This window comes from Malaclemys terrapin, chromosome 1 (assembly GCF_027887155.1).
Source record: "Malaclemys terrapin pileata isolate rMalTer1 chromosome 1, rMalTer1.hap1, whole genome shotgun sequence".
NCBI lineage: Eukaryota > Metazoa > Chordata > Testudines > Emydidae > Malaclemys > Malaclemys terrapin.
In genome coordinates, this window is record NC_071505.1 from 88,174,570 (window position 1) to 88,741,049 (window position 566,480).

General features: G+C 45.9%; 1 protein-coding gene across 1 annotated transcript; it reads right to left on the reverse strand.

The window, feature by feature from the left end:
* Nucleotides 1–86,180: 86,180 nt before the first annotated feature.
* Nucleotides 86,181–356,246, reverse strand: GRIN2B (glutamate ionotropic receptor NMDA type subunit 2B). Its single transcript, XM_054029921.1, has 14 exons — nt 356,008–356,246; nt 354,797–355,198; nt 303,382–303,810; nt 235,067–235,665; nt 179,230–179,344; nt 125,570–125,778; nt 125,079–125,250; nt 123,132–123,285; nt 121,033–121,158; nt 117,010–117,239; nt 98,259–98,419; nt 95,896–96,083; nt 93,046–93,284; nt 86,181–90,156 (listed from the first exon to the last, which is right to left on the reverse strand). The coding sequence occupies exons 3-14, from the start codon at nt 303,790–303,792 to the stop codon at nt 88,258–88,260; spliced, it is 4,503 nt and encodes a 1,500-aa protein (XP_053885896.1). The 5' UTR covers nt 303,793–303,810; nt 354,797–355,198; nt 356,008–356,246; the 3' UTR covers nt 86,181–88,257.
* Nucleotides 356,247–566,480: the final 210,234 nt, after the last annotated feature.

The window sequence follows — 566,480 nt, forward strand, 5'->3', positions numbered from 1 at the left end:
GAGGAAGCGCCTGGCTGGGGGCGCAGGATCTGGAGGTCTGGGGGCTGAGGTGTCCGGGGGGAGCAGCAGCAGCCACCGCCGCAGCGGGGAATCCACTTGCAGCTCGCAGCCTGCCGGAGCCGCTCAGGTAATGGGGCAGGGATGCCAGCATTTTCCCGGACATGTTCGGCTTTTTGGCAATTCCCCCCGGACGGGGATTTGAGCACCAAAAAGCCGGACATGTCCAGGAAAATCCGGACGTATGGTAACTCTAACAGAGCCCCTGTGGCTGCCCCTATGGGAGCCAGAAGGACATGCCGGCCGCTTTCCAGGAGCCACGTAGAGCTAGGCACAGAGCCTGCCAGCCCCGCGCCAACCGGACTTTTAACAATCTGGTTAGCAGTGCTGACCAGAGTTGCCTGGCTCCCTTTTCGACCGGTTGTTCCAGTCGAAAACTGGATACCTGGCAACCCTATGCACATCTGACCTCCCACCACCTCACAACTCCCATCCCCCATCTAGGGCCCTTTAGGATGCCAGCACCAGAGGCAGCAGCAAAGGTTTATTTCCCTAGCTTCCCTGGTTGGCACATCGTGTCCACTCCCTGTCTTCCCTGTCGGTTGTGTCTTTGTCCTCTACTCAGCTTTAAGAAGATTAGGAAACTACATCGACACAGCTGGGTTCCAAACACAACCCTGTTCACTAACTGCATGCAAACCAACAAGGCCTGGCTACTTACATACATTGCTGCTCTGTTAGGGATAAGGTGGCTTCTGTACTAGAACACAGTCCCACTAGGGGGGGTTGCAAACTATTTAAAGGGATATTGCCCAATTCCTCTACACTACACTGTTCCCGAAAGGGACACCTGGAAGCTGAGCAGTCCCACAAAGAGGTGAGGGGAGTGCCCCCAGCCTGAGAGGGGGTGGCAAGCAGGCAGACCACTGCCAACTGAATTCACATAGGTCCCTGCAAGCAAAGCTAGCGCTGGGCCAGTGTCGGTGTGTGGGATGCAGTTAATGGGCATGTGTTTGAGAAAGAGAGACAGGGCCAGTGCTACCATTAAGGCAAACTAGGCGGTTGCCTAGGGCACCAAGATTTGGGGGCACCAAAAAGCGGTGCCCCCAATTTTTTTTTATAGCGTTCCTGGGCTGGGCTGGGCTGTGGCGCGGTCACCGCTCCACTTCTCCTGCCTCCCAGGCTTGCAGCGCCAATCAGCTGTTTTGGCGCCGCAAGCCTGGGAGGGGAGGGAATTAGAGTGGGGGCGGCGTGCTCAGGGAGGAGGCGGAGCAGAGGTGAGCTGGGGTGGGGAGCTGCTACACGGCTCCGGGAAGGGGGGAGCTGCCGCGGGGGGGGGGGGCGCCTCAGGGCAGAGGGGGCGGGGAGCTGCTGCAGGGCTGGGGGGGGGCGCAAGGTGGAAGTTCGCCTAGGGCGCAAAACTTCCTTGCACCGGCCCTGAAGAGAGAGACAATGAGTGACCGTCTGTGCGCTTATTTCCCTCGTCTAGTAACTGAGCCTCCTCCAACTCACTGCAGGTAAGCGTATCACCCAGCTGGCAGCCCCACATCGCCCTGCCCGCTAACAGGCAATTGGAGCCTTTTCCGATATTGCAGCCGTGCTTTTCACCAGTCCCTGCCCTGGGATGCCTCATCAGCCCCCAGAAGCCTGGAGCTAAAATTACACAACCGGATAATTATTTCGTGGCTTGGGAATGATCTCTTCCCCCCCCCCTTTTTTTTTGTTATATGTGTGCTTAATATCAAATTATTTATAACCCAGCCTCTCGGTCAGGCTTTTAATGAAAGAGCTGCCAGAGCCTTTTAAAAGCGTTGTATTCACTTGACTGGCCATATTATGCTGAGTAAGGGCCGCAGGGGCTTTAGCGAAAAGACTATTGCTACCGAACCCCCTCCCCCAGTCCATGTGCGCACCCTCCCGCCTCTTGTTCTCTTCATGTCATTCACTCTCTCTCTTTCTCCAGCTCTCTCTGCCTCTCCCAAATCTATTTGCTGTATTGACATGGCTGTAATACAGTTAGTGTCATGGCTGAAGTATATAAATTAAATCATGATTAAACAGGGATTCTTCCACATTACATGGATTTTTCCTTCCACAGGAATATTTATATCCTGCAAGAGGTCAAATAAATTAAGGAATATTTCTCTCCTCCCGCCCTCCCCCAGCTCTCTTCTCCCCTCCGCTTTATTTCCCCAGGTTTATCTGCTTCCATGCATGCCGATAACCTTTCTTTCTATAACTATGTAGACATATACATATCTCCCCCTCCCCTTTGGGGCTAAAATATTGATGAATTCTGCTCCAAAAGGAGGAGGAGGATGCAGCTGCGGTTCATCTCCAGAGCAGGCAGAATGTAAATTTGCTGAAATCCTGGGAGGAAGAATGGGATAGTGAAACACAGGGGCTTGTGGTCGCTGCTGTCAGATCATATACGATTGTAAGGAGACATGGGCGTTTGCAGGGCCTGAGAGACGGCCAAGCAGAGAGGACCCCCCTTCCCTCCAAGAAAGAGCCATAAAATGGCCCCCAGGGCCAGGAAGGGTGGCTGTTTGCACAAAAGAAATAGAGCAGGCATTACTTCAGTTATACAAGGCAGACTTTTCCTTTACATTGATGTAAATCTGGACTGACTCCATTAAAGTCAGAGTTACTCTGGATTTACCCCAGCACCACAGAGGACAGAATCTGACCACATAGAATGTATTTATTCTAAAACCATTCTAGACAGGTCTCGACCACTTCCAATTTCTAGTCTTCTGTGATTGTCTGGTTATCATCATGGCTCTTTCTACCACCAGGGGGCTAAATCCCATCCTCAGTACACACGTAGACCCCTGATTGGCTGCAGCAGGAGGAGCATAGGTATAGCCGAGGGTATATACCAACCCCATGGTATCTGAGCACCTTTGGAGTAAAAAAACACACACACACAAACTATGATTTAGGTCCCCCAGGGGGAGTAAGTTGATGTCTTTTTTCCCCATTGTGCAACTAGGTTATGAGTTGTTTAGGGGAAATTACAAGGTCAAAGGAGTGAGTTTTGTATTTGGATCTCAAAGAGGTGAGCTGTGTGGTCATTGGATCAAACAGGAGTGAATTCAAGAGTCCCTGGTGAGCTAAAGCATGTCTCCTGCACACACACACGTGGGCGTACACACACATCCCTTCCCTTAGGATCCTGAGGAGTGGAGCTGTACTAGTCAAGGTCACACAGGAAAAGGTGGCCTGTTATTTGTCCAGGCCCGTTAAGCTTCACGCAATGCTCAGCAGGGAGCCAGTGGAGCCAGCTGAGTTACAGGGGTTGTGTGCTACCGATAGCCCATGTGACTGAGGATCCGAGCCAGGCCCTGACATGTAACCCTTCTGCCAGGTGGAGCCAACAGCAACACGGGCCGGGTTCAGTATCTAGGAGTTCCTTTTCAACAATACAACACAAAACCAGCTCGAGCCCCCACCCAGTGACCTGGGACAATTTCACAACACTCCCTGGGTGCCTCTAAGAGGCAATACTTCCCCTCTCGCAAGCACAGAGTCTGAGTGTAGCAAAACCTTTTAATAAAAGGAGAGAAGTAACTCAGCATTAATTTGGGAAAACACTGCAACTAAGGTTCTTAAATATAAACCATGAGCAAAAGACCCACCCCCAAGTAAGTTGGGCAGTGTCCTTTTCCCCTCAGGTTCTTAAGTCCAGCAACCCAAAAGTCCCTTCTCTGTACCCCACTCACAGTTGCTGTCCTTGGCCAGTGCAGCCCCAGAGTTCAGAGGTTCATCCGCAGAGTTCACCTCCCACCCTGCGTGGAAAGGGGGAGTAAAGGAGGCATTTTACATGCTCCACTGCTCGGGCAACCGCTCGTCGCCCCAATGGCCAATTGTCATGCCTCTCTGCGGAGCTCTGCTCTGGCCCTCTCTGCCAGCCACCCAGCTGGCCACTCACCAAGATGTCTTCAGGGCCCCCCACTTAACACAGCTCTCAGTGATTTCAGCTCTCAGTGATTTCAAGTGGGGGAGCCTCACTGCTGGTGCACACTGGGCAGTCTCTTGCAATAGAGACACTGTCCCAAAGTAGGTCTAATAATCAGACCTAGGTATCAGTGATTTCAGCTCTGCAGTGTGTAACAAGACTTTTGACTGGGCTGAAGCAGAATCAATAGCCTCAAGGTGCGTGCTAAGAATAATAGATATACCTAGCACTTCTAGTGTCAGACTCTGAGCTCTATTACACTGGTGTAAAACTGAAGAAGCTCCCTTGAAGTCAGTGGAGTAGAGCAGCTGGGATCAGAATCTGTCCCATATAGCTGTTGTCATCTCTACTGACCTCAGAGTGACTTAGTAAAGAAGTAGGTACCATTAATCCCATTTCACAGATGAAGAAACTGAAGCACAGTGAGGTGAAGTGACTTCATATCCTCCATCCTCAGCCCTTGTGAGAAAGCCAGCCCCTGTACACAGGACTAGCCTGGAACCTATGATGCAGGCTCTGTATCCAATTCCTATCCTCAATTGCCCTGAACTGTCTAGGCCTTCTGTTACATAGCTGACAAACCTATGATAGAGGAGCTGTCCATTCTCTCCTCCCCTCCAGAGCTCCCTGATATACACTTTGAGCAGAAACCATTATCTTTCCCTGGTACAGAAGCCAGTCCTGTGCTTCTCACTGTGTGGCTTATCTTCTGCAATTAGCACTTCCCACCATATCTGATAGAAGAGAAGAGCTCAGCCACTCCTGATTAATTGCAGAGTATTTGCTTTCTTTTTCACTTCTGTGGCCCAGAATTAATTAGTTTGTCCCTCTTATTCCTTTCATGGGCCAGATAGTTCTTTCTGGTATGATTATATATAATAGCAATGCTTGAAATCCCCTGGGGAATGGTTGAGAGATGCCCTCAATGGGGCAGAAAGAAAACTGAAAGCTGGGAGATTACTAAGAGGTCAAACTCCCTACTGCTTCCCTGGAGTCTTAAAATACATGCTATCATCTGACTGCAGCAGAAATCCATTCTCCTTTCCACCTGTGGTACTCACTTGTCCCAGACTTATTAGTGAGTAAATGGCCAAACAAAAGAAGATGCTTTCCAACCTAAACCCAGAGACTTAGTATAGGCCCAAAGCAACGCCCCTAATCCAAACACCACCACACCTTCTGGAAAATTCAGAGCATAAAACCAAGGGGGAAGAAATGATCTCATAGTTAAGGTATTGGACCAAGACTCGGGACACCTGGTTTCTTTTTCCAGCTCTGCCTGTCACTTAGTCTCTCTGTATCTAAGTTCTCCAGCTCAGAAGTGCTGTGCAGAGAAATCCATAAATCCTTGGAGGCCACTGAGTTACTATGGGGACTGGGGCCATTTGTATGTACCTACATAGGGTGCTACAGCTCACACTCATCTGCTGACATCTTCCCTCCCTCTGGCTGAGGAGGACTACAAAGCCAGCCAGCACCATTCTGCTGATTGTGGAGGACTAGGGGTGGGGGATTAGACAGCAAAGCAAAGTGTTTCCACCCAAATCCGAAAACCCAGATAATAACAATATTCAGTCAGAGTCATAGAATTTGAGGCCAGAAGGCACCACCAGATTATCTAGTCTGACCTCCGGCATATCACAGGCCACCAGCACTACCCAGCATGCACACGCTGAACCCAACCACTGAAGTTAGACCAAGGTATTACAGCCCACAGGTATTACAGCCCAAGTTGCACCAATCCCCAAGGCCCCTGCAATGGCAGGGAAATGTTTTAGGGACATTGATCCAGATGATACTGGGAAGTGACCCGCAACCCACACTGCAGAGCAAGATGAAACCCCCACAAGGTCCCTGCCAATCTGAACTGGCAGCAAATTCCTTCCCCAACCCCATATATGGTGATCAGTTAGACCCTGAGCATGTGAGCAAGAACCAGCCAGCCACGCACCTCCTCCCAGCCGGGTGGTGCATTGGAACCAATGACTTAGGGCCGGATTCTGATCTCGATGACAGTGATGTAGCTAAGGAGTAACTAATGTAAAACCACTCTCAGCGAGCTCAAAAATCAGACACCTGATGTGAAAAGATCCTTCTCCCACTCTTTATCTAGTCAGTCCCCTCAGGCAAGTGCAGGATTAGAACCACTAACCTAGGGAGTAAAGAGGCAGTAACCCAGGCCCAGTAACTGTTCCTGCCTACCACAGGAAAGAGCGGCAGCCCTGGGCGTTGGTGGGGGTGAGGATTCTTTTCATATCCATAGCGAAGTTTACACAGGGTTTGTATATAGTTTTATGTGTTTAGATTTATAAACACAAAAGAGGCATCTTACACTTTATGTCTCACTCACACACACACACTTTGCTCTTTACAGTCTAAAATCTTTTCACCACTTGACTCATCCCACTCTTCACAATTGGGAATGTGCAGGGGGCAGTGGGAGAGAGCTGAATGCTACACAGCCAGATGCCTTGCTATCCGAAGGGACCCCTCGCTCCCATTTCACATCTGTACAATTCCCCCAGCTATGCCAGCTTTATTCAGCCACCTTGAATTTTAACAGTGTACGGGTGCCCTGAGACTTCAGTCATCATTTTGTATAAAAATAATAAATAAATAAAATGAACAGTGCAGAAGGCAAAAGCTCCATTTGGCTGGGGTGCAAATAAGCAGCCGCTGAGGACTGAATCCACACACAGGAGTGGCAGCCCCTCCCCCCACCTCCTTGCTCTGCCCTCCTCCTCCTTCTCCTCCTCTCATGGCTTCCAGCTCTGCTTGTTCCGCATCATGGATTTCTCTGAACTTATTATGCAGCCAGTGTGTGACCGGAGTGCAGCCATGCACCAGAAGTGTGTGTATGGATCGTGTGCATGCTGCAGGGGAAGGGGTCAGGGTCTGGCCATATTTAGAATAGACTGTGAAAAGTGAGTATACCAGATACCTCCGCCTCAACTCTCTTCCCCCCACCACACACACTTTATCCTCCTTAAGAAAACCCACTTAGATCCCTCTTGCCCCGCATGGCAATATTTTCATATGGATCCAGGATGTTTTACCTGAATCGTGGGCACTGAAGGAGGAAGGAAGGACAGGAGCCAGGTGAGAGAAACATTCACAGAATATCCAGAACATGTGCCAAGATATGCTGCCCAGCAAGAGGAAAGCATTTCTCTGACTCTCAAACTCAGCACCTGAGGCATTCCTGACTCAGCACAAGAGGGAGCCATTTCTCCAACCCTTCACCAAGATTACAGGGCAGAATCATTGATTCAGAGGATGAGCATTTCCCTCACTCATTTTCCTGGGAGATAGTGAGGGATTTTCCTGCCCAAACAGCATCATTTCCTTAATCTAGCACCAGGGAGGTGTTTCCCTGGCCCAGCATTGAGGAAAGTGTGTCTGGAGGAGAGATGAAAGAGGGTGCAGAGCATTGGCCTGCTAAACCCAGGGTTGTGAGTTCAATCGTTGAGGGGACCACTTAGGGATCTAGGGCAAAAATCAGTACTTGGTCCTGCTAGTGAAGGCAGGGGGCTGGACTCGATGACCTTTTAAGGTCCCTTCCAGTTCTAGGAGATGGGATATCTCCATTTATTTATTTATAATTTATTACTGATCTGGTACCAGGGGGAGACCTCCCAGCAGAAGGGAGTCGTTTCTCTAAGTTCAACGGTTGGTACTGTTCTACCACCAGGGACTGGAGGAACGAAAAGAAGCTATAATCTGTCACCAGTAAAGCCAACTGGAGGGTGACAGTTCTGCTTTGCGGCAACTTTCGAGGTTTCAAAATTTGTTTTCATGTCACATAGAACAACAGAACCTTTCCACGGCAACAGAATTGTGTCAGAATGTCCATTTTTGGACAGGTTCAAGTCTCTCATTTGGCACAGTGTTTTTCAGCTGTGACATGTTTCAACCTCAACAAAGTGCTCTGAATACCTCTAGTAACCAGTGACAGTTGAGGGAGGGTCCCATGGACGTAGTTTGGGGGGGAATCAAGGGTCATTGCTCCCCAAACTGTAATTTGCCCCCTCCCACATGTGGGACCCCAAACGTAGAAGTAAAACATATGGAGGGTTCCCTTTACCTCACCGGACAGTTTCCTTGGCTTCTTATGGCTGACGTGCATGACTTCTGTACCCTGATGCGACATATTACACTACTCAACAGCCAAAATGCTTCTGAAATAAATGTAGTCAAACTTTACTAATTCTGGGTCACTGAGAACGAAAATGATGCTTAAAATTGTTGATTGGCTCTAGTTTTCAAGATATGCTATTGGGTCAGTATATACGACCCTTGACTTGGGAATGGCGGAGGATAAGTGAGTTATAAAGGGAAGAGATCTCAATTCAAACCAGAAATGACTAAAATCCATCTTTGATTGGATCTATGAATAAATCTATGATTGGGTTTGGACAGTACTTGCTTTTTAGGGAAAACAATGAATGATGCAATCTGAAGCTGGTATTGCCTCATACATGATATGAATTGCATCATGTTATTCCTAGAAATCATGGATGATGCAATCATAACGAAGCTTACATCACTCTGCTGAACAAATTGCCCTATATCAGCTCTAGAAATCAGACAGTGTCGTGCTCTCTTATTTGTCAGTGTTTGATTTTGCAAAGGAACACATTTCTGTTTAGCCAAAGTGAGCAGAGATGCCTCATACTTGTGTGAACAATGCAGATAACTTCTGCTATGTTTGTGGTGAAGTGACTTTTGCATCACAAAAGCGCAGTATAACCACTATGGTTAAGAAAGCCTATCACCTTTATTTTGGCTGCAAAATTGGAGATCAGGACAAGAGGTGGGCCCCACACATATGCTGCAACACTTGTGCAACAAATCTTCGCCAGTGGTTGAACAGGAAAAGGAAATCTATGCCTTTTGCAGTGCCAATGATTTGGAGAGAGCCAACAGATCATACCAGCAATTGTTACTTCTGCATGGTGCCTCCAGTTGGGAAAGGTGTGTCAAAGAAGAAAAAGTGGACTGTGCATTATCCAAACATTCCATCAGCTAGACGCCCAGTACCCCACGGAAAAGGACTGCCGGTTCCTGATGCACCAGAATCATTCTCACTTGAGTCAGACGAGGAAGAGGATGAAACTTCTGGTCCTGAACCATCAATGTCACAGGACCCACATTTTCTCCCATCCTCCTCCTCTGAACCACACCTCATAACACAAGGTGAACTGAATGACCTTGTCAGGGATTTGGAACTACCCAAGAGTAAGGCAGAGCTGTTGGGCTCCAGACCACAGCAGTGGAATCTCCTGGCAGGTGATGTTAGGGTTTCCATGTTCCGTGACCGTCAAAAGGATCTTGTCCCATTCTTCTTCATGGAAGGTGATCTTGTAGCCTGCAACAACATCGATGGTGTGATGGCAGCCCTCAACATTGTTCACGATCCAGATGAGTGGAGACTGTTCATTGATTCATCGAAGACGAGTCTTAAAGCTGTTTTACTGCATAATGGCAATGTTTTGTCATCAATTCCAGTTGGTCATGCAGTCCATATGAAGGAAACCTATGACAACATGAAACAACTTTTGAGGTGCATAAACTATGACCAACATCAGTGGCAGCTTTGTGGCAATTTGAAGGTTGTTGCTCTCTTGCTTGGTCTGCAGACTGGATACACAAAGTACTGCTGTTTTCTCTGCGAATGGGATAGTCGTGCAAGAGATTCCCACTACATCAAGAAAGATTGGCCACTCTGACAGTCACTGGAGCCTGGGAGGAAAAGTGTTCAGCATCCACCACTTGTTGAATCAAGGAAGATTTTGTTACCACCCTTACACATCAAGCTGGGTCTGATGAAGAACTTTGTCAAGGCCATTGACAAAACACAAGCAGCTTTCAAGTACCTCCATGGAAAATTTCCAAGGTTAAGTGAAGCTAAGATAAAGGAAGGTGTCTTTGTTGGTCCTCAGATTCGTGAACTTCTTCGAGATGATGCATTTGACCATGCACTGCGTGGCAAGGAAAAGACGGCATGGAAAGCCTTCCAGTTAGTGGCAATAAATTTTCTCGGAAACAACAAGGCAGACAACTACAGGTTGTTGGTGGAAAACCTCCTCAAGGCATACAAAAGCCTTGGTTGCAACATGTCACTAAAGATACATTTTTTGCACTCTCATCTAGATTTTTTTCCACCGAACTGCGGAGCAGTGAGCAACGAGCACGGCGAGCGATTTCACCAGGACATTGCAACAATGGAGAAACGCTATCAGGGCAAATGGAGCCCATCAATGCTTGCAAACTATTGCTGGACAGTGACAAGAGATGCTCCATTTAATGAATACAAGAGACAAGCCAAGAAGCGCCGAGTAGACACTGAATAGGACTAAACTATGTACATAATAGTTTTTTGCCTTTTGTTTCATAATAAATTTTATTGATATAACCCTTTTGCTGATTTTTAAAGTGTTACATAAACAGGACAGGTGAAATATTATCATGTAAAGCAACCATAAACACATGACAAGACCTAGGTTTACAATTTATGATTAAAACTCTACTATCTACACAATATACATAGACATAAAATGTAAAAACTTAAATATCTTAGAAACAGTAGCCAATCAGTTGTTTTAATTGTCATATTTGAATTCAGCACATCAAAATACATAATAAATAGCACATTTTATCTCTGAAGCAGACGATGTCTCAAAAATTGTAGACCAGTGTTATCTGCTCCCTGTAGCACCTGCGTACCCCAACAGTTGTAGATCACTGCATTGGGCCAGATCCTCAGCTGTGGTAAATCAGCAAAGCACCAATGATTTTGGTGGAGTCATGTTCACTTACACCCACTGAGGAGATGGCCCATTTTTTCTTGTATAATTAGGGGGCGAGTTCATATGAGCAGCCCAGACGTTAAGACGTTAACAATTTAAGATTGTTAAATTGAGAGGTCCTCTATCCGAGTGCCTAAAATAGGAACAACACACACACACACACACACACACAAGGTCATCCAGGGGTTAACTTTGCAATAAGCCACAGATATACTAAATGGTTTGAAGGTGGCTTTCCAAGCGGTGACTTGAAATCTGAGTAATAGCAGAAGGGAAGATATATAACTTACTGGATTTGGATGAGATGTAAAATCAAGGGTCTGCCCACGCCTGATCATTCAAAGACAGATTTTCAGAATTTAAGACCTGAGGTGCACCAGCTTTTGTATACAATTGCAGAACTCCTTATGGAAATCAGGCATTTTGCACTTGCAAATAGGTTTTTTTTTTTTAGTTGCATCTGTATGCACAACTGCAATCATTACTTGAAGAAAGCAGGTGTGCAATTTCACATGCACAAGAGCCACATGGACCTCAATCTTCAAATTCCTGAAAAATCAAACTCTAGATAGTCAATGGCAGGCGTTTTTCACAAGATTAGAGGTGTTAGCTCAATGTCTGGTCAAATTCCAATTTGTAATTACATTCCACCTACCTAAAATTCTCCCCAACAATTTCAGTTAGAAGTGTTATTCTTCACTTCCTGTTTTATACAGCTGTACCATGTTTTCATGCATTTTTAGCCAGTGGTCACGATCTACCCCAGAGGTGGCTGCATTTTCAGCTGTGGTTGAATGATTGCTGTATATGCTGTCTGTGAAGCAGTTACAGATCCTTCAGGAAGACAGGTGCTAGAACTGTCAGTCATTTTCATTAACATAAATAAGACCTGTTTCATTTTAGTCACTTTAAAATCATTGAGTCATTTATTGATTTCTCAGTAATTTATGTGCTTTATGTCTTGGCTGGAAACCCATCAGCATGACTGTTTTGCAATAAGAAATGGGCATGGTACAGAGATAGATGGGTGCTACTATTATTGCATCAATGTTTCTAGCTCTGGTCACAGTGTAAAACAACAGTTCAGGGGCACAGGGGCATTAAAGCTAAAAAAAATTCTAAAATCTTCCGTGCACAAACTGCATAGAATGTATTATCTTGTATTGCTAGTTATATGTATATTATATGCTGTGTAATCTTAGGGCCAAACTGTGATGCCATTACTTGCATTGACTAGTACCTTACTCCACAAGCAGTTCTATCACCACCACATCTACACCTGCTTGTGGTGTAAGCATAAATAAGGGTATCAAAATATGGGCCGTAAAGCATGCACGTAACTGAGGAGGGCGACGGCTAGGTGCAAAGGAGGGCCAGGCAGGATCATAGAACGGACTGCACAAACAGAACATGAAACTCACTGAGGGATAAGCTAGCAGCACCCTTCAAAGCGAAGGCCCCTTAGTAGTCAGTGGAAGAGACGGGGGCTTAGCATGGTGTTTGCGATGCAAGGGGTGCAGTATGAGTTTTAGAAAGTGGGGAGCAGGCAGCTGTGGGGAGGGAAAGGTTTTCTAATCCAACAGCACCTGGAGCTAAACTGACTCCTGGTTTTTGTTGCACCGCTTGTCTGTGGCGCGCTCACACACACGCGCTGATCCAAGTGTGGTCATGAATTTTTCATCAGCGAGGAGAAAGAGAGCAAGGAGCGCACAGCACCAATGGAGCGTGCCCCCAAACCCTCCGAGACCCCCACTGGCATTTTTCTTTCTTATAACCCTCACCTCCCTGGCAGCTCACCATTGGCAGTGAAGGACCCTTAAAGAGAGGATTTATAAAGAGCAGGAGAAAAAAAATCTAAAGCCGAAATGAGTCTTTCTTTGCCTCCCCCTTGTCCTCTTCACCACCCCCTATTCTTTCCCTCTCCTTTCTGTTTCTTTCTCACATACTCTCCATCATTTCTCCCCTCTTCCTCTCTTTCCCCCCTCCCCCAATCTCTGGAATTCAGTATCATCCATACTCTCTGTCACCTCTTTCTTTCCCTTCCCCTCCCCCACATTTTCTAGCTTCTCCCTCCCACCCCCCTCTGCTCATATGCGGATACTAGTCGCTCGCTCATTGGACTAGGCAAGGATCTGGCTTCCTTAAGTTCTTCTTCTAAACAGGCTGAGGTCTGTGAGTGTCAGATTTGGGGGATTTCAGCTCCATTGCTTTGCCATCCACTTTACATGGCACCAGAACCTCTCCGGGTGCTAAGGAGGAGCCGGGGAACAGCTCTCCACAACAGCACCAACATTGGGTCTGATTCTACTTTCACACCAGTTTCAGGCTAACGTAACTCCACTGAGTTCAACAGAATTACAGCTGGTTTACACCAGTCTTTGTGAGACCAGAATCAGGCCCTACATCTCCTAACATAGGAGAGATGGAGGGGGGAAAAATCTGATTAGGCAATGAGATGACGACCACATGGACCAGAACTGAATAGCCATATTACCCTGCCGAGGTCACCTATGTCACCAAAGGGAGTTAAAATAACAGCAGGGAAAATAAAATCTTGCACATTCTCTGTTATTTAAAAATATAAAATCAAGCTCTGCCAGCTCTAGGCCACCGTCCCTCACAGCCTCCAGCACAGGGAGCATGCCGGGATTGTGGCTGGATCACCACTGCTCTGCAGCTAGTCTCAGTTGCTGCAACAATGTCTGGTGACTGAGAGCAATCCAAATGCACGTTAGAGCTGCCCTGAGGCTAATCTAACTTACACCAGGGACTGACTAGGCCCCTGGATATCCACAGAATACAGAAAGGCACAAAAGAGGCATAAAACCTCTTTTCACACCTACTCTTGAGTTCAGTGTAACGTGGTTGAAATAGAGAATCAAGCCTTTAGGCTGGAATTGTTGGCTGTCTGTTGCTGAAGTGGCAACCAGGGACATTAATGATCTCTGCTCAAGCCCTGCAGCATTCAAAGGTAAAATACCTTCATCTGGAACATTGTAACTTTGATTTATTTTTAATACTTCTAGTCAATAAAGTCCAAATTATTTTGACTGGCTCTTGGTGTTTTTAAAAAGGATTTTACAGGTACATACACAGGTAGATTCGCAAATGTGTGCACAGACCAATTTGTATGTACGCAGAGAGGTAGGTATCCTGGTAAATGTTAAACAGGCAGGTTTTGGATGACAGAAACCATCTGACATACTGACAATTGGTGCAGTGTTCCTATTCAATTCAGGTAGGAAAAATGTTTTGGTACAATGTGATTGATAGATTCCAAGGTCACAAGGGATCATTGTGATAGGCCACAGAACTTTCCCAAAATAATTTCTAGAGAAGATCTTTCAGGCAAACATCCAATCTGGATTTAAATGTGGCTATGTACATGAATATAACATCTTCAGTTTACAGAGTTCCCATATAAGGTGCTGCACTTCCTGTGGACATTTGCTTTATATTAACACAGGATATTTGTGTGCTGTGTGAATAGCCTGTAACCAATTTCTTCTAGGTGTAAACTGGTGGCAGGGGTCAGTATTGCAGTAAGGAAGCCATTTTACTAGGTACATCCAATTGTACTTGTGGTGCAAACAGTTTCTCTGACCAGCTTACAAATCACGGATCTGCAGATACCAGGGCTGGATTAAAGTTATGAGGGGCCTAAGGCTAATGGAAGGGAAGGGCCTAAGTATAAATTATAATATTGCAAAAAAAATTATGAAGTCATCAAACATTTATGTACATACATACATACAAAGTCATGAATGATGTCATCGTAATTCAAAGTCTTGATGATTTCGTTCTCAGTGCTCAAGAGGGACAAAGCACTGAGATGCTCTTAAGTCATGGTGGATCGGAGGACATTTTTGATCCTTGTTAGAAGAGAGAAGGAACATTCTCCACTACAGCTAGTGATCATTAGTGACAAATACAGCTGTAATGCAGTTTCAACATTTGGGAAACATTCTATCACATTGGATTCAGTGATAACTCGGTACATCCAAATAGATTTGCTTTCGTCATCTTTTCTCTATATATCTGAGAGCGATGTGAAGTCAACAAATTGAAAAAATTCTTTAGTAAAATCTACTTGGAGATTGTCTGGGTATTTCTGACACAGACGTTTGATACCTTCACTGACTTCAGAACTTGAAATGTTAGGCGAAAAATATGTCAGTACTCTAAAGGCTTTGTCAATATTTTCTTAAGCCTTGATCCGATGTTCTAATGAACTCTTGAGTTTGTCGATGATTGTGATGAAGGTATTAACTCTAAAGGCCTCCTTGTCACTGAATGAGTGGGCAGTTGCATCGTCACATGTCTTCTGTCTTTTGCAGCACTTGGCTGACTTATTCTCATGGTTAGCAGTCCCTACAGCCCCCTGAATTTCATACTCATCAGAACTATCCCGCATTTGTTGAAGAACAGTTCCAAGACTCCTCATTAGGTTTACAACAATGGAAAGGTCAATTTGAGCACTTTGCAAGCTTAGACTGCACCTGCTGAATGGCTGAAGTATATCATTCCAGACCTCACACAAAATACCAGTTTTCAAAGTGCGCATTGCATGACTCGGGATCTTCGCATCTTTTCTTGTTGCTAATTTTTGAGATTCATCATTCTTGATGCTCTCTAGCGCTTCAAGGATGTTGGGGTATTCCTGAACAACTGCATTCACAGCTTCAGCGTTGGCACTCCACCATGTCCCTGAGAGTGATTTAGGCACTGGGCATCCCTTTGGTAGTGAATCTCTAAGAATCATCCAATGACTGGTTGATGCAGACTAAAAATTGTACAATTCTTGGACAAATCCCCCCCAAAAAAGAATCTGCTTCAACACAACAATCCACGGCAGACTAGCCAACAAGTTTGAGTGAGCGTGCAGCACATGGTATGTAATCAACCAAAGCATTGCACACTTTTACCTTTGCCTGCACCCCTGAATATTTGCCACTCATATTACTTGCTTTGTCGTAGCTTTGGCCACGACAAAGGCTGATGTCAATCCCATATTTGGTGAGGAAATCCAGTAGGTACAAGGCAAGTTTCTCCCTTGTGTGGCTGGTGATGTTTTTGAAGGTCATGAGACGCTCAACTGGTCTGCTGGGTAGCACGTAATGCAAGATGACAGTCAGCTGATCTACACGTGACACATTCGATGCTGAGTCAATGGACACTGAAAAATATCCCACATCTTTGATCTCATCTACAATGGCTGATAGCATCTTCTTTGTCAGCAGTGCAATGAATTCATCACAAATATTCTTTGATAGATATGATGTATGGCCTTTTCCACGATTTGCATGTTCATTGATATGCTGAGCTAAGGAAGGGTCTAACTTAGCGATTAGCTTTGGTACGCCAAGGTAGTTGCCATTGTGTTTTGATCCAACAGTCTCATCTGAGCCACGGAATGGCAAACCACGCTCAGCAAGAAAAACGTCTGAGAACATTCTTCCAATAAGTGCGAGCTTCCAAAAACTGGTTTTCCATTTGGGTATCAATTCTGCCACTAACTTTCTTTCAGGCATGGTAGCTGCTAATTGACAATATATGCTGCTCACTCATTATATGATTGTTAATATATTCAGTAATCTTTCAATCACTGAAACCTTCACAGAACATTCCCCACTTTTTGGTATCAGAAAACAGGCAGCAATAAAAACAGTACACTTTCTTCTTAGAAGGCGAATAGATGAGCCATTCTCGCTTGCCAATCTGTTTGTTAGGCATCACATATTCAAACATTGATTTGGTCAGATAATGATTCTGATTGGTGTACTCTCGCTTTGTCAATGAAAAGTCAGCATCTAGATTCTGGTATTTCTGGGGACCTTTCTCAGTCCAGTATGCAATGAGAACTTCAGAAGTCATGTCCCACTTGCCTGGAATATTTTTTTATTACTATCACTGGGAAAGTCTTCAGAGGAGTGGGGTGAGACTGCAGCTAGAGAAGTCACAAGAGGCTGCTCCTTTTCATCAGGCACAAGCACAGCAGGTTCACTTGGTTTGGTATTCACCTGGACTTTCTCACCACCAGACTTAGTAGGAGGGAAAACGTTAGGAGCGAAGGAGAACCTTTCAGCACTACATCTTGTCTTTGCCGTCTTTCTTTGGCCTCCTTCAATTTCCACCATCCTCCTTTCTTCGACATGGTTTCTATTGTCCAGTGTAGGCCTACTGTGTACAAAGTTCAATATTGCTTGGGCCCACAAACACTTGCTTAGCCCACGAAGACAAAATCACAACCACCATAAATTGAATTCACAATCTTGATGGATTAATTTGTACAAAACAATATCTAATGAGACAAAAAAAATTCCGATGGCCCCGCTACCGTCGCTCAGCTGTTACTTCAATATGGAATGGAGGGCCAACAGTGGGGCCTAAAAATAGGAGGGCCTAAAGTGGGGCCTAAGGCTATAGCCTTATTAGCCTATGGGTTAATCCAGCTCTGGCAGATACCCAGGCCAGTTAGTCACATCCATAGGGTTCTCCAGGGCTGAAGCACTCACGGGGAAAAATTGGTGGGTGCTCTGCACCCACCAGCAGCTTCCCACCCTGCCCCCATGCCCCAGCTCACCTCCGCCTCTGCCTCCTCCCCTGAGCGCGCCGCCGCGTCCTGCTTCTCCCCCCTCTCTCCCAGCGCTTGCGCCGCGAAACAGCTGTTTCACGTGGCAAGCCTGGGAGGGAGGGGGGAGGAGGGTGAACGCAGAGTGCTTGGGGGAGGAGGCAGGCCTGGGGTGGGGATTTGGGGAGGGGTCCAATAGGGCCAGGGAAGGGTGGAGTTAGGGCGGGGACTTTGGGGCAGGGGTGGAGTCAGGGTCGGGGCGCAAACTCCCACCGGCCCAGAAAAAAGTTGGTGCCTGTGGTCACATCAAGTGGCATCTGTAAGTGAATAGTTAAATTAGTGATTATAAATGATATAACAGGCAGCTGCCAGACATGTTTTCCTTAGTAATTTAGATGCACAGTTGCAAGTGGAACACATGCATGAAAATGCATTACTACATTGTTAAGGAAACGTATACAGTACATATGGTCTGTAGATTTCTATAACATAGCTTTGGTTGGTTGTTTTACACACACAGCAGTACTCTTCTTTTTAAAGCTGAACATGTGTACCTCTGGCCTGACTTTCAGAGGTACTAAACATCCAAAATGTGCACTAACAACTGGTGTTGTGGGTGCTCAGCACCTCAGACTGTTTTTCACATTTCCCTAATTCAAAAACTGCTGAATTGTTTCTGTTGAACTTTCCCAGAGATATTCATTCCCCTTTGGGCTGAGGCCAGGCAGGAGATGTTTCAGCACAATAGGAAAATGTGTGTGAAAGTTCCAGAGACTGAAGAGAGGGATTGAGAATGGAAAACCATCATCCTTAAAGCTGCAGTGCTGCTCCCAGTACTCTAACTGTAGAATCGTTTTCTCTAGAGATTTGATTCCCACAACACAGGGCTGTCAACAAGGTTCTCGATTCCGGGCTTTGGCCTCTCACATCCCTCTTTGTAATTTTAAGGTACCACTGTTTTGAGGACCACCCTTTTTTAGAGGACACTGAAGATGTTATTTTTAGCAGATGCTGTACATAATTTCCTACATTAAAATTCAAAAGCCCAAGAAGGCAGCTCAGGGCTAGATTCCAAGACACAAAAACCATAAGTGTTCAGTGACACGCAAATGTGCAATGAAATATGAGAAAAATAAATAATTAAAATCCCCACCATAAACTTGCATGCTGTGAAAAAACTGCCAGCCTCCAGGAAATTATTTAAAAAAACCAACTAACTAAACTCCCCCAGGAAAGCACAATCCAAGGCTATGGAATCTGATGCCTCTGCCTGGGACTGGCCTTTCACGTTGCTTGAACACAATGGAGCAGCCGCTAATGGTGACATAGCTGTGATGTACATCAGAGTTTCTCAAACTGTGGTCAGCGGACCACCAGTGGTCTGCGAGCTCCATTCAGATGGTCCGTGGATAGTTCCCGCTAAGGTGCGCGCCTGGGCGGCTGCACAAGAGAGAATGAAGGGCCACCCACCTAATTAGTGGAGCCACGCAGGCGTGGCTTTACTAATTAGGTGCCTGGACCCTGGAGAAGACGCACGTGTAAGGTGAGGTGGTGGCCTTGGGGGGGAATACAGAGTAGATGGGAGGGGCAGTGGGGTGAGAAGAGGGGGTAAGAGGAAATTGGGATGTGCAGGGCTACGGCGGCCAGAGAAAGAGGTGACTTTCCCCAGCTCCAGGGCTGCGGTTGCGGGGCAGAGACGGCCCTCCTTCCCAACCTCAGCTCTGAGGCTGCTGTGGTGTGGGAGAGACACCTCATCCTTCCCAGCCCCAGCTTGGGGGCTGCCACGGAGGGGGAGAGAGGACGCGTCCATCACTTTAGAAAGGTAAGACTACTGATATTAAAATATGAGGTGTGTGCTTTTATTTGTAGAACAAAAAATGTTTATTATTATTAAGTTTTTTTATATATAGCACTTTTATCCAAAGCGCTTTACAATAGTTAGCTGATGTACAAACAACATTTGGAAAGATCATTAAGTGGTCCGTCGAGACCCTCACACACACACACACACACACACACACACACACTCCCTGTCCCAGTTTTTCACACTTTCTTTCTGGTCACCCTGTTCTGGAGGCACCCTCTTTCAGATGAGAGGTAAAACCAAGGTCTGAATACATGGGGTCATTACAAATTGCATGGCATTTTTAACAAGGAAAGGGGAGGCAACCCCAGTGTCTTGGGGAGATTCCAGACTGAGTGATTACATTGGGCCAACCTGAAGTTCCCTTACATTATGGCATTCTCATTTCTGTCATTGGCTGTTGTGTTGCTGTGCGCCATTAGAACAGCTACTTTGCTTCTTCCCCAGAGATGGCTACACTTCAGCGGCTGGTGAAGGGACTCCTGTGTATGGCTTCAAGTGCTCTGGGATTCTTTGGGATGAAGTACATGCAGGGGTGCTGGGTCAATTGGTATAGTGGGGGTGTTGAGAGTCATTGAACCAAATTGTAAATCCTGTAGATGATGGAAACCACTCCAAGCTAGGAGGTGCAGCAACACCCCAGCACCCTTAGTTCCAGCACCTGTGACCACATGAGACATTGTCGCCCATTAGCAAATGGTTAGCAGAGACCCATGACATCAAAACACATGGAAGCTTTATTCCTGTGTGTTCAAGTTGTTCCATCAATCCCAGGTGTCTTGGGAAGAGGCAGCTTGATCTCCCATTGCCCATATTGAATCTCTCCCCACCCCACACTCTTGAGGGACTGGCAGGCAAGTGGGCTTATGTACTGCCCTCCCCAGCTTGGTCTGTTTCATTATCCATTCTGTTCTGGTCCATCAGCCTTGTTGATAATTCATTCTGGCCCAGAGATTGTTCTCGCCTCACACAGGAAGGTCCCTGGGGGCCACTGCAGGGCTCATTGAGCATTCCACAGGCCTCTCTGCTGCCCACAACCTTGAGCCTGTCTCTTCTTCCTCTGCTAACTACTCCTCCTTCCCCCCGCCCCCCACAAACACTCACATTCCCTCCGCAGTGCAGGCTGATTTCAAGGGACAGCCACCCCCATGCTGCAAAATAAAACCATGTGTCCTCAGGCAGTTGGGAAAGGCTCTGGTATGGGCATGGGGGTGATCACAGGAAGGCAGGGGAGATGCCTGTCAGAGGTGCAGAGAGGAAAATAATAGGGTGATCAGGCAGCAAGTGTGAAAAATCAGGATGGGGGTGGGGTGGGGATAATAGGAGCCTATATAAGAAAAAGACCCAAAAATCGGGACTGTCCCTATAAAATCGGGACATCTGGTCACCCTAGAAAGTAAAGGCCCCCAGACCAAGTCCAAAATCATTTGTCCCTGACCGATCACCCTCCTAACTGTGCTCCGCACCACTCGGGAAGAAAGTACAGAGAGTGTGTTTTCAGGTGCAAAAGAGTTCTCTCCCCCAACCCAAGATCAGAAGGTCCCATCCACGCACGGCAACCAGACAGCAAGTGTAAAAAAATCAGGATGGGGGTGGAGGGTAATAGGCACCTCTATAAGACAAAGCCCCAAATATCAGGAGTGTCCCTATAAAATCGGGACATCTGGTCACCCTACAGCCCCACTTCCTCCCCCTGTGCATGCCTGCTTGTACCATTTGCTAACAGGCGACAGGGGATTTGCTGGGTACTGCCACTTGGCCTATGCCATTTGCAACTCCCACTCTCCTTTCAGGGCAGTTCTGTGTTCCTATTGGCCACGGCCCCCGCCCTCCATTCCCACACTGCCAGTGCATTTCGCAGGGAGCCATGGTACGTGTGCTGCCCCCTCCTTCCCAGCCGAGGAAGGGCCTCTAGCCCCGTGGTGCCAATAAGGAGCTGACACTCTGACACCCATTAGTTCCCCTGAGAAAGCTAGTTGGGGTAATTAAAGGTAATTAACTAAGCAGGCCAGTGGGCTGGGGGAGCTAATGAGCCAAGAGGCACAGGAAGGAAGTTCTCGTGGGGAGAGGAACAGGGCTAGCTGAGTCCAGGAGCCTCAAGGAAGGGAGACCCCTGCTCCTGAGGAGAGGGCTGAAAGCACAGGGGATATTGCACTAGTAGTGTTGCATGGGGCTGTAAGGCTGCTGGTGGAGGGAACTCAAACAAACGGCATGGTGGATATGCTACCGGTAGAGTCGGAGCCAGTTTCTGTGGTGCGAAAAGGCAGGAGCAGAGCATACCCTATTACACCATCTCTCACAGTGACATTGTGAGACTGGTAGAGACTTGGCCATATTTTCCAAAGTGAAAACAGGACACTGCCCGGGGCTGTCAGCCCCCCAACTTCGCCAAATGTTCCTCTGTGTCCCCTGGGGGGGGATGCCCCACTTTTTTTGGCAAAACTGCGCATTTGTCCCATTTGCTCTTGGCAACTGATCAGTTGGCAAGAGCAAATGGGACAAATACCCAGTTTTGCCCAAAAGTCAGGATGTCCGGGACAGGGCTTAAAAAGGGACTGTCCCGGCCAAAACAGGACATATGGTCACCCTAGAGTCTAGTGACATTTGACATTTTTAAAGCCCCAGCTCCTGGAATCCTGGGATGATGTGAGAATCTCAGCTTTCATCTTTAAAAAAAAAATAAGTTTCTAGCCCTCATGGTTATGGAAAAAAAGCTTGAAAACATGAACCCTAAAGGCTCAGCAACTGGATGCCAAATAAAGAACCTCATCACAGGGTCCACTCATTGCAGGTGGTACTTCCTCCTGGCCACTCTGGTAATCCTGGCCAGGCATTGCACCCTCCTCTAGCGGTGTCTCTCCCTGGGCCTGCCCTCTACCCTGGATTCCAGTTTAGGGTCCTCTAATCAGCAGCCAAGGTCTGTACTCCATTCTTTGCTGCTTTTTCCTTGAGCCTTCCCGCTGTAACAACCCCCCGAGCGCCGTTGAACCAAAACAACAACAACAACAACAAAAAACCCACGCGCCACCCCGCTACCCCAAGATTGGCTGCTCCTTACAAGGTGCCGCCCCAAGCACGTGCTTGGTCGGCTGGTGCCTGGAGCTGGCCCTGGCAAAACCCCTGGACTTGTTCACCACTGTTGCACAAAGGAAGCAAGATTTTGGGAGCCCACGGTGGGGCTGTTCTGACATAGAGAGTCCATCTCCTTGCAGGGGAAGAGACACTAGGGCTGTGGGAGCTACTCCAGTCTTTAGGTGGATGTAGCTGCCCTATGGCTGTGCTGTGGCTGCTTCACAATCTGCCAAGGACAATTTCCTCTCCCCTGTCCCTTTCCTCCTGGGGTGATGCCAAGTGCCCAGACTAGCTACTCTGGCTGGGGGCTGGGCAGAGGAATCCAGCCTGTGTGTGCTATTTGGTGAGCAGTTACACTGCTTCCATGCTTTTTTTATGGCTTTGGCCCCCTGCTTCAATCCCTGTTGCCCTCTGTCTCTCTTTCTCAGAGTCTCAGCTCCTCTTTTATCCAGTGGGAACTTTACTTAAGATGGGTGAGGATGGAGGACTGGGGGAAGGAAGCAGGAAACACACAGGAGGAGCAGAGGCAGGTGGGAGTGACAGATGGCTGGGTGTGGACAGAGATAGCATGTGGGAGGGGCATAGGCAGGCACAGATGGAGAAAGAGAAAAATGTTGAGGGGGAAAGAGATGGGGCAGAATAAACTGAATAAAAAGGAAGGCCGAAGTAGAGAGAAACACAGCCACCTGGATGGGAGTTGCGTGCCTCCCATTTAAAGTGGCTTCCATTCTCTCCCTGGAGTTGTTTGGCTGATGCCTGGAAAGGGGAGAAAATGTGTGTATGTGATTTTTTTTTGTTAATAACAGCCATCTATTTATAGGCCCTAAATTATACACTGCGAATACTGCTTAGAGACAAGACATGTTATTTGGCTGCCAGCAGGGAAGTGGGGGTGGGGGGAAGAGCAGGGAATAAAATCTTTTAGCTTTCAACAACCCCTTCCTCTCATTTACACCAAAGTGCACATTGTGCATTATAAGGACAACTAATCTGAGGCAGGAGGCGAGAGAAAGGAAGGATGCAGTTAGGGTCAAACTGCAGAGCAGAATCCCGGAATCTTTTTTTCTGCTGAGCAGGGAATTCAGTGTGGGTGGTTCTGAGTGGTACACTGAATTTTCTAAAGCTTTTCTATAGGTGGCAGAACTAAGGAACATACAAACTGCCACACCAGAGCAGACAAATAGTTCATGTCGGCCAGTATCCCACCATCTGCTACATAGACACAAATAAATGGTCCATCTGGTTGGTTTTTCCTGTCTCCAGCAGCAGCCAATTCTAAATGCTTCAGAGATAAGTTTAATCACTCCCCTACACACACAGACACACACTTCCCGCACCTACTGAAGACAATAGTTTTGCCATTGACTTCACTGTATGCAGCGCTAAGCCCATAAGGTGTGATACTATACTATGGTGGAGTGGTGAAGATTTCTCTCTAACCAGCTCTTGATCAATTTATCCCTGAAGTCTGAGGATCGATGGCCTTTGTACTTTTTATCATAGAGAGACTTACTGCAGACGTATTTCTTATTCATAAAGTTGTTAATCTTTTTCTGAATCTTACTCAGCTATTTCTCCAGTCATGCCTCATAGCTGTGAGAGCCACCAGTTCAGTATTTGTTGCACAACAATCTTCCTTATTTCTCTTGTAAATTTACCTTGTGCTAGAGTGTGTGAAGAACAGATGTTTTGGTTTCCTAGCCCTACCAAAATATAAAAAATGTGAGAGTGACCCAACACCAAACTTTAAAAAAAAAAAAAAAATCAGCATAACAAAAAAAAAATCATTTCAAGTCAAATGAAACATTTCAGTTTCCTGGCTTTTTAAACTTCAAAAAAAATTTGAAGTAAATTTCTAAATGAAGTTTTCTCAAATTGAAAAATTGAAATGTCTCATTTCAAAAATGAAATGTTTCAATTCTTTTTCCAACCAGAACAGTTCAGCAAATTCAGCACCAATTTGCTAATTGTTTCTGTCAACCTGAATTTACACTTCTTGGTGAAAAAAACGTTTGACTCAAAATTTTTTGCCCAACTCTACCCTGTACTTTATTATTCTTGTGTTGTGGGAGGACAAATAGGAGATCCTGACTGACTGTCCATATACCATTTTAAATCCCTCTATCACACTGAATATTTTTCTTTATAGAAACCTTATATCCAAAACACCCATAAAACTTTGAGTGGGTGGAAGAATCCAAACCTGGATCTGAATGTCATACAACTGATTGTTGCCTGATATCTTTATAGGTTGCATGTTGCAAGAGAGAGGGTAAAGGCTATTTAATTCAGTGACCCATAGGATAGGGCAAGAGATAAAATAAATTTGGATGTGTGTTTACAGGGGCGAGGTGCAAGCAATGCTGAACTGCATGTGCAGAGAGATCACATGCAGCCCACAAAGTGGTGCCATGTTCAGCTCTCGGCAATGGAAATTATTAAAGGGCTGAAGGAACTGAGTGATGAGAAAAGACTGGAAAAAAGGAAGACATCTCACTTGATTACCCAGCCTCAAAGAGAGAATTAATGGGGGGACATGATTCCTATCTCCAGCTATCTGAAAGTGAGAACATCAAGGAATGAGGGGAATAGTTTTGGGTGGTGCAAGGGGGTATAACTTGGAGAAATGGGGTAAAATTGATCAAAGGGGAAACAGGCTGAAATTCAGGAAACATTTCCTATATTGTGGTTTCTACTAGACACACACATACACACACACCCTTGTGGATGGAAAAGCTACCATTTAGGCCTCTCCACTCTTTTATACCCAATTCCCTTCTGACAGCCACCATTCTGGAACTCTGTCACCATATTCAGGAGATGGGGGGCGGGGATAAGCAGGGGAGGAGCACAGATGGGTGAGGGAGAGTACGCATATTGCCGTTGCTCCACAAACTATCTGCCAGGAGGGTCTCATGTAATGAATATGGTCAAACCACCCACCTACACCTCCCAGCCACCACCCAAAGAGTACCTACAAACTAACCTGAACACCCCCATTACAATGCTCGGCATAACCCTCTGCCTGGTATATGCTAGGTTTCTGGAGTCACACACTGAGGGAGGAAGCTGAATGGCCAAGGGGCTTGGAGCTGCACTGTGGAATTGCAGTGTACTGATTCCAGGCCAGCCTAGGTCAACATCACTTAAAGTGATCCTTCTCTAATACCTGTTTGGTGACTTATGTGTTGTGCGATGGTGGCCTGTCCAATTCCTAGCGAACAGGAGTGTACATCACAAGAAGATAACCTAGAATGGCACTAATTGGCCATCTCCACAGAGATGCTAAGTCACTGAATTGCCCAGGTCAAAGCCAAGGAACATGTGCAGAGTGTGTTGAGTGGGGGTAGCTTACACTGATGATACTTCTACTGTGCCTATTTTATGGGTAAATGGAAACTTCAGGCTCTTCAGCGGTCAGTTTGGCCTCTTTCACCGACTTGTCACCTGAGTGACAAATCAACAGAAAAGTGGATTCACCCAGCCTGACCTTGCCTAGGCCTGAGAGAGTGGTCCTACCTAGACAGCCTGCCGTCCTAACCACCTCAGGCTGTGGGCTTTCCAGATCTCAAAAGATGAGCAAGCTCAGTCCTACTGAGTCCTTCAATGGAGAAACCACTAAAAAAAAAAGATGCTACAGAAAGTCATGGTGAGTTACTAAACGGCATCCTTCCCTCTTGGTCAGCGTTAAACTAATGCCCACAATGGTGTTAGAGGGACACAGAGGTGCTCATCTTCAGCCCCTCGAACTGGCCATTCCTATTCCCTGCTGCTTACAAAATGAGACCCCTAGACCCTGACGTCCAGCCAGCAGTTGGAGAGCCTTTCGCTGGTAGCTGGCCCCAGATCAGCCTATCCCAGTGGAACTCTACTTTCTATAACGGTCAAACAAAAACCCTGCATCCAAACAGCCCCAACCTTTGGGTGTTCAAAGTCTAGATTCAGATCAGACTACTGCAGGCCAGACCAGTCTGTAACAGCTATGGTCTGTAAAGCACCCCACTCCTATGCATAATGTACCATGAACCACTTTCAGCTTCCTGAACCACAGACTGGCAATAGCTGATATTTCCTGGGGATTTGTCTGTTGAAGACACAGATCTGGGCTGAAGTTCTGCAGAACCACATCTACTCTTTCATCCCATTTTTCGCAGCCTATCTGGGAGCTCATTCAGTTGAAATCACAACAGCTTTTCCAAGCCTACGCAAGCAGGGCAGATTCTTGTATATATTATGGGGAGGAATAGAGGGGGAGTGTGCTTAAAATGCCAAAGCTTGAGCCCGTAAGATGAAAGCTCTGCTCAGCCTTGAGGAAGGAACAGTCAGACTGATGGATATACCTCATCTTGATGGGGAAAAACTATAGGCGGGTAATCCTGCCAGATGAGAGACTGAATCTTATTGGTCAAGTGAGAAAGGATGTTGGGTGTGAGGCCAGTGTTATGCCTACCCACAGCATTTCCTGCAAATAACTAACATTGGCTCTAACCACTTTACTGCTAAGTTCTGTGCTGTTGATTTCTTGGCCAATTCCTTAAATTTTCCAGAAGCGGCAGCAGAATCTCCAAGCCACATGATCAAGAGACTTAGAAAGACACCCACCCCCTTCTGACCCCATACTTCAAATCTCAAATTAGCACCCGAGTCCTAATACTTCTGCACACTACAGTATGGCAGGGAAATGCATTGCTTGTACATTCACACAAGCCCCCCTAACCCACCCCCAACCACCTCCTGCCCTCTCTTCCATCCTCCATCTCTCCTAAAGCAGCTGGAGCCTCCTTGAAATGAGAGACCCGGGTAGCGAAGGCTCTTTGCAGAAGTCGAGCTGGTTTCTACGTGGGTGAGATTGTTGTTGTGAGAATTCAAGAGAAGGAGAAAATCTCCTGTTACTAAGCAGGGATCTGAGGGCCGTTGTTGGGGGAGAAGCAGAAGAATTCCATAAAAGGAAGAATTATTCTGCCTGCAGCCAAACCTCCTCGGCTCGGATCCTGTCAGATCCCTCAAGCCTCGGCAGGTCTGGTCAGTATTTGGATGAGAGCTACCAACGGTAAAACACAGGGCGCTGTGGGAAGTGGAGCAACTGTGCCAAAGCACAAGGCACTCTGCCCTCTGTATTGGTAATAAACATGTTTCCCCAGCATGTTTCTTAGGGCTCTATTTCTCAGCCAAAAGCAGAAAGCCCTTTGTGATCAGGAAGGCTTCCATTGGTACCCCGACGTTCTAGCCTAATTCCAATGTGGGTAATTAGATTGTGCCTACTTAAACTCCTTCTTCTGTTTCCATTTGGCTACCGAGTTCTTCACTCCCTGTCCTAAGTTGCTCTGTGCTGTTACGTGGCTGTCCACCACGGAAGTGGTGGTACGTCTATACTGGGTGAGTGGTCCCTATGTTATAAAAATCGTAAGGCACTTTGGGATCCTTTGGGAGTGAAAGGAACTGTTGCAACTGTAAGTTATTAGCAGTAACCCTCTCTGGATTCTGAGCGTGGAATAAGCACCTCAGAGGAGAGGGCGACATGAATATATTACATGACCTCCACCTGCCTCATCCAATGTTGAAGCTAAGAGTTTTCCCAGAGTAAGAAATAAGTAAAAACTTCAGGGTCAAGGAAATATCAGAATAATCTTATTCAGCCAGTCACTGGGATACGGCAGCTGTTTAACTACACCCAGCAATGCTACAGAACAGTTTAAGAGAGGAGAAGAATACTGTGTCCAGATTAAAACAGCTGGGGCAATTTTAGGAAGACAGTGAAATTGCCTAAATTGGAAATTGGCTAGGAAACCAAGAGTAACCCCTCTGCTCTTGCAGTAAATGCTCAGAAATCTTAAAAGAGCATAAGTTTGAAGGACCATCATATTTCGGAAGAACCAAGGTACCTCAATAGAGCATGGTGCTAGGATATTGGGTCATTGCTGACTCAAAGGAAGCATGCCACCTCCAGAGTCAACAGCTCTCCTGTCTACAGCACCCTGAGTTTATCCTTGGGAGTCTCCCACCCAAACACAGTCCAGGCCCAAGAGTGCTTCATTTTTGACTCTGACACCCAGAGTCAGTATAGCTGCAGACGTGACAAAATAGCAAGATTGTTTCCTTGTACTCCCTCACCTATCAGTCTGTGTCCATCTGTTGTCCCTTGTCTTATACCCAGATTGGAAACTCCTTGGGGCAGGCTCTGTCTTTTTTTCCCCCTATGTTTGTATGGTCCCTAGCACAATGGGATCCTCGTCTATGACAGGTACTCCTAGGCAGTACAGCAACACAAATAATAGTTAACAGAGAGTGAGTTTTTACAATATGTTTGAACCTCTCCCGCCCATATCCCCTTCCCCAGGATGGAACAAAGAATATATTTCACCACCAATGCACTTCACTTGGCCGAACTAGACCACTGCTGATTTTTCTCTACATGCCGATAGGTTAAACTTGCTATAGGCAACTGTGCGGAAAAGACTGGGGGTGTGGAGAGAATAGCAAACTAAGGCCCTGCTGCTCTTTAGCTGGGGAAGCGATAACACAGGAGAGTGTGGAGTTTTTCTGCACTAAGAGGCCAGGAACCGAAGAGCAAATGAAGAGTGTATTTAAAGATAGCGCAAATCCTCGATAAAGCCTCTCTGAAATTTGATGAAAATTTCCAAGTGTATCAGGAAGTGAAAGCTGGGACATATTAAAGAATAAATCCACAAGGCAGGCGAAACTTGGAGGAGGAAGAGCCACGGGCAGCTGGTGTGTGGGTGCTCCTCCAATCAGGGGTGCTGTTGAGAATGAGCTTTAACCCTTTGGAGACTGTTGAAATAATTATACAGCCGTGTAATTAACCAGTCTGCGTAGGTTCAAGGCATGTATGCTAGTCCATAAAGGTAGCACACTGATCACTAGGGGGTGCTTGAGTGTAGTAGCAACTTAATGGAGGAGCCACATAGTCAACAACTTCATTTGCTGCAGCCTCTGGTTTTCTCCAGTGCAAGGATAAACTAGACCTGACCCTGTTTAGATGGTGAGCTCTCACACTGTGGGGGTAGAACTGCAGCAATGGGACCTCCAAAGATTCCCCCACACCCTTCCCTTCCCTGGAAATGGGTCTGGAATTAAGTCTGAAATTGTACCGGAGTCTTTATCATCTCAGCAAACCCAGAATGTGCTGTTTGGAGACAGAAACTCTTTCAATCACAATTAATTAGGCGCAGCGCTTGTCCCAGTCCCTCTGCTGGTGCGGGGAAGGTGTGAGGAAGGTGGGAGCACCAGCGGGAGAGGTGGGCTCCGTCCCACAGATCGAGCCCAGCCCCATTTGTATGAAAATACCACAGTGGGGCTGTCCAGGGTATTGGTTCTTTTCCCAACTTTGTGGGTTTGTTATTTGTTTAGAAAAAACGCAGCCTCCAGAGAGAGAAAGGACCAGCTGAGAGAAGCCAGGAGGAGCCCAGAGAGCGCACATTTATTTGTGTTACAAGGAATAACAAATAGAAAAGGCTGAAGCCCCTGGGTACGTCCCCCTCCCGAAGGGGACAGGGGCCCGGATTTGTGTGTCTGGTCCTCCCTGAGCTCGGTGAGACCCTGAAGGGGTTTGGCGAGGGATATGCAATCAGTCCACGCCAGCTCCAGCCACACAGCCCGGGCACCAGCTCTTTGGCCTTAAAAGTTTTTGCTCTCAATGCTGAGCAGGCAGCAGGAGTCTGCCTGTGAGGGAGAGCGAGGCCACTGGGAGAGGGGAGCGCAAAGGGCGGGGAGAAAGTCCAGAGGCCTTATTTGGAAAAACCCTACACGGGGAGCAAAAGTGTGCTGCACTATACACACGGAAGGAAGTGTGCAAGCTGCCCCACCCGCTCCACGGCAGCACGGGACAGAGCCCAGCTAGGAACAGGAGCTGCAGTAGACAGAGTGGGAGAGGGAAGCAAAGGGCTGTCACAAAAGTCCGGGTAGTAGCAGCCAAGCAAAAACGTCGCAGGCCAGTCACAGAGAGTGCAATAAAGCAGGCAGCCAGGAGATGTGAAAATGTGGCTGTCCTGCCGTCACTCAAGAGCATGAGTTCCAGCCTCAGGGCAGGCTGTTAAGAGCACAATAAGGCACAAACCCCAGATTATAGATCTCACAAGCACTTAGGTTTCACCAACAAATTATCAAGTGTGAATTCCTCAGGCACTGTAACAGCCTGAACATGGAGTCATAGACAGTCCCCTTGGGTAGGTAAGCCTGCCTTGGTCCCGTACACCATGAATCACAGCAATATTCAGGTTAATGGCAGTCCCAATGGACCAGTCTCCTACCCCAGGCGATTACACCTTAGATCTCACACTAAACACAACGTTTGTAGCCAATCCTACAATAAACTATCTAGAGATTCATTACATAGGGAAAGGAAACAAGAGAGCTATTTACAAGATTAAAGCAGGTACACAAATGAGTTCAAATCTTAAGTTTCAAAAAGTAATAGATGATTCCATAATAAGCAAGCTCTATGTCCATAGGGCTAACCTAGGCTAAGCAGCTGGGGATCCCTTGCTTATACTTAGAAAACCTTGCCCCTCAGGGTATGTCTACACAGCAACAAGATACCCATGGCTGGACGATGCCAGCCACCTTGTGCTCGCAGGACTCAGGCTGAGAGGCTGTTTCATTGCTGTGTACATTTCTAGGCTTGGGCTGGAGCCCAGGCTCTGGGAGGTGGGAAGGGCCCAAAACTCGGGCTCCAGCCCAAGCCAAGAAGACTTCACAACAATGAAACAGCCCCACAGCCTGAGCCCGAGTCACCTGGCATGGGCCAGCCAAGGGTTTTTCTTTGCTGTGTGGACGTGCTCTCAGAGTCCAAGCAGCATAGAGATACAGTTCCTCCTTGTTAGGGGGTTTTATTCCCTTCCCCCTTTGTGCTTTGAGATGCAAACGCAGCTGATGAGAGGAATTCACTTGCATGACTCATCTTCACAGAGGAGAGTAAACAACAAAGACTTTTGTCCTCTTTAATGTTCCACACTAGTCCGTCTGGTGTTGATGGGCCTTCCTTGTGGGGCAGGACATAACACCATCTGTTGAGGATGAGGATTTCACATTACTTAATGTCTCTCTCCTGTCTGGTGATTTACAGACACAGAGGCTTACAATGCAAATGCTCAGATATTACCTTATAATATGGGAGACAGAGGTTATGGGTGAGATTAGTGCAGGCAGCAACTCACAAGGATTTAATAAAGTCTAAACACATTTTTATAACTCTAATACCTATTTTAGAAATACTGACACACAAGTGAGCCAGACGTATTCCAGGTCTGTGTTTGTCAGTGTTCAGTGAAGACATGAGGACCTTGGCATGAGCTGGCACCTGGTCTGCCAGCACCACAGTGACAGTAAAGTGATGGGGGGCAGGCCCTTCTCGGAGAGAGACAGGCAGGGAAGCAGCAGGGAATGGGATGTCTTGATTATGACTAGTGACTAGAGTCAAATTGATGCTCCTGAGAAGACCACGCTAGGTTTAGCTGCTAGGCAGATGTGCCCCTGTCTCCCCTTAGCAGCTGCAAATTGCTGACATTTTCTTATGGGAGCCGTAGGACTTGCTGCGCAGTGTCTGCTACAGCTCATGGCTCTGTCCACAGGCTGTGGCACAGCAATAACTAGCACCTGGAGCATCGCCATGCTGGGGTGGGATCCCTGGCCAGTTTGCACATGTCCCAGTAGGCCAGACATGCTGCCGGGCAAAGGACAACTCAGTGCTGATCTGGGAAAGTCATCCGGGATGCACTGGGTTTGCCTACTGCCATTTATGACCAACTACACCCAACAACTGTAACACCACATCACAGATTTTGTTCACAGGATCACAAGCCACCCAAAATCCAGCTGCCTGTAGCTCTACTAGCATTTGTCCTTGATAGGAAACCTCCCTACCCCTCATTGTGCCCCCCGCACTGAGGGGGTATGTTTTACAGCCAGCACTGGCTGGCTTCAGTTTACATTCCCCTTTCCATCGGTAGTGGGGGCATATTCCCAGAGGCCAGGCTGCCCTTTCCCAAAGGTGACCACCCACGCTTTACTCTTTGCTATACCTCTTATCTCTGTGTATTTAATTCACTTCTGTGTGGAGGGCCAGCCCGAGGTCTATGCACCACTAAAATCCAAGGGTGAAGTCCTGGCCCCACTGAAGTCAATAGCAGAATTCTTGAGTTCAGCTGGCCCAGAATTTCATTCCTAAGGCTTAACGATGCCTTAAGTAGTGCACAGGCCTGGTGCTCGGTCTCTGCACAGAGGTGAATTCTCCCACCCTGCCACCCCCATGCTCTGTAGGAGCACACCCCTTGCCACACCTCTTGGTGACCATCAGGATCAAGGGACTGCTTGCAGCTTACCCCTTCTGGAGGTGAACTTGGTCTACATGGCCCTATTTTACAAGTTTTACCTGCCAGACTACAAGGAAGCAGAGGCCAACCTGGCCCGACATGGAAAGTCTGTGATCCTGGAGAAGGCATTTCACAACTCAGCCTAAATTCATAGAGTTTAAGGCCAGAAGGAACTTTTATGATCATCTAATCTGACCTCCTGCATAAGACAGGGCACAGAGCATCGTCCGGTTATTCCTGTATGGAGTCCAACGACCGGTGTAAAAATGCGTTTTAAAATCATTATTTAAATATTTATTTTGTTTGATAAGCTATTTGCTTAACAACGGTGCTGATACCTGCATTCCTAGTGACAAGTGCAGCCCCCGAGACATTTAATGGCATAGCCACAGGAAGCTGGATTAGTGAGGGCTTGTCTACACTTAAAATGCTTCAGTGAAGATGCTACTTACACCGCCTGGAGGGGTTCTCCCATTGGCATAGGTAATCCACCTCCTTGCGAGGTGGTAGGTAGGTCGACAGGAGAATTCTCCCGTCAACCTAGCGCTGTCTACGCTGGGGCGTAGGTCGGTATAACTACATTGCTCAAGGGTGTGGATTTTTCACACCCCTGAGCGATGTAGTTATACTGAACTAATTTCCTAGTGTAGACCAGGCCTTAATCTGGAGGGTTGGGCTCTTCCAAATAGTGTCAGGTCTCAGTGGGGAGACAGGTGGTTTCCAAGTAGTCTTCTTGCCCTACGTAGTGGAGGATTCTGGGGATGAAATCCTGGCAAAACTCCAGCTGAGTGAGGAATCAAAAAGGAACAGTGAGAAGGTGAAGAAAGCCTTTGATGCTGGATTTGTTGGGAGGCATGACATGATGTATGAGAGATTTAACCAGCCTTCTCAAGAACCAGCTGAGACTGCCAAGTCCTTCAGAGCAGTTGTGCAGAGCCCGGCCGAGCACTGCAAATTCACACTGCTACAGAAAGAGTTTATATGAGTTAGGATCATTATGGGCCTAAGAGAGAAGCAGCTGTCAGGCTGCCTCCAACTCCACCCCAGACAGACACCGGCAAAAACAAAAGCATGAACAAAGCAAGACTCAGCAATAAGGAAAAAGCAGAAAGAATCATGGGGAAGTGGCTGGGCAGAGCCCGCCAGCAGCAACTCTCATCAACATCAAGAGAAGAATCCTTGGGCCGGATTCACCAGTATATGCCACTGACAGAAAGCAGCTGGAGAACTAGCTTCACCAGCTGGGTAAACTAGGTTTATGGCTGCCTTGCATTGCTGGAACAACATACAGTAGCCAGAGCATATCACTGAGTTCACACCCCTCCCGCTCCCCATTTCCATCCCCTTAGCAAGGATACAGGAGTCCAAATGAAAACGGGAGATCAAGAAAGAGATTGCCTGACCAAGGGCCCAAGTGAAGACTTGCCAAAGGACAAGCTGCAGCTGATGGGAGAAATGACTGAATCTTGCCTGGCAGCAATGCCCAAGACACGAACGTGATCATATGGTGGCATGTCAGTTGGCAAGAGCCAGGAGCAAAATCTGGGAAGGCATAGAGACATTCTGAGTGAATTCAGCACTGGAAAGCCCTTTTCAGCACACGTTCAAGATCCTGTACAAACATTAATGAATCCTCACAATCCACTTGCGAGCTAGGAGTGGTAGATAAATGTTATTAGATCCACTTTATAGATGGGGAAACAGAGACTGAGAAAGGTCAAAGGCCCAGATCCTCAATGGTATTTAGACCCCTACGTTCTGGGCCCAAGTATCTTGCTCAATGAGTCAATAGCAGAACCGGGATTAGAACTCAAGGCTGCCTCACTCCCAAACCCACACTCCGTCCTCCAGACAACACCTCTCTTGCATAGGATCTCACAGCACATCCTGGACACTACTGAATTCAATCTCCCAGCCTCCCTGTGGCATAGGTAATATTAGTAGGGCATGGCTACACTATAAACTTCGTAAGTCGAGCTATGTTAGGTCAGCTTACAGCCCCCACAGTAATTACTGCGGTGGTTCATGTCCACACTGCCCTTCTTCTTCAGTGGGGTGCATCCTCACCAGGAGTGCTTCCACCAACTTAAGAAGGGTAGTATGGGGAGCTGAGAGCCAGGGCTCTCACCTCTGTGCACAGCTCCCTGCCAGTAGTCCGGCTCCCTGCCAGGAACAGGGCAGCCGACTGGACACTGGCACGGATCTCCCCGCTAGGAGCCCAGCTGCCCTCCTGGGCTCTGGGTTCCCCCTCCCCACTGGGAGCACAGCTGGAAGCTCTGCGCCCAGAGTCTGGTTGGCTGCCGTTCTCCCAGTGGGGAGCGGGAAGCTGAGAGCCCCGAGGGGGCAGCGAGCTCCCAGCGGGGAGATCCACGCTGGTGTCCAGTCGGCTGCCCCATTCCCGGAGGAGCTGTGAAATTGACAAGAATGACAGCCAATAGATGTAAGTAAAGTAACACAGTGACTACAAGGACACTGACTCGTCCTAACTACACCGACATAAGCCCTACGCCTCCATGGAAGTGGAGTTATTTTGTCAGTGTAGTAGGGCACTTACATCGGCAAGAGCGGGAGTGTACACTGACTTTATTAGGCTGATGTAATCTGCCTTACGTGGACCCAATGCTGTAGTGTAGACCAGGCCTTAGTATCCCTGTTTTACACACAGAAAAACTGGGCCACGGAGAAGATGAGGCTCAAATTTTCAGACGTGGCCCTTGATTTTGGGTGCCACCTTGAGACACCTCCGGCTGTATTTGGAACTCAGATCTTGAAAAACTCAGGCTGTATCAGCTTAAATCAGCCTCCTCTTCCCGATGAGCCATTCCCTCCAGACAAAGCACCCCACAGAAGACAAGTGTTGCACTAAGAAAGCTGGGGACCCAGCTGGAGATGAGAGCAACAGCCATGGCAGGTCAGGAAAAAGAATGCATTGTTGGCTGGGCCGTGGAGACACAGTGGCCCAAGATGGATTTATAGGACTCCAGTAACCAACCTCTGCAGGGCCATGGCCAGTTTGCTGGGAAAGCATTAAGACATTAGGACAACTAATCAGTGTAATAACACAAGGTCTGGCCTGTTTGGGCTGCCGCCAGTGACACAGGTACTGTGATAAGATGGGAAACCTCCAAGGAGCGAAAAAAGCTTTTATTGATACCCACAAGTTTTAATGGGAACTGGGGAAACGGGCAGGCTGGCATTGCCTCTCTGCTTTGGTAGAGTTCATTTCTTCTCCACTCAGACAGTCCCTGAGCCAAGCAGGGCAGCTGCCTTCCCTCCCTGCCAAACCCCATCTCTCTCAGTTCCATATTTCTCAGGGCCTGCTGGACTTGGCTCAAAAACGCCTCAGCAGAATCTGTCTCTGGGGAAGAAGCAACCCCTAAAAAAGGGCAATTAAAGGCAGCATTTGTATTCTCTGTTTAATTGGCAGCTGCATTCAGACAAAGACAGAGCTGTGCCACCATATAGAGCCCACAAGATACTTCACAGCACAGCTGAAAAGATGTTCTTTAAAACATATCCCTTTCTGGGCAGATATCAAAAAAGATCTTGATGCAGGTGAAAGGTGCCAGTGGGACAGCCCTAAAGCCTGATTCCCTCGCCACAGCAAATGAATAATTCCTCTTGATTTCAAGGGGTGTGACCTATGTCTGGCAGTGGGAGAATATAGGGCCCCTGGAGAACGAATTCCTTTGTTTATCCACAAAACAAGGATGGCACAGGCACTGTCAGTATCTGTTTCTCCCACATTGCCCCACCAACATATCCAATCCATCTTCTGAAGGAATAAATCGGCCCATTCAGTCCAGGGCTTCTCATCAGAGACTGCCAAGAAGAATATAGCTAGTTCCAGTCATGGGGGCAGGGCTAACCACCAAGAAATGGTAACAGTTTTCAAGGCTGAAATGAAATAATTTTCTTCCCACATAAATTTCCTCTCTCTGTAATGTGCAATGCTATTAGCCTGGGCTAGGGCCATGTCATATCTCCCAAGCAAATGACCGTAAGGCCTGGGGAGTACTTGGGAGATTCCAAAAGAAAATACTAGGTTGTTCCAGTTTGGTTCACTCAGGATGTTGCATGCTGGGAGTCATCAGCTCATCAAGGTACCGGGGAATTTTGTGCTGCTGGATGTTCCATCTTTCAGAAGGAGGTGTAGAACCAAGGTGTGTCCTTGTACCCTCATGGGCACTGAAGATCCGATGGGTCCTTTTGCAAGTGTAAAGGTGCCAGCCAACCTCTGGCTTGGTTAGTTCCCTCCTGCCTGTTTCAGTTCCCCTGGCAGGCTAAGTGAATACGGTATGTTTTGTTTGCATGGGGAAGTGTGTAGGGAATCTATGCTGGGGGCTCACTGCATGCAGGGAGGAGCATGTGCAGCCTACGGGGAGAGGTGAATATGTGGGGACCCATTTATGGGGAGAGGTATGCAGGTTTGTGTGTGTGCTGCAGCTTTGCACTGTCTCTAGTCTGATTGCATTGTCCCCAATACCTTCCTGTAGCTAGACCGTGCGCGAGGGTAAGTCCAAGCTTTCCAGCCTTCCTCCTGCCTTCACCCCAACCCTGAACCAGAGGGAGCTGCCCACAGCTCAGCAGCTTCTGCTCCCCCACCCCCACCCCAACAACATGGAGCACAACAGCTGCAGTGAGGTGGACTGTAGAAATCCTCAGACCACTGCAGCCTTCCTCAAAACCGCCAGCTCCAGTTAGAGCTGAGAATGCAGAGGATAAGTCAGGGCCTTCCACTCTGCCTGTCCACCACCCGCTCCAGCTTGCCTCAGAAGGCCAACCTCAATAGTCTCCCCACCCTCCTGGAAAAGGCCTGTCCAACCTCCTGCCACACACCCAGCTCTGAAACTTACTTGGGCTCTGGATTATTTCCCCAACCCCCACATCCTTTGTCGCTGCATCACCACTGGTTGTTCATCCCCCTTTGTCCCACCTCTCTCCTGCCACAACAGCTTTTCAGGTGCCCATCCCACTCTCCTGTCTGCTGTGCTCTTCTCCCCCTCCTCCTCCATATGGCTCTTAGCTAAGGCTGTAGAGCAATCTCATTAATCTCTCTAAGTGGTCTCAGTGCCACTAGATGGGACAGAACACCACACCCAGGAGGTGTGTGGGTTACACAACCACAATAGAAGTAATAGAATCAATTGATTCTGGTGTCACAAGTCTGCTCCAGCAGCCACGGACAGGCTGCAGATGGCACTGGCTGCAATGTGGATGGTGACTGCTGTGGCTTTGTAGCCTTTTACCCTAGTTAACACAGACGCTTTCCTGCCATTGACGCCCCCCCATGAGGTCCCATAGCTTTGGGTTCAGAGAAGAGGAATTAAAGAGACTTGTGCTGAAGCAAAGGAAAAGGACTCAGGACATGACTGCCTGAAGGATACTAAGTACATTCATCGTTTCCGCAGATGAATGACATGTTATCACTAAAGCCAGAGGATAATTGACCTTTCTGCCGCGCTCGCCACATCTCATGAAAGAAAAAAAAAATCTTCAGCCATTTTATCAATCAGCTTCAGTTTCCTTCTGTTCTCCGGGGCCTGAGGAAAAGGGATAAACAGAAACCCGCACAGGATTGGGGCTTAGAATCCCGCAAAGCTGGGGTGGGGAGGGAGAGATAACGGCAGAGTGAGGTGGAATGCATGGGGTGGGGAACATGGAGGTTTGCCAATGCCCCTTGAGAAGGCAGTTTCCAGAACCTGATCGCTGGGAGATACACCCTCTGCAGCTGGGAAGGAAGGGGAATCTGAGTGTTTGCTGGGGCTTGTGGAAGGGGAGGTGGATCTCAAATGGACAATCCCCAACTCAGCGCTTCAGTACACGGTGAGGAAAACCAGAGTCCTTACTACCATGGGACTGGGATTCAGCCCTGCCAGGGCTCGAGCTTTCCCTCTTGTGCAAACAAGCTCACAGCGATGGAAGTGCATCAGCCACTCTACAGAAAGCACACGTGCGGTTTGCCAGTGTTCAGTGAAAAGCAAAGTGCCATTTAAAATGTATGATCCCTCAGGGCAGGGACCTTTTCTTTAGCTGGTTGGTATTATTAATTATTTTTTCCTCTGGGGTCTTTTTAAACACTAGAAAAATAATAAATACTGCATGTGTAGGAGACAGATGAATGAGGAGCCCGTTCATGGCAAATAAGAGTTAGGCCTGACAGGGGGCACCCCTTGCTGCCCTAGGGGACCTGCCAATCCCCTGGCAGAGCCTCAGGGTGCTGCTGCCATGCTCTGGCATTCAAAACTTCACAGACAGAAAGTGGAGCACCAACATCAGGCTGCGTTCTGCAGACACCACCTCTTCAGTGACAAAGCCACAGCTAAATCCCTACATGTTGTCAGTGATCAGGAGCACTTCCCCTGCCATAGGCAATTAGATGCCATGGGCATGTGAATTAGGGATTGGGCAACAATGGAAAATGCTGAGGGGAAAAGTCCTTCCCCGGGTGGACCATGTTGTGCAACTTAGACCAGCTACAGGCAGGCTGCAGCAGCTCTACTCCTGCATGCCTGCACCATGCACTCTGCCTGGGGAAAGAAGCCATCTCCCTTGCGACTCTCCCCAGAGCCCCTGCATGTATCAAATCCTCTCTCAGAACTCCCCATGTTCCACGTCAGGGCATGGTATACACATGGCTCTGCTGCACAGGAGGTGCTGAGTCCTGGGCTACTCATTTGCCTCAGTTGCCACTAGCTACGCCACAATGTACACACTTCCGCATCACTGTGCACTGCACAACAGTGGGGACCAGCAGGCCCCTGGCTTCTCAGTCCACCTCTGCTACTCATTCATTGTGTAGCCTTGGCCAAGTCACTTAATATTAGTATGCCTCGGTTTGTCTTTGTGTAAAGTGGAGCTGATAAAACGGGAAAACTTCACGGAGGTGCTGTGCAAGGCTTAATCCACTAATGTGTATGAAGTTCCTGAAGATCCTTACCGGGAAGGTGCTATAGAAATATTATAAACCCCAGGAAAGCACCAGAAAGAGTCCTTCTTTGCAGGGCCTGGCATAATCAAAATCTGGTGCTTCCCTCATCCCAACCTGCCTGTTCAACTTTCAAAGACTCTGCCACTTGAACAAAAAATTTTAAAAAACCACACAAACCTCTTAAAAGCTTTATGGATCTAATAGAAGTTTCTTTTGGGCAGGGGAGGACGTTGGGTTGGCTTAAAAAAATTAAAAACATGAATGTCTGAAAGGCCGAAAAGTGGGAAAACATGTTCAGCATGAATAGTACAAGTGCAGTGCAAGTGCGTCCCGGGGGCATTGTGGGGAAACCAAACCATAGCCTGAGCTATCAAGAGCTAACGCACCGGCCCTCCAATGCCGCCTCCGAATCCCTGAGCTGCTTTTCCTCAAAAAAGCCTGATTTGTGCTCAGGAGTGAGTGTGTTACTCTGAGGGGGTGCATGTGAATGAGGGGCATCTGTAGGGCTGGTGGGTGGAAGGGTGTCTATACATTCATGTGTGGATGGATGTTTGGGTGAGCAGTCTAGTGCTTGCCAGTGTCTGGACAATTATCCTGAATACGGGGGGCTGTGTCGGAGGATTTGGGTGGCAGCAGGGAGTAGTGTATGCAATGTCTGCTGTGACCATTCCAGGCCACTCTCAGTTTCCCGTTGCCTCAGACACACACAGCACTGAAGCACTCAATGGTAGTTGCTATTTAAACAAGCCAGTTGTTAATAAATGGAGCCTTTTAGCTCTAATTGGAGAAGAACCACTAGCCTGCAAACCTCCCGGAGCTCTTCAATTATAGATAGAGCCCCAGAACAGCAGAGAACGGCTGAGTGGTTTCCTGAGTAACCACAGAGCTGCTCCAGCCCATTGCGATGAACATAGCTTTACCATCACTCTGGAGTGCCAAGACCCTAGATGACTGACAAGGGCTGGCATCTTATATGCTTCCCTCTCCTTTGCTATGCAGGGACTCCCAGGGCCAGGCGAAGGCTTTGGGCCTGTCATCCTCTCTAGCTTTAGCTTAGGGAGAAGGGACCATGGTATGTTTGCTGTCATCCATTTTGTCTCCATTCAGTTGCTAACCACCTGCTGGTTTCTCCCAGCAGCATGACCACTTCAGCTTCTTCGGTGAACTATGGAGCTATTCATCTCTTGGGCTAGGTCCATCCTGGGCTCTGCTGTGTCACAGTGTAAACTGCCTTCCTTTCAGTAACCAGAAGCACCCCAAGTTGAAACTGCACTTTTGTTCCCAGCCCCAGATGGTGCTCAGTCAGTGCCGCAGGAGGACAATAAGAATACAAAGATCTTCACAGGAGAAGAACATGAACGTGTTTGGACAATGGGCTCATTTCAAAGAGCTTTTCGCTTGCTCTGTCTTCCAGCCTTCCATTTCTTTCTAACATACTAGACACACAACGTGTCTGCTGGCTCAGAAGATGTCTGACCAGACCTGGCATTCCCTCTCAGGGGAAAACTGAAATATGGCAACAATGCATGGGAGGGAGAGGGGGAGAATGTGTGGCCATGAGAAAAACAAGTCATGTGAACATCAGGAGGGGACCATTTGGAACTGGGCTCCTGCTGGTGGGTGGGTGGATGGGGGAGGGAGCAAGGCAGAGCTGACTGGCAGTGATTAACTAGGTAAACAGCTTTGCTGATGCCTGGCCTCTCATTTGTCTTAGCAGACAGCCTCCTGTCTAACAAGGAGGGACAGGGATGAAAAATGGTTTGGGTAAGATAAGAACTTACTTGAACTTTTTGTTTTTGTTTTTTTGTAGTTTGGAAAAGTTAGGCTCACTCTTTTGAAATGATATTTCATTTCCCACAACAACTCACACTCACTTACTGGCCAACTTTATAACGTTTGCATTTATTCTTTTAAAAACATTGACATAATCCATACTAGGCATCGAGCAACCTCACCCTCTTGTCTGGTGTCCCTCCTGAACACCTAAATACTTATATGGCCTCCATCACCAGAGTACCTGAGTGCTTCACAAACACTAATGAATTTAACCCCCATTGTACCCCTATGGAAGGGAATTACCACGTCCATTTTGCAGATGGGGAACTGAGGCACAGGGAAGCTAAGTGACTTCCCATAGTCACACAGGAAGTCTGTGACGTAGCCCGGAACTGGGATCTAGAGATTCCAAGTCCCAACATAGCACCTGATTCCCTGCTGCCCTGCACCTTGTGAAGCATTTACACCAATGCAAAGTACAGTACTGATACGACTAAATGTTCTAAAATCGTGAGTCAGGCCCCCAAAATCATGAAATGTGTTTAAAAAACATGAGTTTTTTTAAAAAATAATACATTGGGGCTCTTGTGTTGGTTTTTAAGCCTTCTGAATGCCCTCTAGTCACATTTTCAAGTTTTTCTCCATAACCGCAAGAGCTAGAACCATATATCTGTAAGTGAAGGCTGGTTGTCACATGATCATTTGACTGCAGGACCTGGGGCTTTAAGAATACCAAATATCGCAAGAATTGGCAACAGTGGGCAGGTGCAAACGGCTCACTTTCTGATTTGGGACCATTTTACATCTCCATTGCCCTCAGTTAGCACGTCTTAAATGACTAGAGAAAGGGCACAACAGGGAACCCGGCCCAAATCCATCCTTCTCTCTTTGCCTGATGCCATCTGGCCTTTCATCTTGCCACACCATATCTAGTCTAGACTGTGAGCTCCTCCGATCAGGAGCTGTGTCATTACTGTCGCTATAAAGCACTACGCACTGCTACAGTGGTAGATACAAATGTTAAATACCCAGCATCGTTTATCTGGTTGCCTCTCAGCACGTCCTGGTTTGGGTGGGGAACAGAGGATCACTACTTCAATACTGTCAGGGAAAAGACTGTTCTCACTTTTCCAGTCCAACTGGAAGCAGAATGGACCAGCAATCCCCACGAGGCGAAGCCCTTCCCTGCGTACGAGTAATATTTCACCAGCAGTCAGGGTGAAGATGTGTTTGCAGAGTTGTGCAGGGGGGCCAGGGATAAAATGGCTAGAGATGCTGCAGTTAGCCAGCCAGCTAGCTCTCAGGCACACAGCAGAGCCCTATGTAGGGAAGAGGAGAGGGTGAGGTAGGGTCAGGATTGAGTAGGACTGACAGAGCTGTGTGGAGTCCTAAACCTGGAATTACAGGCGTGCTGCAGCTCAGGGCTGAGGAGCAGTGGTGGAGCTGTGAGGGAGGGAAGAAGAGTTTTTATAGAGGCTGCCTGTACACAAATAGATGCAGTAATATGAAAAAGAAAAGTGCTCCTTGTTTCAGGGGATTCAGTGTATACAGAGGGGTGGTGTGGACAAAGGGCCATAAGTGTTCCCAGGTTGGGGCATAGCATTTTAAAAGGGTTGGGGGAAAATACTATAGTGATGAGGCCCATTTAAGTAGCTAGAGAGAAAATGTTATGAGTTATGTCAGTGTATAAAGTGGGTTGTGAGGAAGGTGCCAGTAGGGGGCTTGGTCTGGGGCAATGGGACAGCTTGCACAAACAGAAGACGAGCCAGACTGGGTCAGACCAGTGATCCATCTAGCCCAGTATCCTGTCTCTGACAGTGGTCAGTACCAGAGCTTCAGGGTGAGCGCACAGAATGGGGCAATTTTGGAGAGGTCCACCCCATCTTACTCTTCTGGCTCCTGGCAGTCAGAGGTTTAGGGTCACCCCAAGCAAGGGTTTACATCCCTGACCATCTTGGCTAATAGCCATTGATGGACCTATCCTCCATGAACTTCTCTAGTTCTTTTTTTAAACCAGTTATACTTTGGCCATCACAACATTCCATGACAATGAGTTCCGCAGGTTAATTGTGTGAGAAAATATTTTATCTTTTTGTATTAAAACTGCTGCCTAGTCACTTCATCAGGCGACCCCCTACTTTTTGTATTGTGCGAAAGGGTAAATAACACTTCTCAAGTCACTTTCTCCACACTGACCATGATTTTATAGACCTCTATCATATCCCCCCTCCCCCTTAGTTGTCTCTTTTCCAGGCTAAACAGCCCTAACCTTTTTAGTTTCTCCTCATATGGAAGCTGTTCCATCTCTTGATCATCTTTATTGCCCTTCTCTGAACCTTTTCCAGTTCCACTATATCTTTTTTGAGCTGGGTGCCCGGATCTGCACACAGTATTCAAGGTGTGGGAGCACCATGTATTTATCTAGTGGCATTATGATATTTTCTGGCTTATTTTCTATCCCTTTCCTAATGGTTCCTAACCTTCTATTAGCCTTTTGGACCATTGCTGTGCATTGAGCTTCACGGCCTTTCCCATCCCAGTGACTTATCAGTATGTCGCTGACCTCATTTCCCTTGCCTTTCCCCAGTCACAGGGCTGTCACCTGGGAAGAGTAAGGAAAGCAAGTCTTCAGTGGCACATGGAGACAGAAGAGTCCATGGCCCAGTGGCTTAAACATAGGACTTGGCATTAGGAGGGGCCAGTGCTGAATTTGTAATGAAAGAGGTGCTGGGGCTCAACCAATTTTTTTACTTTCATTAGTGACACAGCAAGTCCAGAGGTGCTGGGGCTTTGAACTGCCAAGCCTAGAGGTGTCAGGGCTCAGCCCTGGCACAAATTAAGCCCTGGGAAGGCCAGAGGGCCAATGCCAGCTCTCACACTGGCTCCCTCCCAACTTTGGGCAAGTCACGTCACCACTGACCTCTCTCACACGGCTGTTGACAGGATTAGACGCTGTAATGTTAGAAAAGAGTTCTGAATATGAACTGGTATTAAGGATTATTGTGTTGTTACAGTATTACCTGGGATCACCGCTCCCCAGCCAGGCAGTTATTTTACATCCAGGCCTGTTTCCCCTGCCCCCAAGAAGAAAGGGTTTCCTGCCTTCTGAGGCAGCAATGCGCTTTCCCTTTAAGCTCTCTCAGCAGTCACTCATTAAGACAGGAAGAGGAGGATGGAGCTCCGAGCTGTTGCAGTTGGGTCTGGGTGGGGGTTGTTTCTTTGCTAGCAGTCTGTTCATGGTCCTGCTGTTGGGAAAGATGAATGTCTCGCACAGACCTTGATTGACTGCACCCGAAGGGACTCTAATGAATGGGGAGCAGGGCAGGGGAGAGAGGAGAATCACTTATTTATTGATCTATGTTTTAAACACAAAAGGGTGGGGGTGGATCAGTGTTCACATCACACTCCCAGTCAGTACCCAGCTGCCTGGGGAAGCTAATGATCCAACCAGCGGACCAAATTCAATGATGAATCCCGGTCACGTGCCACCAGAGGCACATTGCGCATACACTAAGAACAGCACAAAAGGGAGCCAGGCTCTGGGTGTGAGTGAAGCTGCCTCTTTTATAGGCACCTACGCACATAAACCACTTGGCAGGCAGGGACATCTCCCACAGCATAGTGCTCTGGCGGGAGTCACCCTGGCAATGAAATGTGGGGATCGGTTCATGCCAGAGGTTCCACTGGTTGGTGTGTGGGTGAGTGATTTATCAGGGAGAGGGGCTTGGAATACTGTGCATGCCCTTTAGAGAGCAGGCGTGAGAAGCAGGGGAAAGCCTTGCACCCCCTCTGTTTGGGCTGTGGAGGGGAATTGGCCAAGTGTCAGACACTGAGGTTGGACCAGCTTGTAGAAATGTGTTTGTGTGGACACGTGAACTGGAAGGATTGATGCCCTTGATCATAACCTAACCACTTTCTGGCCCCATGGTCCCATAATCCCCCTCTGACTCACTCCACTCCTCTGCTCTCCAGAAAACCTCCCTGGCCTCTTATCCAAGATACACTCTCCAGCCCCTTGTTCATCAGCTCCCTCAGTCTAGGGTGACCAGACAGCAAATGTGAAAAATCGGGAAAGGGGGTGGGGGGTAAATAGGAGCCTATATAAGAAAAAGACCCAAAAATTGGGACTGTCCCTATAAGATCAGAACATCTGGTCACCCTACCTCAGTCTCTACTGCTAACTTTTCAGAGTAGGGCCTTGCTCTTTCATTTGTGCTGCTGTCCCATCTACAATAGCTGGTTCTCTTCCACCCGCCCTCTCACCTGCTGTAAACATCCCTTTCCAGCTCACGAGCGACTCCCCCTCTCCGAGCTGTGATGTGCAAGGTTCTATGGAGGCAGCTGCATTATAATAAAGGGGATTGTCTGAGGAATTGTGATTGATAATAATATGCTGGGGCAGATTGCCCAGCCTCTCGTGTATGCTCCACTTGCAGTAGCGATGTCGAGTTGAGCCCAAGGCCTTTGCAGTCTATTCCAGCTGGGAGGAGCACACAATGGCATGCAGCTATTAGCACAGCGTGTGAACCTGTGAAGTGAATTCCACAGAATTTACCCAAGGTGTGAGGTTTACCTGTTGCCTCTGGATGTGCCACATGGCTACGCCTCCCATTTTATTTATGGTCCTTGGAAATTCCTGGTGGAAGAGGCAAAGCTGTTTTCCTTCCCATCAGAAGACTAGGCTGCAGAACATTGTACAACAGGCTGGACTTCTCCGGTTGTGCTTGGGAAACAGTGGGTGCCCGTCAGTGCCCCTTCTGATGCAGATGAGAAGCCATAGAAAAACCCTTTGCATCAAAGACTTGGCATTTAGTTTTAAAAAGATTTTAAGCCTCTCAAGACATTTTGAACCAGCAGTGCCAGAGGCTCATGTGCTGTAGCTGTCAGCCCTTGCTCTGTGATCTCATCAAATCACAGACTAACCAGGAGCTGCTGGGTCAGAATTTGGGTGGGAGACAGAGCAAAAAGACCTACAGTGGTGCAGGAAGTAGTGAGGTTGGCTCAATGCAGGCTAGGGCTGGATTAAGGCAAGGTGGGGCCCTAAACACTTTAAAAATGTGGGCCTGCCCAATCACACAGGGGCCCCCTCAGCCCAGTGCCCTTGTGATTCTCCCTATGCTCACTGCTCCGAGGAGCACCACAGACCCTATACGGTAGGTCACTGGGGAAGGGGATAGCCCTACAGATCCGTCGGTGGGGAGGGATGACAACAGCTCCAATAGCCCAGTGCAGTGGGGAGGAGGGTGCAGCCCTGCAAAGCTTCCCATTCAGAGGTGGAGATGTGTGGGAGGCAGCAACATAGCATAGATAGTGCTCTGAGGTGTTTACCTCTACCATACAGTTGTGAAAATGCCTGAGCTCTGTCCATGCTACAGATTCTACCATTGTTATTAACAGTTGGGCTGCTCCATTGATTAATTATGGCTCTGAAGTACACAAACTAGTTCTGTATCCTTACTGTTCTTAAACATCATCTAAGGCCTTACCTCCATTAGGCCCTGCTTTCTTCTTCTCTGACCCTCTTTGCCAACCATTGGGGCTGATGATGTATGAGAGACCTAGACCCCAGCTATGAAGGGGGTGGATACTCCCTAATTGCTAAGTGAGTAATTGAGACTGGAAGTGGTTGCAAGGTGCAGGATGAAGGGTGAGGTTGAGGTCAGGAGCAGGGAAACCAGCCAGCAATCAAACGAGCAGATTCAAAACTGGGGTGGATGGATCACTTATTGGGAAATTGCAAATTGATTCTGCAGCTGAGAAAGAAGCAGTTCTAGTGCTTGCTGTGGGAACTGTCTGATATTCTATAGCTGTGAGTGGTATGTGGCTAGTGTGGGGGGTTGGCAGTGAGTTCTGCAGCTGGGAGAGAGGGGGATTTCTGTGCTTGTTTGGGGAACTGCAGATGTTTTTATGTGGAAGGGTGCTAGGTTGCAGTTCAGTAGCAATTGTGTGTGTGGGAGAAGCGATTGGGTTACAGATATATGCATCCATTTGCAGTGCACTATGGGTTAAACAGCAACGCATGGCTACTGATTGATGAACTAGAAGGAGCGCAGAGTGGAAACTGATTTCCAGTCCCTGTTGTGTGCATGTTTGACAGGATGGGAAGCAGGTCAGTGGTTCTCTCCCTGTGCTGTCCGTGTCACAAACACTGTCATTTCTCCACAGCAAGATGCACACATGGAAGAGACATTCTGGAAACCACAAACTGAAATAATCAAAACTTTTCATTTTTTAAATTTCTAAATTAAAATCTGCCTGGGAGCCCAAATTCCGAGGTTCCCAGCTCTGCAATAAGGAGCCGGGAAGCCCTAAAGTTGTTGATGCTGGGGCAGTCTATCAGGTGGGCTGCTAAGGAGCCAGGTGGGCGAGCTGAAGAAAAAACAGGCAAGTTTCTAAACCATCAGGAAGGCAGGGTTCCATCAGAAGATATGTCAAAATTGACACACTTCCATGTCTTGTAACCCTGGCCCATGTCATAAGAAGGGAACCTGTAAATACAGACCAGTGTCTGACTAGCACTCCTGTGTTGCCCCCCTTTATTACTTGGTATCAGAATGACACAGCTGGAGTTAATGAAGCCACCTCAATTCCTCAGTCTGGAAGAGAATCAAGCAGAGAAGTGGTGATCATGTAACTCACTGGAGAGTGTGTGTTACAGGTCCCCCTTTGTGCCAGACCACAGAGGATATGAGCACCTTCAGAGCATTAGCAATTCATGCTTTTAGCTCTGGAGATCCCCAGCTCAATTCCCGCTGTATTGGCTATGATGGCAGCTATCTGAATTGCACCATTTCCAAATTTTTCAGTCAGCACATAGTATTGAAGAGAAACTGGAGATGGTAAAATCTTTGTGTTCCTATGTGAGGCAGGCCCAGAAGCATTGGAGATGTACAATATAGGCCTTGTCTACTAGCAGACTGGCACCAATTTAACTAAAGGTGTGACTTTAGGGTTACCATACGTCTGGGTTTCCCCGGACATGTCCGGGTTTTGGGTCTTTAAATAGCCGTCCGGGGGGAATTTGTAAAAAGCTAAAAATGTCCGGGATTTCCCCCCGGATGGCTATTTAAAGACCCAAAAGCGGCTGACAGGGCAGCTGCGCCGGATTGAGCCGCTCACTTGGGGCCTCTCCAGCAGCAAAAGCTCCTCCCCCGCTTCCCCCCTTCCCCTGCAGCTTCAGCACGCCGGCAGCGCTGCGTGGGGCATAGGCACCCCCCGCTCCCGGCTCCACCCCTTCCCCATCCCCATTCCAATCCCTTCCCCAAATCCCAGGCCCCGCCTCCTCCCCCGGGCGCGCCGCTTTTCCCCTCCCTCCCAGACTTTTGCACAGCAAAAGGGAGGGAGGAGAAGCAGAACGCTCAGGGGAGGTGGCAAAGCGGAGGTGAGCTGGGGGAGGGGGGCGCGGGGAGGGTCTGCCCGCAGCAGGTAACCCTGGGGGTGGGGGACACGGGAACTGCTCCCCACCCCACTTCCGCTCTGCCTCTGCCTGCTGCCTTGAGTGCACAGCCGCACCACTCTGCTTCTCGCCCCCTCCCTCCCAGGCTTGCCGCGCGGACATCTGATTCGAGGCAAGCTGGGGGGGGGGGGGGCGGAGAAGTGGGGCGGCTGCGCGCTCAGGGGAGCAGGCAGAGCCCAAGCAGAAGTGAGCTGGGATGGGGTGCGGTGGGGTGGGGCGGGGCAGGGAGCGCGGCGAGTCAAGAGACAGGGAGCAGGGGGGTTGGATGGGGCGGGGGTTCTGGGGTGGCCTGTGTGTGGAGAGGGGTTGGAGCAGTCAAGGGACAGGGAGCAGGGGGAGGATTGGATGGGTTGGGGGTTCTGGGGGGGGCACCTGTCAGGGGGCAGGGGTGTGGAGAGGGATTGTGGCAGTCAAGGGACAGGGAGGGTTAGATGAGTTGCGGGTTCGGGGGGCAGTCAGGGGACAGGCAGCGGCTGGATAGGCGTGGGAGTCCCGGGGATGGCGGGAGAGGGGATGTGGATAGGAGTCAGAACGGTCAGAGGACAGGTAGGGAGTGGGATCCTAGGGGGACAGTTAGGGTGGGGGGGTCTCAGGAGGGGGCAGTCGGGGACAAGGATAAGGGAGGCTTAGATAGGGGGTGGGGTCCCAGGGGGTGGTTAGGGGCAGGGGTCCCTGGAGGGGGCGATCAGGGGACAAGGAGCAGGGGGGGTTGGATGGGTTGGGGGTTCTGTGGGAGGCAGTCATGGGGCGGGAAGTGGGAGGGAGTGGCTAGGGGGCGGGGCTAACCCCCCCCCCCCACGGAGTGTCCTCTTTTTTGAAAGTTCAAATATGGTAACCCTATGTGACTTTAGAATGACTTAGAGAAAGCAGTACAAGTTTGTGTGTAGACCAGGTAGGGTGACCAGATGTCCTGATTTTCTAGGGACAGTCCCGATTTTTGGGTCTTTTTGTTGTATAGAGTCCTATTACCCCCTCACCCCCGTCCCAATTTTTCACATTTGCTGTCTGGTCACCCTAAGAGCAGGCCACATTCCAATGGATTTTACAAACTGCAAAGGGTCTTACAAATGGAAAACCCCCAAATACACAGGCCTTATATGGGGAAGTGCTGCCAGAGAAGCTGCAAGGGATATGTTGATGCCTTGCCGGCTGCCTTGCTGACAGAGAGAGAAACAATTCAAGGTTGATGTTGGCATTCATGGAGCAGTTGCAGATGGTGGAGCGCCAGTTCTGGGCCTGAGAAACAAGCACTCACTGGTGGGATCGCATTGTTATGCAGGTATGGGATGCCGAGCTGTGGCTGTAGAACTTTTTGATGCTCAAGGTCACATTCATGGAACTGTGTGTGGAGCTCGCTCCAGCCCTCCAGTGCAGCGACACCAAAATGAGAGCTGTGCTCAGGGTGGAGAAGCGAGTGGCAGCCACTGTGGTGGCCACGCCAGATTGCTACCGATCAGTCAGGAATCAATTTGGAATTAGGAAATCCACCGTGGGGGTTGCTGTGATGCAAGTAGTCAGGGCCATTAATCACATCCTGCTATGAAGGACTGTGATTCTTGGCAATGTGCAGGACATTCTGAATGGTTTTGCAGCAATGGCGTTCCAAACTGGGGTGGGGAGATAGAAGGCACGGCTATCCCTATTTTGGCACCAAATCACCTTGCCAAGGAGTATAACAACAGAAAGGGCTATTTTTCTATGGTGTTCCAAGCGCTGGTGGATCACTGGGCACATTTTACTGACGTCCACATGGGATGGTCAGGGAAGGTACATGACGCGCACATCTTTTTAAAAAAAAAACTGGCCTGTTCAGAAAGCTGCAAGTAGAGACTTTCTATCCAGACTGGAGGATTACCATTGGGGATATGAAAATGCCAATAGTGATCCTTGGAGACCCAGCCTACCCCTTACTCCCATGATAAAGCCATACACCGGCCACCTCGTCTGCGCAACGTGTGCTTCGACGACAGGCTCAGCATGTGCAGAATGACAGTTGAATGTGACTTTGGCCATTTGAAAGGCCACTGGTGCTGTTTACTCACAGGATTAGACTTTAGTGAAAAACTGATCCCCATAGTTATAGCTGCCTGTGCTGTGCTTCATAATATCTGTGAAGCAAAGGGGGAAAAGTTCCCGCTTGGGTGGAGCATGGAGGTGAAATGCCTGGCTGCTGATTTTAAGCAGTCAAATACCAGGGCTATAAGAAGAGCTCAATGGGGAGCTATACAGCTCAGGTAGGCTTTGAAAGACTGTTACAATAGTGAGCCACAGTAAAGTGTGTTGCTGCAGTGTGTTCTGCCTGGCCTTGTTTTTTAGCAGCCCGTTATGCACCTTGTAATGAGTGCTGGGCGGGAGGGGGAATATAACATTGCAAATGAACCTATTGCTCTTATCTGTGAATGGTGTCAGCCCCATCCACCGCTATGTTGTGAACTAATAAAGATGAATTAAGTTTCCATAAATAGACTTTTATTCCAAACCCATACACACAGACATATTTATAACTGAATGAAACTGCATAAATACAGGGAAAAGAACCTTTGAAAGGGAAAGAACAGTCATTCTCATTTCACAAACACCTACACCAACTGTGTGTCTCACAGGTCAGTGTATGTGCAGCTGTGATTGCCTGTACTCTCCCCCTGGGTGGAGTGGTAGGGGTACTGCAGTAGTCCCGGACCACATGTGGAATGTGGGGGCGGGGTGTAGGGAGGTCCTGGAATGCAGTTATCGATAGGCTGCAGCAGGAGGCAAGCACAGGCGACTTGGACCTGGAGGACTATAAGAGTCTCCAGCATGTGCATCTGGCACTTGAGAAGGGCTATCATGTCCTGCTGCATGTCTCAGTCCTTTTGCTGCACATTTCTCCTCTCCTTACTCTCCCTTTCCATTCTGTCCCCAAGGGTGCTCCTCCCAGCCCTGTGCTCAGTATGTGCAGCACCAGAGGCTTGCAGGGACTCTTGGAACATGTCGTCTGGTCTCCTCTTTCTGCTTCTCCTTACCTGGCTGAGCTGCTCCACTAGGGTGGATGGAGGGCCACATTTCCAGCTGCAAAAGACAATGCACAGAGGTACTATTATGAGTGTTTTTGCTACCCTTGATCCTCACAAGTTACAAGCATTACATTCTCACTTCCCCTTGGGATTCATAGAGCCTAATGGCAGTCCCATCCACGGTGAGTACGTCCCGGGGGCCAGGGGAGGATTTGGAACAATAAGCAGGGAGGAGCACATGTTCATCAGTATATGTGATTGGCTAACTGAACTGAATACTGGCACTATTTTCCACAAGGAGTGGTGCTTTTAGCTGATATCTCATTCCTGAGGGTAACGGAGGCTGAAAGGGAACAGCTCCTGCATGGATCTAGGTGCAGCCTAGGTCCACATGCTGCGAGTCTGTGTGCTGCAATGGTGCCTGCTGAAGTAATTGCTGACTGTCATGAGAGAGTGTCCTACAGCCCTCCCCAGAAACCTTTGCGGAGGATTGCAGCGTAGCCCCAGGAAAGTTTCCTGGAGATCTCTATGGAGGATTCATGGGACATCCCACTGCATATAAACAAACTGTTCCACAGGGCCCCCTCTGCCTAGCAGGGGAATGAGAGGCAGAGTTGCTCTCTGCCTCTGTTGGTTATTTCACTACCTCTCCTAACCTGATTAAAAAAAGAGTAAATGAACAGATGTGTCCCTGCAATATCAAAGCAAACTGCATACGTACCAGAGGTTCCTTCCCCTGCATCAGGCTCGCCAGTGCTGAACGGTAGGGACTGGCTCGACTGCCCCGGCATCAGAAAGAGGTCCTGGCTTGCTGCGCCACTGGATCCCCTAGTTGCTTGTTCCCCATATTCCTCCTCTAACTCGTCCAACACCACCTCCTCAATGTGCACTTCAGGGACCTATGACTCCAGCTCCCCCGAAGCATCCTGGGGCTCTTGGCAGTGGTGGTGGGGTCTCCTGCAAGGATGGCATGCAGCTCCTTGTAGAAGCGGCATGTCTGCAGCTCCACACCAGAGCAACTGTTTGCCTCCCTTGCCTTCTGGTACACCTGCTCCAGCTCCTTGATTTTCACGCGGCACTGCTGCATGTCCCTGATGTGGCCCTTCTCCCCTGTGCCCCAAGCGATCTGCTTGTATATGTCAATGTTTCTATGGTGGGGTTGGTGCTGTACCTGCACAGACTTTTCTCCTCACAGACCCAGGAGATCCACCACGTCCTGTGTACTCCAGGCAGGAGCACATCTGCTGCACGGCCAGCTGAACAGTTGCTATGTGAGCTCTCCATGCCAACCAAACAGGAAATGGAATTTAAAATTCATGGGACTTTAAAAGAGGCGGGACGTGTACCTGGGTGTAGGGCAGTGGAGTTTAAAACAGTGACCAGAGCAGTCACAATGGGACATTGTGGGACACCTCCTGGAGGCCATTAAAGTCGATGTAAGTAATGCAGTGTCTGCACTGACACTGCGTCAACCTAACTACATCAAGCTAAGTGCTATACCTCTCATGGAGGTGGAGTTATTAAGTCGACCTACAAGTGAGTTACATCAGCAGTATCATCATTTTAGTGTAGACGCTTACAGAGTTATGTCGACGTAAGCTGCCTTTGTCAACCTAACTCTGTAGCGTAGACCAGGCCTCAGAGTGTCACAGCTACATACAAGGTGGAACAGATTGTTTAGCATAAGTAGTTAACACATATTTCAAAGGACCATTCAAGGTAAAGTGGCCTATTAACACCCCTCCAGTCATAGGGGAAATGGAAGGGGGGGGGGGGAGCAGCTGGGGGAGTGGTTGTTAGTGAGTTATAGATTGTTGTAATAATCCATATATCCGGTGTCTCTATTCAGTCCATGATTTTTAGTGTCCAGCAAAGTTATGAATTTAAGATCCCAGACTTGTCTTTTGAAGGTGTTTTGCAGGTTTTCTTTCCGAATGAGGCCTGAGAGGTCAGATATAGAGTGATTGTTTTGTGAAAAGTGTTCACCCACAGGTGATATGATGTTTTTGTCTTTTATCATTTTTCTGAGTGAGTTCATTCAAGAGCCTAGTGATTGTCTGCTCTCACCCACATAGTTATTATTGGGGCATTTCGTGCACTGGATGAGGTACACTGCATGTTGTGATAGGTATGTGTAGGACCCATGGATCTTGAAAGCTGTGTTGTAAAGGGCATTGATCATCATAGTGGAGAGATGTCTACAGGTTTTGCATCTTTTGTTCTGGCAGGCATGGGCGGCGCATGAGCCTCCCCCCCACCCCACTTCATTGAGGTTAGCCCTGGAGCCCTGCCCCTTCCACCCAAGGCCCCGCCCCTACCACCCCCCCATCCACCGGATCCCTGAGTGCCCCACCCACCCCCAGCGCCTGGAGGAGCCCTGGCTGAACCATCCCAGGCTGCCAGCACCAGCACTGGGTGGCCTGCCAGCCTCAGCGCCGGGTCGCTCGCCAGCTCCAGCTGCCTGCTGGCCTCTGGTCTGAGGTGAGCTCCCACCAGCTTGGGGGAGAGGGCAGAGGGCAGAATGTGGGCAAGGCCAGGGCCTGGGTTAGGGGAAGCTTGGCCTCTCCTGATCTATTATACCCACCACCCATGCTGGCAGGTTTTGGTTCCATTTTGAATTGGTGTCCTGGCCTGTGGGAAGCTTGCTTTTGATGATAACCTTGGAAAGGTGTGTGTGCTGGGGGAGGGGAGTTACTGAAGGCCAGAAGAGGGAGTTCAGGAAAGATTTATTTCAGGATATGGTTCCCATTGAGTATGGATTGAAGTTGTTTGACGATACCTTGTATGGTTTCTGGTGTGAGGAGTTAGAGGAAAACTAGGGGTGTGCAGTCAGAGGAAGTTTTATTTCCATATTGAAGCACGTTCTCTTGGGGGTATTTGGATGGCCTGTTCTATGATGCAATCTACTTCTCTGGTGGAATGTCCTTGTTTAGTAAAGGCAGTTTTAAATGTGTTAAGGTGTATATCCCAGACTTTCTCCTCAGAACATATTCTGTGGTATCTGATGAGTGTCTGGCTGTAGATAACAGATTTCTTGGCGAGTTTGGGGTAGTTACTAGATCTGTGACGGTAGGCACATCTGTGGGGTTCCATTGTTGAAACTGATCCTGGTATCCAGGACGTTGATGCGAGTGTGCTTGTATTCTAGAGAGTTTTTAATGGATGAGTGGTGGTTGCTGAAGTTCTGATGGAAATCTGATGGAGTTTAGATAATATTTTCATCCTCTGGATAGACTAACATATCTCAGGTATATCATTGGTTTTGTGGTGCATTTGTCCAGAATTTTTTCACCGAGGTGGCCCATGAAGAGATTGGTATACTGGGGATCCATAGTAGTACCCATGGCTGTTCCCATGGTTTGGACAAATTGTTTGTTGTTACATGTAAAATTGTTATGGGTGAGGATGAAATGGATGAGTTTGGTGATGTATGAGTGGATATCTGAGGGTTGTCCATTGTCTTGTAAATATTTTAGGCAGGCAGCTATGCCGTCATTGTGAGGGATGTTGGTGATTAGGGAAGTGACACCTATGGAGGCAAGGATGGTGTTCTGAGGAAAGTTCCTCCACAAACTCTTCAACATTAATAAATCAGCTGTGTCCTGGAAGAAGTTGGCCATTTGGATAGTGAGTGGTTTGAGAATGGTTTCTATGAGTCCTGATATTCCTTCATCAAGATTGCCATGGCCAGACATGATGGATCTGCCTGGGTTCCCCTGTTTGTGTATATTGAGAAGCAGGTAGAAGATCCCTGAGCCGTGTTTGGGGGGGATGAGGTTGTAGAATTTCTCTTGTCATTGTTTGGGGAAAGATTTGATGATATCCTTAGATTCCTGGGTAAACTGTGGTGTGGGGTCTTCTTTGAGTTCTTTATAGCAGGTGGAGTTGGAAAGTTGTCAGTTGGCCTCGTTGACATAGTCATCATGGTTGAGGACAACAATGGTATCCCCTTTGTCTGCTGCTTTCAGGGCCGGCTCCAGGCACCAGCTAAAGAAGCAGGTGCTTGGGACGGCCAATACCAAGGGGCGGCAATTTGGCGACGAGTCCCTCAGTCCCTCTCAGAGCGAAGGACCAGCCGCCAAATTGCTGCCGAAGAGTGGAGCGGCGTGATTGCGCTGCCGCACCTTTTTGTTTGTTTGTTTGTTTGTTTTTTGTTGCCTCTTAGGGCAGCAGAAAACCCGGAGCCGGCCCCTGCTGGTTTGATCACTATCTGGTGACTGGATTTCAGGGACTGTATAGCTGTCCTCTCAGCAGTGGAGAGATTGTGGTGCATGTGATGTTTGTTAAGGATTTCACAGTCATTTTTTTTCCTGAAACAATTAATGTTCTGATCAAGAGTGTGGTTTCATCCACTGGAGAATATCCAATCAGATGATTCTTTTTTCTTATGCCTGTCAGTGGGGACATGGTATTGTGGCTGGTGGTGTCATTGTTGTGAATGAATTCTTTGAGGTGGAGTCAGCAGAAGAACTCTTTTAGTTATCCGCATGTGAGTATGGGATCAGGTTCTGTGGTGGTGTAGTCCACCAGAGAAGTAGATCACATCATGGAACAAGCCATCCAAATACCTCAAGACAACTCGTTTCAATACAGAAATAAATCCCCCTCCTACCACACAGCCCTAGTAGTCCTCTACCACGCCACACTGGAACCATTAAACAATTTCAACCCATAAGTGATGGGGACCATACCATGAAAGAAATCTTTCTTGAACCCCCTCTTCTGGCTTTCAAACAACCCCCCAGCCTCTTCAAGCTCATCATCAGAAGCAAGCTTCCCACAGACCAGGACACACCAGCTCAAAGCAGCACCATATCCTGCCAGAACAACAGATGCAAAACCTGTAGACAGATCTACACTAATACAATGACAGCTTTCTAATACGACAACAACGCTTTCAAGATCCATGGGTCCTACACATGCCTATCACAACATGTGGTGTACCTTATCCAGTGCACTGAATGCCCCAATCACAATTATGTGGGTGAAACAGACAATCACTACACTCTCAAATGAACTCACACAGAAAAATGATAAAAGACAAAAACACCTGTGGGTGAACACTTTTCACAAAGGGATCAGTCTATAGCTGGCCTCTTAGTCCTCATTCTCACAAGGAAACCTGCACCACACCTTCAAAAGATGAGCTTGGGAGCTTAAATTCATAACTTTGCTAGTCACTAAAAATCATGGACTGAATAGAGACACCGGATTTATGACTTATTACAATAATCAATAACCCACTAACAACCATTTCCCCAGCTGCCTTTTTTTTCACTCCCTTCCTTTCCCCCTATGACTGGACGGGTGTTAACAGGCCACTTTACCTTGAATGGTCCCTTGAAATATGTATTATCTACTTATGCTGAACAATCTGTTCCACCTTGTATTTAGCTGTGACGCTCAGAGTACATTTCCCAGATCTGACAAAGAGATCTGGATAAGTTTGAAAGCTTGTCTCTCTCACTAATATAAGCTGGTCCAATAAAAGATATTACCTCACCCACCCTGTCTCTCTAATACCTTGGGCCCAACGCAGCTATGACAACACTGCATATTTAATCCGGTTCTACATCCAGGGGCAAAGACTTCCACATGTTGATCATTCTCTAAGAAGAAAATTCTGCTGCGTGCACTTAACTTAAATTTTGGTTTAATGTCCAGGAGTGTCCACATATTTTCCTATTGCTACTTATTTCTTATATTGGTTAGCCTACATTTGTGTGCTCTGCTGGTCTATTGTTGGAAGAGACAAACATTACTGGAGACTGAATCGCTGCCTCGCTGCTTACAATCTTGGTTGTAGAAGCAAAAAACACATTCCCTGTTTTGGGGAGATTTTTCTTGTTATAAATTGGGTTAAACTTCCTTGAAGCTAGTGAACATCCCTGCTGCCCTTCATGTAAGATAGTAGAAGCTCCTTTATGAAATAGTAGTCTCCAAATCAAAGCACAGGCCCAGGTCACTGCCCAAAGCAAAGGGACACCCCAGGCAAGACAGGAATACGAACTGTGTGGACAGAGGGCTTTGCTAGCTATTGTTTGAATGGGGTGGGGGGATGGAGGGGAAGAGAAGAAAAAAAACACCAGGGTAGCTGAGACAAAAGGTAGCTAGAAAGGATCAGACACAGTCTGAACAAGCACCGACCGTGTGGTCCAGGAAAAGCCCAGCGAGAGCTTTTGGGGGTGTGGGCTAAAAGAAGTCTGGGGCTGTGAGCCAGGAAACTCTCCTGTTGTTTGGTTCCTCCTGTATTCAGGGAAACAGGACTTTGTACCTTCCTTGTAAATAAATAAGAGTAAAAGTAGCTGACTCCATCAATGTCTACTCCTCACTGGAACAACCTGCAAGGCCCTAAATTTTTGGCTAAACACTCAGGGGTAATGTTATTTATTTATTTAAAGTGTGGTAGCATATAGGGGCCTCAGTCATAGCTCCAAGCCCAATTGTGCTAGGTGCTGTACAAACACATAACCAAAAAGACAATCCCTGCCCCAAGATGCTTTCAATCTAAGTATAACCCCTGAGATAACAGGTGGATACAACAGGCAGGGGGAGCACAAGGAAACTGAGTGACAATACTGGGCAGTGGTTACATCACACCAGCCTTGTAACCATTGTCAAGGTTTTTTTTTGGTAGGCAACACAGCAGAGGATAGTTCTGATGCCAACAGAAAATTTGACAATGAGATGGAGGGAGGCTAGAAGCTCTAGCAGATACACTCATCCTACTCATGACCCCCTCTCTTCTTAGACATTGTCAAGACTAAAATGGATAACAGACATGAACGTCTCTTTCTGGGTAACACTCCTCCTTAGGGCCCTGGCATTTCGACTTGCTCACATCAGTTGTGATGAATCTCAGTACTGAGATGAGGCGGCTTCATTCTGGGTCTCAGCCTAGTTCTTACTTGAATGAGAAATAGATGTTGAGTTCCAGGTTCCACAGCATCCAGTCAGCCATGGCCAGTTCCTATTTGTTCCAGCACAACTTGCCTCATCACTAACACATTAAGAATGGCCACTTCAAAGCAATGACCCATCTGTTCAAGCAACCTGCTCTTGACTGTAGCCAGCAGGCATCAGTGGAAGACATTACCTCATCTCTTCAACACCAAAATCCCACTATATGCAATACTATAAAAATGGGGAGGAAGGCGGATTTCTTCCTGTCCCTGTTTGGTGATCAGCATATGCTCTGAATCATGAGGATTGAAGGCCCTTGTAAATTTTAACCTAGACCAAACTACCTGTAGTGTCACTGCCCTCATATATAAATGACTAATCCTTGAAATGTCCTAAGCCATTTGCCCTAACAGTATCCTGTGACAGTGGTTGTATTTTGGGTAGGTGGGAAATTGGTGAATTTGTTCCTCTTTTAAGGGAGTTTTGAGGTGAGCGTTCCAACTAGCTAGATGTGCAGTATAGAAGCTGCCAGTCTTCATAATGACACTGCCTTGGTCTCTTGCTGTGAGTAAATACCCTACTTGGGTTTACACAGAGCGTGTTGAACTGGATATTTTGTTAATACAACAGCAGCAAATTCAACGGCATAATTAGATATGTGAAAAATTTAATTATTTTTAATCCATAAAAAGCAAAATGAGGCCTTTTTGCATTCCCTCCTCCCCCCCTTTAATTAAGGGAAAGGGTGAATAGGAATGTCTCTCTGCCCTTCTCTTATTTCAAAGGTCTGTTTATTATCACCTCCCACACTTCTAATTTCCAATGTCTTCTAATCTCTCCTTGCATCAAATTCCTAGTCCTTCCCCTTTACCTCTAATCATTTTAATTGCCCTTCACTTGACTTCTGTGATTTTTGCTATCCTTGTAAATTATGCTAGTCCTGTTTTCCCATGTTTACCCTTCTGTTTGTACCCGCACACCTCTGCTTATTTTACAACCACCTAGAAACACACAGTGACAGGGTGTTGAAACGGCTTAGCTGGTGAGAGCTAGATAGCCGTCAAAATGCCATGTTAGTTACACAGGTGCTGCTGACTGAGGAATTGGCTCAGACACCCAGTCACCTAGAACTACACACATTCCTTTACTGTATTGCCTCTGCTAACCGGCCCGAGAGAAGGGAAGCCACCTGATTGGCTGAAGGAGACTACTCCCATTCTGTATGGATCTGAGTGAAGAGGTGGAAATGTAGCTACATCATGGCCTCTTTTTTAGAGTGAAATACCCAGAGGGGGAAAATAGTATTGGAAAATATATTTGGAAAAGATGCTTAAAGGCATCTGTTCTCTGGGTCATCAGCTATATCATCTTGCGGGTATGAGCTCATCATCTCTCACAAGGTAAAGGCACCTAGGCGGAGGCCGCTTCCCTCCAACTCACAAAAATAATCCAATATGATAAGAGAAGTGGGGTTGCTGACTGGGTCCCTCTTCCCCTGAGTTGATACTGAACAAATGCCCCTCGCATGGCATTACGGGGCTACTGTGCTTGTAAAATTAAGTGCATCCCTACGTGTGGTTACTAAAGATCTGTGAGTCACTCCTCTGGTAACCATCCCACCCCTCTGCTTCCCACCCTTTTATCCTTGGAGCTGTTGTAAACCAGCCAATCAGCATTGGGCCAGCAGTGCTTGTGGTAACCCTTTGGTTGCTGGGCCAACATGGGGTACATAGATTCAAGATCTGAAGGCAATTCTGCAGAATCCTAAGCTAACAGTCTGTATATGCAGATACCTCTTCACCTGACAGTGAAATGCAGGGACCTCGGGGATGGAGGGCGGCAGCTCTTTAATACCACTCAGTGATGGTGCACCACAGTTAAAGAGAGGAATTCAGAGCAGGGTATAAAAGCATAGATGTAGTTCTATTAGATGGAAAGTGAAGGAGAATATTGTGTCTTAACACTTCTTACAGTGTCACCCTCAGAATGGGCCACACGGCTGTTTTCTGGATATTATGACATATTCTATTCAGTCTAAGCTTCCATTAAATAGAATATGCTGATCATTTTTGCTTAAGAAGATAACACTCTAAATTTAAACTGCTGCAGTAAATAGGTATCTGGAATATATGGTATGTTACTGCACAAACTTGCGGGGAGCAGGCATTCCACAGCTGTACAGTTAAATGTATATTATAATTATGAAATTGGCTGAAACAGACAATTCCCATGTAAATGTTTAACTATGAAATTCTTGAGAAAACCACAGTAGCTAACCTTCTGTCAATCCTTAACAAAAAATAAAATCATGCAATCATTTTGCACGAAAGTGTTACACGTATTTTGACTTTTGCACACTTTGAGCAGATTTTTGTAATAAATGTTAACTGAATATATACCAAATGAATGGCTACTTTTTCATCACGTATTGTTTTATGGTTTGTAATTCCTGGATATCTAAAAAGTCATATCCAAATGCATATGCAGTACTGCCTATATTGCTGCCTATAGCATAGGTACTACATTTTAAAATCTTTCTACTGCTATATTTGACAATATGCAACATTAAACACTTGGCACATGATGGGTTGTACAGTTAATGGTATTTTCAAGATGTATACATTACATTTTTATATGGTTCTGAATGTGAAACTATTGAATTTATACTTTTACTCTATATATCACAATACCCTACTATGAATGAACAAATCAGCTTTTGTTGCTGGAACAGTCCAAAGGGGAGAAAGAGAGCTCCATAAAGGGTTGTGGGATAAGGAGAGACACGAAAAAAAAAAGTGTGTGGGTTGGAGTCACCATTGGGGAAAATGTGAAGAAACACAGCTCTTATCCACTTGAACTACAGGTAGATAAACAGAAATTAATTATATGAGCTGGAATTTGCCCGGAACACTGGCCTTCTCCATACTACATAATGATTTCCTGTTGTGATCTACTGAGTTAGGTGGCATGATGCTGACCACAGTTTAACTGGTAGTGTCAATCAGGAGAGCTTGTGTTCAGCACAGAGTCAGGTGAGTATGATTAAACCCACGGGTAAGGGACACAGGGCTAAGCACAATGTGTCTCACTCCTCACTGCCGGCTAAGTCATGGTCAGGACCGTGTCGTCATCAAACGTGATGGGCCAGATCCTCACTATCAAAGCTCCATGGACTTAAGGCCCCTCCATCAGTTTACACCGGCTGAGCGCAGGGCCCAGCTCCATGCTGTAATGTGAACAAACCCACAATGGCTAATTAACCCCACATACGGACGCAATGGGACCTATAATGATCACAGGTGTGTAGTGCCTTTTTTGCATTTCATATGGCAGACTCGTATGGCCTTTCATATTGCACATCTGCTAGCAGCCCAGTACCTCGTAACCTCATTCTGCAAAGCCCTATTTCAGCATTGACTCCGAGCAAAGAGTGCCTCCTCCACCACCACCACCCTACAGTATATCTACAAAGCATTTTGGAGTGAGCCTCACAGCCTGGAGCTTGGGCTCTGAAGCCTAGGGAACAGGGTGAGGTTCAGAGCCTGAGCCATAACTTCAAAGCACCATCTACACAGCTATTTTTAGAGCACTAGGGCAAGCCCTGCTGGCTCAAGTCTATTGACCCAGGCAGGGAGGTTCGCTCCAAAATGCTGTGTACACATACCCAAGTCTCCTGTCCCAGCAGTGACTTTATCCCATGCAAGGCCCCATTCCAATCACTTTAGCTTCAGATTCACCTAAAAACCACTCCTTAATTTGTGGCAAATGGAAGCGGAAGGGTTCACGTCCTGCAGGCCAGTAGAGAAGGAGCACAGCATAGGATAGTGGGGGAAGGTGAGGACACAAATACATTTTAATTGCTCTGTTAGCTCTCGCTCATTCTCCTGGGACAGAACAGAGTCCCGGCTCTCAATTGATTTCGGTTGAGGGCACACCACGTAGTCATTTCATCCTGTGGCAGTCAAAGGAACTAATACCAAGTACGACCTTTCATAGAGCAAACTGCTTTCCATGTGCTTTTCACTTTTCATTGCCAAAATTTGGAGTGACTCTAGTGCACATAAGAAGCAAAGAGCCCTGAGTGTAGCCATCGCAATCATAGGTCATCCTGGGTAAACCTCCCACTTCCAGCATGTGATGACTGAGGTCCATTTGGCAGAGCTTTCTGGGGGAAACCCACAAAAGGAAGAGCAGGAGATGGTGCAGAATACATAGGCAGAGGGGTGATGGTTCCCAGTGCTGGAATAGTAGGACGGGCTGCAGGTCAGAACTCACTAGCATTGGCAGAACTGTATGTTGTTTCCAGAACTAGAACAGTCATGGGGGCTGTGAATGAGGTTCCTTTGTAAAGGTGTGTTGGGAGCCCCCTATTGTATTTAAGAATGCAGAGATGGAAGCTGCATCTATAATTGCTTTTGGTCTCTGGCTACATTTTTTCGCAGAATCTTTTCTGACTTGGTTTGACTGCATATTGATGTGCCATTGGGTACATACTGCCAAGAGACGCCCGAAACAATAGAGCTCATTACATTCCCCTCTGCCTCCTAATTACGTCACTCTTCCCTACACCTCTGATTGAGTCTAGTCATGAAGATGCCAGCTCCTACCCAGCAGAGAGAGCTTGTTTCTGAAGGAAACTCCAGTGCCATTCCTGCCATTAGCTCTGCAGATGGCGGACAGCCTGGATGGTGTTCTTTTAAGGGCCAAGGCTGGGCTGGACAGACCACAGCAGCATCGTGTCATGGTTTAAAAACACTCTGAAATACTGTCCTTGGAGGTTAGAAATTAGGCTAACCAGCTCTCCCCTCTGGTGAATTCCAACTGCCAACTCTTACCTCTGTGTTCTATTCTCACCTGTTCATTTGTTGCTGGTTCCTCCCTTGTTGACTCTCCGTGTGATGCCCAAACCTGCTTGTCCAAGAAATCTTCAGCTCTTCTGAAGCTATGCAAGGTGGATAGTTGTCCTTCGCGGTTTAGTAATGGAGTTCCCTCCCCTGACTAAAGTATCAGTTTACAGCAAAAAGAATTTAATGAGACTTAGTGCATGTTGGGACAGCTGACACTTTGGGAAGCTTTATCACTCCAGCCCGAGTGAATGGGTTCAATAGCACTCCAATTTCTTTCGATTCATTTGGTAGCATTGTCACCAACTTCTTGTGGTTTCCCTGAGCACGTCTACCAACCAGTGTCCAAACACTATAAAGTGAGACTTAACCCATGGCCAGAGTGCCTGTCCATTGGTCTGACTTACCATGTGTTTTCTCTTCCTGAATGTGACCATGGCTGACAAGTGAACTGTTCCCCCCCTCCCCCCTCCGAGACTGGCAGGAAGTAGTTGTCTCAGATGAGCCAAAAGATTCAAACCCCCCCCCCCCCATTCCCCTCAGGCTGGCTCTAGGTTTTTTGCTGCCCCAAGCAAAAACAAACAAACAAACAAAACCTCCTCGAATGCCCCCCCCTTGTGCCGCCCCAAGAACATGCTTAGTTTGCTGGTGCCTAGAGCCGGTCCTGCCACCCACCCCGACATGTCCTGAAAACAGAACAGGAACTTACATGCCAAGGCTGCAGAAAGGAAAATTCAGGCTAGGCATCAGGTGAAGGGTTCAGTACAGACGGTGGATGCTGCTGCCATTGGAGATGGTACATTCAGTGGACTCATGATCTCAGAAGAGACTGAGCACTGAGAGTAGACACTGAGCACTGAGGCTAGGCCCACCTAGTAGCGATGCTGTGTGGAATAATAAAACCTGTCATGCAGCTAGAGAGGTCCCTTCCCCAGTAATGTATCAAGAATATTGTATATCATGGAAAGGGGCCACACAAGGCTCTGAGAACACACCTTTTCAGCCTTCTGAGGCCAGATAGTTACACAGGGCCATGGAGGAAAAGTGAGAGCAATTTTACAGCTGGAAATTGGGATGAATGCTTTTCCTTCTCAAATGTTCACTGGGATATGAGTCATGGTAGCAAAAGCAAGATAACAATTCCACATAAGGGAAGGTTTAGCTGGTTACCTCACATACCATCATATATTCTGGTTTCCCTCTTCATCTGCTGGAGAATAGGTGGATAGACGTGAAGACCCCTTACTCATCCCTCCATTCTAAGGGGTTTATGTATCAAAAAGTGAAATATGGGGAAGTAAAAGGAGCTCAAAATGCTCAGGACCAGAATTAAACAATGGGGCCCAGTGACTAGTGAGCTAGAGATGAAAGAATTCTTATCCCATTTTGGTTCTGGAGTGAAAGCTCTCCATGCCATCCCGCTGAGCCCTCCAGTCCAGCCATCCAGAATGGAGTCAATGATCTAAAGGAAACAGTTTCCAAATTCCATTCCTTATCCACTGTTACCAAGTAATCCAGAAGCAGAAGGCCCAATATGACACTACGGCCATGAGCCAGTCGCTGTACCTTCATTTTAACTCATCACCTCACCACAGTCTCCATGCTTTGAGGGGAACACATCACAAATACATTACAAAAGCCACTCCCCAGGTCAAGTGCAAAAAGAACAAAGACAATCAAGAAAAAGTTCAGATTCTGGATTTGTTTTTGTTTTGTTTTTTAACCCTGATATTTTGTGGTAGGATTCTTTATTTTTGAATATAAAGTGACAGAAATAATTTGCTGTTAGAAAAGAGAAAGAATCTTCGACTATTTACAGATTTTGTACATCACAAAGTTTTTCTTGTTTTGTGTTATTTTGTTGTTGTTCATTTTTCTTTTCCTTTTTTTTTTTCTTTTCTAAATTTTCTCTGCATCATTTGAACAATGCCGAACTGGAAATCTGTACATTTCACAAAAAACTCTCTGCCCAGAAAACAGCTTCCAATGAGAAACAAGACAAATCAAAGGGGAAAAATCAACTCCTTTCTTTGTTTTCCAGGAAATCCATTTGCTTATATATATATATTTATATTTATATATATTATTTTTCAAGTTCAAACACCAAAATTTAAGAGAAAAAGAAAAAAAACCCTAAAGCTGTCTTCCCCTCCCCCCCTCCAGTATCTGTCGATCCCTGCTTGTCTGAAATCAGAAATAGCTATTTACAGAAAAAAGAACCGGAGAGGGGGAGCTCAGTGGTGAGGAGGATTGGGAGAAAGAAGCGTGGTGATTGGTGGGGGGAGTGGGATTCGGGCCTCAGAGAGATGAGGCAAGCCTGAGTTCAAGTGCGCTTTCCTTCAGGAAGACGCTGTGCTGGGAAAGTAACAACAATGTCTCCTTCCCCCAGTTTAGTTGTGGGGGAATTGCCTTTATGGCTCTCTGCCTCACCCCCACACTGAATGCATTTTCATGACTGCTGCCCCCATCCTCAGCTACAGTCAATGTTGCTGGCTATGCCCTGCCAGTAACAGGGATTACGCCCCCCGGGGCAGTGGGACTGCGCTCAGAGTATATTGTTTCACCTCCCTACTCCCAACCAGAATAGGTAGCAGTCCCAATATGCTTAAACAGCACCTGTAGCCATTGTACTAGGACCAAGATGGCCACTCGGTAACAACACTGTGATTGGACACCATGGTAGTTTGCCCTTTCCTGACTCCCCCTTCCATCCCTCCAGCCCCCCACCTCACGCCCTCAAATAATTGTGCACACCAGACTAACTAGAACTGACTTAGAGCAGCCTAAGCCAAGAGCCAAAGAATGAAATTAATTCCGCCTCCACCCTCCAACCTCACCCCCTGTATAACTTGATCCAGATTCACAGTTACAAGAATTCCACAAGCATCAGATGTGAAGTAAAGAAAACACTACATGATATTCTGTCATCTCTGTCCTTCCCTTTCTCTTGCCATCCTCTTGACCTCAGTCCCAACCCCATCTACTGAAAAATGTCTCTAAATTAGACAAGTCAGAAATCTCATTGCACAACAATGAAGCCTATGAGTGCCAATGTGAGGCTACAATTTATATGTGATTTTTTGTGTTTTATAATGCATTCATCAGGAAATGCTATGTAAATGTGTGTAAATGCAAACCAAGATCTTAAAACAGTTTTACATAATACAAGTAAACAAACTAATCTCCCAATGCACTTGTAAATGTTAATGGGGGGAGGGATAGCTCACTGGTTTGAGCAATGGCCTGATAAACCCAGGATTGTGAGTTCAATCCTTGAGGGGGCCATTTAGGGATCTGGGCCAAAAATCTGTCTGGGAATTGGTCCTGCTTTGAGCAGGGGGTTGGACTAGGTGATCTTCTGAGGTCCCTTCCAACCCTGATATTCTATTTTTCTATAAACTAGACATTAACCATTAAGTTTAGGTAATATTACTGGTTGGGAAAGCAGTGTCTTCCATGGTTGTCCAAGTCATATGTGTCCTTGAAATGCAGTTGAGAAACATCCAAGACACGTATGCCCATTAGACAATCAAATTGCTACTTATTTTGAAAGCAATGTAAATGTCATCTTCTTAGGCAGTGAATTCTTTTTAAAAAACCACCTACCCACTATGGGACTAATGTGCGAGAACTTAAATGTAAGAAACCTCTGAAGATTGGCAGAGCCATAGTGGATCTGTAAATAACAGGATACATAATTTAAAGGACACCATCAGGTCGTTTAGGACTAAAAATCAGATTTAGGCTACATCTACACTAGAGACCTTACACAGGCACAGCTGTACCGCTGTAGCTACGCCGCTGTAAGGTCTCCTGTGTAGCGCGCTATGCTGACAGGAGAGAGCTCTTCCGTCTGCATAATTAAACCACCCCCAATGAGCGGCGGTAGCTATATCAGCAGGAGAGCGTCTCCTAATGACATAGCACTGTCCATATTGGTGCTGTTGTTGGTAAAACTGATGTCAGTAAGGGGTTGGTTTTTTTTCCACATTCCTGACTAACAAAAGTTTTACCAACAAAAGTGTAAGTATAGACATAGCCTTAGTTTTGTAAAAAGGGTTTGCGGCACTTAATATCTCACAGAAATATTTTCATGGTACCTTTTTATAATTCAACACAATAGAGTTTTATTTTGTTTTTGTTTTGGGGCGGGGGGAGTGCAAGGAGTTTCTTTGGGTTTTTTTGTTTGTTTGTTGAGGGAGGGGATGAAGTGGGGGTGGGGTTGTTTTGTTTAATTCAAAAGCATTCCTCTGCAGTGCTTGAAACTCAAGTAGAGAAACATCGGGCTAGTGTATGAAAACTAGGAAGTTAAACTGACTGTTGAAACTGACCAGCCTAGCTTCAACGAACCAAGCTAAGGCCTAGTCTTCACTTACCGGCTGGTCCGGAGGCACGCCATCGATCCCGGATCGATCCCGGAAGTGCTCACAATCGATGCCGGTACTCCAGCTCGCCGAGAGGAGTACGCGGCGTCGACGGGGGGAGACTTCCGGCCGCGTCTGGACCGCGGTAAGTCCGGAGTAAGGTACTTCGAATTCAGCTACGTTATTAACGTAGCTGAATTTGCGTACCTTAGTCCGAAGTCCGGACTAAGTGTAGACCAGCCCTAAGTGAAATGCCAGACTGGATGAACAGCATCAGTGTTAAGTAAATGAGAGATGTTCTCGATTAACTCTTTCCAAGGTAATGATCATAGGGGTTACTATATATTAGTAACACAGACAAGGGAAATTATTTTAAATATAATACCTTGACAGCCTCCTTTTAAAAGCCAGATGTTTGTGACAGTTTGACAAAAAAGCAACAGACACACACCAAAGAGCATTTGCAAATGGTAAAATAAAATCCTGTTGTGGGATTCTTCAGGGACCAGAATCACTCTGAATTTTCAGACTTAGTGTAGGCCTTCCTAACAGTCCTGATGCAACTCCCATTAAAGAAAATGGACAGAATCCCCTTGCGTTCAGTGGGACTTGGATCAGGTCTGCAGAGAGGTGCTGCTGAGGATGCAGGCACCTAGCCCCTTGCAGGGTTGTATCCCATACACATTCACCTTCCTCCTCCCTCAGAAAGGAGAGCTAATTAACCATAAGAGAAAAACATGGGCAGCCAGTGAAAAGTTTGTCAATGCAAGTTTGTGATAGGATCAAAGGCTTTTTCCATTCCCTCAGATCTTTGTCTGGGGGAAGGAGGAATGAAAAGAAGCTGGAAAACCATCGGGCTACATGAATGGGGAGATTTCTCTGTGACCTCTCATGAAGCAGAGACTTGTAATTTTGAGCATGGCTTTGTGAATAATACCGTTCCCCCTCAGTCACCCAGAGCACAAATGCACACACACACACACACACACACACCACCGGCCAGTGAAGTAGTCTTTAAGAGACTTCCTCTTTAAGCTTTGCAGGCAAACAATACAAGCCAGTGACCAGGGAGAATTAAGACAGCACGTTGGGAGATTCCATTCAGAGGATGCACCCAAAAAGTTTGGCTGTTGATCCAGAGTTTATCTAAACCTCATGATGCTGGGCCTGCAAATCTTCCTGGGTGAGATTTACAGAGCTTACACGATCTGGCTGAGTCAGAAATACCCATGAGCCCAGGCTTTTCTCACAGTGATGTTGGTATTTCCACTTTTGTTCAGAGCCTGAAAGTGTGTGGGCAGCATGAGACTGAAGAAATTACTAAAACTCCTAGTGTACAGCAATCATTTTCTTTTGGGGCAGGTGTGGTTTAGATGAATGAGTGCAGGACCAGGAGTGAGGAGCACCTGAGTTCTGTCCCTGCCTCTGCCACTAGCTTCTGTACGAATCACACAATCTCTCTGCCTCAATTTTCCCATCTGTATAATGGGGACATTACTGCTTATGTAACTGCATCCCACTGTATTGGGAGTCTTAGGGTGTGTCTACACTGCATTGAAAAACCCGCAGCTGGCTTAAGCTGCGAGGCTGTTTTGTTGAAATGTAGACTTTGTGGTTTGGGCTGGAGCCCGGGCTCTAAGACCCTGTGAGGGAGGAGGGTCCCTGAATTCGAGCTCCAGCCCAGGCCTGGAAGTCTACACTGCAATTAAACAGCCCAGAAGCCTGAGCCCCGCAAACCCATCAGCTGGCCCAAGCCAGCTGTTGATGTCTAGTTGCAATGTAAATATACCCTTGGTCACACAAAGTTTCGACAATGCTTTGCAGCTGTAAAGGGTCATATAAGTACTAAACATTGTCATTAATAGTATTATTATTTTCAAACCTCCAAATGAGTTCAGGCTGACAGTTTATGTTTCAGATGACCGTTAAAGCTGATTCCTAATTTATCTAAACCAGGTCTTCCCACTGCGTTACAAAACTAAACATCTGATTCAGAATCAATGCTGGGAGAGGTGATTTCTCACTACATCTGGTACTGCCCCAGATGCAATTCCTCCATCCGACACTGACTCCTGTCCTGCCGTTGCCAAAGTGTGGAGGTCGTCATTTGGGTTTTTTATTGGAAACCGTTGGATTTCCTGCCCCCTTCTGATTTACCGACAGCTGACACCACAAGACACAAAGTTCACCTAGTTTATACTCTGTAAGAGAGCTGTGATTGCTTTCCTTGTAATTTGTACATCTCATTTATCAGTAAGTACATGGTATGTAAATGTGTACAAAGCAAGATTTTAAAACATTTGCATAATGTATGTAAACTTATGGCATCTGTCAATTTACTTGTTAACATAAATGCTAATATACGCATATTTAGGCTTAACATCAAGATCGAGAGCTCTTTGAAGTAGGGACTTTGGATAATATTTTCAAATGTGCCTAAGTCACTTTTGAAAATGGGAGTTAGAGTGCTTTTGAAATTTTTAGCCCTGTTTTACACACCTGCTTAGAAAGCACCTAGCACACACTTGGCACATTCCTGATTAATAAAAAATGGTATCGATAATGACTTTATACCCATAAATAATTATAACAGCATGATTAGGAGGGACGGCATCATTTTAAATGAAATTATATTTGATCTGAATCTTCAGCCATTGCTTGTCCAAAACATGAGCCTCAAATCTCTGCTGAAGTCTGATGATATTTGATTCCCCTGCTCCTCACTTCTTCCCATGCCTGAAGTTGCCTCTACGTTTCCTTGTTTCGGCCAGTAATGGCAGGCCAACAATACTCTTGAGGGATAGGCTGCTCTGCCAGCCTGATCAGAACAAGGGTATCCTGGAAATCTTCCAAGAAGGCTTGTTCTGTTGTGAGTTCCACGCCAACATTGTAGAGGGTTCAAATAGTTCAGATGATCTTGTTTGTCAAATGCCCAACCACTGTGGTATCTAGGCACTTAATTAGCATTATAATACAAGTTATGGGAGACATTTTCAAAAGGCTCTTAAGAGCCCATTGAAAGCCAATAGGTTTTGTGCTCCTAAATCCCACTGGTGTTTTTGAAAATCTTCTTCCCCCGACCTGTTCAAAACCCAGTGCAAACATTAAGTAATTGATCTTCACGACACTCCCCAGAAGCATGCTTTGGTTTCCTACCTGTAAAAGGGGGTTAACAAGGCAAAGGAGTGAAAGGACAGGGGCCAGATTAGACCCCAGACATGCCTGACTGAGTCCTAGGCACATTCTTCCAGCTCCTACTACCCTCGAGGTTGCAGCTACACTGAGCTTTCTTCTGAATATCTCCCACTGTCACTGAGCTACCAATGCAGCTCCCTTCATGCTAGCAACAGTGGACTGGGGTAGACTGCTGGCAGCATTCTTACATGCCATTAACCCTGCGCAGAGATGGTCTAGGTGGTCAGAACACCACTGGCTAACCTGTACTAGCCCTTCCATTGTTCTTAGCCTTGGGGGAGCTGCATTGCTATTGCAGCAATGAGGGGGAGATTTTATAGAAAAAGCTCAGGCCTATTATGAGCATCCAAACTTCTGGGTGCTGCTTAGCCAAACCTCTGAGGAGCCTCTGGAAGTCGGCCCGTCATTAACACCCACCGCTGTACTGAGAGAGTAGCGACGTCCACAACACTGGTCCTTAAACTGGGGGTTGGAACCACAGACACCTCCAAGCTGAGTGTGCTAGCCAAAAAGCTGCCCTGTGTTACCACTGACAAGCAACTTCATTGTTCACACACTGTGAGGAAAGTTTGCCTGAGTTTCAAGTGAGTGACAGAAAACCTGGTCAAGAAATTTCTCTCTGAAAAAGCCCTGAAACAATTCAAAATTCCTCTGCACACGCCGTGAGAGAGAGGCATTCGCCCAGAGAATGTTACTTAACATTCCAGAGAGTGTCCCCCTCTGCTAATTGAAAGACCGTGAGTTGCTGCTGAAGGGCAATCACTTACTCAGTGCTTAACCTTGAGATGGCAGCTTTGGTAGCAGGGCCTGTCTCTCGCCTCTTCAGCAAGAACAACTAATCAGAGAGTAGCAGAGACCGTTTCCAAAAGCCTCTTGGTTTTTAATCTAACAGCTTAGATAAGAAAGCAGCCCATGAAGCCCTTCCTTGTGGAATAGAAAGAAGGAGGAGGGTGCGTACTTGACAGCCAAGATAGTGCATGGAAAGCCACAAGATGGCTGGAGTGAGAGTGTGGGTAATGAAGCTGAAAGGGTATTCCCCAAGCAGATGCTCTGATACAGTGGCTAGAAAGCTGAGAGAAGTGGTCAGTCCACTGTGGCAAGTACTCTTTGGTCCAGAATGGGATGCTGCTGTCTTTGTCTAGATATGACAAGGGTGAGCTCAGGTAGCTGAAGAAGCCTTGAGTTTCTTTTATGAAACATCTTATATTCTGATCCACCTTCCGAAGGGACGTCAGCCTACGTGAAAGAGCTCCAATAGTTAAAAAAAAAAAAAAAGACCTCAGCCTTGGTAGTCCAAGAAGGAGTCCTGGAGCCATTCATGGGGGGGAGGCAAGACTAAATTACAGATCCCCAGCAGTCTAAGGAAGAATATCATCTCACAGGCAGCTCTTCAGTAGCCAACTCTATATGTTTCTAATGGAAAGCCAAATTGAAAAGCCAGTCTCTGCTGGCTGAATCTCTGCTTTGTGATGGACTGCCCAGGTCATGCATTAGGAAAAATGAACTCATCAGTAGTCTACATTAACAAATAATCAATAGACAGTCCACAAAGGATATCTGGGGGGCAGGACTGTTCAAAACCCCATGATTTCTGGCCCCTCCATATGTGTATCCTGAAAAGGAATATGGCATCCCGCTGGCCTGGATCACCTTCCTCCATAAAAATTCTGGAGTCTGGGCACTGGTGTGGGGAGACAAGGTGCATGAAAGGATATTTTCAGAAGTACACTCCTCCCAGTGTAAGGTGAGGGCAAAAGAATACTGTTAATTGCTGCCGGCACAGCTGGTGCTTCTGTTAGCCAGCCCAACCAGTCTAGGGGAAGATTGGCTCTGTGGGTTTGAGGCGGTCCCCACCCGGCATGCGTCCTCTCCCATCCCCGTGTTCCTATCCTTTCCAATAACGCGAAAGCAAGAGGTGACAGGGGCTGAACTCTGGGCATGGCAAGTGTCTCTGTGTTAAACTTGCAGGCAGGCCTAGAGAACGGCCAAAGACCCTGCCTCTGGGATCTGAAATGTCACCCGTGGAAGTCAAGATTTCAGCACCTTGCCCAAAGGGCTTCTCTAGGCCGATTCCCCTCTTTTACCCCAGGGGCTGGATTCAAAATTCATTCCATGTAGACACAGGATTCCACTCAAGGTTTTATTCCTCCTGGCACCTAGTCACATTGGAGGTAGCTGTCCCTCCTTTGCACACACACTGGGCTACACACCTGCCTGTGGAGAGGACTATGGACACTACTGAGACATCAGTGAGAAACTTTACTGCCTCCTCCTGGCAGCAGCCCTTTTGCTGGGAGGCAGGCAGCCGCAGGTATGAACCACAGAATGCCTTTTTGATACTGACGAGATCTCCGTGCACTTTCTTTATGCTCCTCTTCCTGCCTGTTCCCGCCATAGCCCTCTCCCCTGGCCTCTCGCGACCCACGGGGCAGTCAACTGGCACATGTTGCCAAGGGGAAGAGGTGGTCGCCTCTCAGACTATGTGGGATGAAAAGGTAGCAGGTGTCATAGAGCGCCAAGTCCTCATCTGCCATCATGGGTGATCTCCTCCCACCCTACACCATTCTCTCTAATTGGTGACCACACGCAACATGCTTGCCCAGAATCCACCTAAAGTGACATTAACATTTCGTCCTGTTTCCCCTCTTGTTCCACAATCCTGCCAAGGGGGGCCCATCGATGGATTAAGCTGGGAACCTTGCTAGAGTGCCAATCACAGGGAACCTTTGGTGGGACTTTTCCAAGCCAAGGATAACATTATGCATGTTTCCCCTCACCACCCCCAACTCCCAAGGTGTGGATGCAGCCCCTAAACGCACCCCAAGAACCAATAAGCAATTGTAACAAACATAGGATGTGGATGCCCTGGTAAGAAGGGGGGGCTACCACACCAGGGTTTGGGGGGAGGGACAACATTCTGAAGCTGCAGGAAGGGCTAGTGATGGCTGATCAGTATGAATTATTTTTATAAGCATGTGAATGGTACCAGGTTCCCAGCATGAGAAGGCAGGAATAATCCCCTTCCCCTCGCTCTCCTAGCAACAGCGAGACCACAGAAGTACAACACTCCTCAGAGGGAGGCAGACCTGCCGGTAAAACTGACAGGGAGCAATTGGAGGGGAGGTACCAGGGGTAACTAGCCAGACACTTAAGAACGTAAAACATAAGAATGGCCATACTGCATCAGACCAATGGTCCAGCTAGCCCAGTAACCTATCTTCCCACAGTGGGCAATGCCAGGTGCTTCAGCGGGAATTAACAGAACAGACAATCATCAAGTGATCTGTCCCATCGCACAGTCTCAGCTTCTAGCAGTCAGAGGTTTAGGGACACCCAGAGCATGGGGTTGCGTCCCTGACCGTCTTGGCTAATAGCCATTGAAGGACTTGTCCTCCATGAATTTATTTAATTCTTTTTTTAACCCAGTTATACTTTTGGCCTTCACAACATCCTATAGCAACAAGTTCCACAGGTTGACTGTGCACTGTGTGGAGAAGACACATATTGGAGGAGCAGCCTCAAAGAAAAACAAATACTGGTAACTCACTAAATGCCAGCAACTGGAACTTCATCAGGAGGGAGGAGTTTGACCCATGCTATGTCTCTCTACAAGCAGCTGGGCCCAAATCCCAAGGATCCACTGTTATTCCAGCCAGGGGATCAGCTGTCCTTCTGGAGGTTTGTTGGGCAGGGAGGAGTTAGGCAGAGAATGGGACAGGCTGGTGGCAATGGAGGCTGGTTGATAGTTGGTGAGTCACTATTCCAGTGGGTGGAGTCTGGGAGCATGTATAGGAGGATGGAAAGATGAAGTTAATAGGGCAGAAGGATACATTTATTCAGGCTCATAAAGTGAAAAATTGGGGTATATTTTCAATGCAGCAAGTGCTGTGCTTGCCCCCTAAGCCCAGTATCACCATTCCCCTGGGAGAAAGGGAGATGGTTACATCTCTGCTGATGCACAATTAGCCTGGAAGGTAAGCTCAGGAGCAGCGTCTGGAGTCTCTGATTTACACTCAGATTGCTGCAGGGGAACGAACATCATGTTCTTTGAGGAGATTATGGAGGGACTCAGCACCTCCTTTCCTCTGGAAATTCAAGGGGTCACTCTTCCCTTTTCTCATGAGCATTCAGGGAGCCAACACCTCTTTCCCTTTAAGGTGGCAGTGCTATATTTGCTTTTGGGGTGCACATTTCTTCTGGGGAGGAGGGTCAGGATTCTAACACCACAATTTCTTCATGATGTTTGGGGAGTTATTGCCATATTTCCTAAAGGAGCTGAGGGCCCAACATCTAGTTTTCTCCAGGCTTTGGAGAGGAAGCGTATTTCCTTTGGAAGGGAGGAAGAATTGGAAACAAATGTAAAGTTTCTTCAAAGGGAACCAGGGAGGGAGTGCCTATGTGTCCTCGGATGGATCAGTGCCCCATTTCTCAGTGGGTAGGGACAGAAAAGAGTAGGTCAAGTTAATTACAAGGAGGCTTATCCATCATATGACAAAATGAATGATGTATGTGTGAATACAATCTTCATACCCCTGGCCTCCCTGGTCCATACATCCCTCACCAGTACTGCCAACTTCAGCTGCTCAAAAATCATAAATGTTGGGTATTTTATATTTCTTTTTTTTATTTCTGAGACTTTCTGGTCCATTCTTTTCTCTTCAACAATGAAGGCTAAAAACTTACTATTTAAAAAAATGAAAGCGGAGATTCTCGCATAATCATAGGACTCCAGGAACTGGGGCTTTATGAAAAACACTACTATTGAAAACCTTGAGATAAAATCACAAGATTTGACAACACTGCCTCCCTCTCTCTTTCTCTCTCACTCTCTCTCTCTCTCACACATGCACACCCCACTCCTCTCCTACCCCTTCATTTCCCTCCAAAACAACAACCACAAAAAACCTCTGCGCAACTTTTATTCTTGATCATTTTATTTTGGTGGTTTTCATGCTACATAAAAATTAGTTTTTATATCAAAAAAATTATTCACAATATTTCCAAAATAGGTCAAGATTTTTTTTCCTTTTTTCTTTTTTTCAATATTTTTAATGTTTTTTTTTGTTTTGTTTTTTTGTTTTTTTTACTGCAGCTAGAGTTACAAAACATCCCGTTTCCTCTCTGCCACCATCATCTTGCTGTCGGTTCCCTTTGCACAATTGCATATTTTAAAAAAACTTTTTTTTTTTCGATTTTCCTTTGAGAAATAAATAGTCATTTGGCACTCCTGCCTCTGTGGCTCTGGTTCTCACAAGTGGAGGGGCTGGGGGTTGAGCATGTGTATGTGAAAAAAGGGAGGAGGAGGCGATATTTAGGTCCAGAAGTTCACGCAAGGAGGAGGGAAATGTTTGCTCTGAAGGAAGGCCTGGTAGGTGTCAGAGCCCACCCAGAGAAACCATGATCTCAGGAGAAGTGAAGGAGGGACAGTGGGGTAGCAGGGGAATTACACTGCAGGACAGTGGTTTTCACCCTTTTTTTCATTTGCGGACCCCTAAAAAATTTCAAATGGAGATGCGGGCCCCTTTGGAAATCTTAGACATGGTCTGTGGCCCCCAGGTTGAAAACCACCACTGTAGTTGAATATTTATTTCTCTTTTGATCTATAGACTGAGCTCATCAAACATTCTCTGGGCAAATTTACATTATTTAAAAGCAAAATACATAAGATGCTGACCAGTGTCAGCCCTAAATAGTCTCCCTCCCCTAACCCCAGAAGAAACTAGAATTTTCCCCGGCACTACTCTGCTTCAGCCAAAAGCCTGGAAAGCATAAAGGAGCCTGACACCATCTCCTGAAAGTCAACACACTTGGGTTCCCACACACCAATGAGGGCAGGAAATCTCTAGCCAAGAACACCTTGCTGCTCCTACGCCCTGGATGCTCACATCCACATGCTGCGATTTCTCTCACATGTCACAATGGTGCATAGGGAGAGTGTTGGTCAGGTCCCATATTTCTCCCCAGTTGCTTTACTGTGGGCACTGCTAGATTCTGGTTGGCCCAGGAGTGCACTGTCTGAGTCAAAGGCCAGCCCTAGCCTCCCATGAACAGCACGGGGTTGCAGGAGAAAGACAGAAGTGGGCATGGGAGTTATTAGTTCCCCTCTCTGGATCGTATCCCTCAGGATCCAGGTCCAGCCCCTTTTGTTTCTATAAGCGGGGGGAGGTGACAATGGGGATTGTGCAAGGAGGGAGAGAAAGAATTACTGAAAAGATAGTTTAGGCTGTTCCAACCAGGCTCTCTGGCTCACTCCACCTTGCTCAATCTCCCCTCATGTTTTCTAATCTGCCTTCCATGGCTTTTTTAGCATTGTTCCCACCCAAGAGCATGATCTAAAGGAATTATCGCTGCCAGCCCAAGAGAGAAACCTCCACCTCTCTTTTCCCTGCTGCCCTTCCCCTCATCACCAAGGAGAAGTCACCCTTGGATCATCTGTACGGTGAGATCAGTGGCGATGGAGGGTCGGTCTGTGAGTAGAACCTCTGTTGTATTGTTCCACTGTATTTCAACAGAGATTGTGACACACTTGTATCTGAGCTACAGAATCTCATGTGCACGCCGGCCTCCCCTCCCCTCCTGATCACCACCAACTCAGCTCTAACACGCCATTTATTGCATATCGGCCAGGAAAAGATCACAAAGACTCCTCCTGAAAGAGCCCCGGGAATGTCCATCACTCCATGTCAGAGAGAACAGCAGCAGTGGTACCCTATGTAATCAGGACAGCTGGAGCCTGGTCAGGTCTAGATACTTACTATTCAGGGATTCCATGGTGAAGTCTGGTCTAAAAGGGTACACTAGTTGGGTGAGCAGTATCTAAATCATAGTCCGCACTCCCACTGCCAAGAATGAGTTATGCCCTGCGGGTGGGGACTGAGATAGCAAGGAAACTAGTGAAAATATACAGTGGAGAGAGAGGGCTCTTATTACACAAAACTGCAATCCATCCCAGGGTCATGACAGCATTTGGGGCTACTGCTATAGAATTCTGTAGTAATACCTTTTAGAAGGAAAAAAGAAAAAGAGAGCATGAAAAAAAAAAATCTGTGCAATGATTAAACATTTCCCCCTCTGAGAATCCAGGTAGAAGTTAGTTAGAAGTTACTGTCAGAGAAGCTGAAGCCTCTTCTCTGTAGCAGCCCCAATCTCCAAATTATAGATGGTGTTGCGGTCACTGGCAAAGAGATGTCTCAAGATTGCCCTGGCATCAAAAGCATTTGCGAAGGAAAAAGCCCAAACACAGCTGACTGCATACACAGAACTGAGGTCTCAGAACGTCGTATTGCTGAAAAAAGGCTCCCCTTCTCCCGCCAAAATGACTTTACAAAATTTCTCCCTCTTAAAAATGTTGAAGATGGAGAGATAAAAAGAACAGCTTGCTGTGTTCTGAGCAGGCGTGAAAAGAGAGCTCCCGCTCCAAGGATAAGAAAAGCCACCAGTGGCAGCAGAACTCCAAAGCTAGCCACTTTCCCTTTGAATCCCTCTTACTGCCACATGTGTTCAGTGGCAAGGTGCGATCCTACAGCATCTCATGAGGATTCTGACTGGTTCTAGGTACCCAGCCTTTTAAGAATTAAAAAAAAAAAAAACCAACCCACAAATCTTTTCGACTCCTTGAAAGCAAAACCAGGCAGTGCACAGGATATTGCTGGAGAGGAACCAGTGAATGCATGCAGAAGAAAGCAGAGGATGTTGATGGGTATGCTTTGAAATAAGGAGCCACCCAAGGGCTATACATATACTCTCCATTGCCTCATAAATATATAAAAATATATCAAAGTGGCCAAGAGACTGGAACACAATGAGTCAGTTTAATGGAAACAGGTGGCATAAATGACAAGAGGCAACAGCCAGAGGATGTTGTTCCTTCCTCGGCTGTTTGATGGCTGTGGCTGCTTATCAGGTCCTGGTGTTCTTTCCCAACTATTGGCAGAAGAGATCTTTGTGTTGTTCAACATGGCCAGTTAAAGTGCAGAACTGGCTGGCACCAGAGGGGATTCCCAACTGATCCCCCTCTGCAAGGATACCACCAGTTTGTTGATATCTCCTTGGGATGGGAAGGAGAAGATGCAGAAAGGTCACCTGCTGCCTCCCCATAGAGCTCGCTGTCTCCTCTTCTCCCCCACAATGCTACAGAGCTGGGGGAAGATGAACTCAATTCCCAACTCAGGTCACCAGGTGCGCTGCCTTTCCAGGCCCTTCAGTGAACACTTACACTTGCAAAACGAAGACAGGGAGACAGGAGACCTGAGATCAAATCTATCGCAGCTTAGCTCTCCCCTCCATACTTATCCAAGAATGAAAATCGGGTTAGTGCTTCCATGCTGAAAGTGCACCAAGGCAGCAAGAAAGCCAGGGTGCATCCCACTTCAGTCATGGGACAAGTGCATCCCCCTTCTGCTTTACCAGGCATCTCCCGAACACTCTACTGTGCTGTGAGGGGATGTCTTCCTTCTCCATCTGCCAGGTAAGGCCTAAGGATGCAATGCATATGGCACGCTGGTGTGGAAACATGGCACAGTGGCTTCAGCACAAAACTGAATTAGCATGTAGAATGGGTTTCTGTTGCTATATTCCAACCAACCCAAAGAGGAATCTGCTTTCTAACCTGATCTGTGATGCAGAGCACGTCCTCCAGGGTCCTCACCAAGCAAGCCAAACCTGGGGCATAGCAGGACAGCAAGAGCAGCACCATGGCTGCCAGACATGGGTGAATTTACCAGGACACACATCAGAGCTAAAAGAAAAAGAGGAAAGGCTGCCAGCCTGCAGATACTTATCAACTGGCTTTGCCCTAGTGCAGCTTCCAACAGGACTCCCTCTGCTCAAGCACACACACACACACACACACACACACACACCATCTACATACATAGACTGTACACACATACACACACACAATATATATATATACACACACACACGTAACAACAGGCATGCAACATACACATAGTGCTCTGAGGCAGTAGGAGCCCCTAGAAACTGTCAGTGCTCAGAGGAAATGACAGCTCATGGGAGCTGAATCCCAGCAAAAGGCTCAGAAAGGGGAGAAGTCCACAAAAGCCAAGAGCCTGCCCAGCATTCAGAGGAAGAAAGTTCCATTACCTACCTCACTAATCTCATTTATTCTGGAGCACGTCTGAGTCTCGGAAAGGTGACATGGGGCTCATCTGCTAGCCCCTATGGGCCCACACAGAAGTCTCATTTGGCAGGTGCCTTCTCACTAAAACGCCAGCTGGGTAAGTCACAATTGGGGCACACTGAGTAAGCAGAAGGAGCAACGGGGTGGATTGACTGGCACTGTGCCTAAAGCTATATCCAGAGTGACTAGAATGTGAAATCTCACCAACATACTTCCACACATACTGCCCAACGTTCACACGCACTTACTCCACGCTCACCTGCGGCCCATGCTCGGACACCACGCTGACACAGCTTCACCACACATTGCACTGACGCACCAGCTCACACAAACACACACTTGGACATATGTCCACACACACACTGACACACATTCCCATTTATAGATTGACACACACGCTCAAAGACTGCAACCACGCTCAGTCACTCTATTCACTTACAGAAACCCCAGCAAAGTCATCCCTCCAGCCACTCCTCCTCATACTGACTTGCCAGGCCAAGGGGGACCCAGTCCTCAGTGCCATTCTTTCCCATCTGCACAGCATGGCAGATAATCCTGCGATCAGCAAACAAATCAATGGCTTCCGCAGACTATGCAGGGTAGTAAATGCTGTTCAAACACAGCACCACCTCTCAACAGTCCCTCCTGGGTTCACATCAAATAAAGAGGCGTGGTAGAGAGACTCATGTTTGAAGTGGGTCAACCTGAAATGGATTATTGGTACACCTCCACCGTCCTGTGCACTTAACAATCATCTGTCAAGGAAGGGAATTTTATAGACTACCTCTCACGACTCTCCAAGGAAAAAATGGTTTCATCAGGTTTCTTGCACTGGCAAATTTACCGGACTGCTCATGTTTTCCTTCATGGGTGTTCAAGGGAAGAACACAGGATTGGTGAAAGTGAAAGGCTGATATAGCTGCTAAATATCATCTTCTAAAAAAGAAGTGACTTGGCGAGGGCTAGAGAGTTTCAGGGAGAGAGGGCAGCAATACAAGAGATAGAGTGGCCTGCTCAAGCGCCACCACTCTCCAACTGTAGGATCACATGAAGATGACAGAGCAGTAAGATGGTAACCAGGGGACCACAAGGAGCAAACAGTGAGGGTGTGTGGTTGTGAGGGAAGAAACACGGAGGTAGGATTGGAGGAGTGGGATGAGTATTGGGAAATAGGTGGACATGAGGGCAGAGAGATGAGGCAGTGAAGCACTAGAAAGGTTTGAACACGTGGATAAGAGATGGATTCGGAGGTGGCTAGAGAGATTCTAAAGGGAATAATGTAAAGTAGCTAGGAACTGCAGGAAGATAGCAGAGGACACAGAATGATGCAGTCCCTCATCCCATAGGGATTTGGAAGGACAATACAAAAGGAGGACTGTGGAGAAAGGGGGTAAGGAGGAAATGAAGGCCCAGAGAAAGATTACAGCAGAGGCAAGGTCATAGCAACAATGGATTCTACTAACACTCCAGAGGGACGACAACAACAGGGACCAGAGAAAAGAAAGCAACCAGATAAAAGCAGCAAGTCACCTAGAGAAGGAAACAGCCCGGTGCCTCAGACAAACAGTCCCTAACAATCAACACATCTTCTAATACAGGAAATTATTAAAACCCTCTCCTACCCCTCCCCCAACCCCAAATCTCCCCTACCTTGGGTCCCTTTCTTAACACACACATATAACATCCAGATAAACTTTCCGAACCAGCAAAAGCAGCCACTGAAACAACTTCAAACACCACATACCAAGAAAAACCACAATTTAGAAGTCAGCTTCCTCACCCCACCCCCAGCCCATCATGCCATTGTTTAACAAGGAAATACTGTACATATATAAAAATCGCCCTCTTCCCCAACCTGAATGTAGTTGCTTGAATTACCTTCTGTATATATATACATATATATATATTTATACACGGTACTGCAGTCAAGGAAGCAGATGATATAAAAGTCACAAAATGAATACATTAAGTAAATAACTACCAGCAGAACATTAGGAAAGGTCAGATTGTTCCTACTTTGAGAAGATGCATCTTGGGACAGAAAGAGTCACAAAGCATACTGCAGTGTACTGGCTTTTGTGTGTGCACACGCGCCACTGCCTCCTGCTAATGTCAGATCTGCTCACATGCATATTATTTCATGTGTGTGTGTGTGTGTCCATCCCTATGGGATGGAATGTCAGACTTGCTCAAGTGTTAATCAGCATTACCTGTTTCAACTTTGAATGGTGGGAAACCTGCAAATACAGATTAAAAGCCCCATAACTACTAATAGCTAACGCCGATTCTTCTTTACCTCAGTGGGTAGAGAACTGTGCTTTTGGAGTTTATCATGAGTTCTGTTTCCCATGATACACAGTGATGGTTTCACTTTTCTATTTATTGGGCATTGCTAATAAACCCAAATTATTTCCGTGTCCGCATTGCTGTCTGTAACCACCAAAAAGTGTGAGAATTCACCCAAACGTTGTGGTTAAGAGAGGAAGCTGGGGATGCTTGAGAGATGGAGAGGGGACCCAAAGCCCATTAAAAAGTGATCTTGTTTTTCTGAGAGATGCCCCTGTTCGTCTGTGACTAGCCCTGATGAGTTCCAGACAGCCTGTGATGAAGATGAAACAATAATTTTGGGATTGCTGCTGAGCCAGTCATAATCCCAATCTTTCCTTGGTGTGAGTGAATGGATGAGGTGGGGCTATATGGCTTGGAAGTTTATTTGGTTGCAAAGTGGAAATAAGCCCTTGTGGGGACACAGCTTGGGTCCCTCTAGTTACTTTCTTGATGTGCCCTGCAGCATCCACCAGCATGGTAGGTGTGGTCCACTTGGACATACCAGATGTGATCAGCAGCAGGGAAGCACTTATGGAAGATGGTGGGGGGAAGGACATGGCTTTGAGTCCTTATCCATTTGCTGTCAGTGAGCCAGGAGCCTGACCATGCCATAAGTTTGATGCACAAAACTCCCAGGGACTTCAATATGAGTCATTCATGTGCCACGAATCATCTAATTGGGTCCTAGGTTTTTCCATGCCTCTAGCTTGGGTAGAGCAGGAATGTTCATGTGTACATCCTTAGACCAAGAGTGTGGATGGTCAGCACAAAGTTCCCTCATCAGCACTGTCTCCACGCTTTCCCCTCTTCTGGCAACCAAATCTATGTGGGGAAATGTAAACCCCTCCCCATGGTTGCTTGACTGGAGCAAAGGGTGTGTGACAGGCCTCAGTCTGATCTTTGGCCATGTTCTCAGGCTTGCTTACATCTATTAATAAACAATGTAGGTTGGAGGGCATGCCACATTTTATAGAAAGCTCTAAAGCAAAGACTTGCCTGCAAGATCCTTGAGGTACCATGTCAACCTGTCACCAGTATCACATCCTTACTCTCTCTTGCTGGTACCATCGCTATGAGGAACAACCCTAGGGTAAAGGGGCCTCTATCCAGGATGGGTGTGGGCATCTCCTTGCTATTAGGAGGTCAACTTTTGTGTGCATGCTGGAGAGCTCTGAAGCAAAATGACCCATCCTGGCAACTATAACTTTACCATCACACTCTATAGTCTTTTAGGACATCCTGGAAGAATCTTCCTCACCACATATAGGGAGAATTAAAATAACTCCCTAATGGAGTTTATACTAGAGAATTGCTGAGCAATCTGAAGCCACTTGGGGAGTCCAGTGCCAAAAATATGGGGGATATGTTTGCGTCAGAGATGGTGATACATTTGTTTGAGGGGGGTAGGGTGTACCCACATTATCTTGATGGATAGTGAGTGCTGATTGAAGCTTGTCTTTACATTTTTGAAGTGATGTATTATGTTCTGATATCAGGATCATGGTGTGTTGTGCTATGCCGGGATGTAGTATGTGATGGAGTACTGTTATATCAGCATATATTATGTTACATTATTTTAGAAAACCAGCGTGAAAACTCCAACGGGGCATCATGCAAAGCTCCACAGCTTGAAAAGTTTGGCTGCCAGATACCCTGAAATTTGTATGGGATAGTCCTGATATTTTAGGGACATTTTCTCCCCTCCCATTCTCCTTCAGGGCCATACATACATGCTCCAGAAGAAGAGGGATGATGAGAACATTAGAACATCTCTCAGGGAACCATGCGTGGGGTTCAAATGAAGAGGAATGTGGCAAATACATGGCCAGAGGTCCAGATCCTTCCAGGTAGACTGAAAACATACAGTACAGCTCATTGTAACATCCATGCTACAATGACTTCTGCCCTTCAACCTGAACTTCACTATTTCAGTAGCCAGAGCCTTTGAGGTGTGAAACGATCCCATAAAGATCCCAGAAAATATTGTCTTTTACTAAGGGGAAGAAAAGGAGAGAGGGAGATGGCAGAAAGGGGAATGTAAAACATTTGTTGGGCTTTGGTATGAAAGCCCCTGCTTTTTTGGAAGGTAATGAGCATTACATGGGCTCTGTTCTAGCAGAAAGAGCACCTGATGCTGATATTACCTGTGTGCGTCACTTGATTCATTACAATGAAATAACACTGAATCTAAAATCCTAAACTCACAACAGAGTTAATCACATCACTTTCTTTGCTGGATTATGATCTCCCCCAAACAACCCCCTTCCCACCTCCTGCCCCAAACGCTCTCACCCATGGAACTCAAATAAAAAAAAGCAACCAGAAAAGGCCATTTGCAGGAGAAATAGTTAACTAGATGGACTAATGGTCTGACCTGAAATGGCAGAAGGCAAGATACCAGACTTCTGTAGGTTGACCAATAATCCAGCCTGGTGCTGCCAGTCCTACATTTCCAGTTGTCCTCAGAGGAGGCATTCATGTGGCTCATGGCACGGTTAATGTTTGCAAAGCACTTTGAACATGAGCAGTGCTATACAGTGTAAATGCTAAATCTAATTATCATGGCAAACCATTATCTGCCAATCACTGGAACTAGGGATGGAGCAAACCAGTTCTGAGAAAATGAGAACCGTACCAAAACACAAAATCTGAACTCTTTAGAGAGGTTTGAAATAGTCCTGATGACTTCTTTTTGGTTTGTTTTCCTTTTAATTCCCTCCCAGCATCATCTTTGAGCTTCCTGGTTCCAGCTGCAAACAGGGTGAGGGGAAAGTACTGAAATAACCATCAGAGACATGCTGCTCTTGCCAGCTGCCAAAAAACCCTTGGGAAGTACCAGAAATCTTGCAAGCTTTCCCAGCGCCAAGATTTGTAAACCAAAGCAGTATTGGAGAAGTCTCTATACCACTGGGTGATGACCCAAACTGAACACCCAAATCGATGGCTAACCCCATCACTGGCAAGACAGCACAATGTCTTGAAGCCCAAATTCTACAGACAGTTGCTGGAACAGAGTTTATAATCAAATAGGGAAGATGGAGTACTTCCACCATGGCATGAATACCCTGCTGGCAAGGATCGAGGTGACATGCCAGCATTTTCAATTCATGAAGATAAAGGTGACAGGGACGGTACTGGGGCGGGGGAGGGAACACAGTGCACGTGATTTTCTCTTGCTCTCCCATTTGCACGGCCTCGACCTGCGTAAACCGCTTCCAAATACACAGCCTGAAAGTCATAGAAAACAAACAAAACAAAAACAACCTCACCCCACCCTCCCTCCCACCCTGGTTGCCCCACGACCTGAATTTTCACGAGAAGAGAAACATCAATTTATACAAAATGCAATAGAAAAAATATTTACAAATGAAATGAATGCCTTCTTGGTGGCCACTGTCAGTGGGCTCTGACCAGTTGCCTCGTGTTCTGGATTGCAGATTGCTAGGTTAGTTCATTTGGCTTTTCTTGTAAAGGGAGGAGAGGGAAGGAATAAGCAGGTCCCTTCCCCTGATACCATGGGTGGCAATTCAAAGACCCTTCAACTCCTTCCCCTATAATTTCCTCAGTGAAATCTAAACAAACCTTCCACCCTGCCCACCCTCCCCTCACACCATGAGACTTTTCAGCCCCCCAGCCCCAGCTTTAAAAAAACGGAGGTCTTCTGTTGGCTTAAAAAAGGAAAGATAGCAAGATAAAATCACCTGTGGTGCAGTGAGGAGTGTGAGGGAGTGAGGGTTCTCAGCTCGAGGAAATGTTGCTTGAAAAAAAATGGCTGCCTTCCTCTGTGTAGGGTCAATTCTATGTGCCACCCCAGTCAAATGTGGGGCTTTTTTAACCATCCCCCGTGTGAATGAAGGCTGGCAGGACAATGGGACAGATCCATGAAAAAAATTCAGGGTCTGTACCACAAGTTTCAGGATGGGAGGTGCTGACCTGGGGTCTCACCTCAGTTCCTCCTGTTAAAGAAGACAAATGAAAGGGGAAGTGGACATCTCACTCTCACCATCACTCCATTTAGTTTAGTTTAGTTTGCATCTAAAATGATACAATGGAAAGAAAACCACTTTTACCGATACTATGCTTGCTGGAAAAGCTGACTACAGCGTTAGGCTATTCCAGCTTAGCACCTGTGCTAGTATTTCTCAATCTCTCTCTCTCTCTCTCTCACACACACACACACTCTCTCTCTCTCTCTCTTTCCCCCCACCCTACCACCTCTAGTCTTCAGACCTCATCATAGCTGCTGTGAGTGTTGTCATTTATTTATGTCATTCCCGCCTGCCCTCTGGAAGACAACCCATGTGTCTCCACAGCACATTCAATAGCAAACGTAAGCCCGTATTCAGCAAGTGCGCATGTAGGCATTTAAGCAGTCCCCTGCTGCTGCCACGCTCACTCGTTTTCCTCACACCTCCTTTTCCCTCAAAGTCAGACTCAGAACACTGTACTACCATCAACAGGGAGCGCCCTGTGCCATTTTGTGACATATTTCTCTCTGCCTGGCAGGGGGAGGGGAAGGAGGAGGGATCAGGCCCCTTCCTGACCTGCCCCTCTACTTTTACATTGGCCAAAACAAGGTTGACATCTCCTGAAGTGGCAGGGTGACAGATCTCCACTTCTGTCTCTCCCATACGCTCACGCTCTTTGCCTTTTCCCCAGCTTCTCAACCTTTGTCCTGCTGGGTTTGTTAGCTGAACACACACTCCGTTTGTGGTATTATTTCGTTTTCCTCACAGACATTTCAAGTATAGTATGATCGTGTATACCCACCAACAAGCCAACTTGCCTTATAAACTGCTCCCATGATTTAATGATGCCCAAAATTAACAATGAGTTAATTACTAAGGAACAAGCCAAGCCTTACCTCCCACCCCCAAGCGTCTCTCGTTTTAGTGAAGGCAAAGTCATCTCCCAGGCTTCCTGACCTCAGCGTTGCTGTCCCACCCCAGACCCAATATCCTCTGCCACTTCTCTTGCTAGTCTGGCACAGATGTGCTGGCTGCGTTACCATCATGGAACCACCAGCCAGTCCTGCGTACAAATCACCCTTCCCGCCTCCAGAAAATAATTCCAAATTTCAGTGTAAATCTCTCAGTGTATATGCAAATACATATTTCAGCCCTAAACCCCCATAGTCTTCATGAAAAAAAAAATGAAAGAGAACCTCAATATAACCAGTATGTAAGTGCATCAAGTCAATCCCACGTTATGTCTCCTTCATTTTATCCATGTATTCAATTTTTTTTTCTAAACAGTTTTAGGAAGAATTGCCTGATAGAGCATTTTCCTTTGTGTCCATTCCACCTCTTCTGCTCTCTCCTCCTGTCACGCACGCACTTGCATATCCCTTCGCTGTTTGGAGTTTAAAAAAAAAACGAAACAATACGGTCACTGTTCCTGCCCACACAGCTTCCCCTGCCTCAGCCCAGAAACGCACCTTCTTCTCCACCTGGGACACCCTAAGCGAGGATACCCAATTCCTACATCAACGGAAGTGTGATGACCAGGAATGGAGGAGGAAGGAGGGAGTGGGAAAATGGAAAGAGATAATGGGGGTGGGGAAAGAAAGAGGTGGCACTTGTCACCAGTGCTGCCCTAGAGAGAACTCAGAACTCCAGTGTTCCACAAAGAACCAGGAGAGCAGCAAATGGGCACCAGGTCTGACCCCATCCTGCCCTCCCACACTCCACATTCTCCCCCGCTCCCCACACACTTCCCCTCACTCAGACATCAGACTCAATACTGGAGAGTTTCTCATAAACATGCCCGTTGCTGGAGCCGTTGAAAGCCCTGGGGTTTTTGTTGTTAGGCACACAGGGGTTGGACTGGTTCCCTATACAGATGTCCTTCTGAAAACGGGCTGGCACAGCCCCGTGAAGGGCTGAGACCACTGGCTTGTTGGTGGTGACAATGGCTCGGAAGTCCGGCCTGGCTTTGGGCCCACCTGCCACCACAGGCTGCCTGAAGAAATAGGATTTGCTGCCATGGAGCAAGCATTGGTCATCCCCAAAAGTGGGGATGAAAGGGTTTTGTGTGACCCGGTCAGGGTAAAGTGACTTGCTGAGCATGTAGCCGCTGCTGCCAGGGTTGTTGTGGTGGTGGTGGCTGGTGGTGGGCACTGAGGACTTGTTGTTGGCAAAAGCGGTCTCGCTGGATGACATGTCAAACATGTGGGCGTAGGGGCTCCCCTCCAAAAAGCGGCCCTTGTCCTTCAAGCTCACGCTGCGGGGAGCCAGGGCTGACTCATCCTTCTGCAGGTCCACGAAGGTGTCATAGGAGTGCTGCCGGCGGAGCTTGTTGCGGTTCTTCTTCTGCACCTTGGAGGCAGAGTTAGATGGGCTCTGAGGATACTTGGAGGAGGTGGCACTGGTCGTCACTGGCACCGGGGCAGATGGCTGGTCCAGCTCTTGGAGAGAGTTGTCCTCACTGATGTCATAGAGGTTGCCTGCCTTCTTGCAGGCCTCACACCGGATGCAGGGCTGGCGGGTAGAGTTTTGCCCCACCACTGCCGGGGTATAGTTGTGCAATTTAGAGGGGCAACTACGGCAGAAATTAGCCCCTGGCCGGTCTTCCCAGTCTAGATTGGTCAGGTTCTTCTCCCATGGTGCTGGCACTCCACTCACAACACCATGCTTGTGGTCATTGGCTCCTCCAAAGTCCGCTGACCCATGCTTGTGGTGGGCCCTGTTGGTGCAGGACCCTCCGCCCCCTACAGCATCGCGCTTGAACTCATCTCCCCGCTCTTTGTAGATATCCGTCAGGTCCACATGCTCCCAATGTGGTGAGTTCTCCTTGGTCCGGAACTGGTCCAGGTAAAAGTCCCGTAGCCCTTCCTTGTCCCTAAAATAGCGCTTGTGGTCTGGGGAGCGGGGCGGGCGCCTGCGGTAGGCCAGCTCAATCTCATCAAACTCCCGCCGTGATTTGGCTGAAGCTGGACGTTTCTTCAGGCTGTCCTTATACTGCTGTTTCCGCCGCTTGGCGGCGTTGCCTTCGATGTTGCCGTAGGTCACCGTATGGGTGGAAATGTCAGAGACATCTGAGCGGATCAAGTCGTCATGGCCCCCTCCGCCACTGTAGCGATCATTCTTGAAGGAGAACTTGCCATAGAGGTCACCTAGCTGACTATGCTTGGAAGGTGGCAAACCAATGTCCAGTGGCTTCTTACCAATGGATCTGGGCTGAGCGGAGAAGGGTGGGTTGTCACAGTCATACAGTCCATCGATGGAGCTGGTACTGCCAATGCTGTGGGGCCGATGGTGATGGTGGTAGTGGTCCTGATACACGTTGCTGTCCTTCAGTTGCAGGTTGCCAAAGGTCCGTTCTACTTCGCTAATGTAGTCACTGAAGAGGTTCTCCTCACAGGGCGGGTTGTTATAAGACTTGCAGTCAGAGTGGGTGAAGCTGCGGCGGTGCTCAGAGATATCGTAGACTGAGGATTCGCGGCGGATGAAGTCCAGGGCACTCTGCGGTGAGCCATTGACACCTGACAGGTTGGCCATGTTCTTCGCTGTGCGGAGCAGGCGCAAGATGTTGGAATGGGTGTTGTTCATGGTGGCTGTGGGGGAGTTCATCGCTGACTGGTGCTCCTCAATGGCTACCCCATGGATGCAGCTGTAGATACCCTGAAATGAAATGGAGGAGACAGAGATCAGTGCTTCTGCAGGTGGGCAGAAAGGAGAAGACAAGGAGCTGGGAGAACTGAGCTAAGGGGAGTCTGAGCCAGGGAAGCAGAGAAAACGGTTTGTTCTAGCATGGGACCCTAGAGTTTGCCAATCTTGCATCACTATGAAATGAGGTCAAACCTGCATCTATCAACACTGAGTATTCTTTCCCTCTGTATCCTGCTCCCCCCGCTTTTCTGTTTTTTTCCTTCCTCTCCCTCTCTCTTCCTCTACTTTGCTCCCTCTCATTTCCTCTCTCTCTCTTCTTTTCTCCCATTCACCTTTCATCAACAGAACAGTTTAGAGAGGAAGGACAGCCTTGTGTTAAGGTACTGAACAGGGACTCAAAAATGTGGGGTTTGTTCCCAGCTCTATCACAGACTGCCTGTGGGACCATGGGCAAGTCACTTAGCCTCTCTATGTCTCCAGCTATCAAAGGGGAATAACACTTCCTTTGTCCATCTTTTCTATTTAGATTACAGTATAAGCTCTTTGGGGCAGGGACTGTCTCTGACTAAGTGTATGGTCAGTGCCTAGCACAATAGGGCCCTTATTTTAATTGGGACCTCTAGGGATTATCTTAGTATAAATAAATTGATTAAATATTAAAAGATAATAATGATAGTTTCCATTTGGGAAGACATTCATTTATTTGGGGTAGAAGGAATCAATACCTCACAAGATAAGGGTCCTCTTCAAAAGCCATTAATTCCAAGGGCAAAACTATCTCCCCTGCAGTATACAAGCAAAGCTCTCTGATGTCAGTGGGAGTTACTCGAACCCAGCAGCTGGCACTTTGGATTCCAAGATGGGCATCAGCACCACAGATAATGTCTGTGAGAACAGCCGCCTCAGAATTGGGCAAACACTGAATTTCTGCGTGGATGCAAGGAGTTCAGATAGTCTTGTTTTGCCCTGAAATTCACTCTCAGACATCATTGACTCAAGCTGGCCGGGGACTGGTTAAAAAGGAGAAAGCTTTTCTTGTCATCATCACAGATTAGAAAAGGAAATGAGGAGAAAGAGTAGGACCGATGAATGGGTATTTAGCTCTTTAGTGTTTAGCTGATGATGGCACAACAAATTTTTTTAATTACTTTCAAGTTAAATCTAACATTGATGACATAAAACATAAGAACTGCCACACAAAGGTCCATCTAGCCCAGTACCCTGTCTTCTGACAGTGGCCAATGCCAGGTGCCTCAGAGAGAATGAACAGAACAGGTAATCATCAAGTGATTCATGCCCTGTCACCCATTCCCAATTTCTGTCAAACAGAGGCTAGGGACACCATCCCTGCCCATTCTGGCAAATAGCCATTGATGGACCTATCCTCCATGAATTTATCTAGTTCTTTTTTGAACCCTGTTATAGTCTTGGCCTTCACAACATCCTCTGGCAAAGAGTTCCACAGGTTGACTGTGCATTGTGTGAATAAATACTTCCTTTGTTTGTTTTATACCTGCTGCCTATTAATTTCATTTGGTGACCCCTAGTTCAGGAATCAGATTGACGTTCTTGGAAATTGAAATCCTGAATTCAACTGCAAAACACACAGCAGCAGTGCAAGATTTCTCCATTTTTCCCCAACCAGTGCATCTCAGCCATGACACAGAAGGACCACTTCTATGGGTGAGAGAGGTGTTCAGATTCCATGACTCATTCGTCATTTGCCTCCTTAGTTAGGCTACCAATCTGGGGTCCAACTAATGTCAAATATGAGGTGAACACCAGTGTATTATAAAGTGGACTGACCACCAAGTCATTTCACATCGTGACGTAGGTCATCCAACAACTAGCAGAAGGTTAGTAACTTTTAGTCACCACAACCAGGCCCAGATTTGTACGAATAACCAAGAGATAAAAGGATCTGCATTCTGCTAATACTCTCCTGACACATCCAGTTCCCCCACCTGCTCTCCCACCTGGCATAAGATTGGGACTGGTGATATAAGAAGGACTTTGTACCCCTATTGCCCATTCAACTGAGCCATCTAATTCCCCCAAACAGTGTAGCACTCTTCATATAGCCACTTTATTGTCACAGGGATGGTGATATCAAAAACACAGAACTATAACCTCACTGCAGAATGAAGCAGAAGGAGATGCCAGAAGCAGGAAGAAGAGAAAGAAAGCTCTAAATGGGGCACAAATGTTATGTACAAGAGGAGAAGAAGGATCACACAGAAATGACTAGCTGGAGAAGCTCATTTAGAGATAAAGGGGACTCTTGAAAGGGGAATGTTTAAGGTAGGTTTTGCACTGAGTGAGTGTTGAGGGCAAGTGGCTATCCTTTTTTCCAGGGGCTTGTGTGTTGGTCACAGTATGAATTTAGATTAGGGACCTCCTACTGCTCAAAACAATCACAAGACAGTGCTGATTTCTCACAGAATTATCTGAATCGCTCCAACACACAGGACAATTTAAATTTGGTCTTCTAACTAAGACCAGAGGAGAATTGGTTGATGGAGAAGAACTGCCACAACCTTTCCTCCAAGAATTCAGCGCTCTTTCAAACAATTTTGAAGGGATAGAAAAGTTACATTAACTTTTCTATATATTGTTTCCCATTTTCACGACTGCCTCACCATTACCCAATTCCAAGAGAGAGCAGAAATGATGAAACACTGAGGAAAAGGCAGTTCTCCCAAGGAAAGTGTTGGCAACGCTTGTAACATTGAAAGCCAGAGTGGTCAAAATGCTGGACAATACAGTGGAGGCAACAGCCCTATGCTGGCTGTGTGTAAGAGGGATGGCCAAGAGAATCCAGTAGAACCACCCCATTTCTAATTTCTATAACTATATGACTTAACCTCCGCACTGTTCCTTCCATTTTCTGAAGACACTCACCCTGCTGATGGAGAAGACCATGCCAGGCTTGCCAGAGCAGACGCCTATGAAGCAGTGGCGGAATTGCCAGTAGAAGAGATGCTCACAGATGAAGGTGATAAGGCTGAGGGCCATGGCTGCCCCCAGCATATAGAAGACGCCTGCCATGTTATCTATGTCCAGCTGGCTGCTCATTACCTCATTCTTTTCATTGTGACAAATTCCAGTAAGCCAGAGAGCTTCCAGCTCTTCCATCTCCCCTGGAAAGAGACAGACAGACAAAGTTGAGTCAATCCTGCATTGGCTGAGAGACTGGAGTAGAAGTGGACTGGGGTAGGAGAAGGTGACTGGATAGGTCTTTTCCAATGGCTGAGCCCTGTTTGCACACCAACTGTCTGGTCATGGGGGCTAGAGGAACCAGATGATTGATGGGGGAAGTTTTGACTGGTTGGATGAGCTAAGCCAGTTTCCATTGACTGGGTGAACTAGGCCAGTTGCCAGCTCTGCAATATTTCCTGTCACCAGGCCAGTAGGGCATATAGCAGATTAAATAAACTACATTCCTTTCAAAGGTTTACTTAGTGTATAACTTTTGACAGATCATTTATTTAATCTTAGGAAGTTTCAGTTTTTATTTTCTGTGAATTTTGAGAGATAACGTAAAGTGTTTAGTTCCAAACGCTTTACTGAAACTTTTATCAATGTAAAATTTTTGCACTAGCAGGAAATAAAACCTGAGATATCAAATGCAAATACTTAAACATTTACTTACTGGAGAAGTAAAGATTCTTAAAAGATTCAGAAATGAAATGATAATATATAAGAATTATAACATTTCATAAAACTAAGTTTTTGTTAACTGGCTGTAAAGCAGGATTGAAAGTAAAAGATGACACCAATTATCTCCAAGTGCAGTAATACATGGTTTTTAACTTTCTCTTTCGGTAAATTTCAATGAAATGTGAAAAAATGTGATGTTTTGGGGTAGGAGAGAGAAAACAGTTACTACGAGCACAGGCCAACAAATGAGCCAAAACATTTATGAAAATCTTTTAGGCTGAAATTCAAAATTTTGATGAAATTTTTCATTGAAATTTCATATTTTAATTTTTTTCAATCAACTCTATAGCTGGTCAAAAACAAACTGACACTTTCACAAAAATGTTTTCAGTGTTTTTGATTTATTTTTTCCAATTTTGTCAAAATTTCAAATTTCTAACCAGCATAAATTATTGCCAATTTATGCCAAGTAACAATAAATATTTCCTTGCTTAGATTTATTGCACACTCATCCCTAGTACAGGATTTTCAGGATCTATAAAGAGATTCAAAAACAGAGAAATACTCTGTCTTGGGAATGCTTTTCATGCTTCTGGGGAAGATGGGAGTTACTCACACTTTTCAGGATCAGACACAGACAGGGAGAAATTCCCCATATTTATATGATGTCATATTGCAGTTAGAGGCATTATGGGATTTTTATGCCTTCCTCTGAAGTATTCAGTATTAGCCATTATTGGAGAAAGAATACTCTACCACAATGGTGTGCAAACTTTTCCAGTCACACCACCCCCACCCCCACCATTAATGGAATCTGTCTGCACCCCATCTCCATTACTTCTCAACCAAGATTTCCTCAGCAGCAGACTGCTTCTGCCTTGTAGGCAGGATGCACCACTAAGGCAGGGCCAACACCTGCCCCTCTCCCCTCGGGTTTTCAGGGTAGGGGAAGGCATGTGTGACGGTCTCTGGGGGTGGAGCCAGCGCTGGGCATGGAAGCTGCCAGGAGCGGAAACCAGTGCAGCACACTGACCCACAGGCTAGGTGGTCCACTGAGATGAGTCAGAGGATGGAGGTGGCGCTCCCTCCCCACCCCCTGTGTGGGCTGGTCCAGGCCCCACCATGCAGGGCTGGCACGAGCCACCTGGTGTTGCCGCTCAGCCCCCTGAATGTTCCTCCACACACCCCCTCAGGGGGCGTGCCCCACAGTTTGCGAACCACTGCTCTACCAGACTGATGGCCCACTGTCCTGTTAACCTAAGTCAATTCTTGTGTTCTTCCTGTATTTATTATACCAGACTTTTTTCTGATTTTAGACTTCCTATTCATTTACAAAATAAGATCAACATTTTTAATTTTCTAAAAAGAATATCCAGAAGGGAGTGGGGTGAAAGGGAGAGAAAAAGCAGAAGAAAATTCTAACAGAAAGGAAGCTCCAATCCCACCAACAATCCACCATATCTTTAAAGTGACAGTATTTTATCCACTAAGGATTGGGGCACACCAGCTTATATACAGTAAAAGCTGATCAGATCTTTCACTACAAAATTTATCCCTGAATCCCCAACTTGTTTACTTATTAATTTATTTTTAGGTTTAAGAAAGTTTAGTTTTCTCTTTCCTCCAGGCATGTTTAATTATTGATCACATGGGTGTTGCACAGCTTGGTGGTGCCTGGACAACACAGGCATGCCAGAAATAACTACTGAAAGCTCCATTCTCATTTGGATTTCTGATTATGGCTAAAACCAAGAAGTACCAAAAATCTGACAAGGAAAAGCCTGTTCTCACAAGATTTCCAGAGTGAAGACGTTCAGATAAACTTCAAATACTCGTCTGAACTTTTGGGGGCTTAATTCTCATTAAACCTTTGAAACTTGTGATATTAGCCCTGAAGCCGTTATTAACCTGCATAAAGCATATCCAACTGTGTGTGTCTAGCCCCATCCCTCTGCCAACATGCTTTTTCACTACTCTTGCACTGTTTACCAAATCTAAGATGTTAGGGTCAGGGAGGGAACCCCATTTCCATACAGCCAGGATCTGGAAATTTGAGAGGAAGCCCCATACCTCTTTGCACAGACCACTTACCATCACCAAAAAGTTGTAGAATGGCAAGATCTACCTGACGCTTCCAGCCCGAGTCCTTTTGGATGGCAATGCCATAGCCAGTGGAGGCAAAAACCTTCCCACTACCAATCGTTACCAGCTTGCAGCCTTCGTCTCTGCCAGCCATGTAGTTTAGCACTGCTGCATCATAAATGAATGCATCCAATTTCCTGCCCGGGTGCAAGGAAAAGGGAGAATACAGTAAAGAAAAGATTCTGTGTGAGTTCAAATCATTGCACATAACTGAAAGGAACTGCTGATACCAAGAACAGTGGCCTTAACTAGTAAGGATGGGAGGAACCCGTCCAGATGGAATACTGTATGTTGCCTCCTGAACCTTCAACAGGAACTGAAATCTGAGATGAGAATCTTTTTTGAATTTGAGTTAGATTAGATAAGGACTCATCTCTCTCTCCCTGACATCCAGCATGGTCTCCAAAGAGGCAGTGTGAAGGAACATTACAACAGAAGTCTATTACAGGGTCAAGGCTCAATGAATAGGAAGCTGAAGGGAGGTCTATGTTCATAATAATAATATCTGGAATTTCTATAGTGCCTTTCACCCCAAAGGATCCTAAAGTACTTTACTGAATACATAAATACTGCACAACAAATTAGGACTTGAAGTAAGGAAGAAGGCCATTTCCAACCGATACTGCTGATGTGACTTTGCTAAGCAGAATGTAATTATTCAGATTAGATTTGGTCAGGACCCTGAATTTAACTCCTATGTTACTGTGAAAAATCCCATGGGATCTTTAACTGTGACAAGTGGTTAGGACAGCAGTCTTACGTCTCACCATGAAGACAGTCGCTTTAGCGTTACAGCGCCTTGCTAGCAGAACACGGAGAAAAGAGTTCAGTACAGACTCAGGGGAATCACCAACACTGACGCTATATAATTACATGATAGGGCGGATACACTCGAGAGATGGCAGGTAGTAGAGCAGTCTGTTGGGAGCCCCTCTCTGGATCCCAGTAAAATAATTTTTTTTTTTTTTTTGGCAGGTACAAGGGGGAGCAACTAGGGGAAATACCTAAATAGGAATTTGGATCTTCCAAATAATCAGATAGCTGAGGAGTAAATGCTACCACTAAATATGAACCGAACCACTTTTTATATAGGACAAAAGACCTTCCATTTCCCACATACACTCACAGCTACATCATCGTTCTAATCCACTGTAAGCAGATTTCCAGGATGGCCAGTATCCCAGTACATGTGCCTATCTAGAGTGAAGTCTGTCTCAGGGCATTTGTGTGTCAGGGATGACATCTCTCCTGAATAGAATATATGTCTAGGATGACATCTATCTCAGGGCATATATATTTCCTGGATGATGCCTATCTTGACATGTAGATTTCCAGGATGGCATCCAGAAACAGTATAGTCATTTGTGATGGGCTACGCTCCTCTGAGCCTGGCAAATAGGTTAGAAATGTTCAGTCAATCTAATAATTAAATTGGCTGAACAGCCCTTAGTGCTTCAGAATAAAGCTTATCAGAGGGTGTAGGGCCTTGCAAGCCAGAGTGAGGCTCCAGGTACAAGGATCTTTTTTACACCGGGTGGGGCCCTGAAAACTAGAGGGAAGTTTAGCAAGGGGCGGGGGCTTTATTCTTACAGAGACCTGCAAACTAGATATGGCTTCTACCTAGCTCTCAGAGGGGAGCATAGTGACTGGTAGACCTACACAAGTTCAGAGCAAATACTTTTTTCCAGTGACTGTTTCTCTCTCTGTTTTCCAAATGATCTATGAAGAGACTCTGATTTTCACAGATCTGTTCAGGATTCAAAAAATTTTGACAGGCACTTTATGCAAAGATTTTCTACCCTATGGGTCATTTGCAAACTATTTGCTTTGGCTATATGCCTTCCACTATACAATATTCATTACTGCCATACTGGTGTGTGACTTGTCAATCAAGTCACATGGTATTGCTTCTGCTCCCTAGTTGACTTAATCTTTTACAAAACAGAGGAGGGAAATCAAAGAAATTTCAAGCTGATTGTACAAACACTTCTGGAGCAAACTTTGGCCCCACCCTGCAAGCTGCTCTGCTTGTAGGGAGCAGCTTGCAGGAGTGAGGCTCTGGGTACTGACAAGTATTCACAAGATTTTCTCCTTCCGCAAGTATTCTTACAAACAAAAATCACTTGTACAAATGTTAGAGGAAAACTGACAAAAACAGTTGCAAATAGCATCAAGGCCAAATCACTCTGGCAGCTGTCATGGTGGATGTCACCTTTGCAATAAATCATGGAGAATGATCCTCAAAGCCCCAGACACACAGGAAAAGAAGCCAAGCTCATGGTATGGACAAGTTTGGAAGGAGAAGGCCTCACCCAGTCTTCAGCGAGAATAGGGCATCGTCCACCCCCCTCTGGTTGAACTTCACCATGTAGCTATGCATTTCAGGGTAGTTGTTGCGAATGTTCCTCTCTGTGCTGCCATTGGGAACCGTCCCAAATCGGAAAGGGGGTGAGAAGTCGTTAGGTTTCTGGAACTAGAAAGGCAGAGAAAGAAAATTCCTCAGAATCTTTCAGCAATAAGCAGTAGTTTGCATGAAAGAACCCACTTTAATGAGAGAGAAAACATCTGTAGTGACGCTGAAATTAGCTCCAATCTTCTTTTAAGGTTGAGTGGATATTTTTGAAATTAAATACTCCCCTACTTCCAAACACAACAGCATCTGGCTGGTGCCTATCTTATCCATCTAGTTTCACTTTCCAACTTGAAAGAAGTGCAAAAAATAACCAACCATCATGAAGGAAAAAGAAAAGTTAGATTTTTTTAAATCCTTCATTTTTAAAAATATACACAGGTAAGAAAGGATTTTCAGTAAATACAATATATAATTTTTATCCCGACTATCAATTTCCAAAAAATATATATATAAATTTTTCACCTCTGTGCTTCCTGGTGCAGGGAGAACTGAAATAAGAATGAGGAAAGGCTCTTCTCACAACACTTCCACCTCCAGTTTGGCAAACTATGAGTTTGCTTTCTGCTTTTGGGCATGTCTCCTGACTCAACATCCCACTGCTGCTGAAGGTATGCCCCTCACTAATAACAACTGATGCCTGAGACAAGGATGGTGGAAGTAAACCTCCAGACCTCTTACTGCTTCCAAGAAATACACTCATTGTAAAACTCCCCCATGACTGCAAGGCAATAAGACTTTATATGCCACTTGCTTAACTCAAGTCACAATCAATGCTCTCTGGAGTTTTATGAGCAGTAAAATTTACCACTGCCAATTATCAAGACTCCTTAAAATCCATACAACAGGGAGACAGGAAAAAGCACAGAAAATTGCAAGCGAGGAACCTAATAAAAGTAGTAAAGAAAAAAGAAATCATGCATTGATCAGTCAGGTCAATGGAAAATTCCTTCCTTGGTGCTGCAGAAAGGTATTTTGCATGGCACTTCCTGTTTAGTACCATCTTTTGATTGTCCATTGTGGGGGTCATGAGATGCAAGTTCAGATCTTGATATAATGACCAAACCTGACCAGATATTATTGAGATAACGGACTGGCTGGTGTGTGAGTATACATAGGTGCATACCACTGCCCTCTACTGCATGGAATATGTCAGATACTGGATGTGTGTGCAACACTGCACTCTACTACACATAATACATTCTATGCACTGGCTGTGCTAGCAGAACTTTTCTTTTAGATTGCAACCAGCCAGCATTTGTGTTTGTGTGCACCTGCATGTGCTGTTCCCCTTAGTGGCAGGAATACATCACACCTATTTATACATATGTAGCGGTCCCCTCTGCTGTCTAAGCTAGGGAATCTTTTCCCTTTAGTTATGATGAGATGGATTGGCTGGTGTCTGTGCGAGAGAAAGATAATTAATGCATCCACCATTGCTCCTCAGTGGATGGGAAATGTCAGATCTGGTTCCTAAAACACAGGCTGACACTTAAGAAAAAATGCATCTCAAAACCTGGAGTCCCTCCCAATGGGAGCAGACAAACTTGGAATGATCAAGAGCAAACCTTGATAGGAATAAGAGCAAACCTTGATAGGAAAAAAATCACTGCAGCATGTTCAAGTTATTATTATTAAACCTCATCATAGTTACTGTGGTGACTCAGGGCCAGCCAAGCATGGGGCTCCATTGTGCCATGTGCTGTACAAACACTGAGTAGCAGACACCATGAGGCGAATTGATGCGGCCGCCTCAGGTCCCAGACTGTGGGAGAGCGCCACTAGGACCCAGAGTGTAGAAAATTGTGTCTGCTGCTGGTGCATATGTTTTCTCTCTCCTCTAGATGCACAGAGATGGTGGAGTGCTGTGCTGGAGGAAGGAGGGCACAAGAGACATAACAGGCAGGCAGGAGAAAAGGTGAGAGGGAATAACAGAAAGCAGCAGGAGCTGTAGGGAGAGAGAGGAGGAAGAGTCTCTTACGTAACTCTCTAGCACCCCCAGGAGCCTGGACTGATTAACACCAGCTTCTCAGGAAGCTTCCTGTTTCCTGCTGATTCCCTGAACCCACTTGAGGAGAACAGGCAGTCAACTGAAGTAGTAGGAGCCAGTTAGGCCCTTAAGACGCTGATATCTTCCCTCATTCAGGCCTGATCTACACTGAGGGAGGGGGATCGATCTAAGATACGCAACTTCAGCTACGAGAATAACGTAGCTGAAGTCGACGTATCTTAGATCAAATTAAAATTACTTCGCGTCCTCGCGGCGCTGAATCGATGGCCGCGGCACCTCCGTCGACTTTGCTTCCACCTCTTGCACTGCTGGAGTTCAGCAGTTGACGGGAGAGCGATCGGGGATCGATTTATCGCATCTACACTACACACGATAAATCGATCCGATAGATCGATCGCTACCCACCGATCCGGCAGGTAGTGTAGACATACCCTCAGGCCCTGCTACCAGCCTGCTTATTTGTCCCTTTCAATTGAGTGTTGAGAGCCATTATAGCTGGCACAGAACAGCAGTCATGAGTGAAAGAAGAAAACGCCCCTCTGGGGCAGCATTCAGAAAAAGAAAGAAAGCAAAGGAAGCTTTTCTATCTAAGCAGGAAGGAGCTCTCCTGAGATACATAGACACAAATGTTCACGGTGAGCCTTCCGGCCCCAGTGAGGATGTTAGTGGTGAGGAGATGCCTGATCTTGCAATCAGTCAGAGTGCAGGTGACCTGGCAGCTACGGCAGCCTCCATAACTCCATTTTAAACGGAGGTAACCATGCACATTCCTGAAGAAAATTGTAGATCGGAGAAGAGTATGGTGGAGGCGCAAGAAACAGCTGCTGCTGAATTTTTAGTTCCTTAAGTCTAGATGATCCAGGACTGTGAACCCACTTGAGTAGTAGCCTGAGGGACTTCCTTGTACTGCATGGGCCACAGCAAGTGAAAAACTTCATGTTCCCCAAAGACAATGAAAATAGAAATTTCCATCCAACAGAATACTAGCGTGAAATCCCCAACGGTGACAAAGTGGAGAGGCCATAGCTTATGTACTCAAAAACCCAGAATTCTGCATACTGTTTTTGTTGCAAACTCTTCCAGTCTAATGTTCCAGCCACATTGGGTTCTACAGGAACAAAGGACTGGAAAAATCTGGCTAGAAATCTGGCATGCCATGAGAAGGCAGCAAATCACCAGAGAGCATTCCATAGGTGGAAAGAGCTTGAGATGAGACTAAGGTTAAAGGCCACCATAGATGATCAGCATGAAGAAAAGATTGCATCAGAGTCTCTTGACTGGCAAAATGTTCTGAAAAGGCTCATTGCCATTGTGAGAATGCCATTGTGCAGCATCAACTTCTAGTGAGGCTGCTGACTTTTTTAATGTAATTCAAAGCATCTATGTATTTTTCTCTGCATCAAGTCATCAATGGTAAATTTTGAAGCAACATCTGGGAACATCCTCTCTGACACTGAAAGCCACACGATGGGAAAGTCGAGTGGAAGCGATAAAGCCTATCAAACACCAAATTGGAAAGATAGATGATGCCATAGTTGCCATAATGGAGAATAATGCTATGACAGGAACTGTTCATGGGAGAACAGTGGCAGAGGGAAATGGAATCACCAGAAACGGACATAACTTCAAATTTCTGTGTGGCTTAGTGTTGTGGCATGACATACTGTTTGAAATAAATGTTGTAAGCAAGAGACTCCAAGGTGTTGACCTTGATATATCTGGAGCAATGGAACAACTGGACAAAGCAAAGTCATACCTACAGTCTTACCGGTCAGATGAGGGATTTCAAAATGTTCTGAAGAATGCACAGAAGTTGGCAGAGAAATTTCACACTGAAGCTATTTTCCCACCCATTCAAGAATACAAGAAGACACTTTGATTACAAGGCACGGGATAATCCCATAAGAGACCCCAAACAACAATTCAAAGTTGAATTCTTTAACCAGGTGCTAGATTGTGCAATACAGTCAGTTGAAGAACATTTTATGCAACTCAAGAAACACAGCAGTATATTTGGGATGTTTTCTGATATTCCAAAACTCCTCACTATACCTGAAGAAGACCTACACCAGCAATGCAGGGCACTAGAAACAGTGTTGACACATGAGGACATGCGCGATATAGATGCGAGTGATTTAGGTGATGAATTGGAAGCCCTTTCAAGATACATTTCAGCAGGATCAACTCCAAAGGCTGTTCTGGAATATATGTGCACAAATAAGATCTCCACCCTCTTTCCAAATGCTTTTGTTGCTCTGAGCCTACTTATAACACTTCCTGTAACAGTTGCCAGTGGAGAACGCAGCTTCTCCAAGCTGAAGTTAATAAAAACACATCTACGCTCCACAGTAACACAGGAGAGGCTGGTCCATCTCAACAGAGCATGAGCAGGCCCAGACTGTGGACCTTCGGGAAGCAGTTCAAATCTTTGCAACCAAGAAGGCATGGAAAGCATCACTTTGATTATTCAAACAGATAAAAATGCCAGTGTTTACTATACAGACAAGAAAAGTTACATTTGCTGTTCAGGCGTTTGAAAGTTAAGTGTTACTTAAAATTTTTAAACAAGGCATTTTAAGTTGTTAGTTCTCCTTTATTGGGGTAGGTAGCAGAGCAGTACCATGAGACGAGTAGAACAGGAAGAAGGCAGAATTGAGACCTTTCAAAGTTTTGGCCCAAGCGAGGGGTATGGGGGCGTCATTTGAGCTCCCCACCTCAAGTTCCAAAATGTTGTGGGCCGGCCCTGCAGACAGTCCCTGTTCCAAAGAACTTACCATTTAAATAGACAAAACAGACACCGTGTAGGGGAGAAGGGGTCTAGCACACAAGCAGAGAGAACAGTGCTATGGCAAGAGACAGGCTAGTGCCATCATTTGTTTTTGAGGGGTGGAGTTAGTTAAGAGAGGATCAGCTAAATGAAAAGTGGAGAGGGGGGAGGGGACATTGAAGGAAAGGGGAGGAGGGTGGACAGGGCAAGGGAGAACCAGGGCAGGTGTGGAGTGAAGAGGCTGGGAGGGAGGGAGAAAGGGTTGGAGCAAACAGCCAGTCAACACAGGGCAGAGAAAGTCCAGTCAAAACTGTAGCGAGTTCTCCAAATTTCTGAAGGTCCCTGCTTGGCTGCTTCCGCACCATTCCTCCTATCGGCTGGAGTCTGGCTGGTTCCTCTCTGCAGTTTTCCCACAAGGCCACATGGCAGGAGGGAAGGGAGTCACCACTTGGATCTTAGTGACCCCGTAGAATGTGTGTGTGGGGGGTCTCTCTTGCACAGTTGTGTGTGCAGGGGGAGGAGTGCTGGGGGAAGGGCAGGGCCCCATTTTTCCACTCCCCAAAGTGCAGCAATCTGTGCCTGGGCTGTTTCTGCAGCTGCTCCTACCAGCTGGAGTTAAAAGGAATACAGTCACTTTCCATTACCATATAACGTGGTATAGAATAAAACCATGATCCCTGAGCCACCAAGTGCTCCCCACCACTGATCAGGGACCATATTAAAACCAGCCACCATATCTCATTCTCAGTCTCCTAAGCCAAAAATGCTCCTAGTGAAGGAAACTATCATTCCCTACAAATGGAAAAGATTGGCCCTAGAAACTGTAGCTGGTAAGAATTGGTGTTATGAAATCTACGCCCAGGTATTTTCTCTACCATCCCTTTAAAAAACAACAAATCCATTCTCATTGTTCAATGGAAGGCAAATATGCAGATGCACCTTAGAACCACCACCACTATGCATACTGCAGCCCTGCGAAGAGTGAGATTAGAAATTATATGCAAGGATCCATACAGTACCCAGACCCAGAGAATCTTGGCTCTAAAGCTTGACAGGAACACACATAAATATTCATCCCCAGACTCCTGGCTTTATGTTCGTAACTTTGACAAGAACCGATGCCCAGCTTCCACTCAACAATCCATGGGCCCCAAGAGAGAAGGAAGAGACTGGGGAAAGGAGAAAATTCCTCACCCTCAGAGAAATGATCATAGAATTTCATTTTTCAAGGGAAGATAGCTGTCATAACTATAAAGGGAAGGGTAACAGCCCTCCTGTGTACAATACTATAAAATCCCTCCTGGCCAGAGACTCCAAAATCCTTTTACCTGTAAAGGGTTAAGAAGCTCAGGTAACCTGGCTGACATCTGACCCAAAGGACCAATAAGGGGACAAGATACTTTCAAATCAGGGGGAGGGGGGAAAGGCTTTTGTTTGTGCTCTTTGTTTTGGTGGTTGTCCTCTCTTGGGTCTGAGAGGGACCAGACATCAATCCATGCTCTCCAAATCTTTCTGAACAAGTCTCTCATATTTACTTGTAAGTAAACAGCCAGGCAAGGCGTGTTAGTTTTTATCTTTGTTTTCTCAATTTGTAAATGTACCTTTTACTAGGGTGTTTACCTCTGTTTGCTGTAACTTTGAACCTAAGGCTAGAGGGGATTCCTCTGGGCTCTTTAAGTTTGATTACCCTGTAAAGTTATTTTCCATCCTGATTTTACAGAGATGATTTTTACCTTTTTCTTTAATTAAAAGCCTTCTTTTTAAGAACCTGATTGATTTTCCTTGTTTTTAGATCCAAGGGGGTTGGATCTTGATCCACCAGAAGTTAGTAGGAGAAAGGAGGGGGGATGGTTAATTTCTCCTTGTTTTAAGATCCAAGGGTTTTGGATCTGAATTCACCAGGGAATTGGTGAAGAGTCTCTCAAGGCTACCCAGGGAAGGGAATTAGCACATTGGGAGTGGTGGCAGTGGACCAGATCTAAGCTGGTAGTTAAGCTTAGAAGTTTTCATGCAGGCCCCCACATCTGTACCCTAAAGTTCAGAGTGGGGAAGTAGCCTTGACAATAGCCCTGAAAGAACCGCATTTCTGTCCTTTTCACTAGGATTGGAGAACACCCTGGCTCACTGTGGGAGTACAATGTCCATTGGGCTTTAAGTTTTAAAGAGCCTGGAACAGCAGGATCAAGCAGAGCATTTCTGCTTGCTTGTTGCTCCCAAAATGCAACAATTAGTAGAAGAGCAGGATGACCACATACTCCCCCAGAAAATGCCAGCACTGTGTATTGGGGGAATGTATGTGCCTCCTGCTGGTCCATCAAAGATGCAGAACGGGGTATCTAGTCAGTCAGTCGTCGCTGGGAGAGCCAAAAGAGGGAAGGCAGGATGCCAGCTGCTGCTACAGTTTCAGGCCAGGGGAGCAGGCCTACTAGCTGCCACTGAAAGAACCAAAGCAGGGGAGTGGGCCTCCCTCCCCAGTGGCTCAGAAGATGCCAATCCAGGGAAGGCAAAGCAGGCTGCTGGGCCTCCCCGGGAAAAGACAAGGAAGGATGGGTACTGGCTGAGGCCTGCTGGAGGAGCATTATGTGGAGAGGGTCACTGTTGTGGTGAGGGGAGCTCATTAGATATCGATTCAGAAATTAAATGTGGATGCTTGTGTAAAGGATCAGGATCTAAATCCCACATCCCTAAGCTGCTCCCTCACACACATTTTAAATATCCCTTCTACAAACACCCAGTGGCACAGCTACTCTGCCAGGGTTCCCCAGGCACCCACAAACAACATCCACCTGTAGGCTACAGAGTGACAGTAACTCCTCTCCCCTCCTTACAGGGAAGGGGATGAGGGACAGGTGGAGCAACAACACAAGTGGAGGAACAATTTCCACATGTAGTGAGTTACAGGGGAGTGGACAAAGGGAATTCACATATGCAGTGTATGTGTTGCAGGGGGAGGCACTGTATTGGTCTATCTGGATAGAGTAACGTATGAGTGCTTTTGTCCAAAAGTGTTTCAGTGGGGTTCTGGCTGAATCTGCGTGTGCATTTCTGTGTCAATGTACATTAGAAGCCCAATAGCTGCTCCTCATACATATTCCTCTTCCTCCCATTGAAAGTGAGAAGTAGTAAATCAAAACCTTGCAGTGACTTCGGGAAGGCATGATCCCTGCAGGGACTGAGATCTTACCAGTGCTCAGAGGGTTTAAACAAACACTATGCCCAGGGCTGCCAGCCAACCACAGCTGAGAGTCTCACTTCCTGCTCCCCCCTCACTCCTCCATGAAAGCTTTCCATAGCAGTGGGTTAAGCAACCTGTCTGGCAGTGGAATCTTATTAGCAATTTGGAGCCATGCCGCACAGAAGGCTAGGCTACGCTGTTTTCAGCTGTTTGGATATCAGTTTGCATAATGAAACAGGTGATCGTTTCCCCCCCATTCAGACAGCTGGGACTGGCAGGGATAATGGGAAAGAGGGTAGCTAATTGGCCACAATTAATTTGAGATTTAAAAAAAAAAAGAAATATATTGTCCATCACCAAATGGTTCCCAGAGAAAAGTGCATCTGCACGTGGTTGTCTATATGTTACAGGCATTGTCTACACCAGAAATAGCTACACTGGCAAACACCCCTAATGGAGATGCAGTGCAAACCAGAAAAAGAGTTCTGTTGCTGGTACAGCTTAATTTTATTCCCTGAATTGAATAAACTATACCAGCAAAAAGACCCTTTTTTTTTTTCCCCCGCTGTAAGTGCATCTACTCTAGAGCTTTTGCCAGCATAGCTATGTCAGTCAGAGGTGGTAAAAAATCACACCCATGACCAACCTCACTATGCCGACGAAACATTGACGTGTACACCAGGCCATAGTGTGTCCGATGCCATGTGATGTATGTGGGGATATGTTATGGCATCTGTCAGAGAGACTGAGGCAAGGCATGTGTGTATGCATGACACAGAACAAAAGACTGTGTGAGATGCTGTGTGTGCGCTGTCTGTGATGTGTATGTGCATGAACCTGTGCTTGCGTATGTGTGTGCAAGAATGAGAAAGAGAGAGATTTAGTTGTCCACATGTTGCCTGAGATAAATTGTCTTCATTAAGATGTGGTGGAGTGTCCGAAAGTATCCAGCCACATGCGCAGTGAAGCTGCTGTGTGGCTTTCCCCCAGGATTGAGCTTCTCCTAGAAATTAGAGATGGAAAAGACCTACTTGGTCATCTAGTCCAGCCGCTGGCCTGGGCAGGGTTGTTCCTGACAGTACCTTTTTGAGTGCTTTGTCCAGTCTAGATTTACATGTCTCACAGGATGGGACTTCCACCACTTATCTTGGGAAACGGCTTCACAGCTTAACCGGGCTCAGTCTTAGGAAATGGTTCCTAATAATCAGCCTATATTTTCCCTTTCTGAATTTCATCTCATTACTCCTGCCTATATCACCATTTCTCATGTGAGATGAGCCCTCGCTTGGTTTATGTTTGGTTGAGTCACATGGTGCACTAGGTCTCCCCATTATCCCCACCTGGGGCCAATCTGACTGTGACCCCTTTACAAAGGCATCACATTAAAAAACAAACAAATAAAAAACCAAAAGATGCACCATTGTTTCTGTTGAGATATATGCTTTAATCACTCTGGTCACTTTGCTTCTGGACAGTATCCCTTTGCCCTCTCCTTCATTTTTGTCTTTTTTAGATTCAGAGCAGAGACCGTGCCTTGATCCACAGGTGCCAACTTTCCAATGGGGGGGGGTGCTGGACCCCTGGCTCTGCCCCAGTCCTCAACCCCACTCCACCTCTTCCCCCAAGGCCCACCCCCACCCTGCCTCTTCTGGCCCTGTTCCAGCCCCTCCCTCAAGTGCACCACATCCTCACTCCTCCCCCCTGCCTCCTGCACACTGCGAAAAAGCTGATTGCAGCGGGTGGGAGGCGTGAGGAGGGAAGGAGAGGTGCTGATTGGCGGGGCCCGCCGGCAGGTACTGGGGGAGGGGAGCTGAAAAGGGGGCTGCCACTGGGTGCTCAGCACCCACCATTTTTTACCCATGGGTGTTCCAGCCCCGGAGCACCCACGGAGTCGCGCCTATGCCTTGATCTGTAATTGGAAAGTGCTTAATACATTTTTACTGCTACTGGAATATATATCATCAATATCATCAGAGGCTGCGGCTGTATTCCTTTCCTTCTAAGGGCTTGTCTACATGCAAAACTTGTACCGCCCCAGGGGGACACAGTTACATTTGTGTAAAGATGCCTTACACCTGCACAGCTCATTTCCATAAGCTGTATTGGTATAAGGCACCTAAAGAGTTACATAGGCACAAAATCTAAGTGTAGAGCAGGCTTAAGAGACAGCGCTGCTCATTCCTTAGTTAATAAGAGTTCCCTCATACAGACATTTCTCCAGCTTCAGTCCCAACTTGTCCCCCTCCCCTCCACTCAGACACCAGACTTTTCCATTTCAGACACTTTTTCTTCCCAAGGCTGAACCCAGAGTCCCTTCCAGGTGGCTGCAAACACCCAGTTCCTCCCTTTCTCCCATCCCCACGTTTCCTCCCCACCCCCGGCCCACTGTCTTCCCCCATCAGCCCCTTCCATATACCCCATGACAGGATTCAAACCCAGGACTCCAGTGGTGAAACATCGGTCCCTTGACTTTTCCCATCATTTACAATGAAAAAATACACTGCCTTGATTCTAAAGTGTGAGGGGACAATGTCATATCTAACATACAGTGTTGGGAGGTCCTGAAAATGCATTCAATTCCCTCAGGCCTTGCTCTTGTGGTTTATCATATTCACAAATATCCTTTTGTGTTCCAAATTCCCTAACCTTCTTGGGCATAGTGCCTTGCTCTGTGCACTGCTTAGATGAGTCTCAAGGGGGGTATCAGTGTTAATGCTGCTGACTGTGCTGCTGACTGTAACAACACTGGCAAAGAATTAGATTAAACTCCCCCACAAAGGTGTTGGGAGGGGAGCAGGTTCCACTTAGCAAATGTGCAAGATGCAAGAATGTCAGCAGGTGAAATAGTGACACCACTGGGTCAGGCAAAGGAATGGAGCAAACTGAGAACAATTCAGAGGTGAAAAAAAAAAAGAAAGGAAGTTCAAAAATAGCAAGTTTAAAAATAGTTGTCCTTGTAAAATGGCTGAGATGAAAGCAGTGATCCAACTGGTGGAAGCAGCTTCCGTCACATGTAATTATTGCCAAAGAAATGCTCACAGTGGGACTATACAGTCTCTTCAATGACTGGATCGCTATGCACATGTCAGGTCTGAGCAGTCACTGTACTAAATGGATCACTACCAACCTCAAGGCTGTATAGTCTCTTCTCTGACCAGACTGCATCTCAGGGCTATTTATCACCCACATCATCATGCACTCGCTGGGGCTAAGTAGCCCCTTCACTGACTCAGTCGCTACACACACATCACGGCTCTGCAGCCTGTTCATGACCAGGCTTTGCACACACACTCACCACCAGAATACCATATATACATCAGGACTAGATCACTATGTATACAGTCCATGCAGCCTCTTTGTCACAGGGCTATCATGCTTCATCAGTGCACACCCATCCTACTATAAAGCCTCACCTCAGTCAGATCTCTAGATGCACCTCAAGCCTCTTCACCAAAAGAAATCCATGCTCCCACTGGGATCACTTAGCCTCTCAATCAAGCAGAATGCGAAGGCCACTTCACACACTAACTCATGATACGATAAGCACAGACTTAGGGCTTGTCCACATTTAAACTGCTAGAGCGGCACACCTGCGCCCCTGTAGAGCTTCAGTGTAGACACTATCTATGCCGATGGGAGGGATGCTCTTGTCAGAACAGGCAGTAGCGAGGTCAACAGAAGAATTCTTCCATCAACCTAGCGCTGTCTACACAGGAATTTAGGTCACCTTAACAATGCTGCTCAGGGATGTGGATGTTTCACACCCCTGAGCGACATAGTTATGCTGTCCTAATTTTCCTGTGTAGAACAGGCCATAAGTGTGACAATTCAGTGGGTTACCAGAAATGAGTTAAAATATCCGTAGCTTTTATTTGTGCACATGTATGTGTAGAGGGTGTGAGTCATTCATTCTATGGGCCAACCCTCCCAACATGAAATCCTACCATACATTCTCTATTATGCAGTCAACCTCCCATTAAAATAGAATGGGGGAAAAGCCATGTAATAAACTCCCAGGCAAACAGTGAGAAGGAAAAGTGCACACACATATATTAGGGGAAATAGAATCAGAAGCATAGATATTCAACGGGAGGGAGAAGTCTGGGATTCAATAATCATGAAAAAGATCGAGGGGTGACAGTGGACAGTACGTTAGACAGGAGTTTGAAAAGCAATCTGACTGCAAAGAATAGAGCTGGTCAAAAATATTAAGTTTTCTGACACATCAAGGAGACACATTTTTTGCACAAATTTTTGTAAAAAAAAATCCATTTCTGACCAGCTCTACTAAAGAAGGCCAATGAAGTTCTGGGATTTATATTCAAAGGTATGTGATGATGGAACAGAGCGCTAGTAGTGGCTAACCTGCCCCTGCTGCAAGCTGATCTGCATGTGGGCGTGGAGTACTGGACACTGAGGTGAAAGCCTGGCCCCATTGAAGTCAATGGAAAAACTCCCATTGACTTCAGGGGAACCTGGATTTTACCCTGAGTAATTGTAACCAGTAGAATTCTCTTCAGAGTAACTTTAAAAACGACCATTACTTATACTGCAATACCATGCAAAGGTCATGGTAAGAATCAGGGCCACCTTTCACTAGGCTTTGTATAAATATTTAGTAAAACAGAGTCCCTGCAATCTACATTATTGAAAAAATAAATGTAGCAACAAGTTGTAGCCATTGCTAACCCAAGCTACCCAATGGTCTTTTTTCATGTAACCCACCTCCTCTCTTTCTCGTGTCATGAAGCTTCAGAGTTAAAAGCCCATTGAGATGCATGAAGCGGTTCACAGCTCGTAGACTGTAAACTCTCCTAAGGCAGCAGAGCCACTGTCTTTTATTTGGCTGCAAAGTACCATGCACATTTATGGTACTACATAACTAATCAATAAAAATCATCTTCGCTTCTTCCTCTGCTGGCTTATTCAGAAGCAGGAAACAGAACAAATCTTTGTTCCTTTTTATGACAACTCTCAGAAGGCTGGCATTTCCCAGAATGCCAGCCAAATGAACATGTATGTAGGTGGCCAAATATAGCTGCCATCCCCAAAGGGTTAATACCGAGTGAAGATTACAAGAAAAAAAGGATCAGAAAATTGTTAGTGATGCCAATGATGTGCCAGTGCAGTAAGGGTAGATTATAGATTCACATATTCCAAGGCCAGATGGGACCACTGTGATCATCTAGTCTGCCATCCTACCTAAGACAGAGGAAGTTAGGGATAGGGTGAATCCACTCATTCTGCCATGAGTGCAGCAAAGCCCAAGAAGTTGCATCTCCCTTCGCTTGAGGGGACGAATCAAACCAAGAGCCTTACTCAGCACATTTGTTCCTCCTGTGTCTTAGCTGCTTAAATTCCTGACAGAACCACATTTTACTGCCGTTAATTCTGAAGAGCCGCATTACAAGTTTTTACTGCATTAACCCCTGCAGAGCCACGGAAGAGAGAGGATCCTGTGAGTCAAAGCTAAAGCGCATCATAGCCTCACCATGTTCCAAACCACTCTTGTCTGAGAAGAGGTTTAAAAAAAGAGAGAAATGAAAGAAGAAAGGGGAGAGGGAGGAAGAGAATGTTTCAAACCCTGTTGATTTTAAACATCCATAGCTTCAAAACTACGGAACCAATTTTCTTCAAGCACAGTGGCTTGTTTTGAGGATCTCACTGAAACTTGAAAATCAAGCCCAGCCTGAAGACTGTACAATTTGTGCTGTAACACACTGCCTGTATAAGGGTGAATAAGAAATTCCAGTTTGATTGTTATTATACATCTTAGTAACTAACAATTTATAATGATGTGCAGCGAGATCATCAAATGGCATAAAAGTCAGGAAATTCAGAGTTAAAAGTGAACCTTGACTCTAAATCTTGTGTTGTACAGTTCATAGACATATATTATATTATGCAGTGATAGAAAGCTCTGCAGATGTGCATCTAATGTTAACTAGAAAGGTTACTTTTACACTGAAGGCAGCACGCAATTCATGTATAGTAAACAGTCTCGCTGGAGAAGCAGTGGAGAAAGAAGTGCAATCTTATTCCATTACAGAATTCTGTTTTCCAAATAGGATGTGACATAAGCCAGGATTCTATGAGCATGTGAGATAAACCCTGCTTTACATGCAACAATACAGAGTTAAAGTTGCTGTGTGATTTTTAACTATGAATTGCCTGACTTTTGTCCAGCTAACTCAGAACCTCAGCTAAGGTCGCTTGAACAACACAATTGTGCTGCCACAGAAACAGCGGCACAATTTCCACCTTTTCAAGTTGCCACATACAAGCCTCTTTTTGTCACATAAATCCACACAAATATCACAAAAAATATTGTGTTAATGTTAAGTGCCCTCCTACATGCTCCACTACTACCTCCAAGCCACGTGGCCAGAAGTTTCCCCTCCTACAGGTCTTTTAAGGTGCAAAGAAGATGATCTCTACCCCTGCACTCCTTAGGAGATCTGTAAATATAGAAGGTTCCCACCTGGCATTCTTCCTAACCTCCTCCTGAGCAGGGATCTGCTATAATGACCACACAGCCCAGCAAAACACTTGGGCATGTGCTTAACTTTAATCATGTGAGTAGCAGTCCATTGACTTTAATGTGGCTAGTCACATGCTCAAAGTTAAGCACGTGCTTAAGTGCTTTGCATATCTGGGGGCCTGGTTGTATAACTTTGGTTTAATGTGCTGCACAGCCCATGGGGCCTTTGCCTTAACATTTCATTAACTTCTTACAAAATTGTAAATACATGTAAAACCTAGACAATCTACATTAATTTACCAGGAGCTAGATGGCCATTGCTTTGTACTTTATGTCAATTATGAGATGATCATTTTCGTGCTTTGCTTTACTAGGTTCTTAGGCATTTTCAACCAATGTATAGACCCTATTTATTTTCTTAAATTTATTTTTAATTAATTTTTCTCATCTCCACAGGCATTATTTATATGCACTGCTGGCCTTTCACATTTGCTTTTATTCTATTACTACTGTATATGAATGGAAATGTGTGTGTAGCTAGCAGATTATTTCCAACATTAGTTCATTTATGTTCTGATTTCTGTATGTATTGCCTTCAGAAAACTGAAATACAGCAGCCACTTGTTTCTCCAAGCCCATCTGAAACACTTATGATCAGAAATCGGGTTATGTCCCCTGATTAAAGCCAGGAAAAACCCAGGCCCGGGAGCTGGATGCAGAACTCTGAAGCAGGGACATTTGGCAAGAAGGCAAACAGCTACAAGAGGGGTAGACCCTATCGGTGATTTACCTCCCTGGAAGAGGAGAGACCCCAGAACTGTTAGATTTCTATTGACCTCACTAAAGTAGAAGTTTGGACTTTGAGCACTTACTGCTAGTTCAAGCAGGCCACAATTGCTGAGTTGTCTGTCCAGACTAGGACTTCCTGGCCTGCATGAAAGAAAGACTCCGTGAGGGCAAACAGGGCCTTCCCAATGGCTCCTAAATTGAGAGCAATGATTGGCAGCCTTGAGTATGAATCAGAGGGCAAGATTTGCTGCCGCTGTTCTGACCCCTTTGTGCTGCTCAGATCATGTCACAAAGGAGCCAGAATCTGACCACAGCTGCTAAGCTGAACATCCCCAGATGGAGGGGAATTTTCAGCCGGCATAAAGCCCTCAGAGTTGGCTCCGACACCAACTGCCCCAACAGTCAGAGGATGGAGGGGCACGGCAGGTGGGCATGCCGGATTGTGAGGACAAATGGAGAGAGGTGTAAGATGTGCTCCACAATGCCAATTCACAGCTGGCACTTGGTCTCATAGGGACCAGATGCCAGGGCCAGCTCTGGCTTTTTTGCTGCCCTAGGCAGAAAAGCCACGCGCCGCCTCCCCCCCAACCCCAACGGAGCAGGGGAGGGTGGAGAGCCCGGCTGGGGCTCTCTGCTCTCCCCAGCGGCCAGAGCGCCGGGGGGAGGGCGGCGAGCCCCCGGCGGCCAGAGCGCAAGATGTCCCTTCTCCAGCTCCTAGGCGGAGGCATGGCAAGGCAGCTCTGAGAACTGCCCCATCCGCAAGCATCGTCCATTCAGCTCCCATTGGAGCGCTGGAGGGGGGCCATTGGAGCGGGGCCATTGGAGCATATAGGAGGAAGAGGAGGGCCATGCCGCAGTTTCCGGGAGCCATGGGGAGCGGCCCCCGACCTTGCTCCTCAGCTGGAGCGGGGCAAGCCCCAGACCCTGCTCCTCAGTGGGAGCTCGAGGGCCGGCTTAAAATGGCTGGCGATCCAGCCCGCGGGTCATAGCTTGCCCACCCCTGGTCCAGCACCTTTTCTAGAGCAGATCCTCTTATCCAAGGAGGCACTATCAGTGGAAATGTCCTCAATAGTAATTGCCTTGAACTTGACTGATGATAGAAAGCCACAGCTGGTGATAGTCTTTTTTTCCTTCTTACTATATCTGACATGTTGGACTCCTGCACCATTAAGGTGGTGGGATCCTCAACCTACCATCTTCATGCTATTAAAGGCTTTTGCTAGCAGATCCAAGAAGTCTCAGAGAGGAATGGGAGGAAGGCCAATATCCCTTACAGTGACCAGGCCCTCAGCATTAGCTTGGGCTATTTTGTCCACTGACCCATGTCTTGCTAGAGGCACCTGTCCCTCTCCAGAAAATGTGACAGACTGGGAGGTTTTTGCTGCCCCAATGACTGCCAAGGACAAGATTTCAGTGATTTGGCATGTTGGGGAAAGAGACTCCCAGAAAGCCTAGGTGCCCTGGACTCCTTGCAAGGATGTACATTTGTTCTCTTCTTGGCCTTCTGTGATTTGTCAGCTATTGTCTCCTCACAGTATCCCTTCTGCCTAACCAACTGGGACAATGCAGCATTCAAGTCCTATTTAAACCCTGTATTGAGAGTGTAAGTGGGGCATACGTGATATATGAACTTTGTGGGGGGGCCCTCTGCACAGGGGTGAATTTCAACCAGAGAGACTAGGGTATTTAATAACTGCTCAAGGACATATGAATTGCTGCTTGAAAATTCTGTCATTGGTTGCTTGTGCCTCTTCAGGTGTGAAGTGAATGAAAATCTATTAAAATGTAGTGCTAGCTTATTTACACAGAGGGCTTTTGGCTGAAGTAGAGTTTTCCTGGCCTCCCTCTCTCTGGGCATTGGCAGGGTACATTGCATCTTCTCCGCTCTGATAAATTGGGTTGTTGTGTAGAAAATATCCAAAACAATTATAAATGTATAAACAAAGTGGGGGGAAGAGAACCCAGACCCACTTCATTCCAGCAACCCTACAATAACATCCTTAACAATGTGGGCAAGGTCTAGTGCCCTCCATGAATCTGAAGCTGTGTAATTTGCCTCAGAATCAACTTCATATTTTATACACACCGCCTCATGGGTGTGAAGAATATCTTAAAAATATGCACAGAGTGTGAACAGATGAGTAGTTGTCTTCCTGAGTCTGCATGCATCCTGAAATAAGACTTGAAGGTACACTCAGTTCAATGGGTTGTTAATGGTGAAACCTACTAACGATAAATTAATGGCAACACTTAACTGTTTTAGTGATGATCCATTAAGTAGAAACTTCCAGCTAACAATGCCCAGGCTTTCTCTGGTGTCAAAAGCCCCAATTATCCCTTACCCAGCTGTCAAAACTTCCAGCTTTCTGCCTGACTGCTTCTACCCTGCAGTAACATGTTGTCAATACAAAAAAACTGTGGCATACTGAAATGTGAGAATGTGGAGGCAGCATGAAACAAAGTGAAGATATTATCAAAACGAACACCATGAGGGCTACTGTACAGATTGGGGTTATTCATTGATGTATTTCATTCTATTAAAAATGCGGTTTTAAAAAAATGTACATGAATCTGTCACAGAACTTCCAGGCTGCTGCACAGAAGTATTGTCTACACTAGGGGACCTGGCCCCAGAACTGGGTCTATCTTGTCATGGAATAGATGGGGCCTTGACTATAATAAGCCAGGTTTGCAATAACAAGCCAGTGTGTACAGTCAAGTTCCCACTAGCCACCATATGATAACAAAAGGGTTTGCAGCCTCATGCTTAGAGACCACCCTACAGCAATAAAGCAGTTTGAGCAGTCCTTGGTTGAATAACGAACTCCAGGCTAAGGAACGAGAATCTACAGCCGCGTACTCATGAGTACCCATATAATAAAAATAAACCAGCGTGCACAGCCTAGTGCTCATAAACAACCCTACCCTAACAAACCAGGGAGCGCAGTCCTGCACACATGAGCAATCCTATCCGAGCAAACCAACGTGTACCGCCCAGCGTAAGTGATTACTCTGAGATAACAAAAACCAGTGTGTGTAAACAAGGGATAGAAAACTGTTCAGAAAAGAAAAGCATTTCTGTGTTGAGTTTCTAAGCATCTATTCATAACAGTGATCATTAAAATACAGAACCAGACCCTCCACTGGTGTAAATCAGTGCATGGACTAACGTCAATAGATCGATACTAATTTATACTAGCAGAAGATCTGGCCCACAGATTTGATAACATGATATCCAATACTGTTACCCCATTCGTTCTTTGCACAGTGCTTTGAACACGTAAAGTGCAACTATTTTTCAGTGATCAGTCTTAGCAGTATTTAACCCAGACACTGCATCAATGCATTGGTTGCCAATTAGAATGGTTTAGAGAGAGTGCAGCCCCTGCCATGGTGAAAGATGCTTTCAAATTTGGAGTGGATCAGTTACCTTTTTGTCGCTCAGTCCAGACACTTGGTCCACGTACTCCTCTTGGATCATGAAGGCGGCCAGGTTGGCAGTATAACTGGCCAGGAAGATGACAGCAAAGAAGGCCCACACAGACACCATGATCTTGCTAGTGGTACCTTTGGGATTCTGCACTGGCACGGAGTTGTTAAACACCAGACCCCACAGCAACCAGATAGCTTTGCCAATGGTGAAAGAGGGTCCACCTGGCTCTGGAGTGACCAAGGAACAAAACAGAGGCAGTGAAAACCTCAGGATAAGCAATCTGCAGTTCTACTTACTCATGCAACATGATCACTGGATTAATATTTCCATCTGTTCCCACAGCTGTAATGCACTCGCATCTGTCCTTGCAGCAGCACTAAAGCGCAGCCTCACTCTGAAAAGTGACTTTGTAATAAATGGCAGCGTGGACTTCCATGTTTATCATGTCTCCAGGATTTTGTTGACAAATTAGTACAGTTTATAAGGAAAAAAGATGCTTTTTTCTAACTCCTAACTGCCCCCAGAATCTGAAAGTCAAACTGTTCCTTTCTGCTTTGGCCATCATCACTAGTAATAAAGATTCTGCCAGATGAATTCTGCCCTCTCTTACAGCTGCTCAACACCACCGCCCTCCAATTACTCCCTCAGGGACGAATGTGCAAACTAGACCCTTAGTGGACTGGCCCAGGCATAAGTAAGTACCCAATCTGAAGACCACAAGCAGGGCCAGCTCCAGGCACCAGCACTCCAAGCATGTGCTTGGGGCGGCACCTGGAGGGGGGCGGCGCTCACCTGGGGAGAGCGGGGCCGCGGCCGGGCTCACTGCCCTACCCCAGCGCTCCAGCCGGCCGGGGAGAGCGGAGCCGCGGCCAGGCTCTCTGCCCTACTCCCGGCGCTCCGGCCAGTCGGGGAGAGCGGGGCCCCGGCCAGGGAGAGCAGAGCCGCGGTGGGCTCGCCGCCCTCTCCCCGGCACTCCGGCCGGCCGGGGAGAATGGGGCTGCGGCCGGGCTCGGTGCCCTCCCATACCGTGCTCCCCGCCGGGGGGTGGAGGGCAGCGAGAGGCTTTTTTGCCTGGGGTGGCAAAAAAGCCAGAGCCGGCCCTGACCACAGGGTTGCACAAGTAGCCCTACAAATGGATCTTCCTTTGCCATTCTGTTGAAGATGCATGAGCCAGAAAAGAGCCCAGCTCTATCTCCCTGAGCTGCATTGGCTCTGAGCAGCAGACACTTGTAAAAAAACAGTCAGATCTTACTTCTTCAGGAAGTCAGCAGCTCTGACTCTGAATCTGACACACAAGGAACAGATCTGCCATGCAAGAAGGGGCTATTTTTACATAGTCACTTTTCAGAGCAGAACCTCACTCTAACCATAACAAATACATCTGTGAATCACTCAGCTTATCATTTTGAAAACTCAGAATATGAAAACTGTAAGGTTCTTATGGCAACCTTGTCTTTTCCACACTGCATATACCAGACACAGTGCAAGAGATCTCTGAGATACAGACTGGAGTTTGCTGCCACAAGGTTGGGAGAGAGATTATAATTGGAATTATTCCAAGGGTTCTTCTCAGGAAGCAACTGTCCAAGTGGGAGCGCCACTACACATGTGACCCTCTGGTGTCAGCTTAGCTCAGCTAACTTGTATAGTAACAATATCTAGCTCCTATATAGCACTTTACAAGGAAGTCCATACGATTATCCCCATTTTACAGATAGCTAAACTGAGGCACAAAGAGGTGAACTGACTTGCCCAAGGTCACCTAGCAGAGTCCAGTGACCAAGTCAGGAATAGCACCCTGGTCTCCTGATTCCCAGTCCAGTGCACTACCCACCAAGCCCACCAGTGTGGTATTGAAAAGGTAGGGCCATACTCCCACCTGCTGCATGGGTGGAGCGTCTAGTGCCAGCAGTGGTGCTACACTTAGATATAGTCTTTGTGCTGCTTATGATGACTAGGGCTGACCTCTGCAGAGGAGCACAAGGGAAGGAAGATTTCTTGCACCTTCTCTTCCACCCATGTCAGGCGAGCTACACCCTAGCCCTTCAAGAAAACTAATGGTTTTATTTAAAATATAACTTTAAATGCAAGTGGCCCAATTCTACCCTTGGACGTGCACACACAACTCCAGCTGACTCCAATGGGGATGTATCAGCTGGCAAAATTGGATCCTCCATATGAAATGGGACAAGTTAGCTATTGTGAGAAACATACATTTTTGCACTTCCTGGCTTTCTGAGTGCTTATAACTGTAATGTTAATATGACATTAGCATGGTTTTGTGCATTGCGTTAATTTATTTTTAAGAGAAAAGAGGAGAGAGGGGCTAAGAATGGGATTTTCAAAATGCCCTCATAACTTAGGGGCGCAAGTCCCACTGATTATCAGTGCCTACGTCACTATGGGTCTGTCTACATTGTAATTAAACACCTGTGTCTGACCTGTGCCAGCTGACTCTGGCTAAGGGGCTGTTTAATTGCCGTGCAGACTTTTGGGCTTGGGCTGCAGCCCAAGCTCTGGGACCCTCCCACCTTGCAGCCCAAGTCCGAATGTCTACACTGCAATTAAACAGTCCCTTAGCCTCAGCCCCACAAGCCTGAATCAGCTGGCATGGGCGAGCTGCCTGTTTTTAATTGTAGTGTAGACATACCTGTAAGTGCTTTTGAAAATTCCACCCTAAAACACTAATCTCTCAACTGATTTCACAACTGCATTGTCAACCACAGAACCACACAGTGATGGGAGTATCAAAGTAAACTTAACTAGAGCATTAGCCTTAGCGACCAAGCAAACACTATAACATATGCACCTGCCATCCACATCTCCACTATTACATACACCTGTACTAACAAAAACATCTGTCTGAACATGTAATATTTACAACTATTCAGACATACTATTAATTGCATCTGTCCATACAGCTAGTTTAATATCTGCATCTGGCTGCACAGCTGTATTAATATCAGCAGCTGATTGCACATCTGTATTAGTCTCTCCCTTTAACCTCATAGCTATTTTCATCTGCCCTACATCTGTTTAGATATGTGCATCTGCCCATACATGCTGTCCAGAGTTCAGTGTTATTAGAGAAGTCCCCACTGGCATAGTTATATTTAAGTCTCTGTCTGTATTTCCATTACAATTTTTTTTTTTCAGTGCTGTCTAACTTGGTGGTATAAATCAGCTGGAGGCAATGGCTTGGCAGGCAAGTGAACATATTTTCAAACAAACATCTGAGTTCAGCTGTTAAGGCCTTAGGTTGGGGACCAATTCATAATGGAGTGAGATTAAGGAGAGAGTAGCAACCTTAACTGCTGAGCATTCCATCTTTGCTAATGCAAAAATCCCTCTCTGTCCTCTTCTCTGACTCATCTCTTCTTCTCCCAGGGAAGAAGGCTTTTGAGCATCACAGAGAGAGATCAGACTTGCCCCCTCCATTCTCCCATGCCCTGCAAAATAACTCCTCATTCAGCCCCAGGAAAACCAATGTCTCACTTTCCCAGTCCTCTCACAACCTTTGGTCAACAAAAGAGCTTTAAATGGGGTGGGGACACACCCAGGTAATGGATATCAAGTCTGGGGAATAGAAGAATATAATGGGGAGAGTTTCTTTCTCTGGGCTTTTAAGTTTTACTTTTTTAAAGTGAAACGTAGCACTGATGAAAGGTGGACTGGCAGTTCAGGACCCTCTAATTATTCCAAAAAGGCTTACAGCAGGGCCAGTGCTAGATACCCATATCCATTTCCTCTTCCCGCCAGCTAGAAGTAGTTTGGAATTAGCACTCTATAGATGAAAGGCTCTACATAACTGTCTCCTGAGCCAAGCCGATTATCCATTATCCATACCCATTATTATCCTAAAAGTCATCTTCCCACCTCCCTCCCTTCCCTTCTTAGACAGAACACAGAGATCCGAGCGGCTGGATCCATGAGCGTGTGTAGGGGGAAAAGGAACTCCCATTGACTAAGGAGCCAGGATGAGAAGGGAGAGAAACTTGCAATGAAAAAGGCTCCTCTTACCTCTGCCATCAGCAAGGCACCGATTGTAACCTACAGGGCTGAAGTACTCAAAGACGAAGACAGCCACTGCAGAGATTATGAGCAGCATGACAAACATCATCACCCATACGTCAGCACTGAATGGTTCTGGGGAGGAGAGGAGAAAAACAGGGCACAGGGTGAAATGCCAGACACACCACAGCCAGCATTACTGTCCCACTCACAGGGTTCCATGTCGAGGGTGGGGATGGGGGGACTGATTTGCATAGAATAGGAACTAGCTCCCAAACCTTCACGCCCCCACCTCAAATCAAGCCTCAAAGCTTCTGAGACTGGAAAAAGTTAGTTCATTTTTTATTCCATTTTCATCGCAGGGTCTGTAATTCCCAGTTCCACCTGGAACCAGGCCCAGACCTTATCAGATGCAATGATGAAATGCTCGTCCCATTAAGTCCTTCAGCCCATTTCTGGGGAACAAACAGGTTTGGATACGACTCAGCTAAGCAGCTTAATTTTGGGGTGCGTGCCTGAACCAAATTCTATCCCTGAAGTTTTTGCAGTTCAGCCAGAATTATGGCAGTGCTACCAATGTTCCAGCCTGCCGCTTGGCAATTGAGACCACCAGACTGCACTAGAAATGCTACAGTTCATGCCCTGTGAGTGTTTGACTGAAGCTGGCTTCTGCCCTTCTCCAAGCTTAAGGGGCAGTGATGGGGCTGAGCGAGTTCAGATCAAATATGATCCTGCTCCAACTTTCACTCAAAGTTTGAACCCAAACCTATTTGAAATTCAAAAATGTTGTATTAATTTTGTTGCTGCTGCTGTTTTAAATTTCCTGGTGATATTTCAGGACCTGGCCAAAGCCAGAAAATACTGGAAAGCTTATAAGAAAAGCATTATCTCCTGAGATTCCCAGCCCAAAGAGGTTTAGATAATCTTCCTTAGGTACACGAGTAACTTCAAATAGATAAGTGTTTGCAGAATCAGGGTCAGAGAGCAGACTGATCCTATAACTCACCTTTTATGCTTTGCTATATCTCAACATATTTTATAAAGCAAAGCGGTAAATATTAAGAATGTAGTAACTGCTTGAGGAAACACAGAAGCAACTCAGGACTCAGTGATCATTCTCAACTACCTTGGGACCCTAGAACTGGGGGATGGAATCTTGGCCTAGCACAGGGATTGTGCCCCACTCTTTTTCAGAAGTGCTGGTAGATATTTATCTTCCACTGTGCCAAAGGGAGCTTAGGTTAATGTGTCCTTGTAGGGTGACATGTCTAAAGCCAAGTCTTACCACCCTCAGTGTATTATCACTGGGTGGGAAATAGCTCAGTGGTTTGAGCAGTGGCCTGCTAAACCCAGGGTTCTCAGTTCAATTCTTGAGGGGGCCACTTAGGGATCTGGGGCAAAAATCTGTCTGGGGATTGGCCCTGCTTTGAGCAGCAGCTTGGACTAGATGACCTCATGAGGTCCGTTCCAACCCTGATAGTCTATGACAGACACAAGTTCTGGTAGGAGGACCTGTACCACTTTTCTTCTGGCTCACACTCACTGGGAGTGATACTAGCTGAGCCACCAAGCACATCATCTACCCAGCAATCAGAACCATGACTGCAGCAATGTAGACATACCCAAGTTAGCTTTGATCTAGCTAGCTCCCATAACAATAGAAGCAAAGCCATGGCAGCATGGACTAATCATTCAAGTAGGCACCCAGGGTCCTGGGTGGGCTTAACCTCACTGCTATTGTTATTGGAGTTAGCTAACTCAAAGCTAGGTCAGGTATGTGCACATGTGCTGCTGTCAACCTCTGACAGCAGTGTAGACAGACCCCCGGTGATACTGTGTACTGTAGGGTGAGAGCTGTAAGTGAGGCACCTCCTTGCTAGCATTGTGCCTAAAGGTCACTGAGAAATATTCTGGAGCTCCTGGACCTTGAGTGTTTGAATTTGTCTGGAGTTTGCTTGTTTGGGATTTTGAAATAAAGCAACTTGAAGAAAAAAAATCCTTCCCTGAAACTCCTTCCTTGGGAATGCCCCAGAGACTCACAAGGACTCTTTGGCTGTTTTTTCATTACACTAGTCCCCCCTCACCCTCACCTCAGGAGAAGAGCTTACCTAGGAAGGCAGAAGGTGAGACAGTCCCGTTGCTACGTGATACCATGACACTAATTCCTGTCTCGATGAAGGGCACAGAGAAGTCTACCACCTCTGACCGCTCCTCATTTATGGTGAGGGATCCTACCGCCATGTAGGCCCGCTTGGTGACCACCTCAGATAAGGAGAAAGACGGAGAGTTACTGAAGCTGGTTCCACTCATGCCTCACAGTTAAGGACCCCACCCGCATCAGTATCTTCTCCCACTCCCATCTTTTCATACACTCCTTTATGCCTGGAATTCTCTCCCTGTCCTTACTTCCATCATCTCCTCTTTCTTATCTCTCTTCAAGACATACTTTTTCCAAGAGACTTATAAATATTAATCTTCTACTCAAAGAATGTTGTGTGTATTAAAAAATGGTATTTAAAGTATACCTGTGTAGCTCGCAGGATAAACACATCATTTGTCTAGAAGATGTCTTATTTCTGTTGTCCTTGTCTTCCCTTCCCTCAAAGAATGTCTGCCATTACCTCTTATATGTCTTGCCTTAATTTAAATAATAAACTCTTTGGTGCGGGGATACATGACAGTCAGTAACCTTATGTTCATCCTTTTTACAGGACCATGATAAATTTGATACAAAGTATGTCTTCTGAGGTATCATTTGAAAACACATAATTTGCTGAGCATTATTGTCCTGGTAAAATATGTGTGCCAACATTGTATGTGAAGTTATAAAATTCTACCGTATAAGATATGTTCCAAATTTAGAAAACCTAGCACAAAACTTAGAGACAAAAGGCAAACTGATGCTTCAGCCAGGTGTCAACATAATCAAACGGACTATCACCTGATTAAACTGCCGTGCTTTGGCAGGAAGAAAGAAATTTACATCTTGGCAATAGAACAACTCGAGGATCCCATGCAAACAGACTGCCTGCCATCTGAACCCCAGATGGAGATGATTCTCAAAGAGGAGGAAGAGATATAAAAAAGAGGAACAGAGTCTCCAAATCAGTCTCTCCCTTCATTTCTACTCATGGCATCAAGCACACTTGAAAGACAAAAGAAGCATCATTGAACTGGGTGAGTGGTCCTGGCTGAAGGAAGCAGCCAGATTGCTGTAAGCATGTGGTGAGAGAAAGTTTTTAACTTTAAATTCACTTAGCTTGCTAAGTTAGGTATTAGTTTGCATTTTATCTTTTATTTCTTTGTAACCAATTCTGACTTTTATGCCTTATTACTTGTAATCACTTAAAATCTGTCTTTCTGTTGTTAATAAACTTGTTTTATTGTTTTATCTAAGCCAGTGTGTTTGGATTGAAGTGTTTGGGGAACACCATTTGAGATAACAAAATGCGTGCATATCATTTTTTATTAATGAAATGACGGACTCTCTATGAGCGTGCATTGTCCAGGAGGGTACTGGGCAGTACAAGACACACATTTCTGGGGGAAAGTCTGGGGCTGGGAATTTGCTGGTGTAGCTCTGCAGTATAATTCCAGAGTGGCAGGCTGTCTGTCTGAAGCACTCTTGCACTATAGCTTGGAGTAATTTACATGCTGAAGGCTGTGTGAGAGCAAGCCAGGAGTGGCTGCTCTCGCAGCGAAGCAGTGTAAAAGTCTGGAGAACTGAGGAGACACAGCTGTCCAACAGTCCAGATTGTACCCTGGGCAGTGTCACAGGACATCTCCTTTTATTTGATTGTAAAGTGCCAAACACATGTGGCACAGTAGAAAATAGTAAATAATAAATGAGAGGGATTGTAGCTATTGTTCAGCAGTGAGCATGCCACAATGGATTCATTCACGCAACAGCCAGATGGATCCCCACACCAGGTCAATCATTTTTATGAGGTCTCATCTGCCCCTTCCCAGGAAGGGGAGCTAATCAGAACTTGGACTTGGATCTGACTCCAGAGCCCAGCCTGTGGGTAAAGTTCAGCCCCACCTTCATTGCTTACCTCCCCAATCATTCCATTCCACGTCCCATTGATCTTCTTCCCATGCTTGCCATTGGTCACCAGGTAGAGGTCATAGGTGAACTTGACAGACTTGGAGATTTTCTTGAGGATGTCAATGCAGAACCCCTTGCAGCATTTCTTGACGTAATCAGGCTCCTCATCCGTCTTGTTCCTGACCAGTCACAATAATAAGGGATTAAGTTTGAGCAGAACTCCCTCTGCTATTCCCCCTCCATTCCCAGAACACCTCCCCTCTCTCCCTGAACATGCTCCTCGTGAAGACCCTAGCTTGTGGTACCACTGCTGAGGGGCAAAAGGAGCCAAGTGTGCAGGGCTTGGCTGGCTGGCTGTACCAGTGACAAGAGGCAGCATGGGCCAGGTTGAGAGAGCCCAGATGGCTTAGCTGGAGCAGAGTATCAGGGCAAGCCAAGAAGGCTCCACCTGCTTTGTGGAGAACAGTGAGCCAGGAGAAAGATCCTCTAAGTGCCTACTCGGTCACGATGCGTTTTTGGCAGGGGACTGTATTCCTCATGCAGGTGCCACTTAGTGGGTCCACGCTCTCCACAATGACGAACGGCGCCTCCTCTAGGGTCACAATACTCAGATGGTCATCCTCACGCTCCTCAGAATCAGGGTACAGCTCAAAGCGGGGCCACACATAATACTTCATCTGGAGGCTCTTGTCCTTCCATTTCCCCACCTGCAGAGACACAAATAACAGAGAAACACGTGACTGCCCGATCCCTCTCCAAGTTACCCTGTAGCGTATTGTCTGGAGACAAGAGGCTCTCAGAGTGCCTGAGCCCACTCACATGTGCAAGGACTTTTTTGAGGAGCAGACCCTGGGGAAATGGGTTCAACAGTAGAGAAGATCACACAGGAAATGAGTTTGGAGAGTCATCACAAAATCACTGACCAATCTGGTAATCTTTGGCATAATAAATCAAACTCTGTTCTTAGATGGGCTAAGACTGAAATAAGAGGAGAGCTGCATGTCAGGATTGAGTTTCCCTGGGTGGAGGGGACCATCACTGGAATAGCTGGGGATGCTATAAGTCAGGATTGACCATACATAAGCAGAGTTTTGAAGGAAAAGCTCATTTAACAGTTTCCAACACAATCCAGCTCAGATCTTTCCAGTGTTATCACTCCTGCACTTTCACAATCACTAAATTGCATAGCTGTACAGATTAGATGCAGATAAAGAATCATTGCTCTGTCTTCCTGATGCATGAGAAGATATTTCAGGGAGATTCTATTACTTTTATTTATGCTACTTTTGCTTAAGGAAATTCTACAATCTTATCCCTTCAGCCACTACTGTCATTTCTTGGGTAAACATGGACTCCCTTGTTGCAGGGGGTTCCTTTGTTCAACTGGTGCTACGTATACCCCAAAGACAGGAGTTATTATTTTGAAGCCATTGCAATCTACCAGCAGGTAATGTATTTAGAACACACACTACCCATGGTAAAATATTTCTTACAGAAATTCCAGAAAAACCCACCTATGATGCTTTCAAACATCAAAGTCTCACCTCTGCTCACAGTTTCACCCATCCCATCACAATTGACACTAATAAGCATCTTGCTTGGCAGCTTCAGCTGAATTGGCCTTGAGAATGAACTCCCCACTCATTCTTAGAAGCAGTGCCTCCAGGTCAGAGTTGAGGTACATTGATGGTGGGGGCGGCATGTGTGTGTAGGAAGCATGACCTGCTGCTGCTCATGCTATACCTGCTCTGTGGGTAAATAGAGGGCTGGAGTCTCCAGCAGCTGTCAACCTTTCACTGAATTTCAGGGAAAAAAGCACTTATTAGAGCCTTTTTAGGTGTCAAAGGTTATTTGATAAAATCAAAGCTGTTCTGGTGTTTTGCATTTGATGGCATCTAGAACCAGCATAAAACATTTATTGCTTTTTAAAAACCTTCATCTGATTTTAAAAAGAGCAAATACCCAGAGTGGGTTTATTCAGTAAATTGTTCAAAGGAACAAAAAAGTCACTCCGGGCAGCAGTGACCCCATAACCCTCTCCCAATGCCAATACAGTCCTGTAGGGGGATGGCACCAGTGTGCTGTCAGAAGGTTGAGCAGTTGGTGGAGCTGGGTCAGCCCATGGGAACCTGAAGATCAGAAGTGGCAGCAGATGCCAGGAGTGGGCTGCATCTGACATTCTCATGATCCTGAGGGATCGCCATATTCAAAATAGGAAACAAATTCAGCAATTTTTTCACTTATTTTTTTAAAGTGCATTTTCATGCTAGATTAATACCCTGGGAGACTGATGGCTTCTGTTCCTCAGAACAGGTACAATGTTGGCAACCAAAGAGAAAATTCTCTCCCTAATCTCATACCTCAGACCTAATTGAGATGGCCCATTTCTATGGTCCATTCTGTCTCTTTAGCCTCTCTGCTGAGAATGACAACAAGGAGCCCAATGAAAGCCATTTGTGCTGGTGGTTTCTGCAGTTTGGACTTATGTTCATGAGGAACTGGGCTCAGATCAGAAGGTCATTTCACTCAGGCCACCAAACAAGCTGGCAGATAGGAACAACTTTCATTTAAATTACAGACTTGTGGCTGGATTGGCACCAGTGATCTACAAGCAAAAGGGCTATGTAGATCATCCCCAGTACACGTCCATCCCAGACACATGTTCAGGAACATTTGTTAACATTATCAGTAAGTGGTCAATGAAAGAGACATCTTTCCACATCATAGCAACACATAGACACCACAGTAATATATAAACCCCTAAAGCATAGACTAGACCAGATAGACATAGAAGTCAGTCCTGACTCGTAACTACCCAAAAGTTCCCGATGAAAGAGATGGGGAGCTCATAGAGTGGTACGCCAGGAACATTTTTTTGTGTTGTATTATATGGGGTAAATTTATGTGAGTTAAGATGGGAATGGCAGTCCAGCAACACTACAGCGTGAGCACTGAAGTACCCAAACTGCAAACACAGCAGTACACAACCTGTTCACCTGCCCATCAAAGAGTAATGAAATATCAGCACAACCTAAAAACCACTCCATTCCAATAAGCTTTTTATAAATTGCCCAAAAAGGAGGAAAAAGAGAAGGTATGTAAGTGGGCTGGCCTAAATTTTCAAGTATACGATAAGTGCTTCAATAACGTGTCCAAATCCTACATTTCAGTGCTCAAATGAACACTCAGGCATATAAAACAAGCATTTCCATGTCTATAGGTAAGTGCTGATTTGAGAGTACAAAGGCAGGAGATGTATAGCCTGCTAACCTAGGAAAACTGGGGGGACGGGGCAATGTCTTTAAGTGTTTCTGATAGACAATGTGCATTTGGGAGAGTTAATGTGTATAAGTGTGAATATGGGGGAGTTCATGGGTATGAGTGTGTATTCAAGAAAGTGTGCGCATAAGGCAGAGTGAGTGTAGGGAGAAGAGTGAGAGAAATGTGTGTGCATGTGCGCATGTCTGTGTGAAAGAGAGAAAGGGAGAGAGAGAATGCAAGCAAAGGAAGTTCTGAGTGTATTTTTATATGGTATCTATCTATGCGAGCGGGAAGGAGCAATGTGTTATGAGGACAGAGGTTAGTCTCAACAAAATTAAATGTCACAGATTTGTCTTGGCCAAGTCATTAAAGGTGATGCCTGCAGTTAAAGAATATAACCTGGCAGCCAGCACAAAGCAGAGTGAGGCACTTCTGACATCTCAGTGTGTTTTGGAGCAGCTTGTAAATTCTTATTATTCCAGTCTTTACTCAGTTCCTGCATAAGGCAGAGAAGCTCGGGGTTCTTGTGCCACATATCTCATTTATTACTCGTTATGCAGTTCTGAGAACCCACCCACTTGTAACACCAAAACCTCATCCAATCAGACATCAGCCACCAAAATTCCCCACAGGAAGTCTCAAGGAAAGGAGTATACATTCTCCTATCTCCCCTTACTTCTTTTTCTTAGTGCTACCAAGTCAGTAAGATATTTATAAAACAGAAAGGAGCCAATGGACTGATCTAATGAATATCTTTACAGTACACAGTCAAAAGCAGGATGTTAACAAATCCCAAGCTAACAAAACCCAAACAAATATTATCCCTTTGTAAATAACATGGAACCTCAGATTGATAGATACCATTGTCAATCACCTCACTCTTTTTCACTACAGGCCACTCCCTTGAATAATTATTAAGGAGGAAATTTAATTATAAGGGAGGGGAAAAAACAATTGGGATGCATAACCGGCACAGAACTTTGTCCCCAAATCTCAGTCCCTGAAGACCACTCAAACCTTCCCTGAGACCTAAAAAAGTTTGAAAAAGCTTCCAAAGTTTAGAAACATCTCTGAACAATTCTGCACCTACCATGTCTTGGGACTGGGACCAAAGAGCTCGCAAAGGTTAGCGTGGCTGGCTCTAAACATGGTTTGTGCTCATACATCATTGCTCAAACTTGATTAGTAACAAAGGCTAATGAGCAGCATTCTGCTCCTGCCAAACGCTTGGACTGGCACATAGCTGTCTTCCTGTAACCCTCCAGGACACTTTTTTTTTTCAGGGTTGACATGATACACTAATCACATTTGTGTAACCAATTTGGATGGTCTTGCTTATTCCCAGCTACCTGTGTGGTAGGACAGTCCAGAACCCCACATGCTGTTGATGCCACTTTGTACATGTCATCAGAGTACTTTGTTCTCTGTTGACGCACTATAGGATAGCTGCTCAGAGTTTCCAGAGTGCATTTAGGCAAACAAGGCTAGGCAGTGTACCAGGTATGGACACACAAACACAGCTGCTGTGTGACACAAACTGAACTTTGTAACCTGTAACCAGTTAAGATGACCATTCCTCATCTAACCATTACAAAAACCCTGGTTAAAAGTTGTCATGTGGGCATAGCCAAAAACATGCCACTCCAGTGAGATTTCCAAGACTTTCTCCTTTCAACTGGGTCAGAGAACTGCTATTCCTTGTGTTTTTCTTAGTATTTCATTTTTATCTGGCCTGGAGAACACAAAGGCCACTTGCGGAACTCTAACTGAAAGTTAAAGAACGTGACCATTCAGAGGTTTGGGTTTTACATTCTGGGCAAGGCTCCTTCCAGATACTGTTTTGGGTGAAGGGTCCAGAGGTACAGGTTCAGGTTTTGGACAAAAAAATTCAGGAGGCTCAGGTTCTTGTCTGGGTGAAGATTAAAGGGGACTGGACAATGTTGTGGTTAATATTCTGCATGAAGCATCTGGAAGATCAAGTTTTAGCACAGCTTCTCTCTGGTTCTTGTTTTATCCAGGCTTGATCACCTCCTTGCACTGTGTCTTATACCACTTCCTCCAACCCCATCCCTACAGTTCATAAGAGGTCACAAATAGGAATGAGGGTATTTCAGTTGCATTTAAAAAGTGACCAAAAAGGTCACCCAAAACTCATTTGGGAATCCAAACCCTTCCTGAGGTTCAAAAAAACTCAGATCATATTTCCCCCCCTATCATTTTTAATGTTCACAGATGCCTTTGTGCTTCCTAATTCCGTTGCTGAAATACCATAAGGAAGGAGAAGAGGGGTGGTGCAGCCTACGACTCAGGAGAACTGGATTTAATTCTCTGCTCTGCCACAAAACTTCCTAAGAGACCGTGGCTAGGGACTTCTCTGTCCCTCAGTTCCTCATCTATAAAATGGGAATAATAATACTTTCCTAGCTCAATGGGGTATTGTGAGAATAAACACAAATGCATTGAGTGTGACACTAGCAGACCAGGTGCCAGCTCATGCCACGGTCCTCATGTCTCATTTGAACAATGACAAACACATAGCTGGAATCCATCTCTGTGTTAGTATTGTTAAAATAGGTATTAGAATCACATTAATGTGTTTAGTATTTAGACTTTATGGAATGCTTGAAAGTTTGCTGCATGCACTGATCTCACTTAAAACATCTGTATCTCATACTGTAAGGAAGTGTTTGAGCTGTTGTATTGTGAGCCTCTGTCCCTGTGTAAGTCACCAGACAGGATAGAGACATTAATCAGTGTGAAGGGCTGATCTTCAACAGGTGTTACACCCTTCCCAAAAGGAAAGTCCATCGGTACCAGATGGACTATTGTGGGACTGGAATTTTCCTATGTATCCTCAATAAGAGGACAAAGGACTTTTGTTGTCCTGGTCTCTTCCCAGTGAAGATAAGTCATGCAAGTAGATTCCTCCTATCAGCTGAGTTTGCAGCTCAGAGCACAAGGCAGGAGAGGGATAAAAGCCCCAAACCAAAGGAACTTAGTATCTCTATGCTCATTAATCTCTGGGGGGCAGGGCCGGCTCCAGGCACCAGCTGAGCAAGCTGGTGCTTGGGGCGGCAGATTGTTGGAGGCGGCATTCTGCCCAATCCTAGGGCGGCACGGCTGCTTTTTTGTTGTTGTTGTTCTTGTTCCGCTCCAGCCGCCCTGTAGGGGACGGCGGCGCTGAGAACCAGAGCGCCCTGCAGGGCAGTCCTCTTCCTTCCCTCCCCGCCGACCGGAGCCCTCACGGCAGGTGGCAGGAGGCAGCACAGCGGGAGGGGCCGCATGGCAGTGCCCCTGCTGTAGCCCTGGCTGCCCCCTTCTCTCTCTCTCCCGCCCGCTCCCGCCCCCCCAGCCGGTCCCCCTGCACCCACGCTCCAGCCGCGCCACAGGTTTTTTTTTGTTTTGCCGTTCTGGCCGCCCCGTTTTTTTTTTTTTTTTTTTGCTTGGGGCGGCCAAAAAGCCAGAGTCGGCCCTGCTGGGGGGCAAAGTGTTTCTAGACATAAGTGAGAGAGTCCCCAGCTGCTTAGATTGGGCTAGCCCTAAAGGACATATAGTGCTGGCTGATTATAAAAGCTTCTATTACCTTTTGAAATTTAAAATTGGAACTCATTTGTGTATCTGTGTTTACCTGCTTTAACCTTGTAAATAATTCAGGTTTCCTTTTCCTATTTAATAAACCTTCAGATAGTTTATAATAGGATTGGTTCAAGTGTTATCTTTGGTGTGAGATCTAAAGTGCAATTGACCTGGGGTAAGTGACTGTCCTTTGGGACTGGAAGTAACTTGATTCTTGGGGTAAGGACCATCTATCACACAGGTGAGCTCACCAGTGTGGTGACTTGGATTGAAGTCCCCAACCAGGCTGTCTGTGATTCTGTGTTTAGGCTGTCATGGCACCTGAGAAATTTACACTTGATAATTGGTTGGTGAAATCTAAGTGTAGAACTCACAGCCTATCTGGGGTTTGTGCCCTGGTTCCTCAGTCTGACCTGAGGGTGGTATTCATGCTCTTGAGTCACTGCAGACAGCGTTACATTGAGGTGCTCAGGTACTATGGCAACGGGGGCCATATAAGTGCACACGATAGAAAGACAAGGAAACATTTGTGTTCCTAATTTAGAATTAAAAGTAGGAAGATGAAATCTTGTGAGGCAAGCCTGCTCTCGGGGGGTTTCAGTCTGGAGATCTCCAGGCATTAGTTGGTAAGCATCATTATCTTCATTGCACAGGTGGGGGAATGGTGCCTCAGGGTATGTCTATACAGCAAAGACAAACCCATGGCTGGCCCGTGCCAGCTGACTCAGGTCCTGGGGACTCAGCTGCAGGGCTGTTTCATTGCTGTGTAAACTTTCTGACTCAGGCTGAAGCCTAAGCTCTGGGACCCTCCCACCTCGCAAGGTCCTAGAGCCCAGGGCCCCTGCCCGAGCCCAGATAGCTACACTGCAGTGAAAGAGCCCCACAGCCCAAGCCCCACGAGCCTGTGTCAGCTGGCACAGGCCAGCTGCAGGTGTCTAGTTGCTGTGTAGACATACCCTGAGGCACAGAGCTGTCAAGTGACTTGCTCTGCATCCCGCAACTAATGGATGTTAAAGCAGAGACTATAACTCAGGTCTCCTGCCTACCAGTCTTGTGCCTCAACCACTAGACTGACAGTGATGCCCCCCATGTAGCCACTTGAACAGACCCTCAATCCTAACCTTTATTGAGGCTTGTCCGTCACTAGTTGTAAGCTTCCATGGGTGACACCACAACTATTTCCCTCTGGAACACCTCTGATGTAACAATCAGAGGCATTGGCATGCAACTGAACAAGCAGGGGGAGAAGAAATACCACCGAGATCGAAAATCTCCTGTTTACAAACACTTAGGCTCATTAATTAGCCACATCAGCCAAAGGAAAAGAAGAATATTTGTGAATGTTCCATATGCAAAATTAATTAACATGAAAATAACATCCCTTCTCGAGCGTCAAGTTCACCTTCCACAACCACCTGGTGAAGTCTGACGCCTTTACTACATCTGCACACCAGGGAATTGTTTCTAATGGGCTTTCGCTTCAGCAAGAACGATGACTGCAGGGCTAGAGGGACTGCTCCTTCTTCTGTTTGTACAGCACCTAGCACTCTGTGGGCACTACACAGCATAAAGTAATTGCTATTGCTTTCCATCTCTCAATCCTATGGCTCTCCAAATAAAATCATTTCCCAGGCATGCAGTCCTCTGCTCACTTCAAATTGGCATTTACACTGCTCTTGCCGTTCGCTGAAATGCCACCAATTGGTTGTTTCTTTAGTAGTATATTTGCTTGCTTTTTTGTAGGTGTTTAAGTCCTATCCTCTGCCCTAATTAGCCCACGAACGTTAATGAGGTGTACTCTAAAAGCTCCTGTGTTTTGTAAAGCCATGAAATATAGTGTTCTCTGGTATCATAGGGGGAGAGCTACATGAATGATGAGGTGATCACCTCTGTAAATTACTCCTTACGCCAGAACTGATGAGAGAACTGTCAAATGTTGTTGCTGTCAGAACTCGTGGCTTACTGTAGTGGAAGGCATGGCTTCTGGTAGCAGAGCTCATATTCAATGGTGGTAGAGAGTCCTTTTTTGTTTTGTTTTTGTTTTTGCTTTTGCATGGAAGGTTGTGGCTCATAGTACCAGTGGCAGAGGGCCTACATGCCTTCTGGTAGTTGAAGGCATAGTTAGTGTTAGTAAATGGTATGAATAGCTTCCAGATGTAGAGCTCATGGATAACAACAGTGGCACCCTTGGTTTATGGTAATGAAGGGTGCGATGAACATATCTTACAGGGGTGGAGGTCACAGCTTAATATGGTGGCAGAGGGTGTCATTTATGGTTGTGGAGGCCATGTTTTAGTGAGGTGGAGATGTGGTCTACTGTGGTTAACAGTGTGTGGCTTATCCTGCAGCAGATGGTTGGTGTTGGTCCTGCTTTGAGCAGGGGGTTGGACTAGATGACCTCATGAGGTCTCTTCCAGCCCTAATATTCTATGATTCTCTAGATTATACAAATGGAACAGCTCTTCATAGAATATCAGGATTGGAAGGGACCTCAGGAATCATCTAGTCCCACCCCCTGCTCAAAGCAGGACCAAACCCCAGACAGACTTTTGCCCCAGATCCCTAAATGGACCCCTCAAGGATTGAACTCACAACCCTGGGTTTAGCAGGCCAATGCTCAAACCACTGAGCTATCCCTTCCCCTCCCATATGCTCTAGGCTCCCTTTACATAAAACTTAACCATAGCTCAGAAATAATACCCCACTATAACTAAAGTGCAGCCATACTGTCCAATATAACCATCTCCAGCCAACCAAGCAACACAAACCTAGGCTCAGCCTTCCTCTGCAACAATTCTGCACTTTGGAAAGCCCCCACCCCCTCTGATATGCCTGAGGGAAGAAAGATGAGCTTTGCACCATCTCTTAAGGGTCATCAGATTCAACTTATTTTGGACTAAGGTCAGGACAAGCAAACTCTAAAGGCATGGTGCCGCTACAGAGAATACCAGACCAGTAGGGCTTCATCTTGAGCTCCTCTGCTGTTCTCCACTCTGGTAATGTGGCCCAGGGGGAAAAGGTGGCAGACTTTTTGAGGACAGGGTGGTCGGAGGTATGTTTTGTGTGATGTAGGCATCTGTCTGTTCCAATGGTTTATTGTGGTGCAGATATATTGTTTTTTAAATTGCCTTATAAAAAAAATACTCCCTCTCTTGTGTGTGTGTGTGGGTCCGCATTGTGCAGGTGGGTGCCTGCATACAGTACGTGTCCATGCATGTAATGCCCTGACTAACGATTTTTTCCCCTTGGCTTTTCTTGTTGAGCAATATTTTTTGCTGAGCTTTCTTTTCTCTCAATTAATTTTTTTAACATATTACAGAGAAAGAGGAGCTCACCAATTTATGCCACAGCCTGGGAGACAGGTTAACCCTTTTATTGAGAGGGATTAATGAATCTGAGCACTGGACTGGGGTGTACAAGACCCAATGAATGCTCAGGTAAGGCATTGGCAGTGACTGTTTTACTCTCAGTGAATTTCTGTTCTGGGCTCCCCTGCAATCCAGTGCTGATGGGAGGTTTAAAAATGCAGACCTAGAGGAGGTTGAAAGAGTCTCTTTGTATTAAGACAAGCAGGGTGTTGAAAGCAACAGTGAGGATGGGAGAGGAAGCAATGGAAAGGGAGGGGCTCGCTTGCATTTTTTGTTGTTTGTCAGAAGTAGCAAGGCAGATCGAAGAAGCCACTTTGCAAGGTGCCTCTGGGGAATGGGAGATGGGAATATCAAACATGGGAATTTCACCTGCTGTGGTGCCCCCATTGCAAAATACCATCCTGCCTTCTGCAAGACAGGCAAAAAACAACAGCCCTGCCCTCCAGCACTACTCAAAACCCTTTGGTTCCCTAAACCGATAGTTTTTACATGGAACTGGCTGACCCACACACTGGGGCACCCTTCAAAGAGGCACATACTCTCCATGAAACAGGTACGCACAGACACACTCCTGCACAGAGATGCAAAGGGCAGTGAAAACGGGAGAACCACCATTAGACGTCAGTGGAATTATTGTGGATTTACACTAGTGTAGCTGAGATCAGACTCTAGGCCACAGAGACATTCAGGCAGAGAAATTCACCCAGGCACTGACATACGGTGCACTCAGGCAGGAGTACAGCTACTGGTAACTCATGCAATGGCTGCTCAGAGGCAGGGGGCCCCAGCACATTCACAGACGGCTCAAAGAGACCTATGCAGCATGGCTCTGGCCTCTGTGGATCCGGGGGGGATACAATCCCCATAGATCCCTGGGATCAGTGGGGTTGGTGGACCTTGGCCCCTGACTCCACAGGCAGCTCTAACCCCTTAAGGGGATGTTTTTCAGCAGACTGAGTTTTCCTGCCTCACTAGCCATCTCAGGTTCCTCCAGGGAGGGTGCGGGGATCTGGCCCATAGTCATTTAAATAACTCAGAGCGTTTTGAGCTTCAATAAGCCTATTGGCCTAGCCATCAGTTAGCTCCTCTGGAAATACGTCAGGTTGAATGTTCCACTTCTGGTCAGGAGGGTGTCACCTCTAAGTGCACTCACGCATGCAAGTGACCAAGGGCAGTCAAAGGTGACAGATTGGGCCACTGATTCAGACTGTAAATATGTATTATTTCTATGTTGGAGAAGTGATTACAAGAGCGAGAGGAACAATGTCTAGGGGCCCCTACTCGTCCCGCTTCTACTCCCTTTTACACTTGGTTTCATTTTAGAGTAAGCACGGCTGGAGCACGGTGTTACCATAACACTCCATAGCATTCTGTCAGGGCCAGCTGCGTCCGCCACTGGTGGCCACATGCCACAGACAAGATTTCACCATTGGGCAGAGTCCACCAATCAGACAGCCAGGCTCTCTACATGTGTGCACATTACTATGGCTCAGACTTTAGCCAGAACCATTACTGTGGTCAGCAAGTAGTGATTCTGCCAGAGGAGATTAAAAATATCCCCTTGGCGCAACCCACACTAAAACAGCACAAGCTGTAGTGAGCTGGTCTTGTCTGGGACTCCCCTTCCTCTTGGCAGAACCAGTAGGAACCAAGCTGAACAGGCCGTGGCTGGAAATCATCCTTGGCATCTTCTGCTGCTTTCTCACCAACTGGAGATCACTAGCAGACTGTGAGCACCTCAGGCACTGCTGTAGAGAGCAAAAAGTTTCAAAGCAAAGTTATGGAGGGGAGGAAAGGCTGTGTACTTGCCAACCCCAGCTGGAGAAAAGGAAGGGAAAAGCTGTGGACTGCTTTCCTGGGGGCCTGACCTTTCTACAGCCAAAGCAACCTGACTTTCTCTCAGTCCTGATGGATCTCTGGAGCTCACATCTTCCATAGGCTCATCAGCTATTCAGAATCTCAACTGGGGGATGATGTGTCTGAAGCATGTCAGTGCAAAGCTCACATTACGTATGGCATGCTTAGCTTTGCAAGAGGTCTCAGTTGATGCCATGCTGTGGAAGGGCAAGAATAATAGGAAGGGTCCTGCCAACAAGAGATGAAGCTGAGGCTCTTGGAAGGTTGTGAGAGGGGGCCTGAGGGTCATGTGGCAAATGGAAATATATATATGGGGAGTGACTTTACGCAGTCTAATTTAGCTAGGTGACTTCGTACATGTGTTTAAATCTGTGTGTATGTTTGTGTGTGTGAGGAGGGTGCCTGTGTGTACTGCATAGTTATTATGACTATGAGGGAGTTGGTAGTAAGCCCTATATTTAGGTTGCCTGACACTTTTCATTCTATAAGATTCTCTCTCTGGACCTTTTTTGGAGAAAATCTAACACCTCCATTCTTTGCAGCAAGCCTTTGAAATTGAGCAGGGAAAAAACCCTGATACTGGAGAAGTGTTTTTTTTTTAGTCCATGAAATTCCATTCAGGTTCAGCTGTGCTATAGACAGTTAAATAATCGCCATTTCCCTGCTGTCATTTGCATTGCTCAGGAAAATTTCTGGCAACCTGCCAAAATAATAACTGAACACACATGTTCTAAAGAGCCAGACCCATGGTGCCATCAATGCAGCAGCAGCACCAACGCCACAAACCACACAAGGAACACCTGGGAGCTGCCAGAGCAGTGGTAGCAGCAGGGTGGGGGAGAAAGCCAGATCAGACTCCTCATATGATGCCCTCCTGGACCCAGTACATGTCCCCAGCAGCCCATCCCCTCTCTCTCATGACACCATCATCGGCAGGAGCCCCACACCTCCCAGGTGGGGAAGAGAGAAAATCAAGCCAGGCTGGGCTCCCCATGACTATCCCATGGACCTAGGACATAGTTTCAATTGCCCACTACCCCTCTAGAATAATAGCCACCTTCTGGTTCCAGCAGGAGAGGCTGCTGGTAGCTACTCCTGTAAGCTAAGTGGTACAAGTCTGTGCTGCAATGCTGAAAGTTCATGATTCAAACCCTGCTGATAATGTGTGATGAGAGTTTGTTGCAGTTGTACATACAAAGATTTGTGTTTACCTTTTTCCTTTTAAAAAGCCTAGGAGGTTACACATCAAAAACTATATTAAAAGAACATTATTTAGGTTGCAAAGTCAAGCACTCAAAAGTTAAGAAATGCCAGGTTTATAGTTGCTCATACAACTTAATTCAGCCCTCTTGTGCATGTCCGTTATGATAGGTCTTCAAAGTACAGGACCACATGCTTTTTTTGCCCACAGCACCCCTCCTCGTTCCATGGATAAGATGAATGCACACAGGGGCAGAAATAAGATAGCACGGGCAATCACAAATATTTGACTTTGCAACCCAAATAACTTTCTTTTAACTTAGGTTTTTTTATGTAGTTACTTATACAGTTCCATAAATGTTCATAAGCCTTTGCAAAACAAATAAACAGAATGAGAAAGCAACATAGAAGTTGCTGAAGGAGCTTTCAGTGAAGTAGCAGGAGAACCAGGAAACAAACTCACAGAGCTCAGGGAGAAGAAGGAGTAAAGAAAGAGTGACTGATGGGACAGACAAAGGCATCAGACCAATCAAATAAGGAAAAGACAGATGTGCTGCCATCTGATCTCGACCTTGGTGAGGGATCTGCATGGTGCAAAGAGGACAGGTGCAGTGTTAGTTGTGAATCTTCAGAGCAGCCCTAAGGGGCATAGAGCAAGGAGGTAACCACCTTCTTAAACAGAAATAAAGGCAGTCTTTCATTCACTCCAACCAAGGTGTGTTGGGTCCCTCTGATCACTAGAGGGGCGTAAGAAGAGAGTTGGAGGAGAGGAAACCAATACAGTGGGATGAAGGTAGTTCTATGATGACTCTTGGAGACAAAAAGGTAACAGGAAGACAGGGCAGCAATTAGGCAAATGGGGTTGACAGAAGGTGTTTCGGCACTGAAGATGCAAGAGCATGCTTGTAACAGACAGAAGGGAGCAAGTGGTTGCAGCAGCTCGAGAGAAGAAAGATAATCTTGCAGCAAAGCCCTTGGAGTCAAGAGACCCGAGTTCTGGTTCTGTCACAGACTTGTGTGACCTGGAGCAGGTCATTTAACCTCTCTGAGGCTCCACTCCCGCTCTGTAAAATGGGAATAACAACACTTCCTCTTTTGCAGTCAGTTAGTTCATCTAAAGGGGATCCTAAAATGGGAACTAAAATATGTCTGCATCATAATTAACTGCATCATCACCTCAACTGCGCCTCAACTAGGCAGAGCAGCTGGTTTAAAACCAATTGTGTAGCACATGGGTGCTCACTGACTAATCAGAAGACTTACCTTAGAGAAAGGAGAATTTATCATATACAAAGTCTATGACATTGGAGCTATGACAATGAAAATCACATTAGTAAACAAGAATGAATAATATGACAGCATGCTATCCATCTGTATCTCTAGCTGTGGGAAAAGAAGGCATGATTTATATTATATTAACTAAGAAGTAGTTTGGGAATGGGTAATTAATTAAAGCCTTGGGGCCTGATTCTCGGCTCTCTGCCAGCTGCTCTGAACATTGGAGTGGCCCAAAGCAGTTGAAAAGCCAGCTTAACTGGCACCCTGAAGATTCCTTTCATGTAAGAGGAATCCCTGGGTGCCACAGATCTGCTAGCACCTCTAGACCACTTCCCTCCTGGCCCTCAGCATAGGGAATAATCTTGGGGAAAAGAAGGGGCATGGCTGGGGCATCCGAACACACAATGAACCTCAGCTGCCAGAATAGCCCCGGGGGCTGTGGGCAACAGCCCTGATGCCAGCCCCAGGCCTGGAGAAACAAAGACAGTTTACAGTCACCTCTGCCAGTTGTGCCAAGCATATCTAGACTGTAGCTGAAGATCTAGAGCTAGGTTGTTGTTATTAATGAAGCAGAAGAGGGCAGAGTTAAGGTTGAATATTTGTCATTTCCTGGCTTTTGACTGTTTAACTATGCAACTTTAATGTTCTCTCAATATAGGTCTTTGTGGGAATAAATACATACACTAAACACACACATGAATATATATAGATAAATATCGATCTATCTAGTGAAGAATTCAGCTGTGTGAATAAGTTACATGTTAATAATTAATTAATTCAGCTAGTTGAGTTTATCCCTGTCTATTATTAAAATTCAAGCAAATCAACAACAGAAAATCATATATTTACCTGTATACTTCCTATACAGAGATCATTAACAGTAAGGTCACTGGTCAAATTCAAACTCTTAATTACCTTCCCAATTACACATGGCATGACCTTCAATGCCTAATAGCATAAGAGTAAATTATGAACAACTGTTCATATAGTCAGAATGCCCAAACCACACCTACAGTGTGATATATGCAGCACAGCATCCTAATCATTTATTTGGCTGGCAGATCTGAAAAATGCCAGTGCCCTAAGGGTTAAAAGAAAACGAAATCCATGACTGAACACAGCTGACTTTCTAATCACTTAGCTGACACAGACATTTCCTTCCCCTCATCCTCAGTTGCCAGTGTGTTCTGGTGTGCATGCATGGTTTGTTCTTTGTATGCTAATCTTATGCTTTAAGATAAGGCTTTTTTGTTCCTTTGCTGCCCCTTAGCAAGAGATTATATTGAGCCTTCTGGGGGGAAGAACTGCTCCCTCCCTCCCTCCCAACACAACTCTTTGCCTCCAGGAGCTGCTCCCTTGAGGAATGGTCTACATAAATATTTAAGAAGCCACTAAGCCACAAAAGATGCAAAAATCAGGAGACTTGGCTGCAGAAGGCAGGGTGCAGGGGGAATGAATGGCGGCATCTCTCAGAAGAGAGAAGAGAAGAGAAAGGAAACGTGATGCATTCTGCTTCGGAAACTCAAACGTCCCCCCATCCATCCAGCACAGCAGACTGTTTTAAGTTAGCTGGGACTAACTGATGGAAGAGGGGACAAGTCTACGTGAGCAGCTGCACAAATCCAAAATCAAGAACATGTCTGACTGGTGAAAGACAAGAGGTTAATATCTGACAGAGCCTTTAACTAAGATACAGCTTTTAAATGCGTATTTTGTATGTCCAATGACAAGTTTATTTACAGGCTACTCTGTCTTTTCACTGCTGTCTTTGTAGAATCTTCCTGCCTGACCCTCATTCACCATATATTTTTTTTCATGTTACCAATCTATACATTCAGTTTACTTACCACTTACATATGTTGTTCTCTGCTTGATTATATTCATCCTCCTTAACTGGTGTATAGTGCATGTCTATCTATCTGTAAGGTATTAGGGCTCCATAAAGCCCAGTGCACACAGTACAAGGCCTGCTGCTTAGGAGAACCTGTTGTAATCAAGAGCTGGATGTGTTGGTCCTGTTGGGATCCAGGAAGTGAGTGGGTGGAAGCCCGCCTACTGCTAAAGGACCTCCCCCCAGCCAAAGGGGAGGATCCTGAGGTCCAGGATTCCAAGTGATTGCGGAGGACAACTAAAGATATAACAGGGACAGGAGTGAGGTCACAGGGCTATACGAAGGGAACCTGACGGGGACACCATGCAGAGAACCCCAGACAGCACCCACTTCTCCTCGAAGGTGTCAAGGGAGCCAGCAGATGCCGTCCAGAGGAACTTTGCCCGGATGTGTAAACAGACTGAGGAGCGGAAATAGGCCCCACAGTCTCAGGAAACCCCATTGGCCAACCTCCTCTCCCTGTTCTTGTAGATGGCCATTTTGGCCAGTGCTAGGAGGAGACTGACAAGGAGGTCCCGCGACTTTGTGGGGCCATGGATAGGGAGTGCATAGATGAGAAGGTGAAGGGAAAAGTGCAGCCAAAAACATAATAATATATCTAGGAGAAACCAGAATAGGGGCTGAAACCTGGCACATTCCACATATACATGCGCCTGGGTCTCCCTCACACCGCAAAAGGGGCAGGTGTCTGGGAGGGGAGTGAACCGCGCCAAGTACACGCCCATGCTCACGGCTCCATGAAGGAGCCGCCAGCTGATGTCCCCGGTGGGCCTCAGGACCAGGGTGGAATATAGGCTGGCCCACCGGGGCTCCGCACCCTCCAGAGGTGGCAGGAGGTCCCACCACTTCATGTCAGGGCAGGACACGAGGGTGAGGACGTGAAGAGCGTGGAGCACGAGTGTGTAAAGATGGTTTTTTGGCGCGGTCCAGAACCGAACCAGCTGCAATTTGTGCGGCCCACTCACGGTAAAAGAGGTGGGATGGCCGGGTAGGTCCACGGGGCAGGAGCCCTATGAAAAGGTCTTGAGGGCCTAGGGTGTAGGGTGGGCAGGGCATGCCCCTGGATGTGTTGGTGGCACTGCAGTTTGGGCTGAGTCAGCTCTGCTTCTGTTTGAGTTGGGGCTGAAATTGCTGTGGTTCCATTTGCTAGGTGTCATTGGTTTTGTAATTTGATCAGTTCTGCTAGGTTGGTCTAGATTTTGTAGGATGAGATCACACTGCTTTTATGTTGGTAGAAACTGCATTTAATATCATTAAATTGGCTTGAGTTTCATGGATGAGGATTGCCCCAATTTAGCATGTATTAGCTTTGTTTCACTTTGGTGTTATGCTTGTACCCAGTCAGAATGAGCTTGGTTCTTGTTTATCTGGGTTCAGTTCCATGGCCTGGGATTGCACTGTCTTAACGTGGCTTGGCTTTGTGTTGGTTGGACTGGGTGAAATTGCATTTAGTTCCTTGAGGTTGCCTTGGTTTACCTAAGCCAGGATTGTCCTGGTTAGGCTTTGGTTCATTTTGTTTGCATTGAGTTGGACTGCAGTGACTTTGATGCAGCCTGAGTAACAGTTACAAACAAGTATTTTACAGAATTGGGGGAGCAATCACAGTAGTGAACTGTCATGTGTTTCAGGATTTTAACATCATGATTTGTGCATACGTGCACGCATGTGAGGGATCACATGTCAAAATTCTTACTTGTGAAGTCACCATGCCAGGAAACTGACCCCATCTCCCATAAATGGTACCATCATCTTGAAGATCCCATACCTTGCAGTGCTAGAACCATTACATTTGAAGCTGAGTTGGGCTTCTTAACAAGCCTTGCTTCCAAAACCCTACAGACTTCACATGAATCTCTTTGGAGAGACCACAATAGATAGTTGTTAGAAAGGTAAGAATTAGCCAAGTCCATCCCATCCAAGACACACTGGTTTGAAAGTGTGTATCATAGCTCTCTAGATAAGTTCCACTATTGTTTGGGGGATATATAATATTGACCCAATATTGACTCAGTTAAAATGTCCTCCACACTAGGTACATTTCATGGAGTTGGTGGTGGAAGGATCTCTCAGAGACAGGATGAACACAAGAGAGATCATTGTCTGTTCTGCTCTACCAGTTGGTGTGTCACCACAATGGTAAATCTGGATGGCAACTCCTATTTTCCTGTTTTATGGACCATTCATGAAACTGAAATACTTGTGCACTTCCTGATTGAATCAGGCAAATAAGCCTATAAAGCCTTCAGGAAGGCCAGTTTGGCACCACTTTCTTTTGAAGAGGTTGCAATTCCAAGACATTAGGGGTTACATTTTTACAACACAACGGTCCGATGATCAGTCTTCCTATATGCATTGGCATGCAGCTCTCAAACAGTGAAGCCTTCAAAGGGATTTGAAGAACTTTCCTTCAAGATGCTGTCCCAGACTTTTGTATGTTTCCCTGAGAGCTGAAAAGGTCAGCAAGGGTCCCCTTTCAGGTTCACTCGTTTTATTTTCTATTCTAGGTACTAATATTCTGGCTGCTGTTTGTTGTCACATGAGGTGACGTCAACAGGAGCTTAAGGTCTGAATGAGGGAAGCCAGCCAAAGCCATCTTTTTCAATCTAGTTCAGCTGTTTTCTGCAGCTTTTCTTCCACCTCAGCAGGGTGTTTTTGTCACCATTTCCCCATATTTCACAACAACCCCCCTTTCGTGGGTCACTTTGGAGAAAGAGTTCCTCACCAAAAATGAGGCAATAATGTGTCCATTCTGCAGATGGGCATGGGGTTGTTTGCTTATGCAAAATACCCACCATGTATGTGGAAACAAGCATGCACTAGGGAATATACAGAGAAGGAGGCTCCCTACATGAGCTCTGTGCAGCAAGGAACATAAAGAAATGCACCTCCTTCCCCTGAGCATATAGGGAGTGGGTTAGAGGGAGAAACAGCCCTTCCCTAAGCAGCTTGAACAGTATAGAGAAAGAGCCCCCTTACTCAGCAGTGTGCACTGGGGGACATAAAAAGAGGCCCCCTCCTTGATAGGGTGACCAGAACACCTGGTCGAAAGGCGACCCTGGCGGCTCCTGTCAGCACCGCCGACCGGGCCATTAAAAGTCCCGTTGGTGGTGCTGTGGAGCTAAGACAGGCTAATCCCTACCTGTCCTGGCTGGCACCATGCTGCACCCCAGAAGCGGCCAGCAGGTCCGGCTCCTAGGCAGGGGGCCACAGGGCTCTGTGCGCTGCTCCCACCCCAAGCACCCACTCTGCACTTCCATTGGCCAGCAACCAGCCAATGCGAGCTGGTGGAGGGTAGTGCCTGTGGGCGAGAGCGGCGCATGGAGCCTTCTGCCTCCCCCTCCCCCACCTAGGACCTGGACCTGCTGGCTGCTTCCGGGGGGCGCGCAGCATGGTGCCAGGACAGGCAGGCAGCCCTGCTGCATCACTGACCAGGAGCTGCTGCAAATAAGCCTGCGGCCCAACCCCAACCTCCTGCCCCAGCCCTGAGCCCCCCCAAACCCAGAGCCCCCTCCAGCACCTCAAAACCCTCATCCCAGGCCCCATTCCAGAGCCTGCACCCCCAACCCAGAGCCCTCACCCCCTCCTGCACCCCAACCCCCTGCCTCAACCCACAGCCCCCTCCTGCACTCCAAATCCCTTGGCCCCACCCCTCAGCCTGGAGTGCCCTGCTGCACCCCAAGTCCCTACTCCCCAGCACCACCCCAGAGCCCGTACCCCCAGCCAGAGCCCTCTCCCCCTCCTATACCCCAACTCCCTGTCCCATCCCAGAGCCTCCTCCTGCACCCTGAACCCCTCATTTCTGGCCCTACCCTAGAGCCTGCACCCCCAGTTAGACCCCTCACCTCTTCCCGCACCCCAACCCCCTGCCCCAGCCCAGTGAAAGTGAGTGAGGGTGGGAAAGAGTGAGCCACCAAGGGAGGGGGAATGTAGTGAGCGGGAGGTGGGACCACGGAGAAGGGGTGGGGAAGGGGCGTGGCTTCAGGGCAGGGGTGGGGCTAGGGTGTTCAGTTTTGAGCAACTAGAAAGTTGTCAACCCTACTCCCTGAGCAAGATGTTCTATGGAATATGAAGAGCCAACCCCCGTCCCACCCCACCCCACCCCCTGCCTCCAGGAGTGGCATGTATTGGGGAACAGAAAATAAAATCAACAAGTCCAGCTTTGAGAGTGTGATGGTATTTTTAATTTCCGCGGAAGCCCCTGGGACTCCCACACCATACACCTGTCAGCAGACGATTCCCCAAAGGGGCTATTGAACCATCATGCTCCTTGCAGTGTGGTTTGTTCATGTCTGTGGCGTCGACCCCATGTCATCCCTCTCCCTGTGTGTCAGTGTAACCCACACACCTTCTGGCAGTGGTGTTCTGTCCCATCTAGTGGCATTGAGACCACTTAGAGAGAGTTAAATGAGTCTGCTCTACAACCTTAGCTAGCAGCCAGTTGGCTTTTAGCTCATGTGGTAGAGGCTCATGCACTAAGCTCCAGATGTCCCTGGTTCGGTCCCACCCGCCAATAACCTGGGTCTGTCGGTGTTACATCAGCTCTACAGCAAACATTCCCTTCTAGCTTTACAGACCTCTCCATTTTCCCGTAAGGGCAAACGTTAAAAATGAAAGAATGTGAATCTCCCCAGATTCCATCTCCTTTTGCTATTCTTGAAGTTCTCAGCATTGAAGTAAGAACCTTCTCTTAGCCCTGGGTCTACACTGGGGGCGGGGGGGAGCGATTGATCTAAGTTACGCAACTTCAGCTACGTGAATAACATAGATGAAGTTGACGTACTTAGATCGACTTACCATGGTGTCTTTACCACGGTGAGTCGACTGCTGCCGCTCCCCCGTTGACTCTGCCTGCACCTCTCACCGAGCTGGAGTACAGGAGTCAACAGGAGAGCACTCGGAGTTCGATTTATCTTATCTAGCGATAAATCGATCCGGTGGGTAGTGTAGCCGTACATACTCTTAGCCTCTGCTGGAAACCATGATGCAGTTATCCTGCTACAGCTATGATAGTATAAACCTGTTGCCTTGGGTGTCTGTGATCTCATCAGCTCTTACAAGCCAAGTAGTGGTCAGGTCTTGTCAGTATTAATGATAGGAAACCTCCAAAGGAGCTGCAGGAAGCCATGTTTGGTGATTCATGGAGTGCTCTTCCCTGAGGCTATATCTACACTGCAGCTGGAAGCAAGCCTCCACGCCTGGGTAGACAGACTTGCACTAGCTGGGCTTGGGCTAGTGCACTAAAAAATAGCAGTGTAGACTTGGGCTCTCAAGCCCATCCAACCCCTCGAGTCTGAACTCAGGTGGCTAGCCTGAATCTCCACCCAACCCACAACATCCACGGTGCTGTTTTTAGCAGGCTATCTTGCAGGAAGTTAGCGTGAGTCTGTCTTCCTGGGCTGGGACGCCTGCTCCCAGCTGCAGTGTAGGCACAGCCTAAGAGGCCACACCCCAGCGTGGGGTAAAAGGCACTGTGCTGCTGGAGCTTCTATCTTTCAGAGAAGATATAAAACCAAGTTCCTGACCCGTCCTAGTCTCTAAAGATCCATTATTGTTGTTGGTATTATTTATATATTTGTATTACAGTAGCGTCTAGAAGCCCCAACCAAGCTCAGGGCCTCATTGTGCCAGGACCTGCACAGACATAGAGACAGTCCCTACCTTGAAGAACTTACAATGGAAATAAACAAGTCAGGTCAAGAGTAGGAAGGAGAATAGATGTGAAGTGACTTGCTCAAGGTCACACAGCAGGTCAGCAGCAGAGATGGGATTAGAATCCAGGTCTAGATAATTTATGTATTAAGCCACACAAGCAGTGGCACTTTTTGCAAGAGCAGGGATGATAGCCCTATTCCAACACAAATGCCAGTCATTAAATGCCTCCTCCATGAAATGACCCTTCCACTTTCAGTTCATGTCTTAACTGGTGGCATGGCGCTGCTGTGCACTGATAAACAGCGGCCATGTTTCGTTCCAAAGAGAGGTGGCTGCATTTCAATGGAGAGCGAAGTGATGCTTGTGTACAGAGCTTGTCCAAAGAGCTTTGGGACCCTTTAGGATAAAATGAACAATAGAAATAGAAGGCTTGCAGTGTCACAGATTTGCCGTTGTCTGACATCACTGAAGGATTGGATTGGAGGAGCAGGGAGAAGTGAAAAGACAGCCCTTGGTTGAAAGAAGCAGATATACGGTTAAATGGCAAGGGTGGAAATTGGAGCAACCCAAGAAAGGAAAATGGATTTATGTTCGCCTCCACTTATACCTCAAAGGCTTCTCCAGCATGAAACATGTTCCTTAAGACGCTAGCTGCTCACTCCATACATTTGACAGTCTCTGATTAAACTCCCCGATAATAACCTTGCAAGCCAGAGCCAAACTCACAGAAGTACAGGGTGTTCTCATCATTGGCTCCCAAAAATAGCTCTTTGCCAATAACAGTCAATCGGTTTAGCCTCTGCCAACTTGCGCTTGCACTGTCCCCACATTCAACAACTGCTGACGCTGTTTGTCCACTAGGCCACAGGACTGCAAGGCCCTGAAAGAGATGACAGCTAAGACTTGGATACACTTTGCTGAAAATACCCCTGATTTGCAACACTGGAGTAACGAGGCTTTCATACAGCCCAGCCCTTCCATCACCTCATGTGACAACTGCTAATAAGAGAAGCCAGGACTGGAAGAGCGGAGAGCCAGCATTCCTGTACTGTTTCCTGCAGTGCCTTCTACTGGCAGAAGCTAGGACCGTATTAGTATTGAGCTTCTCAAGGTCAGTTCTCCTAGCTTAGTCCCTACAAGCTTGCCACTGAGAAAGGCTGGTACTGTAGTTGCCATGTGCTCAGCACAGCCAGTGCTCCTGGGAAAAGTCTGGGACCCAGGGAAATGAGACTGAAAAGGGATAGTAGGACATGGGGTAAAGCTTGGGGGAGCGGCAGGATAGCAGGGAAATGGAACTAAGGGGGCTGGGACATGGGGAAATGGTGTGGAGCTGGGATGGGAAGACATAGATATGGTGAAGCAGAGATGAAGAGGTGCCAGAATGCAAAGAAATGGAGGAGTGGGCCCAGAACATGGGAAAATGGAGCACATCAAACAATCAAGCCAGTGGATGGGCCCTTTTAAGGACAGAAACTACTCCATTATTCTCTTGAACTATTCATCTTGATAGCCAAGGTCCAAAATTTACCAATGACATAAAAGAGTGAACCTATACTGAACTCAGTAGAGATGCATCCACTTATGCCAGAGGTGAATTTGGCCCCAGAGGACTTTTGCAAGCAACAAGTTAGATGACGACTGCCCAAGCGAATGCAGCAGCCACAGTGGGATACTGGTGCCAAAACCAGGCTAGAACAGACGAGCCATCTGTCAAACTCAAGCACGGTGCTCAGCTAGCCCAGGAGGGTACAAAAGAAGGGCAGAAAATAGCAGACAGCGCTGGACTCCAGAGGAAATCCTCTCATTCGAACAGTTAAATACAATCCAGTTGTGTTTTATACAGCGTCTTTCATCCCGCCCGGCTTTACAAAGTTAAATACACAACAGCAAATGTTATATGGAATAAAGAAGATCTGGGGCACTAAGCCATTATGAGGCAATACAGTTGGCCACATAATTTTCCCTGTTTGAAGCTGCTGCATAAAAGCTCATTAATCCACAAAAATGCTGTGTTACTGTTCTGTGCCTTCTTAGGAGCGGTCTCTGCTGCTCCCTTTATAACCACCACAGTGTACAGACCTTCTCAAAGGAGCCAAGAAGCATACACATCACTCCCACACCCCAAACATCTCCTACACACCTTAGGGAAAGTGACTGCCCTATGGAGCTCGTAAGTTTCACCACACCAGGGCCTAACCACACAAATTCAGGGCCCTTAATGCATAATGTAGGTTAAATGTGCTACACGGTACGCTGGGTCTTGAATATAAATTACAGGAAAGAGTGGTGTAAAAACATTGCATAGCAAACATATTGGAGACCAATTTAGGACTACACCATGAAACAAATGGGAGCCAGTGATTTTGTGTGAGGATGGGGAAAACATATTTGCTTCTAGGCCCCCTTGAGAAGGCAGGCAGAAGACTTCTGTCTCTTTAGAGCTTGGACAAAAATCGATCTAGCCGCCACCTTGAAATGCCTCCTCAAAATTCACCTCTGCCATGACACCTACAATACACTGTCAGCCCAGCTGACAATGTCTAGTCAGATGACAAGCCATAACTAATACTCATTGTGCTAAAATATGTATATTATACTGCTTCCTTGGCCTCCACTCCACACCCCCAAGGTGTTTCATCCACCTTGTATGTTCTGATGTACCCTTCACTGTAAAGGCTCTGAGGCAGGGACTGTCTTCCTAATGTGTTTTTACGGTGCCTAGCACAATGGAACCTTACTACTACTAACCCTATAATAAATGAAGAGCTGGATTTGGAAGCCATAAGGAGTTACAGTAGCCCAGATGACAGGACATGAAGGAACAGACGGGAACATCAGCAGAAGGGGAGCTGGGGCAGTGGCACAAGTGGTCAATGATTTAATTGGTGATCTGGTGAGGGGCAGATTTAGAGACATGTGGGAGGAAGAAAAACTCAGGGTTAACAATGACACCAAGGCACACAGTGGAGGCCAAAGGGAAGTCTGGGTTAAAGAAGGAAATGGAATACATGGCATATGAGGCAGGAGACTGGCCACTGTGAAGGGGGCTTTATGTCACATAGTTCTCAACGGGGGCGGGGAGCTCAGGGCTTCTGCTCTGCGGCGGGGTGATGGGGGTAGGGGCTTCTGCCAGAGATGACTGTTGCCTGCTGAGAGTTGGGGGCACAATTTAAAGTTTCTACCCCCTCCCGCAACAGCTTGAGTCATGCCCCCCCCCCCCCCAATAGGGTTACCATACGTCTGGGTTTCCCCAGACATGTCCGGGTTTTGGGTCTTTAAATAGCCGTCCGGGGGGAATTTGTAAAAAGCTAAAAATGTCCGGGATTTCCCCCCGGATGGCTATTTAAAGACCCAAAAATGGCTGACAGGGCAGCCGCGCCGGATTGAGCCACTCACTTGGGGCCTCTCCAACAGCAAAAGCTCCTCCCCCGCTTCCCCCCCTCCCCTGCAGCTCCAGCACGCCGGCAGCGCTGCGTGGGGCATAGGCACCCCCCGCTCCCGGCTCCACCCCTTCCCCGTCCCCATTCCAATCCCTTCCCCAAATCCCAGGCCCCACCTCCTCCCCCGGGCGCGCCGCTTTTCCCCTCCACTCCACAGGGAGGAGAAGCAGAACGCTCAGGGGAGGTGGCAAAGCGGAGGTGAGCTGGGGGAGGGGGGCGCGGGGAGGGTCTGCCCGCAGCAGGTAACCCCGGGGGTGGGGGACACAGGGGAACTGCTCCCCACCCCAGCTCACTTCCGCTCTGCCTCTGCCTGCTGCCTTGAGTGCACAGCCGCACCACTCTGCTTCTCGCCCCCTCCCTCCCAGGCTTGCCGCGCGGACATCTGATTCGAGGCAAGCTGGGGGGGGGCGGAGAAGTGGGGCGGCTGCGCGCTCAGGGGAGCAGGCAGAGCCCGAGCAGAAGTGAGCTGGGATGGGGTGGGGTGGGGTGGGGCGGGGCAGGGAGCGCGGCGAGTCAAGAGACAGGGAGCAGGGGGGTTGGATGGGGCGGGAGTTCTGGGGGGGCCTGTGTGTGGAGAGGGGTTGGAGCAGTCAAGGGACAGGGAGCAGGGGGAGGATTGGATGGGTTGAGGGTTCTGGGGGGGTGCCTGTCAGGGGGTGGGGGTGTGGAGAGGGATCGGGGCAGCCAGGGGACAGGGAGCAGGGGGAGGGTTGGATGGGTCAGGAGTTCTGGGTGGGGGCCTGTCAGGGGGCAGGGGTGTAGAGAGGGATTGTGGCAGTCAAGGGACAGGGAGGGTTAGATGAGTTGGGGGTTCGGGGGGCAGTCAGGGGACAGGCAGCGGTTGGATAGGCGTGGGAGTCCCGGGGATAGCGGGAGAGGGGATGTGGATAGGAGTCAGAACAGTCAGGGGACAGGTAGGGAGCGGGGTCCTAGGAGGACAGTTAGGGTGGGGGGGGGTCTCAGGAGGGGGCAGTCGGGGACAAGGATAAGGGAGGCTTAGATAGGGGGTGGGATTCCAGGGGGTGGTTAGGGGCAGGGGTCCCAGGAGGGGGCGATCAGGGGACAACGAGCAGGGGGTTTGGATGGGTTGGGGGTTCTGTGGGGGGCAGTCAGGGGGCAGGAAGTGGGAGGGAGTGGCTAGGGGTCGGGGCTACCCCCCCCCCACGGAGTGTCCTCTTTTTTGAAAGTTCAAATATGGTAACTCTACCCCCCAAGCACTCCCCCCTCTTACTCTCAGCAGCCCCTCCCTGCAGCTCCCAGCTGTTAGCACCCAGTGGAGAGGCAGCGTCACACAGCTGGGAGCTGCAGGGAGAGGCCACTGCTTTAACTCCAGGGGAAGAGGCAGCAGCAAAAGCAGCAGCTCTCCCTGCAGCTCCCAGCTCGCCAGCTCCAGCTGCTGCCATGCTGTACCATGTGACCAAGCAGGGCCAGCAAACCCTGGCAAAAATCAGGGTGGCATGTGCCCCCCCAAGTGTTGCCTCTGGCTTCTGCCCAGTGTGGAGGTGGGTCTCGAGGCTTCAGCAGGAGCAGAGCTGACGCCCCAATCAGGCACCTCCCACAGGGTTGAAGACCTGAAACCCCCATCCCCGCAGGGCTGAAGTCCCGAGACCTTGCAGATGCCTCCTGTGGGACTGACACCTTGAATCCCAGGGCCCCATCAGCTACTGAGCACATACAGATCTTTCCCCACCCCATCCCACCCACCCACACAAGACTTTGTCAATGCATTTCAGTCTTGGCCTGAAGCATCCTTTGCTATTGCAGCCTCCTCCCCCCTCTTCCCCTCACAGCTCTGTGCAGCCTTTGAGCCCCGTCTTGCACCTCCTGCAACTGCAATACAGGGCAGCCCCCTAGCTACGTCACCGCACCTCAGTAGGATCAGCAACACCCCTGCTGTTCTTACACTGGGCACCACTCAGGCAAAATTGTGTGGTATCTTTTGCAAGGTGGGAAAGTGGCGGAGAGGGGGCAATCTGACACCCACTACACTCATTTGACTTGTGACTAAAGGTAGGTTCTCCAGCAGTGCATGAGATACTGCTTCTAGCACAAGGAGAAAGGGAAGCTGGCAGCACAGGAGCTGAATTCCTATATGCTGAGTGGGGCTAACACAGACGCACTGAGAGCAGACACCAGGCTCTAGGTGGGAAGAAGGAGCAATGCCAGCAAGAAGTCAAGCAACCAAGACCACTGAGGCAAACAAAAACTGGGTTTCATGGAGAGAACAATTAAATGGTATCCTGGGGAAACGGTGTTGTTCCTGGGATGAGCGCTGATGAGCCAAATGGCATTTTCGTGTTCTAAACACTGTGTGCGCTCGCTCACGCGGAGCTGGACCCGGGTGCTCATCAATTATTGAGATTGTTTAAAAAGGCATTTAGGAAAGTGCGCAGGAGGCGGGTTTGCATCTCCACCTCAGTCCCAGCTGAACTGCTCTTAGAAAGGGAAGCAGAGCTCACAGCCAGTGAGAAGGTAAGAGAGAAAGAGAAGGGGGGAGATGGGGATGGGGAGAGAGAAAGGGGAAATACTGAGATTCCTCTACTCTCACAGGAAGAGGTTACGTAGAGCACAGGAAAGGACCTCACAGTGCTGATATGCCAGTATGGTAACCGCATTCCCTGCCCCTCCTGCTTTCCAGACAGAGGGCAAGTTCATCCTGACTTTCCCAGATCTGAACCACATCCCTTGAGGCTAGCTCAATAGGCGATTAAACACTCTCTGCTCTGAATCAGGGTGAAACGCTGGATGAGGATACATGGAAGTTGCACACAACACTTCTGCAGTGCAAACAGTTGTGTCATAGTGATTCTGCTGTCCAGGGAAATTCTCTCAGCAAGCAGCAAGTCATTTTTAGGCAGTGCCTGTGCAGATTTTACTGACCCCTTTCTAAGCACTGTTGTATTTAGCTGGTTCAACAGGACTGTGAAGCATCTTAAGGGAGAAACTATCACAGCATGAGAACAGAGGGTTGATCTGCCCCTTTGTGTCTCCCCTCAGTTAAGGGAAAGGAGACATATCCTCCCGCTCCCTGCCTCTAACTAGCTCCCTGATTCTTTCCAGTTCCCATATGCAGACACTTGTCTTCATATCAGCTCTCCCAGATAAAGCAATCACACCCCTCTCCTGCACTTCTAGTCTCCCCTAAACTCAGTCTCCCTGGAACTTGGTCATAGCTCAGTACTTTATCTTCATTACTGTTCTGGAGATTATGCTGAATACCGATCTCCAGAAAGCCACACATCCAGGTGCTGCTCTGTCTGGAGATCTGCACTCAATACACATTCCAAAACAGTAATGAAAACAAATCTCTGGGCATGCTAGAATGTCATTTACAATTGCTTAGAACTTTTTAATTTGCTACCCAAATTTCTTCAGACATATCAGGGGGTCTTGTCCCCAATAAATAAGTCTAAAGTTTAAAAAACGATCCCATTGTGCAGTTATCTAAGCTCTAAAAAGCATCAGCCTTTTTTTTTTTTTGAAGGGATGTATTTTTTGAAGGGATGCTCATATCACTTGAAAACCATTGAATAGGTTTTGTTCAAACTGGTTGGGTTTCTTAAATCACCTCTAGGCCAAGACCGTCCAAAAAGGAGAAACTTTGATCATCATGAGGGAGCAAAGACAGGGCTCTTTCAGCTATAAGACTATGGAAGATCTGATACCACTGTGGCAGAGAAACCAAGATGTCTGCAGATCAGATTACTCAGGATTCAGGGATGCTGATGAGTGACTCACCTTTGGAAACCAGAGCCTGCCTATTTCACCTTTAAGCAGCAGCTACAGATTTATTCTTCTTGGGTGTCTTCTTCTAGGATCTCACACACAAGTTTTTGGGAGCTTGGAAATACTTGCCCACAAAATGCATAATTATCCTATGGAACTCACTGCCACGGTATATGACTGAAGGCCATAGCTTAGCATGATTCAGAAAAGGATTGTGCAATTATATAGGTAACAGGAATGTCCAGAATTATAACAGCCAGGATTAAAATCAAACAAAAAAATTCGAGTTTTGGAAAAGCCATATCGCTATAGTTTCAGGGTAGACGTCAACCTCGAACTAATGGGGTCTAGGACAAAACTTTCCTTGGAGGTAGGTCATTCCATAACAGCCTTCTGCAAGGTTTCGTGCACCTTTCTCTGAAGCATTTGGTACTGCCCAGCATCAGAGACAGGATACTGGACTAGACAGATCTGAGCCATCATGGCAATTTTTACATTCCTGGGTACTTTTAAAGGGTGCTTTCTTCAATTTGTTTTCTGTGAAGCTACCTGGAATGCCTGTGGTTGCTGTAAAATAATAATACACACTGAACCAGCCATATTCAGACACACAGGCACACGCTTTACAGGTTCTCTGACACTTCTACCCACCCCAGCATAAACACAAACACTCCTACTGCCTACTCTGACTATGCACAAAACACTATTCATCTTTGTCTCTCTCATAATACATTATGTAAAGAGTTTTGCCTGTCCTCCTCCTACCTCATCTCAGCTTGTATCTCTTGGGAACCAAATGCCACACGTCAGGGAGGCAGGCCCAGCTTCTCAGCAGGTGGCTGTCAAAGCATCTTTGTGGCTGTTCTGAGTGTTTGTTCATTTAAAATTTGTTTTACAAGAGTGCAAACGGCAGGCAAGAATCAGTGCCAGGCCACAACCAAGACTGTGGCGTGAGATACGTCATGCAGGACATGGCATTTCAACTTCATACACATGCACCTGATATTTGTCCATGAACGAACCAGGAAGGAAACTCCAACATAGCAGGTAGAGGCAAAGTAATGGAGGAGTTGTGAGGAAGGAGAGAATCATCACATATGAAGAATGGGAAGGTGAAACTTAGGCTAGTTTCCCTGACCTACCAGAATCTCTGAGGAGCTAAATTTTCCACAAAAAGCAGCCAGTGAGCCAATCATCTAGAAGCACAAAGCTCCCTTTCTCTTCTAGAGTGCCTAGATCCTCTTCCAAACAGGGGAACAATCTATCTGGAATTTCCAAGGGGAAAGTCCCACATCCTATGAGCCTAACCCACAGGACAAGTACATAACTCCAAATGTATCTTCTACAGTGCAATCTGTTGGTGATAGCATGGGCAGTGGCAGTGCAAATTTCCCCTGATATGTTCTATTATAACAACATGCCCATTATTAGAGTATTGCAGCCAAGCACTAACAAAAATCAAATAAGCGAAGACCGCACTCTCCATCCCTTCATTATAAACACAATTGGGACAAGCTTAAAACATCTTTCCTTCCCTTTCTCATGCTTCTGTATTCAGAGGTGAGAACTGGAGTCATTCTTCAAGTGTTATTGAGGTAAAGCTATTACAAAGAGATCACTCTGACGTCTGGTGGAAGGGAGTTCTAAATCTGTAGGTCTGCTGTCAAGAAAGCCCAGTCTCCTATGGCCACATCTCACTCTCCACACTGATAGCTCCATCATCCCATTTGACCACTGCTGTCATGGCCAGTCCTGGTCGCAAAGGGAGAGGCAGCACTGAAGATAGCCAGTGTTTGGCTAGGGTTACCATATCTCATAAATAAAAAAAGAGGACCCTCCACGGGCCATGGCCCCGCCCATTTCCCCACCCCTAGCCCCGCCCCAACTCCGCCCCTTCCCCCACCCTAACTCCGCCCCCTCCTCCCTCCCACTCCCAGCCAGGGGGAAAGGGCTGCCCCAGTGCTACCAGCATCACGGTTTCCCGGGCAGCCCCCAGACCCTGCGCCCCCAGCCGGCGCTTCCCCAGCGCAGCTGGTGCCCGGGAGGGGAAGCGCCCAGCCGGGGGCGCAGGGTCTGGAGGCTGCCCAGCAAACCGTGAAGCCGGTAGCGCTCGGGCTTTGGGCAGCCCCCTTGCCTCCGGACCCTGTGCCCCCAGCCGGGCACTTCCCCTCCAGGGCTCCGGCGGCTCTGCGTAACACTGTATAAGTTACTCTTATACACTGTATAAGTTACACAGAGCCGAAGAGGAGCAGAGCCTCCACAGCTGGAGGCTCTGCTCCTCTTAGGCTCTGTTTAAGAGCCGGACTGCCCCAGCGCTACCGGCTTTGGGCAGCCCCCGTGCCTCCAGACCCTGCGCCGCCGGAGCCCGGGAGGGGAAGTGCCCGGCTGGGGGCGCAGGGTCTCCAGGCACCGGGCTGCCCGAAGCCGGTAGCGCTCGGGCAGCCCGGCTCTTAAACAGAGCCTCCAGCGGCTGGGGCTCTGTGTAACTGACACTGTGTCAGTTACACACAGCCCCGGCGGCTGGAGGCTCCAGTCCCCGCGGCTCTATTTAAGAGCCGGGCTGCCCGAGAGCTACCGGCTTCGGGCAGCCCCGTGCCTCCAGACCCTGCGCCCCCAGCCGGGCACTTCCCCTCCCGGGCTCCGGCGGCGCAGGGTCTCCAGGCACGGGGCTGCCCGAAGCCGGTAGCGTTCAGGCAGCCGGGCTCTTAAACAGAGCCGCCATTTTCCCGGACATGTTCTGCTTTTTGGCAATTCCCCCCGGACGGGGGTTTGACTGCCGAAAAGCCGGACATGTCTGGGAAAAAGAGGACGTATGGTAACCCTAGTTTGGCCACTAAGGGCCTTAAAGATTTGGTTTAGTATTTTAAGCTAGGCATGGTATTTGACAGGGAGACACTGCAGCATGCGCAACATTGGGGCCATGGGCTCATCTCAACCTGTACTACTCAGAAGACAGGCCAATGCATCTTAAGCCATCTGGGGTTTCTTCAGGTTAGGTACTGCCATAGTTAGGTACAGTGCTTTGGAAACCCAGCCTGGAGGGGATGCATTAATAGCATGGACACATCCAACCTCTACAGGGAGCATGGCTTCCCAAGCAGCTGTAAATAAAAAGGTATTTCTGGCCACTAATGCACTTTGAGCAGCAAAGAGACCTGAAAGACCCCAAGACCATGTTTCACATTCAGAATTAGAGGGCAGATGTCCTAGATTGGGGACATGTTATGGTTCTGACCTGTTCTTCAAACTGTTTCCTCATTCCACCAGCATCAACTCTATCTTGCCAATGTTTAGGTTTAGCCAGCTGCTCTTCATCCCAGGCACTTCCCTCTCTCTCTCTCTCAGACAGCAGGAAAGCTGATTTCTGTGTCTCATATGAAGTAGATATAGGACTGAGTGTCATTTGTGTATGTCTGGCACTGAACTCCATGTCCTCTCGCAGTTTGCCCCAGGAGTTTTATATGTATGCTGAAGAAAATGGAGGCTAGGACTGAGTTCTCCAGGATTCCACAGGGGAGAACATGCGTGGTAGAGAAGCAGCTGTGCACCACAACCATCTGGGCACTAGTTCAATGGGATGTCACTCATTCCAGGTGTCTCAGGAGAAGCAACTTCACCTCATGATCAGCAAAGTCAAAGACTGTGCATAGATCTACTCAGACAGGCATGGAGACTTGCTCCTTGTCCTGGCTAGAAGGTGAGCCATCAGCACAACTCAAAATGGTCAACATTTTTCAATCAATTTTTCTCTGAAAATGTTTGAATTTTTTTCTGATAAAGCTTCACTGTCTTTCAACCAGCTGTAACTTAATGCTGTCTCAGGGCACAGCTACAGTAGAGAGTTTATAGCGGCACAGCTGCACCAGTGCAGATGTGCCACTGTAAGCTCTCGAATGTAGCTGCTCTAAAGCTGACAGGAGAGAGCTCCCTCATCAGCTTAACTACTCCTGCCCCCACGAGCGGCAGTAGCTGTGGTGGCAGGAGGGTCTCTTCCACCAACATAGCGCTATCCACACCGGTGCTTATGTCAGTGTAACTACTGTCACTCAGGGACGGGGTGTGTGTGATTTATTCACCCCCCTGAGTGACATAAGTTATGCCGACATAAGCTGTCGTGTAAACATAGCCTCAGTAGCATACCCAAGCATGAAGCCGGGTGGGAGACGGGGGAGGCACATGTATAATAGAGGACGGTATTTGACTCTTGATCATTGTCTGCTGCCAACAGGAGACCATCAGAACCTCTGTGCTAATCTCAGTCTTAAACCCAGGCTGAAACAGGCCAAGGAAATCGGAGGACTCCGGATACTGCCAGAACTGCTTTTCACAAACTTCTCAACAATAATCTTCTCCAAAAAGGAAGCTTGATTCTAGACAGGATGATAACTGGTGAGATCATCCATCTAAAAAACATGGGCATTGAGTTACAGGCCTAAGAGTCACTCATTTGTGAGAGGCTAGCAGCCTTACCTCCACAGAGTAGCCCACTAAATTTCTACCGATGAGGGTCTCAATTTGTCAATGTTTTATTAGCCAAAAAGGATATAGGTCCAAATTGAAATATGCAGCTCACTGCTTCCAAAGCACCTCCAGAAATGCAGTGAATGACAATGGCCAAAACTCAGGCAAAGAGGATCACGTGCATGTAGCCCGGATCTCCTAATACACATCTGCCATCATGGAAGCAACTAATCAATTTTCTGCACCACTGTCATTATATTTTATTTGTTTTAATCCTCATCCTTCCTTTGTCTAGCTTCATGTTCTAGGTTTGTTTGATTTCAGACCACATTCTGCCTGGCCTTAAACAGAGGTAAAATGGTGGGAGAGGACATAACATGAGCTGTGCAAGGTGGAGAACTCTTTATGGGCAAGGCAAGAATTGCAACCCCTGCACTCAGTGGGGCATGAGGGCTGCTCTATCACTAACCCCCTGTAGAGCCAAACGAGCAAGGCAAAAGGTGAGACCACAGCCCCATATTGGCCAACCTTGCAGGGCAGAGTAAGCTTTACCCAACAAGAAAGGATAGGAGCAGTTTTGCAGCCTCAGCATGTCTAGGAGCACCAAGCGGTGTTCTGTTTTTTGGCAGCAGAATACTTCTAAATGCTCCTCCTGGAGGGGATGGCTTGGCATCATCTGCAACATGTGCTTAAACAGTGCAAACCTTAGACTGTAACATCTTTAAAGTGTGCAGATGTGGTCGCCCCATCTCAAAAAAGCTATATTGGAATTGGAAAAGGTTCAGAAAAGGGCAACAAAAATGATTAGGGGTATGGAATGGCTTCCATATCAGGAGAAATTAATAAGACTGGGACTTTTCAGCTTGGAAAAGAGATGACTAAGGAGGGATATGATAGAGGTCTATAAAATCATGACTGCTGTGGAGAAAGTAAATATGGAAGCGTTATTTACTCCTTCTCATAACTCAAGAACTAGGGGTCACCAAATGAAATTAATAGGCAGCAGCTTTAAAACAAACAAAAGGAAGTATTGCTTCACACAATACACTGTCAACCTATGGAACTCCTTGCCAGAGGATGTTGTGAAGGCCAAGACTAAAACAGGGTTAAAAAAAAACCACTAGATAAATTCATGGAGGATAGGTCCATCAATGGCTATTAGCCAGGACGGGAAGGGATGATGTCTCTAGCCTCTGTTTGCCAGAAACTAAGAATGGGTGACAGGGGATGGATCACTTGATGATTACCTGTTCTGTTCATTCCCTATGAATCACCTGGCATTGGCCACTGTTGGAAGACAGGATACTGGGCTAGAAGGACCTTTGGTCTGACCCAGTATGGCCGTTTTTATGGACCATATATTATTTTGTGCTAATTTCTGTAAAATATTGTGCAAAGATATGATGCTATACAAATATTTATTATTATACTCTTCTACAATCATTTCTAGTACTTTTCAGCTCATTCAGTTGTCCCAGTGCTCACCATGCCCCTCACTAGACCTTAGGTTATACTCTTTGGGGAAAGAGATTACAGCCTCAGTTTCATCCAAGACCTTGTGCCTCAGCCATTACCTATGCCGATTTCTGTCTCCTCAGAGACCAAGGTTCAGTTAATCTCTGAAAGGCATCCATCAGTGCCTGCCCAGCTAGACATTTGGCATTATACAATCTTCCAACCAGACCAAGATTGTAATTTCCTTTGAGGGAAGCTAGTTTGCCTTTTAATACCAGAATTAGCTGACTCATGTTTCTTCCTTTTCTCAAACTTACAGAAATATCTATGAACATACTATTAAGTACAGCTGGTTGCAATTTTTTTTCCTGCAAAATATTTTGAATGTTTTCAAGAAATACAAAAACTTGAAAAAGTTGTTAGTGTTCAGCACTTTGCATGCAAATGTTTCAACAGAAAATGTTTGACTAGCCCTATTATTAAGGAGCCACTTTCAGACAGATGCTCTCAGACATGTACGTGTCCCCACATGTACGTGTTGTGGATCTACCCTTCAGTACATAGTAATGTGCCAGCATTAACAAGACTCCAGATAAGCTCTCTGAGGCCACCTTTGTGAACATAATAGTCAGGTGGTTCCTCCCCAGTGCATTTCCCAGGCACACTTTCATAACATGAATATTTTAATTATACCTCTTCTAGTGTTTCTTTCCAGACAAAAACCATACAAAGGGCTCATCTAGGTGGGAATATTTGCCAGAAGAACTATAGTGGTATTGTGCCACAATAGTTTTATCCCCATAATTCCCCACGTGGACACTCTTATTCCAGAATGAGTGCCTTTGTCCAGTTAACTTATGACACTTTGAAAGTGGTATAAAATAAACCAGAATAAGGCGCACTGATTGCAGAATAAGTGTGTCCACAAGGGGAGTTATACCAGTATAACTGTACCAGCATAATTCTGCTGGTAAATTTCCCCGTGTAGACTAAGCCCTCAGTTTCTAATCTTTTGCTATGCTGTATAGATCTTCTATAATACCTCTAGCTAACTTTCAACGTCTTTCGCTTCACCTTTGAATCTCAGCTCTATCATTCTTGGGTAGAGGCAACCAAAACTGGATTAAATATTACAGAACAGGAGTATCTGTTTAAAATATGAGGTTATATTAATGCAATCCAGGACCCTGAATAAGGGCCTAATTTCTACAGGAGGCCCCTGTAGCCCAACCCCTTCAAGCCCTATCTATAGTCATGTATCAGAAGAGCAGCAACCAGCCCCACAGAGCCCTCGCTGTTGTGGCTCTAACTCACTCCACTAACACACACTCCAAATCACCCCCTAACTTTACTACCCTTTATTACTGCACCCAGGAACTCCAAATGTTGAATCACCATCCGGTCTTTGAAGACTCCTCCCAACCTGCATTCTGACACCTCCAGGGCTTCTCCCTAACCCCCACCTGGCCCTCTGAGGCTCACTCAATCCCCTATTCAGGACCCCTCCCAGGTCCCCTTTCTTGGCCAAGCCCCATTTCCCCATCAGAGAACTTGCTTACTTTAAAGGGCGTTGCCTGGCAGGGGGCAGGGCCATTGCCCTCAGGGTGCTGATGCCTCACTTCAGGAGTCTCTGCTTCCTGCTCATGCAGCAGACACACAGCATAACCAGGACCTTCACTCTGCAGAGCTGGCCCAGCACCACCACCACGTACAGCAGAGAGGAGATGCTGCGACTGGCCGAGCAAGGCTCTCTGGCTCCTATCCGAGGGCTGACTCCTTGCGGGTGAGGATAGTTGCCAGGAGCATGGCCATTTCCGCTACAGATGAGTCCTCGTGCTAAATCAGGTCTTAGGCACAATAAAGTGGCCCTGATGATGGTGTCCTGTGTTATTTTTCATCCCTAGCCTAGCTCCCCAATTGCTGTTCCAAACAGGGCAGACACCATCAATAAGATCTCCTCAAAACTGCCCCTCTTTCTTTTAGACCTCTCTGGGGAGTGGCTCCAGTCCACCCCTTTGGACTTACCTTGCTCTGCTTCCCTCCTCACTCATTTCACACCGTCCTTCCCTCTCTCTTTACACAGTCTTGTCAGGTCTAGTGCAAGAGCCCTCTTCTCTGCAGCTCCTGCTCTCCGACGCAGGTTACTGTGTGGATGCTCCCCATCCACGTTCCATTTCATTTCATCTCTCAACAAAAACATGTTTTCTCTGCCTTACCTACACCTCTCATTTATTATTTGCCCTCTAACTGTATTATTTAGCTCCCTGCAGAATGAGGGTACAGTCTGTAAGAAACACACTGTACAAAATTAAATTGTAGTGTTCTCTACCCAAGATTACCCTGAAGTCATTTTTTGACAGTGAAGCAATTTCAAATCCTTCCAGATATTTTAGATACTTTGTTTTGAATCCAGCTGTTGACCGTGTCAGCTGTGCGCTAAGAATGCATCTTCATGAGTTGCTTTTCTTAAAATTTTTAATAGGGTGGAGAAAAAGTCGCTGGAAAATTCCATTAGTGTAAGCCAAGCATGGATAGCTGGATCTGAGGCCGGCTGTGCTCTTCAGAGTTCAAATAAACTTTCTTGTCACCTAGCTGTATGAGGACACATTCCAGGAGTCAAGTTTAAATAGAGAGTGAGAGAACTTTCAAACACAGGCTCTGATGAGGATCCAGAGAGGTGGACTGGTTGGGAGGGCATTACTGAAAGGAAAAGTTTTCCCGAGGGGGTGTCTACACATGGAGTTATTCAGGAACAGAAATTGCGCTTTAAATTCACACCCTACCTTAATCTGAATTAACTTTCAAGAGTAGGCAAGCCCTGAGTGCTCACATACAGAACAACAAAATAACAGAACTTATCCTCTGAAAATAAAAGTTAGATCATTCTTCCCCACACCCTCTTCCCACCTCTGCCCCACTGTGTATGTCCAGTCACATTTTAAATTATTCAAATGATGGGGCTTTCACCACTTTCCCTGGAAAATGATTTCATGGCCTACCAGAGCTCATTATTCAGAAATGTTTCCTGATATTCAGTCTAAATTTACCTCTGCTCTAATTTCATCCCATCCAACTACTCTTTATTATACTCACTTGGATCATCCTAAAGAAGGCCTTTCCTTCCTTGCTGTTTACAAATACTTGCAGACAATTATCAAATTCCCCCTTAGTCCCTATTCGACAATACTGTACAGAGAGTGAAACCTCTCTTTGTCAACCAATCTAGGGTCTAGTAAGACACTGGTTTTAGCTACCGTTCAAATAAAATTGCACTGAAAACTTTCAGGACTATTTTAAAGTGGTTATTTGAGACGGGACTTTCTAATGGAGATGGTCCTTCATGCAGTTTTCATTATTGTGCTTTTTTTAATCTTTCCTCACTATTCCCAAGCTGGAGCGAGGTGTCTGAACAATGGACAGATCCCTGTGGCAGGAAGATTCACACACGCACAGAAGTTATTCCAAAAAGCCAACACACAGAAGAAGAGAGAAGGGGTAGGTCAACAGTTTAAATATGGGTATACATCCTGCACAGGACAACAGGCCGCAGTTCAGTCATCCATGATGCCTTTGTCTGTAGTGTCAATACACCTGTAAGAAGAGGGACGGGGGTATGTGTAAGTACATAGATAAAGACCAGTCTAGCTACAAGATCAATCACAAGGAAAGTAGCAGGCCACAGATTAACCTCAGTCCTAGGCAGAGGGCCTATAGACTTTAGACACGGCTATAATCCAAGCAGTCTTTACAGAGCAAACATAATTAAATGCAGTGTTACAAAGAAGCCCAGGCTTAGTGAAAATGAACACGCATCTAAGCAGGAAAGCAAATATTTCCCACTTCAACAAAGAAGAAAATAAAACTTCAGCCTGAAGGAAGTGACCAGGCCAGGCTTAGAAAGAGATCCGACTAAGTAAAGCAACAGAGCTCAGGCTCAGGGCACACAGAATAAAGGTAAGTTGATGGTAGAATATTTCAGACAGCGGGCAACAGGAGAACTGAATCCACTGCTTGGCTTCCAGTTTGCACCATTGTGTTCTATGATCTTGTCAGCTATCACAAGCTAAGCAGCATCAGTTCTGGTCATCCCTTGGATGGGAAATCTTCAAATAAACCTCAGGTACTGCCGGAAGTAGTGCTGATGAGTCTATAGGTGGCAATCTTCCCTCTGTCAGCATCATTACTGAAGCAATGCGCCAGCATGGTGCTAAAGGGTGTGCTGATGCTGCAGCTACTATCTTTTGGATGAGAGATAAAGACAAGGTCTTGACTACTCATGGTCATTAAAAAAAAAACATGTCACTTTCCCCACAAGCACGGTTGTTAGAGACATGCGTTGGGAAAAGTGCAATATAACTAAATCCATGCGGTCTACTTAAAATTCCTCTCTCACATTCAACTAGATACTGTATTCTTCTTTTCTTCTTGTCCTAGACTGTTGTGCTGTGTTGTTTTGTATCATTAAACAGCACATTTCACCCCAAAGGTGGCTGAATGTTAGTAATGGTGAAATGAAACTTGTATGTAAATTTTGTAAAGCACTTAGGATCCTTCTGGATGAAAGGCACAATAGAAATGTAAGTCATTATCATCTACAGTTGTGAGGAAATAAACCCAAAAGAAACAAGCACCAGAAACTGTCACGCAAAATGCAGACCAAGCGGACAGCTAAACGAGAACAAGAAAAAGCCTGTCAAACAATATGCCAGACTTGGTGTGGCAAGAGATGCCGCAGAATACAATCAGCCCACCAGAAGAAAATTAAGTAGGCTGGACAAATTCCTGACTCAGCAAAAGCAAGCACAGTCCCCTAGCATGTTTGAGCGAGAAACAGGTCAATCAGCACCTGACACCTTCAAACAGAAGAGAGTCCAAAGAGCAGCTACAGACACTCCTGCAGAACTCTACAGCAATGAAAGAGTGAACATTGGGGTCTAGTGTTACCAAAGGCAGGCTGAAAAAAATTACTTACTTGGGGAAAATACAATTCAGACAGAAGGAAAGCAAACAGCACTGAACATATTGCATGCTCGGACTGAGGACGCCAAGTGCATGACAGAGTTCACAAGCAATAAGAATAACTCAAGCACACAGGAGCTATGGTGACAACCAGTTTTAACACTGTGAAACCCACCCTGAGAAATGTTGGGTAGGGTGACAAACATGATGTGAGAATTGAAGAAAAAAAAATCACACCAAGAAACACCAGACAAGATGACAAGCGTTTCCAACATGGTGACAACCAGAGAAAAACACATTTTTACCAATCTGGTAAAAATGACTGTCCAGAAACGCACCGAGGTAAAACTGTTTGTCAACGGAACGGTTGCCACCACCACAAACAGGATGAATGGTGTAAAAATCAATCAGGGAACCACCAGACAATGTGACAGATATAGCCCTAGTGCAGAGAAATAAAGTCAGCAGTGTGGTGACGAACATAGCTCATCTTTGCAAAAACAATTTAATTCAACCCATGACAGCATGAGGGAAACTTATTTTAAATGCATCTGAAAGCAATCTTGGCCAAACATATTTAAACCTCAGAGAAAGTGAACCCTGGACACCAAATCCAGGTTGTTAAAAAATAAGGAGGAGGAGGAAAACAAACCCAGGGCCTTTGAATATTAAAGTGAGAGCAACAGCATCCCCCTTCCCCGAATCCAAGGGAGGAAACAACCACCCCCAGTTAATAAAACTCAGCAAATGTAAACATAGAAAAAGCAGAGGATTCATAGGCCAAGCAAAGATGTCGACATGAGATACTGTCTCAAGCAAATGCAATAGAACAGATGAAAACACGTCCTCGGGGTGTGGGAGCACTTTCATTCTCTGTGAGTCTTCTTAAGCAAAAGCTAAGCCAGCATTTTCAGCCTCTCCGGGCTCAGTTTGTTGGTTGTCCCCCTCCCACCCCCCCAACCATCTTTCAAATGTTAAAGCAGCCAAAGTTCCTTTGTTCCCCCCCCACACACACACACACACTGCATTTTGCATATTCTGCCCAACAAATGTCATTAGAAAATTTAAAAAATAACCGCCTCCTCCAATGTGGCTGTTCTGAATTTAAAGTGAATTTGGCTTTGGGTTAATTTCTGGCCCTTCTAATGATTTCAAACGCAGGGCTGTGTTTTTGGGGACGAGGGGGGAACGTGAGTTTTGCTGTACAGTGTGCTAATCCTAGCTATGTTAGATTGTCATCTGTTTCCATTGTTCGTATGTGGAGGGGGCAGGGGAAGAGATCATGACATGCTGCGGCTGTTTGATGTTGGGTTGTGATGTCAAGAACTTCCTGTTGGTGTGCAAACACACCCTCACAGTGACGCAACTCCATCACTTGTGACTGCCATGGAGGTTCGCTGTTGTCCTGACATTTTGAAATCTAGAATAAGATTGTCCCTCTATGTTCTCTGGTTACCAGTAAAGATCAGTAAAGTTGGGGCTGTTCCATCAATTTTAAGAAGAATGGTGACCCTATAATAATAAATAATACTGGTCACTGTGACACCTTTTATCAAAGGATCTTAAAGCAAACACGCAACAGATAATAGTGTTTACAAATATTTGTTTACAAATTAGCCATATATAATAGCGATAGCCCACAGTTTAAAGTATATAAGTGGTGAGGGAGATGAGCTTCTTATCAAAATATGTATTAAGACTGTAGAGGACAAGTACAAGTTTATTTTGAGTCTAGACAGCACAATTTCAACAGTGCATCTAACACAATCCTGGGCTGATCACTGTGTCAGCCTGACCAAGGGTCAAGCAGGCAACTAAATTGTAATGGACATGTTAAGTGTGGACACTTGTTAACGAAGATCTTCAGATTTTCCAGTATCTGACTTGCAGTAAAGGCAAGGTCCCTCCAGAAAGCTGTCATTGTTTCAATGTAAGAATCCCTCTAGTAGCCAGGGAGTAAGTAGGGCCTAGCAAAGAGGAGCCATAATATTTTTCTACAGGCTCTTGAATCATAAAATATGTGCTCCACAATAGAAATGAATGAAACTAGAAGCCCCTTCTGCAACATGCAAAGGGAAGAACAAACAGCTTACACCCGCACACTGCAGTGGTTATGAGGAGAAATCCAGATCGTGTCCTCTCTGGCTAAAGAGAGGAACTGGCTCATTACAGTAGGATGGGAAAATCTAATCTAAAGATCTCAAGGGATTTTTTCCATTCATCAAACTGATGAAAAAAAGTCTTGAGTGTGTTTTTTGCTGATTGGTTACAGCTGGCCTTAAAGTAGTGCCTTATCTGGAGATGTGAGCGTCGATGTAGAGCTAAGATGATCCTGTTTTCTGACTGAATCAGAATAATCAGCAGAGGCACCATATTTTAAATAGATCAAATGTCTATGGGACCTTCACTTGTGTGTGAAGTACCCACAAAATGTGTATCCTGCGATGCAAGTCTACTGCCTGATAAGAAACAAGGGATTGAATGAATTACCATTTCTTAGGGCTTGTCTACACTACGCAGCTTTTAGCGACAAGGCTGTCTCAACACAGCCTTGTCACTAAAAGTCAGCGCGTGTGAACGCTCTCTATCGGTATTTTGTCGATAGTTTTGCCCACAAAATACTTCCAACCCCACGAGCGGCAGTAGCTTTGTCGGCAGGAGAGCGCATATTCAGTTTGTGATTCACTATAATCCCCACGTCCTTTTCATTGCACTGGGAGATGCCAGCTCAGCCCTTGCCTCAAGAGGCCCAGGCCCAGATGTGCACCAAGAAGAATGGGTCTGTAATTTGTGCCAGGATGTGGGCCTAATAGCTGTAGAGACTGAAAGCAGTGCTGATGGCACTCCTAGACAAAACCCATTTGTTTGCTGATCAGCTGTGAGTTATCTATGATCCTGGACTTCTTCCCTGACACTCTGGATACCTGAAAAGCCATGAAATGGATCTTTGTAATTTCTGACACCACAGATACCCATGAGGAGGAAGTCCCTAGAGTGTGCAGCAGAAAGAAATACCACAGGGATCCTAGGAATCAAACAGTTTTTTGGTCAGACACCACGTTGCGCTGTCAACATCTGTCTGGAGAGAGGATTTAAATTTCCAGTGACAAATCTGAACGAAGAGGCAGAGAAAAACATTTACAAAGGGGAAACTGAACAAAGTAATGATTCAAGTGACTTGTGCTTCAAAAAGCACAACACTCCTTTCGAAAAACAAACAAACAAAAAAACCCATATAAACTAGAGGCAGGAAAATCTGAGGAAAATATAAGTTTAAATTAGCTTGAAGAAGATTTAAAGACTCCTGAAGGAGCAGCAGATAATGGAGGCGCTTCTCTCCCAGCCAGCCGTAGATGAGCTGGTGAGCCCAGGGAATTAGGGACTGATGCTGCCTTCCAGTGGGGTGGTCATGAGTGGAGGAGGAGCCCAACAGTAATCACAAAGTTATAACATTGGCAGTGCTGTCCTGCTCTCACACCAGGACCACACACCAAGAATGAGTGTCTGTTAAACTTCCTGACCGTGAACTGTATTAGGCCATGAAAGAGTCTCCCGGGGGAAATAGTGAAAGCTTCATCACTTAGGACATTTCAAACTAGATTGGACAGAGCATGGAAGTGTGTAGTAAAGGAAACAAAGCTGCACTTGTCATGGGTAGAGAGGGCTGGGTAACCTGATAAAACAACCTATTTTCTAATGTCTTTGATCCTTTGATTCTGTGGCACTATGCATACTGATACAATGTCAGTAGGACGTGGAGATGTACACATCCTAAAAGGTACCTCCCTCCCCTATAAAAAGTATAAAATATTCTTCAGTAACTGCCCATGCTGCAGTTAGAATACTACAGTGCCTTTTATAAGGAGCACCAGCTGTTGCCTGCTGGAAGATACACAAAGAGTGACTTCCAGCAGATACAACTCAGCTTAGAGTCTAATGTCTCAGCCCAATACAGGAGGCTCCTTTTGGATTCACAGTAGAGACTGTGGCCCCAGTTTATCTCACAGGTGCACAGCCCTGCATAGGGACAGAGTGGTGGACTTGCTTCCCACCATTCTTGGTGCCCAACTATCCATTGTCAAGACCTTGCAACTAGCCAGGACATAGAAGCACCTGGAATACTCTTTCTCTGGAATCCCCTGCTACCTACTCCCCAACATGCCCCGGAGCACATCTTGTGCCAGACAAGGCCATTGAAGAGCTGACAAGATGACTGTGAATCAGCCCCACTCTTAGTAAATGATATAGGGTCCCGATTTGAGTCCTGGTTGTGGTGCACGTGAACTTAAACACACACACACACAGAGTGAGCCTGGCCAGTGCAGAGGGAGCTCTACTAATTGACTAATTAAAAAGTAGAGAGGGAGCACATGCCCCATTAGCATGTGAACTTTTGCCCTTAACGAAAGCTGTGTACAAGGAAGTGAGTCAAATAAATGAATGCGGAACATTTACTTATAACAGTATATACCGCCTGTGAGTACATCAGCTGAAGAGTTCAGGGATACAGATCTGTTCCAGAAAACGGTTGCTATGGTTGTTCTGTCATGACTGCCAGCCCTCTGTAGCATCAGTCTGTCTTAAAGACACAGGAGAAGATTCATCAATGTGCCAGCATTAGGGTCACAGGGGGCGGGAACGTCTGCCTCTTCTATTCAGGCACGGCAAAATCCAGTTTGGCCCCCAGAACAAGCTAGCCTATGGACTGCCCCAAGTTGCACTCCCCACTGACATAGCCCCTATAGAGCTTGCAACAGCAGGGAATTGACAGGGTGCAGGACCATTCTGGCCATGCCTCCTCCTGTCCCCACCCCTGCTCAGGACACCCCCAGAACTGGTGGGGGACAACTACTAAGGCACCACAAGGCTCTTTGTATTTTTGTTAATGGGATCTATTCTTTAAGAACAAGGTGGAGCACTGAATTATAGAATATGTCTGTATGTGACAGAGCTGTATGTGGGAAAATTCACCCTATCTATTCAGCCTGCCTCTGTAAGCTCCAAAAAGGTCAGGATTTGATATAATACATTTATCTTTTCAGGAAGCAAGACTTATTCTTGAATGCATAACATTAGGATGTATTGCGTACTGGATACCTTAGGGTTAGAGGTTTAAATCAGCAGGTCTGGATAATTTGCATCCAAGAGTTTAAAAAGACCTGGCTAAGGAGCCCACTGGACTGATAATGTTGATTTTCAATAAGTCTTGGAACAGTGGGGGAGTACCAGAAGACTGGAAGAAAGCTAATGTTGGGCCAAGGTAAACAGGATGACTCTCATGATTACAGGCCTGACATTGATCCCAGGCCATTAGAACCTGCAGGGCTGGAACCATGGAGGTTTGGGGTTGCTGATACCTCCACATTTCCATAGGAAGCTTAGGCAAGATTCCATTGGGAGGACTCTGTGAGTCTGGGATTGGCAGGAAGTACCACCCCAGCAGGACCTGAGTGGTGGACCCTTGTAGCCCACTCATTAGCCAGTGCCAATACTTAAACAGAAAGCCACTAAGGGGAGCTATCTGAGCAACACCACAGATTGCCTACCCATCTCTGCGCCACACCCTGCTTGTGATAGACCCTAGACTCCAGATTCCAACCCTTGTTTGTCCTTGACTTCACTATTCGATTGCTGTTTATAACCTGGCACCCAACCCCGTTCTTCTGATAACCTGACCCTATCTGACAGCTGTCTCTCAGTTCACCCTCTGGCCTGTCTCAGACTCTGACCTACTGATAACTTGACCCTGCCTTCCTCCTGACGCCTGCTTCTAGGTCTGCCCACCGGCCTGTCTTGGACTCTGACCTCTGGGTTCCTGATTCGGTCTGATTCCCAATTCCTGCTCCAACCACTAGGTCTGGCCACCCATGTCTCAGATTGCTCAGACCACCTTTGCCCCCCTACCCCAACCCATCCACCCCCTCCACTGATGATGGAAGAGGCAGACTGCTCTTCCATCAGCGGCTCCCTGAGGGCCCAGGATCTGCAGGACCAAGTCACCTGTCTGCAAGAGGAGAACCTCACACTACAGACCCATGCTACGCAGTGTGCACTCAAAGTACAGATCCTGCACAAGCAACTAGTTTGGTCACAGATTCAGGTGGCACAGATCACTGCCAAGGCATGCTCACAGGGAGAAGCAGAGACACTATGTGCCTGAACAGACAACCTATCGCCTGAACCGGTCCCTGTGGTGCCACTGCCCAAACATTTCAATGCCGATCATGGGAAATTCTGGGGTTACCTGAATGCAGGCTGCTCCTCCCCCAAGTGTACCCCCACAGACCAGACTAAGGTGGGGCTAGTAGTCAGCCTGCTCTCTGGTGAAGCACTTCATTGAGCATCCTCCCTGTTGGAGCAGAACAGCCCAGTGCTCTCCGACTGGGATGCTTTCCTGCAAGTCTTCGCGACCATCTTCAATAGCCTGTATCACATCCACTCTGCAGAGGCTGCCCTCCGGAAGCTTCACCGGGGCAAAGGCCAGCCACCTCTTACGCCACCTATTTCTGACAGCTTGTGGCTGATGCTGAATGGAATGAGGCAGCCCAACTTTACCAACTTTGATGGGAGCACGATGAGGTAAAGAATGAGCTAGCCCTCATCGAAAACTCCACCCACCTAGACATCTTTATTGATCTTACCCTGTGCATTGACTCCTGGCTGTGCAAATGGAAGGAGGAAGGGAGGGATGGACTGACACCCCCATGCCCTCCCTCTACACTAAGCCTGTAGAACCAAGTCCTGAACCAATGCAAGTTGACCTGGGTCGCCAACATCTGACCCTGGAGAAGACAGAATGTCGACAACAGCTGAACCTGTTTTTACTGCGAGGGAGCAGGAGGTGCCCAGCTTGGAAGAACTTGGGAAACAGACCAGCCCAGGCCCAGTAGGGGGATACAGCCTGGGCATCACCAGACCTCCTTGCTCTGGAACTACCCCACCATCATCAAGTCAATCCAGTCCTCCAGCAGTTCCAGCCCCCAGTGCTCCAGTTGGGGCTGGGGCCACGCGCCGTCTGCCCTCTGGGTGCTCCTTTGGGGCTGGGGGGCTAGCTGCGGGACTAGGCCGGTGGCCACGGTGGTGGTGGTGGGCTCTGGGCTCCAGAAGGTGGGGAAGGAGCAGAGCCTCAGACGGAAGGGGTGGGGCTAGGGCGGGGTTAGCCTCTCCCTGCCGGCGTTTCACGCACCGCCCATGCTGACCTGGGAACCATGGTGCCTCCCTGCACTTCCAGTTGCTATTACAGTTCCAGGTCTTGGGACAGGTGCAGCAGATTCCCCCAACAAATTAGCAATAATAGACCCCAGGGCTGCTGCCAACTTTATAGATGCTGAGGCAGCCAAAACCCTCCTGATCCCCCTCCAGCTGAAACATACACCAGACCTGCTGGAGACGATTGATGGGTCGCCCCATAATCTTAATGGTTGTGGCGTGCCTGACCAAAATGGCCCAATTCATTCCCTGCAACCAGCTGCCCTCTGCCGAGACTACTGCCCAACTCCTACTGAACAACATGGTCCAGCTCCACAGACTCCAAGACTACATAGTTCCCCCGAAGAGGCTCACAGTTCACCTCTCACTTCTGGTGCAAAGCGTTCAGGCTGTTGGACATCTGCATATCCACCTCCACTGCATACCAACCTCCCACATATGGACAAACAGAATGGGTGAACCAAGTACTGGAGCAGTACATGAGGTGCATTGTAAATTATCATCAAGATATCTGGTCTATGCTCCTGCCATATGTCAAGTTTTCTTACAACAATGCTGACCATCCTTCTATGGGTCAGAGCCCCTTCTTCACTAATTACTAGTTCCACCCTGGTTTCCACCCAGTGTTACCAGCAGCCTCCCCAAACCCTGCTGCCAACATCTGGGTCCAACAGATGCATCTTTTTCAGGAATAACTCAAGAACCACTTAGAAGAGGCAAAGGAGGCCTACAAGAGGCAGGCAGACCATTGGCAACTAGAAGCTCCAGGATTTACAGTTGGCCAGAAGGTATGGCTCACCGCCAGACACCTCCAGACTAGGCAACCCTCCCATAAATTGAACCATTAATTCCTGGAACCCTTCCTGAATATGCCAGCAGATTAATCCGGTTATCTTCAAACTCTGTCTTCCCTACTCTCTCAAAATACACCCAGTTTTCCATGTTTCCCTTCTGAATTCCTATACCGAGAACTCCTCTCCTGACTGAACCACACTGCCACCTCCACCAGTCAAAATCCAGGGTCACAAGGAATACAAAGTGTGTGCCAGCTTCAATTCCCAATGGCTGCCTGCACTATCTGGTGGACTGGGAAGACTACGGCCCCGAAGAATGTACTTGTGAGCCTGCGTCCCACATCTACGCCCCCGACCTGCTGGAAGAATTCCACCAGGCTCACTCAGACAAGATTGGGCCAGCATCACAACAAAGGGAGGCCTGAAAAAGGGCATGATGTTACAGTCTGCAAGGCTGGAACCTGGGACCATGGGGATTCTGGGCTACTGCTGCCTCTACATCACCACAGGAAGTTTAGGCTGGGCTCCCATGGGAAGACCTTGTGAGGCTGGGCTCAGCAGGAAGTACTTCCCAGCAGTACCTGAGTGGCAGCCTCTTACAGCCCACTGATTGGCTGGTGCCAGTACTTAAACCAGGAAGCCATGAAGGGGTGTCTAAGCAACACCACAGATTGCCTGCCTGTCTCTGCACCAGACCCTGCTTGCGATTGACCCTAAACTCCAGCTTCCAACCCTGTTTTTTTCTCAACTTTGCTATTCGATTGCCATCTGTAACTTGGCACCCGACCCTGATCTCCTGGCAATCTGATCATACCTGATGCCTGACTCTCAGTTCATCTTCTGGCCTGTCTTGGACTCTGTCCTCCCAGTAACCTAATCCTCCCTGCCTCCTGATGTCTGACTCTTGGTCTGCCCACTGGCCCATCTCAGACTCTGATTTCCTGGTACCGGACTCGGCCTGTCTCCCAACTCTTGCTCTGACCACTAGGTCCGACTGCCCATATCTCGCTTGTCACATGGGAAAGATAATGGAGCAGCTGATACTGGATTCGATTAAAAATTAAAGTAGGGTAATGTAATTAATGCAAATCAATATGGGTTTATGAAAAATAGATCCTGTCAAACTAACTCAATATCTATTTTTGATGAGATTACAAGTTTCGTTGATAAAGGTAATAGTATTGATGTAATATACTTAGAATTCTATAAGGCATTTGACTTGGTAACGCATGACATTTTGATTAAAAAACTAGGAAGATACAAAATTAACATGGCACACCTTAAATGGATTAAAAACCGGTTAACTGATAGATCTCCAAATTTAATTGTAAATTGGGAATCATCATCAAACAGGTGTGTTTCAAGAGGGGTCTTGCTGGGATTGGTTCTTAGCCCTACACTATTTAACACTTTCATTAATGACCTGCAAGAAACCATAAAATCATCACTCAAAGTTTGCAGCTGACACAAAAATTGAGGGCGTGGTAAATAATAAAGAGATGTCACAGAAACAGAGCAATCTAGATCGTTTGGTAAGCTGGGCAGAAGCAAACAATATGTATTTTAATAGGGTTAAATGTAAATGTACACATCTAGGAACAAAGAACGTAGGCCATTCTTACAGGATGGGCGACTCTATCCTGGGAAACAGTGACTGAAAAAGATTTGCGGGGCATGGTGGATAATCAGCTGAACATGAGCTCCCAATGATACACTGTGGCTAAAAGAGCTAATGCGATCCTTGGATGCATAACCAGGGGACTCTCCAGTAGGAGTAGAGAGGTTATTTTACCTCTGTATTTGGCACTGCTGCAACCCCTACTGGAATACTGTGTCTAGTTCTGGTGTCCACAATTCAAGAGAGTGTTGATAGATTGGAGAGGGCTCAGAAAAGAGCCGTGAGGATGATTAAAGAATTAGAAAACATGCCTTAGACTCAAGGAGTTCAATCACTATATCTATTTAACTTAACAAAGAAAAGGTTAAGGAGTGACTTGATTACAGTCTATAAGTACCTACATGGGGAACAAATGTTTAATAATGGGCTCTTCAATCTAGCAGAGAAAGGTAACACAATCCAGTGGCTGGAAGTTGAAGTTAGACAAATTCAGACTGGAAATAAGGCATACATTTTTAACAGGGTGAGTGAGTAACCATTGGAACAATGTATCGGTTCTCCATCACTGGCAATTTTTTAAATCAAGATTGGATTTTTTCTAAAAGACATGCTCTGTGAATTATTTTGTGGAAATTCTCTGACCTCTGTTATACAATGGTCCTTTCTGACCTTGGAATCTATGAAACTAGGGTGCTGCTAATGAGGTATACAAAGCTTTTCACGTGAGGGTCACCAGTCTGAATCCAGCTCAGCTCAGTCAGGGATAAAAGGTGTTCCCGCATAATAGATGTATAGTGGCCCCTATGTATCAGACTTTCCCACAAAGTCTCCCCATGGACTTCCTTATAGCACTGGTCAAGCTGACCACTTACAAGTGCAGGAGAAGAAAGATCACTGATAAAAATGCCCTCTGTGACTGTGGGGCTATTTTCCTGCCTTGTACCAGTTTTAGATTCATCCATTAAGGTCAGATGGGGCTGTTTTGACCATGTAGTCTGACCTCTTGTACAATACAGGGTACAGAACTTCCCAGAAATAATTCCCATTCGAACTAAAGCAGACCTTTTAGAAAAACATCAACTCCTGATTTTAAAATTGACAATGGTTAATTACCCTCACAGTTAAAATATACAGCGTTCCTCTGGGCAGCATCCACTGACTCCCCACTTCAAAGCTTCTTGCGTCAGTGGGCACTGTGTGTGGTTCTCTGCTCAGTGGGCCCATAACACCTTTTTACTGCACCTTTCACCTCACTCCTGTTCCTAGCCCTCTTGAGTTGTCCCCCGTACTCAGCTGACCCCAGTTCCTTTTTTGATCCCTTCTTTACTCTGGGGGAGGGCCCTCCCTGCCCCAGTTCAAATAGATCAAAGCCTTCTACTAGCATTAAATCCACGCCATTGTTAAGATGACATTTAGGGTTAGATGCAAATTATTTAGAAATATCATAGAAATGTAGGGCTGGAAGGGGCCTCGATAAATCATCTAGTCCAGTCCCCTGCACTGAGGTAGGACTAAGGATCTAGACCATCATTGTTTCTAACCTGTTCTTAAGAACCTCCAGTAATGGAGATTCTACAGCCTCACTTGGTAATTTATTCCAGTGCTTAATTATCCTGAAAGTTCGGAAGTTTTTCCTAATGGCTAACCTAAATCGCTCTTGCTTCAATTTAAGAACATTACTTCTTGTCCTGTCCTCAGTGGTTAAAGGAAACAGTTCATCACCCTCCTCTTTATAACCATCTTTTATGTACTTTGAAGACTTATCTTGTGCCTCCTCAGTCTTCTCTTCTCCAGATTAAACAAACGTAATTTTTTCAATCTTTTCTTGTAGGTCATGTTTTCTAGACCTTTAATCATTTTTATTGCTCTCCTCTGGATTTTCTCCAGTTTACCCACACCTTTCCCAAAGTGTGGTGCCCAGAATTGTATACAATACTCCAGCTGAGGCCTTATCAGTGCAGAGTAGAATGGAAGATTGACAACACTCCTGCAAATACATCCCAGAATGAGGTACACTTCTTTTGCAACAGTATTACATTGTTGACTCATTTCGTTTGTGATCCACTATAAACCCCAGATCTTTTTCTGCAGTACTCGTTCCTAGGCAGTCATTTCCCATTTTGTATTTTACAGTTGATTATTCCCTTCTAAGTGTAGTACTTTGCATTTGACTTTATTGAATTTCATCATATTCATTGCAGACCATTTTTCCAGTTTGTGTTAATCATTTTGAATTCTAATCCTTTCCTCCAACCCCTCTCAGCCTGGTGTTGTCCGTAAACTTTAAAAGTGTATTCTCTATGCCATTTTCCAAATCATTTATGAAGATACTGAACAGAACCAGACCTATGACAGATCCCTCCAGGACCCCACTAGATATGCTCTTCCAGCTTGATTGTGAACCATAACTACTATTGGAGTACTTTTTCCAACCAGTTATGCACCCACCTTATAGTAGGTTAATTTAAGCTATATTTCCCTGGTTTGTTTATGATACAGTCATATGAGATAGTATCAAAAGACTTATTAAAGTTGAAATACATGATATCTATTAAAACAACAAGGAGTCTGGTGGCACCTTAAATACTAACAGATTTATTTGGGCATAAGCTTTTGTGGGTTAAAAATCCACTTCTTCAGATGCATAGAGTGAAAGTTACAGATGCAGGCATTATTATACGGACACATGAAGAGAAGGGAGTTACCTTACCAGTGTTGACAGGGCCAATTCAATCAGGGTGGATGTAGTCCACTCCCAATATCTATTGCTTCCCCATTATCAAAAATGCTTGTTACCCTGTCAAGCATATTAGATTGGTTTGACATGACTTGTTCTTGACAAATCCATGGTGACTGTTACTATTATCTTCTAGGTGCTTACAAATTGATTGTTTGTTTGATTATTTGCTCCATTATCTTTCTGGGTACTGAAGTTAGGTACTGTAAGGACTAGTCAGCCTAACTATCGAAAGGGGAATATTTGCCCTTTTCCAGTGCTGTTGGATCTCGCCCATCCTCCACAAATTCTCAAAGATAATGCCTAATGGCTCAGAGATCTCTTCAGACAATTCCTTAACTATACTAGAATGTATTTCATCAGGGCCTGCTAACTTGAAGACATCTACCTTGTCTAAGTAAATCTTAACTTTTTCCTTCCCTAGTTTAGCCTTGGATCCTACCCCATTTATACGGATGTTCACTATTGTTAGTCATCTAATCACTGCTAACCCTTTTGGTGAAAAGTGAAACAAAAAAGACATTTAATACTGTGGCCATTGCTGCATTTTCTGTTAGTCTTCCTCCTCACTGAGTGATGGACCAATTCTATCTGTACATGCTTCTAATGTATTTGTAGAATGTATTATTGTTACCCTTTATGTCCCTACCTAGTTTAATCTCATTTTGTGCCTTGGCCTTTCTAATTTTGTCCCTACATGCTTATGGGGATTTTTTATATTCATCCTTCATAATTTGACCTAGTTTCCACATTTTGTATGACTCTTTTTTTATGAGTTTCAGGTTGTTGAAGATCTCCTGGTTAAGCTAGGACGGTTTTTCACCAGACTTCCTAACTTTCCTATGCTTTGGGATAATTTGCTCTTATGTCCTTAATAATGTCTCTTTAAAAAACTGCCAACTCTCCTGAACTTTTTTCCCTTAGACTTGCTACCTAGGGGACATTATCTATCTGTTCTCTGAGTTTGTTAACGTCTGCATTTTTGAAGTCCATTCTCTTCATTCTGCTTTTTTCCTTCCAACCATTCCTTAGAATTATGAACTCTATCATTTCATGATTACTTTCACCCAAGCTGCCTTCTACATTGAAATTCCATTTTCCAATGTGCAAATGAACTCATTAAATAATTTACCTAAAATGTCATTCCTGTTCATCTTCCGTAACACCCCATCCCATTGCAAATTGCATGTGTCTCTCGCTAGTGGCTGGAGTCCTAAACCTTGATACAAAGGATAGCTAATGTTGTATCTCTTTTAGTTAGTAAAGGCCTGTGATTTTGATGCTGAAGTTCCTGAGTGCTAGTCCTCATGTCATATATGTACGGCGAAGCTGGTAACTGCAGTGTCTACAACCAGGGGTCCATTTGACTGACTGTAGGGAGCTGAACTCTATTAAGTAAAACAGGAAAATGGATGCTGAAGGGAACCATGAGTGAATCTATGAACGTTTTATGCAAACTAATATGATAATGTATTGGTGGCCTACATTTGAGAAGAGATGGTGTCCTTGTATTATTGGAGATACCCGAATCCAGCTCCCACAGATCCTCAGAGGAAGTAAGGAGCTGGTCACCCTTTGGTACAAGGAAGTCCTGAAGAGAGAGGGGTTAACTTGATGAGCACCTTCACCACCCTCCCCTTCCCAGTTTAGTCCAAGAGTCTCCAAACATGTCCTACCCTCTCCCATTTCCTCTCCTTGGTCAGAAGGATGATCACCAGCTTGGGGTGCATCTGGTAGCCGTCTTCACTGAAGGACAAATTCCTCCCTTCAAAGGTGACATTAATCAGGTACCTAGAAGAGAGAAAAAAGATAGAAGATTTTAAACACATAGGAACCACACATAGAACAAGGACCTACCTCTCTGACCGCAGTTTAAATGAGGGTTGTAGTGACACTGCAATGGACTTGGAACAGCAGGGAGGGAATCAGAGAGGGAATGGGGAGAAGTAGCAGTGGCAGAGGGGTAACAGGAGAGCAGTTACTTAAGGATTTGAGAGAGACAGACTAAGGCAATCTGTCACGTTTCATTACTGGCCACTGTGATAGGATGATCACTTTCCTCTCTGGCTCTTGCTGAATTGCTGTGCAAGTAGTACCCATCACAACCATATTAGTGCAACCATGCTCACAATACTTAATTCCCCCTACCATAAAGGGCATGAATATTCCTCATGTGCTCCAGACCCTAGTCCTCACTATCTCTCAGAGAGGCATCTCCTTCACATATGATTGAATGATTGTGATGGGACAGGGGTATGGAGGTAGAGATACTACTCTCATCAGGTGGCCAGCTAGTGAGGCAGAGGGCTGCAGGGAGTGGAGTAAGTAAAGTGAGATGCACCTCTAGGGGCCCTATTCAACTGCCATTGACATCAATGTACTTTTTGGCATTGACTTCAATGGCAGCAGAACAGGGCCCAAAGCGTCTCTTTGAGGCATAGGATTAATTCACAGAATAAAGGCTCTCAGAGTCAGTGAAAAGTGTCTTTATCTAAGGATGGACTAGTTCATTGTATGTAGTGGGATCAAACAATAAAACTCACAAAGATGACCAGCCAACCAAATCACTGGAGCACCTTCTCAAGACTTCATTTGGTCTATAGCGGGTGCCTCATTGCTGAGCAGCCCAGTCCAGTCTTGGGTCATCCCATAATAAAAATAAAAATGGTCTATTAAACAGACCGAGCCTTGTACTCATCTACACTAAGGCCACTGTGCACCACTCTGTCAGTGAAAAGGGCTTTCAAGGAGACATAGCTTCCAGTTCTACTCACTTTAAAGCCCCTTGACACTGCCAAAGCATTTTAAAGAGGCCTTGCTGTACATGAGAATCAGGTCTATTGTTCTTAACCATTAGGATGTTCAAATGACGTGTTTTATTTTAAAATGACACTAGGAGTGAGGTATCAGAGGGGTAGCCGTGTTAGTCTGGATCTGTAAAAAGCAACAGAGAGTCCTGTGGCACCTTTATCTGTTAGTCTTAAAGGTGCCACAGGACTCTCACTAGGAGTGAGGGAGAGGATAGTTGAGTGGCTTCTAAAGGTTTCTTATAAGTCTCCCGTTTGTATATTTCACTTCAATTCACTATCCTGTTCCCGCAGAACTAGAATTTTTCATTACACACCTGCTATATCACAAGTAGAGTCACATAATCATAAAAGCTAGAAGTGACCATCTTATCGGCAGGGTTGGTCCCAATAACAACTTCTTCAGTGTTTTGTCCAGTCCCATTTTAAAATTACTCAAGCAGCGTTTCTACCACCTATATCAAAAGACTCTTCCACTCGAATATACCACTGACACTGGCAGACCAGATGCCAGCTCATGCCAAGCATCCCCGACCTCAATGGAACACTGACAAATACACAGCTGAAATCAGCCTGGCTCACTTGTGTCTTAGTATAGTTCAAATAAGTATTAGAATTATAAACATGTGCTTAGAATTTAGACTTTATGGAATGCTTACAATCTCACTTGTATCATCTGTAATCAATACTGTAAGATAATATTTAAACGTTTGTATTATAAGCCTCTATGACTGTGTAAATCACAGGTAAAGTGCTGAGCTCCAACTGACAGTGTTATATCCTGGCTAACAAGGAAGGCTCATCAACAAGAGATGAACTATTGTGGAACATTAAAAAGGACAAAAGACTTTGTTGATTGCTTTCCCCACCACCACCCCCATGAAGATGAGACATGCAAGTGAATTTCTCCCATCAGCTGAGTATGCAGCTGAAAGCACAAGGAAGGAAGAGAATAAGATCCCTTAACAAGAAGGAACTTTATCTCATGCCTGGGGGCAAGATTTCTAGGCATAAACAAAGGATCCTCAGCTGCTTAGCCTGGGTTAGCCCTAAAAGACATAGAGCTTGCTGATTATAGAAGCTTCTATTATCTTTTGAAACTTAACATTGGAACTCACTTGTGTATGTATGCTTGCCTGCTTTAACCTTATAAATTACTCTCTGGCTTTCTTTTCCTATTTCATAAATTTTGACATAGTTTATTATAAGATTGGCTACAAGCATCTCTGCTGTGAGATCTAAAGTGTAATTGACTTGGGGTAAATTACTGGTCCATTGGGACTGGGAGTAACCTGAATATTGCTGTGATTCGCAGTATAAGGGACCATCTATCACAAAAGTCCGGTTGCCTGGCTGGCAAGTGCTCAAAGGGACTGTCTGTGACTCCATGTTAAGGCCGTTATAGTACCTGAGGAGATTACACCTGATCATTGGTTGGCAAAATCTAAGTATAGAACTCACAACCAGCTCGGGGTTTGTGCCCTGTCTCTTAAAAGTCTGCCCTGAGGTTGATACTCGCTCTTGAGCCTCTGCAGGACAGCTTAACAAACACATTTTGTTAGGAAATGTTTCCTGATACTCAACCTAAATTTTCCCTTTAATTGCACTTGAATGATCCTAAAAAATCCTTCTCCCTTTGAGCTATTTAAACCCTCCGAACATTTGTAGATGATTACCATTACTAACCCCATCATAATTTAACCAAATGACTGTATACACAATCAGTCAAGTTTTTATAAAGTAACTAATAATTTGAGGTGCCCCCCTTTATGGGTGCCCAATTTGAGTCCAAAGGTTCTGATTTTCAGAGAGGTGGGTGCTTATCATTTTCTAAAATTCAGGCCTCTTTTATGATGAGTTCTGTTAGGCACCCAAAATCACTAGTCATTTTTTTAAATCTTGGCCATGTAATGTGTGGAACATTTCCTCATGCTATAAGTCCTCCAGTCTCAGAACCACTTTTGTTGCTTTTCTCTGAATTCCCTCCAATTATTTTGCATCATTCTGGTACTGATATGTCCAGAACAGCACACGGTATTTTAGGTGAAAGGCTCCCTCAGAGCACCAGAAAAATTGATAAGATCCCTTCAGTGTGAGGCCAGCATGAGAACTATTTCAGTGTGGGTTAGGAGGCAGCTTTGTTTCAATGTTTAGAAAACAGTGAGAGAAAAAAAAAAAAGAAGAGATTAACTATGCATCAATATTAAATATTTCTCACAACCTCCCAAGAGCAATAACATTGGGGGAATCTCCATCACCACAGCATGGAAAGTTCATGGAAATCAGCAAGAGCTATTTGGCAACAGGGTTTCTTTTCTTTTTATTTTTCATTGCAAAGATCAGAACCATACTAATTAGGGAGGAGTCAGGAGTTGCATTGAGATTTGCACCTAAAGCAGCACTAAAATCCCTCTGTTTCACACTTTAATGACTGAATTTAGTCTCCAAAATTGGTACAAGAACTCTTCAGAGAGTTCTCTTTCTAGCCCGGTAGTAACATATTTGCCAACTTTTACAGGGGGGAATACTTAAACGTGCTCCCTCCTGGAAATGTTGCCCTGCTTTCCTTACATTTCTTAAGATACTTGTATCCAAACAACTACCGTACAGCACCCATGATCTCCAGACCTTGGACACAGACTTGCACACTCTAAATAGTATCTCTGATATAGGCCACTTTTGAAATGTTAAAATTAAACCCATAGTCTTTCTCCTTGGTTGGGATAATGGACATGCGCTACACCTAGATTAGCCAAATGGATTTGCTTAGATCTGTTGGTTACTTCCATTTTCCGTCGCTGCCAGCCTGTCTTCCTGACTCACGAGCTCTGTTCGGCACAGAGATCCTGGGGACCCAGGGAAGTAGGCAGGACAGCCAAGGGTATGGGAGGTGGATGGTGATGGGGAGATGGGCCTCTGGGTGTGGATATTAGTTAACAGGGATTGGGGGGGGGGGGCATGAGAGGCTGAGCAGGGATGCATGAGGGACCTGAGGGAGAAGCCGCTTGTGAAGGGCAGATGGGGGCCTGCAGCTGTGTAGACGGCCTGGGGTGATGGAAGCCCAGTGCTTCTGTATCAATGTATTAGTGTCTGAAAGGCTCCCTGGCACAGCAAGCCAACTGCGTACAAGACAGTACCACTCACAGAGCTGACTGACTGTGCTCACCACCATCAGCACACTAAGGGCCCACACATGGCATTGCTGCCTTGGTATGTGTCCCAAACAGCCCTCGTCTCCTCCAACCAGCTGCTCCCAAGTAAGACCTACATTCTGCCAGAACCCCCCAAAACACCACCTCCCCCAAGCAAGGAGCTGAGTGGGAATGGGGGTGAGCAGGGAGACTGCTCAGCATGTCTGCACTGAGGCATTAGCTATGGAGGGAGGAGACATGTGTGCAGTGGGTGGTGGATTGGGAGCGGTGAGGTAATTCAGAGAAGATGAAATCATGGTTGTAGGTTGCAAGGGTTGGGTGAGTAGTTAACTAGTGATACCCTGGTTTTTTTTATGCTTTAACTGATGATACAGGCACTTGAGTGATCTTAATTGCCTTTTAACAAAGCTTTCTGTTTGTTGGAATAATCATAATACATGCATTTCTCTAGCACCTAATTTCAAATATTAAAGGGTCAAAAATCCTGCCTTCATTTACACCTTGTGCTGCCCCTTTGGGTTCAGTGGAGCTGCCAAGAGTGCAAAGGCAGAATCCTTAGGGAATTAAGATGCACACAATATTATCCTCATTTTACAGATGAGCAAACAGGAACAAAAAAGGTAAGTGACTTGACCCTAGTCACATAGCAAGTCAGTGGAAGACACCATAATAGCACCCAGGAGACCTAATGCCTGCTCCTGTGCTCTAACCACTAAGCTACATTCACTTTCCTAGATTTGAGATCGTCAGCACTCCTGGTTAATGATGAGTGGTTCCAAAGCCTCATGGAACAGGAAATAGAGCATTAAAATCATACAGAATGGCCAGTTTGGGATTCGACGGTTGCAGACGAGTTACTAGGACAACTTAAATGGCTTCAGCTAGTGATGGAGAAAACATGGGGAAAATAACTTTTTTTCTTTAAAAACATTAAACTGAACTTTTCTGAACCTCAGATACAGGTTTGAAGGGGATGAGTTTGAATACTGAGCTAACCAATTCTGCCTCTTGTCTCCAGTTTCTTGACTGCAGATTCTTTATTCCCAGAGCTACAGACAAGGTGAGCTGAATTGGAAAATGACCCAGCTCAGCCAGTAGAGGTCTCCAATACACCACATGCCCACACACACATGCACCCGTGTCCTGTCATTCCGTGTTACAGTCAGAAGCGACAAACAGCCAGTCTGAAAATGGCACAATCATCCCAATATCTGCTGCTTTCCCTAATTAGGCACCTCATAAAAGTAAAACCACCACTCCATTGGCAGCACCTTCTCAACAGTCCCACATCTCTTCATCCAGTCCTTCCCTCATCCCTGAGACAGTTAGTCCTCAAACCCCCTCACAGTGTCACCCAGCATTTCCGTCCATACTCAAGATGAGAGTCAAATCATGTAGTTAACAAAAGAAAACAACCCACCTCCCCCATCACTACTGAATCAAACCTGAATTCCCCAAACCTTTTTGAAGGTTCAAAGTCATTTTGGAGAACACCTTTCCCACACCACCTTTTTACACTTCTAACAACCACCTCTCTGCTTCTGGATTTTGGCGAGGGCTTGACATGCTCAAATATTGCAAAAGTGTTCTCATGAGCATTCCAGGCCCAGCTGGAGACACCTGAAATCTCTTGAGACAGGCTGTGATCATGAGCTATCAAGTCCAATTACACCGACCCACGGTCTAGATTAGCCTCCAGAGCAGAGCTAGGTAGGGAATGGTTTTCCTGTCCTCCAAAAATATTTGAGATATCAACATTTTTTGACATGTTAAATTGTGATGAAAAGCAGAAGTCTCAAAAATGTTCACAAACCAAATAATAAAATAAAATAATTACACATTGGTCTGGGTCACTCAAAATGTTTCATTTCAATTGCAGATGGGACACTGGATAGGGTGGGCCAGGGCTCTGAGGTCACATTGAGCATTCTGTCTCTTAGGTGCTGGGCTGGCTGGTTCTTGCTCACATGCTCAGGGTCTAACTGATCGCTCTATGTGGGGTCAGGAAGGAATTTCCCCTCAGTTCAGATTGACAGGGATCTTGTCGGGGGTTTTCCTGTCTGTGCAGAAGTGCGGGCCGCTTGACAGGATAATCATTTCCCTATCGTTGCAGGGGCCTCAAGCACTGCTGGACCCAGGTGCCCTCCTGCTCTTTGCCTGTGGCATGTAATAGTCTAGTCTCATGTGGGCCAGAATACTTTGGTCTCATTTTCATTGTTGGGTTTAGTGGGTGGGTTCTGGGTGGGTGTTGGTGGCCTGTGTATCCAGGAGAGCAGACTATATGATCTGGTGATCCCTTCTGGCCTTAAACTCTGTAACTCAAAACATTTTTTAAAACAAAAAACAAAAAAAATCTTTTTGTCTAAACTCACTCAAATGTTGACATGCTTTCAGTTGAACAAGTGATTTGTTCCCAGTATTTCTTTTGAGTCAAGCGATTTGTTCACTTGCCTTGGTTCACAAAAAGTTTCAGTTTTGACGAATCAGCATTTTTTGGAAAAAAAAAAAAAAAAAAAAACACCCAACAATTTATCCAAAAATTCCGGACCAGCTCTACTCCTGCACTTCTGGTGCTTAACCCAACTGATCTGCCAGACCTTTTGAAAGTTCACCCATCTTTCATTCACCCCATGCTCCACCTGCAATTCTGTGCCACATCAGCTGTTGCAGTGCTGATGGCTTATATTGCTGAGAAATGCAGACACGTCTGGCTGTTTTCATGGAGCATCTGGATGTTGTCAGGTGCAATTTATGGCAAAATAATTCCATGTAAAATAAGCACTGATTGGGCTTTCAACATGGTACAGGGCCTGGACTCTGCTCCTTCTACTGCAAGAGGAAACGAAACAGCAGAAGCCATTTAATTATCAGATTAAAATTTAAAGGAACAGTCTTTCACAGTCTGTCTCTCTCTTCCACTCCTTTCCATCTCTCTTTCAAATTTTCCACTGAATTTGATGAGATGTATTTTAAGGATAGAGGAAAACGAGGCAGCAAAGGGACTGGCTGAAGCATGGCATAGTGCAGGTATCCTGAGCAAAGGCAGCTAGAAAAGCTGTCCAAGTTACAGCCACTTTGTGACTAGTGAAACAAACCCTCACCACTGGTTTTAGTGAGCCATTCAGAGCTAGGGGCAGCCTTGTAAAATTCTCCTTGCCTATTCATGCAGTCATCTCTATTTATTTATTTTAATGGGTGAGTATAACATCATTTTTTCAATCTCATCAATCATCATGAAAAAGGATAGATGAGCAGATTTTGTGCCTGGGCTGGTAAAGCTCTTAATAAGAGGAGACATAGCCGGGGAGATGAGATTGGACATAGGAGGGACAGGGGGGACGAACACAAAGAGGCCCGCAACATACAGTGCTAGTAATGGGAGACAGGCTAAACGACATACATTAGGCTGTTTGTACACCAATGCGAGAAGCCTAGGTAATAAAATGGAGGAATTGGAGCTCTTGGTCCGAGAATTGAAACCGGATATCGTAGGAATAACTGAAACGTGGTGGAATGGCGGTCACGACTGGAACGCAGGTATGGAGGGGTATGCGCTGTTTAGGAAAGACCGGGATAAAGGTAAAGGTGGGGGGGTGGCATTGTATGTCAATAGTGAAATAAGCTGTAAAGAAATAATAGTGGATGGAATAGATAACACAGAGTCCGTCTGGGCGATACTCAAGCTGGGTAAAAGTACTACTAGAGCCTCTCCGGGGATAGTGCTTGGGGTGTGCTATAGACCACCGGGATCGACCCAGGATATGGATAAGGAATTGTTTAATGTATTAAGGGAGGTAAATACTAATAGAAACTGTGTAATTATGGGGGACTTTAACTTCCCGGATATAGATTGGGGAACAAACGCTAGTAGCAATAATAGGGCTCAGATGTTCCTAGATGTGCTTGCGGATCAATTCCTTTATCAAGTGGTAGCTGAGCCGACGAGGGGGGAGGCCATTTTAGATTTGATTCTGGTAAGTAGTGAGGACCTTGTTGAGGAAGTGGTAGTGGGGGACAACTTGGGCTCCAGTGATCATGAGCTAATTCGTTTTAAACTAAATGGAAAGAGTACCAGAATTAAGTCAAAGACTAGGGTTTATAATTTTGAAAAGGCCAATTTTAACAAATTAAGGGGACTGGTAAGGGAAGTGGATTGGGCAAACGTATTAAGGGACCTAAAGGCAGAAGAAGCCTGGGATTACTTTAAGTTAAAGATGCAAGAGCTGTCAGAGGCCTGTATCCCCAAAAAGGGAAAAAGATTACTAAGCAAGAGACTTAGACCGAGCTGGATGAGCGACCGGCTGAAAGGGGCGATTAGGAAAAAACAGAAAGCGTACAAAGAGTGGAAGAGGGGAGGGATCAGTAAGGAAACTTACCTTAGTGAAGTCAGAGAATGTAGAGATAGAGTGAGAAAGGCCAAAGGCCGGGAAGAGTTGGACTTAGCGAGGGGAATTAAAAGTAATAGTAAGAGGTTTTACAGCCATATAAATAGGAAGAAAGCAAAGAAAGAAGAAGTGGGACCGCTGAAGACTATAGCCGGAGAGGAGATTAAAGATAATCTAGGCATGGCGCAATATCTCAATGAATATTTTGCATCGGTGTTTAATGAGGCCAATGAAGGTATTAGGGATACTAGCACCGTTACAGAGGGGCATACGGGATGGGGGATTACCGCATCCGAGGTAGAAACAAAACTAGAACGCCTTAATGGGACTAAGTCGGGTGGACCGGACGATCTTCATCCGAGAATATTGAAGGAATTGGCGCGGGAAATAGCAGGCCCATTAGCGACTATATTTAATGAATCTGTAAACTCGGGGGTAGTCCCGTTAGACTGGAGAATAGCCAATGTGGTTCCTATTTTCAAGAAAGGGAAAAAAAGTGACCCGGGTAACTATAGGCCTGTTAGTTTAACATCAGTAGTGTGCAAGGTGCTGGAGAAGATTCTGAAAGAGAAACTAGTTGAGGACCTTGAAGTTAATGGCAAATGCGATAAATTACAGCATGGTTTTACGAAGGGCAGATCGTGCCAAACGAATCTGATCTCCTTCTTTGAGAAAGTAACGGACTTATTAGATAAGGGAAATGCGGTGGACCTAATATACCTGGATTTCAGTAAAGCGTTTGATACAGTACCCCATGAGGAACTATTGGTTAAAATGAAAAACATGGGGATCGATATGAAAATCCAGAGGTGGATAGGGAATTGGTTAATGGGGAGAATGCAGCGGGTCGTATTAAAGGGTGAATTGTCGGGTTGGAGGGAGGTTACTAGTGGAGTGCCTCAAGGTTCGGTTTTGGGACCCATCTTATTTAATCTATTTATAACTGACCTCGGGACCGATTGCAAGAGTGGGCTGATAAAGTTTGCGGATGATACGAAGGTGGGAGGAGTTGCAAACTCGGAGGAGGATAGGGATACTCTGCAGGGAGACTTGAATGAGCTTGTGAATTGGAGTATCAGAAATAGGATGAAATTTAATAGTAAAAAGTGTAAGGTGATGCACTTGGGGACGAATAATAACAATTTTAGTTACAAGATGGGGACGCATTGGTTAGAAGTAACGGAAGAGGAGAAGGACCTAGGGGTCCTTGTGGACCGCAGGATGACTATGAGTCGGCAATGTGACGTGGCGGTGAAAAAAGCCAATGCGGTCTTGGGATGTATTAGGCGAGGTATATCTAGTAGAGATAGGGAGGTCCTGCTTCCGTTGTATAAGGCGCTGGTGAGACCTCATTTGGAGTACTGTGTGCAGTTCTGGTCTCCAATGTTTAAAAAAGATGAACTCAAACTGGAACGGGTGCAGAGAAGGGCGACTAAGATGATCAGAGGAATGGAAAACCTGTCGTATGAAAAGAGATTAGAGGAGCTTGGGTTGTTTAGTCTGACAAAGCGAAGGCTGAGGGGGGATATGATTGCTATCTTTAAATATATCAGAGGGGTTAATACAAGGGAGGGAGAGGAATTATTCCAGTTTAGTACTAATGTGGACACGAGAACGAATGGATACAAACTGGCCGGGGGGAAGTTTAGGCTTGAAATTAGACGAAGGTTTCTGACCATCAGAGGGGTGAAATATTGGAACGGCCTTCCGAGGGAAACGGTGGGGGCGACGGACCTGTCTGGTTTTAAGATTAAGTTGGATAAGTTTATGGAGGGAATGGTTTAATGATAAAACATAGTAGCCAAGGAAAACCAAGCAATGGTACATGAACAGCGTAATGGCCAACAAGGGTCAGGCTAGAGACTCTTGCCTATATGCTCGGGGTATTACTGATCGCCATATTTGGGGTCGGGAAGGAATTTTCCTCCAGGGTAGATTGGCTGAGCCTCTGGAGGTTTTTCGCCTTCCTCCGCAGCATGGGGCAGGGATCACTAGCAGGAGGGTCTCAGCCGATTGAAGTCACTAAAACACAGGATTGGGGACTTCAACGGTAGAGTCCAGGGAAGGGTCTTGCGGCCTGCAGCATGCAGGGGGTCAGACCAGATGATCATAATGGTCCCTTCTGACCTTAATGTCTATGAGTCTATGAGTCTATGAGTCCTTCGAGCTAAATGGCAATACAGACATTTAAGACATTAGTTTAGTTTATATGTGCCATCAACTTCTATATAAAATACGTGGAGCTGGTGTAAATGGATGTAGCCCCCCACTGTTTTCAATGGAGCTACACCGGTTTAGGCCAGCTGAGGATCAGTTGATGAAGTCTGGTTTTCCTGATGCTTTATCCTGACTTGTAAAATGTTCATTTCTACCAGAAGGGACATCATCACTTACGTCTTATTGCTATTTCTCCATTATCTCCTGGAAGACATTTTTAAAAAAATGTGTGCTAATACTGCCATACTCTTGCTCCTGCTACGTGTACTTTCAGGGCAAATGGATTTAAGTATGAGCATTTTCCATCACTCCCGCAATAGAAATAAAGGCAAACATACAAGTTAACATCAGTGTATTGCATTTTTTTTCCTATTTATTTATTTTCAGTGAATTTATCACTTGGGAAAGATGCTGAGATGACAGCACCTGGAGATGGTGTTCGTATTTATCCCAGAATCCATACATCATGGACAATGGCAGGGCAAGTTTCCCACACATACACAGCGCAATCCTAACTAAAGGAGACTATCCCTGGGAATGAAAGAGAAGTTCAGTTTCCATGGCCCATGCAGTCCTCTGCCCCTCCATTGAGAGCACTAACAAAAAGGCCTATCACTGGCAATTGTAATGGCTGTTTCTGCAACATGGACCCTTGTCCATTAGGAACTGTACTGAGATGGGACTCATTTTGCAAAGGCTGCTGAATGGCCATCAATTAATAACAGCTTTCAGGCACTACCAGCCTGGGGAAGGATTGATGCGGATGACTTAAAGATGAAAGGCCATATCATCCCACAGTCTCCCTGAGCCATCCAGTCTCCTCAGTAACTTTCTTTAACCCACCAAAGAACATCCAGAGCCTGATTCTTCAGTGCCTAGCACCCTGCACAGTCATTCACACCTAGGAAAGAATAGCTGAAAGACACTGCCTGCCACGCTGGCAGACCAGGTGCCAAAGTCCCCATGTCTCAGCTGAACACTGACAAACTCAGAGCTGGAATCAGTCTGGCTCTCCTGTGCGTTAGTATTGCTAAAATAAGTATTAGAATTATAAGAATGTGTTTAGTGTTTATGGAATGCATGTAAATTGCTGCCTGAATTAATCTCACTTATAGCATGTCTCCCATACTGTAAGGTATTATTTGAGCCTTTACATGTAAGCCTCTGTAACCATGTAAAATCACCAGACAGGAGAAAGACATTAACTAGTGTGAAATGCTAGTCTACAACAGTAGGTGTTATGGCCTGCCCAACAAGGAAGGCCTATTGACATCAGATGAACTAGTCAGTGTAGAACATTAAAGAGGAATAAAGACTTTTTTGTTTACTCTCCCCCTCCCCATGAAGATGAGTCATGCAAGTGAATTCCTCCCATCAGCTGAGTTTACAGCTCAAAGCACAAGGGAAGAAGGGAATAAAAACCCCTAACATGGAGGAACTGTCTTAATATGCTGCTTGGACTCTGCAGAGCAAGGATTACTAGATGTAAGCAAAGTGCCTAGCCTGGGTTAGCCCTCACGGACATATAGAGCTTGCTGATTATATAAGCTTCTATTACCTTTTGAAATTTAACACTGGAACTCATTTGTGTGGGGGTGTACTGGCTTTAACTTTATAAATAACTTTCTGGTTTCCTTTTCCTATGTCATAAATCTTTAGATAGTTTATTATAGGATTGGCTAAAAGCAGGAGTGGCAGGTTTGTAGAAATTTTGGTGGTGCCCAGAACCCCCCCCCCCCCCCCGAAACTCTGCCTCCCACCTGCCTAAGGCTCTGGGAGGGAGTTTGGGCACCGCCGGCCCGTCCCGCCCCCGAGCCCCCGGCCCGGCCCCGCTCCGCCAGCCCGGCACCGCTCTGCCGGCCCGGCCCCCGAGCCCCCGGCCGGCACCGCTCTGCCGGCCCGGCCCCCGAGTCCCCGGCCCGGCACCGCACCGCTGGCCCAGCCCCTGAGCACCCGCACAGCCGGCCCCGCATGTCCCGATTTTCCCGGACATGTCTGGCTTTTTCGGATTTCCCCCCGGATGGGGATTTGGAGCCCAAAAAGCCGGACATGTCCGGGAAAATCCAGACGTATGGTAACCCTAAGTAACCAGAATATTGCTGTGATTCGTTGTGCAAGGGACCATCTATCACAAAGATAGGCTTCCCTGGGTGGCAAGACAGAATTCAGAGTACCCAAGGGAACTGTCTGTGACTCCATGTTCATGCTTTGTTATAGTGCCTGAGGAGTTTACACCTGATCATTGGTTGGAGAAATCACTCACAACCAATTTGGGGTTTGTGCCATGGTTCTTAACAGTTTATCCTGAGGTTGGTACTTGCTCTTGAGTCACTGCAGGACAGCTTAAAACTGCCACCCTGATCTGGTGGTATTTTATATTCCTAAATGACAAGGGCCAAGCAGTGAAGAATGAGGCCCTTAGTAAGAAAAGTAGGTACAGTTCGGGATGGGATGATCTGATTTAGAACAAACAACAGGCTCAAATGTTCACTTCCCGCCTCATCCCACCAAAAATAATCCTGAAACCCAGACCAACCTCCTGCAAAAAAGACTTTGGTCTTTGGATTTGATTAACTTATTTTTACAAATACTGTCCACACCAAAGCTGACCAAAAACTGTCTTTCAAAGTTGTTCTCAGTGGAAAAAACGGGTTTTCTACTCAAACAATTTTTTCACAAAAGTGTCTGCTTTCCATGGAAAATGTCAGCTTTACATAAAAAAAACCCAAACATCTGAAAACTGAAAAGATTTTGGCCAAAATACAGAAACTTTTCATTTGGAAATGCCACCAGAGTGACATATGGAGGCTGTGGTTTGGGTGCCTCCTACCCCCATTCTCCTCTATGGGCCAGGTCCCCAACCAGATTTCACATCCATGATGCAGGGTGGCTGGCCAGCGATCCCCATGATGCGCTGCCACAGCTCAGCAACAGGGGAAATAGGAGATTTACTTCATCCAGGGAGCCCTAGCCAATGAGCAGCATGTGGGCATGAAGTACAAATTACAACTCCAGTGAAGCACTGAGATGAGATTTCCAAATCCAAATCTTCAATTTTTAACCAAAAGTTTTCAGCTGAAAATATTTAGTTTTTGATTTTTTGCCAAAACATTGAAATGTTCTGCAGAAAAAAATATAAAATTCTGACCAGCTCTAGTGCACCTTTCTGCACTTCCTGGGTCCTCTGGGACTGGACGTGAAAATCCCATGAGAGGAAACCAGTTCTGACAATATTTCAGATCTGGCTGAAGCTGGAAAGTCCTATAAATCTCATGGGAAATAAGCCCATTCTCATAAACTTTCCTAGCTCCAGAAGTTTAGATTAACTGAACATCCAACCCTTCAAAGTTCACCCCATTGCTCGTATGAAAGAGGAGCTTTAGACAAGGGGCAGTGAAGCTGGTTAGATGAAATATGAACAAAACAAAACCATCAGCCAAAGCATGGCTCAAGCCACACACCTTTCAGGTTTTAAAAAATTCTGGCTAACTAATTTTTGGTTTTAAATGTTATTTTTCATTTCCACAGCTGCCCGTCCTTGCTCGGTCAGTAGGAATGGATGTGCTAATGACATCACTGTTCTCCTGGGCATTTCTATCCAAACTGGAAGCTGGAACACTGGAAATCTATTTCTTTTAGGCTGCACTGGGCAGCAAGAGTATGGAAAATCACATTTGTCAGAAGACCTGTCCGTAGGCAATAATTACTCCTTGGTACTCACCAAACAGGTTCCTGACATAAGGCAAATACAGAAAGGCCAAGAGATGCGCTTCAGATCTATTTATCTTTCTTAGGTCTTCTCTACAATACACAATTTTGTCGACAAATGTCAGGTTTCGTTGACAAAACAGCAGAGATGTACACCCAATAACGCAACTCTCGACAATTTAACTCTCCTGCTACACCAACATAATAAAACCACCTCGATGAGCAGCATAGAGCTTTTTGCGACAAAGTTAGAGTGACACAGTGTCAGTGTAGACACTCCTCTTGCTTATGTTGCCCTAAGTGGCCTCCAGGAGGTGTCCCATAATGCCCATCATGACCAGTCTGGTAAGCAGTTTCTACTCCGCTGCCCTGCCAGGAACACAGGCATGCACCCCTCCCCCTTTAAAGCCCAGAGAATTTTTTGAAATTCCACTTCCTGATTGCTCGGCGTGGACAGCTCACATCATATCTTCCCAGCTGACCGTGCCAGCTTTCCGCAGCAAATGGGTTTCCGCATGTACACCAGAGTTGCTGTACCTGTTGAGTCTGTGGAGAGAGGAGGCTGTGCAGTTGCAGTTCCGATCCAGCCATAGGAACTTTGACACCAATGAGCAGATTGCTTGTGGCATGGATGAGAAGGGGCATTAAAGGGACACACAGCAGTGCCAGGCTAAGATCGAGGAGCTGAGGCAGGTGTACCAAAAGGCAAGGGAAGCCAATTGTCATTCTGGTGCGGCACCAAAGACATGCCATTTCTACAAGGAGCTGCATGCCATCCTTGGCAGCGACCCCCACCTACACCACCAAGAGCCTCGTGGATACTTCAAGGAGACTGAGGCAGCGGCCAGCAGAGTCAACCCTGAGGAAGAAGAGGAGGTCACGATGGAAGAGGACATGAGACAGGCGACAGGCTCCTCTGGAGGCGTGGTGAGCTAGGACCTCTTTTTGACTCTGGAGGGGTCTAGCCAATCCCAGCAGTCTAGGTTTGCTGTGCCTGAAGCAGGAGAGGGGAGCACCGATAAGTATTCCTTTTGCTTTGATAGTGCACGGTTACATGTGAATTAAGAGATTGAAATTAACACTAGGTCCATCTGCATCTGCTTCATATTCCCCTGTGCAGCTATGCAGTTGGGGCCCTGTAGAAAAGTTTGTTGATGCACACCAAGATCTCCCTGGGAATCCTCCATAGAGATCGCTAGGAAACTTTCCTGCAGATACTCTGCAATCCTCTGCCAAAGGTTCCTTCACAGAGCTGTTTTGTTTCTTTTCCCGTTGTGGGAAACTACCCCACCAATCAACAATTACTTCTGCAAAAACCAAAGCAACACACAGGCGACCAACATACAGACCCGGTCTGAAGTCACACATGCAGGAGCTGCATCCTTGCATCTTCGGTAACCCTCAGTAGTGTGATTTCAGCTTCAATCACTGCTGCCTGTGGAAAACGATGCCAGTATTCAGAATAGTGTCCCTAGGTGCTTTGTATTGATCCCCTTTTGAAACCATCCAGACCCTTTGTCCCATCTTGCACCACCCCAGGCCAAACTCACCATGCTTAGTGTTGTGCCCAAGCTTTGTGCTTGCCAAGGGAAAATGGGAAAGAGGTATATGCAACTTTTATGATCCAATAGTGTGAGTACAGTCATAATACTGACTCAGTGTATTGTTTCTTTTGCTTCTGCAGATGTGCCCTTGAGGGTCAGCTCCTACACACTGGTGGATCGCCTCCGTCAGATAAGGAGGTGAACGAGGAAGAGTAAGGAGGATATGTTTCATGAAGTGCTGCAATCGTCAAATCAGACTGATAGCAAGCACAGAGCATGGAGAGAGACAATAAATGAAAAACTAGAAATGGCTAGCCAGGAGAGGAAACAGGGTCAGGAGCAGATAATAAAGCTCATGGAAGACCAAACAGACATGCTGAGGTCCCTGATTGTGCTGCAAGTGGAACACATGCATGCTCGACTCCCCCTGCAGCCCGTACAGAACTGCCTTCCTTGCTCTTCCCAAACTCCCCCCACATATTCCTCTCATGTTCCCGTCTGTCACAGTACTCCTTGCACACCAGCCTTAGGGACATTTTCCATAACGACAGCTGGACTTACACACCAATGTGAGATCCTCACTTCAGCGAGTGCTGCTCACTGTCATGTCCCTTGTAAAAAATGTAAATCTGTGTATTGCAGTTTAATAAATATTTAGGCTTACAAAGACTATGATTATTTGTGACCTACACATTATTGGGGCTCATTGTCAAAATGCTGATTCAAATCCTCCCTGATTCAAATAGCGCCCCTCCCCCCGTTGAGCCCCTCTAAAAGGCCAAGTGTCTGGCTGCTCAAAAACAGCTGCCAAGCGATTGACCTCAACACTCCACTCATGGGAAAAACTTTCCCCCCTAGGCTTCACAAATGTTATGCAGAGTACTGCTGGCTGCTATGACCATGGAACTATTTTCTTCATTGAGGTCTAATCTGCTGAAAAGCAGCACCAGCGACCCTTTAATGTGTCAAACGAACATTCTGCAGTCATTCTGCACCTGCTGAGCCTCTTGTTGAAGCACTCCTTGCTGTTCTCAAGGTTTCTGGTGTAAGACTTCATGAGCCACGGGAGTAAGGGGTAGTCTGGATCTTTCAGGATCACTAAGGGCATTTCCACATCTCCTATTGGAATCTTCTGGTCTGGAAAGAAAGTCCCCACTTGCAGCTTTCTATACAGGCCAGTTTTCCTGAAGATGCATGCGTCAAGCACCTTCCCTGACCATCCTGCATTGATGTCAGTGAAATGACCCCGGTGACCGACCAGCACCTGCAATACCATAGAGAAGTAGCCCTTTCTGTTGATGTGCTCCATTGCAAGATGGTCTGGGTCCAAAACTGGGATATGTTTGCCATCTATCACTTCACCACAGTTAGGGAATCCTATTGTCGCAAAGCCATCCACTGTTTCCTGCACATTGCTCAGAGTCCCAGTCCTTCGTAGCAGGAGGCGATCAATGGCCCTGTACATTTGTATCACCACAACCTCCACGGTGGACTTCCCCACTCCAGACTGATTCAGTGTGGAGTTGCCAGCTTCTCCACCAGTAGGGCAGCTCTCATTCTGATGTCCTTGCACCGCAGGGTGGGGATGAGCTCCACACAGAATACAAGGAAGGTGGCTTCACGCATACAAAAGTTCTTCAGCCACTGCTCATCATGCCATACCTGCATCACAATCTGATCCCACCACTCAGTGCTTGTTTCCCAAGCCCAATAGCAATGGTCCACCATGTGCAGCTGCTCCATGAATGCCAATATCAATCTTGAATTGTTTCTTTCCATGGCACACAGAAGGGCAGGCAGCACGGATTCCTGTTCAGATTCATAGCTCATGAAATACTGCAGGATCAGCCACATTGTGTTCATAACTCTTGTAACAAGTCTGGTGAGAAGCGCAGGATCCATGCTTTCAGGCAGGGATGGCAGGCACAAAGTTTGTAGGGGCAGTAGAAAAATGGCGCGAAATGCAGTCAGAAACCATTGGAATTATGGGACAGAGAAAATCATGTGGTGGTGATCCCATCCCCAGGATGCACTGTGATCGATTCCCAGAACTCCAAGTGGGAGAAGGTGGTGATTTGCACCATGGGATAGCTACCCACAGTACACTGCTCTCTGTTGGTGCTGGAGCACCAACTGTGGACACACACTGTCCACACAAGGAGCATTGTGTGAACATGCACAAGTGATGTAATTACAGCGGTTTATGATCGTCGACATAACTTAAGTCGACTTAACTCTGTAGTAACATGGCCTTAGAGACCAATCATGCAAACAGTACCAGGAATAACACCAAGAGAAGCCACTTTGAAGTCACTGGGACTATTCATGACAGTATTACATCTAGTAGTAAGTGCCTGCAGGATCAGGACCATTGGTATGTCCTAGGTGCCTACCACCATGGTATCTAAGTACCAGAATGTTGTTACGTTTATCTGGAACTCATTCCAACTTCTGAGCTGGAAACCAGGGCCAGAAATTTTGTGAGCAGAACAGATTTTCCTCCAGAGATTTCAGGTCCTTCTTCTTTCCAGTTGGGCTATTAAAATCTGCCAGAAGACATTTCCTTCCAGCATTTCGGTGCTGTCTGAAACGGAGCAATGCTGAGGCAGCTCAGGAAACTGAAATAAAGCATTTATGTTTTTTTGAAAAATCAGCAAATTAAATGAACTTTTTCAACCCATCAAAAAACGTTTGGGGGCTTTGGGTTAGTAATCATTTACCTGACACCAAAAACGTACACTCCACTTTAAATGATGTAGAATTTGGTGCAGTCACTACCAAAACTTCACCACCAAAGAAGTCTTGACTCAACATTACTTTGTCTGAAGTGGTGCATCCTCTTTCTATACACACAAGGTAGCATGGCGGTGGTTTAAATCCTTCCAACCTTTTCATCGGGGAGTTGATTAGAAGGAACAGATAATCGCTTCTGTCAGTACTGTGTGGGGGTTAGAACTCTGCTGTTCCTCCTTTGTCAGAGGACCAGTTCTCTCTACTCTCTCTCTCTCTTCCGTTCTCTCTCATCTCTCCCTCTGTGGGTTGATGTTTCCATGGAAACGTGTTCTTTAATGCCTCTGAAATTACATTGCAGTTAAAGTATTAACCCTTTCCTGGCCAAGGCAGGCCGCAAAGATTTTTTTCCCCCCTTTTAAAACTTCCTTGAGATTGTTTTGTTAAAAAACTAGGAAAGCCTCATTCCTAGTCCTGAGAAGCCAGCACATCCAGTATTCACCTTACAGTGGATGTGGAGTGGTGTGTGCTGGGTGTGGGCGGGAGGAGGCTGTGTCTACAGAATGGTCTGATTTAAGATTTTAATTATACAACTCACTGATTTTATTTTTATTTTTATGTAAAGCCACTCTTGAAATGTCTCTCCACACCCAAACAGGAAAAATGCTTGTAGCAAAAGAAGTGGAGTGGGAGAGCTAGGAAGAAACAAAGCTGCGAGCACTCACACAGTGAGGGGACAGCTTGGGGAAATACCAGAGCAGAAGCACTAAAATCAGTTGTAACAACAGTGAGTAGCAGCATCTTCATTGCAAATTGTCATAATCACAGCCATCTCCACTCTTTCTCCAGCCAGACTCCTCTTCTTCCTCATAATCATGCCCGTAATTAGCCACTATATTCCTCATTGCCACTCAAACTGACATCGTTATGCTCAGGGCAATCAATGCCCTCATCACCACCAGCACCCTCATCTCTGCTACTGCTCCTATTAACATCATCTTCACCACCCAAATCTGTGCCATTGTCATCACTAGCATCCTTATCACAACCACTGTAATACTAGCTGTCACACTCACCATCAGCTCCAGCACAGCCACAACCCTCTACTCATTGCCTTCATCACAGCCAGCCTCGTTGTGTCATCATTATAACCCTCTGCTTCTGCAGGCTCACTACTGCATAACCCTCTTTGGGTGTCTCTGGTGCTCTGTGGCCACCACTGAAGCAGTCCCTGCTGGCATGCCACGTGTACCATGGCACAGCCAAGCACGTGAACTGCTAGAGCTCTTGCAGCTGGGTGGGTCCCATTATGTGTTTCTCCCACCACCAAATTCCTCCCAGGTCTCCACACCCTGTCCGCCCACCACAGAACCTTCTCCTCCTGGCAATTTATGTCCTTCTCCAACAGAGGGACAGAGGCAGCAGCAGATTCACCCTCGGCAGACTCATCACCGTGCTCTCTGCTGACCTCAGCAGGTTTATCACAGCTGTAATCTCTATTGCAACTATACCTGCTGCCATCCTCCACATGATCTCGACCACCACTGTAAACATTAGTGAGGTCTACAAAAAAGAGGGTCAGCCATGTGGCCCTAACTCCCCTTTCCAGACTTTCAATCCGCTTCCTGATTTCACGCACTCCCTCTGTCTGCCCACAAAGTCACCCGGCCTGACAACTCTCCGAGCCACGCCTTTCCAACTACATCACCCACATCCTCAACAGACATCTCTCTTGCAGCACAGCTCTTATGCTGTGCTCCCAATGTAGCACTTGAATGAAGTGCGAGTGCTACTCTAAAGTGAAGAGCTATCTTTTGGATGATAAATTCAAGCAAGGTCTTTTTTGCCTGCCTTTGGCAGACTCTCAAAATGAGAGTTAGAAGTAGTAGTTAGGAATTTTTCCATCAGAAAATGTTGATTCGTCAAAACCAAAGCTTTTCTTTAGGAAGGTTTCACAGGTTCAAGATAGAATTTCTGGTCAAACCACAGAGAGCAAATACCCCAGGGGTTAATGCACTCATCCAGGGTGTGGGAGGCCCAGGTCCCACTACTTGCTCTCCTTGATTTGGAGCAGGGAATGGATCCTGGATCTCCCACATCCCAGGTGAGTGCTCTAGCCCCCCCACCTAGAGAGCCAGCCTCTCTCTGGCCCAATGACTATTTCATTCTTTATACAAAGTGGAACAGCTCCAACAGGAGAGACTGAGACTGACTCTACAGCCCAGTGAACTTGGGCTTCCTCTATCCCAGGTAAATGGCCTAATCTCTGGGCTATTTGCTGTACTGCAGTAGAGCTGTCTGGCTCTCATTTTTTCATGAAAAATTTCAAATGGTCTCATTTCCCCCAGTGCAGAATTATAACAAAATTTAAAACCTCAAAGTTTTGTGAAACATAATTCTTATTTTCCAGACAATCCTAGTTACAGGTATACTGGGCCCATTTTGAAAAGAGCTGGGGACAACACCAAGGTCCTACCCAGGGCTCATGTGTTATAAATGATTTATAACACTTCCTGGCAGTTGACCTGTATTATTAAACTCTGTAAAATGTTGTGTGTGGTGGTTTGTAGGAAAGACACTATGCTAAATAAAGTTGCCTTCCGTCTCTCAGTAAAAGACTCCGATGTCTGAGGCTGTGTGAGCTACTGCTGAGTGCAGAACGGCTGTCATTTGCCTACACGGTCACTGCACTCTCAGTTTCTCACTCATTGCTCTTTAGGAACAATCCCTGGAGTATGAAAGGTGCTAGAGGAAAGAAAATATTCACTTCTAAGTGACCAGTTCAACTCTGGTCCCAGATTGGTAGTGACTTCAGTGTTTTTCTTCTGGTTGATGTTCAGCAGCCTCTCTGAAACACATTGACAGTCTCTGTTAGACAGATGCCCACAACAGCACTCTAACTAACTGGGCCTCTTTTTTGTCAGTGTCAGCAAAGAGATCAAGGACTGAAAGAGAAAAAGCTCCCCAAGAGCTGGTCCATCTCAGTGGTTCTCAAACTATTGTACTCGTGACCCCTTTCACATAGCAAGCCTCTGAGTGTGACCCCCCCCCCTTATAAATTAAAAAACACTTGTTTATATATTTAACATCATTATAAATGCTGGAGGCGAAGCGGGGTTTGGGGTGGAGGCTGACAGCTCATAAGCCCCCATGTAATAACCTCGCAACCCCCTGAAGGGTCCCGACCCCCAGTTTGAGAACCCCTGTTGTACAGAGTCAAGGCACATTGACAGGCTAAGGGGGAAATGGGAGGGAGGCTGCACTCCTGCTAGGCCATGCTTTACCTCATCCGCAGATAAAGAACTTCAATCTGCAGGGGCTGCTAGACCATTACCTTTCACATGCAGTGAATTAATTCAGTAAAAAAGGAGACATGAGAGTGCAGCATTGTGATATTACGATTTTGGAGAAAAACATTTTTAAAAGTTTCTAATATTACTAATGGTCTAATAAAAATGCTGTACATGAAAATTTTCTCCTGTATCCCCACTGCTTCATGAAGAGGAGACATACATGTCAGAGAAGTGGAGAGAGAGAGAGAGAGAAATTCAGCCGCGAAATAAGGAGGTGCAACTTCATTGAAACTCCCACTTAATCCAAGAATAAATTTGGCCCTGAATTACTTCTCTGCTCACTGCCTGGGAAGAAGTCAGTCTTAAGAGGTCTGGATTATGATATTGGATTCCTCATTAGACTCTCATGAAGTGTGGAGATTTGATTTAGGTAAACAGACAACATTTGGAAAGGTTTGCCTGAATCTCTTCACTCTTCCCTCCCTGGTAGTAAGACTTGAAAACTGCCCCAGAATAAATCTTTCCTCAGAAGATTTCCAGGCTTCCTGGGCCTGGCTGGGTAGGGAATGCCACAATTAAAGTCTTTCCACAGTTATTTTGGTATTTCTCATTTCCAGCTCCCAAACCAGGAAGTGTGGAAACAGGGGATGGGGTGGGGAATATGAACTGAACATTCAGAGATTTAGAAATAGCACTAGGATTTGGTCTGAAACAGGCAAAGGTTTGAGACTAGTTCTGATTTGTCTCAGGACCAGTATCTTGTTATATTTCATCCCTGTAAAACACACTGTAAACATCATATGGCCTTATACTGCAGTAAATAATAATGAATAATCTGTACCAATTTCATTCTGCAACACTCAATTTAACATTTCACAAAAGCAGACACCGCAGGGTAAAATTTTCAGGAACACCTATGACACTTTGGGACCTAAATCCTATTGGCTTTCAATAAGACAGGATTCTAAATGCCAAAGACACTTTTGAAAATGGGACTTTAATCTCCTAAATCATTTAGGTGCTTTTGAAAATTAACCTCACATCATGACTGAGCGTCCCTAATTCTTGAATTCCCCTACCCAGCCTCCCACCACCTTCTTTGAAGAGGGCTTTAGAGTCCAGGACAATAAACCTTCCCCCATTCCAATGGGCAAGGCTTTAAAGAGGCAGACGGAACTTCCACCCCCCACTCTGATATTAAAAGAAAAAGCAAACTATGAACTAAAAGAAAAACATGTCTGGAATTTGTGGTGAATTATAAGTTTTCCATGGCAACGGGCATCAGAAAGGGAAGAAGGAGAGGGAAAGAAAGACACAGAGAGAGAACTGAGAGATAGAGCACACTGTGCTGGGTAATGTTCCCATGGCAACCCTATTACATATGCAGCCAACTGCCAAAGTAAGTCAAGATCCTAGTAAGGGTGTAGGAAGGAGTTGGGGGGCGGGAGGGGGGAGGGGACAGGAACTGAGTACCAGTTATCTGGGTAAGAGAAGCCACCTTTGTGGGCATGCATCCCCCTTCTCACATTCTACAGTGAAAGCATCTCATCCTTTGTGGATGCTAAGAAATCCACATAGACCTCCCTCCCACAGCTCTGAAAAGACTGGTACAGTCACCTCTGCCAGACTGAGCCAAATTTGGTGGAGCTGAGGAGTGTAGGAGGAGGGAAGTAAGGACCTGAAAATGAATCAAGAAAGAAAGAAAGAATAATTTTCCCATAGCCGTCAGTTGCTTTCCACTTTTCTGGATCAATTTGGACCACGCAGATGTATCTGCTTTCACACCCCAGATGGTCGAGGAAAGATGATGTCATTTGTAATCTCTGAAATTGAGATGGAAATGTTACCTCTCTGTGAAGTTAACTACAGAAACAAAGAAATTGGTTTTCATCTGATTCAGAGTTCCCTGAGCCATCCCAACTTTTATAGGACTCTCCCAATTTTGACTGTGCCTATCCCACAGAACACTGCAAATGTCCCAAACTATCACTGAGGTCTGATACAAATGTCACCATGTTGTGGAAAAAACAAGAATTAGAAGGCATTCAACAGATGGAATTGAAGCACATAATGAAAAGTGGTTAATGCATCCTCTAACCCTGTCCTATAGTACAGGAAGGAAGGACAACGCTGTGAAATTTTCCTTTATGCAGTGTATTTTCAATGCCTGCAATTTTCTGCCATAGGAAGTCATTAAGAAAAGATCTTAAAGGAGATGGAAAATTTTCATGTATAATTGTGCCTACAAAGATAAAGACAATCAGCTCCATGTTTTAGGATGTAAGCAGATTGCTGCATAAGTCAGGACGGAATCCACTGCCACTCAACTGCACAACTGGCTAAGCAGATTGTGGAGGAAGGTTGTCTTCTCCTGCAGTATCTGTTAGCATCCAAATCACTGCACTATGAATCAGTGCCATGAGGATATTTTGCCATGTAAAAGGAAAAATACAGAAAGGCAGCAACCTATAGAGTCATACAATACTGACTGAATACTTGATTATTAGGTTTGGTGGGGAAAATTCATCTTGGATCTATACGACACAGAATTTTTTTGTTTTTTCTCACCAAAATGGAAAACTAAAAAAAATTGTCTGACCCAAAAACAAAACATTGGGGGGGGGGGTGAGACATTTTACCTTTAAAAAAAATTAAAGGTAACAATTTCAAAATGAAAAGTCATTTTAAAAGAAAAAGATGAAATGTTTTGTTTAAAAAAATGTTGAAAAAAATGTTTTTCAAAAATAAAAAAATTCCCATTTTTTTCTGCCAAATTCACAAATAGTTTTGGTCATCCCAAAACTGCATTTGTGGTGAATAAACTATTTGTCTGAAAAATCTGCCCTGCTCTATATCCCACCTCCCACTGTGCAGGATGGAAGAACCCCAGCTACGAGCTACACCCCAATTAAACCAATGTAAAGGGCCTAATTTTCATTCTTTTAGACAGTTCATAATGCTACTATTGATTACATGGTACAGATGAAACAGCTTGATTCTGAATGTAATACTGTTATATTTTGTTAGTGTCTTTCATCCAAGAGAATCCCAAAGAGGTTTTCACGCTATGCGTGCTAGAACCTTTCATCTGACTAAGTCACCTCCTGAGTTAAACAGGACAGCCATACTGCATTAGCTGCACTACACAACTATTTAATGGCAGCCAAGTCCTAAACCTTGTGCTCCAGAGACATGGAGTCTGACCACAGCTCCACTGCTCAGTGAATGTGCGCAGCTGCACTGCTCCACTGAAGCCTGCAGATGGAACTTCTGACTACCAAGCCCTGCCCCCTACCAAAGAAAGTCATTGACTCCACCCCCATCACCACATACGGCAGTGGCTGTACAAGGGGCTGACACTGATGGAAATGATGCTGAGTCAATTCTCCCCCCAGCTGACCGATAGCTGGAGTGACAGGATACCTTGTGTGTTCATATACACACACATCAAGAGATACTCAAGCTGTCAGCTGGGATCCAGTAAAGACAAGTGTCTCCTCCCAGGGGCTATCAGGGAAGGTGGAGTAGACAACCCTTCCAATCCTACCACATACACCAGCAAACTTTTGTTGGGTGGCTACCAGTTGGGTGGACTAAGGTTAGCACTGGGATTTGTTTAGCCTACAGGTAAGGTTGTCAGGCTTGGACCATGATAAGGATTGAAGCCAGTTTCAGGGTGCTGGCTAGGCAAAGGACTGGGTCTGGCTTTTAGGCTTGAGCTAACATTAACATTGTGTCTGGATGCAGGAATTGCTGAGAGAGGTTCTACAGCCTGTGTTCTGCAGAAGGCCAGACAAGATCAGTGTTTCTCAAACTTTTTGTACTGGTGACCCCTTTCACATAGCAAGCCTCTGAGTGCGACCCCCCCTTATAAATTAAAAACACTTTAATATATTTAACCCCATTATAAATGCAGGAGGCAAAGTGGGTTTGGGGTGGAGGCTGACAGCTTACGACTGCCCATGTAATAACCTCGTGACCCCTTGAAGGGTCTCGACCTCCAGTTTGAAAACCCCTGGACTAGATGATCATAATGGTCCCTTCTGTGAATCTATGGGAGTGTCTGTTGCTATGTGGTAAAGTTAGCAGAGGACAAGATTTTATGCACAGGGTAAAGTTCAGGTTGGGAGACATCTGTAGGGCCCAACAAGGACTGGGGTCTGGTCCAACTTCCAGATTTGTACTAAAAAAAGGTTTGAAGCCAGTTCAGTTGAAGTTAGGACCAGTTTGGGCGGCTACCTAATTAGCATTGGGGTCAGTTTATGGGCCCAGTTTAATGGCTTCAAATATGGTTAAGGTTGGTGCCACTTTACAGGCCCAAATTCAGTTTGGCACAGGGCTAGTTTGTGGGCCCAGGCTAGGGTTACTGTGGACTGGATTTTGAGCTCAAGATAAGGGTAACCTTGGTGCTGTTTCATGGGTTGGGATAAGTGTCAGAGCCCCAGTTAGGAGTGGGGCTGGGACCAGTTCCCTGACCTAGGCTCAAAACCCAGCCCCAACTCTAAACCTAGCTCCGTCCCAGAAACTGGCTCCGAACTCTTCCCAACCCAAACTCTTCTTCAAAAGGGATAATCCTCTTCCCCAACCAGGAGTGCTTCAAGAGAGTTTTGAGTCCACAGACAAGATCGCTTCTTCAAGAGCTCTCTAACTTCAAGTTCCAAACAGGCACCACTAGTGTTCTACTAGGAAAATTCTCACCTAGGAGCACTTCACTGGGCAAGGAGCAAACTAACAGGATAGCACCCAGCAAAGGAGACAGCCCTGAACATTTGCCCCTCAGCCCCACAATCATAATTACTTTTCAGGTGAACAATCTGCCAAACCTAGAGATGCTCCTCTGCTGGATCAAACATTAACTCTGGTCGTACTTCCCAGTGCAGGAATGAAAAGGGGCAACTGGAAACCCAAGAGCCTTCTTTTGGCTGGGAGTCTGGACTCAAATACCTTCCACCTCTGAACTCAGTTTTTTCCCATGCCCTGGCTAGTCAGTACTAAATGCAGGGCTGCCAAGCTACCAGACTGAAGAGTAACACATTCTAGGCTCTGATCATCAGCACTTGACACTAAGGTTTTATTGGTCATATGTAACACCAAAGGGGAAAATTTCTCTGAAAGACCAATTCCTATTGGCTACTTCTGACTAAAGGATTTACAATTTACAACTCACGTTGAACTTTTTCATCTGTGTATTTTTCTTCCCCCTACAGTACATCACAGAAATTGGGTAACTATCTAAATATGGACCTGTTGCTTACAGGAACTCCACTGGCACATCCGTGGCATCACTCTCTGTCTCTAAGGCAGACATCCCCCCCCCTTGCCCCATTCTCTGTTGATGAATTGGGTCTGTCAGCTTGTCAGCTCTCATTGGGCTCTGCCTGACATAAGTCCACATTGGGGCAGTGAAAATCTGTTTGCAGTCAGCTCTTCCAATAGCTCGAGATGAAGAGGGGGAGCTGACCCACTCCAAAAAATACTGCCTTTGCTGGCTACAAAAAGTTCACAGATGATGCTGGTCTTAGAGAATGGTTTATGTGAGGGTCACGTTTCTTTTTTATGCCTAGGAAACGGACTTCCCAGTTGGGCCCCTGAAATTCTCTGAAGTGCAAAGCCAAATGTAATGTTGGAACTGCCATCAAGACCAAGAGTGAGGGAAGGGGGCTGAAGGAGGGGAGGTTATAAAGTAGTGGTTGGATGGGGTGTGGCTCAGTAATGTGCCCAAGAAATAATGTTGCAAGCATCCCTAACCCCCTAAAGTTGGAAATGTCATCTGTCAAGCCCACGCTCACTCCATCCAGACCAGTTCTGACAAGGAACAGCAGGGAAGGCACATACGATGACTAGCTATGCCTCAAGTGGCTCTAAGCGGTAAATTTTCAGGGTACATCAAAAAAGCCAATCATTTAAAATAGGATTCTTTGGCCCATTTTTTTTAAATGTCTTAAAAAATTAAATTGTCTAATATTACTAAAAATCCCCTTCAGAGTCTTTGCAGAAAAACAAACGTCAGGATATAGCAGCGTAACTAAACCTTAGAAAAATAGCTTTCAGTGGAGAAAAATGTGAGGGGATTAACTCTACTATAGACTCAGGCTGCCATAAGACTACCACTCCTCCCCCCTCAGTTTATTCTGCCGTGAAAAATGTGATGTCACACATGTGTTTCTATGACAGCATTGAGATACTATGATGAAGGGGGACACATGGGCAGCTGGGAGAAAGACAGACACAATTGAGTGCAGCCCTTAGAAGGTGATCTTGAAATTTATTTTCATGCTCAACTAGAAAGCAATATTTGTTCAGGCCCTGAGAGGAGAAAAAAGTGGGTTTCTGTGCCCAAGGAAAATGAATGCTGGGTACTGTTTGTTTCCACTAGAATGCCTGGGTGATGCCACACTGTAAGGTGAGTAGAAGGTCACCTCTCATGACTGATATCACTAGAACATATGTGATGTTTCAGATCAACTTCCAAAGCATTCCAACCAATAGGACTGCAATATGCAACTGAACTGACTCATCATCAATTCTGTGATGACTGGCTCGGCTGTTTCACATGTCACAATCACCTCACCCATCCCTCCCCACAAAGAAATTAGTTGTTTAGAGCCATCCTGAAATCAAACCATTGATGTGAACAGCTGCTACAAAGTTTTCAAATTACTCTGAAAAGCAGAATGTTAAAAATAAACCTAATAATAGTGATGATGGGATGGGGGGAAAAGGATAGGAGGGAGCTGGGACCAAGAGAGGAAAGAAGTGAAGAGAGTGAGGGGGTCAGAGAAAGGAAGAAGGAACAATCAGGGCTAGGGGACATTTTGTATCTGGTTTTAATAAAATCGGAACAGTTACAAGAAGTTACCTGAAATCTCATGAGAAAAGCCTGATTCTGTGAGATTTCCAGCTCCACTTTACAAGTCCAACAGGAGTTAACACTTCAGCTAAGCATTCATATATTGGGTGCCGAACTGAACTTCTGAACTTTTTGAGATCCACTCATTGAAGAGTTGTCAGTTCCTCGTTCCTGTCCCTCAGGGTAGAGCCCCACTGACCATGACATCTGCGCTACCTCCCAAACCAGGGTAGAATGAACAAGTCCACCATGAGTGGATGGCCACAGCACAGAGAGGCTGGCAAAGTACAGTTTGGAAACTGCATGGCCACCAGGTGACTTCTGGGATACAGCAGAAAAGCAGAGGGATGCATGACTCCTGCTTCCCCCTGGACGCCTATAGATATCCTACAATGTGCCACAAAAATTGCTCAGGATGCTGTGAAGGTTGGGAGGCTGTACAAGGGGCGCCGGGATACCTTCCCACCCCACAATGCTCTGCAATGAGTGCAGTGTGATTCTCTGTGGACACAAGCCTTGAAATGCAATGTTGCTTGCACCAGTGGAAGTGCAAAGTGTGAATGAGCACAATTTAAATAGTTCTATCGATATCACTAAATCACTAGATGCTAAACCAGTGCAGCTTTTGTGTGTACACAAGCTACGAGCATGTGTCCAGAATGAGTCAGTTAAAAAGACCTGTCTTGTTATTAGCCTAGCTGCTCTTCCCCATTCCAAAAGGCTCCATCTCTCTTGCCAGGCAAAGCTTCTACACCCCTCCGCTGCTTCTCATTATTGATAACAGTCCATAGAGATTGCCACACTGGCACAGACCAGTGGTCCAGCTAATATAGTATCTTGTTTCTGGCTGTGGCCAATGCCTGCAATTCCCTCTTACCACCCCTATTACCACCATCCTGTGCCTTATTTTGCAACACTGATGGTAATCAACTTGGTCTGAAGCATGGGGGCTGATAGCTCTTCTCGTTTCTATCCAGCCTAGCAGAACTACTGAGGTTAGTCCTATTCAGAGAAACGTCTAATCCTTTTTGGAATCTTACTAAGCTATTTGCCGCAATATCCTCTTACAGCAGCAATTTCCACAGTCTAATTAGACACTGAAAAAAAAATGTAGTTTTTCCTTTTATCCATTTTACATTTGCTGCCTTTTTACTCCATTGAGTACTTTTTGTTCTTGGGTTATTGAACAGGATGTGACCGGGGCGGGGACGGAACATGCCAGTAATTTACACCGACACGGGGAAAGCACATGCAACCTCCCCCAGAAAAAGGGATGCAATCAGCAGGGGAAATGGGAAACATTCATGAAGGAAGCTTGGCCCCGGTAGGAGATGGGGAAAGAGCACCCCCCCCCCGCAGCGTGCATCAGAGAGAACTAAACGTCAGAGGAGGAGTGGTGATTACACAGGGATAGGTGTCGTAGGACTAGGGTAGAGATAGATAATAACTCACCAAGATTAGACGGATTTGGGGCCTGACATTCAGAGGTGCTGAGCACCCACAGCTACAACTGGAATTGTGGGTGTTTAGCACGGTGGCAAACCGGCCACATTGTTTTCAAAGGGAGAAGGCCCTGCAGTGAAAGACCTAGGATAGGCTAAAGGTTGAAAACAGTGCATTTGGAATCAGAGGCGGCTGATGCTAGGCCCAGTGACAGTCCCATGCCCCTGGGACAGAGGGCGGATTTTGGAGGGAGAATGCCATGCAATGAGATGTAGACCAACCAATAACTAATAAATGGGGGGATGGTATCAGCAACCGTCCATGCACCCAGAGCCTCCAATGAAGCTGTTGCCAACAAGTCCTACCTGGGGTGCTCTCTCCACACCCACACACTCACTCTCAACCTGCCATAGGTCAAAGTGGGGCAGAGATCTACAATGTGGGAAAGGAAGAACCAAACAGAGCATTGATGAGAGATGCTTAAAACAAGGTGGGATTTGTCCCATTCATATGAATTACAATTTCCTCCCCCTCCGTCTCTGGCGGCAGCTTTCCTGATGCCAACTCTTCGCAGTCAAAGAGTGAGAACACAGCAAGTCCGTGCGGAGAGAGAGGAATGGGGGTCCCAACAAGAGGGACAATTGGGAAACAGCATCCTCCCCTTCCTCTATATTTCTGCCTCCTCTTCACAGCTTTCTATCTACAGTCCCCTCTCCCTCAGTGCTCGACTATCTCCCTGTAGCACACATTCTCTCCTCAACACTCATGTCAACGCATCCTCCAGCCCCCACCCATTGGTGGCCTTTTTACTCCAACTCTCTGCACTTCTCCAGGGCAATATGGCCCTTCCCCCATTCTCCCTTCCTCCTTGCCTTTCCCCTTCTCAAAGTGGCAATGCAATCTCTTTACAGTACTGATCAGTCTAAGAGCAAAAGCACTGCTAACTAGGTTTAAAAGCAGAATCAATGCTGTAACAGGAAAGTCCATTCTAGCTCAAAGTGGCAGAGGGAAAGGGCTAGCAAAGACACAACAGTGAGCATGGCAGAGAGAGTGAGATGGACAGAGAGAGAGACAATGGTGTAATATTTATAGTTTCTATTACCCAGATGTAAATGGGTTCATTGCCCTGCCGCAACTGACAACTGCTGGAAGCTTCTCCAGAAAACCTTAGTGAGAATCAGGAGGCTGTAATGTCCTGCATAGCTAAAGAGTTAATCCAGTGCTCAGGTATGGCTGTCTAGAAGTCCCTGATGGATTTACAACATAAATCCAAGCATAAGTTTCAGGATCCACATTCTTCACATGGTGACCAGGACAGGAGAAAACCTGCCTCACTGACCATTCAAGGCCCATACTGATACAGCCATATGGGCAACAATTTGATAATTCTCTCATGCATGTTCGTCCACCCACTCACACATTCTATCATACATGCTCATTCACCCACTGCCACATCACGCACCCATCACTCCCAGAATTCATTCACGCACCCACCCACAGACACCCAGTTTCATTCACACCCACTCACAATTCACACCTGCGCTTTCACCATTCACAAATCCGCTATTGCATGCTTAGTCCTGTTCCCATCAAAACACCTCCTCACATTCATAGATTCACTCACACAAACTCCCTCAAGTCACTCATCAACTCCCTCTTGCACACTCCTCCATGTTTATGTCCTGGGCCAAATTCTCCACTGAGGTAACCCACCGATTGCGATAGAGTTGTGCCAGCAGAGAATTTGGCTCCCTAACTCGCAAATATAGTTGAACACTCAGGAATTCTCTCATTATTTACACATTGGCAGCACCTAAGGCCAGAGTTTCAAAACAGCTCAACTTCCACATAGGCACCAGAATAAGTAGCCAGGTTTTCAAAGAGAGGAATCTGATAGGTGCTGAACTCTTTTGAAAATCTGGCCTCAAGTGTCGTAATGGGAGGGGCTGGGTGCTGAGCACTTCTGAAAATCTGACCCTTATTTAGGGGCTTTAATGGGAGCTGAATTCTTTTGAAAATCTGGCCCTTAGAGGCTCAGGCAAGTCAGGGCCCCATTGCGCCAGACACCCTACAAATAGATGGTGAATGGCAGCTCCTACCCAAAAAAGGTTAAAGACTACAGATGGACAAAATAATTTGATCTAATAGTAAATTCTCCAAAAAATGCCATTCTGGGGCAATCAAAACTATTTGCAAATTCAGGTCAAATTCAGCCAGTAGTTTCAGCCCAATAAAAAAAAATAGGAAAATTTTTGGAAAAAAAAAGAGAAACTGTTCATTTTGACATTTTCTAAACAAACCATTTCGGCCACTGAACCGAAAAATCAATTATTTGCTCAGCTCTATCAAAGGCAAGACATAACAGATGGATGAGACAAACAAGTGGAGGGAGGAAGGACGAAGGAACAACAACAGGATGTTTCCGTATAGACTCGCTATGCGCACAATTCGCAGATGTAGCAAACTCATGCTTCTCAACAGAGCTGGGCGGAGAAAAGTCATTCCACTTTGCGGAGGATTTTGATATCTTGAAATTTGGTTTTGTTCCAATCTGGAATGGAAACCAAACATTTTTAAATTGTCCACAAAAGGGAATGGCACCTGGACTCCAGGGCAGTCTGCCTGGTGGGCTGCCCTATTTTCACAGACTGGAAGCCCTAGGAGCTTTGACTCCTGAAGAGCTGTGAGCCAGGACTCCCAGAGCTTCTAGGCTCTCAGCGCCCCGTCAGGCTGCCAAGAGGGCTGCAGAGGAGCTGGGCAGGTGAGCTGGCAAGAAACCAGGCAGGTTTCTGATGGAACCTTGCCTGGGCTCTGTCGGACTATGTCAAAATCAAAACATCTCCGCGAAAGGTTTTGATTGTGATGATTTGTTGAATTCCAACGAAAAAATGTTGTGTCAGAATTTTTCCAACCAGCTTTAGTTCTCAATCAAGTGAGGAGCTTTCATTCTTTTTCGCACCAGAACCAGCCTGCGATCTCCCATCCTATCTATTTGGGATCTAGCCTGGACCTCTTCCCATTTAGCAATACCAGAAGGGATGGCTACTCACCACCCTCCCTTGACACCTGTTTGCTACCCGCCAGGATGAGAAAGCATGCAGTAAGCCAGCCAGTAGAACCAATCACAAGAAGCACATTCCTGCATTCAGCTAGCTCACCCATTTCTCCTTCCACTGTTAGTGCCTCAGAACCAGATTTGTTATCTAGTCACATAGGGGTAAATCTGGAATAACTCCACTTAACTCTATTTGTTTATGTACTTATGTGGCACTCATCTCTGTAGTGTCACAGGTATTCTGGATTCACATCAGTGTAAATTAGGTCAGAATTTAACTCTGTCTCCAGAGAAAGGTTTTCTGCGAAAGTGTACAAACAATAGTACCTCACAGAATTGTTAGCAAGCAAATAAATTCCATGTCACAAAGGGATGGCACCAGAGAAAGAAACCATGCTTCCAGCTCATCTGATTGTTATAGCTAGGAATTCATGCCACTTGATAGCCTGCATCTAAATTAATCGGATGATTGTTATATTCTCCAAGATTAGGGCACTCGCTGCTATAAAACATCATCATATTAATCCCAATTATTCCTTCTAAAGGACTCCCAGTAGAGAGCATGGCCTGCCACTGAACACCAAGGTATTGATAACATTCTGATTTCCCAAGAGCCATCACAAAAATCTCTCAGAAGAATTTGGGTGGAGGAATAACATGGAGGCATTTACAGGAACATCAGTAAAATCAGACAGACCTCTCAATCCATTTAACAAAGTATCTGATGGTCCCCTTTCCAGAAAGGGGAAAGGGAGGTAAATACAGAGCAATGAAATCGAATCCATGCAGCCCCACAGGCACCAGCCCTCTCTCAGATCATTTCAGGCGCTAACATTGCATTTGTTTCTTCTTAAAAAATAAAAATCAGTATATTTAGTGCTCATGTAATGAGCCAGATTAAAGGCCCTGGAGACCTGTATTTCTTCCCAAGAGAGGTACAATACTAGCAGTGACCGTGGAAGATTCCTCCATACCAGCCCACTAACACGCTCCACCCCGATCAGATAGGGCAACCTCCAGTCAAGAGATGGTAGTTCAGTATTATTGCCCATTCAAGTCCTTGGCCTTTTTGATGACAGAGGACTATGGTGACCTTATTTCCCAAAGGGAAAATGGGACACTGCATGGGGCTAGCCCGAGCCCTCATCCCACCCCTACCCTGGGCTGCCCAAGCCTCTTGCCCGAGCCCCCCTCCCCACGTGGGGTTGGCCCAAGCCCTGCCTGCTCCCTGCCTAGGCCTGGCATCGCTCCCCACGTGAGGCTGGGGCTGGCTTCGCTGCTCACCTGAGCCCTGCCTGCCCCCCTGCACATTCCGCTGCACCCCACTTTTATGACAAAAGTGGGAATTTGTCCCGTTTGCTCTTACCAACTGATCAGTCCCTGGGTACAAGTAGCCCCTGGAAGTTGTGTGTTAAGAGTCTCATTGAGCTCATTGTGAATAAAGATTCTGGCAAACATGCCTATAGGTGGCAGGAATTGCCCTGCCCACAAGGGGGAGAATAACCCCTGCCTGTCAAGTGCTGGCATAGAATAAAGTCCCATATTTTAATCTGCCACTTCCCTGTAGCCCTGACCTCAGGACCTTAGCACACTAATGACCCTTTGAAAGATATACCACAATCATCCTGCAGAGGTCTTGGGAGTCTCTGCCTTGATCACCCCAAAGAAAAATTCTGAAGCATTTGCCCTTTCTGTCCACCCACCTTTACCACCTAACCGGGTGAGAGAGTATTTCACCTCAGTCCCCGGGATCAGTTCTGGGGCTGTGACCTTGCCACACTGCTGAGCTCCTGGAATCTTTGTACAGTAAGTGGAAAGAAAAATTCCATTGCTGTTTCTCTACAGATGAGATGTTTAATGTGTGAGACTGGTTCATGAACTGCAGCATTAAACCTCTCTGGATGGGGGCAACATTGGAAACTAGGACCCTACAAGTTATCAGCCATGAGTAAAGCAGGTAGATGCAGAGACACATTACGAGTTGGATTTTTTCCACTGTTTTAATTTGTTTGCTTTAAGTATTTGGCTGGTTTATTTTAGTTCCATGCTGACGACTGGCACTGGATTTTCCTTTGTTGTGTGAATGTATCTTTAAGGCAGTGTTAAAGGTGCCTAAAGCCTGGCATGGGCACTTTCTAAAAGTGTCCTTTATAAAACTCAAACTTCAATAAATAAATCAAATCATTCCTCTGCCCACAGACTAAGGCACAGGTTGAGTCCCTTGGTATAAGGACATGCCCAGTTGCTGAACAGACCTACTATACCTGTCCTGGCAATTGTTGCAAAAGTTCACTTATTCAGGTGGATGCAGTATTATAGGTGGGGTTAGTAGCACAGCTTATTAATGAGATTGCCTGACAATTCCCATTAAAAGACCCTGTTTTCAGTTTATTATAACTTCACAAAACTTTAACCATTCCAGCTGAAATTTTCCATGTAAGGTGTTTGCCTCAGGCTGAATATTTCTTCAATATTTCAGCAAAAGCAGTTCAGCTGTTTCCAAGAATGAGGCTAGAGGAAAATACATTGTTTTCCCCATGTTAACACATTCTTGAGACCTTTTTCTTTGAAAAGCTCTAGCTCCTCCATGCTTTGGAGCAGGGATTTGAAATTTGGCCAGGGGATGGCCTCTATGTCAGGGATGTGGCTTCTCCCATCCCTATGAAAATCTGCCCAAATTTGGTCAAGTTATAAGACTTTGAAAAACCACGATTCACATATGACTCAGTAGAGACATGCTACAGCTTCACAGCTAAAAACATCAAATATTCCATACATACTGAACATGCTCCAGCCAAGGGCTGAGCAAGATGACTTTCCCCGAAATTGCAGTCTGGACTACCATGGGCTGGACTAGTGTCAAGTCTGGGTATGGGCACCAGAACTGACAGCAAGAAGACTCTCTCTCTCTCATGCTGTCAATGCTCCTCTCTCCACTTGGCCCAGGTTGCGTGAATGAAGAAGCTACCCAATTCAAATCCAGGGAGGACAAGATTCGCACCTGGGAGGGGTTAGGAAATAAACTGGGATAAGGAGCCTTAGGTGAGGGGGAGACAGACTGGGACTAGAGGCAGGGGGTGGAGATGGAAACTGGGAGAGTGAGTTGCAGCAGTGGGAGACTGGAAATGGCTGGGCAAGCCGACTGGGACCGGGATGAGAAGCTTGAGAGGTGGAGACTGGACTTATGTCTCAGGCTCTCTTCCTATTACAACTGGGACTGGCTAGGTAAGAAGAATGGGACTGGGTGAGGAGCCAAGGTGAGGAAGAGAGAGGACTGGGACAGGGACAGGTTGGAGAGGCGGTAGAAGAGTCTGTGCCTACTAGGACACACTCCCCTCCAGAGCCTGGAGTGGAATCTAAGATTCCCAATCTTGTTGTTCCTCTGCTGTCAGCAAATACCTGTGAAACCCAAGTGTGTCATCCTGCTCTAAGTGCTGGTCTACATAGAAGATGACAAGCTACTATTGCTATTAATTACTTCGTTTGCTCAAGGAGCAGAGGTCTGAGAAGTTGACCTAAGGGGTTCCAACCCTGCTGATGTACCATGTAGGTGTCAATATGATGCTACATGATAGAATTTCTGTTTTCTCCATTTGTTTTTTTAAAACCATAGGAAATTATACACAACAAACTACATGAAAAGAACATTATCAAAGTTGCAAAGTCAAGCACTCAGAAGTTAGGAAATGCCAGAATTAAATCTGCTTATGCAACCTTAATTTGCCCCTCTTGTGCATATGCATTATGAGACAGGCTTTAATTACATGATCACATACTGTTTCTTTTCCACAGGATCTCTGCCTCATTCAGTGCACAAGTCCTGCTCTGGGGATGAGTCAGGGTTGTGTAGTTAAGGAGACTGTTGTCTCTGGTACCCCTGCTTCATTTGTTGCAAAAGCTGGAAGGCGTGTAGTGAAGGAGGCAGGAGATTACAAAAGGGAAAGGATCGTCTCATGGCTAAGGTTAAGTGCTATCGAATGCTAAGTACGGTGAAAAATCAGGTCCTAGGCCTTTCAAACTGGACACCCAAAGTTAGTGGACACTTTTAATCTCTCTGTGTCTCAGTTTTCCAGTTGTAAAATGGGAATAACACTCCCTTGCCTCACAGGGGGGTTGTGAACATAAATTAATTCATGTTTGTGAAGTCCTCAGATACTGTAGTGCTGAGCGCCATAGAAAAGCCCATGAGGAAATTAATAATTCTGTCTTCAAAGCAGGTTGGACTAGTGTACAGTAAATAGGGCCAAGGGCCACATACTGAACAACTAGGAGAAAATAAAATATTGAACACTATCCATCCTGTGAACTGAACGAGGCAGGAGTCCTGTAAATAAAATAGTAGGTGATTGTGTGTGCAATTAAAGACTGTATCATAACACATACATAGTGAGAGTTCCTCTTCTCTCCCATCTTTCATCCTCCCACCGCTACACTTTGTTCCCCAACACAGACCTTCCCTGCTATCTTATTCATTAATTATCATCATCTATTTGGGTGAGGGTAGCACCTAGGAGCCCCAGTCATGGACCAGGAGCCCGTTGTGCTAGGTGCTGCATGAACCCAGAACAAAATACAGAAGTTCTCCCCATTTGCCCGTATCCTCCAGCTTAGACCTGCATTGCAGTCTATAGACCTTCCCTTTCTGTGTCCTTCCCAACTCTGGTCTGTGCTGCCCAGTTACGGAGTTTCCCTGCCTCCATAATCTGCTCCCAGCTCCCACCTGCTCTGCAGAATCACAGAGGCAGTAACTGGGGCCAGAAACGTTCCTTTGGCTCATCTCTTTGACTTCTCCACTTCTGTTTGCATTTCACAACACGAATCCCATTAATATCTTTTGTAACCTGCTCTTCAGTTTCTGCAGGCATGGAGTCTTGATCACCCTATATTAACTGGGGACAGGGGCTGAGCTTTCACTTGAAGCAGAAGAAAGATCTGAATACGTAGATAATTTCTGACGGGAAAACAGGTTACTGTTTACTTGTGATTTGTTTTTAACTCTTTTTTTCACATTGCAGGCTTTGAGCCAAAAGCAAAAAATACCAAAACATGCAAAGGCTGTTCATACAGTGTTCCCCACCCAGATGAAACAAGAGGCAACTCTAATGAGGAGCAAAGCTTATCATTCAGAACAAAGAAGTACAGCGAACAGCCCTGTGCTGTGCTTCTCCAACCCCAACCCCCCAATCAATGAAATGGAAAAACCTTCTATGAGCAGGCACCTTTCCCAATCTGCTCTGTAAACACAGTGCACACATCTTTTGCGGATTTGGCTTGTTTAATAAAGAAAATAACTAAGATAAACAGCTGCTCAAAACCTCCCTAACATTCCTGTCTCTAGAGTCCCTCTCTCAGGACTGCTCAGCCCACACCCTACCTCCTCTCCCTCCAGAGAGCCACTCCCACCTCCCTTGTATCCACATGCTCAGTGAATCGGTAGAACCCGCTTGAGTCTTTCCCAGCAGAGTTAACACCTATAACAGGCCAGGGCATTTCAGGTAACACTGCCAGCATATTACACCGAGCTGGTCACAAATTATCCAACAAAACATTTTTGGTCAGAAAATGTCAATTTGTCAAACCCTAAACCATTGAAAGGAAAGGGTTGGTCTAGACTAATGTCTCAATTCAAAAAGTTTGTGAAAAAAGGTTCAAAATTGCCTCAATGTCCCATTTCAACATTTTCTAAAGAAGATGTGTTGTTTTTAAATTCCAAACAACTTGTTTTGAAATTGTAGTTAAATTTTTTTAAAGGTCAAATTGAAACAGTTTTGAAAATTGTTGAAGCAAAATGTTTTGATTGACACAGTCTGAAATTTGTTTCCAGATTATTGGTTCATGAAAATTTTCAAGATTTTGACATTTTGTCTTATTTTGTGATGGGAAGAGATTTTGACATCGCTAGTACTCTCATGGGACAGGAAAATCTTTTCTCACCCAGCTCTACTGTTAAGTCATCTAGTCTATCTCCATCTCCATAGATTTTCTCTCATCACCCTCAGCAAATGCAAGATTTTCCCCTACATTATATCCTTTGTCCAGTCCAATTGTAAATTACCCTCCAACTATTCTCCCTCCCTCCTCCTTTACTCTTCTTGGCGAACAGCTCCAGCTGCAAGGAGCAACCCTGGGTTAGGAATTAACATATTAATTAAGAAAGTGCCTTGAAGAAGGGATGAGAGATAGAGAGAAACAGAGAAATGAGGCGGGGAGGGGGGAGAATAACAAAGAGAAGATATAATGAATAAGGATGCAGAAGCAAAGCTCAAAGGGAAAAAATGCCTTTCTCAGGAATTTGTGCTACTTCAAACAGTTCAATGGGAAGGAGAGATGAAAGAGAAGAAAGAAAGGAGGTGGGAGAAATGAGATGTTTCTTTCATTTTAAAACAAGATTTATTTTTCCTGTAGAGAAGAAATCACCTATGAAAAGAGAGAAAGAGAAAGGTAGGAGGCACAGAGAGAGAGAGAGATGGAAGTAAGAAAGACACACAAGGCGGTGGGGAACGGTCAGCAAGAAAGAACACAATGTGCAGTGGGCACACTCTTGGATGTATGAGACCCGCCCCCAGAGCTGAAATGCCAGCATTTCAGTACACAATTTTTAGTCTTTGCTCTGTGAATATTCACCTAGGAACAAAAAGTCACATTTCTGCAGGTCTGTCTCCAGAATGTTCACCTTGTTTTCAAACAGGTGGTTAGTGAATTGCAGTGCTTGATTGACAGCTTTGGAGAAGCCCTGCAATTATCCACAAAACAGGGACAGCTGGGGCAGCAGCAACACAAGCTTCCCTCTCAAATCAACCCTTGGCAATCGATGGGCCTCAGCCCTCACCTGGAGAGACCACCTCTGAGAGCAAGACAAAAGTTCATTTTCCATACTCATTCCACGCTCCACCTCTTTTCTGAGACTACCAACAATGAGGGAGCCCATTAGCACCAAATGAAGGAGGGGAGGTCACAGCATTGCCAGTGACTCCACCCATCTCAGAATTAATTCTATTATTTTGCTCTCTGACCACTTATGGACTCAGTTATGTTTGTCCCAAAACCCTTTTTAAACTAAGTCCCTTCCACCCACTCACCTGCACAAATTAGCCAGCCCCCATGTGCTCGGCAGCAGGGTGGAAAAATTATTATTATTTCCAGGGAGAGAGATTTTGCTGGTTCTTTTAGGACAGAGGAGTGAGAGGTGGGAGCAGTATCTCATGGTTCCTCGCACCAACCCAAATCTCTTTCATAATGGTTCAATGCCTGCTCCTCTAGGACAACCAACAGCTGTTGACAGACTGGAACACCTCACTTCTCCCCTCCCTGCTTGCACCTCCCCAATCCTTTTACATTTCCCCCCATTTGAGCACATGTTGCTTATCTTAAGTCCATAGGCACAGAAACTAGGAGTGTGGGGGTGCTGCAGCACCTTCAGCTCACTCCCAGGGTCCCAGATGCCGGCACCAGTTCCCAGCCCCAGGCTCTGCTCTCGGCCCTGTCTGCCAGACCCAGCTCCTAGTCCTGTGCCCGGGGCTCCACTTCTGGCCCCAGCTGCCAGCCCCGCGCCCAGTGCTCTGCTCCTGGCCCCACGTCCGGGGTCCCGGCTGCCAGCCCTGCACCCTCTCCGAGCTGTGGCCGCAGCCTCAGTCCTCTTACCCCTGTTCATGTCCCTCCCTCCCAGAGCTACAGCTCTGGGGGGTGGGGGATATGGACAGGGGTAAGGGGAGGGCATGAGGTAAAAAGTTTGGAGATCACTGCTTTACAGTTTCCTTAGCTGGCTTTCAGCACCAACACTATAAAAAGTGTTCCAGCGCCACTGCCTAAGTCCATGTGTTTTGCCAAGGTAGCCAGTCTGAGGCATGCATACTTACTGACAAACAGCACTCGCCCACCCCACTCCACAGTGGGGCATTGGCTCACTTAAAAGCCATAGCACCACCTGCAATACTGAGTCATCTCCTTCTCTTCCTGGAGCATCTGGATTGCCCTCAGTGGTCTCCCATCCAAATATCACAGCCCAAAGCACTGTGACTGAAAGCTATGTGAATTTTATAGCATCCCCGGTTGATTTTGCCTCCTAAACCAGTCACACATCCCAGTTCCTCTCAGATTTAGATAGTAACCTCTTTGGGGCAAGGACTGTTTCTCGATATATGTTTCTACAGGTCCCATAAAAATATGGCCCATTGGGGCCCTTAGGTGCTACTATAATACAAAGAATTAATAACTAATAATAGCACTTCTCTTTGTAATGCTTTGTGAAGCATCCAGAAGAAGCTTCTGTCAGAAACATGGTACATTTCCACTACTGAGTTTTCCCCTCTTCTCGGCTGACAGTAATGAAAGCCTTTAGGAATTCTACTCTACCCCCACCACCCAATTTTATTATAATGTTTATAGGCCAGACCCTCAGCTCTACTGATCCCAATGAATATATACTAATTTACACAAGCGGAAAAGCTGGGCTCTGAATTAAAGCCATCGTATTAGCACAACATTATGGCACAAAGATGCAATGCTATCCATAGCCATCACCATATAAGGAATGGGGCATCTGCAGAGACCAATATTATCTCAGCATTCCCTTTGCGGGGCGTGCCCTAAGCCTGCCCCAATGGTGATTTAGTTCTTCGAGACGCTCCTCCTTCAGCAACTCATCCCCATTCTCCCTTTTTTACTCTCTCTCCTGTCAGGGCCTTCCTGACACACTTCCACTCTGCGGACTAATGGCTGGGGCAGCTGAGTGTGGAGATGCAACATCCTTCCCTGAATTCATGAGGCATGGAAGACTCGGAAGGAAAAAAAAAAAACACAACTAGACACATGAGTCATAGTGAAAACCATCTAGATTCAAAATGGATACCAGCACGGACCTCTGTCTTAGGCACTGAGATCACTTCCAAGTCAAGGCCCTGCACCTCACCCTCGTGCTCCTTCACTTCCTTTGCTCTAAAGAGGGCTGGTGCAAGGAAGTTTTGCGCCCTAGGCGAAACTTGCACCTTGCGCCCCTCCCGCCCTGAGGCGCCTCCCGCCCACGGCAGCTTCCCCCCCCTGCCCTGAGGGGGGAGGCGCGGCATCTTTCCTCCCCGGGAGCCGTGCAGCAGCTCCCTACCCCAGCTCACCTCTGCTCTGCCCCCTCCCCGAGCACATGGCCCCCGCTCTAATTCTCCTCCCCTCCCAGGCTTGCGGCGCCAAACAGCTGATTGGCGCCACAAGCCTGGGAGGCGGGAGAAGTGGAGCAGCGACTGCGCTGCAGCCCAGCCCAGGAACACTATGAAAAAGAAATTGGGGGTACCGCTTTTTGGAGCCCCCAAATCTTGGTGCCCTAGGCAACCGCCTAGTTTGCCTTAATGGTAGCACCGGCCCTGGCTCTAAAACCCCTTCTTAAAAAAACCAGTCTTCACGGCATTATTTTTATTACTAAACACAAAACTCCTTAATGAGTTACACGGCACCTCCAGTGCCACCCATTGGTGACAACACAAATATGGCACTGCCAGCGCTGCACCCTCTCCTCAGTCAGTTATCTAGCTCTGCCAAAACTTCTTGTTAATCAATTTCATGGCATTATCATAAACTTTCCCTAATCAATTCCACAGCCTTACTAAGTTCACTCCTTAACCAATTCAAACTCGAGCTTTCAGTGAAAAATCACTTACAGAAATAAATATAAATCTGTAAGTAAACATTTCTCCCTAACCAATTAAAAAAGTAACATTTCTTGTAACTCTTTAACATCTTTTTAGAGCATCAGGTAACATTCAACTCTGTTCTGTCTATATTACACTCATTCACTCAATCCAATAAACTTGCATTTCCAAAAGGCAAGAAGCCCCCTCACAGCAAGAATTACACCCTGATATATATCTGCAAATACAGGCCCAAAATAATCCCATCCATTACACCACATGTAAGGGAAGGGATGAGATAAATTGAGTAGAGTGGTGTAAAGAGCACAAAAAGCCTGGCACTACTGTGCTTTCTTTAACTCAATGGAAACAGGATGGGGTTGCATGTCCACAGAACTCGGTGAATACAGGGGTAATGGTCTCAGGCAAAGAGGGAATGGTCAGGGGGAAACCCTAATGCCATATGCTCCCTCAACAGCGCACATCTGGCAAAGGTTCGAGCAGTGCACAATGCAGAGCAGCCTCTAGGCGTTTTGATCTATGCAAAAACACCTTTGGCTGTGATCTCCTTGGCCTCTATACCTTCCACCGCGGTGGCTCTGTGGTCCCCCAGAACAGCTGTATTGCTGGTGAGCATCTTTATTCCTGGCCTAACCAGCAACTTTGTGACTCACCACCATGTGTTTGCTTGAGCTCTCCCCATTCCCTATCTCTCCTATTGGATGCATCAGGGCACAGCGGTTATCCATGCGAATCACCTGGAGGGCATTTCTTGTGGTTATACGTGCTTCCGGTGCATGTTTGCCTCATGGTTCTTACATGACGTTACCTTCGCATATGGCATTTCTTGGAGGTGAGTGAACAGTGTTTGGTGACTGCATGTGTATCCCTGACACACACACACCAATGGTATTTGGGGGGTACAGGTAGAACTGGTCCAAAAAAAGAGGGAAAAGGGGATCATTTTTAGCAAAAATTCTGTGAAAAGCATGTCCCTTTTTTGACCTTTATCCTGTCATAGGATAGATGTTGCACAAGTGTCATGAGTTTTGTTGCCTGCAAATAAACCCTTCCCCTGCTACTCATGTGGCTGCAGTTATCTGTGGCCATATCCACTGACAGACCTGTACTGTTCCATTGCAGTTCTCTCTCTCTCTCTCTCTTCGTGGATCAGCTGCTTTTTCCCCAGCTGCAGAACAACCACACTTCCTATACATTTCTTCTTGCAGGTGCTACTGTGATATGCCACGGTGATTCCACCCCTGTGCCTCCTTCATCAACATTCAGCTACTAGTAGAATCAGCTCATTTTCTGTACCTCACTTCACAGTACTTAGGAAACAATACCAGTTCCTCTCTGAGACCATTTCTAGAACTGCTTGTGGTCTGCTGTGTACAGTCATACCAGAAGTATGAGTGTCATAATTTCCTGCCACTAATCTCTTGTGGTCATTAAAGATCCCTGATGCCCTGGCCAAAAACCACCTTTGGCAATTAGCAACTGCCAATCTAAATTCTCTCTGAACTTTCTATGGGATGTGGTATTTGTCTTTGCTTCCTTTGGTGTATTGTTAAACAGTTGCAATATTTCACCCCAACGATGGCTGGATTTCAATGATAAATTAAGTCATCTCTTTGTAGTTTGTAAAGTGCTTTGGAATTACAGATAAAAGATGTAAAAATAAAATACTATCGTCTATCACAAATAAACGTAAGGCACTGACACTCCTGCTAGAGGCAGCCATCTTTCATTTATGACATTAGCAATACCATGGGTCCAACACTAGAAACTTGTTTCCATCTCATTTTAATACAGCTTTAGAAACCATACAGAAAACTGTAACATTTTATATTAAAATGAATACATTAAAACATTCAGCATTCATCTGTTTTTAATAATTGCTAACCCGCAATTAATGCAGATAGGAAGTCGCGTTACAGTCTGGCAATGGTTTCCAGTCTTCACCCAGACCGCCTATCTCATCAATTATGAACCTCTTCAACTTGGCAGCCACCTTCCAGAGGCTCAGAAATGCCAACTGTAATTTACAAACTTTGCCTTTCAAACATTTTCCATAGCATATTCCTGCAGAGATGAGCTTCCCTCACCTTGTGATCTTTGCTCAATTGACCGAGACAGGTGTGGGGGCCTTTTAAATGTGATACAACATGCTAAGGAATGTCTTAATAGGAGTAGAAAGGAGCTTTTTTTGTAGGTGGTTGGCAGGAAGAGTTCTGCCTGAATGATTCCTTAATGCTGCTGGGGTTACATTTTAATATTAATTACGTGTTAGGGCACCTGCAGCCTTGTCTAGGCACTGTTTTATTATTTAAATCAAAATAGATATTACACGATAGGTGAGAGGATGGTGGACTAAATAATTAAATGGAGCTCTGTTAATGCTGATTTTTATTTTACAATTTTATCCACATTTCAGATAACAAATAATATCAGAATTCAATAGCATTGTTCAAGCAAATGTTTTTTAAAATATACCACACAATGCATGTATAGTGCAAAATTTAAAAATCCTACGGTAAGGCAAGGTACATTGTCTTCAAATGGTAATAACTATTTCCCAAATCCATTTTTTCCAACCTTAGTTTGAGCATTACATACACACTAAGGTTGAAGTTTGAAAGGGAAGCCATTTTTGAGTTATTTATGCTGAATAATTATTTGAAAGCAGAACAAATGCATTTATTTCACACTCTCATAACTCAAAATTGGAGAACTGTTTTTTGCTCAGATTTTCCAAAACATTCCCCTTTGGGCTGAGAATGTACATGAGAAGTTGTAGCCTGAAACAAAATGTATTGAAAAAGCTCGAGCTGCTCGAAAATAGACCAGTAAAGATGGATGTGAACTACAGACTCTGGACTGTGACATTTCCCAAAGTTGAGGGGGTGTTTAAATCCAGTTCAGCCCATTAGAGAGAGAAAATTCAGCCATTACATTTGGATCTTGGTCCATAAACTGAGCTACATACTTCCAAAGTTTGGGGGTGTTTGGATCCCGGGTTTTGGTTCAAACCAATCCATAAAGCAGGGATTTGGGAGGGAATGGCCTTCAGAAGGTTATCTGCAGCTTCTACACATTGTTGCTATAAGCCTTGATTCAGCAAAGATCTTAAGTGCATGCTTAATTTTAAGCATGTGCATAAGTGCTTTGTTGAACTGGGGCCATAAAGCAGGAATCAGTTCACAAATTCATATCCCACTGAATTGCAGCTGCCTCTGAAGAGGAATGTGCCAGCTGTTTAACAGGGCACAGCAACATTACACAACCGTGTAGGATAAGAATTGGAAAAGAATGATGTATCCCAACTGAAACTGCAGGGGGGAATTTAGGATGGCACAATGTCATTAATCACATGAAAATTTGCCCAGGACACTTCAGGGTTAACACCTCAACTCTTTGCAAGAAGTGCCACAGGATCTTTTAATGATCATGAATATTATCAGGGTCTCCCCTCAGGACTGAGCCACTAGGGGACGCACTGAGCTGGTGTCTTGTCAAACCACATTTTGAAGTGAAATTGCATCAAAGGGAAGGGAAAGCTGCTTCAGAGTTGCACGGGGAGCCATGGCAACCCAGCAGTACCTATTTTTAAAACTTGAAAGATAGTAAGAACATTAAGTCTAGGGGAAAAAATATTTCAATTTAAAAAACCAGAAAGTGCATATGTTCTTTAATGAATCTAATTATGAGTTTGTAAATAGCTAATCATTTATTTGTAGGTACCTGATGCATAGAGCCCAGATATGGTAAGATAATAAGCAGGCAGTCACTCAACTGAAGGAAAGGAGGTGTTCCCCACCTTACCTCCAATGTTTTGCTATCTCCAAGCACTGACTTGTCATCAGGGCTGGCTCCAGGCACCAGCTTAACAAGCAGGTGCTTGGGGTGGCCAAGGGAGAGGGGCGGCACCTGCAGCAATTCGGGGGCGGCAGGTCCCTCACTCCCTCTAGACTCGAAGGACCTGCCGCTGAACTGCCGCCGCCAATCGCGGCTTTTTTTTTCCCCCCCAATTGCCGTTGCCGATCGCGACTTTTTTTTTTTTTTTTTTTGCTTGGGGTGGCAGAAATGCTGGAGCCAGCCCTGCATGTCATCACAGTCCATACAGTACTTTAACACTCACTGGATTCCAAAGGCATTTTGCCTGTGATCACTGGGGATACCTCTGTTCCTTGTTTGTGTATTCTGCTCCCTCCAATTTCTCCCTGGACACTTCGGAGGAAAGGCTTAGGTTGACTTCATGTTGCAAGAAAAAAGAACTGGAACTCACATATTAAAAGCATATTACCAGCAGCAAATTAAGTTCCAGGGTATTAGCACTAAAAGGACTTGGTTCTGGAGCACTGGATGGCTCAGGGGGCTGGAAATGAGAAATGGAAATTTTACCAGTCTGGCTACTGTTGGTAGAGACCAAAATTCATTCCCTACTGGGTGGTTTATGGGAAATGACTTGAGTGGGTCTCAGTCTGGTTCCAAATGGAGAGATATCCACAGCACAAACCCCAATATCACAATTGATAGTATTTTCTTCTCTTTCAAGCAGTGTTATCAGAAAGACCAAGAACTGAACGGTACAGACACACTGAAGTCCTCCTCTCTCCCCCAGCGATAACCCCTCCAGTGCAGAGTTAAGGCACATTGCTAAAAGCGGTAGATGGGCAGAAAGCTTGTACTGCTGCTGCCCAGGTTGTACACTTCCTGAGAGCAAATAGAGGGCTTCAGCCCCCCGCGCTGCCCTAACACACTTTAATGTAAAAACTTCACATGGCTCCCCTAGACAGCATAACAGGAGACAGGGAGGGGAGTAGCTTGTGGCAGATCATTCTGCAGTGATGTTTTTAAGTCAGGCCAGTGGTGGCTTTGTTGGGAGAGGGATGGGATACTGTGGCTTTGCGTGTGTGTTGGTACCATTATAGAGCATTCTTCAGCATCCTCCAAAACCTGAAAACGTAACCTAGCAACCATCCAAATGCAAGGCCTGAGAGGGGGCAGGAAGGATACGCCTTGGTGATGGGACAGAGGGCTGTAGAAGCCGACTCCACTCTGACCAGCCATCGGAATGATTTTCTCCCATGCTGCACTTGCTCTGTGCATAAAAAAGGGATGTTAGGCCCCATGGCTGCTAATCCAGCACCTTTGACCAGAAGTGAACTCCCTCTGAGAAATAAACAAACAAGGTAGGGGCAAAGAAAACCCATACAGTTATGGACAGGGAAAATAAAATCAAAAGGAAGGAAGCAAACCATTTCCCAAGGCTCTATAGAGACAGAAAGAGAGTGTGAGCAAGAGAGGACGGGGGAGACAATGACAAAAAAAAGGGAGAGAGCCCATGAGTGACATGGAAGGCACTGGGCAGCCCCCAGCCGGCTGCTGCGGCTGCTGCTGGAAACAGGACAGGAGTGAACAGATTTCAACAGCAGGGATCTCTAATCTGTCAGCAGCAGTCACTCCACGTGCAACCAGACAGCATGGCACAGGAATCTGGTGCCAGCCTGAGGGCAGCCGGACTTGCCAACTGCTAGGAACATAATGAATTGCTAACGAGACCCCGGCTCAGAGGCTCTAAAAGGTCAAGTGATAATCATGCTCCAACACCCTCCCGTTCCCCCAAATCTCCCTTTGCCTCTGATTTAAACATCACATCCCCAAGTGCCTCCTCCATTTCAGCAGCTAAGGATGGAGTCCAAAGCTCAGTGCCTCCATCTAGCCCATCCTCAGTCACCCTCTCCCCCGTGGTGAGCAGTGCTGCTCTCTAAGGACTAGACTGTGTAACCCTCCATGCCATTAGTGAACAGTTATTCACGTGCGTAGCCCCACTAACTTCAATGGGATTGTTTGTGTGACTAAGCATGCACATTTGTGAACAAGGGATTCGCAATCTAGCCCTACAAAACAAAACGTCCCAGACACTTCCTCTTCATCTCAACTCCTCCTCCAGCCTCCACCCCAGACCCCTGCTCTGAACTCCTGAAAGACATAGGGCCAAATTGAGTCCTGGGACAAGCTGGCATGACTCCCATTACAGTTAAAGGAAGCGATTGTTCCTGGGTTGAATCTGGCACAGAGTATCTGTTCTAATTTTGGGAGGATGGGGTAAGAGGAGGGATGCAGGAGAGCTCTGTGTCGGGGGTAGGGATTGGAGGGCAGGCTAAAAAGGAGAGCACCATGCCAGGGTATGTATGTTACATACATAGGTACCCTAGTCCCCCCAGGACTGGCAATCCAGCATGTATAGTTACATAGGAGAGCACCATAGGGGCTATATAAGAGAAGCCCTGAGTAGAGCCAACATGGTGATGTGTATAGGAAAACACCACAATCGGCGTGGGGAAGGGGGCAGATATCATTTGGTGTACCCAGGACTGGGTTAAAAAGAAAAGTGAAGCCTCCAGTAAAAACTGACTAAATGAGTGGTCTCTCCTAGCCATGGGTATCCCTCCGACCATTTGAGAATGAATGGGCCAAATTCATCCCTAGTGTAAATCAACTGACTTCTATGCATTTCCACCAAAGATTAATTTGGCTCAGCGTTTTTAGCCATGAAAGTCTAAGGGAAGAAACGGCATGAATGTGATGCCCTCCAGTTCACCACAAGTGGCATGATATACATGTCAGGAACCAGTGGGTCTATCATAATCTGGGAGCAGCGGCTTTAAAAGGCAGTGCTGAAGTGCTCCTCTCAGTGACACACTAGAATTTTATTTTATTTTATTTTTATTTATTGTGAAAAAGTCTCTGATCCCTTTCTAACCCCCCCCCCCCCCCACACACACACACACACACACATTTTGAGCACTGTCGGTACCCTCAAGAAACATCCAACTGTTACTCTCCTGCCTACACTTAGCCACAATGCAGTCTCTAGCAATGAGAATGAATCCCAGTCAATTCAGGGCATCTGCCATAAATCCTGCTACCACAAGAGTTCTCCGGGGTGCTGAATCAAACTGGCTGGTACAGGAAGGTTACGGCCAGTTCTCTGCTTCCAGCCAACAGGGTTGAAACAAGATCCCAAAGGACACAGGTCACTAAGTCTATTATACCCTAAGGGAGAGACATCTGGATCCCAACTGTCTATATTCTCATCCAGTGAAGAAATACATGAATACATGCTTATTTCAAGTACTCCCTCTGATCACTGATTCTTAAGATCTGCATCCAACCAACCATCCCCAACCTGTTCCTAAGTGCCAATAGGGAAATATGACTCTGCAAGAATTGAGTTCTGTTCAAGTTGTTTCAGCCAGAATTTCCAAACTGTTTACTGTTCCCAATACATTTCTGAACTACTTGGCCTGGGAGGTTCCAGAGACGAGAGTTAATGTCACCCACAGAGTAGAGGTATCAAAGGTACACCCCCACACACCAATCCAGTTTACCAGCTGTTTTTAAAGGATGGGAATTTGAATCCGCCTTTTCCCTCTTTGTTATATCTCTTTGCACAGTCAGTGTAATCCCATGTTTGGGTTTCATTCCAAAGCAAATGCTTCAGTACTCTCTTTATTAAAATGAAAAGTGATGTGTGCAGACTGGTGCTAAATGAAAGACTATTAAAGCCAATCAGTCTAGAACTCATTAGTAGCCCTACAACAACAAACTAGTAGTAATGGACCAGCATTCACAAGCAGCCTTGACAGCAACCAGTCAGTAGAAACAGCCCAGATCTCATGGAAGTCTCTATAATAATACAGTGTATACTGCCCAGTGATCATGAGCAACCACACAAAAAGAACAGGCTTCTGCTCGTGAAACCATGTGTCCCAGAAATAATATTTCTTTCCCATGACTCATCCCCAAGCTCCAGTCTCAAGAATGCCTGTGTTATTTATTTATTTATGTATTCACATTTCCAAAATCTAACGATAGGCATCCATCCTGGGCAACTCTCTCTCACATTAAAGCCACAAGAAACAAAGGACTCCCATAAATATATCCACCCTAGTCCACTTCCTCCCCAGCAGCCTTAGAGAAAGGAGAGAATAGATAGGCTTTGCAGCCTACCTGGAAGGTTAACAAATCTGGCTCTGGCAGACAAAATGGGGAGCAAGTTTAGGGTGAACAGATAGCAAATATGAAAAATTGGGCAGGGGGTGGGGGGTAATAGGAGCCCATATTAAAAAAAGCCTCAAAATCAGGACTGTCCCTATAAAAATCAGGACATCTGGTCACCCTAAGCGAGTTCCAAAACTGAGGGCCTTTCACGGAACATGCCCTTCAGGAAGCTCCCTCTCCTCACGTCTGGTGATCTCAGCTGGTGTACTATGGCATAGGGATAGAGGAGATCTCTCAGATAACTTGATCCCATCCCATTTAGGGCTTTATATCGTCAGATGTAACCTTGCTAGACTGGCAACTCTGGATTTCCAGACCCGTGCCCAGATACCCTCTCCATGATGCTAAGAGAGAAACTGAACCCTTGGCACTAATAGGAATGAATGAGAAAAAAGGCTGACATTTGGATTTTCAGTTTATATTTGGACCCCGAATCTAAATATCACATAATCCAAATATCAACCAATTCATTGGGCCCAGTCCCTTCAAGCAAAACCTAGAATGTGTACATGGTGGTGGTACAGTTAGCTACTTCACCAGGTGGACTGATGTTCCCACTACATAATTCACGTGCACCACCCATACAAGACATGTTTATGCATTTTGATATACTACACTCATTTGCTGATAGAAGAGCTCATTTCTCTAGTGTGGCATTCAAACACTCCATCAGGAAGCTAAGCACTTGATGCTATCTCCAGAGTAACCTCTCAGAGAGGAACAAAAAGATCCATAGGAGAAAAATCTCCCCACATGTAGAAAATGGCCACTATAATATGTGGGACAAGTATTTCTCAGGTGACATTTCCCTATTTAACTAGTAGAGCTATTTCACCAGTAGTTATTTTTAGGAAGAAATTTGCAAGATCTACTAATCAGGATCAAAGACCCACATCCCTAACCTACCTCAAAGAAGCATCAGTTTCAAGGTAAACAGGAAACTACAGTTTCTACATGAGACTACTACTACTATTAGCACCATACAAGGTGAAAGAAAGAGTCCGGATGAGAGCCCATCCTTTTTCTGATGCACTCTGCATATGGACATTCATTCACACAAAATTTTGCTTGCACAAATGTTTGCAACAGTGAACTTAAAGGGGGTGAGAGAACGTGATGAACCAAAATACTGTTTCTAATTCTCTAAACTGTTCAGATACCTTTTCCCCGTTATTTGCCCCATTCTATTGACTACTAATGGAGCCAACAGAAACAGAGATTATTTGATTTTGGCTGCATCCTGAGCTACATGTACTTCACAAAAATAGATTGGCTAGCAGTGGTCAGGATTCAAGCACAGACCCTGGGAAATGACTAATTCACAGCCTTAATTCATAATGTGCTTAAGATGAACTAAATTAAACTTTTCTTTAGCTTGATGCGTCATTCTTTCTAGGATAGAATGGGAAAATTCCTTCATCATGTTACCTCCCAGCTATGGATTTGAAGCAGTTGGGACCTACTTTGGATTAGACAGCAGTTTCTGAAATACTAACTACAGGGCTATCAGTTGATCCCTGGAGTATTAGCAGATCATGCACAGTTTGTAGCTAACCCGCACCCATCATGCTCATGTATATATATTTCTCCACTCTGCCTAGGCATGTTGTGGGTAACTGCAAGCTGTAGATGGCTTCATTGACTGCAAGGGTCCATTGACACCCTGCAGTTAGTGTTCTGGAAACTGCAGTCCAATCCCAAGCATTTCTGACTTTTTAAATCCATTCATATATTGCTCCCTCATATTGCATTGTATATAGTGTATAACTATCATAGGATCCTTTGAGATGAAAGCAACTAGAAAAATACATTTTTATTTACTATCTGGTACCCATGAAAAATGAACAGGTTGTTAGACTTTAGGGCCCCAGTTAAACAAAGCTATAAGCATGTGCTCAAAGTTTAGGATTGAAGGCAGTGAAACTTAAAGGCCTGAACCAAAGCCCATTGAAGTAATGGGAGGACTTCCATTGACTTCAGTGTACTTTGGATCAGGCCTTAAGTGTGAGAGAATTGGGGGGCATACAAGGTCTCTCACCTTCTTTTTTTCGCATATTCACATAACTTTTGAGTTGAGGCAACAAAGGCATATGGTACCTTCAGATATTTATGGCCACGATTTTAAAAAGTGACTTCAAGGTCCTAGGTGCCTAACTTAAGACACCATAAAGGGGCCCAATTTTAAGGAAAGGCTGAGCTTGCACCCTCCCTCTGAAAATCAGGCCTTTTTACAGTGTCTCAAAGAGGGCACCAAAATATTGAAGCATAAAACAGAGTTGTGGGAGAAATGGAAGAATGGGACATCAAGATTAGCAGAGCATGTGTCAGCTATAAGAGAACACTAGACAAACACAGCAGCAGCTAAAATCACTAGTCACACTGAAGGCCAGGAGAAGAGGTCTGCATTTTCATCTGTGACTAGTGATTTTAGCTGCCACCATTTTGGGGTGTCCAACATGATACATATTAAAGATAATTGATTTTCCAAAGACTGGGGCTCAGCAATTTCTGAAAATCAGGCCTCTTTAAGGTGAATCCAGTTGGGAACCGAAAATCACTAGTCACTTGAAAATGTAGATCAAGAAGCTTTACCTTAATGCTGTGGTTGGTAACTTTGTATGCATTAGATTTAAAACTTTCCCTACTGCATCACTCAGAAGAAGAATAGAGAAGAAATACAGAAGAATAGGGAAGCCTGAGCTAGGGAGGAGGCTGCTAATGACCATAGTCAAGGTAGTTTTCAGGGGAGCAGAGCAGGCAGAAGCCAGACTGGAAGAGATTAAGAAGAGGAAGTCTAGACAATGTGAACTGGCAGCATGGTCAAGGAGTGTGCAGACAAAGGGGAATTAGGAAATGGAAGAATAGTTAAAAAAATAGAGGGACAAAGAGAAGGCTTTTCCCTTAAGATCCTATTACTTGGGCAATAGAAAACTGCACTGGGCAAAGCAGTGAAGGAAACAATCCTATGTTGACACGGAGGATGGCTGCAGGGGTGGTCAGCATATGAAGGGAGATCTTTTCTCTCTTGATTTTTTTCTATGATTCAATGATACTGTCCAGTAAGGAAACGTCCTTACTTATCCTTCTACCTGAACTAACTGGAGAAGACCCTCCATTCCTCTTTACACATGAACAAGGGGCCTCCTGTCCTATTTGCATTTGATCCTATTATGATCCGAATGCAGGGGCTTACGGGTAAGTGGTTCTTTACCAGTGTGAACTAGGAATTGTGGCACAACCAAAAGGCTTTGGGTAAGTGGCATGCAATTTGATCAACAATTACAATGAAGTACCTGCCATAGTCATTAAGGGCCATATTTTTCAGAAGCACACACTATAGCTAAAGTCAATGGGATCTGTAAGTGTTCATCACCTCTGAAAAATCAAGCCCTGATTGTCCCAGAAACATACTACAAACCTGCTCTAGACAGACTTTGACATCTGGTACAAATTGTACCTGATGAATCAGAACATGCAGACCACCCAGTGACAACACTTGATTGACCTACCATATTTTCACTGTGCCATGATATTTACATCAAGGCAAATGACAAAAATGCATGCGCTTTGTGGAGACCCCCTTTGGAGAGTGTAAGCTGGATTCCCCTCTTGTCCACCAGCAGTAAAAGGACAACTTACCCAAGGATGTCTATATGCACAGACCGAGCAGCAAGTCACTAGAGCATGACAACCCAACCCCCCCAGGACCCATTAAGCCAGATGAGGATTTTGCATCACTTCCCAATTCAGGTTTCCTTCCCTGGATTGGTATAACATACTGATGCTCTGGGGGGCAGAGATGGGAAGAGGAAGGAAATCCAGTGCTTAGGGTACTAGCCTGGGGATTCAGGAGACTGAGATTCAACTCCCTGCTCCACCACAGACATCCTGAGTGACCTGGGGCAAGTCACATAGCCCCTCTCTGTGCCCTTCCCATTTGTAAATGGGGATAATACTTCCCTACCTCACAGGGGTATGGTTAGGATGAATACATTCAAGATTGTGAGGCACTTCGAAACTACAGTAATGGGGGCCATATCAATACCTAATAAAAATATTGCTCATTACCCCGACCACCGTGTGCATTGTTGGCAGTGGGGGGGGGGGGGGGGTGTCAAACCCAGGACCTTCTGGGTCTAAATACATGAGCCTCCAGAGGTTGGGCTAGAAGACCCAAGTCTGTTAGACAAGGTTTTATTAGCCTTTATGCGTGCCCCAGCCATTATTAGAAGGGGACAGAGCAGCACCTTGAGCGGGTGTGAGTTATATCCTCTTTTATGCAAAGAGACACTGTTAAGAACCATAGGATCCATTCTTGTCACACACACATGGAATCTTTCATCCTTGGAAACGTGCACACAGACTTTTGCACTATGCAGTCACTGTTCATCCACCTCCTGGGTGCTCTGGCCCCTGTTCGGTATTGACTTTCCCACCAGCACCACCGAGAGCTGTTGAAGTAGCAGCATGAAAGGACATGAACCACCTCAGAACTGGCCAGACCATTAAAAACCTTCCATTTGCTCAGCTTCCAATTAATACTATCTTGGGTTGCTCTCCCTACTGGTCTCCTAAATGCCACAAACTTCAGAAGGGTTTTTCAGATGCCTGCTTGTGACCCCCATTTCCCACCCATTACCCTTACCTGTTCAGCATGTTGGACTGGTAGATCCGTTTCTCCTGGGTGTTGTAACAGCTGCTCTTGGGCTCAGGGATGAAGCTGTGCTCAGACAGCATGTCAGAAGCAGCCGTGGTGATTATGGCTATCCCATCCCTCACCCTGGCAGGAAGGCCATAGTCCCACTCATCGTACGACACAGAGATGAGGCCAGTGGGGAACTCAGATGGCACTGTGTCTGTATCCCCTGCCACCAGGCTGGGCACGATCCATGTGTAAGCATAGCCTGTCAGCCCCACAGAGTTGGCCACCTCAAAGATGTAGGTGGCCTCTTCCTTAGTGCAGTAGAGGAGTATGACAGGGCTCTGGAGCTTCTTGAGCTGGTTCTGGATCTTTGAGTCTCCATCATCCAGGGACATGTCCAGCAAGAGGACCTCCTCCAGCTCCCAGCCCACGAAGCTGTTCTCGATGGTGCTGCGGATCTTGTTGACGAAGTCCTGGTAGCCAGGGAAGTAGGTAGTGACAATGGAGAAGATGTACCAGTCATATTCTTCCATGATGTTCAGCATGACGGAGGCTTGCTGTTCTATTGATGGGCCAAACTGGAAGAACATGGATGACTCATCCTAGAACAGAATGAAAAAGAGAGAGAAAAAACAAGAAGGGGGTCAAAGAAAATAAAAAAACAAGCTCATGGCCAACTCCAATGAGTAGGGGAAGAGGGGAGATAGGCTATACACCTCTTTTCTTTGTGTTTTGGGCAGGTGTGACAGTTCTCAGGACACCAAGGACTGTGAGCCACCTTGTTATCTCCTGCCTCCTGAAAGAGGGAGGCTTTTTGTGGAAGCTGGATGTCAGCTCTCTGGCATCACCTGCCTTTCAGCCACCCAAGCATCCTTTCCTCTGGGTTTTGCCAGCCCTAACTTTGCCTTTCAGGGTAACAATAGATGCACTCAAATCCCCAGTTCTTGTACATCATTCCCCTGTGATATCCAGTCCCTGACAATGGCTGCCTGCAGAAATTTCAGGTCCTCTGCAGCCATGTACCCCAATTTACCAGTTTTAACTTAAACCACCACTCCTGTAACCCACAACACTTGTGAGTGCTTACCATAAAATGAAAGTAAAGTATTTATTTTTTCTTAAATAAAATAACTGGAAGTGAGAGAAAGTGATGGAAGCAAATGGTTACAATGCCAAACAAATCAAAAAATGTGAACCCTGGTCTACATTTATCAATAGTTACCTTTCCTCACAAAGTTCAGTCTGTTGCAGAGCCAGAATCCAAATGTTCATGAAAGCCCCCTGCTTCTTAAGGGGTTTCCTCAGTGAATGAATACAGAGGGCATTTCCCTACACTCTGTTATACTGAAACAGTCTTTTGTCTTTATTCATAGCCAGGGCAATCTCCTGCCTGCTATAATGTTCCATTTCACCTCTGAGTGGTTTTGGTCATTCGGAATTGTCTTTGATGATTTCTGGGATGTTGCAAGGGTATACAATCGTACCTTGCATTACCTTGCCAGCTGACTAGGGAGGGGTAATGCCCTCATGCTTGAATGGGTCATCACATTACACCTGGTGACTAGTTTTTACTCTGAGTTCATAAAGTATACTTTCAATATAAATAAATTATTCCTTAAATACTACCTGTACATACATCTGACAAGGATTATGAATCTCAACAAGTTACGAGCTTTCTGTAGATGCTGTACATGTTACTCTTTGTGGACAAATATCCTGTAAGATATGTGTTTGGTGTAGTGAGTTTGTCAGGTCCAGGGTGAGAGATGTTTTCTGAGAACAGGGGACCCTTTGCCAAAGAACGTCTGTGTTACAACAAGATTCAAGGATTATTATTGTTAATAACAGAGCTGGGCAAATACCAAGGAGGAGGGAAAGAAAATATTTTATGGTGGTTGTTCTTGTTTTCTTTTTGAGTATGGCTATTTGAAGCTGCTTAGGGGTCTGGAATATTAGAAGTAATCCTGGAAGAGAGGGATGAATGAGTTCAGTGTAGATGAGGTCACAGGGACAGAATACATGCTATTTCTTTTGGGGTGTTTTTCTTATCCCTCCACCTGTATTAGGTTGCCTTTCTTACCATGCTCAGGCCTTTGCATGAAAGAAAAATTAAAATGAATCAATTTTAAAACTTCAAAAAGTGATCTTTAGAAAAAGCTTTTCTACAAATCCCAGTTAGCCAGTGGCACAATGAAAGTGTTTCCCATACTGGTGGTTCACAATACATCAGACTTGCAATTTGTCAACGGTCCAGTGTAATTTTACATCCCTGCTTTTCCCCAATCCATGTTGGAAATGAATGAAGGAAGCATTTCCATAGTAGTTTCATTTATGGATTGATCTTATGCCTTTTAAAATCAAGATAAAACTCCCATTGACTTCAATGGCATACGATTGAGCCCCTAAAAAATGGTAGAATTAAATGTTGGACTTCAGCAGAGATTCATGTGACAATAAGGTGGGCCATCCACAGCCAGTTTTAGGAATGAAGCACTGGCCTTGCCTCTTCCCAGCAAGCCTGAAGAATTGGAACAGAGGTCATAAAGGAGATAAACAGGTGTTTTAGGTCAGAGGAAATCTATTGCACACAATAAGCCCATAAATGCCCTAAAACTTTACCTCAGGACATACACAAATTTAGAATAGAGTGAAGAGCAGATCTCTACCAAAACCATCCTCCTACTGTCTGGCAGGCAAAGCTGCTTTTCAACCAAGGTCCCAGCTAAATCGTCCATCCATTCTTTCCTTAAGAATGTTTTTGATTATCTGCTTCCACTCTCTCTCCTTTAGCAGAATATTCCATAGCTGAGCAACTCTGGAAAGAAAATCCTATCCCAGTACCCAGCCGTAACCTGCTTGGCTCACTTTCCAGACCTGATCTTGTGTTGTCCCTTAACCCTCTGTAAGCTATGGCAGTGGTTCTCAACCAGGGGTATGTTTACCCCTGGGGATACGCAGACGTCTTCCGGGGGGTACATCAACTCATCTAGCTATTTGCCTAGTTTTACAACAGGCTCCATAAAGAGCACTAGCAAAGTCAGTACAACCTAAAATTTGATACAGACAATGACTTGTTTATACCCCTCTATAAACTATACACTATTTATATTCCAATTGATTTAGTTTATAATTATACAATAAAAATGAGAAAGTCAGCAAATTTTCAGTAACAGTGTGGCTGTGACACTTTTGTATTTTTATGTCTGATCTTGTAAGCAAGTAGTTTTTAAGTGAGGTGGAACTTGGGGGTACACAAGACAAATCAGACTCCTGAAAGGGGTACAATAGTCTGGAAAGTAGTTGAGAGCCTCTGAGCTATGGTATTTAAACAACAGTGAGGTCAGTTATCCCACCAAATTCTCTCTCCATTTTTAAAAGTAGTGTTAACACCACTCCTAGAACACTGCATACAGTTCTGAGCATCTCAGAAAAGCAGAAAAATAATAGCAACTTGAAAGCAAGTCAGAGAACAACCAAAAATAACCAAAGTCCTTATTTGTGTCCCATGTATTCTGTGGTTGAACTAGTCATAGAATTCACTCTTTGCCACAAAAATCTCATATTTCTTTAAAAAGATATATTTCTAGCCTTGATGGTTATGGGAAAAAAAACATGAAAATGTGACCCAAATGTAAACTAATGCAGTGACATCTGAGTTTAAAGACAGCCTGAACAAATAGCTCTGAGACATTTCATTGTAATGGACTGTTAACTCTGAAACCTGAAGATGACATTGTATTGCAACTGAACACTGAAACTGGAGAGAAATCTTAAAATAAATTTAATATAAAAACAACACAGGGAGCTATATGATCGTATTATTCATCTTCATATTAAATTCAATAAAATCCTCCTTTTCATAAATTTATCTAAAGCTGCTACAGAATTTCCATAATTTCTACCAAAGACTCACAGAACTGAGGGACTTAGCCATAGATAGGGCCCTTCCAAATTCACGTCCGTGAAAAACGTGTCATGGACCGTGAAATCTGATCTCCCCCATGAAATCTGGCTATTGTCAGGGAGACCAGATTTCACAGAGTTACGTGGCTGGAGAGTGGCGGCTGCTGGCTGGGAGCCCAATTCTGAAGGCAGCATCACAACCAGCTGCAGCACAGAAGTGAGGGTGGCATGGTATGGGGGGGGTCATCAATATTTGTGTTGATGGTATGGGGGGGGCAAGGCTGGCCTTACAGGTAGGCGAGTGGGTGACCACCCAGGGCCCCTGGTCACCTCCCCCACTCATTCACACAGCCAGCCCAAAACCCCTTTAACTCCCAAGTAATGGGTCTGGAGCCAGGGAGGGGCAGGGCTGAGGGCGCCCCAACCAGGAGCTCCTACTATGAGTGGGGCTCCAGCTGCTAGTCCCGAATGGGCTGGGGTGGGACAGGATGACTTCTTCCTCTGCACGGGCTGCTGTCAGGTCAGAGATCCATCTCCAGGAATCTCTCCCAGCTTCAGGAAGCTCCATGGCTGCTGGCTGGGACTCCAGTTCTGAAGGCAGAGTTGCTGCCCGCAGCAACGCAGAAGTGAGGGTGGCATAGTATCGTATTGCCATCCTTACTTCTGCGCTGCTGCTGGCAGTGGTGCTGCCTTCAGAGCTGGGCACCCAGCCAGAAGCTGCTCTTTGGCTGCCAACCTGTAAAGAAGGCAGCAGCAGAGAAGTATGGGTGGCAATACCATGACCCCACCCACTATAACTTTGTGACCCCCCGCCCATTGCCCCATTTTGGGTCAGGACCCCCACAGCTACAATACTGTGAAATTTCAGATTTAAATATCTGAAACCATTAATTTTATGATTTTTAAACTGTGAAATTGACCAAAATGGACTGTGAATTTGGTAGGGTCCTAGCCATAGAGTACACAGACCCTCACTTGATACATTTTTTAGCTCTTTCAGTATTTTCTCACTTGGCTAAATGACACCTAAGAGATGGAAGATAATAAATCTGCTAGCATTTAAAGGGTGTATAGATCAAGGAGGAAAAGGACTTGTTTAGGATTGTACTGACACATGGGAGGGGGAGAAGTGACATAACTTAATAAGTCCTTGCCATCCTAATCTTGGTGATTTGAAACATATTCAGATATTACAATAGAGGGTGTGGGTCAGACATCTTAAACTACAGGACTGTACAGCCAAACGTCCCTCAGGTTGTTCTACCCCAATGTCTGCGATAGGAAATCTCCATTTCCACTGGGGCGAAGCTACGAAATCCACACCAACCAAAGCATTAGTGCATTATGTAAATACGAATAGAATAAGATGGGTTTTAAAAAGTCTCAGTCTCAGTTTCAATCTCAATTAACAGTGCCTCCCCCCACACGTACACACACACCCTCATCCTCAAATCAAACATCAGAGGCTAGTTGTCTGTGCTGGTAATAATTACTCTTGGGCAATTTCATGCATTTTTATTACAACAGCAGTAGGAGGAGGGGGCAACCTCTCTTCAAAACGAGAGGGCTACGATTGTTCAAGCCAGTCCAGCTTTCTGCCTGGCACAATGCTCCTTAGTACTTAATCAACCCAGCATTTCAATTGGCCAAATGCTCCAGTGCTTCGCCAGCTCAGCACTCAGAGAAGGGGGGGGGGATGGTGGAGGAAGGAGAGGACAATAACATATAGAGGGACATTTTCTCCTACGATAAATCTGACTTGAGTTGCTGGTAGAGGTGGATGGAAAATTTCACTGAAAACGTATTTGACAAAAAAACAAAAGGAATATTTTCAAAGTGTCACAATTTTTCTCCTTCTCCCCCTTTCCTGACCACATGTAGCTGTTGATCAGGGAGAGAGAGGAGACTGTAAAGATGTGAGAGGGTTACGGTTCCAGACAAGGGAGGGAGCTAGTTATCACCACTATTGGTAAGTGTCCGGGCAAGGTGACAGAAACAACGGTGGTTCTGCTGTTAGGACACCACCCTGCTCAGAAAGATTAACAATACAAACTTGAAATTGCCACATTGCTTTCTAACATGCCCAAGAATAATGCCTTTTCCCATCTAGACTTCAAAAGTATCCACAGAGGAACACAGCCCCCAAGATTCCCAGCAGTATTTGGCTTACACTGCCCCACCTAAAATTTTAAATTAGAGCCACCAGTGACTAGAGATATAGCTAGAGAGCAAGCATTGGTATTAGCACCAGGGGGCTAATTAAGGGATTGGTTATAGATGAAGAGGTCATCACTGCAATCTCTGACTTCAAGCCTGTCCTTGCAGTTGCTTCTCATCCATCTCTCCCAGCTGTGGGCCAAATGTTACCCATTGCTAAGTGCTGTATAAGAAAAGAAAACATGGCACAAAATCCCCTCAAACATGGAGAGCAGAGACTCCATTGCACAATCCCCATTGTAGCTCTACAGGGTCAGGGATCTGCAGTTTTGTACAGCTGAGCTGAGGGTGGAGCGGCTGAGTCGACACAGCATGATCTCCAGCTGACAGATGGCGTCCCACAGAAAATCTGCTCTGAAGTCATTGTTGCTGGAACTAGCAGTAGTGCCATAACGTAACCCCTCTCAAATGGGGATGTTGTATCACAAGTGTGTATGTCACAGGCAGGGGTAATAGCCAATTGCATCCTAACTCCCTTGGGAGCCATGCTTTGGGGCTGGGGGAGGTCTGAAGTGTCTCGGTGGAGGGAGCGCATTATACAGAGATGGCTCAAGATCCAAAGCGAGTTAACATGTATCCATTTCCCTCAAAGGCAGCATCACTTATCCCCTTTGTGATCCCCCAAACACCTTCCCTCTCAGGGGAGAACCAGGCAGAAACTGTATTAGGTTAAGCTGGGAGTTTTCCTCTGACTCCTGGGAGCATAGCATGTCTCTCTCTCTGTGGAGAGGTGCTCCAGCAACTCAGGCCTCAGGGGCTGGATCAATTGGAGCTGATCACTATAGTTTAACAAGCCATTTGCCTCAAAAATGGCAGGAGAAGCCCCGGGGAAGGGAGGGGATTTCTCACAAACTCACTTCTCTCAGCTTCTCTGGATTCCCTAGGCAGGTGGAAGTGATCGCTCCCTCACAGACAACAGCAACTCAGTGCTGTAGCCTGGAATTGACAGGGCTTCGATTTCAGACTCTTGGTGTGCTGGAGACTGGGATCAACCAAGAATTAGTGCCGTTGCAGCAGATCAGTTGTCTTCCAGGCCTACAGAGCCCCATACTAAGCAATATAGCATCTGACTTAGTGAAGGGAGAAGATCAATATTCTGTTTTATTTCTGTTTGGGGGTTTTCTTTATGTAACACTCACTTACACAGCGTGACTGCCTGTCCCCTTCTAGTGGCAGGAACTCACTGATGTTTATGATTTTGCTACTGGCTTCAAGCTAAGAGATGGGACTTTTAGTTCAGGCAGTAGAGGCCCATACTTTTAGCTCCCATGGTCAATCCCTGTTGCAGGCATCCTGGCTGGGGGTGTCATTAATATAATTCACACAAGGAGCATGTAGATTACATGTATTCACTTTACAGGCAAGGAGGCATTAGTCAAACTTTTGGAAGACACTTAGGGACAGAATCATCCCTGCACTGGTGCAGGTGCCAGCCCAAGGAGAGTGGAAAGGTGGCTTGTGCCACTCCTATTCTAGGGCTGCCGGGGGCCAGTTTGACTCTCTGCATTGGCTAGGGCAGCCCCCAGCCCTGTTTCAATGGCCCCACCCTAGCCATGCCTCCTCCTGCACCAGGGGCTCCTACAGTGGCCATGCAGAGTTGGCTCTTTGCACAGCATACAGGCCCCTTTCCTCAGGAAGAGGCTTACATCTGCCTTACAGTCACTTTGCAGCAGCCTGACTAGCCCTAGGGCAATGATGAATCAGGCCCCCAATCTTGTCTCTCCCATTTCCAGTACCACCCATTTGCCTCACCTCGGTTGTTGGGCTTAATGTGTGGGTGTTGAGGGTGTTGGTGGCCTGTAATACACAGGAGGTCAGATCAGATTAGATTCTAACCTTAAATTCTATGACTTCTAGAGAAGAAAGTAGGCATTGTGGTTTAAGTACAGTAGTGGGAGTCAGGAGCCTAGGCTACTTTTGTATCTGGCACCACCACAAAACTCCTGTGTGACCTGGAGCAAGTCATTCAGGGCTATATTTTTAGGCAAGCCTCAGCCCAAGTTACCACAGATGCTGTGGGTGCAAAAAGGAGACCCCACCATGTTCCCACCTATTCATCACAGTCATGGTGGGATGTTCATTGTTCCTGATGGAAAATTTCATAGAAATTCAAAGTCTTATAATTAATTTTTCTATATTTCTCAGGCCTGTTTGTTATAGCAGAGCTGAAATCAAAACAAGATCATTGTTGTTTAAGTATTCATTTACTCCTGCTTATCCTTACCCCCAACTCACCATGGCCTCAGGCTAGCCTTGAGACAAAGGCTTCCGCTTGTTTTTCTCTCTGCATTTAATTATTATATTTAGTTTTGAAAAATACAATAATTCCTGTACATAGAACTATATGCTAATATGCTGAATCACAGAATTGTGAACCCTCTACTTAGGACATCCTGTTGGGTTGCTATGGAGAGTAGTGTAGTATGACAGACAAGAGTATTGTGACTCCTTATAGAGAATAAGATGTGGGACAGAGTCTTTCTTACTCAGTCTCTCTCTCTCTCTCTTTCACACACACACACACACACACACACACACACACACACACACGAGAAAAGGTGGGTGAGGTAATAGCTTTTATTGGACCAACTTCTGTTGGTGAGAGAGACAAGCTTTCGAGCTTACACAGAGCTCTTCTTCAGGCACACACAAAGGAATGCTGAGATCCCTAGACTTGTGGCATTTCCTCACGACACTTTTCCCCATTGATCTTAGTTAACAGTGATTCCAACTTCTTCCCACCTCATTTGATGACAGAACAGTTCCCAACAGAAAGCCTCAAACTGTAGGGTTTGGACTCTTCAGTGAATGAGATGTTCTGAGTGGCTGAATGTTATTATTGTCATAAGAAAGCTAAAGTCCAGAATGCTCAGTAATCAGGAGGTTCTGATAGGCTGTATATTGTCATGTATTGAGCAGTACCGCGTCAGCCTAGGGCAGGGTGATGAATTTTGCTGTTGCTCTTCTAGTCCCTGGAGGTGATAGGACAGCCAGGAAGGGACAGTCTGTGACAATTGGGAGGATGGAAAGTCAGGAATGGTGGCTGCTGTACCTATTGGCTGTTCAGAGTGACTGAGCTGGGGAACCAGAGTTGCCTTTCTGCACAGTTGAGTCTCTCTCAGTTTCAGAGCAATAGGACTCACATGCATCATGTTGATTAGAATACGCAAATGGTATAAAACAGATTACACCAGACCTGACTCCATGACATCAATTTCTCTGCAACAACAGAAACCTTTTGCTGCAAGGCCCCAAAAATCAACCACTGCCCAGCCGATTGGGATCGCTATAAGTGCCTGTGCGCCAAGGAGTCCCTCTGGAGCTCGACCAAAGCAGGTTTCTATTAAAGCCAATGCAGGAGACTGAAAATTGTAAGTAATTTTCAATTCCTGGTTTAAGGGGTTTGCAAGGAATCATTCCAGACATACTGCAACAGAGGAGACACAAAATACCCTATAATCCCCAATATCTGTCATGTGGTAGGATAATGATATTTCCTCCCCTCCAGGTATGCCTTGCTCTATAGAACACACAGTATTAAACCTTAGGGAAATGAATAATCCTTTGATTAGTCACAGAGTTTAAGACTAGAAGGGACCACCAGATCATCTAGTCTGACCTCTGGTATATCACAGGCCACCAGTATTACCCAGCATGTACATGCTGAACCCAACAATTGAAATTAGACCAAAGTACTACAGCCCGCAGGAGACTATGATATGATGTGCCACAGGCAGAGAATAGGAGGGATACAGGTGCACCAGTGCCCAAGGCCCCGGAAATGGCAGGGAAATGATTAAGTGAGAGATACCCAGATGATCCTGGCAACTGAACTGCATCCACACACCATAGAGGAAGGCAAAAGCCCCCAAGGTTCCTGCCAATCTGACCTGAGGAAAAATTCCTTCCCAACCCAACACGTGGCAATCAGTTAGAACCAGCCAGCCAACTACCTGAGAACCAGAATGCTCAGTGCCACCTGAGACATTGACCTACCCCATCCAGTGTCCCATTTCCAGCTGTGGCCATCTCGGATGCTTCAGAGGAAGGAGACCAGAAAAATAATAGAATACATAGCTAGAGCCATAATTCATCAGAAGTGGCTACAGTCCAATCTACAAAGTTTGGACCAAATCACAAAGGTTGTTATGTGATAGGTGTAAATATATATGGGACTACCTGGATTAGACCTCTGGTCCATTTAGTCAGCTATCCTGTTCACACCAGATCATGCTACCAGTCCAGAATCCTACCTCCTTGTCACGGGGCATGGCTCCTCTCTTGCCTTCTTCCTGCAAACATTGCACTGACTCCCATGGTTGTGCCATCACCATATCCTTTTATTGTGCGTTTCCTCCACCCCTCCAATACAACAATCCTTGTGCAACAGTCTATTTGCAATGTTAACATAGCTTTTGGCCCTCTCACCACTGCCTGAGGGGAACAGAGGTCTCTCTGCTCTGAGCCTCTGTATGGCTAGGGTCAGCTAGCCCGGGGGGGAGGGATTTTCTCCCCCTTCCTCCTTCCTGTACCTTTTCTTATCTGCTCTGGGCTGATAGGATAATTATCTTAGACAGCCATCCTGATTGACTAATTAGCCTCATCTGCTTTCTCCAGGGGAACTAATTAATATCAGAATGCTCAGAGTGCAGGTTCACCTGTTTGCGCCTTGCACTCTGTCATACTCCTACCATACCAGATCAGACCAGTAGTCCATTTCGTCAAGTATCCTGACACGACCAGTCTCTGATGACTTAAAGAAAGGCAAAAAATGCCCCATAATCCACTCAGCAAGTTACATTATGCTGTTTGTGTGGGGGATTTTTTTCTGGCCCTCAGAGGTGACCAGCTTGCACCCTGAAACATTAAATCTGACTATATGCCAGTTGACATACCAATGAGTAAAGCAACCTCTTATCATTAGTGGTTATAACATTATCCAGCACTTAAAAATCCAGTCCCAGTACTTGGCAGGAGGGCATAGAGGAAATTCCACAAATCAGCTACATCCTGTGTGAAGTTGTATTTCTTTTTATCATTTCTAAATTAACTGCTCTTTCATTACATCAAGAGGGCCCTTGCTCTCTTCTGAGCAGTGGGGAGGAAACCTCAAAAAAGTACAGTGATTCCATTTAGATAAGTATTCAAAGTTCATCAACTTCTCCAAATCCATCAGAACCTCTTTGGAGTGGGAAATCTTCTCTCACAAAATTTCCACTGCTGCCCAGATGTGAATAGGTCACAGATATTCATAAGAGCAGCCCATCCATTAGTTATTTTGGTATTTCTAGTTTCGGGCTACTACAAGGAAGCAGGAGGATAGTGCAGGGAAAAGAAAGGGGAACAAAGAGAAGTTAAAAAGGCTCTGGGCACACAAGGGGTTTTATGAGAGTGTTCAGGCCAGAACTGCATCAACACTTGAGAAAGGATGGTCTTCTGGTATTTGCACTCGATTTAGACTCAGGAGATGTGGGGTCAAGTGTGAGCAGGGCCGGCTCCAGGCACCAGCCCACCAAGCATGTGCTTGGGGCGACGCCTGGAGGGGGGTGGCGCGGCAGGGCACTCCTGCCCAAGAGCGGGGCCGCGACTGGGCTCGCCGCCCTCCCCGCGGCGCTCCGGCCGCCGGGGGCTCTCCGCCCTCCCCTCGGCACTCGGGCCGCCGGGGAGAGCGGAGAGCCGCGGCGGGCTCTCCGCCCTGCTCCCGGCACTCTGGCCGCCGGGAAGAGCGGAGAGCCGCGGCGGGCTCTCCGCCTTCCCCCCGGCGCTCTGGCCGCCGGGGGCTCTCCACCTTCCCCCGGCGCTCTGGCCGCCGGGGAGAGCGGCCCTCCTCCCGGCGCTCTGGCCGCCGGGGAGAGCAGAGAGCCCCAGCTGGGCTCTCCACCCTGCTTCCGGCGCTCTGGCCGCTGGGGAGAGCAGAGCAGAGCCGCGGCGGGCTCGCCGCCCTCCCCCCGGCGCTCCGGCCGGTCGGGGATTGCTCGGCGCCCTCCCCTGCCGCGCTGAGGGGGGCGGGTGGCGGGTGGCTTTTTTGCCTAGGGCGGCAAAAAAGCCAGAGCCGGCCCTGAGTGTCAGCTCTTCTACTGACACCCTGTGGGACCTTGAGTAGGGGCTTGTCTACATGAACACTTAGTTTGCAGCAAGCTGAGAAGTACATCTATTCCCCCACTGGCAGACTGCACACTAAGGCCATGTCTACACTTGGAGCTAGAGGTGTAATTCCAAGCTGTCATAGACACTCTCATACTAGCTGTCATTGGGCTAGCATGGTAAAAATAGTAGCATGGGCAGGGTCAAGTGGCAGCGTGGGCTTCCCATCCCCAAGAGAAGTCAGCCCTGAGCCCAGGGTGGCTAGCCCATGCTACCATTCACCACTGCCCACGCTACTGCAGCTACACCACTATTTTTAGCACACTAGTTCAATGAGAGCTAGCGCAAGCATGTGTATGTGAGCAGGGAACTCACACCCCAAGCTAATGGCCTAGACGTAGCCTGAGGCTACGTCTACACATGGAACTAGGGGTGTGTTTCCCAGTTTGCACAAGTTTTCATTGAATTAGTGTTCTAAAAACAGCAGCACAGGTAGTGGCAGCAGAAGTCTGCTGAGCTGTGCCAAGGACAAACCCGCCCCAAACTGGTAGGTACATACTCAGCACAGCTCAGACATTCCCCTGCTGCTCTGACCTGTGCAGCTACAGCCACAGCTACACTGCTATTTACACCCTCACACCTCTCACTACCTGAGCTAGCCCAGGTGTGTGTACATGAGCTGGGAATCACACCCCTGGCTTGTAGCACAGATGCTGCCTAAATGTCTTTGTGGACCCTACTGTCATGCACTAAAAGTTCTCTTGTGTACCTTAATCTACTCCCATTTCAAAGCAGGGTAGATCAAAGTGCATTAGGGAACTTTTAGTGAGCAGCAGCACGGCCTACACACACAGCTGGTGTGTGGTAGGCTAGTGGGGATAGATTGACACCCCATCTTGCAGCAAAGTGTTTGTTTAGACAAGCCTAAGTCACTTAATCTGTCTGTGCCTCTGTTCCCAATCCATTAAACGTTCTTTTCACCCTTTGTCTTGTTGATTTTCACTGTAAGCTTTTGGGGCAGGGGCAGTCTCTTCCCATGTGTCTGTCCAATGCCTAGTACAATGGGGCCTTAATCTTGGTTGGGGCCGCTAGGTGCTACCGTAATACAAACAACGACAAGCTTCAACCTTGTTGAGGTTGGCCTAGCAACAAGATCACTATGTTTGCTGGCAAGGGATGAGGGTGCTTTCTAGAGGTGGGATAAAACCAGCACATCAGATCCAACCACCCACTTCTGCTCCACACTTTCTGTCAATCTAGATGGCATGGTTCCCGGCCATCGCCATAGAATCCGTGCACATCTCTGAGACGACTGGATTTAAGGCTCCAAATACAAAATGGTCCCTGTAATTTTGGTTCCAGTTCTGAACATGTGGTTTCCTTAGCAACCACTCACAAGTAATGTGTCTGTGGCCACCAGCTCATTAGAGGCAGCATTGGCAGCAGCAGGCAACAGCTCTGTATTGCTCCCTGCAGTTCCTACCACCATCCAATCCGCGTTCTGGACCGAGGACGATAGTGGCCTTGATTTGCCACCCTCACCACAACAGGTGAAAGGGGACGGAGAGGCTAGCTGGCATCTCCTCTAGCCACTGGGGCCTTAAGGGGGACCAGTCCTGCAGAAGAAGAGGAGAGGAACTAACTGAGAGGTCACCTGTCAGGGCTGCTTGTGTAGAGGGGCTAGGAGGACTGCAGATGGGATTCCCAGGGCCTGAGGGTGGCTGCTTGCTAGTGGATCGGCAAGGGGGAAGCAGGCACTTCGAATGGTGGAAGTCCCAGGGCCTATCAGGCAATCTCTGGAGGCTCTTTCTGAGACTCCCAGGGCATGAGGGGCCCCTGAGTTCTGGGGAGAAATGCCAACAATGCTCTGCCTTCCTCTTCCCCCCCAGCTCTTAGAAGATTACAGCAGAAGGAGCGGCTGGGGCAGCCCCTTCAACGTGAATGGGAGTCAGCCATCAGGCTTCCTCACACTCCCATAAGACAGAGGTCAATGGAGGGGGTGTGAGGGTTATGGGAACCATGGGCATTGTGTGGAGAAGGCAGGACACTGACTCCAAAAACAAAATCCAGACCCAAGCAAGATTTAGCATCAGGCTTGCACAAGCCAAGATTCTCCAATGTCCTTTGGCAAACCCAATCCCGCAAGCACACCTGCGCCAAATGACCCTGTCCCTGAGGCTTTCAGGCTGTCACTTTTTTGCATTTGTTTAGCAGGATGAAATAGTTATGCTGCACTGTTTGTTTCTTCATATCAGTGTCATGACATTGCATCTCACAATGAGGCAGCACCACATACAGTGAAACCTGTACTTGAGACTAGCCTAAACAGCCAGCTCTGAATCCACTACCTCTAAAAATATGGGGCCAGATTCTCAGTTGCTCCTTTTCTGCATTTAGGACAGTAGGAAGCTTTAAGCTACCTTTGCAGTCCCTTTTTTGTGCGGCAGCCAGGAGCTTACCCAGGCCCTACTCTGGGTCAGAGATGCCTCAGGAACATGCCAACTTATATTCCGCTTCCTGCGGGAAGCAGAGAACAGCCATAGTGCAGTTTACTCTGGCCACACCTCCTTCCTGCCCTGAACATACCCCACCCCAACCTCCCTGCCTATTCCAACACAGGCTTTACAGCAGGGGCTGGGAACCAGGCTGGCACAGAGCCATTTCATCAGCTCTCTGCCAGTCAGGGAGGTCACCAACCAGGGCCGTCCCTAGCCATTTGGGTGCCCTACGCAGCCTCCCCTGCCCCAGGGTCTGGAAGGGAGGAACTGTGGGGGGGCCACTTTGGGGGGCCCCACAGGCCCAGAGTGGCCTGGGGGATTAGTGGGGGGCTAGGAGCAGCCCGCTCTGCTTCCCTCACCCCGGCCCCAGCCGTGTCGCTCGGGGGAGGGGGCTTGGGGGAAGGGATCCCCCACTCACTGGCAGCGGCGGGAAGCGGAGCAGCCAGGCCCCAGCCTGCTCTACTCCGCCAGCTCCCAGCCACAGCGCTCCACTTCCCGCCGCCAGTGAGAGCCGGGGGCGGTCCTTTCCCCAACCCAAGCAACATGGCTGGGGCTGGGGCAAGAGTAGCAGAGTGGGCTGGGGCTCTGTCTCTCCGCTTCCCGCCGCCGCTGAGTGCGGGGGGCCAATCCTTTCCCTTCACTCACCGGCGGCGGGAAGCAGAGCGCCACGGCTGGGAGCTGGCAGAGCAGGGCGGGCTGGGGCCAGGTTGCTCCACTTCCCGCCATTGCCGGTGAGTGCGGGGTTGCTGGGTGGAGAGGTGGAATGGGGGCAGGCCGGGGACGGAGCAGGGGGGAGAGGCAGGGCAGAGAGAGTTGTCCGGGGCCCCACACCCCCCCTAGGGGCAGCCCTGCCCTTGCAGGGGAGGGTGGCCGAGGAATAGGGCTGGTCACTGCGGCTGGTGTTGCCCCGTATGCAGCATGCAGCTGCCTAGGACACCATGAAATTTGGGGCAATTTGGTGCCCCAAATTTCATGGTGCCCTATGCAGCTGCATGTGCTGCGTATGCCTAAGGCCTTGCCACCAACACATGAGGTATGCTCCTCGGCCTTTCCTACACCATTTATGCTGCCAGGGGGAGCCTTGGTGTAAATGAGAATCCATCCTGTGGAGTACAATTCTGCTCCACCTTTTTTAGAAAACACCTCGATCCAGTGACTGACTCATCAGTCCTTTGAGTGGTCACTTGAGAGTTCACTGTACTGAAACATTATGAGAAGGACCAGAACTGCATTTCTGTGCCTGTGTGGCATGAGCTCTGGATTCAGCCCCTGCTTTAAAGCAGATATATCTTTGCTGTCTGTAACAGGAATTATTGGTTGGACTTGGTAAAGGTGTTCCATCATGCAGCTTCAATCATCGTGCTTCAGGAAATCCAAGTCCTCACCAGAGCAGCCACTGGTAATGCTCTCTAATATTCCAAGATGGTTGAAATGGTAGAAACTCCACCCTCCCTCCTGTCTCGCTCCCCTTCCGAGTCAACCAGCAAGCTCTGGCTCTGTCGGAAAGCTGCTATCACACCTGCATTGCACAGCTAATTGATCTGCAAAGTTTTAAATGATTATTGATTCTCTTCCTCCCCACTGAGGAGAGTGTGAGGCGGCCAATAAAGTACATGGAGTTATTTACAAGGATATTAGAGAAGACAAGAAGCTCCCTTACTCTCCTTTCTCTGCTTCCACCTATTAAACGTCTCACATACTCAATGGAAGGCTTCCTGCAGCCTCAAAGACAGAACATACTCACAGATGCACGAACTCTCCTACACATACACACACATCTAGGCACTTAAGAGGAGCTATGCCAAGTTACGGCTGCTGAGGCTCTGGTCCAATTATTTTAATCTTAATCTCTTTAATTCCTTCTCCATGCCCTCGTGATTGTCAGCCTTTCCACACCCCCTCATCGTACTAGAGAGGGCATTAGTGGTAGATCTGCTATTCTCCCTTATGGCAAAAGAGGCTGTTGAACCGTGAGAAGATAAAAGATGTTCTATGTAGGTCAAGGGTGGTGGCTTCTGCTGTGGGAGGATCTTAAATGGGCTGTCAGGAGCTTGTGTTTCCCCTGGCCTCCTACTAACTTCTTTAGGGTTCCAACCTCCAAAAATACGTGAGCCATCCTACGAATTGGAGCTACAATGATTTACATCATCAAGAATCTGGCCCATTAGACTCATATCAAAAATGTACACACATGGACACATACCACTCAATTTACTGAAAACATTTTTTAAAAATCCAATTAACTGTTCCCCCTGGGTGCTATCTGTGGTGTTTTTCCACTTCTCTTGGCTTGGATACTGAAAGCACATTAGTCTTTTGCTAGTCAGTTTTGCTTTCTACCCCAGCCCATGGCAGTTAGTTGTGTTCACCTATTTAGATATGTTAAAGAAGGTACTTATCATGTTCTTTAGGTGCCCATCACATGACTTAAGACAACCTAAATGCAGCAGTATAGTTTATCTTAAGTCACCTCCCACTAATCAAACTGAAATAATTCCATACCCCACTCTCATGTTCAAATGCCGGTGCAAAATATGAGCTTTGTCAGGTTAGATTTCTCATGCAGCATGGAAATGCTCTAGTGAAAGCCAACTTTTTTTTTTAATTCAAATATTTCTACCTACATTAGGTTCTGTCATTTTTTTTTAACAAAAACTTAAGTTGAGCCGAAACTGCAGCAGCCTTTGCAAGATCACACAAGCACATGAGCCAACAAGATTTCTGTTCAAGCTGGACATGGCAGAGAAAGGGACTGGTGCAGCAGCAGGCGGATTTGCCTTTGTCTGACAGTTGAAGGAGTAATAATAATAATAAAAGGACCTGCAAGAATAAAAGCCAGGGAGAGACATGTAAGGCGTTGAAACAGTTCTTTGACAGACTCAAAGAGAAGCCAGTGCATCTTGTTTTGCTCCATCTCCCGTTGTCTGTCCTCTTCCTTAACCACGCACTCTGGCACAATGGGGAAGTGGGGCGTAGATGGAAGCAGCAGCAGGAGATACAGCAAGCAAGGGAGAAAGGAGCTATTCAGGCAGGATGCCTGCCCAGTTAGAGCGCTCGACAAAGGAAGAACAAATAAGGATATGAAAGGGGAACGGAAACAAAAAGCTGTGTCCAGCATTTCACTTGCTCCAAGGGAGGAGATGTTGGCTTTGATATGTTGTCTCTTCCTTTTCATTACATCTCATCCTCCACTCGTTAGCTGCCTCTAGCCCCGTGCATCTCTTTATGTGTGCTTAAACAATTGTATATGCAGCCTGGCTCAAGGGATACAAATCTTCTCACCTCCAGGTCGCCAGTTTCAATCCAATTCAAGTTGGCAGTGGCTGAAATTTATTAACATCTGACAACTATTCAGAGCCCTGTATGAGATGAGGGGATTAATTCAGTCTATCCCCAGAAAAAGTTAGCACACACACACACACATATTATATACACACCCACCCACCCCCTGGAACTAACTCGGCCTCTGGTTAGCACTCTCAGAGAGGAGCCAAAGATTAAATAGGCTGTATCACTGTACAACCCTGTAAAAGGGCTATTGCCATACGCCTAAAAAAAAGGGGGGGGGGTGCTCACCCTACAAAAGAGACGGGGCTGGGGAGAACACAGATGTATCTTACAGAAACGAGACCTTTTCCCTTTAGGTCAGTGCTTTTCAACCTGTGATCTGCAGACCACTGAGAATCCACAGACTAGGGTGACCAGAAAGCAAATGTGAAAAATCGGGACGGGGGTAATAGGAGCCTATAGAAGAAAAAGACCCAAAAATCAGGACTGCCCCTATAAAATCAAGACATCTTGTCACCCTACCACAGACTGTCTAAGATTTCCAAAGGGGTCTGCACCGCCATTCAACATTTTTTAGGGGTCTGCAAATGAAAAAAAAAAAAAAGGTTGAAAACCACTGCTTTAGGGAAAGAAACTATTCATTAAGGCTTCCTTTCTGGGGAAAAAAGTAGGTCATTTAGTATCATCATCTACAGCAGGGGCCAAATAATCAGTCATTTTCTTTATACAGGGCCAAAAGAAACAATCTCTGTGGATGGGGAAATAACCACAGAAGGTTCCCTTCTTAGCAGGATTTGGTTAAGCCATTCAAATTGTCCCTTGCAGCTGGGAGTGTGATGAGAGAATAGTAGTCCTGCCCAGTTGGATTCAGAGCACATGTTCCTTGCCACACAAGGTGGGAGGAAGCCCTTTTCTGCCTTTCTGCTCAATATTCCCTCCGTCGCCTTACAGATGTCTCTTAAGCCCCAGCTGAAGGCCCTTCCCTTCAATTCTGGTAGCGAATGCAGCTTCAATGGCCAGGAAGGATCTCTTCTCCAGGGGAAGGGATTTAATCCCTCCATTATCCAGGTATAGACATCCCTGTCGCACACCTCCCCATTGGAGTATGGTTTGGGGCACACTCAGCAGAAGCCATGTTCCCTTCTTCTTGGAAGCAGGCATCAACACTGAGTGATCCTTCCTTGCTCACTGCTGGAACTGAAAGGAATAGGGTTTCAGGGCTAGGTACTACTGGATCACTCTGGCACCAGTATCCTTCAAAATATGTAGTCTTTGATAGGGCGCATGCTCTGCGAACAGAGCATGTTATCCAGGGAGTATTAATGTAGTGTCTCTACAGCTCATTTAACGGCCAAGGACTCTCTTAACATTACCACGAAATTTCCAAGGAAAGAGTTTGAGCCTCATTCTCCTCCTACTTTCATCAGTTTTACACCATTGTAACTCTATTGACTTCAATACAGTTACCCCTGATTTACCCATGTGAAACAGAGCAGAATCAGATCCCTTATGTCTTTCTGTAGGTAGAGTACTGAATTGTCTTCTCTAGTCACCAAGGGGAAACATGGCCCCTAAACCCATCACTCAGTCTGTATCCCGCATGGCTCAAACTTCAAGTTCAAGATCCCTAGTATACTCCTGGTCCTCTAGCCACCTTCCTGGGAGAGGGAAAGATATGAAGAGTCCTTAAAAGCCCATTAAATTAATCCTGACCTCAGCCCAAAAATCAAAAGGTAGGAGAAACCTCAGCTACCTTAATCTATAAACCTGCAACAGTCAGGTTCACTTGGATACAATTTGACATCCCCATAGGCTCAGGCTCATGGGGCTAGGTCATGGGTAACATTTTCAAGAGTGCCTAAGTGACTTAGAGTCTAAATCCTATTTTCAAAAGTGACAGGAGTCTCATTGGGACTGGGGCGCCTAAATCACTTGGGCACCCTTGAAAATTTTCACCCACGGTCTAGTTCCGCAAAGTGATGTTGGACCAGAGAGATTGTCTATTCCTGGATTCCAGCACAGCTTGGGCCACAATCCCTTCTTAGTACAGGGATGGTTATATTTATCAGGGGCACGAGCACTAGTTTGGTTGTCTATCCTACAGGATTGTGAATTGCCATATTAAATATACAACAAGCATCATTGATAATGTCTCCAATAGCTGCATCAGATGCAGAAATGACTCTTTAGGAGGGCTTGACTTTACTCCTTATTTCCTAGCATTTGTGTTTCAGCAGGGATTACTCATACACCCACCCACTCCCAGCCTTGACCTCAACCCTTTTCTGGGGTCCGCTAAACACGGCAGTTTACTTCCTTATCTAGGGTCAATTATCTGTCTTTAACTTTTGCAGAGGAAGTCCTCTGCCCCCTAGACATTTGATAGCAACAGTTTAACAGTGCACAGCAACACTAAACAACATTTTACAATATAAATGGAAGACGGAATAGCATATCTAATTGAAACTGCAGGACGAATTTAGGCAGGTTAGACATAATTACCCATGTTGGAACTTGAGCAGAACACCAGGTCTAACTCCCATTCTCTCATGAGCAGAGCTAAGCAAATAACTGAGTTTTTGATTCAGTAGCAGTTCCACACACACACACACACACACACACACAAAATTTTTTAATTAAAATACAAAATTCAGTTCAGGTCAAACCAAGTTTTTCAGTGAATTGAAAAGGTCTATTTTCAGTTGTGTTCCAGAGCAGAGATTCAAACCTGGCTCTCCCATCTCCCAGGTTAGTGCTCTAACCGCTGGGCTAAAAGTTATAGGAAAGTGTGGAGGAGAAGCAGCAGCATCACCACAACCTCCTCCTCCTCTAGCTGTTTTATAAATAGTTGAAAATATTCATGTCAAATTCATGACTAGTTGCAGGTTGACCAAAACTGCATTTTTCAATCAAACAAGCTATTTGTGCAAAAATTTTCACACAGCCCTACTTATGAGCACTGTCAGAGACTCTTTAGTGACAAGGGATCAGGACCTCAGTTCTACATCACACTGACAAAATGCACCTCCAAGTTTAACACCAAGCTGGGACCTTAGTACTGTACTAATTCCAAAAGAAGAGCACCCTCTACTGAATTGCCAACATGCTTTACTGCAGCATCTGGGTTTTCCTTGGCGTTCTACCCTCCACATATGAACAGGCCTGACCTTAGCTTTGCAAACGCTCTCCTACACAGATCTAAGCAATACAGAGGGTACAAATTAGGTGTGATTTCTTCACTTATCCAAGTCTGTTTAAGACTGCCCAGATTAAAACACAGGGATTCTGGAAGAGACCTATCCAACTCCCCAGCAGCTGACCCTGCACACACACTTCTGAATGCACTAAAATTCTAGCTGCTAATTCTATCAGGTGACCCCTCTGCCTCTCACCATCTAGAATGAAAAAGATCAACACCAATCACCCTCGTAAACACACCTCCCAATCCTGTTTTAACCTGTCTTGCCAACCAGCCCATCCTGCTCTGATTTGGATGCCTTTCTGGGTTAGGCCCAATCCAACATACTTCATTTCCTATGACACCTTCTCAGACTAACACTCCCACCCTGGTTACAATTAGACTTTCCCTGGCTAACCAATCCCATTTAAGACACCTCTGGCCCTCTTTGTACTCCACCTCATCCCCTGGGATCAGTCTCTGCTCCAGAGAACATCTAGACCTCTTTCTGTCCTGCATTGTTTGGACCCCTTTCCCTTCTTCTAATCCCCATTTGGAGCTCTGTCCCCCCACAATGTCCTGAAACTTCTCTCTCTATCCACTGGGCTTTGTTCAGTAATTTACCCAGGCTGGAGCATAGAAAGGAGAAAGAAAGGATGATGGCAGAATGTGTGTTAATGTGCTTCCTGATTAAGGACCCGGCTTTGTTACTATGACAACAGTGATAGCAGCAGCAGCAGTCCGTTCCAGTGCAGCTGTGAAGGCCTCTCTATGCATCGTTAAATCCTTTAACCGCTATCAGCCATTGTCAAGATGCACCGGCAGTGACCCATTATGTGTGCATCCCTTGACTAATTCCGTTCATGTGCTTTCCAACGCCCAGGAGATTAGGACACACAGATTTTCCATTTGTGAAGTGGCATCCAGCAATATAAAATAAATACATACTGAATAATAATAGTAACACCACTAATAATGCCAGAAATGTAAATCTCTTATAACTGTATTACAAAGAAATAAATTTTCTTTCCTGGAAGTTGTAATAATAGAGTAAGCAGTTGAGATCAGCACTGGGGATAATTTTTTTTTTTTTTAAACACAGGTTAGGAAGAGTGCAAGCAGCTGCTCAATACACAGTCAACCAGCTAATGCTTCCCTTTACCCAAGCCCATGCCAAACAGGGGCTGCAACCAGAGACAATTCCCAGTTTCAATACATGTTGTTCTCATGTACTCCTCCTCCCAGGGGCTGTACTAATGTCCTTTCCAGATGAATATAGGGATTTAGTGTTAAATTCTTCTCTGTGCTCAGCACTAGTTAGGTAGTACATAAGAGGAAAATAAAGGAGCCCAGTCTGGATTTCACCCCCATCTTGTGCGGATTTCTCTGTGTCCATCAAAGAAGCAGTGGGAAGGAAATTAGGCATGATTTTGCAAATATTTATGCATATGCTTAACTCTAAGCACATGAATAATCCTGCTGAAATGGGACTACTCACCTATTTAGAGTTAAGCATGTAAATGTTTGCAATTACGTCTTTTTTAACAAAACAGTTAACCCATTTTGGAGGCACCAAAAAAAAATAAAAAAAAATAAAAAAAAAAAAATCAGTGGCCACTCTTGAAAGTTTGAGCCCAACTGCCTTATACTGCTTAATATATGTTTTTCATCTCATTTCTGATACCCATATGGGGTTTGAGAGGAAGGTTAGAAAAGGATTATTAAAGGAAACGGGCCAGTCAGATTTCCTCTGTCAAACAAATGCTATATTGGTTTCATAATGTGAGCACTCTGACAGTTGGGAGTCATATGAATATGGCTGGTAAATTTAGAACAAGCAAAAAGAAATTCTTCATACAGCATATAGTCAACCTGTGGAATGTACTACCATCAGGGCCGGCTCCAGGGTTTTGACTGCCCCAAGCAGCCAAACAAAAACAAAACAAACAAACAAACAAACAAAAAAAGCCGCGATCGCAATCACGATCTGCAGCAGCAATTCAGCGGGAGGTCCTTTGCTCCGAGCAGGAGTGAGGGACCGTCCGCTGAATTGCCGCTGAACAGCTGGACATGCCGCCCCTCTCCGAAGTGGCCGCCCCAAGCACCTGCTTGGTAAGCTGGTGCCTGGAGCTGGCCCTGACTACCATAGGAGACCACCTCGTCATATAGCAGTGCAGGGTAAATACAGCATAAACAATTTGGTTCTGATTGTCCACTGCAGGGCTAGCCCACAACATTTTGGCACATGAGGCAGAGAGTTCAAATGATGCTCCCATGCCCCCTCACTTGGGCCAAAACTTTGAAAGGTCTCAATTCTGCCTTCTTCCTGTTCTACTCCTCTCATGGTACTGCTCTGCTACCTACCCCAATAAAGGAGAACTAATACTTAAAATGCCATGTTCAAAAATTTAAGTTAACACTTAATTTTCAAACGCCTGAACAGTAAATGTAACTTTTCTTGTCTGCATAGTAAACACTGGCATTTTTATCTGTTTGAATAATCCAAGTGATGCTTTCTGTGCCTTCTTGGTTGCAAAGATTTGAACTGCTTCCTGAAGGTCCACAGTCTGGGCCTGCTCATGCTCTGTTGAAATGGTTGCAAGGCCAAGCAGCCTCTCCTGTGTCATTGTGGAGTGTGGATGTGTTTTTATTAACTTCAGCTTGGAGAAGCTGCGTTCTCCACTGGCAACTGTTACAGGAAGTGTTAGAAGTATGCGCAAAGCAACAAAAGCATTTGGAAAGAGAGTGGTCATCTTATTTGTTCACATATATTTCAGAATAGCCTTTGGAGTTGATCCTGTATCTTGAAAGGGCTTTCAGTTCATCACCTGAATCACTCGCATCAATATCGCGCATGTCATCATGTGTCAACACTGTCTCTAGTGCCCTGCATTGCTGGTGTAGGTCTTCTTCAGGTAAAGTGAGGAGTTCTGGAATATCATACAACATCCCTAATATACTGCTGTGTTCCTTGAGCTGCATGAAACGTTCTTCAACAGACTGTATTACACCATCTAGCACCTGGTTAAAGAATTCAACTTTGAATTGTTGTTTGGGGTCTCTTATGGGATTATCCTATGCCTCGTAATCAAAATGTCATCTTCTTCTGTGACTCTTATATTCTTGAATGGGTGGGAAAATAGCGTCAGTGTGAAATTCCTCTGCCAACTTCTGTGCATTCTTCAGAACATTTTGAAATCCCTCATCTGACCGGTAAGACTGTAGGTATAACTTTGCTTTGTCCAGTTGTTCCATTGCTCCAGATATATCAAGGTCAACACCTTGGAGTCTCTTGCTTACAACATTTATTTCAAACAGTATGTCATGCCACAACACTAAGCCACACAGAAATTTGAAGTTATGTCCGTTTCTGGTGATTCCATTTCCCTCTGCCACTGTTCTCCCATGAACAGTCCCTGTCATAGCATTATCCTCCATAATGGCAACTATGGCATCATCTATCTTCCCAATTTAGTGTTTGATAGGCTTTATTGCCTCCACTCGACTGTGGCACTCAGTGGTTTCAGTGTCAGAGAGGATGTTCCCAGATGTTGCTTCAAAATTTGCCACTGATGAGTTGATGCAGAGAAAAATACATAGATGCTTTGAATTACATTAAAAAATTCAGCAGCCTCACTAGAAGCTGATGCTGCATCGCTGACCACCAAGTTCATAGATTCATAGATTCTAGGACTGGAAGGGACCTCGAGAGGTCATCGAGTCCAGTCCCCTGCCCTCATGGCAGGACCAAATACTGTCTAGCCCATCCCTGATAGACATTTATCTAACCTACTCTTAAATATCTCCAGAGATGGAGATTCTACAACCTCCCTAGGCAATTTATTCCAGTGTTTAACCACCCTGACAGTTAGGAACTTTTTCCTAATGTCCAACCTAAACCTCCCTTGCTGCAGTTTAAGCCCATTGCTTCTTGTTCTATCCTTAGAGTTCAATGAATGAGAACTGCATGGGACAAAAAAAGCTCAAGAGTTTAACTCTCGGATCCGTGTCTGCACTCCTCTGTTCTTTCCTCTCATGTTGGCACCATTATCATAGCCCTGACCTCTCATGTCAGCTATCGCAATTCTCATATCTTCCAGCTTTTTAAGAAGCACAATTTGTCATACCAGCTCCTGTAGTATCATCAATGTCAATAAATTCTAGAAAATGCTCTCTGACAGTCACCATTGCAGGGACATTTTCACTAGGTTCTGTTGTTGTTACAAAACGCACCATTAAAGTAATTTGTTCCATATGGCTGATGTCAGGTGTGCAGTCCAGAATAACAGAGTAATATCTTGCTGACTTCAGATCTGCCACAATCTTCTGTTTGACTTTTGTTGCCAGTAACTGTATGATCTCATTTTGAATTGTTTTTCCAAGATAGTGGTGTGTGTACATTTCTTGGGTGGTAACTCTTCTTAGATGCTCCTGGAGTACAGCATCAAACTCAGCCATCAGCTCCACAATTTGAAGGAAGTTTCCATTGTTTGGCACATACAGCTGATCTGAAGTGCCACGCAATGCTAGGTTTTGGGTAGCAAGCATTCTCACAATGGCAATGAGCCTTTTCAGAACATTTTGCCAGTCAAGAGACTCTGATGCAATCTTCTCTTCATGCTGATCATCTACGGTGACCTTTAACCTTAGTCTCATCTCAAGCTCTTTCCACCTATGGAATGCTCTCTGGTGATTTGCTGCCTTCTCATGGCATGCCAGATTTCTAGCCAGATTTTTCCAGTCCTTTGTTCCTGTAGAACCCAATGTGGCTGGAACATTAGACTGGAAGAGTTTGCAACAAAAGCAGTATGCAGCATTCTGGGTTTTTGAGTACATAAGCTATGGCCTCTTCACTTTGTCACCATTGGGGATTTCACACTAGTATTCTGTTGGATGGAAATTTCTATTTTCATTGTCTTTGGGGAACATGAAGTTTTTCACTTGCTGTGGCCCATGCAGTACAAGGAAGTCCCTCAGGCTACTGCTCAAGTGGGTCCACAGTCCTGGATCATCTAGACTTAAGGAACTAAAAACTCAGCAGCAGCTGTTTCTTGCGCCTCCACCACACTCTTCTCCGATCTACACTTTTCTTCAGGAATGTGCATGGTTACATCCATTTGAGATGGAGATATGGATGCTGCAGTAGCTTCCAGATTCACCTGCACTCTAACTGGAAGATCAGGCATCTCCTCACCACTCACATCCTCACTGGGGCCGGAAGGCTCACTGTGAACATTTGTGTCTATCTTAGGAGAGCTCCTTCCTGCTTAGATAGAAAAGCTTCCTTTGCTTGCTTTCTTTTTCTGAATGCTGCCCCAGAGGGGCGTTTTCTTCTTTCACTCATGACTGCTGTTCTGTGCCAGCTATAGTGGCTCTCAACATTCAATTGAAGGGGACAAATAGGCAGGCTGGTAGCAGGGCCTGAGGGAGGGAAGATATCAGCATCTTAAGGGCCTAATTGGCTCCTACTACTTCAGTTGATTGCCTGTTCTCCTGAAGTGGGTTCAGGGAAGCAGCAGGAAACAGGAAGCTCCCTGAGAAGCTGGTGTTAATCAGTCCAGGCTCCTGGGGGTGCTAGAGAGGTACATAAGAGGCTCCTCCTCCTCCTCTCTCTCACCCTGCAGCTCCTGCTGCTTTCTGTTAGTCCCTCTCACCTTTTCTCCTGCCTGCCTGTTATGTCTCTTGTGCCCTCGTTCCTCCAGCACAGCACTCCACCATCTCTGTGCATCTAGAGCAGAGAGAATACATATGCACCAGCAGCAGACACAATTTTCTTCACTCTGGGTCCTAGTGGAGCCCCCCCCCCCCCGAGTCTGGCACCTGAGACAGCCGCCTCAGTTCGCCTCATGGTAAGGCCAGCCCTCCTCCACTGCATTACTCCATGTGTCTTATACAAGCTAGTTACACATGTGTAAAATTGGAGTAAAATAGTGGTGAATCAATCTCTGAGAATATTCATTCACATTTTTCCATGAATTCGCTTTGACCATTTTTTCATCCTTTTCTAATTTATCTGTCCCCAAACTTTTGTGTGTTTGAGTTTTACCAGCAAGTTCATTCATGGAAATGCACAAGGTACTTGCAGAAATCCATTTTATAATTATAATTCAAGCCAGAAGTACTTGTGTGCTCATCCAATAAGGGAATAGACACCATACCGTGTGACTTAACTGACCATCCATAACCAAGCAATTTCAGATTGAATTTCAGATCTTGACTATTATAAAAAAAATTCAAAGATATTCATTACATACATTCAAACAAATTATGATCTCCACAATAGATATTCCATACACAGAGAGGCTACATTCATTTAACAAATTTGTTGTAAATTATTCCCTCAGCTCTATCGACTACTGTGGCTGGATTTTTTAAAAGGTTGGATAATTTACAAATAGTGTTACCAATTGTAGTTCTGGAGGCTAAGATAATAATACTTAGCTCTTACATAGCACTGCTCAAAGAACTTTACAAAGGAAGGTAAGTAGCTTTATCTCCATTTTAGAGACAGGAAAGCTAAGGCATAGAAGGTGAAACAATTTGCCCAAGGTCACACAGCAAGCCAGTGGGAGAAAGGGGATTAGAGGCCAGGTCCCCTAATTCACAGTCTACTTCTTGGTGCCATGGACCATGCTATCTGCTGGCCATAGGCAGTGAGGAAGAGATTCCCAGCTTCGTGCAATTGGCCAGATACATTATATGTGGGTTTCACATTCCTCTGAAGCAACAGGTAGTAGTCACTGCTGAAAGCAGCATACCATACGATACTTGGTGAACCATTGATCTGTTCCTAAAGGGCAAACCCTAGGTTCCTTTGGGGAAATGTACTGTTTACAGCCTCTTCCATAGCTTCACTTAACTGTATTGTTCAACTGATTGTATTCCAGTCTGAGGGGAGAATGAATTGCTTGAGGGTTGGAAATGGGATACCGAGCCTGTGAAATGAGTTGCTGGATCTCAGTCCACTTCCTTACCAACATGTATCCATATCACAAAAAACATCACAGTTGACATTACTTGGCCACGCTGTTGACAGTGTCATCTGAGGCAAAGAACTGAATGGGTCTGAATTCTACTCTCATCTCAGAGGTGTTTCTTCCCGGGCCAGGGTTCAGAGACATTGTTGTGTGGAGAGATGGAGGAAGGGGGCGGGTTATGGGGATCTTTCACTGCCTCTGCCCATGCTGTACCTGTTTTGAGGATTAAAAGGGGATTTTAATCTCTGAGGACTGTCAATCTGGCACCTTTCACCAGTCCCAAATCCATTTATGTTTAGATAAAGAAGCACACAAGGCAATTTCCCAGTGATTATAGATCAGAGGGCACCAGAAGACAGCTGTGAATATGCACCTCTCCAGGTCCTCATGTAGACCCCAGGGTTGGTTCTTGCCCATCACTTCCTCCTCCAGGGGCTGCTGCTGCCACCACATATGAGATTAACAAGGGGGTCATATTTACACTTCCAAGAGGAGCTGCTGTGTGATTATGGGTCTATTTAAAATCCTTTGGGCAGCTGCAGTACATAATAACAAATCAGCAGGAGGGAAGGAGGGAGGGGAAGGAGGAGAAGAGGAGGAGGAGGGAGTCAGGAACTTCATGGATTGTCTCTGAAAAATTGACTGCCAAAAGATGGCAGGGGTGCAGTCAAGTTAAAGATGCCCCCTGCAGAGACAGACACACACAGAGTGAGAGACAGAGCGTGAGAGAGATGCAGACACTGGAGGAACACACTGAAGAGAGGGATTTAAGAGCTTGGAAAGGAAAACTGCCAGACCCAAAACCTCGCTGCCTCTGGGGACAACATCACACTTTCAGACCCACTCATTCCAGAGGGCTCAGTCACATGCCATTGGACACCTGTCCTAGCTTCATGAAATCATAGACATTACAATTAGACAATATCTATTATTAGAACTTCCAGTCCAACCTGCACATGTGCGTGCAGGCCCGCAAACACACACACACACACACACACACAGAGTAGTCCCTACAATACACACCTTCAGGTCTTGTTCAGTCCAGTTTTGAATGAGACATAAGCAATGGGGCCGCCATGACTTTCCTTGGGAGACAGTTCCACCATCTAAATTTGGAACAAGAAGAAATCCTTCCTCATGCAGTGTAAAGTCAAACTTTGGGTCTCCTCACTCAATAAAAAGCATAGAGCACCAATTCCCTCAGCACATTTCCCAGGCTTTTTCTTCAGGTGCCTCCATCACCCCAGAAAAAGAGTGTCGCCACATGAAGACTCAAGGGGAACATCTTTCCAGTTACAGTCCCTGCCTGGGCTCTCCGGACCTTCACAGCCCTGGCAGGGTGGTAAAAGGAGCTGTACCATCAGTTCTCCTCAGCTGGTGACTGCTAAGCAACATTGGGTCTGGCCACTGCTTTAGGTGGGTGACCTCCAGAGAAACATCAGCTGATGCAGGCAGCAGTGGTGCCCATAATTCAATAGGTTGAATTCTTCCCTCTGAATCTGTGCTAGATTCAAGTCCCAGAACGGTAGTTGGGGGTCGTGTGCTGCTGGAGGTGTCATCTTTCAGATGAGTGAGAAACCAAGATCCTGACCATCTGTTGTCATTATAGATTGCAGGTCAACTTTTAATAGCAGGATCAGGAACATTCATTCTCCTTTGTGTTCCAGACAAATTCCAGTTTGGGCAATAACACTCTCCCTGCCTAATCATCCTTCCGTTTGAACTAGCTATCTTATTTGTCTTGACAATTTTGGACAGGCCAGGAAGTGTTTCCTTGTCCTTTCATCAGCTGCTGCATGCCAGACAAAGTGACTGCATTTCACTGGTGGCTGGGATCATTCCTGTACAGGCAGTAAAATGCTCTAGGATCCTTCCAGGTGAAAGGTGCTAGGGCAAGGTCAGTCATAGCAGTCCACAGTCCTTCTCCAAGATCATCCTGTGTGACCCCTTCTTGTCCCTCTTCTCCCTTCCCAACAATCACTGCGCTCCCTTTTCCAGTACCAGAAACTGAGTGTAACCAGGCAGGGAAGGAGTTTCTCACTAGGATGAGATTTGCCTCAATTTCCATCAGTGAACGAGAGAGGAAAAAATGTCCAAATTAAGCTGCTTGATTACTGAAATTAATCTTGTCACTTAGTGTCCCTGCTCCATGGAACGGGGCCTTTGATTAACCTCCTTGTTTCGGAATATTACAAGCAGACATTTATTAAGCAGAAGGCAATTCCTCCAGACAAGGAAGGGAGGGGGGAAAGGGACAGGGACAGCTGATTCCTGAGGGAACACTGCTCATTAAAGACAGGGCCCCAGCTTTGCCTCCATCATAGGGAGATGGGAAAGGGAGGAAGGCTGTTCTGAGACAAAGCCAGAAGCCCATGAGGATTTTCCCAGTTTTCCCTCACATTTCCCCTCTCCTCCACCCCCTCAAGGTATGACTAAGTCCCATCCCATTGTTAGGGACATGGGCTTGGTGTTTGTAAGGTGGCAATTCTTACAGCTGGTTATCACTATTATTACTACAAACATCAAATGCTAGGTGCGTGGTCCTTTCTCCATGGCCTCAGTTGAGCTCTAACTTGTAGGCAAGGCTGAGACTGGAGAGGGGAGCAAGACCACCAAAGAAAACCACAGCCTTAATTGGGGAGCTGCTAGTTACAGCAGAGGATTGGGAGTACATTGCTGTGCCTGGGAAACAACCCTCAAAAGGACTGGGGGGGAAAGGGAACCAAGTGGTGTTCAGGCAGAGTTCATTTGTACTCAGGCCAGGTTTGCCTTCATCCCCAAATCTGACCCCAAGTTCCAAAACCCTAGGCTACGTTCCAGCTCATGGCATGACTTCAGAGAGGCAAGTAGTGGTGATTGAGTCAAAGTATTCATGCCTTGGACAAGCTAAGAGAGAAGGTGCAAAATGCAGGAACACAGTGCTCTGTCTGAGCTGAACCTCCCTTGGGAAGTACGTCACCATAACTAGAGTATCGTGAAGGCACAAGAGAGTTTGAATGGCACTATTGGGGGAATCCTGTACTATCTATTGAGGGTGGGGCACAGAGGAGGTAGGGAGCTGGAATCAGCTGCTGAGGAGGGAGTGTAGAGTGGAGGGGCCTCAGGAGAAGGTCTAGGAGAGAGAAGCAAGGTGAGCAGAGAAGAGGAAGGTTGAATAAGACCTCCCAATGTTCAGATAAGCTTATCTGAATGCCTTGTCCTTTTGAGGTTCTCCCTTCACTAATTTCAGGTCACTCACCATTTTTATAAAGCGGTCTGTCACACGCTCCAGCTCCCAGATCCTTCTCCCAGTCCCTCCACCCGAGGCTTGAATTGAACATGACACAAAAGAGGGCAGCCAGGTACAAACAGGCTTTCATACATCAAGCAGAGGTTAGGAAAAAGAGGTTATGAGGACATAGGACTGAAGTGTGTAACGTTTGCAGGGATGCAACGAAACTGGGTACAACAAAACTGTTGGAGAAGGTAACAGGCTCAGCAATGCTGTCACTAAGACCCTGGGCAAGCAGGAGGCAGCAGCCTCTCTCGTTAAGTACACCCACTGTCCTGGGGCAGGGAAGCACCCGCTCTAGGAACCTGATCCAACACCTGTTGAAGTCAATGGAAAGACTCCCACTGCCTTCAGTGAGCTTTGGATCAGGCCCTAAGTGCAGCCATATGCAATGTCTCAGCATTGTCTCTCTCTGTTCCCTACTGCCTGTTAAAATACCTTGACTGAACAGTGTCAGATAGGAATCACCAGGCTCCCTAACAGGATACATGCTGCTATGTCATGTCATCTTATCCCAACTTCTAGCCCTGTACAATTATAACAAAGCTCTCATTAAAACCACCTCCTGTTTCTCAGCCTTACAATGGCCTTCCCCTGGACTGACATTATACAGTTGGCATTATAGTTGTAAACTAGCCCAAGTGTGTTGAGTGTATGTGCACCACTGACCCCTATTGGAGTGTGATGGATCTGCTAAAATATCACAATTCTTTCTTCTAGCTGAGGTCAGAGTTCAGAATCTGGAGTCACTGTTTCAAAATCTTTATGAGGACAGTATTTGAGTAGTGTGGGGGCAAATTCACAACAAATCATTTGTCATATAACTTTTTCTGCTCACAGACATTTTATGAGCAGATCACCAATTCCCCAGATTTGAAAACCATTTTTTAGGAACTTTCATGCCAGTAAAACTTGTTTGCACACGTTTGCAGAAAGGGAATGCACAGTGTTTATAAGCATGGCACAATGAATTCATCTGGAAGCTGGAGTGAATATTCCTAGACAGTTTCTTACCACATTTACCCACATTTATTACAGTTCTAATGTGGACAGTGAACTGTAATGATTTCCAATAGATGGAGAACAAGACAGCCAGGTAAGCACAATAGCATGGCTGTTCAGTAAACCAAATCTAGAGTGATCGCTATGTCTGTCTCTCTCTCTCCCCCCACACCTCAGTACAGTATAATTTATCTTCAGTCCCTTTACAGAATAAACCCTAAATCCAGTGCCTCTCTTATCTTCACTTCTGTACCGTGTCACTTATGATCTTGTATGTTTATGTGCATGCATGTTCATATATGTTTATGTGCCTTCAGATTAAATGTCCTGCACAAACTGGAGCCTAAACACTGGCACTGAACCAAAAGGTCACACTGACAAGTCCGCCACACTCACCAGGGCAGGTGAAGTGAGATCTCCAAGGAGTAGATGGGAGACACTAAGGATGCTGACAGCTCCTAGGGGATTTCAGAGTTTACTTTGTTTTAAGTAAATGTGAAAGGTGCCTGGCTGGCAGGTCTGGAGTTCAATGTCTTCTCTTTATCCCCAAGACAGGTACAGCATGAAAAGCAGTAGGACAAGTGGGTATGGGAGGTCATTTCCCCATGACCCATTCAATCCATGGCCTCCCCTGTCAGAATGCCAGCAAGAAGGTGATTAGACACCATTGTGATGTGCTTTTTATGATGAGGACACTTGCCCACTATACGCTTGACTTAGACCATCAGCTAATTTCACATAGGTCAACTAATTCCCCAGTGGTTATGGTTTTGACTGGACTGGGACAAATGAGCTACAGCTGAAAGGACTTTGTGTCTGTTATGGAACCCTGACCCATCTTCCTCCTCCTCTCTACAACAGTGATTTTAACAAGTCTGCCCTGTATTCTGAAGCCCTGGTGCTCGCAGCACAGCTAGAGACATGCATTTGTTTTGGTCCCTGCAATACAATGTTATGGCTTCACAGTCCCACTATTTCATCCTGCAAGAGAAATATGGATAAGAGAAAGTCAAGGGTTAGGCTTGGACCATCATGCAGTACAAATGTTCACAAGCTTTTATCCAAACTCATCCATACCTACCCAGTCTGGCAGTCTAGAACACTTTGCATTTTATGGCACTTATCAGAGGGCCTCAAAGCACTTTCCAAACATTATTGAATTAAGCTTCATAGTGGGCCCAGTCCTGCAAGATCTCAATCATGCTTGCCAATAAAGTCATGCATGCTCAGTGTCTCAGAGAGACATTCAACACCTTGCAGGATTAGGCTTTGCATTCTTGGGAGGGAGGGATCTTATTATCATCACCGTTGTACAGGTGAAGAGACTGACAACCGGAGAACTCAGAGTTTGCACAGGGTCCCACAGAGAGACAGTAGCAGAACTGGAAAGAGAAGAACCCAGGTCTCCTCATGTCCAATGACTTGCTTTACCCACTAGGCCTCATTTCCTGCCCATCTAGCACACTGATGCTTTTCTTGTGAGATTTCCATTGCTTCCTGGTTACAGCAATGATACTGCATTTCAGCACTTCAGCTCCTGAATCAGCAGCATGGATACAACAAAAAACTAGACTCAGGAGCAAACCACATTTTCTTGAACCTCCAAAATTATTCAGAAGGGCCCAGCTGGGTTTTTGCCCCCTAGTTCAGGGTAAGTTGTAATTGTATCTGAACTTCTTTGCCACTGATCTCCCTACTCGAGAGACAGAGTGACAGGGGTAAAACGGGTGGAACGAGGCAGTCTGTTCTGATGAGGAGTCAACAGGATTGGATTTTTTTTTCTTTGTACCAAGGCTGTATGAAGCATTGAAATTCCATTCTGAGAAGCAGCAAGCGGCAGAACCTGGTTTCCATAGCACTGCCATGGAAACGGCTCTCTGTGAATCTGTGCCTTCAGGCCCCTTTGCAACTGAAGCATCTCTCTCTCTCTCCCCCAACTCCCACCTCCACATCACATGTCCCCCCTCCTTCAAATGATTAAAGGGTACAATACACCGGAAAAGTGGGGGCCTATTTGGTTCATTCCTGGATACTAGTACACAACAGTGTCCTCAGAAGACAGGAAAAGAATTAGCATGATTGATTTTTCCCTAATATTAAAGAAAAATCTAAGGTTAAAAATCCCATCTTGAAACTGCGCAAATGAAATCTTGTCTAGTAATATATTAAGGCGCAAACCCAGTAATCTCATGCACTGGGTTCTTTTATCTTCCTTTGTCTGCCTGGAACACTAGTTTCCAAAAGTGAAGGATTTAATTAACTGTTAGAATGCAGAACAGGCTCCCCCTTAATCTTCTCTTTTGTTTTTGGTTTCCATCCCATGGCTCAGGTTAAAAAAAAAAAATCTTGACATGAATTTCCATGAAATGGATGGAAAAGTCACATAAGAGAGGTGTGCACTGTTGCTGCAAGATTCACCCCATTTCCTCCATATGCCCCCTCTGACCACTTTGGGGAGTTAATTAACACACCAGATGTACAGGGGGCTGGCACTTGGCATGCTGACAGGCATTCTAGCATTACTAGAGATACACCCACTGATGATGAACTTGCCAGCTCCACTGGTCAATGGGCCAGAGGCTGCCCAGCCATTTCATAGGTGGTCCATAATGGCCTCTGTCATGTCATGGAATTTTACTTGTGGCTCTCAAGTTCCATGTCTTTCACCTAGCAGCATGGTGCACCTATTGCAGGACCACAGACAATCCCATTGCACATTTTTTTCATTCCGAATGCCCTGACTTTTGCACTTAGTATCATAAAAACTACCACTAAACCTGCAACCTCAACACCTTATCTCTGGGTAACCTCTTTGGCAAACCCATATTCAACTACCATCTTTATGCATACAACTCACAGATTTACCTGTGTGCTCCAGATCTGTCCCCTTCTGTCCATACTAACATCTCTGCTTGTCTCTCTGACATCTTGCAGCTGTCTAGCTGTTAGCTTAAGCTCAATATAGTTGAAACAGAGTTCATAGTTTTCCCATCAAAGCCCTCCCACCACCTCCTTTCAGAATCACTGTCAACAACAACTCTATATCGTCTGTCACTCACGCTCATAACTTGCCATCACCTTCCACTCAGACCTCTCTCTAGGTCCTCACATGCAGGCCAAGTCTAAATCTTACAGATGATTTCTACATATCGTCTCCAAGATGCAGCTTTTCCTATCTATCCACATGGCTAAGACTCTCATCCAGGCTCTCATCTTGATTACTGCAACATCCTTCTTTTGGCCTTGACAAATGCAATCTTGCCCCACTCACAGCCATTCCAAATGCAGCTGCAAAGATAAGTTTCCTAGCCCATCACTTCGAACATGTTACTCCTCTCTTTGCAGCCCTCTAACACCCCCTTCTTTATAGCATTAAACATAAGCTGCTTGTCTTCACTTTTAAGAATGTGAAGGACTATCCCCACCTGACCTATTATAGCGTATTGAAAACTGTGACAATTACAAGCTGTCACTTTAAATCCTGGCCCTGCTTGCAGGGCTGGGGGTTCGGTAGGGAAGCGTGCGGTCTGGGCCTGGCAGCAGTCAGTTTGCAGACAGTCAACGAGTGTAAGGTGGGGTGAGCTGTGCCTCCCTGTTTTAGGGAGCAGCCTGTTTTGTTCTCTCTGTGTGTTGGGGTTCTTGTGTGTTCTGAATTCTAAGACCTAAAGTAATGTTACAACCTTCTAGCAAGAATTTTATGTTTTTATCTAATTTCGCTGATTGTTTGCTGTGAAACCTAACACCTATCATCTCTCGTTCAGTATCAAGAGCTTGACTCCTGCCTCTGATCGGCCCATGATGCCAGCCTCCGTCGCCCACTTGTTACATTTTCAAACAAGCCTTCATGCTTTCTCCCAGGCTGCCTCTCACGCATCAACTTCCTCAAAACTAACTCATTATCCTCTTTAGAACTCTCCTTTGCTGTGGTGCTTGCAAAAATCTTGACAATGGTTAGGCTGCTGGTGAGCTGAAACCACTGCCTGTCACGCTGAGTGATACAGTCTCATTGTTGCCTTGTACTCCCCCGTCTATCAGTATCCAGCTGTTGTCTTCAGTCTTGTACATAGATTAGAAACTCTTTGAGTCAAGGACCATCATTCTGTTCTCTGTTTCTACAGCTCCTACCACCATGGGGTCCTGGCCCATAACTAGAGCACCTACGTGTTATAAAATAAATAATACACAAATGCAGCAGCATCACTAATCCAGTCCATTTTGTGTACATAAATCCAGTTCCCCACACACATCCTTGCCGTGACCGTCACAAGCCTCTCTTCTTGAAGAGGCTTCGGTGCTGGTGAGAGACAATGGATTGACAGTCTTGGTGACAGAAGTCCTCTACTTGTCCTCAGAAAAGGTACAGCACAGACAATGGCAGTGCAGATTTCCTGCACACACACCACTATCTGCCTATGTACCTCAGCCCTATTCTGGAAGGACCATGTCTAGGGGTGAAGAGCAGTTCAGTTTCCCCATAGCCCACTCAGTCCTTGATCTCTGCTGAGGCAGGCAAAAAGGGGATGTTACTCCACCAGCAGAAATTGTTCCCAATCTCTGGAGATTCAGCCCCCAGATCTCGTCTGTGTAAAGGAATCTTCAGGTAGAATAGACACATTGTAACAGCTCAAACACCACCAACCACTCCCTGCAGATGGCATGGCAGAGAGCACAACTGGGAAGGAGGAGGCCTTACCCGGGCTCCTGTATCCTCCAGCTATCCCCTGCTGCCCTAACAGCTCCCTGGGGCTGCTGTTAGATGGCACCGTTTAGAGCAGCCTTCGGGCTGCTCTGAGTAGTTCAATGGACCAGTCCAACACAAAGTGGCCATAGGATCAGGGAAGTGCAAAAGACCCTTTGTGTCCCCAAACTGCACCAAATGATCCTTGATCACAGCAAAGGATCTGGCCTTCGGCTCTGGGACAACGCATAGGAGAGCCCTCTTCAGGGCCACATCCTCAATGCCAGCATGCTGCAATGTTCCAGGTCTACAGCCATGTCAGTAGATGCCAGCAACTAATGGCCTTGTTGAGGGGCTAACTCCAGATACATATAGAACAGGGATCAGCAACCTTTGGCAGGTGGCCCATCAGGGAAATCCGCTGGCGGGCTGGGATGGTTTGTTTACCTCCAGCATCCACAGGTTTGGCTGATCGCAGCTCCCACTGGCCGCGGTTCGCTGGTCCGGGCCAATGGGGGCTGCGGGAAGCAGCGGCCAGCACATCCCTCAGCCCGCGTCACTTCCCACAGCCCCCATTGGCCTAGAACGGCAAACCATGGTCAGTGGGAGCTGCAATCAGCCGAACCTGCAGACGCTGCAGGTAAACAAACTGTCCCAGCCTGCCAGCAGATTTCCCTGGGGCCCTGTGCCAAAGGTTGCCGATCCCTGACATAGAAGATTGGATGCCGATAGTATATGGTTCCACATTGCTGTCAGACACACTGAGGCCAGGTATAACTAACACTAAAAGAGTGTTATGTGGCAAACGTCACAAAGTATTTGCAGGATCTTGATCATTTCAAGGTTCTGACAAACCTCTAGCCATTCATAATATTAATTAACAGCAGTGACCTAGACTAAAGGGCCCCTTAGATGCCAGAGTTTGCTCATTCATTTGAGATGTAAACCCATGGCAGAACACCACTAGGAACTTCCCTGGTGTGTGTCTGACCCCTTGTTGAAGAGCCCTGTTGATCACATTCCCCAGAGACTCACGGTGCTATTGAAGCACAAGTTGTTGCTACTTTTGAATGGTCTGCCATCCTCACCACAGACACTAGAACGGACTCCAGTGGCCACTAATGCAGACCACATCCCAGCTGATACGACACATTTGGCCCAGTTATTTGTCATTCTCACATCTGTCCTGTCACTTCTGTGCAATGAGAGGGGAACTCCCCAAAGCAGAAGATTACCTTTTGCAATTGGAGATTAGTCCTACACTCCTGGCAGGATGATCTATTGAAAAGGATACATGAAGGAGACCAACACCTCATGCAATATGAGGAACAAGCCCAGTGTCGGTGTGGCAGCCCAGCACAGGGCTTGCAGGATGACAAGATGCTAACCAAAGAGCCTCTCGTTCCCACAACATTACCCACTAGACTTTGGGAAAGAATAGCAATAGGCCAGTGTGAGAAAAAGAAACACCTATACAGTTGTCATTGACCATTTTTCTAGATTTCTATACATTCTACTTCTCACTAGACTTACAAGCATGTAGGTCACAGCTAAGCTACAAGGCATCTTTTCTCATTTGGGCATTTCAGAAGAAACAGTCACTGACAACAGAACACAGTGGGTGAAATCCTGCCTCTAATGGAGTCGAGGCAAAGCACCCATTCACTTCAGTGGGGACAAGATTTCACTCAGGGAATCAGCACTGAGTTCCAACACAGTCCCTCTCTGACATATGACCTGTAGTTCCTCAGAGCGGAGATCCTTCCCCCTTCACTTCTCCCCCCACCTCCCAACCTTCTCCAGACCCTTTGAGTGCTCAAGCCTCACTTCTTGCCCATCTTCATCAAGCAAAGTCCAAAGTTCCATACAACCCAACCACACACACACAGCTACAGTCATCTGCCATGGTCATTATAGCCCACACCACCGCAGTGCCTCCCTGCTGCCAAATGTCTCCCCCAGAAATGTCCTACTTGCCCTCCACATAACTGTTCCCCACAGGCCTCCACAGCATTCATGTTCTCCCACATGTTGTCCCTTGCCTCCCTATGTCCCCACTCCTACATATATTCTCATGATACAGAGAGGAGATGTGTGCACTAGGTGGTGTGCATATGTGAGAACTCAGAGAAGATGAAAATCATGGCTGTATTTGGGTGAGGACTTAACCATAAAAAATCATGAGTTATGTTGCTGATACAATTACTCAAACAACTGTAACTGATATTTAACAAAGATTTTTGTTTTAAAGGACATACACACAAGTGTGTGTGTTTGTGCACTTCAGAGAGGTGGCCAGGAAATGGCATTTCTGTCCCATTAAAATGTCATGTTTTTTGGAGGAAAAAAGTTAGTCCTGAATTGGGACAGAAAGTCAAACAAAAAAATTTTTAATTCCATTTCAGGGGAACCAGCATGGAATTTTTCAGCTTGCTGGCTGCCCACCTGGACAGCCCGGGGAACAGCTAGTCTGGCTGGTGGGCAGGAAACCAGGCAGGTAGGTCTGATGGCTTGCTTGCTTTCTACCAAAAGTTTTAACAGAATTGACTCCAAATCAGGGGTAGGCAACCTATGGCACACGTGCCGAAGGCGGCACACGAGCTGATTTTCAGTGGCACTCCCGCTGCCTGGGTTCTGGCCACCAGTCTGGGGGCTCTGCATTTTAATTTAATTTTAAATGAAGCTTCTTAAACATTTTAAAAACCTTATTTACTTTACATACAACAATAGTTTAGTTATATATTATAGACTTATAGAAAGAGACCTTCTAAAAACGTTAAAATGTATGACTGGCACGCGAAACCTTAAATTAGAGTGAATAAATGAAGACTCGGCACACCACTTCTGAAAGGTTGCCGACCCCTGCTCCAAATCAACATTTTCCAGTGGAAAACTGTTCCATCAGAAAATCTGTGACCAGCTCTAGTATATCTAAACACATTTCACCGACATCCATAAGTGTAGTGTAGCTTCAAGGTCATACACAGCTTCACAGTCTATAGCTCCTATATAGCTTACACATCTGTCCCTAGTTTGTATGCAGGTAAGCAACAAAGCCAAATCTGTATCTACACATTAAAATATTGAGCAAATGAAATACAGCAAATGTTCACAGTTAAGCCCTCTTGAGTTCTAGTAGAATGGGATCCTATAAGGAGAACTGTAATTTTTACTCCTGCAATTTTTCTCCCTCACACGATTCTGATTAACTTTTCTCCTTGATTTCAATTAACAGTCTTTGACTGATTTGGGCTCTGATCCTACAATAGATAGCTGCCAGTCGGCTGCTGTCCCTGTGCAGAACCCCACTGAAATCCATAAGACTCTGCCTGGGAGCAGCAGTCCACCCACATGCTATCTGATTAAGGATGGAGTCCCTGTAGGTTTTACTCCATATAAAATATTGTGAGCTTTGCAGGATGTAGAATTGCAGCTTCAACATTTTTTTTTCTTGGAAAGCTCTCCTCATCCCCACTATCTCACTCCTGTGGGACTACGTGGCTGGGCTTTGAGCTGGGAAAATTTTGTTTCCTTCAAATGTTAAGTCTTTCTTTTTCCTGAGGGCTACTAAGATTCTGTGCCTCTGATCTGAAATTATAATTGTATTTCCTATTCTCTTCACCATAGCTGATTGTTTGGCAGGCATCCTAGAGTATTAATTCACATAAAGATTCATCCTGCATTTCAAAATCTAATTTAAAGCAAATCATTTTCTCCAGGAAAGCTATGGGAAGAGCATTTCCCCTTCCCGCTGGAATTCCAAATATTTGGATAGTTTTTTTAAAGGATTTCATTTTCTATCATTGTATCCACCTGTCTTATCCTGCACTATATTTTACAAATGTTGATTTAAATTCTTACCATTCAGTGGTAAGACTTGACTGTTTTTTCCTGTTGCTTTCTGCTTCGTCCAGCCACCACTTCTCACAGACAGACAGAGAATGTACAGTGGTTGCAGCTTTTCAGGGGTGATGCTCAATGCACTTTGGTTTCCTATTTTGTTCTTGTTCATTGTAGAGCTTTTTGTTTATTTTAGGCTGGGTAAAAGGTGAAGACATTAACTTTGGTTATGTTACCAGCTCATGCTTTTGGTTTCATTTGCTCAGGTTGCCATAAAGTAGTTTTCCGTCTAACTATTTTGGTTGAAGTGGCCAGAAGTTTTCAAGGATAGATACCTAAACATTTCAATATATCATTAATAAAAACTTTTCAAAATCCCTTTGAATCTCCAAGACCAAAATCCACCCATAACAAATTCCTCTCAACACTTCCTCCCCACCCCACTCTCTCTCTCTCTCTCTCTCTCTCTCTCACACTCAGAGGTTTCCCCAGCACCCCTCTTTCTCTATTCCCCTCCTATCCATTCTCAGCCTCATTGTTCTCTTGCATGTGAATTAAGGAGAGGTAGACTGCACAGTGAAGTAGCTAGGGCAGAAAGCAGCTTGGGAAGGGGCTGATTCACTTTTTTTTAAAGAAAGAAAGAAAAGACTGGAAATTCAAACTTGACTTCTTGTGCAATTCATTTTTGTGTCTGTGTCTGGGTTCCAGCTGGAACAGAAAGGAGAAGGGACAATATATCAGAAAGAAAAGACATTTTCAGGATACCTCAAGCCCAGCTAGAAGAAGAAAGCACTGGAAGTCTTGCAGTGAATGTCTGTTTGGGTGATGTCCTGCCCCAGTCTCCAGCTCAGAAAGGTTTGGGTAAGCGTCTTTTGGATTAATGACCAAACATTTGAAGATTTGCCCATCACCTGAATAAGTAGTTGAAGCATTCTGGATGTTGTTTGCTGGTTTTTTGGGAAGGGGCTTGATTCTTTGTTTTGCTGAGGTTGAAGGTTGTTTTTTTGTTTGTTTTTTGATTGGTTGGTTTTAGTTTTCAGCAGAGGAGGGTGAGTTAGCGCATCTCTTTTCCTTTCATGCTGCTCTGCACATGGAGGTGGGGAAGGGACTGGGACAGCAGTTGAAAGCTTCTTCTGTGACACAGCTGCTCCTCCTGTTGATGAATGAAGTGTGCTCCAAGCAATGTCATGTGCCTTCCCCTCCCCTGCAGGGAGTCAGTGTAAGCATTCCAGTGCAGCTGAGTGAGCACCACTGGCGTGCCATCAGGCAGAGGGCCATTAAAGATAGACACTAATGACGTCAAGGTACAGCTAAGTCAGGAAGTTTGTGGATATACCTGGGATAGGATCCCTTTCTCCTCCTGGAGAAACAGAAGTACAAACAAATAAGCCCAGTGTTGCAGGTCAGATATTGCTAAGCTCCATCCTGCTTAGTGACACCATCCAAAAGTTTATTTGTGTAATATGTCTGGAGGGTGTCTATGTGCACTAATTCTTTAGAGGCTGAAGAGAGACAGAGCCTAGCAATCCAAGAATTTGAAGGACAGGGAAGCAGCAAAAAGGAAAACCTCTAAGGAATCAGTTGTGGCTGTAAACCTCAGATATGGCTTCTGGGAGCTCAGAGGAAGCACCGCCACCTAAACAGATTTGAATAGGGTGCAGCATGTGCTCTCTCCACATGGGACCAGCTCCATTAGCCAGTACAGATGGGAGCAGTGGGTTATGGGCCTTCCCTCCTTCCTCTAGCGAGTCTGGCACCAAAAATGTTGCTAGGGTTACTTATGGCTTGTCCGGACACAGCACTGACATTAGGGAGTAGCAAGTAGGGTAATTGCCCAGGGCCCAATGAAGCTAAGTTACATGATCGGCCTTCGGCTTCAGCTCCTCAGTTTCTGCCCTGGGCCCCAGTGAGTCTAACACCAGCCCTGTCCATACGCACACTTGCAACAGTTTAATTAAACTGGTGCAAACCTGTATGTGAACACACTTATCAGTTTAAAACTGGGTTTACAAGCTAGGTTTAATCAATTTACAAGAGTCCACACACACACACACACACACACACACACAGTTGCACTACCTTAGTCTAAAATCACCCCTTTAGTTTAAAAGGGACAATTTTAAGACCTTAGTTCTTGCACTTTCCTGATCACAACAGGCCTGATTTATCACTGTGTCATGCCAGTTTGACATCAGTGCAGCTCCACTGAAGTCAGTGGAGTAGTGCAATGGAGAATCAGGCTCATGGACTGCAGTCAGGCCCGTCAGATACTTTTCACTTCTACACACACAGTGATGGGCTTTTTATGAGGGATGGGGAAAAACCCGTTTGGCAAAAATAAAAATAAGCCCAATGATCCCCTCAGCCCAATCCCACAACTTTACCTCAGCTCCAAAAAAAAAAAAAAAAAAAAAATCTTTGATTCCTTCTTTTAAGTTTCCCCAGGTTTCCTGCTTTCAGCCATAAGTCAAAGTACCAAAATACTGTGAGAGAAAGGCCATTCTTGTGGTTATTTCTAACCTGACCAGAATAGAAATGGGCTATGACCTACTAGCTACACCTTTTATCTATAAACTGACGGATAAAAATAATCCCATTGCAATACCATGCTGCTGCCTCATAATAAGTCATCCCATGACCCCCACTCCAACACAATAGCATTTCTCTGGAGCACTAGCCCAGCTTTGTGCCACTGCAGGGGTGTCAAACTGCCATAAAGCTAGCCACCTGAGCTTATCCCCGGCCTAGGACAATTCTCAGTTGCCATAGAGCTGTAGCGGCGCCAGTCACCACCCTCCCAGGCCCCAACTCCCTTTGTAGAATGTGTAACAGAGGGAAAAGGGCTGGCACATTCCTGTCTCTGGCAAGTTCGCAGCTGCCAAAATGGCCCCTCAGGGGCATCAGAAGCCAGTTGAAATTCAGGAGTCCTTGAATCAATGACCAACTAGAACCAAAGCCCAGACAAGTAGGGGAACACACAGACACAGAGCTGGCTTAAAATCATTTCACCACCCAGACCTGTACCATGCACAGCTCAGCTGATCCGGAGAATCTGGCCCAATGTCAAAAGGCCATAGACAAGTTAAAGACTCTTCTTGTCCTTCAGGCTAAGGCTTACAGAATGGAAGACTAGACCCTCGAAAATCAGGACCATGCTACAAATTTCAAGTAGGGTGACACCCCTACACTCTCACCCACCCACCCCCATATCTCCTCCACTAGCTTCCCTTCAGGATGGTTTTCAGTCCTAGGTGCAGGAGCTAGAAATGGAAGACACATTTTAACCTGAGCTCCTATCACGTAAGCCCCCACTTCCATACTGCTATGGCAGCATCCTACAAGTTGAGGTAATCACTTTGTAAGGAAAGGAGTGGGCATGACATGGGCACTCTCTGCCCCAATACCACCACTGCCATTTCTTACCCCTGACCCCACCTGCCCTAGCAAGTGGCTCTAAGCTTACGGCACTTCCATTTGGGAGCATGAAGTTCACCCTCCCGGGGCTGGCACAGCTACCTACATTGGCACACCCTTCATAGAAATCAATCTGGACTGGTAAAGTATGATCCCTTTCAGAGAGTGAGAAAGAGGGAGGCAGCGTTCAGCACTTCAGATGTCAAGAAAGAAAGAGTAAGAGAGAGAGAGATGAGAGGAAAGAGAAAACCACAAAGAAAAGGCAGTGGGAAAATGTCCTAATTTGGAGAGACAGGCCTCATTGCCATGGCAACCCTGAATCGCCCCACAGCGGGCGGACCTGACTTTATATGTAGCATTAAACAGTTCAACCATTAAAAAGAAAGGGGGGGAAATGCAGGAAAGGTATTCAGTGACAAAATACTTGTCTTCTAGGGGGCACTCTGGTAGGTGACATGAGCACTCTGGTAGGTCTTGAGTTGTATTCCCCCACCCACCCCTGTAAATACAGACACACATTTGTACATTTGGTTCTGTTCTGAAGAGTGAGTCATTCCCTTCCTGCTGGCTGGCCTCCTCCCCCGAGCCTGTAGGGCACAAGCCGTGGGGCTAAATCCCCTTTCGACACACTTGTGAAGGGAAGCAACAGCAGTAATAGGGAAAGTGAAGGAGGAATTAACCCCCTTCTTTCTCTTTATATGCCCTACCATAAAAACCACACACACACACACACACACCACACGACCAGGGCAAGAGGGAAACCAATAAAGCAGCAGGTAGGGACAGTAGAGAATAGCCATGTGTATAAAATATGAGACTTTACCATTGTGTGACTGTGCCCTCTTCTACACAAACACCACTAATCTCTAACATCATGGACTCCTCCAGTGACACACCAGACAAATATGATAGTGCTGAAAGCAAGCAGAGTGGGTGCTAAGATCAGTCAAGGAAGGAGACAGTGAGTGGGGGAGAGGTATAGGGAAAGCAAGACTGGGAAGAACAGTTCACTAAAACTCATACAATACATATTTTACTTGCTCTGAGAGAAAGTCATCCCTCCAGTTATTAATTAATTATTCAAATCTTGCCTAAAACCTTTCTGTTTGCTTTAGTTGATGAATGACTCTAAACACTACTCACCTTCATATTACTGCCTCCTTCCATTCTACCGCTCGTCCACTCAATTCTCTCCTCCCCCATTACTGCCGCCTTCCATTCCTCCTTCAGTGTAACGCTCATCCCCACTCAGTGCTCTCCCCATCCCCTTTACTATCTCTGGGCACAAGCTCTAAGCCCTTCCTCACACTAGGTAGCACTTGTTCCCATAAAGAAGCCCCACTGACTTTGGAAGCATTACCTGTATAAGTCCCACTTAAGGGTTGCAGAACCAGGCCTACTCCTTGGAGGTGGATCCCTGCGGTCAGAGCAGAGTGAGACCAGGACCACGATCCTCCAAGGTACTTAGGCATCTGTCTATATACCTTTAAGGATCTAGGCCCAGGTGAGCAGACAAGTTAGAAACTCAGAAGGGAGTAAATAACTTCCTTACAGGTACCAACCTGCAGCATCCAAAATGAACTGAAAATAATGTGTTCCCAGAAGGCAGAGGCGTATCCTTCCCTACAGATTTCTAGGTACAAACTGGTAAAAGGATTGTCACACCAAGGTCCCCGGCAGGGGGTACTCACTCACAGCAGATTAGTTCTCTTCCAGGTCCAACACCTCCCCTTGCAGTCTCTCAACCTGTGGCCTTCTCTCTTGGTCTGCAGCCCCTCTCTCATTCCAGGGACTGCAGCTTCCCCTTTGTGACTCAGCCCCCCAGCCAAGTCATTGTGTGGTTTCCCATTCCAGGGTATAGAGTCTCACTGGACCTGCTGTCCAGGCAATGCCACTCTTGTCACTGACTGGTAAAGGAACCCAGCTCCACCCACTATGCCAGCCTCCGGGCAGAAGCACAGAGACCCTTCAACATGCAGCCAAGGTCTGCTCAGTCCCCAACCTTGCTGCTCTCTCCCTGGGCTGCTTCCTACCCACCTCCCACAGGCTTTCTGGGTACACCCTTCCCTGGGGGGCTACTCTTTCCCTAGGTTCCCGCCTTTTCTCTCTAATACACGGAGTGTAGCTGCAGGCTTCATCATTAGCACCTTCTGTTGCCAGCTTCCTGGTTTTGCACTAGCCCAGCCCTCACTTGCTCAGCTGAGCTCCATCTTCCACTTGGGGATTGCTTCTCCAGCCTAAGCCCCTCATAAGTGGCCTATATCACTAATTGGCCCTTTCTCAGTTTCCTTAACCCTTTCAGGGCTGGTGTGCCGCGAACACCCCATCACAGTCCCCTTCACCTTGCTGTCATGTAGTCTATTTATATTTGCATTTACTTTCTGTTTTCAAACTAAAACACCAGCTCACTTCGCCATTCAATTTTTTTATCAAATGGAAGCAGACCTCTGGGTCACTTGAAGAGTCCATGATTAGAGCTGTGTGGTTGGGGAAAGAATACAGCCACACACAGGTACAGCTACACATCTTCCACACATTGTTACCCTTCATTGTACACACCCACTTCTACATTGGTTATGGGAAACAAAGATCTCATAAGGCAAGAGAACCTTCCCCCACTACCATGGTCTAGAACTGAAGAGAAAACAGAATAACTAACTAAAGTTCACTCCACTGCTAGTTAATAAAAGAAGCCAATGTATTATTCAAGAGACCTCTATATTTTATGGCTGCTGCATGGAGGGAGCTGCCGGCTTGCTTCTGGCATTCTGGTATCGCAAGATATATTGCAACAGCCTGTTTCCTCCCTCTATTGTTATCACAGACATCCATACAGACGGGCAAACACGGACATAACTGGACACATGCGGACGATAGACACTGCTCTCTGACAAACCTGTAGTCCAAATCAAAGGAGGAGGGAAAAAATGGCTAGCAATCTTCAGAACTTTTCCCAATAGGCAGCGTCTGTGAGGAGGTCCCAGCACCTGTTCTGTCTCCACCAGTGCTTATGGCAGCTCACTTTGCCTGTGGCTAAAATGCTGCCAGCCAAAACTTCAGTTTATAACAATTTAGACGATCAAACTTAAAATTAGCATATATTCACCAAACCTTCCCAGCGGAATAGGGCAAGGGCTGCAGGATCAGAGGGAGAGATCTGCTGTTTTAATAGCTCAATAAAGAGGATTTGCACCATGGATTCATTCCAAGATATCAAGAGCTGGTCATCATGGCTCATCAATGGTGAGGTGGACCCAGGGTCATGGTGAGTGGCACCAGCCATTCTTTGACTGAACCAGTTCCACAGTCTGCAGTTGAGCACTTGGCATTAAGCACTCTGCACAAAGGCTTAATTAATGGACCATAAAGTGACATATTAAATCTAAATTAAGACACCAACTGACTATTGAACGTTCACATTTCTGGCTGGGTAATGACTGTGTCAGAGATCTGAATCTATTCAAAGACCAGCAAAGCTCACCCATCAGACATTTAATAATCAACTGGTTATTCAATTAACCACAGACATTTTTTTCTTGAGAGACAGGGAGGCTGGAAAGGGTTGAGGCAGTTATCAAATTACAGAAACTAGAGATAAGGAAGACTTGATGGATCAGGTTTTGTCCATCTCCATTCCCACTTCTGTGCAAGACTGTTTCCTGCAGCATTGCGCATACTCCAGAACTTTATTAAGTCCAGTTATAAATGACTCAAGTACTGTTAGGAAATGTTTCCAATAGCCATCCTAAGTTCCCCTTCACTCAGATTTCTCTCATTACACCCCTCAGATCATCTTGAACAATCCCCCTCCCTCCCTGGGCTTTAGGCCTTTCAAAAGTTTGCAGACAAATGTTTGCCTCACTTGCAGAGTTACACATATTTTCCTCTTTTAATCTTTATGTCAGTCCACCTCAGTTTTTTTAACCATTTTTGGTTCCCTCCCAGAATTATTTCTGGTTCCTTCATAGGGAACCCAAAAAGGCACAACTCACGACAGCATTTTAATGTTGGCATCAGAGCAGCCTGGACCAGACCAAATGGGAATCCCTGTCTCACCTGAACGGCTGCATGAGCAATGACAAGAGACTGAGGAGAGGAAATTGGAGCAGAAAATAACACACCCGCTCTTTAATCATTATGACCCCTTAGGTGTATTGAGTTTAAGTAATTTAAAAATAATCTGCACTGAAAATATAATTAAAGGACCCAACCATCCCATTCCATGGAGAAGAAAAATGGAATAATCCAGCTACTGCTGCTGTCACTAACACAAATTCTTTTCTAAAGGGGCTGCTTTACTGGGAGAAACTTTCAAATTCATCTAACACAGTACCATGTTGTCTGTCATAATTGCTCCTAACACATTTGCTGATTTCCAAAGCTAATGGATGAGCCATTGGGCATATGTCTGTGTGGGATTGTGTTTCACTTGCTCTTACTGCAGGTGTGTTGTGTGTGTGTCAGTAGTCATGATGTATGTCAGTGAGAGTCATAGCACATGTGTGTGTGTTAGGGAGCCAATGTGAATCACTAGGTATGATTGTGAGAGCCAGTGTGAATCACAGCATATGATTGTGAGTGTCAGTCTGAGTCACAGTTGATGACTGCCTATGTGAGTCCATGAGTCACTGTGTCTGTGTGAATGTTAATGTAAGTCACAGTGTATGAGTGTGTTTGTGATACATTGTGTGTGGGTTACTGTGTAAGTGTTTGTGCAAAAATCATGGTACATGAGTGTTTGAGAAACTCCCAAGTTAATGTTTAGTGTCACCAGTAGAACTGGGCAAAAGTTTTCAGACTATTAGACAAAAAAAATAGTTTCAGATGACCTGAAACTATTGCAAATTTGACAAATAGTTCTGGCTCTTCGCAAAACGTCTAGGGAAGGAGGTTGTGGTACTACTGCTGCTGCCACTATCGCCTTAAACCTTGTGATTAGTGTACTCAGGTGGGATGTGGGAGACCCAAGTTCAAACCTCTGCTCTGGAAGAAACCTGAAACTGACTCTTTCAACTTACCAAACATTCAGATTCAGTGTGATCCAAACCAATATTTTCCAGACCTGCCACCAAACCATAAAATCTGTTATTCATCCAGCTCTAGGCCCTAGATCCCCTTCTGCTCACATTTTTCTGTTCCCGCTACATCCTCTCCTTTCTCTCGCCAGGCTATTTCAATCTCAGGTCACACATGAAATGTAGCCATACCCTCTATTACGCATTCCAGCTAGGGGGGGGAAGGGTTATTATCGTCAAGCTTTTCAGAGTGAATAATGATTTGGAAGACCAATTTAAGTTACAGTTTAAAAGGGGACTGATTTTCAGTTGATGGATGCCAATCATTTTTTTTTAAATCCAGGCCCCTTTAAGGTGTCTCAAGTTGGCATCCAAAATGAAGGTACCTACAATCAATAATCACTTTTGAAAATCTTGGGCTGTTTCACTGAATTGCATCACTTCCTGTGATGGTGGGCGGGGCATGTTCCATTGCCTGGTACAAGGTATCTGGCAGCTTCACATGAAGTACCAGGTGCTAACGGATCTCCACTCCATCAGTCCTAATGCCGTGTGCTCTCTACCCACCTGACCTTGACACAGAGAAGAGTTTGTGAATCTTGCAGAGAGCCCAGTTTGTGAAGGATTCCAAAGTGAACCAACCCTGCAGGTTCACTTTGAGACCCAAATCAGTGACCATCCAAGAGCTGCCCCATCCCTCCTCCTCTTTATCCAACACAGGTTCCTCACTACTTCCTAAGCTGCCTCCATCCTTAAGAATCTTCTGCTGCCCACTTCTTACTTTCAGTGTCCTCACAAGAGGATCACTTATCCTGGCCGCCTTCCCTTCCTTTTCTCCTGAGCCCTACTGGCCCCTTCTGCTGCATCCCACAGGTGTCTGGGTGACAACAGGCATTGGCCACTGCCTCTTCAAACCCCTGAAGTGTCTTTCTCCACCCCCACCCCCACTAGTTCAACAACACTGAGGAAATCCTTTTGCTGCCAATGCCAGCTGGCTGCACTGAGCTGGATGAGAGAAACCCCATAATTCTATCACAGGTTCATTGGAAAGGGAACGAGGGTCTATAGACAATGCATTAGGAGAGATGTGTATGCCATTACTTGGGAACCCCCAAGTGGGGCAGAAATAAAGGAAGCCTGCTGAATAGAAGGAGACTTGTGGCTGTATCAACTCTGTCTGTTATTCAGCCCTGTGCAGAGATCCTGCACAAAGCCTATGTACCATTTAACTCTTATTTCAAGGGCTTAAGTAGAATGTAAGTCAACATTCATCCCAGGTTTATGCACTTCCATACATGGAGTGATGGTTAATGAGTGCATTGAACCTTGAAGCCATGGCTTCAGTAGATGTGAGGCTGGGTGTGAACATTTTACACAGCTCTAGGAGAGAGGCTTTACCAGATAATTCCACCTCGGGCCAGTTAGTTTCATGAAAATAACCAGCCAGGTGTTTGGCTGTTCATTAGAAATTTCTCTCTAAGCTTCTCCATCCTCTTTACCTCCTGTCTCTGCCATGGTACACAATGCCTGCACTAGTCAACGATGAGAGGATCACCAGCCAGCCAAGCCTGTGATGTGAAGAACTGTGTTAACTGAGTAATTAAATCATTTCTGTAATTACTGTCATGCATTTATAAATTATTTAGACCTGCACATTCTTTCTGTAAGTGACACACGAGAGTGAATACATAGAAAAGAATGCAAAGAAAAGAGAAAAGGGTGGGGAATAAATAATAATAAAAGCACTTATTTATATAGCACTTTACATTTTTAAAGCACTGCCCGGACAATAGTTAAGAAAAAGGTAGAGTGGCAAACAAAAAGAGGATGAGATAGAGAGAGACAAAAGAGAGTGGAGGCCGAAAGTGGGCAGGGAGCAATATCTGAATACACACACATGCATGCAGTGGCCACCTGGTGCAGCTAATAGTTTGGCAGTAAATTGTGCCTTGCTGTCTGCAGAGGTACCATAGCACGGCTCTCTAACTCTAATTTCACTGCCACTACTGAATGCCTGTGAGTGTGGAAGTGAGGTAGGGGAGCCAGTTACACAGAAAGTGAGCACCAAAACGAAGTTGGGGGACATGATGGAAAACTGCGCTGAGGGTAACAAACATACACCTGGAGGGGCCAACACCTCCATCTCAGAGCCTCGGTGCTATTTGCTTCACTCCTCTCTGACTCAGAAGCTTGGCACTGATGATACTGCCAGGTTTCTGGAATCTGGCCAATCAGCCGGCATGAGGACTGCATGAGTCTAACCTGCTTGTGGCTGCAATCCTCTCTTCTCTCCCTATCCCATCCTAAAACCCATGAAACGAGCATTGGGCCCGGGTGGTTCAGCACCATGGACAGCCAATGATAATTGCTGACATTTTCAAAAGTGACTGGTGATTCTGGGTCCCTTGATTTTTGAGAGCTTAACTTGAAACACCCTAAAGCAGCCTGATTTTCAGAAAGAGCTGAGCACTCCCCCTGTGATAATCAGCCCGCTTTACAATGACCTAAAATTGCTAGTCTTTTGAAAAGGTTGGGTGATGGTAATAAGTTATTAATAAAATAAAATAATAAAAACCCTTTTAGTAAATAGATTTCTCTCCTTATCCATTCCTTTCTTCCCTGCAGGTATAGTGATCTATCACACACACACACAAACAACATTAGGAGAACGCACTAAAGATTGCAGAGTCAAGCACTCAGAAGTTAGGAAATGCCAGAATTAAAGTTGCCTTTCCAATCTTAAATCAGCTTCCTCGTGCATATGAATTACAATATAGTCTTTATCACATACTATTTTCTGCCATAAGACACCTGTGTGACAGCTAGGGCTGCTCTGCAGCGCCCCCTTCAGGGTCACAGATGGTACGGCAGCCACTCCTGAACAGACTGAAAAGTTTGGCCATCTGCTTGCGGCAGAATAGCCTGTGCTGTAAGCTTGGCATCAGTCTCTAAACAGTCCATTAGCAACTCAGGATTCAGCTGTCTGTGCCTTCAGACAGAGAGAGAGAAAAACCCTTCAAAAATGTAAGTGCTTAGTTACAGTGCTTAGGGCCAAGCCTTGGTCTGGGTTAGCCCTGAGTTTCTCCTTGTCTGTCCCAGTATCACCCAGCTCTGCTCCTGAGCAAACCCAGCAGGCCAGTTAAGAAGCCTTGCCTGTTCCTGACTGGTCAGTATTGCCTCCTGGCCCTTCTAGGCCTCTGGAAGACTATCTTGTTGGTGGCCCAGTCTGAGTGGATTTTCCTTGGGTGGGGAACATCAGGGTGCTGATGCCTCCAGCAGGGGGAAGAGAAGACCTGATAGACCCTGTCACACACCTCCAGCCACAGAACAGTCCCAGGGACCCAGTTTCTCTCCCTCCACAATAATGCCACCATCCCAGAAAAAGAAGTCTGTATTCTGGTGCTGTGAACCAGACCAGTGTCATACATGACAGCATAGGGTTGCAATGCCAGATACCACTGATAAGTAGTGTCCTTCAGAGCCTGCCACCATTTAAGGGGTGTATAGTCTGTTATTAAATCGAAGGGAGCCCCCAAAAGATAGTAGAGAAATGCCTAATAGTACAGTTGACGGCCAGGAACTATTTCCCGATGGTGGAGTATCAGGCCTCTTGTGCTGCGGCTTCTCAATTAGGTATAGTATTGGATGTTCCACCTCCTGTAGTTTTTGCAACAGCCCTGCTCCTAATCCATCTGTGGAGGCTTCAGTTTGTAATTTAAATAAGAACGAGACATCCAGATGCCATAGCATAAGGTGTTGATCAATGATATCCTTTATTTTGCTAAAAGCCTTGTTATATTCAGTTGTCCACTGGCCTGGTTGGTGTGCATCGGCCTTCACAATGGTACTGCACCTGTCACACAGTGGGGCACAAACCTTTGGTAGTAGCTGGCTAGACCCAGAAAAGCCCCATCTGTTTCTTGGTGGTGGGAACTGAGATCTTCCTCAGGGCCTCTGTTTTATCTTGCAGGGGTTAAACCCAGCCATTCCCTACCAGATACCTAAGATCGAGTTTCCTGCATCCTAAATTTAACATTTTTTTTTTTATTAGCAGTGCGTCCAGCCTCTTTCAGTGATTACAACACAGAGGCCACAAGTACCAGATGTGACTGACAAGTTGTACTAAAAATACCTACACTGTAACTACCAAATAGGCTGCTACGAACTGGGTGTGGTGGCACAGGACTTGGTCCATAAGCCTCTGGAATGTGGCTGGGGCCCCATGCTGTCCAAAGGGCACAGTCACAATTGAAAAAGCTCAAGATGTGTGGCAAATGCTGTCTTTTCTTTGGAATCCGGGGCCAGAAGTATTTGACAGTACCCTTTTGTTAAATCAAGTGTGGTTATGTATTTAGTCTTCCCAAGGCAGTTGAGGAGTTTGTCAAAACATAGCATCAGGTAGGCATCAGATTGTGATACTGATTTAAACGTCCAGACGTCCATGCAAAAAAAATTGAGTGGTCCAATCAGGTTTGAGAACCAGAACCACTGGGCTATACTGAGGCTCTTGGACTCCTCAGTGACACCAAGGTGTAAAAGGGTCTGTACCTCCTGCTCCATGGTTTTGCAGAGCTACTCAGGAATGTAATAAGTCGCATGCTCCAGCTTTGCCTCTGGGCTGGTTTGGATTCAGCATTCCATAAGATTTGTACACTCTGGCTGGGTGGAGAACTGTGTGTCAGAGTAGGTCAATAATTTCCTGGCTTGCCAACATAAGTGAGGAGGAAGACTTTCTGCTATTAGCACATCTTCAGCACTTCTTGGCTCTTGTATTTGGTGGCCAGATCCCCAAGGATATCCCTGGGATCTGTGAACAAGCTTTCTTTAGCCCACCAGGATTTTAACATATTTAGGTGGAAGATCTGGTGTTTCTTCTTTTTGTCCAGACAGAAAATTTCATAACTTTTCCAACTCACTGGACAACCTTACAGGGCCCTTGTCATTTGATCAGAAGCTTGCTCTCCACGCTGGGAAGGAGCAGCAGCACACGGTCCCCTGACTGAAAAATCTTCTCCTGAGCTCTTTTACTATACTGTTGGGCTTGGGTTCACTGAGCCCACAGGAGATTTTCCTTCACAAAGTGTCCTACTCTTTGAGACACTCATGCATCTCCAGGACTTGCTGTAACATGTTTTGAGAATGTGGTTGCTGCTCTTGCCAGGCCTCTTTAAGGAGGTCCAGGATCCTTGTGGCTGTCAGCCATATAACAGTTCAAATGGCAAGAAGCCTGTTGAGGCCTGAGATAACTTTCATATGGCAAACAGGAGATAGAGAAGTAGCTGATACCAATCCTTGGGATGGGGCGGTCATCATAAAATTTATTCAGCATTTACTTAAGAGTCTGGTTAAACCCTTCTACCAGGCCATTGGCCTGGGGATGGGGAACTGAAGTGCAGAGGGGGTCTAACCTTAACAAGCTGCCATCCCTCTTGCATTAGCCAGGAGGTGACGTTACACCCTTGTTCTGTGAGGACTTTGGTAGATAAGCCTACTCAGGCAAAAAGCAGGATTGACACCCTTGCTATGGCCTTGGCAGTTATCGAGTGGAAGGAACTGTCTCCTGGGAATAGGTTGCATAATCCACCACTACCAGGATATACTGGTGCCACCTTGCACTTTGTTCTAATGGCCTCACTATGTCCATCCCTACCCACTCAAAGGGGATGCTTATGAGCAGTAAGGGGACCAAGGGAGCCTGCAGATGTCCCTTAGGTGCTATTTTTTGGCATTCTGGGCAGGCTGCACAAAAGTTTGCCACCTCCTTGTAGACCCCTGGCCAAAAGAACCTGGCTAGCACTCTTTCTAGGGTTTCATCTCTGCCCAAATGACCAGCAAAGGGGATGAAGCATGCTAGTCATAATACTTCCTTTTGAATGCATTGGGGCACCAAGAACAAGTGGCCTATCTCACCAAAAGTAAATCATTCTGTCATTCAAAGGAGAAAATTGGGAAGTGTGAGTATCCTACACAATGCTTCCACTAACCACCATGAGCCGAGCATACACTTCTCTAAGGGTGTCATCTCCTCATTGTTCCTGAACCAAAGCAAATGTCCTAGCCAGTACCATTCGGTCATCGGAAAGAGAGTTGTCCCGAGGTGGTTCTGGTGAGCTGCCAGCTGGCTCATCAGCTGCCAAAGCAGTTTGCAACCAGGACTTCCTGGCTAATTATTGTTGTTTCTGAATCTTCTTGGGTCATGATCGGCCATCAGAAAGGTCAGATACAGCAATTGGAAAGATGTCAGACAATAGGACCAGAACGCCATCTTGGGTCTCCAGATGATGTGATGGAAGGAGGAGCGTTGCCAGTCCTTTCCAATGATCACTTCCCGTGACAAATTGGGGGTTATATCCACTCAAAGTATTCTGGCTGGTTCCCTATGTTCAAATGCACCCAGGCCATGGGTTAGGAATGAATGTCCCCGTGGACACAGGTCACATGGACCAGCTCATTTTCTTGCCACTCTTCCAGATCCAGTAGGGTCTCCCGGACCAAGGTCTGGGAGCACCTGGAGGCTATTAGTCCAGTCACCATTCAGTCCCTGAGTACTACTAGAGTTACAAGTGCCTGGCAACAGCTTTCATCTGTTTGGCCAGAGATACCCCACCATTATACAAAGTCCTACTCTATAAGGGGGCAAGTGCAGCTGACATGCCCCGGCTTCCCACTGCAGAAACAAATGATTGGCTGACTAGTGGAGGCTCCATAGCTTGGCCACAGGTGAGACTCTGTGTACTTCCCGCTGATGGTTCTTGAAGTGGGATTGTGGGGCACCTTCAAGGTTCCACTGGGAGTCCACAGCCCAATGGCCCTTTTCTGGTACCCCAGGTTGACTCCTCAGGAAGTTGGGGCCGGTCGTCACCAGACTTGGGCCATTCACTCTGGCCAGACCAAACCTGCTTCCATAAAGTCCCCAGTGAGTTGGACGGCAACTCTCAGCGTGCTGGGATTGTATCTGCATACCCAGGTTGGGATGGCAGTTGGCAAAATATCTAGGTAGTGTTCAAGTACCACCGACTCCAGAATCTCGTCTAGAGAGCAGCATGTCAACTGGAGTTAGCAGGTGGCCCAGTCCTTTAGCCACTAAGGGTATGTCTACACTTACCGGGGATCGACGCTGCGGTGATCGATGCACTGGGAGTCGAAGACCTGCTAAATCAACCGCCGATCGCTCTCCTGTCGACTCCGGTACTCCACCGGAATGAGAAGCATAAGGTAAGTTGACTGGAGAGTTTCTTCCGTCAACCCAGTGTGGCATAGACACCGCAGTAAGTTGACCTAAGCTACGTCGACTTCAGCTACGTTATTCATGTAGCTGGAGTTGCATAACTTAGGTCGACTTACTCCCATAGTATAGACCAGGCCTGAGTGACAGCCCAGGGTTGTGCCCCCAGTGGGAGTGGTTCTATGGAATCAGTGCTGGTATATCTCAGGCAATACTCCTAGTTGGTCTAGAACAGCAGCTTTCAGGGTATCATAATCCTCGCAACTTCATCACCTTAGGCCCGGTAGGCCGCCTGGGTTTTCCCGGGCAGAAAGAGGGCTAGTTGCGCAGTCCACATGGTCTTCTCCAACTGAGACCTTGGACTCCCCACTCAAATGTAACAAGATATGCCTCAGGGTCATCAGCGGATTCCCAATTTGAAAAGGGCAATACCTGGGGCTGAGAGAGTCACTTTGGAGTGGGAGCAGCTAGTGATCCATTCCAGTATCACCTCCTGAAACGGCTGCTGCTCTAGTTAAAGGAGCACAGTCTCCTGCTGCCCTTCCAGGACAAGCCACTGGGTCTCTGCCTGGGCCTGCTGGTGCTGAGCTAGGATCTCCTCTAGAGTTCCCCTTTATGAAAAAGGGGGAGTCAATCCCACTTCTGTTACCAAGCTATGACAGGTAGTGCTGCTCTGCAATGCCCCCTTCAGGAAACATGTGGTATTGCATCTGGACTCCACCTTAGTCTGCAAAATTTGGCCACCCGCTTGAGGCAGGGTAGCTTATGCCATAAGCTTGGCATCAGTCTCTAAACAAGTGGCAAAGTCAAGTGGCAAAATAGCAACTCAGGATTCAGCTGTCTGCCTTTAAACAAAAAAGGAAAAAACCCTTCAAAATGCAAGTGCTTTAGTTGCAGTGCTTAGGGCAGGGCACGGCCAGCCCTGGCCCTAATGTGCTTCTCCTCTGCCCCAGTTTCACCCAGCCCTTCCCCTGAGCGAAAGAAGGCAAGCCTTCTTAACTGGCCTGCTGGTTCCTGATTAGTCAGTAGTCCTAACTGGCCCATCTAGATGACGGTTGTGTTGGCCATGGGGTATGAGTGAATTTTCCTTGGGTGGGAGTGTCAGGGGGCTGATCGCTCCAGCAGAGGGCAGAGAAGGCCTAATAGAGCCCGTCACACCCTGGCTCATTCTGTGCACAGGATGGATGGTACTCACATAATGAGCAGCTATTCAATATTGTGTTTTCTCCTCATTGGTCAGTGTGTGGCCCTAAGCCTTAGTTCCTGCACACTAGTCAAACCCTGCTCTGTGGCATTAATATTTTCTTCACTGTTTTTCTATGATGCTTTTCACAACAGACATTTGGTCTGAAGCTTAGGGCAGTGGTCTGGGAGCCAGGAGACCTGAGTTTGCTTCCCATGAGGCCTTGGGTAGGTCATGTGGCCTCTCTGTGCCTCAGTTCTCCATCTCTATAATGGGGATAAGAGCACTTTCCTCAGAAGGGTGTTGTGAGGATAAACACACTAAAGATGATGTGACACTCAGATATCACAGTAATGGGAGCCCTATAATTATGTAAGACTATATTTGAGTGCTTCACAATCATTAATGATTTTATCTTCACAACATGCCTGTGAGAGGCGGGGTTACTGTTATCCCCATTTTACAGATGAGACACTGAGGCACAAAGATTCAGGTCAAAAGTATCCACTCACTTTGGGTGCCCAGTTTGAGACACCCGGGACCCAATTTTTCAGTGTACTGCACATTAGATAGCATTTTATATGTTCAAAGCAGAGCTCCCATTGACTTCAGCTGTAGCTGGGAGCACTCAGCACTTCTGAAAAACGGGCCCCAGGGTGTCAAGCCAGGCACCCGGACAGCATGGAACACACAATAAGTGACCATGTGTGAAAAGTTTGGTTTTAGTGACCCGCCCAGCAATACACAGGCGCTCTGTGGAAGAGGCAGGGATAGAATCCCATTCTCCAGAGCAGCATTCACTCACCTTAACCAGGCGACCATCCTTTCTCTTCCCACAATCCCCTGCCTCTTTCACTACACACCTTCCAACTTCTCCAACAAATGAGGCAGGGATCCTACAAACAACAGCCTCCTTTACTAGACAACCCTGATTCTCCCCCAGAACAGCTCCATCCGTCCTGTGCACTGAATGAGGCAGGGGTCCTGTGGAAAAAATGGTATGTCATCATGCAATGAAAGTCTGTCTCATAATGCAAATACACAAGGGGAGCAAATTAAGGTTGCTCAAGTCAACCTTACCTCTGGCATTTCCAAACGTCTGAGTGCTTGACTTTGCAACTTTAATAACGTTCTTTTAATATCGTTTGTTGTGTGTAGTTTCCTAATTTTTTTTAAAAAGCAAAAACTGAACAAACAGAAATTGCATCCCGTGGCAACAGAGGGACCCCCACATGGGCCATTAGCCATGTTGGAACTTCTAGATCCACAGTCAGACCTTTGCCATTTCAGCTAATGTAGGAACTGATAGAGGACGACAACCTACTCTATGTGGGCCAGCACTGGAGGGGGATGAAACACTTGGCCAGTGGGTTATGTAGATATTTGTTGAGAACAGAGGAACGGTGAGACTCGAGAATCTTGGGTTCCATTCCAGGTTCTGGTAGGGAGTATGTTGTAATGGGCACAGACTCTGCTGCCTATATCCCCAAGCATGACTCCTTTGTCCCATCTCCTCCAACCTGTCCCAGTCCTATCTCTTCCCTACCCTGGCTCCTCATCCCAATCCCATTCTCCTCACCTAGCCACTCCTCAGGCTTCTCATCCCAATCCCTAGGCTCACTCCCCAAGGCTCAAGACCCCAGGATTCTTGCCTACCCATTCCCAGCTCTTTCCATCCTGCCTCCTTGCCCAGCCAGTCCCAGTTTCCCCACACCCAGCTCTTCATCTGATCTGTGTGTGTCTCTCTCTCTCTTTCTCTCCCTCCCCCCCTGCCCCTGCACACACATTCTCCTTTCCCACTGATTCCCAGTCCCAATCCCTTTACCCAGGCTTCTCATCCAATCTCCGTGTCCATCCTCCCCAGCCCCAGCATCTTTACCCAGCCCTCATCTAATCTCAGTCTCACAACCACCACCTACTTGCCTCCCAGTCCCCTACCCTATTTTCCTCCCTGAATCCTAGGCCCTGGCTCCTTGCCCAGACAATCCCAGTCTCCCAAACCCAATTCCTCTCCTCCCCACACTAGCTATCAGTCCTAGTTCCTGGTTTGGACTTTCAGGAAGTTGGGGTTATCAGGGCTGCACCTCCCCTAAGCAGAATTTAGGTCATGCCCATCCTATGAGTGCAGAAAACTCCCACCCTCCTGAGATCGGTAATAGCAGGAGCTTTAACCTTGGTGCTGTTGCCACAGTCTGTCATGGCTGGTTGTCTCCTCTTGACTGGGAAGATGTAAAGAGGGGTTTCATTTGTCTTGCTTATGGGTGCAAAAACATCCTGGCACTGAAACAAAGTCCAGAATCTATCGAACCTATGCTGTACCTGTATTGCTATATGGGTCAGAAACCTAGAGCCTCTTACAGGCAGACTTGGAGCAGTTAGAGGCATTCCATAGGCACTATAAGCACCACATCCTGTGCATAAAGTGGTTTGACTTTGTGTGAAATGTCAATTTCGCAGAGATTTGGCCTTCTTGCGCTCACTCATTATATTCAAAAGTAGCACTGCATGCTCTTTGGCCATGTGGACTGGATGGACAAAGTATCAGAGGGGTAGCCGTGTTAGTCTGAATATGTAAAAAGCAACAGAGGGTCCTGTGGCACCTTTAAGACGAACAGAAGTATTGGGAGCATAAGCTTTCATGGGTAAGAACCTCACTTCTTCAGATGCAAGTCAGAGAAGTGAGGTTCTTACCCACGAAAGCTTATGCTCCCAATACTTCTGTTCGTCTTAAAGGTGCCACAGGACCCTCTGTTGCTTTTTATTGGATGGACAAAAACACCCCAGCATGCCGTGCTCTCAAGCGCTCCATCAACGTGTGAAGGGGTGCATGCCCTCACCCTAGCTGGTGCCATCCACAGTGCCACTGCAGAGATTTGTGGATTCACAGGATTGAGGCAGATCTGGGAACATCACTACATTACATCAACTGTGGTCACTCTGGCTGGCTCAATGGTCGTCAGTAGACTGCATGTTTGATCATGATGCTGATGGGCGATGACCAGGAGAGGTCCTGGAAGACTGGAGAAGGTCTAATGTAGTACCCATCTTTGAAAAGAGGAGCCAGGGAACTATAGACCAGTCAGCCTGACTTCGATACCTGGGAGCTACTAGAGCAATGTACAAAACATTCAATTTGCGAATACCTGGACGCTGAAGGGGTAATCACTAGCAGCCAGCATGGATTTACCAAGAACAAATCGTGCCAACCAGCTTGATTTCCTTCTTTGACAGGGTGACTGATTTGCTGGATGAGGGACTGCAGTGGACATAATATACCTGGACTTCAGCAAGGCTTCTGACACAGTCCCACGTGACATTCTGATAAGTGAGCTGGAGAAATGTGGGCTTGGTAGAACTACCATTAAATGGATACATAATTGGTTAAACAACCACAAACAAAGAGTAACTATTAATGGAATGATGTTGGATTGGAGGAAGGTCTCAAGTGGGATTCCACAGGGATCTGTTCTGGGTCCGGTGTTGTTTAATATCTTTATTAATGACCTGGATGTAGGAACAGAGAGCATACTGATCATGTCTGCAGATGACAAAGCTGGGGGATTGCCAATACTTTGGAGGATAGAGCTAAAATTCAGAAGGATATTGATAAATTGGAGAATTGAGATATACACAACAAAATTAAATTCAACAAAGACAAATGTAAGGTGCTACACTTAGGGAAGATACACCAAATGTACAGATACAGAATGGGGGGAAACTGGCCTGGCAGCAGCACTGCTGAGAAAGATCTGGGAGTTGTAGCGGATCACAACCTCAACATGAGTCAGCAATGCGATGCTGTTGCAAAAAAAGCAAATGCAATTTTAGGTTGCATTAACAGAGGCATAGCATGCAAGTCACGGGAGTTGACAGTACCGCTCTACTCAGCACTGGTTAGGCCTCAGCTGGAGTACTGTGTCCAATTTTGGTCAACAATGTATAGAAAGGATGTAGAGGAACTGCGAAGGATCCAGAGGCGAGTAACAAAGATTATCCAAGGGATGGAATGCAAGCCATATGAGCAAAGACTGAATGAACTGGGTATGTTCAGTTTGGAAAAGAGGAGATTAAGAAACATGATAGCAGTCTTCAAATACCTGAAAGGCTGCTATAAAAAAAGACGGAGAAAAGTTGTTTTCTTTTGCCACAGAGGGTAGGACAAGAGGCAATGGGTTCAAACTACAGCATAGCAGATTTAGATTAAATCTCAGGGAAAACTTCCTAACTGTAAGAACAGTAGGACAATGGAACAGACAGGCCTAGGGAGATTGTGGAAGCCCCTTCACTGGCGATTTTCAGATAGTCATTTGTTTTGGATGGCTTAGAAACAACAAATCCTGCATCTTGGCAGGGCATCAGACTAAAATAACCCGTGTGGTCCCTTCTAAACCTATGATTCTATGACCAGCTCCTCCTAGAATAATATTTCCTGCACACCAGAGATATTTAACTACCCACTATTAGAGACTACAGCTTCTTCTCCTGAATTTTAGAATTTTATATAAAGCATCACATTGACTGCAACTAGAATAATTCATTAATCAATAAGTAGCAGTTAGAGCTTTGCCTTTGTAGATCCCAAAGCAATTTACAAAAGTATCATTATCTCCATTTTGTGGATGGAGAAACAGCAGTAGAGACTTACCCTATGTCATATAGCAAGCCATTTGTAGAGTATAACTCTGGTCTCTGGACTCCCAGACCTGTGCCCTATGCATTGGCCACAATGCCTCCTTGAGATGAATATGACTGGTTTTACAATGCCTTCCTTTTCTCTCCTGCCTTTACATTCTCCACCCAACTCCGCTGCCCTTATTTCTTCTCTCCTGCTTTCTTCTGGAACTTTACGTTTCTAATTAGCATAAGGAACCTTGCAGATACATGGCATGCAGCACCGAGAGGAAAAGAATCATGTCAGGGTTTGTTTTTTTTATTGACTCACAGGTTGTATTTTAATGAAACTTTTTTTCTTTGATCATGTTAGGTTTGGAAGAAGGACTCCTCCTTTCTAGCTCTCCCTCCCCCATTTCTGTCTCTCTGGCCTGCTCTTCTCTCTCAGCTTGTTCATTTTCTCTTCCCACCCATCCTAGCTAAGGCAGGATTTTTCCCTACAGTGTATTTTCCAGTTTTATCCAGTCCAAATCTGAAATAGTTTAAGTGATGGGGTTACCATCTTTCCCTGAAGAGACTACCCCACATCTAATAGAGCTTGCCATTTGGAAAATTCTCTTGATATCCTGTTTAATGATCCCTTTGCTCAATTTCTTCCCATTGCTCCTAGTTACACCTCGTTTCGACCAACCTAAACTGTTTCTCTCTCTCTCTCCTTGGTATATATCTAGACACAACACATTAGTTACACTTACCTGTAGTCATTATTTAGTCAAGCTACAATATACATATTTAGCTCTTTTAATCTATCTTCATATATCAATCCCTTAAGGCCCGTAAAAGAGTTATAAAGATGATGTTAAAAAAAATTGTGAACAGAGTTTGAGCATAGAAGTTTCTGGTTATCAGGGAATAACATACAGATTATCAAGGGTGCAAAATTTGGCTTAAGATCAGGTGGCATGAGGAATACATAATCTGCAATATCCCTGATTGGGCGTAAAAGGTTGATGGGTCAAAGTACAGACTATCTTCATATATCAATCCCTTAAGGCCCGTAAAACAGTTATATACTGCAATCTTATCTCTTCCTGTACCCTCTGTTTTCTCAGGCTGTGTGTATTTAATTCCCTTAACTTCCCTCATAGTCCTTTCCCTCTAAATGTGGTTAATGAAGCAAATAAAAGGCAAACAGAATAAGAGATTCCCTGGAAAGAGTTGTTTCTCTATGTCCCGTGGTTACTGAGGAATGACATGAGGATCTAAGGCAGCAGCACTGGTCAATTTCACACTCCAGGTTTTCAATTTCATTTTGAGGCCTGTTTGGGGCAGGGAGAAATTTGAGTGTAATTAATTCAAATTTTGTGAGACAAGTATCTGCTCAGGGTTGTAATAAAGGTCTTGCCTGCTCCAAAACCAAGAAACTAATCTTCTCATCTGGCTGGGGATGGCACAAATTGATTTAATACTTCAGGGTTTTTTTATGAGTTATAACAACTATTACAATAAAAATAGTTTTTCATTGTTAATTACTAGACCTGGTCAGAGAAACTTTGATGGAACAATTTTCCATCAGAGAACATAGTTCCAGCATAACTGAAACACTTTGCAAAATCATGTCAGGTACCCTGAAATTTCACTTTAGAGGGAGGGGGGAAGAGGAAAGTAGTTCTGAGAATGTTGAAACATCCCATTTCAATATGTTCTGAATGAAATGGCTTGATTTTTCCTTTCAAAATGACTTTTTGTTCCTTTTTTTATTTTGTATTATATTATTTATAATAATATATTGGAATTAAGTGTGTTAGCATCAGGAAAAGCAAACAACAAAACTGTGTGCAAGAGACTATATATAAAAGTCACACACACACACACACCTCACACGAAATGGACAAAAATGCAGAGAAACCCAGTAAAAATAAATATTACATACAAAATCTAAATTAATGCAATATTAATTATGTGAATTTGAACAAAAGCAGTTAGGCAATACAAAAGTTAAGGTTCCATCAGCATAATTAATTCTGCCATGTTACATTTAGTGTTTATCATATATGCAGGAGTGAAAGTAGGGCAGTACCCTCCAATATGCAGTACTAGCAAGAGATTTTTAGCGGGCAGGAAAAGACTTGGGGCTAGGGCCGCCCCCTGGAGGGGGAGGGGGTGGGGCTCTGCTCTGCTCCTTAAAGGATCAGAACGCAACTAGGGAGGGCATTCATTCTTTAAATGGCTTTAACAGCACAATACATATGCTAACAAACTTAAACAAAGGCTTTGTTTAAGTTTGTTAGCATATGTATTGTGCTGTTTGGTCAGGAGTCCTCAGGAGGGAAGGGGTAGGAGGATGAAAGGTGTTTAAACAGTGTTTTTGATCCCGTTTCTCCCCCTTGGTCTGAATTATCCATGACATCCATACTGCATCACATCAAGGCCAAATCATTAGAGGACTGCCTCTGCTTGCACTGACCAGCAGATGTTTGGATTCGGATGTCAGCCCAGTTCTGTAGCCTGACGGGAATCAGGTGTTGTCCCCAGTATACACAGAATTCTTCTTTGCAGCCAAACTAGTCTAACATACATTTTGTTAACTGGAACTGGAGCATCAAAACAAAGAAAACAAATGCTTCATTTTCCAGCTTTGTGGGTGAGAGAACTAGAAGTGAAGATTATAATGTCGGACACTGATGGCCTTAAACCAGCTGCCTCAGGAATCTGCCAAGAACTTTGCTGAAAATATGTTCCTCATCTTAGCAACGGAGCTAAGACTTATCACACATCTGCCGACCTTTATTCAAATGAAGCTCCTCCTGATTTGACAGCTCAGGCATTGTCAGTTTCATCCAGAACAATTTACAAACTTGGAATCTAATCCTGTAAACTTTAATCATTTGATCAATCCCATTGAAGACAATAGAACTATTTGCATTAGTATGGACCACTTCTGTGGACTGGTAAGAGTTTCAGGACTCTGTTCTGTTCGTATAAAGGAAGTTGAATCTCCCATTGAAATGTAATGTTTGGGTACAACACCATAATGCAGTTTAGGATACAGTTCTCCTTAAAATTTGTCTTTTAAAAAGTCATACATATGCTGAAATGGCTCCTCACTCAACTCCCATATTCCATATAAACAGACTGAATACTACGTATTTGGGGGGAAAGTGAGTAGTTAAGCATGTTGATGTTTGTATATACAAAGGGGGGTGTTGGAGGTGATGGGGAGAGCGTGGGGACCCCGGGCTGGGGGAAGAGTGGGGAGGAGTCACCTGCCCCCCCTTGTGTCCCTCCCATGAGTGCAGTACCAGCAAGAAATGATTTCTACTTGGACCACTGCATCTATGTATCAGTCTAACCAGTGATAGATATAGGTATAGATATGCACAATGTAGCAGAGTCAGTCTTATGTTTGGAAACTTACTTTTTTTATTTCCTGCCTTTTTTAGCTCATATTTTTCAATTTAATGTTGCACTAACATAGGTTTTTGCATTTGGACACAAATTTGCTCTCCGAGAGGCGACACAGTGGGGGACATGCAGGTTCGAGTGCCCCCACCCCAGCAGCCTGCCTGAGCGGGAAGTGGAAGGGATGGGGCCAGATCCTCTTCCGGCCGTGCTGGGACACTGCCTGGTGCAGCACATCAGCTGCCTGGGGACTTACTTACCCTGTTCAAAAGCTGCACATGGGAAGCTTGGTAAAAGGGATTTTTACATTCACTTGGCCCCATCTTTAAGTCCCCTCGTGGTCCAACCAGAATTTCCCATAGAAGTCAATGGGCAACATACAATAATAGGATGACATTACTCTGCCAAGGAAAGATCTATGGAAGGGTAAAAACTCTTCAGACAACTCAGTGGACCAAATTCTGCTCTAAGTTACACCAGTGTAAATCTGATCTGATTGCACCACAATCAATGGAGTTACTCTGAATTTATACTGGTATAATCTTAAATTGGAATTTGCCCCATCAAGTTTAAACTCACAATTTTTAAGTGCTTTGGGCCTGGTGGAGTCATCTGTACTTATGCAAAATGACTGTATAATGCCACCCTTCCGTTCTGTTAGTGTTTTACACCCGTTATGCACAGGTGTAGATGACTGCACAAGGTGCAAGGCAGTGGATAATCAAGGCCACAGAGTTGTTGCCCGAGTTTCCTCTCAGATGGAAAAGGCTTGGGGGCTATTGTACAGAGAGCTGGGCAAAAGGGGGGTGGGGAGAAATCCTTTGAGAGTCATTTATTCAGCAATTATTTTTTATTGAATCAATTACTTGCTGAATATCACCTGTCCATTTCTAAAGCTGATCAAAAACTGAGAAACATATTTGTGATTAATTTAGTCCCAAAAATGAAAAAAAATGGAAAAAAATATTCACAACAAAAAATTCAACCCACCCAAATTCCACAGTCTAATAAAACTCACTCCAAGGAAATGTTTCCTTACTATCCAGTTTAAGTCCCCCCCACCCTTATTCAATTATATCCAGTTATGTCTTGTCTCTCTCAGATCCTCTGAAAAGTGACCTGCAAAGGAATAAAATGGCTTGTACTCTTGTTTGCTTTGTGATGTAAAAAGAAGACCTGACAGGGTTTTGTCAAAAAAGAATTGTTGGCCCAGATTCTTCCTGGCACCAAGATATAACTCCAGCTACACTGACTCTATACCAGTTAAAAGATCTCCCAAGCTGGGGGAATTCTCAGCTGAGCAGAACAGTCTAGTCAGAGCAGGGTCAAACCTGAGGCTGGGAATAGCGGAGAAGTTTGTAGTCAAGTTCCAGGATGGGGTCAATACCAAGGATCGGAGGCCAAGTCAGGCTTCAGGATCCAGGTCAGGAGGCAAGATTCAAATCAAGCCAAGGTCAAAACCAGGAGTTCAAGAACAGGAATGGTTGTGGAAGCCACAGGAAACCCACACTGTTGCCTGGACAATTCCTAGAATGCCTCTTGGATTTATAAGGGGTAGGGAGCCAATCAGGAGCCATGAGACTGCTGTCTGTCAGACCCCAAGAGCTGGGACTTCCCCTGGTCTATATCCAGAGCAGATCATGGGTGACAGCATGGAGATATCCACTACCTAGTAACTCTATAGGGACAAGTTTGAGACCTGCCTTGCAGTTCAAAGGGAATCAGGCCTGCTGTTTTTTCACATTTGACATTCAGGTCTTGTCTGCAATGGTATACAATGGTGACTGAAGAATTAGTGAAACTATGACAATACAATACAAGAGAATGAAAGATGTGCAATTGAAATTAGAAGGGGTTGTTAGCCAAACTATTTTGGGTTTTTTGTATGGGGGAGAGGGATTGGTTTTATGTTTTGATACTTTGGTTAATACCTATTTAACCCAATAACTAATGACCACTTTGGAGAGAGGATGGTTTTATTAAAGTTTCAGCACTTGTACTCTTTCCATTAAAATGTGAGAGTTCATAGTAAACATCCCTGAGATCCCCAAGTGATTCTCCAGCTAAACGAGTGAAGGCAAAAAGTAAAAAACACAATGGTCATAAATGGTCACAATACATCATAAAAAAGAATAAAATATTTTAATCCTTTGCAGATCCCTTTTAGCAACTCCCTTCTCTCCTTGATCTTTGTATGCTTCATATAATTCCTGAAGAATGACCTGAAGAAGAGCTATGTGGAGCTCAAGAGCTTGTCTCTTTCACCAACAGAAGTTGCTCCAATTAACAAATATTATCTCACCCAGCTTGTCTCTCTCCTATAATTCTACACAGTTAGCATTTTTCCTATAGATGGGAATTCAGCCACACTATACACACTTAGCTTTTTTAATCTCTCCTTGAAAGTGACTCTCTCCACGCACATAATCATTTGGCCAAGTGAGATTCCATCTGCAAACTACTGGCTAGGTTATTTCTCAGGATACTAAACCCCACTTTCCTGATCTGTAATGGAAGAAAGCCAATTTCTACCTTGTCTGCCATGATCATGGAGGAGCCTCCGTGGATGCCAAGGATGGGCGTGAGTGTCTGGGCAGAAATGAAGTCCAGGATCTGAGCAATGGCTTCCTGGTCTGTGTCATCAGCAAACACCACACCTTGAACCTTCCGGTCTGACATGAGGTCACAGATGCGGGTGATGATGCTCTTGGGATCTGTCTCATTCATGGCCACCAGTTCCACTCGGGGCACCACTGAGAGGTGGTGGAAGTCATCTTTCTCGTGGGCGTCCTTGATGGCTACTTCGTCTGAGGTCCCCACCAGGATGACAGCAACGCCGATACTGGGGTGGCTCTTCTGGGCACGGGCCGCACCACCCGTCGTCGCTAGGACTGCCAGCACCAGCCAAAACTTTGGAGAATAACACTCCGCCCTGGGCCTCATCTTCAGCTCTTACACTCCCTGAGAAGAAAAGAGAGAGAGAGAGAGAGAAAAGGAAGAGATTAAATGATTACATGATTAAATGAGGTACACAGAGGTCTTCCGGGGGTACCATCAACTCATCTAGATATTTGCCTAGTTTTACAACAGGCTACATAAAAAGCACTAGCAAAATCAGTACAAACTAAAATTTCATACAGACAATGACTTGTTTATACTGTTGTCTATATTCCAATTGATGTATTTTAGAATTATATTGTAAAAAATGAGAAAAATCAGCAATTTGTCATTAATAATAATAAATAATAATAATAATATATGGAGATATACTTATCTCCTAGAACTGGAAGGGACCCCAAAAAGTCATTGAATCCAGCCCCCTGCCTTCACTAGCAGGACCAAGTACTGATTTTTGCCACAGATCCTTAAGTGGCCCCCTCAAGAATTGAACTCACAACCCTGGATTTAGCAGACCAATGCTCAAACCACTAAGTTATCCCTCCCCCCCGTGTGCTGTGACACTTTTGTATTTTTATGTCTGGTTTTGTAAGCAAGTAGTTTTTAAATGAGGTGAAACTTGAGGGTACACAAGACAAATCAGACTCCTGAAAGGGGTACAGTGGTCTGGAAAGGCTGATAGCCATTGCATGAGACCACCTCCTGCTGGATCAGACCGTTAGTCCATCTTGTCTGTTATCCACTCCCTGAGCCTGATCGAAAGCACAATCAACAGCAGTCTCTCCATTAACTTCAGGTTTCAGAGTAGCAGCCGTGTTAGTCTGTATCCGCAAAAAGAACAGGAGTACTTGTGGCACCTTAGAGACTAACAAATTTATTTGAGCATAAGCTTTCGTGGGCTACAGCCCACTTCTTCGGATGCATAGCATGGAACACACAGCAAGAAGATATTTATACATACAGAGAACATGAAAAGGTGGAAGTAGCCATACCAACTGTAAGAGGCCGATCAATTGAGATGAGTTAGCAGCAGCAGGAGAAAAAAAAAAAACCTTTGAAGTGATAACTTCATTTGGTTTTGAATCAGGTCATCTGACAGCAGCCTTTACTTGAAAATTCAGAGGGGGGGAAGGTGGGGTGGGGAATTGGATGGCTTAAGGGACTGTCCAGAAAATACAAAGCACATTATCTGTAAGCCTGCATTTCATCTCAGACCCAAGTCAACAGTGATTGAAAGTTGTTGTCCTCTAACTGACATCCAGTTACCTATGCGAAATGAGCTGAAGATGTCAGTCCTATGTCTAAATGTGTGTCCCCAACAGGGGTGAAAGTAGTTTAAAGGACTTACCGGTACGCTGGAGTCCTGAGCGGGGTGTGGCCTCAACAGGAAGAGGCAGGGCCTTTCAAGATTTAAAGGTCCTGGGGCTCCGGGTGTGGCTGAGAGCCCCAGGGCCTTTAAATCACCCCGGAGCTACCAGCTGCAGAGGCGGCTAGGAGCCACAGGGGTGAATTAAAGGGCCCGGGACTCCAGCTGCCGCGGAGCTCCGGGCCCTTTAAATCACCGCGGGAGCCCTGCCGCTGCTACCCCGGGGCAGCAGGGCTCGGGCTAGGGCTGGGGTAGCGGTGGCAGGGCTCCACAGGCGATTTAAAGGGCCTAGAGCTCCAGCCGCTGTGGGGAGCCCGGGCCCTTTAAATCACTACCGGAGAAGCCGGTCCGGCGCAGCATACCAGCTCTTGCCGGTACGCTGGACCAAACCGGACTGTCTTACTTTCACCTCTGGTCCCCAACACAAAAGCAATTATCACACAATTGGCACCAGTTTGCCCACATTTAGGTACTATAAGCAAAGAGTCCAAAGCCTACTTAGGTCATGGATTTAGAACTCCCTTCTCAGCTCTCAGTATAATCCTTCCAGGTCAAGGCTGAGGTGTATTGGCAGGAGCAGTGTGTGCGCACACTGCCATGGCCCATTATCCACTTACCTTGGGGATAAATACAGGACTTCAATCTGTGAGACTGTCATTTGGGCCCCTTTCACCCATGCTAAATTCACTTATTTAAAAAAAGGGGTGAAAGAGGGGGCCAAATGTTAACAGTGCACATGGCCACTTACATATTGTTCTAGTATGGCGGAGATTTTCCTTCCTATCCCAGTTGGTGACCCTCTTTGCTCTGAAGCACAATAATAAATAGACCTCATACATTTTCATTTCTAGCTAGTGTATCCACAGATGTTACTATGATTTATAACCTGCAAATGTCTGTTCTTTTTTTAAAAAATCATGGAAGTTAGAAATGGAAGAGTCCTATTAGGTCATCAGTCCATCCTTATGCAGGACCCTTCTCTACGGTATAGTTTATAGGCTTTATCCAGTCTCCTCGTAATAATCCTTAGCATTTATTTAGCACTTTACAAACCTTAACTAACTAATCCTCCCACCACAGAGAGGTTTGCTCTGGACTAGCCTGTGGCCATAGAGGAAGTCAGGAGCAGCCAGAATCAGAATACAGGAGTTCCTGGTTCCCTGTCCCATGCTCAGACCAAACACCCACATCACTTTCTCAAGCAGTTGCATGTATTTCAGGTTATGGAAGACTGTTCTTCAAACCTATTGATCTCATTAAGCTATTCACCTCAAGGTTCCATTCTGCAATGGTTAAACAAACATGGCGTACACCAGGATGTCTTCTAAACTGCACCAGCTGCTCTCTTGCCCTGGTATTGTGGGAAAGAGTAAATCATAGAATCATAGAATATCAGGGTTGGAAGGGACCTCAGGAGGTCATCTAGTCCAACCCCCTGCTCAAAGCAGAACCCTGCTGGACCTGTCTATACCATTCATTATTTTGCATACCTCTATCAAAATCTCCTCCCCTCACCAGTTACACAGATAGATATTCATAACAGATGTAATGAGACTGGCAGGACCTTAGAGAATGTACAACCCGCCCTTCTTCAGATGTTCTGTTGTCCTAAACAGAGCCAGTGGCTAACAGGCCAGTATTGCTTGCATTGTCACCTGAAGGTTAGTTTTCTGCCCTGATATGGAGAAGACCTAAGTTCAGTTTCCTGGTCTCTCTTGCCCAGGGCAGGCAGAGAGTGCACATGCTGCATTAATATTATGAAATTAATAAACAGATAATAAATATTCACAGAAGGAACCAAATCCACTTAAAGGCTGAAAGGACTGTGGGTGTGAATCATCAATCGATTCCAGCCTTTCTACTGGATTCTCCTTCTGAGAACAAGCTCACAAGAAGGACCGAGACACTTCAAGAGTTCAGCAAAATGAACAGCTAACTTCATTCCAGCAGGACTGTTATCCTCCAATTACAAGTTGCTAAATTAGATTCCTTCACAGTGAAATGTGGTCCCCACTCCTGCGATGCTTTATTAACTTTAATGCACTCTATTCTCGCTCACTCGCTCGCCTTAATGTTATATTTGTTCTCTTTAAAATACATCTCCTGTGATTTCTCTACTTATTCTCACACATTATAATGCACTTGGTTATGCAATGGCTAGTTGTGATGCCCAGAGAATAGAATCTAGTTTTATAGCGCACCTCTTTCATACTGATTATTTTGAAATGCTTTACAAAGCACTGAGATGGAGACTAGCCAGGCAGGAGCTAGGCAGACAAACATGGCAGCTGTTCTGTATTTGCACTCAATATTGGACTTGTTTTCCTGAAGGAGAAAATGCTGGCCAACACACCACCGTTACCTCCATTTTTCTTCCCATCAAATCCATGGAATCTTTAACTTCTGCCTGGATCGGATGGGCAGAAAGGAACTCAGCAACTTACAGGTTACTCCAGAGAGGTTTTAGGACTGATAATCCCACAATCCAGCAAGCCTCAAAATGGACAAGAAAGCCAGGAATCCCTGCTCTTTCAATGGGATAAGTCATTTGCTTCTTTCCCTAGTAGAGAAATTAAGACATTACACCCTACAGTCACAATTATGTAGTTCATCACAGTTTCTGAAATGTATTATTCCCCCACCCCCGCAAGGCCTGCATAGTTGGGTTCGTGGTGCTAAGCTTTGCGGGTCAGTGACTGCAAAGAGTGTTCCTAAACATTTGCTCAGATTCTAAGGCCTGGTCTACACTAGGAAATTAGGTCACTATAACTACGTTGCTCAGGGGTGTGAAAAATCCACACCCCAAACAATGCAGTTAAACTGACCTAACCAGCAGTGTAGACAGCACTACATCAACAAGAGAATTCTCCTATCAATCTAGCTACTACCTCTCGGGGAAGTGGATTAGCTATGCCAACGGGAGAAATCCTCCCATTGGCATAGGTAGTGTCTTCACTGAAGTGCTACAGTTGTGCCACTGCAGCTTTTTAAGTATAGACAAGCCCTAATGTGTTTGGTTTGCCTGTGTGTGTAACCTTTATTAGCCACGTCTCATGTGAACAGGTTTTATTCACACAAATGTTCAGGTAATGGCTGCTACTCACGCTAATACCTCTGTTCACATATGACAAAAGGTATTTGTGAAAGAACAAGAATATTCCTTGTTCATTGTTTTTAAACAACAACAACAAAAGAATAAAGTTTCAATCATCCAATCAAGGAGCAGAAACAAAGGGAGCAGTTCATGGACACCCCCACTGGCTGAAAGTTGTTCATATAAACTATTCACTGAATATGTGCAAATAACAAATATCTGTGCAGAAATCAGGATAGGCTCACTCGCATAAAAAGGGCTACATTAGTTAAATAATGTATTCACAATACTACCAGGTTTAGCATTCAAGGAGTTTATCCTCAGAGGTGGAGGCTAATGCAAAATATCACTGGGATATTGTTTAAAATTTCTTTAAAACAGCTTTTCCGTAAATTATGTGGCATATTCAGGATACACAATGGTGCTCTGTGTGGGGTTTGGACCTCGTTTAGGGTGGCAAACATAATCCTCTTGTGGTTTTGCCACTCCTGAGCAATGTGGCCATCCCAAGTTCAAGCTTGGCCAATAAAACATTTTATCTCAGAGAGAGAGAGAGAGAATATATCAGAGTATGGTGAGCTAAAATGGTTTTACAACCTATAATCTGACTTCACCCACCATTAAAATGCAGACACCCCTTTTCTTGAAATGCGCTATCTAGTTAGCTTGGCAGAGCAATGTTACACAACAATTGTTAGGACAGGAAGGGAAGAACAACTTCTCTAGTTGAAACTGCAAAGGGAATTTAAGTAGGCAGAAAGTCATTACTCAGGTTGGAATTCGGCCAGGACACAAGAGCTAATACACTTAAAAATGCCATGGGATCTTCACTTGACACTGTATTTTTATACAGATTACATCTGAGACAAGTATTAATAGAAAATTATATGGAGGTGTGAACAAAATACAGCTCAGTGATTGCAGATACTTCTATACAATATTTCAAAATACGTCAAGTACACAAACAGCTTATCCTTCATCTAACAAATGTAACTATGAATAGGGTGTCATTAGAACAGTACGCAAGGTAACTAGATAATCTTGTAGGCTGGAAAACAGTTACTCAGATGGAACTGAGGGCAGAGTGAGGCCTGCGAACTGGAATTCTGTTAACCATTCTTTTAGTAATGTAGGGGGAGCTATCCAATACAGCTCATTTCCCCATAGCTGTGTCGGCTGTTGAGGCAGCCACAGGCAGAGGGGGAACCCCAATGAGCCCTACCCACCCCCCAGCCTGAGGCAGCAGCAGGAAGGGAAGTCCCAACATCCCCTTGCCTCAGCCAGAGAGAGAGACAGGAGGAAAAACCTTGGAGACCTCTCTCTGGGCTAGGAGGAAGATGCTTTCTGATGCAGGAAGCCTCCCCTGCTCTGCACACATAGCTGAGTGCACAGTGCTTGCTATCAGGATACCAGCTTAGGGGGAACCTTGCTAGGAAATTAGTTCATTGCTGACTCAGGAAGAAGCACATCACCTATTCAACTGCCAACATCACTTCCTACAGCACCTCAGAAGTCTCGCATCCAAACGCTTTCTAGGCCCTGCCGTGCTTAGCCTGTGAGATGGAATGAGGTCACAGTCCCATGTAGCATGGCTTCAAATTCCATAATCCTAACCATAACCCTAATTCCATTGCTAAACTCACTTCTGAATCAAATCTAGCCCTGACCCATCCTAATCATAAGCCTGATTTTGGTGCTAACCATAACCTAATGCCCTACCACAACACTAACTATAGTTACCCTCCTGAGCACAATGCTAAGCATAAACTTAACTCTAATACAGGGGTCGGCAACCTTTCAGAAGTGGTGTGCTGAGTCTTCATTTATTCACTTTAATTTAAGGTTTCGCGTGCCGGTAATACATTTTAACGTTTTTTAGAAGGTCTCTCTATAAGTCTATATATAATATAAGTAAATTACTGTTGTATGTAAAGTAAACAAGGTTTTCAAAATGTTTAAGAAGCTTCATTTAAAATTAAATTAAAATGCTGATCTTACGCCACCAGCCTGCTCAGCCCGCTGCCAGCCTAGGTTCCATTCACTTAGCCCGGCAGTGGGCTGAGCGGAGCCGGCAGCCAGAACCCTGGTTGGCAGCGGGCTGAGTGGCTCAACCCGCTGCCGGTCTGGGGTTCCATCCGCTGGCTCCTGCCAGCCAGGGTCCCGGCTGCCGGCCCAGCTCAGCCCGCTGCCAGTCTGGGGTTCTGGCTGCCAGCCGGGGTCCTAGACACTGGCCCCGCTCAGCCCGCTGCCAACCTGGTGCTCAGGGTGAGGATGTGGGGGGTGCAAGAGTCAGGGCATGGGGTGTGGGGGGACTAGGTATGTGTGGGGAGTGCAGGAGTCAGGGCAGGAGGTGTGGGGGAGCTGGGTATGTGTGGAGGGTGCAGGAGTCAGGGATGGGGTCATGGGGGGATGCAGGGAGCGGGGGTGCAAGGGAGTGCAGGGGTCAGGGCAGAGGGCTGGGGGCATATGAGGGGGTGCAGGAGTCAGGGCAGGGGTGTGTGTGGGGGCTGGGTATGTGTGGAGGGTGCAGGAGTCAGGGATGGGGTCGTGGGGGGAGATGCAGGGGGCTGGGGTGCAAGGGGGTGCAGGGGTCAGGGCAGAGGGCTGGGTGGGTGGGCTGGGATCAGAGGGGTGCTCCCAGCCCCCTGAGCAGCTCACGGCAGGGGGCTGGAGGGATATGTTCCACTCCTACCCCCCTTCCCCCTGCCTCTTCTCCGCCTCCTTACTGGTCTGAGCAGCGAGGGCGCTGGGGCTGCTCTTCTCCCCTCCCTCACAAGGGCCATCGGCGACAGGGAGGGAGAGGAGGCAGGGCTCAACGCAGCACACTGGGGGAAGAGGCGGGGGAGGGAGAAGCTTGGCGGCCGGCGGAGCCTGCCGTACAGCAGCAGCTGGCAGGACCAAGCTTGCTTCTGCCCCCTTCCCCCACCAGAGAGAGCGGTAGGCGGGGAGCAGAGAAGAGGGAGCTGGGTCAGGCAGGATTTTTAATGGCACACTGCTGCCTGCCAGGGTCCAGCTCAGCCTGCTGCCGGGGTTCGTGCCGCCTTTGGCACGCATGCCATAGGTTGCCGAACCCTGCTCTAATATTAACACATTGCTAACCCTGAATATAACCTTAACTGACCCATGCTTAACTTCTTAACTTAGTCTGTACTATGACAGACAATGAATACAAAGACAACACTCATGTTTCAGGGAATAAGCAGATCACCAGTGGGGTCAGGAAGAAATTCACCTCACCACTTGTATCGTACAGTACAATTAGATGCATTATAGGTGTTTACACCTGCCTCTGAAGTATCTGGCACTGCATATAACTGGGGACAGGATGCTGGATTAGCTGAGCCATTGGTTTATTCAAATAGGGTAAAAGGTGGGATACCATACTAGACAAGCCACTGGGCTGTTTTGGAAAGAAAACTCCTATGTTCTTACACCAAAGAAGAGTTTTATTTCTATGTTTACATGGTGGAGAAAAAGACTTGAGTATATTTAATCTTTTACACTAGCTGCTCCCCAAATGAACTGTGAGATTGGAGGAGAACTCGGGGAAGAAAGGGGTGGGACTAATGGGAGCCTTAGCTCAACACACTAACCTGTCAGTTCTGAGAACTGAAGTTCAGATCTGGTTTAAGTCATATGTCATGTTAGGTGGCTTTAAGCAGACACCCAGGATTGAAATAGTAGGGGGATGCAAGTCAGGATTGTGACCCATTCGCAAACTTGTGTTACAGTCCTGTGACCAAAGAATCCCTTAATACTAACTGACAATAAGGTTACAGGAATATCTTGATTCTGGTATGTACATTCTGGTTCAACAAAGAATGTCATTTGAGGACTTAAATGAAAGCCAGGGTGACACTTGTTACTAATATTGTTGTGAAGTGTATGTAGAGATACAATGTAATACTCCTGGGGAGATTCTGCACATGCAGAATTCATGTCTCCCGCAGATTTTTTTTCCCTGCAGAAAATACATTCTGCTGGAGAGACACTGCAGTTTTTTGCCCACAAGGGGCTGCTTTGGCACTAGAAGAGAGGGCAGCCAGTTCACAGGCTGGAGCAGTCAGCTGTGGATAGGGAGGGGGCAGACTGCATTCCTCACAGCACCCTACCCACGGGGCTAGGTGAGGAGGCACAGGATGGTGGGGGGACAGAGCAGGGCACACGGAGCTGCTGGGGTTCACAGACTGGGGTTCAGAAGGGCTAGTGGAGGGACAGACTGGGATGGGGGCACAGGAGCTAGTGGGGTGACAGCATTGAGCCAGGGGCTGAATGGGAGGGGAGTGCAGGGTCACATGGGGACAGGGGCAAATGTGCCTGACTGAATGGACAATCCCCCCCCCAAAGAAAAAAACTGTTCCATACTTCTCCCACCCACACCCAACAAACCTCCAGGTTCGCTCCCAGGCTCCTTTTCAGTAATTACATCCCTCTCCCTCAGCTCCTCCATGACCCCTGACTCCCCTAAGACTTTCCACTGCTTCTGAGGAGTGCAGGAAATACAGTTCTGTATTGCAATTTAAATGAATTATTACTCAAAGTTCTGTGTTAATATGCCTAGTAAGGAATCTATTTCTCAAAAACATTTCCTGAATCTTTTTTATTGTCTGTATTGTTACAGACATATTTGCTGACAGATATTTTGAAATAAATTACCAAAATAATTGAAAATGGCAAGATTATATTGTGTTATTTTGACTATAAAATATGCAGAATTTTGCAGAAATTTAAAATGTTGTGTAGAGAATATTTAATTTTTGGTGCAAAATATTTAATTTTTGGCACAGAATTCCCCCAGAAGTAATGTAAGGAGTTATGTGTGTATGATGAAAATGCATTCTCAGACTCTGTATCAAGGTATGAGTCACCCGCAGAGGGGAAAAAACAGATTCTGTCAGACCTGATGTTAATTCACCTATCTCTGTCGAGATGTAAATTAATCATTGTAAGGTAACACAGTGGACACCATTTACATACAAAGTCAAAGAAGAGATGTGGAGTCAACAGTGAAGCAGCACACAGGAAAAATAAGCCACAAGTGGTTTCCCTGTATCTGAGAACAGACAAGGAACTTTGGGGAAGAGTATAAATAGAAGGCAAATAAGCCCTCCCATCCTGCACCTAGGAAGTAAATGGGCAGTGTATTTACATTCATAAAAATGGGATCTCAACCAACCTTGGTTGAAATTGTTGCACAAGAAACATCTTTAGACAGGAAGTTAACCTGTTAATTAAGTTTGTCTCTAGAAAGTGTGTTATGATTTTGTTTTATATGGAACCTTTTGTGTCTAATATCCTGACTCACTAGCACTTGAACCTTTGGTAATATATAGAGAAAACAAAAATACATGTATTGAAACGCTATTATACTAAGCAAAGTGCTGGATCAGAGCTGAATCTTACAAGTTGCTGCGTATACTGTGCCTTTGGGGACAGAACAGCAGACCTGATATTTCATGAGTAGCCAGTGACAGGGGCTGAACATTACAGGGGGACACTTGAAATGGGATTGTGGATCAGGGTGCACCTGTTGTTACGCTGCAAGGCACAGTACAGGCTGGCATAGCCCAGAGGAGAGTGCTTGGATGGCTAGAAGGCTGGCGGTATCAGGGAGCTGGCACCTAGCTAAGCACAGGCACATGCTGGAGGAAGGGGGGTAATGAGATAACTCTCAGCCTGAAATACCCTGGCAACTGTCACAGGACCAAACCCAGAGTAGCAGGAGGTGTAGGTAAGGATTGGCAGTACAGCATGAGTTCCAGTTCTGGAATAGTTGACCATGCTGTGGATCAGGACTGAAATAGCAGGGTTACTGTCAGGCGATCTCTGCTCAGATGCTTTCTCTCTCTCTGTCAGAAAGGGGAAGGGGGGGGGGGTTGATTCTGGGTCTCCTACATTCCAGGTGAGCACTCTAACCGCTGAGCTAAGAGATACAAGGTGGGCAACACCACCTCCTCCTCCTCCAGCTGCTTTGTGTGTAGTGAGGCAGGCGCCTAACTCGTTCTTGGAAGAAAATCCATAGGCCCCATCAGCTGCCAGATTCCAGGAGAGGGGTTCCCAGCAATGAATTGCTAGCCCAGACTTAGGCACCTCTGTGAGAGAGGCAGGGCCAGGGCTGGCTCCAGTCACCAGCTTGCCAAGGAGGTGCTTGGGGCGGCCACTCTGGGGAGGAGCGGCACGTCCAGCTATTTGGCGGCAATTCGGTGGACGATCCCTCACACCCACTTGGAGCGAAGGACCTTCCACCAAATTGCTGTCACAGATCGTGATCGCGATTTTTTTTTTTTTTTTTTTTTTGTGGCTTGGGGCGGCAAAAACCCTGGAGTCAGCCCTGGGCAGGGCTTAGAACACACCCCTCTCATCTGCATCACCCTTTGACTAGTTAAGATGGTTCTCTACCTAACATGCTGATTTTGTGGATGACACTTGTAGGCATTTCCCTTCCACATTCGTTGTGTAGGGAGCCTGGGCCCCTAAATCGGATTTGTGGATCGCAGTGTTGTTCAAGTGATTTTCTAGGTGCCTAGAAGTTTGGCACTGTGATGCTGAGCATTGTGTCATTTAAGTCCCTCCATGGATCTGGGCTTCTGTGCTCTTTGTCAGGCCCCAATACATGGAACATCCTTCCATACCCCTGTACCACACACACCTCCTCTCCTCAGACCTCCTTTAAATCTCTCCTACCCGCTCTTTATTCATCTAGCTCCTCCTGTGCAGACCTGCACCCCAGACTTAACTCTAGGCACTGCCCTGGAAATTTGTAAGTACATCTCTACCCCAATATAATGCGACCCGATATAACACGAATTCGGATATAACGCGGTAAAGCAGTGCTCCGCGGGGGCGGGGCTGCGCAGTCCGGCGGATCAAAGCAAGTTCGATACAACGCGGTTTCACCTATAACAAGGTAAGATTTTTTGGCTCCCGAGGACAGCGTTATATTGGGGTAGAGGTGTATTAAAAACCTACATGCTGTATGTAACAAAAAGCACATCCCATGCATTCTCACTGCTCAAGCCCTTGTCCTCCCCTATCCTGGCCCCAACCCCTTTGTTCACTGTCATCCCTTATGCTGTTATTATTCATTATTTTTATTACAGTAGTGCCCAGTAGCCTTGATTGGAATCAGGACCCCATTGTGCTGGGCATGTTCCAAGCAAGGACGAAGAGACAGTCCCAGCCCCAGAGGGCGCCGTGTTTCATTTAGATAATAAGCTATTTGGAGCAAGCACTGGACATTTGTTATTTGTTTGTACACTTTGGATATTGATAAATGAAATTAATAATGATAAAGAATAATATTAGCACATTCAGAAAGCGAGGGCCCAGAGGCTACTGATATCTGAGGGTGAATAAACAAACCTGCCACCCAGTGATTTGTGCAAGATCCATACAGGACAGGAATGAAAATAATTCACTCTGGAAGGTCCTAGGGGAGAAAATTGCTGCAATTTAGATTATTTTAACCACATTTGAAACCCAGTTACATTCTGACAGTGTTACACAAACTTCTCTCTGCAATAATAATAAAACATTTCTACATGTCCTAGGAGTTTAGTTCTTCTCTTCCCCTCCATCACTCTTTTTCCCACCAATTAATTTTTCTAACATTCAACTTTTCTTCATTTCCCCTCTTTATTTCTCTTTCACATCTCTGGCTTTCTCTTTAGCTTTCTATTTTTTTTTCCTTTAGTATTTTCTCTTTTATTGTAGAATGTATTATGGACCTGAGTCAAAGCCCACTGAGGTCAACTGGAGACTTTCCACTGACTTAAATTATCTTTGATTTCGGCCCTATAGTCACTTTGTTCCTTTTCTTTCAGCCATTTCCTTCCCTATTAAGTTACAGACAGCCTTGAGCCACAAAGTTTGGACCCAGATCCAAATGTCCTCATAGTCTGAGGCGGTCCATAGCCATCTGTAGTAAACAGCATTCCCTTCTCCCCCCATCTTTAAAGGCCATACTGCCTGTGACCTTTGGACAGGTGTGTAATGTAGGGGTGGGGAGAGTGCCAGGAGCATTTTCATGCCCTGCTGAGACGATCTCCCTTGGTGAACCACATGTGAGACTGTGTGTGAAACAGAAGCCCCCACGTTGATAGTAGACCATTGTAACAGAGCCAAATCTACCTCTCCTGTCCCCAGATACATATATATATATATATATATATATATAGTGCATAGGAAAATGGATACTATTTGATCAGGCTACAGCATCCATGGTTCTGGAGAGACCGGCACTGTGTACTTCATCGCAATTAGAAATGAAAATTTTCTATTTAATGATCCTGGCCTCCTCCTGGCTCTTTCAGAATTGTTCTATGCCGAATATTCTTCAGACAGTTCCACAGTCTAACAGAGATCACTCTTAGGAAACGTTTCCTAACATTCAGCCTTTGCTTGGTGTTATCCAGTGACTTTAATTATACCCCTGTGGTCCAGCCTAAATAATTCCTCCCTCCACCCCTTGTTGTTTCCACCCTTCTAGTATTTGTAGGTGGTTAATCAGATCACCTCCTTAGTCATCATCTGGTCACAGTATATGCTTAGTTCTTTGCATTATTCCTTTGGCCCCTTTGCAGGACAAACCAGAGACAGTCAAGGTAAGAAACAAGCTACTGAGAGTGGGGTACTGGTGACTCCGTTCTACAAGCTGGCATGTGTAAGCTGAGCTGCTCGAGTGAGTTTAACACACACATATGCCCTTAAGTGAGACAGCAGGTCAGTATGGCACTGACCAGTGCCAACATATAAATGCCAGGACACAGAGGCTTGGCACAGCCTGTTCACTGTTCAGTTCTGACCTGCAGAGCCAGACTAGAGCCATCACTATGTGCCAGGATCTACTCTGATGGACAGATTTGCAGCTATCAGACAGCTCCTCATTGCCAAAGAGACTGAATGATCCTCCCCACCTGGAGGGCTCAGTTACAGCAGCTGTCACTCCATGTATCTGCCATTTGAAACGCGGTTTTCAGAGCTCGCAAGATGGAGATGGGTTTTCATACAGTGGTTCCTGGAGCTCCCAAACCACAGATGTCAGGTCCTCATCCTCCACCAGTCTCAGAGTGGAAATCAGATGTAGGGCTAGATGGTCTGAGCCAACTGAGCAATTGTGTGCATGTGTGGACACTCTCAATAGGTTCGAACCTGGGTTATGTCAATTTAGCTTAATGAAGAGCAAAAACAATGCAAGTCAGGTTTAACACAATGTAAGAGTGTCAGCACACATAATTACACCAATCTGCTAAACCAGTGCAACATCACACCCTTACTTAAACTGATGCAATTTCTGTGTGGAGTCCAGGCCTCAGTCTTTCAGTTTTCATTCCACACAGATCAATAATGTGTCAGCTGAAGAACATTTATATGAAGAAACTCATCTTCTTTAATAATAATAATAATTTAAAAAAAAGTCTTTACATTCCAGTTTTAGCCCTAAACACACAATTTAAACCAAACTGAAAGTTAATCTGAAATTTTCAAAGTGACCTAAGGGATTTAGACACACTATTCCAATTAATGGCAACACAGCCAGTGCATCTAAATCTCTTAGGTAGCTTTGAATACCTCAGACCAAGTGTTTCTCTTTGAATTCTCTATCCACGGTTCTTTTCACGTATTGAGTGAAGTTTCTTGATGCAGTCTTTGTCCGTTCTGCTCTTTCTGTGCATTGGTCAATTGTTGTAAGTTTATGAAAAAATAAACTAAATGTCCTTACAAAAAAGTTAGAGATTGGAAGGAATGTCCCAAGTCACTGAATCTCTCCCACTCTGTACCTAGTACTTCTTCATTCCCTGCACAATGCCCCTGAGGGGGAATACAGAGAAGTCAAACTTCAGGTAGCATTATTTTCTATAGTCACTTGGAGAACAGCTGTCATCAGTCACCATAGTGCTGAAATCCCAAGGGCTGATGTAGAAAAAGCCACATAAAGGGACACTGTCAAGCTATTTAGACCCAAAATATATATCTTGTAAAGGAAAAAGGTTTCATAGAATACAGTATGAATGGTAAAGTTTTTGTAATTTTTTTTTAAAATGGAAACAGTCACAACGTTGCCCCCCTGCAGTGTTGTGAACCCAGAAAGGGCACATGGAATAGGACGAGACAAAGAAGGGATCCACTCATGAACTTTTGTTAGGTTGATTTGCTACCTCTCTCCCCGCACATGGAGCCAGACTGAAAGTCTGGCCTACACACACACACCATGGGTAAGAGGTTATTTGCCTACACCCCCTTCAATGACACCAGGCAATGGAAAAGTCTCTGCACTAAGGTTGCTGCCTGTGACTCCAGTTCAGAAAAGCACTTAAGCACACACTTAACTTTAAGCATTGACTTCAATGGGTCTTAGCCATGTGCTTCAAGGTTGTAGAATCTCTGTTACCAGAGGTTTTTTTAAAAACAGGTTAGACAAACTTGTCAGAGATGATCTAGGTATATTTATGATTCTAAGTTAAGCACATGCTTAAGTGCTTGGATGAATAACGGATGGACCGCTGAATCTCAGCCTGCATGAACTGTCCTTGCCCAGCGTGTGTGTCAGAGATATAAAGGAAGGATGTTACAGATGGCAGGCACTGCAAAGCAGAAGGCTTTTGTGCCAGCAGTGCCAAGACCATGGGGAAGCACAAAGAAGCAGCAAAGTAGCAGAAGTGAGAAGGGAAATACAGAGAGGTCAAGTCCATGAGACAGGCCAGGGCAGAGCCATGGACATTTGTACAAACAAGAGGACAAGGTTAAAGCAGGGGCAAAATATTCAAAAGTGCCCATGTGACCTAGGAATCTACATCCCACTGAAAGTCACTGGGACTTAGGCACCTAAGGGTATGTCTACACTGCAATTAAAAACCCATGGCTGGCCCATGCTAACGAACTCGGGCTCCCACGGCTTAGGCTGCCAGGCTGTTTAGTTGCAGTGTAGACTTCCTGGCTTGGTTCTGCAGCCTGAGCTCTGGGACCTCAAACTGATTTCTATAGACAAGGTGGCAGACAGCAGCATTTTGCACATACTGTAGTCCACAGCAATGTGCCTTGGAGGGACCATTGGGAAGGGTGGATGACTATTCAACAGAGGCTTGCTGTCAGTACCCTACTTTAAAATTGCCTGCTCTTGTCAGCAACGGCCCTTTTCCCTTTCCTTGTCCCTGTTTCACTTCACTCTGGTCTCTCATAAAGTACACCTTTGAATTATTATCATCATTGCTTTAAGAAGAACAAAACAAGCTGGCCAATAGTAACTAGTGATTCAGGGAGGCCAATCTGAGATGCCTTACATGGGGCTGATTGAAGATGCCTCAAGTTGGGCACCCTAAGAACAGAAGCACTCAACTCCCTCATCCCTTTGGAAAACCTTGGCTCCTCTGATAAATATCAAAGCCATGGGGGATACTAATGCAGAAGGGGTAAAGCGGAGTGGTAAATAAAAAAAAAAAAAAATACTTCCCGGATACTATATACTAGAGTCCCGCTCCATCTCCCACTAAAGTTAATAGAGTCTTGCCTTGACTACCCTGAGATTTGGATCAGCCGTAGGTTGGAAGGAATTAGGGAAAGGAAGCTCAGAGCACAGGGGCTTCTAACTTCAGGAGCATCACTATCCCTTCTTTCCCTCCCTCCTCTCGTCTCTCTGTTTCTTCCTCTCCATCTCCCTTTTCCTCTGTCTCTCTTCCCTCCTCCTTTTATCTCACTCTTGCCCACTTCCCTCCCTCCCTGCATCTGGCTTTTCCTTCTCCCTCCCCCATCTCTCCCCTTCCCTCTCTCCACCGCCTCCCCCACACCCAGTTTCTCTTTCAGTTTAATGACCAGTAAGGAGTCAGTCATCAAGCCATTGGATTCAATATGTTTTCACAGTACATTAGAGCTGTGCACCAGACCATGCTGTGCCTGTGATTGTATGACAAGTCAGGGCCAATTCATCTTACTGAGACTTTCCATCGGTGGCGGCCAGAAAGCTTTAGGAACACGGCACGGCATCTCCTGACCTCTCACACGGCTGAGCACTATATCATATTCATAGAGCCATAGAGATGGAGACATAAGACACGCACAGCCAGTTGTGACCAGCTTTAGTCATTGGTTACAAACACTTCAGAGGCAACAATGGAAGGGGCCAATCTGGCTCAAAATGATGGGCCAGATTTGGCTGTGCTTAATGCTACCTTCATCCGTTTTCACCAGACTTCCTCACACTCTCCTTTCTCCATAGCAACGCTGAGGTGCCTCTCAAACTCAGTCACAGCCGCCACTTCAATCATCTTCCCCAGCAATTTACCTAGCTGTTCCTTCCCTTCCGCCTGCCTTCCGACACATACGAAGATATGCAACCGCATCAGCTCTCTCCCTCGGGCTCTGCCCCTGGCTTCCCTGCTCGATACAGTTCAAACTTCTTGGGCCTGATTCCCATTTACACTAAGGCCACTTTACTTTGTGTTAGCAGCATAAGAGCCTTAAAAATAAAAGTAAAAGAGAACAAATAAAAGTATAAATAAGTAAAAATAAATAGAATTTACTCCCATTTTAAGGGGCTTTTACACTGCCAGAACAGTGTAAAGGAACCTTAGTGGAAATGAGAATCAGGAGCCTTGTTTTCAACGCCCTCCAAAACATACCTCAGCCTGCCACATGGCCTTCTCTCTCCTTGGATGACCAGGTGTCCAGTTTTCAACCGGACCACCAGGTAGAAAAGGGATCCTGGTGGCTCCAGTCAGCACCACTGACGGAGCCATTGACTTGCCGGTTGGTGGCAGTGCCGTGCAGCAGGACTGACAGGCTCGCCATACGGCTCCCGGGAAGCAGCCAGCATTTCTGGCTCATAGGCTTAAGGCCAGGTGGCTGGGGGGTCCACGTGCTGCCCTGCCCTCCACCTGCAGGTGCAGCTCCCATTGGCTAGGGCAGGGCAGGGGATGAACTAGTGGCTGTTGGGGGTCGTGGCATGCATCTCTCCCACTGCTGCCAGCCCTCTTCTCCTCCTCATGCTTCTCCTGTGGCTGGGCTTGAGCTGCGGCACATGCCCTGCGGCGGAACACGGCCTGTTACCCCATAGCCAGCACTCAGGAGTTCGAGGTATGTGTCCCCATCTCTGAGTGCTGGGAATGGGGCTATACCCCCATCCCCCTGACGTCCTCACTGCATCCCCTCCCTGTCTCAACCCCCCATCCCCTTCAGTGCATCCCTCCCCGTCCCATCCCGCCCTGTCCCCCACACCTACCCATCCCAGTCCTGTCCCTTACAGCACTCTCCCACCCATCCTCTCCACCTCCCAGAGCCGCCATCCCCTTGTCCCTTACCCCCCCACAGCCCTGTACCCCATTCACCTCCATACACTGCTGCACTCCCATTATGCCCCCTATATACCCCTGTGCCCCCCACATCCTCATGCACCTGTAGTAACCTTCTGCCTCCCCCTGCATCTCCATCCACCCCACATATCCACACACACACACACACACACCCCCTCCTCTCTCCTTCACTGCCCCCTCTCACCCTGACCCTGCTCTCAACCTTGGCCTCTTTCCCACCCCATCCTCTCTCATCCACCCCCCCACACCCATCTATTCCCCTCCAGCCCACCCTCCTCCCTTCCCGGCTGGGTGTCTCTGTGTAGGCAAGTGTGTGCATGCATTGTATGTGTGTAAAAGACTGTTTGTCTTTGTGTAGGGAGGTGCATGTATTACTGCATGTGCCTATACCTGTGTGAATAAAATTTGCAGCCTAACTCTTTGACTTTTATTCCTTTTGCTGGCTTGCGCACAAACAAATTGATGACATAAAATATGTGTGTCTACATTTCATAACAAGTATTTAAAAGAGAAGGAAACTCTAAAAGAAATGTATTATTTCTTAAAAAGTGAATGTTGTTGATTAGTAATTGCAGAAGACATTTCTCCCCACCTTTGTCTAGCTACATTATAAACTCTTTCTTGCAGACTCTCTCTTTTTATGTGTATGTCCAGCATCTACCACCCTGGAGCCCTGATCTTAGTTGGGATCTCTAGGCACTAAACAACAATTTTAATATTAAATAATGTGGAAGTATATGTGTTAGTGCATGCTAGATGTGTACACATGAATACACGTGTATCTGCATGTAAGTGTGGGAGTCAGTTTCTACAGATTTATTTACATAGGTATATGTCCAGGTGTGCATTTTTGTGGTTGGGCTCTATGGATTTGTATTGGAGCTCCAGAAGTGGGCCTTTAATGGACCCCATTGCAGCTGTGATAATGTGTGGTCCTAATTCCACACATAAAATTACAATAACTTTAGTGAACAAAAAACATGGAGCTGGTTACAAAAAATGGGAAGAGGGGAGGGAAAGAATCATGAAAACCTTTGTGAAATTTCATTATTTTTTTAATTACCCTTTTTGACTATTCTGCTGCCAGCTCTAGCATCCTGTAACAAATAAAACCTGAAATTAGCATAATACATCTGTCAAAATAATAAATATGCCTGTTTGGGCCTTGCAGTGAAAATGAGCACGTGAGTGAGGGTGGGGGAGAGCAAGCAATGGAGGGAGGAGGAATGGAGTTGTAGTAAGAGGAGGCCCTGAGATATAAACCTTGGTATCAGAGGCCTAAGGCCTGAACTAAAGTAATGGTCAAGACTTTGCTAACAGAAAGCAAAGTTAAGCTGTGAGCCAGAGGCAGACCCTGCTCACAGAAGCTGGCAAGGAAAGGGCTGTTGCTGCAAAAAGAGATATACCTAAAAGGTACTGGACACCAGATATCAGAACATACACTATACCGGAACATTCCACAGATAACATGGAACAGGCTGACCCATCCCAATGACAGGGGCAAAAGGGTAAAATGATGGGTAAAGTTGTTTTGATCGAACCAACATGTACAAGGTGAGAGGCGGCACCTTACTACGTAGAGGGGTTGCACCTCAATACGTCAGGAGTGATGTGTAACTTGTTTGTACCTGTGTATAAGAATGTATCCCTGGGGTGATGTCTTTGTCCGGCCAAGGGGGCAGTGGAAAGTCCCGCCACTGACTGAGTTGGGTCCATTGCCAAGAGGCACTTTCTCGTAGTATGCCCGGTAGACTAAGTAATCTACGGGGAACTGCAACTGTGTCCAAGGCCGCAATAAACCTGGTCGACGTGACTTTGCACCTTACTAGATTCTGTGGTCATTCGGGATTCTCTTCGGGTCTGCTGGGTCAGCTATCTACGCAGAGCTGGGGCAGCACACAGAGGGAACACACGCACGCAGCCGAGTGATATCAACATAGGAGAAGGCAGAGCACCACACCGGTAGCATCTGACAACAGGAGTGAGCAGAGGAGGGGGCCTCAGGAAGAGGCAGGTAAAGGGGTGGGGCCTCAGAGAAGGGACAGGGCAGTGGGCAGGGCAGGGGTGTTTGGTTTTCTGGAATTAAAAAGTTGGCAACCCTAATCTCTCCCTTCTCCACTAGCCACCTTGGCATCCTTTCTGTCTGTCTATTCTCTGCCTCAGAGACTCCCCATTCCATATGAAATCTCAGCTGAATTAAGTTTTTCCTTCCTTCTTTCTACTTCCATTGTGTTGGCTTTGTGGTTTTGCTTTTTGTTGTGTTTTTTTAAACGCTTGAAAGCATTTTGAGTGCAGTTTGGCAAGAAGGGATCATACCAAACGAAGCTGCAATGTAACCCCACTTCAGCACCCAGAATTAGTGGACACTATTTGAAAGTCAAAGTGGTGCCCCTTCTGAACATTTTCCACATCTGTAAAACAAAGATAAAACTACACTGCTTCATAGAGTTGGGAGGCTTAATTATTTATTGTTAGTGAAGCAGTTTTTTGATCTTCAAATTATAGAAGCTGTAGAAGTTCATGATATATTATCTATTGTCTTCCATTGCACTTTCCCCAAGGCAATAATATCCTTCCTGAGAGATAATGCCCAGTATTACACACAGTATCCCACATAGGATCTAACAAGATCTTTTTATATATAGTCTCCAAAGCAGTAAATCCTAGTTTAATTGGGAGTAGGGAGAAAGGTGTTGATTTAATTCCACAAATGGTTATTGGTTTCAAAGGAAAATCCCTTCATATCCAATACAGACATGGCCATACCCATTTGGCTTGTGATACTGTCAGACTTCACAAGCTAAACAGTGTTATGGCTGGTCTGTACTTGAATGGGAGACCACCAAAGAAACCCAAGGTGCTTCAAGAAGTGATGGCAATAGAGTAGTTAGTATTGAATCACTGTTCTGATGTGGTGTTAAGAACTGCTCTACTTCAAGGATTCCATGTTCTGATACCCTGGCCATAAAAGTCAGAGATCCAATTACAATTATTGTCAAGAAAAAGGAAATTTCCTTCCAGATTCTACCCAGATTTCCCTTGCAGTTTCAATTAGAGATTATATTCACTCCCTGGACTAAATTGTTACCAGCTTTTTAACAGGACACGCAAACGCTATGTATGTTCCCCTGCAGAAGTAGATGCATTTTACACATATGTGCACACACCCATCCCAAAGCAAATGCATTTCACTGGTAGATGCATTTTATACACACACACACTTTGGACCAGATCAGCAGCTGGTGTGGATGAACATAGCTCCATCTACTTCCATGAAGCTTTGTTGATTTACCTCAGCTGAGGATCAGAACCATGATATTTCAAGTGCTTTAGGACCCCATGGAAGGAAAAGTTCTATAGAAATGTAAATTAATAGCATTGTTGTTGAACGTAAGGAACTTCTGTCAAGGCTGATCAGTCCCCACCCAAGGCAAACCACACAATTTTCTGTTTTAAAATGTTTCCCGGCTAAAGAAAGATGCTTCAACCCCTTCAAAATGAGGGTTGAAGTGGAGCTACCACTACCATACAGTGAATCTCCAAGAGTTTGGAGCTTCCATTTAGATAAGCAACCAAACCCTCTTGAGATTGCAAAACTGAAATCACGTGAGAATAGGATTTCCTTGTGACGTTTCCAGTGCTTCCCACTTCCAATGGGACCACAAATGCAATGGTTTCCGAGCAGTATTTCAGGCCTCCTAGGCCTAATGAACTGAAAAAGCACAGAGGTAGACATTGTATAAACACATGGGAGGAAGGGAAATGAAATGTTTGATGCCTCAACCAAATATGAGTGCTTCACGTTTGGAGAGAATGCTCAGGACTATCTCTCTTTCTATCCAAATTGGGTTGCTCCATTCTTCTATAGAAATCCAACTCTGCAGCCAGACACCAATCTTCCTCCCATGCCAGCATAGAGCCCAGAGTTGCTGCTCCTGCTCGCCAGGTCATTGTTGAGGTGGAGGGACCAACAGCATCCAGCCAGGAGCTAAAGTTTAACTAGGGATGGTACACAAGTGGCTCCCCATCCATTGCATTGTCAGTTCTGTTCTTGTGAAGGGATAGGTGAGCACTGAGGTACTAGTCCTGTTTTCTGAAACACTTTCATAGTGTCCTCCTGTTAAAGTGGAGTCCAGCTAGTGGCAGGCTGCACTCTGCGGGTAGCTCCTGCCCTTATTTTCACATGACAGTTCCTATATATTAGTGTCCTGAATAGCGAAAGATTACATTGCTATAAAATATCTCCAGGGCCCTATAATGGAGTAGGGATGAGTGGGTGAAGCAAGTCAGTTCAGATATATTAACCAGCCCTCCAACCTTTGCCCCCAAACATACGCCTGAACCACCCACTGACCCCTCAACATTTCCAGAGGCTTAGAACATTCAGTTTGCTTTTGTTTCATGGTATTTTTCATTTTCACAGCTGCTTCTCCGCTTCCCACTTCCAGCCCAGGGGCCTGATCCAAAGCCCAGTGAAGTCAATGGAAACACTCTCACTGACTTCAGTGGAATATGGATCAGGCCCCAAATGCACTGAAATTATCACAGGGGAAACCTTGCATGCTTTTCCAACTCAACTGTAAGCAGGGAATTTTGAAGATCAACAAAAGTTACAGTTAGGTACAGTCAGTCCTCTGCCCTCTACCCTGACTCACACTACACCCCCTCTCTGGCCCGATGTTCTGAACACCCTCTCCATTGCTCTGAAGCACAAATTATGAGCCCCATTTTCAAGGTCATAGTTTTACACCCACAAGGAACTGCATAGAAAGAAACAGAGTACTATGTTTTTTAAATGTCCGTAAGAAGCCTGACCCCGCCACCCCCCCAAAAAAACGCCCTGCGCTCTGTGTAATCATTTACACCAGTGAAAGATGGGTGTCAAACATCACCCTGCTGATCTGGCAGCATTTCACGCCTACTTTGCACGGGTAAATGGCTGCACAAGGTGCAGGGTGACAAGGAATCAGGCTCAGTGTCTATAAATATGGTACATATTTTGCTCTCACTCCTCATATGTAATCTGTCTGGGGTGGGGGGTAGGGGAGAAGCTAGAACAACGAGCCATGTGCCTGTATTACCCTGATTCCTTTGCTTGTATGTTGTATTCTGATCCCTCTCTTTTTGTCTGTATTTTGCCTTCTTAGCTTGTAAGCTCTTTGAGGCAGAGACCATGTTCCTATGTGTCTGAAGTACAATAGGGCCATAGTCTTAACTGGGGCCTGTGGACACGATCCTGTACATAAGAAACAGAATAATTACTGATAATGAATTGATTCCTTCTCCTCTTCTTGAAAAGATCAAGGACTGAATCAGACAGAGGCTGACCTCCCTTCTCAGCCTAGCAGCCGGGATGACACATGCTGGTAGCCTGTGTGTTGGGAAGCTTGCACTGCCACTGCAGATAAAGCTCGCACCCAAGCCTGCCCTGTGGAGAAAGAACTTCTCCAGGGTTGTCAGTCCTGTGGCTTCACCCCTGCTAAAAAAGGAAAAGGAGCAATAGCCTAAAGGTAAAAATGAAAAATTTCAGGTGGCAAGACATTATGGGGGAAATGAACAATTAGGCAGTGGCACAGCCTCCCCAAGGGAGGTGCTTTAGAGCAAGTAACTGTAGGTAAGACATCTGCAGGGAAATAAGCTGCCTGATGCAGAGGAATGGACTAGATGGGCCCAGAGGTCTTTTCCAGCCACATAAACCATGAAAAATGAACCAGACAACTTCGCCCTTCACTAGTTATTACTCTTTACCAACCTCGCTGCTGTGTGTCACTCCTCTCCCGGCTCGAATCCGAGCTAGCTGCACCTTCTAGCTGCTGAGCTGTTTCTCTAGTCTGATTGAATGCTTACGACTGCTCTGCTGAGCCCAGCCCATGACCCCAGCCAAGGGGTTTGGTTGCATCTGCCACAGAGTGAACAGAACAGCATCCTCCAGTCTCTCTGGCAAGATGGCTCTGGTCTCCTCTCATTCCTCTGCTGTGAACTGCAGTGCCCTGCTCTTCCTAAGAGGAAAACAATCTACACACATTTCTCGAACCTAGATCATCCCCTTCTATATGAGGCGGTGGAAGGTGTGCGCTCCCTCCCATCAGTGATAACAATGAGGAGTTACTGTCACCCTTGTGCATCCCCAGGAGCCACCCTCAGGTGAAGTAGCAGCTGTGGTGATGATTAATGGCAATCACCATACCAATACACGTGCAGAGTGATGATAACGATGCATCACCAGACGGCTTGACAGTGCAGGGAGATGCCCACAGCAGCAGGGTATGTCCTCCTAGGCAACCAATCTAGGGATTGCTCAAGATAGAACAGACAGTGGAGGGATTGCGGAAGCAGCCAGGGCCAGGATGAAGGAGAACGATGTGGGGCAATGGCCATGTAGAGCAGCACACCAGCCAGAGTGAATGCGGGTAACTAGCTCCATATGCTTGCCCATGTGGAGTTAAGAGCACAAGCAAACCTCTTAACATGAAGACATGTCCACAGAGGAACACATTGTAGGTAGTTGGCATGGGAAAGGATGCACATCCCAAGTGGAGTGTGTAGACGACACATTGATCTCTAGGAGAGAGACAATGAACTGGCTGAGCTCGCCAGCCAGAGCAACACAAAAATGTTGAGAGCCACAGACAAAAGGAGACCAGGCTGGAACAAAGCCCGAAAGAGGCACACCAGCAATGATGTGGACACCGGTCCATGAATAAAGCCTACAGCCTCAAAGTATGTGGCACCCCATACACAGCCATAGTCTGTGAAAAAGGCAGCCTCTGCTTTTTGTGAATGTGTCTGTGCTTATCCACTTTTTCCATGGGGGCCATTTTTACAGCTCTACTGGGCATCTTTCCATTCTATGTTTGAAGAATGCTCTTCTACAGCTTACCAGGGGCTGGGGGAGGAGGGGGAAGAGGGAGGGGGATGTGCAGCACTGGTTATCTTCCCTTTTGCCATGCAGGTTCCCCCCCCCAAGTGACATTCGCTTTCTAGTTGCCACACATTCCATGCGTGGAGCACTCGCATGGAGATGCCCCATTTTTTGTGTACATTGTGCTTTCTTTTCCTGTTCCCAATTTAAAGCGGCACCTTTTCATAGTCTTGATCATGCCAATCAATTGCATGGATACAACTCACATTGAAGTTCATGGGAGCTGTAAACCCACAGCTAATGGGGTGATTAGTGCCATTCTCTCTCTCCTTAAGAAGGTTTTAACAGGACAGTCCTTTAGCTGCCCCCTCCATCATAGCTGAGCAGCTGGCATATCATGTGAAGAACAAGCTGAGCAGTGCCCAGGTAGAGGGGATGTGTGATGGAGAGAGGGAGGAATGAAAGGAGTTCAGGAGTTTTTTTGCCCTCTCCTCAGTGTGCATTGCCTGGACTGAGGGCTGCCCGCATGGGAAGCAAAGTGTCAGCATAGACATACAGTGCTTGTTTCTGGTTGTTTGTCCCCAGGAAGGCTGGAGTACTCATTAAGATGGAGCCAGTGCTGCCGCTCCTCCATCACATGCTGACATCTACTCTAGGTGCAATTTACACAAACGCACACTGGTGAATAATAATCAAGCTACACTGCTTGCCACTCACATGAAAAAGAGAGAGAGAGGAGAGGAGGAAGCAAAAGAAGGGAGAGATGGAGTGAAAATGGGACAGAGAAAAGGTGAAAGATGGAGAGGAACAAAGGAAAGAGGGGGGAAGGGAGAGAGAGACAATGAGGAGAGTTACTTTCCAAATGTTTGCTGAAATCTCTCAACATTTAAAGCAAATGATGCATGAAACACACTGTCAGGAATCTGGTGCCCAAAATCTATCACTGATAAATATTTAATCTGATTTGCAGGGAGCTGTTAAAGGCCCAGAGTGTAGGTTAGAGGCTGCTGGAGAGCTTCAGGTAAACTAACTATATCAGCACACAGTGATACACCCTGGCACCCAATCATCACATCCAGCTCACAGCACCCATCTGAAAAACGACATGCAAAAGTACCAAAAAGGAAGGGAAAACAGTATAGGAAATCCCACGCACATGCTCCCCTGCTCCCACTGTGAACTGGGAAAGGGCAGAACAGCCTGCGTGGGATGTGCTGTTGGAAAAGTCTCATGAAAAGTATCTTGCCCTTCACAAGCTTTGGAGACACATGCAAAGTGTGTAAAATAAGGCAGTCTCCAAGAGCTTTAATTTGCTCATATTTCCCTACATGAAACTGTTCACAAACCAGAAGCCGGTCTCTAGGTAGGCCAGGGGCACCCTCCCCTAAGATTAGCTGACAGTCTGCCATGGGTTTAGCAAGTTATGTCGCAATACACGTTTGTATCCTAATGCAAAGGAGTGGGAGCACTGCATGGCCATATAATGACTGAGCCAGATGTGTGCACACTGTATTAGTAGCCCCTTTGGATGGGAATTGCATATTAGCTAACAAAGTGAGCAGAGGACAGGAACTGCTAGCAGCGGTCAGATAGATGTGTACATTTGCCTATCAGCTGTGGCTCCCACTTCAATGCCTGCATCCATAGAATAACTAGATTGGCTGAGTTCAGTGTTTGTTCTTGTGTCCTGGCATCTGGGAGGTGACAATCTTTATGAACAGTCCTTAGCATACACACTAATTATTAGAACTGGGCAGAGCCTGGAAATTCCATTTCATGAAGTATTTTGAGATTTCAAAATTTGGCTTTGTTCCAGATCTGAACAAAACCTCATCATTTTGAAATTCTTCACAAAGTTGCAAAAAAAAAAAAAAAAAAAAAAAAAAAAAAAAAAATGTTTTGGGTCAGTTAAAATGACTTGTTTTGATTTTGGCTTTTTTGTTTTGTATTATATTATTTTAAAAACTTCAAAACAAATCATTTCAAAAAACAAACAAAAACTGAAATCTTTTATTCTGACAATATTGAAATGCCCCATTTCAACATTATGGGAGCCTCCCCCCGCATCCATTTTCTTCCAAACCAAAATTCCAACTAAACAGATCCAATTTGCAAAGCATTTATTTCTATTTCAGCAGGATGCATTCTCCGATGGAATATGGTTCTGTCAAAGTTTCTCCAACCAGCTCAACTACCTTCCCCACCAGCACTGAACCCTAGATGGCTTGTTGTAGCAGCTTTTCTCTCTGCTGCATACCATTGTTGTTCTTGAACAATGCCGCCAGTTCTGGGCAACTGAACTGTTCTCATGCTTAGTAACTCTAGGGAGAAATGCTGCTTGCAACCAAACAGCAATGCACTTTCTGGCAGCCCCATCATTTTGTCTCCTTATTTGGTCACGGTGTGCTTTTGAACATCACTGCCATATGCCCTAGCTGGCAGACAGCAGGGGGTGACAGAAACACCAGAGTATTCTTAGTCCTCCAGTTCTACTGCATATTTTTCTTTTGTGCATGCTTGTGCTCAATAAGACAATGGGCCAGTAGTGTGCGGGAATGGGAAGAGGCTGCCAGTGTCTGAACTGAAGGTTCATTGGAGTCCCTTTGAAGTTCTGCTGCTGATTTCACTGTCCACTTCCCAGGTCAGAAGACAATGGGCGCACTTAGGCTGCTGGGCCAGAACCCTAGTGGTTATTCCTCTCGTTTGCCATGAAGAGACCCAGGTTCCATTCCTGACCATTGACTGATTATGGCAAAGACCAGGCCTAATCCTGCAAGTATTCCATGCACGCAGAGTTTTCTCTGTGCAAAAATCTTGCAGGATTAGGGCGCTGAAGTAATGTCTGATAGCATAAATCACCTACCATATGCCCTCTTCTTCATTTCTGGCTGCTTCCCTGCCCTGCTGCAGCTCTTCAGTGAGTTGATTTCATCTCATCTGAACATAGTTTGTGAAGTGTTTTTCTGCTCTGTGTGATGCTCTTTTTAATATTTAACTTTTTAAGGAAGTGCCATGCTGGTGAAGGCAGTGGAATTACAGCTCTGGAAGTCAAAATCCTTTATCCAGAAAACAGATATACAACTTTTGTTTTTATTTTTTTCCATTTCTATAGCACCTTCAGTCCAAGAATCTCAAATTTTGTCAGTTTGGCCCCCCTAAGAGGAAGTGGGGTCCAGTGCACCTGTGACGGATTGCCTACTGCCCAGCTGGGCTTAAGGGAGGGCACCTGGGCTTTATAATGGAGGCCCTTGGCAGGAAACCAGGAAGCAAAAAGAAAGCTGGTAAATCTGGTAAAAGGGCATCCAAAATCCTGAACTAGAGAAGAAGCTTGCCTCCAGGGAGCAAGCCCTGAGAAGACACCCATCTGGGGACAGGTGGCAGGATACATAATATTCATACAGCTAAACTTCATCTCCAGAGGGACAGGCTGGACGGATATCACCAGCTAAGAGGGCAGCAGGGACAGGCTGGACGGATATCACCAGCTAAGAGGGCAGCAGGGTGTTCAGTTATTGAACACTGTGGTTTAAGGGGAAGAGAAGCTCAGGAAACGGTGCACTAGAAGAATAGTAAGTAGAAAGAGAGACTGTTATTGTCTCTGGACATTAGGGTTTAGAATAAGGTGAAGTCTCCTGTTTGTGGGAGAGAGAAAGTGGGATTATGCCAATCAAGAATCCCTGACTGGGCATAAACACAGGAAATCCTGGCATCTTACATGGAAACCCTAAAATCTGGGGAAACTGAGGCAATGAGGGCCCTGCATAACCATGCATGGCCAACTTGGGGCACTACAGGAAAAACAAACCCTTTGACAACTTTACAAATATTAGTGTATGTTTAGCTTCATAACACATCTGTGCAGTAGGGATATAGCATCCCTATTTACAGATGAGATATTTGAAGCACAGATAAGTTAGGCGACTAGCTTAAGATCACAGACTGAGTCAGTGGCAAAGCCAGGTACAGAGCCCAGATCTCTTGATCCCCAGTCCCATGTCTTTATTATAAGGCCAAGCTTCTTCCCTAGAGCAAGAGGAAGTGGTAATGCAATTTTCCCCCATGTACATTGTCCCTCACCAAGGTGCTTCTGCTCTGATCCTAAAACAATTACTTCTGGGATAAAAGTGAAGTTCAGTCTCCTTGGTCTTGGACTTCCTCATAAAACTACTACGAAACTAGTAGTTGTTGTGTCATTGTGATAGTGAACCTGTGATACAGACACCTGCTCACTAGAAACTGGGCTAAAACCACTAGTTTGTCACTCCAACCTCTAAACAATTATCAGATGACAACAATTTTTGGTTACTATTTATATGGGCTATTACCTATATCGTTCCAATCAGCTGTGATGCTGTAGACAAAAAGTTTTATTCTTTATCCTTATCTCCCCATTTCACTTTCAGTTGTCCCCATCTTAATAGCAGTTTCAGGAAGTTAATGCAAATATATCCTAGGACCATGCAGTCTTAGTCTCTGAGAATGGGCTTTCCTTGAGAGATTTCCAGGACTTCCTGAACTTGACTCAGTCAGAAATTCTGCAAGGACAGCTTTTCTTTATGGCACTTCCCCTGTCCCAGGACATGAAGTGGCGCACAGGGATTTTTTTTTTTTAAACCTTAATTGAACTATTTCATTTCTCAAAAAAGAATCAAGTTCAGGGATAAAAGTCCAAGCTCATTCTTGCTCCATTGGAACTGGTTCACCTTTGCATTTCTTATAACAAGGGCAGACTGAATTTAAAGGAACCATTTGCACAGATTCACAATCAAGGAGGAAGTTATCCCCAGTTTATATTAAAAGAGAAGCTTTAACAAACATGTCCTAAAAAAATAACCTTCAGTCAGAAAGCACTGAGTACCACATGATCTGCAATTTCAAGAGCCATTACAAAGACAATGAAAGCATATAGGTGGGAAGGGACCTCTGTGTGGAGCAGCTGATTCATCTCTTCATTGTGACAGGACTGATTTCCTTATCCCAAAATCATGCCAGATACATGGGTATCTAATCTCAACCTTGAGTATCTCCAACCATGGCAATTCCTCCACGCCCTCTTACTGGCTTCTTCCGTCACCCAGCACTTAGGTTTTCCCTCATACTGAACCTGACTTTCCCTGCCTCAGCTAAGGGCCCATTTACTTCCTGATCTGTCCTTAGTGAGTAAAGAGAATAATTGGCCCCTGTCCTCTTTCTATAATAACCCTTTATACATTTGTACAGTTAGGTCTCCGCCCACAGTTGTCTTTTCTCTTGACTGAACACAGCTGCCTCTCTTAACCTTTCTTTAGAGGACTTACTGTGTAAAACCTTCAGTCATTTTCATTGCTCACTCCTCCCAACTCCCTCTAGTCTGCAACTCTCTTTTTAAAATGTGGCACTTCTGAGATGAACCAAATCCCCTACATGAGGCTTAACCAGGACCAAGGATAGTAAATAATCTATAGGGTCACACAACTCAGTGGGGAGGGATCCTAGCAGGACATCTTGTCCTCTCCCTCCCCTCTACTCCCATACTGGCCAACATGTGTAGAGCCCTGCGAATCTGCAGGTATCAAAGGACCACGTCTGTGGACAGCGGATCAGCTGCAGATACAAATTGTATATCCACACAGAGCTCTAAACCTGGGATTGTTCTCTATATAGCACATTCTCCAGTGTTTTGTTGATGGAGCTTCCACCACTTCCTTTGGAAACTCTCCTAAACAGTTTAATACACCTCACCATTATGAATTGTTTTCTGGAATTCAGACGACACTCTCTCTTTGTTCCATTTCACATCATTGCTTTGTTATAGCCACTTTCCATTCAATTCTATTTAGATTCTTACATCACTCCCATTACAATGGTATCTGGGCATCTAACCAACAACTGCCTGAACCACACTCAAGGATTCCTCTTGCTTTGGTGTTTACATTCTTAAACATACAGTTTTAGGCAGTTATGTCTCCCTTTTCATTGTCATTTGGCCAAGCTAAATGTAATTAGTTATTTTAATCTTTCCTCTTAGATCAATCCCTCCAGCCTCTTAATCCTTTTTATTGCTCCACTGAATTCATTCTAATTTGCTGCCATTTGTGTGGCACTGAGTTGTCCAGAAATGAGAACAGTGTTCTAGGCGCAGTCTTACCAGTGATATGTAGAAAATGAGACTGTTTACCTGTGATGTGATAGTCCTGTTGATGCAACTCAAAATTGCATTGCTTTCTTTGTTACCATATTGTATTGCAAGCTCATATCTCATTTACTGTTCATTATCATGCTGGGCTTTCCCTCCCCCCCTTACTGCTGGGGGGGGGGGGCATTACTGCTTTCTACCTCCCATGGAATATCTGTTTTTGCTTTCCACATGACTGCCTCCTGTTTTTAAATGCCTGCTATTCAATTTATTATCTACTCTAATAATCTCCAAATCCTGTCCTGAGTAGGGCTTTTTAGCGAGTTCTCTCGCTCGCTCAAATCTTTGATTTCAAGGGGAATATTATCACAAAGGGAAAAAAAGCACAGGTTTGGCTTCAGAGTCAGATCAGGGCACAGCTCCACATTCACAAGAGAATATGAATTTTTCCACAGGCCCTGTCCAAGAGCTAATCCCTCACTGAGACTCGGACGTTTATTTTAAATGCATTAACTTGTAGCAAACAGGGCCATGTCATAGGGTGTTTCTGAAGCAAAGGGTTTTTTACCAAAGGCTTTTTCCTGAAGTCTCCCATCCGTGGGGGGGTGGGGGGGAGGTGGGACACCAGACGAACCTGCTGTCCGCCCCCGGGAAAGGCGGCGCTGAGCGGTCACAGCAGCAGGATAGGCGAGCGGGTCGCTTCTTAGCTTAAGGGAAACCTCCCTGTCCCAGCTTGTCTCCTCTGCGGTGGTTCCGTGTCCCGGTGGCTCTGCCCGGGGAAGGCGCGTGGCTGCTCCCTGCTAAGCGGGACTCGGAGCCCGGCTGGGACCGCGTGGGGTGCAGACCTGGCCCGTGTTGCAGCGGGGCTGGCCGGCGAGCGGAGCCCCCGTGCACGTGGGGGCTCGGCCGGAGCAAGGCCGGGCCGCTGGCAGCGTCCCCCGCGGTTACCCGCCTTCCCGAGCAAAGGCTTCGCGCAGCCCAGCCCGGAGCTCCGGGGAGGAAGCCGCGGGAGAGGAGCGGCCGCGACAGCGCAGAAACGCTCCCCCGGCTGAGGAGAGGCGGGGCCAGCGCCCGGTCCCTGCCCAGGCCCCCAGCGAGCCGCGGAGGGTCCCAGGGGGGCGGGAAGGAGCCACGTTTCGCCCCGTCTGTGGCGGGAGGCGCCAGTTCCGCGGCGCCCCGGGCGTGCTGAGGAGGCCTGAGGCGACCACAGCGCGGGGGGCGGGTGTCTCCCGCCAGCCAGGGGCCACGTCCCGTCGCTGAGCCCAGAACGGCGGCAGGAAACCCGGGGCCCCAAAGAAACTCAGTTCAGCTGCTGCTACAGACGCGGCCCGCGTGGGAGAGGCTGTCGGCTCCAGCCCCGCGGCTGGCAGGCGGGAGGACTTCAGGGTCCCGGGCAGCACTGGCAGAAGTGGCCTCCACAGGTGCTGGCTTGAGGGTGGGGTTTACAAAGGAGGGTTTTACCTGCAGGGCCCAAGACAGTCACGGTAGGCTCATTCTGCCCAGCCTGCCTTCTCTTGGCAGCTTCAGCTGGATAAACTGCCCAGCATTTATCCTCCTCAACACTGCTCTGTACTGTTGCTGCCCCTGGTCATCTGCGCTGTGCGCTACCCCAGCAGTAGCTGCATTTCAGTGGTGAGATGATTCCTCTGTGTGTGTATACAGGGTCGGATTGTGCAACCCTTTCTCCTGTGGAGTGTTCCCTTAGGACAAGCATAGGCCAGGTGATTTCAGAGGGACTATTTACAGAGTAAGGTGTGACTTCACATGGGGAGTGGCTCAATCTGGCCATGGCTTGTTCATCACTTTGGGATACGATAGAAATCGTAAGCACCCTGGCGGGCCGGGCCAGTTTATTTACCTGCTGACGCGGCAGGTTCGGCCGATCGCGGCCCCCACTGGCTGCGGTTCACCGTCCCGGGCCAATGGGGGCGGCGAGAAGCCGCGGCCAGCACATCCCTCGGCCCGCGCTGCTTCCCGCCGCCCCCATTGGCCCGGGACGGCGAACCGCGGCCAGGGGGGGGCCGCGATCGGCCGAACCTGCCGCGTCAGCAGGTAAATAAATTGGCCCGGGCGGCCAGGGTGCTTACCCTGGCGAGCCACGTGCCAAACGTTGCCGACCCCTCTAATATATTGTTATAGCATTGAGCATTATGTGTCTATTCCCTTCCACCCCTTGTACTTGCTCCCAGGGGCACAATGGGGTTTGGGATATATGTGAAAATTTCGACAAGATGGTATAACTATATAGTTGTTCTCGCTCATGCAGCCCCTTTAGTGGGAGTCTAACTGCTGCACTACAATGAAAAAGTGGCTGATTTCTACCTCTTCTGATTGCTAAATTACAGCTGCTGGGCTGTCTTCTAAATTAAGTGGTAAGAGAACTGCCACCCACCAGTACCTCCGTTTCAATTTTGAATGAAAATAAAATGGCTGGATGGGCTTTCCTCTGCAGTCGACATTCCCGTGTTGCATCACTATAGGGAGCGGGAATGCAGGGGAGACTTCTATGAAGATGCAGCAGACTCCATCGTAATTCTTCCTCACCTCCCCAATAGGCAATTATGTTGACTTCCTTGTCTCCCCCCCGCCCCCATCCCATGCAGCTCTGCTGCTTGTGTTTGAAGACTTATGGGCCAGTTTCCACACTCCATCATGATCTGGGATTTCCCAGGATATCAGTGGAATTTACAGCCTGTGAACAGCCCCTGAGCTGTGTAAATCTTCACCACCCATTCTAGTGACCCATGTCAGCCCATTTCCCCTCAACCAGCAGTAAGAGAAGGTCAACTGCTTTAATTTCCCAGTCTTGCGTGCAAAACAAAAACAAAAGAAAAGCATTTATGTGACCCCAGTTAAGAAGCTGAAAGTAGGCTAGCTCACTGAACAAGGAATTGTTTACAGAAATCTCAAAGGGCTGAACTAAAGTAAAGTGATCGGTTTGAGCAAAGAAAAAAAAATGTAAGGAAGACTGGATGATTCACAGAATACAATTTAAGGAGCACCCCTACATTGACCAGAGGCAAAGAGAACAGGGGAAGGGAATAGGTGTATACAAATACACCTTTTATAGATGCTTGTAAAGTCTCAAAAGAATCACTTCCCGCTGACACCAGGTATATGCAACCCCAGAGGAGATTAATTCCAGTCAACTAACTGACCACATCTACTGGCTCAGCCCACAGGTAGGCTACTCTTTGCCAAAAGCAGATCAGCATAGACCTGCCCACTCAGCCAGGGTGAGACAATTTCCAGCAGAGACACATCAGCCTGGCTTTTATGGATCAGTCAAGAGGAAGTTGACTCCCAGCTGAAAAAAATCTCAGCTAAGGATGAGGCAACTCCCAGTTCTGCATCTTTTCTAAATCCTCAGGTTCTGCAGCAGGAAACTTGGTTCCATTCACTACTTTCTTCTGTAACTGCTGCACTGGTGTCCAGTGTAAAATTCCTGCTCCTCAGCAAACTCTCCCACTAGATCTTGAAGTCTGGTTATATGAAAAGCACAAATCATTCTGGTGCTTCCAGGTCAGTTATCTCTTCTTTCTCTAAACTGCTATCACACAACACTTCATGCAGGCATGGCCACAAGCACGTTCCTGCCATTTTCTTTAGATTGGCTAGGTAATTGGAATGCATTTCCTCTCCTAGTTGATTTCACAAAGTTTAGCTTGTGGTATCCAACAATACAATGGTTCTGGGAACATAGTATCTCCCTAAAATCCCATTATCTCAATTAAGTCTTTAATTCCCCCCCCCCAGGTTTCTGGAGTGAAATTAAGTGCTTTGGTTTTCTCCCCTTAATTTAAAATACTATTTTATTTTCTTCTTGTGAAGTAATTTTATTAGTGAAGCGATACCACTCAGAGCACTTGGCACAGGATTCAAAACTCTCCATTTCCAGTAAAGTGCATATCCTCAGCTGTACCATATGCAGCCATTTTAAAATGTTCCTACTAGATATTCATTTTCTCTCCTACAGGCACAGCCCATGAAGAGCCCTTTGGTAAAGAAGCCAGAACCTTAATGTGGCCCAAACCTAATCCTGACTAGATCCCATCCTCATCACCAAATATTCCTTACTTTTTACTGAAGAACATGTACTTGGCAATCCTTAACAAATGCTTAATATAAACCAAAAAAGGCAAGTTTCCAAGGACTTGATGCAGTAGGTGCCATTAAAATCTTGACATTTACTGCTTCAGATATAGCAAAAGCAGTAAATACAAAGACAAAGGTAAAAACCACTGTGCTCAGTAATCATCAAAATGTAAGTAGCACTCACTATAGCAATCAAAACAGCAGGCTAACTAGTTTCCAGACTGATCTCTAGAAGACAAAACCTGATGATTTCATAGAAGACACTTCCAAATGAAACAGATTTCAACCTTCGTACCAAGCACTTGTAGCTGCTAAAAGTAAAGCAAGCATTTGGCGTTTGATCCAACACCCAGTGAAGTCAATGGAAGGGTTCACATTGACTTCAGAGAGCATTTGATCAGGTGCAAGGCCTGCAGCTTAACTCATGTACATACATGTCAGAATTCATTAATCCTTTAGCTGCTGAGTTACAATATTGTGCAAGCACATATCTAACACCCTTCTCTCTCATTCTTCTTATGTGCTCTGAATTTCAAAAGCCATTCCTTTCTAGGGGTGAAGTCCTCCCCCGACTGAATTCAATAGGAGTTTTGCCACCGACTTCAGTGAGGCCAGGATTTCATTTTTGGAGTTCAGGGGGTTTCTAATGGTTCCTAATTGGATCACAAGAGGTCCTCTTCTCCCCAGTTAAATATGCATCACTCCCACTGAACTAGTTACTAATATCCTGCAGGGGGATTTAGGTCCCAAATGGCTAAACCCTTGGCCTGCCAGGGGCATTCTCTCATTAGCCACCTGTCTCCCTGTTCAGAAGTAGTAAAGACACCAAATAGCATATCATCCCATCTTTTCTACAGACTTGTGTCTCTCTCAAAACACCCAGCAGGAGCCCAGTGAGATACTCTGATCATCCTGTATGAACTATGACTCCTCAAGAGCAGCCACCTCATTCACTGAGCATCAGATATACTGTAGATAAGTGACTTTTAGGGATTCAGTCACACACAGCAGTGCACCACTCTACAAAAAGAGACTGGTATATTTGAGGTTGTACAAAAAATGTACATTATTCTGTGTTGTTTCAGAAATGATACATGGGTACCTGTGTCATAATGCATACACCCCCCAATGACACATTTCAACCCATATGGGCAACATCCATTTTTTAGTTTCCTAACTTTTGAATGTTTAATCAGGAAAGCTTAATATTCTTAGAGTGTAACTATTTTTGTGGTATACAGCAACATGTAAATGCATACATGCATTGCTATAGTTATAGGTATGTATATTATTCTGCACCAACTCCCTTTTGGAACATGAGTTACCAGAGATACAGAAAGAGCAATCTCCCTAATCTTCCCAAACAATTCTGAGGGACGGGTTCTCCTTGCAGCGCCTGAGCAGGCACTAAAATATTCATTTATATCAAGAGGATTCATGCTGCCAAACTGCCACCCATTAGCTTGAAATGTTGGAGTCCAGAGAATGGGAATGTGCTATTTGGACTAGAGCTTCGTAAACTCTTCCAAACTGTGTTCAGTATAGGTTTTAGAATCTTTTTATGCCAGAACCTGATCACAGAGTCTACAAGCTGAGAGGTTCAGAGGGATCTGGCTGTAAGGAACCCAGTTTTCTCATGGGAGAAGAATAATCTTTTGGTTGAGGCACAGCACTGGGAGTCAGTCAGGAGATCTGGGTTCTCTTCCTGGCTCTGACACAGACTCATCCCCATGTTCAGCGCTGAGTCTAAGTAAACCAAGAGGGTGTCTAATTTAATTTAACTCCTGGCTTTTCCAGCCCTCATCCTAACATGTACATAACACTAGAATCCAAGGTGAATTTTGAACACTTTTTTGTGGCTCAAGTCAAACATATCTCACACTTCTAATATAAGCAATCCTATGATCAACAATGAAATATGGGCACAAACAGATTAATACTAGCTGGAACAACTAAAGTCTTAGTGTTGTTTTCAGGTGTTTAAAATTATCTTTAAAAAAACCATAAGGAGCCACTTGCATGTCATAGAAAATGATGACAAGCATTTCATTTAAGCAGCAGCTCTCTTTCCCTATCGCAGGTTCTCTGTAACTTCTATCCCTCATTCTATATTGCTCTGATTGACACCTCACTGTCTAGCTCACTTAGTGGTCCTTGTCCTAACCTCAAACCTCCATCTGGGTTAATAATCATGGTACTAAAGAGTTCAGTAACTCCAGAGGCCAATTACCCAGCTGAGGGGCTTACCAATCCTGTTCTCCTTCAGTGAGACCCACTTGCTCAAGACCATAATAAAGTTCTCTTCTGGAGTTTAGTAGGGGAACCCAAGCCCATCCACTCTGTGGGTTCCAGACTATGGCTCTGTACAAAACAGCTAGTGCCAATCTCTCCCCAACACTTTAGTGTTTCCCTGGCCTGTTTCTGCCATACTCACCTTGTGGAGTGTTCCTCTGGTTCAGTCCCATAGTCTTCTCCCCTGTGGTCTGGGTTTCATGAGCAGCTTCTCATGGGGGCTCCTCAACTTCTCTGGCACACACCAGACTATATTCCAAACTATCTTTATAGTTTCCCTCTGAGGGAAAAGTTCACAGCCCTCTTCTTGGAGCTGAGGATGTGGTTCAAGCTAGCAGTATCCCTTCAGGTCTCCCCTGTGGAGCTAAGGCTGCAATTCAGACAGTTACTTTGTTCCTCAGAACAAGAGTTTCCCCACAACTGTCCTCCATGGAGTTGTGGTTCAGGCCACATGCAGAGCTTTAGCCAGCTTCACCTTCAGCTGTCCCCTTTTCCCCAATTAGTCCTCCAGCTCAGAAAGACCAGCAAACTACCCCTCTACTAATACCTGCCTTGCTATGAGGGGACAGAGGCAGTATATAAACTGGTCCCCTTTCCAAGCTCATCCCAATTGGCTGGAACAGGGGGGCCTGGCCCCACCCACTCTGCTCCTGAGCCCAGGTCCTTAAAGATACAGTCACAAGATTCCTTCCAAGCACGACTTATTCAGGGGACCATTTCCTCTCTCCCCATATCTCCTCCACCTTTATACATTAGACCACCCTAACTCTTAAAGGGGCTATGTCATCTGACAAGGATGAGATGATTAGTAGGCACCATTATCCATAAAGGGGCAAGTCACCTGTTACACTACCCAATCTGTATTTTCTCCAATCCTATAATTAAATGTTATGTCCCTTCTGATAGTCATGGAAGACTCCAAATTTATATTTCACACACAGCTTTTGTCACTGTGGAGTTTGCTACCCCACTATTTCTAAATGTAGACTGCAAAGATTTCTTCTGTGGCTGTGTAGTGCCTGATGCTCTGCAATGTCCTGAGCTGCTTTTTACAGTGGATTTCAAGATTTCAGCACTCTACGTTTGCATTTTTTGCAATCATGAATTAGAGATTAATTTCAACTTCAAGTTGTACAAAAATGTGAACAAGTGAAGAGAGAGACCGAGAGAACAGATATGTCATTCTGTCGCTCTCATTAGACTCTCCCTTGGGGATTGTCATCCTCAGATGTTTCATCTTGATACTGCTGAAACACATCTGACACTGGGGAATCTCCCCTGAGATTCTTAGCCCATTGAATACAGTAGCCAGTGATACTAGGCAATTAGAGACCGAGCTAGATACAGGCACACACAGGGATGCATGGATACCCTCCTGTGTGTGTGTGTATGTGTAAGTAATAGTGTGCATTACTGTGTGTTTCCTGTGCCACAGTGCATTTCAAAGGTGTTTCTCAGAGGAGTTCAGTGACAGAAACCTCACAGGAATCCAGTCATGTGCAGTTAATTAACCCACTGCATTACCAAGTAGAAAGACACTCATGGCAGAAAAGAGCAACCCCTTCTGCATCCTTCTCTAGAAACAGTTCACAAGTTGGAAGCTCCTCAGTAGCCAGAGTTTCTACCCTGTTCCATACAGTATCTTCTGAGCCAGCCTGGCCCTGAAGCTGCTGTGAGTTCCCCCACAGCTAGTACGGATAGAGCACCTCCTGCTGGGATCAGTTCAGATGGGAATGTCTATGACCTCCCTCAGCACCAATCCCCCTGACATTTTTCTCATAGTGCCTCCTGTTTGGAGAGGGTCAGATTGCAGTAGCTGGGGGTTCCTGTACTGCCCAGTTCTCCCACACCATTCAATATAGTGCCTCCTCCTGGAGACAGAGGTGATGTGGCTGTGAACTCCAAATATCCAGTGCACCTATAAGACCTTCTTCCCTGCTGGGACTGGCTATTGTTAGGGCTCTACCAAATTCACAGCCATGAAAAACATGTCACAGACCGTGAAATCTGGTCACCCCCGTGAAATCTGGTCGTTTGTGTGCTTTTACCCTATACTATACAGATTTCATGGGGGAGACCAGCATTTCTCAAATTGAGGGTCCTGACCTAAAAGGGAGTTGCAGGGGGGTCACAGTATTGCCACCTTTACTTCTGCACTGCTTTCAGAGCTGGGTGATCGCAAAGCAGCAGCTGTTGGCTGGGTGCCCAGCTCTGAAGGCAGCGTCCCGCCAGCAGCAGCACAGAAGTCAGGGTGCCAATACCATTCCATGCCACCCTTATTTCTGCGCTGCTGTCTTCAGAGTTGGGTGGCCGAAGAGGGGAGGCTGCTGACTGAGGGCCCAGCTCTGCAGACAGCAGTGCAGAAGCAAAGGTGGCAATACCATACCATGCTATCCTTACTTCTGTGCTACTGCTGGTGATGGCTCTGTCTTCAGAACTGGACTCCCAGCCAGCAGCCACTGCTCTCCAACTGCCCACCTCCTAAAGCAGTGCTGCTGCCAGCAGTGCAGAAGTAAGGGAAGCAGTACTTCAACCCACCCTACAATAACCTTGTGACTCCCCCTGCGTACAACTCCTTTTCGGGTCAGGATCCCTACAATTACAACACTGAAATTTCAGATTTAAATAGCTGAAATCATGAAATTTACAATTTTTAAAATCCTATGACTGTGAAATTGACCAAAATAGACCATAAATTTGGTAGGGCCCTAGCTATTGTGTATGGGAATTTCCCTCCGCCTTTTTGATACCATGATCCCCTTTTACAACAACCACAAAAAAGGCTTTGGGATGCCCCTTCCATCTAGCCATTAAAGGGAGGGTGGCCATGTCCCTGCAGAGCTCATTGATGACCAACAGATTGAGAATCCATGTTATAATAGATTCCTCTCACTTTCTTCCAATCCCATAATTCAGCCTAATCAAGTCAATGGCTAGGCCAGAAAACAAGAATTCCAGTTTGTGAAAAATGTCAAGGTTTTGACCTTTGTTTTCATTTAGCATCGGAACAAAAATGAAACCTAATTCTTTTGTGAAAAAAATGAAAGAGATACCCAGAATTGCCAGGTGGTTAACGTCTCCCACATCCCAAACAACGTAGTCTCCCCATCAGGCCGTAGAGTCAGTCTCTCAAGCTCTCCTGTTGAAGCTGTTTCACTTTGCATAAATCATTGACTATCCGGTCATTGGCGGGCAGGATGGAACCTGGGATCTCTGGAGCTTAGTGCATGAGCTAAAAGCCAACTGGATGTTAGTTGAGGCTGTAGAGCAGACTCATTTAACTCTCTCTAAGGCCTGGTCTACACTGAGGGGGGAAGAGGGGGAATCGACCTAAGATACACTAGACACGATAAATCGATCCCCGATAGATCGATCACTACCCGCCAATCCAGCGGGTAGTGTAGACTTATCCTAAGTGGTCTCGGTGCCACTAGATGGGACAGCACACCACACCCAGAAGGTGTGTGGGTTACAAGTTCACTAACTACAGGGCTATTCTGGGAGGTGTCTTTCTAGTTTCAGCCAGAAAGCTTCCTCCAAACTGAAACATTTTCCCAAAAAGTTTTGGTTTGGCCAAATTGACATTAAAAAAAACTTTTGTCAAATAATTCCATACTTACAAGTGTTTATAGCTAAAGCTGAACCATTAAGAGGAAGAAACTACAGCCCATGTCTACCTATGGAACCACCCCTGTGCTCAGGTAATATCAGAGCTGTAAAGCCAGTTGCCAGAAAGCAAATCCTCCATGTATTAGGCTGCAGAATGGGATGAGGGACATGGCATTTGCACTGGTATATTCACTGCAAGTTCAGGACACCAAATCATAGCCTTTTCACCTGGTTCCCAGTAACCCATTCTCCCTTTTTGAGCTATCCATGCTTTGAAACAGTAATCTTACAAGTCTATAATTTCTTTTATCTTAAAGGATCCCAAGCCTCTTTTCAGATCACCATGCACATAAGAAGCACTTCAACCACTGTTGAAATGCATGCATGCCTAGAACGAATAAGACAGCTCTTTACCAATGAACAGCAATATTACATAGCAGTTCAGGACAGAAGGTGAAAGGAAAATACCATATTCACATGAAATTACAGGGTGAATTTTAGGAACTCATAACATTTCCAAGATGGAATTAGATCAGGACACCAGTACTAAAGCCCCATACTCTTGTGAAAAATGCCAGAGTTCCACACTCCATTTTATATCTGTCACCTAAATGATGGTGTAACCCCCTGCTGCGTGTGTGTAACAGGTCCCCCCTCTGGGCCAGTCCACAGAGAATACAATTAGTCACTACTAGCAGCTTGGCTCTTGAGCTCAAGCTGTCGCAGTTCACGCTTTTAGCTCTGGAGATTCCTGGTTCACTCCCTGGTGTTTCATTCAAGAGGGTGACTATTACAGTGGCACCTCTAGATGCACAGCACCCTCCACAACCATGCTGGGGCACTATGATCAGTACTGACGCAAGAGTGCCTCGACTGAACCATTAACCCCACTTGATGCAAATTTTCCTTGGATGCCTCCCATCTGACCAAGCCCAAACCTACATGGTTTGTGAGATATGATGAGAACACAGTTCCTCCAAATTAATCAGACCAGAGATTGAAGGTACTATGGAGGATGGCAGGAAGACGACTTAGGGCTTGTCTATACTTACGCGCTGGTTCGGCGGCAGGCAATCGAACTTCTGGGTTCGATTTATCGCGTCTTGTCTGGACGCGATAAATCGAACTCAGAAGTGCTCCCCGTCGACTCCGGTAATCCTGCTCGCCGCGAGGAGTACACGGAGTCGACGGGGGAGCCTGCCTGCCGGGTCTGGACCGCGGTAAGTTCGAACTAAGGTACGTCGACTTCAGCTACGTTATTCACGTAGCTGAAGTTGCGTACCTTAGTTCGATTTGGGGATTTAGTGTAGATCAAGCCTTAGAAACTGCTGTGTTGCCTGTTCCCTCAAATCTTATTTTAATTATGGTAGTGCTGGTGGGAGGGACAAAGGGAAGTAAAGAGAAAGAGTCTAGTTTAAAGCCTCCATCTAACTTTCTTGCTTGTCTAGCCTGAAAAAAACACCATACCATGACATGACAAAACATGTGTTTTCATACTGTGACATCGAGTTAATGTGTGACTTCATACACTAATGTCACATCACCTTGCACCATCTGGATGTTCAGATAGGATGATGATGGGAGTCAGTTCAAAACCTTAAGATAAAAGGAGATAGATAGAAACATATTGATGACAAGAGGCAATAGTCATGATGTAGTGAGGCTCAAAATACACTCATAATTATTTAACTGCCCCTGCCAGTGCTAACAAAGTGGGACAGGCTTGTGAAAACTGAGATTCTCCTGTAAACATTTAGACTATTGGTGAACTTAGCAGTTCACCACGGTAGATAATTATATCACAAAATCTCAGAGGTTTTGAAAATATAAAGACCTTTGATAAGATAATACAAAGACCCCGACACCTTCTGGGGGAATTCAAACTATAGTGGCATTCAGCAACACCATGTTCGCTTCTACATACGTAACATGACGTCGAGTGTCGTATGTTCACTGTCTGAGCTCTAGACTCATTATGGTGGGAAAAGATCTCACAAATTAGACATATAGTCCTCGGCGTATTGACAAGTCTGATCTTGTTATTTCCTTCCTAAAGTGACTTTATTTGGCACCTTGAAACCAAGGTGAATGGCTCACTGAAGAAAGATTAGATATAATCTTGATAGTTGAGCATCTAGGTTTTAGATTTTAATATCTCTAATATAACAATTCCACCACCTCTATCAGCATCTTCTGTCACCCAAACTGCTCTTGCAGTAAACTTTTAATTTGATGTTTAATCGAAAATTTTGCTGCTGTTTCTTCAACTCATTTACTTCCTGATCTGTCCTTGGTGACTAATGAGGATAATTGGCCCCTGTCTTCTTTTTGTAACAGTCCTGTACACATTTGCAGACAGTTATGCCTCCACCCACAGTTATCTTTTCTCTCAACCATTAGTTAATATTGACAATAATAGGTATTGTTTTCTAAGACCTTTGATCATTTTCATTGCTCAGTCCTCCAAACTCTCTCCAATCTTTTAAATATATAGCTCCCAAACTTGAACATCATGCTTTAGAAGAGACTTAACCAAGGCTGCAAAGAGAATAATTACTTTTCTCTTTTACACAAACCAGTATCCTGTATAAAGCTACCTTGCTTGCAGGTTGGCTGTGTCAGAAGACTAACACTAAGCTATCCAGTCATTTACATCTTGATTGCTAGTTCAAATCCAGCCTAGGTCAGTAATGACTGCAAATGGTTTCCATCTGATGGTTGTTTAGTGGCTATAGATAAAATTTTCAAAAGTGCCTCAGTGATTTAGGAGCCTGAGTCCTAATTTCAAAAATTACTTAGGCACTTAGGAGCCTAAGTTTCATTAAAAGTCAATAGGACTGAAGTTCCTAAGTGCCTACGCCACTTTTGAAAATAGGAAGAAGGGTCCTAAATCATTGAGGCACCTTTGAAAAATTTACCTTGTGTCAAGTGAGCTGATGGTCTCCCTCCAGTTCCTGACAGGCAAACAGTCATATTCCAGTTGGCATAGACACCAAGGACTGAACACACCATGAAGACTTGATTCTCTTTTTCTCCACGTAAACGGTGAGGCACAGCAGTACACAACAACGTTAAGGAAGCTGTACCTGTGCTGGGGATAGAGGAAGCAGATCTTCAGTTCTCAAGGCTGTCAGTCTAACACATTTAACAGTAACATCCACTGACTCCTTTGACATTTCCATGGAGTGATGAGCCTTGCCCATGGTTCTCGGTGTGCTGTTCCCATTCAGCTCACTCATTTTATACCTTTGACCCTCATTCCATTCCTGTTTTTTCATTTGTTATCCCCCATATTCACTGGATTTCTGAGCTCTATGGCCCCTTTTCATTTGGCCCAGGCAATTTAGGCCATCCCTTCCCAGAATATAACCAGAGACATTCACTGACTCCCTCGACACTTTCTTAGAATTGGGGGAGGGGTGCTGTGCAGGTGTCTCAGTTTGGTGTCTCCCTCTGAATTCCTCATGCTGAACCTGTCACCACACTCCTGTCCCTATTTTCTCATCATTTGCTCCCAGCTGATTAATTGATGTTTGTTTTTTGTAAATCCTTTTTATACAAGGGAGGCCATTGTTGTTTTTGTGGGAGGAGATCCCTTTTAGGGAGCACCCCAGCTTACAAAGATCAAATTAGCTGACCCCTTTTAGCAGCACTACATTCATTCAGTGTATGTTTAAAACAAAAATCCATCTGCCCAGGTCTAGTGCCTAAGGCACTCCTGTCTCACCCGCTACCAAAAAAATACACGAAAAAGCAATTTGAGCTCAAAGAGACAAATTAGCTATGGTTTTGGTTTGCTTATTTACTGTGTCTACTACCAAGTCACATACCTTTCCTTTTCCACATAGAAACCTCAATAGCATGAAAATTAGCTTGCATCTACTGAGCCCTCTTCCTGCCTCTGACAGGGTGTGCACACTATTTATTGTGGGTTTGCTCATAAGCGCAGAGCTGCACACATTCATTTGATATTGTAGGGTTGTTCACTGGCTCAGGGTTCGCATACACTGATTTATTTTTGCATGGTTGTTCATGAGTGCTGGGCTCTCAACAGCTGTTTGTTATTATCAGGAGGTTGTGAGTGGTGGGGCTGCTGTGCTGGCCTAGATTGTGTTTTTCAGAAGACAAAAAATAAGCTTTAATATTTAATCTTATTGAGCCAAACCCTCTGCTGGTGTAAATCAGCATAGTTCCATTCATTTCAGTAGCACTACACCAATTGACTACAATTGAGGATTTGGCCTAATAACTGGAAACAGATATAAGAGAAATAAAGGTAAGTCAAAGAGGGATTGGAATCACACTCATGACCAGTAGGAATCACACTCATGACCAGTAATGACGTCCCTTTAACTTCTGCAGAAGTGAGGTTCTTACCCACGAAAGCTTACGCTCCCAATACTTCTGTTAGTCTTAAAGGTGCCACAGGACCCTCTGTTGCTTTTTACAGGTTCAGACTAACATGGCTACCCCTCTGATACTATGAAATACTTGTAACATTTAGCAAATAATGGGCTAAGGCTAGAGGGCATTAGGCAATTGGTAGGAGGACATCGTGCTTCGATTTTAATCTTATCACTCCTGGACTCCCCCTCTACAAACTCCAGAACTGCAATTTTCAAATGGCCATTTCCTCTTAGTTCCTGAGGCCCCCCAGGTCAGTTGCAGGTATATTTTGCTGCATTGAAGCAACTAAATTAATCAGCTGATTCGTTGTGGGTGAGAAGATTCTTGTGGATGGGTGGGTGAAGGAGGGATCATTATAATGGAAGATTTATCCGTCATGTTCTCCCAGTCACTCACTTCTTTCCTTTTAAGTGTAAACATTTCCACTAGATGGGAGGCACAGAAGATTCAGGCAATTTTGGAACCTCATCATAGGGTGCTCAGATGCAACAAAACATAGGAGAAACAGGTTTGGTTTAACTCCAACTGGTATTTAAAATGCATAAATAGATAAAACCACCTTTTCCCCTACAGACAAGATTTTTAAGGGCTGTTAATGTTCCAACATTAGGATAAAACAAACCAAACAATAAATGATTAAAAAGGCTGTCGGGGGAAAGAGAGATCTTGGTGATTTTTTTTCTCCTGCTGTCTCTTAATGTTCTTTCATGGATGTATGGATATGTGAAAGAGGGTGATGTAGCAAAAGTTCCAATCAGTGCAGGTGTCCTGAAATAATTGCACTGATCAGAGTCCTTCACCAGCCACTTAGGACCTTCCTTTTATCCAACTTATTGTATAACCAGCTTATCACATATGTATCTATGTGTAGCACAATGTCTACTGTGCTTCTATATGCAGGTGCACACACAGAGGCTTGACATCGGTGTAACTTTATTTACCTCAGTGGTGCACCTCCTGTTCTACCACTGTTGTGCAATCAGAATGAGACCCTCAAAGCAGACTCGTGTGTGTGGATGGGGCAGTAGAGGTGGCGGTCAGCGAGGACAGAATTAACACATTTGACCGTTCCAATGTTTATCCTTTTAGGTCTGTGCTTTGCACCTTCTCTCTGTGTTGCTGTTCGCTGAGGGAAAGATGGTTTGAAAGTTGAAGCTGTTCCAAAGTAAGTTCGTGTTTTCCCGAGCCATAAATTCTGCCTCTGGTTATGAAGCCCCTGCATGATCTTTCTTGGCTTCTCCCAAACACGGAGAAACTCACCCCTGTCCCTGGATGCAGCGAGGAGAACATACGTTGTAGGGAGAGAGGGTAGGAAGACAGAGACGGGATATAATCAAAAGGAACCGAGAGATAGCGAGGTCCCACGTTCCCATACAGATCGGGTGACCATTTAACACACCCCCTAAGAGCAGGTATCCCCCAACCCTGGAGCCTCAGCGGCTCCCAGGCATGTTTTTTCCCAGACTCTTGACCAGATGAAGGTTCGAACACCGAGAAATTGAGAGGGGTGTGTCCGCAAACTAGCCCCTCTCTCCCTACAATTGTGGTGTTCCTTCTCCAGCCAGTGAGAAGGATCGGACTGCAGATCCCTGGGCCGTCACTGCTCCAACCGCGCACCAGCTCCTCTGCTTTCATTCCCAGAGCGACGGCTGGCTGGCCTGGGCTACTGGCCAGCTCTCTCCCTGCGCTCAAATCGGCCGGCGCTCCCTCCTTATATCGGCTATAAACAAAAGTTAGCTGCAACCCAGGGGGGTGGGACGGGTCTGTATCTGATCTCTCCCTTATTTCACAGCTGGCACAACAGAAAAGGGCCGGGGTTGGTCAATTTCAGAGCACCCCGAGCAGGGGCCCGCTCTTCTGTGTGCGGGCCAGCTGGAGTCTGCCCTGTGGGAGAAGGACCAGACCAGTCAGTGAGTGCGTTTGAGATTAAAATCAGTCTCCAGAGAGAGAGCGCAGAGATGGAAGGGATGAAGGAGAACGAGACTGAGGAAGGAGCAGGAGAGGGAATGGAGGGAAAAGGAGACTAGAAGAGAGGAGGGTGGGAAAGGAAGAGAGGGAGAGAGAGAACTGAGTGGAAGAAGGAGGGAGCGGAGGGCCAGCGAGGGATAGAAACAGAGAGTGGGAGCGTGAAATGCCGAGGAGTTAGAGGGCTGGAGGGAGTGGGAGGAAGAGGCATGTAAAGAAAGAAGGAGAGAGCGCAGGAGACACAGACACAAAGGGAGAAGGAAACAGTGGGAGGGCGAGCGAGGAAAGAGGGGCGCACGGAGCGCAGGATGGGAGCGATGGCAGGTCGGTGAGGAACGCGGGAGGGCTGGGCGTGGGAAAGCGAACTGAGGCGGAGAACCAAGGTGGGAGTGGTGGCCCCGGAATAACGTGTAGGGAGCGGGAGAGGCTTCTGGGCTGAAAATGGACAGCGCTTCGCCTCTGACTCCAGCAGCAGAGCTCAGGCCGCGGGTGCCAGAAGCGTCAGGTGGGTGATGAGGCGATTCCCCGCCCCTACCCACGCACCTGCAGCCAGCCCCATGCTTCCACCCCCCAGCAGCACGTGGGGTCTGAACACTCCCAGGAGCGGCCCTCCTTCCACTGCGCGCATCCTGCGCCCCGCGCCGTTCGCTCCTTCTGGGGAGCAAAACCCCGAGTGTCTCCTCTAATGAAACAGCCTCTGGACCCGCTCGCCCAGGGGTGTGAGCAAGCCGGGGGGGGGGAGTTACGGGGGAGGGGGAGGGGAGAGAACGGTAAATTGCAATGGCTCTGAAGTCGGCTCCCTGCCAGCCACACAGCTGAGCTAATCGCCCGGTGCGCGTCCACGTGGGCGTGGGATTGTGTGTCCCGGGCCTTGTGCTGCAGCAGCGCTGAGTCCCCGATCACCGCGCGCCGTGAGCCCCCTGCCCCTCGGGGCGGCCACGGCGAATCCCTAGCGCTATCCCTGGGAGCTGCCGCTGCCTGTGGCTCCAGCCACCTGCGCTTTCTGCGGCAAGCTCGGGGAGCGCACACAAGAGAAGAGACGCCCGAGTCCCCCTACGCTGATCTCCGGGTAGGAGGGGGAGTGTGCCCCTGCTTCGAGCAGGGGGCAGAACCAGCCTGCTCCCCACAGCCTCCCCGGGACCCCGCTGCCCCAGGCAGTCACCCTTTCCAAGCTCTGCCTCCTCCTGGGGGATATGCGGTCGGTGGTGACAGCCAGAGGGAGCGCAGCGCAGGAAGGGGGCGCGGGGCTGTGGACAGAGGGGGCGGGGGGCGACTCTGGGGCTGGCCCTGCTCTGCTGGCAAATCTTGGTACGCGGTGCTGGCGAATACCGAACTATCGCCCCCAGCCGGAGAAATCTGCAGCCAGGGCCGAGCATTAGCTGCAGAGACCCTCCCCTCCTCTCGAGAGAACCCTGCCCAGCCACAGCGGAGCAAGGCGGACGCCCTGGGACCGCGAGCTGTAATGAACCGTGAGAAGCGGGTCTCCGCCGGGCTGTGTGAGCGGCGCAGCCCGTGCCTCTGCACACCCACGCCCCCACCCACCCCACTGCTGCGTCTGCCCGCAGGCCAGGTGCAGCAGCAGCGCTCGGGGGCCACCCGCCTTCCAGGGCCGCGCTACGGCTGCGGGCGCACACCCAGCGGCTTTGTCAGGATCCGGGCGGGGCGTGTAGTGTGGGCCCCCGGGGCAGGGATGGTGTCTCCCGCCGGCGCCCTGCGGAGCGGGCAGTGCACTACAGTTGTCTTTTCACAAACATTAAATAAACTAAAGCACAATGGCGATGAATAGTAGTGCAGGCTAAGGACCCGAGCCCCGGTCCCTCGGCCAGCCCCAGCTCGTGGGGCGAAGAGAAGGAATGAGAATGCAGTTCCCAGCCCACCTCCTTGCACACAGTGTGGGGAGGGGGGTGGTGCCCGCACCGAGCCCTTCGGGCACTGCCTCTGGGCCACGGTGCTGTTACAAAGGGAGGGACGCGATCAGGAAGGCGCAGCCCGAGGCTCAGACCCAGCCTGGAGCCGGGCTGCCCACGCCGGCCTCACCCGCGCTGGGGTCTCTGACACGCCTTGGGGAAATGTTGACATCTCCGGGCTAGCTGCTCACGCATCCCCGCCAGCACACCCACTCCGCGCGCAGGTAAACTTTCGGCTCCCGCCTGCGGAGGAAGGCGGCCGGAGTCAGCTGGCACCGAGTCGGAGCTAGGCGCGGATGCTATTTATAGAGCCTGGGAGAACGTGGCTACAGCCATGGGGCCCTGCCGCTCAGCTGCCCCGTGCCAGGACGGGGCGCCTTTGGTTTTAGCACCACACGCGTCAGACACATTAGCGAGGGGAAAGACCCGTTAGAAATATTAGGGGAGACTCAGAAGGGAAGAGGATCCTGGAGCGCGCGCCTCCTCTCACCCCTGCAGGATCCTTCCCCTCCGCACCCCAGGGCTTTATCCGACTGTAAATGACTCAAGCTAGGGGACTTCTGCCACTTCTGCTGGGGTTTCCACCCAAGACACTCGCCGGCCCACTTCCGTCCCTTGTATTGTCCCGGATCATCGGCAGCAGACGCGCAGTACGGGGAAGCTAAGGGGGTGTGGTAGGAATAAATCCCACATCAGCCTAGCTCCTCTGCACATTGATTTCCTTCTAGTCTCCTTCCTCCTGGTCTGTATCGGCTCCCGGCCTTTGGAGACCCCTTCGGTTCTAGAGTCGCAGGGAGCAAGGGACCGTTTTCTTATCACGCTCCTTGAATAGCATCTAATAAGCTCCAGCGGTTACCCTGGATTTCAGTCCTATCTGACATTAGCCATTGGCCAGAGAGGCTGGTAGAGTGACAGCAATTTCTTGCGCGCGCGTGTGTATGTGTGTGTGTGTGTGTGTGTGACCACGACTTCTAACGACACAGCAGGTTGGAGAATGGATGTTGGTTTAAAAAAAAATCAGCACTTGATAGTTTTCCGTATAGAGCAAACAAGAGACACATATAAATGAACACGCCCCCAAGAGCACGTATCCCTTTGTCTTGCCACCATCTTACAGAAAGACTCACATGGCAAATTACTGTCGTGCATGTACCGGTATCTCTCGCCTAGGCACAGTCAAACTGCAAGATAGCCATTTTGCATCAGTGTAAGTAGCAGTTTGCGGAGGAGGGCGTGTGTGAGCGGAGACAGAGAAAGGGACGGTATGGCTGTGGGGGGCGGGGGTAAGAAAGGGGAAGGGAGGGAAGGATCACCGCTGAATACAACCGCCACACCAGCGCCGGGCGGGGGGGTGAGAGAGAGAATAAATTAAAACCATGGACTTGTCTGAATAAAGCGCCTAGTAGGTTTATTTTAAGTCTCTTGACGTGCTTGGACTTAAAATAGCCCTTCACCTGCACGCAAGCACACACAGCAGCCTGGCTCGTTTCAACCACTGTTCCTGGGACTGGCCACCCCTCGCCAGCCTCGGTCCCCATTTAGATCAGTTTCACTGCATTAGGCCTCCAATGATGCCCAGGCCCTGGTTCTAGATTATGCACCATCCTTTTAGGCAACAAGCAGGTTTGTATTTATTCTTCTTAATAATAAACTGCGAGAAGGGAATCGAAGCACGGAATGAATGAGGGAGGCGAGGAGGCAGTGAAGAGAGAGGGAGTCGATTTGCCCAGGGTTGGATTTTAATTATCTTAATTCCCCTTCCCCTACAACCCCAAAACCCAGAGAACTTTCCCCTCTATTCACTGAAATAGTAACTCAAACATTCCTATTCCCCTCTCTGCCCATCCTATCTGATGAGACAAGTGGGAGAGGAATCAACATGTCTGAGGACTATTCCTCCTTCTAGCTAGATCTACTCTTAAAAAAACATCACTGGATTCTCGGTTATATCGCCTGTGGTTTCCCTTTACAAATAAGCGAGCAACAATGAGCTGTCAGCCTTGAAAGAAAAACAAAAAGAGAAATTTCCCTACCTTGGTTTGTAGAAGCAGAACCTCTAGACGGACAGATTAAAGGAGCGAGCATGTTGGGACTATCCAGACTTCTCTTCTTGCTTGCATATCCACATAAGAAGAATAGGGGTCGGGGGAGCAAATGGGAGAAATGATAAAAAAATCCGATTTGGCTATAAAAATATCGTGTGTGTCAATCTTGGGTCTTGAAGCGGTGCAAATTCAAAGAGAAGAGATTCACTTCAGAGAGTGCACGGAGGATGGTAAAGCGCAACATCCAAAGCAATCATTGCTTTTTCACAAGTACGATTCTTATAATTATTTTTTTTTCCTGGAGCCCTAGCGGATGAGGTTGTGTTTAGAGCAACTGGAGATCGGTGCTGTTCTTCTGTGAAGCATGATTATTCCCACAGCGTTCCCCACCTGAAGGGGGGGAAAGGATCGATATTTGTATTAGTGGGGTTTGAGGGAGACGAAAAATGCTCCCCAATAAAGACATGGATTTATCTAGAAGCACGAGAAGAAAAACGCATTCCCCACTAGTGCATGCAGCCAGGAGGAATCGAAAACAGCTGGCACGAGTCTATAAATAATTCAGATACGGTCTGGTTGTACCATTCCTGGGATAGGCATGGATACGAGATCGGAAAACGAGCGAGATGTGAATCGTGGAGAGAAAGAGAGACCTCTACTCCCCCCACCACTCTGCCCCCCCCCACACACACACACACATCCAACCAACATACACACGTACAAAATACAACACACCGCTTGGAACAAACACTTAGCAAATGCAGTTACCATCCCCATCTGCATTGCTGCTGACCCGTCTGTCCGTCTCTTCCCACCCCGCTCTGGGATTGAACAGGGGCTTGATTGTGCACTGAGTGTACATTTTGCATTTCTGGAGAGGTGGGGACACGCACACGCGGGCACACAGGGGAGCTGGTGTGCTGATGTGCATCAGAGGGCTGTTGGTTTCACCTGCAACGTGTCTCGTTCAGAGTAATTGCAACGCCCGGCCACACAGTCACCCTCCGAATACATCCATTTGTTCTCTGGGGTTTGTTTGTTTAACTCTTTAATATATTTATAAAGGTAGTGTGGGGGTATATTTATACCGACGTTTCTTTAATGAACCCATGGGTATTATTTTCCCCTCCCATCAGTCCTCTCGTGCAAAAAACAATTAAACCTCAAAGCGATGGTAAAATATAGACACATGTACCTACCAGCAAATCCTGTTGCAACAATTTTGAATTCCCTGGGGTGGCTATTTCCCCTTTTTTCCTGCAAAGCAGTATTAACCATCCATCTCAGGCATTTTGAACTTCTTCAGGTTCACTCAGGATCTTCTTTGACACAGGCAAGGTGGGAGGCGTGTGGGGGGGAGAGATTGTTCAGAGCAAATTAAAAAACAAATTCTTCTGCAATATAAAATCCCAGAGAAGATTTCCTGGAGGGGGAGAAAGCAAAGGAAGGTGAATCAAAAAACACCCGGCAAAAAGCGAGCAAACGAAAGAGAGAGAGAGAGAAGGAGGAAAAGCAAAGAACCCAGATCCCAATTGGTGGTTATGGGGGGGGGGTGAGCTTTGCAAGTCAACAGTACGGAAAACAGGGGAAGAGGAGGAGGGAGCGCAAGGAAAATGGGTATTAATCACCCAGTAGTGGGGGTGGGGAGATGCAGGTTGTCCAGCTCTGGAAAAGGCTTTGAATCTCACATACACGCAGACGCACAGAGATACACACATACAGAAAGGGCTCTGGATTAAAAAAAAAGAAAGAAATTTCTTCTCCCGCTGTCTCTCTGGATCTTTCCCCCCTAGTGCAGAGACACCGGCTGAGGCAGCTTCCAGCGTCATGTAACCGGAGGGGAGGAAAGCAGGCTTATCCCGGACCCATGGTGCCTCCTTCTGGTGAAAGGATAGAACAGCAACTAGCCCTGGCTCTTGGCAAGAAGAAGGAACCCGGAGAGGGAAGGGAATCAAAGGGGGTGGAGGGGTTGAACCTTCCCTTACCGCTGCCCTAAATCCCTAGTACATTTCTGGGGAGCTGCATCTCAGGGACCCTGGCAGTGAGCACAGTTTGCACAGTTCAGGAGATTCGCGTTTGCCCGGAAAGACTTGCTGACGGCTGGCAGGCACCGAGCCTGAGCTCAGCACAAGCAGGGGACTATCATTCTTAGTATAGGAAGACAACTTAAAAGGAAATTGGATCTGAACTAAACGAAAGGGGTCAGAGGAGAGATAACATTAATAATCCAATCGGATACTCCATAATTAAGCCCAGTGGTTTAATTGCCGTTCTCAAATCCCCCTGGAAGCTGAGTATCGTGAAATCAACCCGAACAGAAAGGAAAACACAATTTCACTTGGCAGCCGGTTTGCAGCGTCTCCATCCCCCCGGGGCGCTCTGTGAGCACACGCCCATTTCCAGGGGCAGTCCACAGCTTGGGGGGCTACCCAGCTGATTAACATTAACGTTTAAACAGCCGGGCATTTAACCTCCCACTCGGGCAGCTTTTTAGCTGAGACTCTTGGGTCCAGCTGTCCGGATGGCGGAGAGAGAGGGACAGTTCCGATGTCGGGGCCTGGGGGCCTCGCTGGGGAGAGGGACAGCCCTAAGCAGCAGGTCTAGTCACGCAGCTCCCCAGCCCAAGGCGAAGGAGAGCGGGGGAGGCGAGGCAGGCTGATCCTATGTTGCATCCCTAAATCTGGAGGAGAACGTCCTTGCCCCTCCGAAAGCCCGGGCCTGCTTCTAACCCACACCCCCACCTGCGGGGGGAACAGGAAGACCGCCCTGGCACGTGTTTGAAACTAGACTGCCTGGTGTCTTTGGGACAATTGGACCCTGCGCTGCTTGGAGCACCCGGGACCAGCCCACCGGAGCCCCTGGGCCAGAGGCTGGGCTGTGTCAATGCCTCTGGCTAAGAAACAGGTGGGGATTCAGTGAGGTCCTGCTGGGACAAGACACGTGTAACGTTATTGTCTTGGGTGCTTCTCCGGGGGCTCACAGGGCCAGTGCCCCAGGCCCCACGATCTTTCCAAGGGCTGTTGGCCCTGGGGCGGTAAAGCGGGTGTTGTCCACACGAGGAATTCTTTACAAACCAAAGCCCTGGCCCTGGGCGAGCACGCTCCCTGCTGAGCCAGGGTGGGGTGAGAGCGGGACCTGACCCCCGGGCCCCGCTAGCCCGTCACAGGAGCACAGTGCCCAGTGTGACAGAGGGAGTTGGATTTCAACTGTGCCATTTGCAGTGGCACTCACCTCCCACAAGGGTCCTCTCTGAATGGAAATAATGCCCCTGTTCCATGCTGCGAAAGAGCCCAAGGCCTTGTCTCCACGCCACAAAAGGCAGCTTTTGTCACAAAACAGTGCAGGTGTACACACTACAATGCTCCTGCTGTTTCTCGGTGATAAAGGACCAATGAAAACATTGTATCTGAGCCACCTGCAAAAATCTCCAGAATCTTCAGTAGTGCTTTAGAGCTGTGATTTTTGTCTAATTGTTTGTGTAGGTGTGGGTGGGTGGCATTTTGTAATGCACACATCACAGTGGCAGCAGGCACATGCTGCAGAGCCATTTGGGGCCTGAGGGTTTTTTTAGTACCTGCATCCCTTGAATGTGCAATTGTGTGTCCAATTTATATTACAATTACCGCTACTGTGTACATGTAGTGGAGTGTAGGTGAAGATGCACGTCTAAAAGACTAGTGTGCTGTCATCCCTTCATTATGGTTCAAAAACATGGACTACATATGCTAGGCACATCAGGAGACTAAACAGCTTCCACATGAGATGCCTGCATAAGATTCTGTGCTGAAGCTGGAGCGCACTGACACACTTTTAGAAACCACTGTCAAGGAGAGGAGATTGCAATGGCTCGGTCATGGCAGAGAATGGGAGGAGACTGTCTCCCCAAAAATATTTTATATTGCGAGATTCAGGACGGCACTAGAAAGCGGGGTCGCCCTTTACAACAGTATCACCATGTGCAAAAATGACATGAAGTCATTCAACATCAGCGTAGACAGCTGGGAGGAGCGTGCAGAATCCCGTCCAATTTGGAGGGAATATGTGGCACTGGGTGCAGCTCAGCATGAAGTGGCTTTGATCCAGCTGATGGAAGCACAGTGAGAAAGAAGAAAAGCAGCGTGCTGTAACCTTGGCTTCTAACTCAGACAACACATGGATCTGTGACATTTGTAACAAGCTGCATCACTCTCTAATTGGGCTTGTCAACCCTAAGCAGATTCATCAGGCACTTGTTTAGACCTCTTACGCATATACCATGATCCAGTTTGGATCAACGGTTGTCAATGAACCTTTATCTAATATCTCTGTGCATGATGGTCCACTAGGCATTCAAGTTTGACCCTTAGGAGCTTTAAACACAAAGCCACATGTGAAAGTTGGTGATAGGGAGTGGGTGTCGGTTTCTTAGCATTTTTGTGCATACAAAGAAAAGAAAGATATCATGCCGGCCACTTTTAAGTCTAATTCCAGCAAAAGGAGGTCATTCTAGGCTTGGCTGGTGTCTGAAGGCACCTCAGGGGAGGTCCAGAGTAAGTCATTGAAAATGACTGGAGGAAAGAAAGGGGTTATTAGATAGATTAGGGTACAAATCCTGCTCATTTTATTCATGCAAATGGTCCATCTAATTCACTGGGATTAGTGGCATGAGACACGCAGGCAGGATTTGGCCCTGGGATAATACAGTATGGAAAGGAAAATACGAGGCGACAGTGAAATAAAAGAATAAGAGCAGTTGGCTGCTCTGTATTTATTCTTTTACAAAATGCAAGAAGAGAAGGCATGCAGTGACGTGGAAAGGCAAAGGGATACAATGAAATGCTTTTTATGCAACATATAATTTGTCCATTTAACCAGGGACACAGAATGATTGGTTAAGGAAAATAGTTTTGTAAATGTCCCAGAAAAGGGTTATATGGATCAGAATAACATCAGCAATGGTACTAGGCAGGATAAAGTTATTTAAGGGTATCAGTCCTCATGATTCAAGGCATAAGTAACTCACTAGCTCAGGTCAGTGGTGTTTTCCCCATAGTTTAATACTGCATGATTAGATGCAGTATGGGAGTTTTACACCTTCCTCTGGCAATGGCCACTCTTAGAGATCGGAATAGACCAGTGGTCCACTACCTATCTCAGTGTTTTTGTCCTTATATGTCAGTAGAGTTTGAGCCCCATCATCTCTGCACTTTGCTTCCCAGTGATCTTGGAGTTGACAAATTATCCCATTGCTACTTAGTCACACGCTAAACCCATCAATTTCTACAGTACACATCCCATGTAAAAAATGGGACACCATGCCTTTTAGGTCATCCCAAAGTGCACTAAAGCTCCATGAGATACGTATGACTTTTCCATTTCCTCTGTGTTGGTACTATCATAATGATTCTATGAGTATTAACCCATGTGTACGGTTAATTAGCCCAGCAGAAGAAATTTGGAAGTTCCATTTTGTTGTAATTTCTAATATCACCCTCCCGCCCCCCTTTTCAAAAAAAAAAATTCTCTCTGTTACTTAACTAAATCATTAAGGCCATGCTATCCAAAACAACTCGTGACTTTGGGTGGCTAGTTTGAGCCACCTTAAAGAGGCCTGGTTTTCAGAGGGTAGGTACTCAGCACTTTCTGAAAAAATCAGGCCCTCTAAGGTGACTCAGGCTGGGCACCCACAAATTGAGGAATCCAGAATCACTAGCAGTGTTTGAAAAGCTTGACCTGTAAATTTAAAAAAATAACGAACTTATATGAAAACCCAAACATAGGGTGACCAGGAAGCAAGTGTGAAAAATCAGGACAGGGTGGTGTGGGGGGGAGGGGTAATAGGAGCCTCTATAAGGAAAAGACCCCAAAATCGGGACTGTCCCTATAAAAGCGGGACATCTAGTCACCCTATCCAAACACAAAAGCATTGTGCCGGTGCATGAGAAATAAAGCGACATTGACTAGTTTTGTTTCATTGGCCAAGATGAATGAACTGTATAAAAATAAAAGTACCAACGATGAAAAATACGTTTTTTTTTAAGTTTCTTCTGTTCAAAAGCATTCAAAGGGATTATTCAGAACACAGGAAGGTTTCTTTATTTATTTTAGGAATCCATATTTAGAATAGAACTTAAGGCCATATCATTCCTGTCCTGCCTGTGGTAAAATGTGCAAAAGTTAATCACAACCCCAGCTTCCTGGCATCAGAGGCCAGTTCCACTACAACATCCCTCTGGAGACAATGGGCCTGGTACATAGTCATGATGCCATTAGCTCACCATGCCACCAGGAGCATATGGTTCACAGAAATGTACCAAATTGAGTGAGATGTCTGGGCTATTGAAAGCTGCCTTGGAGAAATTGAATTATTAGGTGAGACATTAACTTTGCCTGGTCTCTTACAGTGGGTGGGACTTTATACAAGGTGACCATACTTCGAAAATTAAACACCAGAACCTTTCATGGCAACATTTTTTAGGGTTGTGAAATAGACATGCAGAGGTTACCTCCTTTCTTAGTCACTATGGACAACACCATCCTCCTCCTTTTCACTCAGGGCCATAACCAGCGCATCATCTTCAACTCAGACCTCTCTCTAGGTCCTCACATCCAGGCTATGTCTAAATCTTGCCAATTCTTTCTACATAACATCTCCAAGACAGCTTTCCCTACCTATCCACTTAGCCTGCCTAAGACCCCTGCTGACTGGGAGTTACCGGAGGTAAGCCCACACCCCAACCCCAAGACCCAACCCCCTACCCCAGCCCTGAGCCCCCCTAACCCAGAGACCCCCTCCTGCACCCCAAATGCCTCATCCACAGCCACACCCCAGAGCCTGCACCCCCAGATGGAGCCCCCACCCCCCTGCCCCAGCCCAGAGCCCCCTCCCACACCCTGAACCCCTCTGCCCCAGCCTGGATCCCCTTCCTGCACCTAAATCCCTCATCCCTGGCCACACCCCAGAGCCCACACCCCCAACCAGAGCCCTTACCCTTCCCACACTCCAACCCCCTGCTCCAGCACAGTGAAAGTGAACACGGGTGGGAGAAGAGCAAGTCACTGAGGGGGGGGGGGGGGGATGTATTGAGCAGGGGGCAGGGCCTCGGGAAGGGGGTGGGGCTAAGGTGTTCGGTTTTCTGCAATTAGAAAGTTGGCAACCCTACTAGAAATCTCACTAAATGTAGTGCTGCTCCCTCATCCAGGAAAGAAATTGTGGATTTCCTCAGGCTGTGGCAAGAAGGAAAAGTGGAAATCCCAGAGAACTAAAGATGTTTATTTGGATGTTTCAAAGGAGACGTGGAAACTAGGGTGAGACAGGGATGCGTTCCAATGCCCGGGGCAGGAGGAGCTGCAGCAGGCATACCAGAAGACAAAAAATGGCCAATAACATATCCAACAAGTGACAGAGAACACCTCACAACATCCAGAGGAGGGGCTCCCAGAACTGCACATTGATAACAAGCTCAGAGAAGGGGTTGTGGAGGATGAGAGCCCAAGGATAGCCAGGAGCCTTTCCAGATCCAGCCAAACCCAGAGAGAGAACCCACTGAGCAAGGGGAAGGAAACTCAGGCAGATGTAATTTACTTCCCCCATTAATGTATGCCTTCTTGCAATTTTCTTCACAGCCCCTGACACGTCATATCTCCTCCCCTTCTTGAAATGGCAGCTGACCACATGAGGGCAGGGAACAAAGAAATTCTGTTTTAAAGTGGCCAGTTTAAGAGCATGCACTGACAGTACTAGGCAAAAAAATAACAGCTAGAATACTTTAAAACAACCAAAAAGCATTCCCAAATCCATACTTTAGCAGAAGCCTTTGATGCACTCAAAGTAAAAATGTTTGTGGGCAGAAAAAAAATCTAGTAAAATAAAAACAATACAACCATAATTCAGTGCATTCAAAACCATAAAAGAAATTCATGCAAACTAATACCTGAGCATTGAAATGCAAATTAAATACATCCCAAAATGCTTGCAAACAAACAATCCAGCAACTGGACATTCAGATTATATGCTTTTGTAGATATACTACTGTAAACCTACTGGGTGCAAGTTCTCTAGTCTAAAACACAATATTTTGATTCTGAAGTCTGAAGGACCAAGTACAAAACAAATCATCTGCATTCTAGGCTTAGATTCAGGAAAAAGGCAGAAACTGTTACTGGCTTGGGGGACTGGGGCTTGGACTGGTTCAAAGAACTAGCCAGCAACCACAACTCTTCTTTGCTTGAAGAGTTTCTGGTTCATCTTGGCCCAGACATCCTTTTTGTCCTCTGGCACAATTTTGTTGAATTTTTCAAAGCAACTACTGTTTGATTATTGCCCATACATATCCAGGAAAAGAAAACTTGTTTCTCTCACTGCAATAAATCACCTTCCCATGCCCTCTGCACTGAGCTCCAGGTGCACCATTGTTGTGAAGAAGATGCCAGCATATGACTGAAGTGACTGCAAACCACCTCAAGTCGCTGCCTTCTCTGGGCCTTTGGCATGCTCATGATGAGTGATACATCCACAAAGACAGGGGTGGACAAACTTTTTGACCTGAGGGCCACATCTGGGTATGGAAATTGTATGGTGGCCCATGAATGCTCATGGAATTGGGGGTTGGGGTTCACGAGGGGTTGAGGGCTCCAGCTGGGGGTGCAGGCTCTGGGGTGGGGCAAGAAATGAGGAGTTCAGGGTGCGGGATGGGGCTCTGAGCTGGGGCAGGGGGTTGAGGTGTGGGAGGGGAGGGCTCTGGCTGGGGGTTGGTGCTCTGGGGTGGGGCTGGGACCAAGGGTTTGGAGGGCAGGAGGAGGATCAGGGCTGGGGAAGGGGGTTGGGGTGCAGGAGAGGGTCAGGAGTGCAGGCTCTGGGTGGCGTTTACCTCAAGCAGCTCCCAGAAGCAGCAGCACGTACCCCCTCTGGCTCCTATGTGGAGGCGTGGCCAGGCAGCTCTGCGCACTGCCCTGTCCGCAGGCGCCGTCCCTGCAGCTCCCATTGGCCATGGTTACCAGCCAATGGGAGCTCCAGGGGCAGCTCTTGGAGTGGAGGCAGCATGCAGAGCTCCCTGGCTGCCCCCACACGTAGGAGCCAGAGGCGGGACATGCCACTGCTTCTGGGAGCCACGCGGAGTGGGGCAAGCTTCCTACCACGCCCCCTGGCTGGAGCACCAGAGCGGGGCAAGCCCCAGACCCCGCTTCCCGGCTGGAGCTCGAGGGCCGGATTAAAACATCTGGAGGGCTGGATGCGGCCCCCAGGCCGTAGTTTGCCCACCCCTGCACTAAGATCACCGCCAAGGGCATCTGCTCATTAGGAAATTGCCTCTCCCAGGTTTTTCATAGGTATATATCAGTGGTCCCCAAACTTTTCAGGGTCTCGCCCCCCCTGCCCCTGTCCACACACACACACCCAGAGCCGGGGCCACAGCTCCCAAGGGAGGAACATGGACAGGGGTAAGGGAGATGAGGCTGGAGCCGCAGCTGGGGGTGGGTCTGGGAATGGAGCATAGATGTTGAAACTAGGGGTGCAGGGGGTGCGATAGCACCTCCTGGCTTGAAGGGATTTCCATCACATACAGGGTTTACAGTTTGGTTCAATAACTCTCAGCACCTCCACTATACAAATTGTTCCAGCACCCCTGGAATGGTGCTGTGGCCAGGGACCAATGCTGGGGGCAGGGACGAGTGTGGAGCCACACCCGGGCTGTAGTCAGGGGCTGAGGCTGGGCTGCGAGCCGGAGCTGCAGCTGGAGGCAGGGCCAGAACAGAGCTGGGGGCAGAGCAGGGCTGGGTGGTGCTCCCTCCCCGCCCCCATGGTGGCTGGCCCGGGCCCTGCCATGCCCCCCAGAACATTTCTCTGTGCTCCCTTGGGGGGGCACACCCACCGTTTGGGGACCTCTAGTCTATATGCTCCATTATGTCTTCCATTTTTCCTTCCCTTTGCCCCCCCCACACCCCCAAAGACTTTTCAGAATATAATATAATCACATATAATGTACTAAATAATGACAACTTTACCCCACCCCCCCCACTGAATTTTTCTGAATTAACACCCCTTTCTGTCAAGTGTAGCAATTTTAGTACAGTATCCCTTCACCTTCCAAGGACCCCCACACCCAGCCCCCCAACTCGTGACTAGAGGGTTTGAAAAGTACCCGCATCTACTCACCATGGTGTGTGCTGTTGTGAGTGTGACTCTTATCTTTTGATGTCCTACACTCAGACAACCAGAGAGCCATTGTTAATCAGTCACCTCAGCTGGGGTGTCTGTGAGGGCTATCCTGCCACACCTAGTTAAGGCTGATCATGATAATGAGGAACAAGGATGTGCGAGAATTCTGAGTCTCGGGCCTGTGAGACCAGGGAATGAAAGGAACGCATGCTAGAGGAAAGGCAGAAGGACTGATAGGAGCATCCCGATGCGCACCAAGACACCAGGCAGCTCCTCCAACAACAAGCGCACCAGCATGCCTTGCAACAGTATCCCTTCCGCTCAATCCCAGTGGACGATAAGGAGAACTGCTCTGAGTACATGTGCTCTGGGACATAGCCCAGAGCAACCAGCACCTCGCAGTTACCTTTTTAGTACTGTAGTGTGTTGTTTATTACAGCACAACACAGTCTATTTTGTGAAAAACGTGATTTATTTTCTTGATCTTCTAATCCACAGAGGTAAACCCCCTTAATCAATTACCCCTCGGTGGCAAGGTCTATCGGGCCATCTGATCCTTTTCTCAAGACCCTGACACCCTCTGCATATAGAAAACCCACTCGGGCTGGGCTACTAGAGAGATTTAGTCTTCTAACAGCCCAGAAGGCCCAGGAGCTGACGCGCACCAACAGAGAGCCAGCCCACGAAAGCTTATGCTCAAATAAATTTGTTAGTCTCTAAGGTGCCACAAGTACTCCTGTTCTTTTTGCAGACCAGTTAAGAAGCTCTTCTGAGGGTAGTGCTGGGTGAGACTAGGACAGAGGAGGAGCTCCTCAGTGCTAACCCAGAACCCCAGGGCCAGGTCATGTCCCTGCCTTAAAGTGTTGCAATCAAGTGCCTGCCTTTTACATTGGTCTGTTTGTTTCAAGGTGTGGACAGGCAGATTCCAAGCTGGTTATTATTTAAACATTTAAAGACTGTCCACCAAGCTTATGTCATGGGCCGCCCTGCTCCAGACCAGCTGCCACACCTTGTAGACTGAGGCAGGGAATGCCTCTCCCTGATGCAAGGGGGTGCAACAGCAGTAAATGGAACCACTTACCCTTTTAAGAGTCATTACAGTTCATAATTCATAGCCTGGCCATGTACTCTATATTCACACAAACACACACACTATTAGGCTATGGGAAATGGCTGAAGTGTGCTCGTATGGCATCCCTTGGCCATACAGCGCCTTGAGGGGCTCTAGAAATTGCTTTGTATCAGGATGCTCAAAGTCAGCAGACAGTCTTTTCATTTTCCCTCTCCATCCTGCTGGTAACGTTTCCCTCTCGGCTTTGCAAATATGATGCAAAACGCAACATGCATCAACAACAGGAATATTTGGCTTACTGAGATCCTGCCTAGTCATAGGATATCTCCAGTGTCCCTTTAATATGTCAGATGTACACTCCATGGTCATTCTGTACCCACTCAGGCAATAGTTACATCTCTCCTTGCTGCTGTCCAGATGCCAGGTGTATGGCTTCACGAGCCAGGAAAGCAAAGCACAGGTTGGGTCCCTGTGACTCACAGTTGGCATCACAACCTTCCTATCTCCCTAATATAAATGTCTGTCTGGGGAAAATGTCCTTGATGGCAGCTTTTCAAAAAGTCTTGTATCCCTAAAGGTGAGAGAATTGTGAACCTTCCCTGACCAGCCAAAGTAAATGTCAGTGACATGTCCTCAGTGACCCACCATCACTTACATAACCATGCAAAAGTACCCCCTGCAGATTATGCACTCAGAATCAAGGTGGCAGGGGAGTGGGGGGGGGGAACCAGAATCAGGATACATGACCCATCTATTGTCCTACTACAGTTAGGGAAGCCCACGAGCCTGTAGCACCTAACACAATGGTGTCCTAGTCTATGAGTAGGGCATCAAGGCACTACAGTAATACAAATTATTACTATTAATAATAAATAATAATAATAAACACTTTTTTTAACTGTGTGCTGTTGTCACTACTACCAGACTCTGACTCAACAGTGACACATACTTATTTCTTAGGGTGGAGGATTTTTTCTAGTAATGTAATGTTCTGAATGAGTTTCTCATGAAACAATGATTAAGTGTAGTTAAAGTTCACTTTGAAAGAAAGAGCAACATTGATAGGGTCTATACTCCTTTGACTTTTCTCTTTGTTCTAGATCCTGAGCATCATGCTGAATTCTTGTCCCATGGCACTATGTTCCTGGTAAACACAGCGCAAATCCTGTTCAGTGTAGCAATACGGCCTGGTCCATACTTAAAAGTTAGGTCAACATAGATACGGCACGCAGGGGTGTGAAAAATTCAAGTCTCAGAGCACCATAGTTAAGCTCAACGTAACCCCCAGTATAAACGTAATTCTTCCGTCAACCTAGTTATTGCCAATCAGGATGTTGGATTACCTACGTCAATGGAAAACCCCCTTCCATCGCTGTAGGAAGCATCTACACTACAATGTAGATTTAACCTACTATGTCCTGATCAAAAATACTGGAGGTATTTACAAAAATTTTTCATTGATCAAATGAAAAACCATGTGTCCCAAAAGAGGATCCTGGACATTAGGACATAATATGAAGAACCATGATTGCTAGGTAAAACTGGGGCATATGATTGTGATGCTGGCAGACCAGGCATCAGCTCATGCCAAGGTCCCCATGTCTCAACTGAACACTGACAGAGCACATGGCAGGAGGGGGATAAAACCCCTAAACAAAAGGGATAAGGTATCTCTATGCTACTTGGATTGGGAGTGGAGAGGTTGCAAGGTATTTCTAGGCATAAATCCCAAGAGAGCCTCAGATGTTTAGCCTGGGTTATCCCTAGCTTGCTGACTATAGAAGCATATATTACCTTTTGAAACATAAGATTGTAACTCATTCATGTGACAACGTTTTCTTGCATTAACCTTGTAAATAACTTTCTAATTTTCTTTTCCTATTTAATTAGTCTTAATACAGTTTACTATAGCATTGGTTACCAGCATTGTCTTTGTTGCGAGACCTAAAGCACAATTGACCTGGGGTAAGTGATTGGTCCTTTGGGATCAGGCGTAACTTGAATATTGCTGTGATTCTTGGTGTAAAGGGCCACCTATCACAGAGATGGCAAGACAGACTGGAGTCCCAACGGGACTGTCTGTGACTCTGTGTTAAGGCTGTTAACTTGCCTGAGGAGTTTGCACCTGGCACTGTTGGTTGGTGGAATCTAAGTTTAGAAGTCACAACCGACTAGGGGTTTGTGCCCTATTTTTAACAGTCTGCCCTGATGTTGGTATTCATGCTCTCCATGGGGAGCATTACAATGTTTTTTTGTTTTTTTTTTTAGTAATGGTACCTCGTAAGAAGATACCAACTGCTTAAAAATTAAAACTTCTGTGATTTAGTTAACCAAAAATTGTTATAACTAAAACCTAAGGTTTTTATGGTTGAGACAGATTGGAAACAAAAATAAAATTGTTTTTTTCTAGTTTACTTGGTAGACTCGATTTCACTAACAGCAGTTTCCCCTGTTGTCTTTCACATAGGAAAGAGGAAAAAAAAACATTTTTAAAAACAAAGATGTGGATTGAAAACATAAAAATTAGCAGGTGTACCTTTAACTCAATTTTATGGAACGGGATACCATTTCAAGCTGACAATATCTCTTTTACGTTGCTGTATGGATCCACTACATATAGGCAGAGCAACCACACATATTTAGTAACTACTATCAAACTTAGCATTTACCTAGTGTTCTGCATTTTCAAAGCACTCTGGAATGCCATTCAAAAGTATGGTGAGAGGGCCAAGTGTCTGCCTTACTCAGCTCCAAAAGAGAAGCATCTCTTCTCTCAGTTGAGGTTGCAAAAATCACCCTAGTGGAGTGAGATTTTGTCCCAATCCTGGAAGCCCCACTTTAATCTTAACAAGGTAAACTTCCTCAATGCATTCCTTCAATTGGCAGAAAACTAACCCTGTAGGCAGACAGTAATTCCCTTTTTGTTCCACTCTAAAAGAACAAACAAATGATCTAATTTTCTAAAACCAAGTTTCTGTTTGATGAAAACCATATCAGCTCTCTCCAAATCTAGGTTATGGCACCCTTTCTTCTCCTCACTTGGGAGGGTGGGTAGGACATATTGATGAGATGGGATGATTTCCTTATTTAAATTAAATTGCTTTCAGTAAGAAGTGAAGTACAGCTTTGATGACCACTGCGTCTTGATGGAAGGCTAAACAGGAGACTCCTCATAAAAGTGCCTGTATTTCACCTATTCTCCTCGCAGGGCACACAGCAACCAGGAATGCTGCCCTTAGGTCAGAAAACTGACTGAAATATTCCAACAGAGGATCCATTTGAGCATTCAAAACTAAATTAGAATCCCAGGGAGGAACAGGGGATTTAATTTTAGGATTAGGCTTTGAAGTTGCTCTGTGGAAATAAATTATTATTGGACGAGAACCAACACACCAATTATCTAGTTTATTGCTTATGCTATTGAAGGCTGTGGCGCGCACACACACACACACACACACACACACACACACACACACACACACACGAACTGATACGGAGGCCCTTACCTAGCCAGTCTTGTGGGGTTTTTTTATTTTATTTTATTTTTTTTAAACAAATTTCTGCTACTTGGATTCCAAAAGCCTTTAGTTTCCCCATTGCAAACTGTTAAAGAAAAAACTACCCAGAACCTAAAAGAGGACCATGAAGCTGGCTTGTTTCGAGATCGCAGAAGGACCAAAAAGAACACGAGGACTTGTGGATACAGACTAATACGGCTGCTACTCTGAAAGAAGGACCAAAGTCACCTTATCTTGGAATCCCTGGCTTTTTAGTTACTATTTTTTTATTATAGGCAAACAGAATAGTTAGTAGCACACCATTGTTTTGTTCTGTGTTTATACAGTACCTAGCACAGGGGGGTCCGGGTCTATTACTGGGGCTCCTAGGTGCTATAGCAATACAAATAATAATATTTCTAAAGTATAATGGGTGGGAATTCCTTCACCCTTAAGCAGAAGGCCAGAAGAAGGCCAATTCAAGGCACCATTCAAGCCAATTAAGTCCCATTCAAGCCCAGGAACTTTTTCAGGACACCCAGAATGTCCTGCTTTTTCATTTAATCTGTCAAACCACTAGTTGTTTTTATTTAAAATGTTTGTTCAAGAGGTTTTGCTATAGAGAGCAGAGTTTGCCCAAAGAAATGAGCATTCAGCATGATGAACAGTGTTTGAAGCAAAGAGAAAAATCAAAGGAGTGTAGACTGTATCAAAGCTCATATTTTGCTCAAAGTAAATGTTAACACTTAAATGAGTGAGTTTAGCATGAAATACTGATTAAGAAAAAGCAGAAAGCCTACAAGGCATGGTAGATGGGAGGGATCCACAAGGAAAACTACCTCTTGGAGGTCAGAAAGTGCAGGGGAAACATGAGAATTGCCAAAAGCCAAGCAGAGCTGGACCTTGCAAAGGGAATTAAAACCAAGAGTAACAGGTTCTATAGCCATATAAATAAAAAGAATACAAGGAAAGAAGTGGCACCGCTAAGCGCTGAGGGTGGGGTGGAGATTAAAAATAATGAAGGCATGGCCCAACACCTAAACAAATACTTTTCCAAAGTTTTTAATGAGGCTAATGAAGAGTTATGGGGTAGTGGCAGGGTGGCAAATGGCAATGAGGATATGGAAATAGAAATTACCACATGCAAGGTGGAAGCCAAACTCAAACAGTTTAATGGGACTAAATCCAGGGGCCTGGATAATCTCCATCCAAGATTATTAAAGGAACTGGCACATGAAATTGCAAACTCAATAGCAAGGATTTTAATGACTCTGTAAACTCAGGGATTGTACCCGCTGACTGGAGAATTGCTAATATAGTTCGTATTTTTAAGAAAGGGAAAAAATGATCTAGGAAACTACAGGCCTATTAGTTTGACCTCAACTGTATGCAAGGCCTTGGAGCAAATTTTGAAAGAAAAAGTAATTAAGGACACAGAGGTGAACAATAATTGGGATAAAATACAACATAGTTTTACAAAAGGTAGATTATGCTAGACCAACCTGATCTTCTTTAAGAAGAAAACTGAATTTTTAGGCAAAGGAAATGTAGTAGATCTAATCTACTTGGATTCCAGTAAGCATTTGATACAGTTCCACTTGGGAAGTTATTAGCTAAATTGGAGAAGATGGGGATTAATATAATTGAAAGGTGGATAAGGAATTGGTTAAAGGGTCGACTAGAATGGGTCATACTGAAAGGTGACTGTCAGGTTGGAGAGACGTTACTAGTGGAGTTCCTCAGGGATCGGTCTCGGGACCAATCTTATTTAACATTTTTATTACTGACCATGGCACAGAAAGTGGGAGTGTGCTAATAAAATTTGCAGGACACAAAGTTGGGAGGTATTGCCAATACGGAGAAGGACTGGAAAGTCATACAAGAGGACCTGGATGACCTTGTAAACTGGAGTAATAGAAATGGGATGAAATGTAATAGTGCAAAGTGCAAGGTCATGCATTTAGGGACTAACAACAAGAATTTTTGCTATAAGCTGGGGACGTATCAGTTGGAAGTGACAGAGGAGGAGAAAGACCTGGGTGCATTGGTTGATCACAGGATGACTATGAGCCCTCAATGCGATGCGGCCATGAAAAAGGCTAGTGCAATCCTAAAATGTATCAGGAGAGGTATTTCCAGTAGAGACAGGGAAGCATTAGTACTATTATACAAGGCACTGGTGAGACTTCATCTGGAATACTGTGTGTTATTCTGGTCTCCCATGTTTAAAAAAGATGAATTGAAACTGGAAGAAGTACAGAGAAGGGCTACTAGGATGATTCAAGGAATGGAAAACCTACCTTATGAGAGAAGACTCAAGGAGCTTGGGTTGTTTAGCCTAACCAAAAGAAGGCTGAGAATTGCTCTCTCTAAATACATCAGAGGGATAAACACCAGGGAGGGAAAGGAGTTATTTAAGATAAGTACCACTGTGAACACAAGAACAAATGGATATAAGTTGGCCATCAACAAGTTTAGGCTAGAAATTAGGCAAAGGTTTCTAGCCATCAGAGCAGTGCAGTTCTGGAACAGCCTTCGAAGTGGAGCAGTGGGGGCAAAAAAAACCTAACTGGCTTAAAGACTGAGCTTGATAAGTTTATGGAGGGGATGATCTGATGAGACTGCCTACAATGGCATGTGGCCCTTTGGCAACTGCCAGTAGCAAAAATCCCCAAATGGCTGGAGACTGGACACTCGATGGGGAGGGCTTTGAGTTACTACAGAGCATTTTTTCCCTGGTATCTGCCTGGTGGGTCTTGCCTACATGCTCAGGGTCTAACTGATCACCGTATTTGAGGTCAGGAAGGAATTTTCCCCTGGGTCAGATTGGCAGAGACCCTGGAGGTTTTTTGCCTTTCTCTGCAGCATGAGCACAGGTCACTTGCAGATTTAAACTAGTGAAAATGGGGGATTCTCTGTAACTTGGAGTCTTTAAACCATGATTTGAGGACTTCAGTAACTCAGCCAGAGGTTATGGATCTATTATAGGAGTGGGTGAGGTTCTGAGGCCTGCAATGTGCAGGAGATCAGATAATCACAATGGTTCCTTCTGACACTAAATTACTGGGCGGGGAGGGGGAATCCTCCACTCTGAGAAATGTGGTTTCAAAAGTTGGCAGTAGTTGGCTAGTAGTAATTTAAATGCCGTAAATGAGCTAAAGATGTTAATATAACCCAGTCACTATCCAACATTAAACAATGTTAAACAAGGTTTGGGGTGTGTTGTACAGACACCTCAGCTTGCTTGGTATCATGGCAAACACACCATTACAAATCCTTTTAACTTTTCCTAAAGATAAGGAAAAACAGTTAAAGCATTTGTAATGTAAAGTATTAAACACGGCTTTCATTTTAACAGCATCCTTTGTTCCCTTTCCCTTTAATTGGAGAAAGTTTTTAGAAGGAAAAAAAACTTTGTCTGACAGACTTATAGTTGGCATCAAAGATGGTAATAACTGTCCTTTGGGGAGGGGGAAAGTAAGTTGAGATGGGCTAGGGTTATAGTTAAAGTCCAATCCTGTTTCATCCCAGGTGGTGTCCGGAGCCAGCAGAGATGGCGATGTCATCTGGCTCCCGCTCTGGCCTGGTCAGAATCTCTCTCAGACTCAGGATGAAGACGGCTCAGAGCCCCACCAAGAGATGGTGGGGGTGGGAGCCATAATGGTGAATCTCACTCCTTTAGCCAATTTTTCTCCACAAAGTCTCTTTCTTTAAAGACCCACAAAGGGAGTGGTGGACGGAATAGCCTATCCCCTCTTTATTTTGTTACCAATTAGGCCTAATTTCTAGCACACCAATTTTGGTTCACTGATTTCTGATTCCCTATTGTTTACCAAGCATGACCTTAACACAGTAGTTATACCAGCAGGCTTTTTTGTTTGCACTAACTCTGTCTCCCTTTCATCCTCCCCCCCTTCCCCCGCCCCCATCAACTTTTGTTGATATAGGTTATTGTGACATCTTATGAACATACTGGGCCTATAAATGTACTCTCATTGTGAGTTCTACTGTAAAAAGTGAGTGTATCACAACAGTGACATCAGTATTGAATTTTTTAAAGTGTATTTTTGCCTTTTGTAGAAATATTTTGTGACCCTAAGAAATATCTCCACAAAAGTTTTTTTATTTCAAAATATGATCACTTTATGTATAGACCTTGTGCAGGACCTCTGTACAGGGGTGACTTTCACCCTAAAGACAAGTGAAATTCCACTTCTAGTGTGGAGATCCAGTACAATATTTATAGTACAGTTTAACACTCCCCTCCCTTCCTGACATTGTACCCAGAGTCAATGCTGAAGCAGACATGCAGGGGTGTCTGCATGCCCCCTACATGGCGAATGAACAGTCCTCACCCCAGCTCTGCAGAGAAGTGTACAAAGAATTTAGGACCATTGGATCTGCATCAGCACCAAAGGGCTGGCCGCATGATGGATTAGCAGTTGCAAAGGACCTGCACACAGTTCCATGACCTAGTCTTGAGTTAGAGGAAAATGCATTTCACCTCACCAACCACTCTTCTAGCAGAGAGCCCAGTTGCTTATGCTTTATGCCAATAGCGTTGATTTCACCTTGAGAATATGGGAGAGTTGAGGCACAGGTCAACAATTATATCTTCTACTGTAATAGAAGTTATACCAATGATTGTTTTTAATCATTACATCCTACTTGGTCCATTTTTTCCTCAGAAAGTCCAGCGGTTTATATACATATAAAAATAAAACCAGTATATTTTTCTATACTCCTAATTCCTTTATTCTTGTGAACCACATTTCTATTATAACTCTTTTAGGGTGAGTGGGCAACAACTGTAGTGGTTAGATGCATTTATTATGTGCAATGACAAGGATTCTAAACAAGTGTGTGTATTTGGTTAATTTCAGTAAATTCCGGGTCATTTTCCTAACTCCTGTTAATACCAATTTGAATGCATCCTTGAAATAATTCTGTTGTCAATTCTAATATCAGACCAGAAGTTTCTCAGTCTGGGACATTCCTAGAAGGTATGGAGATATGGTGCTCCCTCCAGTATTCTATTATGCACTTTGTACTGACTCTCTACTTCATAAAATGTTTCCTCTCAATAGTTGTGCTGCTAAGAAAGAAATGATTAGGGTCGTCAGGCAGCCTTGGTTACTGACAGAAGGGTTCTCTTCAGAGGGGAATGAAATGGAGAAATCAATATTCTTAGGACTAGCTCTGGAAACCAAGGTCATCTTGGCCAATTGGGAACCATTATTATCAGGGTTACCTGCTCCTGAGCTAATTTTTTTTTTCAACCTATTCTCAAAGGAAGACAAGGAAAAGCATACACTAAAACTGAATGACCAAAAGGGAATGCATATCTGCTCCCAGCAACTGAGGTTACTGTGCAGCCTGGTTGCCATCAGTCTTCCTGCAGACAGCCCACCCTTGGCTAATTCATTGAAAGAAATGGGAATGGATTTCCCTTGTATGATCAGTTTCCAAATATGGCCAGTTCAGAACATAAGAATGGCCATACTGGGTCAGACCAAATGTCCATCCCGCCCAGTATCCTGTCTACCGATAGTGGCCAATGCCAGGTGCCCCAGAGGGAGTGAACCTAACAGGTAATGATCAAGTGATCTCTCTCCTGCCATCCATCTCCATCCTCTGACAAACAGAGGCTAGGGACACCATTCCTTACCCATCCTGGCTAATAGCCATTAATGGACTTAACCTCCATGAATTTATCTAGTTCTCTTTTAAACCCTGCTATAGTCCTAGCCTTCACAATCTCCTCAGGCAAGGAGTTCCACAGGTTGACTGTGCACTGTGTGAAGAAGAACTTCCTTTTATTTGTTTTAAACCTGCTGTACATTAATTTCATTTGGTGGCTCCTAGTTCTTATATTATGGGAACAAGTAAACAACTTTTCCTTATTCACTTTCTTCACACCACTCATGATTTTATATACCTCTATCATATCCCCTCTTAGTCTCCTCTTTTCCAAGTTGACTCTACAATTCTCCTCTCTGGCTGTATGAAACATTGAGATTTCTATTGTATCGCCACCTCCTCTGCCATTACCTGACTGGAATACCTCCCTAGTTGCCTAAGTAAAGTACACAATGGCAGAAGTGTTGTCTGTGTGGATTTGAACTGCTTTTCTTACTGCCAACATTCTGAAATGGAGGCAAGCTAGCCAAACTGCTTTGGTTTCTAGGAGTCTGACTGAAAGTCTATTTTCTTGGGCACTCCATGACCTTGGGCTGCTCTGTTTCCCAGATAAGCCCCACTGTCTACCTGTCTCCATCCACAAAATGCAGACATCCGCAAACACAGTTTCTGAAGATTGCTGGGTTTTGTAATCAGAGTCCTGTGGGGAAAGAGTGAAATATCCTCCCCAGGTCCAGAAGCTGCTACTCCAAGACTTTTCTCCCTGAAGAAAGAATTAGCTGGACCATATATGCATGTGATTGCAGGGACCACTGTTTGAAAGTACTGCACAGGGAGTCGAGCCATGGCATTAGACCAAACAAGCTGGCAAGGTAAGCAGGAGCTGGAGGCAGGACAAGCTGTGTCTGTCACTGCTTGTTGTGGGTATTACACCTGAATCTGCCACTTCAGCACTCTGAGCTAACAGGACCACTTTCCCCAGGTTGTTTTTTGAAACTGGCCCACAGATACACTAGTGACTGATACTATTGCCTGGTGGCTGGAGACCAACTGACTCCATTCTAATGCACTAAGTGACCTATATAAACTAGGGCAGGATGTGAGGCAAGGCTAAGCACTCGCCTCCTCCAGGCAAAATTAACTGCAGCATCTACTGTTGGGGTTTGCTAGTGTAGCAACCAACTGTTTGGCCTTGCACTTTTGCTTCTAAGGGTCCCCTATGCACAACCCCCCACCCCTTTGTGAAATTATACAGTTGTGGAGTGTTCTGCTCAGTGCCCTCACCGCTGGAACGGAGCTGCTTTACTGGAGCGAATTAGTGGAGAGAGCAGAGCTAGCCATCATGGGGACCGAGTCTCCTACCATGGCAGCTTGGTTCAGCTGCCCTGCTCTGAGGATGCCCCCAGAACGTGCAGTCAGTGGGATGATGCCTCGGCTCCCTGCTCCTCGTGTCTGGGGAGAGCTCCCCTCAAGCGTTCTCCCCAGGGACTGCAGGCTGCATTGTGTGTTGTGCCATGGATTCCCTTCGCTTCTCTCTTGAAATCCCCTTCTCCCTAACATGGTCTTTTGAATGGTCTGAGTGCTGGAAGCAGAGCCCAGTCTCGTCTTTGCTCGTCTAGCTCAGGTTCCCGTGATTTGCCCACCCTTCAGGGGCATGCAAACGACCTGAGACCCAATCGCCCTGCACGTTCCTGGGTTGTGCCTTTGGACCTGAGGGATGCCTTACTGCACAGCTGGGATTCTAGCCTGCACCCTGCTGGTGGCACTGAGCGGCTGTCAGCAAGGATAGCAGGTTCAGCATGCCAGGTAACCCACCCACTGATGGCTTGAGCTGAGATTCGGGAAGCTTGGCTGTGCTGGTTGCACTGTGCCCTGGGCAAATGGTAACCCTGCAGCTTGCATGCCTGTTGAACTGATATTTATCGTCTGCAGATTGTATCTCACTGAACCTCCTCGAAAGGAACAAGTCTTCAGGGGACGTGGTCTGTGCATCAGGATTGAATTGTGCATTAATGATTCTTGCTGTTTGAGTTTTTCCTCTTCCTACCCAGACTCCTTGTTGTTTCTATATAAACTGTTATGCTGGAAGATGTTAAGGCTGCCATCATGTGCCTTTGATCTATAGGCAATCAGAAACCATGTGGGCAGCTGCCACCCTTCATCTAGGCTAAATAGAAGAGGCAATAAAACTCCTTTATGGAGCAAGATAGCTAGAGACAATGGAAGACACTACCCAAGGCACTAAGCCATAGGCAAGGCCAATCAGAAGCTCAAGCTTTGCCAGGCAGGGCAGGGGTTTCTTTGGGAACTGATTGTAAATATAGGGACCGAGGCATTGATTGGCTGCAGCTGTGTGTGCCAGGCACAAACAGCAGCCAAAAAGCCAAGAGCAAGCACCCAGAAAGTGAGTAGAAAGCCAGAAGATAGAGAGAAGTGAGTGAGCAGAGACAGCTCCTTGGGGAATAGGAACAGCTGGAAAGGCAGGCTTGGAAATGTAAGCAAGGAAACTGCTTACTGTTTGTTCTTACTGCATTCAGGGTAAGAAGACTTTGTGTACACTCTTTTCAAATAAACAGGATTGCACCAAAGATATACCTGACTGACAGGGTGGACTTACCACTTCAGCACCCCCTGCTGGATATCCCAGGGATCAGCTCTACTAGCCAGTACTCCCTCTTCTGGTGGCATCTCACCTCCATCACTTCTGCTCTAGGACCCATGTCTAGGGCCCTACCAATTTCACTGCAATTTCTACAGCTGGAGAAGGCTTGTGGACGTGGGTCCGATCTTCCCAGAGCTGCTGGGAGGGCCCCAGCAAAGGGGGCTCCTAGCTGCTAGTCCGGGCAGGGCTGGGGCAGGATAGGTCTTGCTCTTTCCCTGCAGGGCTGCTCTTCAGTATCTCTCCCAGCTGCAGATAGCTCTGCACCCCCTCCTCCCCTCTCTGTCCAGCTCAGAAGGCAGCACAGAAGTAAGAGTGGCAATCCCATGACCCCCTTACAACAGGTTGTGACCCCCCCCGCCCATACTCTTTTGGGTCAGGACCCCCCACAGTTACAACACCATGAAATTTCAGATTTAAACATCTGAAAACATGAAATTTACCAATTTTCAAATCCTACAGCCATGAAATTCACCATGATGGACTGTGAATTAAGTAGGGCCCTTACCTACGTCATTCCCAGGACTGCAACATCCTCTTCATGGCACAGCCACATGCTGTGCTCCTCCCTTCCAGAGGATGGTATCACAGTCCCTCAGTCCAGCCGCTTCCTGAGTGGCAAGTAGGGGCAGGGATCCAGACCCACCCACTACCCTGGGTCCTGGCCCAGGGACTCTGTAGAAGGCCACTGCTTGTGGCACCCTTTCTGACTCCTCAGTAGATTTCCCTGGGCCCCTTCCCCATGGCCCCAGCACCCTTTTTGCCCTTGCCTCAAGGGCTCAGCCTGCAGATCTCTACAACCTACCAGGAACTGCGTTTAGCTCCCTAGGTCTCTGCCTGAAGCACTACTCTGTCCAGGGTGCTTGCTCTCTTCAGCCTACAAGGCAGCCAGTCCTCCTCAAGCTCCAGTAAGTGAATGACTAAAGCTGTTCTGCTCTGCAGCCCTTCTTATATGGGCCTACCAGGCCCTGATTGTCTGCTCCTCACAGCCCCTTGATGATTGGCTGCCTCCTGCTCAGCCTCCCAAGGGCTCTATTAATCCCTTAGAGCCCAGCGTGGGGCAGGTGCCCCATCACACTGACTCATATAATCAATTTCTCCTCCTAAAAGAAAAGGCTGGCAAGGCCCCCAGAATTGACTGACTGTTTGGGCCAAGGGGCAACAGTATTGTCACAGTTCCTGATGTGCAGCTATCAAGTATCAGGGGGTAGCCGTGTTAGTCTGTATCTACAAAAACAACAAGGAGTCTGGTGGCACCTTAAAGACTAACAGATTTATTTGGGCATAAGCTTTTGTGGGTAAAAAACCTCACTTCTTCCGATGTAACAGCTGTGATGTGCAGCTGTGGCCAGGACCAGTGTTGCCTTGGTATATATGCAGTTCCATAGGCTGTGAAGGTGGGGGGGACCATAGCCTGACACTTTTAAGCAGTGGCCCCATACTAAATCAGTATGGCTGCTGTCAGAGCATGGCTGCAGGGTTGCAACACCACTGAAGTTTGACCTAGCTGCCCCACTTTTTGGATGGAGGGGTGGCTGGGCCAAATTTCAGTGAGTGGCATTATGACCTGGCAGACAGGGTCAAAATGCCACTGAAATTTGGCCCAGCCTCTCCTCTATCCAAACAGATGGGCGAAAGGGTGTTGCAATGGACCTGGTCAGAAGCCAGACCCATGCAGGAGACGCACCCTGGCATCCTAGGTAACTCTCAGGCATGCAAGGTCAAGTGCCCCCCCAAAATTTTTGCTTGGCCTGCCAGGGAAGGAGGGAAAGGGGCTTCCTTCTCCGACTGCACCTGCCCCCAAGCATGCTTGGCCCCTGTCCCTGGCAGCCAGGCCTGGCAGGAGTGGAGGGGGCAGACCGCCACCATCTCCCCAGCCAGGCTCTCTCTCAGGAAGAGCAGCAACCTGGAGTGGCCAGCTTCAGCCAGTGTGAGAAGTGCTCCCTCCCACTCCCCAGCTGGGCCCAGCTGCCAGGGAAAGCAGCCAAACATGCCCAGGGGGAGGCACAGTGGGAGAAGGAGAGAGCCCCTCTTCCCCCCACATGTCACTCTGGTGGGGCAGGGAAATCGCAGTAGCCCCAGGCTGGGCAGAGGGGGAGGTCACTGAGGAAGGTGCCAGGAGCAGATTCCCTGGCCTCTGCTCAGCCAGAGGTAGGGGCATGGCCCATGCCTCCCCTGCTGAGGTGTCCATGACTGTTTATTGTTTCTTTAGCTTTTGCTAATGTGCCCTTGAGGGACACCTCCTACACACCGGCGGAGCACCTCCATCAGATAACGAGACGAACCAGGAGGAGTAAGCAGGACACGTTTAAAGAAGTTCTGCAGTCATCTGATGCTGCAGATAGTGAACACAGAGCATGGAGGGAAACAAATAAACTCCAGATGGACAGCCAGGAGAGAAGACAGGGGCAGCAGGAAAGATAGAGTGGCAAGAGTGGATGATTAAACTCATGGAGGACCAAACAAAGATGTTGAGGTCCCTTACTGTGTTGCAGTCTGAACACATCTGTACTCAACTCCTCCTGCAGCCCATACACAGCACTGTTCCATGCCCTCCCCAAACTCCCCACACACAGTACTCACCTGTTCCTGGCCCATCGCAGTACCCCTTCCACTCTACCCCTAGGGACGTAGTTCATAATGACAGCTGGATTTACACACAGCTGTGAGGGCCTTGTTTGAGAGAGTGTTTGAGGGTATGTCTTCACTACCGACCGGATCGGCAGGCAGATGCAATAAAGACGCGATAAATCGACCCCCCGCGTGGTCTCCCGTCAACTTCTGTACTCCAGCTCGACAAGAGGCGCAGGCAGAATTGACGGGGGAGCGGCAGCAGTCAACTCACCACGGTGAAGACACCACGGTAAGTCGATATAAGTGCTTCGACTTCAGCTACGTTATTCACGTAGCTGAAGTTGCGTAACTTAGATCGATCCCCCCACCACCCCTCACCCCAGTGCAGACCAGACCTAAAATACCCAGAGACAGTTCCTCTGGGGGGGGGGGTCTGAGCTCTCTGCAGAATAGGTGGGGCAGAAGGATCCTGACATTGTCTCTCTGCCCCCTGTCTCTTCTGGCAGGAGAGTCAAACCCCAGGCACAGGTGGTGGCCTCCCAACTCTTGCAACAAGATCTATCACCTTCAGTTAATTAACAGGCAGCTAGAGGTAAAACCCCACATAGCCCAGCCCTCCTCTTGGGCCTCAGGCGAAAGGCGCATGACAGAAAAAGAGCTGGCAGCCCCATCTGGCATGGAATCCGGGCCCTTTGTGCACACAGAGGTAGGAGCGGTGGGAGGTCGCCCAGCACAGAGTGAGAGAAGCCGCTGACTAATGAGCCAGCTGCTCTGCTGGGGAGTTAAGGGGTTGAAAGCAGATTAATCCCACCCCCCTCATTTTTTTTTGATAGAGCCGTCACTGGGAACAAAAACGAAAGGAAAAACAAGGTCAGGCAAGAAACCCAACGGCATCAGAGAGCCCTGGCCTGGCTGCCCTGACAATAGGCCTCCAGGAGGTTTTCCCAGCGCAGGTGCTGAGCCTCCTGCTGGAGAGCACCAGGCTGTGTCATTGCAAAGGGGCCTCCCATGGAGAGAGGCCCTGGCTCTGTTCATTGAGTGGGGCTGAGGAAATGGCCATGGGTCTCTCTCCAAAGGGGGTTGACATTTCCATTCTCCACACAGATGAGAACCAGGCACAGAGGATTCATCCAGCACAGGGAATTCTGCCATTAATCCCCAAAGACATGATTGGACAAAAAACTTTTTGCAGGATTCATCCATCTTTAACCTATAACCCCCACCCCACAGGCACAGGCCCCTGGCCTGCACATGGGAGTAACTTTCCTCACTTGTGTGCTTGCAGGATTGGGACCTTGGGCTCCACACCGGCAATATGCCGGTCTGGAGCCTCATTGCCTGCCCTGGGGTCTGCTGGTGCTCAGCGCATTTAAAAATCAGGTCACTTATTTAAGTGCCTAAGGAGGGACTAGGAGCATAGATATAGGATATTAAAAAAAATTTTAGTCTACAAATATTTCTTTCTGTGTGATCTTATCACTATGAAATTCAGTACTAGGGACAGTTTCATTACCCCTGAGAGAATTACCTGGCTTTTAGTCAAGCAGAGGGACATTTCATTCTCTTTGCTTAGAGCAGTGATTTTCAACCTTTTTTCATTTGCAGATCCATACAAAATTTCAAATGGAGGTGCGGACCCCTTTGGAAATCTTAAATACAGTCTGCGGACCCCCAGGGGTCCATGGACCACATGTTGAAAACCACTGGCTTAGAGCAATCTTAAATATCATGGATAATTACATTGGCTTCGACCCACTACTTACCCAAAGTGATATTTCTTAAACAATTTATATAAATGCTGACAAAATTATTCAGAAGTACTTTGCTTTCAATCCTTCTCATAGTGTTCCTCTAATATTCAGCTCCACTTTGAGGTTTGGGAGTGAATCACATTTTTAAAAAACATATTGTAAACCTGAGGGGAAAGGAAATTCTGGACTATTGTTTTCTGTCTTATTATCACAGCGGGTCGTATCAGTCAGGTCACATTATGACAAGAGAATTATGATAATAAATAAAATAGGGTAAATCATACAAAGATTTCACAGCAATGTGCTGCTCCAAAAAACATAGCTATTAAAAAATAAAATAATAAGAAGGGGGAGTTTCCTTCTTCGCTTTCTGTAAATTAAAACAAAGAATTTTTAAATGCATGTTTGCTTCTACCAAAGCCTTTTCAGTAGGAAACTAATTGCTAAGGTTTGAAAATATCTACCAGGCCTTGGGGTGAGGGAAGAAAACTAGGTGGGTGCTAAAATGTTCCTAGGTACCTAAATTTCCAGTGAACTGTTAAGCAGATGCTCACTGAGGAGAAAATCAGCTGCAATAAGCAGGAACTGATACAGATCCAAATAGCTGGAACTGCCGGCCATAGAGACGAGATTCCATCAAGAGATACATATTTTTCAGTTACATTTTCTTTTAATAAAAGCTATTGAGACATTAAAAATATCTATCACTTCAAACAGTGCACTAAACCCAGAAATGACCAAATACATAATAAAAAGGACAGAAGCTCAGTTTTAATCATGTAAAAATTTGAACACACAGTTGCTAGCTTCAAAAAGCCAGCTTGTCACGAGGCTTGACTTGTCTCACATTGATACCAACTCACTCTCCTATACTATGCCTAGATTATATGGCAGAGCAAAGCTAAAGTCTTGCCAGGGGCCAAATCCTGTTCTCATTTGCACCTACATAGCCCTAATAAAGTCAATAGGGGTTGCATAGGTGTAGATGAGGACAGAATTTGGTCCTAGCTCTTTATTCAGTGTGATAGGTGAAACTGCTCCATCAATGTTCTTCTCTTCCCCTCTTTTGACCACAGCACCATGAAGTAGCCTGCTGAAGAGGACTGTTCAATAACTGGGTGGTTAATTGCAGAAGCAAAATGAAACAGGCAAATCTAAAAAGCTTGTTTTCGCCTCTCGTCAGCCCCAAGGTAGTCCAGCAACATACCCTGCCAGACTGAGCTGCCTCCACCTCAGGCCTTTGTTCCTCCTCTCCAAGTTAGTAGGTTTGTAATGAATACAGGCTTTTTGTACTCTGACTAGAGCTGAAAATTGAAGGAAGAACAGAGGATTAAGATGCCCCTGACATCACAGACCCTGACAGAGTGTGTGAGAGACTGAGATTGGGATTTGCCCACATGATCCAAAACAGTGATTGTCACTCAGTGGCCCAGAGGAAGGTGAAACTTCTCTAATCCCCAGCAGTCCAAGTCCTTTCCACTATGTAATTGAGGAAAATTGTCACACTACCCAAATTTGCAATCAGTTAAATCTTATACTTGACAAGAATCACCCTGGATACTGCAAAGCATCCCATAATTTCAGCTCATAATAATGTGAAGGTTTCTTTAGCCTTAATTTTCCTTTGGCCACTTCCCTGCCTCGTGTTACGCATACATATCCAAAGTGCCTTGTGGTCTGCACTGCTACATAAGGGGTCAGTCATTTCCCTGAATCCTGTCTCTTGTTTTCCCCTGGGGCTCTCAACCACAAGGCAAATGGGAGATCCTTGTACCACTTTGCAGGGATTTGAGAACAACAGTCAAAAACTAACTCCATCTAGTTCTTGTCATACAGAGTGAAGGTTGCCACAGTGTCAGATTTTGAGGGAGAAGTATAAACAGAAGAAATTAGGGGAGACCCTCAATAGTGCCAAAAGAAGAACAGAAGGCCCTCAATCTACTTGCAGATGTATCATCTTAGTCTGTGACCTTCTAACACAAACTGAGCTACCTATTCCTTGCAGCCACAATAGCCTGACATATGAACACAAGCTAGGCAAGGTTAGAATTGGTCAGCACTTAGACAGGAGACCTCCAAGGAAAACCCCTGTACTGCAGGAAGAAAGGTTTGTGATGTAGTAACTGGTATAAGGCCAGTGGTTCTCCAATCCTGGCCCAGGGAGCACAAATCAATGGACACGCAGTATTGCCTCTTGTTTGTGGTTATTATTCTACATGTCCAGGTTCATTATGACACAAAAAAGCTTAGAGACCTATAAAAGGAGTAGGACACAAACTAGGTGCCTTTATTAGCCGTTGCTACAAAAGGATAGGAGTTGCCCTCAGGAACTGGAGCTACCAATCAAGTGGAGAAATATCCCAGTCCTAGAGCATTTCTTCCTATCTAGATATTGTGCATAATTGCACCACCTTCCACCTATTATCTAACGAGAGTGGTGTTGCTTGTCTAAACTCAAAGGAAATTATATAAAAGCACTTTGTTTTCAATCCTCTGGGAGAGGAATGTCCAAGGAAGGAGAGAGTGAGGTAACAAGGTGAAACATACAGGAGCAGGGGGAGGAGAGGACCACAGGTGCCAGGTAGTGTGTCCAGGGGAGAAGGGTACCAAGCAGAAGATAATTATGCAGAGTAGAGAGGAGGACCAGGCAACAGGGAGGCACGGTCAGGGAAGCAGACAGAGCAAGACGAACATAACAAATGTGAAGGAGAGATGAAATGAAGAGCAAAAGGAGCCACTGAGATAAACTATTTTTTAAAAAGAAAACACTTCTTACATTAAAGACAGTTAAACATGCATGGAATAGCAATGTTACAAAAATGTTTAATGTAGGTGTTTATTGTAGTTGCCACAGAGATGTTATGTGATCACTAAAGGCGGGGAGGTGATCTGTACAATCACGAATGGAAGAGGAGGTGGGATTTTTGCCCATGTACACATATTTGTGTTTTTAAATGAATGTATGGGGTGAGGGGTCTCTTCTTCCTCTGTGAATTTTGGCTGGGACGAGTTCCCTTCCTCTTCCCCTTCTGTGACTGTCATCAATTGCCATCAACTTTAAATGCATGCTCCTGTCTGAGAAGTAAAAGCTGATTTCGTTACAAGTAGCATCTAAGATGCCTAATTGAATTAGAGAAAAATTGTATATTATATTCTATTTTTTAGTTGTGTTTCCTTTGTGCATTTGACAGCACTCTGTATGCTGTAAGTTTCACTGTTTCCCCTATACAATGAGACAATGAGTCAGCTCCCTTTGTTGTTTAGGTATTTCATATAACAGGGGAGAGTAGGGAACAAAGGAAAATGTGACTGCAAAACGAAAAAGTTGGCAGGGGTATTTAGAGACTGGTGTAGTACTCGAAGCTACTTTAATATTTTTAACTGACTAAGTTTCAAATTAGCAAAGTCCCTTTAATACTTTAGCCTCCCTGTGAAAACAAAGATTCATATTACAGGGGGCACTGGATGAGAAAAGGGTTTGGTGGTGGGTTACATAGTCTTTCACCTTTATGTCAACAGTTTCAATACAATCTCAGGTCAGTAGTGACTGAAAGTCTCTGCCATGTGCTAGCTCAGTGTGGTATGAGATCATAATAATATTTTGCCTTTATACAGAGTCTTTCATCCATGGAACTCAAAGCACTTTTACAACAAGTAAGTATTAATTAAGAGGCTTAATTAACACACTTCTGAGAGATAACAAGTAAACATTATTATAACTATGTGACAGATGAGTAAACTGAGGCATACTAGGTCAGTGAGAGAAATGACAATAAATGATTCCCTGTGTGCTGCTCTAACCATCAGACCACGCTGCCTCAGCTGGTGTTTCTCTCTGTTCAGATCCTCAGAGTGTAGCTGCCCACATTACAAAACTTCCACCACACTGGCAGTAATTGGCAGGAGAGGGACTGAGGAAGGAAGAGATACCTGGAAGCTGAGCTCCTCCCACCCTGTCTCTAGAGGATGTTGTCTCTCCGAGATTCAGGCTTGAGGTACTTTGGTGGGTACAGCATGAGTGAAGCTTGCACCACTCCTACCTGTGCTGTACCTGCTCTGGGGCTAAACAGAGGACTCGGTTCTCCAGAGTTTCATTCCAGCACTTTTTACCAATGCTAAATTCACTCTTTAAAAAACAAAACAAAAGAGAGAGAGAGAGAGAGAGAGAGATAACATTATCTCCAGGGAAACAGACTCCATACTACTTCATCCTTTGCTCTCAAGGAGTCAGCCAGTTTCCCTCTCTGCCTGCAAGATGGTCACATCGTAATGAGGTGGGTTGGATTCTCAAGGATAATGAATGCAAAAGTAAGCAGTGATGGAAATGCCGAGCCAGGCTCCATCAGTCATTCCTGAGCTCTGGAATCCATTAAGAGGGGCATCAAGGGACTGGAGACAGAGTCAGCATGCAAATATCTTTTTTTGGATGCTAGAAATGATTAGGAATGCAGGACATTCAAAGGTAACATTTATTGGTTCCCAAGAAGCACACCCCTCGCCTTGCGATGAGAAGCCTATCTCTGGGACATCATAATGCCTCTCTTATCCCTTCAGCCTCTGTGTTTCTGCTTAGTAGTATTAAGAGAGTTTAAGCATTTTTAATCATCTGCTCATTCCCAGGATTGATTCATGCTTCAAGTCATTTTTTAAACCCATCCAAAAAAGCTTTGTGTTCTGCAGCACTAACTTTTTCATACACGCTCACCTCCCTCCTACCCTCCCTTCACAGAGAGAGAGAGAGACAGAAAGAGACATATCCCATTCATTCCATCATCCTCAGGCACTCATAAATGCAAATGATCCCACTCACGCTTAAGGCATGGTCACTGCACATCCCCATTCACACAGGCACACGCACAGCAGACAGCAGAATGGCATTCACTCTTGCATTTTACTTCTGCCAAAGATTGTTTATTTTCTGCTGCAATGATTTGTGCCTTATTGCTGAGTTAATATAGTAGACAAGACATACTCATGTAAATATGAAATGGCAAAATTAAAGCATGGGCTCTCTATTAGACACAATGTTAAAATCTCTAAAAAGGTAAATGCAAAGAGTCAGATTTTCAGTCCCCTTTCAGCAGCTTTGCACCAGGGACAATTATAATTTCTATTCCTTCATGGCTGAACCTTGTGGTTTGAAAAGTGAATTGGGACACTATGTAAAGGAAGATTTCTTCCAGGAATTTTGCAAATGGCTCTCAGCACCAGTATTTGGAATACTTTTTACAAATCATTGTTCTTAAAGGAATATCTGTACTTCTTTCTGTATTGTGTAGCAAGTCTTTTATTTCAGTTTTAAGGATGCAAATGACAGCTGTCCCAGCTAGCCACAACTCCTTGAACAGGACCCAGCCATATACAATTTTTCAGGATCCTTTGTTCCAAAACTAAAATGTTAATCCTTAGAGGCAAGCAACTATTTGAGCCTAAGGGAGACATATCCCTGCAGTAAACTTTTTGGTTGCAATTTCTTCCATGCATGAGATAGACGAGTTGAGCCTTCCCAACTAGCAAGCTTCCAGATTTACACTGATTTTTCCAGATAAGATTGTGTTTTATATATTTCTGGTTTCCGTTAATAAAATTATTACTGAAATTCATGTTCACCAGGCATTTTGTTTACCAGCTGTTTGTTTTTCTGAGTCTGAATCACCCAGACACAGAAGGCTACATATTTTATATATTATAGAAGGGCTGCACATGAACTACACTAAGACTTCAGAAAGACTAAGAACCTGTCCCTCTGCTGTCAGGGCCCAAAGGAGAACATGGAAAGCTTTCAAGACCACAGCCTCATGTTGAATCAAGGATTATGCAAATTTGATTTGATAACAAAACCATCACCTCTCTCTTTTATGTGGCTAGTCCCTTAGATGCATTTTATATCATGGGCATTCATTCACTCCCTATTACCCTCAAACTCCAACCCTGGTTGGGGGAGGATCTAAGCCCTAATCTCTCCTCACCATTTGAACAGACTTTGGCTGACAAGTCCTACATGCTGCTATTTTAAGTAAGCCAATTTGTATTTGTTCTGCTTGCTACATTCACCACTTGTTCTGAATTTTGTTTGTATCTGAGGGGAAGAGGAAATGTACAAGAAAAAATTATATAGTTACATTTTTGTTCTAACCCTTTCTCTTCCCATTACTGCTTCCCACTCTTCCCCTTCTCATTTTCTTTTTTGTTTTCTACTTTTTATGTATTATTAGCTTTGGAATAATCCTGACTGAAGAAAATTTGAATCTAATGGGAGGGACTAATCACACTACCTCTGAGGACTAATTATACCATCTGTGACTGACAGCTTTTCTTGCCTCCTCACTTCCTGGTAGATGGGGCTATAATATCAGCTGTTCTGAATCTTCCAGTTTGGAAAGGAGGGGAGGGGGCATGTAAGGGGTCAGAGACTCATACAATTTTTTTTAATCAATCTGGGTAGCTGAAGGGTGCACTTTAAGCACTGTTTTACCCAAATTGGTGCGCCCAGATTATGATAGACCTCACACACTTTTACAGACCACTTGAATCAATGGATGTGAAAGAGGAAGTACACTGGAAAACACACTTAATAGTACATTAATTTTTTTAGTAATTTCTTTGAGATGATACTGCCCCCGAGCCTGAATAGCTGAGTCAGTAATGAAGCTTATCTGCTTTCCTTCAGTGCCTAACAAGCTGGACAGGGAGAAATTTCCACCCATTTTTCTAGAGTTCTACTCCCACAGACCCACAGGACCCAGGTTAAATATGGAACCCTAATTTAAAACCCTAATTCCCTAGAAGCAGGAGTAGTAGGTTGTTTCCTGAGCTATCACCAGTGGTCTGAATAAATCACAACACTTTTTGAAAAATACAATGACTCTTGACCCTGGTGGAAGGCTTCAAGCCCACAAAGGCTCTCCTGTCAAGTCCTGAAAGGGTTGTGCTGTATATCCTATGAGAAATAGACTCAGGGTGCAATCCTTGGGAGAACACAAGTCTGACTTTGTCCTTTGTAACCACCTGAGATAGAAACTAGTTACAGCTCCAAGGAGGAGGAGAGCCTGCACTGCTTTCCTGTACCTGCCTCTAGTGGACTTGCCCACAGTGCCCCATGGCTGCTACTTATCCGGGTAGTGTTCTGTCTCTGGCACATTGAATATTGACAGTAGTTTTGCTGGAGTGCCTGTTCAGACACAGTGTCCCTGATAATGTGTCTTGAAAGAGGAGAGGGAAGACACAGTCTTGTACAGAGGGGGTCAGTGAACCGGAACTGTCATGCTTTAAAATGGCTGTATTTTTTCCTCTTTGCCTCCAATACTGATGCAATTTTTTTCCTCCTCTTCTTTTCTCCCCTGCAGCTTGTGCGGGATCTTGTTTTAGTTGCAACTTCGGCTGTAAGCCCCCCTGATGAAGAAAAGGAACACTTTCTAAAATACAGGACTCAGAAATCAGAGTTGTTTTCCAGGGTGCTGGGCATCGCTTCTCTTTGTGGGGCTGTCTTGGTGTTGAAGTGCATTGTATGCACTGATAAAAGGTGTTGGACTCTATAGCTCTTAATCCTCACAGATTCTAAAGTTTAGAGCCAGTGCCGTCAGTAATGCCATCAGTTATTCTCCTCTGACAGCTCTTGAGTGATCTACTGCAGTGATTCTCACATTGAGGTCTGCAGTCTCTCCGTGAAGACTTAATGATATCCCTTAGGGCCTGACTTTTGCCCTATACAATTTGTGTCCCAGATCTGGGGCTGTGTCCAGGCTATCCTTTGGTGAAGCTTTTGGAAGAGGCCAAAGGTGATGCCAAGCCACATTTAAACAACTCCTAACCAATCTTGGGTCTGGTCCGCTACCAGGAAGTTTCCTGGAATAAAAGTAGAGCAGCTCCAGCCACTTCCTAAGAAAGGTTCATCCTGGTAGCTCTGGCAGTTCTCAAGACACCCAAGGCTGTGAGTCACCTTATTAACCCTTGGCCTCCAGCAAGAAGGAGAATCACCGGTGCTTAATTAGGTGCCAGCTCCTTGACTCCACCAGTTTGTTACCCACCCAAACACTCTCCTCTGGGGTATACCAGCCCTTACTGTGCCTTGCAGGTTAGCCATAGGTGTACCCCAGTCCCTGAGCCCCTTTGAAGTGTGCCCCTGTAGTGTACAGCCTCTTATCCACTGCACACTCTCAGACATACCAGCTCTGCTATCTCCAAAGGAACATGTACACACCAGCTTGTATGATTCAGTTCAGGATCAGGTCCTTGTATAACACCACAGCACTGAGATATATTTATAGCAAAAATAATATGTTTATTATCAAAGGTTCAAGATTCGTGAGAAAGGATAATGGAAACACAAGGGCTACACATAAAACAAAACCATAACACAATTTCTAGAGACTAAACTTAACGTAACAGGCTAACCTTCTGTCTAAAGAAGTTTATCTCACTCCAAATGTCCTTTGCAGCATTTCAACCAAGCCTGGTTTAGATCCCATTTTCATTAATGTAATTGCAATGCCTGTTTACTTCCTAGGTACAGGATAAAGAGGTATCTGCTTGCCTTCTTCTTATATCCCCAAAGGTCATTGTCTGTCTTCAGGGACAGTAACAGCCCCCATTGCTTGTTTTCTAGATTCCTGCTTCTTCCCTGTTGATTTCACATCCCCTGTTGACTTTGTATGTCAATGGGGCTTCTATTGTGTTGGCTTGCAATGCTTAATTTACATGCTGACTAAGAGAGAGGTGAAAAAATACTTTTGTCTGGCAGAAAACCTGTGTGTCAGTTCAGCCTTGTAACAGACTTCAGGAATACATTTTCAGCATCCATACATAACTCCTTACATAGTATCTGTACATCCATCTCATAATGATATTAAAAAACAGTGTGACCCTGGCTTTGTTTAAAGCCTCCCATGACATTCCTTGGTGAATCAGAATGTACATACCAGGGTCAGGGTATACTTGTAACCCCCTGGCCAGTTGGCACTGAGGGGTTTATGCGTCGCAGTAGCAAGGGACTGGCAGTGCATAGAGATGTTGTGGCCATGTGCCCTTTCTCCTGGGCATGCCTTCTGAGCAGGGTGCTTTGGCACAGGTGCTGCTTCAACAGTTTTATGCAACTGCAGGATTCCCACACACTTAAAAAATCCTGGGGGGGAGGGGCAGATCTTCCCGCTTTCCAGCTGCTTTGCACAGCCAGAGTAGGAGCCAAGGTCTGACCCAGAGTTCTTGCACAAAGACATTTGACAGGAGATATTATACTTATTTCTTTCCACAAAAAAATAGAAAAGGGGCCCTCTGCTTCAGAAGGCTTGAGAACCACATTCTTACTCTATGAGAAATAAGTTGATGGGCTTGATCCAATTACTAATATACAGGTTTTATAGCATAAAAAAGCACTAGCACAAGCTGGACTAGCTGGTCCCTACTGTTGGTGGTCTCCGCAGAGAGACCAAGGACTGAACAGACCAGGGGACTGTACTCTCCCCTCACTCTGGAAACCAGTCCTTCCAGGCAGGACTGAGCCATTTTGGAAAGTACCCATGTGAATGGTAAGTTTAGACTGCTACTTTCCATTCTGCAACTGGTATGTGAAGAAATAGATACCAACAGAGAGAAGGGAGGGCATCTTCCAGTCTGCTCCCACCATCTTGTACTGTTTGCTACTATGCCTCTTTCAGGCATAGTAGGTGTGTGCAGCACTAGGCAGTGGGATGAAGACTGAGGAAGGGGAAAAGAGATGGACTGTGAAAGCAATACAATCCAGAAGCTTTTTTACTACGATATCTTTGTGCCTCTCTTGCAGTTGGGTTCCTCCCCCGCCTTCACCTCATTTTTAATAAGTGCTTTTCACGTTGTCCCGTATTCGCTCCCAACTCAGAGGACACACCAGCTGTTCCATTTGGAATTATCCTTTTTTTGCAATTCTGCCAGGTTCTGTAAATGCTGGTTATAGGAGGAGGGAGAGGAAAGAGAAGGATGGAGGAGGGGTGGAAGTAGGAAAGGATGGAAGATGGTGAAGAGAGGCGAGAAGCAGGAAGATGGGTATTTGAAGGCCTTTGAGAGGAGAACAAAAGTGGAAGAATGTTACAAGGGAGAGAGGAAGGACATAAGAGGATGAAGGGGACAAAGGAGATAGGGGGTGGAAAGGAAAAGGACCAGTAGGAGATGGAGGCAGTGAGGAAAAGATGGGGAAGATAGGGGGTGGCAAAGAGGTGATGGTGGAGTAAGAGGCAAGGAGGAAGATCAGAAAAGGGAGAAAAAGAAGAATAGATGGGTGGAAGAAGGAGGGAGAGATGCCAGGCTGCTGTTTGCATTGCAGGCCTTTGTCGCTGAGGGAAGGATTTGGGGCAGGAGCATAGAGCAGGGAACTGAGATGCAGAATTCCTGGATAATATTCCTGTTGTATTCCACTGAGCTAACTGTGTGACCTTGAGCAAACCACTTCACTTCTCTGTGCCTTAGCTTTCAGACCTGTAAAATGGGGGTGGAATATCAATATGTCTGAGAGCTCAGCTGGAAGGTGCCAGAGAAGTGCTAAGTCTTATCTGATTTTTTTATTATACAAAGATATGTATAATTTCATTTATTTATTCTGGCCAGGCAGAGACATGATGGTTGCTTAGTTACCAGAGAACAATAATGGAGAAGCTGTTTAGTCTACATTGCATGGAAGAAGGGGGCTGTGGTTTGACATCCTGTCATACACACACCTGCTAACCAGAGCTGGAGTCAGAGACTAGATTAACCCTGTTTGTGTAACACATGTTACAACATGGGAGGAAAATAGGCCTGTCTGTTCATATACAGTTTATTGTAGAAGAAATAAACACAACGTGCATAGACAGGTAACTGTAGTGTGGGTCTAAGTGGATATGGTTCGAGGTGTTATAATGACACCTCTAACTAAAAATCAAAGCACAAATCACCAGAAGCTGAGAGGTATGTATTCCTTCTGTCACGCGTTCCTTAGGCTGCATTTATAGAAGAGCAAAATCTTGCTGCTCTTAAGCCTAGATCACTCCTGTCCCAATACAGTAACAGCTTCCAGCACCACACTGGTACGCACTAGCAGAAATGAGCACTCGTGCCAATGGGGCTGGGGGTGTATGTGGTATGAACAAATTATTCCAGAGATAAAAAGCTAGAGAGAAGCAAGCTCTATCTCATTCTTTTGCTCTGAAAACTTACCAGCACCTTGGTCTCCGCCTTGTTAAATTTCTTTAGCCTGGTCTATGCTGGGGAAGCTCATCCCAAAATTCTAACCAGTTTTAAAACCAGTTCAGTTCAACTGACTTTATAACCAGTTGAGGCGATAGTGTAGATCAGGCTCCAGATGGCCTGACCTGTTTCCATTACACTGGTTTAAAAATCTACTGAATGTAATCCTAAAATCAGCTCAGTAAAAGCAGTCCAGACTGCCTGACTCCTGAGCTACACTTTGGCTTGAATTTCTGAGGCAATTTCCCCAGTGTAGTCCAGCTTAAGTCTTAGCGCCTTCTCTCTTCCACCTTCACTCTTCTTGGGTCCTAGCAACTGTGGGATTTCACTACTTTTTTTTTCTCAACGGGTGGGGTTTGATCTCATCAACCCACTTGTAGGTTGTTTCCCACAGGCTGGGGTGTCCCACTGCAAATGGTTTGAAGAGCAAAGTGCACCATTCCAGAACCAAATCTTACTAGCCAGGTGTAAGAACTGAAGAGACCAGCTCCTTGAAGGCAACATGAGAGAGAGACTATGTTCCAAGCTCCCACCATTACAATACTACAAAATTTCACTCTGTATACCATACTTTAGTTTTGCCATAGTAAATCACACCTATCCAAAGGATGCATTGCCCGAACTGACTGCATTTAAGTGGTGGGTGAAGTCGTGATCCCTGAATATACCTATAGCCATACTTACAACTTATTTACCTGATGTTATAATATAGTTTGAAATCTTCCAATAATAGCCACTCTAGAAATGAAAAGGTGGCTTTTTTATTTTAAAGGCACATGCTGTATCTATCCCCCGGCATACACATACACACACCATTTTCTAGGGATTAATAATAGATGAGGAAGAGAGAAATTCAGAAGTGTAGAAAAAGGAGGAAAAGATAAATTGTCAGCTGAGATATTAAGAAAAATGAATAGCCAAGGCAGAAATGCAGGCAAGCTGTTTTATATGGTTGAAATGGAAGAGGAAAAGGATCTCACATGAACTATGGCTAGATAGTTTTTAAGATAATAGAGGAGATGCTCAACTGGGGAAGGGAGTAACATGAGACAAGGGAGCATGGCCTAGAAGCTGGATCATGGCATTAGGAGCAAGGAACCTGAAGTGTAATCCTTGTTCTGACACTGATTCAACATATAGCTTTGGGCAAGTCCCTTAATCTCCTCTGTATTTCAGCACCACCATCTGTACAGTGGGGATAATAATATAAATGGGTTATTGTGAGGACTGCTGTGTACAGAGCACTTGGAAAAATAAATACAGTTCAGAATTGACAGCTGACACAAAAGTTTAAAAAGCATGAGGTAGGCTCTAAAAACTCATGAGACAGATCCAAAAATCATGATTTTTCCCCAAAGATTATGTTGTGGTTTTTGATTCGTCTTTTGATTTTTGAACTCCTGCCCATCCCGTGTGTGTGCACCTGTGCGGGAGTGTGCATGTGGTACACTGCTGCATACTCTCCCATATTTATTGAATACGGTGGTTTTGCCCCCCGCTGCCGGAGCTCTCACTGGCGGCCTGATGCCATGGGGCTTCCAGCTTTTCCCAAACCCAAAATTGTAATTAATTAATTCTGTGCCCCACATAGGCCAGACCCCCACCCCAGTAATGAATTATGCATCCCAAGCCTCCATATCAGTTCTGCCTCCCCGGTCCACATCTGCTCCCCCCACACATACACACACAGCTCCAGGAGTTCTTCACCCCCTCTCTCCATTTCCAGGCCCAGTGCTGCAGGGATGAAAGGGGGAGAGGATTTCCACTAAATCAAGCCCCCGCCATGCCCATTTGGTGTTGTAGGCAGAGGAAACTCTCTGGCTTCCCAGCCCTCACCTTAAGCCTGCGGTCATTGCCTCACCCCTGTACACTGAGGGACAAATTGGGGGTTTCCGTGGAAATCGAGTTTTTCCATTTTTCTGATTTTCACCAAAAACAAGAGGGTTCTGCCCACCGATGCCTAGAACATTCCCTGAAATGTTGGAATTGATCAGATGCATATTTCAAAAGTTATCATACTACATTCAGACAAACAGAGACATTCCATTGAGTTTAGTGTAGGGTGTCACTTCACTCGGCCAACTAGGTCTGTTAGGTAGGTAGGTAGGCTGGGGGAAGTCCAAAAAAGATTTTAAAAACAAAGAGGGTTGAATCTTGAAATGAATGGGGAATAGTTGCAAGAGTTTGAGAAGGGGGTGATGTGGTCATAGCATCACATCTAGACTGCTAGAGAAGGCAGTTACAAGAGACAAAGTGAGAGGAACTGAAGAGTGAATAAGGATTCCTGCAGAGGTTGAGCGGAGGCAATGGCCTATGTGGCTGACACCCAAGTCACCCTATTTGCAGTGTCCCATCTAGGGCTTTGTGTTCCTCAGTAACCACAAACTTAGGCTGATTGGACTTGGTCAGCACTTCAATGGGAGCCATAAAAAAATACAACAGGAGACGGTGTTGGTGATTCAGTAGGTAACTTTCTGCCCTTTGAGAGGGCAATGAAAAAGTGCCTCTGCCAAGGAAAATTGTACTGCTGAAGATGTTGTCTGACAAAGGAGATCCACATCATGCCCAGAGATTGGGTGTTCTCATGATTTCCTGATTTTCCATTATCCAAAATGGCCCACCATCTCCCACTACTGTCAATAGAACTGAACCTACAGACTGCCCTCAACCAAGCTGGTTGCCATTTCCCAACAGCCTTTGCAGGTGAAACTAATGTTGCTCTCAGCAAAGATGGCCTCTATACCCCATTGCTTCCAATGGGGCTAAAGCCAGGCTGCCGTCAGGAAATAGGGTGGCCCTTTAGTCACCCTGTGAGGGACAGACAGGGGACAGGGGACAGGAAAATGCAGAGCTGCAAGAAATGAGTCTGTGGAAAGCAGAGAAGGGGAATGTGTTAGGGACACTGTACACAGTCAGACGGATGTGTGAAGCAGGCAGCATGGATGTGGGGGTATGCAGGGGAATAGGGGTGTCAAAAAAGGAAGAATTGGGGGTAGACGATGATAAAAGAAGGGAGGAAAATATGGGGGGGCAAGGTAATGTAGGAGGAAGAGGGGAGACAGGAAACTACTGGGGAGGGAGAATGTGAGTTGTGCATCTGCTATTCTATCCCCCTCCTTAATTAGTCAGCTAAGGGAACGAATAGAGAAGGGATACAGAGGGATAGAATAACAGCTCCCCACTCACCAGACGATAGGAGAGGAAAAGTGGAATCCCTTCCAGCGAGGAAGACCTGCTTTTTATATGTGCATTTAAGGTTGAATTTTGAATTTGTGATACATACAAGTTGGAGGTGGGTGGCTTCCCCAAAAAAGTTTTTAAAAGCAGAAGGCAGAAAAGAAACCACAAGACTTTTTAAAAGTAATTAATCTTAAACCAATTTCATGATTTTGAGGGTTAGTACTGCTGTACCCCTCATCATTAAAAGAATCCTCTGGCACTTTTTGCAAATAAAGAAATGTTAGCCTCAGTGTACAAGTCAGATTCCAACTTGGACAATTATATTCTGCCTCTCTCAAATTCTCCTTGCAGTTTCAGGGAGAGAAGTTATTTTCCACTCCCCTCCTAAGGAGTTGTTTAGCTGCATTGCTGGTGCAGAATGGCTGCCGTGTTCCTCATCTTTGGCAGCTGCGTTTCAGTGATGGGTGCGTGATCCCTATATTTATAGAGCCAAATTCTGCAGTTGGTTACACCTCATGTAACCCCGCTGACAGCGTTGGATTGCCCGGGGTATAACAGAAAGCAAAATTTGTCCCACTGTTTGTAAAGTGCTTTGGATTCCTAAAGTATTAAAGCGTTCTAAAAACCCAATTCATTATTATTATGAAAATAAAGAAATAATCCTGGTTTTGCTCCATCATCTATCTGCTTGGTGGAGAGATGTCAGATTGTTGCAGTGGGGGAGGAAAGGCTGACATCAGACGACCTCCATTTGTAAAATTGTATCTGTCAGTTTTCAAGCAGCTGTGATCTCCAGTTCACATCTGGAGAGAATCAGGGAGATGGAAACAGGGGTATTGTGGGTGTGGGAAAGCTGGTTTAAATTCTCCCAAGCAGCACTGGGCACTTGAGCAGCTCTTGAGTACACTTGATAACAAATAGACTCAGTCATTAGCTCACACAGGCACTCTGTCTAGTAATGGACTCCTCTCTCATTAGCAAATACAATTGACAACAGAGATAAACACACTGGCACCGTCCCCCTCTTGGGCTGCTGACACAGAGCCCTGATTGACGGATCTCACAAATATCTCAGTGAAAGGAGAGGGAGAGAGATGGCCGCTACTGCTGTCAGCCAGCTCAAACACAGGACAGAGCTAATAATAATATCTTTCATCTACAGAGCGTCTTGTGTCAGGATCCCAAAGCACAAAAGACTTTGGTTGCTGCTAGTGTCGAACTGTACAGTAGGTAAAGCTGAGAGGGTACTTTCATTCTAAACCCCTCTGTTCAGTTGCTCATGGACATAGTATTTTAAGTTTATTTATTATTAGTTTAGCACTGAGAGTGCACAATCTACAAATAAAGACAGTCCCTGTCCTAAAGAATTTACAGCCTAGAAGAGAGAAATGTAGAAGATAGTAGGCTCTGTTTGTTTGAGAAATTGTTAACAAACAAACTCTAAAGTATTTTCTTTGATCCTGAAGCATTATGTGCTTGGCCTCAGCCTACGGGTGAATTATTTTGGCAAGTTTGAGCAAAATTGGCCAAGTTGTTCTGGAGTTATCCAAGGTTGAGGGAATCAGAGTATTTTTCCTGCTCTTCAAAAAAAAATCACTTTTTTTGCACTTTCTGGTGAAATAACTGAGGTTTAAAACTTCCATGAGTAATAGTCATTATGTGAAGATTGGACTGAAGAAAAAGCCTTTATAATTTTAGAATTACATGTTTGTGCATGAACAATACATAAAATGTAGCAATATCAGTGTATTATGCAAAGGTCAACATGATGCGTATGCCCAACTGTCTGTGATAGCAGATGCAATTTTGTGTAAAAGCATAGCTGTGTAAGTGACGTACTCTTCTGCACATATGCCACAGTCTATGCCCGAAGACACTATTTTGAGCAAGAGCAGTATGCAAGTCTTCCAGCACAAAGTGTTCTGCATGCATTATCCCACTTTTAGTTATTTATTGCACATGTCCTACTGCCTGCAATGTCAGGTGTTATCTTACCCTAATGGGCAACTGGAGTTTAACCTATTGCCCAGGTGTCTAATACTTAAGAGACTGAGTTTCTTAGGGTTAATTTTCTACCAGGAAGTGGGAGTGTTTCTGGTAAGGCCCCATAAATTCCTGGGCTGCAGAATTTGCCATGGAATCCTTCTTGTGCCACAGAATTGTGTTCTAGAATCCAAGATTTCATTTATCTGGGGGGATAAAATTCTAGCCCTTGTGGTCACAAAGAAAACCATAAAAACATGGCCCAGATGTATACCAAACACAATGTTGTCTTCCTGAGTCTGCAGACAGCTCTTGAAACAATAGCTTTTTCCTTTCAATTCTGTTTAGGTTCTTATGCTGCATTCATCACTTTGGTATCTGAGCGCATCTAAGAAAACTTTCAACTCTCCCCAGTTTCTCAGTGGGATGCTAAGTCTGAAATCCATGTTAAGTTACATTTTAGCTTTGTCAAGCATTTCACTGATAATCAATTTCATAGGGAAATTAATCTATAAAACCTGTTCCACAAACCCCCATCCTCCTCCCCACACACCATCTGAGCTGCCAAAAAAACCAAGTGTCTCATACCCTGATGCCAAAACTTCCCTTGTTTCCCACCCCTGACAATTTATACAGCATCATTATGTGCTGTCAATACAAAAATCTGTGGCACATTGAAAATCAAAGAACAGAGGAAGACAGATTGAATTCAATATCAAAACAAAACAAATAACACAAGGGATCCAGTACTAAGTGGGGTGGGGAGGTTGGTTTTCATATTTATATAACCTAATGGTTTTAATTCACCTACACTTTTAGATGCTGAATTTAGATGCTGCAGAAAGTAGGGATTCTTGCAGCAGAACTAAGATCCAACTAGCAATGGAACAAATGGGGCTGTGGTTTCTGGCCACTGGGGGGGTATGTCTACACTGCAGCTGGGAGGTGTGATTCCCAGTGAGGGCAGACAGATTTGCATTTGCTCAGCTTAAGCTAGTGCGCTAAAAATCGGAGTGTAGATGCTGCGGCACTGGCGGTTGCTCAGGCTAGCAGACTGAGTCCGAGCCAGCCCAACCCCCTGGGTCCACTCTTGGGTGGCTAGCTCAAGCCACCATCGATGCTGCAACATCCACACTGCTATTCATGGCACGCTAGCTTGAGCAGAGCCAACGCAAGACTGTCTACCCACACTGGGCATCACACCTCCCAGCTGCAGTGTAGACGTGCCTGGGAAGCAAAGCCATCTCCAGGTTTTTATGAGCAATTAATCCTGTGTGGCTGCTCCATCCAAAAAAAACAACAAGGAGTCTGGTGGCACCTTAAAGACTAACAGATTTATTTGGGCATAAGCTTGGGTAGCAGCGGTATTCTATCTGCTACCCAAGATCCATAAACTCGGAAACCCTGGATGCCCCATCATCTCAGGCATTGGCACTCTTACAGCAGGATTGTCTGGCTATTTGGACTCTCTCCTCAGACCCTACACTACCAACACTCCCAGCTATCTTTGAGACACCACCGACTTCCTGAGGAAACTACAATGCATTGGTGTTCTTCCTGAAAACACCATCCTGGCCACCATGGATGTAGAAGCACTTTACACCAATATTCCACATGAGGATGGACTACAAGCTGTCAGGAACAGTATCCCTGATGAGGCCACAGCAAGCCTGGTGGCTGAGCTTTGTGGCTTTGTCCTCACCCACAACCACTTCAGATTTGGGGACAACTTATACCTTCAAGTCAGTGGCACTGCTATGGGTACCCGCATGGCCCCACAGTATGCCAACATTTTTATGGCTGACTTAGAACAACGCCTCCTCAGCTCTCATCCCCTAGTGCCCCTCCTCTACTTGCGCTACATTGATCACATCTTCATCATATGGACCCACGGAAAGGAGGCCCTTGAAGAATTCCACCTGGACTTCAACAATTTCCACCCCCACCATCAACCTCAGCCTGGACCAGTCCACACAAGAGATCCACTTCCTGGACACTACAGTGCAAATAAGTGATGGTCACATAAACACCACCCTATACCGGAAACCTACTGACCGCTATACGTACCTACATGCCTCCAGCTTCCATCCAAGACACATCACACGATCCATTGTCTACAGCCAAGCCCTAAGATACAACTGAATTTGCTCCAACCCCTCAGACAGAGACAAACACCTACAAGATCTTTATCAAGCATTCGTAAAACTACAATACCCACCTGGGGAAGTGAGGAAACAGATTGACAGAGCAAGACAGGTACCCAGAAATCACCTACTACAGGACAGGCCCAACAAGGACAATAACAGAACACCACTGGCCATCACATACAGCCCCCAGCTAAAACCTCTCCAGCGCATTATCCACGATCTACAACCTATCCTGGAAAATAATCCCTCACTCTCACAGACCTTGGGAGGCAGGCCAGTCCTCGCTTACAGACAACCCCCCAACCTGAATCAAATACTCACCAGCAACTACACACCACACCACAGAAACACCAACCCAGGAACCAATCCCTGTAGCAAACCTCGTTGCCTACTCTGTCCCCATATCTACTCTGGTGACACCATCAGAGGACCCAACCACATTAGCCACACCATCAAGGGCTGCACATCCACTAATGTTATATATGTCATCATGTGCCAGCAATGCCCCTCTGCCATGTACATTGGCCAAACCGGACAGTCCCTCCGCAAAAGAATAAATGGACACAAATCGGACATCAGGAATGGTAACATACATAAGCCAGTAAGTGAACACTTCAATCTCCCTGGTCATTCTATTACAGATTTAAAAGTCACTATCATTGAACAAAAAAACTTCAGAAACAGACTTCAAAGAGAAACAGCAGAACTAAAATTAATTTGCAAATTCAACACCATTAATCTGGGCTTGAATAGGGACTGGGAGTGGCTGGCTCATTACAGAAGCAGCTTTTCCTCTCCTGGAATTGACACCTCCTCATCTATTATTGGGAGTGGACTACATCCACCCTGATTGAATTGACCCTGTCAACACTGGTTCTCCACTTGCGAAGTAACTCCCTGCTCTCCATGTGTCAGTATATAATACCTGCATCTGTAACTTTCACTCTATGCATCCAAAGAAGTGAGGTTTTTACCCACGAAAGCTTATGCCCAAATAAATCTGTTAGTCTTTAAGGTGCCACCAGACTCCTTGTTGTTTTTGTAGATACAGACTAACACGGCTACCCTCTGATACGTGCTCCATCCAAAAACACCCCTCCTCCAGGAGGCGCTCCAGGCATACCCCACCTAGCCCATTGTCTATTCTTGATTACAGCTTTCAGACAGGAACCAGCATGGGGAAGATGGCCCACATAGACCAGGGGCAGAAAGAAACTGGCATCAAGGGAAAGTGAGTTGGGGACTGAGGCTAGACATGGCTGGCAGCAGGTTAATCTGCTTGGGGGTAGGGAGTCAGTTCTCTTGAACTGACTCTTGGGACAGTGGAAGGTTAGGGACAAGAATAGGTCTCATTAGAGAGCACGGAGGAAGGCAGAACTCCTGCTGATGGAGAGGAAGAAGACAAATTGCTGATTCCCATTTCTCATCTTAGAATGCTGAGGACACACATGTTCACTGTGAATGTCCCGTGGGTTGCTCAGGAATAGAAACCCTCATTTTATTTCTTACCACTCTAACTGCAATACCATCTTTACACTAAATCCCATTTGTTGTTGATGTTCAATGTGCTCAGCAGCTCTCTGTTTCCCACAACCACAAGCTATTGCTAGAGAGTTCAGTTATTCGCTTACCAAATCTCACAGGCATGTCAACATGCTGTAGCAATGAATGACCCTGGAAGGAAATCACAGAGAAGACATCTTCTGCCCCTGTTGATGGCGACTTTTTCTTTCTGTCCTTCAATTCTCTCTGTAAAGTATTTTGGGATATCTTACATTAACAATCACTTTATAAAAAATGAACTCTATTTTGTACACACTGGGCCTGAGTCATGGCACCAGCTGAGTTGAGCTCAGCACATATCTAGAGTGTGAGGGGCAAAGGCCACTAAAGCAGCTAAGGATTGGGTAGCTGTAATAGCTTCTGCATCCCCAAAGGTTTATGTCGCTCAGAGAACTAGTTTAGCTTCACCAGCAGAAGTTCAGGGTTTTGTTGGCAGGACACAAAATTGAGTGTGGGTGTGTGCAAGGCTGTGCCACCAGAAGGCAAGTTTTGCCAGCAAAAACTTTGTGGCATAAACCAGGTGGAAACAGGGGTGGCACTAGACTAGCTGCCAGCAACTGGCGCCCTAGGCGAACCATGCAGTGCCCCCCCCCCCACACACACACACACACACCCAAACCCGAAGGGCAGATCTAGGCTGAGGTTTTTGGTAAACTGGGAAACATTTTGTCCCTTTTTTCCTTTTAATGTTTTTTAAGCATTTTTTTTTAAACAGAGGCTTAATTATTCAGTTTGTCCATCCGTCCGTCTGTCCAACCAATGTTTCTGAGATCAGATAAAATAGAGACACAAAATTTTTAGAATAGATTTGTACATGACAGCTAGATGATATTTCAGTCCAATTTCAAATAAAAATGCATTAAAAATGTTAATTATAATTTTTATTAGAAATCCAAAATCATCCATTACACTATCCTGCTTTAACTGCCATTACCACCACATCCAATATAGAAAGAAATAAGAAAACTCTTTAATGAACTTTAACCTGTATTTACAAAACACTCTGAATAAAAAACACTCTTAAAGCATGACTTTTCTTGCTTTAAGTTTTGAAAATTCAGTCACTAGTTCTTTTAGATCCAGTTTTCCAGCTATTTCATGCTCTATTGACATTGTGGCAAGTCCAACAAGTCTCTCTTGCACCATTGTTGAACGCAGATATGTTTTTATCAATTTTAACTTCGAGAATCTACATTCCCCACAAGCTACGGAAACTGACAAAGTTAAAAGAATGCGTAGAGCTATAAAAATGTTTGGAAAACTGTGAGTTTATTTTCCCAAACAAACTTCAGAACTTCTTCAGGAGTGGAATGTTTCTTAAGTCATCTTGAAAAAGCCTGAAGTTCAGTACACAAATCTGCAGCATCAATGTCTTTTGAATTTTCATGAGTCAATGCCGACTCCAGTTTTATACAAAATTCTCTTATCTGTTTTGCTGTTTTCTTTTGCAAGCTGTGGGTATCATATAGAAAGCCAAATACTGACTCTAGCTGCTGCATCTGTTGAAATCTTTCGTCAACCGAGTGAATAGCAGTATCAAGAACTGCGAAATAGAAATTCACTTTGAACCTTTGTTTTGGGTTCTGAATGGGTGTGTCTCATCCTTCATACGAAAACCACTGTTTCTTTTGCCAAATGCCAACTGGTTCTGGTTCAAATTCTGTCAGAAAGTCTATTTCTTCAGCAAGCTCGAGAGAATCTACAGGTGTTCTTTTGAACCCTTCGTCACTTCTGAATTCCTCCAGAATATTTTTAGTTTGCTGCAGTTTTTGAATAGCAGAATGTATGTTCAAGTTCTTTTCCTGAAGCTGCTTACTAGTGAGGTTAATCTCACAAAGGATATTATACCACAAAATTATTGAAGTCAAAAATTTGAACTTGGAAAGGCCATTTGCAAGAGCTTCTGCATCTGAACGTGCCATATTGCCATATGATCCAGTAAAGGTAGTATCATCAGAAATTTCAATTAGGGCATCATAAAGGTTTCCAAGTTCATAGCAAAAAGGCTTCAAAGCATCAATGTGACTCTCCCATCTTGTCTGAGTAAGTGGTTTCACAGTTTGAGCATTCACATGGCGAGTCAGAATCTCCCAACAGCGTGTTGAGCCTGAGAAAAACACAAACACGTTGCACCAGGTCAGAGAAACTGCTTGCCTCCAAACAACATAATTGACAACCAAATTCAAAGAATGCGCACTGCAAGGAACGAAAAAGACCCTAGGATTGATTTCCATCATTCTCTTTTGCACACCATTGTCTTTACCCTTCATATTACTCCCATTATCATAGCCTTGGCCACATAAGTTTTCAACAGATAATGACATTGTTTCAAGCTCTTGTAGAATAGTTTCAGTCATAAATGCTCCAGTCATCTCCTTCAGTGGTACGAAACCCAAAAAATGTTCCTTTATGAGCACTTCAACATTATCTTCATCTGCAGACTTTTCCATATCCACAAAATGAATTATCATCATCATTTGTTCAACATGACTCACATCTGGTGTACAGTCCAGTATTATTGAAAAGTATTTTGCAGAATGGGCAGCTTCTACAATTTTCTTTTTAATGGCATTTGCTAGGATTTGAATCAGTTCATTCTGCATATTTTTTCCTCAGTAATGAACCTGTGTTTCATGATCAGTTATTTTACGTAGATGCTCCTTCATGACTGGATCAAAGAAAGCTAGGTATTCAACAAATTTTAAAAAGTTTCTGTTATGTAAAGCCTCTGCTCAAATGCAATTGTAAGATCTGTAACTTGTATCATTAAGTTCTGCAACCTTTTTGCAGACTTTGTCACTTCGGTTATTGTTAGTAGAGCCTTTTAAGTTTTGTAACCTTTGCAAGCTCTGTAACCTTTGCAAGTTACCACTTGTATGAACTTCCAAGCTTTGTAATATCCCATCCCTCAAAGAGAGTGTGAACAAGGGAGTGTGAACAAGGGAGTGTATGTGGGACTGGGCGGAGAGGAGCTGCAAGGAGAAAGGAGCCCAGAGACAGGAGCCAGGTGTGTCTTATATAATCTGCCCTGAGAAGGCAGTCATGAAGTGCTGTAAAGAGAAGAAGAACCTGGTATGCATGAAAGGAACTGGTCCGGGAATGCTTCTCGGTGATGGACACACAAGGGAAACTCAGTGTACGTGACAGGAGCTGCCCGGTTCCAGAGAAAGGAAGCAGCCATGCACACAAGCAGCTGCTGCTCCTTGACCAGCTCAGCAGCCTGGATTCGTGACCGCCGGCGGACACCCCAGATCTCCCCCACTTCGGCCTCTCGGTCTCCATGCTGTCTCCGGTAACTCTCCGCCTGTGTAAGTGTGTGGGTGCATGAGGGTATGAATACGGTGAATGTGTGCGTGTATGAATAAGCTCCATCTCTTTTCTATCTGACCCAACAGCGGCATGGTAATAAAACTAATACAAGTGTGACCCTGGGTTGGTTTTTAGGGAAACATAGGTAACCGTTTCCATTACCTGGAATGTATAATTTTTCATTTCTACTGTGGCCGCGGAATGCTAACTTTTGTCCACCGAGAACTCTCACTAAAGCAATCAGACACTCTAATATTTGTTGCCAATATTCTTCTTTTTCCTTGATCACACATAAATTTTCTTCATCGATATTTTTTCCTTTTTTCAAGCATAATTCAAGTTCTTTCCAATTTTGAAAACATTCCAAATGTTCTGTACTTCTTTCACATGAGAGAATTGAAGATATGTTTTTCCAGTCCTTCAAACCATTTTCAGTAAGTGACCTACCAATTGCTTGATTTCTAAACAACTTGCAATAAAAGCAAAATACAGAGTCTGAATATTGTAACTAGTTTCGATGAATTTCTTCCCCATTAATGAGTTTCCTCTTGTAATGCCAATCAGAGAATTTTCTTTTATTTCCATCCTTAGGGAAGGGAAATTCATGAACTTGTTCGGGTCCATGTTCCACAAGAATTTGCCAGACACTGTCAACACATCTGGGCCATGAAGCTGGGTCCCCATATTTTAACTTGTTTGTAACTTCCTCATCCTTTCTTCCTTCTACTTCATTTACTTCAATTTATGCATGTCTCTCTGACGGTGAATAAATTTTCTCCGCTTCCATATCGGTCTGATGCTGAGAGATGCCTTCATCTAGAAGTAAGTTTCCATCATCTTGAGTTTCCAAACTACTTTTTTGTGGATGTGAACTACCTTCATCTCTAAGTAGTATACCTTCATCTTGATGTTCCAAACCGTTTCCATGCAGATGTGAGCTAACCTCCTTTCCAAGTAAAATTCCTTCATCTGGATGCTGTGAACTGCTTCGATCTATTTGGATTAAAGAGAAGATATTTCAGGAAGGATCCCTGCTGTTTTGCTTGGTCCTTTTCCTTCTCAGCCTTTCGTTTACAATACTCTGCTCCTGAAGGTTTTCTTTTTCCTCTTTCTGCCATGGGATATTTGAATATTGTTATGTACTGTGCTCCCGACTGCAAGCATTATAGCATTAAAGATGGCTGACACACCACATGGTTGGCGATTTAAACCACATTGCAGCCATCCCAACACATCTTTTCACTACTTAAAGGATCAATTATTAGTAACATACACTCACTTGCCTATTAAAACAGTTAGTTACAGTGTTTACATGGAAACAAAATGACCTTTTTCGACTTTATAACCCTACACCGGTTGTTTGGAAAGTAATCCCCTTCCTCACGGTTACCCGCTTGGAGTGTGACGTCATCACTTTCGTAGTCTATTAAGCATTAACGCTGTTACTTTTCTTTTATGGACCTTATTTATTACGTGTGAACCAGTTATAACAAAGAAAAGTTCATAATTATACAGCCCAATAATAACGCTAAAGTTTAATAACTCTTAAAGACACTCACATTTTGGATTTATAATGCTGAAAGACACCTTTGGCACTAAGAAACACAATTTTCCACAGTATTCACTTGATTCTTAACCATCTACCTGCGATGTGTGTTAAAATGACCGTTTGACATGTATCAACAAGCAATATCTCCGCTCTACATGAATTTCCAGCTATGCGAACTTGATGTATATTCAAGTTAGGTGTCACTAGCATTGCAGCTCTTGCCGCTGGCAGATGTGTTTCAGTGTGGCGGAGTTACTGCTTATCAAAATTGTGGAGTGGGTCATCTTGACCCTATGTCGCAAATTGGAAAAAAAAATCGCTAAAATATGATTTATTTTTTCAATGAATAAAAGATTTGACATATTAAGAAATTCTCGGAAATGTAGAGAAATGAATTATAATCATATTCTCTCCGTATGCACATGGGAATTGAAATAATGACATCTTCATTATTTTCTTTGTATTTTTTTTTCAGCTTTTTCATTTTTTTTCATTTTTTTTTTCAATTGATTTTTTTCCTCAAATTTGGTGCCCCATTTAACTTGGCACCCTAGACAACCGCCTAGTTTGCCTATATGGATGGGCCACACCTGGGTGGAAATCATTAGAAGGCGACTAGAACTGGCTGCAGAAGGACACTTCCATTTCATGACAACTTTTGAGGTTTCTATATTTGTTTTCAGTATACACTGGAACAAAAGCAAAACCTTTCACTAATTTTCACAAAATGGGATTATGTCAAAATGGCCATTTTTGGATCAAAAACATCAAATTTTCATTTCAGTGCATGCTCTCTCTCTCTCTAAGGGTATGTCTACGCTTCCAGCTGAGGGTGTGATTCCCAGCTTGAAGAGACATATGCTAGCTCTGGTTGAGCTAAAATGCTAAGAATCAGATGTAGACACGGAAAAATGAGCAGTGGGAATGGCTAGCTACCCCAAGTACATACCTACAAGGTATACACTTAGGGTGGCCTGCCCCTCCCACCATTGCAGCTACATTCTATTTTGAGCATGCTAGTTCAATCATATCTAGCATGAGCATGTCTCCTCAAGCTGGAAATCACACCCCCAGTGTGCGGACCAGATAGTCTACCCTGGAATTTAGAGAACCTTCCCATCAAAAATTTCATTGAAATCAATACACTTCCATGAAACGCTTTGCCTGTGATGAAAAAACATTTTGTTGAAAATGTTCTAACCAGCTCTAGTCAGAACCTTTGAAAATGAGACACACACATGTAGCCACTGGCTAAAGTTGAACAGTCATAAACCAGGCATCCAAATTCGGAAACTACTCTTTGAAAATGTAGTTCCCAGTCTCCTCTTCTTGAAAAGTGAAGTGTTGCTGCCAATCTTCCGCCAGGGGCAAACATCAAAAAGGTTTTTGTAGGATTAGTGCAGAAAAGTATCTGAAAACTTCAAGTCTGCAAAATCTGACTAGAAATCTGATAAGCGGAGATCCCAGTTTTCCATGATTAAAAAAACCAAAATTCTCTGATTAAAAAAACATAAAAATCCACATTTTTCTGTTATTAAAATGAAACACTGAGGGCTTGTCTATACTTACCGCGCTGGTTCGGCGGCAGGCAATCGAACTTCTGGGTTCGATTTATCGCGTCTTGTCTGGACGCGATAAATCGAACTCAGAAGTGTTCCCCGTCGACTCCGGTAATCCTGCTCGCCGCGAGGAGTACGCGGAGTCGACGGGGGAGCCTGCCTGCCGGGTCTGGACGGCGGTAAGTTCGAACTAAGGTACGTCGACTTCAGCTACGTTATTCACGTAGCTGAAGTTGCGTACCTTAGTTCGATTTGGGGGTTTAGTGTAGACCAAGCCTGAACTATAGTTTCCCTAGCCATAACATATAGAGGTATCAGCTGAACACAATGTTTTATTGATATATTTACAATTTTTAAGACAGTTCAAAGCCTACCAGTGCCATCAATCATTATAATAAAATAAAATTAATAGAATTTCAATTCAGCTGAAGCCTGAGCCCTGCCACCCAGGGCTGTCAGCCCCAGTTCGGTTAATACGGAAAGCTGGATAATGGAGGCTTGGATAAATGGGATTCTGCTGCTGCCTCTATGTGTACCTCTGGTGAGGCCACATCTGGACACTAGTGAGGCCACATCTGGAGTACTGCATCCAGTTTTGGGCCCCCCATTACAGAAAGGATGTAGACAAATTGGAGAGAGTCCAGCGGAGGGCAACGAAAATGATTAGGGGGCTGGGGCACATGACTTATGAGGAGAGGCTGAGGGAACTGGGCTTATTTAGTCTGCAGAAGAGAAGAGTGAGGGGGGATTTGATAGCAGCCTTCAATTACCTGAAGGGGAGTTCCAAAAAGAATGGAACTAGACTGTTTTCAGTGGTGGCAGATGACAGAACAAGGAGCAATGGTCTCAAGTTGCAGTGGGGGAGGTCTAGGTTAGATATTAGGAAAAACTATTTCACTAGGAGGGTGGTGAAGCACTGGAATGGGTTACCCAGGGAGGTGGTGGAATCTCCATCCTTATAGGTTTTTAAGGCCCAGCTTGACAAAGCTGGGATGATTTAGTTGCGGTTGGTCCTGTTTTGAGCAGGGGGGTTGGACTAGATGACCTCCTGAGGTGTCTTCCAACACTAATCTTCTATGATTCTATGATTTTACTGTATATGGATTTTTTTTTCACAAAACATAAAAACTATAGATTCTCTGTAAAAATGCAAATTCTGTGTTTTTTCAGTGGAAAATGGATTTCTAGGATCCCTGCTGATAAGTACTGAATTTACTCATGAGATTTCTGATGCTTCCATTCAGGCTGGGCGGGGGGAATAACACAAAACCAACTGTTCACTAAAATATTAGAGTCTTTCAACATCCACTCTCTGTAAGAAGCAGCCAAGAAAATGAAAAATATTTGTTTTAAAAAGTGAACCAACCTTCTTATCAACCCTTTAAATAAAAAAAGCTTGAGACATTTGAGTTTGAAAACAGTGTTTGGTTCTTTAGCCAGGGCCGGCTCCAGGCACCAGCCTACCAAACATGTGATTGGGGCGGCACCTGAAGGGGGGCGGCACTCCGGCATGCCAGGGAGAGTGGGGCCGTGGCCGGGCTCTCCGCCCTCCTCCTGGCACTCCGGCCGGTCAGGGAGAGCGGGCCCCGGCCAGGCTCTCTGCCCTCCTCCCAGCACTCTGGTCGGTTGGGGAGAGTAGGGCCCCGGCCGGGCTCTCTGCCCTCCTCCCGGCACTCCGGCCGGTCGGGGAGAGCGGGGCCCCGGCCGGGCTCGCTACCCTCCCCCTGGCGCTCTGGCCGGTCGGGGAGAGTGGGGCCGCGGACGGGCTCGGCGCCCTCCCCTGCCACACTCCCTGCCGGGGAGAGCAGAGCCGCGGTGGGCTCACCGCACTCCCCCAGCGCTGCGGCCGGCCAGGGAGAGCGGAGCTGCGGCAGGCTGGCCGGCCAGGGAGAGCGGGGCTGCGGTTGGGCTCAGCGCCCTCCCCTGCCGTGCTCCCCGCCGGGGGCCGGGAGCGGCGGGAGGCTTTTTTGCCTGGGGCGGCAAAAAAGCCAGAGCCGGCCCTGTCTTTAGCCCATCTGATTTGCACTCATATGGCTCAATAACCAACAAAATTGAGGTCAAATAACATTGCCAGAGAGAATGTTTTGTTTGCTTTGTAATTATTCATCAGATTTAAGCAGTGCTTATAACAATAAGAAACTTGCAGCTGGACGTATATGGAGGACTACCTCAATGGAGATGGGCAGAGCCTTTCACCTCCAGGTTCACTCATTCCAATTCTGCCCAGCTTCTAGCAACTGACTTTTCTTTTCTTTTCTTTTCTTTTCTTTTCTTTTCTTTTCTTTTCTTTTCTTTTCTTTTCTTTTCTTGACTGATGACTAACTGGTGGTCTATACGCAGTGTTGTTGTAGGCATGTTGGTCCCAGGATATTAGAGAGACAAGGTGGGTGAGGTAATATTCTTTATTTTATATGGTCCAACAAAAGACATTACCTCACCCACCTTGTCTCTCTAATATCCTGGGACCAATACAGCTGCAACAACCCTGCATACAGCAATGGAAGATATCGGATTTTGCCATCTGAAGGGGAAACTCCACAACATGAAGACAAAGGAAGCAAAACTTAACAGCAACCTCTACTTCCTGAGCAAATTCAAGAAACAAAACATGGTCCAATAAAAGATATTACCTCCCCCACTTTGTTTCTCTGGTGGTCTATATGAAATGCATTGGTGGATCTCAGTAGAGATGCCTACATCACAAAACCACCATCTCAGCTGGCATTAATTGACATCCTCATTTGCAGTCTTAACTCAGAACTGTTTGAACTGAATGGGCCATGGAACATGAGTTCCTATTTTACCTATAGTGGTGGTGGTTCAAGCTACAGATGAGCATGTTGATGCGGAGCAGGGAGGGGATGCTGCTGCCTTTACATGTACGCTACCCGTTTTAGGGAGGAATAGAAGACCTCTCTCTCCAAGAACTTCCAGTCTGGGACTCTTTCACTAGGCATAATTTTTTCCAAGTTTAAAAATAAGTCTCTGCGTGTTTCCTAAGTATTCCTGCCTCACCTCTCAAGAAAAAGCATAGTGAAAAGTGAGCACTGGAGCACCAAAATCAGGCATATCCAAATTACAGCTTAGAACAAAATAGTTCAGGTATCCCCACTTAGAGCTTCAAATCTGTCAAGGAACTAGGCTTCTCCCACTGAGAAATTAAATGCAATGAAGTTAAAAGTAGCCCCACATGAACCACAAATAGGCTGGCTATCCATTTTAAATAGTCACGCAAATGTTCATTTTTCATGTTTATAGCAAGGTGTGGGAGGAGCCTTGCGTTAACCGGCAGGCTATTGTTTGACTCCCAAGGTCTGTGGGATCAGGGACAGGAGGAGTCATTGTATGCCACATACCACATCTGACTGAGAAACTATAGTTTATTTACCAAATAAAAGAAAAAACTCACTGGCCATCTGATACAGTCACGTACTGTCATTGTGCAAAATGTGAAAGAGGGGTGAGATGCCAGGGAGGGTGTTGGACAGCATGTGCACACACATACGCACCCAGACACCCCTCCCTTCTCACACACGCTCACTCCTCCTCGTCACTCCTATTCAGGAACACCTACCAAGGGAAGAAAAGCATCGCTCTTCTGAGGCAATGGCTGATTTGGCGCGTTCTTCCAAGAGGAACTGGACACTTATTGTGTATTCCAGCCTTGTCCCCTTCAGCCCTCCCCCCCCACAACTCAATCCCCCACCCCCATCCAACACACAAAAGAAAAAAACCCAGCAACCACAGAACCAAAGCAAGTACTGCTAAATGGCTCATTGGTTACTATGGCAACCGGCTCCACTCCGCTCCAGCTGCTTATCCCACGGTCCCTCTGTCACCCTATTTTTAACTTGAAATGAAAGAATGAGCGAAGTGGGTGGCTTTTTTTTTCTTAAGACATACGCAACCATATTTTTAAAATAACAAATGAAGGCTCGCTGGTGAGGCCACCGGTGGGATTCCTCAGACCTGACGCAAGGCTTGACTCCAGCTTTGCCATTGACACGCCCGGTGGAGTGAGCAAGTCGCTGCTTCTCCCTCAGCTGATGGAAGTAGTCACGAGGAGTGCCTGAACAGAGCGCTAAGTCCAGAAAATTTCCTGATGTTTTAGGAAAGGCTTGAAAAAAAAAAAAGAAAAACACTACTCCGGCCCAAAACACTGAGGGGATTGTTGTAGCTGCTGTGATATTTTTCTAACTCTGCTATAGATGATTTTAGTTGCCTTTTTTTTTTTAAATAAGGGGGACAAGCAGCTCCCAGAAACATCCTTTTTCCCTTCAAGTCCATAGTCTGGACTTTCCTACTGTGCCCTGTATTAAAGAAATTCAAGGCATCCACCTAGATAACTGGAACAAATTGCTTATTTTTCTTTAGATACGGAACAGAGAATCCAAAGAATTGATTTATTTTAAAAGGCAGTCTTTTTTTTTTAAAGACACTCTAACCGGCTTTCAGACAGCGCTCTTCTTAATTCTTAATAGGCTCTCATGCAGAGCACTTCTCCAGGCTTAATTAGACAGAAGTGCAAATCCGAACATTAGCAATAACAGAGTAACATTTTTTGCTCATACTTTTAATCAGTAGGACACATGGAACCAAATTCCGGAGGTGCCAGAAGTAGTTTAGCTAGTGGACTTCAGTTTAGCTCCTGTATACAGTCTGGCAACCAAATTAGCAGTTGCTGGATTTTCAATCTAACACTAGGAAAATCCTATACCTAACACACTGTAATGGGTTTGGTTAAAGCTCATTGAAACAGGTGGGAGTAAGAGCTGTCTTTCATTCAGGGTACATGTAAAAAGTAATTGAGTTCTTTATGGGATAGCTGAAACAATAGGGGCCCTCCACCCAAAACACAGGCCACATGCAGGACTGGAATAAGAGTTAGCCATGTAGCCCAAAAGAGGGTTCCACTGTAATCTGATAAATTTATCAGTGGGGGATTCATAGAATTATAGAAATGTAGGACTGGAACAAACCTCAATAGGTCATCTAGTCCAGTGCCCTGCACTGAGGCAGGACTAAGTATTAAATAAGCCAGCTCTAACAGATTTTTTTTCTAATCTGTTCTTAAAAACCTCCAATAACGCAATTCCACAACCTCCCTAAGTAACTTGTTCCAATGCTTAACTACCCTTACAGTTAGGAAGTTTTTCCTCATGTCTAATCTTGCTGCAACTTAAGCCCATTACTTCTTGTTCTGTCTTCAGTGGTTAAGGAGAACAATTTATCACCCTCCTCTTTATAACAACCTTTTATGGACTTGAACACTGTTATCATGTCCCCCCTCAGTCTTCTCTTCTTCAGATTAAATAACCCAATTTTGTTTAAATCTTTTCTCAAATGTCATGTTTTCTAGACCTTTAATCATATTTGTTGTGCTCCTTTGGACTTTCTCCAATTTATCCACATTTTTCCTGCAATGTAGCACCAGGAACTGGACACAATACTCCAGATGCTGGTTAGAGTGGAAGAATTACTTCTCCTGTCTTGCTTATAACACTCCTCAAATACATCTAATACAGAACAATGTTCTTTTTTTTTTTTTTTTTTTGCAACAGTGTTACATTGTTGACTCATATTTAGTTTGTGATCCACTATAACCCCCAGATCCTTTTCTGCAGTACTGCTTCCTAGGCAATCATTTCCCATTTTGCATTTGATTATTCCTTCCTAAGTGTAGTACTTTGCATTTGTCCTTATTGAATTTTTTCCTATTTATTTCAGACCGTTTTTCCAGTTTTTCGAGATCATTTTGAATTCTAATCCTGTCCTCCAAAGTGTTTGCCACCTCTCCCAGCTTGATATCATCTTCAAATTTTATCGGTGTACTCTGTATGCTATTATCAAAATAATTTATGGAGATATTGAACAGAACAAGACCCCACAGGACCCCACTCAATATGCCCTTCCAGCTTGCCTGTGAACCATTGATAACTACTCTCTGAGTATGGTTTTCCAACCAGTTGTGCACCCACCTTATAGTAGATTCATTGATTGATTGTACTGCAGTGGTGTGTCTGTGTGTGAGAGAGAAATAGTGAAACAGCCCACAGACACAAACACAGAGGGAGCAGAAAGCCAAGGAGACAGTAGAACAAGCACTGGGAATGTGGTTCTGAGAAAAAGCCTAGAGATGGAGCTTTTGGGGCTGAGAGAGGGCTGAAAGAGCCTTGAATCTTTGAGCAAAGAAAATATCTCCTGTTGATTCCTCCTGTGTTCAGGGAATCAGGAATTTATACACTCTTTGTAAATAAACAGGATTGTATCAGCAAAATACCTGGCTCCATCATCAATTTCTGTTCCTATCTGAAGCAACTCACAGGATCTGGCTAGCTGCTCAGGTAGAAAAAGGATAATATTATAATGTGCAGCAAAAGAGCTTTCATGGGAATGTCTCTGGAGTTTATATTTGCAAAGGCAGTAGTGGTCTCCTTTAGCTTCTTCAGCGTGAGTCGCCTGAGACTACAGTGGTCTCCCTTAGTTCTGTCCTTCTGAAGTGGGTATATCAAAATATTGTGTGAAAAAGCTATTTTGGGGGGAATTTCCAATCCATGAAGTTCTAGAAATCTTGCAAGGAATCTTGTTCTACTCAAATTTCCTTTCTTAAACCCCAGGCCGAAGAGATTCATCTGAACTCGTATAAACATCTACATTCAAAATGAACCACCTAAATGTTTGTTGTTTGCCCTCACTACTACTGTTAGCAGGGATGTGGAGGTCTGCCTTTCTGCCATTCATTTTCATTTGCTACCAAGAGAAGGAATATTAATCTGTGTACCTCTACTTACAAAGTTAGGCTTCCCATTTTGGAACTGTGATCTGGTTGGGATAAGAGGACAAGAAATACATCAATGAACTCTAATGATAATTTATTACAGAGCCAGCACTGGTGGAGTGAGATGATTTACTAGTCTAAGAATCATATTTGCAGTCTCTGAGCAGTCTCTGAAACCACAGGTTTGAATCCTGGCAAGGATTTACTCTTCCGCTATATATAAATGGAGTTCTACACGCTATACTGTGTGGGAGACTTTAGAAAAATTTATAACATCTAGATAGATTTTATAGATTCTATGCCACTTTGTGTAGCAGAATTAACAGAATTACCATACTGGTCAGACCCATGGTCCATGTACTATAACAATCTGTCTCCAACACTGACTAACACCAGATGCTTCAGAGGAAGGTGCAAGAAACCTCTGAGCGCCAAGAGGAGGGTCTTTCCTGAGGGAAAACTTGGAGCACATGGCCTCCAAGCCATGAAAAAGAGATGTGGGGGAGAGGAGATAGCCAGGAATCAGGAGTCCCAAAAGCAGAGGTGACCTGGAGGACAACATCAGGGTGAGTCCATGGTACAGAGAAAGAGCAACAGGCCAGGACATAAGTTGAGGAAGAGGCTCTTGAGTAGCAGCGGCTTATTTTTAAATGGGCAATAGATGTCTGAAGAGAAAATAAACAACCACACACACTCTCACCTGGTTTTGTAGCCAGGCAACCAGCCTGGCTCAAAGTGTGACAAGAAAGTCAGTAATCTGATCTCACCACAGTAACCAGGTACAGAGGCTATTATCCAACTCAGAACCATTGGTGAATATTCAAAATTTGAGCTGTGGGACTTAGGTGTGATTGGTCAGATAAGTTCTATGGTGATGTTTCTGTTCCCTGAGCGCACCAAACACTTCCAACTAAAATATTTGCGTGGGTAAATTTAAAATTCCATTTTTGCAAATACTCATGTGCAACTTTGATGTTTGCTTTCTGTGACCTTGTGTGCCAGTAAAACTCAGTCTCTTGAGTACTAATGGAAACTAAGCCATGGCTGAAGCAAACTGATTTTTAAAAACTCAAATATTTTCACAACTTTTTGCAATACTTACCCAGCCCTACTCAGACTTTCAGAAAACTGCCTTCAAGGCATCAGAGTAAAACAAGAGACTACCCATCAAGTTGTGCCACTGCACAGATGGCTAGTTAGAAGAGGCAAAGTCTGAGAGCTCTATGAAATGATACTGAGAGGTTGTAAGAGATCTCACCATAGCACAAGCTCTGATAATAAAGGCATCCAGACTCGTCATCTTTAAGTCAACAATAGGAGAGCCATGACAAACTGGTGGCTTGAATTCTGTAAACTATTACAAGAATTTGGCAGGGTCTGGCTGCCCTGTAGCACCCCCTTATGACCTAGTGCGGCACTACAAGCACTCACTGCCTCAGTTTCCTTTCTCTCAAGGGCCTCTTAAGAACTCCACAGAATCCAAACGGGTTCAAGACAAAATTCCCTTGTTGGGGTTCTATTTTATTAAATACAAATAAACTTGACATAAAGTCTCTTCCCTTGGGCTTAGAGGGTTCCATGGTCCCTTCTCCTTGGGGCCTTTGGTCTCTGTGAGCTCCTCTCCCTTAGGAGAACTTCTCCATGCAACTGAGGCCTGAGGGCCTTTTTCCAGGCTCAGGTGCTCATTATTCAATTAACTGCCCAGATAGGCTCATTGCCCTTAAATTAGCTCCTCACAAGTAGCCTGGGCTCAGACGTCTGTTAAAGTGGCCAGCAACCACATGACATACTTCCCCCCACAGAGCCGACCTAAACCAAAAGGTGGGTTTCACAATGACTAATGCTTTGTTATGCTGAGCAGCAACCAGGAAATCTACTAAATCCTGGGGAATGTTCTTGTTCTCAGTAAACTATGGCATGACCAGGACTTGGGTTCCACTATGTTGTAAGTGCATCATTCAGTGAATACATTCCTCTGTAGTTCTTGGCATGTCATAGTTCACCACTTGCTATACTCCCTAAATAGCTAGTATCCCAGCTACTTCTGTAATGGCCAACAGCACAGAGCTTTCGCCACAGTTGTACTGACTCCTCTTGGAGGGGAGTCTCCCTGGATAGAAACACCATCACAGCCATCAGAATTAAAAACGTCTCTGTCCAAGTCCGACTTCCTTTCAGGGCTTCTGAATATGAGGACTGGACCATTCAGCAGCACCCATTACTGCTCTTCCTGGACCCACAGTACCTTTTGAATGATGTTCTGAACTATACACTATCTGAGTGTTCCTCTTTCCTTGGGACAGATCCCTTCTTTTTAGCAGGGATCCAGTTGCAGGTTGGCCTTGCAGCTTCATCATGATCCCATGTGTTTAGACCCATGGCAGGGCTGCTCTTAGCTTCAGCAGGCTGATGTCCCTCCTTGCTCAATCAGTCTTCCTGTTGCAGTGGCCTCACCGCCACACAATTCCAGCTCTTTATCTTTAGCCAAGTTGGATTTCAACCCTGGCTGGACCTTAAACAGGTTCTGGAGTTTAGTCAGCTCCTCCCCAACCTCCTTTTCAACACTGAGGCAGGTCAGCTCCTGCTCCTGTGTTACCACTAGCAATACAATTCTTCCCCGTGAGTGCACAGGCAGCCTCCTGCTGGTACTCAGGGTATGTCTACACTACGAAATTAGGTCGAATTTATAGAAGCCGGTTTTATAGAAATCGCTTTTATACAGTTGATTGTGTGTCACCACATAAAATGCTCTAAGTGCATTAAGTTGGTGGACCGCGTCCACAGTACCGAGGCTAGCGTCGACTTCCGGAGCGTTGCACTGTGGGTAGCTATCCCACAGTTCCCACAGTCTCCGCCGCCCATTGGAATTCTGGGTTGAGATCCCAATGCCTGATGATGCAAAAACAGTGTCACGGGGGATTCTGGGTACATGTCGTCAGGTCCCCCCCCTCCGTGAGAGCAACAGCAGACAATCGTTTCACGCCTTTTTTCCTGGGTTACCTGTGCAGACGACATACCACGGCAAGCATGGAGCCCGCTCAGCTCAGCTCAGCTCACCATATGTCATCTGGGTGCCGGCAGACATGGTACTGCATTGCTACACAGCAGCAGCTAATTGCCTTTTGGCAGTAGATGGTGTAGTATGACTGGAAGCCGCCATCGGCTATCTGGGTGCTGGCAGACGTGGGACTGCATTGGTATACAGCAGCAGCTCCTTGCCTTTTGGCAGTAGATGGTGTATTACGACTGGTATTCATCGTCGTACTCCTCAGTGAGTTCGGTCAGAGGCGCCTGGGCAGACATATTTTGTCTCCTGGAGACTCAATCCTGCCGGCAGTCCTATTGCACCGTCTTGACGATGATGGGTAGCAGTCGTAATGCAGCATCTACTGCCAAGGACCCAGAAGATGCCGATGGCTATCAGTCATGCTGCACCATCTGCTGCCAGCCTAAGATGTAAAAGATAGATGGACCAGATTTGTTCTGTATTCATTTGCTTCCCACTCCCTCCGTGAAATCAACGGCCTGCTAAACCCAGGGGTTTGAGTTCAATCTTTGGGGGGGGCATTCTGTGTGTCAGTTGTTTGTATTTCTCCCTGATGCACAGCCACCTTTGTTGATTTTAATTCCCTGTAAGCCATGTCATCACTCACCCCTCCCTCCCTCCGTCAGACAATAGTTTCGCCCTTTTTTCAGCCCAGACGCCATAGCACTGGGATCATGGAGCCCGCTCAAATCACCACGGCAATTATGAGCACTATGAACACCATGCGCATTGTCCTGGAGTATATGCAGAGCCAGAACATTCCAAAGCAAAACCAGGCGAGGAGGCGATTGTAGTGCGGCGATGAGAGTGATGAAGAAATTGACATGGACATAGACCTCTCACAAAGTACGGGCCCCAGCAATGTGCAAATCATGGTGTTTCTGGGGCAGCTTCATGCCGTGGAATGCCAATTCTGGGCCTGGGAAACAAGCACAGACTGGTGGGACCACATCGTGTTGCAGGTGTGGGACGATTCCCAGTGGCTGCGAAACTTTCGCATGCGTAAGGGCACTTTCATGGAACTTTGTGACTTGCTTTCCCCTGCCCTGAAGCGCCACAATACCAGGATGAGAGCAGCCCTCACAGCTGAGAAGCGAGTAGCGATAGCCCTGTGGAAGCTTGCAACGCCAGACAGCTACCGGTCAGTCGGGAATCAATTTGGAGTGGGCAAATCTACCGTGGGGGCTGCTGTGATCCAAGTAGCCAATACAATCAAAGACCTGCTGATATCAAGGGTAGTGACTCTGGGAAATGTGCAGGTCATAGTGGATGGCTTTGCTGCAATGGGATTCCTCAACTGTGATGGGGCGATAGACGGAACCCATATCTCTATCTTGGCACTGGAGCTCCAAGCCACCGAGTACATAAACCGAAAAGGGTACTTTTCAATGCTGCTGCAAGCCCTGGTGGATCACAAGGGATGTTTCACTAACATCAACGTGGGATGGCCGGGAAAGGTACATGATGCTCGCGTCTTCAGGCACTCTTGTCTGTTTCAAAAGCTGGAGGAAGGGACTTTCTTCCCGGACCAGAAAATAACCGTTGGGGATGTTGAAATGCCTATAGTTATCCTTGGGGACCCAGCCTACCCCTTAATGCCATGGCTCATGAAGCCGTACACAGGCAGCCTGGACAGTTGTCAGGACCTGTTCAATTATAGGCTGAGCAAGTGCCGGATGGTGGTGGAATGTGCATTTGGACGTTTAAAAGCACGCTGGCACAGTTTACTGACTCGGATAGACCTCAGCGAAACCAATATTCCAATTGTTATTGCTGCTTGCTGTGCACTCCACAATATCTGTGAGAGTAAGGGGGAGACATTTATGGAGGGGTGGGAGGTTGAGGCAAATCGCCTGGCCACTGATTATGCGCAGCCAGAGACCAGGGCGGTTAGAAGAGTACAGCAGGGCACGGTGCGCATCAGAGAAGCTTTGAAAATGAGTTTTGTGACTGGCCAGGCTACGGTGTGAAACTTCTGTTTGTTTCTCCTTGATGAACCCTCCTCCCGCCCCAGTTCACTCTACTTCCCTGTAAGCTAACCACCCTCCCCTCCCCCCTTCGAGCACCGCTTGCAGAGGCAATAAAGTCTTTGTTACTTCACATTCATGCATTCTTTATTAATTCATCACACAATTAGGGGGATAACTGCCAAGGTAGCCCGGGAGGGGTGGGGGAGGTGGGAAGCGCCGGGTGGGGTGGGGGAGGAGGGAAGGACAAGGACACACTGCACTTTAAAACTTTAAAACTTTAACTCTTATTGAAGGCCAGCCTTCTGATGCTTGGGCAATCATCTGGAATGGAGTGGCTAGGTGGCCAGAGGCCCCCTCACCGCATTCTTGGGCGTCTGGGTGAGGAGGCAATGGAACTTGGGGAGGAGGGCTGTTGGTTACACAGGGGCTGTAGCGGCGGTCTCTGCTCTTGCTGCCTTTCCTGCAGCTCAACCATATGCTGGAGCATATCAGTTTGATGCTCCAGCAGCCAGAGCATCGACTCTTGCCTTCTGTCAGCAAGCTGATGCCACCTATCCTCTTCAGCCCACCACTTGCTCTCTTCAGCCCGCGATTCAGCCCACCACCTCTCCTCTCATTCATATTGTGCTTTTTTGCACTCTGACATTGACTGCCTCCATGCATTCTGCTGTGCTCTGTCAGCGTGGGAGGACATCTGGAGCTCCGAGAACATATCATCCCGAGCCCGCCGTTTTCTCCTTCTAATCTTCACTAGCTTCTGCAAAGGAGAAACGTTTGCAGCTGGTGGAGGAGAAGGGAGAGGTGGTTAAAAAAGACACATTTTAGAGAACAATGGGTACACTCTTTCACGTTAAATTTTGCTGTTCACATTACACAGCACATGTGCTTTCGTTACAAGGTCGCATTTTTCCTCTTATATTGAGGGCCTGCTGTTTTGGTGTGAGAGATCTCTCAAGCAGTGCCAGGCAACAGAATTCAGCTTGCAGGCAGCCATGGTAAGCCACAGTCTTTCAGCTTTTTTAACCTTCATAACATGTGGGAATGGTTTCAAACAGCAACGCCCTCATTTCCCATACCAAGCACCCGTTGGGTTGGCCATTTAAAATGGGTTAGCAATGTAAAAGGAGGGGCTGCGGTTCCCGGGTTAACATGCAGCAAAAACCCAACTAACCCCTCTCCCCCCCACACACCCAATTCTCTGGGATGATCACTTCACCCCTCCCCCCCACCGCGTGGCTAACAGCGGGGAACATTTCTGTTCAGCAGAGCAGGAATGGGCACCTCTGAATGTCCCCTTAATAAAATCACCCCATTTCAACCAGGTGACCGTGAATGATATCACTCTCCTGAGGATAACAAAGAGCGATAAGGAATGGATGTTGTCTGCATGCCAGCAAACACCGGGACCATATACTGCCATGCTTTGTTATGCAATGATTCCAGACTATGTGCTACTGGCCTGGCGTGGTAAAGTGTCCTACCATGGCGGACGGGATAACGCAGCCCTCCCCAGAAACCTTTTGCAAAGGCTTTGGGAGTACATGAAGGAGAGCTTTCTGGAGATGTCCCTGGAGGATTTCTGTTCCATCCCCATACACGTTAACAGACTTTTCCAGTAGCTGTACTGGCCGCAATTGCCAGGGCAAATTAATCATTAATGATTAAACACGCTTGCTTTTAAACCATGTGTAATATTTACAAAGGTACACTCACCAGAGGTCCCCTGTGTGCCCTCAGGGTCTGGGAGCACGCCTTGGATGAGTTCGGGGGTTACTGGTTCCAGGTCCAGGGTGATAAACATATCCTGGCTGTTGGGGAAACCGGTTTCTCCGCTTCCTTGCTGTGAGCTATCTTCATTGTCTTCATCATCATCTTCCTCATACCCCAAACCCACTTCCCTGTTGCGTGATTCTCCATTGATAGAGTCAAAGCATACGGTTGGGGTAGCGGTAGCTGCACCCCCTAGCATGGCATGCAGCTCCGCGTAGAAGCGGCATGTCTGCGGCTCTGCCCTGGACCTTCCGTTTGCTTCTCTGGCTTTGTGGTAGGCTTGCCTTAGCTCCTTAATTTTCACACGGCACTGTTTATATGCCTTACTTTCCAATGGGCTCAGCTGTCCTGAGCCACTCTTCAAGCTCACTTACCCTTCTGTCTCTTCCTTCCCTGTGTCTCTTCCTTCCTTTGCCAGGCAGAGGCATAGTAAGCTCATTGGCCAGGCTCGCACATTTGCCTGCTTTGCCCTTTCAAAGTCCACTTCTATTTGCCTGGTTTGTACCTGCTGTGCCAGCCCCTTCACAGCCGGGGAGTATTTCCATCTCATTTCTTGGATTTGTGTCTCCTGAATATTTTTCTGGCCATCCAGCTGCTGGTAGAAAGCCTCCACTTGGCCAGGCAGTTTATAGAATTGTTTGACAGACACATTACAGCTCTTGTTACCAGTATTTCCCTGGCCCTCCGGATCCCTTGAATCAAGTTCCATCTTTTTTCTGGCCTGCTCAATCCCAGAATCCTGTTGTCCCTCAGGAAAGTTGGTTGAACTCTTCTGGAGTGGAACTTCTTCTGCTCCCTGTGTCTGTCCTGGTCCCTTTACCAAATTATTCAAATCCCCCAAGCTATCACCCCCTAGGACTGAAAGTGGTGTCAGGGTGCCTCCCCTCCCAAAGGGAATTTGGAATCCATGGCCATCCTCCTACCATTAATTTTACATCCCCAGGCTTATTCCTGGACTACTGCATATTCACCTATTCTTGTAGGCTCGCTCTTCCTCATAATTATAGTCTATCCTCCCAAAGTAGAAATTTCTAGCAGGGCAACACCATTCTATGTGCCCATTCTCCCCACAGCCAAAATAGACTGTCCCTAGAGCATCTCTCTTCCTTGCCCCAAACTGGGTCCCCGCAGTCCTTTGTTCAGACGAAACAATAGCTTGGGCCCCAGGAGTTTGTAATAGAGTGCTTTTGACAGCCTGATTCTCTCTGGTTCCTTTGGTGCTCAATGCAACCAGGCCAGCCTTACAATCATTGTTCACATAGGGGCAAACCAATCCTGACATTTCTTCATAGTCAATACATACTGCTGGTCAGGACCTCAGCCTTCTTTCCTTTCAGTGGCAATGACGATCAACTCTTCCCCATTACAGAACCTCCTCAACGGGCCTCTGCTGCTGCTTTGGCACTCCCCAGACCTGGAGTTGGAACTCCCACAGCCATGGCTGCCCCTCCATACACTGACATGGGAGGGTAAATATCGCCCAGCTGAGGAAGATCTCTATGTCATGCTGCTCGGTCATCTCTCCTTGATGGGAGGGGAGGTCTCAGAATCCCACTGCTGGTACCATTTGTGCTATAGCACCCCCTGCTGACCTAGTGGGGTGATTCAGGCACTCCCTGCCCCAGTTTCCTTTCTCTCAGGCCCCCGAAGAACTCAACACAGTCCAAAAGGATGCAAGACAAAATTCCCCAGCTAGGGTTCTACTTTCTTAAAGCCAAATAATCTTGACATAAAGTCTCTCCCCTTGGGTTCAGGGGATACATAACCCTCCTCCTTGGGGACTGTGGTTCTCATCTTGACCTCTCTAGCCTGTAGTCCCTCCCTGTGGCTTAGGGTGGAGGGGTGCACAATCGTCCTCCACACTGGAGCCTTTGGTTTCTGGGATCTCCTCTCCCTTAGGAAAGCATCTCTCTTTGTGAGCACCTCCCTGCAATTGAGCCCTGCTGGCTTTTTATCAGGTTCAGACATAGGTGCTGACTCTGTGGGTGCACCGGCAGCCCCTCCCCATCAGCTCTTCCTCCAGAGCTAGCCTCACGTCTGCCCGCTGGCAGGCCCTGCCGATCAGCTTCTCCCCCTCCCTGCCAGCACCTCCCACCCGCTAGTGATTAGCTGTTCAGTGGTGTGCAGGAGGCACTGGGGAAAGGGGGAGGAGCGAGAGCGGGGCATGGTCAAGGGAGGAATGGGGCAGGAAGAGGCAGGGCGGGGTGGGGGCTTGGGGGAAGGGATGGAGTGGTTGCGGGGCCTGGGATGGAGCAGGGGTTGAGCACCCCCTGAAACTCAGAAAGATGGTGCCTCTGGGTTCACTTGCTCATTATTCAATTAACTGCCTAGATAGGCTTATTGCTCTTAAATTAGTTCCTCATGGGTAGCCTGGGCCCAGGCTCCCTTCAAAGGGGCCAGCAACCCTGTGACAAAGAGCAAGTTGAAAAGTGTGATATCTATTTTCAAATAGATAGCAGTAAGCTGGTGCAGATCTTTCCAGTCTAGAGGATGCCACCTAAAACTAATGATTGACTGCTACTTCGAAGGAGCCAGGTTGTCAAAACACATAACCAGTGTAGTCACAGAAAGGGTAACATCTGCTTGCTCACCAGAGTTCTAGTATAAGTCCTTTCTGATAATGGTGCTCAGGAGAGATTTTTAAAGTTTGCAGATAACAGTGGATTTTTTCGAGTGCATGTAATGACCATTCCAATCATTGCTAGATCCCTGTTAGCCTGACTTCCCCCATTCTCAAGCGAAAGGAAGATCAATCCAAAACTCAGCTGGAAAGAGACAGAATGGCACCTCAGAATTAAGCCCTTAGGAATTTTATATCCAGACGATCATGTTCAAGGGAAAGACACTCAAGAAAAAGTGAGAATAGCACAGACTAAAGTAAATATCTCTTGCTCCTACTTTGTTAGAGAGAGTTGGGTTACTTTTCATTGGAATAAATTTCATTTTGTCAGATAATTATCCAGAGCTGTCAGATCCCTTTGCAATGAATGAACCCACAGAGATGATTCCATCTGTTGTTTAAGGCCATCTTCTAGAGCTGATTCCTCAATACTCAGTAAGAGCATGTGATGGGGTGTCTACCCCACACAAGGCCTGAAGGGGTGAATTAGGCCAATTAACCTAGAGGCTGCACCTGGAGGACAGCCAGGGAGTACTAAGGCCTAATTTGCTGATGGTGTGTAGCTAGGAGAGGAGCTGGGCTGGGCTTATAAAGCCAGGAAGCTGGCAACAGAGCGGGGCTGCAGGGAAGTAGTCTGCAGTTGGTCCCCGGGAGTAGTGTATGAGGCTATGGGGTTCAGTAGTCTGCAGTTACTTCCTATGAGGAGGGAGTTTAAGCTGGTATACCCAGAGAGAGGGGAACCAGAAGCTGTAGGAAGGAGTCCAGGGAAGGAGCAACAGGGTCTGAGCAAAAGCAGGTACAGGGTCCCTGGACTGGTTACCTGGACAAGAGGACAGGCCAGGGTTCCCCTACTAGCCCTTGGGGAAATGGCACCATCAGGGCAATGCCAAGGAAGACTACCTGAGACCAATTGTGTAGAAGGACTTTGGTACAGCGGAAGGGGGATACATGCTAAGTGACCTTACTGGACGGCTGAGTCACAGAGAGCAGCAGCTCCCGGAGCAAGAGAGAGGCAGTGGACTGAGAGTGAGAGACAGGAACAGTGTGCAACCACAGGATGGCCAGGAGGAGGCATCATTCCAGCAGTGTGTAGAGCTCCCTGTCACAGGGAGACATTCTATCTAGCTATGATTTTAAGTCATGCCTCTCAGTGTAGTATCTAGGTACTCTGGAGACTGCTCAAAGGACTGCATTAGACACTGAACAGAACCTTGAAACAGTTTGCTTAGTAGTCAAATGATTTACTGGGGCTGAATAATTCCCTTACACAGTCCTGAAGTTATGGGCACTATTAACCTGCCCTTCACAGGTTTATTTGCCTGATCATAATTAGGGGGTGGTGATTTTGAAAAGACTGGTCTAGTTTATCACATTACACCATTTAGAAAGAGGGATGCAGTGCTAGTGTTAGTGCTGAGCGCTCCCACCTTAAACTGACCACCAGGAAGACCCCTGGTAATCCAGTGTAAAAAATCCACAAAAAAAGCATTCACTTCCATACCCCTTGCCCTGGTGTTCTGAGCCTCTGTCAGCATGACTTGGTAAGAGGAGAGGGGTATTCAGGTTTCCTTATTTAAAATTTTCCCCGTGTACTGGCATGCAGCAGTACTGCCTGTCCTCCATGGCAGAGGTGGCTGTATTTATGAGGTACTATGATATGCACCCTTGTGAAGCATTTTGGGATCTTTCAGGAAGAAGAGCATTATAATAAATAAAAGATTGCAGTCCACACACAGAGAATTTGTGTAGGCCTCCAACAGGAGAGGGGGACAATTGGAGTCACTCTCCACCACCACTGCTTCCAATCTGTTCAGACTAATACCGTGATTTTATCACCATGGTCACAGCGGTGTTTTGGTGAACTGGGCTGGGTCAGCCACTCTTACTTCTTCCTGAGAGGAAATCTAGTCTGTGGACCCTTTGTCAGGTACCCCACCGCTACCTCTGCTATACAAAATCTTATGTGACTGCCACACTAAGTTAGTGACAACTTTAGCTCATATAAGCAAACACCTATGACCAATTTGGTGATGACATTAGTAGGTTCCAAAATCCCATCCAGTCCTCTTGCATGCCAGTGAAAGAGACTATACTGAAAAACGTGGAAGGAGGGAGGGTGTTAAATAACATGAGCAAGCAGAAAGAGGATATAAGCGGGACTGGAAGCACACCACAGCTTAGTTACACTAGGAGTAGTCAGTGCTCCAGAGACTGGCAGCATACTACAGTTTGGTTACGCTGACTGGTACTCGTGCTCCAAAGCCTGGAGATCTCACTAGGCTGGGAAATACCCTGCAGGATGCTGATGCTATAAGGCAAGAACTGTAAGGACTGTGGATGCCAGGGGAAGTGGGCAACACACTGCAAGGTCATTAGACTATGGTGGGTCAGAGCTTCAGACACTGGATATACTGGAGGGCACGGGCCCTTGGGGATGCATTGTAGAGGGTTATTCTGTAAGGAGCAGAGTTCCAGCAACTGAGCCTATAAGTGGTTTAGCAGCGCCATGTTGAAATCTATACTGTGCCAAAGATGGGGAGTATAGAAGGGTCTGCCGTGCCAAGGATACTGCAGTGTATTGTTGCTATGCAACTTGAGTTGTTTATGAGGAAACTGAAGAAACCTTTGCAGTTGCTTCTCATTTATTAATTGAATTTTCAGTAATAGTGTCTGGTGACCTCCCCTCCACATCTCTTAACTCAATGAAGTAGGTGATTGCACGGCAGATGCTCAGCAGTTTCCGATCCCTGGATGCCAGCTTGCTGCCACCAGCCACTAAACAACTGAAACACTGATTCCAACTTTTCTCAATCCCCTTTGTATCTGACCCCTTTGTCTCTTATACATACCCCTTCATGCCACTTATTTGCTCTAGATCTTCCTAGCTTTCTCTCCTCCAGCCTGAACACATTCATGCTGAGAAAGGAGAACATTAGTTTCTTTCAATTTTTCACTCCCCCATCACAGTTCTGCTCTAATGCTAATTCATGCACAAGCCCCACCTTCAGACACTGGTGCCCTCCCTCCACTCTTTGTCACAAAATCACAGAAAATGGGGGTAGATAGTATATCTTTGGTTACATCTTGTCTATTCTCCCATCCTGCCACTGTATGATTGTGTTCTAGGGTATATTTCTAATGCTTTGTCCAATTTAAAATGACTGAAGTAGTGGAATGTCCACCACTTCCCGGGGAATCTATTCCATGGTCTAATAAAACTCACCATTTAGGAAATTTTTCCTGATGTTCTCCCTAAATGTAAATATTATATCCCTTTCTACCATCCTCAACAATTCCTCTCCCTTCATGGAGTTTATACCTTTCAACTATTAGTAGAAAGTTATCCTATACCCCTAATAGCCATGCTATACATTCTTTATATTTGGGGTGTGCTGTCTATGTATGCAATGCATGCCCAACTGACTGTGTGTTGTTCAACTGGATCTGGGATGATTCCATCCAGCCCCTGACCTGATCATGCATATAGAACAAAATGGTGTTCTCTGTACAGCATGACCTTGCATGTACCATACATGCAAGGTCACGGCTTGCATGCAAAAAAATTGTTACATGCCTTACAAAGAATATCACAGCAAGCCCTATATTTTTAATATTTCTTCACAAGTCAGTTCTTATAGCCCTTTACTCATTCTTATTGCTTTTCTGTGAATTTACTACAATCTTTGTGGCATTTAATAGTTGCTGTGTTTCAACTCAAAGCTGCCTGCATTTCAGTGGTAGGAAGGGAGACATAGTGAACTGTAAACTGAAACTCCATGTGATGTTGCTACCATAGAGAACAAGTAAAGGAGGCTGTAACATGCATCCTGTCTCTAGAAACCAGCCTTGCAAAGGCATGTCTGTCTGTGCAGGCATTGTGGAGCTCCAGATTACATATGCGGGGCGGGGGGGGAAGGGAGCTGACTGACAGAAGAGATTTACAATTCACATTGATGTCTCACAATTGTGCATCTATCTGCAGAACTGCTATGGAGCTCTTTAAGTCACTGCGCTTAGAAAGAGGAAAAATAATCTAATAACCACCTTGACCCTTCTTCCCTGCAATGGGGATGGGGGAGAAGAGTGTAAAGATAGCTAGAGCTGGTTGGAAAACTTTCATCAAAACAGTTTTCTGTTGGAAAATGCCATTTCAACAACATTGAAATTTTTCACAAAAACCATATCCATTTTAATGAAATTTCCCATGAAAACAATTCCAAGTGAATTTATTTTCATTTTGGAAAATTTTGCGTAGGAAAAAAATTGAAATTTCATTTTACAACAAAATGTTCATTTCAAAAATATTTTATTTTCATTTTTATGTTATTTCATGACACATCAGTGTCATGCCATGCACTACTTCTAGTGACATATTATATGACATATTAGAAAATCATAGAAATGGAGGTCTGGAAAGGACCTCCACAGTCAAATAGTCCAGCCCCCTGCACTGAGTCAGACAAAGTATATCTAGATCATCCCTGGAAGGTGTTTGTCCAACCTCCTCCTAAAAACCTCCAATGATAGGGAGGTTTTGGAATCCCCAGGTGACCTGTCCCAGTGCTTAAGTATCCTTATAAGTAGAAAGTTTTCCTAATATTCAATACCTTGCTGCAAACTAAGCCAATTAATAGAAACTAATGACATACGTCAAAATATTTTATTTTTAAGTCATTAAAGGCAGCTGCTACTTAATATTGATTGAAATAGCTTAACTTATTTTCTAGATCAAAGTGTCTCCTTTGTGTGTAGTAATGAAACAGTTTGACACTTTGAACAAGAAAAGAAAATAAGCATTTGAGGAGCTGCTGTTTTCTTAAGTCAGCCTGGAATCATTTTTCTAGGGTACTGAAAACATGACATGTCATACTATGTACTACTGCTACGAAGATATCATGAAATAATGTAAAAATAATAAAAAGTAATTTCAAAATATTTTTGGACTTTTTAAAATTTATATTTCCAATTTTTTCAAAATATTTTTTAAAATTTTCATTTCATGGGAAATTTAAAAAATATTCATTTTTATTTCAATTTGGAATGAAAACAAACTTTGAAATGGCAAAATGTTGCATGAAATAGAAATCCCGAGGTTCAACCAGCTCTAACAGCCCTCATGCTGCACCCTCACATGCTGTAAAACATTTTGAATTGTTTTACAGGTGATCTCTAAAGCTTTTTTTCCTAACTACCACACATGCCTTACCTCTATTGGCTCTATGAGCGCCCATCACTGGCCAGAAAACCTCCCAACACCAGGGGATTTTGTTGCAGACACCCTTCAAGCCACTTTCTTATCTCCTGTCAGAGAAGTTTTCTGAGGTTTCTAAACCAGCCCAGCCAGGAGCATTTCCTCCTTCACCCACCCCAAAAATGAAAGATTCTAGAAAGGTTTCGAAACCAGCCCAGCCAGATTCTAGCCTTGCAGCCATACCACACGCTACACAGGTCAGTTTCTCTTCACCCTAACCCCATATCACATATTGTTGGGGAGGAAACCTACCATGTGACAGATGGACACACACCCTCCCTTCTCTCACTCCACCCCTGCCCACACCAAGGCCTGTCTGTCTTCCCCCTCCAGTCTGTGACCATCAAGGGGGGCGGCGGGGGAGTGAGGGGGAAGGAGGCAGACTTCCCTGAAGGAAAAGCTGTTCTATTGTTTTATTAGCTTGAGATGGTGTAGTGAAATTGCAGCCCAATAGCTCCACCTACTGGCTGATGTCAATCACAGCACCCAGCCCAGCCGCCTAGAGGAATTTCCCGATGGAAAAGTGGGATGCCAGTAAGTGTCTGGAAACTTAAACGCAAGTAATAGTGGCCTGTTTTGTTTTTTAAATGAGGAAAATCTGTTCATATGGGGCATATTACATGAAATAGCGACTTGTAACTGTGAATCCACCTAGAACCTGTATTCATCACCTTGCAGACAAAATATACTTCTGGGTTCCAACTCTGAAGAACAAGAGAACTTTTTTATTCCAGAAAAGAGAACAGAAGTACTTGTGGCACCTTAGAGACTAACAAATTTATTTGAGCATAAGCTTTCGTGGGCTACAGCCCACTTCATTCCTACTGTATTTTCCACTACATGCATCCGAAGAAGTGGACTGTAGCCCATGAAAGCTTATGCTCAAATAAATTTGTTAGCCTCTAAGGTGCCACAAGTACTCCTCGTTGTTTTTGTGGATACAGACTAACACGGCTGCTACTCTGAAACCTTTTTTATTCCAAAGCCTGGTGCAAACCAAGTTCTAAGGAGGCGGTAGCATATGACACCAAGGGAAGGGGAAGCCCGCTGAATCAGAAATGACTGCTTCCCATTAGAGAACTCCTCAGTATTGCCCTCCTTTTCAACTCTTTTCCCTGGGACTGACTTTGGGTCACATCTTGAAGTCACATAATCCCCCAAAGCAAACTTTTGGACCTTCTAATATCCCACAAGCTTTGTGGGATAGACCCTTCAAAACCAAGACTGCCCTGTGAAAAAAAATGGTGTGGTGATCCCTTGGAGTGATCATCTTATTTGCATTTGATTCCTTCATTCATCTTCATTTCTTGCCCCTGGAGGGACATCAGGCAGCAAGAAGACTCAAGGATCCAGTGTTGTCTTATTCTTCTGCCCAGCTCTTTTCTCAACCTCTTTTTTTAAAGAGAGAGAGTCTATTTATCCTTGGTTTCCATTTTCCCAAGGGTTGCTGAAACAATGTGTAGGCAGCAACTGTCTGAGGCAGGAGAAATTGCTTTAATTCACCACAGAAACTAGAGACAAAAACTTATGGTGGGTCACATCTTGTTCATTTTCGCCTCCACACCCCGGCCAATACAGGGCTGTTCCCAGTGCTCTAGCCAGTCTGGTTTTATAATCTGAAGAAAAGGGGTTTCCACTCCTTCCTTTGGGAGACTATTCCACAGTCTAATAGATCTCAGCATTAGGAAATGTTTCCTGATAACCTAAATATTCCCTTTCTTTGTTACACCCCCCCTGCACAATCCTTCCTGCACAAAACTCCTTGTCCTCTTCAATGTTATACCTTTTAAATACTTGTCATCAGTTGCCATGTTCCCCCTCCAACACCCCTGACTTGTCATTTGGCCCAACAGGCATATATATTCACTAGCAAAACACGTTGTTAAAGGTGAGTTAAGATTTCTTAGCAGTACCTCAGACCCTTCCAGAATGTGGAAATTGGCAGCCAAAAACTACAACCGCTGAGAGCCAGGAAATGTCCCTCCATCCCCAAAAATCTAACTCAGCACCTTCAGTCAGCCTCCTATTGCCCCCCACAAGCCCAACCCCCTCCTATAAGCTTCCTAGCCACCTTATCTTCCCAGTTTCTATCTGATACCCACCTGAAAATTAAGATGTATATTAGGCGGTTTAAAATGCAATATAAATGAACCAATTTGGAGGAGTAGTTAAAGGGAGGAGACGTTTGGGGGAAGGAATGATTGGTGAAGTTGAACAGAACCTACACACTCCCCTTTGTGGGGGGGCATTGAGGCACTATACATAGGAGAAACTCTCTGGTTACACTTCAGAGCCTTGCTTACACTGGCAAAAATTGGGCTAATCATTTATGCATAGACGCCACTGTACTGCACAATGGTGGAAGCTGCAGGGGAAATAGGGTGGGTATGTTTTTATCATTGTCATTATCTAACACTACTCAGAATAGGGTTAAGCAACACGGTGGTTAAAAATGCCCACAATTTATGACATTAATGTTCCCACCAGTACTACCGCTGGGGATCCTGCTCCTCTGGTGAATTGCTGGTCCCGTTTTTGCCAGGGTAGATACAGACCAAAGGAAGAGGAGTGTAGATTGTTTGACAGCATTACCAAATCTTTGCTACTATGAGAGCAGCAAGTGGGGTGGGGTGTACGAACAGCAAGGGACCTGCATCAGGACTGGCATTCAGCGACTAGCAAGACATGTGAAGGTATTTTATCCCAATATAGAGAGGAACGCATCTCCTTCTGCGTTGCTGGTAGTAACTTTGCCAGTCCAAGGAACAATGGTAATTGCTTGTTACTGTGGAAACTAGACCTCCAGAAATAACACTTATGAGCCAGCAGGGTCGTGGGAGAAACACAAGCTTACAGCCTCCTGAAAACACATACGATTTGGCTTCATAGATGATATGGAGTTCAAAGGAAAGGACCAAGTAGTTTCAGTGTAACAGGAGTCCAGCAGAACCTTTGCTCCTCCCTTCAGCTTGAACCCCAAATGTTTTAGGTGGCTCAAAAAAAGTTCAGGGGACATTTTAACTTAGCGTTCTTCATTTCCATGGCTGCCACTGCGCTTTCTGGTTTCAAGGGCCCCCCAAGATATCACAAGAACAGCCTCTCTGTGAGTTATTTGCAGCCTACCTGGAAGTGGGGCATTTGTTCCCCTGAGTTTTCCTGCCTGTGGTAAAGTGACTCACCAGCTGCTACAACGCCGTGTGGCTAGGAGCAGCATTGCAAGGTTTTGTTCTTAGTCCTGCCATCCAGGTGGTCCTCTGGTGGTCCCCTTTTGCCTTGTGATTCAGACCTTTGGCCAGGTCACCTTTGGTCTCACCCCTTTCAGGGTAAACCAGGGTTTTCACCAATAGCCCCAGGCTCTGGCACCAAGTTGAAACACAATAGTTGTTCTGGCCCCTTGTGTTTGGGGTCTTCTGGCTAGTCCTCCCACTGAGGCTGTAAGGGAACCTAGTCCCTCCCTCTACCCTGGATTCCAGCCCAGGGATCTTTTGTGGCAAATGGTTACGGTCTGTCTGGTCACACACCTTTTACTTCTTCCCTGGGCTACTTCCGATAACGTGTTCACTTTCTCCTCGGGGACTCGTACTCTCAGCAGGAGTCTGACCCAGGGCCCAGCCTGAGTCTCAGTCCTCAAGGTAACAAAGGAAAGGAAAATTAACAGAAATTAAGAGCTGTTTCAGCATTTCAGTCCTACCCAGAACCTCCAACCATCTGTCCTACCGTCGTGTGTTCACACTCAACCTGAGGTATCTTAGCTCTCTGCCATGCTCCTCTCTAGGAGCTGAGGAGAGGCCTGTCTACCTGCTGAGGCTGGGGCCTCCGGAACTGAGCTTCTCCTTTTTAAGTCTTCTCCTCCAAGACTGACATGCTTCGGAGGTGTTGGGGGGGAGAGGTGCTGCTTGAGCCCAAAGCTGCTCTTTAACCCCTTCTTGCCTGGTGTCGGCTGTGTCGGCCCCATCACACTGCCCAGTCCTACAAACCCAAGAGGCAATTTGGGTGAAGTCTGAACTTTGGGAAACTTTTCCTAACCAAACCCCATTTGAGGGTCACCCGTTACCATTAAGAACAAGTCACTTTGGGAGAAGAAAACTTGCAGGCAGAAAGGGAGAAAGGCAGTGAAAGATGCAGAAGTGCTGGCTGCCCGCGCCTGTGTGTGAGCTAAGCCTTCTCCCTTTGCATGCTATTTTGCCCTTGAAAGGGAGGAGGGAGTGGATGGGGAAAAAGAGGTGAGATATCACAGCTTTCTGCATCCACCCACAGCTATTTTGTGACTCCCTTCCCCCACACTCCCAGGCTTCCAAAGAACTCTACCATAGTACTCAAGCCCTCAGTAGCATAGTGCAGTGATGGGCAGCTGCATACCACATACACATGGAAGCCAGCTTAATCCCATGCATGAGGCGATGGGGAACAGAACTCCCACACTTTGGCTCCAGAACACTGACCTAAAGGAAGATTTCCTCCAGCTGCCATTAGCTATAGAGCTTATAACCTGCTTGCAGATACCAGAAAGAAAGATCTTTAAATGATGCATGCTTGGAAAGGGCTGATCATACGTGGCAGACGGCAGTGGCGTGCATACATAAGTAAGTGTACCCCATAATTTTGCAACCCTTACTTGCATTTACTATTGCTGTGGTAGCTTTGTGATACCCGCCCCCTCCTGCCCTAGTGTTCATTGAATAGTTCCAGCCACCTGCAGACCAAGTGGCTGTTAGCCAAGACAGTCACCTCACTCACCTTACTGAATAGTTACTTTGAAAATGTCAGAGAGCAAAGGTTCAGGGGGCAAAAAGTTAACCGAGAAAGGTCTAGGGATTGAGGCTGATGTCTGGGATCCTGTCTGCCCTGGGCTTTTACCCCTATTAGAAAACCATGCTTGAACACATCTCCAGCATGTTTAAATAGGATTCTCTAAGGATATGCAGCTGGGGGTGTGAATGGCAGTTGGTTTAAGTAAGGCCAGTGGGTCAATCAGTTGTTCTGGGACTCCGCCAGTTGGAACCCAGGGGCAGAGCCTCACACTGGGGCTGGGCTTTATGGGTCCCAGATAAGCCGTTGTCAGCTGGCTGTCAAGTGGAGCGTTGGTGCATGGCTGCTCCTATATACCCTGCAGGCCTGGATTTGGACCTGTTGGTCATGACAGAATAGCTGAGCTTAAATCTCCTGAGTCCTAGTCCAGTGCCTTAACCTTGAGATTATCCTTCTTCTCACAGTCTAAAGAGAGACTGAGGATAGCAGGAAGGGGTGCAATGCAATAAAAATTAACAACATTTTGTGGTCAAGGTGGCAATTGGCCACATCTCAGTAATAAAAATTGTATTGACAGTGTTGGGGGGAGTTGCTTGTTTTTAATATTTTTAGTTTTTTAAAAGTTGAACGGCAAATTTCTTTCATTTTATATATATACAGAGAGAGAGAGAAAGAAAACTGTCTAAGACCCCAAATCAGTTGGAGAATTATTTGGTGACTTAAATGTGATAAAGACATTTTCATATTAAAACCGATAACTGAAAAACATTTCCTCCAAGGCTCAGCTGCTGGGACCCAAGTTCAAGATTCTGTGTTTCCCTGGCAACAGGTGATGACATCACAAGAAGCTAAGCAAAACATAGTCCTGCAGTGCCCCCTGGGCTGCTGTCATGTTATCAGTGGCTGCTGAAGACACATGGAGACAGATGACTAAAGGAGGAAGTTACCCAAAATTTAAAATACCTTTTCTTTAAAAGAAAAGGGGAGGGGGAGAGAGAGAGAGGTTAGTTCTAAGGCCTCACACTGGCCCATTCATGGAGATCACTTTCCAATGCTTTAGAACCACATAGCAGTTAAAAAAGAAGAAGAAGAAAACAATGTGGATAAAAAATCCTGAGGCAGCAGCCACATCATCTTTGCCTGCAGAACCCCTCCCCTCCAAATTCAAAACATTACCATGGTGACAAATTTCAGCTGTAAGTATGAGAAACTGTTTCTGTGTGAAAGCCATTTTTGTAGAAACATGAAAAAACTATAATTAACCCCCACCTAGCAGTTTACCCGCACTGTTGCCAAATATTCAGAACTAGATTGGCTTCTCGGTTTAGGAATGGGTAACATGAGTGTAAATAAACTGATTTTTTTTTAAATCATGGATTCTAGTAACTGAATTTACCCTTGTAAGTTAATGTAATACTTTGAGATCTACAAAAAATATTGTACTGTGTGTTCATTTGCTCACAAATTCCTTAGAGTGAATATTAATGCCTTATGACTTAGAGAGCATAGATCTAACCTGAGACCTGATTGGAAATCTGAAAACATTTTAAATCACATTCTCAACCGATTTACACCAGAGTTAACCTGGAGAGTTTCCTCTGCAGCCAGAGGAGTTACTCCAAATTTATAACCGTTGCACAGACGTCAACTCTCAATAATCTAGGAGGAGCTAAATTGTGCCCAACTGTTCATGCATTCACATAGCCCAAATTATATGTCAGCTAATGAAAGACACCATAGCAAAGGCTCTCAGCTCCCGTCCTGGGTTTCACAGGTAATCAGTGTGAATTAAACTAGCGTTTTCTTGTTTGCGCACAGTCTGAGTTCTGCATTAATACAACTCTGCACGAAGTCCTCCCACTAATCTAATTCCCCTCAGAATCACAAAAGCACAGCTGTGTCTGCCAGTAGCCGCATAACCATGGAGTGTACTGCACAGTCCTGGGGATAGATGGGGCCAAATCCTCAGCTGCTGTAAATTCAGGTAACTGTATTGAAGTCAATAGAGCTGAGAGGCTAGCCCCATGAAGACTGTCAATCAGTTTCTCTTCTCCTGCTCAATCTCATGCTGAAGTCGTAAACCTGCGTTTGTAAGATCAGAACTCATTGCCATAGAGATAGTGGTGGTGTCCAATTCAGCATTATGGTTGCTCTGGGATTGAACGGGAAGTGAGGATGGGCTCATGGGTGGGAAGAAAGTCCATGCTTTAAGCAACACATTTCTTATACAGGGATAGAAAAGGGGAAATATCATCCCAACTCCCTGCAGTGTGTAAATGACATGGCAAACCAAGCGCTTGCTCCCAGCATTGTCTCATTGTGTCAGAACAGCATGGAAATTAATCTTTAATCTCCCCACAAACCCCACATTGCTACACAGTCATGCACCACTCTCCAGTGCAGGTGTCTACAGTGTCACCAATACAATATAGAGTACTACGTTCTATGTAGTCCTCTCACTGTAGCTACACCATGGTACAGATATTTTTGCCTCAGACTCCATTAACAAGACACATGCCCCACATTCAAATCATAATATTCTGTTTTATTTCCCCTGAAAAATGTCCTTCAGTAGCCATTAAAAACTAGTGATTACAATTCATTAATCATGTAAGGGCTTACAGGAAACTGGGTCACAACCCAGCTATTGTCCACAGAGCTCCCCAAATCCACACAACCGAAGTTCAGACCTTTTACTGCTAACAGAGTCGTTCCCTGGATGCTTGGTGAGAAAAATTCCAGCAAAGTCAGCAGCCTTTTTGAATCTTCATCAAGCAGAGGAAAATTTGTCCTTGAGATACCTCATGGGGTGAAGGTCCTTACTTTGAATGTCTTTTTCCTAAGACTGTCTCACTGCCTTAGGCAGTGTTTGCACTGAAACTGAATGTTAAGCAGAGGCCAGGCCTAGGCAGTATTTGGAGGGACACTCTCCAACAAAAATCCCAGAATACTGTCGGAGAAGGAGGGGCATTTCCCTCTGAGCCAATGCCCCATTATAGTGCGTGGGAAATGGGATCATATTTTTTTTATTAAAATATAAAACTTTACAGCTTGTGGTCATTAAAGATCCATAGTAAAGATGATATTTTCCAGGACAGCAGGGTTAGTTCCAGTAATTTGGTCAAATTCCAACTTGGGTAATTTCATTCTTCTTATCTGAAATCCACCCCTCTCCCACCGTTTCATTTGAAGAAGTTATTATTCTTCACTTACTGCCTTAAACTGTTAGATTCAATAAGTACATAATATACATTAATATATCTACAATGTTCCAATGCAGCCCCCAAGTTATTATCTAGGAACTATGTTCAAAATACAGGTACAAGTATTAATCAATTCATCCTCACCATACTCATGAGAGGAAAAAAGTAAGTTTTATTCCTGTATTTGACAGCTGAGGAAACTGAGGCAAAGAGATTTGCCCAAAGCAAGTGACAGAGCCAGGACTGGAAGTGAAATGTCTCTTAACTCTGTGTTCATCCCGCTACCCTCTCTGCCTCCACAATTACAGCTGTAAAGTTGCTGGCATGGAACTGCTGCCTTATTCCCACCCTCCTGCTCCCCACCTGCCCCATTTGACTGTATGTATAAACAGGGAATAATGTGTAAAGTGCTTGAGCATCTTTCCAGGTAAAAGTTTCTATAGAAATGTAAACTACTGTGGGTTGGTTTTTGTTTGTTTCTAATCATTGCATCTTTCAAGTCCTTCTCCTCAGGAGAGTTGGGAAATTAAAAATCTAGAGGAAAAATAACCTTACCATAAAAAAAAAATCTTTTATTCTCAAACTTGAGGCCTAATTAGTTAGTTCAAGTCAGAGGCTGGTCACTACCTATTTTAAAAAGCCACAGGATCCTAGGTGTCTGACCAGGCTGTTAAAAGTCCGGTTGGCAGCACAGTGGGGCTGGCAGGCTCCCTACCCAGTTTTGCGTGGCTCCCAAGAAGCAGCCAGCATGTCCCTCCTGCTCCTAGGCGTAGGAGTGACCATGGGGGCTCCGCACACTGCCCCCGCCCAGAGCGTCAGCTCTGCAGTTCCCATTGGCCAGGAACCACAGCCAATGGAAGCTGCAGAGGTGGTGCCTGTGGGCAGGGCAGCATGCAGCAGAGCCCCCTGGCTGCCTCTATGCCTAGGAGCCTGAGGAACATGCTGGCCACTCCCAGGAACTGCCTGAGGTAAGCACTGCCCGGAGCCCACACCCCAAACCCTCTTCCGCGCCCCAACCTCCTGCCCCAGCCCTGAGCCCCCTCCTGCACCCAAACTCCCTCCTGGATCCCACACCCCCTCCCACACTCCGAACCCCTTGGCCCCAGCCCAGAGCCCCCTCCTGAAACCCAAGCCACTCATCCCCAGCCCCACATCTGAGCCTGCACCCCCAGCCAGAGCCCTCACCCCCTCCTGCATCCCAACCCCCTACCCCAACCTGGAGCCCCCTCCCACACTCCAAATCCCTCAGCCCCCACTCCTAGCCCAGAGCCCCCTTCCGCACCCTGAACCCCTCATTTCTGGCCCCACCCTGAGCCCTCACACCTCCCATACCCCAACCACCTGCCCCACCCCGGTGAAAATGAGTGAGTGATGGAGGGGGGGAGCGAGCACCAGAGGGAGGGGGGAGGGAAAAGGGCAGGGCAGGGGTGGGGCCTCAGGGAAGGGGTGGAGCAGGGCAAGGGTGTTTGGTTTTCTGCTATTAGAAAGTTGGCAACCCTACCCAGAAACCATATTTGTAAAGGTGCCCCTTGCCTTAGGTATCACGTAATTTAGAGATACAACCAACACCAAGCTATTTTCAATAGGCTAAGCCTCTAACCCAGGCCATCTACTTGTACTAAGAATATTATGCAGGAAGGAGAGCTAAATAAACATGTGACTGAGGTGGAAGGCTGCTCTCCAGCCCCGGGGCTCAGTGCAATGGTTTCTTCCTCCCAGGGCAGACAGGCAGTGCCAGGTAGGTTTTCTATAAGGCCTGGTTCTGCAGATAGCAGTTGGAAGCTGCTATTAGCACTGCTCTTGCAGCTACAGGCCAGATGAAGGGGCAGCAAGGCCACCTAGAGATTAATCCAGCAGACCTTTTATTTAGTTGTAATACCATTACTTACTTACATTACAGAAGAGTAAACACATGTCACAATATTATGTTTTCCAGGAGCCATGTTCCCAAACCATAACCAGACAAAGAAAAGTGTTTGTGGGGAACTGTAAAGGAACACTGACGTATAGCCTTTGCTGTATTACTTTGCAAGGATTAAGGACCTAAGGTTTGTTCATCTTATACAACCAGAAATCTGAAAGCAACATGTTGTTTTTATCTGACATATTAAAAGATGCATGCAGATATTTTCTGTTTATCACAGAATAGGAGGGTTGAAAGGAACCTCAGGAGGTCATCTAGTCCAACCCCCTGCTCAAAGCAGGACCAATCATCCCCAGACAGATTTTTACCCCAGTTCCCTAAATGGCCCCCTCAAGGATTAAACTCACAACCCTGGGTTTAGCAGGCCAATGCTCAAACCACTGAGCTATCCCTCCCCCTACATTTTTAAAATGCATTGGTGTAAAAGTGGCACTTTGCCTCCACAAGTGACCTTGCATCTGGCAATTTTCACCAGTTTTTGGACTAAGCCATTCATTTCTCTTCATGCCTGCACATGGCCTTTACTCCACAGAATCAGGGAAGCAGCACCCTTTCCTTCCTCCTCCCTCTGCTGTGAAGTTGTCATCTGGGGAATCATCCCTATGTTTTGAACCTATTTAGGCCTGGTCTACACTAGGAGGTTATGTCGAATTTAGCAGCTTTAAATCGAATTAACCCTGCACCTGTCCACACAACGAAGCTATTTAGTTCGACATAGAGGTCTCTTTAAATCGATTTCTGTACTCCTCCCTGACAAGGGGAGTAGCGCTAAATTCGACATGGCCATGTCGAATTTGTTTAGGTGTGGATGGAATTAGACGCTAATAGCTGCAGGAGCTATCCCACAGTACACCACTCTGTTGATGCTCTGGACAGCAGTCCAAGCTCGGATGCTCTCACCAGCCACACAGGAAATGCCCTGGGAAAATTTGAATTCCTTTTCCTGTCTGGCCAGTTTGAATCTCACTTCCTGTTTGGACATCGTGGCGAGCTCAGCAGCACTGGCAATGATGCAGAGCTCTCCAGCAGAGGTGACCATGCAATCGCAGAATAGAAAGAGGGCCCCAGCATGGACTGATCGGGAAGTCTTGGATCTGATCGCTGTGTGGGGCGATGAGTCCGTGCTTTCGGAGCTGCGATCGAAAAAACGGAATGCGAAGATCTACAAGAAGATCTCCAAAGCCATGACAGAGAGAGGATACAGCCGGGATGCAATGCAGTGCCGCGTGAAAATCAAGGACCTGAGACAAGGCTACCAGAAGACCAAAGCGGCAAACGGACGCTCCGGATCCCAGCCCCAGACATGCCGTTTCTACGAGGCACTGCATTGCATTCTAAGTGCGGCCGCCACCACTACTCCACCACTGACCAGGGACTCTGACGATGGGGTATTGTCGACGGCCACTTCCTCGGAGATGTTCGCGGACGGGAAAGTTGAGGAAGGAGATGAGGAGGACGAGGGAGTCAGCAGCGCTTACAACACTGATTTCCACGACAGCCAGGATCTCTTCATCACCCTCACGGAGATCCCCTACCAACCCTCCCAAGGCGTTAACCATGACCCTGAATCAGGGGAAGGATCAGTCGGTAAGTGTTTTAAACATGTAAACATTTATTTTGAACAGAACAGGAATGGAATATTAACAATGGGTTTTTCATGATTACTTTGCTCTAGGCGCTTAACTTTTTAGTCCTTGCCAGTGCAACTACTGCAAAAGTATCTCAAAATGTCCGGTTTTTCATGATTAGTTTGCTCTAGGCGCTCTACTTTTTAGTCCTTGCCAGTGCAGCTACTGGAAAATTAGGTCAATATGTCCGGGGATAGAGCTGATATCCTCCTGGGACATCTCCACGAAGCTCTCCTGGAGCTAATTTGAAAGCCTTTGCATCAGGTTCCTGGAGGGAGCGGCCTTATTGCATCCTCCATGGTAGGAAACTTTTCCGCGCCAGGCTAGCAGCAAGTATTGTGGGATCAGTGCCTCGCACAGCATGGCCGCATACGGCCCTGGTTTTTGCTGGCATTCACGCAGCATGCGGTCTTTCTCAGTGTCCGAAATCCTCATCAGAGTGATATCACTCATAGTGACCTGCTTTAAATTAGGGGAATGTTAGTAGTGGGACTGATTGCCTGTTCCTTTACATAACTGTAACCGGCGGTTTACAGCCACATGGTGGAGGCGGGACAGGGGCAGCATACAGGGATCTTTCCCGGGGACAGCCGTGAGGGGGGTGGGACAGGGGCAGAGTTCGTGCTGGCCGGATTGCCGGCAGCAGGAACTGACCAACGCTAGGGGCATTGCTTTGAATGTGAAAGGAGGGCACTGCTATAAATTAAGCTTTAAGCAGCCAAAAGTCTACGGCTTACCATGTCCGCCTGCTACCCGAATACCGCTGTCCTGCCCCGCTTGTGTGATCTGTACTCCAAGACCCCAGGCACTGAATGGGAAGGCCGAAAATTCGACCTTGTCCTGAGTGTGCATGTGATATGTGCTGTGCATGGTCTTGTTCACAGAGAAAGACTATGTTCATTGTTCACAAAAATGTATCTTTGTGAGGAATTCACTCCCTTTTTCCCATCCCACAGCTGCAAGTGTCTCCCGACCTACCCCGGCATCCCCCTCCCAGAGGCTGGCGCAGATTAGGCACTGAAAGAGAAGGACACGGGATGAGATGTTCTCCGAACGTATGGGCTGTTCCCGAGCCGAGGCAGCATAGCAGACCCAGTGGAGGGAGAACATGTCGCAATACCAGCAATCACACAGCGAATGGGAGGGCAGGTGGCGGCAGGGAGAGCAGCAGGTGACTCAAACGCTGCTTGGACTAATGAGGGAGCAAACGGACATGCTCCGGCACCTTGTAGATGTTCTGCAGGACCGGAGGCAGGAGGACAGAGCCCCGCTGCATTCTATCTCTAACCGCCCTCCCCCGCCACAAAGTCCCATTCCCCCCCTCCCAAAGTCCCAAGAAGGAGGGGCGGCAGGGGCTGTGAAAACAGTCACTCCACCCCTGCAGACTGCTCAAGTACCAGACGGCTCTCATTCCCAAAGTTTTGATAAGTCCTTTCCTTCACTCCAAAAGCACCTCACCCAAGCCCCCATCCCAGTGTCATCCCCTACCTGTGCAGTTGTTAATAAAAAATATGTTTCTTTTAATTACTGTTTCCGTCAGGTTCTTTTAGAGGAGAGTGTGTTTGAAGGGGGGAAAGGGGGTTGGGAATTGGAGAGGACAGTCACCTTTACCAGGGTACAGACACGGGGGCAGGTTCAGCAGCAGGTCACACACACATTGCAGTCACTAGGCACCCTGGTCAGTCTGGGAGGTGGTTTTCATGTTCTGTGGCTGGGGGGGGGGCTATGTGAGTTTGTGGCGGGGGAGGGCGGTTACAGATCTTATGCAGCGGTCCTTAGCCTGGATGACAGAGTCACGCAGCAGGGGATCTGTAACCATCCTCCCCCGCCACAAAGTCACATAGCCCCCCACACAGAGTCCCAAAAAGGAGGGGTGGCAGGCTCCATTGAAACAACCAGTACACCACTGCAGACCGCTCTAGGAGCAGGAGCCTGTCATTCCTTGAGTTTAGAAGCGTCCTTTCCATCACTACACCCACTCCCCACCACAGTCTGCGTCCCAGTTTCAACCCTTTACCACAAAACCCTTAATAAAGAAAACGGTGTTAATGAACAAAGTTCCATTTATTTTATTTTTAAAGGTGTGTTGGAAGGGGGGAAACAGGGTGAAGGGGGTATGTAGCTGGAGAGGATAGTCAACATTAACTGGGTAAAGAAACGGGGGCAGGTTCAGCTTCTCTTTAAACAAACTTAATAGTCACAGGTTACCCTGCTCACTGTGGAACCTAGCTTTCAAAGCCTCCTGGATGCACAGCGTGTCCCGCTAGGCTCTTCTAATCGCCCGGCTGTCTGGCTGGGCGTAATCAGCAGCCAGGCTATTCGCCTTAACCTCCCACCCCGCCATAAACGTCTCCCCCTTGCTCTCACAGATATTGTGGAGCACACAGCAAGCTGCAATAACAATGGGGATATTGGTTTCGCTGAGATCAGAGCGAGTCAGTAAGCTTCTCCATCTCCCCTTGAGACGTCCAAAAGCACACTCTACCACCATTCTGCACTTGCTCAGCCGGTAGTTGAAGAGTTCTTTTTCACTGTCCAGGGTGCCTGTATAGGGCTTCATGAGCCAGGGCATTAGTGGGTAGGCTGGGTCCCCGAGGATCACTATAGGCATCTCCACATCCCCAACAGTTATTTTGTGGTCCGGGAAGTAAATACCTTCCTGCAGCCGTCTAAACAGACCAGAGTTCCTGAAAACGCGAGCATCATGAACCTTGCCCGGCTATCCGACGTTGATGTTGGTAAAACGTCCCCATGGTCCACCAGTGCTTGCAGCACCACTGAAAAGTAGTCCTTTCTGTTAATGTACTAGCTGGTCTGGTGCTCTGGTCCCAGGATAGGGATGTGAGTTCCATCTATAGCCCCATCGCAGTTTGGGAATCCCATCACGACGAAGCCATCTATTGTGACCTGCACGTTTCCCAGGGTCACTACCTTTGAGAGCAGTAGCTCAACAATTGCATTGACTACTTGCATCACAGCAATCCCCATGGTAGATTTGCGCACGCCAAAGTGGCTCGTGACTGACCGGTAGCTGTCTGGCATTGCAAGCTTCCAGAGGGCTATGGCCACTCACTTCTGGACAGTCAGGGCTGCTCGCATCTGGGTGTCCTTGCACTTCAGGGCAGGGGACAGCAACTCACAAAGTTCAAGGAAAGTTCCCTTACGCATGCGAAAGTTTCGCAGCCACTGTGATTCATCCAGACCTGCAGCACTATGCGGTCCCACCAGTCCGTGCTTGTTTCCCAGGCCCAGAATCGCTGTTCCACAGCATCAACATGACCCATTGCCACCATGATGTTCACAGCGCGGGGTCCCGTGCTTTGCGAGAGATCTGTGCCACTCTCAGACTTAATGTCCTCACCGCGCTGCCATAGCCTCCTCACCCGATTTCTCAGCATCTGCCTCTGAAAAATGTGGACGATAAGGTGCGTTGACAACGGCCATAACTGCAGCGATGGTCGCAGCGGGCTCCATGCTCGCAGTGCTGTGGCGTCCGTGCTGTCACTCACCAGAAAAGTGCGCAAACTGATTGCCCGCCGGCGCTTTCAGGGAGGGAGGGCGGGAGTGACGGTTGAATGACGACAGTTACCCAAAACCACCCTCAACACATTTTTTGCCCCAGCAGGCATTCGGGGCTCAACCCAGAATTCCAATGGGCAGCGGGGACTGCAGGAACTGTGGGATAGCAGCCCACAGTGCACCGCTTCCAATGTCGACGCTTGCCTCATTAGTGTGGACTCACAAAGTCGAATTACTGTTCTTAGTGTGGATACACACGTTCGCCTTTGTAATATTGGTTCCACTAATTCGATTTAAGTAGAATCGAACTACTCTCATAGTGTAGACATACCCTTAGAGACTGTCAGACCTGGAGCAGTACAGTTGCCATTTGATAGCCAGTAAGTGCAAGAGCCGGGTGGCAGTAATAGACAGGGTACAGTGAGCATGTCCTCCCTGCATTGACAGCCCTGAACATTCCACATTCCTGAAGCACCAGACCAAGTATTATTTAAACTCATCCTATCCTCTCAAAGGGGTGGGGTATATAACACTGACTCTGTTTACACTTGTGTTTTGTTCACAGCATACACACAGAGAAATTAGATTAAAACAAATATTCTTGATGGAAGGTTGCAACCTGACACTTCTTTATTTCTTAGAATTCAGAATAGCACAAACCCAAAACAGAGAGACAAAGCACGGTGCTCCCCAAGACAGAGTGGCACAGCCCATCCCTCCTTATTCTAGGCTGTCTGTTTGTTGACTGACTGCTTCTAGGACCTGATTGCATACTTCCTTACAGAGCCACTAGCTTGCAAGCAGGACCTGGAAAACCGCTGAGGATTTAAAGGTACAGATAATTTTAACACAGTTTTCAATACATCACAATGTACACCAGGGGTCGGCAACGTTCGGCACGCGTAAGGGTAAGCACCCTGGCGAGCCGGGCCAGTTTTATTTACCTGCTGACGCGGCAGGTTCGGCTGATTGCGGCCCCCACTGGCCGCGGTTCGCCATCCCGGGCCAATGGGGGCGGCGAGAAGCCGCGGCCAGCACATCGCTCGCCTGTGCCGCTTACCCCGGCAAGCAGCGTGCCGAATGTTGCCGATCCCTGATGTACACATATGCTGCCATTCCCCAGGAGACTGAAAGTACTCTTAGAGAAATGCCCGGATCAACAACGAAATGTGGCTATTCAAAACATCTTAGAGCTCAGACAGCTTGTATGAATACATTTATAACGCTCTTGCTTCCTTTGAGGTGGACAGGGACCTGATTCTTAATACTGGACAACAGAATCAGAGTGGTATAGTCTTCACTTGCCAATCAGGGGATACTGTGTGAGTGTAACTGAATCTGCTCAGTTAGACACTAATTGGAGATGGATGCAGTGCGGAGCAGTGACGAAGCAGAGAATAATGACATGTTGCTCTCTGGCTGGCAAAAGTCCTGTTACCAAACTCAGAAGTTCAAAACTCAGAAGACAAACCAAAACAGTCTGTGACTCATTCTCAATCTGAAATGCAAAGTTAAATCTCGTGCACCCACCCCAGGCCACAAATGTACTTTGTGGCACTACTGCTAGTAGCATCATGTCCCAAAAGGAGCAGGCAACGTACAAGAGAAAACACCAGGGGCAGGGATAGCCAAGCCTCCCTGCCCATTTCCCAGTCACAGAGCACGACTTCAGACTAAGATGTGTTACTCTCCGCTTGCCAGTGGCCAATTGGCCTTAGACCTACCTTGTAGGTCCACAACCCCAGGGGACCCAGCCTACTTTTGTGTTCTTGTGCACACCCAAATGTATACATCCTACATCCAAACACTCAAGTCCACATTCCCACACAGTGTACACTTAGGTGTGTATCTCACCTACTTATGCAATACAAACCATAAACACACACAGCTTATATCCACTATTAGCAATAGGGTGACCAGACAGCAAGTGTGAAAAATCGGGACAGGGGGTTGGGGGTAATAGGCTTCTGTACAAGAAAAAGCCTCAAATATCGGGACTGTCGCTATAAAATCAGGACATCTGGTCACCCTAATTACCAATTCTCCTGATATTTGGTGTTTGTGTTTGAGTCCCAATGGCTTAGAATCTCAGCTTTCATTGTTTTTTTAGAAGCTGCCTAGCCCTGATGACTGCAGAGAAAAGCTTGAAAATGCAACCCTAAACATTCCAACACCAGAAGGAAAATGTAAAGAACCCAAAATGTATGTTTTAAATCTCACACTTTTAAGCCAGTCTCCTGTTTTGTGGGGATATGACGTGATTTTTGAACGCTTGTGGTTGGCAAGACTGTTATCCCTACACAGACTCTCTCCCACACACACCAAAAATACACATGTTCAGGCATACAGAGTCACACTCACGTATTAAACTCCCTGAGAGAAAGGCCTTCATTTAGCTTTCTGTCCTCCTAATGGGTTCTGAAGGGTGAATATAGGTAAATAACATCCCAGTTTATGGAGCAGGTAGCGTAAGACCTGAACACCCACCTGTTTTGTGTTTCTTTTTATTCTGTTTACTTCAGGCCCCCTCTAAGTCAGCTACCAAAAGAGGTGTGTGCCCCTTCTCCCCACTCCTCAAGATTTGCAGTCCTCCAGGAAGTTGACTTGCTGATAATTTAAAGATTAAAACTCATTTTTTTTAAAGTAGTATTTGCCTATGTCACTAGTAACACCCCAGGTTATTAAAACTGAAGAAATTATTTAAAATCTCTTGTACTTGATGGTATTTGTTCACTCTGGCACTTTATTATGCGAGAGCAGTGAAATGACACTCTTAAGTTTCATGTCTTGGTTCCCCTGCACTAACTTAGTGCAGTTGTGATGGGATTCCAACATGGCCTAAATTTATACGCGCGTGTGTGTGTGTGTGTGTGTGTGTGTGTGTGTGATATTTTAAATACATTTGTAGTTGAATGTTTTGTTATTTAATGAATGCAAACACTTTTATTGTTCAGTTTGAGGCCTTTCCTTTTTTTAAACACTAAACCTAAATTTGGATCCTAAATGATTTGAAAGTCATGCCACCAAATGTCTGGTTAATGTACTGCTGAGATCAAAGCTAGGCAGGTTCCAGCTGGTGATAGAAGAGTAAGGCCTGGTCTACACTAGGCGTTTATGTCGAAGTTAGCGCCGTTACATCGAATTAACCCTGCACCCGTCCACACCGCGAAGGTATTTAGTTCGACATAGAGGTCTCTTTAATTCGACTTCTGTACTCCTCCCCGACGAGGGGAGTAGCGCTAACTTCGACATGGCCATGTCGAATTAGGCTAGGTGTGGATGGAAATCGACGCTAATAGCTCCGGGAGCTATCCCACAGTGCACCACTCTGTTGACGCTCTGGACAGCAGTACGAGCTCGGATGCTCTGAACTGCCACACAGGAAAAGCCCCGGGAAAATTTGAATTTGAATTCCTTTTCCTGTCTGGCCAGTTTGAATCTCATTTCCTGTCTGGACATCGTGGCGAGCTCAGCAGCACTGGCAACGATGCAGAGCTCTCCAGCAGTGATGGCCGTGCAATCTCAGAATAGAAAGAGGGCCCCAGCATGGACTGATCGGGAAGTCTTGGATCTCATCGCTGTGTGGGGCGATGAGTCCGTGCTTTCCGAGCTGCGATCCAAAAGACGGAATGCAAAGATCTACGAGAAGATCTCTAAAGACATGGCAGAGAGAGGATACAGCCGGGATGTAACGCAGTGCCGCGTGAAAATCAAGGAGCTGAGACAAGGCTACCAGAAGACCAAAGAGGCAAACGGACGCTCCGGATCCCATCCCCAGACATCCCGTTTCTACGAGGCACTGCATTCCATCCTCGGTGCGGCCGCCACCACTACCCCACCAGTGACCGTGGACTCTGAGGATGGGATAGTGTCCACGGCTGGATCCTCGGACATGTTAGCGGACGGGGAAGATGAGGAAGGAGATGAGGAGGACGAGGCAGTCGACAGCGCTCACAACGCTGATTTCCCCGACAGCCAGGATCTCTTCATCACCCTTACAGAGATCCCCTACCAACCCTCCCCAGCCGTTACCCCGGACACAGAATCTGGGGAAGGATCAGCCAGTAAGTGTTGTAAAAATCTAAACATTTATTTGTAACAGAACAGGAATATTAACAATTTAAAAAATGGGTTTCTCATGATTAGTTTGATTAGCTTAACGGTTCAGTCATGGGCAGTGCAACTATTGAAAAAAAATCTAGCAATGTCCGGTTTTGCATGATTGTCCTGCCCAAGCCGCTCTACTGGTTAGTCACTGCTACAGCAGCTACAGTAAAATGCGGTCTATATGTCCGGGGATGGAGCAGAAATCCTCCTGTGACATCTCGAGGAAGCTCTCCTGGAGGTAATTGGAAATCCGCTGCATTAGGTTCTTGGGGAGAGCGGCCTTATTGGGTCCTCCGTAGTAGGACACGTTGCCACGCCACGAGACTATCAAGTACTCTGGAATCATTGCTCTGCACAGCATGGCGGCATACGGCCCTGGTCTTTGCAGGCTTTCCCGGAGCATTCTCTCTTTCTCGCTGTCAGAGATCCTCATGAGGGTGATGTCGCTCATGATGACCTGCTTTGAATGAGGTAGGGGAATGTTAGTGTTGGGACTGCTTTGCCGTTCCTTTACAGAACTGTAACCGCTGGTTTGCAGCCACGCGGTGGAGGCGGGAGAGGGGCAGCCGAAAGGGATCGTTCCCGGGGACAGCCGCGAGGGTGTGGGACAGGAGCAGACTTCCTGCTTGCCGAATTGCTGGCAGCAGGGACCGACATTGATTTCAATGTGAAATGAGGCCATTGCTAATATTAAAGTTTTAAGCTGCCACAAGTCTACGGCTTACCATGTCTGCCTGCAACAGAAATTCCGTTCTCCTGAGAGGCTTCTCAAATGTGCTGTAGAAGACCCCAGGCACTGAATGCGAAGGCCGAGAATTCGACCTTGTGCTGAGTGCGCATGTGATAGGTGCTGTGCATGGTCTTGTTAACAGAGAAAGACTATGTTCTTTGTTCACAACTACATTTATCTTTCTGAGGAATTCACTCCCTTTTTCCCATTCCCACAGCCCCATCTGCGACTGTCTCACAACCTAGCCTGTCATCACACTCCCAGAGGCTAGCGCGGATTAGGCATAAGAAGAAGAGGACACGGGAGGACATGTTCTCGGAGCTTATAGCCTGCTCCAGAGCCCAGGCAGCACAGCAGACCCAGTGGCGGGAGAACTTGACCCGAATGCACCAAGCCAACATGGATCGGGAGGAGAGGTGGCGTCAGGAAGACCAGCAGGCGACTCAAACCCTGCTTGGACTAATGAGGGAGCAAACGGACACGCTCCGGCGCCTTGTGGATGTTCTGCAGGAACGGAGGCAGGAGGACAGAGCCCCGCTGCAGTCCATCTCTAACCGCCCTCCCCCGCCACCAAGTCCCATACTCCCCTCACCCAAAGTGCACAGAAGGAGAGGCGGCAGAGTCCCTGCTAACTCTCACTCCACCCCTGCAGAGAGCTCGAGCAGCAGAAGGCTCTCATTCCCCAAAATTTGACAAGTTCTTTCCTTCCCGCCTGACACAAGCCCCCGTCCAAGTTTCACTTTCCCAGTTCCATGTTTGGTTGATAATAAAAAATACGTTTCTGTTAACTACTGTTTCCATCATGTTCTTTTGGAGGAGGGGGGGATAGGGGGTTGGTAATTCGACAGGACAGTCACCTTTGGCAGGGTATATAGTCGGGGGCAGGCACAGCAGCAGGGCACATACATAGTGCAGTGATGCAGTGACTAGTTACCCTGGTTAGTCTGGGAGGTTGTTTTCATGTTATGTGGTGGGGGGTGGGTTGCTCTGTGACTTTGTGGCAGGGGAGGGCAGTTACAGATCTTAAGCGGCGGTCCTTAGGCAGGATCACAGAGCCACACAGCAGGGGATCTGTAACCGTCCTCCCCCTGCCACAAAGTCACATAGACCACCCCATACACACAGTCCCTATCAGGAGGGGTGACAGGCTCCATTGAAACAACCATCCCACCGCAGCGGAGCCTGTCAATCCTTGAGTTTAGAAGCTGCATTCGCGCCACTACAGTACACCCGCTCCGCACCACAGTCTGCGTCCCAGTTTTAAAAAATTTCCGCGAATACAGTATTAAAGAAAACGGTGTGCTTTAACAAAGTAGAACTATTTTTATTTTGAAACGTGTGTTGGAAGTGGGGTGAAGGGGGTATGTAACTGGATAGGATAGTCAACATTAACTGGGCAAAGAAACGGGGGCAGGTTTAGCTTCTCAATACACAAACTTTAAAGTCACAGGTTACCCTGCTCACTCAGGAACTTTGCTTTCAAAGCCTTCCGGATGCACAGCGCTTCCCGCTGGTCTCTTCTAATCGCCCGGCTGTCTGGCTGTGAGTAATCAGCAGCCAGGCTATTTTCCTCAACCTCCCACCCCGCCATAAAGGTCTCCCCCTTGCTCTCACAGAGATTGTGGAGCACACAGCAAGCTGCAATAACAATGGGGATATTGGTTTCGCTGAGATCACAGCGAGTCAGTAAGCTTCTCCATCTCCCCTTGAGACGGCCAAAAGCACACTCCACCACCATTCTGCACTTGCTCAGCCGGTAGTTGAAGAGTTCTTTTTCAGTGTCCAGGGCGCCAGTATAGGGCTTCATGAGCCAGGGCATTAGCGGGTAGGCTGGGTCCCCGAGGATGACTATAGGCATCTCCACATCCCCAAGAGTTATTTTGTGGTCCGGGAAGTAAATACCTTGCTGCAGCCGTCTAAACAGACCAGAGTTCCTGAAAACACGAGCGTCATGAACCTTGCCCGGCCATCCCACGTAGATGTTGGTAAAACGTCCCCTGTGGTCCACCAGTGCTTGCAGCACCATGGAAAAGTAGCCCTTTCTGTTAATGTACTGGCTGGCCTGGTGTTCCGGTGCCAGGATAGGGATGTGAGTTCCATCTATGGCCCCACCGCAGTTTGGGAATCCCATCGCTGCGAAGCCATCTATGATCGCCTCCACGTTTCCCAGGGTCACTACCTTTGGCAGCAGTACATCAACGATTGCCTTGGCTACTTGCATCACAACAACCCCCACGGTAGATTTGCCCACCCCAAACTGGTTCGCGACTGACCGGTAGCTGTCTGGCGTTGCAAGCTTCCACAGGGCTATGGCCACTCGCTTCTGGACAGTCAGGGCTGCTCGCATCCGGGTGTCATTGCGCTTCAGGGCAGGGGACAGCAACTCACAAAGTTCCAGGAAAGTTCCCTTCCGCATGCGAAAGTTTCGCAGCCACTGGGATTCATCCCAGACCTGCAGCACTATGCGGTCCCACCACTCAGTGCTTGTTTCCCGTGCCCAGAATCGCCGTTCCACGGCATCAACATGACCCATTGCCACCGTGATGTTCTCGGCGCTGGGTCCCCTGCTTTCTGAGAGGTCTATGCTACTCTCAGACTTCAGGCCATCACCGCGTTGACGTAGCCTCCTCGCCTGACTTTTCTACATCTGCCTCAGGGAAAGGTGTATGATAAGTTGCGAGGCGTTGAGAGCGGCCACAACTGCAGTGATGGTTGCAGCAGGCTCCATGCTCGCAGTGCTGTGGCGTCCGCGCTGTCACTGACTAGAAAAGTGCGCGAACTGATTTCCCGCCGGCGCTTTCAGGGAGGGAGGGCGGGAGTGATGGACGGATGACGACAGTTACCCAAAAGCACCCTGGACACATTTTTTTTACCCAGAAGGCATTTGCGGCTCCACCCAGAATTCCAATGGGCAGCGGGGACTCCGGGAACTGTGGGATAGCTGACCACAGTGCACCACTTCCAATGTCGACGCTTTCCCCGTTAGTGTGGACTCACAAAGTCGAATTACTGTCCTTAGTGTGGACACACACGTTCGACTTTGCAATATCGATTCCAAAAATTCGATTTAAGTAAAATCGAACTACTCTCGTAGTGTAGACAAGGCCTAAGTAATAACATAGTAACCATCAGGATTTCAAATGAGACAAAAGAAACCAAGTGAATGAAATACAGGCCAGATAAAAAGCCTTAAAATGGAGAAGACAAGACTCCACTATGGTCAGAAAGGGAGGAAGGTAGGAATACATACACTGGAGAAGGGAGTATGTTAATTAACCCTTAGAAAGCTGTCTAGTTTCCAAGTGGTGGACCCTGAAACCTAGAAAGAAGAACAGGAGTACTTGTGGCACCTCATATATTCTGCTCTCAGGGCTTGTCAACACATAAGCCACTACAGCAGCACCAGTGCCGCAAAGCTGCTATGGCACTTCCGTGAAGACGCTACTTAAGTTTCTCCCGTCGGCATCTGTAATCCACCTCCCTAAAAGGTGGATTCTCCCATCGACCTACCACTATCTACACTGTGGGTTAGGTCAGTTTAACTGCATTGCTCAGGGGTGAGAAATTTTCATACCCCTGAGTGTCACAGTTATACTAATTTCCTAGTGTAAACCAGGCCTGAGTTACTCTAATATACATGTGGAGTAACTCCACCAATGTCAAAGGAGTTTCTCTGCATTCATATAGATTCTGATCTCAGCTACAACTGTATCTTGGTGTGTTCTGAGGGCTGGGAGGGAATGACTGATAGTAGCAGGAATGTTCCAAAACTTGGAAGAGAATTAAGAGAACAGCAAGATAATGTGTGTGGTCACCTGTGCTCTCCACGCTGGGCAAACAGGAAATGAAATTCAAACGTTCACGGGGCTTTTCCTGTCTACTTGGTCAGTGCATCTGTGTGAGAACAGCAAGATAATTTGATGCCTGGGCTGGGAAATTGGCACTTGTCTGACATAGGGGATTGCCAGAGAGCACAGCAGCTTGGTGCAGGGGAATCAGAATGACTTTTGAGGGAAAGGATAAAGGGGGTTTGGCAGTTTCAGGGATATCAGGACCAAATATTTATTGGGGCTGGTTGACAGAAGGAGATCTACTCTTTGGTGCTTATCAAGAAGGCCCCAGAATAGATTCACAGCTGAGATAGAGTTAGGTTATAGGAAAAAGTCACTAGTGAGGACAAGGTAAAAAGTGGAAAATTTTCATGGGAAGGAATTTGCAGAAAAAATCCATTTTGGGAGAACTGAAACAGAATTCATTGGCTTCCCAGATGCCCACTTGGAAGGCACTTGTCTTTTTCACTTTCTGCCACAGGCCAGGGAGTTGTCATTTCAGTTTCTCTAATGGAAAATCAAAAATGGTCAGCAAAATCAAAACTTTAAATGGGAAAGTTTCGATTTTGCAAAATGGGCAAATCATTCCAGCAAAAAATTCCTGACCTCCTCTGGTATCCTGCTTACATAATTAGACAATACTTGTTGACAAAAACACCATATCGCGTGTAGGCAAACGCTTTTCATAAAGCGGTCACTCCATATTAATCCTCTCAGTCCTCGTCCTCAAAGGAACTTTGTACATGGGATGAGCATGGGAACTTTGTACATGGGATGAGCATGGGAACTTAAATTCATAACCCTGCTAGACACTAAAAACCATGGACTCAATAGAGAGACTGGTTTTATGGCTCATTACAACAATTTGTAACACACCCTGATGAGCTCTGTAAAGCTTGAAAGCTAAAGTTGGTCCAATAAGAGACCTTGTCTCTCCCAGTACCTGTGGGGGAAGTTAACTCATCCCCCTCCACCGTGCTTCTCTCCACTTGTGCAATGTTGTATTCAAGATGTGTGTGCATGAATTTCTATGCCCTGAAGCATGATGTTTGATTACATGTTGTGGCACACATGGGGATGCTTTTTAATAATGTATCTGGACCTGCCAGAGTGGTATTTTCCATACCCTCAGATAGTTCACCCTACCTGCCTGACAGGGTCGGAGAGCCTACCCACCTAGAGAAAGAGGGAGAAGCCCTTTCCAATAGTCTAACAGCTTACACTTGAAGAGACAATAACAGAGCAAGTATCTTTAATGGCTCTAGCCTGTGCTTCTTGGGAGCATCACAACCAGTTTGAATCGGGTAGGTCAAAAAGAGTACCAGAGAGTCACACAGATACTCATGCAGTCAGAGCTGAGCTTGCTAAGAGAATGCAGGTATGTCTATGCTGCAGATTCAGGAGTCTGCCTCCCAGCCCAGGTAGACAGACATGCTAGTTCTGCTCAAGCCAGCATGCTAAAAACAGAAGTGTGAATATTGCTGCATGGGCAGCGGCTCAGGCTAGCCACCCAAGCTTGGACCCACGGACTTACACTCAGGTAACCAGACCATGCTGCCGATCCTGCTGCAATGTCAACACTGCTATGGAATTAGCACAAGTCTGTCTACCTGGGCTGGGAGGTATGCTCTCAGCTGCAGTGTAGACATACCCTGTAAGGCCTGGTCTACACACAGTTTTTATACCAGTGTAACTATGTCACTTAGGCCTGGTCTACACTACGAGTTTAGGTCGACTTTAGCAGCGTTAAATCGAATTAAGCCTGGACACGTTCACACGACGAAGCCCTTTCTTTCGACTTAAGGGGCCCTTTCTTTCGACTTAGGGGGCCCTTTAAACCAGTTTCTTTACTCCACCTCTGACGAGGGGATTAGCAATAAAATCAGCCTTAGCGGTTCGGAATTGGGGTAGTGTGGACGGAATTCAAGGTTATTGGCCTCCGGGAGATATCCCACAGTGCTTCATTGTGACTGCTCTGGACAGCACTCTCAACTCAGATGCACTGACCAAGTAGACAGGAAAAGCCCCGCGAACGTTTGAATTTCATTTCCTGTTTGCCCAGCGTCGAGAGCACAGGTGACCACGCAGAGCTCATCAGCACAGGTAACCGTGATGGAGTCCCAGGATCACAAAAGAGCTCCAGCATGGACCGAACAGGAGGTATGGGATCTGATCGCCATATGGGGAGACGAATCAGTGCTAGCTGTTCTCCGTAGCAGAAATGGCAAAATATTAGAAAAGGTCTCCAAGGCCATGAAGGACAGAGGCCATAACAGGGACGCACAGCAGTGCCGTGTGAAAATTAAGGAGCTAAGGCAAGCCTACCACAAAGCCAGAGAGGCAAATGGAAAATCCGGGACAGAGCCGCAAACATGCCGCTTCTACGCGGAGCTGCATGCCATGCTGGGGGTGCAGCCACCACTACCCCAACCGTGTGCTAGGACTCTGTCACTGGAGAAACACACGGGGAAGAGGGTTCGGGGTACGAGGAAGAGGAAGATGAAGATAATGTAGATAGCTCACAGCAGCAAGGAAGCGGAGAAACCAGTTTCCCCAACAGCCAGGATATGTTTACCACCCTGGACCTGGAGCCAGTAACTCCCGAACTCACCCCAGGCGTGCTCCCAGACCCTGAGGGCACACAGGGGACCTCTGGTTGAGTGTACCTTTGTAAATATTACACATGGTTTAAAAGCAAGCGTGTTTAATGATTAATGATTAATTTGCCCTGGCAATCGCGGCCAGTACAGCTACTGGAAAAGTCTGTTAATGTGTATGGGGATGGAGCGGAAATCCTCCAGGGACATCTCCAGAAAGCTCTCCTTCATGTATTCCCAAAGCCTTTGCAAAAGGTTTCTGGGGAGGGCTGCCTTATCCCGTCCGCCATGGTAGGACACTTTACCACGCCAGGCCAGTAGCACGTAGTCTGGAATCATTGCATAACAAAGCATGGCAGCGTATGGTCCCGGTGTTTGCTGGCATGCAGACAACATACATTCCTTATCGCTCTTTGTTATCCTCAGGAGAGTGATATCATTCATGGTCACCTGTTTGAAATGGGGTGATTTTATTAAGGGGACATTCAGAGGTGCCCGTTCCTGCTCGGCTGAACAGAAATGTTCCCCGCTGTTAGCCACGAGGTGGCGGGGAGGGGTGAAGTGATCATCCCCGATAATTGGGTTGGGGGGAGAGGGGTTAGGTGGGTTTGTGCTGCATGTTAACCCGGGAACCACAGCCCCTCCTTTTATATTGCAAACCCATTTTAAATGGCCAACCCAACGGGTGCTTGGTATGGGAAATGAGGGCGCTGCTGTTTGAAACCATTCCCACATGTTAAGAAGGTTAAAAAAGCCAAAAGACTGTGGCTTACCATGGCTGCCTGCAAGCCAAAATCTGTTGCCTGGCACTGCATGAGTGATCTCTCACACCAAACCGGCAGGCCCTCAATATAAGAGGAAAAATGCGACCTTGTAACGAAAGCACATGTGCTGTGTAATGTGAACAGCAAAATTTAACGTGAAAGAGTGTACCCATTGTTCTCTAAAATGTGTCTTTTTTAACCACCTCTCCCTTCTCCTCCACCAGCTGCAAATGTTTCTCCTTCGCAGAGGCTAGTGAAGATTAGAAGGAGAAAACGGCGGACTCAGGATGACATGTTCACGGAGCTCCAGATGTCCTCCCACGCTGAAAGAGCACAGCAGAATGTGTGGAGGCAGTCAATGTCAGACTACAGAAAAGCACAGTATGAACGAGAGGAGAGGTGGCGGGATGAATCGCGGGATGAACAGAGCAAGTGGTGGGCTGAAGATGATAGGTGGTGTCAGCTTGCAGACAGAAGGCAAGAGTCAATGCTCTGGCTGCTGGAGCATCAAACTGATATGCTCCAGCATATGGTTGAGCTGCAGGAAAGGCAGCAGGAGCAGAGACCGCCACTACAGCCCCTGTGTAACCAACAGCCCTCCTCCCCAAGTTCCATAGGCTCCTCACCCAGACGCCCAAGAACACAGTGGGGGGCCTCCGACACCCAGTCACTCCACCCCAAATGATTGCCCAAGCATCAGAAGTCTGGCCTTCAATATGAGTTAAAGTTTTAAACTGCAGTGTGTCCTTTTCCTTCCCTCGTCCCCCACCCATCCCGGGCTACCTTGGCAATTATCCCTCTAGTTGTGTGATGAAATAATAAAGAATGCATGAATGTGAAGTAACAATGACTTTATTGCCTCTGCAAGCGGTGCTCGAAGGGGGAGGGGAAGATGGGGTGGTTGGTTTACAGGGAAGTAGAGTGAACCGGGTGGGGGGTGGGGCGGAGGGTTCATCAAGGAGAAACAAACAGAAGTTTCACACCGTAGCCTGGCCAGTCACAAAACTCATTTTCAAAGCTTCTCTGATGCACACCGCGCCCTGCTGTGCTCTTCTAACCGCCCTGGTGTCTGGCTGTGCATAATCAGCAGCCAGGCGATGTGCCTCAACCTCCCACCCCGCCATAAATGTCTCCCCCTTACTCTCACAGATATTGTGGAGCGCACAGCAAGCAGCAATAACAATGGGGATATTCTTTTTGCTGAGGTCTGAGCGAGTCAGTAAGCTGCGCCAGCGCGCTTTTAAACGTCCAAATGCACATTCCACCACCATTCGGCACTTGCTCAGCCTGTAATTGAACAGGTCCTGACTACTGTCCAGGCTGCCTGTGTATGGTTTCATGAGCCATGGCATTAAGGGGTAGGCTGGGTCCCCAAGGATAACGATAGGCATTTCAACATCCCCAACGGTTATTTTCTGGTCCGGGAAGAAAGTTCCTTCCTCCAGCTTTCGAAACAGACCAGAGTGCCTGAAGACGCGAGCATCATGTACCTTTCCCGGCCATCCCACGTTGATTTTGGTGAAACATCCCTTGTGATCCACCAGGGCTTGCAGCAGCATTGAAAAGTACCCCTTGCGGTTTATGTACTCAGTGGCTTGGTGCTCCAGTGCCAAGATAGGGATATGGGTTCCTTCTGTCGCCCAACCACAGTTTGGGAATCCCATTGCAGCAAAGCCATCCACTATGGCCTGCACATTTCCCAGAGTCACTACCGTTGATATCAGCAGGACTTTGATTGCATTAGCTACTTGGATCACAGCAGCCCCCACAGTAGATTTGCCCACTCCAAATTGATTCCCGATTGACCGGTAGCTGTCTGGCGTTGCAAGCTTCCACAGGGCTATCACCACTTGCTTCTCAACTGTGAGGGCTGCTCTCATCCTGGTATTCTGGCGCTTCAGGGCAGGGGAAAGCAAGTCACAAAGTTCCATGAAAGTGCCCTTACACATGCGAAAGTTTCGCAGCCACTGGGAATCGTCCCACACCTGCAGCACGATACGGTCCCACCAGTCTGTGCTTGTTTCCCAGGCCCAGAATCGGCATTCCATGGCATGAAGCTGTCCCAGAAACACCATGATTTGCACATTGCTGGGGCTTGTACTTTGTGAGAGGTCTATGTCCATATCAATGTCCTCATCACTCTTGTTGCCGTGCTGCAATCACCTCCTCGGCTCATCCTGGTTTTGCTTTGGCATGTCCTGGCTCTGCATATACTCCAGGACAATGCGCGTGGTGTTCATAGTGCTCATAATTGCCGCGGTGATCTGAGCGGGCTCCATGATTCCAGTGCTATGGCGTCTGGGCTCAAAAAAGGCGCGAAACTAGTATCTGACGGATGGAGGGAGGGAGGAGGGGCAGGGCGAGTGATGACATGGCGTACAGGTACAGGGAATTTAAATCAACAAAGGTGGCTGTGCATCAGGGAGAAACACAAACAACTGTCACACAGAATGGCCCCCCCAAAAATTGAACTCAAAACCCTGGGTTTAGTAGGCCGTTGATTTCATGGAGGGAGGGGAAAACAAATGAATACAGAACAAATCTATTTTTTACATTTTAAGCTGGCAGACGACGGTGCAGCATGACTGATAGCCCTCGGCATCTTCTGGGTGCTTGGCAGAAAATAGCATACTACGACTGATAGCCATCATTGTCGAGACTGCCCAGGTGCCCATGATTGACAGCCACTGCAGTACGATGACGACGGATACCAGTCGTAATATACCATCTTCTACCAAAAGGCAAGGGGCTGCTGTTGTGTGCAATGCAGCCCCACATCTGCCAGCCCCACGTCTGCCAGCACCCAGATCGCCGGTGAAGGCTACCAGTCATACTGCACCGTCTACTGCCAAAAGGCAATTAGCTGCTGTTGTGTAGCAATGCAGTACTACATCTGCCGGCACCCAGATGACATATGGTGACGGTGAGCTGAGCTGAGCAGGCTCAATGCTTGGTGTGGTATGTTGTCTGCACAGGTAACCCAGGTAAAAAGGCGCGAATCGATTGTCTGCCGTTGCTCTGACGGAGGGGGAGGTGCCTGACGACATGTACCCAGAACCCCCCGCGACACAGTTTTGCATCATTCAGGCATTGGGATCTCAACCCAGAATTCCAATGGGCGGTGGAGACTGCAGGAACTGTGGGATAGCTACCCATAGTGCAACGCTCTGGAAGTCGACGCTAGCCTCAGTACTGTGGATGCGGTCCGCCGACTTCATGCACTTAGAGCATTTTATGTGGAGACACACACAATCGGCTGTATACAACCGATTTCTATAAAACCGGCTTCTATAAATTCGACCTAATTTTGTAGTGTAGACGTACCCTTAGGGCTGTGATATTATTTACCCAAATAATTATGCTGGTATAACCTAGCATTGTTAAAGGTTCTTTAGAATGGTAGATCTTATTCCCCTTCCTAGATGAGAATACACTGTATCATTATAAAGCACATCTATACCAGTATAACTGTGCGTACGTTAGGGCTATGTCTGCACTACAGTTTCCTGTCAGCATAGCTATGTCAGTCAGGAGTGTGCAGCGGTATGATCCCTGACCAACATAACTGTGCCACTGCTGGCCGAAGTCCCTAGAGTAGATGCAGCTTAACATTCCGGTTCTGTTCTGCTCCTGTACGTTCAAAGGAAAGCCCATCTAGTTTATATTCTATCAAAGCATAAGATTAGATGACATATGTGTAGGTTGCCAGTTTTAACATTTTTTTTCCTCTGCTTTGTTCCAAATCCTGAATAAAAAAAACTTTGTTTTTAAAAAGCTGTTAAGCTATATCACCAGTCACAGGTTCCTAACTAAAGGAAATGCAGGTGCCCAAAACCCAGTCAGACCTATAGAGTTGGTATATAAAGGATAGTGTGCCCAGGAACTTGTGGAAGGGTTGTGTGATTCCACCCTGAGACAGGTAAAGGCAAGAAGAGGCACAAGTGGGTGCATTCAGAGCACCCAGAAAGTGGGTGAGGTGCAGCTAGCCCCCTAGCCATGACACCCTTATAGCATTAACTTAGCTTGCATAGCTATACATGTTAACAATGGCCACACAGTTATACAAAGTTATACTCTTTTAAAATTCCCCAAAGTATTTGGAAAATGCTTCTTTTGTCCAAATCACAGCATGGCCATACAGGTGACCCATTTCTCATTTATACTCAGACAAGCTCCATCTTTTCAGGAGAATTGTCTCCCTGTTTCTAGGGCTTTGCCTTTCACTTATGTTCATAAACATACCCCATGTCCCCTCCACTGCTCCTCCTTTCATTCCATAATAAACTTGTCAAACAGTAGGCCTTCTCCTGGAGAAAAAAAGAGAAAAGCGATTTCAAAGAAAACATCTTTAAAAAGCTTTTTGGTTCTCTTTGATTTCCATCTCTGGCAACCAGCACAGCCGTTAAAGGCTGTGAAATTGGACAGTAAATTACCTAGTCACGATCACAACAACTAGCAGGAGTCCAAGGCCATGTCTACACAGAGGGGTAATGCACACTATGGGGTAGGATTTCTAAAGTGCACTAATGTGTGTCATGTTAATTGGATCATGTATACCCTGTTGGTGAAATTCCCTAGTGTGCTTTAATGTAGTGTTGTTTCAAACAGAACTATGTTAAAGCACACTAGGGAACTTTTAGTGTACACCAGCAGGGCCAGTTACTTCACTTTACAAATCACATCCCCATTGTGTGTATTACCCCACATGTAGACAAGAGCCAAGAAAAATGAAACAAAATGGAGAAGGGAGGAATAATTTTTCCCCAGTCGAAAAAAGGCTAGAATATCAAGAAGTTATGGAGGGCATTACATTGGACAGCTTAGGGGATGGGAAATTGGGATAGAGAGCCTTTTATCTCTAAGTAACTAATTCCAATTCTGATCAGATTTACTAAAAATGTATCTACAGATACCCCTAGAAAATTAGATGGGAGTCTCAGCCCAGTTCTTAGTGAAACGGATGTCCTCATAAGACATACTACAAATGGCTCCCTTGATCTTGAAGTATAAGAACTAGAAGAAACTCAGCAAGAAGCTGACTGAGACCGTATGTATCCTTTTCATTTATTTTAATTTTAAAATCAATTTAGTGCTGGTGAAAGAGCCAGACTGGCAGGCCCTGAAGAATGAAGACCTCTATTTTTACTGGACACAACAGGTGGAATGTGGGCTACAACAATGCAAGTTTCATAAGCCACTGCCAGTGTGCTTCAACCCCATCCCAGAGGGACCATGTGTCCCTGACCCGTCTCCTGAGACTGTCAATTTTGATGGTGAGTCTTTTGGGCTATGTATCTCAGTCCTACTGGGGAAAGGAGTAAGAATCACCAACAAAAGCTTATGCTCAAATAAATGTGTTAGTTTCTAAGGTGCCACAAGTACTCCTCCGTCTTTTTGCTGATTTTTCCTAGAACTTTTTGTTATAGTGCAATACTGAACAATATCCAGGAGATGGCAGCATTGGTAAAGTATCTAATAGTTTGGACTAAGTAACTCAATTTCATGTCCTGGCACTAGATTTGTTTTATGCTGCCTGGGTCATTGTTGCTAATAAGCAAGACAGTTTTGTCCTGATAAAATACTTTGAGTCTATGTTATTAAATGCATCTTGTTTGTGGAGAGCAAAGTATGGATGTTGAGTGCGGCACTGGCAGAAGGGAAAGTGTTAGAAAAGCACATGGAGCAGATTAGATCAGGTACTGTTCTTTGTGGAATCCCAGCTGATTATTGAATGTTTGAGGTTTTCCAGTCAAATAATCTGTTTAGCTATCCTTGATTATTATTAACAATATGTGTTTATTTGTGTTGTAGTAGCTCCCACAAGACCCAACCAGAACTGGATTCCCACTTTGGTGGTTGCTGTACAAACACATATTAAAAGTCAGCTCTTCCCCCAAAGAGTTTACAATCCAAATTAAATAAAGGCACATAGAGTAGACTTATAAACAATTGGAGGAGACTGAGGTACAATGGTGATAAGAACACAGTTCTATATACTATTCTCATACACTAGCCATGTGGCAACTGGCAGATTTAGAGTAAAAACAATAACAAAGACCTCAGTGATACTAGCTGTCCCAACTAGCCACTAATATTAGGGACCATAGGTCTCAAACCCTAGGCTGCTTAGGAACTAGTAAGTTCCAACCTACCATGTAGTGACTTGCTAACAGCTATCAGAGGGGTAGCCGTGTTAGTCTGAATCTGTAAAAAGCAACTGAATCTGTAAACAGTTTTGCATCTGAAGAAGTGAGGTTCTTACCCCCGAAAGCTTATGCTCCCAATACTTCTGTTAGTCTTAAAGGTGCCACAGGACCCTCTGTTGCTTTTTGCTAACAGCTGTCAGAATAGAAGCTGAATTCTGACAGACAGGGCCGGCTCCAGCATTTCTGCCGCCCCAAGCAAAAAAAAAAAAAGCTGCGATCTCGGAACCAGCGGCGGCAATTGGGGGGAAAAAAAATGCTGTGATCGGCGGCGGCAGTTCAGCGGCAGGTCCTTCACTCCTAGAGGGAGTGAGGAACCTGCCGCCCCCAAATTGCCGCACATGCCGCCCCTCTCCCTTGGCCGCTCCAAGCACCTGCTTGTTAAGCTGGTGCCTGGAGCCGGCCCTGCTGACACAGAGGACTGCAGTCCTGGGATCTGGTTGGTGGAATGCTGGGAGTTCTGATTGGTTCCAAGCTTTTATTTAAACCAAGTGTAGGCACGGGAAGTTGTCCATATATTGGGTTCTTCCTACTTAGGACTGCTTCTGCTGCAATACCTGCAATACCTGCTCCTAATCTCCTGGTAACCTGACCCCGCCTGCCAGACACTTGACTTTGGGTTTCCCCTCTGGCTTGTCTTGGACTCGACCTCCTGGTATCTGACCTGTCAGAGCAGGAGTCAGGCCCACTAGGTCAGACCACCCATGTCCCAGTTGTGACAGCTGAGCATATTCAATGCTTCTTAAATTCTGGCCACTTAAGCGTTGCTTAGGTCTATTCCTATTCAGGACAGTAGTTAAGCAGGTGCTTAAATCCCATTAGTTTCAATAGGATTTAAACATGTTCTTATATTTAAACACCTCCTTAATTGCTTTGTTGACTTGCATCTTGGACAGGATCACTGGAGTCTAATCTTATGTGTGGTGCCTATGTCAGTAGTAATAAACAAAAGACAAATAGCAGTCCAACTGTGCCTCCCCAGACAGTTAGGCATGGCCCTGCCCATGCTTTGCCCCCAGACCGGCAGTTCACGCGCCGCCCATGATAGCCTGTGTCAAGATGCTTATTCATCCAGTTTGACCTGCAACTCTTCCCTATGAATCTTTTCCCCTTGCTTGGGATGCAGGCTTCAGATAGTTCTGCAATTTTGACTTAAAGTAATTCTAAACCTTCTTCACATTCAGATCATTGAGTTCTTCAATCCAGTCCAGTCCACATCCCTAACTACTTCCCTTAATTTTTTTAAGTTTGCCCTTTTGAAATTAAGGACCTGAGTTGAAACCCTTTTTTAAAAAAAATCCTTCCATTTAGTTTAAACTGAATTAGCTGACCAAGCTTGTCCTCTACAACCAGATCTTCCATGAGGTCCTCGCCATTTTAGTATTAGTAAGTAGTATCACCTTATTGGTTTGGTGATTCAAAAAATATCCCTGTTTTTCACTTCATGGACGCTTTCCTAACCTATTTTTGGCTCATGGTATTTCCAAAATGACTTGGACCTACAAATTCCAAGTTTGTTTTGTTGATTGACTGGGTAGCATGGAGGTACAGATATCTTAGAGCCTAGAGTAGGGGCTTGGAAGCGGGACAGGAGCCTGGGGGCTAGTGCTGGCCAGAACTTTAATCAAAATTAACTGTTTTAATCAAAAGTTTTTCAACAGAAAATCCTGTTTTGACTAAGCCAAATTTTTTTTAATTGTACCAATTTTGACATTTTGTTTACAGAAAATAGAAAAAAGCAGTTTTGAAAATGTCAACATACCACATTTCAACACTTTTTAATGAAAAATTCCAATTTTTCGTATGGAAATGACTTGGTTTGAAATGTATTTTATATAAAAAAAATTTAAAAGTCAATCAAAACAAAATATTTCAATTGACCCAAAATGATTTTTTTTAATTATTATTTTTTGTTTACTTTCTCCAAGTTCAGGATTTGAAAAAAGTCTGAATCTTAAAATTCATAGGGCAGAAAATCTATTTTATGACCAGTGCTACTGGGGGCATGGAAGGGAATTAGAGGACTGAGATAGGCATGAGTGGTTCAAGCACTTTACCTTTATGCTGAGCTTTTCACCTATAAGTCTTAAAGTATTATTATGATTTTATTGTACTGCCCCAGCACTTAACTTGATCTGTGGCAGTCAGACTATTAACTTTTCTGCAATTAGCTCAAGGTCATTTAGGTATGATGCATATTTTATCTGCAGAAGGGACTGGCCTGCAATGCCTGCCGTTAATGAGGTGCAAGTAGAGCATACAGTTCACCCAACTTCTCCGGGTGAAACATTAGTAGCTCAAATAAGGCAGTGGAATGATTGGCTACCCTCATATTATTATAAGGCTCTGGTTTCAAATTTAGCAGAGAATATACAGTGCAATTATATAATGGTATTTTGGATATTAGACAATGTCCTCCCTTCTTACAGACAGTACATATTGTATTAATACTTAAAGAAAAAAGATCCTTGAGTACACTTATAGTATAGACCAGTTTTCCTACTAAATGCAGATCTAAAATACTGATACAATTTTAACCAATTCCAGTAAAGCGGTTTTAACCCAAATATGTTATACAGATCAAATGGGATGTATTCCTAAAGTGTGTTTTCTCCTGAAAGCATTTAGACACCATTGATTGTCTTCTCTTCTGTAGTCCTGTTCTACCTGGAAACATGCACAGCCTCTTTGTATGCTGAAAAAGCTTTTGACTGAGTGGAGTGGGCCTACATGATGGAAATCCTGATGAGAGATGACTCTTTGGAAAAACATTTTAAAACTGCCTGGACTCCATTTATGATACGTCTTAGTAATGCAAACTTTAGTCAGCTGTTAGAAACCCTTGTACTTCAGAGGCTGGTACTCCTGCTCCGCGAGAGGAGTACGCAGAGTCGACTTGGGAGCCTGCCTACCGCGTGTGGACCCGCAGTAAGTACCTTGTAGTTCGAACTAAGGTACTTCGACTTCAGCTACATTATTCACATAGCTGAGGTTGCATATTTTAGTTCGAACTGGGGGGGTTAGTGTGGACCAGCCCATAGACCTTCACACAGTAATTTCTGTATCAAGCCCAACAACTTTTGGTTGAAGTAGACCATGTATTTCAAAAAGGCATCATGATTTAAAGACTTCAACTGCAGGAGATTTTACCACGTGCCTAGGTAAGTTGATCCAGTGATTAATTACCAACACTGTTAGCATGGGCAGCAGGTATAATAGGCCAGGGAAGGCTTTGCTGGTGCTGCAGCTGACCCGCCGCTGAACAACTGGGGTAGGATGGCCCCCCCTCCTTTCCCCGAGGCCTTTACTGTGTATGTGTGTGTGAGTCGGGGGGGCTGGCAGTGATGGCTTGGCCTCATGTGGCTGGGGCAGGTGGGCCAGGGCTCCTCCGGTCGGGGCTTTTTCTTTTGGGGGGGATGGTTTGGGGCTCCAGCCTGCGGGGATGGGGCTTTGGGCGGAAGGGGCAGGGCCAGCGGGCTAGCCTCCCCAAAGCAGGGGTTCACCCGCCACCCATGACTGTTAGCATTTTGTTTCCAGTTTGAATTTGTCTATTTCATCTTCCAGCCATCAGATCTTGTTATGCCTTTTGTCTGCTAGAATAAAGAGCCCTCTGATCAGAAATAATCTATCCATGTAGGTATTTCTAGGTCAGTGGTGCCCAGACTTTTCCTGTCACGCTTCCCCTTACCAGTAATGGTGCCCCCCTCCATTACTGCACAGCCAAGGGTTCCTCAGCAGAGCAGCTTGAGCTGAAGGCATAGCTGGGGGCAGAATTGCAGGTGGGGAGGAGCTGGGGCTAAAGGTGGAGCTGGGCTGGGTATGGAGAGGGAGTGATGGCAGAACTTGGCTGGGGGTGGAGTGGAACTGCAGCTGGGGTTGGAGCTGGTCTGGGGGCAGAGTGGGGCTGGGTAGTGCTCCCTCCCTGCCTCCCATCCCCTTGCAGGCTGGCCCTGACCCCACTGTGTGCCCCCCAATTTGTGGATCACTGTTCAAGGTTGTGACCCAGTCACATTTCACTCTTCTATTAATATAAAAGACCAATGACATATAAAACTACTATGGCAATAAAACTGAAGAATAAAAAGTTACTTAAGATGCTGCATATGCATTTAACATTTCACATAATTAAAATTTGTATTTCAATATACATGCACAAAGGGCAGAATTAAGGTTGTGCATAATTTTAGCTTTGGCATTTTCTGACTTTTGAATGCTTAACCATGCATTTCTTCTTAATATTTTAAATATTGATAGCTTAAATCACACAGCCATAATATCAGGCAGCACTATATTCCCCCTTTCTCTTTTGTTGGGAAGTTTTATTTTACCTTAGTCTTTTCCTTTTCCAGAGAAAAATGGCAAAATATTTCTCAAAGCATAATTTTGCTTAGAAGACAAGAAGAAAATCTGTGTGTGATGGGGCACCTGCCCCACACTGGGCTCTAAGGGGTTAATAGAACCCTAGGGAGGCTTCACAGGAGGCAGCCAATCAGAGAAAGGCTGAAGGAGCAGCCAATCAGGGCCAATCAGACCCATAAAAAAAGGGGATCTGCAGGGCAGATGAGGACAGTTCTCTGCTGGGAGCCCAGAGAGGAAGGACTGTGTCTCTGGAGAGCTGAGAGGACTGTCAGCACCCTGGACAGAGCAGTGGTGCTAGCAGAGACCAGGGGAGTGAGAGAGAGCTCCTGGTTGGCTGCTGGGGTTTGCAGACTGAGGCCCTGAGGCAAGGGCAAAGAGGATGCTGGGGACACAAGGAAGTGGCCAGATAATTTGCTGCAGTAGCCCCTAAGGAAAGTGGCTGAACAGTGGACTGCAGGTCCCCTGGAAGAGGGGAGCACAGTGTGTGGCACGGCTGGAGGGCTGTATCGCTGAAGAGGATGCCGCGGTCTTTGGACAGACATGGGTCATAGAACAAGGGTGATGGTGGTGAGGCACCACCTGAAGAAGGCGCACTAACAAGCAGAGCTAATTCCCAAGACAGCCAGCAGGAGGTGCCACAGTGGTGAGTGAACTCTATTACACTGTGTAATATACATTTTATGCATAACTTATGTAGTATCCAAGATAATGAAAAGAGAGCCCACATTTGTATATCTTAAATTTTCTTAAAAAAAAAAAAGATTCGGTTGTATTTGATGAATGTTGACAACAGTTTCAATGACTACTTTTGTAAAACCTGTGGAGAACCACTGATGGGAGGACCAGATTATTTTGGCCAATAGCAGTGCTTACTATAGGTCTAGTCTGCAAAGTTAATCTTGTATCCTGGAATAGAGAAGGTTGTTCTCTAAGGGCTGGTCCACACTAACCCCCCAGTTCGAACTAAGATACGCAACTTCAGCTACGTGAATAATGTAGCTGAAGTCGAAGTACCTTAGTTCGAACTACAAGGTACTTACTGCGGGTCCACACACGGCAGGCAGGCTCCCCCGTTGACTCCGCGTACTCCTCTCGTGGAGCAGGAGTACCAGCATCAACGGCGAGCACTTCCAGGATCGATTTATTGAGTCTAGACAAGATGCAATAAATCGATCCCAGAAGATCGATTGCTTACCGCCGAACCCGGAGGTAAGTATAGACGTACCCTATGGCCTGCGTTTTGCAGACCGTCAGACTACATGATCACAGTGTTCTGGCCTTAAAAATCTATGGATATAAGTACTATTCTTTGAATTGTGTATGTTTAACTTCTTAATTTAATAATTCTATCAGTACACATGTATTTTCCTTTTTTTTTTTTTTTTTGCATTCAGGAGCACAGCCTTCTTTAGTTGCAATTTGGGGAACGAAGCAGTTAACTGGTAAGCTAATTTAGCTGCACATTTGGATAGTGAGAATTTGCTGGGGTATGTAAGCTATTACATATATAGAATGGCTACATGGTTATATAGAATGGCAACATTTTCAGAAGTTTTGTGGCACTAATTTCTGCAATAACCCGTACAAGTGGCATTTAAACGTAATGAGCATTTTTCAAAAAAGCACAATTAGGGCTCAAGGGTGTTGTGCCAAGCCAAAATTGCACCAAGCAGGAGGACACCTGGCCTGGAAAATACACCTGCTGTGATATGTCCGAAGAGGATTATGGGTGCATCAGATGCACCTGCAGCCCCAACAGTTTGTCTTAAAATTGCACCCAGTTATCCTTCCCACACAAGCTGCCCTTCATTGACTCATTAGACTAGTTACATTACATGAAGTGTGGCTGCTGTTGGGCCTATTGAGGGGCTTCTGCATTGTAGGATATCTTCTTATACAGGAATGTACTGACTATTTGGCTGGGCTGCCTGCTGCTTCTTGAGACATTTATTTCTCCTCTCAGCTACTGAGCACGGAATAGAGGCATTTTCCTTCTCTCTCTTTCCCAAAGCACCCCATATCTTGCACTGTACTCAGACTCATTGACATTTCCCTCCTTCCTTTTCACTGTGAAAAGAATTGCTCCTTGTTCAATCCCAGTATGGCCCAATGCTCCATATTAGGTTAAGGTGAGGAGCCTCCTATAACTTCCTGGCCTTTCTTCTCTATATTAGGGTCGCTAATCTTACATGCTTTACACGGCCTCTTTTTCCCTGGGGTGTTTTTGAAAATGACACTGCTGCCATCAGATGTGCATGGAAGAAACAGCTGCACAGTCCTCACTACCTTGGCTTTTGTACCTATCCATGTTTTCAGAAGGGCACAACTCCTTATTTGCAAATATTTGCGACTTTATTTTTAATTATGGGGATGCTCATGCATGCACAAGGAGAATCTAGTCTCTGTACATGACTAAATAAACTCTTAAGTTTTCCCTCATGTTCCAGATGCAAAAGTGAACCTTAGCCCTTGAGTTCCATATTGGCTTTACCCTTAATTACATGGGCAAAAGGAATTTTAAAAGATGTGCTATGAAACAATAAGGTATAAAGGGGCCATATTGGGGGGTCAGAATGTGATCCTAGGCCTCCTGCCCGCAGACCCATTATGCTTTCTGAGTCTGTTTCAAAAGAAAGTTGGGAACCAACTTTTCAACAAACTTTATTCCCTCTGGATGCTCAACCCCCCCTTGAATCCTGATGAGTCTATTATACTGTATTGCCAACCCCAACTCATCAAAAATCACCATTCAGGCCCCGAAACAATCATCATGGTGGCTAAAGAAAATGGATTTTTAAAAAAATAAATGTTTGATTCTCTTTCTTTGCCTTCTGCTTCCTGAGCTTTAGGGCGAACTCACTTCACATTTTCAAGCTTTTTCTCTGTAACCATGAGGGCTCAAAACTTACTTTTTTTTAAATGAAAGTTGAAATTCTCCTGCAATCTCTCTATTCTGACAGCTGGTGCTTTAAGAAAAGCACCAAATATCATGAGACTTGCGATAAAATCTCAGGAATCAGCAACACTAATTACACCGTGAGCTATTGTTCTTTACATTTTGTAGTTAATCTTTCAGGAATAACAACCTCCTTTCCATATCAGGTATTTCTTCTAATTTTTAGTTTTTATGAATTGATCATATTATTAACAAGTACAATGGACCTTATTCACCATCCATGACTCCAGTTTTATTTTGATGTAACTCTGTTGGAGTCAGTGGAGTTACAGAGGCATAAAACTGGAGTAATGCAGTAATGAATCAGACCCTATACATATACTAAACACAATGATTCTCAGAGACAAAGATACATTCCATAACAGACATCTGTTAACAGTACACTAATTGGTTTAATTTCTTTAAATGATTTAATAAGAAAACCAAGTTTTATATCATACGTTCCATCAGTACACTCTACCTACTGAATAATAAACATGGGGAAGGAGCAAATGAGGAAATAGCAATATAAAGACTGTATATGAGCCCGAAAATTCTATTTTAATGTAACATTTATTTAGCCCTAACTGTGCACAGGGTGCAGCCAGCAAAGACACTTCACTGCACCCAGGAGTTTGAAGTCTAGGTAGATGTTTGTTCATACATAGAAGAGAAGGAATGGGAAAATGACAAGATCAAGACGCTTAACTAGTGATATTCCTATACCATGCCCCTCACCCTTGTATCTGAGTGCCTACGCACATTTATCGTGTTTAGTCTAGACGCAATAAATCGAGCACCGAGCACTCGCCTGTTGACTCAGATACACCACCAGGTGAGAGGCGCAGGCGGAGTCAACGGGAGAGTGTCAGCCATCAACTTACCACAGTGAAGACACTGCGGTAAGTAGATTTAAGTATGTCGACTTCAGCTACGTTATTCACAATTAGTTCCTCAGTTCCATCTGTAAAATGGAAATACCACCTACCTCACAGGGTTGTTATGAGAATAGATATACTAAAAATTGTGAAGCACTCAGATGCTATGGGGAAGTGGGGGGCCACATGACTGAGATACCTTCTTTGGGAGCTAGAATGAACACACGAATTTTGAAAAGATTGTCTTTCTTCTAGGGCTGTCAAATAACCGCAGTTAACTCAAGTGATTAATGCAAAACAAATTAACTAGATTAAAAAAATTAGTCATGAATGGTGGTTGAAGCATGCATATGAATGTTTAGCATATCTGGCACATAAATACCTTGCAACGCCAGCTACAACCGTGCCATGCGAACGAACACCTGTTCTCACTTTCAGGTGGCATTGTAAATAAGAAGAGGACAGTATTATCTCCTGTAAATGTAAACAAACATGTTTGTTTTAGGGATTGGCTGAACAAAAAGTAGGATTGAGTGGACTTGTAAGCTCTAAAGTTTTACATCATTTTATTTTTGAATGCAGTTATGTAAAAAAAAATAATTCTACATTTGTAAGTTGCACTTTCATGATAAAGAGATTGCACTACAGTAGTTGCATAGGTGAATTGAAAAATACTATTTATTTTGTTTATCCTTTTTACAATGCAAATATTTGTAATCAAATATAATAATATAAAGTGAGCACTGTACACTTCTGTGTTATCATTGAAATCAATATATTTGAAAAATGTAGAAAACATTCAAGAATATTTAAATAAGCAATTAAAACTGTGATTAATCATAATTAATTTTTTCATTGTTTGACCGCCCCACTTTCCTCCCATGTAGATCAGTGACTCATTGCTGCAGTGTGTCTTTTTCAAAAGTTATTGTATGTGATTTTTGCACCAGGTGGTGCTGATGCATCCAGCTTTCCCTTTTGAAAGAAGATGCACGTGTAAAGCACAAGCATGCATCACGGCTGCTTGTCACTCTTCTCTAGGAATTGAAGGAATGGGGAAGTGACAAGATCAATTGAGAATTGTGGAATCAACAAGACATCCTTAGGCATTCAGATATCATCATGAGGGGCGCATTAGAGGAACATCACTGCTAAGCCTTTTGATCCTGGCACTTTTCCAGTCCTTCACTTCCGATAGAACAGTGACAGCCCTGCACAGTTGCACCTTCCACCTACATCTCTTGTGTTGACTACACTAGCAGAATAAAGCAGCAGACTAAGTAGTTCAATCACACTTCAGTTGAATTTTTGGAAGACCTGTTTTTGTGTAAAGTACTGGAAAAACATGTTCTCAGTTTGCCTCCCACCAGTACCAATGAAAAAGGGATAACACTACACTGAAACTCAAGCCTGCAGCCTGCTTCAGGACCTGCTCGAGAATTCATGGACTCTCTCTTCCTCTTAATAGTGGCTAGCAGAGTAGAGAGTGAAAGATGGGAGAATCCATTTTCAATATAAATATTTTGATTGGCATGAAAAGGCAGGCAGGTTTTACACAAAATGTCATGGGCACTTTATCTATCTGGGATATGAGTGTCTTTAAAACAAAAAAATTTACAGAAAACTGAAAACAGAAATCATTCTTTGACCTTGAGATACATTCCAGTATATCGACAAGCATCTATATTGTTGTAGCTTGCCTACAAAAGATAGCACACAAGTTAATGGCAGGCAAAAGAAACTGGGAAAAAAACAACACGTTTACAGTAACAAAGCACAATAGGGTTAAATCCCACACAATACATTTTTTTCACTTTTGCTTTGGAGGCTAAGAGCCCATACAAATAGGAAACAGTATCTGTCCTGTGAATTAAAACACTGAATACAAGTATTGTAATACAAGTAGAACTTTATTATACAGAAAAACTGTTGTCACAATTTAAACATATTGCAGTTACTCTGCGCCAAATTGAGACTTGGCTAAGCAGGTGGAATTCCACTGACGTGAATAACACAAGTAGGTGCAACTGCAGGGGCTTAGTTCTTAGCTGCACCAACCTCATGCAAAGGAGTCAAAAGTTAAAGCAAAGATGGCTGTAAGCACCTTCTATGCTTCACAGGATCCTAGGCTGGCCTGGGGGCTGAACTGGCCCCCAGCACACGTTAGAGCAGCCACAAGGCAATGGAAATTGGTTGGGTTTCCCTTGACTGTCTAGCCACAGAGTAAATGGCAGAGCTTTCTCCACCCCAGTCCACTGTTAGACCACTGCCAGTTTGGTTGCTTTGTTCTCCTCCCTGGCATTCTGCTGATAGTCTTGCTGATACACTGGCTACAAATTCTTAAGAACAGCTAGTCTGACTTTTACTGTAGATTTTATTATTTTGGTATTACCAAACCTCAGCATTTGAAAATCATATATCAGACCCCCCCACACCTGCATCCCCATCCCCATCCCCACCCATAAGATTGGCTTAAAGATCAGGACATGTTTTTAAACTCAGTCAGTAGTCTGCCTGCTGATATTTCAGCCTTGAGGGGGAACTGCACAGCACTACCATGTGATATCATTTAAAGTTCACATTGAACCTTAAACACACACAAAGATGGTGGCTTCCTCTTGGCTGCTCTAAAGAGAACTTTGTTTACTCTCTCCAAGCTCCTGGGGTGCAGTGATTCCATTCTATCCCTCTTCACTTTTCACTCTCTCCTGCTGTTCCTCATAGGCTGCTGCCCCACTCTTCTCCTTCAATGCTCCCTATAGCTTTTTGTTACACACCTTTCTCCTTACATTCACCTGCTCTCAGTATCTTCTCTTCCTTTTCCCCTCAGTCCCTTATTCTGCTGCCACTCCTGCACTCCTACATTTCCCTGCACCCCCGCCCCCAGTCTATCTTCTGGACCCTGAATATTCTGCTTCATGCTAAGGGCCATAGATTGGTCACAATGGGTTATTGCAGCTTGGGGGCAGAACTAGCCTACTACTGGCTGCAGGGCAGTGCCCAAACCCCTGAAGTTCCCTTCAGTTTGATGTGCCCCCCTGCCGGCTGGTGGCTGGCAGCTCAGCAAGATCTCCCGGCTGCAGGGCTTTTTGCAGGGAAATTCCAAACATTCCCTAACTGTGGGGATCAATAATGTGTCCATCTGATTCCCAGCCATGTCCCAGTGCTGCGTTTGCCCTGGGGGGAGCTTGTTGCCTCAGCTCCACTTCTCCTTCTGAGGCATTTGCAGCAGCTGGTGCCCCTGCAGGCTTCAGGGAGCGAGCGAGGTTGAGAAAGTCAAGGCACAAAGAAGGTCCTGTGTCTCCTGCTCTCCTGCCATATCAAGCAGAGTGCAGTTCCCCCCATCATCGCCCAGGCTGGGTGGTGTTTCCTCCACCCCCTCTCCCACCAGGCACCAGGCAGAACAGGAAAAAAATGGCTCCGGGAAAGCAGCTCCCTCTCCCCTATCTACATGAGGGAAGTGACCCCAGAAGGGCAGCACGCCAGAGAGATCACATCTGAGTCCCTGTAGCCTGCATCAGTTTCTGAAAGCAGAGCTCAGCTACATCCTCTGCCTCCACCTCCCCTCAGACCACAGGTGGAGGTTACTGGGCACAACAAGGACACTGCCAGTGATGGAAAATGTGGTAAGGGGCCTCCGAGCACAGCTCTCTCCCCCTGCTGCCACGTTTATGGAATCATAGAAATGTAGGGCTGGAAGGGATCTCAAGAGGTCATCAAGTCCAGCGCCCTGCGCTGAGGCAGGACCAACTACACCTAGACAACCCCGACAGGTGTCAGTCCAACCTGTTCTTAAAAGCCTCCACTGACAGGGACTCCTCAACGTCCCTTGGAAGCCTGTTCCAGTGCTTAACTACCCTTAGGCCTGGTCTACACTAACCCCCCAATTCAAACTAAGGTATGCAACTTCAGCTACGCGAATAACGTAGCTGAAGTTGACGTACCTTAGTTCGAACTTACTGTGTTCCAGACGCGGCAGGCAGGCTCCCCCGTCGACTCCGCGTACTCCTCGTGCCGAGCAGGATTACCGGAGTCCACGGGGAGCACTTCTGGGTTCAATTTATTGTGTCCAGACAAGACACGATAAATCGAACCCAAAAGTTTGATTGCCTGCCGCCGAACCAGCGCGTAAGTATAGACAAGCCCCAAAAGTTAGAAAGTTTTTCCTAATATTTAACCTAAATCTCCCTTGCTGCAGACTAAGACTGTTACTTCTTGTTCTTCCTTCAGTGGACACAGAGAACAACTGATCATTGTCCTCTTTATAGCAGCCCGTAACATATTGGAAGACTGTTAGGAGCTTCCCCCCTCAGTCTTCTTTCCTCAAGGCTAAACATGCCCAGTTTAAAAAAACCCAATATTTTATAACAACCCACTTTCCCATCCCAGAATCCCTACTCAGCTCCGAGGCTGAGACCTCCAGAGGAAGCACAGATCATGCAATAGAAAGAAGTAGAGCTTCTATTGAGCCCATTCTTGAGCCCCAGCTAGCACCTTCCTTGAGAGACCCAGAAGGGGCCCACAAGGGGGTGGGGAGACAAGTAATCCCAGCCTCTCTGAGGATGGGGCAGTGACTACTTGAAAATAATTTGCATCAAGCTCTGAGACCAATTTTGCATCTTCCTCCTCCCCTCCCCACCCCCGAAGCAGAATTAGGGGGAGAAACTCCCAAAGGGGAAATAAATGAATAAAGAAAATCAGCACTGTTTCCCCTGCTCACTTTCACAGAGTGCAGCAGGGCAGATCAATGTGGAAAGGTCAAGCCACAGACATACTGATTCCTACAGGCATTCATGCACCTGCGCACACGCAAAGGGAATTCTTCCTCTTAGGGGAGGAAGGCTACCTGTCCAAATTAGAGTTAGAGGATGCTAAAAAATTAAAAACAAGTAAAACCCAGAAGGATAGACTCTTTCACGCAGTGTGCAATACTGTATTGTAAAACTATGCTTAGGGAGTTTGTAGCTGCCCTAGTTAAGCTACAGCTATATATCCCCCCTTGTGCACCCTGATAAAATGTAATAGAGGAATGGAGATTTCCTGCCACTCCTAAAAGGCTGGGACAGTATCAGGCTGTCATTACCCACAGTCACCATGACCAAACTATTGGGCTGTCATTTTCCCCACCTGCTGCTATGGGTCACGACAGCCTAATGCCCAGGTAATTGTTCCCAGCTTCTGCTGCAGATTACTATGCCTCACCTAGGATGACCAGATGTTCTGATTTTATAGGGACAGTCCCAATTTTGGGGTCTTTTTCTTATATAGGCTCCTATTACCCCCCACTCCCTGTCCCAATTTTTCACATTTGCTGTCTAGTCACCCTAGCCTCACCACCACCTCTTTCCCTCCAACAGATAGCTATAAAGTGATGAGAAGAGCAGCAACCCAGATGTGGAAGAATGAACAAGCAGTAATGGGCCTCTTGGCCCACCATTTTTTCATTCTAGCCCCTCCCCGTCAACTCCCTACCTCCATTTTCTAAGGCCATAAGATTCCTCAGCATACACCAGTCCAAATTCAGCCTAATGTCACTACCAAAGGTAAATATAGCTATTTCCCTTGTGGTCAGGGATTTGGTTTTTCTAACTGGGAGATATTTTTTGCATGAAAGAGTGGCCTCCTCACTATACAGGTCCTTCACAAGCAGCCAAGTCCACTCAACCATCACCTCAACAAATAACTGTACATGAAAACTTTCAGGTGGCATCAGGCCAACAAAAATAAATGAATATGGAGTATCATATGTACCCTAAGGGTATGTCTACACTACCCGCTGGATCAGCGGGCAGCAATTGATCCAGCGGGGGTCGATTTATCGTGCCTAGTCTAGACACGATAAATCGACACCCGAGCGCTCTCCCGCCAACTCCTGTGCTCCACTGCCATGAGAGGTGCAGGCAGAGTCGACGGGGGAGCGGCAGCAGTCAACTCACCACAGTGAAGACACCGTGGTGAGTAGGTCTAAGTACGTCGACTTCAACTACGTTATTCACCTAGCTGAAGTTGCATAACTTAGATCGATCCCCTCCTCCGCCCTCCCCAGTGTAGACCAGGCCTAAGTGTCTTTGTATGCCATCACAAACAATGCTAATGTAGTTGAACAGTATGGCAGTTATAGTCCCTTTTAACCTAAAATTCTGATAGCCTAAGGGCATCTCCCTGAAAAATATAGGGGGATACAAATCTTTTTCATGCAGGTATTTGGAGTTTTGGTCCTTGAGATCAGATGCTCAAGCAAATCAGTTCCCAGCTATGCTAGTGATACCAGAAGAAACTTGATGGGAAGCTGAAGCTAGTCAGAGTCACTGAAAAAGTCAACTTACAGTCCTGGCTCCTGTCAGGCACTAAAGGAAGAATAGAGGTCATATGGCAAGTTGAAGCAGTCTGTACCAGCAGAAAACCCCTCCTTCCAAGTAGTAGCTAGAACAAGGGCAGGGTACTGAGGCAAGGTCAAAAGCTGCCCCCTATCACCTCAGATCTAGACTCCCAACCAGCCCTACCTGGAGCCCTGGCTCTTCCCTTTTGGTAGCAAGAGGGCTACTTACAGCTTTGATCAAATTAGGTCACTGGACATTGTCCAGAGGGGATACCCTTTGGAGCTGTGGAAGAATTACATAAACAGCAACCTGTGGAAATACCAAAACGTAAATGAAATAATCCATCTATTTCAGACTAAAGTAATACAACCCATTTCCCAACCTATTTCTAGCCTCATAAATCTGGGGCAAACGGAGCAGGACCCTGTCTGAAACCTCTAACTAAATAAGTTCCTAAAGGAGGCTTGTCTTCAAAGCATTCCATTTTACTATCCTTAGACAATTTTTTTAAGTTCTGCAGATGGTTGACAGCCTTTCTTTTCACAACTTTGATAATTACAATTTGATTTACGTGTGCTCTCCAGGTCTCTCTCTCTCTCTCTCTCTCAAGGATCCTGGTAGCAATAATACTGGCTTTGGAAAACAGGGGAATTCACTTTTTTATATCTTTGCAGGCAACTTTTCTGATGGTGGGTAAGAGAGAAAGCTGAAGCAAACACACAGAGTGATATGTATTCCTAAAGAATCTTGGCCTGAGCTGAGGATGAATGCTATTAGGTACAAGGTCTCATCTCTCAAGAATATTAATAGAAGATGAAGATGGCCATAATGGAAAATAAATCATGTCACTGGGGAATTCTGATCTCCTACAGAGGCATGCTTCAATGATACAGAATTCATATGATACCAATCCAGTAATTCCACATATCCCCTCCATATCTCACCCTATCTCATCCATCAGCAGAGATCTAACTCCAGTTGTATATTCTTTGCTCCCATAGCTAATGAATGGAGAGAATCAGATCTGTTGATTTACTTATTTGGTTGGTTGGTTTTCTTTATTGAAGGGGTCTTCCTGATTCAATTCAGGGAATGGTTATCATAAAGAGAGAGCACAGCATCCATCAACTGGAACACAATGATTCACTGAGGTCTCAGAGCACTGTTCCATCCATGGATAATAGACCTAGTCTGGTCACAACAACTAATGTCTGATGGGGTTTTCATAAATAACTAGAAATAACATGATCATCCCCACAATAGAGAGAAATTCTGCTGTTATGGGCAGAGCAAAGTTTCCTATATCTGTGGGCACTGCCCTTTATGGGAGAGATGAACACCAGGACTGACATGGCAGAAGTTGGATTAACAGAGTGGCTCCTGCACCCAGAAATATACCCTCCCTCATCATAAGTCAGTTTGGTGGCCTGGTGATTGAACCTCTTTGCACCTGGAGATAGTAAATAAGGTGCCCCCTGGCCTCTCCATGTGTCAGGATGTGAGGAGGTAAATAATTGCTGGCAAAGCCAGACAAAGTCATAGACTTTAAGGTCAGAAGGGTCCATCATGATCATCTAGTCTGACCTCTTGCACATTGCAGGCCATAGAACCTCACCCACCTACTCTTGTAATAGACCCCTAACCTCTGGCTGGGTTACTGAAGTCTTCAAATCATGATTTAAAGACTTCAACTTACAGAGAATCTACCATTTACACTAGTTTAAGCTTGCAAGTGATCCATGCCCCATGCTGCAGAGGCAGGGAAATTCCTTCCCAACCCCAAATATGGCGATCAGTTAGGCCCTGAGAACGTGGGTAAGACCCGCCAGCCAGACACCTGGGAAAGAATTCTCTGTAGTAATGAAGAGCCCTCCCTATAGATTCATAGGATTCATATAGATTCTAGGACTGGAAGGGACCTCGAGAGATCATCGAGTCCAGTCCCCTGCCCGCATGGCAGGACCAAATACTGTCTAGACCATCCCTGATAGACATTTATCTAACCTACTCTTAAAGATCTCCAGAGATGGAGATTCCACAACCTCCCTAGGCAATTTATTCCAGTGTTTAACCACCCTGACAGTTAGGAACTTTTTCCTAATGTCCAGCCTAAACCTCCCTTGCTGCAGTTTAAGCCCATTGCTTCTTGTTCTATCCTTAGAGGATAAGGTGAACAAGTTTTCTCCCTCCTCCTTATGACACCCTTTTAGATACCTGAAAACTGCTATCATGTCCCCTCTCAGTCTTCTCTTTTCCAAACTAAACAAACCCAGTTCTTTCAGCCTTCCTTCAAAGGTCATGTTCTCAAGACCTTTAATCATTCTTGTTGCTCTTCTCTGGACCCTCTCCAATTTCTCCAATCTATCTAGTGTCCTATCATCAATCATTGGAGGTATTTGCTGCTAGCAGTCGCAGACTTTTGTTATATGTCTTCCCACCTTTTCCACTCCTCCCCATGACAATCCAAAATATAGGAAGGAGAGAGCAGCAGTAATACTGTATATGTCTTTCTGGCCAAAGAGATTGTGGCTCTCAGGCTTAATTAATCTAGCATTGGATTTTTAGATATCTGCATCCCACTGCTCACTTTTGCAAAACCAGTCCTCCATCCCACACCAGACAGTTTTAAAAGAATAGTTGGAAGAAGTAATTGTTGCTCTCAGACCCTAAAAAAAAAAGTCTACAAATAGAACAAAAGTCAACAAGTGGTGCAAAGTTCGTAGTCTAACTCAGGGGTTCTCAAACTTCATTTCACTGCGACCCTGACAACAAAAATTACTACACGACCCTAGGAGGGCGGAACGAAGCCTGAGCCCGCCTGATTACTGCCGCCCTGGGGGTGGGCGGCAAAACTCGATCCCCACCACCTCGGGCCGGGGGGACTAAAGACAAAGTCCAAGGGCTTCAGCCCCAGGAAGGGGCCTGTAACCTAAGTCCTGACATCCAGGGACTTCCCCCCAGAAGTCTTCTCTATATCTTAGTGCACACCAGAAGATGGAAGATATGTGTGATGGGTTGGACCGCCCCCCACCCCCATTGGGATGCCACCTGATGTGCTGGGATCCCACTTCATCCACCCATTCCACCAGCCTGGGTTTCCTCATCCTGTTCCACTGTGCCAGGCCCTCAAGCCTTCTCCAGCACATACACACAGGTAGGGACACACCCAGCTGCCAACGGACACAGAGACACTGAGATCAGCTGTGTGTGGGAGGAATCAGCTCGGGGATTACCCAGCACTCATTCTAAGAACATGTGCCTTTTTACCTTGAGCCCACAGAAACACTCTCCTAAATTGACTGAGCTGCAGTGTGCACTGGGTATGTATCCCACAGTTCCTAGAACAGCTCTCCAGCATACTGCACTCTGAAAAGTTTTCAGTGAGCATTGCATTATACTTCCAGAAGCCCAGGCAAATTGTGGGAGAAAGGGGTTCAAACTCATACTGTCCCCCATGAAACACCTGGAATTCCCTTATGGATGTATCCCAGAATCCCTTTGGTGCAGTCTTTCTCAAACCTCCAAAAAATCATTACTCAGCTGTGTGTGGAACTCCCTGTCCTCCTCACACAGGTTCATTTCACAGAGCCGTAACTAGGCATTTTAGCAGCTGGGGCAACCAAGAATATTTGCACCCCCCACCATTTTTTTCCATCATTTTTCTGCCCCATTTTTCCACCCCTGCAGCTTTGCACCTGAGTGGCTGCCCCACGCCCTGGTTACGGCCCTGTCATTTCATGCAGCATGTAGTTTGCCATATGGACTGCTTGTCCTCTTGCCTATAACTTTCCTTCCTCTCTTTGGTCTTTTATTCCTGTAATCTTCACTTGGATTTTGCCAGATCCTGAAACTCTGGACTGAGCCACTGGGGGGTCCTACCCAAGCAACTACAATAATAATGGCTACCAGCGGTGGAGACAGAATAGACTAGAACTCCTGCTGAGGCTAATACGGAGGTTTCTGCATGTAGGTGATATCAGTTTTCTGGACCAATGATGAGCCGGGGCTGCTCAGCCCCCTCAGTGGGTGGGGAAAGCCTCACTCAGAGATTGGTTTTAGTTTCAGTTTTGATGTTTGAGAGCTGTGGGAAGAGAATCAGAACAGCTCAGGGAATCTCTGATTAACTCCCAATCCCCACAAAGGGAATCTATGAGCAGCTGTGGGAGCTAGTGCATGGGTCAGGCCCTTCCATCCCTGTGGAGAGCAGCATGGCAGAGATCTGACACAGCACCAGCTACTGAGAGCCAACTGAGCCCTACACTGGACTCCAGACCAGGAGCCAGAAGAGGATGCTGCCCCACCCAGGGGTGAAGAAGACACTGTAAGAGGACCCTTTCTTTTGTTTAAGCTTCCCGACATTCACATCACTGCAGCATTTGTCTCTGGACTCATCCTCAGGGTACCACCTGCCTGGGAATGTGCCAGAAAGGGTACTGAGGGCTGAGAAGAGTGAGTGTTGGGAGGTGGACATTTTGTTGATTTGTTTATGTGTTAGTATTTACTAGTTAACCCAAACCCTAGCCTTCTCCAGATCCTATTTTCCTGTTCCTAGTAAAGTCCATCTTTGTTATATTGTTATGTTTGGGTGTGTCACTCCTTTGATGGGATTTGTGTTTATGTACTTTATTGTTTCTTGTGTACTGGGTTTTATACATTTTCCCAAGGGACAGCACGCCTTGTTTCTCAGGCACCATGAGGAGTCACCTTGGGTGGAGGCACCAGGTGTCACAGAAAAGAACTCAGGACCCATATCATGTGAGAAGAGGAAAGAAGCCCCTCCAAGTAGCAAGCACCAGGGAGGAGGCTTGAGCCACACTTTGAGAGAGGGGCTACATTTCTTCTTCTTGAATCTATAGGTTCTCTCAGATTCTTCTTTGGATCATACTTGCTCTTTCTCTGTTTGGCCTTTATGTTGATCAATATATTTACTAGTAACATGGACCTTTGTCTGGCTGCTTGCATGCCTTCCTCTGGAAGGAGATGATACAGTTAGATGGCATAGTGCAGACACACCCCAGGCTAAGCAAAGCAAAAGAATTTGATAAAAGTATCAATTTTCATCTTTTGAATTCTACAGCTGCTATTATAGTCTTTTGCCCAGAGTGAAATATTAGGCACAGTGACTTTTGGTACCCTGCAAGGGGCTGCTGCTCAGGGTTTGTCCATTTCAGGGAACCAAAGGGTAGAGAGCTGCTTGGAAATTTTTTGATGAAACAGAGTTTTGTCAGAAAATGCCAGTTTTGTTGTACATGAAATGTCTCACAAAAGAAAGCCATGTTTGATGAACTTTCATTGAATCACAGGCAGGGTTCCAATGGCACATAGGTCCTATGCTAGCCCTAAAGCAACCTCACCATGCAGATTGTCCTGGGCCAGCTGACTCAACATGCTCCCAATTCCCAAACCAGCCTAAGAGTCTGGAAGCCCTGGTGTATGTCCCTGGTCCTGGGGCAGTCCAGATGGTGAGACTGCCCCAGAGTCACAGACCCTGGGAGCCCCAGAGCTACTGACTGCAACTAGCTAATACACCCTAGCATAATCAGAGAAAATTTAGGGCACATCTACATGACAAAATTAAGTCAACCTAAGTTAAGTCGACGTACAGCCACTGCAGTGATTGAATCAGTTTTACACATTATACATCCACAGGCTCCTTGTGTCGGCAGTGTGTGTCCTCACCAGGAGCGCTTGCACTAATTTAACTGCCAATGTGGGGCGTTGTGGGATGGTTTCTGAAAGGCAGCAACAGTTGATGTAAGCAATGCAGTATCTACACAGACAATGTGTCAACTTAAGTACATCAACTTAAGTGCTATGCATCTCGCGGAATGGAGTTATTAAGTCAGTGTAGTGGGCAAGTTATATCAGTGGGAACTATATCTTAGTTAAGGTTGACATAAGATGTCGACCTAACTTTGTAGTGTAGACCAGGCCTAATATGAGGAATCCTACTTTTTGAATATTAAATCTTGCAGAATATCCCTTTCAGGGAGAGAAAGGAATTGTTCCAGGGTGGCAAACCTGCAAGATATCCTGTAACATTTTTTCCTAAGTGGTTGCCTTAGACCTGCTCAGCGATTTGAAAGACTTTATTTGTTGGCTACCATTGGGGTTGTGAGAAATATGATTTGCAGGAGAAATTTATAGAAAGAATAGAGAATGATAATTTCTGTGAAATTATTGCTCACAATTGGGCTAAACTCAGAAAAAATAAACATTGTGCTAGGCACCTTGTTGAGCTGCCATTCCATCAGGTTGTCACAACTCTGACTGTTAAACTTATAAATGAATTGCCTTGCAAGGGCTTGCATGCTGTTTGAAATGCATGGCATAGAAACTTCAACTCATACTCATGCTGCTGTTATCTTGCATTAAAACCAAAGACATATTATATTATGCAGTGATTGCCTTTGCATGTTTTGTAGATTCTGCTGGACAGCACCAGGGCCAGCAGTTATAACCTGATAGTAAGTTTGGACACATTGCCAATGGTTCATATTTTATTTTAAAATTCTCTTATTTGTTCAAAATGGACCCACTCTTTTTGTTTATAAAATTGTTAAATTTTTCTCTAGTTTTTTTCCAGAACATAATTGAACACTTTATTCAAATTTTGTTGACCAAAAAAAGTTATGCAAATGAAAAGTTTAGATAACCATTTTTCAATAATCAATTTATTTTCAATACAAATACCGTAAGGCACAATTTTTTGCAAAAACAATTTTTTTTTCACGTCAACTTTTTTTTGCAAAGAATTGTGAAAAAAGGTCATTTTTTATATTGTTTTTTATTAAAAATGTATTGATTAGCTCTGTGTGTGATGTCTACAATATCCCTCCTCACACTCAACTCTTAGTTTGGGTCAAGTTATATGATGATGCTGTGCAGGCCAAGACATTCACTTCTGCCTTGACTGGGAACAGGGTGCCCATGCAGTAAATGCTCAGAGGAAAGGTAGGGAGAAGGGGAGGAGGAATAACTGGGAAACTGAAATGAGGTAGTTTGCAGAGCTATAGTATTACATTTGCCACAGAGCTGTAGGAAGGGAGGTGGTAGGGTGAAGGTGGCTGGCAATGGTAAAGCAGGAAGAAAGTGGACACTTTTCCCTTCATATGAAGCTACAGCTGACCTTTTATAAATACTAATGGTGGCAGCCTAAGCCGTGAGAATCTGGAAATCCCTTCCCCAAACCTGTATAAAAGTGCTACAATAGCTATATTTTAATAAAGAGGGAAGCGGTTCCACAGTCCCCCAGATCATACCATTTGCCTTGGCCATTATTGTTGTTGCTGTCTCTGCATTCAAGGTTGGCCCAAATACATCTTCCAAACCTGCAGGTAACCAGTATGTATCCTTCTTCCCCGGAGCCTCATGACTGGCAAAGTCCATTTTTGCCTTCACCCACAGAATCTGGGTGTCCAGCAGCAGTTTGGGTTGGATGATTGGAGAGATCTTATGAAAAGAAAGATTTGATTTGCAGAACACATTTTAAGAGATTCAGCGGATGATGAATATTTATAGACACTGGAAGGGAAAAGTTGATGGCAGAAGAATACAACACAGAAAAAAGATCTTGGATGGAAGATGATGTATCCTGGGAGGATCAAAAGGATCCACAAAGAGATTAGCTGAGGATTGTACAGAATAGGCTACCCTGGTTGCAAATCTCCAGTAATGGAGATGCCACATAGGAAGAAGATTGAATAATCATTCAATATCTTGTCTACTCATCATAAAATAGACAGTTGTGTACACCATATCCAAATATATTGTTAGCCTTTCTCGTCAAAGTTTGGGGCTATGTAGGTTGTTCCAGTTGGGAAGAGACATTGAAGACGTAGTTCATGCAATCTTGTTTATTTACAAATAAGGTATAAAATCCTGTTTCCCTGAACACAGGGGGAACCAAGCAATAAGAGAGAGTTTACTTGCTTACAGTTCCAAACTTCTTTAGCCAGTTTGTCCAGATCCAGAAGCCTCCTTATTTGGCTTCTCCCACAGTCAGAACCACACACCATGTTGTCCAAGCTATATCTGTCTCTGTGCTTTCTCTTGCTCTCTTTTGTGTGCATGCATGTATAATCCTTGGATGGCCTAGAGTTCACTTCATTACCCTTCTCCAGTGCTTAAAATAAAAAAACCCAACTCCCACTGAAAAGCTATTGGAAACCTAGAATTCAGTCTCTAAAGATTTTCAGCAAGGATTGCACGGTGTCAGCCTCACCATATCAAGTCCCGAAAGAAACTAAAAGGAATTAATTTAATTAAGTAACAACTTTATAAAATCTTGTACTAAAGAAACAAATAATAATTTAATTTGTACAACATAACATGGCTATTTTATAATCCACATACGTTATCTCCACAGTTATACATAAACCTAAATAAAGAAAAAAAATTAGATCTAAACAGGTCAGTCCTCACAGAAACACAGTGAGAAAAAACTCAGAGTTCCCAAAAGCTTAGGTTCAGTTCACCTGAGTCTCAGTTAGAGGCTTTGATCACCGTATTTATACAGTCTGCTGAGTCAAAAACAGCTTTCCTCCACTTCCTCTGCTGAAATCACTGTTAGCCAGTCAGCTAACTGATTAACCATATATAGATTTTTTTTAGAAACCTGTTACAAGAAAATACAAAGCTGAGAATAGCAAAATATAAATGACTTTTTCCACATTATCGCATTTAAAGAAAAGTTGGTGAATTATACTAGATGAGACAGTTTAACTAAAACAGTTTGGCTAAAATCAAACAGCATTAAAAGTATACAATTACAATAGAAGAAATTATTTTTCCCTCCCAATTTCCCCTTGCTATAATTAGCATTGCTCATGCTTCCCTGTTGGAGAGTTAACAATACCAATGCAAAATGCTTCAGTTAGGAAAAGCAGCCTACTTTCTGCTCCTGGGCTAGGGTGACCAGGTGTCTGGTTTTCGACCGGAACACCTGGTCAAAAAGGGATCTGGCGGCTCTGGTCAGCACCGCCAACCAGGCCATTAAAAGTCCGGTTGGCGGTGCTGTGGCGCTAAGACAGGCTAGTCCCTACCTGTCCTGACACCACGCTGCACCCAGAAGCGGCCAGCAGGTCCCGGCTCCTAGGTGGGAGGCCACAAGGTTCTGCGCGCTGCCCCTGCCCCCAACACCGGCTCTGCATCCCATTGGCTGGGAACCGGCCAATGGGAGCTGGGGGAGTGGTGCCAGCAGCAGGTGAGAGCAGCACACAGAGCCTCCTGCCCCCCCTGCCTACTAGCGTCGGACCTACTCGCTGCTTCCGCGTGCACTGCGCCACTGACCGGGAGCTGCCCCAGGTAAGCCTACACCCCAACCCTGAGCACCAACCCCCTGCCCCAGCCCTGAGCCCCCCAAACCTGGAGCCCCTTCCTGCACCCCAAAATCCTCAGCCCCAGCCCAAAGCCCTCACACACCCCTGCATCCCAACCCCCTGCCCCAGCCCTGAGACCCCCCCCAACCTGGAGCCCCCTCCTGCACCCCAAAGTCTTCATCCCCAGCCCCACCACAAAGAGCACACCCCCAGCCCAGAGCCCATACCCCATCCTGCACTCCAACCCCCACCCCATCCCTGATCCCCCCCAAACCCAGAGCCTCCTCCTGCACCCCAAAGCCCTCATCCCTGGCCCCACCCCAGAGCCTACACCCAGAGCCCTCACCCCCTCTGCACCCCAACCCCCTGCCCCAGCCAAGAGCCCCCTTCCATGCCCTGAACCCCTCAACCCTGGCCCCACCCCCAAGCCCTCAACCCCTCCTGCACCCTACTCCCCTGCCTCAACCCACAGGCCCCCCCCAACCCAGAGCCCCCTCCTGCATCCCAAACACCTCATACCTGGCCCCACCCCAGAGCCTGCACCCCCTGCCCCAGCCCAGTGAAAGTGAGTGAGGGTGGGGGAGACAAGCCACTGAGGGAGGGGGAATGTAGTAAGCAGGGGGTGGGTCCTCACGGAAGGGGCGGGGCTAGGGTGTTCAGTTTTGGGCCATTAGAAAGTTGGCAACCCTATCCTGGGCTCAGCTTTCTCTCAACTTACACAGGGCACATGGCCTTTTGTAAAGCAGCTGCCCTAACTGCTTGCTCTCATTAAGTCTGACCCCAGCAATAGGGCACCTGTTGGAGCAGACCCAAAACTACCACACCCAATTCCAGAAGCTTCTGTATGTGGAGTGTAAATCTGCCTAGCAACAATGACCCAGACACAACTCACTCCTACCTCCCACCCCCCGCCCCACATGGGTCTCTTAAAGAGATATCTCCCTATTAAGCACATGGGTTACACACGCACTCACTCAATCCCTCTCCCTCTCCCTGCTGCCAAAACCTCTCTGCCCAAGTCATTAGAATTTCTGAGTTCCTTTTGTTACTGTTTCTAACATTTAACCTGAATGAAGGGCAGCTGTTACACTCATCAATTTAAACAAAGTTTTAACCCAACCTACAACAAAATTATATTTTAATTCCTTATCACTGAGTGTTCTACTCCTCTGTCAGCCTAGAACAATGAACCAGGAAATGCTAAGATCAGCAATGCACTTGAATAGCTGGTTATTCTGCCAATAGTCTTCATCTGACTTCACAGCACTTTCAGAGCATGAACATTGGCCTGTGCCCCATTGGCCGTCCATTTAGACAATACTCTTTGTCCCTCAGATATCCTTGTTTGTCAATGGAAATCAGGAGAAAAAGCAGTCACCAGAAGAAATTGTTTGCTCTGAAAATGGCATACAACAAAGCTCCATGGCATGTGCAGTGCTATTTATATGGGTAAATAATGACTTCTGTCCAAGTTGAACCCTCAGTACTGGAGTACAGAAAGGTGACTGGACAGACCATTTTTACAGTGGCAGGTGCACTACAGGAGGACCACTGCACTGACTGTGCCAGCCTGGTAGAGATTCATGACCATCCTAGCATTCAAAACAAGTGGCAAGAACTATTGAGTCTCATTCTTTAACACTAAGAAAATGTAGCCACTCTGAAATGTTAGTTAGCACCACTGGTAATCAACTGAAGTTATTTTGTATGTGGACACAATGTGTATTTCAGTGAAGTGAGGAGAAATAATAATTATTTAACATGATAAATATCTCTACTGTAGAAAAGGACTCAAAGATGTGGGTGGCTGTCACCTGAGCTTTACCATATAATTATCCCTAAAACAAGCTTTACAAACTCAGGAAACTAACAGTTTAACTTTAACTTGAAAACCAAACAAGTTAAGCTACAGAAATGGATATTTAAGACATTCAAATAACCTCAACTGTGCCCCATACTGATGCCATGTAGGGCTGACCAAAAGCAGTGGGGGTTTATATCATGAAAATTGCTGATATATATTTTTTCCCTGATGGAAATTAAAAAAAAAACATTTTGGCCAACCTCTCCCCCACCCCAAAACCCAAACCTGTTAATTGGAAATACTGCCACTGTACTTCACAGGAATTGGTGTTTGGTTGCCTCATGCTCTTGGGCCACAGTACATTTCCTATGATGCATCACTCCCGCTCTGTCCAAGAGGGGAGACCATGGTGCATCATGGAAGATGTAGTCCAACTGGGGTGCCTGGCCAATAGAAGAAAATGGGAACAAGAGTCAACCTAACTGCAATTCCCATGAGTACCATGGCAACTGAGATGAAAGAACTCAGCCGGAAACTATCAATCCCAGCAAGCCTTTCATCACTGATCTATGACCCTCTGACATGGACTTGCAGGTATATCCCTTTCCCCTGGCCAGTAAGGGGAGGCACAATTCTGTGGAAAGACCCTGACCCAGAAGATATCCTTCCGCTTGGGAAAGCAGCGGTTGCATGGCAAGCCAGGAGCAGCAGGGAAGCTGAATACAGGGGAAACTGCTGGCAAACTTTGCACACCACAAGCTGTAGCAGGAGCCAGGAAACTGCATGTGGGACAGGGTGTAACTGTTGGGCATTGTAGCCAAACTCAGATCTGTGCAGAACTTGTGGGGATGTGGCAGAGGCTGGGCAGAAAACCAGAGTAAAGGACTCCCAATGAGACATATTACCGGATCCTGAGCTGGAAACCTGCAAGCTGCTATTTGTCTCCAGCAGAAACTAAACTGCAGAGCAGAGGCACCCCAGGCACTAAGGTCTGAGAAGCCCTAACCCAGGACTGCCCTCCCAAAGGCCCAGGTAGGAACTATTAGCATTTTACATTAAAATGCTACTGTTTAAACCATTGTACCTCGGGCATTACAACCTTCCCCTTTCTGCCAACCCTAGTAAAATATCTCTTCATTTAGCAGCTATTGGGTCCAACCAGGGCTAGCATCTATAGCACCTAGCATCTGAAGTGCCTTCAGCACTTGTCTCTGAGTCGTAGTACACCTGGCACTCCTATTACCTTTGAGGTTTGGGGTACCACAGCTCTAGCATCTGTAACAATTTCACAGCATTTCCAAATTGGAAAACTTTGGGTTTTGAACATTCTGTGTTTTGATGAAAAATCCAAGTTTCCTATGGAAAGCAGATCATTCATAAAAATAATAATAATCATTTATTGAAAAACAACTTTCCATAAAAAAGCAACAGTTTCAATGGAAAATTTTCAGCCAGTCTGATACCATGCAAATACCAATACAATTATGATTAGTACAGAATAATGTTTGTAGTTCTAGATTAGAGTAAACTGGTTCTTTATATATACTGTATCTATATTTCTCTCATCATATCACTACAGGACAGAATTAAAGTCAAAGCCCCCAACTTCCCTGTTGGCAGTATAGTTTCATTCTCATTGGGAATTATGGGAGGAGGCCATTTTGAAATTGGACATTTCAGCTGATGACACCAGTGGCCTAAGTCAGTGGTTCTCAATGTTTCCAGACTACTGTACCCTTTCAAGAGTCTGATTTGTCTTATGTACCCCCAAGTTTCACCTCACTTAAAAACTTCCAAAATCAGACATAAAAATACAAAAGTGTCACAGCACACTTACTGAAAAATTCCTGACTTTCTCATTTTTACCATATAATTATAAAATACATCAATTGGAATATAAATATTGTACGTACATTTCAATGTATAGTATAGAGAGCAGTATAAACAGATAGTTGTCTATGAAATTTTAAGTATCAGGGATAGCCGTGTTAGTCTGAATCTGTAAAAAGCAACAGAGGGTCCTGTGGCACCTTTAAGACTAACAGAAGTATTGGGAGCATAAGCTTTCATGGGTAAGATCCTCACTTTTTCAGATGCAAGTGAAGAAGTGAGGTTCTTACCCACTAAAGCTTATGCTCCCAATACTTCTGTTAGTCTTAAAGGTGCCACGGGACCCTCTGTTGCTTTATGAAATTTTAGTTTGTACTGACTTCACTAGTGCTTTTTATGTAGCCTGTTGTAAAACTAGGCAAATACCTAGATGAGTTGTTGTATCCTGGAAGACCTCTGAGTACCCCCTGGGGTACACATACCCCTGGTTGAGAACCACTGACCTAAATCACACTGAGAACAATAGGAGATGGTAGCAATTTTAAAAGAGGGCTTTTCTTCTTGGACTTCCAAAAAGTGAAAGTTATTTGTCAGCCTCTGTTGAAGGAGAACCTTTGCATGATGTCAAAAATGATCATTCATCCTAAAAGAAATTCTTCAAATGTAGGCAATGAATGAGATTTCAGTGAGTTTTAATTATCTGAGAAGTTTGAAGAATCTGCATTAAGATTATTCAGGACAAAAAATGGTCTGATATAGGTGCTAAATTCTTTAAGGACTCATTTAAATAATTTTAACTCAAACTAAATTGATCAATGTACTTGACTTTTCTGAGAATTTACATTCTGTATTCAGAGTAAGTGCTGTAACTTTTGGGGAAAATACACTGTATTGTCATGCATGATAGTGGCTGAATCCCCACTTTAAATGCAAAACTGAGCTAAGACTTGGTTATGATACCATGACTGTAGTTTTCTACAATATGATGTTTCTTCTATTTGGGATTTAAAAACAAAAAATACCATCTTCTTTATGTTGTCATTGACTCTCCTTTTGTCTACTAAAAAGTAAAATCAGAAGGATAGTTGCTTTCTTGGAGCTTGAATCCCTTGGCCTCCTAAGCAAGTTCTCACTACTCTCTTTTCTGTCCTGAATACATCAATATTAACTGCTAGTATCTAATGAAAATCAGGGCAGGCTTGCAGATGGAGGACAGATTTCTCCTGAAGATTACAAGACCATTGTGATTATTTAAAAAAATACACAGCTTATATCTTAAAAATAAGGGAAAACTTGATGGTGAGGTGGGCTAGATAGTCCACCGGTGGCAGGTGAGGGAACAGGCAAATGAAGGGAACTGGGTAGTACAGTGGGTTATTTAACTAGTCTGTTAAACTTTGAAATATACAACAGATTCAAATTCTTGCCTAGGTCATAAGTCAAATGAGCTTGGAATGTCTCTTTCTCCTAGTCCTCATTAATAATTTTCACCTTAAAAACCATCTCATAATTTGGCAAAACTAGCAGCATTTGTCCATGAAAAGTCCATGGCTGGAATATCAAGATCATGGATGTCAGGATTGTGGTGCACTGACAGAGCTCTGTAGAACTCCGGCCTTGAATAGCAAGGGTTCCCCAGATAACAGCGGAAGTACACTGGCAGAGCTGGGTAGGGCTGCCCAGGAATCGAATACCAGTGTGCTCTATTGGTTATGAGTGCAGTGCACAGCTAAGGATGGGCAGAAAGCAGAACTGAAATAGCAGGAGACGCTGCAGGTCAGGAAGTGGGACTGAGCTGAATTGCCAGAATTGGAGTAAGGGGGAAGAATTGGAATAATAGGAGATACTGCAGGTCAGGAATAAAGGGCAGTGTCAGAGCTGGGCTAGGAAGCCCAGCCAGGGTGGATGGGAGCCTCTCTGGGGACTCAGCCTCTGACATACATGAGCAGTAAATTCATTCTGAAATTATTAAAAATTATGTATTATTTATATGACTCACTAAAGCATAAAGTAAAAGTTGGCAGTTCTGCAGCATCTTATGTCACGTGGTGGGTGATCACTCTCCTGGGTAGCTCAATACCAAGTCTGCCAAACTGGCTCTACTTTACTTTATCCAGTACTCCCCCCACCCACTCTCAGCCTCTTACAACAATGAATATATCCACCTCTTGCCTCTGCTATATCTGGCATCACTCCAGTGTTTTGTGCTTGACTGAAACAGAACACTTCAGTTAGCAATTTCCCCCTGGCTGGTTTTCTGAGATATAGTAAGTTTTATGTTTCTAGTTCAGGATTCTGGAAGTGAATTTTAAATAGTTAATATTTCATTAACCTGTGACATGCACAGACAACACACACACACATGAAAACACAAACAGACAAATTTACATATGCTCAGGCACATATACAGAGCTACATGTGCACAGACACCGACACAAAAGCCAGCAAGATGTCCCCTAGGGTGACCAGACAGCAAATGTGAAAAATCGGGACAGGGGGTAATAGGAGCCTATATAAGAAAAAGACTCAAAAATCAGCACTGTCCCTATAAAATTGGGACATCTGGTCACCCTAATGCCCCCACATGTACACACAAAAGTCCACAAACCATGTATGTTTGGGGGAAAATAGCAGCTTTTGACCAGCAGAGGGAGACAAATGAAAATATCAAAGACCTAGACTGGTGGTGCTTCGCCCTAAGTGCAGCACAATGTTTCATACTGTTCATACAGGGTCTTTTCAGGCCTTTTTCAGATCTCTCAGACAGGAGATGCCAGATATGAAGCGATGTGTATCCAGTTGCAGCATAACATGTTCTTCTAATTCTCCACATTTCTGAGGTTTTTGTTTCTTTCCCTACTCCCTGTAGTTACAGGCAAATATCCCAATCTTTCCCTAGATTATATCAGAGGAGATCTGACCACAGCGTGAGAAAGGTTTAATAAATCACCCCCCTGAGCGACATAAATTAAACCCACATAAACATTGGTGTGGACAGCACTATGTTGGTGGGAGAGCTTCTCCCGCCGACATAGCTACTGTCATTCATGGGGCCTGGAGTGGTTAAGCCGATGGGAAAGCCCTCTCCCCTCGGCTTAGAGTGGCTACATTAGAGATCTTATAGCAGTGCAGCAGTACTTCTGTAAACTCTCTGATGTAGCTGTGCCCTTAGAGATTGGGCTCTAAGAATCTGAGCCAGGCCTGCCAATATTTGAAAGCTATAAATAGGAAAGTGGTGAGACTGTGAAAATGGGAGAAATTAGAGAGACACTTTTTTAACTCCACTGAAAAACATTAGAGTGGGAAAACTTTATGTGGGGGAAAGGGTAATATTTTGACTTAAAAGGGACTGTCCCTCGCAGAGACAGTTGGCTTATATGTGCTCTGTTGTGAAGTTAAAGTGACACATTTCTCCTTATCTTACTAAATCATCTCTGTTTAAGGGTTGAGCCAGACCTATCTTAGTTTGCAGAGGAGCACTGTACTCCTCCCATTTTATAAAATGGCTCTAACATACTCCTGAAACAGATGCTAGTAAAATTATTTTGATCCTCCTCCCCTCACCCCCAATTAAATAAAACTGACTGAATCCATAGTTTTGTTCAACTGAATTCATACATTCAAGGCCAAATTTTGCCTTTGTACATGTCCACAGCTCTGCTGTGGTCGGTGGGAGTGAAACCTGCACATGGATTCCCTAAACCTGGTCAGAAGTTTTCTGACCAAAGTTTGGTCAGAAAATGACAGTCTGTCAAAACTGAAATGTCTCACAAAAACAGTTTGGATTTGAGTCAAATCACAGGCAAGGTCCACAGTTCTGGAGCAATCCCGCCATGCACACTACTCAGGTCCAGAACAGCCCTGCCATGCCAATTTCCTGGGTCTGCAAATCCAGGTTCTAGGATCTGTGGGACCAGGTGATCCCAGCATGCTAGGGCTTCCACACTGCCTGCCTTGGAGCTGGAAGTCTAAAGGGCCCGTGTGCCCTGACTCCATGGCAGGTAGTCTGGAAGCCCTGCCGTGGAGCTAAAAGAAACTTTGAAAAAATTGCTTTTGTTCCAATTCAAAACAAAAATAAAATTTGAAATATCAAAACTTCTTGTGAAGCAGAAACTCTGTGTTTTGGCCAGCTCTAGTATTCACACTCTGAGGTCAGGGGGACTAGCTCATGCATATGCGCATTCACACCCCTGAGGCTGGTAGGAGTAGCAGACACACGTTTACTCGCACCTCTTTCCCTGCTAAGATAAGGGGTGTGCTGCGCCCACATGTATTTACTCCCAAGGTCAGTGGGGGTGGCCAATGTTCTCACACCCTCCTCCCACTCAGAGGATGTGGGAGTGCCATACACACACATATGCTCCACTTTTAAGATATGTGGACGTGGGATATGGATGCATATTCCTCAGAGGTTGGTAACTGTGACACACAACCCTCCTGTTAAAGTTAGTGGAAATAGTATAGCTTCATTGAGGACTAAGGCATATTTAGCCCCACACCCCGCCACAGCCACAGTAACTCTGCCTTGGCAGCTAGCCATAATCACAACAATCAGGCAGCCCACAGCGTCCCACTGGGCTAGTTGCAGTGTCTCCTCTTTTCTCTGGATGCTGCTGCTGCAGGAGCAGGTCTGCAGAGTGAAGTCCATCCTCCAACTCCTCCAGAGCAGTGGTCTCTGTGGGTCTGCAGCCCCCCAAATATATAATCCCCATCCTCCTCCCCACCCCCCATCTCCCCACTCAGTGCACTAAGCTCTCTGCAGATGCTTTCCTCATACATCTGCTTTTTTGGCCGTGACAGGAGGAGGACCTACAAGAGAGGGGTGCACTGTATCACTTGTGATCAGGGGGGTACAGAAAAGATGTGGTGATCACTATAATCCCTGTAATCATGGTGGGGGGTTACAGAAGGGGCAGGATGCACTGTGTCTCTGTGATTATGAGGGTACAGGGTGGGGCAGAATGCACTCTGTGTGATTGGGGAGTACTGGGGTGGGGGGCAGGGTACACTGTTTCTGTCATTGGGGAAGGAGGCAGGGTACTGTGATTGGCGGATACTGGGGAGCAGGGTGTGTTGTGTGTCTCTGGTTGGGGGACAGAGGGCGCTGTGTGTCTGTGGTTGGAGGTACAGAGGGCAGGGAGCACTGTGACTGGTTGGAGGGTACAGGGAGCAGAGTACAGTGTATGTCTCTGGTTGGGGGGTGCAGGTGCACAGGGTGCAGTGTGTCTGTGGTGGGGGCAGTGTGCACTGTCTCTGTGGTTGAGGACAAGGGATGGGGCACTGTGTGTCTCTGTGGTAGTGGGCAGGTATGTTTGTGTCTGTGGTTGAAGGCAGAGTGCAGTGATTGTCTCTGGTTGGGAGGGACAGGGTCCACAGCATGTCTCTGTAGTTGGGAAGTACAGAGGGAAGAGAGTGCTGTGTGTCTTGGGGGGGGTACACTGGTGCTGTGTGTCTCTGTGGTGGGGTACAGAGGCGCTGTGTGTCTTTGAAGGGGTACAGAGGTGCTGTGTCTCAGGGTACAGGGGAGCTGTGTCTCAGTGGTGGGGATACAGGGGTACTGTGTCTCTGGAGGGATACGGGGGGACTGTATCTCGGTGGTGGGGGTACAGGGGTACTGTGTGTTTCAGGGGCACTGTCTCTGTGGGAGATACAGGGGGGACTGTATCTCAGTGGTGACGGTACAGGGGTGCTTTGAGTCTCTGAGGGCATACAGGGGTGCTGTGTGTTTCAGGGGCACTATGTCTCTGTGGGAGATACAGGGGGGACTATCTCAGTGGTGGGGGTACAGGGGCGCTGTGTGTCTCTGGAGGGGTACAGGGGGACTGTATCAGTGGTGGGAGTACAAGGGTCTCTGTGGCGGGGAGTACAGGGGCACTGTGTGTCTGTGATGGGGTACAGGGGACCAATATATCTCTCTGGGTGGTGCAGGGGCGCTGTGTCTCTGGGGGGAGTACAAGGGCACTGTGTGTATCTGGGGGGGTACAGGAGGTTCAGGGGTTGCTGCCTGTGCGAGAGGGCGAGGATCTTCTATGATGAGGTGAGGGGGAACAGCCTGGGAGGCGGGGGCGGGGCTGGCTCCTCGGCCCAGGAATCCGGCCTGGGCCAGCTTGAGCCGGTCTGAACTGGTTTGTTGAGCTGGCTGAGACAGCAGCTGCCGATGAGGTGGCGACTGCCGCACCGGGGCTGGCTGGAAGCGCCGCACTGGATTCCAAGCAGAGGTCCTGGACCTGGAGCCTGCCTGCATTTTGGCAGCCAAGGCAAAACCCGGAGCCGCTGTTAATCGCCGCCGAGCAGCACGGAATCTGCGAAGCCAGCCGCTCCCTGGAGCCGGGGGTAGATCCGCCTCCAGTCAGAGATCCGCTCCGGGTATTGTGTCCCGCCGCCTCCTGCTGGGACTGGTTTGGGGAAAGGAGGCCTCAGGCGTCGCGTTTCAGGGAGAGCAGCTGGTGCTCTGCTGCAGTGTTGGGGGAGGGGAGCGCCTGCTCTCCCCTCCCCCCCCATGGGTGTGTGGGGGAGGGCAGGCAGCACAAGGCAGGTCTGGCCTCTGGCTCAGCACATGATGGCATAATGCAGGAACACCATAAACACAGCTGTGTACATACACTGCCCTTTGCAGCCCTTACACAGTGCACATGGCACTGATTACAGCCATATATACCAGGTGCAGCCAGGACATGCTACCCCATGGGTGTAGTGACATGCTACACATGCAAACCCCACACAGTATACAAAGCACTCGTGTGCACACTATACAAGTACATAAGCTGCACACAATACCCCACTCAGCGAGCAATGCGCACATGCCAATATATTTCAACAGCTGGAAGCTATTAAGTTAAAAGACATTGGGAGCTGTCTGTCTGTCTGTCTGTGTGGTATAACAGGGTGGGAATCTTACTGTTGATTCACTGAGCAGGGAGATCTGTTCTTTTCTGTAATCTTTTAAGTGTGTGTTTTTTGTCTTACATAGCATGTTAGAAAAGTGATTATAATTAGATTCTATTAGCCACACCTCTGTTTTCTTTGCACTATGAGAGATTATTGTAAATGTAAACATTAAATTTGATGTATCATAGAATAATACAAAATAAAAAGAGAAAAGTCATCTGAATCCATTCCTCTAAGAAATGCAAGTGTCTTCACTGAAATGCAGGCTATGGTTTTGGTGATAGTTTGTTTTTGGTTTGCTTTTGTGTTTTGTCTAGATGCCAATATAATCTCTCTTCAAAAGTGCCTGGCATGATCATCTAGGCTAGGGACAGGCAAACTTTTTGGTCTGAGGGCCACATCAGGTTTCCAAAATTGTATGGAGGGCCGGTTAGGGGAGGCTGTGTCTCCCCAAACATCCAGGCGTGGCCTGGACCTTACCTCCTATCCAACCCCCCGTCCCCGCTTCTTGCCCCCTGATGGCTCCCCCGGGGACTCCTGCCCCATCCAACCCCCTGTCCCCTGACAGCCCCCCAGGGACTCCTGCCCCATCCACCACTCCCTGACCCCCCCCCCTGGACTCCCCTACCCCTGACTGCCCCCTGCCACCCCATCCAACCCCCCCTCTCATTCCTGACTGTCCCCCCAGGACCCCTGCCCCATCCAACCCCCCTGTTCCCCACCCTCTGACCGCCCCAACCCCTATCCACACCCCCACCCCCTGACCACACCCCCGAACTCCCCTGCCCTCCATCCAACCCCCCCTGCTCCCTGCCCCCATACCGCGCAGCACAGAGCACCGGTGACTGGCGGCGCTACAGCCACGCCATCCAGAGCACCGGGTCAGGCCGCAGCTCTGCAACTGCGCTGCCCAGAGCATTGTGCCGGCAGCGGGGCGTGCTGAGGCTGCGGGGGAACAGCAGGGGAGGGGCTGGAGGCTAGCCTCCTGGGCCAGGAGCTCAGGGGCCGGGCAGGAGGGCCCCGCAGGCCGGATGTGGCCCACAGGCCATAGTTTGCCCACCTCTGATCTAGGCATTAAAGTAAATGACAAGTGCGTTAATGCTCCTCTTATTCTCCTCTGAAGAGGATTCCATATGCTAATAGACCTCATCACTTAGTAAATGTTTCCTGATTCATTGCATTACTTTAAGTTATAATTTCTGGACAAACCCAGAACAACTGACTATAACCTGGAAAAATAATACAATTTTAGCAGTTAGTACTTTTGTTTGCCTATGTATCACTTGCATGGAGATCAGTAATATCTTTGCAACATAACAGTCATACATTTACAATAAAGTCTTGTATTCTGACCTAACAAAAATTGTTGCCAATGATGTACAACACAGCCTGCATCACAGAAAAGTCTAGGAAAGTGAACAATTCTAGATATGCACAAATTGCAGTATACAATATCTGCACATACACATTATCTATGATCTGTACATATAATTTCTCGGAGTTTGAATGTTTAAAGTAATCAATTTGATATTATGCGCCTGAATCTCAGGGCTTGTCTACACTGTCAATTAACAGCGCTGAAACAACACACCCCTGAGCGCAGCAAGTTGCAGCGCTGTAAAGCACCAGTGTAAACAGTGCCCCAACACTGGGAGCCGCACGCCCAGCGCTGGGAGCTACGCCCCTCGTTCGTTGAGGTGGTTTTTTACAGCGCTGCACCACGACCACATAAGGCATGTTAAAGCGCTGCCAGTGTAGACTAGTCCTCATTGACATCAAGGTCATTTATACCCTCTGAAAGTATAAAGGGGTGTCGGAGCGAGGTAAATGAGAATAAAGCCTGACATCTTTTTATATATTGTTCCATATTTTTTTCCCTTTTTTTTTTTTTTTCCTGAGCAGATGTGACTTCTATTACTGATGTTCTTTTGTTCCTCTTATTATATCAGGCTGGAAAAGGAACATAAACTCCCCAGCAACATTTCAGCATGATAGCTAATTCGCTCATTTCATAGTAATGCTGAGCTGCAGGAGAACAGTCTTTCTTTCTCTTTATTATGTTATCTGTCCCCCCCCCCCTTTTTTTAATCTCTCCATCTGTCTTTGATCTCTTCCAGCCTGCCTTTAATCTCTGTCTCTTTCATTTCATACCTCCTTCCCCCTGATAACACAGGCTGAGGACACACCCCATCAATCACTCAATGGCTTGGTTATTTTGTTCCCCTACCCTCTAGGTGTTTATGGGTGTGCCTATAGGAGATCGTTTTGGGAAATTTCACACCATCCTACTACCACCAGTGCAGCTCCATGAGTGGTAGCAGTGGTGAGTGCTGGTAGAGACAGGGCATTTTATTGCTCTGTTGTCTAATGGTATGTCTGGATCCTATGCCACTATAGCCTCCTAATGTAGATGCAACCTATACAGAAAGAAGGAGTGTTTTTGTTGGTGTAGGAATATCACCTCTCCAAACAACATTAGTTATGTTGACAGAAGCCCTCTTTTGTCAACATAGCTGCATTTACACTGGGCGTTTTACTGTGTCTGTCAGGAGAGTGTGTTTTTTCCTCACCCTTGACTTGGGTTGCCAACTTTGGTTGGATGAATTCCTGGAGATTTCATCACATGACATAATCTTTAATTGGAGATTAATCTTTAATTCCTGGAGACTCCCAGGCAATCCTGGAGGGTTGGCAACCCTACTAGCTATGCCAACATAACTTTTATGTGTAGACCAAGTCTAATCCTGCATAGAGCAGGACCCAACAGGACAGTGATAAAAATGCCAGTAACTGTCTGTCTGAAACACGTCTACTATAGTGCTACCATAGGTGGAACATCCCTAGTAATAGTACAATGGTAGAAATTTTCTTTCTTTCCGCTTATCTAGTGTAGACAAGCCCTAGGGGAGGCGACAGAATCAGTGCATATACTGTCTTGTTCTCCACAAACTCAAGGAACCAGACATTCCTGGGCATGGACTTTTGTAGTCATCAAGATGAAGGCTGTTGGAGTTCCTAAGCACACAATGACATGGGATCCCCTGTGTTTTTCACCATGTGACTACACACACACCATTATGGCCATTTTTGCCACTTGGAATGGCAAAGTGGTGGTCAACAATGGCACGGGGCCCACTTCATTCTCCAGAGTAGGTGCAAAGTCCCTATCCCTCCCTAGCAGCATGGATGGCAGCAGAGGCCACTTCCTCCCCCCCCAACAGATAAGGAGGCTCCTTAGTACTCCAGCATCTGGGGTACATCTGCTTGGGTATGTAGGCCAGTTTTGCTGCACTCTTCTGCTGTACTCTGTCTTCTGATGGGTGGTGCTGACAGGGAATGAGAACAGTGAATCTTGGCACTAACACTTCATTGAGATGCATAGGACAGTTCATTCCCAGAGCTATTATTTCAAGCTCTCTGCCGACTCATGCAGACAGCTCTGCAGTAGTTACACTTGGTTCAAAGCTTTTCTTTACAACCATGTAGGCTAGGAACTTAGTTTGTCTACATGGGGAGTTACTATGCCAGGATGTGAAGCTACAACAAACCATCTGGCCGTGTAGTAAAGTCTTCACTCTAGGACTTTCAGTGGGCTGTAGCAGCACTGTCCACACAGAACATTACTGTGCAGCAAAGTGGTATGTGGTAGATTCACACCCTGGCTTGCAGCACAGTAACTTGCCATGTTGACAAGCCCTTTGCTTTCATTTGTTAAAATATTAGATTCTAGTGTAATAACATGACTCCAGGAACCAGGGCCCTAAGCGTGAGCATGCAGCACTTATGCGTTCATCTTGCCCTGGTAGTTATATAGTTTGGAAGGCTTGTGAGGAACACAGATGAATTAGATCCATGAAAGCCTCTAGTCCTGAATCAAGAGCCCCAGTTTCCCTGGAGCAAGGCAGAGTTTCCAGAGCTGAGGCTCCCACCACACAGCTCTAAGAAATCAGTAAACATAAAATGGAAAGAGTTAGAAAGATCAAGGAATTTACTTGGGAATAAACAGAAGTTATACAACTTACCAGAAAAAAAATTATTAAATGGTGTGGTTCTGCCCAATTTGTTATGGGGGGAGGGAGGAAACCTCTGTCTCCTTTATCTTACAGTTATGATGCCTTGATGAAATATTTATTAGAACTGATAAAGTCAGCATTCCTGGTAGATATGACCAATGCACAAAAACTGGATATGAAGAGAATTCTGTGGATACAGAGAGAATTCTACTATGCACAAGCACCTCAAGGGATTTAAATAACATTCTGGTAAAGCATGGGTCATTGGAAGCCGTGTTTCTGTGTGCTGCTTCAATCATAGTTTACTTTTTCTTGATTTGTTAGATTTGAAGGAGATCACCACATTTTCACAAGAAAAACAAGTTCTTAAAATCAAAACCAACATCTCCCTCTTACCTTGAGTCTCTTCCGCACACCGCTTCCCAGAATGTTTATTTTTTGTAATATTTGGGGGGAGTGGTAGGGAGGTTGGTGATGTTGGGTTTTTGTTTTGTTTAGGACAGATATAAATAGCTCAATTTTCACACATACTTTGGAAAAAAACGTATCTTGTGGGTATTGTCACAGCTGTAAACTATAAGCTTTTGATATCATAAGTGTGAGATGACTTGTTTTTATTAGCATGAGAACAGGCGGTTAAGTGACTTGTTGAAGGTCACACTGTAAGTCATTGCCATTCTGAGTCAGGAAGGAGAACGCTGATCACTTGACTCCTAACCACCAGACCATGTGCTTTTCTTAGATTACAATATATTTTACATTTTAAAATAAAACTAAAAGTTCATTCTTTTTTCACCTATCTGCAAAGACGAAAGAGTTCAGGATTTCATATCTCCTTAGCCAGAGTTGGAAATACTACAGGCGCCTGAATCAATGAATCAGTAAAATATTCTACTGTCTGTGCCTCTAGTGTTATCAGCTGTTACCTAGGAAACAAAGAGCCCTGAATCTGGGTCCTGACAGGTAAATGAAAGAGCTGTATTGTCCTTTTAACATGCACATGTATTAGTAATTTTCAAGTCTGTATAAACATTCTGTAAATGATTTATTTAGGGTTGTTAACACCCACAAAGGAGCTTGCCACCACATTTAATATCCTCAAGTCATTTCAGGTTTTTGAGATATAAAACTGAGGCCCTACTAACCTGTTGATTGTTAAACATTTTTTGTGGCATTCCCCCTACCCCCTGAAATAATAAGGGTGTAAACCTAGTGTCTTGGCCAGATTCTTATTTGGGCAATAATATTTGGTTAACCTTAAATTCCTACTGCCTAAACTAATATGTCCTAAACAGTTTTGTAGTGTTACCGTGCAGAACTAAACAGCTATTGTATTCTGCCCCAGAAGTGGTTGCATTATAATAGTGCATGAATAGACACAGCTGAATACAAGAGAGTGACCAGTCCTCCCCTCCCCAAAAAAATTCTGATAGTAGGGCTATCTGTAGGATTTGTGGGGTTCTGTGCAAAGTAATGTGCAGATCTCCATTCATTTCCCTCCCTAGAAGAATTTCCTCTCTCAGTTGCCTGCCATTTACCTTCTTGCAAAGCTTTGGTGACCATCTCTCCACCAGGACAGATTATCTGGGAATTCAAAATGTACTCAGCTCCTGAACCTGACAAATATTGTTCATTCTGACTGCAAGACTTTCAAAGTGCCAGTTTCTCTTTAAGTTTATGGCCAAGGATAAATGATCCTGTTGTCCTGCCTGGAGGGTGGGGGGGTGGGGAACAACCTGTCTGATATGTCTGTCTGATATGAGCCTGGAGTCTTCCTCCCAACCATGCTGTTTGTAGGGCTGGATTTCTCTTGTTCTTCAATGTTGACCAAAGATCTCCCCAGAGATTCAGCTGAATTTATAGGGCAGAGACTCATTTACAAGCCACACACCTACCTCACTCCATGCCCCCTTCACATCTGTCTCAAAGTGAACCCTAATGATAAAGAAAAGTTTCAGATTATGCTCTAATATAACAAAAAGTGTTCCATATGTAAAAAATGGCATGTGATGGTATATACAAACTTTGACACTAGGGAATCTGTAGAATTTATGAATTCGCATTGATAACACTGCTCTACAGCCAAAATGCTTCTGAAATAAATGTAGTCAAACTTTACTAATTCTGGGTCACTGAGAACGAAAATGATGCTTAAAATTGTTGATTGGCTCTAGTTTTCAAGGTATGCTATTGGGTCAGTATATACGACCCTTGACTTGGGAATGGCGGAGGATAAGTGAGTGATAAAGGGAAGGGATCTCAATTTAAACTAGAAATTACTAAAATACATCTTTGACTGGATCCATGAATAAATCTATGACTGGGTTTGGACAGTACTTGCTTTTTAGGCAAAACAATGAATGATGCAATCTGAAGCTGGTATTGCGTCATACATGATATGAATTGCATCATGTTATTCCTAGAAGTCATGGGTGATGCAATCATAACGAAGCTTACATCACTCTGCTGAACAAATTGCCCTATATCAGCTCTAGAAATCATACAGTGTCGTGCTCTCTTATTTGTCAGTGTTTGATTTTGCAAAGGGACACATTTCTGTTTAGCCAAAGTGAGCAGAGATGCCTCGTACTTGTGTGAACAGTGCAGATAACTTCTGCTATGTTTGTGGTGAAGTGCCTTTTGCATCACAAAAGCACAGTATAACCACTATGGTTAAGAAAGCCTATCACCTTTTTTTGGCTGCAAAATTGGAGATCGGGACAAGAGGTGGGCCCTACACATATGCTGCAACACTTGTGCAACAAATCTTCGCCAGTGGTTGAACAGGAAAAGGAAATCTATGCCTTTTGCAGTGCCAATGATTTGGAGAGAGCCAACAGATCATACCAGCAATTGTTACTTCTGCATGGTGCCTCCAGTTGGGAAAGGTGTGTCAAAGAAGAAAAAGTGGACTGTGCATTATCCAAACATTCCATCAGCTATATGCCCAGTACCCCACGGAGAAGGACTGTCGGTTCCTGATGCACCAGAATCATTCTCACTTGAGTCAGATGAGGAAGAGGAAGAGGATGAAACTTCTGGTCCTGAACCATCAATGTCACAGAACCCACATTTTCTCCCATCCTTCTCCTCTGAACTACACCTCATAACACAAGGTGAACTGAATGACCTTGTCAGGGATTTGGAACTACCCAAGAGTAAGGCAGAACTGTTGGGCTCCAGACTACAGCAGTGGAATCTCCTGGCAGGTGATGTTAGGGTTTCCATGTTCCGTGACTGTCAAAAGGATCTTGTCCCATTCTTCTTCATGGAAGGTGATCTTGTAGCCTGCAACAACATCAATGGTGTGATGGCAGCCCTCAACATCGTTCACGATCCAGATGAGTGGAGACTGTTCATTGATTCATCGAAGACGAGTCTTAAAGCTGTTTTACTGCATAATGGCAATGTTTTGCCATCAATTCCAGTTGGTCATGCAGTCCATATGAAGGAAACCTATGACAACATGAAACAACTTTTGAGGTGCATAAACTATGACCAACATCAGTGGCAGCTTTGTGGCGATTTGAAGGTTGTTGCTCTCTTGCTTGGTCTGCAGACTGGATACACAAAGTACTGCTGTTTTCTCTGCGAATGGGATAGTCGTGCAAGAAATTCCCACTACATCAAGAAAGATTGGCCACTACAACAGTCATTGGAGCCTGGGAGGAAAAGTGTTCAGCATCCACCACTTGTTGAATCAAGGAAGATTTTGTTACTACCTTTACACATCAAGCTGGGTCTGATGAAGAACTTTGTCAAGGCCATTGACAAAACACAAGCAGCTTTCAAGTACCTCCGTGGAAAATTTCCAAGGTTAAGTGAAGCTAAGATAAAAGAAGGTGTCTTTGTTGGTCCTCAGATTCGTGAACTTCTTCGAGATGATGCATTTGACCAGGCACTGCGTGGCAAGGAAAAGACGGCATGGAAAGCCTTCCAGTTAGTGGCAATACATTTTCTCAGAAACAACAAGGCAGACAACTACAGGTTTTGTTTCATAATAAATTTTATTGCTATAACCCTTTTGCTGATTTTTAAAGTGTTACATAAACAGGACAGGTGAAATATTATCATGTAAAGCAACCATAAACACATGAAAAGACCTACGTTTACAATTTATGATTAAAACTCTATATCTACACAATATACATAGACATAAAATGTAAAAACTTAAATATCTTAGAAACAGTAGCCAATCAGTTGTTTTAATTGTCATATTTGAATTCCTCACATCAAAATACATAATAAATAGCACATTTTATCTCTGAAGCAGACGACTTCTCAAAAATTGTAGACCAGTGTAATGTGAAGTTGTTATTTAAACTGCTGTATCATCCAATGTCCCTATGGCTGTGTATCCACCTTGGGCTGGCAGGAGCTGTATCACCTACAGACCAGACTAAGAACAATGGAGAGCACTTAATTTTAAAGACAGCACTCTGGCCAATACATAGAGATGCTGAGGAGATTGGCTTTAGCTGAGCTGGAGCTGGGAAAAATCACTTGCTCCAGCTTGTCTGTAGGGAGCCCTGGGTTTGCAGAGTGGAAAGTTAGCAGCAGCAGTACAAAGACACCAAGATGGTGGTGCCAGCCTTTAAAAAGGGCTCACAGCAAAGACTGTGGGGAGACACACAGAAAGTTTTAGTCAGGAGAGAGGAAGGGTCCAAGGTCCAAGTATGTAGCTGGGGTGAGAAGGCTCCATATGTCAGGCACTGCTGCTGAAGGACCCTGACCCCAGCATAAAGAATGTTCTGGACTGGTGAGGAAACAGAGGCAGGGAAATGCATGTAGAGTTTATTATTTTTTTTATACATCTATGTGGTTCTCATGAAATTAAGGGCTAGTCTACACTGGCAACGCTAAAGCTCTGCCATGGCAGCACTTTAACGTGCCTTGTGTGGTCGTGGCAGAGCACTGGGAGAGAGCTCTCCACGAGGGGCGTAGCTACCAGCGCTGGGAGCACAGCACGGTCTACACTGGTGCTTTACAGCGCTGAAACTTGCTGCACTCAGGGGGTGTTTTTTCACCCCCTGAGTGAGAAAGTTGCAGCGCTGTAAATTGCCAGTGTAGACAAGCCCTAAGTAAAGACCAATGGTTGTAGAATTCTGTGCAGTCTGTCTGTGTTATGTGTTACACTATTCGCGTGCCCCTTGAAGAGGTAAAATGTGGACCCTATTGTTGGAATTCATGGAAGAGCATGTGTTTAAGCTACAGTGGGAGTCTGAGGAGTCACCACAGGCTCTAGGGACTGGGCGGTGGGTGCTAGATGGGGTGCTAGATAAAGAATCTGCACCTCACAGTCCTAGAAGGGCCAAGATAGCAGCAGTGCCTGGACATTATTCAGACACTGGAGGTGTAAAACACATGGGATCTAGTGGCTGGCTCCCCTCACAGCAGTCTGGGGAGTGGTCGAGAGGATGCACTCAACTGAATCTGTGAATTTTTTTCTGATGTGTGTGGGGTGTGTTAAATGGCTGCATTGGGTCCCTCCCTGTGGCCTATGAAGCAGGTGTCAGGCTTCAAGGGAGGTGTAGTTGTGAGGCCCTGCAAGCTGCCAGGGGCCAGGAACAAAGGCCTACCAGTCTTGTGGAAAGGTAGGCTTGGCAGGAAATGATTGCTTTGTTTGGTCACCAATGACTAACTTAGGCTTGCATGAGCCCAAGTGCGGCAGAGAAGTGTTTGCTTTCTTGGTACACTGCAGAGCCCAAGAGAGGTGAAGAGTCTGTTGAGGACTGAGTCCGGAAGGGACAGAAGAATTTGTTTCTTTGTGTTTATTTTGGACTTTGCTTGCCCCAGGAGGGGTGGAACTTTTCAGTGACTAGCCAGAGGGCTAAGTCACTGGTTCTCAACCAGGGGTACATATACCCTGGGGGTACAGAGAGATCTTCCAGGGATCTAGATATTTGCCTAGTTTTACAACAGTGAAAACTAAAGGTTTAAACTGAATGCATCTGTCAACAAGTGCAATTCCACTCTACAGTCTGTAGAGCACTTAAAGATCCTTTGGGGGTGAAAGGAGCTTTATAAATATAAGATATTATATGTTCTGAAGAACTGGTGTTATAAATTCATCAATACAAATAAATTATAGATGGGACTGGTAGCACCACTTATTAGTAAGGTTGCCTGAAACTTCTAATTATAAGACCCTATTTTCTGTTGTTTAAAACTGCCAAATTTTAAACATTTGGACTTAAATTTTTCATGCCAAGTGTCTGCCTCATGCTGAAACTTTTTGGAAAATTTCAGCCAAAACAATTAAGCCATTTCTGAGAAAGAGGCCACGGAAAAAAAGGTTTTGTTCATGTTAAAAAATCCTGGGAGCTTTTCCTTTCTGAAGTTCCAGCACCCTCATGGTCTGGAGCCATGACGTGACATTTTGCAGGGGAAGTGGCCTTTGTATCAGGAATATGCCTTTTGCCATCCCTGTGAAAATCTACCGAAGTTGCTCAATAGAAATTTGCTAGAGCTTTGCAGCTAAAAATTCTGAAGATTCTGTCCACATGCTCTCTCAGCCTGGGGCTGAACAACAGACATGCAAAACCCACGAAAAAAATGCAGAAGTTGGACTTGGTTTGGGCTTAATTTGCTTGGTAGTCGCTTGTTGGCTAGTTTTTGGCTTGTAGATTATTGCTTGTTTGGCTTGTAGCTTGTTGCTTCTTTTTATGATCGGCTCCCAGCAAGGGGGGGCAAGCAGGGGCAAGGTGGGGAGAGAGTCAGGGATGCACAGCAGGCCCACCACAGTCCCAGACTGCACACCGGGGGGATCTAATCACATAGAGTGTTGGGGTTCTTAGGGATTGGCATGTTTTGGCCTTGTTTTGAAATGGGATTAGCTTGATTTTTGGTTTATTGTGAAAGTTAGCGTGCTTATTTACCACATGAAAGTTGGCAACTGTGCTGAGCAGAATTTTCCCTGCAGTTGCAGCTCTGGGCTGGGCCGGGGCCAGGCACCAAATCTGAAAGCTGGGAGGCTGTCTCTCCTGTTCTTTCAAAGACCTCCCTCCCCACTGGTAATAAGGGCATGTAGGAGGAACCTGCTGATTCAAATGCAGAGGGGACAGGATCTGGATGTGGGGTGGGCGAACACAGTACTGGAAGTGGGAAGAAGAGGGGGACTGGGAGATGGTGTGGGGGAGTTTGGAACTGGCTAGATATGGAGACTAGGACTCTAGGAAGGAAAGTGGGGTGGAGAAAATTTGGAAGTAGCTGGGCAAGGATACTGGGAGTGGGGGGTATGGAGTAGGAGGGGTCAAGATTGGAAGGAATGGGCAGAAGTAGGGTTACCATTCGTCCGGATTCCCCCGGACATGTCCAGCTTTTTGAGCTAAAAATAGCGTCCAGGGGGAATTTGTAAATGTCCGGACTTCTCCTCCTCCCCCCCCCCCCCATGCAGAGCGCGCGCGGCTAACAGGGCAGCCGGACGGATGGTGCCACTTACATGGGGCTCTGACAGCCAGAGAGAGCCCCTCCTCCTCCCCCCTGCAGCAGAGCTCCCTCCCTCCCTCCCTGCATTTGCAGGTTGTCTCTGGCAGTCTGGAGCTCCTCCCCCGCTCCTCCTGCCCAGCGTGCCGGGACGAGAGGCTCAGGCCGTTCCTGAGCAAGCTCACAGAGACATTAGGCGAAGGCCAACAACAAGGGGGCCAGGGGGTCGGAGAAGGGGCAGGGAGGTTCTGGATGGGGCAGTCAAGAGACGGGGGGGGGTCGGGAGTTCGGGGGGGGCTTTCTGGGGGTGGGGGTGTGGATAAGGTTTTGGGCAGTCAGGGTACAGGTAGGAGGTAGGGTCCTAGGGGGCATTTGGGGGGAGTCTTAGGAGGGGGCAGTTAGGGGACAAGAAACAGGGAGGCTTAGGTAGGGGGTGGAGTCCTGGGGGGCAGTTAGGGGCAGGGGTCCTAGGAGGGGGCAGTCAGGGGACAAGGAGTGGGGGGAGGGTTGGGGGTTCTGAGGGGGGGAGTGGGAGGGGCAGGGGCGGGGCTAGGGCAGGATGGGGCGGGGCCAGGGCAGGACAGGGGCGGGGCTCCTCCCGTCCTCTTTTTTGCTTGCTGAAATATGGTAACCCTAGGCAGAAGAGTCTGTGCCCACTAGAGAACGCTCCGTTCCAGAGCCTGGAATAGAACCCATGATTTCTGAGTCTCAACCATTTCTCTGCGGTCAACAAATATCTGTGAAATCCACTGGTGAAGTAGTGCTGGTCTACAAAGAGGATGACAACCTACTATTATCAGTAAGGCTACAATTTAGTCATGGGTATTTTTGGTAAAAGTCATGGATGGAGCATGGGCAATAAACCAAAATTCACGGCCCATGACTTGTCCGTAACTTTTACTATATACCCGTGACTAAATCTTAGCTGGGGTGGGGGGACTGCTCTGGGGGCAATGCTGGGAGAATGCTGCTCTGAGGGGGAAGGCTGGGGGCCAGTGGCACCAGCTGCCGGGGGCCACTGAGCAACGGCTGCTCCAGTGCCCCTGGGGCCACCCACCTGCCGCTGCCACCCACCTGCCACTGCTCTGGCGACCTCCAGGACCGCTGCTCAGGTGGTCCTGGGGCCAATCGCATAGGCAGCTGCTCGGGTGGTCTCTGGAGCCAGTTGCCCAGGGACCGCCTGAGCAGCACCAGTGCGGCTGGTTCCGGGGCTGCTCCAGGAGCGCTGGTGCAGCTGGCCCTGGGGCCACCCACCCGCCGCTGCTCCGACCACCCCTGGGACTGCTGCTTGGGCAGTCCACGGGGCCATCTTCCCTGGGCTGCCCAAGCAGCGGCTGGCCCTGGGCCTGCTCCAGCAGAGCCACTGAGGCTGGCTGTGGGGCTGTCCCAGCATCTGGCTGCAGAGCTGCTCAGGCAGCAGCCAGTGTGGCTGTCCGCGGTGCCAGCTGCTTGGGCAGCCCTGGGGTCAGCCAGACCGGCCACTGCAGAAGTCATGTAGGTTACAGAAAGTCATGGAATCCGTGACTTCCACGACCTATGTGACAGAAATGGAGCCTTAATTATCATTTATCCCTTTAGTTCAAGTGGCAGAGATCTGTGCAGTAGATCTAACAATCCAACCCTGCTGACGTATGTGGATGGCAACATGATGCTGGAAGATTTCATGGCTAAGGCAGTTGAATGCTGCCCTGGAGAACTGGATTCTATCCCTGCCTCTCATAGAATCATAGAATCATAGAATATCAGGGTTGGAAGGGACCTCAGGAGGTCATCTAGTCCAACCCCCTGCTCAAAGCAGGACCAATTCCCAACTAAATCATCCCAGCCAGGGCTTTGTCAAGCCTGACCTTAAAAACCTCTAAGGATGGAGATTCCACCACCTCCCTAGGGAACCCAGTCCAGTGCTTCACCACTCTCCTATTAGGAAATAGTGTTTCCTAATCCCAACCCAAACCTCCCCCACTGCAACTTGAGACCATTACTCCTTGTTCTGTCATCTGGTACCACTGAGAACAGTCTAGATCCATCCTCTTTGGACCCCCCTTTCTGGTGGCAGCCAACCCACCTCTGCCTGAGAAATCATCCTCTAGAGAAAAAGAGCATTAGTCTGTGCAAAAAAGCAGAAAACAGAGTTCTGCCTTGAAACCCAGCAATGTGCTTGTTCTCTCAAGAAACCAGATCCAAACCAGGCAGCACTATCCCACAGAAAGACCAGAAAGTGCAGTGGCTTAGATATGATTGGTGGGAATTTTCCCAGTGGTGGTTACTAATCTTTCAATGCTGGAAGTCAGGTACAGTTCAACTTGTCTTTGGATAAGACTACCTGCAATTCACAATCATCACTGAATTTAGACATACAGTCAATGGAAAAGGGAACAGTGAGAGAAAAAACATTAGAGAAAGAGGAAACAGATGAATGAGAGTCTCCGTTGTATGTTGTGCAGAGAAAGTGATGTATTTTTTTCACTTTACCTATGCCTCAACAGGGGAGCACTTACCTTTCTCAATATTCCAGCAAGTGCTGCTGTTGGGGCGGTAGGTCAGTGATGAACCATTTGGATACTTCTTGTGAATGGGAAAAGTTTTCTGAAACCAAAGCGCCTCCCATCAGTGTGTGAGTTATCACAGAGTTCCTGTGTGATGCTGGACAAGTCACTTAAAACAAAAATCAGATGTAGCCACGAATTGTGTGTTCCCATTTCTGAATGCCTGACTTGAGAATCTGGGGTTTTATTTGCAGAAATAATGAGTACTCCCAGTTACATTTAAAGTCAACGGGAGCTGTGCCTTGAACATATAAAGGGATGTATAATGCTACGTATGCTAAAAGTCAGGTCCAAGGTATCTGAAATTGGTCCAACCTAGAATTAGTGGATGGATACCTTTTCCCTTAATTTTGCTCTATCTCAGCTCCTCATCAGTAAAATGGGGATAACATTGCCATTATCTGAACATAAAAGAACTAATGGCTGTGAAGAACTCAGACACTATAGTGATGAGTGCCATAGAACAGACCGTTAAGTAACTAATAAATCTGTCTGCAGAATAGTGTTTGAATAGTGTGCTGTAAATAAGGGCTAGAGCCACACCTTGAGAACAATGAGAATAAAAGGAAATATTGAATAGCTGCTCATTAGGTGAGCACTGTCCATCCTGGGCAGTAAATGAGGCAGGGGTACTGCAGGATGTGATCATGTAATTATCATAATGGAAAGGCCCAAGAGGGCCAAATTAAGCTTGCACAGACAACCTTCATTCTTGCACTTCCTAATTTACAAGTTTTTGGCTCTGTGACCTTATCATTATTGATGTAGTTTTTCTTGTGTAATATGTATATTAGTGTAGCTGGACATATTCAGTTACTCAAAATATAATACAAGAACAGATATGACACCATGAATTATTCAGTTGTTTTTCTTTCTGTTGCATGTGTCTGCAGAGCTGCCATTAAATCCTTATGAGTTGCATGGGTGGAAATGACAGTCTGGTTAGGCCTCTGAAAACCCATGTGTTTCATGAAACATTCTAGCTTTAAAGGCCACGTGACACTTGTGACTGCTTTTCACGCAGCTGCTGCAGAGGTAAAAAGGAGCTTTTGCCCACCTTCCGTGAGGAACTCTGGCTTTGGGCCCTGGGAAAAGAAGCCAGAATCCAACCCTTGAACCTTCTTCACTCCTTTCCAAGATTGCTTTCTTCACTTTCTCCCAGGCTAAAATGCCGTCAGTTGAAGAGCTAACACAGTCCTTTGGGTTCTCCCACTCAGGATGTGTCCTTAGCTGACCTTCTAACCAAATAAAATCATCCCTCTTTTGAGGTACTATCTAAATAAACACAAAATCCCCAAATAAACAAACTTTCCCTTCCCAGGATTTATTCTTTCCAGTTGTCTGGATCCATGCAGGCAGGTCCTGTAAAGTGCCTTAAATCCACTCTGTTGCCCCACCTTTTATTTACCTATTTGATAGGTACTTGTTGGGTATATGTTTGATTACTGCTGGTCTTGTAATACTACTGATGAAATCAGATCTGGTGTTGAAAGGGATACTGAAGCGGGAAAGAGAGAGCCTTTCCTATCTAGATTCAGTTACCTATGGAAACCGAGAATTTTTTTAACTTTGAAATCCATGTTCTAGGTGACAAACTGTGCTTGAGTTACATGCTGGAAGCATGTTATTATACTTGGAAGATCTTTCCCTTTCTCTCTGTTTACACTGCTGGGATTTTTTTGCAGATCCTTTATTAATCTGAGCTGTTTCAGTCAGGTTGTGTGATAATTGATTATGAACAAGTCTCCTGAATAACTTCGTTAGTGTTTGGTCCAGCTTGTGAATTTAGGGTTAATGCAAAGGAATGTGTGTCCTTTCATTTATCTTGCTTGTCATGTACGCCATATATTGTTGTCCTCACTTAGGACACTGCAGCCTTGCTAGCTGTTCACCACTTGCTCAGCATACTTTCTCCCACTCTTCCACCTCCTTTTTTAATCTTTTTTATAAGCGTCAGGAGGCCTCCTCAGTTCTCTTGTGCACAAAACTCTGACAGTTTCTTTGTTACTAGTATTTAGAAAATGTTTTGTGGAGTCTTCCCTTGGCGTTTTAGTCTTCAGGAATAGCAATCCAGGCATGGTATCTTTAGAGAAGGAAAAATTACTTACCTGTAATTCTGCATTTGATTGGGTTTCTACTCCACTTTCCCTGCACAGCTGGGTGGTGGAAATTTCTCATTGACTTATTTTATTTTATGGGCAATGTATCATGTGCATATATAATATCTTCAGGGAACTCTACTTCCCACTCATTGGGAATGGAAGGGTAATGTTCTAGAGCAGCGGTTCTCAAACTTCATTGCACTGTGACCCCCTTCTGACAACAAAAATTACTACATGACCCCAGGAGGGGGGACCGAAGCCTGAGTCCGCCTGAGCCCAGGTTGGGGCCCAAAGCTGAAGCCCAAGGGCTTTAGCCTTAGGCAGGTGGCCTGTAACCTGAGCACCACCACCTAGTGCTGAAGCCAAATCCTTAGCCCCGCTGCCCCAGGCAGTTGGGCTTGGGCTTCAGCCCCAGGCTCCTGCAAGTTTAATGCCAGCCCTGGCGACCCCATTAAAACGGGATTGCAACCCACTTTGGGTCCCGACCCACAGTTTGAGAACTATTGTTCCAGAGGGCCCTAAAGCCCAGGGGTTGGTCTGCCCACAAGACAAATTTACTAGTGCTCCAAAGAGCCCAAAACCTTTGAGAGTGAGTGAGGTTGCTGCCTGTTTTGTGCTCCTGAGCCATTTGCACCACAGCAAAAATTCAGTCAAATAATATCCTAGGAAAAGTAAAATTAATACTACTGAAAATGCTTCCCTCTCCCCTCCACCTTCCCTGATAGCAAAATTCTTTCCTCTGTTTTTTAGTTTAAATCTTACCAAAAAAATATCCTCCAGCTGAGCTAAACAGGGGAAATGTCAACCAACAGGCAAATGTTTGAGGACGTTATGTCCGTTAAAACATTATTATAATTGAAATTGTTTTGCAATCTAACTACCAAGCATTCCCAAGTATGGGCTATAATACAGATAATCATAGTTTATAAATAAAGGGGCTTTCCAGAAAGCATATGGACTAACAGTATGACTTTGTCAGAAGCCCTGAGCACCCAAAACTCCCATTCACTTCAATTGGAGTTGTGGTCACTCCTTATCTTTGAAAATTGGGAACTAAGGAGCTATGAGAGAGTGACCTATGAGGAAGAACTAAATATATGCATATTTATTGAAGAAGGTCCCAGTTCAGCACAGTACTTAAGCACTTGCTTAATTTTTTAAACATGTGAGTACTCCCATTGATTTCAATGGGACTTTCCACTGCCTACAATTATGCACAGGTCTAAGTACTTTGCTGAACTGGAGCCTACCTGGCAAGTATGATTTGATGACAGTCTACAAATATTTCAACTACCTTTAAGGTCCTGGAAGGGGAGAAGAGAGCAGAAAAATAGAAATGCTGCCAGCGTCACCCCTTTTAGATAACAAGGAGGCAGTTACAGGAGTCAGGGAGCCATGAGGGTGAGGCATTGTGGGGGTCTGACAGGGAAGGCAGCAGAGATGTGAGGTGGTGTAGAGGAAGCAGAAAGGAAGGAAGAGAATGGAGTAGCAGTGGGAGGCCTGAGAGGAAAGGGGTGGGAGCAGAGATGAGGGTGAGAAACAGAGGGCTTGTTTATAATACCAAGTTTTGTTGACAAAACTTATGTTGACACCCAAAAGTTGACAAAACAAAAATCGCCAAAGGTAGGGTTACCATACGTCCGGATTTTCCCGGACATGTCTGGCTTTTTGGGCTCCAAATCCCCGTCCGGGGGGAAAGCCCAAAAAGCCGGACATGTCCGGGAAAATCGGGACATGCCGGGCCGGGGGCTTGGGGGCCGGGACGGGCTGGGGGCTTGGGGGCCGGGACAGGCCGGCGGAGCGGTGCCTGGCCGGGGGCTCGGGGGCTCCGGCGGGGCCGGGCCGGGGACTCGGGGGACGGGCCGGCGGTGCCGGGGGCCGGGCTGGGGACCGGCGGTGCCAGGCTGGGGGCTGGGGGTGCTCGGCCGGGGACTTGGGGGACAGGCCGGCGGTGCCGGGGGCCGGGCTGGGGACCGGCGGTGCCAGGCTGGGGGCCGGGGATGCTCGGCCGGGGGTGCCCGGCCGGGGGCCGGGCCCGGGGCCGGCACCCCAGGGCCGGGGCCAGCCTGGGTCGCGCCTCCTCCCCCTACACTCCCCCTTACCTGCTTCAGGCTTCCCGCGACTCAAATGTTCGCGGGAAGCAGGGGAGGGGGTGGAGACTTTGGGAGGGGGTGGAGTTGGGGCGGGGGCGGGGCCCCGTGGAGTGTCCTCCTTTGGGAGGCACAAAATATGGTAACCCTAGCCAAAGGGTGTTCACACTTGCTTCCTCTGTCAACAGATCATGTCCACATTGGGGACACCATCATCGACAGGGTGAGCAATGCACCGTGGGTATGCATCCCACAGTGCAGTGTTGTGGGAAGGAAGAGCTGATCGCTGTGCATCTTGGGATTCTCTCCAAGTTCTCCCACAGCCCCCTCAGCTGCCGAGAGCAGCATCATGAGTAGCTCTGTGAGCTCTCCGTGCTGAGGAATGGCAAAGCAGCACAGCAGTCTGTCCCCCTCCCCCTGCAGCAGCAGTCTGCCTGCCGCTGTGTTCCTTATGCAGGGCAGAACAAGGGCATTCCAATGATTTGCTCTTTGTTTGTTCTCCAAATGCAGCAGCACACAGATACTTCCCAGAGCTTTGAAAGGGGAGGGGCGCATGCCTGCAGAGCAGCAGAGATCAAAACACTGAGCAGAGCAATGAGGGCAGGCATTGTGGGTTATTGGCGGAAGCCAGTTTGTTCGACAAAACAATCAGCAGTGTCTACATTGGCTCTTTGTGGACAACAAAGGGAGGGGAAAAGACAAAAGTCTCTCATGGTGTGGAAGTTTTTTGTTGCCAAAACTGGGCGTTTTTTGCGATAAAAGTCCCATTGTAGTGTGTACACTCTTGCTGTTTTGTCGCCAAAAGCAGTTTTTGGTGACAAAACTTACCAGTGTAGACAAGCCCTGAGAGGAAGGTGGAAAAGAGATGTTAATCTAAAGAAATATGAATTGAGAGGCTGAGAAAAAGAAATGGGCAAACACTAAACTCTTTGAATAAAAGAAGGAAGGGCAAATCATAAACTTGGGTGATACAGAGTAAGTTGAATTTTTAGGGTCTGATCCTGCAAAGATTTACTTACATGCTTAATTTTAAATGCTTGAGTGGTCCCTTGAGTTAAATTGGACTGCTCGTGCACATCAAGTTAAGCAAATACGTTAGTGTTTACAGGACCAGGGCCTTATGTTCTATAAAATTCACAATAACATACAACATATATCCTATACATCCCAACTCTTTCTATTTAGGAGGTACACTCTGTATTTATTTTTTCACAATACAAATATCACTCACTCCATGCTTCCAAAAATCATTCAGAGACCAATGCAATTTAGTGGAGTTAAAGGATGTATTTCTATTTTTGTCCTCAAATTTCTTTTACAATTAGAATCAATTGTTACTTGGTACAGTCATGAATAGGAGCTGGGCAGGGTATCTCAGAATTCACATGTGGATAAAAAAAATAATGTGCTTTAGTGTGTTACGTTTTTGCAATGTGAATTATTGAGTAAGATATTAAAAAGTATATGTACAGTTCTGAGAGAAAGCTATGTGACAAATGAATCATGTGGCTCATTTAGACTTTGTAAGTTACTGTTTTTATTACAGGGGTAGAGTTAAGGTTGGTTGAGTGATGTTCATGGGGAATTTTTCTGATTAATGGTGTGCATATGCTGGATGTTAGGGTTGGTATCGTTTTTGTAACTTTATATTGTGAGTTTTTAATGTTCAGGGTTTTTTCCCAGATGTGTTCAGGTACATCTCTTGAATTGAGCTAAGAAACCTTCAACATAACTTTAAAAAGTTTTTCCGTTAGGCTGCTCTAACTCATTCCTGGCAACTGGCTCTGCACAGAGCTGCCTTTATGCCAGCTTTGCAGCCCACACACCCACAATCTGTGCGGTACGCTCTTTTGCCAGTACGTGGAGTACATATGTCTTTAAAAGCCATCCATTTCATGTGTATATATGTGACAAGGATCCATTTACTAAGGCTTGGTCTACACTAGGAAATTAGGTGGGTATAACTAGGTTACTCAGGGATTTGAAAAATCCATGCCCTGAGCGACACAGTTAAACCAACCTAACCCCTGGCGTAGACAGTGCTAGGTTGATGGGAGAATTCTCCCATTGATCTAACTACCACCTCTCGGGGAGGTGGGTTACCTACCCTGACAGGAGAACACCTCCTGTCAGTGTAGATAGCATCTTCACTAAAGACACTGAAGCATTTTAAGTGTAGACAAGCCTTGAGCCTGGTTATTTCTTATTTCTCTCTTTAAAAAAAAAAAAAAAAAAAAAATCCCAGTGGCTTTACAAAGTATCCTGTGTAGACCAGACTATTCAAGTGTCAATATGGGTATTTAAAAGTGTGTCTTGTGCTGAGAAAACAAATGCTGAAAAATCATGAGACGCTGCAGCAGAATTTTAAATCTTGCTAATTTCTGATTAACTTACGTGTAATTATAATATATCCTAGAGCAGGGGTTCTCAAACTTCATTGCCCTGTGACCTCCTTCTGACAACAACAATTACTACATGACCCAGGAGCGGAGGCAGAAGCCTGAGCCCATCCAGCCCCCACTGCTCCAGGCGGGAGGGCCAATTCCAAAGCCTGGTGGGGCCAAAACTGAAGCCCAAGGGCATCTGCCCCAGGCCAGGGGGCCTGTAACCTGAGCCCGCCACCCAGGGTTGAAGCCCTTGGGCTTTGGCTTTGGCCCTGGGCAGCGAGGGTCGGGCTTTGGCCCCGGCCCCCAGCAAGTCTAATTTCAGCCCTGGCATCCCCATTAAAACAGGGTCACGACCCACAGTTTGAGAACCGATGTTCTATTGTTTTAAAGTTACAACATTTTCAGGGAAACGTCTCCTAACTTACACTGCACACAGAAATTTTCAAACAAACTGTACACTTAGATCAGAAGTTATAGAAGTAGGAGGTGAGGGGTCCAAAGAAGCCTTACAAGGAAACTCTCAATGCAGCATTTACTATGAAGTCACTATCTTACACCTCCAAAATATGTGTGTATTTCCATTTACACTTACATTTTGCTTTTACAAAAAAATAATTTCCTCTAGTAATCATCTCTGGAACTCACATTTTTGAATAGCTTACTTTTGCACAACAATAGGGCTCTAAGCATGTGCCAGGCTGTCTCTAACTAACATGAAAATCCTGCCACGGCCCCTTCCAGGGCTGACTGCCCTTCCCCTCCCCCCACAGCTCGTATTTTTCTTGCAGGCTGTAATCTGTTAAAAGTGCATTATTAGCTGAGAGGAAAGTGGAGACATAGCTACTGACTGCCCAGGAGCCCCAGGACTGAACTGTGTTTCATTCTAATGGCAAAATAAGCTTGCTAGAGTCTAACTCCAATATGGAAACAGTGACTCTAAAGTGAAAACATCATATGCGAGTGCACAAATATATATCCGAGTCTAACATTTTGATTGTCATTGTCAGAAAGCTGAATAAGTCGGTCACAGCAATTTATCTATTGCAGCGGCTCTCAAACTGTACGTCTGGACCCCAAAGTGCGTTTTGACCCCGCTTTAATGGGGTCTCCAGGGCTGGCGTTAGACATGCTGGGGCCTGGGGCTGAAGCCAAAGTCCAAGCCCCACTGCCCAGGATGGAAGGTGAAACCAGAGGCTCAGACTTCAGCTTCAGCCCTGGGCAGTGGGGCTCAGGTTACAGCCCCCCGCCTAAGGCTGACGCCCTCAAGATTTGCCCTCTCCTCCGTGGGATAGTAGGGCTCGGGCTTCAGCCCCGCTGCCCGCGGTGGCGGGGCTCAGGCTTCAGTCCCCCTTCCCAGGGTCATGCAGTAATTTTTGTTGTCAGAAGGGGGTCGCGGTGCAATGAAGTTTGAGAAACCCTGATCTATTGCCATGTTATGTGACCTAGTCATCGGCCAAATCCAGCTTGTTTTACTCATAAGACTTTAAAAGAACTACTCACGTGTGGTAGGCAAGCACGACTGGACCAATAAGAACAAGGTTTGTAAGAGTATAGTGAGGTTACACCACCTTTCTTTGTGCAGTCAGTAACTTTTGTATCAGGCCTTGTTGTCTACAGTAGAAAAGGTTTGCCAGTATGGCTACACTGGCAAACCCTCCAGTGGGGATGCAGCTTATACCATCAAAACAGTGCATTTGCTGGTAGAGCTTATACCCCGACAAAATAAGCTCTACCCAAAAGAACTTTTTTTGCCAGTTTAACTGTATCTGCCCTAAAACTTTTGTGATGTGGAAACTTCCTTCTAGTAAAATACCCACCCACTCACTTTGTACAGGCCACCCAAAAGCCACCAACCAGATGGGAATGACTTTCAGTCACTACTAGTCTGAGAACAGATTGGAACTGCTAGATGAAGGACTTCATATGAAGGACTCCTTCTGTCTTATTTTTCTCATGTAAACATGTGTCATGCATCTAGATCCCTATCTCCTTCCCCTCTGTTTTTCAAACAGAGCATGGAAACCCACTGTCTCACTTCTCCATGCTTTTCATCTTGCTTGGTGACTTGGTTTCCTCCTCCCGCCACATGCTCTCTCTCTCCACTGTTCCTCACTCCCCACTTCCTAACCGCTGTATTTCCTTCCACTTTCTCCCTTCTGCTTACTGCTACAATGATAGCACTAAGCAAAACAAAAACTGATCAAATTTGACAACAGTTACAACTGACACCAGGGACCTCTTGATGCCAACTGGCAGAGGGCACAGGGGGGTGCATAGGGTTTTACAGCGATCCTGTGGGTCCGGTGTATGCATATTAGTTCTCCAAAGGGTAACATGTAGCCCACTGGTCATTATTATAATAGTTTTTAAATGTATGTCCAGGTTGCATTTAAGGAGTTATGTATCTATACTGGAAATTATGTTCTTAAAACCTTTGGAACTGAGCTAAGTAACCAGAAGGTGATATGCCAGGTAGGTTCCTTTCACACAGGTGGTAACAGACACTTATACATATCCCTGTCTGGGTATTGTGTATTGTCCACTTCACAATGTGGGTCTATTTGCATTCTGAGCCACAAGCTAATCAAGAATGCAAAATCGACAAGAAATGGCAAAATCTACAGGAAGGAACAAACAGCAGGAGGGTGTCCGGTTTATGACTAAAGATCAAATGACTGTTTTGATATATCTGGGATTGCAAAAGAACGCCCAGGATCCTTTTACTTAGAAGACCAGCTGGCAGCGTGTTTTGTCTCACGAAGGAGGGATCACAGCCAGGCCTAGCTGTAAATGCTGTAAAGATCTTTGGATGAGCAATACTTAGATTTGAGGGTATCTTGTTAATTAAGTCTAGGCTCTAGCATGACTGTTATGATTTTATTTTCTGTGAAACCATTTGTTTCCAATACTTCCATCTGAATCTCTTTGTTAAACAAACTTGTGCTTGTTTTCACTATAAACATATCTAAGTGCTGTGTGTTGAACGGCGTGGTGATCTGAGGTGGAACTTTTAAGCTGGTGTGAATTGTTTCTTTGGGAGCAGTGAATCTATGAATACTGTGACTGTCCAGTGAACCCAGGGCTGGACGTTTCAGGGAGAAATTTGGAGGCTTATGGATTGCAGTGTGCCTATTGCTAACCTACAGAGGGACAGCAGAGCCTGCATCAGATGAGAGGAGAGTGCTTGTGTTGCTTGTGGCCATAGCTAGGTGATATCATCCACCTGCAGTTTAGCCTTGCCTAGCTCCATCATAGTAAAAACGACAGAGTTTTGTGTCTGCTAGCATTGAACAGTGAGATAGCTAATGAAAGAAAAGAAACTGCAGTTGTGTTTGTGAAAAGGTGTGTGTGTCACTGACAGGCTGCTACTTGCTGTTCCTGGGATCTGTTTTTGTTTTTGTTTTGTTTTGTTTTGTTTTTTCTCTTTTAAGCATCATTCTTGGATGATGAATCAGGGTGGAAAACAAAGATGTCTTTCTGTCTGTTCCTGCACTTTTTTTTCCTTGTGCAGGAGCCGGAAGGTACAGGGGTCTGGGTTGGGTCAGGTGGGAAACAAGCAGATCCTCTTGGGCTTGGTGCAGGTTGGGTCTGCTCCTTCTGTGGCAACAGCTGGGTGACCTGCTCCTGCTAGCTGCTGCCTCCTCACTGCACTCTGTGTGTGCTGTGGCATAAGGGTGCTGAGGAGTCACAGTGCCTGCACGCGGTGCAGCAGGGGGCAGCGGACGGCAGGAGCAGGCCACACAGCCAGTGGCACGGACAGCCACTGCACTGACCCACGGATAGGAGGCAGCAGTGACTCAGGTTCAGGTGAAGGGTCAGGGTCAGGTCAGAAAACAACTTGACGCTCTCAGGCTCAGTCCAGGTCAGGCCTAAAAATTAGGCCTGAGCAGACGTCTAGTGGGAGAGAGTCACATAAACAAGGGAAAGTTAAAATCATGGGTGTCAGGTACCATAGGCTGTACCTCCCCAAACAGCCAGGCGTGATCCTGCCCTCACTCCGCTGCCAGGCCCCCCCCTCTTGCTTCCTGCCCACTCTGCATGCAGCAGTGTGGCCCCAGTCCCCCTGTGCGGTGGCCCTAGTTCAGGCTGCGGCTGCGCGCCACCCATCCTTCCAGCACTCCGGGGCTGGGAAGGCTGGGGCTGTGCGCCCTCCCCCACGTCTTCCTGGCACTCCAGGGCTGGGGAGGCTGCAACCATGCTGCCCGCCCACCTGGTGCTCCAGAGCTGGGAGGGCTAGATTGGGGCGGTGGCCAGTGGCTGCAGTGGGGGGAGCTCTGGCGAGGGTAGTGCATGGAAGGGGTGGAGCTGAGGGCTAGTCTCCCCCAGCCTGCAGTTCATGCGCCGTCCATGGTTAAAATGACTATACACAAAATATAGTTAAATTCACAAATACCAAATATCGGCTTTCCCCCCTCTACTCTTTCTGATGTAGTTACTTGTAACTACAGTACCGCCTAATTGTGGTGACTTCCTGCCTAATCTTAGTGGCTCCTTGGACCTGCCTACATCAGGGGAATATTCAAAAAATTTTCCACTGTTGCTACCAGTGATTCAGCTCCACTGGTGTTAGCAACTATATCTGCAGTAGGCAGGCAGGCAGCCAAAGCGGCCCATCTTCACTAGAAATACCAGCACTGGTAGAGATGAATCAGCATTAACAATGGTGGGAAATTTTTGAAAACTCTCCCTGATGCTCATAGGGACCTCATTCCCTCTACACGCACACACCACATCCCAACGAAAACATAAAATCCTCCCCGAAGTAGTACGGAAATATTACCTCTCCACAATTAAACACATAGAAGTGGAATGTTTAAGGTGAAAGTGTCATTTTTCACCATGGAGAGTCTATGGCTACGTCACCCCTGCAATCGGAAGTGTGACTGCATTCAGGTAGGCTGCCAGCTAGCGCAGCTAAAAATGGCAGTGAAGAGACGGCACCACCGGCTTCAACACAGGCTATAGGAGCCAGCCCAGGACCCTGGTTATATACTCGCGTTCCTAGCCCCATTGTGTCTTCACTGATATTTTTAGCTGCGCTAGCTAGATTAAAGCTAGCGTGGTATGCCTTCCCAAGCTGCAATCACACCTTCCATGGTGGTGTAGGCATAGCCTAGGTCTCCGTCACATTTTCAGCAGAGTGTGTGTGTGGGAAAGAAGGGAGTGAGGCTGAGAGGAAGAGCAAATGAGAGACTCTCCTCCTGCTACTTCCCGAACTGAAGTTACTATTTTGTGCTTGTGATGTCCTAACCTATTCCGAGATGCAACCTTGCGACTTAATTGTAAGAGCCAGCAGGAGGTAAAGACTAAACTGTTGGGAGGAGAACACGTTTTAGGTTTAGATCTGCTATTTTAGCGTCTGTAATTTTGCCACAAAGGATGTGAAGGGGTAGGAAAAGGGGGATGATGACAAAGATGAATGGATGTAGATTCCCATGTGATATGAACAGTACGTTTCCCTTTCTTTTTCCAGTATTAAAAGTTCATCTGTGTTAAAAATACCAGCGTTATCAATAGCACATGATTGTCCCAAGGGAGCCTGAGTCACATCCAGAGGTTAGGGACTGTCCCTTCTAATACAGTTGCAGATTTTGCCTCTCCCACATGAGGGATAGGATTGTTTGCTGTGGGCTGTGGGAATAGAGGGGACAGTAGCCTGAAGGGGGGAAATATAGTAAGCAGAGGCTGATTTCGCTCGGCACTGCAAAGAGATGGCTCCAGCTGCAGGGGAACTTTGAAGAACTTTGTCAAGCTGACTGAGCTCTTTTAAGCCACGGCCAATTTGGTTTCCTCCTGTCAGTCAGCCCTGCCAACCAGAGCATCGGCCTCTGAGTTCTCTCCTTCTCTTCCCTTTCCCCACCCCCTGCCCCTAGGGTTGAGCTGCACCGGAAGAGCAGTCTGAAGGGGAACAGCCTGCATTCCATTGTGTGAAGGAAATGGTTTCCTTCTGGTTCTTGCACAATACAATTTAACATTCTATTTAATTACTTTTACACAGTCCTTAAAGAAGTGGATTATACACAATTGTGTGATAGCTCTGAACTGCTTGACACTGTTTCTCCCTTAGGATTTGACACCGAGGCTGGCTCACACAAGTGCTGCTGAATCTCCCTGCTGGGTTTGAGACCCCCTTCTGCTGAAGTGGGACATGTTGAAATTCTAGTCTGATGTTTACTGCTTTTGCTCCAGTGCTGCAACAATATGAGCGGCTGTGTCCTGACTAAAGAGCTCTGTGTGATAACTTGAGCCTCCCAGGGAATCTTTCCCTTTACCCTAGACCTGGCTGGAGTTGTTTCCCCTTTGACTTGACAAGAAACCTCTATCCACTACTCCCAAAGCGCCCTTCACAAATACAATCGCCAGTCCCGGCGTGTAAACACTACCGATCCTCCAAACTGAATTATGACTGAATTTCCCCCCATCCTGTTCCCTGCAGCAGGCACAAAAAAACATCTACAATGCACCCATCAGTGAGGTATCAGAGCACATTAGGGCTTAGCAGTATTTCCAATTAATGTACTATTATTATATGCATGTATTAATGGATTCATTAGAGGCAATATAGCTGAGTTTACATTGCTTTGGGAATCTTAACTTTTTTAATTTCATGACATCTGTCTGTGTAAACTTTCAACCTTAAAATTGCATACCCCCCGTGCACACACACTTTTGTATAGTACTTTTTACCCTTCTGAATGAAAGATGTCATATGAATGTCATATATTATTGATCATAATTACATGGGAGGGCCTGATTTTTTACTGTATACACATATCTATAATATGAGCACTTTGAACTTATAATAGCACCTTTCATCCAAAGACATCAAAGCATTTTATAGACATTATACTATGCAATATGCCACTGCAGCAGGTAAGTATTATACTAATTTTACACATAGGTCAGTGATGAAAAGAGATGAAGTGGCTTGTCCAAGGTCATACAGCAAATCATTTACAGAATCAGGAATAGAATGCAGGAGTCTTGCCATCCAGTACAATCCTTTACTCAAGCCACTAAACCCCACTACCTCCTTTTACTTGTCATTTCAAAAAGCCACAGCCATGCATGAACAAAACATCAGAAACTGAAAGGAGACTGGTTTCTAGACTTTTCACAAAGGACAGAACTTGCCTGTCCTTCAGATGAATTGCCCTCATGATATAGAGACAAACAGTGTTGCTGTTTTCAGTGGGATCTAAAAGTTTGGAAGAGGATTTCTATGAGGTGGGTTACCAAGATCTTAGAAGAAGAGTATGGTGTCTTCTTCACACCTGTATCCAAATTATTTTCAGGAGATGGGGTGACATCAGATTAAGCAGCAGAGGGTTGGGTTGACACTTGTATGGGAGACCTATTGCCCACTCCCCCAAATGCCAGTGTGCTCTCTCAGCCATTTCTTCTCTTCCTCTGATAGTGTATGACATTTCTATAACACATTTTGCACCTGAAAGAAAAAGTACTTGAAGACATATAGTCTATATAAAGGGAATACCGGTTATGAAATGGAACCATTTCTGAGGAGAAACAGGACTTGAATAGTGCACAGCAATCACACAATAATATAGGGCAAATAATGAAAAATGTATTCAGTTGAAAGGACAGGGGATTTTAGATAGAGGTGGACAGAATGTAAATACTGTAATTGAAGTTTGGCTGGGACACAGAGTTTAACACGTCTACTCTTGTGCAAAATTAATGAGATCTTTAAGGTTATAAGGAATAGCCAGCATGGATTTGTGAAGAATAAATCATGCCAAATCTAATTTTCTTCTTTGACAGGGTTATTAGCCTAGTAAATGGGGGGAAAGCAGGAAACAGGATATATCGTGATTTTAGTATGCCTTTTGACACAGTCCCGCATGACAGTGTCATAAGCAAACTAGGGAAATGTGATCTAGAAGACATTACTATAAAGTGGGTGCACAACTGGTTGAAATACTTTATTCAAACGGTAGTTTCCAATGGTTTGATGTCAAACTGGGAGGGCATATCTAGTAGAGCCCCTCAGGCATCAATCCTGGGTGTGGTATTATTCAATAATTTCATTAATGACTTGGATAATGGAGTGGAGAGTATTCTTCTAAAATTTGCAGAGGACACCAAGCTGGGAGTGTTGCAAGCAGTTTGGAGGCCAGGATTAAAATTCAAAATGACCTTGACAAATTAGAGAATTGTTCCAAAATCAACAAGATTAAATTCAATAAAGACAAGTGGAAAGTAATACAATTAAGAACAAAAAATCAAATGCACAACTACAACATGGGGAATAACTGACTAGGTGGCAGGACTGTTGAAAAGGATGTGGGGGTTATGTTGGATCACAAATTGAATATAAGTTAACAATCTTATACAGTTAAGAAAAAGGCTAATATTCTGGGGTGTATTAAGAGGAGTGTTGTATGTAAGACACGGGAGGTAATGTTCCCGCTCTGCTCTGCAATGGTGAGGCCTCAGCTGGAGCATTCTGTTCAATTCTGGGCACCACACTTTAGGAAAGATGTGGATAAACTGGAGAAGGTCCAGAGAAGAGCAACAAAAATGACAAAAGGATTAGAAAACCTGACCTATGAAGAAAGGTTAAAAAGATTGGGTACATTTTGGGCTTGGCTACACTTGCAAGTTAGAGTGCATTAAAGCAGCCCCTGGCGCCCTAACCCGTCCACAATGGCAAGGCACTTAGAGTGCCTGGACTCTGCAGCTGGAGCGCTCCTGGTAATCCACCTCCACGAAAAGCATTAACACTTGCTGTGCCTTGGCTGAAACGCCCCAGCGTCAGTGTGAATGAGGTGTTGCATTACTATGCTTTGATGGGCCTCTGGAAACGTCCCATAATCCCCTTAAGTCAAGTAGCCACTCTTGTCATTGTTTTGGAATCGGCAGCAGGAATGCGAATATGGCCTTTCAAATCTCCGTTTCTGACAGCCGGCATGCTTATCTGCTCCGGGACAAAGCAACCATTAGTGTAGGGTGACCAGATGTCCCTATTTTATAGGGACAGTCCTGATATTTGGGGCTTTTTCTTCTATAGGTGCCTATTACCCCCCCTCCCCCATCCCAATTTTTCACACTTGCTGTCTGGTCACCCTACATTAGTGTGGAATGCTGCTTGCTGTGAGTGAGAGAGAGGCAGGGGGCAGGGGGATCTGCTGCTGTCTGAACTTACAAGACAGCATGCTGACATGCTCTCAGCCCCTCAAAAACCCGCTCTCTCCCCCACACACATACTCACAACACACTCCTTGTCACACTCCACCCCACCCCCCATTTGAAAAGCGCATTGCAGTCACTTGCATGCTGGGATAGCTACCACAATGCACTGCTCTCTGTGGCGTTGCAGGAGCTGCTAATGTGGCCATGCCAGTGCGCTTGAATCTGACAGCGTGAACACACTGCCGCACTTTCCCTACTGCACTCTCCGAGGGCTGGTTTAACTTACAGTGCTCTACATCTGCAAGTGTAGCCATGCCCTTAGTCTTGAAAAAAGACAGCTGACAGGGGACCTGAACGTGATAACAGTCTTCAAATATGTTAAGGGCTGTTATGAAGAGGATGGTGATCAATTTTTCTCCATGTCCCTACCCTTTTCTGCCTCTTGGGGATATTCCTCAGGATAACATCTTCCAATGTAAGGACAGCCTGCAGCAGTGGATATGTAATTACTAATCTACACCCTGCTTTCCCCTGATCCCCCAGCATTGGTACAGGAGAAAAGAGAAGTGAGGTGGAAAATGTTTTACCATCTCCAAGCACGTCCCATACATACTGGGAAAAGCAGATGGCAAAAGCATTCCAAAATTGAGAAAAAATAAACTTTTTTTTAATTTTTGGCATGGACTAGTCTTTAGAATAATAACCACTTATGCTGTTTCTCTCTTTCCCTGGCACCTGAAATACTGGGGCTCTTACAGACAGGGGATTTATCATCTGGTGAATGCCTGAAAGATCTGCAAGGTAAGCAAAAGAGGATGGGGGAGGAGATGATTGCTGACCTCGTAAGCGCACCTCAGCAGAAGGCCAAGAAAGCAGAAGCACGGAGGGAAAGTGTAGGGTTACCATACATCAGTTTTTTCCCGGACATGTCCGGCTTTTTGGTAATCAAACCCCCATCCGGGGGGAATTTCCAAAAAGCTGAACATGTCCGGGAAAAATACACCCTGGCTTACCTGGGCGCCGGGGGCTGCTGTGCTCCCTGACTCCTGGGCTCTGTAAGAGCCGAGCTGCCCGTTGCAGCGCAGTATGTGTAGACATGCCCTAAAGCTGTTTGAACTGGTTATCTCATTCACACCATCCACAAATCAGAGACTACCTGTGCCTGCCAATAGTGGAGGGGTGGAGTGAAGGCAGCCGGCTTCCACAGAGTTACTGAGCATGCTCAGTCCGTGTGAGCATGCTCAGTGCAAGCCAAGCAACAAATCGGAGGGGGAGGGGGGAGACACATGACCCTGCATTCCCCCTCCCCCATGCGTTGCCTCTGCCACAAAACCATCCAATCCTCTTAAAATATTTTCAAAAAATAACTCCTAGGATCCAAGACCTTGGTTGGCAGATTTTCAGGATAGATCATTTGTTTTATGCATTGTGTTTATGATGGAATTACACTGGCTTTGCTAAGCAAACCTGGAGCCTTTGGAAAAGCCAGTCAATTGATTCCCCAATGCATACTTCAAGCTTCAATGGGCAAACCTTCTGATCTTCATCCGCCCCAAACTGTTTTTTTGTAGATGGATTAACATTGTACATGGGTGCATTTGCATTGTAGATGGATTAACATGGCTGGATTGCATGTAGCTCATCTCAACACCAGCGCATGCACTGGGAAATTGGTGACCTGACCATGCCTCTTAGTCGATAGGTCAAGTCATTTTGAGGCAATTTCTGCACAGTAACTGGTGCACCCCTCCCCATGCTCTTGCATGGTAGGTTGATGTCCCACCATGATCTTGTTTGGAAATGCTAGTTGGAAAAGAACCTTTTACACTACCATCTTCCCCACAAATGCAACAGTGTAATACAGGGCAGTATTTAGCCCTCAGTTTTTGCATTAATATTTTCCATTTAAAGAAAGAGAAAGTAGGGGGAACATGACGTTAATTCATTCTGTGCTGGTGGATGGGATTTGCACACAGGCAGAAATGCAGTTGTAAACACATCCTGAATGGGAAATGCACATCCTGACTCATTTAACAGTACATTTCTATTTTTAGCCTAGAGTTGTGCAGAAGCAGAACTGCAGTTAAATAAGTGCTTTTTCTTTATCAATTTATTTTCAGTTCCACTTTAGCATTGTATTAGAGCAAAATCACTCTCACGCACTACCCATCTCCAGGGACACAAGCCCCATGGAATGCCACTCTTTCCTCCTCCCAGCCCCCCGCAATCCCCTATTGCCTCCAAAGCTATGTTGGCTAGGGGAAGGGATGGATAAACATTGTCCAAGGTAGAGTCAGCCAGAGATTGAAGCAGGCAGGAGCAGCTGTAGAAGTAGTTTCAACATGGACACTGATGATGTCATCAGACTTTTTACTCTGAAAATTCTCTCCGCTTCTGTGCTGATTGGCTGCTTGTTCTTCCCCCTCTGTCTTCTCACTTCAGTCTTGCTCCACCTGTCCTTCATGTTCCTCTCCATTCTTTCCTCCTCCATCCCCCTTACCTCTCTTCCTTTGATTTTCATGTCAATAATCCCTTCCTGTCTTCCCTTCTGTCATGCCCTTGCCTTATAGTGCATGTTTTATTTTACATTTATTCTATAGATAGATAGATAGAATGAATGTAAAATTAAAAAAAAAAACACCCAACATTTTAAAAACAAAGAGAGAACTAAAGTGTGGAATTTCTCTGTTAATTCTGCTTGCATGTTATGTCCTTTCCCCTCCAACTTTGTGTATATCTTGTCTATTTAGGCTATGTCTACACCAGCGCACAAGCTTACTAGACAGTGTACATCCTCACATATGTTCCACTTATGTTGTGTTGGACACGGGTATAACACTGTGTACACATGTATGCCCACATCCACACTGCTGCTGTTGTTATATGACAGCTCTACCATTTAGCTCAGTGGTTTGAGCATTGGCCTACTAAACCCAGGGTTGTGAGCTCCATCCTGGAGGGGGCCTTTTAGGGATCTGGGGCAAAAACCTGTCTGGGGATTGGTCCTGCTTTAAGCAGGGGATTGGACTAGATGGTCTCCTGAGGTCCCTTCCAACCCTGATATGCTATGATTCTATGATCTGTTTCAGAGGTAGTATCCCAAGGTTCTGTGCATCACAGGGAGACATTCTAGGAATCACTTTTGTGTGTGTTGTTGGTACTGTGCCAATGGCAGTTCTTGCTCATGTCTCCCTCTTGTTTAGCAGGGAGGAACAAATGGAGCAACTGGATGATGATGTGGTTCTGCTTCTGCTTATTCCAGGACAAACATTTATGCAATGGAGTAAGCAATTGGCGAGATGCAGGATGGAATTTGGGCAGAACTTTCCAACACGCCAAAGACAGCTGACCTTGAGGAGGAATGACAATCCATTCAAGTCCCATGGAACAGATACGGTGAATGTTGATATTGCCACAGTATGCCCTCGGGTGGACTGTCACTTCTTGTTCAGGAACACCAGATGTCATAGCCGCTGATTCCGTGGGTGCTTCGGGGCTGGAGCACCCACTGGAAAAAAGTGGGAGCTGCCAAGCTCCCCGCCCCAGCTCAGCTCACCTCCACCTCCTCCCCTGAGCATGCTGCGTACCCACTTCTCCTCCCAGCGCTTGCGGCCACAAAACAGCTGTTTTGCAGTGTAACAAGCTGTGGGAGGGAGGGGGGAGGAGCAGGAATGCAGCGCGCTCGGGAGGAGGCAGGGAAGAGGCAGGGCCGGGGCAGGGATTTGGGGAAGGAGTCCAATAGGGGCAGGGAGGGGGCAGAGTTGGGGTGGGGGACTTTGGGAAAGGGGTTGGAATGGAGGTGGGGCAGGGGCAGGAGGGGTCAGGGCAGGGGCGGGAGGGGGTCGAGCACCCATTGGCGCCAGGAGAAGTTGGCGCCTATGTCAGATGTGGTGGGATCACATCATTTTGGAAATATGGGATGACCAGCAATGGCTTCAGAACTTCCAAATGAGGAAACCGACTTCCTTGGAGCCATGTGATGAGCTTATGCCCCCAGCACCAGAACACTTGATTCAGGGAAGCCATGCCAGTGGAGAAGTGCATGGCTATTGCTCTGTGAAAGTTGGCAACACCAGACTGCAATAGGTTAGTTGCAAACTACTTTGGGGTTGGAAAGTCCATTGGCGAGATCAAGGTAGTGCAGGTTTGCAAGGCACCGTGATTTACCCCAGGGATGGTTACTGTAAGCAAAGTTCTGGAAATAATAGCTGGATTTCAGAGGATGGAGTTTCTGAACTGTGCAGGGGCCATCGATGGCACACACATCCCAATACTTTGCCATCCAAAAGGGGCGAGTGAATATGTGAGCTAAAAAGGTTCACTGGTTCTTCAAGGCTTAGTGGACCACAGAGGTAGATTCCTAAATACCAATGTGGGAAACACTGGAAAGGTTTGTGACACCAGGGTGCTGAGGAGGGCGGGATTGTATTTGAAGGGTGAAGAAGGAACTTTATTCTCCAGAACTGATATGGTTCTTTTTGGTTTGGCTGTGCCAACTTTCATTTTATATTTGTTCCTAACTTGGAAACCATACCCTGACATCTATGACCCTGGAAAAAAGGAATCCAGTTACAAACTCAGTAGCTTCAGCATGTGGAGTGCATGTTTGCTGAAATCTTGTTGGTGTTGCCCATGCACCCATCTGGATGCCAATGTGGCCAATGCCACTTGCATAATAATCTCCTGCTGCACATGCCATAACTTTTGTGAATGCAGTGGGGAGTGCTTCCAGCTCCAGTGGGCACAGGACAAGTCTGGTTTACAGGCAGCTGTATCCCACCCACATGTGCACTGGTCCTGGTTCCCAGTGGGCAAGGGAAATCAGAGATGCCAGATGTGCACACATGTGGGCACAGCAGGGGGGCAAAGGTGACCTCTACCTATGCTGAGGGACAACTTCACACCTTGCACAGTCATTTAGCCATTAATTCCTGTGACTATTCACCCATTACAGGCAATTGTAACAGGGCATCTCCACTGGGTTATCGCCTTAGGGTTGGTTTTCTGCTGTGGGGGGTCCGGGCTGAGTTGTAATGTGGTCATTGTGGGATGCTTTTGTCTTAAAAGTTAACAGTTTTAAACAAATCTTTACTGGGAGCACTCAGTCTGTCTTAATTACCTTATTAACCTTTTTGTTGTTGTTCTTTGTTTCATCTATTCTTCCCCTCCCCTCCCCCCACACTGTTCATTGTTGGCAGTCCTAACTACACTTAGCAGTTGTTATGGAGCAGTAATCTCTAATAAGGTTGAAACTGGTCAAGCTTTGGAGGAGACATTCAATCAGTGGTTTGTGACAGATGCCTGTATTGTTTCTTTAACTGTGTTACATTTTTCTGTATCAGAGGGTCCTGTGGCACCTTTGCTTCTGTTAGTCTCAAAGGTGCCACAGGACCCTCTGTTGCTTTTTACAGATTCAGACTAACACGGCTACCCCTCTGATACATTTTTCTGTATGTAAACCAAACTATAAAGACATTCATCTGCCCATTTTCTGTGTTGTGAGTTGGTGCTTTTAGAACTACAAGGGCTTTCTGTAAGCTCCTGACAATGCACTTTCTCCATCCTTCCCATGCATCCTTGGGACATCAGATGTTTCTTAACCTGCAAGGCGTGTGTGTGTGGGGGGGGGGGCAATGGGAGGGAAAGGATGGACAGAAAAGCGTTTGCAATATAATGGCACCTGACAATTATACCATTGCAGTTCATGTGCTGTGAATTATGGGGCCCAATTCTCAGCCTGAAAACATCAGACCTTCATCATACTGAGGAAGGAGGGTCCCCACACAAGTCAAGGAAACTATAAAATGTATTAAAAGTACTGGAACAAATAACTGAAATATTTTTAAAAGGAAATGTAAACCAACAGAACATAATGGGACTGAATCTATGAATAACGGCCAAATGTTAATGTCTCTGAACCCATCCCCTTGCTCTCCCTTCCTCCCAACAAAGGGGGGAATGATGGGGTGAAATTGTTCTTGGGGACAAACATGGATGTTTCCTGTGTGGGGTTTGGGAGGCAGACACTTGGTGGGCTTCAGGGATTCCCCCAGGATCATCATTCCCTTCCCTGATGTTCATGGATGGTCCCCTGCGAGGGGTTTTGGGTGCCTGTGGAGGATGTGGTCCCAGGAATCCTGAAGGCTCCTCATGGTCACTTGGAGTTTTGGATCGTCCCCCTTTGCAGCACCCTGGAAGAGAAGGTGGTAGCCATTCATAGATATGCAGTAGCCACAGCAGCAGGTGGACCCTGAACTTGTTCTGCCACCAGATCCGTGTACCTCTCCATTACGGCATGCTCCTGTACCCTGAGGTGTGCTTCCAGCTCCATGAACCAATTCATCAGTTTCTCTTCCTGCTGAAAAGCCAGCTCCTTCTGTGCCTTGAGGAACTCAAATTGCTCCTGGTTCCTCCTGTCCATCCCTATGAGCAGCTCTTCCAGGGTCCTTCTCCACCAGCTTCTGCTGTCCCTGGGATGCTACTCCTGCCCTCCTGGTGGAATGTTTTCTCTCTTGAGAGCTGAAAGTCTTGCCAATTCAAAGACAATAGAATTATATACTTTTTCCTTCAGAAGAAGCCGAGAAATCCCCCTCCCCCCTCCCCACAATAACATAATTTTGCCGTAGAAGGCCACAGTATTGATACTTCTCAGCATTCCAGGAATGTGATTGTATAACTGTCTTGGCACCTCAGACAACTTTTGCAGCCCCTGAGGAAGGAGCCGAGGCTACTAATGGTAAGATACATGTACTAATGTTTTCTAAAATTTAAAATGTTCATAGTGTCTCGGGAGCTGTGGGTGGCAGTTTCTTCCAGGGACTGTTACCCTTTGCAGTTTTTTTTTAAAGATAGGAGAACATAGCAGTTTTCAAGGTACCAGAATGAAAAAGAGAAGTGGCTTTCTAGTCCAGTGACAGAGATCTAGCAATCTATGCCAATAGGGTTGCCAGATGTCCAGTTTTCAACCGGAATGCCTGATCGAAAAGGGACCCTGGCAGCTCCAGTCAGCACAGCTGACTGGGCCGCTAAAAGTCAGGTTGGCTGCAGTGACCGGCTCAGCGCAGCTCCCGGAAGCGGCCATGGGGGCTCTGCGCGCTCTCCAAGCGCCAGCTCTGCAGCTCCCATTGGCCAGGAACTGCAGCCAATGGAAGCTGCAGGGGCAGCGCCTGCAGACGAGGCCACGCCGCCACCTAGGAGCCAGAAGGACATGCTGGCCACTTCCTGGGAAGTAAGCGCTACCCGGAGCCTGCACACCTCACCCCCTTGTGCACCCCAACCTCCTGCCCCAGCCCTGAGCCCCCTCCTGTACTCCAAACCCCTTGACCCAAGTCCGGAGTCCCCTCTGCACCCCAAACCCCTCATCCCCGGCCCCACCCTAGAGCCTGCACCCCCAGTTGGAGCCCTCACCACTCCACACACACCCGAACCCACTGCCCCAACTAAGAGCCCCCTTCCACACCCTGAACCCCTCATTACTGGCCCCATCCTGGGCCTCAGCCCAGAGCCCATATCCCCTCCTACACCCCAACCTCCTGCCCCAGCCTGGAGCCCCCTTCTGCACCCCAAACTTCTCATCCCCGGCTCCACCCCAGAGCCTGCATCCCCAGCCGGAGTCCTCACCCCCTTCTGCACCCCAACCCCCTGCCCCAGCCCAGTGAAGAGTGAGTGAATGAGGGTGGGGGAGAGTGAGCGACAGAGGGAGAGGGGATGGAGTGAGTCGGGGGTGAGGCCTTGGGGAAGGGACGGGGCAGAGGTAGGGTACAATCAGAAAGTTGGCAACCCTATATTCCAGAGAGATGCTTCTGCTAATGGTCCCCTTTCTGCATATTGCTGAATGGAGGGGTTTGGTCAGCTATGAAAAAGCAGGTTTGCACTACCATTGAACCTCAAGACCCAGCTGGACTTTCTGCTACATCAGAAATCTGCAGAAATATGCTTACAGGACTGGGAGATTTGACTATATTTTCAGCTAGCATACTGAGTTTCCATGCAAAGGGAGATGCAAACCACAAAAACTGCCTCCCCCACGTGCGCGCGTACACACACAAATGGCATCACCAGAAAATCCTGCCCCTGTGGCTGCCTAAAGATGATGAAACAGACAGGGAAAGAAAGAGACAAACCACAACTTGATTTTGTTCTCTGAAGTTTCAGATCACCACCACAAGCCCCTGGCCCTCACTACTGCAAAGGGACACCGCACTGTGTTTATGGAACCGCCAGACGGGATCCTTCTCCCATCCCTGTTTCCCCCAACTTGTGCAGTATGCCTCAGTGTGGGAACAGGCCAGACAACAGAGAGAGGAACTGTAACAATTGTGTAAGCTTCCAAGGGAGAAAGGAGACTGTTATGACTAACTTTTTTCCTCAGTCAACCAAAGTGTTCCCTTCCCTGTCTCAGACCTAACCTCCCTCTGCACCTCAACCCTTCCTCCCTCCTTCCATGCAGCTCCCATTGTAGGGAGGTAGTAGGAATGGGGCAGGTGGGAGAAGCACTGAAACAGTGAAATCTTCCAGAGAACAAAAGACAGCTACTATTACTAACTTTAGACAATCAACTATAAGTTTTCTAAAACTGTCCCATCCTCAGCCAGGACCTTCCTAAACCTGGCCACATCATTCCTCTGCTGCATATAGCCCTGGGACCATTGTTGCCTGTTTGCTGGCCGAGAAATGCACGGACACAGGAGCACAATGATTGTTCCTTAATAATCTGTTTTATAGCTTCTGACAAATGCGTAACAGTGGTTCATGGGAAATCAATTAAACCATTGATTAATAGCCATGTCTTGCTTGGGGACCATTTTAGGGTGGTGTGGAGTGGAGGCTGGGCTTAAAATCAGGAATGTTGCATCAGAACAAGATGGGATATTGGCAGGAAGGGTGGGAGTCCATTGTAACTTACCAGCTTGGTTCTGGTTCTTGCCGTGACTCGGGTTCCTCCTCAGGTTCGTTGTGGGGGGAAAGAGGAGTCTTCTTCAACTGGCGTTCCCAGATAGTAGTGCAGAATCACATGTTCATCATCCTCTGGATCTTCCGGGGCATCCTCCATGGTCCCTGCTGCCTCCTCAGTCTGGCCCTCATTGCCATCCTGACGGACAATGAGGCCGGCAGGGTTGAGGAGGGGGTCACGAGCCATTTCAGGCTCTGTACTGGGAACCGTTGAGAACATCTGCTCCAGCTTGTCATCAAATGAGCATGTACAATGCACCCTCCCAGAGTGACTGTTTGATTCCTTTGCCCTCCTGTACAGGAACCTAAGGTGCTTGATGCATTCCTGGTACTGGGCCTGAGTCTGCTCAGTGCCCACCTGCTCCGGTCTCTGTGATATTTCCTGGTAGAAGTTGATGTTCCTGGCGACCCAGGCGAAGTCATGGAGGACAGCGTACTCTGACCACACGTTGATCAGCGCCCAGTTGTGGTCAGTGGGCCAAGCAGCTACTCTCAGAGCAGGATGTACGTTCTCTTGTACTGATCAAAGGAATGAAGTGGAAAATTGATGTGGTCACTGCAGCTCACTACTATTGGTGACAACGGGCTGGGGACAGGGACCTTTATAGATGAGGTGAGGTCAGACAGAAGAGGGTTCAGTGCATTATGGGAATGTGGGAGGAGGACTATCGAAATTCAAGACCAGGTACTCGCCCCTTGCCTCCATCCACATTGCACACTGGCATGGGTACAGGGCCATGCCACAGCCTGAGGCATGTACTTACCCATAGCCCTTAGGAACTCTAGCTTACTTGCCCTATACTTATCTTCAGACACATACTGCTTGGGTTTAGAGGGGGCCAGTAAGGGAGTTTGGCACAACCACATGTGAGGACATGTGTAGAGTTGCTAGTATAGATGTGCCCTTAGACCAGGGGTTCTCAAAGTGGGGTCATGAGGTTATTACATGGGGGGGGGGAGGTGTCCACAAGCTGTCAGCCTCCACCCCAAACCCCACTTTGCTTCCAGCATTTATAATGGTGTTAAATATATAAACAAGTGTTTTTAATTTATAAGGGGGGTCACACTCAGAGGCTTGCTATGTGAAAGGGGTCACCAGTACAATAGTTTGAGAACCACTGCCCTAGACTGTATGCAATGTGGGGTAGGGACTGTCTTTTACTCTGTTGATGTTACTCTGTTGACCAATCTTAGTGGGGACCTTTCAGGAACTGCCATAATACAAAAAATAATCACAATAATAAATTTATTGAAATAACACATTGAATAGTTACCAGTGAGAAACATTAACCTTCCAATGTTACAATTATTTTTCAAAGACACCATAGTGACTTGTTTTGTTTTAAAGACTAGCAGAATTACAGGATTGAGGTTCTAAAACTTAGCCATTTTTGAAGCACACACAAAAAAAGCTTGGAATACATTTTTCACGGAGAAAACATTTTTTCATACTTGAATAATTGAGTGGCTCTACAGATTTTTGTGAAACTTTAGTCCTGAAGCTAAAGCCAGAAATGTGGCATTTCAGCACAAGACCACATTTCTTTTTTTTAGCTAGTTGCAAGTAACTGAAAATAGAGGCTAGAATGAAGTGGCCATCTGAATCTTCAAGGGTGTCATGCAAGGGGGAAAAAAGCTTGTACCCTCTTTTGTATATAAAAAACTTCTATCAGTTCTATCTGTGTTTCTCATTTTAAGTATAGAGAATATCAGTTGACATCGTAATACAATGACTAATCACAGTGTAGTTTCATTCCAGTTACAGTGTAATTACACTGTGGTTGTGCTTTCTGATACTTAATTGCCAATAATTCAGTATCCAGAAGATGAACTAATTACATGGCTGAATTCATTATCACCCATCTGGAACTATTAGAATTCAGGTATATTTACTACATTGGATTTACACTGTAATTATTCCCATTCATGTAGTGAACCTTCTGATCATCTGAATTAGTGGTAATTAAGGTATCAAAAAGCATAACCGTGTAACTATACTGTAATTACATAACATTTAGTCAGTTTAGCAAGTTTTTAACCAAATATCAAACCAGTAGCGTCTTTGTAAGTGCAACCAATGTATAAAACAGACTTGAGAGTTAGTGTATTTGGGTTTTTTAGTTTTTGTTCTCCCCCTTATTGCCTTTTATTCCCCTTCCCAGCTTGTTTATTTGCATTAGAAGTCAGGTTTTGTATAGCTTGCATTTTCCTAGAAGATGTTTGTGGCCAATTGAATAACTTGTACACCTGACAAATAGCGGGGAGAAAAGATCTTGTGAAAAATTAATCTGCCCCTTCAGATGGAGGGTTGAGAAGGATTAAATTCTAGTTCTTTAGTCTCCAAGGACAATTTCAGTAGAAACAAACCTTTTTATTTGTATAATGCCTGCATCTGTAACTTTCACTCTATGCATCCGAAGAATTGAGGTTTTTACCCACGAAAGCTTATGCCCAAATAAATCTGTTAGTCTTTAAGGTGTCACCAGACTCCTTGTTGTTTTTGTAGATACAGACTAACATGGCTACCCCCTGATACTTTTTACTTCTGATGCTACAAAAACAAGGAGGGAGGGGAAAACACCTTTTTCTGGGAGGATAACAGTATTTTCAGGCCTTTTTTATATTTTTATAAAAGAGCACAAATTGCTGTTTTATCCTTTACAGTTCACTTTTACTTACTGCTATTCTTATATTAATCATGTCACCCATCACTGAAATGCAGTTAACTCTAGGGTGGAATGCGACAGCCGTTTAATAGTATACCACAATATTTCATGACAGTTAAGACAGGAAGTGTACTGTACCCAACTGAAGTCGCACGAGGAATGTAAGTAGGAAGAATGTAATTTATTTACATTGGAATTTGGCCAGGAGACTGAGGCCAACACTCCGGATCTTGCAAAAATTGCAATGGAATCTTTAGGGGCCATAAGTGGTAAGGAGTTTAATGTTACTTCTCATATAAAAGACAGTGGGTGTAATTTAGTTCTACATCTTATAGATGCACATCACAAATCTCACAGTCCAATGGCAAAAGTAGCTTTAAGTTCCTAAACTACAACAACCCAAGACAAGGTGCCTATGAGCAGTAGTGCCACCCAGAATCACCATAGTGTATACATTGTGGCTCTGGCCCCTCTTCCTCTAGACCACAGCACACCCTATGCACCAGGATTCTATTGCTTGTTTCAATTTTTTAAGCCTTTTTTTTTTTTTTTTAATGTTACTATAAGTCTCAGCTAAAATTAGAGATATATGGGCCTGGTTCTCCACTGTCTGTCACTTCATGCAGTTATTTAACTACCTGTGGGTATTATACACTAACAAATCAGAATAGTGGTGCCTTACTCCCACTTTGCGCACACAAGCAGGCCCATGTGCATAGTTTAGTACAGTAGAATCTCAGAGTTACGAACCTGAGTTACAAACTGACCGGTCAACCACACTCCTCATTTGAAATCAGAAGTATAGAATCAGGCAGCAGCTGAGACCAAAAAAAAAAAAAAAGGCAAACACAGTACAGTGTTAAACATAAACTACCAAAAAATAAAGGGAAAATTAAAAAAAAAATGATTTGACAAGGTAAGGAAACTATTTTTGTGCTTGTTTCATTTAAATTAAGATGGTTAAAAGCAGCATTTTTCTTCTGCATAGTAAAGTTTCAAGCTGATTTAAGTCAATGTTCAGTTGTAAACTTTTGAAAGAACCATAATGTTTTGTTCAGAGTTACTAACATTTCAGAGTTATGAACAACCTCTATTCCTCAGGTGTTTGTAATACTGAGGTTTTACTATATTACTACATGGCAATAGGGGACACATGCACAAGCTGTATATATTGAATACAATATGGTGCTTAAATAAATGATTTTTTACATATGACAACTGATTATAAAATGTTGCAGTTCTGCATTTAATAATACTAAACATGTTTTCAATTTAAACTAGAAGATGACTGTAAAATATCAACTGCTTACAGATGGGATTATGCTTTTCCATATATTATCTAAGGAATAGAATACACTGTGTTGTACCATACCAGACCATAATTTGATCAAGGAATGCTGGTGATCTTGATAAATGAGCCTGAAAATCAGGAAAGTTTATCATGTTACTAGACATTAGAAATAAAATTATATACTTCATAAATGTTATGAAATGTGTCCACGCATCATAAAAGATATTCATGACACCAGTGATTTGTAACAATGTTCTTTGCAGTAAAATTCTGACATCTGAAGAGTTTGGGAAGGGATTGGATTTTACTTTTTGGAGTAAGATAAACCTATTTTTTTGCAAGGATCTTCTCCGTCCAGAACTGGCTACTGCTCTCCTTGGCTCCACTGAAGGTAATTCCACATCATACTACTGGTAGGGGCTTGTCTACACTTACAGTGCTGCAACAGCACCATTGTAGTGCTTAGTGAAGATGCTACCTACGCCGATCGGTAGAGGCAGTAGCTATGTCAATGGGAGAAGCGTTGACATAGCAGTGTCTACACTGGGGGTTTGATGGTTATAACTACATTGCTCAGGGGTGAGGATTTTCCATAGTTATACTGACATAAGTTCCAAGTGTAGACTAAACCAAGGAAACTTACAGCAGCCCCTCTTGCTGCAGCACTGATGTTGCTAGATATCTTGTGGCTAATCAGAGGACTTCTGATTAAGGCTGTGTCTACACTAGCACTTTGGTCGGTAAAACGTATATTGCTCAGGGGTGTGAACAAAACACATCCCTGACCAACATAAGTTACACCAACAGAAGCCCTGGTGTGGACAGTGCTATGTCAGCGGGAGACGCTCTCCTGCTGACATAGCTACCACTGCTCATTGGGGGTGGTTTAATTTGGTCAACAGGAGAGCTCTCTCCCATCAGCATAGAGCGGCCGAATGGGAGATCTTACAGTAGCGCAGCTGCATGGGTACACTTGTGACGCTATAAGACCTCTAGTGTAGACATCACCTTAAACTCAAGATTAAAATGGCAGTGGTGGTACCTCCCATATGGCAAACCTTGTGCCTATGGAGTGGGCTAGTACCATGAGTCCAGTTTGCCATCTGGGACTGTTAGCAGGGCAATTGAGGATTCACGTTGCATCACACACTTCCATGGTAATGAAAATACAAACCTCAAACTTGGCTTGTTTTTTACCTCAAGAGATACATGAAGTAGCATTAAATTTAAGAAGTTTTAAAGTTGGTATGTTCTCACCAAAGTTCACAAACAAGGACAGACATTTTTACTGCACATTCTATAATAGTGCATTTTAAGTGTTCATAACTTGGTTAACCAAACACATTTTTTAAACATATTTTTCAGATAAATGTGGTATGCCATGCCATTATACTCACATTCACATTCCTCCTCAAGACCCACATGTTCTGACTGCTACAAGGAATGAGTCAGAGCCATTTAATCATTCTAGTTATAATAAGCTTTCTTTGCTTCACCATGCAATGGTAACTGTAGTTTCATTGTATTCTTGTCCATTTTCCCCTTCCCTCTGATGTTGTAGCATGTCTGAAAATAGGCTCTGATCTTGCCATCTTATCTATGCAGACAGATCCTGTACCTATGCAGAGCCATATTGCTTTAAATGGGACTTTGTGTGGGCATGTAGGTCTCCCCATCCAGTGAAAATTGCAGGATCAAGGTTTTAGATTTTAACTCTTCCAGGCAGACTATGCCTTCTAATTCATCCTGTGAGGTACACAGAACATTTTTGATGTTATAAAATATTTATGTAGGGGCTGGTCACAACTCCATAGTTAATGCTGGTTCTGTTTTGCAATTAAATAATAATTAGAGCAGTATACACACATTTGGACTATTCACATGACACATTTCATATTTTGAAATTTAGTTGTCAAAATCTCCAGCTTTCCTCTGATCAAAATGTACAATAAACCTTTGCTTTGTCAATAGGCAATTTGGATTTACCACAAACAGACGAGTACTCTAATCTGGAGACTGAAAGATGGTTTATCCAGGCTCTGAAACACTGACCCGTGAGGATTCTCTCTTGTAAATATGTTATCCTATGCATCTGTGAATGTTCTTTTTAGCCACATAAAAGTCAAATCCTTTCTTTTTTTTTTTAAATCCTGCTAAGCTCTTGGTCTCAATGATGTCTTGTAGCAATGAAATTTACAGGTTAATTATGTATTATGTAAAAGCTGCATGTTTTAAATATGATGCCTTTCAGTTTTTACTGATTGTGCCCTTGTTGTTGTTGTATAAGAGGGTAAATAGGAGCAGTCAATTTACCTTCTCTGTTCAGTTCAGTTTTTTTTTTTAACAGTTTTTATATTCCCTGTAACTCATCTTCCCTCTGAACTAAACAGTCCCAGGTCTTTCATTCTCTCCTCTGGAAATCTATCCGAGCCTCTAATCAACTTCACCACCCAGCTCTGGATTCCTATTTCTGCTACTGGTATATCTTTTTGATACAGGATGACCAGATTTGAGCACCGTATTTCATTGATATAGAGGTATTATATTATTTATTTCTTATTCCATTTTTATATATACTAGCATTTTGTTTGCTTTTTTGACTGCTATTGCACACCGAGTAGAGCTTACATTCACCTGTCCATAATGATACCCACGTCTTTTTCCTCAGGGATTAGTTAATTTAGAATCCATCAGTGTGTACACATAATTCTAGTCATTCCTTCCACTGTGCACTGCCTTGCATTTAACAATGAATTTAATCTGCCATCATGGTACCCATTTGCCTACCTTTGTTAGATCCCTCTGGAATTTCTCAGTCACCTAAAGTCAAAAGGCTGTGCCGAGATTTAAACATGGGCCTCCCTGACTTTGTTAAATAAAGATCACCTGCTTTAGTTAAATAATTTTTGTCTTGTGCTATTTAAAAAAGAACATAATGCCCCAATAATTTAATGTAGGTAAGTAACTGTGAGCAAATTATGATCATGGTGCAATGATTCTCTCTCTCTCTCTCTCTCATCCCTCCCTCCAAATATTTTTTTTCTGGGGGGATGCTCTGACCATAATACCTTAAAACAAACCTTTATGAAAAATTCACTATATAACTGAAATGCTCTGATAACCTCCAAAGTGCTATCACCCCACTGCACTATGTGAACGTTACATGCAAGTGTTTGCTTTCCTGTTATTTACTTATGGAATCTCATTTCTCTTCTCCATCCTCAGCTTATCTTTCATTCTTCCCTTCAGGCCCTTTCAAACCTTTGTCTCTTCTTTCTCCCTCCCAATCACACACTCTCTATTCCTCCCCATCTTTCTACTCTCTCCTCTCCCCTCCCCCAACCTCTCCAACTGTTGTTTTCCAAACTCTCTATAGAATTCTCCTGCCTGAAGCCTCAGTTGCTAGGCAACGACTCTCACCTCACCATGTGAGCTTGTTGCCATGGTGACATTTCCCACTTCCCTTCCCTGGGCAGCTTGCTGTCATAGCACCCCCTGTCAGGGTAACCATCAGTGGCAGAACACAGGCAAAATCTGTCTGAAATCTACTGAGTTTTCTCTTCCCACTAATTAGTCATAACAAGTCAATTGCACCCGTCACAAAACTCTTTAGTTTTCATCACCATCAAGGAGTTCAGCAGGATTAAGATCCTTACCTCAGTCTTTTGGTTTAAAACTCGGGATTTAGTCAGAATTCTCAGGACTGCCTATAAATTTTTTATTGTTGTATGCAGTGTTGGTGTAGCCGTGTCAGTCCCAGGATATTAGAACGACAAGGTGGGTGAGGTAATATCTTTTATTGGACCAACATAGTAACTAATCTATTTCAAAACAGGGGCAATATATAATCCATTACCAAAAATAACAGAGTAAGACAATTTATATGATATATAAACAAAGTGTGACAGAATGAAGTACTATGAAATTGCTATTTGTTAAGGAAAACCCACATCTCATTTTGACTGCCACTCCTAAATAATTTGGTCATCCCAAACTTGCAACAATAAAATCTTCAATAGTGTCCTGCAGCAACTCTTTGATGTATATGAAGTTGGGATATCTTGGATTTGAGAAGTTGGACTCATTCTGACCTATGACTAGTTGAAGATTACAGCACGCTGCATAGTAATGGAGATTGTAGCCTATTAAAAATCCATCTTTCACCCCTGGTGTCACCTGTCAAATCAAGCACAAGTTAGTAGTTAGGAAAAATTGCTTCTAACTGATGGCTGTTGGTGACTTGTTTGAAATGGGCTAGGATCCAAGTTCAGTTCCTAGTGGGTGAAGCTTAGTTTTCAGGCAACATTTGAAAGGGTACAACTGCTATTTTTTGTGCCTCCCCCATCCCACTCCTGCCCCAACAGCAGCAGTAATGGGTTGGGGCACAAATTACACCCTCACACAGATGGCCATATCATTCCTGACTAACCACCACCTTGGAACCTTTCACTCACTACATAGTTGAGCCGGAAATGAACACTCCCCACAGGAAATAAGCAAATCCCCAAAATAAGTGACTGAAAAATTAGTAATCCAAGAAGGTACCAGTTAATACATATAGAAGGTGGAGAAAACCATCACACCCAAAAAGGATTCTCCTCCAAACCCTAAAGAGAGGTGCGTGAACGATAATCCTCCCAGGGTAGTATCTTCAGATAAAGAATCTATATACTAACATTCCAGTTACTAGTTACAAAATAAAAATACTCTCTAGGAGTGAGAATGCTGCCCAGATAGTAAATAGCTTGAAGATGTTCCAAAACAAAAGGAGTAACATTAATACTGAACCTGGCAGCACAACCTAGGCCAATGCCAACAACATATATTAAATAGGGAAAGGATAAGATAAATCCAAAAGAATTATGCTGAACACTTCAACAGACTGAAGGTGCTTCCTGAAAAAAAAAAAAGGGACTTCAAACATTTTCCAATTCAAATGAGAGACATCCCAAAACAAACAAACAAACAAACTAGACATTAGAAGGGTTTGGGCTCTTCTGATTCAGAAACAGGTTCTGTAGAAACCAAAACAGGATCCTTCCCTAGATGCAGACTCCAAACTAGTAATGCTTTGTAAGCTTGTTGAGTTGAGACTAGCACTGGTTGAGTCTGTTAATCAAGAAGTTGGCTTAAAATAAAAAAAATCAAGAAGATTAAAATAAAATGGCTTTATGACAAAAAAAAAGACTTCCATATTTGTCCTTTTTTTCTTTAAGACAATTTCTAAACAAGAGATTTCAAAACTTGTTTTTCTTCGGTGGGAAAGAAATCTGTGTCTCTCCCTTTTGCCCCCCACTAAAAAGACTTTGAACTCTGCATGTCTTTCTGCCTCAGGTCTCTCTCTCAATTGCTCTCTTTTGTATTTTGGATTCTCTCTCATGTCCAGTGTCTGAGCACTGTCCATCCTCTATAAGCTTAATTCTGGACCGGATGACTTCCTTTGCTTGGCAAATTGTCATTGCTTTGTCAAGGATTAGTTCTGGATCTTCCAGTACTCTGCGGTTTTTCTTCCAGATTCCAGTCAAAATCTGGTCTCTTAGCAGGGACTCAGATCCCCAAAATTGTAAGATTGGCTCTTCAGCCTTAGATCAGTCACAAATTCTGTGGTTTCACATTTTTGTACGCCTAAAAACATCTTTCGTATGTTTTATTTTTATATGGAGTGCAGTACTCATTCTTGTAATAGTTTCATAGCCTCCTGTGCCTGAGTTAACTGAATGCTGTTAAACACATTAAGGCTAGGTCTACACTACCCGCCTGAATCGGCGGGTAGAAATCGACCTCTCGGGGATCGATTTATCGCGTCCCAACGGGACGCGACAATCGATCCCCGAATCGGCGCTCTTACTCCACCAGCGGAGGTGGGAGTAAGCGCCGCCGACAGAAAGCCGCAGAAGTCGATTTTGCCGCCGTCCTCACAGCGGGGTAAGTCGGCTGCGATACGTCGAATTCAGCTACGCTATTCACGTAGCTGAATTTGCGTATCTTAAATCGACTCCCCGCTGTAGTGTAGATGTACCCTAAGTACTTCAGAACCAGCTATTGTCAGAAATAAGGCTATCTACTGATTGCCTTCCTTTCATAGGCACCCATTGCTTACAGATCCTGAATAAAGTGCTCTTTAAGCCTTCTCCCATTGTTTTTAACTGCTCCATTCTTCCACTTAGGATACTTTAGATCCTTTTTACTCTGAGTACCATGGGTGTTCTACAGGGTATGTCTACCCTGCAATTAAACACCCTGGCCTGTGTCAGCTGACTTTTTGGGCTTGAGATGGAGTCCGAGCTCTGGAACCCCATGAGGGGGAGGATCCCAGGGCCTGGGCTTCAGCCTGAACGTCTACACCACAGTTTTACAGCCCAGGCCTGCCACGGGTGTTAACTGCAGTGTAGATATGCCCTCGGTGCTTAAGGTGCCTGCAAAAGATCTGCCTTTATTCGGTGTTTGATTCTAAGTGGTTGTGTATAATGAGCTTCACAGCATGCCACCCACACGCTGGGCAGTGCATAAGTGAATACAACACTAGACAGTCCTGTGTTTGTAAGGCCCCAAAAAAACACAGTGTGAAGAAAATAAATCTGAGAGAAGTTTTCAGTCCTAATTATATATGTACTTACCTGTACCCCGGAAGCAACTAAACCTGGCATAATCTAATTTATTTTGCAAGTCATCTTTAAGGTAGTCTGCAAATGAAAAAAAACAGCAATTTCCTGCAGGCCCACAATGTAGTCAACCTATGAGATACTTACAACTACTACCATTTGACTTTACTGTACTATTAGCTTTACATCTTTTGTAACACTCTAAGGCAGGTAGCATGTTGAAAAATTGAGGAGGACAATTGCAAAGAGGAAGTTGAGGCACAGTGTTCATCCTGACCAAGAAGTAGATCTTTTTAGATAATATAGAAAGTTTGCTACGCAACACCAAAGAGTTTCAATTTCTAAATATTAGAGATCTAAAACACTTTTCACCTCTTTCAACTGTCAACAATGGAATCAATAAGTAATTGCCCATATCTGTATCCAAAATCTCAGCTCATCATACTTTTAGTGCATGCTTCATTCAGTTAAGACTATGTATACATATTCAGTACATTATTCTGAAATGCTCACACCTATGTTCTCTTCAAAACAAATTTCTTCCAACAAGTCAAAACATATTCCCAAACGCAGCGATGTTCATATATGTGTCAAAACACTTCTTAACCAGTTAAGAGTTTTCACTCTTAGGGCTGGTCTACACTGGGGGGTGGGGGTGGGGGATCTATCCAAGATACGCAGTATCTTGTATCGAATTACCCGGGGTCCAGACGGCGCGGGATCGATGGCTGCGGCTCCCCCGTCGACTGCGCTACCACCGCTCGCTCTGGTGGAGTTCCGGAATCGACGGTGAGCGCGTTCGGGGATCGATATATCACGTCTTAACGAGACGCAATATATCGATCCCGGATAAATCGATTGCTACCCGCCGATATGGTGGGTAGTGAAGATGTACCCTTTGATAAAGTTAAGAGTGATTGAACACATTTTCCTGACGTCATCCTAAAGCATGTAATTCAGAGAAAAACAGATTTCATCTCTAGAGGTAGTTTTAGATAGAGTTGAGCAGCTAAAAGTAGAGGTTTGAAAGAGGGCTATCTCAATTTTAATTATTATTTATGATATCATTATCACAATACTGTTATGCATTTCTGTTCTCTCCCCCAACCTTCTCTCAGCCCAAGTTATTTCCAGAGCAACTAGCAAAAGACAATTGCAGGCAAGCAATAAACAGCTCAGCTGATATGCAATTTAGAAGCAGAGTTCCTGCCCCACATGCAAACACTTCCTTAGTACAAAATAAGATATAGTTCTGTAAATTCCTTGGGCAAGTTAATGACAGAAAGGCAAGGGAGGTGTCATTTGATTAGTTAAAATCTACAGAATCATAATTTTAATGGTGTCCCCCTCTGGAGTATGGCAGGGGAGACTCCCAGGTGCAGGTCCTCCTGTTGGTGGACATTTTGATAATTCAGTGTCATCAGACATGGGTCAAGTTGGGTATCATTTGAAAGCCCTTTCTCTCACAAACACACTGGTACCAAAAATGACAGATCTAGAGCAACTATGCAGATATATATTCAAGAAAATGTTTAAAATTCAACTTTTTAAAATTAGACTTTAACACAGATATGTCAAACATGCAGCCCTCACAAAGTTAAATTGTGGTCCTTGACTAACAGTACTGTGTTATCAGCTAATGATACCTGATTAATTTTTTTAATGTTATAGATTACTATTGTTACGTTGTCTGGAGTGGCTCACAACTTACAACTCTAATATTTATCTTAACAATACTAACACACAGGTGAGCAAGACTGGTTTCCAGCTATGTATTTGTCAGTGTTCAGTGAGGCTTGGGGCCTTGCCATGAGCTGGCACCTGGTCTGCCAGCATCACAACTATAAATGGAAGGAGTGCTAAAAGTTTAATTGCTATCATCGGCAAAAAAGTTGTCCAGTGGTAACTGATTATCAGCTTTGTTTATTATGCCAAAAGCGTTGTAAGAAGGCGGTGGTTAAGATGTCAGCAGCCAGTTGTTACAGTACTGCGAACCAAATACTTAAAGAAGAAAGTTGCAATGCGCTATAGAAGCACATCTTCAAAAATGCTACCCAGATGTCATCTTTGAAAAGCATATTGATGTGTTTGAAGTCATTTCCCAAAGGTTACTGGACTCGCGAGACCAGTTCCACACATTCACTATACATTCTGCTTTCTGTTTCACACCATGGAGAGCTGCAACATTACAAAACAGGTCAAGTAATTCAATGAGGTTGAATTAGTGACAAAGCCAACTTTTGGTGCAGTGATACATAAAGATGGTTAAATCTTTGCTGCTCTGTATTCTGTCTCTCAGGACTGTTAATTGGCATTTGCACCTTGCAGCACTGAAAGATGTTGTGGAATACTTTTTTGATTTAGATTTAACCAACTATTTTGAAATAATTGCCTGGGTCTCTCACTGAAATAAGAGGTGTAGAAAAGTCTGACACTGACAGATAGGAGGAAGTTTGAAAAGGAAATTGGGTTATTAAAAGGTCACCAGTTCTCTTCAGCACTTGGTTCAAATGAAGTCCTGGAGCATGAAAACAGAGCAGTGATAGGCACTGGGGGGTTGGTGGGCATAACACTCTGTGGTTTTTCCTGACCAACCCCAGAACTCCATTGAATTTTGAACAAATGTTAATCATGGCTAGGATGACTTCCTCAAAAGTAAACAAGCACCATCTAGACTCATTAGGTGCTTTTAAATGCCAAGAAGAGTTAATTTTAAAGCTACAGGATAAGTTTTCTCACACTGGTAATCCATTCATGTATGATGGACCAGCTCATTAATATCATGACAAGAGCAGTCTTCAGTGACAAGATAAAGATGTCAGTCAAATGGATACTTTGGGTCATGACACATATGAAGCCTTCAAAACCCAAAAAATTAAGAACATAAGAATGGCCCTACTGGGTCAGACCAATGGTCCATCTAGCACAGTATCCTGTTGTCTGACAGTGGCCAATGCCAGGTGCTTCAGAGGGGATGAACGGAACAGATAATCATCAAGTGATCCATCCTGTGTTGCCCATTCTGGTAAGCAGAGGCTAGGGACACTTCAGATCATGGTTTTGCAGCCTTGCGATCCTAGCTAATAGCCATTGATTCTCCATAAACTTATCTAGTTCTTTTTTGAACCCTGTTATAGTCTTGACCTTCACAACATCCTCTGGCAAAGAGTTCCACAGCTTGACTGCATTGTGTGAAGAAATACTTCCTTTTGTTTGTTTTAAACCTGCTGCCTATTAATTTCATTTGGTGACCCCTAATTCTTGTGTTATGAGAGGAAGTAAATAACACTTCCTTATTTACTTTCTCCACACCAGTCATGATCTTGTAGACCTCTATCATATCCCCCCTTAATCATCTCTTTTCAAAGCTGAAAAGTCCCAGTTTTATTAATCTCTTCTCTCATTGAAACTGTTCCATACCCCTAAGCATTTTCGTTGCTCTTTTCTGTACCTTTTCCAATTCCAATATATATTTTTTGAGATGGAGCAACCACATCTGCACTCAGTATTCAAGATGTGGGCATACGATGGATTTATATAGAGGCAATGATATTTTTTGTCTTATTATCTATCCCTTTCCTAATGAGTCCCAATATTCTGTTGGCTTTCTTGATGGCCACTGCACATTGAGTGAATGTTTTCAGAGAGCTATCCACAATTACTCCAAGATCTTTCTTGAGTGGTACCAACTAATTTAGACCCCATCATCCTATATATATAGCTGGGATTATGTTTTCTAATGTGCATTACTTCGCATTTATCAACGTTGAATTTCATCTGCCATTTTGTTGCCCAGTCACCCAGTTTTGTGAGATCCCAACTCTCCACAGTCTTCTTTGGACTTAATTATTTTGAGTAGTTTTGTATCATCTGCAAATTTTGCCCCCTCACTGTTTACCCATTTTTCCAGATTATTTATAAATATGTTGAACAATACTAGTTCCAGTACAGACCCCTGGGAGACACCACTATTTACCTCGCTCCATTCTGAAAACTGACCATTTGTTCCTACCCTTTGATTCCTATCTTTTAACTAGTTACTGATCCATGAGAGGACCTTCACTCTTATCCCATGACAGCTTATCAGTTCATCTGTCCATGGGCTTCAATCAAGAAGAACAGACTAAAGCTGTGCTCAAATGCAAAGAAAAAAAGTCAGTGAAAATGGTAGAGACTATTACAGAGCTAACCGCACAGAGGTCAATTTTGCTTGTCTCCTGGTCATGTCTGGATCCCAGCATGATGTTGATCTACATGAGATTTTGGGAAAGTATGAGTTCTCGGTGGTACCACGACTGATGTTTGAGTGTGATGGAACAATGCATATCTGTCAAGCAAAAAACAAACTAATGCACATCTTGCATGGCCTTATGCCAACAGAGCCCTTTCAAGATAGCAATCATAGATGGTATGGCTGAGATAGAAGCTCTTGCCAAACCAGACACTGTTAACAGCTGCTGAGATTTGGTTTTATTATGAGTACGGGTACAACTCTGTCACGGAGGTCACAGAAGTCCTAGATTCCGTGACTTTCTAGGACCTCCAAGACTACTTCTGGGACAGGGCTGGAGCAGCAGCAGGGCTGCAGCAGCAGCCTGCAGTCAGCCTCACGACTACCTGAGCAGCAATCCTAGGGCTGCCGGAGCAGCTAACCAGCGGTCAGCCTAGGCCACCCAAGCAGCGATTGGTGGCCAGCCCCGGGGCTGCCAGAGTAGTGGTCCCCAGGGCTGCCAGAACAGCTGGCTGGCAGTCAGCCCCAGCCAATGGAGCAGCAATCCATGGGCTACCAGAACAGTGGCTGGCAGCATTCCCTGGGGCTGCCAGAGAAGCGACTGGCAGACAGCCCCAGGGCCACCGAAACAGTAGTCCCTGGGGTTGAGTTAGCCCCCCGGGTGGACTAGCAGCCGGACTGGAGCAACTGCTGGAGGTCAGCCCTGGGCAGTGGTCTGACTGTTTGTCTACCTCCCCCAGAGTATATTTAGTAAAAGTCAGGGACAGGCTGTGGCTTCCGTGAATTTTTGTTTATTGCCCATGACCTGTCCCTAACTTTTACTAAAAATACCCATGACAGAATCTTAATTATGAGATTTCATTATGAGACTACAGAGATCTATGATGTCCACCTCATGTCTCACACGTATGCAGAGGAAACCATTATAAATATTACCAGAAAGAAGAGATTTGATGGTATTGCACCTGTTCATGAAGTCAATGATTTTTGTATTGGACATCTCCAATGTCATAATGATGAAGCTACTTTCTCATACTTGCACACAGGATGACTTAAAATGCATACTTTGCAGGAAAAACACTCCAGGCATGAGAATTGTTTGAAGAATTCAGTTGTCACATGGCATAATGAATCTGCTATCTCACACTGTTCAGCAGAATTTCTTTGTAGCTCCCATGAGGAGGCTGACACAAAGGGTATGTCTACACTACAAGAGTAGTTCGATTTTACTTTAAGCGAATTTGTGGAACCGATATTACAAAGTCGAATGTGTGTATGCACACTAAGGACAGTAATTCGACTTTGTGAGTCCACACTAACGGGGCAAGCGCAGACATTGGAAGCGGTGCACTGTGGGCAGCTATCCCACAGTTCCCGCAGTCCCCGCTGCCCATTGGAATTCTGGGTCGAGCCCCCAATGCCTGGTGGGGCAAAAAATGTGTTGAGGGTGGTTTTGGGTAACTGTCGTCATTCAACCGTCACTCCGTGAAAGCGCCGGCGGGCAATCAGTTTGCGCACTTTTCTGGTGATTGACAGTGCGGACGCCACAGCACTACGAGCATGGAGCCCGCTGTGATCATCGCTGCAGTTATGGCCGTTGTCAACACCTCACACCTTATCATCCACCTTTTTCAGAGGCAGATTCTGAGAAATCAGGCGAGGAGGCTACGGCAGCGCAGTGAAGACATTAAGTCTGAGAGGGGCACAGACCTCTCACAAAGCACGGGACCCCGCGCCGTGAACATCATGGTGGCAATGTGTCATGTTGATGCTGTGGAACGGCGATTCTGGGCCTGGGAAACAAGCACGGACTGGTGGGACTGCATAGTGCTGCAGGTCTGGGATGAATCACAGTGGCTGTGAAACTTTTGGATGCGTAAGGGAACTTGCCTGGAACTTTGTGAGTTGCTGTCCCCTGCCCTGAAGAGCAAGGACACCCAGATGCGAGCAACCCTGACTGTCCAGAAGCAAGTGGCCATAGCCCTCTGGAAGCTTGAAATGCCAGACAGCTACCGGTCAGTCGTGAACCAATTTGGAGTGGGCAAATCTACCATGGGGGTTGCTGTGATGCAAGTAGCCAACGCAATCGTTGAGCTACTGCTCTCACAGATAGTGACCCTGGGAAACGTGCAGGTCATCATAGATGGCTTCGCTGCAATGGGATTCCCAAACGGCGGTGGGGCTATAGCTGGAACTCTCATCCCTATCCTGGGACCGGAGCACCAGGCCAGCCAGTACATTAACCGAAAGGGCTACTTTTCAATGGTGACAGGTTTCAGAGTAACAGCCGTGTTAGTCTGTATCCGCAAAAAGAAGAACAGGAGTACTTGTGGCACCTTAGAGACTAACAAATTTATTAGAGCATAAGCTTTCGTGGACTACAGCCCACTTCTTCGGATGCATATAGAATGGAACATATATTGAGGAGATATATATACACACATACAGAGAGCATAAACAGGTGGTTTTTTTTTTTCTCTTAATTAATTGGCCTCTCAGAGTTGGTAAGACAACTCCCACCTGTTTATGCTCTCTGTATGTGTGTATATATATCTCCTCAATATATGTTCCATTCTATATGCATCCGAAGAAGTGGGCTGTAGTCCACGAAAGCTTATGCTCTAATAAATTTGTTAGTCTCTAAGGTGCCACAAGTACTCCTGTTCTTCTTTTTTCAATGGTGCTGCAAGCACTGGTGGACCATAGGGGACGTTTTACCAACATCAACGTCGGATAGCTGGGCAAGGTTCATGATGCTTGCGTTTTCAGGAACTCTGGTCTGTTTAGACGGCTGCAGGAAGGTATTTACTTCCCGGACCACAAAATAACTGTTGGGGATGTGGAGATGCCTATAGTGATCCTTGGGGACCCAGCCTACTTGCTAATGCCCTGGCTCATGAAGTCCTATACAGGCGCCCTGGACAGTGAAAAAGAACTCTTCAACTACCGGCTGAGCAAGTGCAGAATGGTGGTGGAGTGTGCTTTTGGACATCTGAAGGGGAGATGGAGAAGCTTACTGACTCGCTGTGATCTCAGTGAAACCAATATCCCCATTGTTATTGCAGCTTGCTGTGTGCTCCACAGTCTCTGTGAGAGCAAGGGGGAGACGTTTATGGCGGGATGAGAGGTTGAGGCAAATCGCCTGGCTGCTGATTACACTGCTCTACAGCCAAAATGCTTCTGAAATAAATATAGTCAAACTTTACTAATTCTGGGTCACAGAGAACGAAAATGATGCTTAAAATTGTTGATTGGCTCTAGTTTTCAAGATAGGCTATTAGGTCAGTATATACGACCCATGACTTGGGAATGGCAGAGGATAAGTGAGTTGTAAAGGGAAGGGATCTTAATTTAAACTAGAAATGACTAAAATACATCTTTGACTGGATCTATGAATAAATCTATGACTGGGTTTGGACAGTACTTGCTTTTTAGGCAAAACAATGAATGATGCAATCTGAAGCTGGTATTGTGTCATACATGATATGAATTGCATCATGTTATTCCTAGAAGTCATGGGTGATGCAATCATAACGAAGCTTACATCACTCTGCTGAACAAATTGCCCTATATCAGCTCTAGAAATCATACAGTGTCCTGCTCTCTTATTTGTCAGTGTTTGATTTTGCAAAGGGACACATTTCTGTTTAGCCAAAGTGAGCAGAGATGCCTCGTACTTGTGTGAACAGTGCAGATAACAGTGCTATGTTTGTGGTGAAGTGACTTTTGCATCACAAAAGCGCATTATAACCACTATGGTTAAGAAAGCCTATCACCTTCTTTTTGGCTGCAAAATTGGAGATCGGGACAAGAGGTGGGCCCTACACATATGCTGCAACAGTTGTGCAACAAATCTTTGCCAGTGGTTGAACAGGAAAAGGAAATCTATGCCTTTTGCAGTGCCAATGATTTGGAGAGAGCCAACAGATCATACCAGCAATTGTTACTTCTGCATGGTGCCTCCAGTTGGGAAAGGTGTGTCAAAGAAGAAAAAGTGGATTGTGCATTATCCAAACATTCCATCAGCTATACGCCCAGTACCCCATGGAGAAGGACTGCCGGTTCCTGATGCACCAGAATCATTCTCACTTGAGTCAGACGAGGAAGAGGATGAAACTTCTGGTCCTGAACCATCAATGTCACAGGACCCACATTTTCTCCCATCCTCCTCCTCTGAACCACACCTCATACCACAAGGTGAACTGAATGACCTTGTCAGGGATTTGGAACTACCCAAGAGTAAGGCAGAGCTGTTGGGCTCCAGACCACAGCAGTGGAATCTCCTGGCAGGTGATGTTAGGGTTTCCATGTTCCGTGACCATCAAAAGGATCTTGTCCCATTCTTCTTCATGGAAGGTGATCTTGTAGCCTGCAACAACATCGATGGTGTGATGGCAGCCCTCAACATCGTTCACGATCCAGATGAGTGGAGACTGTTCATTGATTCATCGAAGACGAGTCTTAAAGCTGTTTTACTGCATAATGGCAATGTTTTGCCATCAATTCCAGTTGGTCATGCAGTCCATATGAAGGAAACCTATGACAACATGAAACAACTTTTGAGGTGCATAAACTATGACCAACATCAGTGGCAGCTTTGTGGCGATTTGAAGGTTGTTGCACTCTTGCTTGGTCTGCAGACTGGATACACAAAGTACTGCTGTTTTCTCTGCAAATGGGACAGTCGTGCAAGAGATTCCCACTACATCAAGAAAGATTGGCCACTCCGACAGTCATTGAAGCCTGGGAGGAAAAGTGTTCAGCATTCACCACTTGTTGAATCAAGGAAGATTTTGTTACCACCCTTACACATCAAGCTGGGTCTGATGAAGAACTTTGTCAATGCCATTGACAAAACACAAGCAGCTTTCAAGTATCTCCGTGGAAAATGTCCAAAGTTAAGTGAAGCTAAGATAAAGAAAGGTGTCTTTGTTGGTCCTCAGATTCGTGAACTTCTTCGAGATGATGCATTTGACCATGCACTGCGTGGCAAGGAAAAGACGGCATAGAAAGCCTTCAAGTTAGTGGCAATAAATTTTCTCGGAAACAACAAGGCAGACAACTACAGGTTGTTGGTGGAAAACCTCCTCAAGGCATACAAAAGCCTTGGTTGCAACATGTCACTAAAGATACATTTTTTGCACTCTCATCTAGATTTTTTTCCACTGAACTGCGGAGCAGTGAGCGACGAGCACGGCGAACGATTTCACCAGGACATTGCAACAATGGAGAAACACTATCAGGGCAAATGGAGCCCATCAATGCTTGCAGACTATTGCTGGACAGTGACAAGAGATGCTCCATTTAATGAATACAAGAGACAAGCCAAGAAGCGCCGAGTAGACACTGAATAGGACTAAACTATGTACATAATAGTTTTTTGTCTTTTGTTTCATAATAAATTTTATTGCTATAACCCTTTTGCTGATTTTTAAAGTGTTACAGGACAGGTGAAATATTATCATGTAAAGTAACCATAAACACATGAAAAGACCTAGGTTTACAATTTATTATTAAAACTCTACTATCTACACAATATACAGAGACATAAAATGTAAAAACTTAAATATCTTAGAAACAGTAGCCAATCTGTTGTTTTGTCATATTTGAATTCAGCACATCAAAATAAACAGCACATTTTATCGCTGAAGCAGATGACGTCTCAAAAATTGTAGACCAGTGTTACGCCCAGCCAGACAGCCGGGCAATTAGAAGAGCCCAGCGGGACGCGCTGTGCATCCGGGAAGCTTTGAAAGCTAGGTTCCAGAGTGAGCAGGGTAACCTGTGACTATTAAGTTTGTTTAAACAGAAGCTGAACCTGCCCCCGTTTCTTTACCCAGTTAATTTTGACTATCCTCTCCAGTTACCAACCCCCTTCCAACACACCTTTAAAAATAAAATAAATGAAACTTTGTTCATTAACACTGTTTTCTTTATTAAGTGTTTCGTGGTAAAGGGTTGAAACTGGGACGCAGACTGTGGTGGGGAGTGGGTGTAGTGATGGAAAGGATGTTTCTAAACTCGAGGAATGACTGGCTCCTGCGACTAGAGTGGTCCGCAGTGGTGGACTGGTTGTTTCAACGGAGCCTGCCACCCCTCCTTTTTGGGACTCTGTGTGTGGGGGCTATGTGACTGTGGCGGGGGAGGGCAGTTACAGATCTCCTGCTACGTGGCTCTGTCATCCAGGCTAAGGACCGCTGCATAAGATCTGTAACCGCCCTCCCCCACCACAAAGTCTCATAGCCCCCCCCAGAACATGAAAACCACCTCCCAGACTGATCAGGGTGCCTAGTGACTGCAATGTCTGTGTGACCTTCTGCTGAACCTGCCCCTGTGTCTGTACCCTAGTAAAGGTGACTGTCCTCTCCAATTACCAACCCCCTTCCCTCCCTTCAAACACACTCTCCTCTAAAAGAACATGAAGGAAACAGTAATTAACAGAAATGTATTTTTTATTAATGGGGATGAAACTGGGCTTGGGTGAGGTGCTATTGGAGTGAAGGAAAGGACTTATCAAATCTTTGGGAATGAGAGCCTTCTGCTACTTGAGCAGTCTGCAGGGGTGGAGTGACTGTTTTCACGGCCTCTGCTGCTCCTCCTTCTTGGGACTTTGGGGGCGGTGGGATGGGACTTTGTGGCGGGGGAGGGCGGTTAGAGATAGAATGCAGCGGGGCTCTGTCCTCCTGCTTCCGGTCCTGCAGAACATCTACAAGGCGGAGCGTGTCTGTTTGCTCCCTCATTAGTCCAAGCAGCATTTGAGTCGCCTGCTGGTCTTCCTGCTGTCACCTGTCCTCCCGTTCGCTGTGTGATCACTGGTATTGCGACATGTTCTCCCTCCACTGGGTCTGCTGTGCCGCCTCGGCTCGGGAGCAGCCCATAAGTTCTGAGAACATCTTGTCCCGTGGTCTTCTCTTTCATCGCCTGATCTGCGCCAGGCTCTGGGAGGGGGATGCCAGGGTAGCTCGGGAGACACTTGCAGCTGTGGGATGGGAAAAAGGGAGTGAATTCCTCACAAAGATACAGTTTTGCGAACAATGAATATAGTCTCTCTGTGAACAAGACCATGCACAGTACCTATCACATGCGCACTCAGTACAAGGTCAAATTTTCGGCCTTCCCATTGAGTGCCTGGGGTCTTGCTGTACAGATCACACAAGCGGGGCCGGACAACGGAATTCGGCTAGCAGGCAGACATGGTAAGCCGTAGACTTTTGGCTGCTTAAAGCTTAATTTATAGCAGTGCTCTCCTTTCACGTTCCAAGCAATGCTCCTAGCATTGGCCAGTTCCGGCAATCCAGCCAGCATGAACTCTGCCCCTATCCCACCCCCCCCCGCGGCTGTCCCCGGGAAAGATCCCTGCAAGCTGCCCCTGTCCTGCCTCCACCGCGTGGCTGTAAACTGCTGGTTACAGTTATGTAACGGAACAAGCAATCAGTCCCAATACTAACATTCCCCTAATTCAAAGCAGGTCACCATGAGTGATATCACTCTGATGAGGATTTCAGAGACAGAGAAAGACCGCATGCTGTGTGAATGCCAGCAAACACCAGGGCCATATGCCGCCATGCTTTGCGAGGCAATGATCCCAGAGTACTTGCTGCTAGCCTGGCGCGGAAAAGTTTCCTACCATGGATGACGCAATAAGGCCGCTCTCCCCAGGAACCTGATGCAAAGGCTTTCACAATACCTCCAGGACAGCTTCATGGAGATGTCTCAGGAGGATTTCTGCTCTATCCCCGGACATATTGACAGAATTTTCCAGTAACTGCACTGGCAAGGACTAAAAACTAAAGCGCCTAGGGAAAACTAATCATGAAAAACTCATTGTTAAGATACCATTCCTATTCTCTTCAAAATAAATGTTTAAAACACTTACCTACTGATGTTTCCCATGATTCACGGTCCGGGTTACCGCCTTGGGAGGGTTGGTAGGGGATCTCCGTGAGGGTGAAGAAGAGATCCTGGCAGTCGGGTAAATCAGCGTTGAAAGCACCGTCGACTGCCTCGTCCTCCTCATCTCCTTCCTCATCTTCCCCATCCATGAACCTCTCCAAGGAAGCGGCCGTCCACAATACCCCATCGTCAGAGTCCACGGACAGCGGTGGGGCAGTGGTGACGGCCGCACCTAGAATGGAATGCAGTGCCTCATAGAAACGGCATGTCTGGGGCTGGGATCCGGAGCGTCCGTTTGACTCTTTGGTCTTCTGGTACCCTTGTCTCAGGTCCTTGATTTTCACGCGGCACTGCATTGCATCCCAGCTGTATCCTCTCTCCGTCATGGCTTTTGAGATCTTCTTGTAGATCTTCACATTCCGTTTTTTCGATCGCAGCTCCAAAAGCACGAACTCATCGCCCCACACAGCGATCAGATCCAATCATTGTATACCCATCAGAGATGTGTTCCTGTCACTCAAACCATTAAAAGACACCACAATACCAGATTTCCACACCAAGAAGTGATACTATTGGAAGGCTGGTTGGAAAGACCAAATTATTTTACTGGAAGACATTTAATTCAGCTGAGACAGTCACTGATGAGGTCATAAATGCACTGGAGGTGATCATATACTGAGTTTACCAGTTGAAGACCAACATTATGACACTTGCAGAATTACATTGGTGGATGTTTTCCAGGAATCAGACAAATTTCCACTGACAAGGGGTGCATTTATACCTGCTAACACGAGTGCAAATTATCAAGCAATAGAATGACTTTGGGATGATTGAGTGCATCCAAAACTACTCTCCCCTCTCAGGCCTGGATGGGTCTTGGAGGATTGATTGATCACACCAGTTATGTGTGAAATACCATGCACTCTTGAATCAGTTCTTTAGCTAATCAAACGCTTGTGTGCAGTCTATATGCTCACCAAGCTGCAAATATTTGGCCAGCAGCCTGCCTTGTATGGAGATGCATGAGTGCAGCGCAGATGAAAATCTGTGTGACAATGTGTCTAGCAGTGATGCCTTATATGGAGACAACACTGATCATGACTTTGATGAATAAATATTTTCAGTCCCAAATGTCCAGGCTAACTTTCCTAGAATTACTAAAGATCAATGTATCCCTGTGTTAAAGTATAATTTTTAAAAATGTTGATTTTTAAATAAATATAAATCTACACAATTGCTCTACGTTTGTCATGTTTGGTACCACTGTGTTCATGGGAGAAAAGGCTTTCAAATGATACCCAATTTGACCCACCCCTCATGCACCCCAGACCTCCCCCCCACCCAAACTCCCTCCCAGAGCCTTAGGCAGATGTGGAGGCAGAGTTTGTGGGAGCAGGCTCTGGGTGTTCTGGGCACCACCAAAATTTCTACAAACCTGCCGCCCCTGGGCACGACACCATCTTGAATCATGGACTCCATTGATTTCTGTTCTATAATTAACTCATTTTATACTAATCATTATAGCAAACACATTAATTCAAACTTAAACACTACCATTAACATCACTGAACATACATTTAGGACAAAACTTCCCAACACGGGCATATTTTTGAAATGCCGTTTCCTGATTGCCCACCTTGGTAAGCACACTTATACACAACAAAAGAGAGATGCTAACTGCCCAACCAACCATGTCGGCTCCCCACACTAGACACGCTCCTGCCTGGAGTGGACAGGAGGTATTGGATCTTCTGGGCCTGTAAGGAGAAGAGATTGTGCAAGCATAGCTGTGAACATCTATGAAAAGATTGCACAGAGGTATGCAGAAAAAGAGGTATGACAGGAATGAATAGCAGTGCCACATGAAAGTGAAGGAACTATACCAGGCATACTTACAAGGCCAGAAATCGATCTGGTGCTGAGCTGCAGACCCCACCATTACCTCACAGACCACCATGGTACCGTGGAGGAGCCCAAGACAGAGACCCCTGCCACGAGCAATGAGGAGGGAGCAGATGTGACAGGGGGTGGTCCAGTCATGTCATGAGCCTTTATCTGTTTGAGACTCCACCAAAGTCTAGCCAGTCCTGCCGGCTGAGCATCAACAAGCACAATGAAGGGGAAGAGACTTGGGTAAGTGCATGTGTACATTTTTCCTTACAGTGTTTACATATAAAAGGTGGTGCCCAGCCCATCCTCAAATTAACAAGACACAGGTATCGACTTTTCATTGTTTTACATGTCTGAGAAAAAGTAGCAATACAACGAAGAGAGGTAGAGTTAGTATCTGCTTTTCATTCCCCTCTTAGTGGGAGGGAGAGGTGCACATGTAGCAGTGTGTTTATATACATATCCCTTGTAGCATTCTCAGAGAGCTCAGTGAAACTTTCATGGAGATACTCTGCAATCGTCTCCTGGAGGTTTCTAGGGATGGTGGCCTTATTTCTTCCTTCACAGTAGGATTGTTTCCCATGGCACTCCATGATGAGTTCAACTGGCATCATTGTAGTAAACAGGTTAATGGCATAGGGGCCCAGGGAGCTTCGGGATGCCAGTAGCAAACATGCTCTTTGTCCCTTTGTTACTCTCAGGAGTGAGATATCAGCTAAAAACATCACTGCCTGTGGAAAATGGTGCCAATATTCAGTGCCATTACGCTACATTCATACCCTTGGAATAGGGACCAAAACTTTATTTTTCCTGCAACCAAAATTCCTTACCCCCAACTCCTCATCGCACTCTGGTGGGCCATACTGTGGATGGGGCTGGGGAGCAGTGCTGTGCAGATGCACTCCACAGCTGAAGTGTCAATAAGCATGTCTTTTAATTAACATTTTTATGGGAATACAGGAAGGTTGTTTTGAAACTTATTTTTCTCTTTCCCTTGTGACTGTAAATCCAATGATATATCTGTTTTTAATCAGCTGCTGCTGTTGCAGCCTTGAGTGATGCCACCTCCACAGAATGCCTGACCCTGATGAGGAAAAAAAAAAAAAAAAAAAAAAAGGAGTAGGGAGGAAATGTTCAGTGAGATCCTGCAAATCAGTTGCTGCATCAGATCATGAACAAAGGGCCTGGATGGCCAACATGGCAGACAGCTTGGAGAAGAAAAAAGCAGATAGAAGAAAGGCCCAGGAATTCCAGCAGGAAAAGATGAAGGGAGATGCTGCTTTTCCAATTTTAAAGTTCCATTCCATTATTACTAAACATTTATATTGCATTGCCTGTTTTCTGCACTTTTTGTCAATCAAATTTCTATATTTGGAGAATATCATCGTTATTCGTTCACGACACATTGCAGAATGCATAGTGGTACTCAAAGTGCACAGTACTTGTAAATGTATAGCAGTACCACATAATTCACAGCTTTAGTAAAACACAAAATCTAATATTTATACGTGTATAGCAAGCACTACACAATTGCTAACAGCACCCAAGACCCCATGCTCAAAGAACGGTCCAGCACAGAACAGAGTCTGCCCATTAAGTCTCCCTGAACCACATAGTTGCCGGTTGAACTCTTATAATGGCCTTATGTTTGGCTGTTCAAAGTCAGCAGACAGGTGCTTCACCTCCAGCCTAGCAGCAACTTTTCCCCCTTCACTTCACCCATACTATGCAGGACAGGTAGCTATCACCATCGGGATGTTTTTCCTCACAGGGATCCAATCTAATGAGTAAACATCGCCAGCGTCCCTTTAGTCTACCAAAAGTATATTCAACAGTTATTCTGCACCTACTGAGCTGGTAGTTAAATCTTCCCTTGGTGCTATTGAGGTAGCCAGTGTATGGCTTCAGGAGTCTTCACTCCACAGTTTAAGCTGGGTGATTGGCCCTCAGATCTGAACATGCTAGCCCAGCTGCAAGCATTCCTATAGCAAAGCCCCTACCCATGTTACCTAAGCCCCTACCCTGTATCCTTGCTGTCTCAGCACTATTCCATGTGTGGCTGAGGGCATATTCCATGGTTCTTTGTGCTGACGTATTCTAGGATTCTTTCCCAATACATTATAGGGGAAATCATGGCAATGGAAGATTATCATTCAAGTGATTTTGCTACATCCTTACTGCAAACAGGTAAATTCTAGCTCAAGTTAAAGTAGAGCTCAGGCTCTAATCCTCCCTCCCCAATTAAGTAAGCTATCCTGGCTTTAAATCACCTCCAAGTCTAAGTCATTCTGGGTGGTAGCAGTGGTGGGGAGGGTTGGGCAAGCGCCCAAATTAACTGTGCAGTGAATGAAGACATACCCAAAGAGAAAATACAGTATAATTTCTTAGTAGACATTTAGTCCACACAAAACATTGTAAGTTGTATTTGAAATACGTATGAAATTTTAAGCAGCTCTATTAAGTAGTAAAACTATTAGCCCCTATGCTAACTCCCCCCGCCCCTTCGTTGTTGTTACATATATTTAAATGCAAGATTTCAACATAACATTTACAATACTATACTTTATTACTTGTATTCCTTTCTGATCTTCTTTCAGAGATTTCTCAGTCGCTGTAGTGTGGCCAAAACATGAAGTCTGTCATCTGGATTTTTCAGAGCTTTTCACTCACCCCAGAGCACGACTAAGGTCGAGGTGTCCACTGTGGTCTCAACTACCAGATCGGAATCTAGCAGCAGTAGCCTCATGGCGCAATGAGTGGTCCACAAAAGACTTATGGAATGGTTTCCTTACCACTGATCCAACCATTCAACTGCCAGAATTTGACATGCCATGTCACCTTTGGACTCAGTTGAACAGGTTCCAAACTGGCCAAGGAATATGCACAGCCAACTTCTGCGCAGGGGGTCTGTGCGATGACCCACTTAGTCACTGTGGCCTCCATCAGTCAATGGTGCATGTTGTTGAGTGTCAACTGACTAGATTTCGTGGTGGCCTTAGGGCTCTTCATTCTGCTGAGGAAGCTGCTGCTGAGTGGCTTGGCAAGCACTAAGAGGGGCTTGGAAAAGAACTAAGAGGCTGTCATTTTTCACAATGCTTAAAAGCTTTGTCAGCAAACAAAAGTCTGGGGATCCTCACAGCTAGCAGCAATTCAGTCTTTGGGCTAATAATTGACTGCTCTCTTCAGATGCTGATTAAATAAAGATCTATAGCCTGTATCCAAAGTGGCACAGGTGTTGGGATCAATGTATAGAAGATATCCATTCCCTAGATGTCTATAAGGCTCTCTTTAGGGCACTACCCTTTCCCCATGGGCAAGAATTTATAAGCCTTTTCCTCACTAGGTCTGCCCTGTTTTAACTTTAACTGGGACAAAAATTAGTGATAACAAACCGCTTCTCACAGCAGATTTACTCAGCCCCAGGAAGCCTGGGGACAAAGTAAACCCTGAAAGGGAAGGAGGGGAGGGAGGCAGGGAGAGCCTAGGGGGGAGTGTGGTGAGCCTGGGGGCTGAAGCCCTGTGCCCAGGGACCGGAGTCCAAATCCCTGCAGCTGGAACCTGCTGCCTGCCACCCCAGGGCTGAAGTCTGACCCCACTGCCTCTGGGAAGACTGGGAACTCACTGGCTGCCTGCTCCTCCAGTGTTTGTTTCCTGAGGAGTGCAAGGCACAACTCCTGCTGGGAATCCTGGGGGAGGGGCCACTGCTTTGTCTCCACCGCCCCCCGCCCCCAATCACTGCTGAGGAGGCTGTGGCCAGAAGAGAAGCCCCTGGTGGCCCAGTTTAAAGCCATTAGAATAGATACATAGACTGGGTAATCTCTAAGGGTGACATGCTCCCCTCTTAGCTCTCCCTCTAGGTCTATAAACCACAGTGGGTCACACAAGGTGGTACAGGTATGAGGATCCAGCTGTCACAGCAGATTCCTCTAAATCTTGTCTCACTCAGCCACTGAATCCATCAGACGGTCTTTAACTCCTATATTTAAAAAACCTCCCTCAATCTCCTTCCCCCGGAGCTCTGATTGTCTCAGCTCTCAAATGTGAATGTGTGGAAACTGAAATAATGCTTTTCCTAAATGAAAACTTATTATACAGCTTCAGAAACTGCCATGCCCTATTTATGGATATTTTTAGACCTCTGTTGCCCTGCCCTCTGCACATGTACAAAGCCAGCTGATTCAAATAAAATCCATATGTCCTCCCCATGGCTTCTCTCCCTTTTGGAGGTGTATGTGTGTAAAATAAAAATTCAATGCCACAGTATAAAGCATGTGGGTTATATAACCATATAGCTGTTGCTGCCCTGCCAAGGAACAGAATTTTGGTCAGTATATTCTGTATTTGACTGAGGCCTTGGCTACACTGGCGCTGTACAGCGCTGCAACTTGCTGTGCTCAGGGGTGTGAAAATGCACCCCCCAAGCGCAGCGCTGTAAAGCACCAGTGTAATCAGCGCCTGCAGGGCTGCACGCTCGCTCGCAGCGCTGCAAGCTATTCCCCCTCGGAGAGGTGGAGTACTTGCAGCGCTGCGAGAGAGCTCTTGCAGCGCTACTACACTCACGCGTGGCAGCGCTGTTAATCCCTAAGTGTAGCCAAGGCCTGAGAACAGAGATGTTAGTACTGTGTTTATAGCAATAACTACTCATTTAAATATCGTTTCCACTCAAACTGGAATGGGAACTTACGTTTTACCTATAGTAAAACAGGACATATTTCTGCATTGGTCCAGTATTGTATGTATTTGATAAAAAAATATTTGATACTAAGAAAACAGAACACTTTAGTGATTCCAAAACATACTCTAGTTCACCATAGTAATGCTCAGCATATATCCAACACTTTACATTTCAAAAATCTGCATTAGGTACGGTTTTTTGTTTGATGGTAATATAACTTCAGGACTTCTAGTCATGCAAGTCAGGAAGGATCCCTAGTATGGGCAGAGTGTGTAAAAGGCATCAAGATAGAGGGCGGGGGGAAGATGTGTCAGGGGGAGGATAAATACAGGCACTCCAGACTGTGGTTTCTGCTTCTGGCTGCCAGTGATTTGCTGTGTGACCTTGCATAAATCACTTAATCTTGCTGCTGTTTGTTATGCAGTGTGCTCAGTGCTGTACAAGGCAGTAACTACAGACAGCTCCTGCTCTGAAGAGGCTAGAGCACATTTTCTGCTCTGTAAAATAGAATCAACAACTTACCTTGTCCCTGGGAATGTAGGTAGGAGAACTACTGTACTGTCTGTTGAGCACACTGCACGCTTCAGGAGGAAAGGGACAAGTGACTCTTTGGGGGTTACTACTGCTATAAGATGCAAGATACAAAACTAATACTTCCTGCTCATGCTGGCGGAGCTCCTCTGCTCCCCTGCCCAACACCCCCCTCACCGCTGCCAGGCACAGCCTTGATGCCCACCACAACTTTGTGACCCCCACTTGACTCTAGCCCCCTTCCTCTGCCCACCCCTAGCCTGACTCTGCACCCCTCCCCCACCACTCTCACCCCAATACTGCACCCCCTTCCCTGCCCCCACCAGGGACACCCCCCCCAGACAGGGGCACCTACAGCCTCACACACCCTGCCTGTACCACACCAGGGCTG

Coding starts and splice junctions, on each gene's coding strand:
- GRIN2B (XM_054029921.1), bottom strand. CDS start 303,792: ATGAGGCCCAGGGCGGAGTGTTATTCTCCAAAGTTTTGGCTGGTGCTG. Junction 125,779..179,229: donor AGGAGAGGAAATGGGAGAGG/GTAGGACATGTT, acceptor GTGTCTCTGCAG/GTGGGGAAATGGAAGGACAA. Junction 90,157..93,045: donor TGGTCTTCTCCATCAGCAGG/GTGAGTGTCTTC, acceptor ATTTCATTTCAG/GGTATCTACAGCTGCATCCA.